This window comes from Melanerpes formicivorus, unplaced genomic scaffold (assembly GCF_026170545.1).
Source record: "Melanerpes formicivorus ecotype bairdi unplaced genomic scaffold, bMelFor1.0.p_v2 SCAF_21, whole genome shotgun sequence".
In the NCBI taxonomy this organism is placed as follows: Eukaryota; Metazoa; Chordata; class Aves; order Piciformes; family Picidae; genus Melanerpes; species Melanerpes formicivorus.
The window spans coordinates 2,867,064-3,358,145 of NW_027142373.1; the positions used below are offsets into that span (position 1 = coordinate 2,867,064).

Here is a 491,082-nt window from a genome sequence, read left to right on the forward strand (position 1 = left end):
AAGATCTGGCCTGGTACAAACAGCTTTTGCTAAAAATAGCTGAGCAGAGATGGGTTCATCCCAACACTCATTTCATTCTGTCACAGAGAACCCATAGCAAACCCCCTGTCTCTCTTGAACTGGGGAGTCCAGAACTGGGCACAGTATTCCAGGTGTGGTCTCCCCAGGGCAAAGTAGAGAGGCAGGAGAATGTCCCCAGACCTGCTGGACACACTTTTCTTTGTGCATCCCAGGATGCCGCCAGCCCTATTGGCCACAAGGGCACATTGCTGGCCTGTGGGAAATTTGCTGTCCACTAGGATTCCACAGAGCTCAGTCCTGCCAGGTATCATCACCCTGTGTATTGCAGGGTTCAGAAGTGTCCAGCACCTTCCCAGACTGAACCCCTTGTGTTTTTGTCACACGTGCCCAGCCTGTTGTGTGCTCTGTAACTTCTGGGGCCGGTTGCCTCTTCAGAACAGTGTTGGTTTGGCAGTTTATTTACTTTGGAAAGAAACAGGCAGTCATTTTAAAATACCTTAAGTACCTCTTGAGAAGTGCAGGATTATGTGTTAGATGTTGTCAAAGCAAGGGAAACAGAAGGCTCTTTAATTCTTTTCCTTTTTTCTTTTGTCAAAATATGATTTAGAAATAAATACAGGCAAACCTTGCATGCACAAAAGATGATGCTGCTTTAAGCTAGCAACTAAAACCTTGTGCCATGTCAGAACAACCCATCCTCTGGCATCCATAAATAAGGGTATGAAAGGAAGTGATTTTAAAAGCTACTTCAGAACTACCTCAATCTCCACACTGACCACTGACACCTACCTCTCCTTTCTGCCTTGAGTGCAGAATGTACTGCAAGCAGAAGACATTTCCTGTTATTTCCTTTTTCAGGGACAACCTGAGGAAATCCACATTTCTACAAATGAAAAGCCACTTTCTTCTCCATAATTTAATTGGCATTTTTTGAACCCTGACAAATCATTTCCACATTCTGCCAGCACACATTTCCTCAGCAATGCCCAGCACTTACAGAATGATAATTAACAGTAATTGCAAGGATGTTAAAGGGGGGAGCTGCTAATGATACCTGGAAGAACTCAGCTGTTTAAAAGGGTGATAGTCATAATGTGCTGCTACAGAAACTTAACACTGAGCAATAACATATTTGGGGGGTTGGCATTGTGATTTGTTGGTTTTTTTTAATGAGATGATGTGATTTTAAAATAAACATCACCAATCACCCTCATTGGCTCATCAGGGAACCCAGCTTTCCTCGGGCTGTCTTCACGACGACTCCTCAGAACCTGCTTGGCATCTTTTTCAGGCAAAATTGGTGAAGAGTCTGAAGACAGAAAAGCAGACATTTGATCAAAAATGCCCCCCCCCAAATCGAGTCTTTTATCTGTCAGTTGTCAAACAAAATGTCTCCAAACCTGAGTTTTGTCTAGAGACAAAGTGTTCTTTCATTCCAGCCCCTTCCCAGGGGATATTGCATTCCAGGAGAGATGGGTGGAATTTTAAACCATTTTTATACTCCTGCTTTCTATAATTCTACCAGTATGGAGCCAACCCTACATATGCCTGCTCCTCTCTAAAATGAGAAAAGATAACAGCACCATCTAACCCCAGATGTTAGCAGCTCTTCCAGCTCTTTGCTCTTTTCTATGGTGCTTTCCTTTTCAGGGTCCTTTTTTTTTCAAAGTAGTAAGTCAGGCTTTTGGTACAGAGGAGAGATTGCATTCAGCATTCAGCTTGAAGGACCTTGGTAAAATAATATTAAAATAGTAAGGTAGCAAAATTAAACATTGGGGGGGGGGAGGGTTTACAATGAATGACTACAGTGTGGTAAGGCAGAGAGTCAAAATACCCAATACAATAGCAGGATTGTTTAAAAAAAAAGTCCTGGAAAGCCTGCAATATAAACCTAGTTTAGCATTAAATATGAAATATGAAGACACTCAAATACAAGGCTGATGAACTAATACTTTTATAACATGCTGTGCAGCTGTACACACACATATAGGTTTGTTTCAGATAAGCTCCTACCTGATAAAGTGCTCATCAGGACCAAAAAGGAGACAAGCAGAAGTAACTTCTGCATTTTGATCCTGCTTTCTCCTGTTCTCTTCCAAAATGAGTAGCACTGACAGAGGCACTCCCCTATTTGAAGTCACAACTGTTTGTTTATGCTTTGACTACTTGCAGTGATACCGTGGTTCTGAAGACATCTGGCCTCAAGTGTTGAATTGGGCTATTATCTGCTTGCACATTCTAAGCATAACTCTGCTCCTGAGGGAAAGAGAATAGAAGACCTCTTTTCCACTTCAGAGTTACACACTGGGTAGTTTAAATTTGTGGAAACAAAACACATCACCTTTGTTTAGCAGAGCAAGGAATGGGTTTGGCAGCCTAAGTTAAACAGTTGGTTTTGAGAGGAAACAACTAGGATGAGAGAGAATGGACAGAAGATTGAAGAAGAGAGACTTAAACTGGAGAGACTTAAACTGGAGATTAGGAAGAAATTCTTTACAGTGAGGGTGGGGAGACAATGCAACAGGCTGTCCAGGGAGGTCTTGGATGCTCCCTCCCTGGAGGTGTTCAAGGTTAGGATGAATGGATGAGGCTTTGAGCAACCAGGGCTGGTGGGACATGTTCCTGTCCATGGCAAGGGGGCTGGAACTGGATGATCCTTAAGGTCCCTTCCAACCCAAACCATTTTGTGAAACTATGAATTTCCCCTTAGTGAATGTTAATGTCAAAGGCAGCTGCAATGGGGCCCCCTCCTCAAAAATTATCATTAAGGTTGGAAAAGGCTTCTAAGATCATCAAGTCCAAGCTTCTATCCAACACTCCACTAAGACCATGTCCCGAAGTGCCACATCTACTCACTTTTTGAACACCTCCAGGGATGATGACTCCACCATCTCCCTGGGCAGCTTGCTCCAATGCCCAACTACTCTTTCAGTAAAAAAAACTTCCTAATAGTCAACCTAAATGTAACTCCACTCCAGCACAGAATCACATGTTGATGTGGTTTAACCCAAACAAAGCCAAATTATCATTGCTGAAAAACACCACAGGGAGACTGTTAGCAAATTAATAGAACCATGCAAAGGAAAATTCACATAATCCTTCTCTGTTCAAGACAAGTTAGTAGAAAACAGGATTAAATATGTCCTTAGCAGTGGGGAGTAAGAATGGAGGTTAGCAAATTACTTGGCAAACAGCTAGTTTCCAACCTGAGGAATGTGACCATCTGGACCTCTCCTGAGCAGTGCCTTGCTGGACATACAGCACCAGCATCACCAGTTTGTAGGAAAAGAAACGTGTCCCTTTGACATTTCAAGGAGGAGTTGGAATTCACCAGGGGCTCATGTAGGAGGGGTGTGAGTGATGAGCATTTCCCCTTGGATGGGAAGGTACAGCACAACCCCACCTCTGCTGCACCACAGGGATTCAGCTGGGGCTTGCCAGCCTGGCACTGAGCAGGTCTCTTCTCTGTGCCTTTTTATCTCCTAAAGAAGTTGAGTTTATTCTGTTTGTGCCACTGTGTCTGCTGCTGAGTGAGAGTGAAATCTGGCAGAGAGCTGTGGGTCTCAAAAAATGTTAAGATGCAGGAGGGATCAGGAAACCAAAGAGCAGGTCAGAGTGGGGCTCCGTAAATGCTCCTGGGATGGACATCTTCAGTGTCCTTTGGTGAAAACCAGTGAGACATCTCCTTAGCCAGCCAGGCTAGACAAGCAGCACTGCTCCCAGTTAGTGAGGCACTTGTAAGTCTGACAGAACTATAGGGTAAGACAGAGGGTGCTGTATGTTTGAGGGCTGGACCTGAGTATCACTAGTGACGGAGACAAAGCAGCTCTGAGTCTCACCTCCAGTATGAGGTTTTCCTTGGAAACCCGAGTACTGTCAAAGTGTGGAGTACTTGCCTTTTACAGCAGGTGTTTTAAGACAGCAGCAGCCCAAAATCCAGGAAATCTGGTGTATATTGTTTGAATTTATTGTTCAAGGTACTGGTTCCAAAGTGCAAAGCCTGTAGTTCCTAATGGCAGTGACTGTTTGTTTTAGATCAGCTGTCGGGGAAACAGCACGGTATGTAAGGGCAGAACGACATTAGAGGGGGAAAGCACGTAGGGTGGGGTAGCACAGGAACACACACAAGATCTCAGCCCGAAGCCACCACCAGCATTTCCCAGACCCTTCCACCCAGCCCTTCGCCTCGCCTCTGCCGCCCGGAGGCTGCGGCCCCGCGCCCCAGCGAGCTCCCGCCCCGCTTCTGCTGCAAACGAAGCCGAGCCGCCTGTCGCGACAGGCAGGGGTCACCAGCACGGAATGCGTTGTGGCGACACAGGTCTGATCAACCCTCCCCGCCGTTTCCGGGCGGCGCCGGTCGCCTGGCAACCGCCCTCGGCCGCTGCCGCTTCCGCTTCCGCCGCATCCCCGGCGGCGGTCGCCGCTCGTCTGGTTCTGCCGTGCTGCCGCTTAGCCCAGCGGCTGCCCCTTGGGGAGCCGCCGCCAGGAGCTCCCTCTGCGCTGTGCAGCGGGGAACGGAGGCGGACGGCGGAGGCCCCCAGCGCAGAGCAGCGGAGGGGGCGCGGCGTGCGAGGGTCCGGGGGCTACGCCGTGGGGCCGTTCCCCTTCCTTCCCGCCCGTCCTCCCGTGCAGAGAAGCCCGAGTGGAAGCTGAGCAACCGGAGCCGCGAGTCGGAGCCCTCCCGTAGGGCGAGAGAAGGGCCCAGCCTTGCTCTGGACCTGGGCAGGCAGCGCTCTCCCCTGGGCAGCACGGAAAGCCTGCGCTCGGCTCGGAGGTCAGATGTGGGGGGGCAGGAGGTGCTTTGGCCCTAGCAAGGGATTATAAAATGCTCCGTGCAGCTGCGCGTCGGCTCCTTGAAGCAGGGAACCGTGCCCGGACCTGCTCTGCTGTCTGCCCGGGCAGTGTGAGGGGCTGGCCGGCGAGGCCGAGCTGCTGAGGGATGGAAGGGCTGGGGAGCAGGAGCGTCGCGGCCTCCTCGGGCCTGGCCGACTGCAGTCTGGTGTTCTGGACGCTGTGCTCCGTCTTCCTGCCGGTGCTGATCACCCTGTGGTGCAGCTTCCAGCGGTCCCGGCGGCAGCTGCTGATCCGAGACATCTTTCGCAAGAGCAAACATGACTGGCACTACACAGACCTCTTCGGGCAGCCCACCTACTGCTGCATCTGCGCCCAGCACATCCTGCAGGGCGCCTTCTGCAGCTGCTGCGGGCTGCGTGTCGGAGAGGGCTGCCTCAAGAAGGCCGACCGGCGATTCCTCTGCAAGGAAATCATGATGAGGAGCAGCGCCGGAGCCCACAGCTCGATGCCGCACCACTGGATCCGGGGCAACGTCCCGCTCTGCAGCTGCTGCATGGTCTGCAAACAGCAGTGTGGCACACAGCCCAAGCTCTGCGACTACAGGTAGCACCGAGGAGTTTGCTTTGTTTGAGTGTGATGCCATGTCTGTTGGGTTGTGTGTGGGGTTATTGGGGCACAGCACCCCAAAGAAGATCTTGCGGTAGTCAAATGTGAAACTGCTAGAAAACAACTTAAAGGAACCTAAACTTAAAATGCTTGTGGGTAATTTGAGTCAGATTAAGAGTATGGCATTGCATCTCATGCCCACTTCTCTTAATTGCATTACTCCAGCATGATGTGCTAGCTACTGTGTAATTAGATTTAAAAGGCTCTCTATGCCCAAGAGAGTTTTTGCTTTAGACCTTAAGAAGGGTTTAATGCACTTGTGATAGGTGCAGTGGATAGCCAGAGCAATCTGAGCTCATGATCCAGGGCACCAAAATGTCAAGGAATCATAGAATGTTTTGGTTGGAAAAGACTTCCAAGATCATCGAGTCCAACCACCAGCCTGAACCACTGTGAGCCAAAGTGCCATGGCCACAGGTTTCTTGAACACCTCCAGGCATGGTCATCCCACCACTCCCCTGTTCTAATCCCTGACCCTTCTTGCAATCTCCAACCTATATCTCCCCTGGGACAATTTCAGGCTATTTCCTCTGCTCAGTGTAACTAGAGCAAACAACTGTCCTGTAGCAGGTTTAAGGAAGCAAAAGAGGAAGTGGAAGCAGAAGGAATAGGAAAGGGACAAAGACAGGAAAGGGAAAGGAAAAGGGAAAGGAAAGGAAAGAAGAGAGGGAAGGGAAGTCACATGACAGCCATAGTATCATTGCTACTCTAGTTGTGTGCTGGATTAGTCAGAAGGCTCCAAAAATAGCTTTCACATCTGCTTAAACCAAGGCTTTGGATGGAGCAAAAAAGGATTAACATTCTGCAGAGACTGGCAGTGGATGTTGCAGCTCTTGTTCCAGTCCCTTTTCCAGGACAGCTTTCAGAATATGTCAAAAAGCTGAGCAATTTTGCATGATGAAATCCCATCAGCCTTGTACAATCCTGTGTAACCTTTCAGGTTTCAGACTTAAAGGGCTGTTGGCAATATTAAGAAATATGCTGTTCAGCATTATTAAATTGAACTGTGTTGTTTTCTCTGGGCTCTTTAAGGATCAAGAGTTCAATTTCTCATACAGGCTTCCAGTCTGTTATTATTGCAGACAAGCCAAAGGGATACTTATAGCACCTGTTTAGGGAATTGAAAGGAATAGAATTCATTTAAAGCATCTGTGTTTGGTTGTTTTTTTCTCCACAGGATTCAAATGCTTTTCTAGGCTTAGAAGCACATCACCAAGTTGCATCATTTTCTGTAGCCAACACAACTTGCAGGGCACACATGGTTTGCTCTGTAACATGCCTAGAATATAGGCAACATATAGAATATAGGTTCAGTAAGGCAAAATGCAAGGTCCTGCACCTAGGTCAGGGCAATCCTAGATATCAGTACAGCCTGGGGGATGATGGAACTGAAAGCAGCCCTATAGAAAAAGACTTGGTGGTGCTGGTGGATGAGAAGCCATCAGTGGGCACTTGCAGGCCAGAAGGCCATTGGCAGCCTGGGCTGCATCAAAAGCGGTGTGGCCAGAGACAGAGAGAGGGGATTGTGCCACTTTGCTCTGGTAGGACCTCACCTGGAGTACTGCATCCAGCTCTGGAGCCCTCAACGCAGGAAGGACATGGACCTGATGGAGTGCCTCTGCTATGGGGACAGGCTGCAGAGGGACTGTTTCCAAAGGCCTGCAGTGACAGGACAAGGGGCAATGGTTTGAAATGAAAGAACAGATTTAGATTGGATGTGAGGAATAAGTTCTGCACTATGAGGGTGGTGGAACACTGCAACAGGCTGCCCAGGGAGGTAGTTGAGGTCTCATCACTGGTTATAATGGAGGTCAGGCTCCAAAATGCTATGAGAAACCTAATCTAGTGGAGGATGTCCTTGCTGACTGCAGGGGGCTAGGACTGGATGGCATTTGGAGATCCCTTCCCAACCTAAACCATTCTATGATAGAATATTACAGTGGTGCTTGTAAACATCAGTGCTTTTCAGCAAGTTAGTCCACCTGAAATGAAGGAGCAAAGTCCAAGTGCCTGCTGTCTGAGGATCTTTTTTTTTTCATGGCTTTTGGTTTGTTTCTCCCCAGATGTGTGTGGTGTCAGTACACTGTACACGACGAGTGCATGATGGAGCATTTGAAGACTGAGGAGTGCACGTTTGGAGAATTCAGAGACTTAATTATTCCACCATATTATTTGTCTACAATCAACCAGCTACGTAAAGACAAAAGAGCCAGTTATGAAAAGGTAATGGGCTGCTGTTTCTTGGGTTTAGAACAGGAAAACCCCCAAACCCCATGTCCTCAGACTTGAACTCGGCACACTGTCAGGTTAACAACTGTCAGGTAAATGGTTCAATGTATCTGAAGGACTTGCAGTGTGATTTAGAAGGTGTTTGGTATTTGTGAATGTGGTAGCTGAAGCATGAGCAGACACTGGGGGGTTGTAATTCCAAAACAGCCCTGAGATTTCTGCCCTTTTCTTCCTTGAATGTGTTGTGATTTTCCTGCCACTGTGTTGATAACATTGTAGAATTTGTTGTTCTAAGCCCAGCAGAACAAAAATCCTCAGCCTTGGTGTGTCAGAAGTGTTTATTTCTGGTTTGACTACTTCAGACTAATTGCTCTCAGCAGCACTCAGAGGGGACAGGTTTTGGAGCAAAGCTGTGCAGGTTTTCAAAGGAGCAGTATTTGCATGCCTGACTGATGTTTCCCTTCTTGCAGGTAGTCCCTTACAGCAGGAAGCACTGGATGCCAGTGATCGTCCTGGCTAATACTCGCAGTGGGAACAACATGGGTGAAACTTTGCTAAGAGAGTTTAAAATCCTGTTGAACCCTGTTCAGGTATGTACAGTGAGAAGCCACCATCATAAAACAGAAGCTTGAACTCGACTCAACACCACCTTGCTTACTTGGTGGCAGTAGATATTTAAGGTCCTTTCAACCCAAGCCATTCTGTTTGTTAATGTAATACTATGAATGGAGAATCTTTGTTTTGCATTAGAGTGAACTTCTTGAAGCTTTTTATCTGTGAGGCAAACCCTGAGTTGTGTTCTGTGAACTTACAGAACTTTCTGTTTTCCTTTCTTCCAGGTTTTTGATCTAAGCAAGACTGCACCTGCTAAAGCACTCCAGCTTTGTCTCTTGCTGCCTTGCAACGCTGTCAGGGTTCTGGTCTGTGGTGGGGACGGCACAGTTGGCTGGGTCCTGGATGCAATTGATGAGATGAAGATAAAGGTATTGGGCTTTACATTAAAAGATGTCGTAGGGTGAAAGGAGTTTTAGAACTGCTGAAGTGCTGCACCACCTGCTTTTATTGTTTTCAACTTCCTGAGTAAGCCTGCAGACAAATATTTGTAGACTTCCTTATTTGTGGTGGGGGATGATGAATGCATCTTGCACTGAGTCCCTGTAGTTCAGGAAAGCTATGAAAGCTTTAGGTTTTAAATAACATTTGCAGTTGCTCTTTTCAGTAAAACGAGAATATTTAATGCATTATTCTTTCCTCTTGGTCTAAGCAGAGTTATTTTGTTGTAGACTGCATCAATAACAATGATTAATGTGCTCAGCCTGCTTCTCTCTCCTAGCACAACCTCATCATTTTGCTGGCTCTGCTGCTTGTATTGCCAGTGTAGGAATTAATATAGTGGTTTGCTTCTTATCCTGTGTTCTAAACAACCTTATCAGTCTGCAGCCTCACCTATTAGCAGCAAGCAGAGAATTTGTAGGTACTGATAAATTAGAAATACAATAAAGTGTAACCATAAGGGCTAATGAACACGATTATCTGGGTACTTGGCCTCGGGCACTTGATATATTGTCCCTCAGAGGCAAAATAGTTGATGAAATCTGTGTTCTTTGTTTCCAAGTATTCCAATGGAGCCATTGGAGTTACATTAATACTGCTGGGATTATCAGCAAACGTTCTGGTTATCAGCAGCAGGTTATTTGCTCCCTTCATTTATCTTGACTCTCAAATAGAGGTTACCTGGCTGATAACTCATGTAGAAAAAATAGTGACCACTTAGTGCAAGTACTTTTCAGAGCTGACTTTCAAAGCTGAAATAGCTGCTCCTGTTTCAGTGGGAAAGAGAGCAAAAACCTTTGCTGAGGTGGCCACTCAAATGTCTGTCACTCTGTGATCTGCAAAGGGGTCTAGCATCTGCAGCTGGTGACAGCTGGATCTGTGTGTGTGAGGTGGCATCTCTGAAGCTTAGAAACTGACTGTCCTTCTCTTGAGTATGTGAATTTGTCCCTGGTTGGATACACCCCTGTCCTTCTGGTGGTTAGACCTAAGCTCACTTCAGTCTGTAAGAGCATGTTGGTGATTGCTGTGCTCCACAGCCTTGTGGGTCACCTCTCTCTTGGTGCTGCTTCCCAGAGACATATGCAGTAGTAGTAACTTACTATGGCTGCAGCACAAGGAAATCAGATGAGAAGTTCAGGGTTCCACTTGGAGGTCCAAAGCACCATTCTTCTGGAGGCATGCCCTGCTCAGTCATACCTACACCTTGTTTCCATGTTGTGTTGGTATTCCCTTTCCTTCTCATTGTGTAACATTTCCTTTGTGTTATCCCTACACCAAGTACTTAAACGTGCTGTCTCTGTCCTAGCACTGCCAGCTCAATCCTCAGCACAAACTGCTTTTTTCCTTAGGAGAGAAAAGGAAGGCTGAAGAAGGAGCTGATACTCTGTTTTTGTATCCTAGGGGCAAGAATGTTATATTCCACAAGTTGCAATTTTACCTCTGGGAACAGGCAATGACCTGTCTAACACACTGGGCTGGGGTGCAGGTTATGCTGGAGAAGTCCCTGTGGAGCAAATCCTACGGAATGTCATGGAGGCAGATGGAATCAAATTGGACAGGTAAGGAACAGGGCAGAGATGAGTTCTGTAGAACCAAACACGGCTGATGGCTGTTTTCAGCACTGTACTGCTGGAGAGAACTACAAAGCAACTGAGGTCCAAAATTAGTCTTTATTTAGTTGTTCTACAAGGCTCAGTTCTTTTGTAATTTAACTGTCCAAGTGCCGGGTTCTGCACATTGGCCACAACAACCCCATGCAGTGCTGCAGGCTGGGGTCAGAGTGGCTGGAGAGCAGCCAGGCAGAGAGGGACCTGGGGGGTACTGGTCGATGGCAGGCTGAACATGAGCCTGCAGTGTGCCCAGGCAGCCAAGAGGGCCAATGGCATCCTGGCCTGCATCAAGAACAGTGTGGCCAGAAGGAGCAGGGAGGTCATTCTGCCCCTGTACACTGCACTGGTTAGGCCACACCTTGAGTACTGTGTCCAGTTCTGGGCCCCTCAGTTTAGGAAGGATGTTGACTTGCTGGAATGAGTCCAGAGAAGAGCAACAAAGTTGGTGAGGGGTTTGGAACACAAGCCCTATGAGGAAAGACTGAGGGAGCTGGGGTTGCCTGGAGAAGAGGAGACTCAGGGGTGACCTTATCACTCTCTACAACTACCTGAAGGGAGGTTGTAGACAGGCGGATGTTGGTCTCTTCTCCCAGGCACCCAGTACCAGAACAAGAGGACACAGTCTCAGGCTGCACCAGGGGAGGTTCAGGTTGGATGTTAGGAAGAAGTTCTACACAGATAGAGTGATTGCCCATTGGAATGGGCTGCCCAAGGAGGTGGTGGAGTTGCCGTCATTGGAGGTGTTCAGGAGGAGACTTGATGGGGTGCTTGGTGCCATGGGTTAGCTGTTTGGGTGGGTTGGATTGGTTGATGGGTTGGACGTGATGATCTTGAAGGTCTCTTCCAACCTGGTTTGGTTTATTCTAAATAAAGGTTTATTCTAAATTTGAGTCCTTTGACTTGGTCTCACTACAGAAAGGAGATTCCTAACTGAGAACAGTCTGTCATGAGTCTAAGTCACAGCTGTTGTTTTTCAGATGGAAGGTTCAAGTAACAAACAAAGGATACTACAACTTAAGGAAACCAAAGGTATGGTTTGCAAGTATAAATATGGACTCTCTGGTTACCTCCCCCCCCATTAAACACTCTGACTTTTAAGTCCTAATAATGATATTTAATAAGAGCCTAACTGGAAGTTCTGTCTTGCAGGTATTCACAATGAACAACTACTTTTCTATAGGACCTGATGCTCTCATGGCTTTAAATTTTCATGCTCACCGTGAGAAGACTCCCTCTCTGTTTTCCAGCAGAATTATCAACAAGGTATGTTTGGTAAAGTGCCATTTTCTCCTTGCTGGTTTGACTTAGAGCTGGTGTTTTGCTTTACATTGCTTTATTCCCCTGCATTGTCTTTTCCTAACTGTTTTCTGTTCTCCTTCTTCTGTCGGTTTTGGGTTTTATAGGCTGTGTATTTTTTTTATGGAACCAAAGACTGCTTAGTACAAGAATGTAAAGATCTTAACAAAAAGGTTGAGGTAAGTTTCTTAATTTGCTGCTTCTCTGGACAGTCAATGGGGTGTGAAAACTTAACTTGTGAAAGAAAAGGGGAAAAGCTTTGCAGTTTTCAGCTACATGATATTTGTGTAAGGATGGCTCTGGACTTGGAGTATCTTTTAAGTTCCTTCTGCTATCTGCAGCTTTCTTCTTGGAATTCAAGGCTTTGAGCTTATTGAAAATTTTCTACAAGTTATTCTGGCCTTGCCTCAGTTCAAGTACTGATGGTCAGATAAAATTTGCCTTAGCCTCAGGGACTTGCATAAGTGAGAGTTCCTTTCTCTGCTAACAGAGATTTGTTACATTTTAGGCTATCTTGTAAAATCTGAAGCCATTTTTCTAAAGTATGAAAAGCAAACAAGTTCCATTTGTACAGGGCCAGCTTTTGTTCATCTGGAAGCCTTTTAAATGCATCAAGAGCTGAACTGGCTGATGTTGAAGTACTGCTTTGAGCAACAGTAATTAACTTGTGTTTGTCTTTTAAAGCTAGAGTTGGATGGTGAGCGAATCGAGTTGCCCAATTTGGAAGGCATCATTGTCCTGAATATTGGCTACTGGGGAGGTGGCTGTAGGCTTTGGGAAGGAATGGGTGATGAACCTTACCCCTTGGCAAGGTACACAGTGCAGCTTTTTTATTCCCCTTTAACATTACTTGTAGTGGAAATAGCTCCCTCCAGCAAGCTGTCCTTATGTGGCCAGACCTGTCTGGAAGTCAGAAGGAGTCCTTGTGACCCTAGGCCATCTATGAGTTTTCATTTCCTTTGTGTTAGAGAATTGTACGGATTTATGGAAGAAAAATCCACCTCTGCACCTTGGAAAGTCATCTATCCACAGGAGCTAGCTGGGGTGTATCAGCTGGGCTGTTGCTCCATACTTGTGTTCTTGTGTGGTTTGTTGTCCAGCAGAAATGGAAAGTTAAACAGCTTTGTAGAGTAGCGTTTGTCCTCTCTGTAGGAATAGCCATCAAAGGGCTGTGGAACATCTGGGCAGGTATTTTACAGCTCATAAGCATCACTAAAAAGTCTCATTTTTTTTAATTGACAGGCATGATGATGGACTTCTGGAAGTTGTTGGTGTTCATGGTTCTTTTCACTGTGCCCAGATTCAGGTGAAACTAGCAAATCCTGTGCGCCTAGGGCAGGCACACACAGTGAGGGTAAGTGGGGCCTAGCAGCCCACCTCGGGTTTAATTCATGGTGTAGAATCTGAAACTCTCAACTGTCTGAGCTGAAGCTGCAGTTTGAAGCTGAGCTGGGTGTTTTTCTTCTCAGTAAAAAGTAATTCTGTCATAACTCACAGTACTCTGTTGCTGCGGTTGGTGGCTACAACAGTCCAACAGGCACAAACTGGAATCCAGGAGGTTCCACCTGAACAGAAGGAGAAAATTCTTTGGTGTGAGCATGCTGGAGGCCTGGAGCAGGCTGTCCAGAGAGGTTGTGGAGTCTCCTTCTCTGGAGAAATTCCAAACCCACCTGGCTATTGTGATCCTGGGCAGCCTGCCATGGGTGCACCTGCTTTGGTTGGACTGGATGATCTCCAGAGGTGCCTTCCAACTCCCCATCAACTTGGAATTCTGTGAAATAATTGTATGCTGAAAAGATGAAGCATCAGTGGTTTCAAAGTTGCCTTGATTGCTCCTGGGAGCTGCTGTGACCCTGTGCTCTTTGTTCAATGCAGCTGATCCTGAAGAGCTCCAAGATGCCAATGCAGGTGGATGGGGAGCCATGGGCCCAGGGGCCCTGCACTGTCACCATAACTCACAAGACTCATGCACTGATGCTGTACCACTCGGGGGAGCAGACCGACGACGACGCGTCCAGCACATCCGAGCCAGAGCCCGCCAGGGAGCAGACAGATGAGGATGAGTAGATCTGGTGGAGCTGAATGTCGTGCAGCGATGGACTTCAGCTCATTAAACCACTGAGAACACCTAATCTAGCTTCAGGTTTATGCTGTAAGGCTCATACTTGTGAGTGAACTAGAGCTGAGGAAAAAGCCATGCTGTTACCTGCATGAAAACTGTCACAGCTAAACTCCCACAACTGGTTTGCCTTTCAGGTCAGTGGTGATGCCCAGCCTGCCTGGCTGGAGGAGTTAGTTGCTCGAGTGGCAGGACAGAGATGCTGCAGCCTTTCCTTGCTGTGCAATCAGATCTTCTGCACATAATGTTTGTAAAGTTTGATGCCCTTGGGAAGGGGAACAGCTGGGAGTTTGGCCTGCTCCTACCTGCCCTCTCCCCCAGAACAGAAACCCAGACCAAGCAGGACGTGGGCTATTTTCTGACAGCAGACTTCTGGTTGCCATCTCTTCTTGGGAGCAAGACAAATCCTTACCTGTTCACCAGCTTGTGCTGTGTATATCTAATAGGCTTGACTGGGAGAGCAGAGGATCTGGGAGCTCTTGGGAAGGCAGCTAGGAAGAAAGATGCTTTTGGACCAGAAGTTTCTGGAAAAGTTCTGTTAGCCAATGACCTTTTTCAGAAGCTTTGTAAGCCATAAACAGAGTACTCCTGAGGTCCTGAGGACTCAAGATACAACTTTGTGACTTGCACTGAATGATCCTGTGACTGATGCTGCTTCAGGTCAATGAGAGACTACTAGTTTTTGTAAATGCAACTTTGTAGTTGTTGGGGAGGCTTCTTGGAGGAACACTTGAACAAAGAATCTGTCTTTTGTTTTTTAAGCTATTTAGAGGAGGGGTTTAAAGACATTATTGGTAGATGTGTTTGTTTTTTCAAGCCTTGTTGAAGGTCTTGCTTTGTAACTACCTGGAAATAGTCAATAGTGAGTCAGTCTGTTAACTGTTTCAGTTTTAAGTGTGGAGGTTCAGAGTTGTTTGCAGAGGTTAGCATGTCCTGGCCTTCGTGTGTGTAATTTGATTGTGAAACAAGAATGGAAGCATTTGGTTTCTGCTTGGCTTTTAGGAGCCAAAGATGGCTTGATGGACCTGAAACTCAATATTAGGTGAGAAAAAGATTGATGGTCTGTACTGGCAGTAAAGGCTGAGACCCCATACAGCAGGACACAGAAACTGTCAGTTTGGCATATCTGAAGCTTCTCAGGTTCAAAGCTTCTCAGGTGAAAACATCTTCACAGGTAACAAAGTAAAAACCTGCTTCCTTTTCCTACTCTATCCTAGGTACTTTAAGCCTGCAGCACGTAAGAGCAATGAATTGAGGCTTCAAACTTGTCCCTAATTCAGTCAAGTCCACCTGAGTCACTGAAGGGATCTTCCAAGCTGCAAAGTAATTCATGCTGAATATATCTTGCACAAGCCAAGACTGTAAGAGAAGTTGAAAGCCTCAGTCAGAGCTCTGAACGTTGCTGCTTTTCTCAGAACTCCCCCAGTCTTTTGTTTGTTTCTTTGTTTGATGCAAACTGAAATTGATACCACAGGGTGAACTTTTTGCAGCAATGCACATGGCATTTGCATTAATGCTGAATGGACTGTTGAGATTTTAGAGGAATTTGTTGCACCCATGGCAAAGGCAGTATTTTTTAAAACCTTCAATTGCAGTCCTCTCTGGAGAGCATTTTTACCTTGATGGGGTTTTATTGTAGAAAGTCTATGTGCTAGATCTTAAGTACTACTGATGAGCAGTGAATTGATACCTGCCTGACAATGTGATGAGTGTCATGAACTGTAGAGCAGAAGCCACTTGTAAATTCCATATTCATTAGCCTTATGCACTTCATCTGAGTTATTTTATTGTATGTAAATATGGAGGTCAAGTTAATAGTTGAATCTATGTTTTAAAAAAGGGTTTGAATCCCCCCTAAGTATGTTAGATACATTTGTCTACTCTTTTTAATTATGAGGTTAAATTTGTATTAGCTTCAAGAATTTTACTAATTAAGTTATTAATTATTTAAATAACTTGTAACTATCAGCAGCCTAAAAACAGTGAAGTTCTCTCCTTAGGTAACTGCTGTTTACAACCAAATGACAGGAGGAGCAATGTCTGTGCTATGAAAAGCAGAGAAATGACACCACTGGCTACTGGATTTAGTCATAAAACAGTTTAAAGAGTTACCTGCAATTGATCAGATTGTTTAAATTGGTTTATAGCATAATAAACTTTAATTATTGAAGAACTTCACTCTTTCAGCTCCTGACATCTAGGAAAAAAGAGATGTCAGGAGGTTGAAAGCCTCCTGGTGGGTGAGCTGGCTTGTCCTCTTGCACTTTGCCTGAGTGGGCACTGGTGGTGGTGGGCTGCTGCAAGGTCCTTGTGCTTGCTGCCAGGCCTAAAGGTGTGCAGTCCTCTGTGAAATGTCAATCCACCATTCCTCTGGGGCAAAGGAAGGAGAACTGGAAGTAAAAGGAGCATCTCTCTGAGAAAACCACTGGGGAATGGTTTTGTGTGTCGTGGACAGCTGGAGGTGAAGAAGTTTGTGCTTCACAGTGACTGTCAGTGACTGCAGTGTATGCCAGGTAGCAAATGTAGCCATTGTAAGCATGAGGAGGCCTCTTGGACAGTTGTATTTATAATGTGGAGAATACTCTGTGAGGTTCAAGTGCCCAGTTCCAAATCAGACATGGGGTCATCCTTTTATTGTAACTACATGCAGCTGCCATGCACAACAAAAAATAGCTCTTTTTAAACATACAGCATTAGCACTAGAGTCTGCTGGGATGCCTTGCTGTTTCCAACACGCTGTCCCTTGGTTTCAGGGTATCCTCCTTTCTACTGTGTTGCAAATGGGGTTAAACCCTGTTTTGTGTTGCTTTTATTGAACTGTGTTCAGTCCAGTCCAAAATTCCAGAGTATGTGAGCTCCCAGATTCTAATGGAAGCATAAATGAACATTTCTAATTTGTAATGGAGCTGTAGTTGCTTAATACTTTGTGTGTGATGTAAGTGTAAAAGTGTTCCGTGGGGTTTTAATGTTGCAGGTGCATAAAGCACCGGCACAGCCGCTCTGAAAAGCTGGAGGTACTGTAGTATATACATTACCCAGCAGAGGGCGCTCTGCAGCTGGGTCCTGATCCAGCACTGAGGAGCTCTCCCTTACCCTGTTCCTGGTCAGTACTGGAAAGACTAAGTCATGAGCAGTTTGTTCTGGCAGTGCTCATGCAGCACCCCCTTGCGTGAAATGTACAGGCTGGGTAATAACAGCAGAAGTGAAATCACCAAGTTTAGGTTTTATTGCTGCAGGCACTTCAGTGTGTCTGGGCTTGGTCAGGTTCCAGGACGTTGCTTTACTTTAGGGTTCTCAAGTCCTGTGGCATGCAGTGCAAAAACTGAGCATTCATGGAAAGCCTCTCTGGGGGTCTGGTTTTACTTTGGCCAGTTCTTTCTGGTTCTGTATTATGTTGCACTGAAGCTCACAGTTTTTAGTGTGTGTGTTACTGTATCTCACTGCTTGAAAAGTCTCAAAGCACTGTGGTTTAGCTGGGAACAGCAAAATGATAGCAATGTTTTAGTAGTTACACTTTTTTTACTTGGCCACAAATGCTTGGTGGTAAAGCACCACTGTAACCTGGGTAGTTAATCTCTGCTTAGCAGTAGAACCCTTGGGAATCACTGCATGTGTTCTGACTGAAGACCCTGGTTCGTTCTGCACTGCATGCTGACTACTAGCGTCTTTCTTCCTCTTGGAAAGGAAAAAGATTTGACCCTTTAGTTAGGAGTAAGCTAGGATATATACTAGGAGTACATTAGTACCTGATGGATCCTGCTGAATGTGAAGCACTGCTTTAAAAATGCTCTGACTGCTGCTGAGAAGTGAGAGCTGCTGCTGGAGCATGAGAATGAGACAGCAGGACACTTCATTTGGCAATTACATACACAGAGAGCATTTGCACATTCCCTGTTGAGCTTGCTTCAGGCCACAGGTCTGAAAGCAGAGCTTGATCCAAGTGTCTTGATCTTGCTAAGAGAGCAGAACACCCACTTCAGGTTTGGGGCATCTCAGGGAGAGACTTGTAGCTGGAGTCAAGCCACATGCCTTGACTAAACCTAGGGATGGGGACTTACATGAGCTGAGGATCCAGCTCTTACCTGCTCAAAAGTATGAATGTATTCAGCACTGTTTGCTCCTTGCTCACACTGCCCTCTTGGCTGTGCTCTGTACCCTCGTGCTGTCTGTAATCCATCTTTGGTGATGTTTCGTTTGCAAATCGTTTCTAGAATCCAGCATAAAAATAATTTTAAGAGTAATTGGGCATGTTGTGAGTTCATTGCATTCTGCCTTCAAAGTTTACACCCCTCAAAAGCCATTTTGTCTGACACCAGCTGTTGTAGTCTCAGAGTACCTCCAGCAGTCTTCTCTTTTTAGAGTTTTTATAGCTAAACAGAATGGATTTTTATTTTTGTAGCTTGGTAACTTCAATATGTGTAGTAGCTATTTCTGTCCAGTAAGTAGGGATCAGAATAGTGTGAAAATGTTACTTTTAAGAGCTGTAGCTTTAAAATAGTGGTAACTACATACAAGAACATACCAACATGTCAACAAAGGTCATCTTCAGCTTGGAAATGCTGTGATGGGATCTGTAATAATTGTGCTCGTGAACATGTTCTCAGGTTGCACTAAGTAAGGGGAGGAAAATAAGCTTAAAATACAAGTAATAAACACAAAAGTAGAGTTTATAATATCTTGGAGGGCTTTATATCCAAGAAAGGTGACACTTTGGGTTCCCCACAGGGCCGTAAGGAAGAGGAGGGATCAGTGTACTTGTGACAGTGCAGCTGTTTCCTTATGGTGCAGTTTGAGGTCTGTATTATTGAGTGTCCAAACATCAGCAGAAGCCATCTGTACCATTCCCACCTTTCAGAAAACAAAAACTCGGAGCAAACCTGACTGCTCACAGCTTTGAGGAGTCTTGACACTTATTTGCAAAGAAATGACCAGCCAGTAGAGTACTGAGCCTCCAACAGACATGGTTGAAGCCCATTTTTTCTTGGCGTGGGGCAGCTTGCAAGGCCCTAAGTAGACTGAGAAGGGATCTAATCAATGCCTATAAATATCTGAGGGCTGGGGGTCTGGAAGGAAGGCACAGCCTCTGTTCACTTGTGCCCTGTGACAGGACAAGGGGCATTGGATGTCAACTACAGCACAGGAACTTCCACCTCAGCGTGAGGAACAACTTTACTGTGGGTGTCCCAGAGCACTGGAGCAGGCTCCCCAGAGAGGTTGTGGAGTCTCCTTCGCTGGAGACTTTCAAGCCCTGTCTGGATGTGTTGCTGTGCGACCTACGCTAGATTCTATGGCCCTGCTCTGGCAGGAGCATTGGACTCGCAGATCTCTGGAGCCCATAACATCCGGGGAGAACGTTCGAGACCCTCCGCGCAGCGCGGGGGCGGCCCGAGGGGGGCGTGGCCAAGGCACGGTGGGGGCGTGACCAGGCAGCGCTATATGACGCATGCGCAGAGTCCATAGCAGCGCTCCGCTCCGGTCCCATAGCAACGAGTTGGTGTATGCACCGACTCGCCCAGAACGCGCCCGCCCGCTTGCAGCACGCGTTTCGGCCGTCTAAAATCCTTTTTATAGTAGAGTAGATACAGGATTTTTTATTTCTCAATCCTTTTTTAACTATAAATGGAGAGAAATTGTTAGTGTCTATATAAAATATGAGAGATTTCTGTCTCTTTAACTCCTCACACTAATAGCTACAAGTTTAAATCATTTTTAACCTCTATCCCCACCCCCGCTTCCTCCCCAACCCCGTCCTCCAAAGACTTTTCAGGCATTTCAAGCATTCAGAGCATTTAGAGACGAGGCAGCAGCGCTGGGCGCTGACAGGGCGACACGAGCCGCTGCACAATTGCAGTGTCCACAGCTAAACACACGGTGGCAGCGCTGAGCACTGACAGGGCGGCACAGGCCGCTGCGCAACTGCAGTGTCGACAAATAAACACAGGGTGGCAGCACTGAGCGGGCATCTCCTGCCCCTGTGCGCGGCAGCTCAGCTGGGCTCTGTTCAGAGTTTCTTTCCATCTAAATTAAGGAAAAGAAAACCAAGAAGACACACAAAGGGAAACCCACGGGTTTTAATTAATATATGCACAATTTACATTTCTATTTTAAATCCCGAGGTGGCTCTACATAGAATTGGGTTTTGTATTCTAGAAGCCTTTATATAGAATAGGGGAAATACAGCAGAGACATTTCAAAGCCGGGGGGGGGGGGGCATGGGTGGCAGTTCCGGGCATGAGTGGGAGCCCAAAAAACAGGATGAGACCCCCACCAAATCGTGCAGGACCCCAAAACCTGAGACCCTGCAATTCCATAGAACACCCCAGATATTGTGGGGACCCTACAGAGACCCCTACATGCCATGTCATGCCAAAAGGAGGACATGGACGTAGCTGCATTTCCTCTCACAAATAGCTTTGAATATCCTTAGAAAGCCAGATGCTCAAAGACCTCCTTTAGATGTCCCCAGACCCACTTTATCATGGTATCAGTCCCCTCCCCAAGTCCTCTCCTCTGTTCCCCCATCTTCTTTGCACAAAAGCAACAACAGGCCCTGGCCTCTTCACTCCTATATTATGCCACAACCAAACCTTTTAAAGGCCATTGGTGCACTGCTACCTATTCCTGTGGGCATCAGAGCACGGATACTCAGCAGGATTTTTCTTCACTGGGTAAGGCAATGGTTTCACAGAGCTTTGAGGATCACTGGCACTCACGTTAGTACAAGAGTGAATTTTAATGCAGTTTAAAATGTTTCTAGGACCTCTGGACTAAAGCCTGTTCAGCACCAACTTGAGCCAGGCTTTAGCCTATAGGTGTCAGGAGTCACAGCACAGGTTTGTGTGGGGAGGAAGGGTAGGGTCTCAGAAAGTTAAGGCTGCAGTTCCATTTCTGTCTTTTGATAATAAACGTAAAAATGTCAAATATTTGGTGAATGAAAAGTGAAAGTTATATGTGGGCCCGAATAAAATTCAAGCAGTCCCATTTTGTCCAGATAAGATTCCAAGAGTCACACGGCAAGATACTCGATGGCTAAAGCTCTGATTTCAGAGTGCCTCCTCTAGGAAATGTATTTTCCTCTTCAGGAAAAGCCCTAACCGCAGAAATCCAGCAGACCAACCGCTTCTCTTTCCTGGCGCATCTGCAGGCAATGTGGGAACATGCTGCTAACCGCAAAGTAACAGATGGCCGGAGGGCCGCGGGCGAGCAATGGCGAGCGGAGCCCAGGCCGTACCCCCCGGCAGCGCCCAGCGCCATTGTCCGCGCTCGGCCGCGAAATGCTGATTCCACGCTCAGCAGCCCCGGCAAAGAGCCTGGCTCTCTCAGACCTGCCGAAGAACAGCTCCCCCTGCTCTTCACTGAGACGATGGAAAGGGCAATGCATATAGGAATCTAATTACCGGCAGGCACCGCCTGGCTTTAGCATGGTAATTACCGGCCCTTGGGCTTTCGTGTTCAGGGACCCCTGAAAGCGGGAGTTAAAACCATTGCATTTCCATCAGTCATTTAGTGTTTGCTTTGATTATGTTGACACGATTTTTGTTTGCCCCTAAGCTGCGACAAGAAACTGTTATTAATCACTGTGAAATGTTTTAAAGGCCGGGGGGGCTGCGGGGGCTGTGTGCTGCAAGACGGCAGGCAGGCAGCGGCCGCCGTGACCACCCTCGCCGTGTCCCCGCCTGGATTAAGGAACTTCTCTCGCTCTGATGGGGTTCAGTGGCGCTGCCAGAGCGACCGGGGACGGTGATGAGGGACGGCGGGGGTCCCGGAAGCGCGCACACACCCTCCATCCGCTGGCCCTTAAAGCCCGGACAGCAAAGGGAGCAGCCTCTGTGCGGGGGGCGCAGGCTCCGGGACGGCCGCGCAGCAGGACCTGTCCTGGCTCCCGGCCCTCATAGTTTCAGTCAGGGTTGGAAGGGACCACAAGGATCATCTAGTTCCAACCCCCCTGCCATGGGCAGGGACACCCCACACTAGATCAAGCTGGACAGAGCCTCATCCAGCCTGCTCTTAAACACCCCCAGGGACGGGGCCTCGACCACCTCCCTGGACGACACATTCCAGGGTTTCACCGCTCTCATGGTGAAGAACCTCCTCCTCACATCTAGCCTCCTGCGCTTCCTCCTCCTGCTGCTGCTGGCCGGCGCGGAACAGCGACTGGGAGTCGCAGACTTCTGCAGCTGGAGGGGCAGATAGGCGGGAAAAGAGTGCTGGGCCGGTGGGTGCTGGGGGTCTTAGCCACTGCGCAGGGAGCAGCTGGTTACAGCTCTGCAGGGCATCTCCGTGCCTGGCCTCGCTGCCCTGAGTTTGACAGGAAAACAGGCAGCAAAACTTTCTCAGAAACACCATCCTCTTCCTCTGTGCTTTGCTGGTTTCTTTTCAGATGGTTTTGCTCCAGCGGCCCTGTGTGGATTTGCAGGCAGACAAAAGGCCTCGAGGCTCCTCTCTTTGCACCCTAGTGTAGCAGCAGGTGTGGGCAATCCTTATCCCCTCCCTATGGCTTCCAGCTGCAGGATGGTAACTGGGGAGTGGGAGCAGCTGCGCCTCTGGGCAGCCAGCATGGCAGGGACTGTCAGGTTCTGCCTGGGGTACTGAGAGATGGACCTCTAGCCTTGTCTTGGCAGCGGTTTGAGCTGGGAGCTGTGTTCCTGTGCAGTGGAGCAGGTCCACCTGTGCTGCACCAAGGGATCTCTGGAATGAATGTACCCAGCATGAGCCCTGAGAATGGTTCTGGAGCCCAGCTTCTCCAGTGCCTGGCACACCACGGTCTACATCGAACCTGCCAGCGACTTCCAGGGTGCCAGCATCTACGTGAAACATGCTGGGCAGCTGCATCTGGTGGTAAGCAAGGCGGAAGGAGCCCGACCCCACCGTGTGTCTTGCTTCAGCGCCACGAGAGGGCCTCTTCCTGCAGGCCAGCCCACAAAGGGACATGGGCCACCACACCACCAGCTTCCAGCACGAGCTGCTGAGCAGCCAGAGTGCTGCTGGCCTTGACTTCAAAAAGATGGCACTGGTGGAAGGTAAGGGCAGCGCCAGCCTCGGGGCTCCACTCTTGGGGCAGACCCAGGGTGGCATCTGGTAGCCACTGACCTTGCCAGCATGACCCTAGTGATGCAAGCTGGTTTGGGCTGAGGGGTCTGACATAGGAAGTGCTCAGTGGGTGCAGGATGGGTTTGGATTGCCACCTGTAGGCACAGGATTGCCTGTAGGCCTGATTGCCCAGTACTGAAGACAGCAGGTTTTGATAGAACAAACAGGGTGTAGCCAAGTGTGTGGATACAGAATTGCATTCATAGGGGAACAGAGCTTGATTGGTTACAGGAACCACCTGGTGGTAGACTCAAGAAGGCATCAGATGTGATGCGAGTTGTTTTCTTTCATCGCCAATCTAGTGAATGATTTGTGCTGCTACCCCACCACTTCGAATAACATTCCCTGTGGGCAGTACTGGAGTGTTCCCTGGCTGTGGAGCTGCAGTTTCTGAGGTCATTGCAGCTCCCAGCACACTCGCATAGATGCTTGTCTTTATTCTTGTCTTTCGTAAGCCAAAAGTAACACAGGAGGGTCTCCTCCCTCTTTCTGTCAAAAAGAAACAAATCTGGGAAGGTTGAAAAGGTGGTAGAGGGTAGGGATGTGTCTGGTGCTTTTTCTGCTCTAGTTTTTGTGTGCATCAGCAGTTGGTGAAAGGATTCTGTGCTATCAGGCTCCCATGTCACTTGGAGACTTTTACAGACCCTCTGTGTTTATTTCTTCCTTTTGGTCTATTTGCATAACAAGAATTCTGATTTGCACCTGCTCATAAAGCTCTTTAAGCAAGTAGCTGTGCCCCATTTCCTCTGGTAACTCAGCAGTCCCCTAGCAAAGGGCCATGGTGCAGTGCTGTGAGTCACTGACTTCTCTTTCCCAGCTATGTGCTGCCCTTGTGACAACGTGGAGCTTCTGATGGCCATTTGCAGCAGTGATTTTGCAAGTTGGCTAAAGGGAAGTCATTCTGCCTGAATTATGCATTGATTACTTGGGTTTATTTGCTGCTTTTCTCAATGACTGTGCCATGACTGCCAGGAGGCTAACTCTGTGAAAAAGCATTTGGGGGGGGGGGGGGGGAAATGAAATGAAGGCAAGGAGGGAGAAGCTCTTTCAAAGTCCTCATTTCCTGGTTCTCACAAGCATGCTGCTGGCTCTCACAGGCAGCAAAACCAGATGTGTAGGCACACACACATGTTGTACATACTTGGTGTGTTTCCTTCATTCATCTGGGTTTTTTTCAGTGAATCTGCTTTCTCTCTTCCCTCATAATCTGCACACTCCTTAGCGTAGATATTGTTTTAGATTAGATGGATAGTATTAGCAGGCAATGAAATTGTGTAGGAAGAGGTGGATTGTGGTGGTTTTAGGCTATGCCTTTAAAATTTAGTTACAGATTTTGAGCAGAGAAGTAGAAAAATATAAATAAATCACCACTGGGTGTGAAAAAGGAAACAAAAGATTATTCTAAATAAATTCATTGGGTAAATATCTAGAATAAGAGGAGCTGTACCATAACAATTCTTCCCTTTTCTGACCTCTGGCTGTTTTGCTTCGCTCAGGAGAGATAACTTGCTTATTGGCTGGCCTTGGCCAAGTCTAACTTCTCTGCTCCTTTCTCTTGTCCCTTTTGTACAGGGGGGTAAGGGAGGGAGAAGCTAGTAGCTTCCCCTGGTCCTTGGCCAGGAGGGTCCTTGTGCTGTTTATTAATCATCAATATCTGTAAATCTTGTAAATACTGTGTATTTTGTGCATATTCATTGCATTCCATTGTAGAGTGTAGATTTTGCTTGTAAATACAGCTTCATTTGCTTCTAACTGAGTTGGTCTGGCAAAGTTAATGTTGGGGGGAACTTCAACCCACCACAACTCCCCAACTCTTTCTCTACAGAGGCAGTGAGCTGGAGACTTCAGGCGATTTAAACCCACTGCTGTGACACACTGCTTAGCTTTTGTGCCTTGGGAGAAAACAGAGCAGTTAATAGTCTGTAAGCCAAGATATAATAAGAAATCCTGGTTTGGTAGGACACATTCAAAGCTTTTTGCCCATTTTCTTAATGCTGCAAGATAATTTTTCTTCTCTCCACCATGATTTGTTCATTTAATTCCCATGGCTTTGCACACAAAACGTTGTACCTCTTCGATAGCTAAAGCTGCAGAGCTGCCTCCCCACATGGCCACGATTATATTACTGTAAAGGTACCTACACAAAGGAAAGTTTGAACTATATTTACCCCTAGTCAACGTTTTAAAAAATTCACCAAACCACTGTTTTCCTGCTAGGCTTTGCCATACTCCAAGGCTGGTAAAATCAAAGCCAGTCTCACTGTGTTCACAAAACCAGAGCACAATGCCTGCATCCCTTGGAGTGCTCCTGAGCTGGTAATTTTTCTTCTTCCCAATTAGTTGATGCAGTCCAGCCTGCTGTTTCTACCTGATGAAGTTAAGGTTCCCATGTCAGGCTCTCCCCCTCTGCACTGCCTGAAAGACCCAAGACTGACAGATGTGGAGGCCCAAGCATCCAAAGGGACAGTGATACTCAGAGCAGCAAGCCAAGCTGAAGAAATGGCTCTTTGACTCTATTTGTGGCCTGACTTCCTTGCCCTGAGCTCACAACTTTTTTGATTAGAGAAAATAGCTGCTAATGAAAGTGTAAACAGCAGTGGGAGTCAATAGAGGCTTTATAACTCTTCAGATGCAGGTCTGCAGTCACTAGGCCATGCATAGCACAGAAGTGACTTGAAGCATCAGGAACAAGTGCATTATAGCTTGTCAATAGACTTGACTGCAGCTGATTAAAAGTGATCACACACAGAGGGAGATGGAGAGCAGAGACATCTGTTACACAGAATTCTGGATCCCCTTGGAAACTGAATTAGAGGAGGAAGATCTCAGAAGCTTCAGAAATTAGCTTTTTCTGCCTCCTGGGATATTGAGTTGTGGTACCTGAAGCAAAGAGGTTTGTGGCAGAAGCATGATTCTGTTCTCTTTGCATTGATAACCTCTTATTTGCATCTTTGTAGACTCTCCAGTTGTTTCCTGCCTCTCTTGAACTGAGGAGCCCAGAACTGGACCCAGTACTCCAGATATGGCCTCACTAGGGCAGCATATGAGGGCAGGAGAACTTCCCTTAACCTGCTGCTCATGTTTCTCTTAATGCACCCCAGGAAACTATTGGCCTTGGCCACTAGAGCACACTGCTGGCCCATGGTGAACCTGTACAACCTGAACTACTTACCTGCTGCTCCATAACCACTTCCTGTCTCCCTCACATGTAGTGGTGAAAGGATCTATCCAAGCTGTTTTCCATGACTCCAAGCACCACATGTTCCAGGTTGATGTCAGTGCCCATGAAGTCTACAAGTAGAAGAACAGAATTTTCCAGCAGGATGATGCCAGTGGTGAATGGTGAGGCCTGATCCAAACCCTGCTGCAGTGCAAGGTGAAGAAGGAAGGTGGAGATTTCCTTTTCACTGGCAATGAACACTTTGGTGAGGCTTGGCTAGGCTGTGCCCTTTGCTTCAAAGATTTCCTGGTCATTTATCACAGTATCACTTAGGTTGGAAAGGACCTCGAGGATCATCGAGTCCAACCTATCAACACAGACCCCATGCCTAGACCATGGCACCAAGTGCCACGTCCAATCTCCCCTTGAACGCCTCCAGGGTCGATGACTCAACCACCTCCCTGGGCAGCCCGTTCCAATGACCAATGACTCGATCGGTGAAGAACTTCCTCCTCACCTCGAGTCTAAACCTCCCCTGGCACAGCTTGAGACTGTGTCCCCTTGTTCTGGTGCTGGTTGCCTGGGAGAAGAGGCTGCCAGGGAGAGAGAAGCCAACCCATGTGAGTTTCAGCTCAACTGATGGCACTGACACTGTGGCTGGGAAGATTCAGCTTAGGTTTTGGATGCTGGGTCTGAAATGGAGTGAAAACCAAGGACTAAAGCTGAACAGTTTTACCAAAAACTGGGGTGTGAAAAACTTCCTGAAGATAATGTCTCTGAGCCCTGTGAATTCTGTCTTTTAAGCTACAGTTGGATTAGCTGTGTTAGTTTCTCCTCTTCTCATCTTTGCCTCACAAAACAACTGTGAATTTCGGGAAGGTTAGGTGGTTTTGTTTGTTTAGGGTTAGTTTTTTTTTGGTGGTTAGAAAGCAGCTTGTGCTTAGTATTACAAAATTCTCTCTAATATCTTTAGCTCTGTGTGCTGCTTCTCTAGATTTGTTTTTCCTCTCCCATCTCTACTTGATTGCCCTTCTGAACAGCTCCTTCTTCTGTTCTCTTTCTCCTGAGGTGTAACACAGACAAAGGGGGAAAGTCTTTCTACATTGTGGGGGGGGAAACCTAACCCTAAAAAAAACCCAAAGAAACAAACAAAAAAACCCCAAAACAAACAGAAACAAATAAACAACAACAAAAAAACCACTAACAACCCCCCTTTTTTTTTTCCTCCAACAAGAACTACTTGATTTTTTTGAAGAGGAATGTAGGTGGTGTAAAAAGTACAAACTCTATTCTTCCACTGCAAAGCATTAAGGAGTTAAATACAAACACAAAATACAACTCTCTCCCTTCCCTGAAGTTCTGTTGAACTAATTTAGAGCCAGGATGCTGCTGCTCAGAATGATATTTTCATTTAATTATCTGCTTCTTATCTGCCTCTGGGTCGAGGCAATCCCAGGCACAAATCCAGGCTGGGCAGTAACTGGCTGGAAAGCAGCCCTGAGGAGAGAGACTTGGAGGTGCTGGTGGACAAGCAGCTCAACATGAGCTCTCAGTGTGCACTTGCAGCCTGCAAAGCCAATCAGATCTTGGGCTGCATCAAGAGAAGTGTGGCTAGCAGGTTGAGGGAGGTGATCCTCCCCCTCTACTCAGCTCTGGTGAGACCCCACCTGGAGTACTGTGTCCAGTTCTGGAGCCCCTATTACAAGAGGGATGTGGAGGTGCTGGAGCGTGTCCAGAGAAGGGCCACAAGGATGATCAGAGGGCTGGACCACCTCTCCTATGAGGACAGACTGAAGGAGTTGGGGCTGTTCAGTCTGCAGAAGAGAAGGCTCCGAGGTGACCTAATTGTGGCCTTCCAGTATCTGAAGGGGGCCTACAGGAAGGCTGGGGAAGGACTTCTCAGGATCTCAGGTAGTGCTAGGACTAGGGGGAATGGAATGAAGCTGGAGGTGGGGAGATTCAGGCTAGATGTGAGGAGGAGGTTCTTCCCCATGAGAGTGGTGAAGCCCTGGAATGTGTTGTCCAGGGAGGTGGTCGAGGCCCCGTCCCTGGGGGTGTTTAAGACCAGGCTGGATGAGGCTCTGGCCAGCCTGATCTAGTGTGGGGTGTCCCTGCCCATGGCAGGGGGGTTGGAACTAGATGATCCTTGTGGTCCCTTCCAACCCTGACTGATACTATGATAATCAATTAGCTTTTATTATTTTAATGGCCCAGCTCCCATAAGTGCCTCTCTTTTACATCAATGGGATTGTTCCACCCTCAAATGCCTGCCACACAACGTGCCATGAAGGGTGTGAATAAAGCCGTTATTGGCTGTGTAACAGCATCTGACAGCAGCCTGGGAGACACAGGGCTGACAGATGTGAGCCTGGAAGAAATCTGAAGAAATCCTGGCAGACCAGGATTAATTGACTTCTGAAATAACTCCTTTTTTGATTTGTTGTGTTGTGTTTCTTTGTAAACACAGTTCCCCTTGGCTGAGCAAGGTTCACAAATTGCTGTCCTGAACTTTTTGATAGCTGCCAAGGAAAATCTAAGTGAGATGGACTTTGAACAGGAGTCATAGTGACATGGTTTTAACTGATCCTGTTTGAGAAGTAACAGCCACTCAGCTGGGAGGAACTGGGAAGTAGAGGAAGAAATAGGAGTTTATTCCCCCAAACTTTCATCAGCCTAACTCACCTGGAGAAACTTGAAGCAGAAAAGTCAATTTTTAACTTGTTTTGTAGATGCTTTGGTCCTGGCTAATTTTTAAAGTCTATTGAGCCACCAGCACAGCTCAGTTAGGCTGCTTACTGCTGGCCAGGTGGGGAGGCAGCAGCTTAGGAACCTTCTAGTTTTATTTCACTGAGTGATGCTAGGAATCATCATCCATTGCAGCTTCCAGACTTAAGCTGGACCTGCTGGCCGTCACCTAAGGCTTTGTTAAGCAATCCCACTGCACAAAGTGAGTCCTCAGGCCATCTGCCCCTAGCTGATGCCCTCACAGAATGGTCTGGGTTGGAAGGGACCTCTGAAGGTCATCCAGTCCAACACTTCTGCAGCCAGCAGGGATATCCTCGACTAGATCAGATTGCTCAGAGCCCTGTCAAGCCTTGCTTTGAATATCTCCAGGGATGGGGCCCCAAGCACCTCCCTGTGGAACCTGTGAGATGGTTGGAGCTTACCCTGCAGGATCATTTAGTGGATAGGGTGTTCCTCTCATCCCAGGCTCAGATGCAGTGTTCCTGGCAAAGGTTGTGTAGCTCAGGTGAAGGAGATGTTTAGGCCAGCCTTTGATAGCCCAGAGGATACCACAGGCTCTGCAGCTCTCCTCCTTTCCTCTCCACCCCAGTGCTTGTGTAACTCAGTGAGTTATGCAGGAAAAGACCACTTTGTACCCTCTAGCATCCTTGTTCTGCCTTCCAGCTTGCTTCAACTTCAGGCACAGAACAAAACACTGAGTTAGGGTTTGCATTGAGTATTTATTGAATTCAAACTACCATGATCCTTACACTTCTACAGCTGAAAAAGGAATCAACAAGAGTTAACTTCTAACCCAGTGACAGGCACAGCCATAAAGCAGATGGCATCAAATGAATGGCTGCTGCCCTGCCAAGGCTGTCCAGCTGGCACATCTATATGAAGGAACAGATACTGAAGTACGTGGCTGATAAATGAGTACAAGCAGCAGGTTCAGGACTACATAAATATTTCTTTTTTTTCCTCCTAACTGCAGTATTTTGTTGATGTGTTTCATTGAAGAAAGGATTAAAACAGATAATGATGTTTTCAGAGAGCAAGAGTTTCTCCTACTTGTACATTAGCATGCAAATCATTTCATGCAAAGCATTAAGCAAAACCACATCCCTGTGGCTTTCTAGCCAACGTGGATTTCAGAAGGACAGATCCTGCCTCACCAACCTGATCTCCTTGTATGATCAGGTGACCTGCCTGGTGGATGTGGAGAAGGCTGTGGATGTAGTCTACTTCATAGAATCATAGAATCATGGCTAACTAAGCCATGGCTTCAAGTGCCACATCAAATCCCCTCTTGAACACCTCCAGGGACGGTTAGTCATGAGGTATTGGATGACAGGTTGGACTTGATGATCTCTGAGGTCTTTTCCAGCCTTATTGATTCTATGATTCTATTAACACCAGAATTAGTTCTTTTTTTTCTAGACTGACTAAGCTGGGTTCTTTTATAGCATGAAAAAGAGAAGTATAATTAAAACACAGGCTTTCATCTACGTGTTGATTACAAGCAGTACAACTTTGATAGTTAATGGCTAAGTAAAATCACTCCAGTTTGTGTTCAAGAGGCTTTTGAACCATTATTTATCATGCTGTGACTGATATTTTTTTTCTATCACCCCAATAATTTGCTATATCCAAGATATCTAAAGCTAAACAAACTAACAGTTTGCAGCACTGCAGTTCTGCAATTCCCATCTCTTTTCGAATCAACAGAAACTCCTATCCTCTCTGGTCATTCATGGCACAAAAGGAGTCAAACAAACCAGAGAATCAGGACTACAACAGCAGGCTTGTGCCACTGCCTGTGGTAATCCACAGCACCTCCTGTGTTATAGACTGTTGGTCCTACACCAAGGCCACATTTAAAGAATCAAACCTGGTCCAATGTAGAGTAGGAGCTGCTCTGCTTTGCTTGAGTGTCACTCCAGACTGTGGCTAAAGCATCCCACAGACTTGGGGGTTCATACTGACACCTCTTCAAAGGCAAGAAGCAAACAACAGAAAAGATGGACTTTGCCCACTGCACAAACCATTGGAACACCATTTTTTCCATGAACAAGGGGACAGAGCAGTCCTTCAGCACCCTTCTGAGAGGATCTGCAGCCCTGTGGCACAGCCAGGCAGGGATGGAATGTTTCAAAGGAAACTGCTCTTGTCCCTCACTGATGAAAAACTGCAAGTGCAGGGAAAAAGAAAGACTGGCTCCAGGCAGGACACAGCCTCCCTCTGCTTAGTGTTCTGCTTAGTTTGCTGGTTTCAGTGCTGGACTGTGTTTTGGAGAGCTGAGACCCTTGAGATGGTACAACTCCTCCAGACACAGCCATGACCCTTTTGGGTCCACCATCACTTTCCTATCCTGTTCTGCCCCAAGAAAAGGAAGTGTCTCGTCAGACTGATGCTATCCTTGACAAAGTACCGGGAGTTTAACAAACCAAGCAAAAACTGAGGCACTGAGCCTGAATTCCTGCAAGTCTCCTTGAGAGGTAGTCACAGAGGTTTTTCTGAGCCTTCTAACAATTTCCTTCCAAATTGCCAGCAGTAGCTTTGTGGCTTATTTCACCACATGCCCTGAGGGGAAGTTTTACAAATCAAAGTCGAGGAAAACTCTCACTTGAACTTCCCTTCATGGGCTACTACGGGAAATGAGAGTTAAAAATAAGAACTATGTCTTATTGATAGCAAGTCCAGAGGCATCAACAAGGTGCAGCCCAAATAACTATGAGCCTCAAACACCTTGGCTGCCTACTGATGGCTTTGAAGTTGGAAGAAAGAAATGCAGAGGTCCAGATTCCTCTGTATGTGGCCAGGACTTCTGAAGACACAGCACAGGCCAAAGCAAAGCACACCAGGAGAATGTAAAACCCATTCCCAACCCTTCTCCTTTGTACTGATTCCCTGCATGCTTCAGAAGTCTCACCTGTCTACCCACAAGCTTCATGCAGAGGGGAAATAGCATTGTGCAGAGGGTTTAGAGACTCCTCAAGTCAGAGTCCCAACAGCACATAGGAAATCCAGTTTCTTCCACTTGAACAACTAAAGATACACCAGCAGAGAACATCCTGCCTCACAGAGAGGCTTTACATCAGGAGGCCCTGCTTTAAGTGACCAGCACCTTTATGCTCCCTGTGAAAGCTAAAAATCACAGAATCACAGTATCACCAAGGTTGGGAGAGATCTCAAAGATCGAGTCCAACCTGTCACCACAGACCTCATGACTGAACCATGGCACCAAGGGCCATGTCCAATCCCCTCTTGAACACCTCCAGGGATGGTGATTCCACCACCTCCCTGGGCAGCCCATTCCAAAACGCTCTCCTTGGACTCCTCAGCACAGTAAAAAACCCTCTGAAGAGCCTGCAGTGTGAAGCAGTGAAGCATGTTCTGGAGCAGAACAGGAGACAAACAGCTTCATCCAACAAGCTCTGCTGTCACAGGGTGCACAGCCCTGCTCTGCAGGATGCCTCCCTGAACCCTTGCTGGTGTATTCCCAGTTTTTGAGTTGATGTAATTTATTTCCTGGTGATTCTGACACCATTTCTTATCCATCAACTCTGTAAAAGCTGCTGCATTTCCATTCTGAGATTTGTCATGTTGCCTTTTATAACTTCAGGTCCTGTGACCTGAACTTAGTAACAGTTGACTCTGCACCATCTCATGGAGCCATACACCCAGAACTTGTGTACTGCAAACCCTGATGATGGACAACAGTCTGCCTATAGAGAAAAAGGCAACAATGAGTCGTACCTCAAAGACTGGAACCTGAACTTGTCAAGGACTTCTTCCTGTTTCTTTCTCAAAGGGGCTATTGGCTACCTGCAAAACACATTTAGACTGGAATATTAACTCTGGGGATCCTTTACAGCAAACCACAGAAGCCACGGTGGCTACTGAAGACATCTGACAATGGTTTGTACCATCACTTTGCTTTAGAAGGACAGTTAAGGTCTTTGCAAAACCTTTCATTGTAGCTTCTCCTCTCCATCATGGACATTTCTACTAAATCACTATCTAAAGGCATTAGCAATTCAGACCAAAGCATCAGCAGATTTCCCAAACTGCTTAAAAAGCTGCTCATTTTTTATCTGAAACATAGAATCTTTGAGACTTTTTAGACTAAGACTAATGAAGAGTTGCTGTAGGACTAATTATCTGCAAACCATACTCAGATCTGAGGCCTTAATTTTTCATTGCACTGAGAGAAAGCACAGTGCCACTGGAAAACAACCAGAAGGCAGGGTACAAGGCTTCAGAGAACTGGGCCTTGAACTTATAGATCACATTATGCTTCTCCCCAACAGCCAGGAAGAGCACAAAGCCTCCCTCACAGTGGAGCAGCACCCCAATCTTGGTAGCCTTCACATTGGGCAGGCACTTTTCTACATCATCATGCCAGGATGATATTTTGGAGTTAAACCACTCGATGCACCAGGAGCTGCTGTTCCTGCCCAGGCGGCTATCGGGGCCCTGCCGGTCCATGCTGCCGTAGCAGATCCCAATGCCACAGAAGTTGTTCTGCTGCATTTCCACCTCCCAGTAGTGGATGCCTCTCTTGAAGCACTGGAAGCCCAGCACTTGGGGACAATCCATGAAGCGCTGAGGGTGGTAGCCATAATTCATGGGGGTGTCTGAGACAGCCATCTTGGTGTACTTGTCAGACAGAATCACCTTGTTATGAGCGGTGTTGAAATCCAGGGTGATGTTAGCAGCATCTGCAACAACACAGAGCGAGGAAGGGACTGAAGGCCCCTGCCTAAGCACTTGTTCCTGGATGTGTTTATCTCCCTGCTCTGCTCTCCTCCACAGTATCACAGAATGCCACGTTGGAAGGGACCCCAGGGATGATTCGATTGAACCTTTCTAGGTGACAATGGAGTTGCAATGTGCTGGCCCAGCATCCTGGCAAGCTGAGTCTTTAAATTGACCAATGTAGGGGAATCCACTACTTCCCCTGGGAGATTATTCCAGTGTCCAGTTGTTCTCATAGGGGAACATTTTATTCTGGATTCCATTGGGAATCTCCCCAGGAGTAACTTGTCCCCATAACACCTGCTGGGTTGATCTGCAGCTCTGTTTTACACAGCAGGCAAATGGAGGACAGGTTTCCCTCCCTCCTGCACCCCCAGGGGATTCCTTCCCCAGCCAAACAGATGCTGGGAGAAGAAGAGGATGGCTGATGTGTCAGTGGAAGCTATGTACCATGCTACCATCTGGAATAGCATCTTAAGCAAGCCACTCTGAGCTCATGTAAAAGCCTACATTTCAGGGTACATCATGTTTCAAGGCTACCCTGATACAATCATTCTGTGGGAAAACCAAAGCCACTACTGAGAAAACTTTGTTTGGCTATGGAAAGATACTTGAGAATCAAAGTATCTGGTCAAAGAACCACTTGGAAACCTGCTCTCTTCTCCTCCAAAAATTTCCTTCTTTTATAACAACCTACCAGGCTAACTAAACCCCCTCAAAAGTAGTTTTGTCAGATAACCACAGAGGGCATGTAAGAGCAGGGCAGGAGGTGCAGGAAGTTAATCTTTAAGTAGTGTATCACTGAGTCTCTTACACTGCAAAAGCTCCTCTCTGGGTTTCTTCATGAAGCTCTCCATAAGCTCTTTATTTGAAACAGCAGCTGCAGCACTTGGAGCTCCTGTGGTTGGTGCTGTGTTGGAAGAAGAAAAGAGAGTTTGGTCAGTTGGGAAGAAAGCCTGCATGGGACACCATCCCAGACACGCTCAGCTTGGCTGGACATCTACTGTGCTGCCATTCAGCAGGACCTGGACAGGCTGCAGAGCTGGGCAGGGAGAGATCTCATGAAATACAACAAGGGCAAGTGCAGTGTCTTGCACCTGGGAAAGAACAACCCTGTGAGCCAGGATAGGCTAGGGACTGACCTGTTGGAGAGCAGCGCACAGGAATGGGACCCAGGGGTCCTGGTGGATGGAAGAATGACAATGAGCCAGCAATGTGCCCTTGTGGCCAAGAAGGCAAATGGCATCCTGAGGTGTATTAGAAGTGAAGTGGTTAGTAAATCGAGAAAGGTTCTCCTCCCCCTCTACTCTGCCCTGGTGAGGCCACATCTGGAATATTGTGTCCAGTTCTGGGCCTCTCAATTCAAGAAGGACCTCAGAGAACTGCTTGAAAGGGTCCAGCACAGAGGCACAAAGCTGCTGCAGGCAGTGGAACATCTCCCTGTGAGGACAGGCTGAAGGAACTGGGGCCTGGAGCTGGGAGCAGAGGAGCCTGAGGGGTGACCTCATTCCTGTTGATAAAGATGTGCAGGGGCAGTGTAGGGAGGATGGAGCCAGGCTCAGGGATGTCCAAGGACAGGACAAGGGCCACTGGGGGCAAACTGGAGCAGAGGAGGTGCCATGGTAACAGAAGGGAAAATTTCACTGTGAGGGTGACAGGGCCCTGGAGCAGGCTGCTCCACTCTTGCTGTGGAGTCTCCTTCTCTGGATTAATTCCAAATGTGTCTGGATGTGTTCCTGTGTGATCTGGTATAGGTGATCCTACTCTGGCAGGGGGGTTGAACTGGATGAGCTTTTCAAGGTCCTTTCCAAATCCCTAATGTTCTGCAATTCTGTGATCTAGAGGTGTGAGGTCCCTGCAGGCTTAGAGTGAACAGTAGCTCAGGTTGCTTGAGCTTATAACCCCCCTGTTGTCTCTGGACAACCTCCTTCAGCATTTGATGGCTCTCACAGTGACTAGTAAGAGCCTACTCAGAGCAAGGGTTGGACTTCTGCTAAATACACCAACACTAGTGACCATTACTTACCCTTTTAAGAGCAGTCAATGAAAATTAAGAGTAAATATGCTGGAAGCTTGGACTTACCAACTTTAGGAGCTTTTTTCTTCTCCTCTGGAGAGGAAAAAAGGAAAAAGAGAACTGTGAGTTCTACTGAGACTGAAGGGGCACCGATGGACTGTGGCAGCTGTGACATCATCATCATGGTTTTTCTGAAGCTGCAGCATCGGATGAAGCTGACAGTCCAGCATGCTGAAGCCACATGCAAGTACACTCATACAATCTACTATTTGCTTCCTATTTCACAGGGTCACAAGCCTGGAATAAGCTTCACCTCTAGTCCAGGATGTAGCCTGTTAGGGCAGGTGGTAATAATCCTGTCCCTACAAGGCACACAGATATTTCCCTTGCTTGTTACAACAACAAAACTTCTCATGCAGCAGCAGGAGCTGCAAGTCCGCTCAACTCCAGCACCCCCAGCAGACCCCACTGAGTGCTCCACACCCAGCCCTTGTGAATGGGATGGGCCACATGTCAAGAGCTCAGTGGAAGGGACAGAAGCAGTTTCTTAACACACAGATTTATTTCAAAGGAGAACATGGAAGATCTCCCAGACAGGCCAGAGGGCTGCATTAATGCTGGTATCTGGACAAAACGGCATGCAAAGTCCCAGCATAAGCTGCCATTGAGACTGTCTCCATCATCCCAGCTTCAGACCAGCCAAGATGTGGCCAGCAAAATGTTTAAGTTTGTCATTAGTCACTACTTACTGGTATTTGCCTCCACCTGTGAGGTGCCTTGAATTTGCTGAACGACTTTCTCTTGTTGGGGGAAAGAAAGAAAAGAAACAGAAGGTGAAGAGCTCATGAGCAGGACTCAATGCACACAAAGCCATCAAACAAGCCACCAGATGTTTACTTCAAATGAAAACTACCCTGCAAGAACCAGAGGGAGGGGAGGCTCTGCTTTGCTTTCCAGCCTGCATGGACACAACTATTGTACACCTCAGCAGGCATCCAGCACTGAGCAGCCCCAACCACCCTCCCCTTCTGTGCCAAGATGCTACTGGAGAGAATCCCCAACCCCACCACCACAGCTCCCAGGTGGCAGCTTGTATTCTTAGCTAATGGTAAAGCTGTGGTTAGGAGAGGACAATGGCTAGGAGGGGGTGATGGTCCGGGGGAGGTGATGGTCTTCAGTACTTACGTGCCTTTTTCCCAACAGTTTTGCTTGCAGCAGGTGCTGCAGTGGGTTTAGCTTTCACAGGGGGTGGGTTTGCTGCAATGAAGATATTTTATGTTATGGTTTGCATTGCCAGCAACAGTCATGATTTAGACAGGTTCCAAGCTCATTTTGCAGTTAGCTGGATAGAACTGAAGTGATCCTCAGTGCAGAAGCCAGCCCATGCCCCCGTGCAGAAGATAGTTCTGTTTAACCTGGTAAGTAGAGCTTTGTTCTACACCACTTACACCAGCAGCAGCTTCACAGCTGGGTAACCATAGTCCTAGCACTGTGAAGCCTCAAATCCACATCCTAACAACCAACCCTGCTGCATAAATAATTTACTGTGAGGAATAAAGGCTGAGCTGTGCCAGAAGCCTCTTATATTCTATAGAAGGATGCTACAGCATCACAGCAGCCTTTCCATCTATAGATTAAAGTGGGACATTTTTTCTCTTAGTTTAGCCCAGACTGCAGCATTTTGGTGTGGAAACAGAAGGCTGCAGAAGCTGGAAGACAGGGATTATAGGAACCAAGTCTCCTTGCTGTACCATTTCTTTTAATGATATTTGCACTGGAGGGGGAAGATCCCTCATTGGAACTCAAAGCCATGGCAGCAAATGCCACTTCTCCCACTGATGGGGTACTTTCCACTTTTTTTCTCTCCTTACACTGAGGCACTGATTGCTTCACAGTTTCCTTAAGGTTAATGGCAGCCTGGTAAGTGGAATGCATCAAGTTTTGGTCCATTTCAATTGCGGGAACATAAGCGTCTTTAGTCGATGTTCGTTGCAGTGCTGTTGCTCTCTGAAATTACAAATGGAAGATCTCATGAGGACCACCTTGTGTAGAAGACAGAAAAACCCAACCCGATTGCTTTAAAACTGGGTGGGGGTTGTGCATTCATCTCCAAGGAGCAAAGGCTACAGTCAGACACTATTGACCGTTTTAGGCTGTGCCTTCAAGAAAGGGACAGTTACCGGAACACTCTGGCTGAATGTTTTGGTATTGAAATGAAAACAAAGATAAGTCTAAACTAATTTCATTGGTAGATTGGTAGAATGCAACTTTAAATTTTTAGCTTTAGTTCAGTTTGAATGTCACTCAGTTCAGTCTGTCTTTTTCAGTCTCTCTGAGCAACAGCTGTGTTCTGTCTGTCGGGTGCTGACCTTCAACTAACAGATCAGAAACTAATTCTTGCATACACTTAGAGGTAACAGAATTCCCTCCTTAATAATTACCTTTTTCTCTCTCTCTAACCCTTTTTGGGAAAAAAGGGAGGAAGGGGGAGAAGGGGGATACAGTTGGGGGGGGAACCCCTCTTCTTGGAGGAGGGAAAGTTGTTCTGTATTGCGTTCTTCCCTGTATATTTCTGTATATATTGTAAATATTGTATATTGTGTATATATTAATCTGCATTTCATCCTGCTTGGAAATATAGCTCTTATCCATTTCTGCTTCTCCAACTGAGTTAGCCGTAGTTTCTTTGTGGGGGGCAGAGCTGGGCTTTCTCTCACCACCACATAAATTTATTGGTGTTTCCGCCCAGTCAATAAATTATGTGGTGGTGAGAGAAAGCCCAGCTCTCCCCCCCACCAACTACCCATGGCAGCATTTCATCTGCAACCCATAGGCATAAATTCTCAGCTGAAGCAGTAAGATCTACTAGGCAGCACCACAGCACAGAGGTGAAGCACCTCTGGAAGAGTTCTCTCAGTCACTGGTCCCTCTGCTTGTGGCAGAAGTAGTGGCTGAAGTGGGGGTAGGTAGCAGAGCCCAGCACTCCTTCACTGATAGCTGTGTACTGGTCAGTGCATGCCGTCCTAGCAGGCACACAGCTGCACCACTGGACTGAAGGTGTCTAGAGAGGAGGACTCTGACAGCAGGCTTTGTGATTCTGCAGCCTAGAGACATGAAGGTCTGGATTTGCCTTTAAAGGACATATTACCTTCAAAAACAGAACGTCGTCACCTTCAGTCAGGGCCATCTCAATCTGATCTGTCAGAGACTGAATTTCCTTCTTCTTATTTCCCAGGATACCACAAACATAATCAAACTTATTGTAAACTCTTTTTTCTTCATCTGCAATGACTTTCAAGGTGTTGTTTTCTTTTTCTTCAATTAAAGCTTTAATTTCTGAAAACTCACTTCTGATCAGATCTCTCTTTCTGGAAGCTGTCTCCTGGAGCAGACAAGGACAGACAGACAGCAGTTTCAAAAGGACAGTTTGTGGACAAAATACTGCTTACTACTACTACAAGAAAGCCCTCGAGGAACATGTAGGTTTCAACTACTTGAGCCAGGCACCATTAAATCCATGTATTTAGTTTGGAAAGAAAACTCATTTGTTCCCAAGGAATCCAGACAATCCTCACAGAAGTGCTACACTGGCAGCTCCTCAGTTTCTTGGTCTCTACCACTTGGTTCAGAAAGAATGGTACCTGATGCAGCCCCCAGCACAGATGGCATCCCTGACCATCACCTAAGGGCAAGGATTAGTGGTGATCACTTATGGGGAAGAGCCGCCCCACATTTCTGCACTGCTCACTGATCCTCCAGCTAGGGCTGCAGTGACATGTGCTTGCTGGTGTGACATGAAAGGATGTGTCTGAGCCCCATTAAGGGTTGGGGGTGCCAGCAGTGGGGGTACAGAGCGCTTCCACAGTGGCTGGCTGGCTTGCTTCCATCTCCCACAGAGCTGCCTGGCTCTGCCAAAAATCCTCTTTTTTTGTTCCTTCCCAGTCACATCTTCTCCTGCCGCTGCTGTCACAGGAGCACAGGCACCACCCCCACACGGTGGCCAGCAGACACCAAGCAACCTGCAGGCATTTTGCTGTCCCCCACTTACAGCAGCTTGGCTTTGGTTTGTCTTCACCTTGGTTATCAACTGAGCAGTCCTTTCACTCTGGTTATGCAGCTCCATCAGTTTCTTCTTCAGCACCAACTGCAACAGAAGAAACCCATAAGCACTTCAGAGCAGCATTTGCCATGGCTGCTCTGGGTCAGGCTGTGCTTGTTTACAACAGAAAGTTTTAGCCAACTGTTGTAAGCACCAAGCACTCTTGGTTTAAGATGGATTGCTCCTTACACTTGCCAGGATGTAAAAGTCCTCTCCTGCACATATGGCTTGTGGAGGCAAGACCCTCCCTGTAGCTCCAGCTCTCCCAACAGCAAGATGCCTGCCGTTGACTCACCCTCTCGCTAAGGACTGGCTGTTCTCAGCAGCACAGCAGCTCCCAGTGCTGACAGAGTTACCTTATCTCTCAGGCTGGACTTGGATACTCCCTTAATGCTGCTGTCCACCCCTCTCGTGTAATTGCACTTTTATTGCTCAGTAACCTGCTCCTTCAGATCAAGATGCTGCTAAACTAAATCAGGGAGGACTTCTGAGGGTCAGCATACAGATGGGAGCTTGCCCCCTTCAAGCGTGCTTTTCTCACCAAGGCCCCACCTTCAGCTGTGCTGTAAGACGTGGAGCCCATGTTTTCTTCCCTGCCAATCTGTGGAAAACCTTGTCCTGCCTTTCATCTATGTAATAAGAGATCTCTCTGGGCTACTTTTACAGTTCTTTGCTTCTTAAAGTGATACAGAGCCACGTCTGCCTACAGTCCCTCAGGCAGCCTGGGTACGGCCCCCAGCAAAGCCTGGGCAGCAAGCAGAGGAGGCTGAGAGCTGCTGGTGACCCCAGGAGGTCAGGGCCCTCTCAGTCAGCCCAGCCCAGGGCAGGAGCTGGCAGTCACCTCCCTGACGCCTTTCCGGGCCCCTGGGGCACCATCTTGGAGAGAGGAGGAACACGAAAAGAAGGGCTCAGGCCGTGCTGGTGCCGCGTTGGAGGACAGTAACGGTTTACCAAAGGCAGGAAAGGGATTAGGAGTCCAGGCCTTAGTCCTGCCTCCCCCAGAACTCCACAGCCCACTACCCCAGCATCCGAGGACCTGCCAGACCTTGGGCGAACAAAGAGATGCTTGGGGTACCCCTCGGAGAGTACTTCAGCCCTGGGCAGAGCTGAGAGCTCCCCACTGCTCACCTCAGCGTTGGCTTTGGCTACCTCCAAGGGGCTGGTGTGGCACAGCTTGTGCTCGAGCAGGCAGAGGGAGCAGATGCAGCTGCCATGCTGTGTGCAGAAGAACTCGAAGAGCTTGTCGTGCTTCTGGCACTTGCGCTGCTGCAGGTCGCGCAGCGGCGGGCACAGCTGGTGGGCACGGAAGGCAGGGCTGTCCTGGTGCGGCCGCAGGTGCTCGGCGCAAAAGGAGGCGGTGCAGGTCAGGCAGGTCTGCACGGCCGGAGCCTGCAGGCAGCTGTCGCAAAAGATGGGGGTCTCCTCCCCGCCCCGCTCTGCTGATGCTTCCTCCTCCTCTTCCTCCTCCTGTTTCCCGATCCCGGAGCGGCCCTGGAGCTGCTCCACCACCTTGCACAGAACCGTGTTCTTCTGCAGCTGCGGGCGGCTCTTGAAGGTGGTCCGGCACTGCGGGCAGCTGAAGGACCCCGACAGCCCTTCCCAGGTGAGCTCCAGGCAGCTGGTGCAGAAGTTGTGCCCGCAGGGGATGGTGACAGGGCTGCTGAAGAGGCAGAGGCAGATGGAGCAGGTCAGTTCCTCCTCCAGCCCCTCCAGGCTCATCTCCGACATCGACGCCATTGCCCCAGCTTCTGCTGCCCGGGACACCAGAAACGAAACTGCAGCTGAGGCTTTCCGGGAATCTACGCGGCTGGTCCCCGCCCCTCCAGGAGGGGCGGCGGATCCGGGACCGGCTCCTGGCAGCGACCCGGGACCGACCGGCCCGCCCGCGGAGCTGCCGATGCCCCCGACTCTGCCCCGAGGGACGGCGCCAGGACGGCCAGGACGGGGACGCTGCGGACGCCTCCACGTCCGCCTGCTCCCCCGGGGCTGCTGCCGACTGGATTTACCGTCGAACCATAGAATTGTTTCGGTTGGAAAAGTTCTCTAAGATCACCGAGTCCAACCATCAACCGAAGACCACCACGGCCATTAAACCACGTCCCGAAGAGGCACAGTGCCACATGGGATTTATTTTAGCCTTAAAACAGGTTTTCATGTGTAAGAACTGGAAAAATGCAGGTAAAAGCTTATTGCATATTTAATTGCCAAAGACAAGTCAGGTGCCTGCCTTGGTATTCAAGCCTCAAGGTTTTAGTCGTTCCTGGGATTGTGTAACTTGGGCAGCTCCTAGGTATCTGTTCTTCATCTTCATCTGGAGTGGGAAATATCAACCGAATTCTGTTTCATGTCCATGTCACCATGGCCAAAGGGCACCTCAGGTGGAGAGCCGCTGGTGTTCCTTTTAATGGTAATTTTTTTAAGTATTAGGGAATGGGGAGGCTACTGTGGTGGCATTAATCTTCTGAGACCACCAAAAACTTTGAGGAAAGCACTGAGGTTTGTCTGTTTCAGTGAGTGCTTTGAAAAAGACTCCTGGCCAGATCTCTTGGAAGATTCAATTAAATCTGAGTGGTGACTGTACACCTGCATTGTACAGATAATGCTGACTTCTACCTACATCAGTACCCAGCTCCAGGCTCAGACCCCTTCAGGATGATATATGGAGGGGTTGTATGTCACAGGCTCCAATCCACTGCTTGGTCTTGGTGCAGGAAGGACAACAGGAGACCTTCAGAGCTGCAGTGGCTGTGAGAGGAGTGAAAGCTCAAGGATCACATGTGTAATCTGCGCGAGGGTGGTCAGTTTCTAGATTAGTTTGGCTCCACTGTCATTCACAGCTTTCTTGAGATGTGCTCTCTGGAACTTCGTAACTGCTGTCTGAAGGGGTGCGAACAGCTGAGGGTACATGAGGGGCAGTGGGTGACAGACTACAAAAGGAATGTTCTTAAGAGAGTTGTGGGGTGTATGTTAGCAGAGGTGGGACCAAAGAGCAGCTGTTAAATGTTTACATCCTTTGAAATTCTGACTAAGCCCAACCACTCCTGCTGCCTGCACCCCAGCCTTTGACAAGAACAATTACAGAAGCATTTCCCTATATCAATAGATACTGAAGTTACTGCTCCACTGGCGTCCTTGCAATGACTTGAGGACTTCTTCACGTAGTTCTGAACTAAATCTAATCCTCCACCCAGATACCACTGACTCAAAGTGCCACTCAGGCTCAGAGCAGGAAGTGGGAAGCCCATCAGAGATGTTTCATGCTCTGTGCATGTAGCTGAGCAAATACCCAACATGAGATGGCTGTTCTGATACTCAACTTCTATGGATTTAAGACTCCCAAGTGGGTCTGATTTCCCCTTGAAATGATAAATAACCCCAAATTCCTAAAGAGCTGACAGTGGCTCTGTATTTTTGCAGGGTCTGTAGTCACAGCAGCAAACTTTCGAGCCTTTATAGAATCATGGCATGGTTTGGGTTGGAAGGGACCTCAAAGATCATCCAGTTTCAATCCCCCTACCATGGGCAGGGACACCTCCCATTACCCCAGCTTGCTCAATGCCTCATCCAGCCTGGCTTTGAACACCTCCAGGGAGGGGGCATCCACAGCCTCCCTAGGCAACCTGTTCCAGTGTCTCCCCACCCTCACTGGAAAGAATTTCTTCCTAACCTCCAGTCTAAATCTCCCCTCTTCCAGCTCAAAGCCATCACCCCTCATCCTATCACTGTAATCCCTTGTCAAATGTCCCTCCCCAGCTTTCTTGTAGGTCCCCTTTAAGACCCATTCAGCAGGTTGTGGCTGCCCCCCCTTTAGCTGCAGGTGCTCCCTGTCTGTGGGCCAGCAGCCTGGTGTGTGACCAAAGCTTACTGGCTCAGGCACAGCCTTACATATTGAGTCATGAGACTAGGATTTGGTAAAAGCTTCCAAGAGACCCCATGATGCTAAATTGCAGGGGAGTGTGGGAAGGATCCCCTGTGACTGACAGCTGGGGCAGTACCCATTAACTAAACCGTGCTGTACAATTTTAAAGCTGTTCTTTTGTAACTAATTTTACTATGTATTTCCCCCATGTCTTCTCTTTAAGAGTCAACTCCCCAGGACAGGAACAATCTTAAGCTGTAAGACTTGCCAAGGTGCAAGTTGTGCGTGGGTAGGAGGTGCCACCTCAATGCTCCTAACAAGCAGAGGTGCCAGTGAAGTGCATTGCCACCACCCTGTGACCCATTCTCCTGTCAGGGAGAGGAAAGCACAGAAACCTCAGCACTTAAAGAGCAAAAGGGTTTGGTTTAAAACAAACAAGCAAACAGGTTTCAGGACACAATTTTGCCAGGGATTCACATTAAATTCCAGGGGTCCAGGAAAAGATGACAGTTAACAATAGCACTATTTTACTGCCTCTTGAAATCACAGGAGCTTGACATCCACAAGCTCCTCCTGACATGTAACCAACAGCAAGGTCATAGCATTTGTGTCATTCTCTGCACCTGCAGAGGAAGAGATGTGGACATCAACAAGACTTCTATTTCATTTTCAGATGCTGCTTTTCACCACCCCTACAGCAGGCTCCTTCTGTATGGCAGTTACATGGCTCCAGCCAAACCCAGACACATCCATGGAGTGACTGACAGTACAAGGTTGCGTTTCACCTCCTTGACCAAACCATTCCACTTCCGCAGCTCACAGCAGCAAGGTGTAAAAAGTGGTGTTAAAAAACTCCAACTCCTATCAGAAAGCAATCCAGAAAAACATGTGTTAAGAAAGAAGTGTCTCTCTTTCTTCTGTCACAGCTTCCTTTTAAAAACATTTATTAAAAATATCCACCAGTTCATCTGCGGGCCCCAGAACCAGACAGCAGCAGTCCACCAACCACATCTGTACAGTTATTTACAGTTCTTCACACCTCAGACTGTTCCATTTGCAGTGCTGGATCCATTAACAGGAGGCTCAACAATCAGTCTTGGCTCTATCAGCGCATCCCAGCTCTCAGTTATCTGAAAACAAAACACAGGCAGTACTTAGCATGGAGCAGCTACACCAGCAAGGACCATTGCTATGTTCTGTTTTGCCTAGACTTGAAGAGCAGCACCACTGAACAAAGATCACACATCTTCCCTTCCTGAATCAAGAGGATCCATTGAGCTTTAGAGGATTCATTAATCATCTTGATGAACCTCAACCTGCCTGACCTCCTGGGTAAGGAGAGATGAAGGTAAAAGAAACAGTGCATGGAGCAGGTTTTCCAAGGAGACAGTTGAGGCCTCATCCCTGGAGATATTCAAGATTCTGAGCAACCCGATCTAGTGGAGGATGTCCCTGCTGACTGCAGGGGGCTGGGACTAGATGACCTTTGGAGGTCCCTTCCAACCCAAACAATTCTAGGATTCTAATGTAGAACCTTGGAATAACTGCCTCTCTATCTAGACTCATTTTATCAGCCTAAACAACAGCTTGATGACTGGTTTGGAATCTGGTTATCTTGAGTCTGGTGCCTGGGGAATGCAGGCAGGGAACTACCCTGGGATAAAAAAAAATTAATTAAAAAGGAATTTTAAAAGATTGAGCAGAATTTTTGGCTGCATTATGCAGGGTGAGAGCAGCAGCTCAAGGGAGGTCCTCTCCCTCCTCTACTTTGCCCTAGTGAGGCCACATCTGGAATATTTGGTCCAGTTGTGGGCTACCCAGTTCAAGAAAGATGATTGCTGGAAAGGCTGAGAGCCCTGGGGCTGTTGAGCCTGGAGAAGGACAGCCCCAAAGGGGATCTGAGCAATGCTCAGCAAGAGCTAAAAGGTGGTAGTCAAAAGGATGAGGATGACTCTTGACAGTGGTGCCCAGTGACAGGACAAGGGGCAACGGACAAAAACTGGAACTCAGGAAGTTCCATCTGAAGAGAAGGAAAGAATTCTTTTGTGTGAGGTTGCTGGAGGCCTGCAGCAGGCTGCCCAGAGAGGCTGTGGAGTCAGTTTCTCTGGAGAGCTTACAACTTCACCTGGCCATTGTGATCCTCGACAAGCTGCTGTGGGTGACCCTACCTGAGCAGGGCTGTTGGACTGGATGATTTCCAGTGCTCTCATCCAACCCCCACCACACTGGGAAGCTGTCAGTAACATGGCACCTTGTGATCATGCCCATTTTTGTTAGAAGGGAACAATTACTTTTCCTTCTATTTAGTTTAATCAGGCAAACTGTTCTGAAAGGAATCCCACTGAAGTGCAGTCACAGCGCAGGGCTTCTCTCTGCTATGCTTCAGAACAAGCCACCCAGGTACCTTTGTGTCCTGAGGAACAGCATATTCTATGAGTTCTGCTCCATCTGCAGACTGGTAAACCAGATCGAATTTCCCCGGCTCTTTAGCAGCTGAAAAACAAGCAAACAAACAAACAGCTCCATTAGCTACCAACAAAAGTGTTTATCAGGGTTAGAAAGCAAAGCCAAGCCAGCTGGTCTAGGGGGTTTTTGACATGTGTGTTTGGATTCACAACTGTAACACAGAATGTGAGGTAGAACTGGACGATACAGAGCAGAATTAAGGTAATTACCTAACAGAACTACATGCATGAGAAAGTTAATCAACAATATGCTGCCTGAAGTTGAGGAAAAGACTCACATACTGATTCCTGAATGCTGCCTGAAATGGTCACCCCAGTACAGACCTTCTTCAGAGACATGCCTGCTTTCAGGTGTCTGAAGTGCACTTTGTCCTTGCAGGGACTCAGTTGTACATCCACCAGACAGTGGCTTCGCTGGTGTCACAGAGAACAGCCAGAATGTCCTCTCTAATCCCATACAGTCATTGTAATTTCTTCAGGAAACAAAACCAGAGCAGAGGTGGATTTGATGAGGATTCCAACTGATGGGATCTCAGTTAGTAACAACTTACCAGCACCTGCAGTACAGCTACTGAGTGTTAGAACTTCTCTATTCAAATGGTCTTTTTTTTTTTTTTTTTTTTTGGGGGGGGGGGAGGGGGAGATGAGAAGGGGAAGGAACTCAAGGAAACTGGAACAGGTTGCCCAGGGAGGTGGCTGAGGCCGCATCCCTGGAGATATTCAAGGTCAGGCTCAACAAGGCTCTGAGCAGCCTGCTCTAGTGGAGGATGTCCCTGCTGGCTGCAGGGATGTTGGACTGGATGATCTGTGGAGGTCCCTTCCAACCCAGACCATCCTAGGAAATGCTCCTGAAGTGCAGAGTGTGGCTGGCACCAGCTGTTTCCCAAGTGATACACAGAACAGCCAGCACTTGGTGTCCCAGGGTACCTACACTGTCCTGCTGCTGAAAACAGGATCTCAAGCTCGATCTGTTTCTTCTCAGCATTCCAACCAGTTATTCTTCCCTCCTTAATAAAGCAACAAGAAAAGAACCAAGTGAGAGACATTTCAGCACTGGGTAACTACTCCACATCTACAACCACTGTGGTACCTGGTAACAGTTTGAGGACTGTATGTGTCTGACAGATGTTTTTTATCTCCATATATACAATCTCAAAGTATTAAAGCTCATCAGCCTGCAGTTACTAGCATCAATAAACCAAGTTATTCACTGTCACCATCTCTGCAGGTTAATCAGAACTTGGCCAGAAACTAAGTTATTTGAAGCAGCTACAACATTTTGCTTGCACCAGTTTCAGAATCTACTTTGACTTGAGCAGGAGACTCAAACATAGCTACTGGAAGGTTTGCATTTGTTGTCATCTCCAATGTGTTAATGATCACTAATAATGTTTGTTGGGTTTTTTTAAATCCACTTGCCAACATTTCTCTTAGTTTTAGGTTCTGGAGTTTTCATGTTTCCTGCAGAGTCAGCTGGCCAAGGAGAAAAACACTGCACAAGCTCAAAATATTTAAGCCTCACCTAATATTGTGAGGGAATCAGAGGAAATAAACCCAATACCTTGTAGTCTGAAACTTCAGGACTGTAATTTTCAGTTAGTTCCAAGCGCTGTGGGACGAAACACAAATAACAAATGACAACTTTTCCTGATCCTTGATGGTGTCACCTACACCCAGACACCCCTTCTGCAGCAAGAGCAAAGGGTAAGGACCACATCTCCCAACCCCTGCATCCTGATGCTGATCACAGTGCCAGGACTCACTGCTCCAAAGGATTTATGTTCAGGGCAGACTGTGAGAACACATCAGGGAGATGTATCCCAGTCTCCTCAACTGCAGTGATCTCATTTTCATGTCCTTTTTTATCTTACAATGAAATGTAATTATTTGCATGTTAAGAGTTGCAGTTGCACTCCTAGGATAACAGTCCCCCAACAAAGTAAAAGGAAGTTCTTCAGTGTAAGCTTTTCATTGTCAGGACTAAGCTATCTGGAGCATGTCCTGCAAAACCTGAGTGGCTCAACTACACCAATTCCAGCCCTTTAACATGATTTCACCAGTTCTTTACCTTAAAGGCAATTCTTTCTCCCACTTGCGGTGGAGCAGCTAGAAGAGGTAAAACACTGTAATCTCTCTTGGGGACCTCCACAGGATCCTGTGAAACAAAGGGCAAAGCCATTGCAGTAATCACTGCCGTAGCAATCACAAAAGACAATGTTTCTGCTGCAGGGATTGCAACAAGTTCTGAGGAGGGCAAGGTGCAGGTCTGAGTTTGTTTTGAGATACATTATACAATCACTGCAATATTGTTTCCTAAACTTCCCCAGGCTACTGGAGGGAGACAGAGTGAGTATCAGATTACTAAATTAACTTTTATGCTGCTAATGCGTTTCTGGATTTACAAAAGACTCTTTTTTTGTATGGTCAAAGCAACAAGAGAAGGGGGACTGTGAGTGGGTCACTCACCTGGGCAAGAGCAGAAGCATTTGTTGCAGCCTCATTTAAGTGCTTCTGTTTCTGGCCTTCACTGCTATAGTTGTAGAAGAAGCCAGGGCTTGCTCCTCTGCCCCGGCCTTGGCCCCATGTCATGCCACGGAACCCACGGCCCCTCTGTGCTCTCCAGAAGTTATCACCTCCTGCTCCACGCCCCCGGCCCCGGCCTTGGCTGACAAGTGGTCCTTGGCAGCTGGTGGCAGTGGTGGCTGGCAGCTGTTGAGTGCAGTTCCTCCCTAAGGAATTATTCAGCCCAGCATTTCCTGGGGGTTTTTTAATAACAAGAGTTTCTGAGTCTGAGCTATCAGAGTCTGAGGAGGAGGAGCTCTTTGCTTTGGGAGCCTTGGTGGCACTGGGTTTCACAGCTGTCACCGTGTTAGGTAGCGACTTCTTGTCTTGTGCCGTTGTCACCTTCTCATCCTCTGTACTGGTGTCAGAATCTGAACTAGCAGCCTGGGATTTTTTAGCATTGTCACTAACTGCAGTCCTTGTGGCATTTTCAGTGTTAGCTTTGTTAGAGACAACAGTTTTCACACCAGCATTGGCAGCAGCTTGGGACTTGTCTTTGGGAAGCGTTGCCACTACAGCTTTTTGGGAAGATTTATTTTGCTTTATGTTTGCTTCACTGCTGTCACTGTCAGATGATGTGCTGGAGGAATCTGAAGATCCTGCCCTCTTTTTGCTGGGCTGTGGTGTGGGTTTTTTGATGTTACTTTTACCATTTGCCTGTTCTAAAGCCACATTTGGTGCAGGAGCCTCTGTCTGCTTTCCATCCTTCTTTTTTGTTGCCAGCTGTTTCTCCCTCTCTGTTTTTTTCAGCTTTTTAGATTGGTCAATAGAGCTCTCTTCCTTACCTTCTGGGAGACTATTTTTCCCACTAGCTTCTTCCTTTCTTTTTCTTTTCTTGTACTTTTTTTGAGAGTCCCAATTATCTACAGAGGTCTCTTCCCTACAAGAGGAATACTCAGGATTATATTTATTCTTTTTCTTTTCCTTTTTATGCCTGTTGTCCTCATTTCTAGAGATTTCTTCCTCTTCATGCTTTGGTCTGTGCCTTTTTTTGGATTCTTTTGGTGTAGAAGAGAAGTCACCGTCAACCTCTTCATACTCATCTGTAATTACCTCTTCCAGTTTTACTCTGTCAGAACGGCAAACAAGATGCACTGTTCAGCATCATTAACAGGCTTCCCCCCGTGTTTGCAGCTCGGGTAAGCTGTCTTTTGGGACCCGAGGCTCCCAGCCTTGAGGACAGAGGTGTTGCCCAGGCCGTGCAGATGCTCGGGGCAGACGCCGGGAGCACCGGGGGTTGGAGGCATTGCTCTCCTTCCATCCCTGAGGTGATTCCTAACCCCTTGGCTCTCCATCCCCATTGAAACAGCCTGGGGTCTCTAAGGCCCTGCAGGCTTTAGGGAACGATGAACGGTACCCGCGTGTGCCCCGCTCAGTCCCTCAGGGAGCTGTTTGGCTTCGGGGAACAGCGGGAAGTGCCCGAGGACACCTCTCCAGTTCCCCGGGGTGGGCACCGCGAGGCCCCCATCCGTGTTCCACTGCGGGAGCCTCGTTTCAGGCCTCTCAGGGACCACTCCCTACCCCGGTGCCACGCAGTCCCAGGGCCCCGAGGCGCCCCTCTCCCGCCGCCGGCTGCGCCCGGCCCCCGGCCCCGCCGTACCGGAGCGAGTCGTTGTCCCGCACGAGGCGGGCGCTCTCAGTGGGGGGCAGCAATGCTCCCTCCAGGAACAGGCTGAGCCGGGCCCGCCGACTGAAGCCGAACCTGTGGCGAATGACACTGACGAGGTCGGTGACAAGGCGCACCTGGCTGGGCTCCAGCAGCAGCCAGCAGAGCGCACAGCCCGGGCTGCCCGGCGGCGGGTAATCAAAGAGCAGCCGCAGCCGCATCGGTGCCCCACCGGCCACCGCCATCTTGGAGCAGAAAGAGACCGACGTGAGGGGGCGGGAGGACAGAAGGGGGCGACGGCATCGCGCAGGGGACAAAATGGGCGGAAGACGAGCGAGCTGTGGCCACGCCCCCCGCGGGTGGGGCTGGCCCCGCACACAAGGGAGTGCGGTCCCGGACCCCGAAAGCTGCTGGTGGGATGAGGTCGTTGCGCGCTGTGACCGGGCTGGGGCTGCTGGCGCTAGCCGCAGGTACTGGGCTGAGGGGCGGTGTGCGGCGGAACGGAGTGTCCTGCCTTGTGGCCTTGCTCCGGGCACAGTATGGGGCCTGGGTGAGCGGCGGGAAGTTTCTGCCCCTTGCCGCCGCTGTTGTTGGGGGTGGGAGCTGGGTGAGCTTGGGGCGTGCGTGGCCCCGGATGGCCCCAGCCTGAGCTGCAGCCGTGTCTGTGCCAGGGACTCCCGTGACCTTGCGAGACATCCCCTCCCACTTTGCCTGATCGAGGTCTGGCCTCTCTGGAGCCCCGGGGAATCGTTTTTAGAGCAGGAACGTGGTAACTGAGGTCCCGGTTGATTCACCTGGGTGAAACGGCTGTGAGAGGCTCCCTATGAAGCAGGGCAGCGCTGCTGCACTGGGGGCTGCTCAGGAAGGTGTGGGGGTGCCCACGCTGTGGAGCCCGGCAAGGACTCGGTGCCGTGCCTTTGAGAGCCTTATTGCTGCCCCTCCAGGGGACTGCTGCCTTCTGTCCTGAGGAAGGAGACCAAGGGACGTAGTTTGAAAGATCTGTTTCCAGGAAAGTGTCTGTGTCCTACATGGACGAGAGTCTGGCTGCTTAAACTGACAAGACTTTACTGATTTTATTCACAGAATTACAGAAATCATCGGGTTGGAAAGGACCCTCGAAGGTCAGCTTGTCCAACCCTCCTGCAGTCAGCAGGGACATCACCAGCTAGAGCAGGTTGCTCAGGGCCCCACCAAGGGGCAGGATCACATCTCTGGGAAACTTGTTCTGATTGAGTTGTTAGGATTCTTGTGTTTGTTTAGAGGCGACTCCTCTGGCTATCCAGCACTGGATCTCTTTGGGGACTATAAAATGGTTTGATCTTCCCAGAGACTAAGATCAAAATGTTGCATCCCTGAGGGAGCCCTGGTGCCCCAGAAGCTGGTGTGATTTACACCATCATGCCTAGTGGAGCTGTGCTTTCAGTCCAGGCCTTCAAACTTTAATGTTTCCCTGATGACAGAAAATATTTCCTGGCTCTTGGGCTGCTGTTTTGGCAACAGCTATGATGTCAGGCCCTACTAAGTAAGCCTTTAATTGACCACTTAACTTCATTCATGGATGATAACTCAGCTGTATTTGTGGGTGTAAGTATGGGCAGGTTTCTCAGTGTTTTTTCTGTAATGGAAGCACTAATAATTGTCACACTTAAGCCTGAAATCTAATCTTTTGGGGCAAACTTGGCAGAAAGCCCAAAACAGAGCCTTCTTACATAGATGCTCATTTCTTTTCTCCAAGGTGTAGTTGTGAGGCAACCACAAGAGCCCAAAGAGCTGTGGGGATATGTGCAAGTTCGAAGCAAGGCCCACATGTTCTGGTGGCTCTACTATGCAAACAACCCAACCAAAGACTTCACAGAGCTACCCCTCATCCTGTGGCTTCAGGTAAGCTTTGGTGAAAGATCCCATCTGTGCCTGGTTCAGTCTCAGGCTCTCTGGCAGCTCTGCAGAGACAAGATTCAGACTGGCCCAATTCTCAATGATTCACCTTTTGAAGGAGGTGTCCATCTTAGGAAGAAATAATGAAAATATTATTCTGCAGTTGTGGGGTGTCCTCAGCTGCTCACCTCCCATCAAGTTAAGTTGCACAGAGAGAGCTTGCTCTTATCATACAGCAGTAGTGCTTTTAGAGCCATGTACTACAAGTACATTGCAGCATCACAGCTCCCTTTCTGAAGGGCTTACAGGCAAAACATTGCTCAGAGAGAGAGAGAAAGAGTAGATAAAATAATCTGTGGTAAACAAAGGTTTCTAAATGGTAAGGAGTAAGAAAGACTCTGATTGGTTAGCCTTTGGTCCCATTCAATCACATTTTGATCAAAGGCAGTGGTGTGTGCTCCACCTTCCCCTCCGGCAGTAGATTTCAGAAGTTACTGCTGACTATGCTTGCCTGATGACTTGGTCTTTTTGGGTTATTTCATCATTGAACTGCACAGGCTGGTAAACTTGTGACTTGAGAGCAAACTTCTGCATTTGGTATTAAGGGGAAAGGTTTTCCAGCTGTACTCACCCAGCATGCAGCTCATCAGATGCTTTCACAAGGGGGTGATTTGCTCTGCTTAAATTCTTGCTCTCAGAAACAGCCTCTGTACAGACAATGAGAGCTGGTGAGGAAGGGAGCCTGCCTTGCAAATTGGCATGGAGAGCAGAAACCAATTTAAATTTAGTGTCTCATTCTCATACTGACTTGCTGTGTTCCTCTCCTGTCTGCCATATCTGTACCATGCTACCTTTTAACTTGCTTGTAATTTTGTGTCTCCCCACAGGGAGGTCCAGGAGCTTCAGGCAGTGGATTTGGGAACTTTGAAGAGATTGGTCCATTAGATAAAGAAATGAAACCAAGAAACACAACCTGGGTATAGTAGAGTTCAGTTTCTAATTGCAAAGCTTTGTTGCCTCTGTAAACAAATGATTGCTGTGCAAAAATTGCCCAGAACAGCTTTCACTTAGTTCCACAGAACTATAAATAATTCATATGAAAACAGGAAGAGCCTTGTTAGAACAGAAGAATGGTCAATAGTTAATTTGAGTGGATGGAGTACACCCAGGGTTCCATGAATTTGAATTGCAGACACCTGGGAAACCCAGAGCAGGGAAATTCCAGAAGATGTTATTTAAGATCCTAGCTTTGTTGGACACAGCTGTAGAGGCTGGCAACCTGTAACCAACAGCTCCTAATGACAAGCCTAGGATGGCCTCCAAGGCAAAACAAATTACAGCTGCCTCTGAAGGTGGAAGTTTATTCAATCAACTTAACCTGTGCTCTGAGCTACCAATAGTCTGACTGCCCTGCAGCTCCCTAGATTGTGTGGGTCATCACTGGGATGTTTTGGGTGCCTTTCTAGCTGCAGAATTTATTGTACCTCCTAGTTGTGAGCCTTCCTCCTCTGAGCTATGCCAGCTGTGTGCTCATCCTCTGATTGTGTTTGGACACTTAGAGAGCACTTGCTGTAGCAATTTCACAAAAGCCCAGCCACTCAAAAAAAGAAACCTCTCCTTTTACATTCTGACAGATAAGCCTCACCTGTCCCCTTCTCCTTTGGACTTGCATCTAAATTTTTCTGCAAGCTCTTTCAGGGTCAGAGATTTGGTGTCTCAGTTAATCATAGTTTCCCTCAAAATGAAGGTTTCTGCTGGTGCCAGACTGAGGTTTCATACAGACATTTCTTTCTTTCTTGTACAGCTGCAGGCAGCCAGTATCTTGTTTGTGGATAATCCTGTGGGTGCTGGATTCAGTTATGTGGATGACTGCAGCTTGTTTGCCAAAAACCTGACCACAGTAGTGTCTGATATGATGGTTTTTCTTGGGGAGTTCTTCACAAGCAGAACAGAATTCCAGGTAAGCACATCGAATTTTTTTGTTAGAATCATGAGGTTTGGTTTTTTCTTTGCTTTTAAACAGATCTCAAGCAGAATGAGTGAGCAGACCTCCACGTAGCAGCATGTGTTTGGTGGGAGTCAGTGCAGGTGTCACCACTGCCTCTTGCTGCAGAAGCTGTCTTGAATTTGGTGCTAGTTAGATAAGCAGTGGGGGGTGGGGGATTCCTGTCTGCCTTGTGGTCTGAGAAGCAGACAGGATCATGGCTGTTCCTAGTGCCAAAACACTGAAGTGCCTACTTCAAAACTCTCCCCATTAAGGTTGTTACAGAAGGTTATCTACAGCTTAGAAGCAGAACACCTCGTGAGGGGTGAACAGGCAGTCCTTGGCTTCTGTGGGATATGAGAAATGCTTGGAGGTCTTCTGCCCTCATTGTTTGGCTTCTCTTTCTCTCCAGACCATCCCATTCTATATATTTTCTGAATCTTATGGAGGCAAAATGGCTGCTGGCATTGCTTTAGCTCTGCACGAGGTGAGTGCTTGGAGGATGAGTTCATTGTCGCTTTAAAGCATGATCTACAAGTTTGTATTTGCCTGCTACTTACATTTTTTCACAGAAAGAAAAGTGAGAGGCAGGAGTAGCTAACTAAAAGTTGATTATTTTTTGTTTGTTTGCTTTTGTTCTTCGTCTTACTTGTCAAGGCTGTGCAAAAAGGGACAATAAGGTGCAATTTCATGGGGACTGCTCTTGGAGACTCATGGATTTCTCCTTTGGGTATGTTTAAAGCTTTCAGATTGTGGGAGGTTTGTTGTTGGTTTGAGTTTTGTTTGGTTTGGGTTTTGTGGTAGTGTTCTGGGGTTTGGGTTTTTTGATCATTCCCTGTGTTTATGGAGTCAAAAATGCCAGCCCTGCCTTAACTGAATGAGTCTCTGGTGAGTTACTTCAGCACTGCAAGCTGTGATTTAAGAATCTACCTTTAGAATGTATCTAGAGTATGAAAAGTCAGCAGAGTCAGTGAGGAGCATATTGGCTTGGGAAGTTGGGTGGTGGGGAAATGTCCCTATGCATCTCTATAGCCTCTGAGGCGTTTTGGTCAGAGTACTGCACTTAAAATGTTGCTGCCAAGGGATTTAACAAGGTTGCAACTGAAGTTTTCTGTTTGCACAGGAAGTTCCTGTGCTGAGGAACTGATGTGCTCACAGACCTGCAAGAGAGAGTGTCTGGTGCAGGACAAAGAGCAAGCTAAAGGTCTCTTGGTCCTTCAGTGAGATTTGCAAGGGCAGGCTTCACAGATTCTCTGCAGCATGGGACAGTGCCAAGCAAATTCCTCTGTGTCTCTTACCAGCTGATCCTTGAGACCTTAAAAACAATCTTGTTATAAATCAGATTTGGGTTATTACCTCATTTTTAACCCTGTAAGTTTGCGGACAGAGCAGTTTAGCCAGTGCCCATTCATTTGTCAGCTCTCTGCCATATGCTGCAGAGTTGGGGTGAGAACATTTTGTTGCTTTGAGTGTCACTAATGTTTAGGAGGTTAATGCTGTTGCAGTGCTTTTGTTGGTTCTCAGGATTTGTAAAGCACCTGCTCTGTGGTGCATAACCTTTGGGCTAAAGTGAGCTGCCAGTACCTTTTAACTGATTGAATTAATCTCCATGACCTTATTGCAACCTTTCTACAATAAAGGAAAAGTAAAGGAAATCAAACGTCAAAAACTTAGATGTTTGCAATCTGTTCTGTTTCTTTAGACTCTGTGCTGTCTTGGGGGCCCTACCTTTATAGCACTGTAAGTACCTCCTTCATCTTGGTTCTCACCTGGTTACTTGCACTGCCAAGCAGTACAAATGGTTGTTGATTTGTAAGGTTAGCTCTTAAGCAGAGGGGGAAAAAACCTCAGCTGCATGGAGGCTGTTTGGCAGAAATGAATGTGGAATTGTAATGAAAGCTCTCCTATTTTTGTCTTCCAGTCTCTCCTTGATGACAATGGGCTGGCAGAGGTGACTGCTGTTGCCAAAGAAATAATGGCTGCCATAAATAAAAACCAATATGGGCTGGCCACTGAGCTCTGGGGCAAGGCTGAGAGTGTCATTGAAGAGGTGAGGTCTCTGACTACTGCCTGGGGAGATACCATTTCAGGTTACCTTTTCTATAAGCACTGGCTGGGCACAAATTTTCCAGCCCCTGGCCCAGCCATTTTTGGCAGTATTTGTTTTACCAGAAGCTGTTTGTTTGCTTGCACCACTGTGTGATTGTGAGAGGCAGTGACCCACGTGAGCTTTGAAGCATTGCATGAAGGTTTCAACCTGACCCAGCACCTAAATGCTTACATTTTAGCACACAGCTGGTCCCACTGATTGCTGTAGAGCCCACTTTCAGCTACAGTGAGCTATCTCCTTCAAAGCTTTGTTTGGAATACTGAAAACTGCATCCCGCAGGACACAGGTTTCAAGCTGAGCCTAGATCCTTGTTTACAGAACTACAAGAGGTGCATGGCATGGAAAAGAACCTCAGGTTATGTCCTGTTACTGTGGCTTGCTGCATCTTGTTACTTAGCAAATCCCAGCTTAAAGGATGGTTAAAAGTTTTTTTTGTTCTTGTTTTGCTAGTTGAAGGATTGCTCAACATTTCATGGTCTTGTGTATTTTTAGTACAAGTAAGGCTCTGGCTTCCTCAGATGGGAGGGACTCATCTGAGAGCTGCTTTGTATCTGACAGTGCCTTGCACTTGGTTTGTTTCACTTTGGAAGGAACTTGTGGTTCCCATTAAGCCTTTCTCTTCAAATCTGCTTCTCTTTTTCTCCCAGCTGTGGTATCACTGTCAGGGCACAGGCTCTTCATTTCTAGGGTGGTTCTTGGGACCTGATTTCTGACCTAGGCATCAGAACCTTTAAAAATTCAAAAATTGAATCAAGCAGGGCTTCAAGAATCTGGAATGGCAACACTGATCATACCTGTCCTCTGCCTTCAGGCTGTCTGCATCAGGGCTGCCACTACAATTCTTGGACATGTCCAGATGTCAGAAGGGGTGGCTGATGCCTATCACCATGTTCTTGAGGAAGCATTTCAGATTTTGAAAGGAGAATGTTGAGCAAGAGGCAGAGTCAGGCTAGACTAGATCTGGCAGAAGAGGCTTCTGAAGGCATCTCTGGCACTGCAGCTCTGTGATGAGTAATGAGGCTGCCTGCAGTCATTTGCAGGGCGTAAGGCTTCCTGTAGCTCCACATCCGTGTGAGAGGAGTAAATGGCATCTCTGGCACAGCCTGTGTGTGAACAAAGGCTTGGGGAACCCCTTCCCAACTTCTCAAAGCAAACAGAGAACCAAAGTGCTTGCTTAAGCATCCTCCTGACATGTAGGTCAAGCGGCAGGTCACAAAGCCCCTTAGGAGCTTTCAGGAGTCTGCTTCTCCCATCTGAGAAGTGTTTGTGGCAGTGGTACTGACATTATCTTGTCTTTTCAGAACACAGACAATGTCAACTTCTATAACATCATGACTAAGGATGTTCCAGAAATGAAAGCAAGTGAACAAGAAAATCTGCATCTCAGTAAGTTGTGTTTCAGTGCTTGAACTGCTGAGGCCATTCATGCACCTTCAACCCTGATAGTGGGAACAGCTTCAATTTAACACACCCTTTCAATGAGACCCTCAAAGCCCACTTTGTGGTATTCTCCTGAGCAGAACTTGTTTGCTCTTGCATAAATAGGGATAAATAGGAATGTGGAACAACCCTTCTATAGATTACACCTCCACCTATACATCCTGCACAGATTACTCCTAGGAAGTAGTCAGTATAATTGCAACACAGTTTTATGACCTTTAAGTTGCTTCCTCTTAATGTCTTTTGTTCTTTCATTTCTGCTTTCAAGCTAGGACACAAAAAGGCCCTATCCATATAAACAGTCTGACTTTCATCCTGTGATGTGTATCCATCCGTGTGAAAAACCAAACCTGTAAAATCTTTCAAGCTCCTGATCAGTTTGTTGGCTTCAGCAGGGAAGGTGAAGGACATAGTTAGGACCCAAAAGCAAGGCACTGCAGCTCAAGAAAGAAATGCTGGGGAGGGGGGAGGGGCAAATCCTGCCTGTACCAAGTAGCTAAAGCAAAGCTGGTTCCCCTGATAAAGTGTTGTCAGCCAGAACTGGAAATGGGTAGTTGGGTTCTTCCTGTGTCATGCCCTGACCTAAATAAGGGTTGGCTTCAGTGGTGTCAAGTAGAAGTCAACAAATCTCTGTGGTGTTGCATTTTCATTAGGCAAGAGATTGTTGGCTGTGACTGGAGCACTGAAAATTCTCTGTGCAGGGTCAATGGCTTAAATGTGCAGTGACCAAAGTGTCCTCTCTCCTCAGTGAGGCTTTTCCGGCGCCACGTCAAAACCATGGGCAAGGACAGCCTGAAGGATCTGATGAATGGCCCCATCAGGAAGAAGCTGCAAATCATCCCTGACTGTGTGCAGTGGGGAGGTACTCTCCTGGCTGCTGTGGATTTGATGTCTGTATTGTTGCTTGTGGCAGTATTGCAGACTGGAGGAAGAGACAAACCAAGGCAGTGATGTGAAATTGTCCTGATCCTTGGGCCTAAGAGGAGGAATTCTTCTCAGAAATGAGCATGTAATGGGGCAGGCCTGTGGGAGCAGATGTGGTTCTGATTCTGCTGCTTGCATCTATCTTTAGCCAAGCAGCTAAGAATACAGGGGGAGGGAGAAGATCTCATGTGTCTCAGCAGCTGGCTTCTATCTTCATGCAATCCTGCCAAAATCTGTCAGTTTTTCTCTGCCAGAAGCCTGATACCGTGTGGTGTGGAGAGGAGGGTGTAAAACAGGGAGGGGAGGTTTAGAGGCCTGATATCAGCCTGCTGTATGTGTAAAAGAGCAGGCAGAAGCTCCAGTGCGGTCTGTGAGCTCCAGCAGGAGCATGCCTGCTTTCTGGTTCTCTGGAGTTACTCAGACAAACCACTGCCTGATGCTTTGGGCTAGAACTACCTTTTTTTGTGCAGCCATGGGCTGCATTTTAAAACCCTTGGCCAGCTGCTTATCATAGAATCAATAAGGCTGGAAAAGACCTCAAGGATCATCAAGTCCAACCTGTTACCCAAGACCTCATGACTACTAAACCATGGCTTCAAGTGTCACATCCAATCCGCTCTTGAACATCTCCAGGGACGGTGATTCCACCACCTTCCTGGGCAGCCTATTCCAATGACTAACAACTCTCTGTGAAGACCTTTCTCCTCACCTTGAGCCTAAACTTCCCCTGTTGCAGTTTGAGACTGCATCCTCTTGTTCTTCTGTCCTCGCTTGGGGATGATATCCTTCCTTCATCAGTTAAAAGCTGCCTTCTTTCTGGTTCCAACCAGGTCAGTCCAGGCAAGTTTTTGAGAACATGGCTGAGGACTTCATGAAACCTGTCATTGATATTGTGGATCAGCTTTTGGCAGCCAAGGTCAATGTTACAGTCTACAATGGGCAGCTGGATCTGATTGTCGACACCATGGGTAAGAGACTTCTTGACTGGGCTGGGAGCAGGATGTGTGACAAGCAGAACATGAAGTTGCACTCATGTTGGTCCTCAAGTCTCCAGCTCTGTGCACGTCTCCTGACTGGCAGCACTTAAGTACTGCAGCCAGGAATGAGCAGCACTTGGCATGTTTTATTTACATGCCTCAGAGAGGCCATTCCCTTACTTGCATTGTACTGTTGGAAAGTGGATCTGTAGCACCAGTAATTGCTTGTTTCAGTGAAGCCCATAAGTAGGTGGGTAGCTAATAATTCTGTCACATACAGATCTGTGCATATTCATTTGTGAATGAGGCTAGATGAATAAATATCTGGAGATTACCTTCTCTGCTGTGTCTTGAAGATCCTGTTCTTTGGCCCAAAGATTGATGCAAGACACAGGTCAGCCTTTGAGTGGCCTGCAGCAGGGTGCCAGGAACAAGGGTGTTGGCAATTGCTTGGGGAGGGTGCAGCTGAGGAGTCATCACAGATGCTGCTCAGTAAGGTGTGGGCTCCTTCACATCTTGTCCACTCGAGGGCTTTGTCCCTTGTTGCTTGCAAGATGAAGTTTGGGAGGCAGGCCAAGTGTTGCTGCAAGGCTGCCATGCTCCCTTCCTTCACCTCTTTTTATTGATTTAATAATCTGCCATCACAGACTGCTCAAACATCTTCCACCTTGTGAAATGCTTTATCTTTTGTCTCTCTGCCCACTTAGATATTCAGATGCCCTTCATGAACAACGCAGCAGTCAATAAATCAGGGAAGCAGAGTATTTAGGCTGTCAAAACAGATTAGCAGTTGGTGGTGCTCCAGTTTAGCTCCAAATGTGATAAAATTGAGCTGCAGTTCACATGTAAGTTCTTCCAGTAGTTCAGAGGTAGCCTAAAGTGTTGTCCCCCTTGGTGTCGTGGAATTGATCTTTTTTTGCTATGTTGACTTCCACTTTGTGTAGCAGGCACCTGCAAAGAGAGAACCTTTTGAGGCTCCTCTTGATGAGTGACTGTGATAAAAACCAGAGCAGTGTCTCTTCTGATTTCCAGAAGGGGCATTTGCTGTGGATGGTTCTTCTTCATTCATGGTGTTTGAGGGGTAAAGCAAAACATGAGAATTGCTAGGGCTGCAGAGCCTCCCAGAGGCACACCTTCAGCTTCTCCATTTCCCATACACTTTCACTGTTTGCTTTTTTCCTTTGCCCTTCACTGGTTTGTTTCAGCTTGTCCTGAACACAGCCTTTATCATTCTCCTAAGGTCAGCAAAATGGTTTCTGGAATCTGAGCACATAGAGACTTTATTTACTCTGCTGTGTGGGTATCTGGTACAGTGGGCATTCAGCTGAACTGGGACTCCCAAGTTGCCATGTCAGTGTTGGCAATCAAGCATCTCTCTTCTCTAACAGGCCAGGAGGCATGGATCCGGAAGCTGAAGTGGCCTTGTTTGGCCCAGTTCAGCCAGCAGAGGTGGAAGCCACTCTATGTGTCTCCAGAATCCACTGAGACAGCTGCTTTCCACAAGGCCTATGAGAACTTGGCTTTCTTCTGGATTCTGAAGGCTGGGCACATGGTAATAATGCACTTCTTGGGGTGGGATGTATCACCAGGTACATCAGCATTTAGGATGAGGGGCATTGACCTCAAGTTGCAGCAGGGGAGGTTTAGTTATGATATCAGAAGAAACTTCTTCCCTGAAAGTGTTCTCAAACACTGGGACAGGCTTCTCAGAGTAGTGGTTAAATCCCCATCCTTGGAGGCCTTTAAAAGAGGCAGAGATGTGGTGCTGAGAAACCAGACTTGGTAGAGTTAGAGAATGGTTGGACTCAAAGGTCTCTTCAGTCAAAATGGTTCTGTGGTTTTCAGTAAATGAATGATGTCCAAGTACTTGCTGTCTGCTTCCTTACAGCAGTTGCTGACCATGTGCTCTCCTCTCTGTGCTAGGTACCCTCTGATCAAGGAGAGATGGCACTGAAGGTGCTCAGGATGGTGACTCAACAGCAGCACTAGGGAAGGGGAGGCCAGCTGCTCTGGCTTCTGCTGGCAGTGCTCCTGCAGAAGGACAGTCTAGAACAACAAGCTGCAAGAGTGACAGTGGTGCTTGGACACAGCCTCTGGGTTTGCTGATAATGTGCACAGGCCCTTTTGGAAAGGCTTTTTTTTTTTTTGTCATTTTTCCCCTTGAATGAGTTGATGCTTTTGATTATTTTTAAGATGTGATTTGCTGCCTTAACACTTTTCTTGAGTCTTCCAGAGGGAAGTCCACTAACAAACATCAAGCTCTGAGCCTCTGACTTGGAAGGATTTTGTGCTTTTGCACAAAGCTGCCCTTTCCTGAATGCTCTCTTGTCTGTTCATACCAAGACTAAAACTGATTTGAGTTCTGAGATTTGCTCTCCAAGTAAGGTTGTTCCTTCCCAAGAGCTAACTTGTTTCATGGGGCTGTGGAATGTGCCTTCCTTTGTCCTCAGGCCTCTGCTTGAGTCAGCTGGCAGGATTACAATCTGAAGACATGGAGGTGCCTGAAGAGATGACCTGCCCTGGATGAACTCCAGTCTGTCTCATCTAACTGAGGTGCCTGAACTAGGAAGCAAGATTCTTCAGCACAGGAGTGCTATGGAGAGAGAAAAACACCCTCTCAGAGGGAGATCTGACCGTGTAGTTCTTGTTTTCATTCTCTTTAATGACTGCTACCCAAACTGTTAATGCTCTCCTCTTGTGCAGAAGAGAATCCCAATGGACAGAAGTCTCTTAAACCCTTCTGAGCTTATCCTGGAGAGTGTGGAAAGGAGAGCTTGATCTGAGCAATAATAGCATCACCCTGAAATACAACAGGAATGTTACAGAGAGGCTAGAACCTCTATCTGGATCCATATTTTTCCAGAGCCATTTAAGTTCTGTAGAACCCCAGTAGTACTTGGAAATATCAGGGGTTTATGCCCAGTCCAGAGGAGATATGGTGAGACATTATTTAACTTCAGCTGAGGGGTACAGTGCTGGCTGTTTATTGGCGTCTGATAGAAGGCACAGCAGCCTGCTCCAGCTGTCAGAATCCTGAATAAATAGCAGCCCCTCAATTACTCCAGCAGCTGAAACTGTCATGAAGTGTCTGATTAGTGTGGCTTAGCAAAGGCTGAGGCATAATGCTGGGTAAACACTCAGTCACCCAGCAGCTGGAGAATTGTCACCTCATAATGGCTTTCCTTCTTTGGTCTCTGCCTGAGCTGTATCCTTCAGGACTTCAGCAACACAAATCCTGTTGTGTTTTTTTTAAACCACTTCTTTTCAATAAATGCAATAGCTCTAATTCATCTCTTTCTGGCATCACATTGATTTTGCTGCTTGAAAACCACGTTTTCTGTTTTGGCTTTTCAGTGTAAAGCCCCTGCAGATGCTGACACATTCAAGAGGGAAGGAACAGGTTTGTGCTGTTCCCCATGGCTGCATGGGGTGATGAGCAGCACATCCACTGAGGACTACAGCCCCTCTCCTCCTTCCCCCTTCCCAAGAGGAAGGGCAACCTGGAATGAGTAGGGAGGATCAACCCAGCAACTGTTTCTAGGCTCTTTATGGTCAAATGTTAGATGAAGTAAAGTAAGAGAAGAGTCCTAGGAGTGTGTAAAGCTGCATGTCTGCATTCTTGGAGTAGTTAAAAATAACTCACTAAGCAAATAGGTATTTCTGAGCATGAGCAGCTTGAGTTGGCTTGTGGCCCCAAATCCTGTTAGATGTTCAGTGCTCTGCATTATGCCTAATTGGTTGTAGGGCTTGATAGAGGGGAAGGATTGAGGAGGTGTTACCTCTAGAAGGAGCATCTTCTGGTGTTCTTGCCCTTTGTCAAACAGGATCTTCCTCCACATTGCTTACAGCTCATGCCCAGCGTGCCTGAGACATGTGTTTCTTGTCTTGCTTCATTTAGCTTCTGCAGGGTTTTCTGTTGGCAAAGAGATGACATAAGAGGACAAAAGATGGTTCAAGAAAGCTGCTGGTAATGATCTGTTTGGTTTGGTGGCTATGCCAAAGCTGAACATGTTAGAATATAAATCCTTGCCCATGGAGACAGGCTCTTAAATAGCATCCATTTAAATCCAAACTACAAAGCAGCAGCAGTCCTTTCATGTCAAGAAAGATTCCTTCATTTCACCAAAGGTTTTGTCACTGCTGTGCTACAGCTCTGAATCGTCACAGAGGTAGGTTACCTGTCCAGCAGCAGCTTTGGAAAGAGTCGAAGTCCTGCTGTGTGTCTGCTCAACAGTAACATATTTTGTCCATTGTGATTTCATGCAGTGAGCTATGGCTAGAGAAGGGCTGTCACTTGGCAAATCCATTGGAGGGACTCAGTCTAAATATTAATTAATAAGACTCTACAGCTGCTGGACCAGTTGAAAGGAAACACCCCAGTGCCTGGTGTCATCTGCAGCAGGGGGCTGTGACTGCACATGTAGCCCAAGAGCCACTCGCTACTTTTGCCTACCATGGAGGATAATTTTCATGGAAGCAAATCCAACCCCCTGCCTGTGGGTTGTTTTTTTTCACCTGCCCTTAACTTCGAGGTTGAGAACCAAGGCAGTAAAAGGCCATAGTACTGTGTTCATTTATTAGAGGTGGGTGTTGGGTGCTCCCACAAACTGGACTATGACAGATTTCTCCCCACTGGGTCTCTGTAGCAGAGAGCCACACAGGAACCAAGGAGGTTGCCAGGTGCCACTGCATGTTCTGATTTGATGTGTAAATCTAAGTCTACCCAGCTACTTAGAGCTCATCAGAGAAGTGCTGACACACAGTCCTTTCCCCAAGAGAAAGCAGCAGGGAGTGTACCAAAAAGAGCGGTTTGGTCCCCAGGGTGTTTGGAGGACTGGTATTTCCTGGGACAGGAAGGAATTTTGCTCTATCCCATGTTCTTCATTCACCTCTGCTTCCTGTATGCTTTCTCTCACCAACCACAGCACCCCCCACACCTTGCTGCCCTGCACAAGGGGGCCAGCACTGGCTTCTCTTGGCCGGTGGCAGCAGAGTGCAGGGCAGTGGCCACTGGGTGGAGTAAAGAGACCTTCAAATGCCATGGGAACATGCCAGCTTAGCACTGCAGCTGCTGGCCCTGCAGAGACCTGGACAGCACTTGGAACCCTGTGAACTTGGAGAGGAAATGGGTTTCTGGCAACTGATACAGAGGATCATTGAATTTAGCAATAAGGTGATGAGAACATGCTGTGGGCTTCATGAGCACAACCACTGCAAGGCTTTAGGGCTGTAAATGAGCTAAATTAGCCCTCTTGAACCAGAACAGAGCATTTCAGTATGGCCCAGAGGAGGCCATAAAGATGGTCAGTCTGGAGCACCTCTACATCAGGACAGGCTCAAAGAGTTGGGTTTCTTCAGCCCAGAGAACACAAGGTTCAGGGGAGACCTTAGAGTGGCCTTCCAGTACTTGAAGGGGGCCACAAAAGAGATGGGGAGGGACTTTGTACAAAGGCTGGGAGTGATTGGATAAGGGGTGAAGGCTTCAAACTGGAAAGAGCTGGATTTAAAAATTAAGAGGAAATTCTTCCCTTCTTGGTGGTGAGGCACTGAAACAGGTTGGCCAGAGAAGTTGTGGAGGCTCCAAGTCTGATGGGTTGAAAGCCAGGCTGGACAGGGCCTTGAGCAAGCTGGTCTGGTAGGAGGTGTCCCTGCCCACGGCAGGGGTGGATTGGAACTGAATGGCCTTTAAGGCCTCTTCCAACCCAATTGATACAACACATCTGTTATGTTCCTAACCAGAGCTACAGTGGTCAATGGAAACCAGGACTGGATTCAAAATGCAATGAGACTGTTAGAAGCCAATTATTCAGTGAGGGTTATGTGCTGTATGCTACGAAGAGAATTTTGCTGTGAGGCTGGGCCTCAAGGTTTTACTCCCGTGTGCTGGAACACAACCAGAATTGTAGATAAGGTCATCAGCCTCGGGGAGTGCGCTCCTTTGGATGGTGTTTCTGACACCTGATTACAATTTGCTGGCTAAGTAGAAGTGACATTGATGGAAAAGGAGCTGATTGCAAAGCAAGCCTGCAAATGCCAGCCATGGCCTGTGCTGCTCAGTGAAATCTTTAGTTCCTCTTAACAGGCAAACATGGTGGTACCATGAATGAAGTGAAGAAGTTGCCCAGTATCTCTGGTTAAACAATATTTTGGTGTATAGCAGTAAGCAAACCAGCCCATGGGGCCTACCACAGGCTCTGCCTACAGCTAGAGAAATGGAGATCAGCAAAGGCTGATGTCAGCTACATCCACTGGCAACAAAAACTGAGCTCCCCCTTGCTTCAGCCTTACAAACTGTCTCTTGCCCAGCACAAGGGCACACTTTCAGGTCAGGGCTCAACTATAGCAGACTGGGGGCACCTGCAGCTTTCAGATCCTGCACCTCTACTGGCAGCATCTCACATCCCAGTACTCCTGCAGTCAGTGCTGTCAAATAATCTCCCAGCTGTCAGATCATGCTCAGAATATTCAGCTGTCTACAGTGACAGCCTCTACAACCTCTTCAGATCTCCTATCAGCTTTCTTCCATTGCTTTCTTGCACTCAAGCTACCTGTAGCACTTGTCAGACCTCCCTATTAATTTCCCAGACTGTAGTGTCTGTACCTGAAGCATTTTTTCCTCTTTAACCCTTGTGAATCAATGCAAGAATGACACAGATTTTAATAATGATAGTTTGGGTCCAAATTTATGCTGCCCCTAACTAACCTATCTAGACTAAGTTCATTCTTCCTCTAGCAGAAGACAAGAGAGATTAATGGTATCCCATGAGACAGAGGCTGACCACTCTTGGGGTGTGGGAATCCTTCCTCTGGTCATGGCAAACAGGAATAAATATTCCATAACTCCCTCCCCCAATACTTGGTGTGACTTTACTTCCCTGTCTGGGACTGTACAGCTGTCCATAGAGGTGAGTCAAATGGTGCAAGGAGGCACTCTGAGGAGTCTCTGTAAACTAGGTGGGAGAATGACACAGAAGCTTTGAGGAGGTTGACTTCCACATCAGAGCAGTTAGACTAACAGCAGCTGATTACACATAGATCTGCTTGCCATAGCTCTGAGGGGGACCAGCTCATGGATGTTTGAATACTTCTAATAGGTGCCTCTGGGGGTGTGCTAATCTCAATCCCCTTGTAACCTAAAGATGAGTTCAAGGGTCCTGAAATAAAAGCTAAACATCTGCACATCTTAAGAATCCTGCTCTAACTAGACCACTTCAGAGAAGTTTGATGATCAAATATTTTGCTTGCGTTTTCTCTTTCAGATCTCCTCACATCTCTTCATAAATCCTTTGCTTCCCAAGGGTTGTTCTGATCTCTGTACTTTGATTTAGTTTGTTGTTGGTTTTTTTTTTCCTTTTGCAGTCCAGAAAGACCCTTTTATACATAAGCAAGGGAACAGGAGAACCCTTCTGCATTTGTTAGAAAACTAAAGGAAGGTCAAGGTGACAGAGGCTCTGGAACCAGCTCCTTACCTCCGTGTCAGAGGGTGAATGTGGGGCAAGCTGCATTACTAGTGCAGCGTGTGCTGTTGACTGACAGCTGACTTACAGCCCTGTAGGCTCTTCCCAGTCCTCCATTTGCACATAAAAGGGATCAAAGAAAACTTCCTGAGACCGCTTGTACTGGTTTCTAGAAAAAGAGGTGAATTTGACTAGCTTGATGTAATCATGGGAATTCAGGGCTGCCAAAGGCCAGATGGATACTGCAAGAAGCAAACGAATGGATGCTGTCTCAGTTCAAAGCCTTCTGCACGTTCACGGTCGTTTTAGATGCCAGCTTCATCAATCACCTGCAGAACGTTCCTCACTGATGGATGGTCACCTGTGCTCACCCGCCACTGTGGGAAGGAAGTGCTGAAGAGGCAATGAGCACCTCAGCCTGAGTCAGGCAGTGCTCCTTCCACCCCGAGATGCTGCCCTGTTATTTCTGGCCTGAGGCACAACGTAGGAACCAAAACCATTCCTGCTCGGGCAGCTCATAGAGGTGGGCTTTAAAAGCAGTCAAAAAATTGTGGAGTAAGAAAAGGGACAAAGAGATCAAATGAAAGCCCAGGCGTGGAGCAGAGCAGGTGTGGGAGGTTTTAAGGAGGGACATCCCCTCATTACTAGCCGTGCCTCATAAAAGCAGGGGTGAGCAGCGTGTGTGCTAAGCCCGATCCAGCCTGTGCTTCAGCCTGGGCACTTGCTGGAGCTTGGGAAGCTCTGCTTGTCCCACTTTGCCTTATCTGCCCCTAACTTTCCACTCTGCTTTTTCCCCCAAGCCTGGACCTCTTCAGACCAGGATCAATGGCTTTTCCCCAGGATCAATTGTAGGGTGCCTAGTATTTTATTTGTGGAGCAGCGGAGGGGAATGGGAAAGGATCGTGGGGGTGCCGGCTGTGCCCCGGATGCTGGTAGGGAGCTTGCTCTCCTCTTTCGTCCTGCCTCCCTTGCTCGTCCTGCCTCATTCCTTCCAGGGAAGCTCCTTATCGCTGCTGCACCCAGGCTGGCCCTGTCCCTTCCCGTTTAGCTGCGCTCCCCTCTGTCTCCCTTCACCGCTTCGCTTCTCTCTCCGCCCGGCTGCGCTGCGCCCCCTGGCGGCGGCCCCGCCCCTGTTGAGCACCCAGCGTCCCTCCCGCCTCGTCTCCCTCCTCATCCTTCAGCTCTGCCCCATTGTTCTCCCGTCCTCGGCTCCTTCTCTCCGCCCGGTGGTTGCCTCCTCCCTCTGCTCCCGTTCATCCCTCCTCCATCCTTTCTTCTTCCTCCTCGCCGTCCCTCCCGCCCTGCTGCCCGGCGCTGATGTCACGCACCGGCTGAGGGCGCGGGCGATCATGGCTGCTGCGGCCGCAACCGTGCCGCTGGCCTCCAGCTAATGCCCGCGATGGAGCCGGCGAGCCTGCTGCGGTTCCTGCGGAAGCTTAAGGAGGTTTTCGATGTGTGCGACGAGGATGCGGACGGCTTCATCCGGGTGGAGCACTTCGTGGCCCTGGGGCTGCAGTTTGGCCAGGGGGATGAGGTGAGTGGAGGCGACCCCCGGTCCTGCCCAGCCCGGCCCGCGGCGGCCGCGCAACTTTCACCTGCTGCTGTGAGGGGAGCGGGCCGTGGCTCTGCCTGGCCAGACCCCGCCGGGACCACCCGGACACCCTGTCTCCAAACGTCCCGTATCACGGCCCAGATTCTCCCCATTTCTCTTGGGGTCTTATGGCCCTCCCTATGGTGACCTTTTCTGCAGGGCCACCCAGTCGCCCTCTCCTTTCCCCGCTGAGTCCTCTCCAAAGACAGGCCAGCTCCCTCCTGCCCTTTGAGGGTCCCGGAGCTTCCCCCTTCCTTTAGGGCGGTCCAGACCCTTCAGTCTGACTCGGCTGCCCGTCCCCTGGGGTAGAGTGCTCTGACCCTCTCCGGTGCCCTCTTCCCCGGCCGTTCCGGGAGCGCTCGGGGGTCTCTGCGCGGTTTGGGGCCGTGCATTTATTCCGGTGACAGTGTGGGACCCCTCCGTCCCTGATGAGCCGCGTCTTCGCCGGGGTGCCGGGCTCTGTGGGGCGTTGGGAGCATAGTCTGGGCGGAGGGAGCCGCAGCTGAGGCTGTCCGCGGGCCATTGAAGCTCAGTGGCGGCTGAAAGTCGGGGGAGCACCGGCCCAGGTGCTCCCTAAAACCTTCAGGTGATGGCTGGAAGCGAGGGCTCCGTGCAGCCCTCCAGTGACACAGCGTAAATCTGGAGTTGTGCCGCTGGTCTCACTGGAGCGGCTGCGTCAGTGGGAGCAGTGTAAATCCAGTGTAAATCTATGACATCAGTGTAAACGGGAGCGGGATTCGGGCCAGGGACTGCGAGAGCCATAAGGAGCGTTTGATTTGAAACGGTTCCCTGAAGTGAGTCAGCCAAGGGCTGCACCTCCGGTGACAGTGACCAGCAAGGGGCTGGCGTCTCTGCGAGATCTCGAGAAGCTGCACTTAGCTGTTGGGTGCTTCACGATGTGCCCCAGCAATTCTGGGTGCTGGGGAGTCGAGTTGAGACTAGGAGAGGACTCAGAAAAATCAGTATCAGCCAACCTTTTCATAGAATCACAGAACTGTTTTGGTTCGAAGAGACCTTTAAGATCATCGTGTCCAGCCTTCAACCTAAGACCACCATGTCCTAAAGCGCCATGTCCACACGTTTCTTGAACAATTCCAGGGATGGTGATTCCACCACCTCCCTGAGGAGCCTGTTCCTAATGCCTGACTACTCGTTTAGGAAAGAAATTTTTTCCTAATCTCCAACCTAAACCTCCCTTGGCACAATTTCAGACCATTTTTAAAGTATAATAAACCAAATTAACATGAGGAGCCAATAAAATGGTGCTTTATAAAGGGGTGCCAAAGAGGCAGCAAAACCAGAGTGAATTCACGCTAATTGTTGGAGCAAATGACTTATTTTTGGCTTGCTGCTGGTAATTAAGCACACAAAATCAGGAGACAGAAGGCTTATTGCTTGCACATAGTCACAGGTCTGTTAAACATTTTCTTAATGAGTAGATGGAGGGTTTTGTGTTAACCAGCAAAATGAGGAGGAGAAATGAGTACTAATAGAGAGCTTTATTGATTTCTGGGTTTGTTTCTTGGCATGTTGAACAATTTTGTGCAAACTAATAGTAGCATTTAAAAATCCTTACTGCCAGGTACACTGCATCAGAATTGCTTTTTGCACAGCTGCATTTCTTTGGAGGTAGATCAGAGGCTTTCTCTTGCAGCACTAAGGAAGTCAGGCCAAATCCCAGCAGCAGCTTTGCAGCAGGGTGTCACTGAGAATCATAACAATCCTTCCTGCTCCTGGGAATCTCTAAGGCTGTGAGAGGGGAGCAGGTTCTGTGAGCAGTGAAGGAGGATTCAGGCGGGGATCTCATGAGCCTAGAGTGAATTGGAGTATGTCAGTTGGGAAATATTTAAATGCAATGGGAAGGAAAAGAAAATTGGAACTCCCAACAATGACAGCAATAGAAAAGTAACACTTGTTAGTATCTGGGTTTCAGGATGGGTTGGTTTGCTGGGCAGGCACAGGACTGAGAACTGCTGGTCCCCTAGGCACACTGCTGGCTCATGTTCAGCTGGCCCCAGATCCTTCTCACAGGGCTGCTTTCCAGTCACTCTGCCCCAAGCCTGTAGTGTTGCTTGGGGTTGTTGTGATCAAAGTGCAGGACCTCAGCCCATGGGTTTAACTTGTCCAAATCCTTCCTACCAAGCCAGCAAAGTCCAGAGGATATCTGCTTACACCTCATACATCATCATCACTTCTCTAGGAAGTGATTAGCACATTCATATCAGCTCATGGAATTCATGACATTGTGAATCTCTTGCACTCCTGTGAGTTATATACTGTGGGGGTCTCCTGGTGGTCATTGGGGGCATCCATCCTCTTCCTCCCTGATACGCTGATGAGACAGACTGACCTCTGAACCAGTTTGCTCTTCTTCACTTCTTTCTCAAGCCCACAGTTACAATTTCTTACTGCTTTCATAGTTAATGATCCTCAGTTTACACAACAGATACGTTCTCTGAGGCTTGCATATTCCTTAATGTTCCTAAGTTAGTATGGTATCAGAATTGTCCAGGTTAATCTTCCTCCATGGATGAGAAATTGAACACTTAGAGGGTGTAACAGGACCCAAGGATGAAATAAATCCTTCAGAGGTGCTTCTTTATCTCCACTGACAACACAAATTCCTTGCTGAGACTTTTGGTTCGGTGCCTAAACGGAGCAGGCTGGGCCTGGCTTCCCTGTTGAATGGTCTGTTTGTGGAGGAATCCGAAGCCATGCGTAGAGGGCTGTTTCCAGAGCGACCTGCCTGGGTGGCATGTGCTCACTAGCTGAAGAAACACTTCACATAATTCTGAAAAATGCCAAGAGTGGCTCTCCATCTGGTCCCCTTTCCCTTGGAAGATAGTTGCACCAGCAGCAGGGTGTCTGGGAGCGCTGTGAGCGAAACGTTCAGCAAGCCCCAGTTCTGTGAATGTGTATTTCAGGGTAGTGCCAGTTGATGTTTCATCCTGCCAGATTCTACCCAAGCTCTGCATTCAGTTTTCAGTCACAAGTGAAACATCTTGAACATGTTGACAACTTTTTGAGATCTGCAATCACCTCCAGGAGGTGTGCAAACCACACAGGTGCTCACCCAGTATTCTTTTGTTGTGGTAAGATCAACAGCTGCTCCTCAGTTTAAAGCAGTGTCCCAGCTGAGAGGGAGCTTGAGCAGCTAATGAAAAATCTGTAGACAAATATCAGTCATTTTTGCCAGTGGACAGCAATTCCTTTGAGGTCAGTGTTTTACTAGTGGTGTAGAACAGAAGTTGCTGAAAATAAGTTCACACAATTCCATTGGAAAAAAAGGAAACTTGCTGGCCAAAAGGAGCTATTGAAGTAGGGAAATGCTTGTTGCTAATATTAGTTGCTTCCATTCATCCTTGTTTTGAGCTGAAATGAAAGGCATCAAAAGTGCTGCCTGGGTAGTAGATTGTGGCTGCTGGCTCAGTTTAATGACAGTCTCGGTGCTGCATTTTGACTTGCTCTCAGGTGTCTCCTAGGGCCACCTGATGGAGTCATGCTCTAAATACAGCCCCAACCACTCTGTCACACCTGGTGTGCCCTGTGAGGAGCAGGAGTCATTTCACTGCATCACAACATGGAGGCTTCCTGAGTGGGGAAAAAAAAGGCTGAATGTCAAGCTCCTTGCCAGACCTACCCCCAGAAAATAACGGAATCACTGCAAATTCATATCAGTGTGCATGGTGACAGAGACTAGTTCATATCTTCTTGATACTGTGCAGCATGCTCTGGGCTCACCTGCAGCCATGGGGGAAAGAGGCTTTGGCACAGAGACACTGAAATAAAAGCTTTGTGGTGTTACTAAGTGATGCTGCCATCCTTGTGATGGGGCAGGGAAGAGTTCTTTATAACTGCTTTCTTCTCTGGTTTTCCTGGAAATAATTGCTGGCAGAACAAATAAAATATTAGCCTGGCTGTAGCGAGGATGCAAAGAGCACTCCTGTGTGATAGTGTTCTCTAGGTTACAGCAAGGCAGCCATGCAATTTAGATTCCTTATGACTATATTTGCTAATGACCCAGATCTTTCATTAGCATTTACAGGGCCTTGGAAAATTGCAGTTCTGAAATGGCACAGTGGAGTATTAAGTGTATGGATTAGTCAAGGTGCAGTCATGGTAGCCTTCCTAATTCAACACAAAGCAGCAGTGATTATGTTTCAAACAACCTTTTGGTATATCCTGAAGCTGACTATGTTTGTAAATATAAAGCAAGCTTAGAGCTTACTGTTTATCAAACATCTAATGTTTTCAAATGTTTTCTGAAGTGCTGTTAGGAAGAGAAGCTGCAGGTTTGCTGAGCACTCATGAGTTTAATTCCTTGTGTAATATGTTTGCATCTCAAAGGTAGGAGCTCGAAGGGTGTTCTCTGTGTGGTTAAGAAGTGGTTGGTGCCGTGTTATGCAATGCAAGTCAGTGATCTGAAACAGTTCTTGATGCTCAGAGGGAAGGCAAACAATTTTGATGGCAATTCTTGACTGCTTTATAACTGCCTCAGTGCTTGCAGTTTGTCCAGGTACAGTGCTACGGTGTTGGCTTATCATTAAATCATAGAATGGGTTGGGTTGGAAAGGGCCTTGAAGATCATCCAGTTCCAACCCCCTGCCATGGGCAGGGACACCTCCCACCAGCCCAGGTTGCTCAAAGCCTCGCCCAGCCTGGCCTTGAGCACCTTCAGGCAGGGGGCATCCCCTACCTCCCTGGACAACCTGTTCCAGTGTCTTACCACCCTCACTCGCAACAATTTCTTCCTCATCTCCAGCCTCAATCTCCCCTCTTCCACTCATGAATTACAAATGCAAAGTGAAGAAAAGCTTTGGCACATGGTTCAAGCACAGAAGGCAGCACTGCATCTTTTGTGTGCAGCTTGGAAGGTAGCATATGCAAGTGGGGAAGTTAAGCATTAGCTGCCTAGCAAGACCAGATATCTTCTATGTAAATTTCCACACACACTCCTTTTCCCCCTCTCCGTGGCTGATTCAAGTCATGCTGCTAAGTTGTAAAATCAGTATTCTTCATCTGTGACATGTTTACATGTTCTCCAGAAATTTGCTCTTGCAGATCCTGAGGAGGATTTCACGTTTCTAGCCGCGTACTGATTTTATTCCTCCCAACACGATTAAGCTTTGAAAAGTGACTTAGACAAAAGTGCTGCAAGGGAGGGTTTGTCTTGGATGGGGGACAGCCACTGCCATCTAGTATTTGTGGGGAGGATCCCCAGTGCAGCATTCCCTTTTTGGATTCTGAATTGAATCATTACCTGCAATTTAGCACAATTGACTCATGCTGGCCAGCAGTGCTTTTACAGCAACAAAGTGGAAAGAAATCAATTGCTTTATAAAGCTTAGATAAGTAAAAGTCATTGTTTTAACTCTCTGTGAAGCTGATGATACCATTTCCTATAATTTTTATCTGGTTATAATGCTAATGTGCACCAACACTTCAAAATCCCTGATCTGATCAGGATCAGCTCAAGATATGATCTAGCTTGAGAGCTGGAGAAGTTCTAACACTTCTTAAAATGTGCAGTGTTTTAGGAGACACATGTGGCCCTGACCTAGATGCTTGCAGAGCTGCTGGATAACAACCTAGGCTGCTGCTGAAGGTAGTTAAGTACGTGCAGGGAGTGATTTACCACAGGAATGTTAAGAGAGCATCAGGCACACTCCCAAGCACTGTGAGACCTGCTCCTACAACAGCACTATGAATGGAAACCAAGTACTGTGCAATCCACAGATTGCATCGAGTTGGAAAGGAACTCAAATCTCATCTTGTCCAACCCCTCTGCACTCGGCAGGGACATCTCTAACTAGATCTGGCTGTGTGGGGATCAATGATGCCTCAAGGGATGGGTGATGAACAGACTGTAATCAACACTGTCATTGCACGGCACCACAGCTCTGTCTGGGTGCTGGTTTCTGCTGGAGACTGTGTGGAGTAGTGCACAATATCCTGCCCTCACTCTGCTCGTGTCCCAGTTTATTCCTTCCTTCTTCAGGGCCAGCTTTGCTTTTGGACTCATCACTGTACTTTTTGGTGGTCAGTCAGCTCTGGCTGTGCTACAGCAAATCAGTAGCTGTCTGGAAAGGAAAGGAGCTTTGGAGAGGAGCAGGTCTGAGTGGTTATAAACAGGAATGATTTACACAACATCTCAGGTGGAAAGCTTGCTTGCTTGAGTTGGTGGAACAATGTGGCTATGAATTACCTTTGGGTTTACTGCTGTTGGCTGCTGTAGCAGCTCTTTAGCAAATGTTTTGTTCAGTGGCACTTATAACTTGGTGCTTGCCATTGCTTGCATTTTGTAGATGCTGCACTGTTCTGTGGCACTGATTCCCTGGATTTACAGGGCAGGGTGAAGAGAGTAGGAGTGTAGACTCTCCTCATATAGCAAGAAATAGCTAGTGTCTCTATTTTGGGTGAGAAGTGTGAAGAGAGACACTTCAGATACCTTTTTCACAGGAGGGAGGGTTGACATGGATTACAGCAACGAAGTATTTGGGCTGATTTCCTCCCCTCACCTTTTACTTTGTTCTGTGATGAGATATGAGAGTCAGGATGGCAGAAGGGACACTTGCATTCACTCTTGGCTGCACCAGAGCTGGTTCCTGAGCCCACAAGGACACCAAGCTGAGCATCCTCTGAGCGCCTTCTGCAGAGGCAGAGATGCAGAAACTTTTACTCTGTGTGTGTGTGTGAGAAGGTGGGGCTCCAGAAGGGCGTTCTTGGAGTCCTTTGAAGGTGCCTTGTGTGATGTGACCTCACTGAGCTGGTCTGGCACCTCACTGGTACCTTTCCTCCCCTTTTTGCACTGTGTAACTGCTTTAAGGCTCACAGTGCTTTGGGAGCTAATGTCGCTCACTGAGCTGCAGGTGTGCCACTCACAGAAGAGATTGCTCCCATTAACCAAATACCATTAAAATTGGAATTGCTCATGCTATTGATAGAAACTTACCCATTTTACAACCTGTCTGTTATCCCTGTTTAATTTTGTTGACCCTGCTGTCTGTAATGCTGATTGTGTGCCATCACCAGCACCAATTTGTAGTTGCTGTAAGAGAATTGGGCAGAAGGATGGCAAAGGGAAAGAGGGAAGGAAGAAGGCTGCTCTCTTCAGATGGATAGATGGTGAACAGAGAGACAGCAGTGACTGAATAAAAGGCAATGCAGGTGAAAGGCAGGAGGCTGTGAAGCAGGGTGTCAGTGTTTGTGCTGGTGGAATATGTGTGAGTCTGTATCTTAATAGCCATACGCAGGAGCTGGTTTCTAGGGGCAAATGGCCAACCTGGAATGGAAATTGATTTTAAGACCTAAAGTGTGTGCTCAGTGCATACTCTAATTAGATTGTGATGGCAATTTCAGCACTGGACTGAACTTTAACTAACCTTTCAAACACTCATTCTTCCTTCAGGAGCCTGTGATGTCAGGGATGAACTCAGGGAATGTCAGGGGCTATCAGATGGGGAGGGAAGGAGAAGCTATCAAAAGATTACATTTTGATGGCATTTTAAATGTAAACCCCCAGACTGTATTTGATGCTTCTCTAATTCTGCTGAAAGTCAGTGACTGCAAATGGCTCCAGTCATTTTGAAAAGGTGATTTTTATTTCCAGCCACAGCAGAGCCTTATCAAAATTTTACCTTGGCCTTAGGAAAAGACTCTAGAGGTGCTAGACCCAATAACACATTGCTCTCAACAGAGCAATTTTCCCCACTGTCGGAACTGGCTGTTGTGCTTTCTGTTATTAACGAGGGAACTATTGTTCCCTTTAGGTGAGGTTTCTGTGATATTTGCTGCTTGGCACTTCAGAGGCTCTTATTAAAGAGCTGATGGGATTCTCATGAAGATTTTGTGGAGTCTCTATTTAATGGCTCATTATATTCTGGGTAACAGAAGCAGTATCTGTGCCACTTCTGGGTACCAGTGATGGAAGGCAGACTCAGCACAGTGCTGGGCTGTGGGTCAGGCATTGCTTAAGGGAAATGCCACACTCTGCTTTAAAATAGTCATCTTTCATCAATGAATAGCACCAAAATGAAAAAGCTATTTTTTTTGGGGGGTGGGGGAATGGTGTGCATGCTGGATTAATAGATTTAGGTCACAGGCTGTAAATGAGTGTGACTCAGCTGTGTGAATAAATCAGCTGGCTTGATTGTGGGATGAATTTACACTTTCAAAGCTTTTAATAGGTAATGAATATTCAGGGTCTGCCACATGGTAGGAGATCTGAAATGAGGGCTTAAATTCTTCCAGCCTTGGCTCTCACTCAGCAAGAGCTGTTACAGATCTGATCCCTCTGCTTTCTCCTATTTGCTGCTCCTAATAGGAGTGTCACAATGGGACACGCTGGCTGCTGGCTCTTGAAGTCAGGTTCTATCATGCTGTATCAATGCTCAGAGCATGTTGTCCTCTTGGCCCTATCTGTAGACATCAGATGGAATTGTGCAGGTGTCAGAGAAGGGCATGTGAAATCTCTCAGTGGCTTGCAGAAGAACCTGGGAGCAATTACTCACCCAGCCCTGTGGGCAGAGGCAGCACCATTTCTCTTTTAAGGTAAAATACTGAAAATCAGTTCTCTTAAATGTCATTTTCAGCATGTCCTAAATTGCAGATGACTCCTGAGAAACCAAATAAACTCAGGATTTTGTCTCCTCTTGGCTATTGTCTTCCTGTATCTGATTTAGGGGCTTTGCAGGGTGAGAGGAACTTAGTTCTGTGTTTGCACAGCCTGGAGTGGGCTGCACACTCTCTTGGCACAAACAAGGCACATAATAAACAAAAGGTCACATTGTTCCTGGGGAAACTGGCTCCTGCAGCCACTGCTTTGCTTTCCTGCAGAAGAGATGATCTTTAATTCTGATCAGCTGCAAGGTGCTTCCCTAATCCCGAGACCTCTGCAGTAACAAGTATTTAGTGGAACACTTTTCAACTGAGCTCGTGCTGAAGGCGACAGCTCTCCTGGGTTTTTATGGCTGGATGCAAGCTTGGAGGCAGTAAAAACCTTTCTCAGTGAGATTTATGGCACTGATTGGCATGGCAGAGCCCATGCTCATGCAGGAAGCAGTCAAGAAACGCATCAGACTTCCCTCGGCTCACTGAGCCACTTGGCATCCTGTAATCATTCCTAATTTGTTACTTTTTGGAATACTATTGCCAAGAGTACTGGGGAAAGGAAATAAAGGTGCTGGTGCAAAGTTACCCCAGTCAAGAATAACCTACAACATGGCTCTGAAGTGGTTGAAGTTTGATATCCTTGCTTGCAATGGCCATTTCTTGCCAAAGCTCTCTGCGGAATTAGGTTGGAAAGCCGAGCTCAAGGTAGCTGCATCAGGGGAAAAAAAAGTATTTGGCAACATTGTGAAAATCTTTAATCAAAAAGGGTCTGTACAGCACCTCGGCAGAGGTCTCCTTGGTGCAGCCTTTCACTGCCTTGCATGTGCCAAGACTGGATTGTAGCTGGTGAAGTCCAAGAGGTGACAGAGCTGATCTGGAACATGTCTGGATGAGGTGTGGCAGGCCATGGCAACTGTGTGTGTGGATGGCCCCAGATGTGCAGCTGATGCTTTACACTTCCTAAAGTGAGACAAGGAGGAACACCTTTTTTAGGAAAGCTGAGCTGATGATCCCCCTGCAGCTATGAGTGCTACCTTCCAGAGTTCAGGACACTCACAGGCTTAAGACACAGCACCATTACTTGTGCCGAAAATCCATCGATGCTAAGAAAAAGGCAAAAAGAAAACCAACCTCCAAGTGCTTCTCCTCTGCATAAATATAGTCAGACACTGCTAGGTAGCTTGATGTGTGTGGCAGGATTTATACCCCTGATAAAGGCAGTGAGAGAGAGGAATAAACAGGCTGCAGTTGTGTTGGGTGCTCAGGTACATGTCCAGATTGCAGTGGTGTTGCTGGGGTCTAGGTGCATGCAGATGGTTTCTGTGTGTGATGGTTTCTGTTGAACAAGGAAGGAGTTGAATAAAAGATTCAAGCTGAATGCAGATTGCAGTGATTTGTTGAATTTCAGCCTTATTTTTGTTCCTCCTCAAGAAGTCCTGCATGATTGAGGGCATCCATCTTAGCAGGAGTCTCTAGAAATTAATCTGGAAGCACAGGGGATGTAAAAACTGACAGCTTTCAAAGGTTTTAGCTGTGTGATAGAATTCCAGAGCAAAAGTACATTGCATTATTAAATTCTACAAGCAAGGTGGAAATCTGTCATTTTCATTCCCTGCTATGGGCTTCTTCCAGAACAGACCTTAATTTATTGCTTGATTCTGTTTCATCATCTGTAAGGAGAGCTAAGCAGTGGAGGAAGCTGCTGAGATTATAAAAGCTTTAAGATGTTTAAGGCTGTCAGGAATGCTGAGATATTAAATCAGTTTAGCATAATATTCCTGATGAGCCAAGGGCTAACTCTAAGGGAATAAGGCTAGGAAATAGAAAATGGGGAACCAGAAACCTGTGTTGACAGATGGAGGATTTGAGCCTGCAAAATTCTGAGCTGGTCCTTAAGTGCATGTCTGCTGGGGTGTATGAATAGTCCTGGCTTTAGCAGGACTGTTGGTGGCCTCCTGCAGCAAAGTGTCCTGTTGGGAGTTTGGGACAGATGGGAAGCACACACTCCGTGGCTGTGCTGAGCTGGAGCTGAGCTGCTCAGCATCCCTGCAAGAGGAGATTTGGAGCAGCAGAGCAGAGCTGGGGAGGAAATTAGCTCACTGATCAAGATGTTCCAGAGGAAATCTTCAAGGCAGGTCTGAGTCAACACTTTGAGATAATGCTGTCAGACCGAATGATAACACAGAATATTCTGACAACATAGTTGGTCTGAAAACAAATGCTGCCTGTTCCTTGGCAGTGATTGCTGACTGAACTGGGGGCTCTAGTTGCTAACATCCCAGTGTTAGCCAGGGTGATTCAAGCCCTTAACTCCTCTTGTTAGGCATAAAATGTTCAAATAGTTAATTTAAATAAATTCAACTGAGAGATGGGAATAAATTTTTTTGTTTGTTTTAATTTGGGAAAGTAAACTGCTCTATAGCTTTACTAAGGACCTCTGAGAGGTGAGGAAACTCACATGCACCTGCCACTAAACACAGTATGCAAAAGACTTTTCATACAGGTACCCTCCACCTACTGTCTGCAATCAGATCTGACCTTGGCAAATAACCCAGGTGCAGAAAAGGTGCTTGAATACATCACATCTGAGGCGAGCTGCACGTAGACTTTCTGTTTTCTTGCAAGCTTAGCTCTTTGCTGCAAAGAGCCACCAGGTTCAGCAAAATAACTGAGACCAAGGGAAATCTCTGCAGGAAGGGCTGTGCTGGCTTACCCCAGTGCATGGATTGTTGTAGACTTTAAGGGCAGAGGTCTAAGAGCCCAAGCAGCTCAACTGTTCTCACACTTAGTGTAAGGCAGGTGCTAAACATCTGGCTGATCTTTTCCTCCATGTCTTGTTTCCTCTCCTGTGTGTTTTCTGTTTCTTTGCCAGTGTCTTCTTTTTCTTCTCTTGCTCCCTCTAGCCCTGCTTTGAGGTCCCTGGCAGGATATATGCTCTGTCTCTTGCAGGGACAGCAGTCTGGTGCCACACACCTTTCTGTTCTTAAATCTTTCCTAGCTGGTGTAGGCTTAGAACTCTTAGTGAAGTTCCTCTCTTCTGGGGGAATTCAAAACCTGGGGTTCAAATATCCAAACAGATTCGTTTACCCAGAACTGAAAAAAATCACTTCTACCAGCTAGACAACATCCTCCAGTTGGGTCCTTTCCTACATGCAGGTTTTCTGTGCATTGAGAACAAAAGGCCACATGCAATTCCATCAAGCTGAATTACAGTGGGAGGATTAACAAGAAAATAAGCAGGTTCCCATTCCCTCTGTGCAGGTCTGTCAACATGCTGTGACAGGTTGCTGCAGTGATGCATGAGTCAGCACCACAGTGTGCTATGTGCAGGTGTCAGCACCTCTACCTGGCAGGAAATTGGCCAAATTGCCTGTAACTGTCAGAGAATCACAGAATGGTAGGGGTTGGAAGGGACCTCTGGAGATGTGGCTGTTGCAGAGAAGGAAGATGAAGCTTTGGTTTTGTGCAGGACTCCCAGTTCTGCCTGCATTGGGCTCAGCCAAACCTGGACCAAAATGCCTGTGAGCTCTGGATGAAAATGGAAATGCAAATTGAGCACTTGTTTAAATGTTGTCAGTGTCTGTTCTTGTGGTAAGATTGCACTGGTCTGTTCAAACACAAGCCAAGATGTTTCATCTTAGGCTGACTGTCTTTGGTCTTCACTGCTGAAAATCCCAGAAGCTTCATATTCTGTTTTTTATTGGGATAAAAGAGATAAGAGGGATAACTTGTCTGTGCTCTGAACTTGGGAAGCAACATCAACAAAAGAAAACAGAGGCTTTGGTGACCTCATGGAAAACCACCTGGAAGAGTTTAGAATGTCTTTTTGCATGTCATTAGATGAACAAATTCTGTTTAGGATTTTTGTCCCCTTGGATTGCAGGATATTTTAAGGGTCTGACCCTGTTCTTCATGACTCTAGCTTTAGCAGGACTGAACTTGCATAAATTCTGTTTCATGCCACTTTGAGATTGGACTAGGGCCTGGAATGGTTCTGTTAGAGTAAGAGGAGCTGTCCCAGGGCATGCTAAAAACTCAGCAGCCCTATTCCCAAAGCACCTCTGTAACATTGTCATAGAAGAAACAAGGAGGTGATGAATAGATGCTGCAGTCCAGTGCTTTAGAAATACACCTTGAGAGCTCTAGATGCCTTTATTTCTGCTTCTGAGGGTAAATATTTCACATCACTTGCATGAGTTTAGTGTCACTGATCCCTTTGTGCTCGTGTCCAGCATTTTTCCTGCCCTCCCAGTCTTTACTGATGAGTTATTTGCCCAGGACTTGCTGCTGCCTTTGGCTTTTGGTTTTTTTTTCACTGTCAGAATGTGAACTTGCTGCCTGTTTGCTGTGTGGGGATTTCATTGGCATATTTCCTTTTCTTCTTTTGGCAGGTCTTGAGTTTATTCTATTTTTTTTTTTTAATGAGGTGAAAAGTGCTCAGCAGAATTTGCAGTTACTTTCATTTAATCAGTGCTTTATCTTGACACTCTCCAGTGTGTAAATTCTGTCCTTTTGGAGACCAGGAGTGGTTGATAAATGGTAGTTGTGTCACTGGGCTGCACTGGCTGCAGTTACTGCCTGCTCAGCAATTGCTGTGTAACAGGAGTTCATTCCTGGGGTGGGGAAGCGGAACCAGGGTTACAATTTACTGAGGGTATCTGATAAATTATTCTGCTCAAGTGTAATGCAGTGTGTGATGTTCTACTGCTGCCACCTGACCTTTCCAATATTCCATTCTCCATAGGTTTTCATGCCTCACTCTTCACTATTTGCTCCAAACAGGACAAGAGTTTGCAATACCCTGTGCCCCTGCTTCCCACTCTGCCTTCCAAAAGGGCAAATCCACATAAGAGACTCCATATAGAGGGCACATGGCTTAGAAGGGACAGCCCAAACGCTTCCTGTGGATGTTGGTCTCATATTTTGGATAAGTATTTGGGCAGTAATCTGCCATGCAGGGTGATGTGGCAATGCCAGCGACGAGCAGTGTGAGCAATCTGGCAGTGTAGGCCTAGAGCCTGACATGGTGGTAGGCCATGCTCAGCATAAGTGCAGAGCCAGCTAGCAGTGTAGCAAAACAGTGCTGTGCATGCAGTATGTAACTAAAACAGGACACTGGTAGCTATAAACACAGAAAGTTATCTTGGGACAACAGGACATGCACCTGCATCAACAAACCTCACGTGTCATTAGTAGTGTGACTAATAATCTGTAATAGTGCAATGTGTGGTCACTCATAGGGAGCCAATGAAGCTATGCCAACCAGGCTCTCTGAGTTTATAAAAGTTGTAGACGTTCCCTTGATACGCACTTCTGCCTTTCCTTTCCCTTCTTCTTCTTTGCTTTGCTTTACTGTGCTATGCTCACACTATAGGCCTACACTTCTGGAACAATAAAGGAACAATATGCGATCATATTGGTCAGCTGTATTGACTCCAATCTCCATCCCATAGGGTGGTACTCTGGAGAGCCGCTGTTGAGCACTGGGGGAGCTCAGAGCATGCAGGAAATTTCATGAGCCTGTGATATAGCCTGGAACTGGACCAGGGAAGGGTTAGGTTGGATACTAGGAGCAATTTCTTGACTGAAAGAGTGGTCAGGCACTGGAACAGCCTGCCCAGGAAGGTGGTGGAGTCACCATCTCTGGAAGTGTTCAATAAATGTGTGATTGTTCACACTTGGGGATGTGATTTAGTGGCCATGGTGGTGTTGGGTTGATGGTTGGACTGGATGATTTCTGGTTCTATGAAACAGCAGCACAGATCCAATTAGCTGCAAGAGCCGAGGTAGTGTTTGCTATATTCTATAAGCCAAAGCATGTTTACTGCATGCCATGGTGAGATGAAATTAAACCAAACTGCACAATGCCAACATTTCTGACTGCAGGATTTGTATCTTCTCTGTGTGTTGGAGCATGGTTACTTGTGAATGGAGACCTAGGAATCTGAGTGGACCATCCATAGGTCAGGAGTGATCCTGCACAGTCTACCCATGTCCTGGGTTGAGGTGTGTGTAAAAGCCAGCCACAGAGCAGCACACCTGGAGCTGCAGCACTGACTGTAGTCTGAGGCTAGAGGAAAACAACTGATGGGCTGAGGCACAAACAGTTTGAGCTGAGAGCACAGCTTTGTTGGGAGGAAGAAGAGCCTCCAAACCATTTCACTAAAGCAGTGCCCTTGCTAGCGTAGAACAAGTTAATTGTACCTCTGACGCAGCAGGAGCCTTGCAGATGAGATGACAGCTGATAATTATGGGAGAGCTACAGGCTGTCTATCCTCTACTACGCCAGCCTAGCTCTGAATGCTTTCACTAGGGGAAAAGTAACACAAGGAGTCTGAGAAAACCTTTGATTATAGTGAAGGAAGTAAAATTTGTTGTTGTTCTTGCTTGCTGCTATCTGAACCAGCCAGCTGTTAAATCTTGTCCCTGAAAGAATGGCTCACACTTCTGGAAGCCTTGCTGTTGCCTTTTGGATCTTACTCTAGTGGGTGTCTGGGGGAGGTCTGCACATCTAGTCCAGCACCTCTGTGTTTTCTGTTCCCTCAGGACAGTTTGTAAGGGCAGGGTTTGAGATGCAGTACATCTGTGCTGGCTTTCCTGGTATCTTGTGCCCAATCTCCTGTTCTGCCGTATCTGCACATCTCCCAGCAGCAAGCTGGAGTCAATGTCAGTGATAAAATACAAGGTAGTTGAAAGTGTTAGATGAAATCTGGGTGTTACTGGGTGGCTGCTTGCAAATTGTTCCCAGGTACTGTATAAGCTTAGTTAGGTGACAGTATAAAATGTGCTGTGTGTGCACACTCAATCCACACAGAGCAATTACTTTGCTTTTGTCACTTTTCCTAATACTTCACAGGAAGCCTTTTTCACTTCTGCAGCATCAACTGCTCAAGGAGTGGAATATGCTGTAGTTAAATGAGAATGGAAGTAGGAAGGAGGAAAGAACACTGTTCCTCCCAGCATGCCATAAATTTGTGACAGGACCCTGTGGCTCAACTCTGAGCCCTGGGATAACAATCCAGCAGAGGAGGAGAGCTTGCACACAAAGGTATGATCTTGCTTGGGCTTCCCAGAGTGGTTTGTGCAGGGGAAGCAGAGGGGAATATGTGAGGATGATTTTATTATTTTTAAATTTCTTTTTAAATCCAATTTTACAGCTTCTTTAAGTCACCTCTGGTTAAAGAGGCTGGGGACTAGGTTGCTGGTACTGAATTAGCAGCTCTGTGTATCTGACTTAGCATCAGGGTGATGTCCTACATCAGTTCACTAGCAGCTAGACTCTGTCTTGTGTCAGAGCTCTCTTTGGGCTGATTTGCTGCAATTTCTGGCCTGTCCTCAGACTGAAAAAATCCCTTCCTGCATGTCTTATATATGTATTTAGGCCATGTTCACTTTCCATAAATGGGCTGCCACCGAGACCGTTTAGGGAGAGCAGGGCTGGAACCAAGCGTGCCTTGGGAGCTGCTGCCCAATCTGTCAGCCTGGCCAAAGAAACATTTTCTTCCTCATCCCTCTCTCCCTTCCCCTGCACTGGTTATTTTTAGGCTCTCTACCTCTGCATGTCAGTTGTGAGAGCTGTGTTGCAGCAGAGGAGAGCACAGGCCAAAAAGGTTCAAAGCAGCCAGGCTTGATGTCTCTGATGGGTTTTATGTAACACTGCATAAGGCATTCGCTTGTTTTCCTGTGTCCATGCTACATCCAACCTCCCCACTGTAGTATTGTTCCAGTGCTTGAAGCAGAACATCTTATTTTTCAGTCAGGAGACTTTCACACAGGATCTATTTTAAGACTAGATCTAGGGACAGAGAGGAATTTGCTCGACCTCATTCTTGTTTTTGGAGTGCTGTACCTGCTGCAAGTACCTACTTTAATGTGTACAGACCTACGTGTGCAGGTGGCTCCGCATTCATTGCCGTAGTGTCTAAACACCGCAGCTGGTAGGGACTTACTGGCACCATCCTGGGGTTTGGGGAGTGGACATGCAACAAGGCAAATGACCTGTCCATGAGGAAAACACAGAGCCTGTGGCAGAGTTGGTAATTTAACACAGCTCTGCTGCAAGCTGAGTGATTCTTTCTAGAACTGAGCCTTGTTCTGTACAGAAGGTGCTGGGATGAGTGGCTGTATGCACCCTCCAGACCATTTCAGCACAGAATTAGCCTTACTAATTACTTGTTCTCCTTCCCTAATTGAGTATTTACTTAACATTTGACCTCCTTTAATGTACTCAAACAGTCTGAGTTGGCTTTCTCTAGGAGTTCAGTCTGTAGCTCTTTATTCAGGCAGAATTCCCTTTATACCAGTTCTGCTCAGTCTGGAGCAGGGCCAGCAGCTCCTGCTCAGGCTGAACCATTGCCCTTTAGACAAGGAGCAGCCTTTTTCCATTCTTGCCATTAGATGTTTTTTCATGCACTTTCAGAGTTTTGCTTCAGTGAGGAGAACAGCAGCAGCATGGCAAAAAAACAAGTCTGTGTCAAAAAGTAAGTGACAGAGGTTTGGTGTTCAGCTGAGCAGGGACTAGAGAAGAACAACACATAAGGAATGGTACAGAAAACTCTGGAATCTCTGGAGATGTTTCTCCAGTGTGGCAGATTCAAGAAGCTTGGAGCACCCTGCTCTATGCATACTTGCTTGACACCAAGGCAATGTGAGTACAGATGAGATCTGACTGCACCTTGTGTTGCTGTGCCTTTTAGGAAGAGAAATCCCTCTCCTCTTCCCACTTCAGTTTCCCATTCCTTTGCTCTTAAAGCTTCAGAGTCTCACCTTCCCTGCAGGGCCAGCTTCCTTGCATTATGGACTGGAGTGATGCTTCTTGTCTCTTCTGAAAGAAGCTGCTAGTGCTGCTGAGATTTTAGATGGAAGAAGGCAGCCCCTGGGGCACCAAGTGCCTGAGCTCTGTTTGCAAACTCCCACAGCTGAGCAGGCAGTGTGTGCAGCTTAAACTGCCATGAAAGGGCAATGGGAAGAGAGAGTGATTTGGGGAGAACAGCATCATATTATATTCTTCTCTGAGCAGATAATTTATTCAAGGAGTGACAGATTGTCTTGTCTGTCTAAGGCACTAGCCTGCACCTCACACCTAGCCGTGGCTGCCACAGATTCCCTTTGCTGTCAGTATGTGATGTATCCAAGCATAAAATGAACCATCAGACCACATCTTAGAGGTGCTGTGCTGGGTTTGAATGGCCAAGACCAGAAACCTTCAGAAGCTGTTGCCTGTACCTGATGCACAGATGGTCTTAAAGCTTTGCTCTGCAAGGCTGTAATTCAGCATGCTGCATTAGCACTGAATTTATACCTGAGCTGTATGACCAGTAAGATATTAATAGCCCACACAGCAAGTGGGTTTTTGGAGCAAGTGGAGGCTGTACTGCTTGAATCAGCTGAGTAATTGATCCTGGCATGCAGACACTGGAAAATGCTTGAAAACCAGATAAGAAAGCTTAGAGCTTACTCTGAAAGGTCAAATCTACATGAATATAAAATTTACTTAGCAAGTTAGTGCAAGAAGGAAAAGCCCTAGAAACAGAGCATCCCATGGTACATGCAAGGGATTCTCCAGTGCTGAGAGAAACAGCAGAAATCATGGAGAGAGAGAAGCTGGTTTTCAGGAGTTTGACACTGAAGAAGCAAGGCTGCTGTCTGCAGCTTCTTCCTGATATGTGGCAGAGATCCACTAAGCTGCTGAGCTCTATTAAATCCCTTGGTAAGTCTCACTGCTCCTGCTGAGTGCTGCTGGTGGTGAGAAGCTTGACCCCGGTGAAGAGGGTTTGCTGCTAATTGCCTGATCCTGCACACTGACCACAAGTTGTTGGAAAGCTTCCTTCTCATGTTGAGCTTTGGCCCTGTGCCACAGCTGTGTGTGCAGGTTACACATGTGTTACTCTGCATCCAGCCAGGCTCTCAGCCTCTTGCTGGGTCTCAGGACCCACCATTGTCCCTGTCTGCTGTAGTGGCCTCCAGCAGGGCAGTCAAGCTCAAGACTTGGTGGGGATCTCTTAACCCATAAGAGGTTTGGGCATCAAGGTCAGGGCTTGGTGAGGATCTCTTAGCCCATAAAGGTTTGGCCATCCTGCACTGGTGCTGACATCAAAGGCACTGGTGAGATCAACAGCCTAGTCCCCAAACCAAGGCATCCTCCCCAGCCAGCAACGCTAGAATGAGCCTTTGGTTTTGTGCAGCTTTAGGCTGAGGTTTGTTGATAGGAGGCTTTCAGGGTAAAACTCTGTAGCTTCCCTGGAGCTCTTGTCATTCATCTTCCTGAGTCCTTTGTTCCACCCATGTTCCCTGGATCTGGTAGTAACAAGGGCACAGACATTACCTTCTAATACTTCTTTTTGTGCCAATGTCACCTCCTGTTTCTTTGGCATGCAGACTGACCTCTGGCTGCTGCTGCTCCCATTCAGTGGTACATCAGTCAATGTGCACTGTGCTCTAAGGTTTTTCTTCTGATTCATTATTATTAATTGGTCATTTTTATCCCAGACAAAGCTTGTGCTGGGGCAGCAGCCTTTGGAAGGCTTTGCCATTGTGACAGTAATTCAGTTATTGCGGCTTTCCATAATTCTCACCAGTGCAGCAGTGTAAATAAACAGGGAGCACAGAGACACATGATGGGAGCCAGAATCAATTTAGCCACAAGAGTTTATCATCAAGATGCAAAACACCCTGGAGCAGGGGAATTGTTTCCTCTGGCAGCTCATGGCTCCCTGACTGCTGGCCAGATAGATGTTGCCCTTCTCTTTCACTGACTAAATATGCCCTTCTGCGGAGCCTTGCTGTGTCCCCTGATGTCAGTGCTACACACATGCTGCAGGAAAGAGCTCTGCTGATGCTGCTCCAAAGAGACCTGGAGTCTCCCTGTATGCAGGAGACCAAAGATAACTGGACAGAGTTTTACTGGGCTTGGGGGCCCATTTGGTTAGGTGGCTGTGTTTGGAGAGGCATTTGCAAGACTTTCCCAATGGTCCCTTTGAAGGGGAATTCCTGTTACAGTGAACTAAACTACTGTGTAACCTCTGAGCAAGCAGCAATGTGTCTCTCCTGCTGGTGGGAGACACAGCACAATTTGTCCAGGACGTTGGATTTGTCTCTGGTCCCTTCAAGAGTCGGTGTTGGCAGGATGCCCATCTCTGGAATATCCGCACACCTTGTCTGTGAGGTTGTTACTCCTGCTCTTACAAAAACAGTGCATGGATCCTGTCCAAACCAGCATGATGAAGAGATCCAGCAGCTGCTGACCCTTCAGCAGGTCTGTCTGCAGGGCGAGATGCTGCTGTGGGCTGGGACTGTGCTTTCACTGAGCACCAGCACTGCCTTTTGCCACCAGCTGCTTCTTCCTTTGGCATTTCCCCTTACATATTGACCAAGCTGCAGCCCTCAGGTTCAGCACCTCCCAGAGGCAGACTCTTCACAGGGAGATTTTAAGAAAATACCTGCAAAAAGGCTCCCAGTCCATGAAGCTGTTGGGCAGAAGCAGGCCTCGGGCCCCAGTCTGCAACCAGCAGTTGCAGACACTGTGCAGATGTGACAGTGCCTGGCTGCTTAACTCCATCCAGATAGTTACAACCCATGAAACTACCTACTTTACTCCATGATGAGGAAACCAGCCATACACTGCCCAGTGAGGATTCCTTTGGTGATCTGGTCCAGAAAAAGATGTTCTCGGAAGACTCCTTTTGTTCTTCCAGGCTCTCAGCTTCTCACCTCATGTTTCATCCATCTGCCTTTTCTACAGGGTTTTGCTGAGGCTTATCACTGAAGAGTGTAAACTATATCCTTATTACCATTGAAGTATCTTCTGAGCACTTGCAGATAACACACATCAGGAGCTGTGCCCCAGGAAATGCACCAGGAGTGCTCTGTCCATAGCATGTCCATGTACCCCATGTCTAGTCATCAGCAGTGTGCTGGCTTCAGACCCAGTACTGCAGTGAAATGCAGCTGGGTGAGGGCCTTGCAGTGTAAATCCATTGTGATCTCTGCATCTTGTCACCTCGTGATTGTAACTCCCACATGACATCTTTATGCTGGAGGAAAATAGATGCAAGTACACTTTTGTCAGGTTGAGAGGCAGCAGCAGCAGAATCTCTGAGCATCTGAGAGAAATTGCACTCTGAAAGTTATGGAAAACACACAGTAATCAATTTTTGCCTGTTTAGGGATTTCACAGGGGATCAATAAATTGTCAAGAGTGTTTAATCTGGCAGCTGTGAACTGAAAGGCCAAGAAGGGAGTGTAAACACCTCCTCTGATTTTAAAAGGGATTCAGCAATGTTTTACTGTCTGTGTTGTGCCTGGGATTGGGGTGAGATACAGTGAAAAGGATAAACCAATCCTTTCTCCTCCTGGGTAGGCCTTCCAAAGCAGAACTGTAGAGTCTCACTGGCAGTGGAGAGAGGTATTCTACCCTGGAGGGAAGAATGTGAGCTGCAGTGACCTTCTTCCCTTCCTTCATACATCCATGGAATGGTTCAGGTTGGAAGGGACCTTAAAGCTCACCCAGTTCCAGCCCCCCCACTACTCCAGGTTGCTCAAGGCCTCATCCAGCCCGGCCTTGAACACCTCCAGGCAGGGAACATCCACAGCCTCCCTGGGCAACCTGTTCCAGTGTATCCCTACCCTCACCATCAATAACTTCTTCCTAATTTCCAGTCTAGATCTCCCTTGTGGTGGTTTTAGGCTATGCCTTTAAAATGTAGTTACAGATTTTGAGCAGAAAAGTAGAAAAATATAAATAAATCACCACTGGGTGTGAAAAGGAAAAAAAAAGATTATTCTAAACAAATTCATTGGGTAAATATCTAGAATAAGAGGAGCTGTACCATAACAATTCTTCCCTTTTCTCTTCTGATCTCTGGCTGCTTTACTTTGCTCAGGAGAGATAATGTGCTTTTGGCTGGCCTTGGCTAAGTCTAACTTCTCTGCTTCTTTCTCATGTCCCTTTTGTACAGTGAGGTGTAAGGGGTTGGGCAGGGAGAGAGAATCTAGTAGCTTCCCCTGGTCCTTGGCCAGGGGGGTCCTTGTGCTGTTTATTAATCATCAATATCTGTAAATCTTCTAAATACTGTGTATTTTGTACATATTCACTGCATTCCATTGTAGAGTGTAGATTTTGCTTGTAAATACAGCTTCATTTGCTTCTGAGTTGGTCTGCCAAAGTTAATGTTGGGGGGTGGAACTTCAACCCACCACAGCCCTCCTGATGAGAAGCAAAGCAGTTTATTTTAGCCCCAAATTCCAGATTTCAGCCTTGGCTCATCAGGGACTCCAAGCACAGGTGTCCACACCAGGGTCAATGACACCACTCAGATACTTGACCTGTGTTCAAGAACCACAAGCAGCAGGACCAGTGCTATGGTCCCTCTGTCAGACACCATCTCCTGGTGGCATCATTTCTGCTCCTCTGCTCAGCTTTGTCATCACCCAGCTGCTTCTCTCTGCCTGTCATTTTTGTGTCTCTCCTGTCCTGCTCAGAGCCTTTTTGTGCCAGGGACCATCACATCTGAGGGCACAGAGTCTAACCCAAGATGACCTTAGTTCCGGAGATCCATCTCAGGAGCAGCTCTCCTGATTCACTCTCAGCTGTGCCTATTCTGATTTTACAAAGAAAGGATAAGTTTGGTTTACTTTCCAAGCAAGTAATTTTCCCTGTCTGGGGCTTTGTGTTGTCACAATGCCTACAGGGAAGGTATATTAGCTGGAAAAATCCAAATTACTGGGCTTTTTTTGGCTCACACTCTTTGGGTTGAATATAACGTGTGGGGAAAATGAATTCACATGCTGCACAAAGCATCAACAGATCCAAAAAAAAAAGTATATCAACATATCCCACTGAGAGATGATAAATATATACACGCTGCCAGAAAGTGCAAGCTAAATCCCTGCTAAAAGCCATGGAGGGGAAAGGCAGCAGTGGAAATGAGCAAGGCCACAACAGTAACTTCCTAAAAGGTTTCAGGAGGAAACAATTCCACACCCAGGAGCAACCCTGTGGATTGCTGTGCTGGGTGCACAGGCATGAGCATCCCAGGTACAGGCAGGCAGAAAAGCCTCTCTAATGATTATATCCTTGATTGACAGATGGGCTGGGAGCAGTGAGCTGCTTACCTGAGCCTGGGAGTGGTGATTCTTCAGCTGATGGAAGGCAGCGCAGAAGCACTCTGACCTTTCCTGGTGTAGAGCACAAGGCAGTGAGTACCAGCTGGTGCTCTGGCTCATGCTGTGCTGGTGCTGGTTGTTACTGGTTCTGGAGAGGGGCTTAGTCCCTTGTGTGCCAGAGGAAGGTTAGAGGGGGTGGTGTCTCTGTTCAGCTAAAAAGAGAGGGGCTGTGGCCAGGCAGTGTCCCCTGTGGGGCATTCCCAGGGATAGCAGATCCAGGGCATGCTGACAGGTGCAGAACACCTCGACTGGGGCACACAAATACCCTGATTCCACAGGTGGTGATGGCACAGCCCAGCTCACCTTTCTGCCCAGGACGTAGGGATTTTCCATTAGCCAAATCTGTTTCAAAATCTGCTGTTCCTTCTTAGTCCCTGGGCCCACTTCTCTTTCCAGTCCATCTGTTTTTGGGTAAGAAGGGAAAGTAAAATCCTGTGCCAGGAGAGAAAATTACCTGTGTGTCAGATATTATCTTTTCAATGAGCTGAGAGTGCTTGGTCCAGTCCCACACTGAGATACTCACAATGCCAGTTGCTAATTGTTGAGTGAGTACACCTCAAAAGCACAATCTTGTCATGGCTGTGCACCTTAATTTCCTTTCTCTTTGCATTAGGCTTTGGATCTTTCTTCCACTCAGCCTTCTAATCTTGTTGAAGTACTAATAGTGACCAAACTGTGGTGGTTAATAAAGGTGCAGAGTACAGGAATTCCTGTACCATGAAGCACCCTTTGCAGCTTCTGGGGCTGGAAAGAGCAGAGCCTGCATTTCCTCTGCACACAGCCTTTGTGTTTCATCTCTCCCTTTCCACACAAAAATGCTGGGTGATTAGCAGTCATGTCTTTCTTGCTGTAGATCAAAGATCACTGTGGATTTCTATGTCTGATTTCGTACAGTGAAAACGTCCTCCTTTGAACCTTGAATGCTGACACTTCTGTGATTCTGTGCAATTCTGCATGAGGAAATTGCTCCTGGCACGGGAATGGGGAGTATGAGGCAGCTCCTGGGCTCTTATATTGCCTGGAACTGGTGGTTTCCATGAGGCACAGGGCAGCTGGACAAGATTAACACTGCTGGCTGTATGAGTGCCACGGTCAGGGATCTGCCTGCTTGTGCAAGCTGCTGCAGCAAGGGTTTCCTCCTTCCCTCAGCCCCTGCAGCTTGCCCTTGGTGGGGTTCATAGAAGCATAGAATTGTTTGGGTTGGAAAAGCCCTCTAAGATCATCCAGTCCAACCATTAACCCAACACTACCATGGCCATTAATCCACATTCCCGAGTGCCATGGCCACAGGTTTCTGGAACACCGCTCTGCTCTCTCAGCATTAGCAGTCCTGCCTCCTGCTCTGCCACAGCTGGCCCAGCTTGATCATCTGAGCTTCCCTTGTCTTGACGTCAGAGGAGTCAGCTGCTGTTCAAAACTGTCACCCTCACTGCAGACTTGGTAATTATCCCACCCTAGAAAGTGATACTCAGTGCACATTTCCTCCTCTGTGCTCTTTGGGAAGGAGGTTATCTCCCAGCCCCACTTTTCTGGAAGATTAAGTATCTTTTTGGCTAAGTGGAAGATTGTTCCTTTAATCATAGCTCTCTGCCTGATGTTTATCGTCCTAATTAACCTGTGTATCCCAGTGCTCATTCCCCCCAGGACTTATGTCCAAGCATTAATTTGGCATGCCATTGCTTTCAGTCAGTTTCATGTCAGGACTGCTGCTTGGGCATTTACATTTGAGATCACATTTCAAGAGCTGTCTGTCTGAGCTCCTCTGTGAGCATGCCCAAACCTCACCACAATCCCTTTTAACAGCTGGGTTCAAAACTGATTTCAGACAACCAGGTTAAGAGAGCTGAAGATTCCCAAACTGTGCTCCCCTGGGCAGGTCTCTGGCTGGCTCTCACACCAGGATCTAAATTGGTTTTTAAAGATGCTGTGTGTGAATCACAGCACTCTGTGCTGGGTGCACATTGGGTTAGTTTTAGGCATTAAGGAGAGAAAATAGCAAGGAAAGCACACAGTCAGGAGAAGTGACTGTCAACTGTGATAGCTGCTTTGTATCTCTGAGGCTGGAAATCCAAGTTGCAAGGGTGGTGCTGACAAATTTGGGTGATGCCACAGCTCAGTCTGTTGTTGCACTTAACCATGGTTTTGCACTGTCAGTTGGAGATGAGCAGATGAAGTGCTACCCTATGGCTGGCAAAAAAGTCTCTTGTTCTGGTTTTGTGTAAGCCATACAGTCTGGAGACACTGCCTGGATCTCAGCACAAGCCTGAAGCAGACCTGTAGCAGCAGCATCATCTCTAGGCTCTGGTTTGGTGAATTTTCTGCATCATCTGTCTTGCTTTGGGCACTGCATTTTCACTGGTGTAGGGGACCTCTGAGTTGCATGCTGTGACCTACCTACCAGGCATGGCTCAGGCTTGCTCTGTTCTCCCCACCCTCTCCAGCCTCTTCCAGGCAGTGTTTGGTGTTTTGTTTGTTCTTTGCGTCTGGTAACACCTCAATTAAGATGTGACTGCAGATGTAGCAGCAAGGAAGGCACTGAGAAGGTGCAGGCCGATGAGCTGGCACTGTGTGCCCCACCTCTCTTCCCACTTTTACCTCAAAAAATGATAATTATTCCTGGAGTGGATCCCATTTGGCTGATGCCACACAACTGGAAGCTGTGAAAACCATTATTCTGTGTAAGTTGCCTTTATGCCCTGATAAGCATGATCATACACAGCACAAGCTGCAGAGAGGAAGAATATTTACCCTGCAAATGAATCCATGCTGCACCACTTGTGGATAAGCCAGATGTTACCAAAACATTTTCCTCCTCCTTGTTTCAAGGCAAAGCATGCAGCACCTACAAGACCAGTCCCCTGTGCCCCTTGATATCTGGCTATTTAATGCTATATTTGATTTACACTAATGAACAAGCTGGTGATGGGCTGGGCTTCACTTCAGCTTGTCACAGGTTTTGCTAGCAGCCTTGTTTTGCAGGAAGCCTTGCTTTCAGCTCTGGTAGAGGTGGAAGGGAAGGTGTTAACGCACCCCTGCTTATTTTAGCGAGAGAGTGAATGTCATGGTAGGGCCCGCAGTCTGCTGAAGCCAGATCAGCCATCGAAGACCGCGTGGCATTCCTGCCGGCAACCAGCCGTGCCTGGCGCGTGAGAGTGCCCCAAAGCCTCTAATGCGCAGCAGCAGCACTGCCTACCTGGGTACAACCAGCTGTGAGTAATTACTTAACTGCCTCTTTGGCATAACGGGTCTGGTTGGCATAACGGTTCTGGGTGAGTCTCCCCCGCGCTGTGGTCAAGAGCCATTTCGCTCCCAGGGTATTCTCTTCCTCCTGGTTTGCATAAAATGGTTAAATTGTTATAGTTGCCCAAATTCTGTACATTGCCATTGGAGATATATCCTAACCGTACAGCGAACCTTTTGGTACGTTTGGCACTTTTCACATTAATAAAGGTTGTTAGTATTTTGCTAAATGTTGCCATGCAGTTCATAATGAAGGAAATAGATCTCCTTTTCGACAGTGAACCACAGGGTTTAGGAAAACAGTTCAAGACATTAACCCTTTGTTTCCAGAGCAGCATACACACACGAAAAAAAAGAATCACTGTCAAGTGAACAGATGGTTCTGACATATTTTTAGCCTTGCTGTCTGTTCCCATGGTACTCCAGACTGTGTGGGATTCCCCATAGACTGTTGTAAGATTGGTGGGCCCAGCCAAATGTCTTGTTTTGCAACATAGCATCAGAGGGAAGGAGGGAAAGGGAGTCTGCTCAAATCAGCTCTGTTTAAGTAACTCAAAAGGAGAGGCTCTCACATGGGTCATAGGTGGTGGCGAAGTCTGTAGAGAGATGCTGGCTTCATGATTCTGGTGCTTGCTTACTGGCAGCTCTGACATTACATTAGGAGGGATGACACCCATGAGAAGTGCTGTTCTAGGGGTACTGTCTGTGTAAGCCTCCAAGGGTGTAGGTAGCAGAGGAAATTCTCACCAGGATTTTGGTGGTCTCTGACTTGAAGATAGGGTGAGATGTGTATTGTGAGAAAGGTCTAAAAACTTCTTATTTCCAGGCAATGTTCCTTTCTTAGCTGTGGTCAGACTCCCAGCTCTCCACATCCACTCTGTTTCAACATTTACTGGTCATTTTCTGTGGACAGAAAATGCTCTGTTCTGTAAGCAGAGGTTCGACAGTGAGGTATTTGGTGCAAGGAAGGGATTCCTTAGGTGCAACAACTTCTGGGCCTCAGATGTGGTAAGAAATCCTAACTGAGAGAATGGTAAATGCAAAATCTGGGTAGGTACTACCTACTGGGTAGGTTGTGTTTGTTGTTATCCCAATCAGGTTTGCATCATGTGTATTAAAGACTGTGAGGGATTTCTCAGCAGAGAACAGAAACCACAGCATCAGTTTTCCTGGCATAGTCCCATGGTCATGGGATCTAATCTCATTCCCAGTCTAGCCAGGTGAGCCATTCTGCTCTGGATGCCATTGTATGGATCCCACAGCTCCTGCCCTCACCACTCCTATGAGCTAAGAAGGGGCAGTTAATTGCCCTCTTCTCCTGTTTGTGACTTCTGGAAGGTGCTCCAAGGCTTTTCCCCTGGGAGTGGGCAGGTGCAGCTCAGCAGATGCAGAGTGCTGGCTGTCCTTGCATTTCTGCAGGGCAGCAGCTGATCTGTGTGTGGGGCAGACCTACAGGGCTCCTCCAGTCCTGCCTCAGCACTTCAGCTGCATCTACCATCTGTTGCCCACCTGAGCCGAGGTGATGCTTACCCAGGGCATTAATAACACATGAGCAGCACAAGCTTCCCATCTTGCTTCCAATGCACTCAGCCCCCTGCAATGCCTCTGAACCCTCCTCTTTCTCTCCATGCCTTTCTGAGTCACTGATACATTTCACACACTCAGCAGAACTCCCACAGCATGGGTATTTTCTCCGTCAGATCAGAGGGTCTGCATTATTTATGGTTATGGATGCAACAGATTGAGGAATTTTCTCAAAGGCAAGGCCAAGGGTATTCAACAAATTTGCTGATGTCATTTAGGACACAGTCCCAAAATGCACCTCCTAGCTGGTGAATTGGCTGTCCCCAGGTAAAGCACAAACTGAAGGAACCCACAGAAATCATACAGACGTGCCAGCTTTGGGGCTTGAATGAAGCCAACTGATAGAGCACCGAGGGACAGTGACTGATGCTTGACATTGAAATTCCAAGCACATTCCAAACCATTGTTTCCAGCAACGATGTGTGTGCCTGCATGCTTTGGTATCAGACAGCAGCTGATGGAAATTCCTGATGCTCTTTGCAGTGGTATGAATTATTTATGTTACACAGACTGCCCGGCTGGTTGTTAGGCTCTGATTCCTAAATGCTGCTCTTCCACTCCTCACGTGTCTGGCTAGGAACGTGGCCCTTGGTGCGCTTAGGAATCAGGTCCAGAGAGAGCATCAGGTCACCTGGTGTGATGTCCTGCAAGGGTGACAGAACAGCTTTTAACCACTTACTGTAGGCTAGGTGAATCTTCCAGGTATATCTCTTTGTCTTCTCAAAAGACCTCAGCGCCTTTTAGTAGTTCCATCCCCATCCTGGTTGATAGTTCTGGTGTGTAAACAACCAGGCTAATAAAAATTGTGCTTTGTTTTTAATTTGAGGTTGTTCAGTTTTAATTGACAAGTAATGGTTCTTCCTCTTTCCTCTTCTGTAGTAGAGAGTCCTTTAGAACCTGCAATTTCCTGCTTGCAGAAGTCTTTGTACCTTGTAATAAGTCACCACTTGGTCTCCCTTTTGTCAAATTAAACAGAGCAAAAAACCTTCTCTTTAAATTTGGCTGCATGAGGTGTTTCCATAGCACTTGCATGTTATGTCAGTTCCCTGCAGGCTGGCTGGGGTTTAAGCATCCCTTCTGAAAGCAGGTACCACGAGTGTGTAAAATAATGCCCAAAATTGCCAGGAAAACACAGAGAAGCCTCATTCCTCTCCAGTGCATCCTTAAATCCCAGCTCATTGAGAGACATTCCTTGTCTCAGCAGATGTGTTAATCCTTTTCCTTCTCTTCTGTATTCTGTACTGGTTTGTGACCTTGCCTGGTGGTGCTTAAAACAGAGTGGGCTTCACTTAGGAAGCCGTCCATACCAGAGTGAGGCTTTCTGCATGGCTGTTATTTATCAGTCTGTCATCTGCAGATTTCATCATCGTGGCTTTATGTTTACTTCCAGTCTCTGGATACAAACACCAAACACCTTCAGAGAAGGAACAATCCTACCAAATGCCAGTAGGGATGCTGGTACCCTGTCCTAATGAGTCTGCTGAGCACCCATTAGCCTCTGCATCTATGCTCTGGCAGGTTGGGTTTTGCAGTAGCCCTTTGGAGGGAACTAATTAATAGTTGGATTCATCATTTAGGAGGGTTATACAAGCAAGGGAACAGCAAAGCCTGTCTGTAGCATTGGCTGTTAGGAGGAGAAGTGAAAGAGCATTCAACAAGTCCAAGTGCCGAGTGCTGTACTTTGGCTACAGCAATCCCATGCAGAGCTAAAGGCTGGGGTCGAAGTGGCTGGAGAGCTCCCAAACAGAGAGGGACCTGGGGCTGCTGATCAACAGCCACCTGAATATGAGCCAGCAGTGTGCCCAGGTGGCCAAGAGGGCCAATGGCATCCTGGCCTGCATTAGGAATAGTGTGGCCAGCAGGAGCAGGGAAGTCATTGTGCCCCTGTACTCTGCTTTGGTTAGGCTGCACCTTGAGTCCTGTGTCCAGTTCTGGGCCCCTCAGTTTAAGAAGGACATCGAAACACTTGAAGGTGTCCAGAGAAGGGCAACAAGGCTGGGGAGAGGCCTTGAACACAAGCCCTATGAGGAGAGGCTGAGGGAGCTGAGATTGTTTAGCCTGGAGAAGAGGAGGCTCAGGGGTGACCTCATTGCCCTCTACAACTACCTGAGGGGTGGTTGTGGCCGGGAAGGGGTTGGTCTCTTCTCCCAGGCAACCAGCACCAGAACAAGGGGACATAGTCTCAAGCTGTGCCAGGGGAGGTTTAGACTCGAGGTGAGGAGAAAGTTCTTCACCAAGCAAGTCATTGGTCATTGGAACGGGTTGTCCAGGGAGGTGGTTGAGTCACCATCCCTGGAGGCGTTCAAGAGGAGATTGGACGTGGCACTTGGTGCCATGGTCTAGTCATGGGGTCTGTGGTGACAGGTTGGACTCGATGATCCTCGAGGTCCTTTCTAACCTGTTATACTGTGATACTGTGAAGAGGACCAGTGTCTTGAGAGCTGGGGCCAGCTGCAGGGTGAAGCAGAGGAGGATCAGGACCTGCAGAGTAAAGGGAGAGTAAGATGGAGGAGAGAAGGAGGCAAGTTTGGAGTGGCAGGGAATTACTGAGCCACAGTATCAAGAATCCCTCTTGCTTTGGGATTCAAGGACCTAGACTGGGAGCAAAACAAGAAGCCCTGTGCAGCAGTGAGGGTGTAAGCTTGGGCCCCAGACCCAGATAAGGCCAGTCTGTTAAAATCAGGGTGAGTGCATCTCTGCTGCTCCCTGTGCAAACCATGTGGGAACCTCTCTAATTCCCCCCTGCAGCATGTGCATATTCCATCTCCAGTAGCTGCTTTTTGATGTTTCTCCCAGGTGCTCCTGCTGCAGGAGACGCTGCCCAGCTGTGCCTGCCACAGCACAGCCTGACCTTTGCTGCAAGTACTTGTCCTGCCATCCTCCCAGCTCCCAGGTGTGCCCTGCTCCCACTCAGGGTGAGATGTGCTCACAGACTCCTGCAGAACGAAGGCAAACTGCTGAGATGAGTTGTTTATTTCAAAGACATCTCCTGGCTGTAATTTGGGTCCTGCTGTAAGATTTCAGTGGATTGAGCCATTGTAGGGCCCCTCAGAAATCAGTGACCTCTAAATCAAATACAGACACATTTTCTTTGTGCTGACAGACTCCCTTCTGTGCAGGTCAGTTTCTGAAGACAATTCAGTGAGGTCAGTAGAGGTCTGATTGGTTTTTTTCTTGCCTGGAAATGGAAGCAGGATTCATTTCCAGTCACAAAATATTTGCTGGGGAAAAAAAAAAAAAACCCGAAGCTGTTTTGGCAGCATCAGGCTGAGAGCTGGCCAGGAATCCTGTGAGGATGCCTTGGCCAGCAGGTGCCCTTTACTGAACTTACTTGCAAGAAAAGATCAGTTTCAATAAATCTCTTCTGAGGTTTCTCCATGACCTGTCCTTATCTCTCCTTTTCCTCCACTCCCTCGTCTATAAAAATCTGTTCCCTTCTTACAGTCATGCAGATGCCTGGAACGTAGAGTGTGTGCTTGTACCAAGAGGCACTGCAAGTCCTGGGACAAGAGGCATGCTCAGGGCTGCCAGGAAGGGAATTAGCTTGAGCATCATCCTAGTTGCTGAGTTGGGTGACTTTGACAAAACTCAAATCTTTTTCTCATATGCAAATGGCACCAGAATCAAGAATGTTATAATAGCTCATCAAGCTCACTGCCTCTGCCTGCTTCCCTGCTCTTGTGAGAGCTGGAACAAGATGACTAGATGGAGTTTGAAATAAAAAGCCCTCCTTCTAATCTTTAGGACACAATGAATTCAGCACAAACAGCAGATCTCCTGAAAACTTCAGACTGCAGGGTTGTGTGGCAGAGCACCATTCAAAATCCATGTGGAAGGAACTGAGCAGAGGCAGCACAGACGACTGTACTCAGGCACAACAATAGCCCAGTGTGCCACTGGATGTAAAACCCTTACAGGTGAACTTCTGAACAGCCTCTGGGCTGCCTGTGGGTTTCTTCATTGGCTTCACTGATGCCAGGATTTCACTTCTGCTCTCCAGATGCATTTGGACTCAGCTGTGTTATCAGTTCTGGCATCTAGCAGCTGGTTCTGCAGCAACCCAGGTCTCTTAAGTGCTTGGCCTTTTAACTTAATTCCTGCTCTCTCTTCTTTGCTGGGTAGGGTTTAGAATAGCAGATTTCCTTCTGAGACTCTGCTGTGTCCAGTCTGTACAGAGCTGGGTTGTAAATCATAGCCTCAGGGCTGAGACTCCAGCCCGTCCTGCTTCCTCACCCAAGCCAGCCTGCTCATCTGCAGTGCTCCTCAGAGGCTCAGCCCTTCACCTCTGTGGTGCAACCAGAACTTGTATTTTGAACCAGAGGTACTGCCTCACTTCATTGCCCACTGCTCTGTGCATCTCTTCCTGCTCATTAGTATCTATCTGCCTTGGCTAGATTTGATTTCAAAATTGTTTCTTCACATTAAACCTTGTCCCTTTATTTTCACTTCAGGCTCTCTAAGGTGTTCCCAGCCTCCCCCTACGTATAAAGCAGTAAGGACAAAGCCCGCTTTGCAGAGCAGTCAGTGCAGCTGGGAAACCCAGCAGAGAGGAGGCAAATGGTAGTGACCTGTTATTACAGTGCAGAATGTGTTTGCATTGAAGGACAATCACCCATTCATCCGAGCAAGTTAAACAATAGGGACAGAGGGTTTGGGTTAGTCTGACTGCTTCCCAAAGCAAAAATGACTTATGTCTTCTCTCACAGACTATTGGGTGTCTGCTGAAGGATTCTTTAGAGAGATCCTTGCAGCTGCCGATAGAGCCAGGTAGATTATTGAGCTTGCTCCTGATTTTGTCTGTCCTCCTCCTGCAGTAGTGTGCCCCCCAGCTCTTGTTTCTGCTGTCCCACATGCAGGAGGACTACTCTGTGCAGCAGTGCAGAGAGAAGTGTCAGTTCCCAGCCCAAAACAGCCTCTAGCTCATCGTAATGGTTATGATGTTAACCTCTAAGGCACATGGTGTGATGCCTGTGCTTCCTGTAGGTACTACACAAACCACAGCGTCACTTCTGCATTGAATTTTGGCAGTGGTTGGTTTTGTAGTCCAGTGTCCCTTGCAGTGGAATTGGCAGAGTCCAGCACTGCCTGGAGTTGTAGGGCTCAGGAATCTGACTGTGCCCAGGACTGGAGCAGGCTCATTGCCCAGTCCATTTAAGGGGCTGGAAGGCTGCAGCTTCCTCCTTTACTAGCAGCCTACAGTAACCGTAAGCCCAAGGGGTTGTTGACTGCAAAAAGAAAACCAGGCTTGGATGTCATGCAGCCTGGCAGCTAGGCTGACAAGCCCTTAACTTTTCCCCAGGCAATAAGTAAGTGTTACAGCTTGTGATTAATTGCTGGGAGGCAACCCTTTCTGAGGAGGAGGATAGCACATTACTCCTCTCCAAGCTGAAACAGGAGGACGGCTGATGCAGTAGAGCCAGCAGAGAAGATTAAGGGGCACCTGTGATGGCATAGTTTGTTTGGCCACAGCTCAAAATTGAGCTTAAGTTGAAGTAATGCCTTCAGCCCAGAAGTAACTAGGAAGAGCCTCTTGCCTCACCCCAGAAAGCTCTGGTAAAAAGCAAAACCAAGTGCACTCCAGACTGGAATCTCTGCCAATAAGCAGGGATTTATGTGCCACACCAGTGTGCATTAGTGCACAAACTCCGTGCAGGTGCCCAGCTAAACGTGGCCCCACGTTGATCACGGTCCTTGTAGCCCTTGACCCGTGCTGGCAGCTGTGTTGATTAGCACTGGCTGAAGATGTGAGCACTTGTAGCATGAATTCCATCAGGCTGCTCTGTAAATTCTGGTGTCAGTTATTTGCATTCTAAAATCTAATTGAAAACCTGCAAAATTGCATTCAGGAGGAACTGGAGACTGAAGCACTCTGCTCAGGTGATAATTTCATTTACTGTTCAGACATTGCTTCGACCTAAATGTGAATGTATTCTCTGTGCCTTCATCATACACACACTCAGGGATATAACATTTGATTTAATTTGATTTTAAGAAGGTAATTGCATCTGGCTGAGCAACTGTTGGACTAAAATCGTTGGGTCAGCTCTGAGAAATAAACGAAATGTGCCAGATTCCCTGGGAGCACCCAGTGACTCCACTGTCTTGTGGCACAATATTGAATCGTGTAGAGACTTCCCATCTGGCTGCAGGAATCTGTACAGTGAAACCCAAAACGCAATTTGTTGCCTCTTAGCAAGAGACCAAGAGGAAATAGGATTCTGTGAAGCAGCCCTGGGAGCATCTGAAATAGTATTTACTTGTATTACAATGATGGGAGCTTGCCATTTGTCAGGGAGAGTTACAGGCTGACCTTGTAACCTAGAAGACTCTTGTCTGATTAGATTTTGTTGCTGGGTCCATGAGAGGACAGATGCTCAGCTAGTGGCCACACCGAGGTCTTCACCAAAGCCTCTGGAACCAGGCTGACTTACACCAGGCTGACACATCTGCACATATTTCAGCTACAACAGTGGTCAGGAAGATTTGGAGCTGTAAAACCTTGCTGCTGCCAGCCTCAATGGCCTGTTTGATTACACTGCTTTAAATGCACCTAGATAGAGTTTGAAGAAAGGAATTTCTGCCCCTGCTTGATCTTTAACAGCTGTTCTGGTCGTGAAGGTGAGCAGGGATAACACTGACTCATCTGTCCCCTATCAAGCACAGCTCTACTTAATTGGCTTCAGCAAGGATTTCCAGCTGGCCTTGTAGCCATTAAATATAACTTCACTTCCTGGTGGAGTGGCTGTGGTGGCAACAGAAACCTCTGCTGCTAGAAATTAGTGGAGCTACAGTAATGGTTTGGGATAAGAGAGGTGGGAATTTGATGGTGAGTTGCATAATAGCTGCTGGCTGGCCTCTCTTGACCACATGGCAGGACTGAAGTTGTTGAAGTTTTCACAGAATTGTCAGGGCTGGAAGGTTGCTCAAGGATCACCCAGTTCCAACCCCCCTGCGATGGGCAGGGACACCTCACACTAGATCAGGTTGCTCAGAGCAACAGAGCTCCAGGGATGAAGCTTTCACCACCTCCCTGGGCAACCTGTGCCAGTGTCTCACCACCCTCATGGAGAACTTCTCCCTAATATCCAGTCTGAATCTACCCACTTATAGATTTCTGCAATATGACACTTTAAAGAAGATTTCTAACTTGCCCTGGGTTCTGTACTCACCATAGAGCTCCTTATTTACCCTGCCTGTGTCAGCTGATTGATTTTTTTTTCCTAAGCAAAAGAGAGGGGAAAGGATTCAATGTAAGGATCAAATCCTTCCTTTCTCATTCAGCATAGGATTTTTCATGGGAGTGAAAATGTTGTCATTTTCTCATCCCAATTTGCTAGTTCTAAATGAGGCCCTTGGCTGCTGGTGGTGTTCATTGGCACAGAGGGAATTTATAGACACTGAGAGGATGTGAAGGAAGAAGTGCCATGTGCACAAATGTTAGTGCATTATCTGCAGAGCTTTAAGAAGCTGTTAGGGTTTTGCTGGCTTGTAAAAAAAAATTAACCAGCAACAACAACAAAAAAATCCACCAGAAAATTGAGAAACTGGGTCATCTGGATTCATTTGCTGTGTTTCCTTCCAGCTGGGCTTTTGCTGCTGCTCAGACTGACATAGCTGAGCTCTCTTTGTAGTCCCCAGGACCGTGCAGCATCCTACGTGCCTGCTGTGCTTGCCTCCTACCCTCCTACACTCATCTTGTTTATACTCCTGAGTGTCTGGAGGGCCCAGATCAAGGCCAGGGTTGTGCTGCAGCTGACTGTGAGCTTGCTTACAAACAGCAAGAAGCCATCTCTGCCTCTGTGAGGGTACCACAGGCAAAGGTACAGGGACAGGAGGGGACTAGCATAATGCCATGCAGCATATTTATCACAGAGGGGAACACAGCCAGCTGGGGTGTCCCACCACTGTGCTCACCTCCCTGGACTGCCTCTCTCCATATTCTTCTTCAGCTACTTGTCTCTTGATTCCTTTATTTTAGACAGCACAACACACAACAGCCTCTGCGGTCTAGATTGATTATCTCTTGCCCAAACCCTCCTGAAATATCTGACAAACCTTCTTTGGGGCAAATACCAGTTTGGTGGCTGTGTTTAGATTTTGTGTGATCTCATTTCATGGTGAGTAGTGATCAGAAAGGCTGAACTGTGAAGGTCAGGTTATAAGCATTAAGAACATTTCTGGTTTGCATAGTAGACTAAACAGAACCCTTCTCTGTCTTACCACATGAATCTTTTTTGTGCTGTTTATATATTTCTATACACAAAACTTGTATCCTCTGTGGCAAGGAAGTTTTGCCTGATCCCAACTGCCCAATGAGTTTTCTCCCCTATAAGCTGAACTTTTCAAGGACTGAGGCTGCTGTGTGTTGTTCACATCTTTGCCTGTCCTTTCTCCTTCCCCAGTAACTTTACATAAGAGGGATGGAGATGACAAAGGTTTTGTGTTCCTGTGAGCTGCACACACAGCAAGGGCTCCTAAGAAAGGAGATTCTGTTAGCACCCTGCCCTGAGATGAGAGGCTGGGTCTCAGATTCACCTCTTACTGAGCTCTTGGGATTCACATGGGAGAGTATGAACATGTCCTAGCTGCAGAAATTCTGGTTAGGGCATGTGCCTTGCTCAGCACCAGATAATCCAACTACAAGACATGAATTCTCCTTGCAGAACAATTTGTTGGTTGATTGAAGTGAACACTACAGCTATTCCCCAACTTGGGGGTTTTGTGGAAGGTGTAGACCACCTGAGCAACAGCTGATACACCAAGCTCAACATGGATTCTATGATCTTGTCTTTTAGGTGGAAAAACTGGCCAAGTACTTGGACCCAAATGATTTGGGAAGAATCAATTTTAAGGACTTCTGTCATGGAGTTTTTGCTATCAAAGGTATGTGTATATTTCTTCAAAGTAATCCAATTCAGTTCCACTAATGTTCCTGTGGCTGCAGAAAATGTAATGATCAAAGGCATCCTCTCTTTTGACTGTGGTTATTTGCAGTGACAGGAGGGCAGCTGTGGGCACAGAGCCAGCATGTTTTCCCCTTTTGTGCACCTCACATGTCAGTGGTGAGCGGTGAACAGGGGCTCATGTTGGCTTACTGATGGTTTGCAGACAAATGTAATGTGTTCTACAGACACATGGAGAAGAAAGAGTAGCTTGGTGATTAGCAGGCAGTGCCAAAGTGTGGCACTTGCAGGTGCTGCTCGGATTCTGCTGTTGATTTATGGAAGGAAGTTAGAGAGCTCTTGACCTTTAGCTTCTCTCCTAGGATGTTTAAAACTATTATACCCATCCTGAGGTACCTGAAGGTGTAGTTAAGTACCTGAGGACATATACTGAAATGAAAAGGGTTAATTACAGGTTGCATGCAAACTCTAAAGACCAGGTGGATCAAAACACCTCCTCTGCAAAGGAAGAGAGTCCCTGGCAGATATTCTTCTGCTCTAGAGCTTAACCAAAGGCACAAAACAAACAGTGGAGAAGGATTTCAGCTGCTTTGCTGTCAGACAGTTTTCTAGCTTCCCTTAGCAAAACAGTCCAGCCTGTCCTTTTCTGGACACGTAGTATGTCCTTAGCAAAGTGCCAGAGTGCTGTCACAGCCCAGAGGATCCACTTCAGGGACAGAGTGAAAGTCACAGCGATGGAGTGTGGTTCCAGGAGACGCCTCTGGAGAGTCTGCTGCAATGAGCTCATTAGGAAGCCATAATGATGCAAGAAGGTAGCACCACAGCCATTTTAATTAAAGTTATGGCAGCTGAGGACAGAACAGTTCTGTGAAATTACAGTGAGAAGCAGATCTCAGTCCATGTTCTTGGAGACACCTTCCAAGGTGACACTGATGTGTTTGAGGAGAAGGCAATAGAAAGCCCAGAAGGAAATTTGGTATGTGAGCCTGTAGGCATTACAGTCTGTATTAGAGGTTTTCCTGGTCTGCAGCAAACTGGGTCCTGGGTTGAAGAATACACAAGCCCTGCAAATAATTTGGTTGTCCTCTGTAATTCACAGTCTAAGGCTGTGCACAAAATATGGTCAGGAAAGATGTGACCCAGAAGATCTCTTTTGCAGTACCTGTGCCCTTGATTCCAGAGGGCAGTGGCCTCAGTGAAGGAGTGGGCAGCTAAATTGCCTTTACTGTGAGGGACAGCATGGCTATGGGAGAGCCATAATCCCTTGGGAATTATCATCCTTGCTCTCCTGGTGGGACCTGATTCATGTATTGATATCCTAAAGTCTAGCCCAGCAAAGATGTGACTGAATGGAACTCTCTGGGATACTCCAGGTTTATGAAGAGCTTAACAACCTTACATGGAGCAGGATCCATATGATGTGCTTGCTGGGTATCAGTGTGTACATGTGAGCAGACACAGAGGAATCATCCTGCTCTGCAGCATCACCCAGAGGTCTCTCAGCACATCATTAGTGCTGTTAACACTCAGCCAGCGTCAGTGCCGAGCCAGCTGTGTCTGTCTCTGATAAGGGATTGTTGTGCCTGTTTGCACAGTTTCTCCTCAGCAGAGCTGCTTCTCTTGCTTACCTCACAGGGTGAAGGTTGGTTTGGTCTGTACCAGCTATATCTTTCTTGAAAATGAAACTGGTGGTATCAAAGTTCAGACAGGCTATGGTTGCCTTTCAGAGTGGAAAGCCTCCACCCTGGTGTTGCCTCTTGCTTTTTGGTGCAGCCGCATCCCAGGGGTAGCAGCAAGATTGTCATCAAGCAAAACCAATTTATCTTGGCAGCAGCAGCTTATAAACACAGTGCTTTGACATCTCAGCCTATTGCAGATGCTTGGGGCAATCAGATTAAGAGTGCAAAATGAGATCCTCCTATAAATCCAGTGTTTTTTTTCAGGAGTATGAAGCTGTGTTATTCTTAGCACTGGAAGCCAAATGGTTAAACTCAAGCTTTACTTTCCTGATACTTTGCCATGTTTCTTAAATTCCTTTGAAGTCTCATCAATATCTCATAGATTCTTGCCTTTATCATGTGCTGAAGATATCTTTTGCTGCACAGAAGTGATGTAGTGTCAAGGTGGTTTTGGTAGTTCAGTGCCTTGAGTTTGTTTAAAGCATGAGGCTTGAAGCATCTGGAACAACAGATTCAGATCTTAGTGGAGAAGAACTGACCTCTGACAATGCTGACTGGAGCATTTCAGATGCAGGTATGGATCTTGGGGAAAAAACAATGTTGGAACCTGAAAAAATCCCAAACATTGAGGTGTTGTCAGTGTCTGCTCTGTAACTAGTGGTAGCAGCTCATGCTGAAGGGAGAAACCTCAAGCTCTGGATCTGCAATCTGCAGCTTGGCCTGTTTCCCCCATAAAACCAGGGCATTGTTCACTCTGCATGATACGAATGGAAAGTGTTTTGTTCCTTTACAAGTGGACATCAAGCCTTGTCCCCTCCATAGTGCTTCTGAGCTGGACAGACCTCATGACATGTGAGTCATGCACCTCCACAGCAGCTGCTGGCGCTATCAGACAGAAAAGACCATTAATCTTCTCTGGCTGCTGAATAGCAGGAAGGGTGGGGAGGGATGTGCTGAGGAGTCTCACTAACAGCAGGGGTCTTTGGAAGTGATGGGGAGGACTTTATCAAGCCGAGCTATCTATGCCAGAGAGAAGTGTGTTGAAGAGCTCATTCCTGCTGGGTGTCTGGGATGGAATGCTGGGCAGGCAGGGTGCTTTCTATTTATGGAAACCTTTGCTTCTTTTTGCTGGTCCTTTGTGGATTAAAGGACTTTGCCTCAGCATCTGTGCCAAGCCCCCTGCTGCCTAGGCTGCTTTCCCCATGCAATTAGGCTCTGCCAGAGCCAGTGACAGGCTTGCCATCAAATTTAAAGCTTTGCAGCAATTTCATTGGGATGGGGCAGTAGGAAGGTTTTACTCCTGCTGAAGCTGTCCTCTCTGTCTGCTCACTGCATGGCTTTATTTCTAATAACAGTGTCTGTCTGGAGAGCAACTGCCATGAAATTACACATGCACCCTCTTACCTAGCAGCTCTGCCAAACCAGGGTAGGCTAAGAAGTGGCACTGCCTAGAGACTTTGAGAGCAGCCAGAACTTCTCTCAAAGGCTGAATTCCCTCTGATTTCAGCAGGGTCAGGTGGGGATCCATTCCTGTATGCTCAGTGGAGTCAGTGACTGGTTTTGCTGCACTGAATTTATTGCACTGATCTGGTAAATATTTTCTGCAACATACAACACATGGAGGCTGAGTGGAGCTGCTCTTCCTAATGTGCTGTGCAGGCTGGGAAGTTCTAAGCATACCAGGCTCTTGCTACGTTTAGCAGGCTCTAATTAATTCTGACCTATTCCTCTATTTTAAGGTTTCTGTTGTCTTTGCAATAGACTCTCTGCTTTGATATTCCACTTAAAAACCCCAGACCCTGACAAATAAAGGCTGAGCTCCCCCTGCTGACCTCCGTGTTGCAGCTCACAGGGATGAGAGGATACAGCACGAATGCAAATTAATGTGTAATTAAAGGATAAAGGCAAATGTGTTCTGACTTCAGAATTTTTTTCAACCGTGGAAACAGCCCTGATCACTGGGTACTAATTAAAGGGCAGTGGCTTTCCTGATGGGCTCGAGAAGAGAGCCAATGCCAATGCATGAGGTTCAGCAAGTCAGAGAGCAAGGTCCTGCATCTGGGTCAGACCAGTCCTAGGCACAAATTCAGGCTGGATGGAAAGCGGGTTGAGAGCAGCTCTGAAGAAAGAGACTTGGGGGTGTTGGTTGCTGAGAAGCTCCCCAGGAGCCACCAGTGCCCTCATGCAGCCCAGAAGGCAGCTGTGTGCTGAACTGCAGCCAGAGGAGTGTGGGCAGCAGGGCAAGAGAGAGGATTCTGCCCCTTGACTCTGCTCTGCTGAAACCCCACCTCCAGCTCTGGTGTTCCCAGCAGATGGACTCAGAGCTGTTGGAGGGAGTCCAGAGGAGGCCACAAAGATGATCCAAGGGCTGGAGCAGCTCTGCTGTGAAGACAGGCTAAGGGGAGCTGCAGGTGTTCAGCCTGGGGAAGAGAAGACTCCAGGGGGACATCAGAGCTGCCTTCCAGTACCTGAAGGGATGCTACAGAAAGGCTGCAGAAGGACTTTTCCTGAGGGTGTCTAGAGATAGGACAAGGGGGAATGGTTTGAAGCTGAGGGAGAGCAGGGTTAGACTGAAGCTGAGGAAGTTCTTCAGTAGGAGGGTAGTGAGACTCTGGCACAGGCTGCCCAGGGAGGCTGTGTCTGCCTCCTCCTCCCTGGGGGTGTTCAAGGCCATTCTGGCTGAGACCTTGAGCAGCTGAGTCTAGCTGAAGTGTCCGTACCCATGATGGGGAGGTAGGAGCAGATGATCTCCAAGGTCTCTTCCAACCTGAGTCATATCAGCACAGAACATTTCTGCAGTGATGGATCTTTGCGCTTTAGCAGAGTCACTGTAGGCTTTTCTTCAGATGAAACCACAGATCCTGTTTCTCTCCTGGAGCACGAGAGTCTCTTCCTCAGCTTGCAGAAGTTTTAAGGACATTTAAATTATGCTCTGTTAGGATATTTGAAGATGGAGAATTGCAGGAGCTCCTTCATATTCATTAACAGTGTGGAAGAGGTACAGTGATGAATTTTACACTTCCCCACCTGCAGCAATAGCAACCTCTGAATCTTTAAAATAGTAACACAGACCATTAGGTGCCTTCAAAAATCCCTCTCAGTGCTTCCCTGGATCTTTAGGCATCTAATTACTGCAGCTGCCTGGAAAGCTTCTGGAAGCAGTCTTTATGTGAGCAGATAAAAGTTAAAGTGTAGAGCTGTTTCTCCATGAATTCCTGGCAGTTTTGATGAAAATTCCTATAACACAGATTTGCCCAAAGCTTTAAAGAAATGTTCAAAAAGGGGAAATTGGCTGTTCTGGTAGCTTAGACTGTGACAGGTTATCTGGGCTGGGAAAGAAAATGAAAGTAATAAAGTATGAAATTTAGGGGGGGTTTCAAAACAACCCAAGCAGGCTATTTCTGGCCTCATGTTCCACCGGAGACTTCTTTTTCTTTGCTTTTATAGTTTCATTCAGATGCTCCAAACAAACACATCTCTCACACAGCCAGTGCTGAGATTTGACCATCTCTTCCAGCTAGCTTTAAAATCTAATTTGTGGTCCCATAGCTCTAAACAGTATTGCACCAGCTTTGCCCTGAAGATCCAGTATGGAATAGGAGATGGATGTGTGCAGTCACTTGCCAGACACATGTTTGTAATATCTACCAGTATCAAAGACCTGGAGAGCTGCAGTGAAGCACTGCAGAAAACCTCAGAGTCTTGATGAACTCATTTAGGTTCTTAGCTGTAGACCTCAAATCTCACAGCACTCCCTAAGTGGAGATGATTTGATGAATCTGTTCTGTTAAGAATAACTTATTGACCGCAGTAGTGCTTGGGACGGCTCCAAGGCTGTCATGTGAGTGTGAAGAGCTGAGCTCTCCTGTTGCAAATCACACTATAGCTGTTTGATGAACTGAAGCTGGTTACACTTAAAAGTACTTCAGAGTTTTCAGAGACTTAACTAAATTTTACTAAATACAGCCCGAAACCATAAATGAGTCTAATCCACCATCAAAGATCCAAGAGCAGATAAAATGAAAGCTCTTAGGAACAATGCCAGGAACCAGCACCATTCAATTAGGTAACCAGATTTGATTTCCTATAATGCTAAAATTGCTTAATTGCCTGTGGAAATTGCCTGATGCACTATGGGTTAAATCCCCCGCTCGAAGCATTGCAGGGAATCACTTTGCTCCCAGTCCTGTCTGCCTGTGGCCAGAATGTCTGTCTGCAAAGCGACTTTGTTGGGGGGTGAAAAACCAGATTTCAACCTGAAACTGAAGATTTCAACCTGAAAATTCCCTCAAAAAAGTCTTGGCTGCATCCTGAGTGAACTGAAAGGCGATAAAGGGTCATGTCTTGCCCTTCAGTGATCTGTAAACTGCTTTCATCATCTTTGCTCAGGACTACAAATGATCCTGTTCTGCCTGTGGCCAGCCAGCACTGTGTTTTGGGAGTTCACCAGTCCTGGGCAGGTGTTTCAAAGAAAGGAAAAATCTTAACTGGTTATTTTGACCAGAAAAAAAAAAAAAGAAAGGATAAATGACCTCCTGGGTTTGCTGCTGCTTGGAGCTTTGTTCTGCAGGAGATATCTTCTGACCATGGCAGGGTACTTGAGATTTTCTTTCACTTTGCCCTGCAAAGTGCAAATAACTCCAAGCTCTTATGCTACTCCCTAACCCACTTCTGGTCAAATGAACTGTGATTGTGGATGTATTTTTAATATTAGGATGAATAGTTTTTAACTCAGCTGATTAGGACAGACTAGAGTAGGGAGTGAGTCAGGGCTCTGTTAAACAGGACCTGACACACATCTGTGTGTCAAACAGGCTCCTGAGTGGCACAGAGGAGCTGCCTCTGTGCTGCCTCATCAGGTGTCTTTAGCCAGAGAAGACAGTTCGGCAGCTTCTGGCCACTCTGGTTTTGTGATCTGACAGTTAATTTCTCTCTCCAGACAGAAGATTGTTCCTGTGTCACCCTGCACAGGGATTTGTACAATGCACAGCCCTGTGGCCCTGTTCCTCCTTAGACAGTATCCTTGCATGGAGCACCAGCAGGAAACACACAGGGGCTTGAAACTGTCCCTGGGGAGCTCTTTTCCTCTATCTACTGCTTCACTATGACTGCAGTGCCATGAGGTCTCCTCTCCAAGTGCTGCCCAAAAACCTAGAGGAGGAAATTTTCCCAACCAGAACAAGGGAGAGACAACATCAAGCACACCAATATCCTGTGATACAAGCAGAAATGTCTCTAATCAGCCATGAAAGAGGCTTTCAGTTTTACCATTTCCAGGAAAATGAAGTTAGAGCAATAATGAAGACATTGTAGTGCAGGAGATCCTTAAAACAGCCAGGAAGTATTCCTTCGCTTCTTTGCAGAGCTTGTTCATGGACAGATTCTAGCCTTGGGTGCACGCTGTTGTGCAGCTGGAAATATCCATCGTGGCAGTTCTGCAAGCCCAGGCAAGCACATTTCTGCTCAGGAGCAGTAGTGGTGGCAGAGAGCACTTTGTGTGCTCCCTGTGCAGATTGCTGTCCAGGACCTTGATATTTCCATACAGAAATCTGCCAGAGTAAACCTTGGGTTTGCCATTGTTTTCTGTCTGGTCTCTGACAGGCTCATTTAGCTCACTGGCATTTCCCAGGCTCCAGGCCAAAATACACTCTGGTAACAAGAAGACATTAGCACAGTGTTTGAGACACACCAGCCCCTTGTGTAAACCTCTTGGAGTACTTGGGAAATTCAAATTATTGTCTAGATAAGGGGAGCAAAAGGTGAGATATATTAGCACTGCTGCAGAAAAACACTGAAAAAGGAAGCTGATGTAGTTCTCCACAGTGTGCCAAAGCCAAGATCCCTGTGATAAGGGTTGGCCCAGGGAAAAGTTCAGCACCACAGAGCTCAGAGATCTTTATTTGTGCCTCCACAGGGAAAAAGAGCAGCAGATAATTTGTTCTTTAAACACAGTTCCTATCAGGAACAAAACCAGTGGCACAGCACTAAGATTCTTGAAGCTAGTGAGCATTCTTCTGTTAGTTTGATGGATCTTGGAACAGGTTCAGATGTCTTTAGATAGTGAGGGTAGCAATGATGTGTTTCAGTCATCTCAAAGGGAAAATGGCCTCTTAGCATTTCCTTCTCTTCTTCCCTGTTTTATGGAGTGTAATAACATGCAAATCTTCCCTGCAGGATGCAGATCCAAGCTGTCATGGCAGCTTGCAATCCAAGTAGACCTCTCCTGCAGGGGATACTGGATGCTGCACACCTAAACATCTTCCCACCAGGAAGTCACCTTTGCAGAAGGTGATAGACCTGGGGTGTAGGTTCATCTGAGACTGTCAGTGCCAGGGAGTTTGGCCTGTGACTGCAATGAAAGCAAGGCTTGGCTTTGTTTGCCATTTTAAATAGGGAAACAAGTTGGATTAAATATCTGGTGGTGTTCTGGAAATGGGTCAAGTGCTTGGCCAGCCTCTCTGGTTCTGGATCAGGACAGAAAAGCCTATGCCAGGTAGCTCACATGAAGAGGTGGTGAGGGCTGCCCCAGGTGGGTTAGGTACAAAGAAGGAAATGCTTTCTGCCCACTGTTTTCACTCAACGAATTATGGACTTGGATTTAAACAGCCCAGGGCTATCATGAAGGCATCTGCCTTGATGGAAAAGGAAAGTGAAAGAATATGATCAGCAATAATTTTAGGTGAAAACTGAACCGCAAAGAAGGGACACAGAAGACACAAGATTTGAGACCCTGGAGGTCTGGGAGCTATTTATGACTCTGGCTCAAACGAGTCTGGCTGGCATTTCACAGAATCACAGAATGCTTTGAGTTGGAAGGGACCTTTAAAGGTCATCCAGTCCAAGTCCCCTCCAGTGAGCAGGGACATCTGCAACTAGATCAGGTTGCTCAGAGTCCTGTCCAGGCTGACCTGGAATGTTTCCAGGCATGGGGCATCTACCACCGTTCTATCACCTTTTGCAAGGATGTGAGGCAGAAAGGTTTCTGACTCCCCTTATTTTGGGCAGTGAAATCCTTCTTTGAAGACCAACAACCTTTGTGACTTCCCCACCAAAGGAACAGGTTGGGATGGAGGGGATAACTTCTCATGTAATAGTCTTAAATGAAGACTGATTGCTTGGAGGTGTTTAGCTGGAAGTACTGTTGTTAGTAAAACTGAGTTAGGTAAAAAAGGCTTGAAATGATGGCAGAAGAGATTGTTACAGCAGTGTAAGCACATCTTCATTACACCAATCTGCATCCATTAGTGTGTAGCACTTGGCATTTGTTTTCTTTTATGCTGGAGATAACTCACCCTAATGAATGGAGGCTCCATACCATCAGAGACCTTTCAGCAGAGTAAGCAGTTCAGAGGTGTAAGGACTCTGGCAGAGGGTGCTGGCACCAGGCTGCTTGATGAGTAATAAGATTTGGTTATTAATGTCAAAAAGGCACAAACTGTAAATTGAATTCTGCTCTGTAAGAGAGCTAGAAAATAACCTCAGCCAAGCACAAGCTGACACAAAGATAAAAGCAAGAGAAAGAAAAGGATCATGGCTGGGTGGGAAATGTGAATCTGCAGGGCAAATTGTGTAGGAAGATGCCTTCCCTAGGCAGCCAAGTTTAGCATCTTGCCCTTCTTGGAGTGTCCCATGCTGAATCTCTGCTGTGCAGAACTCTGAGGGCAGAACTTTGTCACAGCTCTTTAAACATATCCCAGAGCTTTTGAGGTTCTGTGCATATGGATGAGGTACAAAGCTGTATTTCTTCCTTCGCTATCCATGCAATCTCATGAGATCCACTCTCAGCCTGACCATTTGCTCGTTTCTTCTTCCCAGGCTGTGAAGAGTTACTAAAAGATGTCCTGTCTCCTGAAAACTCTGAGCCTCTGCACTATGAGCCACAGTATGTTGATTACTACTACCAGGTAAGAGAAGCACTACCTCTGTCTCATGTTAATAGGCTGAGGAAGCCCCTGGAGTGCTGTGTAGTGGAGGCATTGTCAGTGCTGTTGGTTTGCTTGGTCTGTTGACTCTTCCTTCCTGAATTTGTGACTATTGGCGGGCCTTCCATACTGGTGTCAGATACACTGAACACAGGGTAGCTGTCAGCTGGGATGAAAGTATTTAGGATTTGCACAGCATTGCTCTCACAAGCCTCAGTATTTGCTTAGCTGTGAAGGGAGACATCACATAGAAGCTCACTGGCACCACACAAAGTGGAAGATGCTGATTTGTACCTAACTTCACATCTGCTGTCACTCAAAGATCTGCTGTGGAAGGTGCTGGAAGACAAACTGTGAGAGTGCTGCAGACTGCACCACTCCTGCCACTTATCTATTCCTGTATGTTCAGAAAGAGTTGATCTGGCAGTGCTGTGGTGGAAACCTTGCTGATCACTCCTGGGTAGGACTTCTGCTGTCCACCAGCCACTCTTGTGGCACTGGGCAGCATCATTCCATAGAGCCCAGTAGCATTTTGCCCACTTTTACTGGGCCAGTGCAGTATTTGTGCAGCCTCTGAGCAGAACCAGATTCTCCCCCACCTGCCCACAGGGCAGATGAGCTGTCCGGGTGGGGAGAGGATGTTCTAAATCCCATGCTCATCCCACAGCTCCTCTGCACAGCTGCCCTCTAGAGGAGATCTTCCAACTGCAGTCTCTGCTCTTGAGGTGCAGTGCGGAAACCATTCGCTAGGTGTCAGTTCAAGACTGGGAAAAGGCTGTGAGCAGGCTCTGCACTGGCTGTAAGCATCTTCTGCCTGTCAGAGAGTTGGGAGTTTTCAGTCTGAGGAAACAGAGGAGAACTGAGGCCCAAGTGGATTTGAGGCTATCACATTAATGAGATTTGTCCCCTGTTCCCAAGGAAACACACACTGAAAACATACAACCCCTCCTGGCATCTCCCAGACCTTACTGATTGTGAATTCCTGGTGATGCAGTCAAGTTTATAGGCAGCTCCCAATGGCACAAATGGTAGTTGCCTGCCTAATCTGATTTTCATCCCAGTACAGCCTTTGCATGTCCATCTAATTATCAGGTGCAGTCAAATTGTCAGGCAGCAGAAGGATACATCTGCTGTGGTGGCACAAATAAGTATTTCAAAAGGGAATGAATCTTCTTTATTCCACTCCAGGGGTTGTGCTCAGACAAGGGCAGGTGCCTAGCTGATTTGTTATTTTGCTGTCTCTGTACTCACAATGTGATTTGAGAGGAAGAGGGAAAGGAAGAGAAGGTTTCCCTTGTCACCTGTTATTTCCCCCAGCTTTCACTTTTGCTTCTCCTCCCAAGTGCCCATTCCCTGTGTTGTAGCTTTCTGAAGGTCAAAAGCAGGGACTTGGTGCCATGGTTTAGTAGTCATTAGGTCTTGGGTAACAGGTTGGACTTGATGATCCTTGAGGTCTCTTCCAACCTTATTGATTCTATGATTCTGTGAAGGGGGTGTCAGGAAGTGGCAGGAGCCACAAGGAGGTGCTGAGCAGATTCAGATGTTTAGAAAGGTTGAGTCAAACCAGCAAGAAAAGTGCCAAACCTCCAGCCTTTAACTGCAACCAAGTGGATGCAATTAATTGAAACTGATCCATAGACTCCCCTGACACCAGCAGCTTGGGGCACTTCATTTGGCATTTTCTAAATGGTCTGCTTTTACTTTCTGTTTTTCCTTCACCACAAAGAAGAACAGAAGCTGTCAAGCCTTTAATGTCTAAAACTTTGTCCAAGAAAGATAAAAAAAAAAATATAAAATCCCATTGTATATGCACTTGGAAGTGTGAAGACCATTCCCTGGAAGGTTTCTAAAGGTCCATCATAAGAGGCTGTGTCAGTGATATTTCAGGCGAGGGGAGAGCCCTTCCTTGGAGCTCTAATCTGATCAGGTGTGACACAGAAAGGAGCAAAGAGCAACAGTGGGTTCCTACAGGGCTCTCAGATCAGCAGGAAATCTGTTGACTTCCACTAGCATTGATTCCAGCTGCAAAGAGCATCTTCTCTCTTTGGAGCAGAAGAAGCTGGATGGTGGGATTGCAGTTAGGGGTTAGGAGCTGCAGAGCCCCTAGCTGCAGGACCTGCAGTAAACCTGCCCCCTGTGAAGGCAGAGCCTGCTGAAGAGCTGCACTGTGCTCCATCCGAGGCACCGCTTGTCAAGTGCTGTTTAGCAGTATAATTTCTGTCTCTTACAGCCTTTAGAGAGATAATAGAAATGCTCTGGATCTGCCAGGAGCCAATTTATCCACCCTGAATTCCCTCCACAGTGTTTGCTGCTACAGCCTCAACTCTTGTTTTGGCTCCAGTTTGAAGAGAGACAAAAGTCTCTCTAGCCCAGTGTGCAGGATTTGTTTTACGGCAAGCATCTGGTAGCACTTCAGAGCCCTTGGATAGCTTTTTGGAGATGGTAGCTGACAGTAAGTCCACAGCTGAAGTGTGTGTATGAAAACCCAGACCCAGATTCAGCCAGCTCACACAAAGCAATGTGCCTATGCCCAGCATTTCCCAATGACTGGCTCCAGGCCCTGCTGGGCTCCTGGCCAGCTGGGAACAGTAGCCACAGGACTCAGAGGAATGAGGCTGGCTACATCTGCAGCTCCCTGGCCAGGATTTGCATTGCAGTGACCTGGGTCAAGGTGATTTTTCTGTCTGAGCATCTGAGCTTATGTGAAAAGGAATCAGCAACAGGAGGTGGATTTTTCAGCTCTTCACCTGCTATGTTTTGGCTGTTGAGATTTGAAGGGAGCCTGAATCTGGACCACCCAGAGAGGTAGCAGAGCTGAGAGCCTCTCACTAGCAGATAGCAGAGCACCTATTCGAGTAGCTGCTTGTGAAAGGTCAGACTGTATTTTCACATGTTAATAATTCCTTTCCCATCTGAAATCAATGCCCAAATGCCACAGAGGCAAACCCAGCAGAGGAGACTGTGTTAAGACACAATCATAGCAGAGGCCTTGTTTGAATCAAGGTTGTTTCTTTCTTATTCATTATTGCTGTATTGATTTGCTCTTTAACAAGGTACAGGATTGCTTCATGTCAAAGAATGAGCTTCCTTTCCAGTCCTGTGTGTGTTTGCCTGCCTGCCAAGTGATTAATTACACTGTATGAACAGCAAAAAAAATTGTTGAAACATGACAAATAAATGGTGTTTGCTTCTGGGATGGAGCTGGGACTGCTGGCTGATCTGCTGCTCTGAAAATACTTTCAGTAGCAATTAGCAGTCCCCCACTGGCTCCTGAAAAAGCTGATTTTCCCCACTAGCTGCTGGAGGATATCTGCTGACACCTGTGTCAGAACAGAGAGGGCCTTTCTGCTGTGATCCTAATGGGGATTCATTTGGCTGTGGAAGCAGGTAGCAGTCCAAGGCACAGCTGGCCTGGGAAAGGGTGAAAGGGCTCTTGCAAAGGTCTCTTGTGGCAGCCTGGAACTGCAGTTAGCATCTCTAGTTGTGCTGTCCTTGCTGTGTATCTGAAAGCAAAGCCCAGGAAAGCATTGAATGTTTTATTGAACGTAAGAATTTTCCCCCTTCCCATGTTAAATGAAGTTCCCTTTCTTTGCCCCACTCAGGACATCCCTTTCACCAGGCACAGCGGCAGCTGCAGCAAGGCTAATTTGCTAGTGACCAGACCCCTCTGGGTCACTTCAGTAGAGAGGAGTAAGCAAAGACCTCAAATCTTATAGGAGCCAAAGAAATATCTGCCCCATCACTTTCAGTTCTGCCCAGTTTGGGGTAGTGGCCACCCCAAAGACAATGACAGTCAGGGATCAGCACTAACCTGACCCCACACAGCACCACACATCCTTCAGAGCTTGGCTGACGGTGTGTTTTTATCTTTGGTGCAGACTGGACAGTGCTGAGCCCCTAGAAAATGTAACCCTTCTTAGTTTGCTCTAGGTCTGTGCACCCCTGCTGTTCTGAGCTCACTCTTCCTGCTGGAAGCAGATTTTGATTGAAGGCTGTCAGGTCTAGTAGGGAAACTTTGGAGAGTTTGTTACTAGATATTTTAAATCATTTTTCATCTCATAGATGCTGTGTTTTGAAGCAATGACCCCACCTTGACCATCAAGTCGGCAGTGCTCATGGGTATAATGATTGATTCTGTGATTTGTTAGAGGGTTTTCTTGACACTCTTTGTGCTGACACTAAGCCTAGGTGTTGCCCAACTGTAAGTGAAAGCCATAGCTTTCCTCCTGCCTTCTGTCATAGTGTTAGCAGAGATGCCTCTGCCTGAGCAGAGACAACGCAGCTAAGAAGTTCCTGAGCTGGAAATAAGAGAAAAAAGCAGCCTGTGTGTTAAGGAGAAGCAATATTAAACACAGCAGATTGAAACATTTTTTTTTCCCCCTCTGTTTCTTATCAGCCTCCAGTTTTCTCCACCACCCACACTCAGCCGTTCTTGGCTCCCATTGTGTTTTCAGCCCTGCAGATGCTTGGTGTCTGCATGGCCTGGGAAGAGTTCCCTGCCCATGCTTGAGACTCCTGGGGTGTTAGTGCTGTGGAGTGCTCAGCACCCTGCATGCCTTCAGACTGCTTCCTTTCCCCAGCTGCTGGTGTCCTGCTGTCACTGTGGGAGCCATGCTGTGACTACGAGCAGCTCATCCTAGTGTCTGTCCTCAAGGAGCTGGGAGAGAAGCTGCATCTTCATTCCTGCAGTAGGCAAAAGCTGGAACATGCTTGTTCTCCCCCCCATCAGTTGTGGAATATTATGGCTTGAGCCTCTCTCTTGGATGTGCCAAGGGAAGCAGAGTCTTCCCTGGTCTCCATGGTCTAATGTAGAAGTCTGTTTTCTATTTGCTGCTCCTAAATCAGCCACATTCTCCTTCCACTCATGCATGAGGGCCATGAGTAAGCTCAATACCTCCAAGGGTGGCCTTCTGGGAAGCCCAGCATGAGGACTGATGCGAGCCCTTGCTGAAATCAGTGGGGAAGACTTCTTAGACCCCGACAGGAGTTAACCTGGGTTGGTTTGTGTGGTAGTTGTTGACTGAATCCCCCACTGGATGGGGCAGGGGGGAGAAGAAAAGCTTGATGAGCACAGCCATGCAGTTAGAGAGATAAAAAATCCACATTCCTAGGCAGGCTTACACACAGGCACTACAAATCTGCACCAGTGAGGAGTTCATTGTCTCCTCAAAGGGCAACACTCTCAGCAATTCATTTTTCCTATTCCAAGCATCAGAAAGCAACATTAACTACAACTGCTGAGAACCCCCCAGTGCACAATTACCAAGAGCAATGAGCAGGCACAGCGTGCCCCAGTCAGGACTAATTTACATGGAAATTGCCTGCTTTCACCTGGCACTGCTCTGAAGTCTGGGTTTTATGTTTGTGCATACATGCAAAAGTGAGTGTCCTTGGGACAAAACTCCTGCACAGAGAGAATCTTCCTCTCTGCCTGCTCCAGCTGATTACAAACTGCTGCCCTGAAGATGTGCTGCACAGAGAATGAGCAGTGCTGCACTCAGGGCCAGGTATGCATCTTCCAACAAAACAAATGCTGACTGCTCCCAAAACAGCCATCAAAGACGCTGAGAATTATCTCCTTTTGCAAAACCAGCTTCAATTTTTGATTGGGGGGGACATCACACACAGGCATTTTTAAAGGGAAATTACTTTTCCCCTGACTTGTTCTTGCTGAGTTGAATGAAATAACACAGGAGAAGTGAAACACTCTGGCCCAGTTAAAAAAAAATACTTCTTCCCTTTCTCAAAATGGAGAAAAGTCTGAGGTTTTGACCTTCTCATCCTGAGCTGGGCCAAGAAAATGCTTTGTGAAAGAGATCCCAGGCTGGGCAAAATGTTTTCCCTCTCAGTTCTTGACCACAACACCCCAAATGCAATCCCACTGCCTGGGAGGCAGCAGGAGACTGCTCAGGGTGACCTGTAGCTATGGCGTTTGAGATCCAACAGCCCCCAGGATGAGGGTCCCAGTGCAGCAAGGTTCAGGCAGTGCTGTCTTTTGGGGCTTAGGTACCTGAGCTGGATTGGTGTCTGTCAGTGGTTTGGCACAGATGCTGCCAGTTAGCTGGGGTCAAAGTTAAGCACCTGCACTTGCAGGTGAATTCCTGGCCTCCTGAGGAGGAAGGTTAAACCAGTGAGGAACCAAACATTGTTCCCTACCCACAGGGACTTGTCTGAGACAAAGTTGACCACTTCTTAGGGCTCTCCTTGGCTGGGTGGCTGCAAACAGGGGGAAGTGCAAGTGCCCTGTTCATCCATCCTTCCTGTGACTTGGTGACAGAGATGAAGATCAACCACAGCGTCCTTCCAGGCAACTATAGGAAAGTCATCTTCTGAACATATATTATCTGGGACTCTTCTTTGAGTATTTATTTCAATTCTGTGGCCCAGGCAGGGTTTTGATAGCATTCAAAAGCTTGTCATTAGAAAACCTGATACAGAACCTCTGTTTAATAGACATTTTGTGTCTCACCCCTTTTTTACTTCTGAGGCATTATCTTCAAGCTTTTAATCTGCTGATTTTCTGAGTGAGCACAGTTTTGGGGGTGGTTTATCTGGAATTGTCAGTTGCCATGGCAAAATATTCATCCCATCCTTGCCTCTGCCATGGATAAACCAATTTAGGCAGTGGCTCAGTCTTTGGGTAGAGGCTGTGAAATGACTCAGAGGTAAAGGTAAAAGTTGGTCTCTTTCTACCAGGGGTGTCACATCCCTATTGATTAACCTTTCAGGTAAGTAGGAATCTGTAGTTTGACTTTTGTTTGCTCTACTGAAAATCTGCCCACTTGAATTTGTGCTGTGTCTTGAGCACAGCATTCTTAACACCACGAGCAAAAGAAATATTATGACAGCATTCAGTGTGTGCTGCACTGCCAGGGGGAAAAAAAACTACAACATGAAGCTGCCTCACTCTTTGGGTTTGCTTTTGTGTTTCCTATTCTGCTTCATATCTTTTCTCCTTGCTGCTTGGGGAAATTTGTGCTGCATTTATGGAAGGTTTGGGGATGTAGAGTGTACTTCTTGGAATATGTCTCTGTATGTCTCTGTGTGTGTGTGTGTAAAGGCTGTGAAATTGAAATATAGGAAGGGTTGGGGGGGGATAGTAGAAAGCATAGCTTCAGGTAGGTTTATTTTTATTTACTTTTTTCCTTCAGAAGAAGGTTCTGTGTATGCCTGTAAAAGCTGGCTGATGAAGCCAAGATTCCTGGTTATCATGGAACTGTAGAGAGAAAGTCAACCACAAAGAGATGTTCTAGCTAAACAAACCCAGCAAAATCCCTCACTGCACAAGCAAGCAAAAAGGGTCTGACTGCTGCTGTTCTGCCTTCCAGCCTCTGGCCCAACAGTGCAGTGCATTTATTATTACTTTTGCAGGCAGCTTCTCTCACTTTTCAGAACAAAATAGCTGCACAGGCTGCTAAAAATTTTCCCACCTACATAAAACCCTTCCTCCACAGGTGAAATCTTACAGGCATCATTCCTCTCATGCAGTTGCCACTATATGCCCACAGTATTTGGAGTTCAGAGACCTCCAGAACTGTACCCAAAGTGGTCCAGGAAGTTCAGGAAATTGCCCAACACCTTTTCTAGTTAGGAAAGCACCTTTCCCACTTCCCTTTCTTGTGTTTCACACCCAGCTCTTGCAATGTCCAAACTCCCCACAAAACCACATGGACTTTGGCCTGCCCACCTGAGTGTCTGCCCTCAGGAGGTATTCCTGGTGCTGTTGAGACCTGTCCCTATGGTGGGACACCACCACAGCGAGGTGCTGCGTGGCAGGGACAGGGCATGTCCTCTCTCACAGGCAGTGGGACTGTTTTAAAATTAAACCATCATGCTCAGCTGGGCTCAGGGAGCTAAAAATCAGATCTTGATTATCTTGGCTATTTTTAGAAGCTGGAGAGGAGTCAAATGTGGGTTTTCTTTTCTTTTCTCTCTTTTTTTTTTTTTTAAGATGCTGCAGTGGGGAATGGATTTGGGTGGAGGCAGGGAGCCAGGCACCACCACACATCAGGGCTGCGATAAGCAATTTGTAACAGAACAGGAAGAAAAAGTAGGGCAGCCTACCAGAGAGCATCTAGGAATTACCCCTGAGGGATTTGTGCCTCCAGCAGCTGAAATAACAGCATGAAATAGCGATTAAAAATGAAGAAGAGATATGGGCTATTTGACCTTCTCTCAACCAGGGACACACAGGCCCTGCCTACAATAAGGATGCAGAGAAATGCAGCTTCTGTTGAGCCCCTGCATGCCAAGGAGGGGCTGCTGAAGTTCATCCTAAGCTTGGTGGAACAGATTGTTCCTTTCCATTCAACACAGTCCTTGCAGAGCCTGGGCTGGTTTCAGAGCTGTGGACACACGGGTAGGGCAGTGCCACCAGGGACAGGGACTGCCATTGGCCAGGCAGTGCTTAGCAGCAGTGTGAAACATCCTTGCTCTGAAAGCTGTGGTCTGAACAGATGAGAAATAGGAAAGAAAGTGTCAGTTGTCAGGTTTTCTGAGTTTACAGACATCCAGGCATGATTAAACAGGACCCTGGGAGCTTTGCTCTTTGGTCTCACCCTTTTACCCAGGCTCTGGACACTGATACCAGTTGGGAAGCAGGCCAAGAGAGAGAGCAGCCTGCTGAGGTGGATGGGTACGCTGCATCCCAGGCTTGTTTTGGTACTTGGTGTTGTGATAAGCTACTGGGAAGGTTAAGTTGGAATAATGCAACCACAGCAATGTGGGGACGGAGCTGATGCAAATGCTCATGAGCATCTGGGGCTGAGAGCTGGACCTGGCTGTCTGGGCTCAAACCACCATGGCTAGGAAGTGTTGGGAAGGGAGATGTGTAAGGTAGACACAGAAGGGTGAAAAAGGTCTATTGAAAAAGGTGATTCCTTGGGGCTTTTGCCAGCCTGTGTAAACAGAACCTTGATAAAGAATTTGGCTTTGCAGGAGACTTTGATTTGTTCTTGGGAGAAGCACAGAATCATTTTCCTTGGAAGAGAGAGTCCAACCGTTGCCACTGAGTTTGTCAATATTTACTGTACCAAATGTTCATAGTTAGTCTGACTTAGATGCTTGCAGAAGTCTTTGTACACAATGCCTTTTTTCTTAGGAGAGAACAGATACTCAGAGAGGAAGGATTCTCCTGAATGAGCTCCCATTAGGACATAGGAGCTGCATTAGGACATCCTCCCTTATCTGCTTGTGGCTCACCCCTGTTAGCACACCTCCCTGGGGCTGGCTTGTCTCTCAGCAAGGTGAGAGGTTGTCCTTAGGGGTAGGGTGGGTGGGTTGTGAGTTGGGTTGTCTCTCTCAGCAAGGTGACAGGTTGTACTTAAGGTCAGGATTGGTGGGTCCTGAGTCCATTCAGGCAGGCACATCCTTTTCCTCAGCTCCTGCTTTCCAGCAGACCAAGGCTGCTTTCACACTCCTGCCGCATCCACAAGCATCAGTGGGTAATAAGAACCACATGGACCACAGGGGTTCTGCTTCCTGATCTAATTCACCATCTGTAACTGCTTCTTCCATGGTGTGGGGTCCCAAAGCTTCCCCCCTGCCGACAACTCACTGCCTCACAGGCTCTCTTTTCTCATGGCATCTAAACACTTCTACATTGAAGATGATTAATTAGAAGGGAGAAGTGAGTGTCAAGGGCAGGGATCAGTGTTTAAGAGTAGTTCAGCATCTTGATTTGACCAGGTTATGGAAATAGAATGTGAAAGGTAACTGGGGGTAGTTTACCCTCTGCTGACATGGTATTGGGAAACTCATCACATTTAGCACAGGGAGGGGCCCTTCCATGACCTGTGCTTTACAGGCCATGGGGCACTGCAGGCTCCTAGCTGGGCTCACCGTGCTCCTAGCTGGGCTGTCTCAGTTTGCACAAATGTTCCCAGTCTGTGCTTCCAGTCTTGGTGCAGCTACCGAGCAGGAATCTTACTCATGGGCTTCATTTCCTTCTGTGCAGCACCAGGGCCATGGACAATACTCCTGATTACTTCTTATCACTGTTTAATTAGGATGAAAGACAGGGGATGAGCAATTGGAGACTTTACACTTGAGGCAGAAATTGATGCAGGGAACAATCTGTCTGTTGGCTCCAGCAGGCTTCTTTTTAAAAGCAAGAAAAGCATTCTTGTCACTTTGGGGCTGACCTAAGTCAAGGACCATGTGCAAAACTAATCTTCTTGGCCTGTGATTGCAGAGACCTAACAATGGAGCAGAAATTGATCCTTTGTTAAATCCTGTGCAGTACCTCAGGGAGCGAGGTAGAGAGCCCAGGCTCTCTATGAGCCTGGAGCTGGCAATGCCTTAGTGGGACCCCATTGAAAGGCCTGGGCTGGATCTTTCCATTCACAGGGACTGCTCTTACTGTAGCAAGGAATTTCTGTCTTTTGCCAGTGCAGAATTGCCTGGGAATTGAAACCAATCTTATTCTAAAGGCAGCTGTGGGCTGTGCTGTGCTTCCCTGTTCCTTGTCTAAATGTGCACATTGCCCATCAGCAGTACAAAACCAACCTGATGGTGCCTCAGAGAGGTCCTGATAGCACTGCCACTGTCTTAGCTTTGCCCACACTGGTGAGCTTTACTGGGCCGCTCCATGTCCCTCCCAAAGCTGGGAGCTTTCCCTGAGGCACTCTGAGGAGCTGCAGTGAGAGCTGCAGAAGGTGTCAGTGCCTCCTACCACAGATCTGCACCTGCTGTTCCCTGCTCCATGGCTAGGGCCCAGCACCATCCAGTCTAGCATCATCACACCCAGCTTCTGCTAGGCTGCCAACAGCCCATATGCAAGGGCTGGCCTCTGCTGCCTGAGAGGAGATGTCTCTCAGATCTTCCTCACAGTTAGGCTGAACCGTAGGTTATGTTTTTCCTGGTATGTCTGTGCTTCTCCAGCAAGCTTTTCTGTCACTATATTTATCCTCTAATCCATGAAGGAGCTGTAACAGAAACAAAGGGCTGTTTTCTGTGACTCTCTGAGGCTGCTGCATCACTTTTTTTGCTCCATAGTTCCTGTATGGAGCTCTTGGTTCAGGTGAGCTACAGCTGAATTGCCTTATCTTCCAAGTTCTGTAGCTGGAAAGGGACATATGTCTGTGAGCAGGATGGTAAGATGGATACAAATGCTTGGCTAATGAATATTTGTCACACAAGAAAAATGAATTCTAACTTCCCTGTTAATGAAAGAGGTACCTGGAGAGACTCTAATGCTAAATGCAGGACTGGGAGAGAAAACAGCTGAATTAATTTCCCTGTGATTTTTAGGCAGGGCAGTTTAACCGTGCCCTCCATCATACCATGTTGTCCTCTCCATCAGTAAAAGAAGAATAAAACTATCAGTTCTGGCTCTTTGGATGGCAAGCTGGTTGGCAGAGCACATTCCTCTGACTCTATGTGCTGGCTGCGCTCAGCAGAACAGCTTCCTCCTCTCTCTTACCTGTTAGCCAGCTCCCTGGGACAGTGAATTAACACATTGTGCCCCACAGCCTGAGAACAGCAACAAATGACTCCCAAAGGGCCTGACAGTTAAATAACTGCCTCTGCTGCCTGACTTTTGAGAAACAAAGTGAAACTTAAATGGGAGTTCTGCAAAGTTTGATAGCCCTTCCGCTCTGCTGGCATCATTCATGGTGGGCGTTCAAGCTTCCAGCCTAATGGGGATTTGTGAGAGGGCATCAGCTCAGAAAAAAGTGTCAACAGCACCACAGGTCAGCCCAGGACATATTATTATGCACCTTAGAAAACACAGCCAGACTTCACATCTCAGCCCAGCATGCAGCAATCATTAGTCACCCTGCATAATCTTCTTGACCTATTTTTTTCCCCATCTTTCACAGTGGTGACATTTGAAAATACTGTCTAGAGCTGCTGGGGCTCACACAAAGTTGTTAATTGGGGCTGTCTAGCTGAGAGTTAACATGGAGGCAAAGTTCAAGTCAGTGTGCTCAGCATGCAGGCTGCAGTCCTGAGCATTCTCAGGGAGGTGATGGCCAGGAGGCCTGGGTGGCCTTGTGGCTGCAGTTTGCACAGGAACTTGATTCCTGGTGCCTCCAAAGGGGCTGGTGATCTGAGCACTTTGCTTTCCCTGGATTAAGGGTTTGCCATGCTCTGGCTCAGCAGAAGGGGTTGAATGTGAGAAGCACTGATGGCCTGCACACACAGCCTTTTTTGGTGTCTCAAGGGCCAGAGGTCCAGTGCTATTACCCTCCAGCCAGCTATCAAAATGTGCAAGCTTGTTCTGGAGCTGATGCTCACGCAGTGTGCTGCCTACACTGCCATACACAGGTGGCAAGAACTTGCTGCTCTCTCCCACTGGCAGGCTGTGTGTTTGTCAGGAGCAGTGCAGGTAGGACCTTATGTGCTTCTTGCTCCTTGTGAAGCTGTCTCCTTATCTGTTTTAGATCTGCTGTGACAGGACTGGGCTGGGTCAGTCTGCTCTCTGTATTTCCAGCTTCACTAAGTCCCTGGGTACTGAGTGCTACCCTCTGTGCTCTTCTGCTGTTCATTTCTGTAGGGATTTAGAGCAGAAGTGCTTTGTGCTGCCATCATCATCCTGTAAGGAGCAAAGAAGAAATGCAATGTATTCCCTAGATGCCAGGATAATGGTATCTCAACAGCATGCTAATTAATCATCTCGTAATCAGGTAATTATTTCCCATGTAGCTGTCTAATTACCATTTAGCAGCCCAGACTTCAGCTTGCACATAACTACTACTTTCAAGCAATGGATTCAAGGAGAGGAACTCAGTGGGCCACTACTCCCACTGTAACTCCTCTGTCCTCCTTGAATTACTCCTGGGATCACTTTGGTCTGTCAGCTCTTTCACTCTACTGAACCACCAGCAGCCCTAATCATTGCCATATTAGCCACAAGAAAAGAGTCCAACCAACTCCATTGCTCAGTGTAATGGACTTAGCTGCTCTGCTACAGCTGTTAATGGGCTCAGAAGTACATCCATATGTTGGCTCCCCGTGAGCTCCTACTAACCTGGCAGATTAAAGGCTAATAAGCTTGAGCCATACTTTTGGGATCAATGTACAAGATGCTCTTAGAAGGTGAGGTTGTGTATTCGAGCATGCTGGATGTCTCCGTGGCAGAGAAGAGACTTTACTTGTGTGGGAAGACCACAAAGATAAAAATTACAACCTACACTCAAGGCTTCCCTAACATTTGAATCTTGAGAGTTTTTTCACCTCTACCTCCAGCTGATTCTCTTCTGGTTTAGATTTGTCAATATTTGTGATGTCTCCTGAGTGTGTGTTTGCATGCATGAGTCCCACTTCCATCCATCAAAAAATTTAGACTTTGTTCAAAAATTGCAACCACATCTGGTTGGGAGGCAGGAACCTCCACGCTGTTGAACTCATATGTGTCATAAAAATAGGCTTTTGTATGGGCACAGTTAAAGCACTACAGCCCTCCATTCATCTGACTTCACAAGTGTGAAAATGAATTACTACATCAAGACCATTCCCATATGAGAAAGCAAGCAGTGAAGACTGGGGTAAGGCACTTTCCCACTGGTGGAGCTGTGAGTTTTATTCAAGTGCTTGTGTTTGGGGTGCTTGTCAGCTGTGTCCCACTGTATCTGTGTCCAGGTTATAACATTCAGCCTTAAGACACCCAAGTCCAGCTCAAACAGCAGACACGTACCCAGCACCATGCTGTCCAGGGGCACGCTGCTGAGTTCATGCCTCCCGTGGTTTTAATGCTTTATGACCCTAAATAAAGAGGTGACTGCAAGTCTTGGTGTCAGATTCACCCCAGACAAATTGCAGCAATTTTCTCATGCTTCTTAGTGCTCAGTTGTACCCAGCTGCCTCAGTGTGTATTTGCTGCACTGTCAGTTTTGTGTCCAGATCATCAGACCTTTGCCCAGCCTGGCCTCGGGATGGCCTTGCAAGCAGTCTGAAGAACTGGAGTGCTTGAGTTTTCTTGGCTTGTTTTCTTTCCATTATCTATCTTGGTGGTGATAAAGACTTGACCTCAGAAGTGCTCTGACAGGCTTTGCTCTGTGGAGGACACAGGAGGAGGAATGATGTGCAAGCTCTGCTCTCAATAGCTGACCTCGTGAAGCTTCTCTCCAGAGAAGCCAAGAGGAGGGAAATGGAGACCATATAAATAGCAGAGACTCTCCAAGAATATGTGCTGAAATAAAAGCAGCTAAAAATAGTCTCTAAAGCTAAATGGGAGTCAGCTGGAGAATAACTAGCAAAAGTTTCTTCAAGAAAGTCCTGAAAGGAGGCAGCCATGCTTACAGAAGCAATCATGCAAGCTGGAAACAAATTAAGTCTTCCTGGGGAAAAACTGCCACTTCCAGCACCTGCTGTTGGGGAGACTTCACATCCCTCCTCCCTGACTCTGCCTTCCCCAGTTTTGCTGGGGTTCCCTCTCCCAGGATGGGATTTTTTCCAGATTCTGACCATGTTTCAAGAAGGGGAGTTGCAGCCTGTGGAACCAGGCTTTGAGAGAACAGCCAGGTCGTGTAGCTCTTCTCTTCCACTGTGGTCAGGCAATTTCCTGGTCCCAGAGGTGGTAAAACAAAATTTGTTTAAAAAGAGTGGTTTTCCTTCACACCCCTTCTCCCAGTGCAGATCCCCTCCTGTCTTCCCTCTGCCATTCATTCCTCCCTTCTTGCCAGCTAGAATCTGCTGCTGTGGGTTACCAGAGCTGCTTCCCATGCGACATCTTTAATCCCAGATTGAAAAGTCTTTGTGAGCTGAGGCCTCGGTGTCATGTACTGAATATCTTAGATGCAGAAAGGGATCAAGGTGGCTTCTTAGCTAGCAGTGGTTAACACAGTCTATTGTGGGTTATTTCATTGCCATTTTTATGTGTCTTTGTATCTCCTCCTAGGAAGAAATGAGATAGCTTCTCAATAGCTGTAGTTTGGCTGTGGCACCAGGAGAAACTTCAGCTATAGTGCAGCTATAGTGCATTTTGACAGGCATTGAGGAAGCAGATTGAAGCCTTTCTGCTATACAATGCTGGGCTACAAAAGCAGCATTAGGGCCAGCAGCCCCTGCTAGGCACCACTAGCTGATCCCAGATGCAGCCTGTGGGACAGCACTGATTCTCCACAGCTGCCTTGGCTCTCCAGACAAGCCTTGGCTCTCCAGAGCTGCCTTGGTTCTGTGATTCTGTGGCTCTCCAGAGCTGCCTTGGCTCTGTCATTCTGTGGCTCTCCAGAGCAGCACACACTACACTCAGCCACCCCAGGAAGTATCAGGAGATGCCATCCCACAACTCCTCTGCTGTGCCAGGAGTGGTTACTGACCCATTGCATGGCTCGGGAAGGAAGCCTGAGCCTTCACACTGCAGCCAGCAGGGCCTTAGCTCTGCAGTCCAGCTTGGTGTGATCTCTCCCTGGCTGTCTTCCCAGTGGACAGAATGCCAATTCAAAGAGCAGAGCTGTTTCCTATTAAAGTTGAAATATCTGTAAAATCCTGATTTTAACAATATTTTGGCTCGGGAGGAAGGAAATTGTCTCAATCTCATTCTGATGTCTTTCAGAGCAGAGTTTCAATTTCATTTTGACCAGATTTTGAACAGATCTGTTTAATCACATAAACATTTAAGAAACATTTTAAGAAACTGACTCCAATTAGAAACAAATCAATAAACAAACCTCCCACAACTCTTCTAGCCAGAACTTTCACCTTTTCCTGTCATTCTTTTTCAAGAGGATCAGGATTTCTCTTTCAGAATTCCTATTTTCAGTCTGAGGCTGGTGAAAGACAGGGCAGTGATCCAGTAAAGCAATCTAAGAATGTAACAGGAACTATATTTCATCAGAAATTGTTTCTCTCCCATTCAGAAGAAGAATGGCTGCTGCCTGCTGCTGTTCTGCTGGCTGCTAACAATGCACTTCGTTTTTCCTGACGTGTTTAGAAGAATGCGACAAGAGCCCCAAGACATCTCCTAACAAAGGAACCTATCACTTGGCCTTGGCACAGCCAGCTGAGGCTTTTCTGGGTTATGCATGTCAAAACTAAGTGGTGGGTGGAACTTCCATTACCCATCAGAAAGGAAGCAGAGGGAAGCCGTCTGATAAAATCATAGTGTTTCATTAGGCACGATTTCCCCTCTAAGGCTAAAAGGTTGCTGCCTACCGAATTTGTTCCCGACTTCAGGCATGCTTTTTTAAAAAAAGCTTGGAAGTGTGAGCAGATAAGGAGTTAATTTACCTTCTTAGATTCAGACCTCCTGAAAGATTAATAGCAGTTGTGAATGTGAGAGATGTATTTGTAATCATGCTCGGCTTACTGTGCTGGGATCTTTGTGGAGAGCGAAGGGTTTCCCTTCCTTTTCACATTGCACATTCCTGGCACCTCTGTGAAGGAAATGAAGAACCACTGAATTAAGGAGCTCTACAGACTTAATATATCCCAAAATTTCATGGAGAGGATCCTACACCAGACACAACCATGCAGTGATTTGACCTAGAAGCTGAGCCTTGGCTGCTTGAGAGTGAAGTGCCTTCAGCATCTGTGTGTAAAGAATATGAGCCCTCTCAGCTGTCTCCCTCCCTGGGGTGTCCATAACGAGTGTTACTAATAGATGATCATCTTTTTTACAGAACTATTCATGCTTAATCTCTTCTGGGTGGAATGATGAATCTGGTTGAGGGCTGCGCACTTCAGGCCTCAAGGCAAATGCAGTGCCAGGAGCAGGCAGAAGAGTTTCTTCTTTTTCTTCCAGAAGATGTCTCTGGGAGTACAAAGAAGGGTGAAAACCCATCTGCAAAACCAGAGTCATCTTCCCATTGTAGTACCCTGAGCCTACTACTTCCTTTGCTTCCCACTCTCTTTAACCCACTGGTATTTGAAATCAGGACCTGAGGCCCTACTGGGAAGATCTATTGAACTGGTTTACTTTGGCCACACTACATGTGGTCTCATGTGAGGAGCTCCTTTTAAGTTAGTTACACACTGAGAGTGGTGACTGTAGGAGGAAAGGAGAGGATTAAAGTATGTCCTCCCTTAAGCCTCCAGCCTTTTAAATGTTTGACCCTTCCCTGCTAGCTTAGTCTAACTCAAGACAAGGAGCTATAGAAAATAACATAATGAAACAGTGCCAGCTCAGATATCCTGATCATTTGTAACTGCTTTGATCTGGCTGCCATAATGTCAGTATTTTTATTGTAATCAGCTTGCCTGCAGAAGCAAAGATTGCTGTTGCATGGGCAAGGTGGAATGGATTTGGGATTGGTTGTTACATAGGAGCAATGCAAAATGGGATTCTTAAATGTCTGCTCATCTCTTTTGGCTCTGCACAGGCTTCCATGAGCTCTGTGAACCTTTCCCATCTCAACACCTCTAAGATATGGAATAGTCATTAACACAATTATCATGACATAGAAGAGACACCAAATTCAAATAGAAGCCGAAATGGCACCTGTGGTACAGGTCTGAGAGGTAACAGAGGGTGGTAATTTTTCAGATAGGTACTTTGGCTCCTGCTGCACTTCAGACTTATGTTTACCTTTCATCTGGGCATTTCTTGCTCTCTGCAGCTTCATACATCTTGTATTTGGGGAGTTTTGGGATAGGCCTTGTGCGTTTGTACCAGCATCTGGCATAGTGAGGCCGGACTGGTACAGTTCTGTTGCCATACTGCAGAGGTTGAGTCACTTGTGTTACTGCAGCAGCTGATTTTATGAATTCTCTGTGTTTCCAGATACCAAGAATTTTGCAACTGCAGGTCATACCGTTTTGGCATAGGAGGTTCATAGAGTTGTTCAGGAACAACTGATTCCACTGCAGACTTTAGCATCAGACCTGAAGGCAAGCTTCAGTGGTTTCTGATCTCCTCTGAGCAGCTGAAAGCAGGGAGGTGAAGCAGAAAGCTTAATTGTTTCAGAAGAGTAAAGCAGAGAGCTTGTTACAACTCCAGATAGAACCTGCTTTGTTAATCAGCCAAGCTTCTAACCCATGCAGGCCCTGCCTGGGAGTTTAGCTTTACCTGAATCGAAGCAGATGATGCAGTTTGCGCTGTGTGTCGCCCATGACCGTACTGGAAGCTCCCATGAAAGGAGCATTTGATTAGGAATGCCTTAGCCAGGGCGCGATCTGGAGGCTTTGGAGCCTGCCCCGGGTGTCTTGGCAACGATATACAGTGGAGAGCCCTCAGCAGCACAGTGTCCCAGGTCTGGCTTCACATCCCATTCCTGCAAAGGCAAGAGAGAAAACTTCTCTGCTACCCGGACAGGCTTAGAGACCCTGCAGTCCCCTGCGGAGGCTTCCAGAGCCATTCTCGGTAAGTAGAACTTGAAATTAAGGGATGGCAAATTTTCGTCGCAGAGAAACCAGCTTTTGTTAACCTGCTGTAGATCAGGGATGTAAATCAGGCTAAAAGGCACCGTTAAAGCACACAGCAGCCTGCTTTCAATTAGTGTGAGGCTGCTCTAAAGTAGCCATTAACTGCACGGTGGCAGTGAAGGGGGTGAGCCTGAGCAAACCCCGTGATGGGGAGAGCAGAGCCTGCCCCTGCCCCCTCAGCCCTTCCCCTTCATTGTGTGCGGTGCTACCTACAGCAGACCTGGGACAACCTCACCGGGCTCCCCCATGGCTTCCGTGGGCTCCGCAGGTCGTCTCCTGCTCTGCTGATGCTAGAGAGCAGCCTGGCAGCGCCTGCCCCAGGCAGGCTGATAAGGCAGTGTCGTTCTGAGGAGGTGGACTCAGCCGGGCTGAGCTGTCCTTCCGAGATGTCTGATTTCTTATGCAGCTCCAGACCCTGCAGTGAGCTCTTGTTGCCCCTCAGCTTTTTTTGCTTTCTGAAGTGTTTGTGTTTAGTCTGAATGAACTAAACAAAAGTGACTGTGGAAATGCAAGCCCCACAGAGGTACCAAACCAGGGGAGAGGGCAAGGTTGAGGTTGTATGACTGGTTTAGGATAGGGGTATCTGAATTCACCTCTAGCCTCTGTCACAGCCTCTCAGTGTAACCTTGGAGCAGCAGCTCATGTCCCCATGTGCTGTAGTGGGCCCACACAGCCCTCCCTGCCTGGCATGTGTCGTGCCCGTGTGGGCTGGGTGGGCATGACTGGCTGATTCGTCCTCATGGCAACCTCTTCCCATGGTGCTGATGCAAACAGCCATCACTGCAGATGTGTCTGCTCTCCTGGTTTGAGCTTTCCTGGGTAGAGAGGTGGCACATTCTGTGAAGAAGCCTGGGATGTGTTTGCACAGAGCTGAGGGACCTGCAGGCACAGTAGAGGTCTGGGCTGGCTGCAATCACAGAATCGCAGGTTGGAAGAGAGTCTCAGAAGACATCTTGTCCAACCCTTCTGCAGTCAGCAGGGACATCTCCAACTAGAGCAGGTTGCTCAGGGCCCCATTAAGTTTGACCTTTAATGTCTCCAGGGATGGGGCTCAACTGGTGCTCAGAGCAGAGACCAGGGCAGTGGTGTGGCTCCCTCATCTGCAGTTCCTTCCCAGCTCAGTTGCCTGAAGCTGTCCTGAGGAATGCAGCTTGCAGCAATGTGCAGAGCTCCTATGCAGGGCCAGGAATCAAACAGCTGCCTGTCAGCTGAGTCTGTCTGCTTGTCATTCTGTGAGGGGCAGGGAGTGCCCTGTGCCACCCATCCTGACACAGCAGCACTTCTCAGCAGCTCCTTTTGTGGGGATGAAGGAGATTAGTCACAGAGTACAGTGAGCAAAGAATGGAGGTCTGCTCCTTCAGGAATAGGCAGCACTGCAGTGGGAGGAAGAAGCCAGGGCTGGATTTATTGATGCTCTTTGATGGGGCAGTTGTATAAATGCTTTGTGTGGGGAGGAATGGGAGTTTAAAGAAACTCAGTTCAAAGGCTTCACACATCTGATGGGCAGGCCAGATCCTTGCAGTTTTGGTTCCTTGTTTGAAGGAATGTGCAGTTCAGGAAAGGGCTGTCGGACTTGAACAGCAGCCAGAGGAGCCTGCTGTACCTCATCAGCTCTGCTGCTGTCCAGAGCTGCTCCCAGCAGGGTGTCTGTGGGAAGCCAGCTGTGGCTGGCTGTTACCTCTCAGTCTGACAAGTGACAAGGATTTGGTTGGCCTGGCTCTGCTCCACTTCCAGTGTCATTTGGGAGATATCAGACCAGAATCTCTCCACTTAAACCAGCAAATCTCACTGAAGTCAGCACTGGGATGGTAAGCTAAGAGTCTGGCCTGGCACGTTTAAGAAGGACTGGAACAGCCATGGCAAGGCAGAGGGTGGTTCAGGTGGGGAGTTCCTTGTTTGCAGTGTGTTACTGTTAGGGCTTTCCAGGGCCTCCTGCCTTGGAGAGACACTGTCTGTGCACTCCAGGGCACTATCCATGTGGATATTCCTGATGCCTCCCTTACAGCCTCTTGTGATGACCTCAAGAGTATAGTGTTGCCTGGTTTTGAGTTGCTGGACCTGCTCCCACAGAGAACTGCCATGTGTCACCCAAGTAACCTATGCACACGAACCAGGCTCTTTTTGGCTCAGAGGATCCAGCTGCCTCTGAACTGTGCTTCTGCTGTGACTAATGGAGAATTATTCTGGGAAAGATGCAGAACACATCACACCTTTATCATGCCTTGTCCCAATTCACTGTAACACTTGTTTGCTGCAAGGCTGCTTAGAAATTCTTAACCTGTCCTGCCCCATAGAGAAAAAATGTGATACTTCAGTAACAGAAACCAAGCTGGATGTTACTTGTTTGTTCCAGATCTCCACTAAAAAAATCATTCTTCAAAATGTGCAATGTGTGCTCCGTGAGGATACTGTCCAGGAGAACAGAGCAAGTCCCCTTTCATCTCTGCCTCCCTCATGCCTCATGGAGAATGCTTGTCTGTGTTCAAAACCTCAGGCTTGGTCAGATCTAGCTTGGGCTGGGCTGCTGAGCACTTAGGTCTCTCTCTCTCCCACCTTTATCTTCCCCCTCTTTCTGTTCCTTCCTCTATTCTCCAGTAACAGTGACACCTAATTTAGGTCATGGGTTGTTTCAAACTCAGAACCTTTCAGGAGGTTTTCCAGTAGCTGGGGGTTGTGTTACTGGAAGCTGCTCATTCTGCTTGCCCAGCTTTCCTGCTCTGTGCCTCTCTTCGCTGCTCCCAACGCTGAAGTGTTTCTTGCTCACGTGGCTACAGCAGTAAAAGTCATGTTAGCTCTGGAACAAGCTGCTGCTGGCTCCTTGGGGAGCTCCCAGAGAAACATTTAACTCTGAGAGAAATCTGCCTTTTTGCATTCCCTACTGTTTTATTAATAGGGAGGTTTTTGTCAGGAGAAGATTGTCACATGGAGCCTTCTGCAGCTTTGGCTGCTGTCCCGACCTGGAGCCCAGGCACTGCCTCTTGCTTGGGAGCCACATCTGGGTAACAGCACCCATGCTGCTGCTTTTGGGGTGACACCAGCCGGTGGCACTGATCTGGTCAGTGGTACCTGCTGAGACCTTTAGACCATATGAAACAGACCTACCCCAAGGCCTGGTTTGCCCCAGATTTTACAGTACCCAGACTCAAAAGGTCTCATTTAGCTCCTGTGAGGTCTTATTGTTCACTACAAACAAGTTCAATTAAGCCATAAGGAGTGATTCCAAAGGAGGTGCTGGTCAGCATAAGACAGAATGGCAGAAGTGGATTTTCTGCAGCTGTAACCAAAATCGAGGAAATGCCCAAAGCATCCAATTCAGTCTGTGGCCAGCAGACTGTGCCAGGATGGGCTGGGATTTGATGCAGACCTTGCAGTGGGTGTTTGTAGGTGATTCCTACCTACATCCTCCAAATGAAATACAAATTGTCTCCTGATCTTTAGTCCTAGCTTTGAAACACACAGTTTAATACACAATCCCAAATTATGCTACCTCTGCAAATCATTCTGTGATTCTTAATGGCTGGATAAATATCCAGACCTTTTGAACAACCAGATGAAAGAAGGGCTGATAATTCAGAATGATTAAAAAGATTTCAGCTGCTCTTCAGGGTTAATTGAGAGCAAAGACTGTTACCCCCACTCACTGCACAGATTTCAATTAGGCTGATGGCAGAGCTGGTCACAGTGGCTGGATCTGGCCTGTAACAAATTGTTGAGGGAAATCTTTCTCATTTCAATCACTGAACCTTATTAAATCAATTTCATACAATGTTTTAGTCATTGCCTTTCATTCATGCCCAACAAAAACTGCTTCTTCAGAGCAATCAGTAACAGACAGAATTTGCATGCTGGAATAACAAGACTGGCTTTGCCTGCTCATGTGCTGTGTAGAGACTGTCCAGAGATGTTCATCTAGGTGTCTGCTGTATAAAAGAGTGGCAGGAGGTGCTTCCAGCTTCTTCACCAAGCAGGGAACCAGGGTATTCAGGTGAGATGATGATATCTAAGTTCTTAGCCTTAGTAAATATTTCACAGATTCATAGAATAGATTGGGGTAGAAGGGACCTTAAAGACCATCTGGTTCAAACCACCCTGCCATGGGCAGGGACACCTTCCATTAGCCCAGGTTGCTCAAGGCCCCATCCACCCTGGCCTTGAACATCTCCACAGAGGAGGCATCCTTGACCTCCCTGGGCAACCCGTTCCAGGGTCTCACCACTCTCACTGGAAAGAATTTCTTCCTAATCTCCAGACTGAATCTCACTTTCTCAAGCTTCAATCCATTCCCTCTCACCCTTTCACTACAAGCCCCTGTAAAAATTCCCTTCCCATCTGAGCACCACTCCTGTCTCAGGACACCTTGCAAGGCAGGTTGTTCAGCAAGCCAGACTAGCAGATAACATCTCTCTTGTGGTGCATTTTTTGCTCAGATTTATATCTGAATTTGTTGTGCCACTGTCCTGCTTCTTACCTCAAGAGCTTTACCTTTCTTTTTTTCCAGCTCTCATTCCCATTCCACCGGGAGGAGGGAGCAGGTAGCTGAGTGGTGCTTTGTTGCCAGCTGGGGTTAAATCATGACAGCCACCTCTGGGTTGTTTTTTTTTAGAGGTTCACTTCTCATTCTTTAATCACCTCAAGCACTTAAACCCAGTGGGATTTTGGAGGAATGCAAGAGTTCTGAGCTCAGCCTCTTCTGCTGTCTGGGGCTGAAATGGGTCGGCCTGGGAGCTCACTGAGATGTCCTTGCCAAGCAGGATGTCCTGTCAGGTTTACATGGAAACAACAACCATCCCAATGGGTTTTCTTCTTTTATTGTTTCATCTCCCTGCTGCCAGCAGCACATCGGAAATCAGAGATCCAGGCTGACCTCCTAAAGAAAAAGGCTTGCTGCCAGGGAAGTAGATCTCAGACCTTTATAGAAGGAGGTGTCACATTACCAGCTGATTAAAGATGTCTGACAGAGCCTAAAGCATAAAGCACTGAGCCTGAAAGTTGTAACCCAATAACTGTCTGAAAAGGAGCCTGCATAGCCATGTGAGGAGCTCCCAGGTGCCAGCAGTGTCTGCAGCCTCAGAGGAGAGTCCCCTGGGTCTTGTGCATTCCTCTGGGTTTCAGGTGGAGAAACTCAGTGATTGCTGTTCCAGTTATATTGCACTTTCCAGAGGGACTGAGTGGAGAATGGATCACACAGCTCAGAGCATCTCAGCTTATTAAAGAGGGAGATGGTTCTGCCTGAGACACCTTTGGCTGCAGCTGCACAGGCATCACAGCACGCCTAGCAAACTGGATGGTGAACCGACAGGCTGTGGAGCCAGGAGGGGGCCAGTGCTGCAGCACCCTTGGAGGCTGTGTCTCTTCTCACCTGTAGCCTCTGACTCCTGGGTATCTGTGCCAGTGGGCATGGGCTGCTGGAGAGGCTGTGCCTTGAGTATCTTAGGGCTCTGCTGGGGCATTAAATGTCTGTGTTCAGGCAGCTGAAGCCAGTCTTCAGTCATGCTGGACATCAGATAGGAGTGACTGGTGATGCTGATCCATCCTTGGGCTGTCAGTGCTGCCTCTGGCTGCCTGAGGCTGATCTGCTGGGAAGGAATTGGAGCAGACATCTCTGATCAGGAATAACTGACAGCATGGGCCCTGTATGGACAATGCAATTATTTTCTTCATTTTCCTTTTGTCTAGTGATAAGATGTGTGATTGCCATAGAGGAGACCATCTGCTGTTATACTGTGATTTGAGAAAGCTTCTGAACTTGTTTCTCTTGAGTTTTGGCCACCCCAGTTTAAAACAGAAGCAATTAATACATGGGAGAAGTGAAAGGTGTTAAAAAAACAAACATGGAAGTCTGGTCTGAGCATCCTCAGAGCCAGCTCTGCCGAGAGGGTGAGAGAGAGGGAAAGAAGATTTATCTCTGGGGAGATGAACACTTTACCCCTGAGACTTGCATGAGGTCTTACCCCAGACTTGCAGTGTCCATGCTGTGTCTGCAGGACAGGTACAAATGCAAACCTTCTGGTGGAGCTGCCATATATCTGAAGTGTTCACTCTATATCTGTTGCTGTTCACTACTGCATGAAAATGCCAACATTTAGAAATAGCATTTTTTGTGAGCCTGAAAGATGTTGATTATTCCTGGCAAGGAGGTGCTAGCAGCATTCAAAGAGCTGCAGGAGCAAAGCCAACTGGTAGGACACACTTTCCATTGCCCTTGGTGGACAGAGGGTACCAGAAGTTTCCAACCCTGTCTCCTAGCCTTAGGGAGACTTTCAGCCTACCTGGAGGAGCCACTGCTCACGTGGTCAGCACAGTCTCCAGGCATGGCAGCACCAGTACCTACCAGGGAAACCAGTTCAAGCCAATGGAGATGTTCATGTAGCATAGTTGGGACGCAATGTGAGAGAAGATAACTGAATGAGGATTTGCAGGACTCATGCAAAATGTGTTTGCCACTGATGTCAGGAGCTTTTGGAGCAGGCTGTGGTGAAGTGCTGGTGCTCACTGGCTCATTATGGGCTGCCTTTGTCTGGTGGCCAGCTTGCTATAGCATCCTTGGACATCAAAAAACCATTGTTTTTCCCAGGAGCAGGAGGAGAAAAATTGGTTTCAGCTGAGGAGCTCTGTAATGTACTTATTCAGGCCGCGGAGAGACTTCCAGTGGTGAAGTTAGCTATGATTTAATGATAAAATGCTAATATCACTTGGGAAGGACAGACAATTGGTCCCATCAGCCACCCTCACACATAAGTGCTGCGCTGTGTACTCGGGAGCCAGCGCGCTACTGCCGCTCCAGATCGCTGCCCACGGCTTAGTCATTTGTCTGAGCGCCAGTGAACAAAAAAACAGATGCAGAATGAAACATCCTCTCTGCCACGGCAGAAAATTAATCATGTGAAGTCCTCAGATCTCCCAGTAGCTGCCCATTGCTCAGGGAGGAGGGAGAGATTGAAGCCAAATATGTGAGGAAAATATTTCCCAGCTGAGGATAATTTTAGTCCTGTGTAGCATCCATCCTAGCGAGGTTCTTCATCAGAGCCCCGGGGGTGGCATTGCAAGAACAAAGAAATGAGCATCCGAGTCCTAACTTTGTCATTGTTTTCTTGTCTGAGCTTTGAGAAGTCACATGGAAGTAGTTTCGGAGATGGAGACCACCTAGGCTCTATCCCTGCTGTTCAGCAAAGCCTCTCAGTGTCTCTTTGAGCTTTCATCACTCAAATATGGAGCAGAAGCAATTAGAGGGTGGGAAGGAGGCGTCAAAACACCTTTAAAAGCCACAGCCTCTTTCTGCCTCATACTAGGTGAGCAGTTGATAATACTCAGGTTTTGAGTACCACTTGGGAAGGGGGATAGCAAGCGGAGACTTGCTGGGAAATCTATAATGAAAAAGGCCTTTAGGTTTTTCAAGCTGATCATGGGACATCACTACTGTGGGACATAAAGCTAAATGAAGCTGCGCATCTGGTGCTTAAACAATTCCCTCCAAACAAGCTCTACCTGGGCATGGAGTTGCAGGGGCTGAGCACTGCAGCCCCCGCAGCATGACACAGAGCCAAGGGGAAGCTCATTGTGCAACCCATCCTTTGCAGAGAAGAGACAGGGCACAGACTGCAGCTCTGGCTTTGAGGAGCCTGTTGCTCTGCTGAAGCTGCCAGCACTCGTGTTGTCCCAGGCAGCAAATGCATTTGAGGGTGAGCATCTCTTATCACAGTTCCCATGCTGGTGACTGGTTTGTCCTGTTGATTGACAGCTGTGATAATGAGGTTATTGTGAGGAGGCAATCAGTGCACAGAAATGTTTTTATGTCTTGTGGTCTGGGATCTTGGGCTTTTTGTGCCCAGAGAGGCTCTGTCTCTAGCTGGCTGGGCCAGAGCAAAGGCCAGAACATGAAATGACTGTACAAGAAAAACCACTCTTGTTTTCTCATCTCTGCATTAGGTGTTCAGTTTGCTATAGCCCTTGCAGAGCTGTTTGCTGTAGTATCAAGACAGGATTTCCTAAGCCTTTTAATGTACCTTTGGAGTGAAAATACCTGGGGAGAAAAGCAAGTCCTTTAGCCCCTGTGGGCAAATTATTGTTCACAGATGCTCCATTTCTAAGTAGATTCCCTTTGCTTCTCACTCTGTCCACGTTCACTGAACTCTGTTGACTTAGCCCCTGGGTTTCATGCAGCTGGCTTATCACACTACAGTCCCCCAGGAGCCTCGAGTTTGGCTCTTGGCTGATCCCAGAACGAAACACTGAGAAAGGGATCTGACGACTAGGCAAGAGTGTTGTGGAGGAAGAGGGCAACATTCTGGTCACAGGGCTTGGCAAACCCAAAAGTTTTCTACCTGTATCTTTCCCCTTTTATTCTCTATTTTTCTGTGGAAGATTGTTTTACAAAGCACCACTGTCATGATGCAAACCCCTTGTTTTCTTTCTCTCTTCCCACTGATCCTCCCGTTATGCACCTGTGAGTTGCAAAAAAAAACCTAAACCCACACCAGCAGTGGCCAGCAGTTCAGGGGCAACATCCACCAACACGAAATGCCATGAAATGTATTGAGCTGGCATTCTCTGGTGGTCTGTGTTCCTGCTGTGGGGCAGAGCTGATGGAAGCACCTGGCTCGCTGGATTTCAGTGTGAGTATGAATGTGTGGTGAACAGGAACCACAAATCCCGGAGGTAGAGGAATGTGCTGGGGGTGGTCCAGGCTGGAATTGGTATAATTTTGAAGGCTAGAACTCACTTCATGTCTCAGCTGTGAGACTGCCCATGTGTGACTTTGTAATGGCACTGTTTTTCACAAGGATTGGACTTCCCTCTGTGGTATCCAGCCCTGCCTTGGAAATGCTGTGCAGACATTATTTATAGGAAGCTGTGGGGCTCTTCCCTCCATATGTTAATATTTTGGTAGTTGCTAGTTTTCAGCCATATCCAAGAAGGAAAAATTCTTTTCTGGATAGAACTAATGGTTCAGCTCATCCCTGACTTTCTGCATGACCCAAGATCCTAAACCCCAGATTAATCCTGGACCAGACATACACAAACTTGCAGCAGCTGCAACTTAGACTGAGCTGATTTTATTAACATTAGTTACTGAAATATGCTTAACCTGATAAGGCAGCTCCTCTGCTCACCAGTGCTGCAGTGTCTCTCAGGCAGAAGGAACTGAAAACATCTGGTTCCTCTTTTGGTGAAGAGCCAGGAGTCTGCCAAGGAGTGAAAAATAAGCTGAGCACTGCAGCGTCACTGAAGTGCAGAGTCATGGGAAATGGACCAATGCATCTCTCTCTTGTATCCATGGTGGCCCAGGGACTGCCAGGGGCTGGGAACTCAGGGTCTGTCACACTGTGCTGCCACCATGCAGCCACAGGTGACTATGGAAGATGGTAACTTAGCTGGTGTGGCACTTCAGTGTCTCTGGCACTGCAAGAGGTCCCAGATCACTGAAAGGCAGCAGAGTCACTGAGCCCCAGATCTGCATCAACTGGGTCTTGTGACAACAGCCAAACGAAGCAAGCAGTTCAGCTCCTGCTCTTTAGAACCTTCTTCTCTCTCTGGCAAACTCACTGAGCCTTGATGGAGACACCATAGCTGTCAGTGCCAGAGGACCGAGTCAAGGCCACCTTATTCCTGATGAGTGTGTTTCCCCCAAGGACAGCCAGCTGATGGCAGTGATAGCATTTGGCTAGATGACCAGCTCTGGTCAAGCAGCTCCATCTACTAGATATGTACTACATGGAGATGGCACTGGGTGATAAAACAAAGAAGATTAATGGCCTCAGATGTAATTCTCTAAATAAATAAAACTTTGATGTGCAGTGTAATTTAAACAATCTATCTCATATGCAGTTTGGGAGCCTGAGGTATATCGGAAGTCTCAATGAACAAACATTTGCTGTGGCACAGTTTGATGTCTTTCAGGGATAACAAATGAAAGAGACTTGCTTTTAGCTTCCATGTCTCTCTTCACCCCAAGTTTTGGTGTCTTACCCCGAGTTTTGGTGTCTTCCTGAACTGTAGATCTGTTCATCTGCTGAAAACTAGGGCTGGAGACAGGAGAGTACTTCTGTGGCCTTCTGAGAAAGAGATCATGAAGTGCAGCAGGAAAGAATGCCTGTGCTGCACTAACAAATCAACATTTTTATCAGAGAAATTTGCTTTTGAGACAGAAAATTGTCTGGTTTAGAACAGAAGAAGGAGGATCAAACATCCTACAAGTTCCAGCCCATCATATGTTCCATGGACATGTTATCAGCCTAAACACTGCCCTGGATTTGCCAACCTCCATCAGCACAGATGTGCTTTGGGCACAGTGTGCTCATTGTCCCAAGACAGTGCGAAGGGAGTTCTTGAGTGATGTCTTGTTATATAGATGTTGCTGCTAGAAGCAAATTCTCTCAGCGAGTAAGTGCAGATTGTTTTTGTTATTGATTGCCAGGGTCTCTGCTTCATTGAGACCACATGGCTCACTTTGTTTTGGTAGCTGCCTTTCATTAAAACTGACAAAGAGGTACCAGCCTTTGAAAAGATGAGTCCGGAGAGTCCCCTGGGCAGCGTTTCCATGCTGTAAACTGATACTGGCACGTCTGATCCACAGATGCTTTTAACACACTAATAAAACAAAAGCCTTCCTTCTCAGGGTGGTCTTCCACACTACAAAGCTTTCTGGTTTTGTCCCTACTTAACAGGCCAGACCCCAGGAAGCAGAGAGAACCTGCAATTTCTCCTACCTTCAGCTGTGCTCCCAGGACTTGCTCCTGTGTTGTAAACTGCAGAGAACAATTCCTGTGTCTATAGTTTTTCAAGGTGTGTTTTGCTGCTACACTGAGGGCTCAGGATGTGTTTTATATTCATAGGGGGTGTCTGTATTGGTTTTTAGTATTCCTGAGACTGGCACTCAAAACTTTCATCCTCATTTCAGTAACCAGTCCTACTCCTCTCCTGTTCTTGCAGCACCTGACTTCACGAGGAGCCAGTCAGAGCTCTGCTTTAACATACCAACCAGAAGATTTTTGTTTTGGTGTTGTATCTGAAGATAGCTAAAAAAATTTAGATCTGAGGCATTTCCTATTAGGAGCCATCATGAGTAGAAATGTTTGACCTCAATATGTCTGTGCAACAGCTCCTGATCTGTGAAATGGGAATGCCATCTTCTCTCATTTTGCAGGGGCTTTATGAAGATAAATTAATCTTTGCAGAGCACTCAGATGTCAGAGTGATGAACACCACAGAAATGCTCGGGGAGAAATAAATAGTTCTGTCTACAGAGCAGGCTGTTAGTAGTAGCCGTAAATAAGACATGAAGCTACACTTTGATCGGGAAGACTAAAGCAGACATTGAATGGCTGCTGATACACTGAGTAGCATCCAGCCTGTGCCCTGAACAAATCCAGACCAGTGGGAAATGCTGGGTGATTAAAGGGATATGTTCACACAAGCAAAGAACAGCACCAAAGTGAAGTTGTGCCCATGAGGTTAGTACAGGCTTTTAACTGCTTCAGGATGCTCTGTTCTGCAACCTTGCTGTTAGCCGTGGGTGAAATATCAGCCACCAGTGAGTGTGAACTGTTCTTGTCATGGCCAGCTGATTCTTTTCCTTTCCTCTGCCAACAAGTTATGTTACACAATGTTTGGGCTAAGACCTTAAAACCGTGTTGGATGAGTTAAAACCAGGTTGGATGAGGCCTTGAGCAGCCAAGTCTAGTTGAGAGGTGTCCCTGCCCATGGCAGGGGGGCTGGAGTAGATGAGCTTTGAGGTCCCTTCCAACCTCAGCCATTCTATGATTCTATGTCATGAAAACATGTTTAGAGCTGAAATTCACAAAAGATGTGTTCTTCACTCCTGCTCAGGTAAAGCAGCAGTCAGTAAAGCCCTCCTGCCCCTGCAGCCACAAGGAGCAGTCAGTTTGCTGCAGCAGAGACTGATGAGTGAATGTGTTTGCATCTCTCTGGTGCAGCATGGAGCTGCTTGGCTCCACCTTAGTTTAAGCTCTGAGGTGCCTGAGAGATGTGCACTCTTTCCCCTGTCCATGCCCTCATCCTGCACAGCCCACCTCTAAAGGCCAGGCTACATATTTTGCACTTGAATTTGCTTATGTAATCTGTTGTGTCATTTTAAAATTTTTATTACTGGTCATTTTGAGAAGGGCTACATAGATTTGGGGCCCAGCATATTTTTGTAATGTTTTTGACAAAGGTGCTTTAATCATGGACTCACAGCTACTGTTATAAGACACCTTCAGAGCTTGATATGAGAAACCTAATGATAAAGTTGCAGTGCTGAGCGAAAAAAACCCTGCTTTCCAGAGAGGGATGCATGCAGTGCTTGACTTATTGTCCCTCAGGCTTTTGGAGAGGAGCTCAGAAAATCCCTCCAAATGCAGTCTCGTTAAGTACCCAAAATGTAACCTACGGATGGCAGAGAGGTTGCAAGGAGCTCATCTCTAGAGAGAGCAATGGTTAAGTCCCCTGAAATGTCTTCATGCTATAATTGCATGCCAGAGAGTTAGGTCCAACTTCATTATAGGCCCAAGAAATTGATGCTAATGGGGCCTCAGCCAGCCCCATCCTGCCTTCATTGCTCTCCTCTGAACTGAGACCTTCTGTTGGGAGCCCTTTCCTTGACCCATGCTGTTTGATCTGCCAGGCTGCCTGCCATATTCCTGAGGATAGCAGGCAAGCAAGCACTCTGCTCTTATTAAGGCTAGTGGGGATCACAGGGAGAACAGACCCCCATGGTCTGCTCCACAGTGTAGAGTCTGAAGAGCTGCTTCCATAATTGCTAAAATAAGCCTCTCTGCAGACACCTGGGGTCTTGTTTCTGGAGAGTAGGAGCAGGGGTTGAGCTGAGCCTGCTCCACCCAGAGCAATGCTCCTGTCCTGCTGAAGTTTGGATCTGACCTCCTCACCTCATCCAGGGATGCAGGGAAGGAGAGAGCAAGGAAGAAGCTGCAGAAAGCTCTTAAGAGGCTGTAAATGCAGTCTGCTTCATGCCCCTCTGCAGTCCTCAGCTCAGCAGCCCCACATTTTCCCTGAGTTCATCCTATCTCAGGCTCCTCTTGACTTCCCCCTCAAAAACATCATGGGAGGAAATTGCAGTTGGGAGAGAGTTCATTCTGCATTCTTTGTCCACTTCGCCCTACCTCAGAGTCTGTCTTTGCCTACTCTAATTGTAAGATCTCTGGGGCAGGGATGCTTCACTCTCGGTGTTTCTGCAGAAACTGTCTTAATTAGGGATCATTCTTGGCTTGTTCTGTCATAATAAAAGGGAGTCATAATAACACTGCAGTAACTCAAGCTAGTCTCCTTGCATTTGCTTCAAAGGAGGCACTCCAAAATAAGATGAGAGTGGATGAGATGAAGATCAGACCAGCTGTAATTACTAGTCTGCAATATCTCATTTTGAAGCAGAGAAGTTAGGTGCAGTAGTAACTTGGCTGGTTATTACTGATGGGGAAAAACTCACACAAAAGGTATTTTGACTTAAGTATCTGCACAAAACAGCCACCAATAATCATCAGAGAGAGCATGATTAAAGGCTCTTGAAGCATGATTGGAGTTGCCAGTTTCCATGAGACAATTAAGATGCGGGTTTGGTATATACATTCTGGTGATCTCATTATTTTCATTATTAATTAGTCTCTGTTCTTCACATTTCAGCTCCAGTTTCTTATCATTAGGGTGACTAGCCTGTGAGTGATGCCTTAGTGAGAGTCAGAGGAAGGATTCTGCCTCTGGAACAGCAGAGGAGGTGCCACCCTTTGTTCAGAACTGCTCCAGAAGGAACTGCAGTGCTTTGTATGAGGCCAGCAGGTTGCCCTGCCATAAACCCTTTCAACAGTATACCCTGCCCAGCCTTTTCTGGCCAGAAGCCCCTGCCTCCAGCAGGCACTCTGGCTGTTCCTGGAAGCCAGCAGCGATTGTGATTGTGATTTAGGCACTCAGCTTTGCATTTAGCAATCTTCTTCTTAGTATCCAAATATTAATATTTTGAACAAATGCCCTCTGTGGGATCAGGCAGTGCCAAGCACCTTCTGCCTGTGTAGCCATCTCTTTTCTTTCCTGTGGGAATGGGGATAAAAGTCTACTCTCCATTAATGGAAAGGTAACTGTCACTATCCTAACCTCAGCCCCTGGACAGGACTCACAAGCAGACACATTCTGCAAACAACACGGTGTGCAGGTAGGCATATCACAGATGAGATTTAGGGAAAAACAAGATGAATTAATATGGGAACTGAGTGTGAAGGAGAGCCCTGCCATTTCCAGGGGTCACATCTGCCTTTGTATGGCACCCAGTTCTTCTTTGTTCAGCAGAGGGAACTTTTCGTTTTCTTTGGTTGGTTGTGTAAAGGGTCAGGTTCAGGGGATTGCTTTACGCTCTGCATGTAAGAATGAGGCTAAGGAGTTTCTTTTGCTTTTGGAACAACAATACTTCACACTCAGAAGTCACTGTGATGAAAATAGGGCAGGTTCAGGTGACTAGGAGATGGGTTTGAGTGAAGCCTGAGACAGTGGCTTTGTCATTGCTCACTTTGGTCTGTTTCTTATCATTTCCTTATCTCTGCCCCAAGTACCTCCCGGGCCTCTCTGCTCTCTGGAAAACTCCCTATCTTTGGTCTTGGTGAAGTCTAAAACATTTGAGGATAAAGTGCTTAACTGATCGTTCAGTCAGCATCTCTGTAACTCTGTATTGTACAAGCGCTTCACTAAAGCACTCCAGAAGAGCTTTGCATAACATTCCTGGAATATCCAGAGTTAACTTCAAAAGCAGGTTTGGGAATGCAGCCTGATCCAATAGCAGGGTAAGGACTGGGGATTCTTTCCAAGTTTTTCAGTGTCATTCTGGTTGGGAGGAAAGCACTCAAAGGGAGGTGTTTCCTTCTGTGTGTGATGCTCAGTGAGAACTGACACTCAGTGAGGGCAGGGCTTGGCTCCTGGACAGGAGCTTTGCAGACAATGTTTGTTCAAATACCACCCTCTGCCTTTGGGTCCTCTACTGCAAAGCTGCAGTAACAGATTCCATTTAATTTTTTATTAGCACAGTAAACACAATTCTTAGGGGGCGTTGTGAAAAAGGAAGTTACACAACTTCTAAGAAGTGAAGTGAATTTAAAATAACAGTGTGAGTGTGGTCAACCTTTTGGTTTTGCTTTGCTTTATCTTGTAACTGAAGGGATTCAAATCAAGGACGAACCAGACGTCGCTGCCTAATGAGGCCTGCTTTGCTTTGTAGCACCCTGAGGGTGTTTTAGATTGGCATCACCAGCATGGGGAGGCCCTGCATGTGTTTTATAATTGCCCAATTGTAGGAATGAAAGCACACGGGACAGGAGAGGTCATCCTCAGCAAACCCTGGTGTCCCCAGAGACTATCCCCATCCAGGGACCCAACATCTCACTGTCCTCAGGGATTCTGTCCTCCAGGGAATCCCCTTCACTTGGTGAGTCATTGGAAACCTGAAATCACTCTGTAAAATTTCCCCCACTGGTGTGGAAGATGTGGTCCTCACAGACCCAGCACCTGCAGCAAGCAGCTGATTGTCCCACAGCCTGGTGAGTGCACCTGCCTGGGGAGTGGGGGGAGCCATGATTCACCTGCCCTCATCCAGATCTGCTCAGTACCTCCTCCATCCCACCACACCATTTCTGAACAGGACTTTTGCTGCCCTGGGTTTGAGCAGATATAGATGGAGATGTTTAGAATCACTCTAGGTGATTCACATTTCCTCTGGTTTTCCTCTGACAGCAGCTCTTTGGGAGCACATAGATGTGGTGCTGAGGGACATGGTTTAGTGGTGGACTTCACAGTTTTGGGTTAATGGTTGGACTTGATGACCATAACGGTCTTTTTCAACGTAAAAGATCCTATGATTTAATTCCCCAGGAAGCTCTGCTATCAGTCGTTACAGCTAGTTTTAGATAAAACTGAAGGATTAGGACTAAAACCACCAGCAGGGTCAGGAAGATCTCACTCACCCCACCCAGCTGGAGGAGAGCGTTTCTCACAGGAGGACCCAACCACAACCAACCCTGCGGGACAGGGGCGACATTTGTGTCCCTGTCCACCCACCATGCAGCTCTGATGTCACGGAACCCCGGGAGCTACACCCTAAACCCCCTCCTCCCCCTCGTTGCGTAGCAACCGCGGGCCGGGCCGCGCGCGCCTCCGCCAACTGTTGCCCGCCAAACGGGGACGCGCCTCCACCGCCTTCCTCCCGCCTCCTCTGCGGGCGGGACCGGGGCGTGGGGACGGCGGTGTCGTCCCGGAGCCGGGCCAGGTACGGGAAGCCCAGGCGGGAGCTGCGTGTGAGGTGAGAGGGAAGTTTCGGGGTGGTGTTGGGGGTTTGCACGCTGCTGCCCCCGGGGCAGGCTCTCTCCTGAGGGGCAGAGCCGGAGCTCGCCCTGGGGACTGCGGCATGGGGGAAAAGGGATCTATGGGGCAGCTCCGCGAAGGCGGTAACGCTCTTGGCTGTGGAATTCCACCGGAGTCGTGGGTTTGGGTTGAGGAAGAGGGGGAAGAGCATCTCTGTGCCCTTTCTGTTGCGGTACCAGCGCGTTGATGGTTGCACGGAGCGGCTGGGAAGGCAGGAAATAAGGCAGGTAGAGTGAAACCCGGCGCGGCTCGTGTTTCGTGGTGTTCTTTTTTTTCCCTTTCTTGTTTGCCTAAGGAGGTTGTTTTCACCCCACAGTGATTTAGGCGGAAAGGTTGGAGTCACTGTGGAGGTGAGAAGGTCCTGGAGAGGTTTGTCCCTGGGGAAAATGGAAAGCTGCAGGGTGAATGGGGGTGTCAGGGAGGAAGGGGGAGGGGGGTCCTCTGCATTGCTGAGCCTCCTGGCACTCGGGTCTGGCACCGGGTGATGCCCAAATCCCTCGGCTTTAAATCTTCCGAAGGGAAGGAGGAGAAAAGAGTGTTTTTCAGGGTGAGCCCCAGCATGGGACTCGTCCTGTAATTGTTTTTCTGGTGAAGGGTTTGGGTTGCAGTCACCGTTGACGGTTTTTAGTACCCAGCGGTGGTTCTGAGTGCGTTTGCTGTCTCTGGGATGCTGGTGACAAAGGCAGGAGAAAATGACTCGCGGTTGGTACGTGGCTGTCACGACAGCCACATCTGTGACTCTAGATCTTGGAAGGCTTTTCCATCCTCAGTGCTTCTTGCGTAGCCCTCGTGTGGGACCCGTGTGGCTCTGCTTGGTGTCTGAAGTGGCCCTGCCTGATGAACCGAGTGGAGTCAGGCCCCTGCTTTATGTGCCTAAGAGAGCAGCTCGCAGGAGAGAGCTTCCTCTGAAGCTTTCCGCACTGGGAAACAGGAGATGGTAACAGTTCTTAGTCTGGAGTTGTTTGTGGTGTCTGGAATGGAGATGGACAATTGTGCTTTTCTAGTAAGCAGAAATCACCTATGGCAGAGAACCCAGGACAGGCAAATGCTGTGCTGTGCCCTGCTAGTGCTGGGGTTTGGGTGGCAGTTGAGTGTTGCTGCTTTGGTAGTAGCACTAATCTTCGTTTGTTCTGTCAGATTTATGAGGTGAGTGGCTTTGGGGGCACAGATAACAGTTTGGTTTAATGTCCTTTGGCTGATTTAACTACTTATATTAAGGAGGAGGGGCAGATGGTGGACTTCATGGTACCCCTGTTCAAGCCCTTTTGCAGTACAATTTGTCATTTTTTGCATCCCTTTTGATGTTCTGCCATACCTGCTCCACTTCAAAATAGTCTTACTCTAGACAGATGCCATATATTGAATGTGGGGTTGCTCCCCAGTAATGGGACTGGATCTCCCTTCCTTGGTTCTCAGTAAGATGTAAAGTGTGAACTTCAGTGATGAGAGTGATTTTTATGCCTGTGGCCCTTCTGATTTTTGGAGAGGGGAGAGTAACATGGTGTCACCACCAGGCATGTGCATTAATGTGGCATATTAATCATACAAGTGGCTACAGAAGGATATAGCAGAAATTCTGCTGGCTGTTTGGAGAGGAGCTTGAGCTGTTCCCAATGCTAGATGTGGTTGTCTTCTAGCATTTTTAAAACCTCTTTTAATGGGCTTAATTTAACTGTTAACTTGAAGAATCCCTGCAAACAGCAGCAAATCTCCCAGAAGCCACCTGACATGCAGATGTTTCTCAGCTGTGGTCGCCTTGTCAGGGCTTTTACCCCCACGGTGGCTGAGGGATCTCGGCCATGTGCAAAGGCTGCAAAACAAAACCGTTCTCATGCCAAAACAGCATTGGGAAGGGAATAGCTCTGTCTCAGTTATTGATTAACCAGCCCTGCCACATGAGTTGAGCACACCTCGATCTTAACTCTTTCAGTCTTTGGAATGCAGTGTCCTAGTGGAGTATTTTTAATGTTTATGAAACTAATCATGGGTTGCTGCAGAATGAACCACTATCTAAGCATTAATTTTCTGAGATGCTCACCCTGTTTGGGTAACTGACTCCTTAAATTCTGAACTGCAGTGTAATAATTCAGCTCCTTTTGTTCTTTCCGTAGTCATTTAGGTGATCATTGCCCCCAACATCAGACAGGCTCTGTGAGTGCTTCTTGACAACACAGCACAGCTAATGCTGCTAGGTAGCAGCAGGGCTCTCTGGATATGGCTTTGCTTTGAATCTTGTTTTCAGTGTGCAAACCAATGTTGTTGTAAATTATTTCCACTTGGTCCCTATCTGTTTTGTCTGTGCAGGTTCAAGGGTAAGAAACATCTCCTGCCCGTGCAGAGTTGTGCACTCTAAAATAAGCCCTGTTTTGTGTTTCACCATCTAAGTGAAAAAACACAGTTTGTTTGACTGTGCCAGAGTTTACGAGCCCTGGGTTCTTAGTTTGTGTTTGTCACGTGTTGAGTGCTGTGATGTGCTTGGCAGCTACCATTAAGTGTGTTCACTTTGTAAGAAAACAAAAGAGCAGGTATGTCAGAGCCTTTCTTCCAAAATTCCATAGAATGCCTTTTATAAAACATAAAATGTTTATAAAACCAACAGTGCTTGCAAACCTTACTGGGTAAAAGCTGCAGTTCCAGTTATTCCTGCAGCAGAGATGACTTAACCTGTGCTTTGCCCAGCTACCAGCTGACAAATAGCCAAGGTCCTGGAGCTCCTTCCTCCTCCTAATGAGGAGCTCTTCAGAGCTATTTCAGTATTTCTTAAACATGAAGTAAATTAGTTTTTAGGCTTGTCTGCATTCAGACCAGCCAGTGAGCTCTGGGAACTGTTTCCTTATTCACCAGAGCAAAGCCACATCCTTAAATGCTTTCCCTCTGGATGCCAACGTAAACTACTCATCAAGCAGAGCTGGGTTTCTCGCTGTGCTGGGGAAACTCGAGATGTTTCTCTATCACTTGGGGTCTGAAAGTGTTCCCATTCTCCAGCCATGGCTCCCCTTTGGACACTGCAGTGTAACCTAAGCCAGGTGGGTGAGAAAACAGAAATATGATTTGTGAGGCAAAGCTCTTGTTTGCTTTGGGGTTTTTTTTAATGTCTTTATTTCCTCATCTTTGCTGGAAGCCAGGCACTATAGAAAAGAAATACAAATATTATCATTTCCAAATTCTTTGGGGAAAGCAAGTTTGGCCAGGGCTCCTGCAAATAATGAGCTTAGACACTGGCAGAACTGTTCCTGCTTGGGTCAACTTCTTCCTGTTCTTCACAGCTCATACCTAATGGTACTTGTGGAGGTACCAGGAGTCCCCTCTTCCTCAGCTTGCTGTGAGCTGGAGCAGCATCACTCAGTCTTCTCAAGGAGCTCTTCACCCATGTGCCTGCAGCACCCACAGGCAAGGATGATGCAAGTTTTTTGCTATTTACTGACTACTGGACTGGGTGACCTTGAGGCTTCTCAAGGAAAACAAGTTAGCATGTGAGCTCAGCTGTCTCCTGTGTTGCAAAAAGCATCTCGTAACTTCAGCTTGGTTAATGAAGGAACTGAACTGAGAAGCAAGTGCTGTGCTTTAGGCCTAAAATAAAGGCATTGCTTTGCAAGCAGCCTCCAGCTCTCTTTGAGGTGGTGTAGACATTCAGCTGTAGCATGGCTTCAGAAGAATGTCATCTGATCTCACCTCTGAACCTTGGTCTTAAGGCTGGTCTGTGCTGGGGTGTCTTTGGAGTGTCTGTCACCATGAGCGCTGCAGCTCTGGGTTTCCTGTGTGTGAGGAACATTGTGACATCTGGCCTGTGGCTGGCTGTGTGGTGCCCAGGGCACAGCAATCTTCATAATTCTGTCACCAGCTGTGCATGCCAACATAAACACCATGAGGTAGCAGAGCCACCTTCACTGGCCCCATTACCCACAGGAGCAGGTTCAGTGGGCAGGCCTCAGCCTCAGTCCTAGGGAACTATCCCTGCTAAAAGTTTGACATTTTCCTCCCTCCCTGTTACTGCTGTTCTGACTTTTAAAATAGAGACTGTCTCATCTCAAGGCAAAGGCTTCTCAAGAGGGTTAATTATCTCACATTTATTATCTGCTGTGCTGATCTTTTTAGGCAAATATGAATAATGATTTTTTTTTCAGTCGTATGCCAGCTTCTTTAAACCAAGGGCTGCAGCACCCCATATCCATGCTGCAAAAATGATGCCAAGTTGACCACAGCTCATTCCAACAGACAGACCTGAGTGCCCTGGCTGGAGGAGGGGGTAGCAGGCAGGTACCTGCTGGGGGCTGTCCCAGCAGTTTGCTGTATGGGAAGGGCTCTGGTAGCAGTCTGCAGAGGTCTGGCAGCTTGCAGTCAAAAGCATTTCACAGTCTAAATGTTGCCAAAGATTTTTAGATAATTAGGTCTCATTCTCACTCTCAATGGAGTGGACAGCCTAGGATTTCCTGAGTGGCCCTTGTGCCATTCTTATGGGATATCTGCACAGTGCCACTTTGCACCTCTCTTTCTAGCTATGTAAAAGAGAATGGGAGCTGCCTTGCAGCTCAAAGTGCCCTGATCAGTGTTAGAACAAGGTGCCAAACAGTCTGGTGGGGTTTATTCTGAACTCTGTGCTGGTTTCATACATGCTGAAGGTGAAGGGAAAGTACTTTTGTTCCCAAGACTGCAGTCTTGGATGTTTTTCCTTCTGCAGAATGTTGCTCCTTGTTTTGAGGCCCTGGCACAGTGATCTTCATCATTCTGTCGCCAACCGATGAGTGTCTGATAGTCCTGTAGTGGGAAGCAGCTCACAGAGTGAGGGACGCAACTTCAAAGCAATGGGAAAGAGCCTTTTTTCTCCGAGTTGGTTTTGGTTGGGTTTTTTTTTTAACTCTCTTCAGAAGATCAAATTAGCAGTCTGCTAAAGTCTTTTAATGTTAAAACTTTCAGAGCATAAGCAATGACCTGTGAAAAGGAGTGCTTGGATCTAGACCCTGTGCATGACGAGGTCTGGCGTGTCTATTAGGGCCAATTAAAGTGACAGGTACCAGAGTGTAAACACTCCTGACTCCTGCCGTTCCCTGCCTGGCTCCAGCCTGCACCTCACTTTGAACTTCCTATCCAGAGCACAAAGCAGCCTTTCAGAACCTCTCTGCTCTCAGCTCGTGTGGTTCGGTGTGAATAGCCCAGAAGCTGAAGCTTGGTCTTTTGATCACAATGTGTTGTCCTTGAGCTGCAGGACGGTTTGAGATACAGTGCCGGGAAGGAGCCGGCGGCCAGCAGCGCGCTCAGCACAGGCGCAGCTTGCCCTCTGCCTGAGGATCTTCTGCAGCTTTCCAGGATGCTGTCCAGCACTCCATCCCGGGTTTGGATCGGAGGAATAAACTTGCCCTTAGAAGTCTCTCCAGTACCCACAGCAGCAGTGTGTGAAAATTTGCCTTTAACTGAGCTTTAAATAGTAGATTTGAGTAAGTTTGAGTAACTCTGCAGTCAGAGGAAGTTACTGCATTGAACAAACAAACTTGTGGCCCTAAAATAGCTTCTTATATGACCAGCTTAGTGTACTCTGCACACAGATCTTGCACTCGGTGACTTTAAACTCATCTGCAGGGGGAACTTGTTCATCCATGCTGCAGCAGGAGATGGAGCAGTGTCTATGCCTTCCTCCTTCCCCCATCAGCCTACCTGCTGCTGTGCAGCCCCTGCTCTTGCCTTGTGCTCGGCTGCAGTGGCGTGGGCGAGAGCTCAGCCTCCTCCGGGAAGCAGAAGCGTGGTCTCACTTGGTGCTTCTGCATTTTCCTCTTACGTAGTTTCTCCTGTTCCTGGTCAGATCAAAGGGTAGATCAGCAGCTCTCCACCTCTGCCTGACAACTGAAAGGAAAGGAACTATGTTGGGGGAGAATCTGCTGTACAAGAAGTTCGTAGCCCAGTGGGTGTAAATGGAGCAGTGTTTCTGAACACATGGGTGAGAAATACTTCACACTCTTCGTTGTTACCCAGCAGTTAGCAGAGCACTTGCCTTCAGCTGCAGTGGCTGCTGAAAGAGAGCCTGGATGTTCTCTCTGATAGATGTGCAACAGTAAGTGACATTTCATCTGAGACCACCAAGCCTGGTACACCTCTGTGTGGTACCTCTTCCCTTTTAGTTGTGGTGAGGTGACTTTTCCCGCACTTTGCTGGGAAGAAACAGGATGGGGAGGGTGCAGGGACGCAGACTTGTGTCTGTCCCACAGCCAGCAGTCAGCTTGTGGAGTGGGGGCAGGTCTGGGGCACAGTTCTGGTGAGGGCAGTGCCTGTGGATGATGTGCTTGTGGCATTTCTTGTTTCTGGTCGTGTGTGACGGTTCCAGCATTTGGTAATCTAATTGCCCCAGTGGTGGCAGACGAGGATCCTCTTTTCTTCCCTGTCTCCTCTGGAGTACTGAGAGGCTGTCTAAATGTCAGGGGTGCTGGTGATTTGGCTGTGATGGTAGCGAATTTTAACTAGGCTTGCTCCTCAGCATGAATGTATTGATGCAGGCATGTCATGGAGCCTGTCTGTCAGCCAAGTTGCTCGCTTTCAGCTGCTTTATGTGCATATTTTAGGGACTGCTTCCAACCTGGGAAAGCCTAGGAAGGTCACTGCAGGGCAAGGCAGAGTTCTATTCCCATACCCACCTAATGCTGACGCTGCTTTCCTGCCCCACAAGAATCAGGAGGAATCCATGGGAATCTCTGTCTCCTGGCTGCTGTTTGAGGTGGCTGTGCAAAGGCAAGGCCGTGTTACTCATCTGGCTTCAATGCAGCCACACAATTGCCTCTTTCGAGGAAGGGAATTCATTAGTTTCTGTGGAGTGGCCTTGGATCTTCGGGCAGCAGGTGCTTCTATACAGCAAACTGTTGCTGAATATTCAGCAGCCGCTGCAGGAGCGTCTGGCCGACTGCCTGGGAAGCACTTGGAGCTATCTTGAGCATCCGATTAGATAAAGTGCAAAGTACTTAGTGCTTTAAAGCTACCCGCAGCTATGTTGTGTCGCTGGCATTTTAGCGTTCATTATTGTTTTTTTTTCATGTGAATCTTCCCGGATGATAAGCAGCAACTTCATCTCTTTTGACTCACCCAACAGAGAAGGGAGCTGCCTAGCAGAATGACAAATAGTGATTCATATTCAGGTCGTCAGGACCTCATTCTCTTACTTGCTTTCAGCTAATGGCATGTACACTGAAAACAAATGACTCAGGAGAGAAGTGTCCTGGCATTAGCATACTGTTTAAACTGGAGTTAGCTCTTTTAAGGCCACCTGAGTAACACTTGTCCTTGCCAGCCTCTAATTTAGTACATGAAGTGTTGTAGGTATCTGAACTGTGAAGGAATTATTTGAGTGGAGCTGTGCAGTCAGGCTTTTTGTCTCACTGCCCCTTTCCTCCTCCCTCCCTTGCCCCTTTCCTCCTCCCTCCCTTGCCCCTTTCCTCCTCCCTCCCTTGCCCCTTTCCTCCTCCCTCCCTTGCCCCTTTCCTCCTCCCTCCCTTGCCCCTTTCCTCCTCCCTCCCTTGCCCCTTTCCTCCTCCCTCCCTTGCCCCTTTCCTCCTCCCTCCCTTGCCCCTTTCCTCCTCCCTCCCTTGCCCCTTTCCTCCTCCCTCCCTTGCCCCTTTCCTCCTCCCTCCCTTGCCCCTTTCCTCCTCCCTCCCTTGCCCCTTTCCTCCTCCCTCCCTTGCCCCTTTCCTCCTCCCTCCCTTGCCCCTTTCCTCCTCCCTCCCTTGCCCCTTTCCTCCTCCCTCCCTTGCCCCTTTCCTCCTCCCTCCCTTGCCCCTTTCCTCCTCCCTCCCTTGCCCCTTTCCTCCTCCCTCCCTTGCCCCTTTCCTCCTCCCTCCCTTGCCCCTTTCCTCCTCCCTCCCTTGCCCCTTTCCTCCTCCCTCCCTTGCCCCTTTCCTCCTCCCTCCCTTGCCCCTTTCCTCCTCCCTCCCTTGCCCCTTTCCTCCTCCCTCCCTTGCCCCTTTCCTCCTCCCTCCCTTGCCCCTTTCCTCCTCCCTCCCTTGCCCCTTTCCTCCTCCCTCCCTTGCCCCTTTCCTCCTCCCTCCCTTGCCCCTTTCCTCCTCCCTCCCTTGCCCCTTTCCTCCTCCCTCCCTTGCCCCTTTCCTCCTCCCTCCCTTGCCCCTTTCCTCCTCCCTCCCTTGCCCCTTTCCTCCTCCCTCCCTTGCCCCTTTCCTCCTCCCTCCCTTGCCCCTTTCCTCCTCCCTCCCTTGCCCCTTTCCTCCTCCCTCCCTTGCCCCTTTCCTCCTCCCTCCCTTGCCCCTTTCCTCCTCCCTCCCTTGCCCCTTTCCTCCTCCCTCCCTTGCCCCTTTCCTCCTCCCTCCCTTGCCCCTTTCCTCCTCCCTCCCTTGCCCCTTTCCTCCTCCCTCCCTTGCCCCTTTCCTCCTCCCTCCCTTGCCCCTCCCTTCTTCTTTAGGAGTTTCATTTCCTTAGGTGTGGTCTGTAAGCAGCCTGTGCTGGGTGGCATCGTTGAAGGTATGGTCCTGTGAGAAACTGTGATCACTGAGCAATTAGAGCTTCAAATATCTTAGGGCTTTAGTCAGTGAGGTGTTGATGTCTGTATATTGTTTACTAGCAACGTGCCCCGTTTCCAACCTCTTGTAGTAGCCTTTTAAACCTGTACTATTGTTTTAAAGGTGCTTTGTCTATTTTTTTTTTTCCTTACTGGTTATTTGTGTATACCACAGAAGAAAACGTTTTGCTTAATGCATAATTATGAGAGTTGAACTGAAGGCTGGTTTTGCCAGGGGAGTTGAAACCACCTGGATGGTTATCCAAGCCCTGTGCTTTACAGGATTTCTGTGCTGCATATCAGAGATGTTCTGGTGCCTGGAAACCTGCAGTGATTCCCCACCCCGAAGCTTAATAGCCAGGCATGTAGTTTCTACCCACAGCAAAGAGTCATGCAGGCTTCAGCACAACGGGTGGCACTACTCTAGTTTCTGTGCACCTTGCTGAAACAGTGATGTTTAGTCCTGATTGTGGGGGAGAGCTTGAGCACTTAAAAGCATAAATAAGCAGCTAATGCAGCTGCTGGAGCTGAGCCTCCATGGTAGGACTGTTTGTTGTGCTGCTTGCTCTGAAAGGGCAAGGGGTGAGATTTGGCTCACAGGTACTTGGAAGAGCAGCTGAGATGTGTCCTAAACATCCTTTGTTTTTTTTGTTTGCACAGGTCTTTGGGGTAGGCGGCAGATTTGTGGACAGAGGTGGGCTGGCAGTGCAGGATATGGTGTGCTGTGTGACATCTACTTGCCCCATGGTGAAGAACTAGCAGAGAACAGCTGATGGGGAGCTCCTCAGAGGAGCTTGACAGGCTCATGTTCTTCATTTATCTGTTCCTCATCAGTCCCTGAGCTTGAGGATGGGGGCAGCAGAAGGGAGGACCAGCTTTGAGGAGAGGTTCCAAGTCTTGCAGTGATGAATTTCGGAAGCTGTAAAGCAGGTGTTAGGTTTATGCCTCCAAAAGCTCTTTTCTTTTTCCTTTTTTTCTTTTTTCCCATGGGGCTCAGAAGTGCCAGTCTGGGACCAGAGCAACTACACTTGAAAAAAGAATAGCTGGTACTGACCAGCATGGGTGCAGCTCCATCTGTGCCGTAGTTAGAGATCAAGACTAAACACAAATAGATATGTGAAGGTTAGGTTGCCAGAAAGTGACAGGAAAGCAAAGTGAGCCCTTAGCCTCTGTAGATGACACTGCACATTTAATTGCTAATGGAGTTATTTAAAGAGCCTCTAGGCTGCTATTATTAGAAAAAGCAAATGTGTGGTGTTACCTACAGGGAACAAAAAGAGAGTCTTTTGTGATCTTCTTGACCTTTACTTTCGTGTGTTAATTTGTTTAATACCAGTGAGATTTTCCTGCTGCAAAAACTTGCTTAGACAGAGACTTTGCCAAGACCTCTGAATTGGGAGGTAGGGGCTGTGCAAGAGCTTCCTCTTGCCCCCCACCTTGATTTGTGAACTCCACCTTTCTGGGATGCTCTGTGCTCCATGGCTCTTTCCCTTCTGGATCAGACTTTTGCCAGCTGGTGCAATTCCATAACAGTATTAAACTTGTTAAGAGAACCAGGAGTTTTGTGCCTGTGGGGCTTAGCATGCAAGAGGAACCTTTGGGGAAATGTTAGGTAAACATTCCTGGATGCTTTGAAACATCTTAATTGCCCTTAACAATCTTTACTTTTTCAGCACCTGATAACAAAGTCTAATTGCTTGTGAGGATGCAAGGTGCAGGGCAAAATACGAGCTGAAGAACCTACAGCAGGGCCAGGGCAATCTCCACAGCTGGTGTCTGGACCTGCAAGACCACCAGCTCCCCGTGGATGTGGGGTCATGGCCATGCTGAAGGTGCTGTGAGGCTATAAAACTGTCTGGGTCAGGCAGTGTAGCTTTTGTAAATACTGCATGGCGCAGACCAAGAAGAAATCCTTTCGGACACCTCTTGGAGCAGTACCTAGGAAAAGCTTCAGGCTTAATAATGCTGACACAGAAAAGAGGGAGAAGGCTCATACAGATGTGCTTCTTGTTGTAGAGTGCTGAAGTGTCTGAGTGATAACACTTGTGTGTCTTGAGGACCTGTTGAAAGCTCAGCAAGGAGAGCATCCAGATAGCTGCTCAGAGTGTGTACCTGGAGATTCAAATGCTGCAAGCGACTGCTTGAGTGTTCCTGGCTTAACTAGGTTTGAGCAAGTGGGGTTGGCTTGAATCCTCTGTATGTCAGGAGTTGCCACAGTCATAGATTGGTGTTTGGTGGGGCGGGGAGTGGAGGGTGGGACCTACATTTCCAGTAGCAGGCTTTTTGCAGATCTTAAAAGGCTGCAGCATTTGGCTGAGGTGCAAAAAGGCACTGAGAAAAATGGGTGGCCCCAGCATAGAACATCACCAGTTCTGCAAAAGCCTCTGTGGCTCTAGCCTAGAAGTGCCCAGAGGCTACAGAGGTTGACTTGAAGCAGTGCCACGGTGCCAGTGAACTGCTCATCAGAAGAGCAGCTGGTACCTGTGATGGTGCCAGACTGCCAGTGCCTTGGGATTCCTGGGTGGGCTGGCAGTCAGGCCTAAGTGTGAGGTGTATCTGTGAATGAAATGCTTTGTTACTTGTGCCAGTGAGCTAAGCCTTAACTGCCTGAACTTGCTGGCAGCAGTTCAGTGGTGAGACTGCCTGTGAAGCTTGCAGGTGAGCTTTGAAGTGGAGCTGAGAGTCAGAGCACTTGCAGGACTTGTTCTGGAGTCATTGGCTGTTTGTGCTATGCTGGATGGGAACTGTCAAAGCACTATTGTGTTGCTGAGTATCAAAGGACAGAGGAAAATCTTTGGCTTCAATTTTTCAGTTAGGAATTTGTATTTGTCCCTCAGGGATAAAGAAATAGCTTGTCTTGGCCATTGGGAGTGTTCATGGGGCAAGAAGGGGAGGGAGGGGATGAGCATCAAGAGCAAAGCATTGCCGTAATGAGAATGAAGGCTGATTTGAGTTAATACTTAATCAAGACATGTGGTTCTAGGAAGCAGGAACAGATGGCTTTGGCTTCTTTATTCCTGCTCTCTTACATCTTTGATTGTCACCAAGACTTACCATAAATGTTTTAACACCTGCCAACTCTTTTTTCACCTTCTGTATTTTTGCCCATCCTCAAAGAAAGAGTAAACTGTTAGACTCCTCTGGCTTGCTTTTGTTTTATCGGTGCTATTAATGATAGGACTAACTCAGTGACTTCCTGGATTATCTTCTTTCAAAGGGTGTCTCTTTTTTATAATTAAACTTGGAAGGCATTTATTGCTTCCAGCATAGTTTAATAGTAAATTAGGGCAAAACTTACTGCAGTTTATAGCTGGGTGTTGTGTTGCTGTCTCCTATAGAACAGAATTTGAGCCCTTTTGGAAGGTGCAGACTGTGTAAAGCAGGTCAGACTTGTTGTCTGTGGCTTTTATTCAGTATCACTCTTGCTTACCAGGGCATCCAGAGAGTGGATTATTGCTTCTCCTGTGCCCTCGAAGGATGATCTGAATTGACTCCCAATTTTTCTCTCACCAGGGTGGAGAAATCCAGGACTGTGCCTACCTGGACAGCGAGAGCACCTACAGCGAGTCAGAGCTGTTTGCTGATGAGGACACAATGACCCTGGCACATCAGGAGGTTCACCATGAGTCTGACATGGACAGTGCCATCGAGAGTGCCCAGAGCTCCGAGGCCTCTGATGTGTGTCGCAGCGAGGAGAAGGATGGCATGCTTGGTGGCCTCTTCCTGCCTGGTGACAAGTGAGTGGTGGCTTTGCCCCACGGCAGGCCTGTTTTGAGACACGTGCAAAAGAGCTGGGGAGCAAGGAGCCTTGATGTGGCTAATCCCTACTGGGGGAGGCTGAGGATTCCTGAGGGATTTAGAATCTTAATATCCATTTGCAATGTAAGGGAGATGGATGTTCAGGTCCTCTAAGTGGCTTAAACAGTCTCAGCCCTGGCTCCTTCTGGCATGTTCTGTGAGCATTCCTGGGACTTGGGTGTTGTGTGTTTGGTCCATCCAGAATGGATCACTTGGTTAGCATTTCCCAAAACAGAGGAGCTCTGTGTTCCCATAGCCTTTCTGTGCTGGAGTTGAAACAAACACCTCCTGCAAAGCAGTGCAACGTGGGGAATGCTGCTTTAGGCTGCTGTACATCTAGTTCTCTGGAGGTGTGGGCTCTGCAGATCTGCTTTGCAACTCTGTGTACCAAGTTAATTCTGTCTGTTTCTAATCTTTCATAACCCTGATTGTGTAGCAGTGAATTGTATTTAACACAGGCTGTCCTGGCATGTGTGTGTGTAACATAGTTTGCTGTTAACACAGGAGTGTCTGTAATCCTCACTTGACTCTTCCCATGGGGGTACCAGGGGTGCTGGTAAAAGCTGATTGGGTAGGAGAAAGGACCCAACTTGATTTAATCCTGCTTTGAGCTGAGTTAATGCAGTACTACAGGACTGAGCTCTGGCAGGCTTGCCTTGTAAGCCTCTGCTCTGTCTTCCCTGATTTTGGCTTGTCTTGCTATGTGCCTCTGGAGCTTCTTCCATGGCTGAAGCAGCTCTTCTCTTGAGCCTCTTCAGATGCTCTTTGTGCAGCCTCCTTGGTACACTCCAGAATTTCTCAGCTAGCTGAGATCTACCCCTCTCCCATTTGCCCAAGCAATCCCAGAGACTCTTATCAAGAGAATTCTAGATTTTATCAGCTCTTTATCCAACTTATCTCTTTGCCTTGCTGCTCCCAGTTCTTCAAAGCACCTGTCCTTGAGGTGAGTTTTAGTCCCACTGCATTTGAAGTGAGTCTTTTTCCTTCAGCTCTGCCATTCAGGCTTCTGTGGAGGGGATGGGGAGGACTTTGTGCTGCTGTATCTTCCTCCTAGGGTGAGTAGGAGCTACTAAGAACTGCTGTGCTACTACTGTTAGAACTTGGCTTATCCTCTGAGGCCTTCTCAGCTTTCATACCTCTGGGAAAACACTTGAGAAGCTTCATGGGTTTGTGTTAAGACACAGTGGAGATTTTTACCCTGGCCAAACCATGCTGCCTGTTTGTTGAAGGAGCAGGTTGGTTGTGTATCAGGCTTCTCAGCCCTCTGAAGCCCTGCTCTGAAGACCAGAAAATAGCTTTTAAATAAATCAACCCAGAGCTGAAAGCTTCCTTCTGGAAATGTTAAAATGGGGAAAAGCAGCTGCTTTCAGCAACTCCCTTGATAAAGGCTGTGTGATTCTTCAAGAGTTTCCAGCTTGTGGCTGTTACAACCAACCCTGAGCATAGCCTGTTTCAACCCAAGCACTGTGAAGTTTGGCAAAACCTGGGAATAATTGTAAATTATAAGTTCTTAGTGGCAGCAGCAGGCAGGTCTGGCAGTGGTGACTGCTTGCAGAGCTGCCAGTACAGAAACTCAGGCAGGCAATGCATGAGGGATAAGGGGCTGCTATGCTCCAGGCTGTTGGCAAGTGGTGATTCCATGGGTGTTGTGCTGGAGAGTGGATTTTATGGACAAGTATCATCCCCAGCTGAGGACTGGGCATTCACCTCCAGCCCTGATGAAAGCATTAGGAGGAGCTTCTTCCTAAACTGGCCTGGTGTAACAACATTGAGGTGCAAACAGCAGTTGCAGACACTCAGACCAGAGGCCCCCAGAACCTTACCAGTACACAGAGTGTCTGTGGCACAGCAGCTCTTTGTGAAGAGATGTTAGTATGATGTCTTGTCTCACTAATCCACCTCCTAGCCAAGGAGCCTCATTAGATAAGTTTGATCTGTTTCTAGTATTCCTATCTTGATGATCTTCATCCTTTAATAGTGTGCCAGGCTGGCTTGCCCTAATTTCTGTTAATGTGAATTAGATAAATGAATTGCAGGTTATAAATGGATCTCATCAAAACAGGAGAAACAAAAGAGCACATAACTGAAACATTGGCAGGCTTCCTCTTCTACTAATTGCTTTTGGAGGGAATGATATGCAAATAATGCTTGCACCATCCACCAAAGGAACACTGTTGGATCTCTTGTTCACAGCTCACCAGTGCAGTACTACATGAAGAGAAATCTCCCCATCTTCAAAAGTGCTGGCAGTGGTTAAGAGGGTCAAGGTAGAATCAGAAGGAACCTAGGAGGCAGTGTTGCTGAGGTGCTGGAGAGCAGAATCGTCTGGGAGCTAGTGCCATGGCTCAGCTGGTGGGGATGAAGATTGGAGCACTGTGCACTGAAACAAAGAGAGAGAAAAACTTAGCTCAGTCTGTGCCCAGTGTCAGCAGAAGGGGCCAGTGCCTTGTCCACATCACAGAGGCACTGGATTTTGCTTTGCAGTAGGAACAGCTCCAGAGCTTCACAAGCAAAGTGTGTTTCAGGCCCTAGATGTTAGCCTCTTCTGTAAGAAGTTTGTTCATAAGAATTTGACTGTGAGTTCACTGGTTTGTGTGTTTGGATGCCTGCCTGAGGTGGGAGCTCAGCAAACCTGATTGTAAAACATACCAGCCTTAGATGGCACCCTGCTGGGGACTCTGGGCAGGAGAACCACCAAGCACCCTCTGCAGCACACTTGCTCCATTGTGTTAGAGGTGATGTGCTCAGAATTGCCCTGCCAGCTGCTTTCCTATGGTCCCCAGCTCTGCAGATCTGTTAGAATAGAATAGAATAAACCAGGTTGGAAGAGACCTTCAAGATCATAGTGTCCAATCCATAATCCAACACCACCTAATCAACTAAACCATGCAACCAAGCACCCTATCAGGTCTCCTCCTAAACACCTCCAGTGATGGTGACTCTACTGCCTACCCAGGAAGTACATGCCAATGGGTTCTGTGAAGAATTTCTTCCAAACATCCAGTCTGAACCTTCCCTGGTGCAGCTTGAGACTGTGTCCTCTTGTTCTATGGCCCCTCTGTGACCACAGGTTCTTGCCATCCCCTACCTGTCTGGCACTCTCTTAGGTACTTCTCTGTCAGTAAACCAGCCCTTTCTTGTGTTACATAGCTCCTCTGAATCACACCTTTTGTCCTGATGGAAGCAAGGGCAGGAAGTCAACCTCTCTTAGGTCACCTCAGTAGTTTTAGTGACTCTCAGGCATGCAGTGAGCTGAAGTTTGTTCTGACCACACAAAAGAGAGTGGCTGAAACTCATGGAGTATGGTAGGAGGTTTATGTGGGAAGCTGATTGTGGAATGGAGCATCTCCATCTTGTTCATGTTCCTCTCACTATCCCATGCACAGTTCCTACACTCAAAGCAGAAGTTCCAAAGCAGTGGTTTTCATCACCACATGGCAGTGATGACTGAGGGTTGTTGAGGTGTGCTCTTACAAGTGAAATGGTTTGTTGTGTCCAAACCTGTCTCACAGGCGGCTTGTTCTTAGATTCTCCTGCTCTTGTCTTCCAGAGCACTGTGGCAAATGCACATCATGTGTGTTTAGCACTTGAGTTTGTAGCACAGGGTAAGTGGGTTGTGAGCTCAGCTGAGGGGTCAGGTGGTGAAAGTGGAAGATGCCATACAAGGTGAGATGCTATAAAAGTTGGCCCTCGAGATGTTCTGACCTCTTGTTTCAGGTCAAGTCCTCGCAACCCTTCTGCAGCATCTGACCTCTCAACTTATTCCACCGCCTCTCTGATCAGTAATGAAGAACAGTTTGAAGACTATGGGGAAGGAGATGATGTGGATTTTACTCCCAGTAGCCCATGCCCTGATGATGAGACCAGAACCAACGCCTACTCTGACCTTGGCTCATCTGTATCTTCCAGGTTGCTCCTTATTCATTAAGAAACACTTTTTCCCATTTTGGTCTTCTCTGACCCTCCAGAGTTTACACTGCTTACACAGAGTCACCTTCTGCCCTTCAAGTGACAGACCACACTTTGTGTGAGCTAGAGCAAATATGTTGTTTGTGATAACCTCTGCTCAGTCCTTTTGGAACAACTGGGCTGCTTTGCTTGTAAGGATTTCTCTGTAGGGGCTAGTACTGGAAATTACCTGCTGCAAGCTGGAAATCAGCTCAGTGCTGAGTACCAGCCTTGATGCAGTGGAGAGAAGACCTGCAAGAGAGCTGCTTCTTTTTAGTGTTCTCTTACCACAAAGCCTTACCACTAACCTGCCAGGTGGAGTGCTCTGTACAGAGCTCCTGGAGAGCACAACCAAATAGCTGCTGTCTGTTAGGAGCTGGGAATGCCACAACACTCCACTAGTTTCCTGCATGTCACCTCAGTCTCTGTAGCTCTGATGTCCTCTGACCAAGTCAGTTGCTGATTTGAATATCCTTTCCCAAGCAAGGGAATGGGTGAGCAGGGTTGGGAAGAGCTGAGCATGAAGGTGCTCTAGGATTTGTCTGCCTGGATCAACAGCACACAAAGGTCTTGCGCTTCACTGCTAACACAGGGCCAGCTCACTGCACCCCTCTGTTCTGCATGCAGCCCCCACGTGCTCCCCTCTGTTTCAAGCACTTGTTATCCAACCTTGCCACCTCTGGCATGCATGCAGAGCCAGCACCCCTCTCCACTGCCCTTTCATGATGGTGGCTTGTGTCCTTCATCCTCTGTTTCTTCAGGTTTATGCAGCCCTTTCCATTCCCATTCATGGGGCTCTGTGCACTTTATGCCATGATTGCTCTCTTTTATTTGAGTTTATTTTCTCTTTATCATGCCAAGAGCTACCGTTATCTCCTCTTTAGACCTATATCTGCTCCTCCCTTCCTCCTCATTCTAGGGATCCCTCCATCCTACCATCTGAGGAGGTTTGTGTAACTTCTTCTTACCAGACCACTTTGTTTTTCACCTTCCTGTCTTTCTCTTGGAGAAAAAACTCCTCAGGTTGCATGCCAGGGTGTATGGGAACACGTGCAGGATCAGAGTGGGACATTGTTGAGGTGCAACAGACTAATGTAGCAGCTTTGGCTATGGGCATCACATTGATTCTGTATACCTTTTGCTGTTCTTCCAGTCACCCAAACTGATTCTTTCCTCTTACACCCAGAGCACATCCTCTGTAAAGCCTCAGCTCACACAGGCAGATTTGTCCTGACTCGTTCTCCATCATCAGCTTCAAGTTAGATGAGCTGTGGTTAGATATGGTTCCCCAAGTCCCTTGCCTGTGATTCTGGCACACAGCCAAGAGGCAGAGCTGTTGTGAGTTGGTTCTATGGGCAGTAACATCTCTCCTTTCCTGCAAACAGTGCTGGCCAAACCCCCCGAAAAATGAGGCATGTTTATAACAGCGAGTTACTGGATGTTTACTGCTCACAGTGCTGCAAAAAGATAAATCTGCTCAACGATTTGGAAGCCAGGCTGAAAAACTTGAAAGCAAACAGGTAAGCAGCCTATTGTGGTGCTTTTAGCAATGCCCCCCTGGAATGGCAGCAGCTAGCAGCAGGGGGAAACGAAGGAAGACCTCTTTCCTTCCCTATAGCCTGTCCTGGCTTACATGTGTTGTGCTTACTGAATAGTAAAAAATTCAGACCTGGACACCTAGCCTCAATCAAAATGCTCTTTTTCATTAGGTACTAAGTGTTTTTCTGATTTAAGGCTCAGGCAGCATTAGTAAACTCAAATATTTCAACTGATGAATTCTTTGATTGCAGGGAGAGAGTGTTATTTCCAGGACTTTTTCCCAGGAACTGGGGTCTGCTGTGCTGCTTGCTGCACATCTACAGTTAGCTGCTGTTCTCTCCTGATGGGAGGGAAGTGATCTGGCAGTTCCTTAGCTAATGCATGTAACTTATACACACCTCCTGAAGCTATTGGTCAGCAGAGTTACTTCTTTCCTGGTGGATTTTTTCTGTCCTCAGGGGAACTGGAGAAAATGATGAACACCATGGCAAGAGTTACGTTTGGGGTTCTTTTCAGTTTCAGCTTTTTCCTTACATTTCTATCTCTGCCACTCCATCCACTTCCAAAGTGTGCTGAGCACTTGGAAAGGATCCAGTGCTTCAAACAATCTTCTAGGGGTTTGGAAGGAAATTGTTTGGTGGGCTGCTAGCTCCCCCTAGAAACTGAAGGTAAATCCTGCCTGGCTGCTTAGTCCTTGGCACAGAGCGCACTGTGCTTGGTCTTGTCTTGATGACACAGCAGGACTTGATCCTAACAATGTCCTGTCCTAGCAAGGAGTCTGCTAACTCCCAGCCTGTGACCAGCCAGGGCTTTGGTGCCTTTATGATGGAGGCTGAAAGAAAGCAATGCCCAGACAGAGCTGTGTGTCCGTGTGCACAGAGAGATGTGACATCCTCTCAGTGAGAGCTGCAGCTGCATGTTTTGGGTTGGTTCTAGTGCTGGTCTTTCATTTAGATAGCATTAGTCTGGCTGCAAAAGGGAGCTGTGGAAAGGGAAAGCATCGCAGTTCTGCAGTTCCTGTGCTGAACTGGGAACTGTGTGGGGAAGGACAAGCTAACTGTCTATAAATCATCTAGAAGCTGGGGATCCATCACTAACTCAGTGTCCCTTTGTGCTCTTCCTAATGTTAGTTTCACTCTGATTCACACTGACAAGTCTCTGCTAAATTTAACAGTATTGGAAAATTGACTTATTAATAATCACAGTACTTTGTGGTTCCACTCACCTTCATGTTGTTGGGAACTGCAGCTTTTGACTCAGTCACATTTTTACTTCACTAAAAATGTCAATAGTATGTTTTGCTGTGCATTTCAGCTGGAGTTTAACTTGAGATTGAATCCAACACTGCTCAAATAAGTCTTTAATTCTTGTATCATTCCTTCTATATCCATGTAGCCCTAACAGGAAAATATCAAGCACGGCTTTTGGGAGGTAAGAGTCTTCGAGTTTTTTGTGAATACACCTGGAATCAGCTGTAAAAATTCCCTAAGTGAGGATGGGGGGAGAGGGAAAGACTGAGGATGGGGGGAGAGGGAAAGACTAAGTTTTGGAAAGCAAAAAGGTGCCAAGCCAAGTTTTCAGGGGAATGGGCCTGTATTTGAGTAGGAATATTACAGAGTATAGAAGCCACTGCTTGGAGCAGGCCCCTGGACTGGAGAGCTCTGCTGAGAACATAGAGAGTTGCTTCCTTGCCTGCCAACTTCCTTCCTTTATACTGTAATCCATCAGTCCAGCTAGTGCTGTTTTCACCCTCAGAATGTGGGTCTTCTTGTCCTTGTTGCTAAAATGCAAAGGAAAACAGGATCATCACTTTAAAAGGGATGTAGAGAATTGAGATCTTCCTTTGAATGAACCAGCCCTGGGCTGGTGGAAGATCCTATCAAAAGCAACAAAGAGCTCACACCCTAGAACTAATATCATTGATTGTGCTCAGTATGACTTCATTTAGCTGCCAGGCTCTTGTGAGGCTTGTGTTTAAGCAGTTTTACAACTGCTTGTCACTGAAAGGACTGCATGGATTTTAGCTCTGGATATTCAAAGTACAGAACCAGGCTGAAAGACACTACCCTCTTTCTCCTCCATCCTCATCAAGCAAATTAATTATCCTTCTGATCTTTCAGACAACTCTTCCACAACAGTAACTTCAGCAGCAGTAATGGCAGCACAGAAGACCTGTTCAGAGACAGTATAGACTCCTGTGATAATGATATAACTGAAAAGGTGAGAAGCTGTGTGCTGCAGTTAATGTACCCAATAAAATCCTGCAGCATGCATCACTTGGCAAAGCTCTCTTGCTCACAGTTAGAATTTCAGAGCTTAATTTTCCTGCTGGCTTTGCAGGGAAGTGTGTCCCCTTTGAAAAGGGTAAATTCCAACAGGAAACAGTGAAAAACTGTATGAAGAGAGATTCTAACTTGATTCTTTTCCACCTCCCCTTCCAGGTAACATACTTAGAAAAAAAGGTGACAGAACTGGAGAATGACAGCGTGACAAATGGTGACCTAAAGAGCAAGCTGAAACAAGAGAACACTCAGCTGGTTCACAGGTAACCAAGCATGCAGACAGTTCTCTTTATTGTGTCAGAGCAAAGCCAGGACAAAGCTTCAGAGAGGGAACATCTTTGCCTGAAAAATATGGCCAAGCTTTTTGCTTAATGCTGCTAAGATAAGGCCTAGTCTGAGAAGTCCAAGTGGAGCAGGGCTGAATTTTCAGCAGGCAGGGACCTTCCAGGCAAGTTCCTTAGCACAGAGATGTAACTGACTTGTACAGAGCCAGCTCTAAGGTTACAAGTTGCCACTGTTTGTTTTCTTGGACGCAGCAAGAGCAGAAGGCTGGGTCATTGTCCCCACTTCTTGAGACTGAGAATATAAGAATAATAGATGAACTGATATTACTTAATTCTATACTTATTGGGAAGATTAAATGCCGAGAGAGATACTGGGAGAAGTTAAATGCCGAGAGAGATGGTGAAATAAAATGGAATAAAGGAATAGGGATGGAAGGGAAAAGCAATGAAGTTGCACACTTCTTCTGGAGTGTTTATGAAGCTGTTACTGAAATGAGATCTGGTTTCCTTAGAGTTCATGAGCTAGAAGAACTATTGAAAGACCAAGAAACATCAGCAGAACAGACCCTGGAAGAAGAGATAAAGAGACACAGGGAAGCATACAGCAAGTATGAAAAAGAGAAAGGCACCGAAATCGAACTGCTAAATACAAGGTAACAAACATCTTGGTGCCACCCTGAACAGAATAGTTGCTCTTTTCCATTTTTATCTAGCATGTCAGGGTAGGCTGTTCTCAACCAGGCAGTGCACAGATGGTTCCAGGTTAGTAGCTCTACAGAGTAGCTGTGCAGTTGCATGTCTAATACCCAAAAGCTTGGAGGATGCTTTACATTAATGCTTTCATCCACATGGTACACGTAGATGGCTTAGCTGGATATCTGGCATGGATTCAAGGAGGGGATGGTGACCGGCTGTACCAAACACTTCTGTCTGCTTGTTTTTTCCTACTTATTTCTTTTTAGATACCTGTTGTTAGATGCATAAGAGTCTGAGGGTCTGTGTAGGATTTTTGGCCCTAGAAACAAGCAGAGGAGCAGCCAACAGCTTATGATTAAAAATGCTAAGATTAGAAAGATTTTCTTGTTCAGTCTTTTATCAAATGCAAGTGAAATGGCTTTTTGGGGCATGCTATTTTGCATGACTGCATGCTTGAAAAGGCATTTGCTGTAAGATTTTTGTTATTGACACAGGGTTCAGCAACTGGAAGAAGAAAATGGGGAGCTGAAATGCACTGTCACACGACTGAAGTCACAGACAGAGAGATTAGATGAGGTAACAACTCCTGAGAAATTTCACAGCAGCTGCGCTGGTGTAAGAGCAAACTTGTCTAGTGATTGATCCAGCTCCTATAGTTTGGCTTCCCTAAGCAAGACCATTGATGGAACTGGAACATTGGTCACCTTTGGTGGCAGGAATGCCCCAAGACAGGCACCAGCTTATGGCCAGCTGCATCTGTAGATTTGGGTTGTAAAACTGGAGGTGACCCCTGCACTTGCAGGCTGGCTCTGAAGCTCTCCCTTTGTTCCAGGAGAGGCAACGCATGTCAGACAGGTTGGAAGACACCAGCCTGAGGCTGAAGGACGAGATGGATCTGTACAAGAGAATGATGGACAAGCTGAGGCAGAACAGACTGGAATTCAACAAGGAGAGGGAAGCCACACAGGAGGTGGGTGTGAAGAGGGATGTGAGACCAAGCAGTTGCATCTCATCTGCATAGGAGCCCATCTGAAAAAGGGTGGGCAGGATGAACACTGAAAATACACCATCCACTGAACGTGTGACTGGGTTGTGTTTCTATGGGAGGAGTACCCACAGGGTGATGAATGCTGCAGTGGCACTCCCTGACCCACAGGGTTTACAGCTTTTTGAGAACCTGCAGCCCTAACATTCCCTTACAATGTTTGCAAGGGGAATTATGCCTCTCAGACATGAAGCTTAGAGATCAGAGCCACTTCCAGCTCTGCAGTGACCTGTGCTTCCATGGAGGAGCCAGGGGCTGTACTGTAGGACTGTCCAACCTCAGCCAGGCTCACCGGGTGCTGCTGGCAGAGGACAGAGGTGCAGCACAGCCGCTGCCAGGGAGGGCTGGTGGTGCAGGGCTGAAGAGACATGGCCTGCTTGCATGCCCACAGCTCATTGAAGACTTGCGGAAGGAGCTGGAGCACCTGCAGCTCTACAAGCTGGAGTGTGAGCGTCCAGGGCGTGGGAGGAGCTCTTCATCCAGCCTGAGCGAGTTCAACGCCAAGACCAGAGAGGTGGAGATGGAGCATGAAATAAAACGTCTGAAACAGGTGAGCAGGGACGGGCCTCTTGGTCCCCATGAAATGTACAGGCTCTGGAGAATGCCTCTAGCTGCGACCCCTAGCACCACTGCCTTGAGACTTGTGCTTCTCACAAGCACAAGACCCCCGTGTTGCATCTGGCTGGGATTTCTTGGCACAGGCAGCATTAATTGTGCACGTGGGAAATGCCTGGCTCAGGCAGGGAGGGCTTGTCACTGGTGGCTAAGAGTTGCTGTTAGCTTGCAGCCTTACCCTATGTCATCCAAGCTACCTGTGATTTTAAGAAGCCATTTATAATGTAATGAACCCTTGTAGGAAGAAGTTAAAAGCAATGTCTTTTTGTCCTTAAATAGGAGAATCAGAAACTTCGTGACCAAAATGATGATCTTAATGGACAGATTTTAAGTCTTAGTCTCTATGAAGCTAAAAATCTCTTTGCAACGCAAACAAAAGCCCAGTCACTGGCTGCTGAAATTGATTCTGCATCAAGAGATGAGGTAATGTGCTTTTAAAATCAAGTACTACATCCAAAAATAAGCATTTTCCCATGTAATTAACTGCTAAGGTTGAATTATCTGAAGCTGACAAATGAAGAACAGAAAAATCTGCTTTGCTGGGAGTTCAGGAGTGTTAGAAGATTGCTTTAAATCTAACAGTAGTTTTGGATGCTCCTTTTAATATAACTCTTCCTTATGTCTTTCTCAACAAGGTTGGAATTGTTAGAATCTCAGTGAACTGTTCTACAGTGGATTAATTTTAACTTCCATCTTCTAGGGTCTCATGGTGATATGACATTAATTTCATCTAGAAATTACCAGAACTAGTTACTGAAATTTTGCCTTTCTGTTCCAGATTTAGTCCTTAGTTACTTCAGTAATGAGCTCTCTCTTGGATCTAAATTTGAGCTGTGTATTCCCTATAGCAGAGCTGGGTTCTTGGAGAAAGTAGGTAGTGTGCAAGTAATAACCTGGTAATGCTTTGGGAGATATTACAGGAGACCCCATTATGGGGCTGACTCAAGCTGGTTTAGCTTCCTTTAAGCTCCAGGCCACATCCCAAGATCAGGCCAATGGATATGTGCAAGAACTCCCAGGGAAAAAGGCAGGTTAGTGATGAAGGAGATTAAAAGGAATTGTTTGCCTTTATGCTTTATTTCTTCTGGACAGAGCTTTCATTTCTTCTTCAAGAGGAGTCCTGAGACACATGTTTTTATCCAGTCTGTGCTTGAATGACCCTGTTGGCTCCTGGGCAGTCCCTTGAAGTGCATACTTGAGTTTCTTGCTGAATCAGAGCACTGTGAATAAAGGCTTTTAATTGTTGAGCTCTAATTAGGTAAAAGCAAATTGGGCTTTTGCTATTGTCAAGAAAAGTCTTTATTTCTCCTTCTGAATCTCATGACTCTGGCTCATGTAAACACTCCCTCTCTAATAGGAGGAAAGTGTCTCCCTTACAACTGTGGCCCAGGTTTATTAATCCTCACAGACCTGCAGAAACTTTGGCCTTGTGCCATTTTTCCTGTAAAATCAAAATGAAGGCAAGAAACTGCAGATTCAGGTGGGACTTACAAAGGCTAATGAAAATGAACATGGTCGAGGAGCAGCCCATAGTGGTCCAGTAGGAACCAGCAAAATCCTTGTTCCGCGCAGCAGCTTTTCATGCCAAGTAATTTAGATTTCACATTCAGTATTGGGAAGCTGTTGCCCTGAGATGGAGCATCTCATCCATGGTTTGGATGCTGAGTGGATTGATGTGGTAGATAGGGAATGTTTCAAATAACCTACAAAAGGTCTTAGGTGATGACTGTTCACTACCTCCCTTAACAGTAAACATCTCTAACACAGAGATTGCTTCTGAAGCAGATACAGGCAGGAGCTGGAGGTAGAATACCCATGAAAAAGGGGACCTGGTGATCCTGAGCAGATGCTACTCTCTCACCTGTTTGAATTTCCTGCTGCTGTATAAACCAGTGAGAATCATTCAAGAATAACTTCCAAATGTTGTGTTTCAGCTCATGGAAGCCCTTAAAGAACAGGAAGAGATCAATTACAGATTGCGACAGTACATGGACAAGATCATTTTGGCAATCCTAGACCACAACCCTTCTATCTTGGAAATAAAGAACTGAGGAGAATGCGAGAAGGAAAAGCAGCAACTGCCTGACATTTCTGCACATGCCACTGGATCTAAACACCACTCTGATACTGTAACTGAAGCTATAACTATACACATACACACTAGGTGTGAGTGTGGGCATGGCTGTGTTTCTATGACGTTTGGTACACTGTTGGTTGTCCTTGGATTGGCTTGGGTAGACGACTTTGTTTTCCTCCATGCACTTTCAATACCTGTGATAAGATGAATTGTGTATATTAATGTAATAACAATAGAACTGGATCATGCTCTTTTAGATACTGGACAAAATGACTCTACCTCTAGTTGTAAAGGTGAAAAAAAGACAATGGAAACATGTGGATGTGGCCCTAACTTCAGGAGCAGGAATTGTTCTTTTGTTCTTCCAGGAATTTGGGTGCCACAAACCAATTAACATCCCCAGGTTCAGTTCCTGACTGGTGCTGACTGTGCAATTTCCTGTTTGATTTAGCTTTAGTGCTTAAACCACATGTAGGGTTAAAAAAAAAAAGAGGAAAGAAAAAAGCCAAACTTTGGAGAAAAGGAAAGACACAAATTAAAAGGGAAGAAGAGGAAGATGTTGCAGAATTGTTGCTATTTGTGGAGAATCACCATCCACTTGTTTGCTACTGTCAGTACAAAGTGCTTGTTATGTGAGATCACTTTGGAGCCTGCTCTGGGATGCTCTGAGCCAGCCTGCTCTGTAGTGTGTATGTGTGTGTGTGCATGTCCAGTTTTTATGCCAGGGTCCTGGTAGCATTGAGGCTAAGAAACTTTTCAAATCTGTTCCCCTATTTTCAGGGGTTTATTGTGGCCATTAAGATGAGTTCTGGGATCCTGCCCCTTCCCCTCACCCTTAGTTTTAAGGATTTCACTGAAGGACCACATTACAATTGTTATTAAAAATAAATTAATTAAAAAAATCACAAAAACTAAAACCCAACCAAAAAACCAAACTAGAAGAATTGCATGAAGTAGTTCACTTCAGAGGGAGGAGGACCAGCCCTTGAAAGCATGGGTTGAGTTGCCTTTCCTCCCCAGACACACTGCACTCTTTTGAGAGTGACATTTTGTGGGCAAGCTGTGGAGAGGACCAGCTGGGTCCTGACACTGAAGAGAAGTCTGCTGTGGAGAGACTCTACCTGTCAGGCAATACAAAGAGCTTGGTCTTGCAGAAGTTGCCACTACACCCATGCATATCTAAGGTTCTGCCCAGGGAACACATTCTGACTGAGGTGGGCACTTATGCAGGTGCTTAGCTTTCACCATGTGCTGTGGCTGCTCACAGGAGTCAGTGGGACAGAACATGAGCTTTAAAGTTGAGTCTGTGCTGAAATGCTGCCTTAAATAAGGATGGACTTCAACATGTGCCTGTGCTCTCCTGAGCTGCATCTGTGTGCTGTAGGGCTAGGGTCTTTTTAACTAATAATGTAGCTTAGGGAAGGAGCTTGTGGAGTTCTTTGGATAGTGGAATGCTTTAAAAAAAAAATTCCATGCTTTTTTTTTGTAAAAGTAAATATTTCACACTTTTAATTCACACCAATTGGCACAGAAAAAGAGGCCCAGGTAGCTGGCTTTCCCCAGTGCAGAGATGGTTCCTCTATTGAACACACTCCCCAGAAGGATGTTGCAGTAGCAATGACTGTGCTTTTCTGTGTATTTCTTGCTGTTGGCAGTGTCTTGCCCCTAGTATTCTCTTGATGTATCTTGGTGTGTATATGTGGTGCATTTTTCTTGCATTTGAATACATAAACCATGTATTCAACTATGGATGTAAATATATATATATATTTTTCTGCAGTCTCTGTACTCTTGCCTTCAGTGATGTGTTACTGGAGTGATGGGAAGGGGGAAAGTACTGAAGCGTTCTTGAAGGCAAGAAAATAAAACTGGTTTCTATGTATCTGCATTAGGCAGGTGGAAAGTGACTAGAAAGGGACTAGAGAAGTAACAATGGGACATGACAGCCAGCGCACAGAGTCTGGAGGACTGGAGTGCTGTGGGAGGGATGGCATAGCTGTGTTCAGACAGTGATGTCTCAGAGCTGGTTTCCTGAGGCTCTAGGGTAACTTGGAGAAAGGGATTGCAAGATTCCCCCCCTTGCCACCTGGGGATGGTGTTAAATGTCCTGTGCTAAGTTGCAGCAGCTTCTGATTGTGGAGAAGCAGGTGGAACACCCTGGACACCCCACACGTGCACCTTTCCCACCTGCTGCTGTTTCTGTATGTGCCACTCGGAAGGTAAGAGAGGAGCAGTTAAGCCATCTTGGTGCTACCTACAGCTCCCTGCCCACAGGACTCTTCACCTGCACTTAGTGATGGCATTACCCCTGTGGGGTGCTGTCTGTGGGTTGTGAAAGGAATTTGTGCTGCTTATAGACCCCAGGAAAGTGTCTCAGGGTGGCAAGTGGATGCTACTAACTGCTGTGACTAGCGGGGCTGTCTGAGGCAGGAGCCCTGCTGCTGGAGCTGCCTGATTTTGGTAAGTAACTCTTCTCTCCTGAAGTGTATTTAAATATGAATGACACTGTTGCAGGTCAGTCTGATGACTGAATGTTTCCCCCTAAATATTTTTAAGTAAAAACAGCTTTTTAGCTTCAAAGTTTTAATAGCCTAAAGCCTATTCAGTCCTCCATCAGGCTAACCCCACACACAAGCTACTGCAGAAAAAAATACCTCTTTATAAACATCACCTGAAATGTTCTCTCTCAGGAGTTTTCCTGATATTGGCTGCTTCCCTCCAGACATCAGTCACTGCTGCTGCCTAGTTATGGTTTTGGAGTGTGGTGCTGATTCAACACTACAGTGACACCCAGAGAGGCACCTTTTGAGTTACTTCTATTAAAGTCAGAGCTGTTTGGGAATTGGTCAGGTTTTGAAGTGCAGCAGTGACAAGCTGTGACCATCCCAGCTATTTTTAAGGAATTTTTCACCTGCCTTTTTTGTGGTCCTGAAGACAAGTTATATCCCATCTATGTGACAAAATGAAGCTGATTCTCATGACATGTTAGCACATGGGGTGAGTAAGCCTGAAGTCAATCCAGGTAAGGGATCATTGGCACATCCCTGTGAGTTTTCCCTTGCTCCTGTGTAGCTGGTCCCATTGCATGCTCTCCTTGCACACTGTTTACAAGGCACAGCCCTCCTAGCTTAGCATACCAAGAGAACCTTGCAGGTAAGGACAGCAGCTTGGTAAGAGAAACATCTGCAGCCAGGGTCTCTGTACCATGGCTTGCCACAGTGTGGAGCCAGCTGACAGAGCTACCTTGTGCTCCTTAGACTTTGGGGTTTCAGCTTTCTGGCTTAAGTCTCAAAGTCTTGTACAACTGAGAGCAGTACCAGGTGTTCAAAAGTGATTAGAGAGAGGTTACTTTTTACTAACACTTTACATCTAATGAAAACATACCATAACAAACACAGACTTGTGTGGTACAGTCTGGACACCTGCCCATAGAATTGGTGTTTCTGTTTGAGGTAGGTGCTAGCTGACAGCCCAGGTGTCACAGCTGTACCACTTTCATGTCGCTGTTCTCAGCAGTGACATTCACCCTGCCAAACCCCTGCTACACCACAGTGCCCTGGCAAGGGGCACCCAGGTGATTGCTCTGTCAGGAACACATTGACTGCACAGAGAGTGAGGGGTGCAGGAGGGCTGCAGCTGCTCATCCACCCAGAGCAGTGATCTTGCACCACCCAGAATTTGCCCTGTTTTGTGGAGCACCTTATCCATAGCTAAATTATTCTGAGTTTGGAGAAAGGAGGTCAGAAAGGGAACACTCCAGCACGCTACAGGGCAGTAAATGTTGCACTGACAGTATGTTTAAATACTGAGCTATCAGAGAATTAACTGTACAGGGGGGTGTGGGAGCCATTTGTTTTGCTTTGTTGCACAGACTGTACTAAACATTTTCCTGCATGGTTCCATATTTTAGTACTTGTGCCTTTCTCTGTTGCGAGGATACGTTTTATTGTCACGTTTAATCTCCTCTTTTGGGCACTTTTTCTATCCCACTTTCTTGGTTGGATCTTCCTGGTTCTCGTGTAATGTACATGTGTATATATAAAATAGATCAGATTTGTATTCATGTGCCTCCAAGATGTAAAAAAGAAATCCTCATTTTGTACAGGTTTTTTTAGAAGCACTAGGGCATGGTCTGAATTATGTAGCAAAATTAGCAGTTCTTTGTCTCCTTTTAGAAGTGTTGTGTCAGAGGGCTGCTCTCTTTTGTATGGTGACGTCACACACACGCTCCCCGGGTTTATTGCTCTAGTGTCCTTACAAGACCAATTCTATCCACTTGTTGGTTTCACTTATTTCAAAATAATAAAACACTCAACTAAATGTTACAGTCCTGACTTGGTGATTGTAGTTTTTGTTCACACTGAAGCCAGTTTGCTTCTTTTGATACTTGAAATGGACACCAGACCAAAATCTAATTTTAAAACGTTGCCCATTTCAAGTTCACTTCAGTTCTGGGATTATTTTTGTGGTGTTGGCAAGTGATTGACTTTGCCCATTGAAATGGAAATAGCATTACCAGCTCATGGACTCTTAGGGTAAAATGCTTTAGATCACTTCTCTTCACTCCCTGGCTTCTGTGGCAGCTTTTCCTAAGGACAGGTTCTGGATCTGCGTGACTGGAGACCTTCCCCTTGCAGATGTGAGAAATTGAGCATCTCACTTTTGCTGTTTTGGCAAATGCTGAATAAGTTTCTTACCTTGGGGTCTGCAGCACAGCATCTCCTGGAGTATTTGGGAAGCTGAATAGATGTGTCATGAGACTGGGCCATCTGTAACTTGGTCCTACAAGTGTCCCTTCCCTCCCACCAACCTCTTCCTGATCTGGTGCTTTCATTCCTTAAGTGTTGACCCCCTCATCTGGTGAGATGCTTGAACTGTTCCCTCTCTCACGCCTCGTGATTTATCAATACCCACTCATCGGGCCCCTGAACAGAGAGGGATTGCAAATTGTGCTAAATCACATGAAAGAAATCATCAATATCCCCTAAAACTCCCAAAATACAAAATGTGATCCATGCAATAATATGTTCCATTCTCAGCAAAGAGCATTTTTTAAACTGAATTTGGCACCCACCTGACATTGTAAAGCTGCCTTAGAAGCAAGGGGGTGGTTTTATTTCTTACTGCAAAGGCTGCTTGGTATGAAGATGAGCAAAGTCCACTTGCTCTATTGTTACTTAAAAAAACCCAAACAACACACAAACAAACAACTGAGAAAAGCAGCCAGCCAAAGTGGCATATCAGTATTTTTACTCTCATTTTGTGATTTACACCACCATTGAAGTGCTGTCAGTGCTACTGCAATGTGCCATTACACTGTTTTCTCTGTATTTTCTTGAAACACTTTCTGGGGACAATAAAGCTGTCCTTGCTGTTGTGGATCCTTTCAGGTAGCTGTAATGTACAATCAGATATGTAAATAAATTATTTGCTCTCCCTGCATGACTAAAAACTTGTCTGTAGTGGGTGACTGATTGAATGTCCCTCCTCACCTGCATCCCTGCTCACAGCGTGGTACCCACCTCTCCTTCTGTACTTGATGGGTTCTGCTCTCACCTGCCCAAGTGCCAGCTTCATCAGCTTGGGCTGAGGTACAGGAATGCCACCAGGGAGTGACGGTCCCGGCACAGGCGCTGTCTGACAGCCACAGCTGTGCTCAATTCCCAAGAATTGGGTGGATACCCAATGCCGAAGCCTCACAGGTCCAGCCCGTTAATCTCCCCACCCACAGCTAATGGAGCTCCAGCTGGGAGCTGTTTGCAGGATTTGGAGCCAGCTTGTTAATGTGATTGAAACAGAATTCGTTAGTGCGGCTGACGAGCCGGGGCTCCGGATCCTGTCCCTGGAAGCAGTGAGCTGCTGTGGGGAGAGCCCTGCCTGCAGCCACCTCCTTAGGGTGGTCTGGCACGGGTGCGTGGTCTGGCCTCGTATGGCCAGCATTGACCACCCCAGGACGCTGGAGAGAGGGGGTTTACAGCTCAATTAAAAACAGCTGCTTCCTTCTGCACACCTGAGAAGCCCGAGGGGAAGCTCTGCCCTGGGTGGCCCAGCGGTGCCCTGCACGTTGCTAAGCCCTAAGGAGCGGCCACAGCTCCCGGCTGTGCTCCCAGCAAAGGTTGATTGTGAGGGGCCAGGACAGTGCTGAGAGCCTTTGGGCAGCACTGGCATCTGGGACTCATCACCCAGGAAGCAGTGGAGACAGAAGGAGCCCCTGGGCCTGGTGCAGGCTCGGGCAGAACTCGCCAAGTCACCATTGGGCCAGGCTGTATGTGAGGCGGGAAGGCAGAGGACACAGCGGTGCCTGCGGCTCCGTGTGTGTCCCCCCCCCCGCCCCCGACCAGCATTCTGAGGTAAATTTTTGTTATCTTCTTCTCTTTGAGCTGCCAGACCTGCTGGTCTGTTCTCTGGCCGTCATTTTAGAGTAAAGTAACAGGCTGGTAAGCGAGTAGCTGCTCAGGTGCCAGGCTGCTTTTTGCAAGAGCCTGTGGTGTGGAGCGAGGGGAGGGCGCCATGGGCACAGGCACCGGGGGGCGGCCGGGGCCAGCGCTGGTGTCTGTGGGCACTGACACCGAAAAATGGGGTCTGTTATTCTGTGGAAATGCTGCTGAAGAGAGGCAGCCACAGTCAGCTGTGGAGACGTGGGGTGTTTCGTGCCAGGAAAGATGGTGCCTTTCTGTGGTGTGCTGGGGAGACTCCTGGGGGAGGCAGCCAAGCAAGCAGCCCTGTGCAGCTGGCTGCCCCTGGCCTCCCTGCCCAAGCAGCAGGTCAGAGGGAAGCCATTCGGGTTAGCATGGAAATGCCACCAAAGCCCTCACTGGCATGGCCACGTAGCTCATGGCCGTGCTTCTACAGTGGGATTTAGTGGCTTTAAACTCCTGAAAAGCTACTGCTCCCAGCCCATTTCACCAGGTTATCACTTGCACCCTTGATGTGGGGAGAAAACCTGCACCTGTCTGATTGATGGTGAACGATGTAAAGCTAATGAACCAGGCCTCTATGTGTGTGGCAAATTCTCTGCTCCCAGCTGGGCTGGAAGCAAGAGAGGAAGGGGAAGGAAATGTTCTTAAAAAACTTCACTGAGCAGTTCACATTGCAGGGCCAATGCTTTCTTTTAAAAAGCATTATAGTGATCTTCAAGTGACCACAGTGTGCAAACTGCTTTGATTTGGCTGTCAGTGTTTTCTGATCCTGGTACAGGTGTTTTACATTATCATCCCATGGGGTTGCTGAGTAGCTTTTCTCCCCAGAGTGGAGATATTTGGGGAATTGGAGCAAAACCAGTGTATGAGTAAACCATAGAGCAACTTACCTGTGTGTTACTGTCTCAGTCTTCTCCATGCCCAAATTCCTCATGGCAATGAGCTGTTGGATATTCATAACATCAGGCTCAAGGAAAATTCCCCACTGTGTATGCTAAACCACTTCACCCAAGATCCCAGGAGCAGTTTTGTTCCCAAATCTCAGCAGTTCAAGCCAGCACGCTGTACTACTGACCTACTTCTAGAGTAGTTACTCACTGGTATGCAAGACACACTGGGAAAGTAAAATAACTATTTCTCTGAGGATAGGAATGCATCACTATGTACCTCACCGAGTTTGTAGTAGTTTCTAACAAATGATGTTGTTCCTATTAGACTGGGGAAAGCCATGACCCCTGGGTCATTTTGCAACCAGGAATTAAAGCTTAGAACTCCCTAGGAGGTGATTGTTATTGGGGGGGATAGGACAAGAAAGGAAAGAGGGTTTGAAGTTAGACAAAGGTTAAATGAGGCAGTAGCAGAGCAAGAAATAGATTTCAGGAGCAGTGACTACTGAATACTTGGATGGTGGCAAGAAAAGTGGTTGCAAAGAGGAAATGCATCTGATGTGAGCACTGCATGAGTTGGCAGCAGGTTCTGATCTCCTTGTGTTGGCTTAGCATATTCAGTTCAGCATAGCAGTCTCAAAGCTGGGACTTCGATGCTTTCCTCTGCTCCCTTTGCTGTTCTTGATGGCCCACGTGACAGCATTTTTGCCAGCTCTGTGATGGCAGACAGGAGTCTGGGATGTATCACTCCACTCTAAATGTCTTTTGACCCACGTAATGATGAAGGGACTCTCCCAGCTTGCATAACTTGGGGTAAGTTATGTCCTTGGAGCCAGCTGCTTTTTGGACACACAAAAGGGGTTAGAGCATGTGACTAGTAAATTAAAGATTGTCCCAAATGTAATCTTAACTATGTGGGTTAATGGTGACTTTAAAACTGCTTTGCAGTGATCATGTGTAAGCATGTCTTCTGGCATGTTCATTAAAACCACTGTTCCCCCACATTGAGATCTGTGTCCTTAGAGTGATGAACAGACAGGGTCATTAATATTTTGATGCAATAATGTTGTAACGTAAGGTTTACAAGTACGGCACAGGCTGTTGGTGAAAAGAAAGAAGAGTTGAGCTGTGGCACCAAGGGCTGTAGCTACTGAAGGTCTGTGCTCTCTGTGTCCCTGCTGTACTGTAGCACATCAGGTTGTGGTTTATGTCATGCAGTCTTATGTTTACTGTGTGGCTTTTCTTTTTGTGCACAGGCTATTACTTAAAACTTGAAGGGTCATAGGGTAGGGCTGTCTGAGCCGTTCTGCCATCCTCTGCTCTGCCTGAGCACTTCTCCTGTGTGACAGAGAGATAACCCTGGACCAAGCCTGTCTTTCAGCCTCCTTGTTCAAACCATGGCCTGAGGACCCAAGCCCTGGCTGGGCAAAGCAGAAGAGTATGTTTGAGGGGGGTGCCTTGAAGAGCAGCAGCACTTATTTATTGAATTACTGCCTAACTGTGGGTTAAAGGTGCAGCCCCAAAGCCTCCCATCAGGGGTAGTGGCTGGTTGCAGCAAATCTTTCTCCTAGCAGAGAATGACCAGCCTCTTCACATCCAGGATGCCAGAGCTAAGGGAGGGAGGAGGAGCACTGCCATGGCATGGCTGGGGTGCTGCTTCCCAATGAATCAGGGCATCAAGAGTAAAGCTTTTAGCATCAGAGAGTGGCTTGGAAGTGTTAATACCTAAAAATGGGACTTACCCTTTGGAAAGCAACTGTTCCTCTTTGGAATGAGCTGGTCATCCGTCCCCCACGTGTTTCATTGATTTGTGGAAGGAGCACATTGCAGATGCAGTGTGTGCTCTTGTAATGAAGGTTGTGTAACTGGGATCTGGTTAAACAGGCCCTGTGCCTGGACAGAAGGTATAAAGTACAGGGAGGGATTATGTTCTGTCAGGCAGGCAGTTCTAACTGGGCTTGGATTGTTTTAATTTCTTTTTGGGTTGGGTTTTTCAGAAGGTGTGTGTAAGCCCCAAACCACCTTACTTTCTACTGCCCAGCAATAGTTGAAAACTGGAAACCAGAAATTTCAGTGTGGAGCCAAATAATGGTTCCAAACCACATCCTTCACATTCTTCCCTCCTGCCCAACAGCTAGTGGTGATAAAAATGAGAGCTGATTCATTTCTTGGGTCTTAACCAAGTATTAGCCATAAGACTAAATATTTGGTAGCTGGAAACCCAAAGGAGGAAATATTAATAATGTAGTATTGTGTTTATGATTTATGCCAGTATGATTTTACCATGTAAACAGACAATAATGGGATTGAAGTAAAGAGGAAATAGTTCCTGACACAAACCCGCCTGATACTATCCCAAGGGAAGGGGTGGAAACGCTCTTGCTTGGCACAGGAAGAGAAATGGGAGCAGCGTGCCAGGGCCAGGAGCTGCGTTGAACCAGGTCGCGGTGCTGCGAGCAGGACTTGTTCCCACCGTTCCTGCTCCGGGAGCGACCCTCCCTCCCCGCAAACAGGGAGACGGGGCGGGACCATTCCCTTTAGCAGATTCCGGGCCCTGGAGAGCGGCAGGGCTTAAGGTGTGAGCTCAGCATTGGCATTTCTCATGCGAACTTTCCTGTTTGTCTCCTGCGGCAACTCCGTGTTTCGGTAGCGATGCACGGCGTTACCGTCGTGAGAAAGGTCAGCAGCTGTCGGCCAGGAGAGTCAAACCCGCTGCTCACCCACCATCTGAGGGGCTGTTTGGGCAGCGCTGATGCTGCCGAGCCCCGACGAGGGCCTCGGCGCGGGGGACGCTGCCCTGGTGGCTTCAGTAGAAAAAGGTGTCCGAGGGACCTCGCTCGACCGGGGAAGGGCCCAGCCGCCCGTCCTCGGCCCCGGATGGCGCACGCACCACCAACCCGCGCTCCAGGTTCCGCGGGGCCAGTCCCGCCTGTTCCTGGTGCCCCGCCCTGCACGTTCCTGGAGCAGCCCCCGCGAAGCGGGCGGGGCTGCGGGGAACAGCTCGGCGCGGCGGGGCTCGGCCGGTGCCGCCGGCGGCAGGTCCCCGGGCCGGCGGGCGGTTTGCTGGCTTCCACTGGCGGCGCGGGGGTGCAGCTAGCCCGTCAGGCGCGGTGGCCAAGTGGTAAGGCGTCGGTCTCGTAAACCGAAGATCGCGGGTTCGAACCCCGTCCGTGCCTGCCGAGGCAGCGCAATGCGTTGGCAGCCCCGCCGCGGGGAGGCCGCGGGCGCCGCGTGGTTTGCGGCCGCTTTTTGCTCTCGGCCGAGGGTGTCGCCAGTCCGCTCCGAGGCGCAGAGAGGCGGGGAAGTTGCGGGGAGTGGGAAAGTATGGCCCTTGGGTGGCCACAGTCCCTGTGGATTTGCACCGTGAAACGCATGGGGTAGGTGGCTGTCGCCACGTGTGTTTGCTGGAGGCGCTGTGGTGAAACTACGGGTGGCATCCAGCTCAGACGGTGAGCTGCAGGCTGGTTTTGGGAAGCGAGGATCTAGGACCTGCTCGGGACCCTCTAGCTCTGATATTGGATGTCTTCTCCCGGGATTACACCGGCGTAAAGCAGCACAGGAAGCACTTTCTTGACCGAGGGATTGCTCAGTTTTGTCTCGGAGCAGTTGTCCTGAACACAGTGAATCACAATTAAAATAAAGCTGATGCTGGCACTGCATCGCTGTGGAGAAAAGCTCTAGGTGAGCTTGGAAGTGATGAATTCCTCTTGCTGTTACTTCATAGGTGCTGGGGTTGATGTAATTCCCTCATAGAGACCTTCAGTGGAAAAGGGGAGCTGAATGCTGGAATAAACAAATAGAGTTACAAAAAGTATGGTGCACTTGTACCCTTTACACCAGAACTGACTTCGGTTGCTGGGTTAATACATGAAGCTGTGTGAAGCTTTACACATGTGCTGCCTCTGTAGAACATCACTTTGATTATTGCTGCTAGCTTAAAATATGTGAACAGAGTCAATTCACTGCAAAATCGCAACAGCCAGATAGCTGGGAAGAGCAAAGGAGCCTCTTCCAGGCACATAGCTGCTTCCTTTGATGCTTAGAAAAGCTGGGGTTTGCTGTTTAATGTGACACACTTAGCCAGCAACTGACTGAATCGAAGGCTGTTTGTCTTTCTCGAAGTACTGCAAGTGTGTGTGTGTAAGGTGTTTGGGGAGGCTTGCACTAAACAGTTGTAGAGTATGTTGTTAATAAACCATAAAACCCCCGTGGTATATTTTGATATAAAAACAAGAAATGCAGTTTAGAACTCGTTTGGGGAAATGTAGACTCAATTCTACTTGGAAAATGCAGTGCTGTCAAAATCCTGTCAGCCTTGTAGGAGGCTTTTGTGGATGAAAGTTCCAGCTTTGAAACAAACCCTGGTTTGACCTTTTGTATTTTTTTTTTTTTAAGTAATTGTACAGTACCTCACATCAAAGTGTTTCTAATGATTCAAAAACTGCCTTGCAGCTTTTGCAGAGAACTTCTGAATTCTGTGGGTTTGTTTCTGGTTGAAACCAATTGCAAAAGCAAGGTCCTCCCTGAAACAGGCTTGCCATCCCATAAACCCCAGCAGCTGTGTCTTGCCCAAACGTGTGCAATGAGCCTAGGACTAAGAACCAGGTGTTGCAGCAGAGCTCTGGCTTTTCTGTTGCTCAACTTCAGTCTCTTCAGAAGTGGAATATTCTCTTCTAACTTCCAGCTGTCCTGCAAGGAAGGCCCTCCACAGGCTCCTTGCCCAGCTCTCACAGAGGGCTCCCCGGGGAAGCTCCAAGATCACATGTTCCTTTTACAGCAGGGCACAACGCTGGGCTCAGCCTCCTGGAGACACAAAGGTGCCAGCCCTGGCTCAGGCAGGATTTGGGGCTGCAGGTTACTTTGGATAACTAAAGAGTCTTGCAGCAGGAGCTCAGGATGTGGACATCTGGACCCACACGTGTCTCTGTCACTCAGCTGTGAGCTGTGCTTGTCCTGCCTTGCTTGGGACAGGAGCACTGCTTGGTTGGTCAGCAAAGCTGGAGATCAACAGCTAGACCCAACTGATATAAATCAGCAGCTCAAACTAACGATACTATGTAAGCTGACCCTGTGTGTGAGCAAAGTTCAGCCTAAAGCCAAAATCCACACAAGTGGTCCTGCTCACACAGAGCTGGTCGTGATGCTCTCTCCCAACTCACTGGTGTGGGCACCACTTGGACTTTTGGTTCTCCTCACTCCCCTCTCTTTAGGGTCTCACTTTTGCCTTCATTTTCTGTGGGAGCTCTGGCACAGTGGACTTGTATTGAGGCAGATCTCGTGTTTTCTCCCCTCCTAAATTCCTGGCCCCTCTTCTTACTGAGGCAATAAATTTGTTTTTGGCTTCAAAAGCTAAAATCCTAAAGTGCCAATGAACTATAACCAAATGACTTGATTGTGACTATGCTGGAGATGGTTTGGGGTTTGTTTTTTCTTGGTGGGTGAGGGGAAGTTGTTTATTTTGGACACCAAGTCCTGACCAAAACCATTAAATGTTTTAGGTGCCCCACTTGAGTTGCTTTAAGAGCTTTGATTCTATTCCAGCAAATACTGAGCAGCCTCCCTCTGAATATATCCCCCCTATTAACCAAGGAGTTATTAAATGAGGATTAAAACAAGGCCCCTTTTAATTACCTAATAAAACCACATTACAATTAATGTACTTAAATGATGTGTTACTGCTGAAACTCTTGGCCATACTTAGATACAGAATTTTCTGACCTTTCTGGTTTGACAACCCAGTTACTCAGAATCCAGACATCTCCATGACCTCTTTAAAATGAGTGTAAAAATGAATCACTTATACCAGCGGTGCTTCTGAATTGTGTGGGTTATGTATTTTTGAGAGGCTGACAGAAAAATCTTGCTTTTGAAAGGTAAGATGTGAGTGAGGACTAAAAGCATAATGTTCTTTGTTTGGAATAGAGCAACATTTTCAGCGCTTTGCAACTCTCTTGAGTGTGTATCGTGTCCATCCTAGGGTCAGACCTCAGCAACTGCAAAGCAGTGTGTCAGATGCACAGGAGGAGATGGGTGCTGGGGTGGGACATGGGTGAGATCATCCCACAGCCTTGCTCACAGCCTGCTGTGTGGAGCTGAGTGGGGAGAAATTGTCCTGAAGCTTTGCTCAGACTCTCTTGGCCCATTCAAAATGTCCCTGATTGTCTTCCTACCACTCTTGCTTTTTGGGTATCCCTCCATGGGATGGCTGACACCTCCTTATTTTAAAAGAAGGAGGGGGAAAATATATAACCAACCCAAGCCCTGAAACCTTGAACTTGGAAAGAAAATCCTCGTGCCGAGTTGCGCAAATAGAGAGCGGTGTGCCAGGGGTGAGCGGCTGCTGAGCCAGCTGGGCTATGTGCTGGTGAGAGCCCTTGCTTTTGGCATCGGGGCTGGTGTCCTAGCACCCAGTTCCTGCCCTTGTACATGGCAAGGGCCAGAGCCAAGCTGGAGGATGCTTAGTGCCTGCAATACTCTGCTGTGATTGCATTTTCTGCAGATGAGACAACTCCATGTACAAAGTGTTTTATAAAGCCAGCACTGCTGCGAGACCACCAACAAACCACTGGGCAGGAGACGAAGATCTTAGATGAGGTAGGAGAACAGTATCTGCTGTGTTGTCTGAATCTCAAATCCATTGCTGAGTAAATTAACCCCTGAGTAAATAAACCCCAAACTGTGGAAATCTTCACATGGCTACAGCAATGTGATTCCCATTTCCATTATGCCTGGAATTTAATGGACTGCCGAAGTCTGACCAAAAGGCATTTCTTGTGTCAAAATGAAAAATTGCAGATCAAAAGGGTGACTTTGCAGACAAACATATCGATCTAAAGCCTGGGTGACACAGACTTCCTGGAAGAGAGCCCAGAAGCATGTCTGTGTTTAAAGTCAAATGGCTGTAGCCTTTTACCACTGATGAATAAAAAAATGTTTTTGTCTGGATGCTTAAAGCTGGAGCAGAAACAGAAATCACTCGATTAGTTCTGCTGGAGGAGCAGGTACATGTCTGCGAGCAGTAATCTGCTGGATGCTGCAGTGCTCAGTAATTTTAACAGGACAGTGAGATATGAAAAAGGACATTTTCCCCCTTGAAAATGCTGGTTATGGCAGCTGTAGGAAGAGTAGTGAGTGCCCTCATTCTGTGCTGGAGGGACTGAGCACTGGTGTCCCCTCATCTAGAAACACGAGGAGCGGAGCAGTCCTGAAGCATCTCAGTAGCATTTTTGCCTTGGTACAGCAGTAGCAACTGTTACGGAGGTGCAGCCCTGAGAATGCTGCTGTCATCTCTTACACGCTGCTGAAAAGGTCCCGGTGTGCCTCCCTGACCAGGATGAAGGAAGCATGCCACTGCTCCTCCTCTGACAGCAAGGTGGAACATCATGAGTAGTGGCAGCAGGATTTTGTGACAGCTCTGTGGGCACCCAGGAGAGAAAGTGGTGATGCTCCCTGTGGCTGTGGTTTGCCATCTTGTTGGTGGCAGCAGTGATTCAAACTGTAGTGCTCAGTTGGTGCAATCATTTAAGTTAAAGGATTGAAGCTGGATGCGAGTTCAAGGCAAAGACAGTATTTAATGATAGCTGTCAATGCAGTATTTATTCAAAAGCCAATGCAGTATTTAATGTTAACTGTCTTCAAAGGAGCTATGCTGAACTTCGGCAGGAAGTTCAGGCCAGGAATGGACACATCAGCTAGGGCTGCAAATATGTCAGAAGGTCCTTAGGAGCCCCAGCCTGAAACTTTTTTTGTGTTGTGGCTGGACACAGTGGCTTTCATTTGAGTGCAGCTGGTCATAAGAGCTTGATGTCATTGTGCTGTTTGCCCTGTCACAGCCTCACTGGGACTGAAAGGCCTCTGCATCTAGGGTGATGGAATCCTTGTCACTAATTTCACAGGGATTGTACACAAGTTCACGTATTTCATCATAGGAAAAAAAGAAGCAAAAGGCATGTGGAGCTTTACTGGTGTAGCTGAGTTTAAAGCTCACACTCCCAGGAGGAATGATCCTGTGGCAGCACCTTTAATTTTAAGAAAGCATCTTGTGTAGTCCTGTGAACAATGTCCCCTCACAACAGTCTCTCCAGTGCCTTGGTGCCTCTGTCAGCCTTGTGCAGTGGGAGATGAGCTCCCAGTCAGAGCCTGAGCCTGCTCCCCTGAGCCTCTGCCTGAGATGAATTCCTGACTCCTGTCCTTTCATCACTCTGAGACCAACTGAAGGAGCTCTTGCAAGCTACCAAATATAGAATGGGCAGAGCCTGCTTCACAACTGGAACTTGCAAAGGCTGGAGTGGATTTCATGGACTGAAACCCTGCAGGGAGGGGGCATTACGGTAAATAATGTTAGAGCATTTGTTTAATCCTTGGGGATTGTGGGACATAGGATTAATGTGGGCTAAGGGGATTTCCCCACTGACAGCTGCTCCTGTGTGTACAAGCACACAAACGTGGGTTTTTTTAGATGTAACTTCTTCAGCCCCAAAGAATTTAAACTGCATATGGCACTGAGTATAACATGACCGTTGTTTCCACATCTGGTTACACCTATCTGTCTCCCCCAGTAATTGTCTTTAATAGACACAATTGGGGATGAGGTAGTTGTGCTAAGAGGAGACATAGCTCTGTGTTTGAACAGGAAATCATTATTTCTGGGCTTAATCATAGCTTGTTAGTCCTGTGATTTTTTTCTCCTCTCCCCCATATACACACCAGCACATGTGTTAAGTATGCAGGTCCTGTTTAAGGTGGGGCATCCATCTGGTGCTGACAATTTGCCAGAGCTTCTTTGGATGGGCAGTGCCTTGCTCAATAAGCAGAGGAGCAGACTGGGTCTCAGGGGTAAATGGAGGCTGGAGCTCACTAGTATTACAGGGTGCTCAGAGATGACCAGGTCGCAGTGAAGATCTCAGGTGAGCTGCAGCTTCTCTAAATCCTTAATATGGACTTGGCTGCTCAGTGTTCCTGCAGAGGTACATGGAGTCAGGCCAGCTCCCTGCACTATGTTGCATTTGCATATTTCAGAACTTTGAATCATAAACTTGCTATTCTTTTTTTGTTCTGATAAAAGAAAAATTATCTGACTCCAAGACTCCAGCATGGAGCAATTTTCTAGTGAAGATCAGTGAATTTCATCCTGTGCCAGTAGTGCAGTTCCAGTTGCTTCTCTTACCACATTGTGTTCCAGTTTAGCTTCTTCAGGTTTGTCTGTCAACAAGGTCTGATACTGAAATCCCAAGCTGTTGGCTGGGAGCCACACTTGCTTACCTGTTGCCTAGTACCACAGGCTGGAAAGTTAGCAAAACAAGGGATCTGCTCTCAGAGAGATAAAACATGAGCATGGGCAGGATGGGGAAAGAAAAGCTCAGATTAACAGATGCATTCAACTAGACCAAACTGCATCCACGGGATCTAAGTGTGTCCCAACTCAGCAACATGAAGTCCAGGCTCCCACTCACAGACGATCCCTCCTGGCTTCAGAGGTATCACACCAGCCTTCTGCTTTGTGAAGACCTATAAAGAAGCTGCTACATCTGGTTCCTGGCTCCTGTAAAAGTGTTTTCTTTTTTTTCCAAAGAGGGCTATTTTTCAGAAGTGATAGAATCTATTGTTCCATAGTTATTGTTCTGGGCTATTGTTGGGCTAATGTTATTAATGTATTAGCCCTTTGGCTGCCAAACTGCTCCAAATGAGCTGCTTGTGTTTATTTTTAGAATTGTGAAAGTGGTGATGCTTCACAACTTGATATGCTCGTGATTACATCTGAACTGAATGCAGAGCTAATCCTCTGTCCAGCTCCCATCCAGACAGGGGCTATAGTCGTGCATTCCCAGCACATGGGTTCAGCACACCATGGAGAGCAGTCAGAAGGTATTTGTTGGAGGGGCGGAAGTCCAAAGACCTGACCTTCTCAGGTACAGAAGTGCCTCCTGCCAAAGGAAGACTTGCCTGAAAATGTGCCTTACCCAGTTACCACCACAGGGCTGGCAGTGCCATCAGTGGAAGTAGGAGAGAGCTGCCAGCAGCTCAGCATGTCTCATGGGATCAGGCTCCCTGCAGCTGAGCTCCTGCTGGGGAAAAAATGTTGAAGTCTTGCCCTGCTCTCGTGGCATCAGTACCAGTGGGGGCAAGAGGCAACATGTATGAGGCTGCTGAAAATAGCAAACAGTTGGTCAGGACACCAGCTAAGCTGTGTGCCATCAGCTTCAGTAGGAAGAAACTGCTCCATTCCCTGGCTCGTGCTCTTTCCTCCAGACGTAGCAGGTACATTGTTTTCTATGAATTTGTTGTGCTCAGCCCTGGTCTATGGTGTTATGAGCAGATCCTTGATGCAGCCAAAGAGCAAGAACAGTATTGGGGGGGGTGGGGTGTGTGTGTGTGTGTGTGAAGAGAGACTGATAATAAGAGGTTGGTAGGTGTAACTTGCTCTCTCTGTAAGTCTCAATTTATAAAGCTGTTGAGGTCTTTTCTTGTTACATCTAAGTGATTTCTACACCACCCATCACCAGAGAGGTTAGTGTCTCTTACACAGGTTTTGAGAGCCTTCATTTTTCCCAGGACTCACCAGGCATCATCACTGCAGAATGACTTCATGGTTGTCACCATTCCAGATGGTCAAGAAATTTTTCATTTTTAGACCTTCCACCAGTATATCTTCTTTCCATCTCATACAACTTCTCTCTTTCCAACCTGTTAGCCCATGGTTCATGATGCACTTTGCATTCAACTGTTGGTTCTAAACAACATGTTCTTTGGCTCTAAATGTTCATCAGGCTTCCAGCCAAGGAACAGGCTCTTCTGTGTAGAGGATGGCTTCATAGTGTTGATAGAGAGCAGTTTCATGATGGATCAGTTCACATTCTCTCTGTCATGTTCTATCTATGCAAGCCAGGGAGAGTCACTTACCACATCCATAATGATGCTGGTACCATAAAGCTCTGAGTATGTGAAGGTTTCTAGTTCAACCTGCACATCCAGGGCTGTCTTATGTGGCTTCAGTATAGACACAGGAGAACATCCAGCTCTTGTGTCCTGCTGGACCAAACTATTTAAAAGATGAGTCCTCTGGATGCTGGCTTTGGTCTTTGTTAGCCTTAGCTCTTGAAGCCCAGTTTGGAGCTGCTTGCTTAGCTGGGGTTTTCCCACTAGATACAGAAGACATGATGGAGATATTCATGGGTAAATGCATCCCATTGCATAAATTCACTCTAGGCTGTGCCTCTTGTGGGCCTGCTGCTCAGCTGTGTTCTTGCTGTGATCTTCAGGGAACGTTACCTTGATTGCTGACATCTTGCAGGAAGAAATTGTTTTTTATGTCAAACCCAAACTGATCCTGCTGCAACTTGAGGCCATTTCTTCTTGTTCTGTCACTTGTATGTTGGGAGAACAGACTGGCCCTGACATGTTGGGTTGGTACCTACCCAAAGCATATAAAAGTTTAATTCCCAAAAGTCCAGAAAGCTGAAAATCATAAGGCAGGTGAGGATGTGCTAAGCAGTGATGCGAGTCTGAAAAGCAGGAAGAAAGAAAATCCTCTTTTTCTATGGCATTTCAGCTGTCCCTGCTGAGCTGACTTCATATGACTGAGGGCCTCCTGGCATTTCCTTAGGACAGATTTTAACCGAATGTGTGTGAATGAAGGAGTCTTGACAAACCCTTCTGGCTCGTGTACAACAGCTGGCTGTGCTGTGTGCCCCGTGTTCATTGCTCCCATGGCTGTGCTTGGTGGGCACAGATGTGCTCGCCTATCACGTGGATATGCTTGCCAAGCCTTACTGTACCGGAACGGGACACGCAGGAGGAGAAAGCAGGTCCTCTAACAGCCCCGACAGAGATTGAGCACCTACACGGCCCCTGTGGGGGACGCAGAAGGCTGGACTCACAAAGACATGGACTGGGGAGACGCAGCGGGAGATGCTGGCGGTATTTGCGGGGCGAGGGCAGGGGGCCTTGCCACAGGGGGATCTCTGTGCCCATCCCCGCGGCTCACCCTGCAGCGGGGCTCTTGCAGAATTTGCCCTGGCGCTGGGCAGGACCGGTTCCGGCAGTCTCTCTTTCAGAGCGCCGCTCGCGTCCCGGTACCGGTCACCGCCCCGCGCTACCCGTGAGCGGCCGCCAGGGGTCGCCGTCCGCCGGCGGCGGTGCACGGCGCGGGGCTGCCCCGGCCGAGGCGCCGGCGGGAGGAGCGCGGCCAAGGGCGGGAGGCGGCGGCAGCGTCGCGGCACCGGGCGGCACCGGCAGGGCACTGGGAGCCGCGATGCCTATTTTCTGCCGCCTCGTGCTGATCCGGATGGGCCAGCGGAGGGCCGAGGGGGGGTGGGGAGGGCAGCCCGGGAGAGACTCCAAATCTGCCGAGCTGGGCTGCAGCGGGAGCTGCCCGGCGCAGGGGTGGGGACTGGCCGCTTCCTTAAACGGCGCGGGAGCGGCGGGGAGCGGGCCTGTACCGTCCCGGTGTGCCGGGCAGTGCCGACCCTCCCGGGACGCGGTCGCAACACGTGGAGCAAACTTTCGAGGGATGTGCGTCTGCTGCCGGACAGAAACTCCGCCGCAGCGGGACTGTGTGCACGGAGCAGCTCGCCGCTGGCTGGTTTGATGGCTTTCGGGTGGTGGGGTTCGACTTTTTTTTTTTTTTTTTTTAATTATGAATTGCTGCTTTGGGGTGCTTGGTTTTGTTGTTTGTTTTGGGGTTGTTTTTTCTCTTTCTCCTACTCTGTTGCTTTTGGGTCGGGACTTTTCAGCTCGCTGAGGCAAAGGCAGTTTGAGCAGCCGGGAGGAACGCTGCAGTGTCCCTTGTGGCAACGAATTTTTAATTATTTTTTATTATTATTTTGCCTTTTGCAAGGGCAAAGAGGAAGGGTAGAAAACATCCCAGCGTGATCGATACCAGTTTAAATACCCGTCTGGGAGCAGCCGGGCTGTGGGAGGCAGAAGGGACCGGACTGCGCTCGCCGCCGCTTCTCCCCTGTCGGTTGTAGTTCAGCCTGAGCCCTTCCCGGGCGTAATCCTGGGGACCTGCGGCTCTGGGTGGGGAGCCGGCCGCAGGATCCCATCCAGCCCCTTCCCACTGCTCCTTCCTCAGGTAACGGAGGACTTTAGGCTTTTTTTGTCCGTTGGAACCGTACGAGGTGTTTTTGCTGCCCTTCACACCTCCCAGCGCACGAAGTTCCCGCAGGAGCAAGATCAGGATCGGGCTCGGCGGTGCCGAGTCACGATGTGCGTCGGGGCCCGGCCCGGGGGCTGCGGGCCCGGCGCGAAGTGCGGAGCTGGCTTCGGGGCGTTCGCGAGTCTGGGACCCGGCAGCGGTCGCCTCGCAAGTTCGAGGAGGGGGCGGCGGGGATCGCTGCTTTCCACGGCGGCTGGGGGCGGTGGCTGATGCCGAGGGATGACTTCGCTCCGGTGGAGTCCCCGGTAGCCCCGGGGCCGGGGCTCCGCGATGGGCACCGGGCAGTGAGGGGAGTTCAATTAAAAACAGTGATAGGAAATCGCCGCCTGCGCCTGATGGGCGAGCTGAGGGCTGGGTCTTTGCGGGCGAGATGAGAGGTTTGTGTCTTCAACTGGCCTACAAAGTCCCAGTTCTCGGCTCCCAGGACCTGCCGGGCTCGCAGCGGGCGAAGACGGAGCGCGGCGGGGCAGCTGCCCGGGGCGGCTCCCGGCGGGACACCGGCGTGAGTTACTCGGGCGGCTCTTGCCGGTTGGTGACCCTAGCTCTCCGCGGGCGGGCTGTAGGGTGAGGACGGGACTGGGTCTCCGCGAACCGTAATTGCATTTTGGTTTCTTCCACCTCGGGAAGGGCTTTAAGCGTTGCGCGTGTTGCCGGTGCCGGCGGCCGGCTCCGCCGCTTCCCGGCGGGCCGCGACGTGCCCGGCTGCGGCTGGCAGGGTGCAGTGCCCGGGCCCTGCCCTAGTAGGGAGCTAGTGCTCGGCTTTGCTCCGGCAGGGCTGTGGGCATCCTCTGCCGTTTTCACTTTCAGCGAGCCCATCTGCTTTCCGTTTTGTGTCCCATTTTTAGGATTGATTTAATAAATGTAGCCCCGTAGGTACGGCAACTCCTCTTACTCGCCAAGTGCGCTCGCCCCCCACCCTCTCAGCGTCCTCCCTGTTTGTCTCTGGGGTGGGCTCGGCACTGGAGGCACTGCTTTCTGCTCCTTCTTTGGGCACTGTACATCCAGCTCCCTGTGTGTATATGACTCTGCTTATATAGCACTATATTTATAACTCTCATACCTTTCTGTGTTCTGTTACATTCTAAGTTCTTAGATTAGAATTGAGGCTACTCATAATTTTTTTTATTATTTTATTTTATGTAGAGCTGCTTTTACTTCACTCATGAAGTCAGTGATACTTACCTAGAACAGGAAAAAGGCCAAGTGAGAGCAGTTTTCTCATGGCTAAGGTGTATGAAAGGGAAAACTGAAATCTTCCTCTGTGTTTTTTTGAGTCACTTAGAATTTAGTTCTCTCTTGATGCAGCACTGCAGGGCTCCATACTCTGCATGTGTACAGGGAAATTTACAACTCTACACAAGGTTTATCCTCTGATCCGGTGACATTTTTTTGCAAACAAGCCCTGTTTTCAGTTGCTGGATTCTGTAGAACTTCCTCATAAAAATAACAATATTTACTTAGTGTTTCACAGTTAGGAAGAGCTCACAAATGGAACTGTAGAGCTCTGCATACTTTTCTTCAGCCCTCTGTACCCAAACACAGCCCAAGATGTGTATGAATGTGCCCTCTGCCACGCACTGGGCATGCAGACCTCCAACTATCAGAATGGTTTCCTGTGCAGTGCCTTGAGTGATTCTAACTTTGGGGACAGTCAACTCTACTTTGGGCCTCTTTGTAAACCTCTTCATCAGGTTTATTGATGATCTTCCTGACCTATTTTGCATACTGGCTGGAGGCTTGCATTGAACCCAAAATTTAAAGGAACTTTTTTTTTTTTTTCACATTTCTTTCTCCCATATGCCCATTTTTTTCCCAGAGAACTCGTATCTAGAGGCCACAAAAAGGAAAAGTATGTGAAAGTGAGGAGTAAAGGCAAAAACTTAGCCTTTTTGGAGGGAGTATTGCTAGAGACAGTTCTGTTGGGCTGTTTGCAGCTTTCTCCGCTCTGCAGATCCACAGCTCTTAAGGAAATTAATCTGCAGTGAAATCACAGAAATCTGATTCTAATCATCCACCCTGGAATGAGCCAGCGCTACAAGGAGATGAGCATGGTGTAAAAATACTTCCAGCACACAGAGCCATGTCATTACCATTAAAACCTGATGGTGTGAAAGGGGGGAATGGGGAGTAGATTTCTGTGCCTCCTTAGCAAGCTCCTTCCAACTCCTTGGACAACTTCTTAGGTGTCACTGGCAAGCAGCGATCTTTGCTGAGGGTGTCGGTGTTGCTGTGGAGGCTCTTGGAGTAACTATAGTTTTCCCTTTCATAAGAGATGGTCTTAATTGTGGTTTGCTTTGTAAAGCTGGGTGAACTGCTGGGTTTAGCTTTTGTCAGGTTTACCCTAATCTGGAATTTATTTTTTTATCCAGCAGTAATTGGTTTCTTCCTGCCTTTAAGTAACTGGCAAGTTTTGTGTGTCCCTCCATAGACCTATTTGGGAGCACTGTGAAGCATAATTTGAGTTACTATCTTTCGATTGTGCATCATTCAGGATTCAGTCGAAGCCTGGTTTCTGTAGGGAGTGAGTGTTCAGCATTTTATGGTCGTTGGGACTTGTTAAACGTGTTCATTTGAGCTTCCAGCTCCCTAGGCATTTACAGAACTATTTTTTTTTCCCCTTAATGGCACTTGCCAAGGTGAAAGGACACAATTTTTTCAGCTGCATTCATTCATCTGTTTGAGCTAGCGTGGATGTAGTTTACAGCAGCTAGAGCTCTGTTGATAGATTTGCTGGTACTAGGAATGTATTTTTTCCTCCATTCATCTGGACCGTTGGTGATTACTTAGAGCCGAGCCGCACACGCCGCACTGACAGGCGCTTCCCAACGCCTGGGAGTGCCCCAGAGGCCACGCGGTGCCACGCAGCGTTCCTCAGCATCTGTTTTACACTGCTGACTTGAAACATTCTCTCTGAATTAAACTTCAGGCTGGAAGGGAACATTCCCTCATGCCCCAAATGACTTTTTTGTGGGTCGAATTACAAAGTAAAAATATTTGATTTTATTTTTAAATAATATTGCTCTGAAGGCTGGGCTGGAGGGGTGGGGGGGGTGGGAGGGAGCGGCTGTAGTTTAGCATTTCCCAAATGCTAAAGAAGATGGTTAAGCTTCTGCTGCAAGTTCTGGACAGGCTCTTAAATTACAGTGTGAGCTCTGAAGTTTTCATAATGTTCTTCTCTCTCTCTGGGATGCAGACTCAGTTCTTCCCCCCCCCCCCCCCGGTTAATAATGGGGCCTTGTTTTATTTTCACTTCTAAACTTTATGCTCCTCTCACTAATCTTTCTGTGTGTACAAATATGCTTTCTTCCTCAGTCAGACTTGGCAATGCTCAGGCCACACTAAACTAGTTCTGGGCAGTACAGCAAGGCTCTCCATTTATCAGGGCCTTTCCGGGGAAGTTTATTACACTGTAGCAGTGACATTTTCAGCCTTCTGAAAGAGTTGGTAAATATTTGGCACGTTCTGCTCCTTCAATAACAACAAAAAAATAGGCTATATTTTATCTGTGATAAGGCCTGAAAGAAAACTATCTAGACATTAAGGGCTCGAGCTGTTGGGCAGGAGGGTGGGGTTCATGCAGGATATTACTGTAGTTTAGGAACTGCTGCTCTTCTGTGTTTGCAAACACAGACCTTCAAGCCAGGTTGTATTCTAGGTTGCAGGAGGGCAGAGAGCATAGCAAGTCTGTGGTGTCTGGGTTACAAATAGATGTAATCAGGGGCAGGTTAGAGTTAGACTGTGCCTGTTGTTCAGGACAGACCTTCCACGGAAGCCTGGACACACTTGTCTCAGAGCTTGCACCCTTAGTGAGGGCTAAGTTTTGTAGAGTGAAGCATCCAGCATGCACCCAGCTTGCAGGCACTTTCCCCTCTGCTCTTGGCCCCATCTGCAGATGGCAAACCCTGAGCAGGGGTGTGCTCTGTGCCAGCTACTGCTGCAGGCCAGTTCTTAAGCATGCAGAGGCAAACTAGATGTGGAAGAGAATGTGCTTTTCCCTTCCATTGCTGGTTTGATTGAGAAAACCCTTCCAGCTCCTGATTTCATCACTTCCCTTCTGCAGGACCCAGAGGGGAGCAGGAGAGCCTAGGAGGGGCTCCAGGGTAGCTTGAGCTGACCTGAACCCCTCCAAGGCTTCAGCCCCTTCCTTGAAGTCCAATTGACTTTCCTGTAACAGAAGAAAGACTGGTGGCATCTGGGTGGCATTCACAAGGCACAATGCTTTGTTTGGTGTAGGGGGGTTTCTGCTTAGGTTCAACTGCTTTGTGGGAGTGAGTGAGCAGGGGCAGGGGTGTGTGGTGTTATTAACAGGAGGATTAAAACTGCTGGGATCCCAAAGAGGGGAGTGTCTGATACTGGAGTGGGGAAACCCATCCTTACAGAATGGGTCTTTCAGATCCCACCGCCTGCCTCCATGTCTTTGTGAACTTTAGTGGGAGCCAGCACAATGTAGAAAAGAAACCATATGGCTGCAGATGGAAGGACATGAAGCAGGGGTGATTCTTCCTCTTCCCCACCTAGATGATGGACCACAGATTCATGGCATATTTCTCTGGCACTGGATAATCAAAATATTTCCAAGACTTCTTGGATTTTATTTGGAACTCCTGAGCTGATAGGCCACTGAGGCTTCAGCTGTTGGTTTTTTTCCCCTTCTGTGGCAGCAGGCAACAGGCCTTTGTTCTTCCTATCCTTTGCCAGAAAGTCCTTCCTGGTGTCCTGCATGTCCACGTGGGTGGATGATGTGCCCACATTCCATGGCATCATGCAGGATTTCAGCATTTTCCCAACAGAGATTTGTTAGTGACACCATTTATAGATCCAGGACTGGAGCCTTGACCTCTAGATCATGCCCGCGCGTGTGGTCATTCATTATTATTTGAATGACAGTGTCCCATCTGAGCAGCTTGGGAGCCTTGCTCAGACAGTTACAGTACAGTACTCAGGCACTTGCATTGCAGCTGACAGAGCAGGGGGGAATGTGAGCTGCTTTGGGGGTCGTTTTGAGGAGCAAATGTTGCCCTGAACAGTCCAGTCTGGTGAAGGGCCCAGTCCTGTACAGCTGCAGGTAGGGCAAGGACTTGTCCTGTCCTTTTCCTGTTGAAATCTTGATGAAATGGAATAGTGACATACCAATTCTTGCAGCTGGATTGAATCTATACATGCATTTTACTTTTTTTTTGGTGGTTCTAAGTATGGAATTTCCTCAGACTATTAAATTTGGAAGCAGATTTTGTTCAGCAAGATCTTTTTGCCTGATAACTTTTAAAAATATAGCAAGGAACACAATTTAAAACACTTACATTTAATTCAATCAGCAGCCTGTAGGAACTGATCTACCAGAGGCCTGAAGGCCTGCTAAAATTAGTCATGGTTTTCTGGTTTTGCAGAAAGCCTCTTTAGGAGCAGCTCTGTTGGCTGGCAGAGATGTTGTCAATAGGGTTAAACTCAAATATGCAAGTGCAGGAGTTGTAGGAATATCAATTCCAGGAGCTGTTTAACTCCCAGCTTCGTTACGGAGCAAAGATCAGGTTGGGTTAGGCAGAAGTGCCGTGTGCTGGAACATCTGGAAGAAGATCACATTTCCCCAACACGGAATTTTCTTTGGGAGCAGCAGCAATTGCTGATCCTGGAGCGGGTGGCGCCAGCAGCGACCTGCAAACGCTGGAAAACGAATTAAGAATTTATGGAGCAAAATAGTGAGGCTTTCTCAGGAATTGGGAGTTTGATTGTGAGCTCTTGTCTAAAACACCAGCTCCTGACAGCTGGCACTTTCCAGGCTGTGCTGCTTGGTAGGACACTGTGCTGAGGCTAGAGCTCGACTCCTTGGCACTTGGCTTTTTGTGTGTGTGTGTGTGTGTGTAGTCTTTTGATTAACTCCAGTGAAACAAGTTGTGGCAAACTGATCTGGCGCTTTGGAGCCAGAATATGCATGAAAAATCTTGTGTGAAAAGAGAGCTTGTTTCATAAAGCAGAATTTGAATGTAGCTCCGTTCAAATATGCTTGATTTAAAATTCTTAAGTGAAGTGCCATTTGGATGCCTTATGAAAGATAAAAGTTTCCTCAGTTGTGGCATTCTGGGTGTCTTTTACACCTGAAGGATACTACAAAGGTAGACTGGAAGTCTCAGCTGCATTTAAAAGTTTCTCCTTTTTTTTAATTACAAAGCCTGCTTTGACTACAAAGATATTTTGTATAATTGTGAGTTCATCTGTTCATTTCGAAGGAAATCTTTTTGGAGGAGGAAAACATTCCCATGCAAATCTAACAGTTCTACAGAGCAAGAAACTAAAAGGCCTTTAATCAGACGTGAGCTTGTCCCTTTTTAATTAACCCTGGGCCAGAAATCCAAGCAAAGAATGTAGTTTGTGATGAAACTGAATCAGATACTCACAGTATGCACCTTTTTCAGTGTTGTGGATTATTCAGCAGCACAGTTCAAGGTGCTTGATGTAGAGCTTTCAATGTATTGTCTGTTTCACATGAACTTTTGTATGCACCCAAACCCCAGCTTGTGTTTGCCTTTTTAAAAGTATTAATTTAAAAAACAAAGAACAAACCATAATTGCTCGGAACAATGAAATTCAGCTGAGTAACTTCAGCTGAATTTCCTAAATCTGAGTTAGTAAAGAGCTTCCAGCACTTCCTGCAGAACTGATGGTAACAAGGAGCAGAGCTTCACTGAGTCCTCTCGTGGTGTTTGTTAGTCCAAGCGCTACGCTGAGATTAGAATTGCCTCATGCCAAGTCCCAGCCTAAATTTAGCTCCAGGATTCACATACTGCACTCGCTTCCCTGGAAGAGTTTGGTTTGCACAGAGCACATTTGAACTAGGTTGGCCTTTCCTTGGGGTGTCACAGCCTGAGTGAGTACATTCACACTCATCAATGACACTAATGCTGTGTGTGCAGTTCTGCATGCATTCAGCCTTTATCACTACCTGCAGCCTCCTTCAAGGCCTGCACTGAATCTCTCTGTGGCTATTAAATGAGACAACGAAACAACATTTTTAATGCCTGTTCTTTGCAGATGTCTTTGCAAAGTTAGTAATAAGCTTCTCGCTTTGGATTTCCATTGCAGTGAACTCTTTACCCCTACCCCAGCCCAGCCCCATGTGAGTTAACTACTCTTGTACAGTGTATTGTTTCACATGCCCCAAATGAAAATGTAATACATCCAGAGTAAGGAAAGGGCTTAGGAGCCAGTGTAAGGTGTTATGTAATAGCAGTTACATAAAGTTTTGGATCTCTTTATACTTTTTAAGATACTACTGCCTTCAGAAAGAACACAAACTGCAGTCTAACTTCAAAACATCTGATAGGAGTTTAATCTTAAAATACAAGTTGGGTATGTGGATTGTCTGCACCACAGAATGAATTTGCAGCACTCCCAAGGAAGAGCAGATGTGCTCACTGCTAAATAAAACATCTCCTGCAGCCACTGGAGATTGCCTGCCCTTCACCAGCTCAGGATTTGTCCCTGCTCTAATTTTGATGGCTGGTAATGGTTTGGGATGAACAGCCACAAGCACTGCTGTCATTTTAGAGCAGTGTATGGCTATAAATGGTTGGGAATTTGTCACTTTCAAGCCTTTACTAACTTTGAAGTGCATTTTCCATGTGGAAGTACTTCCTAACTGGCTATTGGCGTTACATTAGCACTGCATCATGCTTTGCAGGGAGCAAGCACAGGCTTAAGTGCTTGAAAACACATCTGATGAGCCTGTTTAGGGCAGTAGCTGTGCTCAGCCAGCTGTCGCTCTGGGGACTGAGAGTTTTTCTCTTCTCTGCTGTGTCCCCATATCAATACTCGGCACTTTTGATGGCAATAAACAGCATGTGATGGGGTTAGTTAGAGGAACAGCCAAAACATTTATCAGTTGTATCTTTTCTTCCCAAGGCTTCCCTCAGGCACGTGCCTCCTCTCTTGTGATCAAGTCCTGCATGCTCTTGGTTGTTGAAAATTGATTTGCACAGGCTTTGCTCTAATTGAAGTCTCTTGGCTTGTCTGTGAAGGGATTTGACTGGGTGAGCTTGGGCATGGGTGTTCCCTGACTCTGCCATGCCCCGGCTGGCAGCAGGCACGGGTCATGCTCCTGCCTTGTGAAGCAGCTCTTGTCCATCCACCTCCCCAAGTAGGGATTTCCTTAGTCATGAAAGAGGCACTTGTGTCTTTAAAAAAAAATGGAGCTTTCAGCTCCCAGTCTCCTCTGCTTGTTCCTCCCTGGGGATCAGACACCATTTGACCTTCCTGAAATTATTGTGGACTGGGAACTTTGCTGGAAAGGTGGAAGAGCACAGTGAACAAAATGCCCAGGATGGTGTGCGCCGTGGCTAATGAAATGTGAGCTTACGTGAGCACCCATAGCTGATGCACATTTTATGCTTGACTTCTTCCATCCGAGGAGTCCACTGCTAGCAGGGGCAGTGACTTTAATTATATGCTTCATAATTATTTATTTTTTCCAGGGCTTTGTACACTGCTCAGACAGAAGGGAACTAATCCCCAAAGCGTGCGAGTGAGCTGAATGTCAGCTCTTACCTGCAGCCTTTTTCAGGCAAAGTAAAACTAAAGCCCAAAGCTTTTTCAGAGCTTGTGAATGATAATAATGAGCTGGTGGTATAATGCTAATATATTCTGATAACAAGCATGTTGTTGTAATACACCAGATCAGCACTGGTGTGAAGTAGTACAGAAGTTGTGAGTTTATTAAAAAAGAGAAGGCAGAAACCAGACGTTGGTGAACTCTGTGGAGTGTGCAACCACAGGAATAGTCTATCTTTCTACTTACTAAGCCTCAAAGAACTGGAAAATGGGGAGCACCAGAATCCCTGATAGATCCACTTAAAGCTTTGGGTCAGTGACATGCATAAGTGCATGCTTAACTTGTAAGAATATGATTAATCACATCCTTGGTCCATGGAGCAATTAAACATGTTCCTATGTACGTTGTGTAGCACAGCACCAGCCTGCAGGCGTTCTCTAAATACTGCTATGCCTGAGAAAGTGGTGAATCAGAAAGTGATTTTTGGCTGGAGTTTGGAAATGAGCTTAAAAGAGTGAGTTAGGCACCCAAGATTGTTGTGTTTGACTAGCTGTGGAAAAGCAGGTCTGGGGAGCAGAGCCATGCAAGGAGCAAGGTGTGTCCATTTACTTTTATGGTAATGCTCTAAATTTGTTTAAAGTGACAGGATTTAAAATTCTCTTTTGCTTGGCAATTTCCTCCCACTCTCCTACAACTCTTTGCTTCCCTTGATGCCAGCCAGCCCAGGTTCTGTTCCAGTAAAGCCCAAGTTGGGCAGGCTCTGGCTGGCAGCTCCACTCCTAACTCACTGGTCAAAGTTTAGGTAGGTTCAGAACTGGAGGCAGCACTGGCAGGCTGATGCCAGCAGCCCAGCTGCTTTTCCTGGTGGTAGTCAGTCCAGGCACAGCTCTGTGGTCTCACACTTTAGGTCCTAGCAGACATCCCTCTGCTGCTGCTTGCTCTCCATAAACCTACTAACATGCTTGGCTTTCTCCAGCATTGATGGGCCTGTGCTGGGGTCCATACCCTTGGGTTACAGCTGCACTAGTGAACCCTGCAGCTGGGTGTTGAGCGTGGTCCTGGGCAGAACTTTGGCCTGGGTTTTGTCCAACCAGGCCTGGATAGACTCAGAAAGTTAGCACAAGTAAGGGACTGTTACCAGCATGCTGTTTGGATGTGGCCCTCCTTTCATTGGTGGCTAAGAGACTTTCAGAGGGCAGCTGTAGCCACGCTGGGCTGGTTGGCTGGGCCCTGGTTAATTTCCTAGCAGTTGTGCCACCTCTCCCGCCAGAGCTCCTCCCCTGCTTTTCTCCCTTCCTGTCCCAGTTTAATGATGCCAACCAGTTTAATATGTTAGTCACAGCAGGCAGCACTGCCATCCTCTTCCTCACCAATGTGAGCCAGGCAATGGTCCCATGCCATTCAAGATGGGTGTAATGTGGCAGCTTCTAGAAGATGTTTTGATGACTAATTGTTTTATTTTATGTACTTAAAGTCATTTAACTGCTTTAATTTCCTTGTGCTTCAAGGCCTCCACATATAAATGCTAGTGAGGTCACCACAATGAGGCAAGTCAGTGCAGCATCAAACATTACCCTCCCAATTGCTGTCTCCTACAGATCTGAGTGGTGGTAGGCTGGTTTTCAAAGTGGCCTCCATGGAAAGTCTGTGTAATGTGTTTGATTATCCAACCCTGCCATTTTGAAAAGGACCCAGTCAAGATTAACAGGGCCTGAATGTACCAACTCCTAAAAATAACTCTGGCTTTCCAGCTCCTCTGCTGATGTTGGGGGTGGCAGAGAGGAGTGATGCTCACAGCTGAGGATTGCAAAGAAGTAGGAATGTGGCCAAACCGACCCCTTGCCAGTCCTGGAGCTCAGGTTCTTTCACCTTTTGGTCCCAGTACAGTGTATCCTGTGCCTTGGGTCTTGAGGATAGAATCACAGATAGGGTTGTGTTGAAGGGACCTTTAAAGCTCCTCTAGCCCAAACCCCTGCAGTGAGCAGGGACTTCTTCAACTAGAGCAAGTTGCTCAGAACCCCGTCCAGTCTGACCTGGAATGTCTCCAGGGATGGGGCTTTTCCCTCCATTCTGGGCAACTGTACCAGTGTCTCACCACTCTCATTGTAAAAACTGCCTTCCTTCTCTCTAGTCTGAATCTCCCTCTCTCAGTTGAAACCCATCACCCCTTGTCCTGCCATAACAGGCCCTGCTAAAAAGTCTGTCCCCAGCTTTCTGATTGATCCCTTTAGGTACTGAAAGGCCCCTGGAAGGTTTCCCTGGAGCCTTCTCCAGGATGAACAACCCCAACTGAGCCTATCCTTACAGCTGAGACCTTTGTTGTCAGTTCCTTGGTAAAGTGAAAGATTTCCTGAGTTTTCCTGATGTGTATTTTTATTTTTATGTGGATGAGGGAGACTGGGGAACTCACATCAGCACTTGTGGAACATGCTTTGGCCTGCACAAAGGACAGCCTGTTGAGAAGCTGTCCATAGCCTGTAGGGCTGAGGGCATTTCCCCAGTGCTGGCTGCAGGGGGGGGCTAGACTAGGATGGATCCCAGTCATGCATTTGCTCCCCTGTGCTGCACAAGTACTGATTTCTTGGGGACCCTGCATGTCACTTTCGAGGTGATGATCAGCCCTATCACAGTATTGCTAAGGTTGGAAGAGGCCTCGAGGATCATCGAGTCCAACCTGTCACCACAGACCTCATGACTAGACCCTGGCACCAAGTGCCACATCCAATCTTCTCTTGAACACCTCAAGGGATGGCGACTCCACCACCTCCCCAGGCAGCACATTCCAATGACCAATGACTCTCGGTGAAGAACTTTCTCCTCACCTCAAGCCTAAACTTCCCCTGGCGCAGCTTGAAACTGTGTCCTCTTGTTCTGGTGCTGGTTGCCTGGGAGAAGAGACCAACCCCTTCCTGGCTACAACCACCTTTCAGGTAGCTGTAGAGGGCAATGAGGTCACCCCTGAGCCTCCTCTTCTCCAGGCTAAACTACCCCAGCTCCCTCAGCCTCTCCTCCTAGGGCTAGTGCTCAAGGCCTCTCCCCAGCCTTGTTGCCCTTCTCTGGACACATTCAAGTGTCTCAATGTCCTTCTTAAACTGAGGGGTATTGGGAGACAAACCTGAGACAAGCCAAGTTTCAGAAAGCAATCCCCACAAGTAAGTGGTTCCTGGAAGCCTGCTTTGCCAGCATTTCACTAAAGCAGCTCATTCATTTCAGGGCCTGGTTGGTATCAGTCATCTTGCTGCTGTATCTCAGAGCAGGCTCAGGAGCTGTGTTAGAATGGCCAGAGCCTCTCCTGTGAGTGGGTGTTACTGGTGGCAATACCAGTCCCATCCAGCTGAGGATCTGCCCCTTTGTTTTGTGGGGGGGACGATTTGTTTTCCATTTTTGTTTCTGAAAGGAAACTGTCAAGACACAATTCACACTTAAAAAATTCAGGGAAACAGCTTTTTGTCGTTTGTAACAATCCCCTTGGATGACTAAAGCTGGAACAATTCTAGCAACTACAGTCACTTTCTACCTTGGGTTGGCTGCCTTTTCTCAGTCAAATCAAAGCAAAAAGCCTTCAGTCCCGAATCAGCCTGCTGACATCAGTGTCACACAGAGATTGGTGCTCTGCTGATTCAAATCTGGTTGTGCATTAGCTAGAAGTGGCGCTGGGGTGACAGGTGAGAGCAGCTTGGGCAGTATCCCCTTCTTGTGGTACATACAGTCTGTGCAATCTGAGAAGGAGCATGGAAACCCTCCACCAAGGGTTCCCTGCAGCAGCACGAAGCTGTGCTTGTTGGCATCTGTACTTGTAAATTAAAATGGGGGGTGAGACAGCCCACCCAGGCTGCAGTCTGCCATGACTGATACTGCTTTTCTGTGCCCTGGGCATGCTCTGTCTATCTGTGATGGGGTTCTGGCTGCTGGGGAAGTGGTGGTCTCTTTGGGGCAGGGGTTCATCCTAATGCTGCAGGGACCTACCTGGGACTCCCTCCAAGAACTTCTGCAAATAATAACAGCATGCATCTCACTTTTAGTCCTAAAAACTACTTGATGCTCCCTACAAAGGAATTGATTCCTTAAATGAATGAAGCAGCCCTGAGTGCTGCTTTCAGTGTGGGACTGCTGCTGCTCTGACTCATGCTTGAGCTTCTTGCAGGTTCTGGCTTTTATGCTTAATTTAGGACACCAACGTCATCAGCATTGAGAGGGCTGCTGCCGTTATTATTATTATTATTATTATTATTATTATGTAATTTTTTTCAAATATGCAAATTCTCTTTGGAGCAGAATCATGGCTCATGTTTGATTACCAAATCAGGGCATAGCCTCTGCTTTTATTGGTGTTGTCATTCTTGATGAAATGGTTTTGTACAGCAGCAACAGGGCCTCAGGGGGGTTTGGATGCCAGGTTCCCTGCCATTGCAGTGTCCTCTCCTGTTAGCAGGGGTGAGGAGATTGATCTTGTGTGGTACCTGGCTGTGATCTTTGTGACTGCCCCAAGCCCTGGAGTTTCCATTGCATGCAGGGCAGCCAAGCCAGCATGCTGTGTCCCTGGAGATGGCATGTTTGAATGGCAGCAACTCCAAACAAGCTGCTGCTCAGGGCAGCTGAGTGAGGCAGCTCGGCCTCTCTTTTGGAGCTGAATGTTAACACCTCAGGGTGAGGCCAGCAAGTGCTTGGGCCTGGGTACGAAGAGTGGGAGCTGTGATCTGGAACATCACTGTGCCTCCACTCTCATCTCACTTCTGGGTTTTCAGAGATGCTCAACCCATCCTGTTGTTCCTAGCCTGTAACTTGAGCAGGGAGAGAGCCCAGAAGAAGAAAAGCCCTGAGAGTGCTCAGGAGTTCCCTGCTCTGCCACAATGCTGTGGAAGCCAAGCGTAACAAACAGTCCCTCTCAAGGGCAACAGTTTGCAGGGACACATCCAAGCCCCACCATGGGGATGGGGCCATCCCAGCACCATACAGACAGGGTTCATGGGGAAACAGCAGCAGAATTGTAGGAGTCTGCCTGTGGTTTCTGTTGAGTCCACCTCCATCAAAATTCAAACTAGTGATCAATTAAACAGGAAAATGTTACTCCTTGCCCTGTGGACAGGCTGGGCTGGGTTTTCCAGGAGGGCTTGTGAATGGAGGTTGAAAATTCCCAGCCATTTCAGTATGGAACTTACAGATCTTTTTCAGATATTACTTAAGCTGAACGTTGTTGAGAAATCAGTAGTCATTTCCTAATTACAATCCCAGCTTTACTAATAAATTAAAAGTAACTGCCTGTGCAGTGGGCAGATGGGTGTGACCTGCTCCCACAGGGAGCTGTAGCCAGGCCCTGGGGATTGCAGGTTCAGAGAATGGTAGAATCATTTTGGTTGGAAAAGACCTTCAAGATCATTGAGCCCAACCCTTACGATGCACAGGGCCAAGACATGCGTGAGCTGCTCAGCACCAGAGTCCCTGCACTCCTGGACTCAGCTGACTGCCAGCACTATGTGTGTTTGCAGGACAGGGCATTACTGCAGCTGCCCTAGGGGTCTGGGGTGCTTGGAGGCTGCCTGCAGCTAGCTGTGCCAGGCTTTGGTGGCATTTCTGCCCACGACAGACGAACTGCCTGGTGTTAGGTTCACAGGCAGTGCGACATTTGGTTAGCACGGAGCCCTGCAGGCATGACAGAGCAGCTCCACCCCTTCGCTGGCCACATCACGACTGGGCAGCAGGGCTGGGGTGAGGACTGGGCAAGCCAGCAGAGCCCTGCTTGCCCACATGAGACAGCACAGCCATGCTGGGGAGAAAGGAGCCTGGCAGACCTCCCAGGGACAGACTGAGCGGCAGCAAGAAAAATGAGGGACTTTCAGGGGCAGCTGTGTTTTACTAACCCAGTCATAATGCCCCTAAAAATCCTTATTGTTCTTGCAATGGTCAACTGTGGCCTGCAGCCTGGGAGCAGAGCACTAGTGCCTGGGGCAGGGCGAGCATGGCAGGCTGCCTGCAGGTCAGGGCAGTGTTTCAGACTGGGGAAGGTATTTCTGGTGGAGTGGAGCTGGAGAAATGTGAGCTGTGGTATGGAGCTCATACTTGGTATGAAGCTCAGGGCACAGAACTGGAACATAGAGTGGGGCAGATGGACAAACCGAGCTCTTTTCCCTCCCTGTTGCGTCTGTCTTGTGTTTCCTCCTATTGGAGGGAGACACACTGGATCCAACCCCAGAGAAAAACCCTTACCCAAACCAGGCCTTCCTCCAGCCTCCCAGTTCCCTGGTTTACTCCTGCTTCAGCCAGCTGCTCTAAGTTTCTGCTCATCCACAGCCCCTGTCTCTGAGCTTTATTTCTGCTCTCATTTTTCAGCTCAGCCCAGGGATGCAGCAGTTGCATGCAAAGCAGTAATTTGTTAAACAGAACCAGAATCCTTAGTTCTTTGCTACCTTTATGCATTCTAATGCTTCCTTTGCCTTTCTGAGAGCTTCCGAATGTTGAGCTAAAGTTTTTATTTTTACTGAATTCTGCAGCAATGTTCAAAGCTTTAATCCTTTACTAACTCTGCCTAGGTGTGTGGATAGTCAGAGCAGCCTGGCCCCATGGCTGCAGCAAACCCTTTTGCTCTGTCTGGTTGGGTTACTCCTCACCTTTCTGGAAAGGCTTTAGTTGTGTTTATCAATTAATTGATATGTTTACCAATTAATTCTGCTTTGCTTGCCAGCACCAAAGAATTACAAACACATGTTTCTTTTCCACAGCAACCTCGCTGCCTTGCTTTACACATCCCTCACTGTTTTCATTGGGCTCTATGGCCCTGGAGCAAGATTTACTCATTTGTCATTTGTTACTCTCAGGAACATTTCCACTGCTTTTCTTAAACCCAAATTCTCTGCAAAGGAGAAGAGAGTGGAGCCCCTGAGCCAGTCCCAGGTCTGGCTTAGCTCTGTGAGGCGCCCTGGCAGACTGAGGCTGCTCCAGTTAAGGTATGGTATGAGGCGGGAGCTCCACCAGCTGCTGTGGAGGGAGCCTGTTCACACGGAGTCACCCTGCCGCTGCCAGCCACGTGTGGCTGGGTCAGCCAGCCCTAAAAGGCAATCCTTGTCCCTGGGACTGTGGCACCACATAAAAGAGACAATGGGCACAAGGAAAGCACCTAAGGATGGGTACTGTTCAACCAGTCGGGAGCAAAGGAAACTTAGCTACTCAAGGCCCCACAGGACTGTTTGGGAGTGCCCTTCCCTGCAGGCTGATCCCAGGAGTGTGCCACTTTGGAACTGCTTATTTCAGGACATCCTGCTTTGAAACCTTCGCTTTCTGACACTGGCCCATCATAGGGAGCCCCAGATCATCTGCTCCTCTCCGTGATGATTTCTTCATCTAGCAGCTCATGTTTTCGTATGACACTGAACCAAGATGGGAGGGCTTAAATGGTTCCTTGCCAGATGTGTGGATGGAATTAATCTGTTCTGATTCTGGTATCTACCAAGCCTACTGGACCAAATCACCTCAACTGCCAACAGGTTGCAGAGCAACAGCCTACTCCAGTGGAATATTCTTTGTGCTGAAAACAGGACAATCAGGAAGAAGGGTCTGTAACTTTCTTGGATGTGTTTCTATGTTACAGGTTTTATCTTTAGTATCAGCACCTTACTCAGGAATATTTATGTGTTGAAATAAATGCACTTTTACTCTGAAATGCTGGAATATGCCTCCCCAGCTTCTTCCTATCAGCTCTGCCACTGTGAGGAGAAACCCATTCATGGATTTTTAAGTTGGAAGGACAATCCTGAACCTCTGTAGAGGATGCACATGGAGCAACCCCTGCAATTCATCCTGGAGCCAGGGCCCTGATGAATGGATCTTTTTCTTACATGCCTTGGGAACTCTGCCTGTGTAAATGCCTGAGGAGCTGTTCCAGTCCTTTGCACCCTTGTGTCCTGTACCTTATGGCAAGCTGCAAGTTCTCTGTACACATCTTGTAGGGCCTATGTGGATGACCCCCTTCCTGTGTGTGACTGCGTGTGGGGACAGGGGCAGCACACGGCACTTCAGGGCTATTTTTATCCTCTGTTCCTGAAAGAGCTCTCCCAGTCATGCAGGTCACACACAGCCCCTCCAGCTGCCATACTGCCTGTCACAGCAGAGGGTAGGTGCAGCAGAGGGCTGTAGGGACACTTGGGCTGTGGCCAAGGGATTATGCAGGATCCCTTGTGCATACTCTGCAGGTGGGATCCAGCCCTGCCAGTCCCTCTTTGGCATTCCGGGAGAGTCTCAGCAGACCTATGAGTCCATTTCACAGTGTCTGGACTGAGCCACTGAGATTTCAAGAACAAGTTTGGATGGGTTTGTTGGTTCTTGTTGGGCTTTTTTTATATTGAAAACTCAGTGTCATTAGCACCTCCAATTTGGCTTGGAAAAATGCAGAAATACCTAAAATAAAGGTGTTCTGCAAGGTATACATAGGCATGGCTTTTCTCAGCCTCAGTCTCAGATGATGCATTCAGCTTCTGCTGCACTGCCTCAGAATGAGGCACTGCCCCAGACTTCCTTGAAGCTGCCATCCCTAGTCATACTCAGTAGGATGACCCTACTGAGGTAAAACACCTTGGGACTGGCATTCCCACAGTTCTGTTTCTGAAAAATGGGTAACAGTGGGCAGACTAAGCTTGAGCCACCATTCCTGCTACATGGCACAGCCTTGGAAGGTACATCTGCATTGGTACTGGTGTTACAACAGCCCACAAAGGACGGACCCAAAACAGCACAGAGCAAAGGGTGCAGGGTGAGAGGCCAGCAGAAGCATCTTCATAGATGAAGAAGGGAAGCAGAGAAAGTCAGAACTGCAGCAATCCAGTGTGTAAGTCATGTCCCAGTAAGCCCACGGAGATGGGCATGAGCCATGTATCTATTAGTCTGTAATTAAGGGAAGGCAATGACACAGCCCCAGAGTTCTCAGGCTGTTCACCTGCCTCCTGAGAGAACCTGAGAAGCAGAAGGATTCACTGTGCTCCTGCCCCTCCAGGTGAGCACTTTGCTCCTTAAACTTGGGTGACTTTTGGTCATCATTTTTAAAGGGAAAATTAAAGAAAGACTTGCTGGCTTCAGCAGCCTGCAGTTTACCAATACACTCCAAGCTCATCCACTTCAGATGATTCATTCACTTCTCCCACAACAGACTGACATGCCCTAATTAGTGCCAGCATATGCAAGAGGCACTTTTAATCATTACATAATAAAGTGGAACAGAAAAGGACTAATAATAGAGCAGGGCCCAATGGCATCTCCAGTGCTCCCTTACACAGGCCAGGCTTTGGCCAGCAGTCTTTGATCACAGCATCCCTTGCACATCCACACCACACTCCTGCTGCTAATACATTCTGATATTTATGGCTGGCAGCACAGATCTGCTGTGTGTAGCACGAAGGTTGTTTTTTATCTCCATGACATATGAGAAGCAAATCTATGGATTCCACCACATGGACTTCCAAGTAGTTACAGCTTATGCTTAACTGGGGAAAGGAAGGCAAAGGAAATCATGTGCATTGAAGTCAAATACCATTTTTAGGAGTGGGAACTGCTTGTGTATTCCAACAAGGATTAAAATAGCCAGGACCAAGGCACGCTAATGATTAGTGGTCTCCTTCTCTGAGCTGCTGAGGACACGTCCTACAGAATCTGGTTCTCCTTAGAGACACTCACTTGCCCAAGCACATTTCAAAAGCCCAAGCAGGATCTAGCAGGTTAGGCTTTACGTTCCTTTATGGTCAACTTCCTCATGTATCTCAAATTATTAGCTCCTATTTCTAACCCAACCTGAACCAGAGAGCAGCAGTGTCAGCCCACCCATGACCCACCAGGCAGAAGCCTGGAGGTGTTGGAGAGCTGCAGTTGGAAGGAGGCCAACCAAGGAGCTGCCCTCTTCCAGCATCCTGCTGACACCACCCACTTGCCCTGTTAAGGATCTCTGTTGTGCAAAGCATCACTATAAGAAAAACCTGAAAAAGACACAAGTGAGGAACTTCTGAGCATAGCTCAGGTGTTTGCCAGTTGCAGAGGATGAAAAAACTGTGAGATATAAAAATATAGGTCATGCTGTGAAATCATCATTTGTCAACAGCTGAATTATATCCAATTCTGCTGGCAGAGCCAGAATTGATCCACCCCCCACCCCAATATTTCTGAATAGAATAGAATTAACCAGGTTGGAAGAGACCTTTGAGATCATTGAGTCCAAATCTATCATCCAACGCTATGTAATCAACTAAACCATGGCACCAAGCACCTCATCCAGTCACTTCCTACACACCTCCAGTGATGGTGACTCCACCACCTCCCTGGGCAGCACATTCCAATGGCCAATCTCTCTTTCTGTGAAGAATCTTTTCCTAGCATCCAGCCTAAACCTCCCCTGCTGCAGCTTGAGACTGTGTCCTCTTGTTCTGGTGCTGGTTGCCTGGGAGAAGAGACCAATCCCCACCTGGCTACAATCTCCTTTCAGGTAGTTGTAGACAGCAATAAGAGCTACCCTGAGCCTCCTCTTCTCCAGGCTAAGCAACCCCAGGTCCCTCAGCCTCTCCTCACAGGACTGTGCTCCAAACCCTTCCTCAGCTTTGTTGCCCTTCTCTGGACATGTTCCAGCAGCTCAGCATCTTTCCTAAACTGAAGGGCCCAGAACTGGACACAGTATTCAAGGTGTGGTCTAACCAGTGCTAAGTACAAGGGCAGAATGCCCTCCCTGCTCCTGCTGGCCACACTGTTCCTGATACAAGCCAGGATACCATTGGCCTTCTTGGCCACCTGGGCACACTGCTGGCTCATGTTCAGCCTACTATCAACCAGTACCCCCAGGTCCCTTTCTGCCTGGCCACAGCAGTTAACAGCTGGCAGAAAACTGGCAGCCAAGACTGTGCTGGGCTGAGAAGTCAGGAGTGAGCCTCAGTGCAGAAGACAGCAGTGTCTCTTGGAGCAACTGCAGCTCATGCTGGAATGTGTTGAACAAACACTTGTTACCAATCTGTGCACAGGTGGAGAATCGGTTGATGAAAAGGTACTAGGAAAATGCTGTTTAAATAAGACACAGATTTGAGGTCTCAGAACACTAAATCCCAGCAGCAGCCCAGCAAATGTAAGCTGGCATTTCTCCCATGTTGAAACAGAGTCTGGTAATCAGGGGTGAACTGGCCCAGCCACTCCTAACATACAAAAGGCAAGCCAGAAAACCAGCAGAGAGAAAGTTTTATATTTGTGTCACAACTCCCAGATTCTGCTGGAGAATTTTCCATTCTTCCAGATGTTTTCTGAGGAAGCGAGAAAGACCTATTCTGAAGTGTTTCTAAGCTACCAGCTCACCCTGTACCAGCTGGGGGAAGGCAAGGTAGCAAATGAGAGTGCCCCATCAGGAGTCACTGCTTGAGGCAGGAGCTCAGTGCCTTGTGCAGCAGCATGGTAGTGCCCGTGTGCTCAGCACTGCTCTGGTTCTCTCCCCTGCAGGCATGTTGTATTTATCAGGGGTAGGAGCAGGAATGTGTCTGTGAGAGAATGAGCATGGGGCTGCAGGCTTCAGCACCATGTAAATAGCATTTTGGCAGGAAACCTGCAGAAGATTAAATTAGAGGCCTAACCATTGAATATTAAAACATTTCAAGTTTGAGTCCTTTTGAATAAGCCGCTAAAAAGCAGGGCAGCAGTCTGACAGAATCAGTGGGTCCAGGGCACTGAAAGACTCCACTGAAGGTCACTTGTTTATTGATGGAGATTTAAAAAGACCTTTCTTACTCTTTTTATTAGTAGCTGTCTATGTCAACATGCTATTTCCTCAATGCATTTTGAGTCCAGATTAGATGAAGTTTTAGATGTTGGCAGACTTGCTACAGTAGAAGGGAAATGCCAGTGGAATAACTTTAAACATGATCCAACCCCTGATGATTCATTGGATGTGTTAAAATTTCCTTTGAGACCATGTAAGTAATGCAGGGACTGAAGTGCAGAGTGCCTGTGACTCAGCTCTCTGCAAGGCACCAGGAGGATGTCAGAATTACTCACTGGGACAGGAGGAATCTCATTTATCTATTTATAGGCAGGGCTGAGATGAGCTTGTACCATTAAAGAGCTGAGTTTGCCAGTTCCCATACAGGGAGGAGGAGGGAAGGACCTCACTTTAGCTGTTGAAATAAAAGATTCACTATCAGCCTCCCTTTTTCTCTCCCATTTCCAAAGCTGATGACTAGCCAATTACATTTCCTCGTGCTCACACAAGCAGCATGGAGCTCCCAGCCTGTGTCAAGAGCACAGCAGAGCTGGGAGCCCCTGGCCCTGGTCAGGGGCACTGTCTGTCACTCCCAGGCCTCCTGAGGGGCATGTGGGATCACCCAGATGAGTGCCAGCATCAGGGGAACTCCTGCCACTGTGGGGGCATTGCTGAGGCATGAATCCATCAATAAATTTCACCCATAAAGTGCTTGTTAGTGGCCAGTGCCCGCTGCTGCAGGTTTCCCTTTGCAGGTGTGTGGCACTATCCCCTGGCCAGGCCCTTGGGCTGACAGGACATCAGAAGAGGGAAGGGCTGGGGGCCAAGCACATCGCCTGCTTCCAGGGGAGAGCCAAGGCGGCTTCATGAGGCAGTAAGAAAGATCAGTACTGGGGAGGGGCAGCATGGGGCTTAGTCATTTATTGCACTGCTCCATGTCTGGGAACACATCTGAGGTGTGGGTCTAGGCTGTTGCTTTCAGCTCCCTGCCTGTAACCATCACGATGGCTGACTCCCTGCCCAGAAGTTATCTAGGAACATGAGGCTCTGGATTACCGCTCCAGTCTCGCCCTATTAGAGTCAATTACCTCATATCTCACTTTTTGGCAGGCAATTCAGCACTTGTTTTAAATTTCCAGCCTTTAATATCATTTGTTCTTGTGCCAGCATCGTAATTTAGTTTAAACAATTCTCTTTTTTCACAGATCTTTACCTATCAGATGTATTTACTGAAAACAATCCTATCTGCTCTACTCTTTGTTTGGAGAAACTAAACAAACGGAGCTCTTCTAGTCTCCTCTTGTTCTAAACCCTCTGATCAGCCCCAGTGCCCTTCTCTCTACCTGCTAATCTTTCCTGAACATGAGTGAACCTGTACCTTCTAGGACTGTGTTTGCTCTTCTATCTCAGATCAGTGGCTCACAGTTATCCCTCAGAGCAACTAATTCTCTATCTGGTTTTTTTTCTCCCCACCACCCTGCTTTTGTCATCCTCAAGTGAGCAATGTGATATTCTAGTTATTCATTTCTAACTGCATGTCTTTTTGCTTTGTCTGTTCGATCTCAGACAAATTCCCTCATTCAGTTCCTGCTGATTGATGTTCTGATCCTCCCCTGTATTAACAAAGCCCCTGTCCTCAGCACATTTCTCCACCACATTCCTCCTGCTGTGCCAGAGTCATTAACCAGCTAAGTAAGAGAGGCTCAAGGCTGACCCTTGGGGAGTTCCACTTATTAACTGCCTCTGTCCAGCATTTCTCCTTCCCACAGAGCTCCTTGTCACTGGCTTTAGCAGTTCTGCATTTGCCATCCACACTAATCCCCATCTTCTCAGCTTCAACCACTAATTTCCCACATGGTGCAAGATCAGATTCTTGACTCAGGTCTGGATCAAGTCAATCACCTGCATTTCATTTGTCTAGGAAAAAAAAATCAGTCATCAAAGGGAAATATGAGGTTAAGCTGAGCTCCTTCAGTGTGCCAGTTCTTTCCAAATCCTGGGATGGAAATCTGCCAGTGCACCTTGATCTGAGCACACTGAATTCTTCAAGCTTTCCCTTCAGTCTTACATGTGGTAACTTCCATTCCCTTATGGATGTTCCTATGAGAATCCTGTCCTTGCATCGCTCTTCACTATGGTCACCTCTGCTGAAAATGCAGCAAAGTGCTTTTAATTCGTTTTTAGACCACATGTAGACTGGTCTTAACCCCAGTCTAACTCCATAATGACCACATCTATTTTTCTCTTTGGTATTTATCTAGCTGAAACCTTCTGCCATCTGTTTGATGTCCTTTTTGAAGGCTAATTCACCGCTTTACTTTTGACATTTCTACATTTCCTGGCCTCAGGAAATCAGAATTGGATGAATGAGGCTGCCCCACCACTCTGCTCTGGTGCCACCCTTGTGGTAAAGATGACAGAACAGCTCCTGAAGAGGAGCCAGAGTGGGTGGACTGAGCACATCACTGGCACCATGGCTGTTCAGGACCTGCTGCATTAGCTGTTCTGTCATCCCTGTGGTAGGGTGATGGGCTCCAGCAAAGAGCAAAGCAGGTGGTCACTCTCTGTAGTGACATCAGATTTCAGACATCAGATTTCAGTCCCTGGCTGCCTGTGAACAGAAGTCCACTGTGCTGCCCAGACCGCTTGCCCACTCCTGCCCCGCTCCTAGGTAACTCGCCTCATGTGTTTGGGGCTGATCCTTCACTGGGGTGTTCTTCCCTTCAGGGTTGGTTCTTCTGCATGTCCAGCCAGTTTTGGAATCTGGTTTCCATCACATTCAACTCCTCAGCTGTTCAGTGTAGTTGATTCCATTAATTAGTTCCCTTAATTTCTCACCATTTGCCCTTTTCAAGATGAGTATAGCTGGTGTGTGACTACAGACAGTGCTGGAGATTCAGCTCTAATGAGGTATATTTAAAAGCTGCTGTTTCTTAACCAGAGCCTTCAGAGGCTCCAGATGACTCAGAGCTTGGTGCTTTAGAGACAGTAAAAGAATGGCACTTGTCTTTCTGTGTGAGGCTCTGTAGCACCATGACACTTCTCAGTATTAGTAAGGATTTTCATTTTATGAACAACTGAGATATAAAGAATCTGAAGATCACATTTCAGAAGATACTGCCCTGTATGAGGAACTAGTTAAGCACCTAAGCTGAAGTACAAAGCTTCCTAATCCCCCTGGGATCCCTGCAGCAGTCTAACCATGCTCACTTGAAAACTAGGGTGTCAGTGCCAAGCTATTTCCTTCAAATCCTGTCTGGTTTTTGAAGAAAGCAAATCACATCCAGACTGCAGGTCACCCTGCACCAGAGACACAGCCAAGGCAGGCAGCAAGGGCCTGGCTGAGACTGGCTGTATAGGGCCAGCCTTAGAGAAGAGGAGCCCTGCTTTCAACACAAGGTATGCTCATCTCCTCAGCCCCTCAAAAGGCCTGGTCTTTCTGTCATTTAGCCTGTCTGTCCTGACTCTGGCATTTGAACCCCACCAGTCTTCCCTGCTCCTGTGAGAAGTGCTTTGGGATCCTGTCCATGATACGTGTCCTTGCTTCACCTGCTTTTCCAGCTGCAGCACAGCAGCAGCAAAGCCCTCACTTCCCAAAACACTGAGGCTGACAGATGGAAGCTATCTTCTGCTATCAAACTTGCACATCAAACCCTGTAGAAAGAGATGAAATGGCAGACAAAAGGAAATCTCTCCTCTCCTCTCCCTTAATATACCTAGAGAAATATACCCCTCTCATGCCCACAGCTCTGCTGGACACCTACTGACCTTGGCAGTGTCACAGGACTTGTGTTTTTGTAAGAGAGTAACCTCCTTGTGAGCAGGCTCTTTGCTCTGGGAAGCACAAAGCAGACTTGTCTCCCAAGTGTCCAAGCCTGCTTCTCACGTCTGTTTATTCCTTCACTAGCATTTATTTTTGGCCTTGAAAGAAAAACACAGCTCCACATTAGAGGGATGGTGTCCAGTTAAAACCCACAGCCTGCACCACCCCTTTGCTCCCCCGTTGCAGGGGAAGGCATGGAGGAGACCCATTAAAAAAGTGACAGAAAAATCTGCGGCCTGCAGGGGACAAAACTGCTTTTGCTTTCCAGTGAAAAGTCAGCAGAGCATCCTCAGAAGCACACAGCAACTGGTCAGACAGGCCAGAGCCTGGATGCCTGAGGCTTTTCTGCAGTCAGAATAACAAGTCCAGGGGCCACATTTCCATCTGTCCTGGAAAGCCTTTCCAGCTGGAACTGCTGAGGGGAGTGAGACACCAATGCTGGGTCTAACTGGCAATCCCAGACTTTCCAGCACCACCTACCAGTGATGCCAAATCAAAGGGACACCCTTCAGTCCCTCCTCCACACTGACTCCACAGCCTGTCTGGCTGCTGGAGAACCAGCAGCTCAGGACAAAGCTGCTCTGCTGTGGGAAAGAGCTTCTGAGGAGCTGCAGGTGGTAGCTGCTCCTGAGAGCAGTGGCAGCTGCAGGCAAGCTCCCTCCCTGCTCAAGGCTGCTGCTCAGCCAAACAAAAGCACTTGGGCCACCAAAGGGTTGTGCTCACCTGTTGAATTTTGCAGAGGAAAAGTATTCACAGAGCCAGTGTCAGTTCTGTACTTGTCATCTCCCAGCTGAGACTTGTGACTGTGTGGGGCCTGATGCAGCTGCAGAAGGGCTGTCTGAGGGCTCACAGAGGAGAGCAGGACAACACCAGGAGCTCTTCAGACTAGCTCTGAAAGAGGAAATAACTCCCTTTGGCAATAACCATGTGTTGGGGTACCTGTCAGCATTCAGAACCCCTTCCTAGGTAGCTGTGCTCCCTTCCTACAGCATGGTCACTGAGTTGGGCACCTGAGGACCAAGTCATTAAAGCACTCTGCTCTCAGCACCTGTGTGACAGTAACTGCAGTCCTGATCACTGCCATCAGTGGGACTGACCCACCTCCCTCCTACATCAATGCCTTACCATTTGGTCCATTGAATGCTATGAAATTAGACTTGTCAGGCCCTGGTTGTCCAAGAGGACATGGTTAGGCCACAAGAAATGGGGACAGCAATGCTTGGCCATGATAGGAACTGAAATCTCAGGAAGTCTGTGTCTGCCCTGCACACTTAGCAAGTTAGCAGGATATTAATCACAGAATCAATAAGGTTGGAACAGACCTCAGAGATCATTAAGTCCAACCTATCACCCAACACCTCATGACTAACTAAACCATGGCACCAAGTGCCTCATCCAGTCTCTTCTTGAACACCTCCAGGGATGGTGACTCCACCACCTCCCTGGGCAGCCCATTCCAATGGCTAATGACTCTCTCTGTGAAGAACTTTCTCCTCACCTCCAGCCTAAACTTCCCCTGGCACAGCTTGAGACTGTGTCCTCTTGTTCTGGTGCTGGTTGCCTGGGAGAAGAGACCAACCCCCACCTGGCTACAACCTCCCTTCAGGTAGTTGTAGAGAGCAACAAGGTCTCCCCTGAGCCTCCTCTTCTCCAATAATATTCTCACATAATTGATGAAAATTCATAGTTCTTAGAGTGCACTACAGCAGGAAGCTGCTTGCTTATCAGCTGGGTTTTTAAACTATGCTCCTTGCACAATAAGGCTGCACAATGACAGTGCTGGGACTGACATTATTCACACTCGAAGGGGCACCAGGTGGTGGATTGAAAGGAACCAACATCTGATGTAAAGTGTTAACCATATGTATACACACATGTGACTTCTGCTGTCACCACTGTGATCAACTGCTCACCAACATTTCTAGAAGACAATGATGAGGTGAAGACTTCTGATGTAACATTTGAGCAGATGGGCAAAAGGGGATGTAGCAAAAGCAGCAGACAGGCTCTCAGCCCATGAAGCTGACCAGTGGCTAAACTTCATGATGTAAAATTCCATAGGTACAGACTGCAGAATGTTCCTCACTTATTCCTGATGCAGCACTCATCATAGAGTGAGTGCTTTTGGGCCCTTGGCTGACTTTGGGAAGGGGCACTTTGAGAAGGATGAAACTGCATTTTCATTGCTGAGAATCTTCCCTCAGTAATCAGATGTGCCCCATGGGAGGTTGGTAACATATTGGTATTGTCTGCAGAGAGTAGCTGGGGTCTAGGGTCTAACATTGCTAAGTGGCACACACAAAATGCTTACCCCTGAACATCAGACAGCCACAGGTAGCTCTGCTCAAATCAGTTCATGAACCTAGACAGAAAAAAAAAAGAAGTAGCATTATATTCCTTCCTTTGCACACAAGCCATCATTACAATTCTTAGGAAAACAGATGGATCAGTACCTGACAAGTTAAGAATTCAGTTGTGGCTGCTCAGGAGCCCACAGCCTCCTTTACAATACCAATAATGATTATTTATAGGCCACTCTGTGAGGAAAGCAGCCCAGAAAACCTGACTGATTCTACTGGAACACAGCCATCCCATGGGAGGAGTCTAGTGCAAGGTGCAGGCAGCCAAGATCTCACACCATTTTCCTGTCTTGAATTACAAACTTCATTGTGAGTCCTGTCTGTGTTTTGTACAGAATGTCTCAGTTCCTCTCTAGCAAACACCAATTTCATTCCTGCTCAGTTTCACTGAAGTTATCCTGGATTTATCCTGCAGATCAGAGGCAGACCCATGTTACTGTTTTATATAGCATAGAATGATAGAATGGTTTGGGTTGGAAGGGACCTCCAAAGGTCATCTAGTCAAATACTGCAGGTGAGGCCTCACCAGAGCAGAGCAAAGTGACAGCATCACATCTCCATCAGCTTTTGAAATGCCTCAGCTGCTTGCCCACCAAGATGTGCAGTGTGGCAAAGAATGAGTTGAGAGGACGAGCAGGGTGACAGAGCAGCAGCAGTCTGGATATGTCCATAGCACCTGGGGAAGTTGCAGGCAGCACTAACACAAGGTATGAGGAGTTCTCTGCTCTGGAGAAGAGCTAACAAAATACACGGACGGTGGGAGGTAATGAAGAGCTCAGAAAAGAGAAGCAGCCTTACAACATCACACAGCAGGCAATGGGTAGGCAGGAGCACATCCCTCGTCCCTCAGCCCTCTCCAGCCTCCCACTGCCTTTTGGTCCTTGCTGGTTCTGCACAGGGATGTGATCCATCTTTAACCAGAAGCTCAGTCCAGAAAAAGAAAGATTTTTTTTTCCTTTCTTCTCCAGAGAGCTGGCTTTCTGCTACTTGTGCAAACAAATACTTTCCTGTGATTAATACCTGTCTCCTGTGCCACAGACGTCATTCCCTGCATGGATCAAACCCCAATCAAGCAAAGCTCTCTCAGAACAGAACGTTTTCCATTTTTTCTGCTAACATTCCTCCTCACAATTGCCCTTGTTTAGCCCTATGATAATTTTATGGTGCAGTCCCAACATAACTCACAGTACTTCCCATTATTGTGTGCCACAAGTGTTTACAGAGCCATTTTTGTGGCAGATACCAGCCTTTAGACATTCCACATTTCCTGTTTCACTGGAGCCAATCCCACACAGCTCAGCACTGAAATGCAGGTCCCTAATTAATTTATACACAACAAAGTGCTTCACTCATTGCAATGACAACGTAATGGAGAACAGCCCATTAAGAAAAACTGCCCATCCAGCATGGACAAATTATTTTCTTTTCATGTTTCCATCAATATTAAGATCCATTCATCATCTTTAAAAAAACAACTACCCCAATCCCAAACTGCTTCTCTACTCTTCCACTGGTGCTCTATGGGATTCCTCAACCAGTCTTGTTTTCTCTCACAGCAAGGAAACCTCTCTGGTATGCTGAGAAGAGCTGGGTTGTGCTGGGAGGAACTGGCTTTTCACCACCACAAGGGACTTCACGACTAGCCCAACCCCACTAATATTCTCTCTCTGCAATCAGAATGTAATAGCCCAGTTCTAACAAGAAGAAATCAAGATTAAATTCAACATATTCCAGAGTAGTGAGAATTCCTAGCAACAGCTGAAAGGGAAGTGGAATTCATAAATGCCTATTTCATCTTTATCAAATCACCATTCAGTGCAGTTACCCTCATTAATACCAACAGCCCTTAAATCACATTGTGAAAAGCCATTAGCAAGAAACGCTTCAGAAAGTTCAACAGACTGCAACAGATGATGTATCAGAAGCTAAAACAATTAAATGCCATAAGCAGGGTGGGCACTTTTAGGAGCTGTGGAGCTTGCCAGAGGGTCATTAGGATATATTCAGGCTGGACAGGCTTCTAGAGTAACTCAGCTTTCTCCTTTCCTTCAATCACCATCATTAGCTAGGGGTAATGCCAGCCAATAGCGGTACTTGAGTTTTGTTCCATCTCAGTTCCAAACGTATTTGCCCCTAAAAATGCTGATGGTCACTTCAAAAGACTCACCTGTGGCGTTTGCCACATGCTGAGGGACCAGACTGCTGCTCTAAGTTTGGAGAGAGGGAACCTGTGAGAGCAGGTCAGTGCTTGCAGAGGAACTCGGACTTGACTTGAACGACTCCTACCCAGCAGCGTCCTTTGTGAAGCTCTTCAGCTACCCGACCCAGGCTGGGGTCTCGGGGGGGTCGTTACAGAAGGACCGACTGCGTCGTCTTCTCACTTGCTTGCAACTTGCAGCAGAGAACAAAGATGGCAGGAACAGGGCAGCTCAGCAGCGCTCCGCGCTCTCCCCCGGCCACGTCTGTACCGCAGCCTCCTGCCGCACCGTGCAAGGAGGGCTGTGAGACTTCGGCTTTGCCGAGTCAAGGATTGTGGGGAGAGGTGAAGGGAAAGGGTAGGAGAAGCGATGGCAGCTGGGGCATGAGCGGAACAGCAGCTCTGGGGCCTCAGCCCGCTGCCAGGGCTGCACACAGCGTGCCTGGGGGCTCCAGTGGAGTTTTGTTTGCTCGCTGCCAGATCAGCCGTGCAGGTTCTCCTTCCAGATTTGATCATTCCTCACATCTGTAATAAGATGCCCGAGGCAGGGCTCAGATGGTTTCTGAGGCAGATACTCACAAGTGCAGCCCAGCTCTCTCTTCACACCTTTAAGCTGCTGGCTGAACTTAGCCCAGACTACAGGCAGAGCTGCGATGCAGCCCAGCCACACTCCCTCTTCATCTGTTCCCCCAGCGTGTTCCACTTAGGAGGGCACAACAGTGGCAGAACAAGTCAGAGCCAGAAGGCATCTTCTGTACCTGCACACGAGCTGGTTAGGTTATTTTCTGCCCCAGCTGAGACTGTAGCTCCATGACTGCTTTCAACTGAGCACAACTAGAACATGCCAAAGCACGGAGATCTGCAGCCACAGTGCCTGGTGCTTAGCTGGTGAAGTGCAGCACAAGGCGGGGAGAAAAGCAAGTTTGAAATGAAGTGAACACTCCCAGCCCACCACATCCCTGCTGCCGTTCAGGCTGGGGCAGAGGGAAAGGCTCAGATGTCTGGGGTGTGATGACAGATTGTGTGGCACCAGCCACCAGAACAGGAATGTCAGTGCTGGTGCTGCAACTGGTCCAGCCAGATGAAAGCAGCCCAGACTGATGCTGTTGAGACAATACTTGGCATCTCCCAGGCACAATCACTCTTGGCTGCAACATCCCCCTCCTGGTTCGTGTTCTGTTTTTGCTGTTGGTGACCTCCAGTATTGGAGGAAGGGGGCTGGCCATGGAGAGGAAAAAGAGAAGGCAGTGGCTGGTGCTGTGAGCAGGAGAGGGGCCTGTAGGAACGGGAAAGAGAGGGAACAGCTGTGGGGCTGGGAGGGAAGTGGAGACAGGGGAATGAAACAGATACACTTCCCCTTTGGGAGGATGGGCTGAGCCAGGCTGAACAAAAACGGGCTAAAATGAAAGGGAGGAAACCAGAGAAGAGAAGAAAGATGGAACAAGGGAGATCACAGAGAACAACAGGAAGCAGAGCTAAGAGAACAGAGATGAAGGCTGGGGCTTGTTGGGGGAAAGCAAACAGAAAAACTTCAGAAATATTGTGCAAAAGAGAGAGAATAAAAAGAAAAGTGCCCTATGAAAGTGCCAGCTATCCAGCTGCTGTAAGCCAGATTCTAGCAGGCTTACATCAACACCATACCACTGCTCAGCACCAGGGGAGGAGGTTTGGGGCTGGTTTTTAGCTGTATGAGAGGGCTTTCAGCACCACACAACACAGAGCACAGCAAAACAAGTCCCAGCTTGGTAAAGCCCATGAGAGAAGATGCCACATTACAACCCTGAGAACAGCCAGCCCTTCACCTTGACCTGCCTCCACCTCGAGCCCAGGGTGATAAGAGCAGCACATGTAGGGAGGGGGACATGGCAGCTTCTGCCCCACAGCTGCCATTTGCTGTGTTCTCCCTGCTGAGCAGTGAGGCCCCTGGTTTCCACTTCTAAGCTTGAGTAGGGGTAAGAGGCATCCACTTTGCTGGTTCAGGTGAGATCTTTAGCTTATTGGCATGACTTGTTTGATTTGGATCTTAGTGTTCAGTGTTATTAGAGAAAGCAGTAAGAGAGCATTACAAAGAGAGCTCCAATGCCCACCATGGAGCATGCAAAGCAAACCTTTCTCTGGAAGGGGGGTGAGAACAGAGCTGCCGTTACCTGTTTCAGTCACCCTCTTTTACATGGACATGGAGAGTGTCACAGTGCTGCTTGGAGGGGTGAATGGCCCAATGGCCACCGTGTGTCTGGGAAGTCTCAGATCTGTATCTGAGGCTGGCTCCTTCCCCCAGTGCCAGGATGGCTGCCGAGATCAGAAGTGGGGGCAGATACTTTGCTTTGATGCAAACTGATAATTCAGAAGTGCAATCTCACCAGAGGCAACAAGGGACCATCCTCAGCTGTATCTCACTCCAATCAACACAAACTATCATTAGAGACAAGTCTGTGCTCTATGCATCTAAGGTGTTCTTCCTCTCCAGGTTTGTGGATTGTGTCCTGTCTGCCACCAACCCCATGAATCACAGCAGCTGCAGAGGATGCTGAGCAAACACCAGCAATGGACACTCCACCACACCAGCAGCAACAGCTGGGACTCCTGTCAGCCTCCTGGGCTGCAAATATTGACCAGATTGTCACAGACATTGAACTTAACTAGTCATCTTCAAATCCTAATTCACTTCAGCATCACACCTGCATATGCTGCTATGCATTTCAAGCTAGAAGCATTTCAAGCTCTTTCTTAGGGGCTTCTGCTGCAGAGGACCCTCCTCCATCTCTGCAGTCCTTTGCAAACCTCGAGGCCCATTTCATGTAAGACTTTTCCTCATCTTGCAACTAGTCACACCCTAAGTAATTGCCTGTATCAGCAGCCCATCCATGAGCTGCACAGCCTTAAAGCATCTGAGTTCATCACACAGCTCCACACAGAAACCAGGTAACAGTTAAAACACAGGTTTGGCTCTCTTTGGACAGCCACATGTAGCCTGACCCTGCTGACCAGACCACCAGCACCAGTGAGTTGTTGCATGCAGCACCATGGAAGAGCCTCTTCCCTCCGCCCCCCCCCAATCTTTACCAGCTACTGGTTCAAGACTTTGAAAAGCTCTAATCAGCTCCTGCACAGCCCTGCTAAGCTCCTTGCAGACTAAATTCTTACATTTACCATGCTTTTGACCATCTCATCAGGGGCAAGTACCCCCAGGCACAGAGAGACCTCAGTAATGTGCCTGCAGCTTTCCCCCAGGCATGCTGCCATCCCTTCCTCTGCAGCAGTCGCACTCCCAGAGCTGGGGACACCTACAGCACCTCCTGGGCTGCTGGTAGCTGCAGCTCACCCCACTGATTCCCAATAGCTGCAGGGGGAGTGAGCCTAGAAATGGGGATGCAGGAAGGGAAGGGACCTGCAGAGTTGTGTTCATCCTGCCCTTTGCTCTGCTCATGGGCACCCAGAGCTGTCTGCTGTGGTGGAGCAGGGCTGTGCCAGGCACATGCACTGCCCAGCACTAGGGTCTCTGCTGGTCCCTCCCTGGGCAGGAGGCAGAAAGCAGAGGCCAGAGAGCAGCAGCCAGCTGTCAGATGTCTGTCTTAGCCTCTGGCCAGCAGGAAGGTCTCCATCGAAATCAACAAGAGCTCTCTGGACTTCGAACCATGGCAGGTGGATATTTTTAGAAGCCAATCAATCAGTGGTGACTGTTCAAGTTCAGACAAGTCAAACACAGCCTGCAAAGTTAGACAGAAGCACTGTGTGCTGTGGAGAGGTTGGTGAGCCTCAGACTCAACAAGCTGTGCCAAAGCCAGGAGCTACCAGAGCTGAGTTCTTTTCTGTAAGAAGCAGATGTGTGGAATGTAGAACACAACACTTTTGGAATTGAAGCAATAAATTACAGTTTGGGCTTCCACAGAAACCTTCCCTCAAGCTACTAAAACTGTTTTCCAAACCTGAACACAGCCCTAGGTTGAGGGGTTCTCATCTCGCCCTTTGGTTTTGGTGTTGTGGGTTTTTTTTGCAGGTGAGGAAATTAAGGCACAGAAGCATTTAGTCCTACCAAGGTACTGCAGGGTCTCTGAAGATTCCAACTTGTCTCCAGGGATGTGCTGTACTGCAGCAGTGCTGGAAGAAGAAAACAAACACCTGAACCCTGGAATTCCTCTCCAGTCTGATGAGCTAAACCAGCATGGATAACCCCATCTATGGCCACAGAGCTCTGAATGGCAGCAGCAGAAGAGAGGCTTTTTGGTGGTTCTGCTAACAGGTAGCAGCATCTGAAGCCTTTGTAGATACTTCATCAAAGAACATCAGCTGTGGCTTGCTGACACTGAGCACAGATAAGAGGTGATTCTTGCAGGAACCTCCAGATGCTATTCTAGTGAGCAGGGCTGACCTAAACTAACTAGAATGAACTCTCACTCCATGAACACTCCATGAACAGTGCTGCCACATCCTTGGTGTTTTCCCTTGTTGCTGACCACTGGGAAGAGAACCTGTGGCTCCCGCCCTGTCTGCTTCTCTGCTGCTTCTTGTCCTTCCCTCCACTGGCTCCACGGCTCCTCCAGAGAGACTCTGTAGAGCTGCACAAAATGCAGTGCACCATCTGATTATCAAACTGGGCTCAGCTTAGATGCTCAGTGCCAGCTGGGGGGGCCTGCTGGGTTTTTGCTGATGCATCAGAAATGTATTTTTAGGAGGGTTTCTCTATAATTATTACATTATAGCTACAGCTGGGTGGCTCAGGGTATAGTAAACAGTCACTATACTTGCTAGAGGTCATGAACACAGAAAAGCATTCCTCTGGGTGAGCTCTGCTGTTAAATAATAACTCGTCACTTCCCACTGCAGGGGGAGTGAATGCCCTCACAGGGACGTGCTGACATTGGTGGAGTCAGTGATCCAGCTCCTAGAATTGACACCACTTCTTAAAGCTGCTCCTCTGAACAGGAACAATGGATGTGCTGAGGGGCAGCTGTTGCCCGCTGCAGCTCCCCTCCTCTTGCACCTTCATCCTCTCCTTGTTTTCTCCTTTACCTCTGAGGTATCTTCCTCAGCAGAGCTTAAGGCCTCGGGGTGATGGGCAGGTGAGTGAGGAAAGCTGTCAACACAACCACCCAGCAGGATCCAGAAGTGTGTGGTGAGAGGGGGTGATCAGGCACAGCAGGTCTGGTGAGCACCCTTGTGGTGTCTCTACTGTGGAGGGAGCACTCACTGCTGCCTTCTCCTTGGGGGATATTAATGGTGTCTGTGTTCTCCATCTGTCATCTCCAGTGCACTTCAAGGAGCTTCAGAGCTTTGAGAAATCCTGTCTCACTGAAATTGTCTGAACTAGCCCCAGGCACACAGGATGACCACACCTAAAGCTTGGTCTCCTTTGGAAACTCAGGCTGTCCAAGGACCACCTCGCTGCATGAGGTGCAGTCGTGGCTTTCATGGCACAGAAGAGCTGTGAGGATACAGCTGTGGCTCAGATCAGTTAACAAAATTGGTAATTTCATGAGCTCAGGGGTCCTTTCCCAAGGCCAGAGCAGAAGCCAAGAAATGTGACGGAACTGCAAAAGCTGGGGCAGGGGACAGATGTGCCACTCCATGACACTCTGTAATCATCCTGCCAACCACAGCTTTCCTTTCTTTATCTAATGTTCTTCCTCTGCTGCATCTACAGAAAGCAGTGGCCTCAGCTCAGCTATGCAGGAAAAGCCTCACTCTTTTGGTTACTCCTTGTAAGTATCACCCCTTGTCCCAGTCACCTTCTGAGCTCTACTTTGGATTTATACTTCCCAAAGATGGATGATGAGAGCTGCCTGTGGGTTTCCAGACAAAGGTTCAGCTGTTCTTTGTACAGTGGCAGGAGCAGCTCCTCATCTGTGCTGAAAATTGCTTCTCCAACAAGCCCTCTGATCTCATTTGGCTTTTGTGTTCAGTTTTAAAAGGGGTATAAAGCAGCCTCTCCAATACTTCATTTTATTTTACTGTTTGATATCTGGAAAGAAGAGGGTAGTTAAAAGTGCCTTTTTAATTAAGTTCCTTTAAATCCTTGAAAACAATGAAGAAAGAAAGATAGCAAACAGAGCCCAGCAGAAGAATCTCCATGCGTGTGAGCTGAGGTATTTTTCCCCTTACACATATATATATAAATCTCTCTTCCAAAAAACTTGCAACATTTCTCTGTTGCTCAGTCTGTCTCCTGGGAAACTTGACACCTCACAAGAGGAGCCTTGTGCCTCTGCTCTTTAGTGGGACATGAGTCTTGGGAACTCTGTTGCAACTCTCTCTAAATAAAGAGTATCCCTCATTTCTTGAAGGAGAGAAGAGCTTGTGGTACTGCATCCTCCTCTCTGCTTCTCTCCATCTTCACACAGCTATGAAAACAAAAGGCTCTGAGCAGCAACAGCTTCATTAACCTGGTGGGAGGGTTGAGCCGTGCTCCCTTCAGGCACAGCCTCTTTCTGTAGCCCTGTGAAAAGCTCCAAAGAACCTCCATGAGCAAGGAGACAGTAAAGAGGCTTAAGTTTGCTGTAATAGAGTTCAGGTCTGTAATGTCAAATGTTTAGAGCTCCATAAATTCAAAATAAGGTTGGACAACACTGACTTTGCTGAGATAACCTGACAGAGGCCCTCTACCATTCAACAGGATGAGATCTCACCACTCATGCTGGATGTAGGAGAAAGCCTGTCCAAAGCTCAGCCCTGCAACAAATCAAATCCATGGTGCAATGGTTCTGACCGGAACTAAGACATCTGAGCACAGAACTGCACGCTGACTGCACCCCCTGAACCAGAGTAGTGGGAGATGGAGAGCAGGGCAACTGGAAGCACTGACCCAGCTGACCCAGCTCCCAGCCTATCAGCTGCAATGGCTGGGGACAAGTGGCACAGAGTATCAACCTCTGAAAGCTGTTGGCACTCACTGAAAAATCACAACATGAAGACTGGACCATGGCTGCCCTTGTCATTTGAACGGGGAATCTGGGGGACACCGGTGTGCAGGCTGCTCCCAGTGACCTGCACAGCCCCAGGCACTGCATTTCTCCGTGACAGGCTTTGTGATGCAGCAGCACCTCAGCGCTGCCTCTGTGAGACTCTGAGACCTGTGAGACCTCTGTGGTGGGGAACTGGTGCTGTGCCAGCACAGAGCACTCAACACGTGTCCAGCCTCAGAGCTGTGGGGTGCTGGGTACTGAGGGCCACTTCACTGTCCACTGAACAGCTCTCAGACCTTGCCTGCTGCTTGCCCCTTTGCAGTATCTGCTTTGCTTGCCCTATAACTTGCCTAATTTTTTTTTTTTAATTGCTGTTATATCCTTTTATTTTTTTTCATATAAGGAGACAATGCTCTCTGTGTCTCCTTCCTCAGACACCACTGCTCCCAGGGACCTCTCAAACACCAAGACCAGAAACCAAGGCCAGGAATTGTAGGTTGCAGTTCATCTAAAACTGGGGACTTGTCCATGCTAATAGTTTTAATTTCCCAACTGTCTGCTTGGGTTACACACATAAAACTTTTCAATAATACCCCTTCTCTCTCTCCCCACATAGAAAACCACTGTGCTCCCCTGTCCTTCTTACAGCATGTGACCTTTTAGCTGCTCTCTCTTGCTTATCAAGTCAAGGAATTCATTCAGCTTCTCAGCTGCTCCAACCGCTGACTCTCTTGCTTATCAAGTCAAGGAATTCATTCAGCTTCTCAGCTGCTCCAACCACTGACTCTCCATTCACATCCCTCTAAGGCCCCACCAGCTCCTTGATGGGTTTAGAAAGATTTATACTTGCCTGGCCCTCCATATCCTTCCTCCTCAGGCTTTGATTTACCACCCTGGCTTCCTTATCACTCTCTAGCACTTCCTACATGCTTGTCTTTATAGCTTCTCATTTTCCCTCTTTGAAATCACCACTGAGCTGTGTTTCCTTAAGGGCAGTGGGAAAAACTCAAGCCAGCAAAGAGGCCTTTGCAAGGAACTGTGCAGCCTTGAGCTCCAGTGGCATTTTGCTTCTGCCTCTGGCCCTCAGCACAGGAAGGACTTTCAGCCCCTAACGAACTTCCGTAGGCAGCTATCAGCCCCTTGCCTGCCTCTACATTTCCTGTGCGTTCATTAAAGGAAAGCTTCGTGCCCTCCACAGGGCAGGAGGAAATACGACCTTTTTCACCCACTTTTTTGGTGCCTCCCTCCCCAAAGGGTGACTCCAACCCAGCACCACTTTCTCTGGCAGAGACAGTGCCACAACTGCCAAGTTTTGCTCTTCATTTTCCCTCCTCCTGGGGTTTCTGATCAATTTGCTACACAGTTTTTGTTACCCTGTTAAACAAATGGGAGCAATGGAAAAAGGAAGGTCATGATAGAGAGGACTGCTAGAGGTGACCACCACTCTAAGGATCCCCACTGGGGGCTCCTGGAGTTCCAGATGCATCTACCTGGAGGACCACAACGGATCAGAGCAATCAACACACCCCTCTGTGCTCAGTTGCTCATTGGCCAGACCTGAGGTTCCTGTTCCTGATCTTTTAACTCAGCCTTTGAAGTTACTTTCATATTTCTCCTCTTACTCCTAAAGATCCCCTCTGCAGGGATTAAAGCTGGCAGTAAACCATCTCACAAGTGTTTATGATCACAATTACACCTGTTCCTACAGCAATTTCACAGTCAATCGAGTCACATCATTCTTTTCATATTGGCCTTTCCTCTTCTGGTATCCAGATTTCCCAACCACATGGACCAACAGACAGCCCTGCAGTTATGATCTTAGAGTATTCTTTAAAGTGTTCTAAATCCTCCCCAAACACAGGCATACAGGCAGATAATGAAATGACTTTAGATAGCCAAATTGCAAATAAAGGGAGGGCATGTTTTCTGCAAACATTGCCTCTCTGAAGGACTGGGATGTGTATAGCCCAGAAGTCAGGCCAGCTGCTAGAAATGTTGCAGAATCCCAGATGAGACCATTTTTCCCTAAATTAAGGCATTCCTACTGTAGGTCACACCACTGTGATCCCTTAACGAGAGATTTCAGTTACCAGTGAGAGTTAATCCTGATTTGGGTACGAGCAGTACTCTAGCATGCAAGTGGCTGGGCAGAAAAACGGGAAACTTTTAAGCTTACTTTGGCCTTTATTCAGCCTGAATTTCCCAACAGAAAAACAAAAGATCAGCACTTAGGGGTGAAATTCCCCCCTGACACAATGAGGCTGACTGTTAAATGGGAGTTAAGGCACGCACAGCCAGGCCATTGGGAAGCAGCCTCTACAATGTCTAGCTAGAAGCAGGAGTAGGAAATAGAGTCATATTCCTTCAGAGGAGCCTGCTGAGAGCCTCCTGATCCCATCAAAATCACCTGGAAATCCCAGGTGCTGTAAGAAGAGGAAAGTCTCCATTTGGAAAGCATTCCAGGACAAAGTTCCACTGTGCTATCAACTTTCAGTCCCTCTACTCCTCTAACCTACTTCAGCTGTTAGCACCAAGCAGCAATAAAACAATATCCATGGTCACTCAGAAATCATCTTGGAATGCCTTCATGCACAGGGAAAGAGTCCCACAGCCTGCACATCAGATTTCACACGGGAACATCTCTTTCAGCTTTCAGTGTAGAAGATTTTTTTCCAAACACAAAAATCAAGTCCCCTAGCAAAGGCTAATCTGATCTCATCTTTGTGTTCACAAGGTTCTCTCCCTGCCTCTGAATGCTCATGAAATAAATAAGGCTGATAAAGGATTTGCAGTCCAGCTGCATGGAAGAGCTGACACAGCCATGGCACTAAAACTCTTTGCCACAGAGACTGGGACACCTCCCCTGGTTCTAAGGGATCCCCCAAGTGATCACCTCCATGGGTGCAGCAGCTCCCAGTAAGGCGCTCAGCACTCACAGCTCTGTACTAAAAGTGCCATTGCACAACACAGTAAAAGAAGATGCAACACTGAAAAAAAATGTACTGCAATGGCAAGCAGAGCTGCCAGAAAAACACAATGGCAGGCCTTGGTCCTGCACAGCCCCTCTGCTGCCTCACACACTTGGAACAGCTCTTCTGAACTCCATGGCACTCTCCACAACAGGCAATAGCCTTCTGTGGGACCAGGGGTCTCCTTTCCTTGCTCTGCTGGTGGAAAATTATATCTGCTCCCTCCTCTATAGCCTCTTTCAAGTAACACTGAATTACCTACAAGTTACTAAAATTGGACTAACAAATAAATGACTTTGTCACTGAGCTGATAAAATGTGACTGTTTACATAGGATTTAATCCTAGAAGTAAGACTCAAGATGACTTCAAACAGAGTCTTTGCCCAGTGTGTCATATAAAATTCTGTTTGGTTTCAGCAGAGCCGAGAATGACTTTAACAGCCTTGTTAATCACAGATTAAGAACGGAAAGGATCCTGTTTGGCACCAGGTGTGCCATTAATAACACCCAGGGATGCAGGGGAGCTGTAGAATGACCTAGCTCAAGCGCCAAGGAGAAGCTCTGTGTTGGAGCTGTGCCATGCCCGAAGCGCACAGCCCGGGCATGGCAGGACAGAGCAGCCCTTGTGCTTCCACAGCCTGCAGGGACAGGAGCTCTGTGAGCTCTGCTCAGCTTGTTTCAGTCTGAATTCCTGTAAGCCCATATTGGGTGCATTTGAAAAGCCAGCAAACATCCCTGGGAATCCAAAACTGTTCTGTTTTCTAGCCCTAATGAAGTCCCTTGCCTTTTTGCTGGTGTGTGTCCTGGAGGAAACACGGCACAAGGTTGGTGTTGCTCAGACAGGGGCACCAGGCACATCTCTTTAGACACCCATAGAAGACCTTGTCCATCTCTGGGCTGAGCTCAGTGCTTCAGAGGCACAGGCAGAGGCTGAGCATGGTGGGACTTCCCATTCTGGCATAGCTGGAGGTTCCTGCCGCTCTCCTGCTGCCAAGCCCACAGACATCTCCCCCTTGCTCCCCAAGGCCAAGCTCTGTGCCAGCCACTTGGGCACTTCCCACAACAGCCACTGTCCACCAGCATCTGACATGGACATTCCCCTACCTTCTGCCCTATCTCTCTCCAGGAACTCCCCTGGAGGTGCTCCATGGTGCTGGTACAACCACCTGAAACCCTCCATCTCTCCTCCCCAAGAGCATTTTTCTGCTGGGATGGGAAATCAGCTGCTCTTGGTTTATGTGGTGTCTGGTCCACGAGAGACCTGCAGGCACTATCACCAAACCAGATGTGCTGGAGTAGGAAGAAGGTCCAGGCCTGCAGGACTCCGAGCCATTAAGTGAAGCCCCAGAAGGTCCTTTCCACTCATCCAAGGCAGAGTGCCAGCACCACAAGCTCTCCCAGACCCACCAAACTTCACAGAGGTAGAAGAAAAAACCTGTTCCACTTTAAACTTACAATCTTACTTACATAAACTAACAATAATTTTAAGCACAACCATGAAGGCTTTGCCCGAGCAACCCTTCTCACCTTCACCTCCCATGCAGCCCCAAAGGTCCCCCAAAACAGATCAGAGGGAATTTGCACATCAGAGCAGTCTGGTTACAGCATCTGGTCTGTGGGTGAGCACTAGGCCTTCCCACCAGCAATCCATTAGAGAAGCTCCACAAGCCTATCTTCCAGACTTTGGTTCCTGCTCTGCACTATATGGGCTGCCACCTGCTACATACCAGGTATCTAGGTGGCATCAGCAGCCACAGTTTATTTCCAGCATGCACACAACACCAAAGCCAGCACAGGTAATCCTGACCACTATAAGGGGTGAATTACCTCCCAGCTGTCTGTTGTAGGACAGACAGAAAACAGCAAGGATGGACAACTTCTTTTTTTCCCTATGATCTTTCTGGAAGATCTTTGCCATGCATCTGATAAAATAGAAAGCAGAAAAACATATCTGGAATCCTCCTTTCTCCTGTGCAGAAGATAAGTTGTGATTCAGCATGAAAGCCCTTCTGAGTTTTTCCCAGTTCCCATTACCAGAGTGCCCAAACATCCCATTGTGAAGCAGAGTCTCCCCCAGCGAGGTGCAGAGCCAAGGCTCAAGCAGCATCGGGGGGTTACAAAAGAGCAGAGCAGCCCTGGCGCCTCCTGCTCTGCAAACGCTGTGCAGCCGACCTTTGAAAAGCCATTCCAGAATCCCTCTCATCACAACAGAGGCTCCTAAAATCACTTCTCATATTTTATAGCATGGGTCAGATCTCTGCCCTGACATCTTTGCTGTGGAATTCAAGTTTACGATCCATACGCCATAGCCTTTACTTGCTGGAATTTAATGCATGCTTGAGACCCAGGCAAGTGCAGAGAGCATGCACAGCATTCTCCTCCTGCTCATGCTGCATGTGTTTTACATTGTGCAGCCTTTACTCTGTGTTCCATGCTATTAATGCCTTCTGCTTCTAGAGCACCTCCCAGGTGGAGAGCTCAAAATACTTGAGAAATGGGATTGAAGCTGAAGAATACCTCCAAGACTGGCAGAATCTCCTGCTCTGTAACTGCTTTGACAATTCTAAGTTGTCTTGTAACTGCTGAGTGGTGCCCTTCTGCTCTTGCATGAAGCTTTCTGCAAAGGGCTGCCAAACTGGTGCAGGACCAGACTAGTTTATCCCTGCAGTTCCTCTAGCAGGCACTGGGTAAGTGACTCTCAGGTTTCTGCCCTTTTCATAGCATAGGGCCAGGCCTGCACGTACTGAACTCCTTGGGAAGCTCTGGAAAGTGGCAGAGATGAAAAATCCACTGCTGTGCAGCCAGCTCTGATCCAGCCCTTCTTCCCCTGTGAATCCTGAGGGCTTTCCCAGCCTGCTCCTGTCAGCACCAGATAAAAGGGAAATTCTCCTGAAGGTGCTGTGAGAGTCTGGGAGCCAGCGCTGAGTGTACTGCTGCTGCTATTTTCTCTGTACAGAGCTGCCATGTGTTCAGGTTTCCCTGGATGCTTCTTTTTCTCCCATACAAGTGAAGCCTGGCAGAAGCAGAGGCTTTTATACACTGTCTAGGATCCCTTAGTTATCCAGCAGCCAGGCTGGGAGTAGTGACTGCTGGAGTTCCGGCAAGCCTTGGTTTGTCACATACATAGAGACCAACTCTACCACAGATCCAAGACTGCTCTGTCCCTCTGCACTGATCCCAGTGCCTGAGGTTCTTATGCATGTGCTGCACACACCCCCTGGGTGCTGCAAATGCTGTGTTCACCATGCCAATAAGCAGACTTCTGCTAGGCTCAGGCCCTCAGCCTGACTTTTCACAAGCCTGCCTGCACCTCAGTGCTCAGTGGGATGCTGTCAGAAATCAGCAAAGCTCTGTGAACACCTAGGGCAGATATCACTTGAGCTGAATCAAAAAGGTCACCCAAGAGCAGCATGGTAACACAAGCAGCTCCATCACAGAGGCATCTGTCAGAGCTTGTTGCTGTATGTTGTTCCCAAACACACCCCTCTGGGTTGTGACTGAGCCATCACACTTCTAACTGTGCCCCCAGTACTCAGATGTGTGTTCAGCTCTAGGTAAATTTGACTTCTTGTCATGTTATGCAACTGAGCTTTTACTCAGTGTTATCTCTTGATTGACTCCTCCACTATTCCCCTCCTAAGGTATTTATCTTAGGCCAGTGACAGCCAGCAAATACTTAGTAGGACTCTTGTCTTTGGCAGCATGTTCTGGCAGTAAGTGTTTTCAGGCAGTTTGAGAAGTGGGTGTCACTTACATTAGCTCACTTTCAAATCCTGACTCACCCTGCACACACACAACCCCTCCTGCAGATCCTAGGCTGTGGATTTTAATGGAGTTTCCAGAGGAGGTGTGAGAGCTGCTGGCTGTGCTGATTTAGCTCCTATTGATTTATCTTGTCTCCTTGCATGGCAGCAGCTTGTAACTGCTTCCTCTGCTGCAGTCACTGTCTGCTCCCTGCATGACAAGTCTCTAGCATTGATGGAATGTGTTGGTGAAAAGTGCCTTGATGCCTGTTTGCAATGTCATGGAGACAGAGCCATCACCCAGTGACAGTCCCACTTTGGAGAGCTGCCTTGTTCAGCCTCTGCCCGCTCACTCAGAGAGGAGAGCTGTGCCCCATGACATGAAGGTTCCATAGTAAAGGACACAAACCAATCTCCACAGCAGATGAAATGAACCTGTTTTTAGGACTGGAGGTAAAACTAATCTCCTGACCCATCACAGCCAGTTACATCCCTGTAGCAGTGGCTAATGTGGTTACAACTGTGAATTTCTTTCCCTGAAGTGAAAATCAGTTGTTACAGGCTCCTTCTGGTCAGCAGCAGAATACACCCAGCGTGCTGTCATAGGCCTTAGTCTTTCAGGGATTCAACTTTAAAGATTAAAATCTGATTTTACCTTCTGTTAGAAGTGGCTAACAACTAGTAGCTCTTGCTTTGTCTCCAGCTGAGTTTCTGTTTCTACAACTGGAACAGAAACGTTCTTTAAAGCAGCTACAAGTTTGAGAGAGGTGAAAGGAGAGCAGACACTCCAGTTCACCCTGGGCTACCACCTTCCTCCAGGGCTTCAGCTGAGACCTTCTGAGTAACACTCCCAGTTAGCTGGTGGCAAGTCTGTATGTATTCACTCCCTGAAGACATCTGTGTCAGCTGAAGGCAGCTCTGCAACTGTGCAAAAAGGAAGAAATGGTACTCTGGAAAATGTGTGCCACATTGTGTCCAGCAGCAAAGGTGTCCGTGAAGAAGCTGAGGACTTCACATTGAGACCCTGTGCCCCAACCACTGGTTTGAGTGACAGAGCTTGACTAGCTCTAGTATGTGGCCAGAAGCTGGAAGGCAGAAGAACAGGATCTCCCTCTTCCAGCAGCAGCAAACCATAATGTGGCTCAAACCACATCAAGAGCTCACACTTGAGTTCCTGTTCTCAGGAGTCATCTAGGCACCAACATCCAAACCTGCTGAGGGGTGGAGAGGAGAGCAGGTGTCTAACCTGCTTACACTGCTGGGGCAAAGAAGCAGAAACCCATGGTACAGCAACACACTGCAGGACAGCTGACAGTGTGAGCAAAGCCATCTCCATCTAGCCTTTCACAGGCACCTTTTGTTAGGTCTTCAACCTGTCCTGAGCTCTCTGTCTCACACAGGAAAGGTCTGTTCCAACTGCTTTTAGTTCTCATTCATGACTTGGGCACTAATCACCTATTTTTTGCACAAAGAGCCTGAAATATTCCCTAGGGAAGGGGACCTTTAGCTGAAGCCTACAAAGAGGATGCCTCTTTGGCTATAATTATGTATTACATTGGTATTGGGTTTTAATGAACAACCCCAGCAATCTTTATAATTACACATTTGAAAAGGAAAAAAAATGGTTTCGGTGCCCTTTGCAGTCTGCTTCCCCTGCCTCCTTCACTGGGAATCCCAGCTTGTGCCTCTGGAACAGATCTGCTGGGGCTGGCATTGGCCAGACTCAAATCCACAAACTTCTGGTTGTGCCAGTTGGTGAATTACAGACCCAGTGTCTGCAAATGACTGGTTTGCAAAGTGAGTGCAGCCATCCTTTCAAAGGCTGAGAAATAAATATATCATAAATCAGCAGATGTGGATTTTATTTATAAAGATCTAATTAAATTGAGTTCTGTAATTTCACTCTGCAGGACACACACTGTATGCTTCTCCTTTCCCTCTGGGCCAGAAACATAAGCGATTTACCTCACAACGCTCTTCCTCCCTCATGTGCCTGGGTTCTGTGCTGCTCAAGTGACATCTTAGCCTTTTGCAGTGCCCTACAGAATTGTTATTGTATGTTACAGTCTGGGTTGGAGATCACCCAACAAAGAGATCTGCTTCCTTTTACAGAATAGCAGAAAAAGTTGCATTTTCCTGCTGTAAGGCCACGCAGAAATCCAGGCATGGAAAATAAACTTGGCACTGCCAACCCTGAGCACTTAGGAGCCCTGTCCTGGGCCACAAAATCACAACTTTGCCTTACAAATAGATCTGCAGATTTCAAGGACACATAATTTTAGGTTTCCTCTATTTGCCCCTCTTCCTTTTAAAATGTTTGGGTTGTTTTCAAGGGATTCTATACAATCACTGAAGTTGTCAGTTTACCTTCAGCTTTAAAGAACGCTGAGACTCTCAGATAATTACAGGATAGGAGGAACCAGAGCTTTGAAAAACAACTCTCTCACAATTTGTGGTGAAATGGCAAAAGCTGGTGCTGCTGCAGGCTGAAATCCACTACCTGGCACAGGGCTGACACATCCTCATCCCTATTAACCCTCACCCCACAGATGTTCAGAGGAAGAGGCTGGAGCTAAGACTGCCCTGAACATATGCAGCTTCTCTCTGCTTCCCCTCGAAGATCTCACCTTTGCAGCTTACTCTTTGACAAGCTTTCTGCTACCAAGCCAAACAGCACCCCCAGGCTGAAAGGAGTATTTCAAGATAACATCAAATATTTGCTTCAACCTAAGATGTAATTGCCTCTAGCAGAGTTGTGGATTTGTTTTTCCTTCCCCAGGAAACACTGGGAAAAGGCTCTATTGACCAAGCCAAAGCAGGCACTGCTTCCCCTCAGTTTTTCCACTCAAGTTTCACTCTGAAAGCTGCTGTTCTCACTGCTCTTTTGGTGCTTCTAGTGCCTGATGGCAAGTGTCACCATGCAGATCCATGTGCTGGCCCAGCTCTCATGGACAAAGACATCCATGGACTTCCTTAGAAGAAAAGCAACAGCCTGATGTCAGTGGGTGCTTGGCTAAGCCATTCTGCGTGGTGGGGACTCACTAAGGGATGGGAGCTGCATGAGGAGATTCTGGGCTGTTGTGGGTTTGTGTGCAAGATTCACACGGAGTTAACACAACTCTACAGGAGACACTTTAATCACTGGGTTTGTTAAAAGTAGAAAGAGTCAACATACCCTCGGCAGCGGCACTGCGATGGTTCCCGCAGGGACAGCAGCTCCCGAAGGGCTGGGCTGAATTCCCATCCTCCATCTGCACCCAGATCTCTAATGCTGACAGGACAGGTCTGTGTACAGAATGCTCAGGCTTCCCTGGGGAGAAAAAAAAAGGCACTTCATTGTAGTCATTGTGGCCAGAGAAACAAGCATACAGTGATGGCTCATCTGTCTTCTTCAGCCCAAGCCCAGGCAGGACTCAAAGGCAGCGCTGACAGCCCAGCTGCCAAGCTCCTCGCCTTGGCTCTGCCCAAGGCGTGTGCAGCCAGGTTCCATGGGCATTAAGGACATTGAATCCCATGCAGGGCAGGGCACAGGGCTCAATGCTCCAGGAAAGGCTTTCTCAGTTTTCTGAGACCCTGTTCATTCATTTGAACACAAGATCTCTTTTCCTTTCTGTCTTTCATGATCAAGCAGAGATAGGAAATGCACCCTGGAGCATCTCACCCTCTGGTCACTGCCAGGGTTGGATTCAGTGATCTCAAAGGTCTCTTCCAACCTCAATGGTTCTATGATTCTATGATTCAAAGGATGAGTCAGAGGAGAGCCAAACATACAGTCCTTCAATGCTGGATCATGGAAAGGCTTTCTGGATTGAAAAGGGAAGACAGCATTGTATGTTTACTCCAATTCAGACAAAAAGGCCAACTCTGAATCCATTTCAGACCTCTTGATCTCTCACTGTGATACTGTGATACTTTGCTGCTGTTGCTGGTTTTCCTGCTCTGCACAGGGATGCAGCCAAGGTTGCAGCTTCACATGGCCTGGCATCTCCATCACAGCGCCCACATCCCATGTCTAAAACTTATGCCCCTGACCAGGTGTCTGACGCAGCAGTGTGTCAAGTCACAGCCGCACACAGTTCATGGCTCTCTGCAGCTCAGTTCTGCTTGGACACAGCAGTGGTGTGCAAGGCAGGGGAGTCTCCTGCAGGGCATCCCACAGGCAGCTGAAGGTTGGGCATTTGGAGCCAGTTAGACAAATGATACACATAAGGAGCCCCTCCTCACACAAGCAGCCCTGCAGCACATGCAGGAGCTCCTGGCTCCAGGCACAGGTCCATTTGCAGATGGCTTCTTCCGAAGCACAGGAATTAAAGGGCATCTCTCACTGCTGCCAGCAGATGGGCTGCTGCAGCAGATATGCTCTCAGTGTTGACATATAAGGGTAGCATTGCTTCAGCAGTGACAGGGAGGTGTTGATGGGACAAAGCCCACCCTCCCAGTAACTGCAGCCCTGTAATCATAGCAGACTAGGAGCCAGCCCAACAGTTCCACAGTCCCAGCATTAACACTAAGCAAGTGCCTGAAGACCCCAGTGGGGCTGCAGAGACCTCCCTGTGTAAAAGCAAATCTCATGTGCAAGCTGACCAGCAAAAAGCAGATGGGGAAAGAAAAGTAGGATCTGGTTTAGATGCCCAGTTCCTACTGGCAGACCATCTGAGGTTTGAAGGATGTACATTTCCGGCAAACTTGGGGCCTCAGGGCTGCTGTGGAGTGGCTTACACTGACCTCCCTGAGATCACACAGCAGAGTATAGCAAAGCAGGGGAAGCCAGGCCTGTTCCCTCAGCCTCTTCATCAAATGACACTGGGGTGAGCTGGATGGGTTCACCTTGGAGAGCTGGGGACAGTGGGCTAAAGTGTTTCAGCAGCTAACAGCACAGCTCCCATGTCCACAGCCATCACAGCAGACCCTGCAGGACACAGTGCCCTGTTCCTGTAAGCTAACAAAGGCCTTTTGTTCCAGGAGGAAAATACTAATAAAAAAAAGTAGCATGGTTCTCTGTGAGTTTCAGTTGTTGCTGAAATACTCCCTTCCCTCTGCAGCAGGGCACACTGGGAGCCAGGCCGCCACGTCAGAGGGCTGTGTCGCAAGGCGGTGCTGTGTGCCACACCGATGTCATCAATCACACAGAGCAAACAACCAGCTCCAACAGCCACCTGGTTCCAGCCAGGCCAAATGTCACCCCTGTGCCAGCAGCAACCCCTTGAGCCTCCCCACTCATATGGGGCAGGGGCTTCAAAGCAGATCACAGGATCTTGTGAGAGCTGGTCCTTATGAATGCGAACCTAACACCACAGTCCCAGTAAGAAGTTTAGTCCTGAAAACACAAAGCAAGCTCAGCGCAACTTGTAGGCCAGGGCAGCTCAGCCAAGCTGCAAGGCTCCAGAAGCTGTCCTAATATTTACCTGTGCTCATGTCAAGTCAAGTCCTGACATTCATTTGGTCTTGGTGGCTAAAGCCTGGAGAAGGAGGCAGCTCCCCTGGCTTAGTCGAGCTGTCGCACCACAGCACGCAAAGTGTGTGAGGGAAGAGTTTGGGGCCAGTGTGGAGTGAAGAACTGTTCAGGAAGGTCTTGCTGAAGCAGGCCCTCAACTAGAAAATTTTGGAAGCAACACTGTCAAATCTGCTAGGCTTTAGCCCCCAGCTTATGAGGGCAAAGCCACAATTAAAACAGACTGTGAGAAGAGGGAAAACAGCAACACAAACTTCCACAAACCCCCTGAGAGGAGAAATTCTTCATTGAGTGTCTGGGCAGAGACTGAACACAGATGGAATGGCAGAGCCTTCTGCAAGGTTTCCCACTGGTTGCCCAGCAGCAGGAGGGCAGCTCTCCACAGGAGGCTATCCTGTGGTGGATGGGGCTGGAGATGGATGCAGGGCAGGCTGGGGACAACCTCCAGGTCTGCCCTGGGGACAGGCAGGGAGGTGCCTTCCAGATCAGGGCTTGTTTCTACAAACTCCTCCTGTGCTGCATGGGCCATGCCCAGGTCCCAGCCAAGGGTGGGAGTCTCAGGCTAGGGCCCAGATCTGACGGTGTGGGTAGGACATAAAGCTCAGAAGGTATTCCCAGCTCTCCCTTTCCCTCCCAACATGTGAGAGGTTTGACTTGTATCCTCATAACCTCTGCTCTGAACAAAGCAGCAAAATCATTAAGTAAGACAAAAGCAAATAAAAAACTGTGGATGGTGAAAGAGCCTCTGTGTGTGGGTGTGTGTGTGGGGGAAGGAGGTGTGGGGGGCGGGGGTGTAAAACACAGCACTGACCCAGCAGGGCAGGGAGCAGCAACTGCAGCTGAAACTGGAGCTTGGGACACCATGGATTGGCCTGACCTGTGACAACATCTGGACTCCTGTGCCACAACAGCTCCTTCTCTGCAAGCACCAGACAGCAAAACATGCAGTAAGATGCCCAGCAGAACCCAGTGTGAGGTTGGCAGGGGCAGATCCTCTCTGGGGAGAGCCAAATGCTATGGTAGGAGGAGAGCTACTCTCCACAAAGAGCTCTCCTGCTAATTGAGCAAGCGAAGGCTTTTCTGGAAGAAAACCAAAATATATCTGCAGACAGGCTAAAACAAAGAAGGAAAATTTAAAGGGCTGAACAAAGGCACCAGAAAGTCAGTGACAGAAGTTCCAATCTCTGCAAGCAGCTTGCAGAGCACTCTGCCTCCATCCTCCAGAGGTCCTTCACCTGCTGTGGGGGAAAGAGGAGGCGCAGCAAGAGGCTGCAGAAATAAAAAAGATGTTTCAAACAGCAAGAAATTATCAAAGCCAGAATTTGCACCTAGGACTTAAAGGCAGAGAAGTGCTGAAGCTATGAACTCTCCTTGGGGAGGAGCCAAACACTAGGGAAAGACAAAGCTGCTGGGGTCTGAGCCAGGAAGAGAAGCTTGAGGGGGACCTGGTTACAGGAGGTAGCTATGAAGGCACCATGAGTGTGGCAGGAAGCTTGAGCCCCCACCTGCTCTTGCCTTTAGGAGCAGGAAAGATCACGAAGCTTCCTCACAGACCTTTCTCAAAGGGAAATGCACAGACTGTTCTTCCTATGGTTCAACCATCCCCACCAGCTTTAAGTCCACAGGGTTAAAGCAGGGATGTAAAACCCTGAAGCCCTGAGAAGATGATCTTGTGTCACCATGAGGTGACATCTGGTGATGGCAGCATAGAGGATGGGTGCTTGGCAGGGAAGATCCCAGAGCTCTGTTATGCATTGCCACCCAAACTTGCAGAAGGTAGGACTTGGTCACCAAGACTATGGCAGAGCAAAGCACACTTCTCCAGAAAAGAGCTGTCTGCAACTTCTCCAACACAAACCATGAGCCTTTGACAGATTTTTAAGTGGATTTATACTGAGATTCTCAGCTTCAATAAAATGAGGAGGTGCCTAAAGCCATTTGCACTGCCTACGCATAAGGAAGACGCTGAGTGTAGAGCTCTGCTTATATCCCTGCTCTGTCTTTAAATCACAGCAGGGGAGGGACTCCTTGGACCTTCACAAGCCCTCAGAAGCACCATTAATGGAGCTGCCTTCCCTCACCACCAAGCAGCTGGAGGGAGATGGGTGCCTGGCCTCAAGGAGCAGAACAGAGCAAGCAGCCCCAGTATTGCACAGCTCTGGAAGCCATTCCTTAATGCAGGAACCCAGCTAGATGCTGATCTAACTGCTAAATTAGATGTTAATTATTGCCTTGATGGTCTGGTCCTCCTGAGAACTGCTGCCTGCTGCACTGCTGTGCTGAGGCTGAAGACACTCCAGCCCAGGGAGTGGTTTGGTGTGGTTAACACAGCCCATCTCTTTTCACACACCCTGAGCCAGGTTTGTGTAGTAAAATCCAGAACCATTCCTTTGCAATGACACATTGCAGGGATCCAGCTGAAAACTGCCTCATCTCAACAGGGTTATTCTGGATTGACAGCAAGGAAACTAAAAGGAAGGTTAGAATTTGATGAGGGGTAAGAGTTGAAAGCTCAGTAGTTATTTTTTAATTGCTCCTCAGACTACAACTGAATTACAACAAAGATATTCATTGTTCTAGAATAAGCCAGGACAATTATGGGATAGGTATTCCAGAGGAGCATCTTCTGCTTATTTCATAACTCTGGAATAACAAGTGGAGCAGTGAGGGTTTAGCAAGATGGCCATTTCATGCTTTACTTTCTGGGCATCAGAGAAACTACCCTCCCTTCACCTCATGTTTTTCAAACCCACCCCTGAGATGAGATTCTGTTCATATACACAGTGTGGAATTCTGCAGGGTTCACCTGCACCACTTCCTTTCAGCATCCTTTCCTAGCTGAAGTCCTGGTTGATTTAAAATGGAAAGGAAAAAAAAAATCAAGTGGAAAAGAAACCCAAGCATCTGTAGGAGCAGGGCAAGGTTTTCCATTCATGCTTTTCCCATGAGTCAGGCAGGGTCCATCCTGCCAGCTTGCACTGACTTGTGGGGCAGAGCTGTGGGTGCATACAGCCCAGTGGCAAGGAAGGCACCCAAAGAAAGCAGAGGGAAAACTGCATCCCAGGAGCTGCCATCCCTCACATATCCCAGCCAGGTTTGCCCAGGATATCAACACCTTGCCCACTTTGCTCCACACACTGAAAGCAGCACATGCATGAAAAAGGAGCCCCGTGGCGTGGAACTCGGGGCGCTGTGGAGGAGCTCTGAGGTCTCTAATTAGAACACACAACCAACAGTGACCTGGGCATCCTGCAGAGCTTCTTCTGAGCCTGAGAAGGCTGTGCACTCAAAGCACAGCAGCTGTCCCTGCAAAGGGCCACACCTGGACACATTTATTCTGCAATAAAATGTGACCTGGTGGTCTCTGCCTTATCCTTTTGGATAGCTGAGTCACCCTGGCTTCACAAGCTGATTAGGCCAATGCAGAACAAGGCTCTCTTCATTCTGCCCTGAATGAAGCAGAAATAAAGACCATGGAGTGAGACCATCTCTAAAATTAAACCCAGAAAAGCACACAGAGAATCACATGTGTTAATAACCAGTGGACAGCATTTCAATGCTCAGAAGACTAATTGGTGGCCCTCCCGATGAGGACAACTTCAGTGACTATCTGTCAGCAAGATCTCCACCCCCAAAACACCACTCTCTAACCTGAAAGCCAGGCAGTGGCTTGGGCTGTGATTTATGGGATGGTGCATCAGCCCAAACCTCCTGAATGATCTTAATTAAACTCTGAGGGTGAAAAATTAATCACTGTAGTTACTTTATTATGCATGACCAATCAAAAAAATGCTGCAAATTTACATAATGTCCAACTGAAAATTATTTAGTAGCCGCACTGAGACTCAGATTATTAATAATTATTTAACTTTTATCACCAGGGAGGTTCAGGCAATGTTTCAGCACCAAGTTTGCATAGGAAGAAAGGGAGCGAGCTGCTTTGGGGTATTTCTACCTTTTCCCACAGGTGACCAGGCTCCAGACCTGCTCTGCTACACTGTGACAATGCCAAATGTCCTCCTCTCCACGGGAACAGCTCTTTATCAGTACTCCATCCCCCCAAATATTTTTACCAGTAATATATAACATGCACTGTATGCCACTAATTAGTCTCCAAGCCAGTCCTGTGTGGGAATGACTGTTCTTGGTGCTGAGCAGGCTTAGATGCAGGTTTCCTCAAGCAGACAAGAGAACATGATGGGACAGGAGCTGCTCTGCAGGTGCTCCCCAAACCACCATGTGCACAGGACTCAGCTTCACCATTGCCATCCACTCACTTGGAGATGTCTCTGACACCTGCCTTGTCCCTGCAGGGGACAGGAGCCCTGTGCAGGGCTGGTGAGGAGGCTTCAATCCCTTGAATCCCATCAAGGCACCTGAGTGACAAACTGAGCCTCAAAGCAGCAGGTTGGTGCCAACCAAGCCCTACCCTGCTGCTGGGGTGAAATAACCCAGCCCATCTCCACTCTGTGTGTTGTCTTAACATCTCCATCAGGGGAATTTATCTGGGGCAGCCTCATGGACCTCTGTAACCTTCTCAATCCATTGCAGCATTTGATTACTGAAGAAATGCATTGGCTCTCCCTGGGAAGAGATGAACCAACTCCGCCCCTGAGCTCTTACCTGAAAGGAGTCAGGGAGAGACATAGCCATGGAAAATCTCCTCAGAAACCTCTCCCAGCCTTTTCCCCATGACCCAAACCCAGCATGTTCCCAGGACACACCCTGGCCACCCCTGCCAAGCACACACGAGGTGGGGACCATAAATCACCGTGCAGGACGTGCTGCAGCACTTGCTGAGAACAAAGAGGAGCATATTGACAGAGCTGTCCACAGTATCAATGCATCAACCCACAAGAGATCCCCCCAAGGTAAAGACAACAACCTGCTTCATCAAATTAGCACCTTAATGAGCCAAGATTGCAAATAAGAGGCAACGGTGTGGGCTAAAGCCTTGGTATGAAACCAGATAAAACACAACATGGGCTGGTGTGAGCTCTGCAAAACAGCAGGCTGCTGATACTGATATTCCTTAAGAACATCAATAAAAAAAATGATAAAATTGAGAAAGCATCCAGAAACTAGCCTCACAAAGAACTCAAGGAGTGCCTGGTAAACCATTACCTGCTGCACTGCATTTGAAAGCTGACACAGAAAAGGATTACTCCATGAGAGTCCTCACCTCCAATTTCATCATCTGCATGAACTTGTCCCATGATCATATCAGCCTGGATGTTCCTTTCTAGCCCTACTGAGAGAGCCTTCAGCCATGTGCTGCATGGTCTAACACTGCTGGTGACACCACACCAAGAAGCCATTGTGGTGGACTCCAACCAAAAGGCATTCCCAGTCATCCAGAACTTCAAGAGATGATTTAAAGAAAAAAAAGCCGTGTGGAGAGGGTGGTTACTGCAAGATGGTCACCACTAGAGCAAAGGCTAACAGAAGGACAGTGGGCACCCAAACAGAGACCACACACAAGCATGCAGATGTTCAGGTAGGTGGCTGCAGTGAGTGCTAGAGCTTGGCACTCGATATGGAGGCTGGAGGGAGCAGCTCCTGTTTCAGGTGTGAGCAGGTCAGTGATTTGATGAGCATGGTGGTCAAACTAAAAGAAGAGATGGAAAGGCTAAGAGCTAGAAGAGATGGCGAGCAGAAAATTGACGATTCCCATAATGTAATCTCTTCTAAACCAGAACAGGGGGTAACACTTAGGGGAACAGGGAGTTTGATACCTTCCCAGAAGCAAGATTCTCAACCTCCCTGTAGTAACCCACATGAGCAGGGCCAATGGGAACAGGTCTCTGCCCGACGGAAGAAATGCAAACAAAGAAAGTCTGCTCCTGTGAGCAGCACGCTGCCTCCAGTGCAGTTACAGAACAGGTATGAGGCTCTGCAGGAGGAACAGGTCATTGGTAAGGCCAAGGACTCAAGAAGGTCAGAAGCTGCACCAATGACAGGTTGCCTCAGGCCAGCCATCAAAACTTACCCAGAAAAGAAACCTCACAGGGTCATCGTCATAGGAGACTCCCTACTGAGGGGAACATAGGGCCCAATATGCAGACCAGACCCATTTCATAGAGCGGTCAGCTGCCTCCCTGGTGCCCAAGTAAAAGACATTGTAGATAGAATTCCCAACCTCGTGAGTCCTTCGGACTACTACCCACTGCTGGTCTTTCAGGTGGGCAGTGGCGATGTAACAATGAAAGGCTCACAATCTATTAAAAAATACTTCAGAACCTTAGGGCAAATGCTAAAGGGATCAGGGGCTCAAGTCGTGTTCTCTGCCATCCCTCTAACGTCAGCAATGGATGAGGAAACACTGAGGAAGGGCCGACAGATCAATTCATGGCTCAGGGGCTGGTGCCATCGACAGGGCTTTGGGTTCCACAATCACGGACTGGTTTTCAAGGCACCTGAGCTGAAAACAACTCATGGGACACACTTGTCCCAGAGGGGGATAAGAATCCTGGGGCAGGAATTGGCAGGGCTCATTGATAGGGCTTTAAACTAGATTTGAAGGGGGAAGGGGTTAATAGTCTCCTGCTGGCTGGTGACAAACAGAGGGGCAGCTCACCAGCAGCAGAGAGAAGGAGAGCTGGTAAGGGCTCTCAACTTGCTACCCTGAGGCAAGCCACGAATGATCCACCAGGACGTTCTGTGGAAACTGAGGGGATTTGGCACAAGAGGAGGACAGGGCCAGCCCAGCTGAAGTGCTTCTATGCGAATGCACGCAGCTTGGGCAACAAACAGGATGAGTTAAGGGCCACTGTGCTGCTGGGATGCCATGACATAGTGGCTGTTACTGAAACTTGGTGGGATGAATCCCATGACTGGAATGTAGGCATAGATGGGTATAAACTCTTTAGGAAGGATAGGCAGGGAAGGAGAGGAGGAGGTGTTGCCCTCTATGTCAATAGCCAGTTGGAATCAGTGGAGCTCCAACTGGGGAGGGATGATGAGCTAGTTGAGAGCCTATGGGTTAAAATTAAAGGCAGGACAGGGGTAGGAGATATTACTGTGGGGGTCTCCTACAGGCCACCTGACCAGCAGATCCAAGCAGATGAGGCCCTCCATAGGCAAATAGAAGTGGCTTCCAGGTCACAAGCCCTGGTCCTCATGGGTGATTTCAACCACCCGGACATCTGCTGGAGGGACAACACAGCAAGGCACCAGCAATCCAGGATGTTCCTGGACTGCATAGAAGACAACTTCCTCCTCCAAATGGTAGAGGAACCAACAAGAAATGGTGCTATGCTGGACCTTGTTCTCACCAACAGGGAAGGGCTGGTAAGCAATGTGAGGCTCATAGACGGCCTTGGCTGCAGTGACCATGAAGCAGTTGAATTTAATATCCTCAGGGCAATTAGGAGGAAGTATTCCAAGCTCACGACCCTAGACTTTAGGCGTGCAGATTTTGATCGCTTCAGGGATCTGCTAGCCAAAGTGTCGTGGGACAAAGCCCTGGAGGGAAGAGGGACCCAGGACAGCTGGTCAGTATTCAAGGACCACCTCCTCTGTGTCCAGGAGCTCTGTATACCAACAAAGAAAAAAGCAGGTAAGAATGCTAGGAGGCCTGCCTGGATGGGCAAGGAGCTACTGGACACACTATGACTTAAAAGGAAACTCTACAGGAAGTGGAGAGAAGGACAGCTAGAACAGGGGGAATATAAGGAAGCTGCCCGAGCAGCAAGAGTCCTGGTTAGGAAAGCCAAAGCAGAGTTTGAATTGAATCTAGCCAGGGAGATTAAAGGGAACACTAAGAACTTTTACAGGTATAGTAATGGGAAGAAGAAGACTAGGGAAGGTGTGGGCCCCCTCAGAAAGGAAAATGGTGACATGGTCACAAGTGATGAGGAAAAGGCTGAGGTACTTAATAACTTCTTTACCTCAGTCTTCACTGCAAGGGCCTCTAGCCACACTCCTGATGTTATGGAAGTCAAAGCCAGGGACAGGGAGGAAGAACTGCCCATTGTAAGTGCAGATCAGGTTTGTGATCACCTGAAGAACCTGAAAGTGTTCAAGTCCATGGGACCCAACGGGATACACCCACAGGTACTGAGAGAACTGGCAGATGAGGTTGCTAAACCCCTCTCTATTATATTTCAAAAGTCCTGGCAATCTGGTGAAGTCCCCACAGACTGGAAAAGGGGAAACATTGCCCCCATCTTCAAAAAGGGTAAGAAGGAGGAACCAGGGAACTACAGGCCAGTCAGTCTCACCTCTGTGCCTGGAAAGATCATGGAGCAGATCCTCCTGGAGTCACTACTCGCTCAAAAGAATAGTGAAGAGGTGATTCGGAACAGTCAGCATGGCTTTGCCAAGGGCAGATCCTGCCTGACCAACCTGGTGGCCTTCTATGAGCAGGTGACAAAATTAATAGATGAGGGGCGAGCAACTGATGTCATTTACCTGGACCTGAGCAAAGCCTTCGACACTGTCCCGCACCACATCCTGGTCTCCAAACTGGTGACACATGGGTGTGATGGGTGGACCACTAGATGGATAAGGAACTGGCTTGATGGCCGCACCCAAAGGGTGGCTGTCCATGGCTCCATGTCCCAGTGGAGGCCAGGGACAAGCGGAGTCCCTCAGGGATCAGTCCTGGGACCTGTCTTGTTCAACATCTTTGTGGGTGACATGGACAGTGGCATTGAGTGCACCCTCAGCAAGTTTGCTGATGACACCAAGCTGTGTGGTGCAGCAGACATGCTGGAGGGAAGTAAGGCCATCCAGAGGGACCTTGACAGGCTGGAGAGGTGGGCACAAGCCAACCTCATGAAGTTCAATAAGAGCAAGTGCAGGGTCCTGCATCTGGGTCGAGGCAATCCCAGGCACAAATACAGGCTGGGCAGTGACTGGCTGGAAAGTAGCCCTGAGGAGAGAGACTTGGGGGTGCTGGTGGACAAAAAGCTCAACATGAGCTCTCAGTGTGTGCTTGCAGCCTGCAAAGCCAATCAGATCCTGGGCTGCATCAGGAGAAGTGTGGCTAGCAGGTCGAGGGAGGTGATCCTCCCCCTCTACTCAGCCCTGGTGAGACCCCACCTGGAGTACTCTGTCCAGTTCTGGAGCCCCTATTACAAGAGGGATGTGGAGGTGCTGGAACGTGTCCAGAGAAGGGCCACAAGGATGATCAGAGGGCTGGAGCACCTCTCCTATGAGGGCAGACTGAAGGAGTTGGGGCTGTACAGTCTGCAGAAGAGAAGGCTCCGAGGAGACCTAATTGTGGCCTTCCAGTATCTGAAGGGGGCCTACAGGAAGGCTGGGGAAGGACTTCTCAGGATCTCAGGTAGTGATAGGACTAGGGGGAATGGAATGAAGCTGGAGGTGGGGAGATTCAGGCTAGATGTGAGGAGGAGGTTCTTCACCATGAGAGTGGTGAAACCCTGGAATGTGTTGTCCAGGGAGGTGGTCGAGGCCCCGTCCCTGGGGGTGTTTAAGAGCAGGCTGGATGAGGCTCTGTCCAGCCTGATCCAGTGTGGGGTGTCCCTGCCCATGGCAGGGGGGTTGGAACTAGATGATCCTTGTGGTCCCTTCCAACCCTGAATGAAACTATGAAACTATAAAGAATGTGAAGGGTTTTACCATCACCTGCATCTACTGATGCTGTTGAGTGTTGATGATGATAATGATAATGCCCATGGTGGGGAGGTTGGAGTAGATGATTTCTAAGGTCCTTTCCAACCTAAGCCATTCTATGTGCCTATGGTGAAGTGCTCCTGGACCAAGGCTCAAAGAGGAAAATAAAGATCTGGAGGCTAAGACTTTGCTGGACCCACAGCAGAGACAAGATGCTGCTGGTCAGTCCAGGATATATTTATATATCAGCCTTCAGAGAAGAGCAATGCTCAGTTGTCCTCTTATGTTTGTGTGCCTGGGCAGAGGTTTCCAGTTACACAAATTTATTGCAGGGTGACACTACCAGATCTGGTTTCCTGAGTAAGAGAATGAAGTCCAGGAGTTTCTGGCAAGGAGCAGAAATGTCAGTATGAGAAGCTGATCGCTTACTATACCATAACTTAATACATCCTGTGCGTGTTTGAGAGGATGTTTTTGATGAACTAGCAACCCAAATTAGTAAGGAATTTGTAGCATGTGCCTGCTCTTCTCATACGTCAGCCATAAGGATTCACCTTGAGTGGGGAAGATCATTCCCTGAGCATGACTCCATTTGCTCCCGCATTGCAACTTATGACTCCAAGGTGCTTGGAGGGATGGGTGGAGAGGTGGCAATGTCCATAATTATTCAGGGAAAGCAGATGCTATCAGACAAAACTGCACCATCAGTGTCCAGATCACACAGCTCTCCTCTAAACAGGACAGCAGAAAGTTGCCAGCACTGTCTGCCTCTTGACCAGGTCAGCAAGATTCTACTCTCCAGCTTCAGAGAGCTTTAGAATGCTGGCTGATCCCAGACACTTAACTGAGTCCTTCTGTAAATCCCTGCAAGAGCAAGGTTGGTGAATTTTTGCTTCCAGCAAAAGGGCTCTGCAGGGACAAGTTAAACACTGCAGTGGTGGATCACAGAGGGATGAAACAAGAATGGCTGACAGGAGCGTTGGCAGTTTGTAACTCAAACTGCAACAGAAGGGGACAGCTTTGTCACCTTACTGTAGTGAGACCCTGTTTGTAAGACTGATGAACACAACAGCTAGAGAAGTGAAACTGTTTACTTATGGTAAACTGCTGATGCTCACAGCTTTTGCTCCATGTGCCTCTCATGTTGCTTTCCCATCCTGCCAAATATAGTCTTCTGTGACAGCCGAGGTCTGGAAAGCAGGAGGCTCCTCCCAAAGGGCACCATGCAGCACAGTTTGGCCTTTGAATATCACTGACACTCGGGATATAGAAAGAAATTCTCTTTCTGGAGATTAGGCAGGAATCTGCCCAAACCCAGCAACAGGGAGATTAGCTGCTGGAAAGACTCTTGCCAAAGCTGTGTGGAGGGCAGGTTTGTGCAGGGTACTTGTCCAGGTGCATACCTGTGCCTTTGCAAAGCAGACCTGGTGGGTCTGTGCACAACCAACCTGCCCAGAACCTCACAGCTGAAGTCATCTGGGTAGAGGGTAAGGAAGGCTGTGGGGAGGGAACAAAAGGATGCATCCATTTCTTCTCTAAACGGGGTGATTTGTCAGTTTAGGGAATGCTGAGTGAAGCACTAGCCCAGTGTGAGTGCTGGCCTGCTGACCCAACCCAGGGACTCAGTGTCACAGAATGGCCTAGGTTCAAGGGACATCAGAGATCATCTCTTCCAGTCTCCCCACCATGGGCAGGGACACCTCTCAACTAGACTCAGATACTCAAGGCCTTATCCAACCTGACACTGAACACCTCCAGGGAGGAGGCATCCATAGCCTCCCTGGGCAGCCTATTCCAGAGTCTCATCACCCTCTTACTGAAGAACTTCTTCCTCAGATCCACTCTTACCCTGCTCTGCCTCAGCTTCAAACCATTCCTCCTTGTCCTGTCTCTAGACACCCTTATGAAAAGTCCCTCTACAACCTTCCTGCAGGATCCCTTCAGGTATTGGAAGGCAGCTCAAGGTTTCCCCAGACTCCTCTTCTCCAGGCTGCACAACCCCAGCTCCCTCAGCCTGTCCTCACAGCAGAGGTGCTCCGGCCTTGGCATCACCTTTGTGGCCCTCCTCTGGACTCACTCCAATAGCTCTGTGCCCATCTTATGATGGGGACACCAGAACTAGACACAGTTCACTTCTGATCTTTTGTAGCCATGGCAAAGTCCATAAACATCCTTTCTGCTTTTCTTCCCTGTGTTACATGGATTCAAATCCAGAGCTACTATAGAAAAGGAAGCAAAATCATTTCCAAGAGCCAGAGAGAGAGAGAGCTCTGATTTGAAGACAGAAAAAGCAGTGATGGATGTGACAGAAAACACAGCCAGCAATTTAACAGTACAGAAAAGGTACCTCAGGGACTGCCAGGCCCTATGAGGCTGTCCATGGACTGAATATGCTTTGAGAAAAGCAGCTGAACAAGCAGACACCACGGTGACAATAACATGCATGCTCCTCACATACAGTACTAAAGGAAATGTTGATCCACAGAAGCCCATGGAGGTTTTGCCATTGATTTTTCTGGGGCCATAGTTTCACCCTGGTTCTTCATTTCTCCTGTTGACAACACTGTAAGCAGTCTCACTGAGTTATAAAGTGGAAACATGCCCAAGGCACTGCTAGTGATGAGCTATGTTGCTGTAGGTGGTAGCTGAACTGTAAATAAAGCTGTAACTCTTTGGACTTTGCCCACAACAATGTTTTGGGTTGGTTTTGTTTTTTTTTCTGAGAAGAAATTCAGGCTTGATATAGAGAAGGAGAACACACTGACTTTTAAAACCTCCTAGGGCAGACTGACATGGAAGACCAAGCTGATGCCAGGAACACAAGCAACTGACCTCTCCATCTTAGAAAAAGTTATTTGTGCTGTGCAAAGCTCCAGTGTATAAAATGTATGTGAGCAAATCTGAAAAATAAACCAAACCAAACCAACACCCCCCCCCCCCAAGTCAAACCTCTGTCATCAGCTGTAAAGAGAACATGCCAGAAAGCAGCTCTCTGAACCTAGGGCTTTTTGCTCCTTTCCATATAGATCTTGCTGGAGCTGAGTTGACTTGAGCTTGGTGCTGGCTCCTAAGCCCACACCTCCCAAACTGCTGGGGTCTCCAGGAACCTGCACAATGTCCAATGCCTTGACAGAGAATGCACCAATTAGCCAACTTTTGAAAGGATAGCTGAGAATAATCAGACTGATAATTACAAACTTGGATCTGCCTTCTTGCTCTTACTCACAATCTGGGCTTTACTGGGGGAAGAAAATGCAGCATATGAGGTTTGACATAGTGATTCCTGAAACAAGTCTTTCTTGTCTGGGCCATACTGCAAATCCATGCATTTCTAGCCCAGGTTGCTCAGAAGAGCAGCATTGTTCCATCAGACAAGTTTGCCAGATGTCATCCTGACCACAAATACTCCTTCAGCTATATGAGCAAAGCCCTCAGTAGAATGCCAGCAGTACACAAACCTACACCTGAAAGACATACAGGTGTTTAGATCTCCTAATCTGAGCTCCAGATCTCACTCAGAGCCATCTTTGGTTCTTCATGCATCTTTTGATCTAATCCTTGTCCTGACTTGCAGTGGTGATATTGCCAATGCCAAGAAGCAAAGTCAGGAATGTAAGAACAAAGAACGCAGAACAGTGAGAGGCCAGCCAGGCCATAAAGGCCAAGTGCAGGAAAAACCTGCCTGCAAACTTTGGTCTTTTTGCTATCTGTTTCTTCTGCTTCTGCCTTGTCAAATAAAAGTTTTTCCACCACCACCCTGTAAACAGCCTGGCACAGACATTTTCATCTGGTCAGTGCAAGCCCACTTGGTTGTTTTTTTTTCAGTCAAAAAAAATCATACCAATGAGACAAAAAATCAACTGTTTTCAACTCTCAGATTAACAGAAAACTAAGTTCTTGTCAGAAAATTACTTTACCAGATGGATGTTGATTTAAGTTAGTGAGTACCAGTGTGGCTAGGATCTCAAAGCCAAGTTTGAAATGATCAGCTACGGCCATAGGAGCTCTGACTTCCCTGACCACCCAGCTTCTGTGGATCAGTCACAGACTAGACACGACACATGGAGTGTGAGCCCTTCATTGTCCCTCACGTCTGCTCCTCGAGGCAGCAAACCATGGAAACACCAACACTGACTGTCCAAAGAAGATAAAACAAGAAAGGATGTGCACTGGCAGTGCTGAAGCACTCGAGACATGATAGAAGCAGCTGCCAGTAAAGCAAAGAGACAAAGTCACATCTATCACTATTTACTGGGCCCCCTGTAGCATCCTATCTAAAATGCCTGCTCCCCCCGGCAGCCCTAAGGATCAGGCCCACTATATATTAAATCAGCAGCTTTCAAAGTCTCTGGAGGGTTTTATGATGCTGCCTAATTAATTCAGAAGCAAATAGATGCTTTCTCAGGAGGTGAAAAGCAGGAATTATTTAAAAGCTGCCTTTAGGCAAACTAACAGGGAATAAGAAAAATGTAACTACTGGTTATGTCAGATTTCATTTTCCAGACCAAAATTCATGGTGTCAGCTCCTTTTCTTTGTTATGATTCTTTAAAGACACAAGAACCCTGGGAGGGGGGAAGGTGCTGCTTTGCAGAGCAATGCAGCTCCAGATACCCAAGGTCTACATTTTGCTTTTCCCCACCTAATAAATATCTTCCAAATGAGAGTGTTAGGGGGGGAGGGCAAGGCAGTCAAGGAAAGAGAAGACAAAGGTGCTTTCCCCTCATTTCGAGGCTGCCTCTTCATGGGACAGGAAAGCCTTTCACACCCTGAATTGTGCAATGCAGGTGATATTAGGGGTCAATTTAAGCGGTGAATGACTGTAGCCCCTTAGCTTAACTCCAGCATAAAAGAATAATAAAGGAATCCTTATCCAGAGGTCTTGTCTGTAAAGGTAGTTGAGGTGACAGCAGAGCTGCAGATAAAGTCCCATAGTAGCTCAGCGACCTGGCTAGAATTAGCCAAGGTCCTCTGCTTTTAGCTGCCCACAAAAGCTGCCTCCAGATTTGGAGCTGCAGTTTGGCATGGATCTGCTGAATCCCCTAAAACCACCCCTGCCCACACCAGTTCTCGCTGAGGCCTGGGAAGGCAGCAAGTGCTTTTAGACTTTATGGCTGGAACACCAGAAGACCAAAAAGGCACTGAACACCCATGTCTTAGTGGAAGCCAATAAAATCAGCTTCCATCATGTTCCTTGAAACCGCCCGGCTAAGATGGAGAGGGACAGGAGAGCTCTCATCTCAATACCTCACCTATTGGTGATTTAGAAAAGCTTACTTAGTGTTAGCTCTGTGTAAGAGGTTTGTGCTGCTTAATCCCAGCTAAGCCTCCTAAGACACTGCTTTTTAATTCAAGGTTTTACAAGGGAGAGTGTTAAATGCTGTCCTGCCCAAAGAGGCAAACAGAGCAGGGCTGGAGAGCAAAGAACTCTGTTGAAAGCACAGCAAGGCCAGGATGCTGCAGAACTCAGCTCTGTGGCAGTCCCAGAGCCCAGGATGGAAGAAGGCAGGGTTGGTAGGCATGGCACAGCCTGGCTGGATCCTGCCAGAGTGAGGGCAGATGGGAAGGGAGGTGGATGCTGGGGTGGCAGGTCCAAGGAGGTGAAAGCACAGGGTGTTCCCTGAAGCCTGTTAACTCCAAGGGCTGCAAGGACAAACACACCACTTCAGGCAGGGGAACAGCCCAATGGCCACCCAACAACTACAGCATATGCCCCAAAGGCTTTTATTCATTGCAATAGTTTTCCTGATTTGCTGCAGTGCTGCTGCACAGGCTCTTCCAAAGCAATCCACTCTGCTTTGCCTGAAGGATGTGAGAATCATTCCTATGCAACAGGACTAGCAGAGGCCTCTGCATTATTCAGTCCCACCACACTGTCAGCCTTGCTGGTTCTCTCCATGAGCAGCAAGAATTTCACCCACAGCAATATAAACCCAGCTTCTAAAAACCACCAGGCTGAAATAACAGCATCTCTGCAGCAGCTCCTGGCTCCCAGCACCACTCCCCAGCCATGGACTGGGCTTAGAGGGGAGCACTGCTGCTGAGCTGGTTTTGCCTTTGGGGCAGGGGGGTGTTACCTGGGAACTCTGAAGATCGTTAAATATTCAAATTTGGGCTTAGCCAGTCAGATTCAGGAAGCACTTACAAAACCCCAGGGTTTGAGAGGGCTGGCTCAGCCTCCTGTTTTTCTGGGATACCCTCCAGGTACCTGAAGACTGTAAAGCAGAGAAAAGGGGAGAGTCAATAACTCACACTTTTGCAGGACACAGTTCAGATAAGCCTGAGCAAACCAAGCCAGCCATGAACTCTGCTGGGGCTTAGCTGCTTCAGTCCTTAAATATTTTTGGCTGATGGCTCCTTTGAATTCTAAAGGAAAATTAAGAAGCTTGCTGTTTCAAGAAGGTTTGCAAATCTCCTTCCTTTAATTCTCCTCATGTACTCTGGGTGTGTTCTAATTACAACTAGGAAAGACCTGAAGATCTTGTTTCCAGGCTCTTCAGTGTGGGGCAGCTTTGAATTAAAGTCCTAAGAATGTGAAAACAGAAGAGCTAGGCTTGAAGAATTTCCTTACTCACCAGCTTTACCCAGGCTTGACTCAGATCTTGGTGACTCTACCAATTTCTGCATCTGTTCGTAACTAGAGTCCAAATTGTACTTGATGTGAAAGTGCTGGAGATATTTACAGCACTTCTTTATAGAGCTGTCTACATTTGATGCTGCCTGAGCCTTAGGTGGCCTTGAAGGAAATAAAGGGCTGAGCTAACACCTGTGGAATCAACAGGACTCATTTTTACTATGGTGGGGTTTAGATTTCAAGTCTAGGCAAGTAAGAGAGAGCATTGTGATCTAAGCCAGAGAAAAAAAGGACTAAACCCCTCTGTACAATTCACTGACAACTTCAGAATATCTAAGAGATGCAAAACTCCTTTTCAAACATCACAGAGGTGGAGTGCTGTGTAGAGCATGGAGCTGTGCAAAGAAACTTTTCTTGTGTCCTCCCAGGAAGTCTGGGGTGGGATGGGGAAGACAGAGGGACAGTGAACATCACTGGGTCAGGCAGATTCCAGCTCTCCTCACTTTCACAAAGACAGAGAAAAAAAAAAAGAAGAAGAAAAAAGAAAAAAATCCTTGCCTGTTGAAAGGAGGCCCTCATTTAGTCAGCTGTGGAAGCCTTGGAGTAGCCTAAAGAAGATTCAGATGGGGACATCTACTTATGACTATTTTATAGCCTTCAGAATGTTCACAGCAAACGAATGCAAGCAAGGACTCATTTCTGTTACATTCAAGAAAGTGTTTGTGTTGGCAGAAAACAAATCTCCTCAAAGCCTATTAATGCAGCATTACAAAAGACAGAGCAGTGAGTTACTCAAACTGCAGCTCAAACCTGTTTACTTTGATGAAAGAAATGGTTACGGGCAACAAAGGGTGCAGCAGCATCTGGCAGGCCAACAGCAACATCTGAGCTCAATCCTGCCAATCCTTCCTCTTCTGACCAAACACCTAAATACCACCAAGGACAGAACAGGCCCAGCAGCTCTGTTATTTCTAGCTGTAGTGAGGAATAAACCCAGTCAGGCCATTTGTCAAGGGGCAGACGTGCAAAGCATGACAGCATTACCAAGGCCTAAGGAAAGGACCTTTCCATGAGAGGCTTTGGTTGCTTTAGCCACATCTTGGCAGTCCCGCTCACTAAGGTGGGGTTTTGATGGGCTCTGCCGGGAGTGCTGGCCAGCAGGAACACTTCAAGACAGTTGAGTTCTATAAGTTCTATTATCTCACTCTCAGTCTCCCTTGGGTGCCTTCCGGATCAGCCATACCAGGCCAGAGACACTGGGCTGCCTCCAGGCAGGGCAGCTTGCTTCGGCAGAGCCCCTTGCTCTGTGTGGTGTGGATGTGACCCTGCTGCTCTCAGCAGGCAGCCCCAGCGTCTCTGTCCCACAGTCCTGACACCAGGACACCACTCCCACGCTGGCATGTGCAGGTCTCAGACATCCAGGCACGTTGTGTGGAACCAGCCTGGGTAGGAATTGCTGGTGCTGAGCCAGAGCTAATAAGGCTGGTGAGACCTGAGCTGACTCCTGCAGGCAGGAGTGCAGGCAGCCAGAGCAGCTCCTGCGCCAGCTCTGCCCTCGCCTAGAGCCAGGAGAGCTGGGAGACTCGGCCCAGAGGAGCTGGCATCAAGCAGGTCATTGGCACCCGCCAGACCTGGGCTATCTAGACCTGACTGGGTACTCCAGGCTGCTCTTCCCTCATGTCTTCCCTTGTCTGAACTGCCCCAGCCTCTAGCAGGTAATGGTGAGCTGACCATGTCTAAAACTCATTTATAACAAAATGAAAACACCCTGATGAGTTCCAGCCAGCCTGCAGCCTGCCAGTGTTTAGCCATATAGCCAGCAAATCAAGACCATCCAGACTATCTCCTGATCACCATCTAGACAATCTCCTGGTTACCCTGGGCCACAGAATTCCTTACAGCCAGCTGGTGGGATTAGCTGAGATAGCCATTAGCCAACAAAGCACGAGGCCAGCATGGGTCTCCATCACACAAGTGGTGCTTTGAGCAATGCCATCAGGCAGGACAGGGCTTTTTGCCCAGCAGCCAGCATCACTGCCATGCAAGATGCAGAGGTACAGAGAGTTCAGAGCACTGACAGTCTGCCAGGAACTGGCAGGGCGGCGTCAGCCCTGAGAGCTGGTGCTGAGCTCTTGCAGCCAGCTCCCAATGGCAGGGGGCTAGATCACAAAGTCCTGCCTCCACTGCAAGGACATCAAGTGGAGTTTTGCTTAAGTAAGGGCTGAGTCAGTCATGAGTCAGGATTCATGGAGTTGGCCCAAAACATACACACATTTAAAAATAATTGCCTTGAGTGGTTGGATAAGTTTTCAGCAGCACTAGGGAGATGTGAATAATTTGGGGCCAGTAGGAAGATCAAAGACCACTGAAAACATCCATATTACCCAGCCTTGTGGGCACTCTCTAGTCCAACCACAGGAGCTCTTTGCTTCCCAGGGTGAGAACCTCAACCCATGGGTGTCAAAGAGTGAAATCATAGCTACTCTTTGATGTATTTATATGGGTGGAGATTCCAGGTCATGCAATGAAATGGAATTACTCACACCCTTTTGTTCCCAAGGATTAAAGCCTTTATCTTCATATTCTCAGGGATGTTTGGGGAAAGACCCTAAGATCTCTACCAGTTATACTCTGCCATTCTTTTAAATACATATGATATGTGGTTAGCCTTGGGGACAGAATACAGCAGCTTAAGAGCAAACAAATGAATGGAGAATGAAGAATGGCGTGTGACTGAACAGCTGGGCATGGGCTATCACCATGGACCTCAGCTTTTTTCCTCCTCACTCCCACAGAGCACTCATCACTTGTAATCATATGGGAAAACTACACCAGCAAAGTAAAGTATCATTAATATTCCTGTGTTGATTCTTTCCTGCCTGTGATATCTTGCCCTAACTCGAACAGCCCCAGGCACATCTATTACACTCATCCAATGGTTTGAAGGTAATGAGGAGATGTTTGCCTGCCTGGTACCAGGTTCATATCTTAAGTGATGAGCATGACCCCAACATATGAAAGAACTTTAGGATCATGAATAATAACTCAAGTTAACAGGTATCAGCTATTCTGTGCTACCTACCTTTGTGCTTGCCCTCCCACCTTGGCAAATCCAAAGTAAGCCAAAGAAATTTCACCTTTCCACAAAAAAAGGGGAGAACTGCTGCCTCTGCTGGGGGAAGAGCATGAATAAGGCAATTGTGGTGAAGAACATGGCAAGCAGGAGCTTGTTAGGCTGTGGTAACTCACATGTACATCAGAGCCCTTAGCATTGACCCAGAACCAGTGCAGGTCATGAGCTGAGAACACAAATCATACTGGGGAGGGAAAGCTACAGGAGCTCAGCACCTCTGTGCTGGGTCACACAGACAAACACTGGTGCTAGGCAGTGAAATGGTGCTCAGCCATTCGGCAGTATGGGAGCGATTTGCTGTGGTGGCATCTCCTTGGGATCTGCCTTGGCTGGCTAGAAGGGGTGTGAAGCAGAGCAACTATTAGAACTAATTATCATGATTTGCCTTCAGCAGGTGCTGAGAACCATCCCACAGAGTGCTGGGTGCTGTGCAGGGCACAACAAGGAGCAGCCCATGCCACAGAGAATGTGCAACTAAAGTGAGCAGTGTGTGTCAGCTCCCAGCTGTAAAACATGTCTTATGGTATCTGTGTGCTTCTCAGTCATTTGGTCGAGTAGGAGGTGTCCCTGCCCACAGCAGGGGTGGAACTAGATCATCTTTAAGGTCCTTTCCAACCAAATGATTCTATGATTTAGCAAATCAGACTCTAACCACAGCTTCTGTAGGACTTTACTACATAGCAATAAACGAGTGCATAGCTCTCTTTTCATTCCTGAAGTGAAGCCATTAGGTCAGCACTCTGTACCCACTGCAGAGCATCAGGTCTGCTGCCCACAGTTTCAAGTCAAAGTATCTCGAGCACACCTCAAAGCAGAGCAGCAAATCCCATTTAAAGACTTAAAATAAAAAACCTGTTTCATTCCTCTATGATGAGAGATTGGAGTTTGGGGGATTGGTTTGATTGCTTGTTTGGAGACTTGGTAAGGCCCGGAGATCCCAACAAGAGCCTCTTCCTCATCCTACCATTACTGGGGTAACCAGCATGACCCAGTTGTGGCTGTGAGAGAGCCAAGGACTTACAACAGACTTAAGCTCATGCTTAAGAGGGAGCACAAGAACAACCAGAGTGAGGGATTTCCTAGTGTTGGGCTAAACTCTGCATCTGATGCCTATTTCGGCTGATTGCATCTTCATCAATAAAAGGATTGTTTCAAGAATAAGCATCAGCTGTGTATTGCACAGAAGGAAAAGGTGAAGAGAAAGGAGGAAAGTTGGTTGCTAAGGGAAAATCGAGGTCTGAAGAAAGACTTTCTGCCTCTTCCAGCAATCACAAAACCTCTGCAGCTCCCAGAAGGGAGAGCTCAAGTGAGCTGTCTGTCATAGCTGTGAGTAGTGTTCATAAAGGTCAGCCTGGCCACAGGAAAACACAGGCATAGTGAAATGCCAGGCATTTCCTTGGCTTCAAGAGTCATTTACTGCTTTAAAAACTACAAATGAAATGCAGCATGAAGCTGGAGCACCCCAGGACTTGAGCTTTCTCCAGCAGCATGGAGCACGTGGGAGGCTGCCTTGTGCCAGCAGTGCCTGTGGCTCATGGAGGTAAGGCTGGGCGTGGGTCTGCAGCCTTGGCAATGTTGGAGAAGACTCAGAGACTTGAGAGAGATTCATCTGTGGCGGAGAACAGAGGACAGGACAAAACCCACATCCCTCACCCAGGGAGGAATTCCCAAGAAGGAATGAGGCTGGCCATGGCGTTGCACAGCCATGCAACCTCCCATGGAGGATGCATCCTTCTATGGATATTTGCCAGGTGGGATAAGTCACCCCCTGCTCAGGAACAGACCAGACTGGGTTTGCCACAAGAGTGAGCAATGTTGCCGGCTGGGTACTGTGGAGAGAGCTCAGCTCGCAGGCTGGGGACCCCTCATCAGCCCTCAGCCTCTCATCACACCTCTAGAAGGTCACCATACAGCACTTCAGTAGACAACACCATTTCTACCAAAGAAAGGTCACACAGATACAGGCACAGGAATGAGCCATGGAAACCAAGTGTCGAGGGTTGAGGGGAAGGCCCAGCCTTCTCCCCCCCCTGTAAAGTGAAGGGAAAGAAAAATGAAAGAAAGGAAAAAAAAAAAGCACAGCCGGATTAGCAGAGGAAATGTGCTGCATTTACAAGCGGTTTAGGAAATGCAGGTTTATATACAGAATTTACAATATTTACTATATATATACAGAAATATACAACAAAGTAACACAGGAATGAGATTCCCTCCTCTGCTGAGGAGGGTTCCCCCCCCGTACCTCCCTTTTCTCCCCTTTTTCCCCAGAGAGGGTTAGAAAGAGAGAAAAAGAGCAATTGTTAATTAAAGCAGAATATGGTTAGAGCAAATGTGTTAGTAGGGGCCTTATCTGTTCAAGGTCAGTCTGGCCGAAAGCCCAGAAGCTGTGAGCTGCAGAAGGAGGGGGAAAGAAGTGTGAGACAAGACTGAGACTAGTCTCTGCTGAACTCAGAGTTCAAAGTTGCTTTCTACCAATCCACCAATGAAATCAGTTTAGACCTGTCCTTTGTTTATAAAACATTCGGCCATGGTGTCCCTTTTCTTAAAGGCACAACCTCAAATGGTCACACCAAGGAAGCAGTGAAAGACGATGGGCACCTCCAGATTTCCCAGCTCCATATGTCTGTGTGTGGATAAACACATCCACACATAAACATGTACACATCTGCAGGGAATCTTCCCTTCTGCCCCTTAAGGCATTTCATTGTTTTGTTAATTCCCAGGATGTAATCTGGTTTGCATTAAGTGGGATGTTAAGCATCTAATAGTCAAGTGCTGATAAGCCATGAGAAACTTTATGACAAGATAGGCATCTTGTAGGGAGATAAAACACCTCAGATGTCAAGGAGTGATTTCCAGGTGAGATCAGAGATACTAGAAACAGGGCACGCCAGGGATGAGCTGCTGATGTGCTACAGGTGGAAAGAGGCAGATTGAGGAGTTTTGGATCAAACTCTTCTCTTACCTACTGCTCTGTGTTCACAGCTGTGCTGGGCACTGACAGCACATACCTGGGTGATGTCATCACTTGGGAAAGGCCCCAAATGTCATGGTTTTCATGTAAAACCTGTCATTTGTGGCTACCACAGATCTAAAAATACTGTTGAGTAGCCAGAAGTACCAGAGCAAGACTGTAAACATGTTTTTCTGCCCCCTTTTATATCTTCAAACAAGATGGAATTCACAGCTCGGCCCCAGCCAGTCCCTTGCCAGCCAGCCCTGCTGTGTGTCGTTCCTGCCCTTGGAATTGAAGATCAGACACAGTTTTGCACTTCAAACTGAACTGATTGTCAGCCCAAATAACTTCTTGATCTTATGATCACCACTGTTATCTTCTGCTTCCTCCTGCCTGCATGCACCACCAACTCCTACCATGGGCAACAAGGTGTCTGAGCAGACCCCACAAGCAATGTCAGCCATAGAGGCCCCAGAGAAGCATGATTTGCAGTGTGCCCTACCATCCATCCACTACCACCATCCAATATGAGGGTGTCAGAGGCTACTCTGGGTGTTGGACTGTTGCTTTTCCTATCAAAATTCTTAGACTGTCAGTAGGCTGTTGAGCAACTTTGTCTGGAGCACCAGAACATAGGAGAAAGGAAAGTGAGTCCCCTTAGCCCCAGGGCTTGAGTAAGAGCTTCTCTACCAGATACAGCATTGCATCGCTTGGGTCCTACTTATCTCCATGACCTCCTGATACTTGCTGCTCTCTCATGATTTTTGAACAGCAGATGCAGAGATTAGATTTTGTGATACTAACACACTTTGAGCTTTTCAACATCAAGTATCACTTGTTTTGCTTGGTATTTCCTCTACAACCAACCACACAGAGGCTGGTCCTCTCAAGCAGCTCTGTGGTTAGGAGTTTCCAACCAGGGACTGGAAGTGACTGTGAGCCTGTCCCTAACCTGGTCCATGAGGGGTGAAGCTCAACAGGTAAAGGAAAGGCTTTAGAAAGGCTGGGAACTTTGTGCAGTTACTGGAAGCTGGTGAAGAAGAAGAGGTGTTGCTCTGTGTGCCTCCAGCACCTGGCTGGGGCAGAGGCCACCTGCTCAGCAGGGATGAATAACCAGCTTGTACCCTGCAATGTTCACACAGGGGGCTACACAAGGTGACCTTTGAGGGTCCCTTTCCAATGCAGTCTGTAATTCTGTGGAATGCTCATCTTTTACAACTAAGAAAATTAAAAGAATGGGGCAGAGGAAATGTGTTCCAGCTAGTCCCCAGAGTTCTGAGAAAACTAGTGAGGCCATCCAGAGAGGAGGAAAAGATGATTTTGCATCCCAGCTCTCTCCACCTGTCCTTGTAGGAAAGATGCTTCAGCTCTTTAATCATCTTTGTGGCCTCCTCCTTTGGACCCTCTCCAGCAGGTCCATGTCCTTCTTCTGTTGGGGGCCCCAGAGCTGGACACAGCACTCATGTGCCTGACATGTCGTGGCTGCAACCTGTTGAAAAGCAGAAGGCAGTGAATTCACTCCTGGTTCTTAAGGAGCTGGTTTCCCCTTTACTTTCTTTCCCACAGAAGGTGGGAGAAGAAGCCAAGAAGGAAACACTGTGAAATTCCTACATATTTTCAGGACAAAAAGCAGTTGTCATTTCAGAAGGGACTTTAAGACACATTGATTTCACAAGCTGCCAGGCAGCTCTGCACACTGCCACTGCAAGCAAAGCAACCACACGACCCAGGATTAGATTATACATAAAAATAAGCTCTAATTCCCAGCTGAATCAGAGCTGCCTTCAGCCCAGGACTCCAACAGCCCTGACTGCCACTGGGGGCTGGTGACTCAGCAGCCACTCAGCACCAGGAGGTCGATGGAAGTGCCTGCAGCACTTAGCACCAGAGCTGAATCAGGCCCTAATTGCATTTTAGCCTGGAAAGTGAAACGTGCTGCTGCCAGCCCCGCTCGGAGCTCCCAGGCACTTTGTGTATCTGCTCTAAACCAGCTTCGACTGTCTTTTGACAAAGGCAGCATTTCCCCACTGGCTGCTTGACCCAAAATGGGTTGGATTTCAACACTTGGAGCTATTTGAGCTCAGATCTTCTATGTGTTGCCTGCAATTACTGCAGGGATCTGAGAGACTTTTGACATTAAATATTTTGGCTTCAAATCAGCAGTTAGGAACACATAACCTTTTTTTTTCTCTCTCTCTCTCTCTCTCTTTTTTCTCTCTCTCTCTTTTTTTTTTTCCCTCTCTCTCTTTTTTTTTTTTTTTTTTCCCCTCTTCTCTCTTATCTTTTTTTTTCCCCTTTTGCCTCAAGGTGGAATGTACATTCTTTGGGTCAGAAAAGTCTACGTAGAGCTATTAGAAGTCTGAGTACACTGTGATTATCTCATTGAACATGCAATCAGGCATGGCCACAGAAGGTTTAGCACAACACAATTGCTGATTTGAAGCAGACTCATCTGCTCACTCATCATCTGGCCACTCCATGGACCACCCCCTGGCCTCTAATCCCCATTCTCCCCATTCCCACACAAGCCCTCTGCTACGCTAGGTGATTTTTTTACTGACAAATAAAATACCTTAGCAATACCTATATCTGCCAAGCAGTAGCTACTGCAAAGTGCTGTTGCTGCATTAACTAACAGCTTAGGAAGGTTTAGTAAATTCAGATGATGAAGCAATTTCTCAATGGCCTTCCTTTCAGGGTAAGCCCTCTCCCAGCTGCCTTCCTGGTGAGCTGGAGGTGTACATCTGCCTCTCAGATATCTGCCAGTTTTCTCTTGAATGAAATTCTTAGTGGTACAAGAAGCTCATTAAAAACGTGATGGGCAGGGAGGCAAAATATTCAATTGCTTTGTAAATAACTGTACTCTGCCTTAATGCTCCTGATGTCTCTAGCTGCCTGACTGCAGCCCAGCTCTGTATCTCTTCCCCATGTACAACCCAGAGGAACCCCACAAGCAATGGCATAATGCTGAACTAGCCCAAGCCAGTTCTGGAAACCTCACAGTTCAAGGTCAAAGCCCTATCACAACTGTGGGCTCCTGAAAGCCACGTCTGATACCTGAAGCCATCCTGAAGAAGCATCTCTTGAGCTGCTGACCATCTTTGGGTCTGAATGGAGATCACTAAGGCCCTGGCATCAGGTTTTGCACTTGCAGGGAGGAGTAGCAGCAGCTGGGAGGTGGAGGTGCCACCCCTTACAGCCTTTAAAAGAGGCAGGCCCAGGCTGTGTGTGCTGGGCATTCCCTCGCACTGATACCAACCCTGACACTCAACCTGCATGTGGAAAAATCACAGCACACCCACACACAGAGTCACAGGCTCCAGCCCCAGCTGACTCATTTCAGCCCCTTATTTCTGCAGAGAAGATATGCAGAATCTGATGGAGCTTATCACCTGTGTATGGGAAGAGAGCAGCTTCTTGACTTCAAAGGCCATCAAAGTGATTGCCATCTTTAACCACTGTCTGCTTACTGCTAGACCTGCTCACTGGGAAGCTGAGGTTCAGAGCATCTCAATGCAGTGACCACAGGGATGTGGTTACTGCTTACCACACCTGTAAGCCTGCAGAGTCAGCACAGCCCTGGGGAGAAGACTCATTCCTGCTTTCTGCTTGCACATCAGCAACACCTTAGAAGCTCTGCCTCAAGATGCAACTCTTGTACCTACATGGTGTAGTACACTGACTGTGGGTAGTGAGAGCCCTGGGAGGGCTGCAAGCCCTTTACCTCCCAAACCTACCCATATGATGTTCTCAGGGAACACATGGATCGGTTTGGGAAGTAAAGGAGTAGTGTCAGGACATGCCATGGTCTAGGCAATGAAGATGGCCTCCTGAGAAGAAGAGTCACCTAACTAATCCCAGAGGTCCATTCCAATACCACAAGTGAAAAAGAAAGCAGGCAGATGAGATGACAAGTTCCCCACCCTGGTGAGAACAGAGATGGGAGGTACCACCCTTGAAGGCAGACAGGATGCCAGAGAGGAGGCAGAAGTGGACAAAAAAAAAGAGAACCTTCTAGGGTGTCTTAGAGGCAGGAGCAGGGACAAGACAGTCATCTGCCAAAGGCTCTGTTTCACCCAGCACCACCTCAGGAGGACTCAGATGGAAAGAATTTCACTTGCGGGCTGGAGGGCAAGTCAGATACAGTATCTAAGCACCGCACCCCACCCTTCCCTAGGCTTGTCCTAGGTTTTGATATGCTGTGTGCAAATCTGGAATGCATCAGTAAATAAAAGCCAAATTCTCAGCTGCAGTGTCAGCCTTAAAGCCAAGGAGCAGCCCTCACTACAAATCCCACTCTTCTTTGACTCACCACCTGAGTCACATCTCCAGCCTGGCTGGGTTTTCTCTATTGAACACACATACACACCAATGCAATCAATACTGATCAACTGCAATAAGCCAGCAAGGAGATACTGCAAGGAACTTGAGAAAATCACCTGTAAGCTACAGCAACAAGAGGCTCAAGAGCTGGGAGGCCTCCCTGTGCTATACCCTTAGGTGATAGTGACCCACAGGCTGTCATTTAGTGAGGTCACAAGGTGCCAAGAATCCACTCTCACGTTTGCTATCCAGTGATTCTGTATTTTGCAGCATTTCATGTATTTTGTTCCACCAAGTGACAGCACAAACCAGACCCATGAGGATCCAGATGTCTGTTACCAAAAAATCTCCTCACATTCAGCCCTTAAAAAATAAAGTCCATTTATTCCAGATTTGTTCCAATGTCTCTCACCAATGGGAACACAATTTGAACCACCTACACCACACACCATTCCCATGGCTGGAGATGCCTTATTTCTTCTTGCCTTCAGAGGAGTGGCTGAGGGCTGCAGCCATAACACAGCCCTTGGACAGGGCAGGTTGGGCTACACTCACCAGCACTCCTGCCCACTGCTCCTCCTTGGAGTCAGGCAGGCTCTGTCCCAAGCAGGCAGCTCCTCTGCCTCCCTGCAGCACCTGTCTTGTTTGTGTGTTTCCAATGAAGATAAAAGATGCTCCAGAATCCCACCCCTGACCACAAAAGACAACCAGACCCACAGAAGGCACCCAGCCCTTGCACAGCAAATTCATATTCACCAGTCTTATCCTGTGAGGGGGCTTCATCCAAACCACAGCCAAGTGCACCATTTCCATGGTCTGGTTTAAAGCCCTTTATTTTCCTGGACAACCTCATTCCAGACCCATTTTGGCTTGTCACAAAGCCAGTGGCTAACATCCAGTGATTTCAGTATCTATGTTTCAGCAAAGCTTATCACAAGCAGGGTTAACTGGAAGACTGCAGGCATCACCCATAAGCCTCTGGCTGTGGCATTCTGCTGCAAGCAGTCACAGAATAATTTTGGTTGGAGAAGAGCTTTAAGATCATCCACCAGGCAGACACAGGCTAGGTGACCTGTCAGGCCTGCTTTCAGACATAGTTTCTATTACTAGACAGTTCCACCATTTTACTGTATCTTACTTGCTCCTGACAAGGTTTATCTTTAAGGTTTGCCACTAGAGAAGAGGCTCTTGTGGCTGATGGTACAGAAGACAAAGACCACAGGCCAGCTGCTGCTGTGGTGACACCAGTTTTCAGCACTGGCAGTGCACATGTGGGAACATGCTTTGCAAACTAGGCTGTCAAGCTCCAATGCCCAGAAATCTACCTGTTGCAAAATACAGCCTAAATATCACATGGTTGTAACATCTGCACTGCCCACTCCTGACCATGGTGGATAAACCCAAGCCATCTCCTTGTGCAGAAGAGCAATCTGGGCTGTATGAGGCTGGTGGGAGGAGTTTAGCACCTCTCTCCCTATTCCAAGAGATTAGAATTCAGTCATAGAAGTTGTACTCTGGCATTTTGCATTGACACTGTCTTGGCTCAAACACAAATTGATACCCCTCCATTCAAGCACTGAAGTGGCTGGACTGTGATGCCAGGGTCACCACTTTCCTAGAGGTTATTTGCCTGCTCATCTGTCCTACCAGGCACCAGACCACACAGTTTCATTTAAAGCACACCAGAGGGAAGTGTGAATTTCCCCATCAGCTTCCAGAGTCCTATCAAAGCACAACCCACTGCCCAGTTGATTTTCATTTGTTTGGGTTCATTTTTATTTTGCTATATGTGGTTTTACCTAAATCAAGCTAGAGCTCAGCAAGCCAGCTCTGCTCAGTCCAGCACACAGGCATGAGCTTCAGTCCCAGGGGTTAAAAACTTGGTTGGTACCAGAACTGTGCATCATTTCATTCGTTATTCATGGCCCCAACAGTACTGGAGCTATCTTTGGAGCTTGCCTGCTCGTCAATACTGCTTTTGACCTGTGGAGTTGCCAGCCCTTGTTGGCAACAGCAGCAATCCCCCTCCACTCTGGAAGTGCACCACTAATTGTGGAATTTGGATCCTAGTGGACTTCCTCATGGTTTCTCCTCTCACCGTGGAGAAAGCAGAGCCCATAAAAGAACTCAGTGGGGCTATTTCCTACTTCCAAAATAGAGAAAACACAAACTCAGCAATTTAGTCCACTTTGGACCTACTCAAGACTGAAGGTCAAGCTCTAACTTCAGCTCCTCTACTGCTTGTCCAGAACACATGCTGAAAACCTAATGGAATTACTTCAGACATTCCCCAGCATGGCTGAAATCAGACACTGGCCCACACTGTCTGGGGCTGGAGATATTCTGAGCCGGACTCTTCACCCTCAGCCTTGGGAACATTTTCATAATGGAACATGATGTTTGCAAAAAAACTAGTCCAAAGGTGGCTTCTGCCTCCGTAAATATGTCAAGAACGAATTGGCAAGGCGACATCTCCGTCCCTGGAATGTGCAGGAAATAGCTGTGACTATACTTATACATAAAACAAATAGCTTAATTCCCACTACCAAAAGGGTCTCTGCTGTGTTGTGTTCACAGCGGTGCTGAGAGAAGGCCCTAACACACCCTGTAAAGGGCTTTGAAAGCTCAGCCCAAGCATTTCATTAGGAGCTCATTAAAAGATGCCTGTTCCCCTCAGCCTGGCTGTGGGCAGGCAGCAGAAGAGGAGGTAATTGGAACCACTTCCCCACTCTTGTATAAATGTGTAATGTAGCAGTCAACGTAAACCTTCGTTTCGCCTGCCAATGTTGCCATACAAATCAGCACACCAGACTTGGCAGCAGCTCAGCTGCATTTGGCACCAGCTCTGAGCCAGTTCGTTTCACAGTTGTTAAGAAAAACAAATCTGTATCGTGAACGTGCTTCACAGCACTCACGTTTCTGGTTTGCTGTTGTGGAAAAAAAAAAAAAAAAGGCAAACCAACAAGAAAAAAAGGGCAGATTCTGCCCTGATTTACTTGGGTGCAAAGCCAGAGCAACTCCACTGGTTTGATATTTTCCAGGTTCATGCTGCTCTGTCCTTGATCACACCGTGGCTCTTGGTCTGACATAAGGGATGATTCAATTAGGTGAGATCAGGGTTTTTTTCTACCATGTCATTAGCATCAAAATCTTATTCCCACAAATTAACAGCATTCCTAACAGGGTTATTGATTTTGCTAAATTCTGTGTCAGAACTTTTCACAATCTCATTTAAAAAGTTCATTAACTGCCGGCAATGCTCCACTCTCGATTAAGGCAAGGAAGAAAGAACATAATTTGGTTTTAACTTTGAAATAATTTTATAATTTGCATCCACTCAGGACAAGAGTTTTGGGTTTGTTTTGGTTTGGGGTTTTTTTTGTCTTGCAGTTTGTATTTTTTCTTCTCAGAAAATATCACCAGCTCTCTGTGAAAAGCTATCACTGTCTTAAATGGGGTTATTTTTTGTAAGGAGATAGATACTGCAGATTCTCTTGTTATAGTTTGCAATGTCAGATAAAAGAAAGTTAGTTAAGTATCTGACAGTACAAAGTAATTTTGTTTGTAAGGGGTTTTAGGAGGAATCAAAGCTGGATCAAAGCTACGTTCAGTCCTACAGTGTGTGTACAGCCAGCAATTTGTCATCCTGCCATGAACAGGGGCTAACTTCAATAGCCAATAAAGTAGGTTTAATTTCATTTAGAGTCTAATTAATTTCAGTAGTGAGGACTGTATGCTACTTGAATCACATATACTTAATTTAATGTTAATTAAAAGCCTAATACTACACTTTGTCCACCAGCCAGCCATTGACAGCACTACACAGTGGCAGGGAACTCTGTACAGAGTATAGTTAGATCCTCGAGGTAACACCCAACATGTACTTCCTTAAATCATGTATTTCCTACTAACTGCACTGACATCTAGGACATGAATTTTCTATACTTTAGCTGCTTACAAATAATACTGTGCCTGTAAACAGTGCCCACTTCAGGTGGCAGTAGAGAGCATCCTTCTTTGCATGACTGGAGGCTGAAGGTTTGTCAATCCAACATGCCTCAATACTCTGCAGAGCCTATGTAACTCCTCCAGCTTCATATGGCAGTACACAGACATACCCCTCCTTGAAAAAGAAAAGTGAAACACAGCAAAGGAACAGAAACTTTGAGGAAGAAGATGAGAGTCTGGGAAAGTAGGGAGGATGCTGGCACAGCCAGATAACCTGAACAACAGCAAACTTTGTAGTTCAGCCACCGGAAATTCTCATCACTGAGGCTTCCAGCTCCCCAGTAAGAGCATGTGCTGGGGAGGGAATGGGAGCTCAGCTAAAATGCAGGGGGCTTAAGAAAGAGGTATTTTAAGCATGTGGTCTGTAACAAAAAGTTCCATGCCTGGAAATGGCACATCACCAGTACAATAACAAGAAAGCCACGTCAGGTGAATATCAGACAGCACGGTGGTTCTGTGAGACCTGTCAACAGCCCTTGCCGCACAACATCCCTCAATACTTAATAATTTGGACATTTATCATCTCCATGTGAAATGAAGGTGTGTCAGAAGCAAAAAATAGTAGTTGCCTAAAATAGGGTTTTCTGCACAGCAGTTACAGGAAAAGAAGGAATGTGGCAGGCCAGTGCCCACTGCATGGCTAATGTGGGACTGCTGGGTGGGAAGGGGCCAGAGACCTCTTCTCAGTTACCACACACCCAGTACCTTATGAAGGCTCCCTCCCCTTTTGCTAAAGATGGCTCCAGAACTTCTCTGCTCTGTACTTGGAGCCTGTCCTCTAACTTCCAGCTTAAATTCATCCATAGCCAGTTAGAAATAATTGTCCTCTGGCCAGAATTGAGGTTCAAACTGATTCAAACCCATTGAAATTAATGAGGGTTCTTTTCCCCATTGACTTCAACGAGCCTTGAATTAAGGCCCTGTGTGTGGACAAAAAGGTTTAGGGCAGTTTTTGTAAAAGGAGAGTTTTATCCTGTTGATCTTGGCCTCTCTCCTCAGCCTGCTGTGAACTGTCTGCCTTACTTTAATGCTGGATTCTCATCCCTCTCTAGTGCAGAACTCCGATTGAAATCCAGGACAGGCTTGCCAAGTTATTATTAATTACTGTGGTTCTCCAGGCTCAGTCCTGCAAACTGATCTGCCTGAGCTCAGGTCTCTCTTCAAGGATCTGCTTTCAGGACCTGGGCTGTAGGGCTACAAAGCCCAGCACCAAAGGGACCGATCCGATCTCATTCCGCTCTGCCTGTCACTCCAGCGCCACTTGTGACCCGAAGGAGCACACAAGCCCAGCATGGCTGTTTTCATTGGAAAGCAGGAAGCCAGCAGGGAAACAGTCCTGTCCAGGCAGCCTTGCACTGAAACTGAGCTCTCTAGGCCAAAACAACCAAGCCTTTTCACTTGTCAGGGTTTGAGCACAATTCAGCCATGCAGGAGGAGGGCACAGCTGAGCTCTGCTGGGAGAAGGAAGGGAAGAAGGCTGTGTTCGGTGCCAGGACTGCTAGCTGAGGAAGGGAACAACTGCAGTGGAATTTGACTTCTGTGCCTGGAGCACAGAATTCTTTTTATCCTGTGGAATGGAAAGATGTTGCACAGGATGCATGTGAGGTCAGGGGTGTATTAATATGTGGGCAATTTATTGTATCCCAGTACTGGGAAATCCTTTAATTATGGAATGGGATTAGCTTGTCCTGCCTTCACTACTGAACCTAGGACGTGGTGGTGCCAGGACCACATTAAAATCAATTTTTTGATATATTTGGGTGGTTCATTTTAGCTGAATGGTGAAAAATAGAAGGGGAAAAAAAAAAGGAAAAAGCTGCCTTGCAGTGGAAACAGAAAGATCTCAACTACTTATTTAGAGAAGTCATGAGCTCTTCAGTTAGACCACAGGCATTTATAAGGCAGGTCAGGATGTACTTTACCACCCAAACCTGAAATGTAGAAGTAGCCATGTTAGGTATTTGCACAGAGCTATGTAGGATGAGTTTAGATCTCGCTCATCTAGCTGGTCAGATGTCTGTAAAAATAAATAAGAACCTAAAAAAGAATGACATCAGCCAGAAGTGCTTATTCTGCTCCAGATTTGGCAGGTAAAAATCAGCAAGAAACCAAGTGCATTATGCTGCCTGGGCTCTGTGCCTGTTTCCCATCATGTAGGGAACCAGGCCAAATCCTTGACACAATAGCAATTTTTGCCTCATGCCAACTATTCCCAGCCTGGCAGTGTGAATGCAGAGCTGTCTCCTGAGGTCATGGAACTGTAACGGCATCCAAACTTCAACGACCATCCCTGCTGTAGGAGGTGAAATGGCTGTTACATGTGAGACCCTTCCCACCAAGCCTCTGGATTCAAGCATAAGCTGTCAGAAAACAAGTTACAGTGACAACAGAGCAGGACAGCTCTGCCAAGCCGTATCTAACACACAGACCAGTGGCCTGCAGAGAGCCTGGCAAATAACTGGGTCAGAAGCTCTGCTAAGCACCCCAAGATCAGGTATCTGTAAGCTATGACATAGCAACTGTCAGTCATGTTAAGTGACCAATGACTTCTATTTAGATGTGCTCCACTCAACTCTGTGATAACAAAAGCCCTGTCCTCTGTCCTTCCATGGGGACAGGGACATCTGACAATGGCACAGTAAAGAGTTTAGCTGCCTGATTGCTATTCACTGCAAGCACAGAGAGCTGTTCCTCACCTTTATGGCTGATCATCCTGTCTTCTCCATTGAGCAATGGGTGCCATGACACTCATTTAATATACACCTACTGTGATGGGCAAGCTGAAAAGCAACATTATGTACCTGTCTGCCAGCAACCAGCATGTGCTGGACATGTTCTGTCTGTAAAGGACACTCCTGTCTCCATGCTAGAGACAGTCACAGCAATAGAGATGAACCCCCTTGGCTGAGAAGATGCCAAGCCCTTTCTAAATAACTCAGGAAAGTCAAAGTGTCCTTAAAGTTTGCTGTGGCCTGAGGTATGGTGTCTCCAGAGGTGTAGGGATATGCTGGAGCACTCAGAGAGGCAAAATGCAACAGCACTGAGCACTAGTGCCCACAGTGCCCACAGGCACACACTGGGAGCAGTAACTATGGACGTTGTCACCACAAAGCATGGGAAGTCCCTGGCTGTGCACTTTTGGTGCTCATTCTCCTGCATGCTGTAAGGACCATTTTAAGCAGCACAACCTCTGCAATGATGATTCAGACAACCTGCTCTGTCTTTTAAACACCTCCAGGGATGGGGATTCAGCCACCTCCCTGGGAAGCCTGTTCCAGCCTTTGAGAGCCCTATCAGAGAAGAAATTTCCTCTAATCTCTAATCTAAACCTCCTCTGGTATAACTTGAGGCCATTTCCTCTTGTCCTATTACTTGTTACTAGGGAAGAAGAGACCAAAACCCATCTCACTACAACCTTCTTTCAGGTGGTTGTAGATGATGGCCACAGCAGATGTGCACAAGGCCAGCCCATGCCAAGAGACCATAATCTGCTTGCATGGCAGAAGGGAGCAGCCAGGTTGCTTGAGTCTCACACTTCCAGGACACAATACCCACAAGATGCTCCTTCTGGTTAGGAAGCTCCTGGCATCTACTCTTTCTGCTCACCTGAGTTAGATGGGAAAGGATTCCCAGCACCAAATAAGCCTTAGGCAGACATCCAGATTTCCAAGCCCTTTGCCGAAGGGGAAACTGTGCTTCTGCTTTTCTAAGTGCTCTCAGATCTTGCACTTGCAAGGCTTCTGGAGGCTTTTTCCTCCCACTGCACATTAGCAATTCACTGAGTGGTTTCTACAGGTCTGAAAGAGAGCAGACAGGCAAACTTCTACATTAGGGAGAGACAGCATGGAAACACTACAGACCAGAGAAGGAGTCAATATCCCTCTGCACTCTCCCAGTGATGGCACAGCCAGAGGGAGCAGAGATGGGCACAGGTAAAATGCTTGCATCTCCCAAGGGAGAAGATCTGTGCATTTTCCAAAGCACCTCAGGCATCTTATGTGACCTCAGGTAAGTCATTTCACTTTCCCAGATTCTCTCCCTGTAAAGCAGTGATAAAGCTTCACAGGAGGATCAATTCATTACCTCTGAAAACATTCAAATACAGCAGCAAAGATCCTCTCTAAATATGCAAACCCACAACTGAACCAGCATTGGCAGGGAGGAGAAGTCATGGGTGGGGCTGAGAACATCCAGAATTTGAAGTCTCCCCCACCAACCTCCTCCTGCTGTAGGTTCCTGGAAAAAGGCTGTTCTGATACACACAGGGCTCTGGAAATGTGAATTTGGATCAACACCCCAATATTATTACTTCTAAATTTACTAATCCTGGGTACAAACCCATCTGTATTCGGAAAACCTGCAAGCTCCCAAGCTCTCACACACAAGCAGAAGACATTCCAAACACCTTGCTGTATTTAAAAGGCTGCTTTGAAAATCTGGCTCTTAGAATCACCTTTAGTTGCTAAAAAAACTTCTCTGGTGATTAACCATAGCTTGCACAAAAATAGTTACAAACCAGCTTTATGACTGAGTAGAAATGGGTGTTGGGAAAGAAGCATGCTGCATTTTTTTTCCACTGAAGCTGAAATGTTAAAAAAAATTACCCCAACAATATCAACTCTGTAAGCAGATTCTTCATGGTAAATAAATATGCAGAGATGCAGAGAATGCTAAGCGATCATTTTTAGAACATTTATTTTTGGCAGGATAAACACTTTCAGACCCTAAGCAACTTCTCTGTGTGTACAGAATCTCTCACTGTGAAAAGAAAACAAATAGCTGAGTTCCATTTGTTGTAAGCAGGACTTCCCCCCCCCCCCCCCCCCCCCGATTGTTTAGAATGAAGCAGGCTCACATTTGGAGTGCCTTGGACATTCATTGTTTAGGTATTAGTCCCCAGTGGTAAACATCCTACAATATGTGTATAATACAGCAACTATTTTTGTACTTCAAAGTCTTCCCTCATAATTTGGGAAGGTGCAGGATACAAACAATCTCTTCTTTCCCCTCCTAGGGCACGGTGGCTTCGTGGCTTGTCTTGACCTAGCATAGATCCTTTGTTGTCCCACACCAGACTCTAACTACTGACATAGAAATTGAACACAAACACCCAGATGGCAAATGGCACTTGAGAACTGTAACTCTCTTGAGAAGCAGCAGCAGAATCATAGAATCATAAAATGGTGGGGTTGGAAGGGACCTCCTGAGATCATCAAGTCCAACCCCCCCTGCCAAAGCAGGGTCGCCTAGGGAGGTCACATAGGAATGCACCCAGTCGGGTCCTGACAGCCTCTAGAGAAGGAGATTCCACAACCTCCCTGGGCAGCCTGCTCCAGGGCTGACACCCTCCCATTAAAGAAGTTTTATTCATATTGAGGTGGAACTTTCCATGGTCCAGTTTGCATCCATTGTCCCTTGCCCTTTCACAGGACACCACTGACAAGAGAGCCCCACTCCTCTGGGCACAGGGTGTTTTTTTTAACACAGGAACTCACTGTTGACTCTTCAGGATTGAGCATCCTGCAGATGAGGAAATCTGGGACAACAAGGAGCAGTGCTTGGCAGGTACAGAAGATCACAGCTCCATAGCCAGCACCCAACTGCAGTCCCAGCTACTACCACTCCCCTCTCAGGGAAAGCAACTTTTATCACATTAGGTCAAGGAACACAAATCTCAGGAGCAGTGTTGAAAAATGTATCTTCTGATTTGGAGCAGCCCAGTGGAAATCTGGCTGCTCAACACTCCTGCAAACACCCAGCCCAACTGTCCCACGCAGCATGTCCAGGGAACCAGCAGCCAACATCAGTCAAGGATCTGGGAAATGTAGGCTTGCCAAGGTCATGTAAGCCTGTGGCAGGAGAAGTAACAGGATCATCTGGCTCTTCCCCTCTCTCTCAGCCACAAAACTTTCTACCTCCCCTAACAATTACATATGTGGGTTTCCTTAACAGTTTCTTTTTACGTTCATGTTTAAACAGCACAGGGAAAGGAAGAGGAGACCTGATGTGGAAGATTAGTTTTGGAAACGTTGATCAGTGTGGGTTTGCCAACTCCTATTCCTCCAGTCAGCTCACTGCAGACACACTCAGCTCTCACTGAGGTGCTATTTTTAGGCTCTATGTCAGATTTCACAACAGAGACTGACAAGGCTTTTCCCTGAGAATTAGGGGGGAAAGGAAAATCTGCTTCCCTTCTTGTGCTGCTGGGAGCTCCACTACTGCTACTCCAGGCAAATCTCCAAAGGACCCAACCCCACAGGAGTGGATTGTTCAGCAAGCACCTGGAGGTTCCCAGTACTAGGAAGACTTGCAGATCTTTTACATCTGAGACACATGGAACCTGAAAACACTCTGGGGAGATACTCTGAAGCAAAACCAAGCACAGAAGCAGAGCAAGGCTTCAGAAAATGCAGCTTTCTAACAAAATTGTTCAGCTGCTGCCTAAGGTTCCAGACAGCTTCTCTGGGGCAGAGGCAGCTGTGAAGCCACAGTGCCAGGAGTTTCTGCTGTTGCTGCTGCCCCCAACTCAGCTCAGGCACCTCCCAGACCTTGACCACCACTTCTTCACATTGCTCAGTGATGTGGCCCTTAAATGAGGAGACCAGAAATGCAGAGTTGGCACCTTCTGTAAGAGTGGAATCCCAGCAAACCCTCTGGCAGCAACAGCCATCTCCATTGCATCACTTGTTGAGCACTTGTCATGCTGTTGGACATGCACATTAAGAAATTAGTCTCTGCATGGCTATTTCCTGAAGCTAACAGGTGTCTAAAGACAGCTTCCAGCTCTGCTTGCCATCCAAATCTAAAGAACTTGAAGCAGGTTAAACTCTTGGGGGTTTTGGGGTAATTTTTTTTGGGGGGGTGTTTTTTGGGGTGTTTTTTTTGGTGTGTGGTTTGTTTATTTGTTTGTTTTCCTCTTTGTAGAGAGAGACTTTGTACTTAAGATTTTTGCTGTGGCTCTCTCAATCAGGCCATGACAGCAAGGGGCTGCAGTGAGGACCTCTCATCTGCACAGAATGTATTCAATATCTACATGGACATGTGAGCCTGCTTGATGATAACAGAGATTGCTTTGAATATTCCAGGACCATTTATCCATAAGAGGCTTTGGAGAAGTAATCCAGCAAGAATGGATTTTGTAGATCAATGTGTCTGGATATTTGCTTGCAGAGAGAAAACGTAGTGTGACTGTGCTAGCTGAGGCTGGTGAGTCCACACAGGTGTAACCGAGCACAGAATCCACCTCCCAAGGGTTCTCTGGTGCTTCCTGTAGCTGACAAGATTAATTTAGTGATCTGGAAATCTCTCACCAAGCCCAAGTCCCCAGAAGACTGCATAGCAATAGGAAGATTAAAAGCAGATGGCTCAGCAACCATGGTTTTGTAGTTAAACTTTTAACAGACATAAAATTCCTGGGCTTCAGATCATCATCATCTTCATTCTTTCCTTCAATGCAGTGTGTGTTAGTATCTTCGGAGCACTTCCACAGGACGTGGAGCCAAGCATATCATGCTAGCAATATGACCTCGAAAAAAATAATAGTACCTTTCTGACAAGCTTAAAAAGAGGTTAAGGAAATGTTGACTCTAGCTCAAGCAAGGCTCTGTGCAATTAGACCATCTCCATGGCATTGTTAACTTCCACAAAAGGATGCTGGAATGTAAAATATGAAGAGAGAACATTTCCGGGAGCAGCTTTAACAGGCTCACAAGTTAGACAAAAAAACCTCCTCATTAATGTGAGGCCTTTCGGAAGGGTGAAGGGTGGCCCCTGGGAGCTGATGGCACCACTCTGCTCCCGAGTTCCCATTCCCACCAGAACCACTGGAACCCTCTGCTGAGGTTAGCGGGAGCAGGGGAGCAGGGTCAGCTTATTGGCACCCCCAGGCCTGTGGAGATCTGCAACGGAGAGGAGCAAGGCGAGAGCAGCAAGCAGCAGGAACAGTGCTGGAAATTACCTCACAAACTTCTGATTTCTCTGCCTGGCCTGGGCTCCATCCTCTCCCACTGTCCTGATACAGCATTTTTTGACCTGTCCCAGGCCAGGTCTATCACCATTGTGCCAAGGTCCCTACTTCAGGCTCCTCTCCACGTAAGTAAGAGCTAGATCCCAGCCAGTCCAGCTTCAAGTCTCTGGTGATAATCCTGAGCAGTCGCATGAGTGGGACAGAAAACGAGGCAGGTCCAAGCCAAGAATATGCCTGGCTTAATCCTTAGCAACTTGCTCCAGTCCCCAGCTAATATCAGAAATGAAAGGAGAACAAATGTCTCACATCTGTCCAGTGGAAATCTCCCCTCTCTGCAGAAGTGACAATTAAAACAACCCCCAGACATTGCACTTGAGGCCCAACAAACTTGAGGCCCATCAAATACATTGAAAATCTCTACAGGGCATTTCTTCCCCTCCAGTAGCTCAGCAAGCATCTTTACAACACAAGCCAAGGATCACAACTGACTTTACAGCCACCCCACACAGAAGCTGAATGCTGATGCAGAGCCACCAAAGACACGATGGCCCTTTCTTCATGATGTCTGCACTGAACAGCCTCAGGATCTGGTTTTAGAGGTCACTTCAGTTGGCTCTCACAAAGGCACTTGGGGGGACCAAGCAGCAACTATTTCTCTCACAAATGAGAAAAGAAAAGAAAAAAGAAAAAAAAACAGCTCAGCTTGAGCAGCCTTTCTTGCCCAGAGCACCCTGTGATCCCAAGGCAGGCTTTCACACTGCCAGCCTCTGGATCCACAGCTGGCAGGGCACTGCAGAGACAGGTTTCCATCCCATAGGTCACACCCACACCAGCATCCCCTCCACTTCAGAGCAAAGCATGAAAACATCTGCAGTGCCTGGCACTGAAGCATTCAGCCAGAGAGCACAGATGGCCTGATTCCTCCCATCCCTGCAGAAACTTGCAGAAGGGTTTCAAAGCCACCCCAGGAGCCTGGGTGCTGCCCACCCTGTTGTGTTGTTCTGCACGCTGTGCTGAGTCTTCTCCAAATGTCACTCTCAAGGCAGCATTTGTTGCAAGGACAAAAATCTGCACCTGCAAAAGCTAAGGAGGCCTGCCTTGAAAAACCAAACTCCAGAATACTTTTGGACACATAAGCAGAGTGGCCAAACCTCAACTTAAATCTTCCATATGAAGTGTAAGGAATCAAATAACCATCCAGAAAAGATGTCTGCAAAATAACTTGGCTCATAATATTCTCATTTGGGTTAAATTAAAATAATTGTAAATCTTCAGCATGCAGCACAAGAGCTCCATTCCCTGTAGCACTCTCCACATCCCATCAAGCTTTGTACTCACTTCAGGCCCCCAAAAATGCTTTGAAAACCAGACTTGAGTTGCCTTTCTTTAGGCAGCCAACTGCAAAACTGCAAGAAAGAGCAAGTTCCATGAGTGAGCTTCTTCCACTGCAGTTAACCAGAGCTAAAAGAGGCAGGGGAACAGGAGGGGCAGAAGAAACATTCCTTGGAACAAAGTAGAAAAGCATCACTGCACACTGATCTCTGGGACCTGTGCTAAGCCTCAGCTGTGCAGGAGTTAGAAATCAAGCCAAGCTGTCTATCTCTCATGCAAACATAGTTTATCTAATGAGTCATTTGTAATGGCTTCCAAGTTGTGACTCTGTGGCCATCCTGGGGGTTTAAGGACAGGTTTCCCACCTCCATCCTCACACATAAAGGAATTGAACTCTGCTGACTACAGCTCAGCTCTGTGGGGAGCAAAGAACTTTGGACAATGTTTACCAGGCCTTTTGCTAAATCCAGAGGATCAAGAAAAAGCAAAGGAGGTGAAAAATCAGCTCCAGGCACAACCCTGCTCAATTACTACTCATCACTACATATCAGATTTTGGTAACATGATCAGAAAGCTCAATCCACACACTGGAAGGACAATTTACAGCACGACACATGTACAGATGCCTGTGAAAACCACACTGATTCCTGCTGCTCCCTTCCCCATTCAGGATCATTTCCCACCACCATCCTCTCTTGACAACTTGATCACTAAAGGTACCCACAGAACTGGTGTGGGCAAAGCATGGAAGAATAAGGGTATTTGCAGACCCTGCCTTCACTCCCCAGCTCAAGGAAATACAGCCATGTACTGAGACTTCTTGGCCCCTTCCCATACACAGCAGAGTCACATATGACCCTGTGGGATGAATCCACACATGGCATTGTCCATGTGTCCTGGACCACCAACAGACCACCTGAGCTCTGATCTTCATGCAGTACAAGGAAGCTGTCATGGAACACTTTGCCCTGCATAATAAGGAAATTTGATCATGCACAGCAGAGTCTGCTGTTCATGTGTGCTTGTGCTGCATGGGGAGCTGCAGCTAGCTCTGAAGTATTGTGGTAGTGTGAAGCTTAAAACTGTCACAAGCATGCTGACATTCCCTGCTTCATTCCTGAGCATCAGTCCAAGTTCTGCTGGAACCCCTCAGCTCTTTTCCACAGCACCAAATTTTGTAGGAGCTCAGCCCCAAGCAACACAAGTAGAGTCATCACTCATGCTGGGTCTCACTGAAACTCTCATTGACTGTGTGAGGCTTAGAGTTAATCAATCCATTTACAGCTGTAAACAGAGTGTAAAATTCCTACCCCATAGCTGTACTGGCACCAACTGCCAACCTTAGAGAGGGTTTAGGGATCTTTGTTAAAAGTGGCATAGAAGGGTAAAGGTTACTGATTAACTGGCACAGCTTTGCTCATTAGTTCTTATAGAGGAAGAGTTCAGAGTAAGTTAAACCCAAAGACATGAATTTATTTCCAGAGCGCTCTCTGAAATTACTCCTTGGTATTGGTGCCAATAAATCTGACATTCCAACCATGCCTCTCTAATAGATACAGGCATAAATTCTTATTTCTAGCTGGCCAGATTCATGACCAAGAAAAATGGAAGAATAAAGCAAAAGCTGCAGCTAGCATTTATCTGTCTTTGTGCTTCAGCCTTCTTTCTTCATTACTCCTGCAGCTCTCCTCTTTAGAGGCAGCCCAGCTCTCCCCATGCCGCTTTACTGGAATACCTCTCCCCCAGCATCCGATTGCTGCCTTCAGCCGGGACCACAGCTGCAGACAAAACCTATTGTACACTTCCTGCCCAAACACAGCAATGACAACAATACCTCCTAGTGCTGAAACAAGAGCCATCCACAGATTTCAAAGTGCTCTGCAGACATTCATAATTGAAGACATTCCACATCCTCCTAGAAGCGATGCTGGACCCACACTTTGCAGATGGAGAATGGAGGCGTTAAAGGATTAAGAGACTGAGGAGCACAGAAGATTAAGGCAGCACTGAAGAGGGTGCTGCTCACAAGCCCAGCCAGCAACTGCACTTAGTAATGGTTTCCGCAGGCACTGTAACCATCACCACAGGCTTCTGAAGTTTGCTTTATCAATTGTTCCTTTATTTCCCACATACACTCATGGGCAAATCCCACCCCTATTACCCTCATCATCTTCTCTGAACCCTGTTGTTTCATACCAGTAGCAATTACACAGTCCCTATTACACTGTCACTGGTGACACTGGAGACCAAGGGCATCTGCTATTTCCATATCATTTGGGCAGGAGCTGCTTTGCTGAAACAATGATGGTTTAGCTCTTTTCTGTACCTTAGATATCATTGACAACTGATTCCATACACCCTGCTTTTGCTGACTTTCCTGTCTAGGCTGTTTCCATTCCAACACTGCATATGCTGTGTCTTTAATGAGCTGAGCTGTCCTTTGCAGGAGGGATCTGGGGGACCAGCCTTGTTTAAGCAGGGACTGTTCTAGCCCAGAGTTTTCATTCAGCACAGGTTCTGTTCCCGGAATAACCCCCAGGTTAAAAGTTTTAACTGATGCACACACAGTTGTTCAATGAGGTGCTGTCTCTCCTGATGGATTTCTCCCTGCAGACTGTGGGACTGGGGAGTTTAAAAGCAAAGATTTTGCTCTTCCCATTCGACTGCTGTGCAACAGACCTTCTCCCTCTGTAATTAATCCCAGAGAGATGAAACACACCAGCCTGATGGATTCACCTGTTGTGGTGCAAAGTGCAAAAAGGCTGATGGAACAGACAACTCCAGAGGTGGTTTGGCTTTTCTGATGTACCTCCTTAATGAGCATCTTGATGAACATCACAGAGCACAGGACAGGCCAGAGAGACAACAGCAAAAAGCTTCTACCACACTAGGCAGAGGAGAAGGAGCACTGCAGCATGCTGAATTATAAATGAGCAAAGCCCATATAAGCTGGCTGTCTCACCAAATACACCAGAACCAAATACAAGGCTCACTCAGTCAAAATACAAACTGAAAACACAGAATCCAGTTTGCTTCTGAGCTGACCAGAAACAAAGCTCTGCCCTTTCCCACCAGCTCACCACAGGAATAACCTCCCCACAGCGATTGTTCTAGCTCAAAACTCTGGCTGAACAAGGGAAGCGATGTAGTTCTTAATGAGGTGATGAAGATGCAGCCCCCCCGCCCAGGAATGTCCAACCTCTAACTTGCAGGCCAAGACAAGGGCACAACCCAGCACACAGAGACAAAAGGCAATATAATGGAAATGAAACAATGCTATTTTGTAGTCCAAAATTATGAGATACAAAGCTGAGATTTTACTGATGGACTTTAGGTAAGGGATCTGCCATCTTTATAAACAACAGCAATTTAAATATCCCAGCAGAGAATGTGTGTCAAGAAAACCCATTCAGAGTCTGGCTGTATTTGAGCTCTACTAGCTGAAGCTGTACAACACAGCACATCTTCAGAGAGCAAAACTTATCCCAAGCAAGTATTTAGAGAGTGCTATTAAATGACAAGGATTTGGTTTAACTGGGGAGTAAATGGAGATGGAGGTTGCTAAAGGAGTCTCTAGCAACCAAGAAGATCACTGGGGCAGAACACATTGTTTTCCTCTGGTTTGTGCCTCTGTATCTCAAGCATTCCAGGCACTGTAGTGAGTGTAATAATAATTCTGTGTAATGAAGAGGGGGGTGGGATAAGGAGTTTGGGGTGGGAGTGTGAAGCAGGGACTTGTGCAGCAGTATTTCACCACGGAAGTAGAGAGGAGCTGACAGAGTTTCTGCCTGGAGAAGAATGAGGAAAAGTGGATGACTGGGATAAACTAATGGAAATACTCCAGAAGCAAAGGCAGCAGCTGAGATGTGTAGGACAGCTTTAGCTATACCCAGTGAGTTGGTGCAGCACCAAGAAAGCTTAGTGGTACTGTAAGCAAGAGTCAAAGCTCCAGGAGATGGTGAAAAAGGTTTGGACAAATCCAGATTCCTCATAAACTTCCATGCAGTACTCACTTGAGTGGACACCATCCTTTCCAACAGAGCCAACCCAGAGACAAGCTCAAGAGATTGTTCTGGTAAGGTGAACACATCCTTACAAGTACTGAATGCTTCCTTCAATATCTCTGTCAGCAAAGCTTTGCTCCTCCATGTCTCCAAAAGAAGATGCAAACATCATCTGAATAGATATATAGACCAGGATAACTCACACAAGCTGGAAATGTGACCTACCTCTTGAATGCAAGGCAACAGGCATGACTTTTGCTGCACTCACTAAACTTTCCCTACTCAGAGCTCTCTAGGCTCTGGACTATCAACCACAGAAAAGTGAGTGGAAATCCCCAGCTAGGAATAAAACATATGTTTAATAAAAGATTCTTCAGAGGGGAGGGGAGAAATGAAAGAGGAGGAGTAAAGGAAAAGGTTGTGAGATCATAGGAGTCCAGCCATAGAAGTGATGACTAAGTGTAATCTTTGTTTCATCAAGATGAAGAAAAACATAGTTTTGAAACTGTTGAGTTTGGTGTTCCCAGCCAATAGATACTCTTTTATTGGCCTGTGAGTGACCCTTTCAGCTTGGGCTCTCCTCCAGCCTGTGGGGCCATCGCAATGATTGGAGAGCAGAAAACCCCTGCTACTGGCCAGCTGCGCTCCAAATTACCTTACTCAGCCATGCCTATAAATGTAATTGCTCGTTTCCATGGAATTACGGCAGAGTGACCTGCTCACCTCTCGCATAATTAATCTATCTGCAATCTCTGTCTCTGAAGATAAAAATCTTTCTTTTGCACATCTGAAAGCATTGTGAGGACAGAGTCAATTCTTCATTAGCCAGGGAAATGGAGGCAGCAGATAACCCAGGTACAGCAAACGTGTGCCAAGCATAGTTAAAGGATGTGCCAAAATGTCCAATAGGAATATGGAAATAGGGAAGAGTTTAATGATGTTGCTGACTAGACAAAATCCATCAACAATAACTGGCAGGTCTACACCAAGCAGCACAGCACCTGAGTTGAGCCCAGCTCAGCATCTCCAGTAGTTCAAGGACAGGACAGTCTGTCTAGGGATAACTACAGCTTCAGCTGGGAGTGTACAAACAGTGTGGACAAACACTGTAAAAAAACCCAAGTCCCAGTTGAGGTGAGAGCAGAAATGCCCCCTGTTCACCCAGAGGAAGGGTACTCTCAACTCAGCCTCTTCTTCCCAAATTGAGTTAGCATTCACTCCTCCTCGTGCCTCTTTTCTGCCTCCCAGTTCTTCCACCACATGCTGAAGAAACTGGTACTCCTCATGCCAATGCTAAGTGTTCCATCCCAAAGCAGCCCACAGCAGAACAGGCCCTACTGTTCTGCTGTGCTCCTAGCAAAAGGGAAAGTCAAGTTCAAGCACAGACAGAGAAGGATGGTTTGGTGGCTGCAACGACAGAAGAGTGCCCCGGTGCAACCTGCAGTTTGGGTCACACCATGGGGGGGGAAGGAGAAGACTAAAAAGGCTGAGGTGGCTAGAAGACATTTGGCAAGAGCCGGCGTGATCTAGGCAGAAATTTTGAATCTAAGACACAGAAAACCCATGGGTCCATTTCAAGATGGGTAAGGTAAGCCATGAAAAGAGATAGAGACAGAGGAGAGGTGGGAACTCACCTCCTTTGTTTTGAAAAGAAAAGCCAGAGAAGAGGAAAGTCACCTAAATCTAACAACCAGCAGAGTAAGTGAAACATCTGGGAGGCTACTTGCTTGGTAACAAGCTCATGGAAGTAGATCTCTGTATGAGGACAGAAATGTGCCCCTCCCACAAAGATGTAAGTGAACTCCCTTCATCCAAAGGCTGCCATAGGATGGACATTTTCATGGCACCCTCTCCCTGCCCCACCAGACCCTCCACCATTTCCTGTCAGGCCCTTGACACGGTAGAGCAGTTCCACTCCTGACAATAACTGAGGCTCAGGACTATTGTAACCAAAAACTAAAATATGTTCTCATTAAAAACCATGGATGATAGCAATTAATTCCACATTTTTGTGAATAAATATTGTGTGGTTTGTGCCAGAGCAATTTGGCTTCTCCGCAGAAGCTGAGTGACACATAAATCTGTTCTCCCTATTGCTCAACAGCCTTCTCACTCTGCTGACCACATTTTGCAGTGCAAGAGGTTTTCTCTTTCTAGCTTTCAGTCAGCATCTTAAATGGTGCTTCCTACCCATCCTCATGTCACCCTGTGGGTCACAAAACTCAGTCAAAGCTACTGAAGTCAAGGTAGTTTTCACCAGACACTGACACCAGTTACTTCACTTCCAAGAGCTGTCTCACTGTTTGCCAGGAGTGATGTCACTCAATTCAGCTGGAGTCAATGCCCAGGATCTCCCCTTCCTTCAGTCAAACCCAGCAGAAGACATGTGCTGTGAGCATCCCTGCCACCATGGCGGTGCTGAAGCACCCATCCTTCAGAAGAAAATGTTTCACCAGGACAACAACTGGACATCTCCCAAGGGAAGCAGTGGATTCCTCTACACTGGACACTTAGAAGACTCAGCTTGCCAGGGTGCTGGGCCAGCTCATTCAACTCCACTATCACCTGGAAAAATTGGGCCAAATGATCGTTGAGGTCCCTTCCAACCTGGCACTCTGTGACTCTGTGATCCTGCTCTCCCTGTCACACAGCTATGAAAGAGCTCTGCCCTGGCACTGTGGTCCTGTTAGTGAGGAGCAGCACCTGGGCAGAGGCTGGTCAGGCCATTCAGATAAAAGCTAAACCAGCCCTGTCCTTCCCAGCTGTATTTGCTTTGTCTTACTTCACCGATTTCAGCATACTGAATTGCAGAAGTGAAAAACCAAAGTAAAGCTGTATGGATTGAACCAGAAGATCTTGAAGGTCTCTTCCAACCAAATATATTCTGTGGATTCTGGCTGCTTTGAAGCTTCACAGATGTTTGCTGGCCTTATGTGGGAGAAGCATCACTATTTTATTGACCAAGCTCTTCTTTTGTTGTTGTTTTAATATGGAAAATCTCAGCGGCACTTTGCTCTCTTTGTCTTCTTCTTCTTCTTTAGTCATATGATAATGTACACTTAAGAGCAGTGAATCATCCCCCCAAAAAGTCATAAAGAGAAAAATAGCTCCTAGGGCTCGTATGCCTCAGCGGTCAATGAATCACTGTCGACAGGTATAACGGGAATAATCATCCAGGGCTGAGAAACTTCCCCCAAAGCCCAGCTCAGAAGGCTAGTTTCAAAACTTCAGAGTCCTGCAGTTGGATCCAAGGTTGTCAGTGCCAGGTTAGGAAACAGCCCAGGAGAATTGCAGATTTGTGCTGTTGCAAGGAAATAGCCTAAGTGTCTGTTATGTGTTGACAAATTGTTTATACTTAACCAAGCAATAATAATGAACAGTTTAAATAGACATTGATTTTTATGTTTTTAATTCACTTTTAGTGGGAAAATCTCCTGGCAACAGAAATATGGATGTCAAACTTTGGATGCCAGCCACTGCTTTAGAACTCTGCTATTTTAAGCACTAATATGTATTATTCAGTATAACAACATATATTCTTAGGGGCTAATCCTGGAAGATCTTACTACAGTGAGATCCAGTCTTCCAGTCAAGGTTTCTGGGATTACACATAGGAACCTGAATTGGTAACAGACAGTGTCCAGACATAAAAAGGTTTCAGTCTCCATGCAGTTTGCCTGCTGCCTTCTAGAAATAGCCAAAATACAAATGTGAGGCAATTGCTCCAGAATTTAGGTGTAAAATCCTTCCCTAAGCCCACTCAAAGGAAAATAGCAACTACAAGATGCCATGTCAAGAGCAGCTACAGAAGAAGGATCTGATACCCCAGTGCAGCAACATTACTGGTTTGAAGGGCAAATATTACATCGAGTAGGCAGGATCTGCCTTAGCAGCCTGCATGGGCTGCTGACTCCATTTTTCCTCTGGCTTTGTGTCCTGGTGCAGCTCAGCCCCAGGGCCAGCTCTGGCAGCCCCCAAGGTTGTGCACATCAGTGTGGAGCCAGGTCCCACAATCACCCCTGAGAGCAGAGACAGCAGCTATTTTGTTCTCAGACCTGCTGAAGCCTGTAAGAATGGATGCAGATGCGTGTCCACTGCTGTCAGCCTACAATAGGAATGCTCTCAAAGTGCAGAATTCCTCACACAAGGAAAACTATCCACATGGACTGCGGACGAATCGGATCTGCCATGTGCAGTATGAGCCCTGCCATCTGCCAATGACAAACAGAAGACCCTAAGCACCAGTTATGCTCTTCCTCTCAAACACCCCAGTGGTACAAGAAAATGGGACTCATCACCATCCTGCTCCAGCCACAGCAGTGCAGAGCTGAACACAGCACCAGCATTTCAGTCAGTGAAGCTGTAACCAGTCATACCTGGGAGGAGAAGGTGCTTACAGGAACACCTTCAGTGCACTTTCTAAGAGCAATTCATCCGCTCAGTCTGAGATGTCAGTTTTAGGGTAAGTTGAATCACCCTTTGGAGATTCCCATTTCTCCTTGTCACCTGCAAAGGAAGCAGGCCTCTGGCCACAATCAACTCAAACATCAATGTCTGAGCTCTGCACGCCTTGAGTTAGAGGAGAAATATCTCACCCTCAGCTAGGGAAGTAGTTGAAGAGAGATGAGTGGCTGCTGTTGCATTTCTGGGAAATGTGAGATATTATATGACCTGTTAATTTATTCCAGAGTTTCCCTTTATGCTTCAACAATACTACTCAATATTCAATTCAAGTCATAACTCAGCTTATCCTGCATTACTGTGCCAGCTTAAAAAATAAACAAAGCTGTGTCTACTGAACAGCACAATTAGAGGGACTTATCCTGCTCTTACCCCAAAATGTGTACCAGGACACACAAATACTACTTCGGTTCAACCCAGACAAGATGGAAAAGTCCTTCACACCTTTCTGCAGTTGTGAGAACTGATTGAGATGAGAACATCGCTCTTTAAGGGAGTGATGGGGACAGCTGCAAAGTAACACTACTTTAACTTCAGAAACATCTAGAGGCCTCAGATAAGATCAGAGAAACAATGGTTAGGGGCTGGACAGTGACTTAGGTCTTGTTTCTACCACTGAGTTAACTCAGAAAAGTCTTGAGTTTGGAAGATGCTTTTAATAGGGGCTTGCCATCCTACCCAGGAACAATTCCCTGTACAGCTCACTGGAGAAGAGTTACCTCCACTGCAGAGTTAACTCTGCTGCAAATAATCACCCTAGTAAGAGATAATCCCTGTCCTGAAGAATTTACAACCAAAACCCCCCCACAAGGTGTGGCAGGAGGCACACAGACAAAAAGAGGTACAGCCGCTCTTACAAAAGCCTATTGGTTGCACAGCTGGGAACAGTATTTAATACCCAGCCGGCGAAGAAAATAAAACAACCAAGCCCAAAACCCCAACAATTTGCCAAAGATGCTCCATATCTCAGGCAATGTGACGAAACCTAAAGCCTCTCCAGCTGAGAAAAATTTTCTTTCTCTCAGTGTTGTCAGCTTTTCAGCAAACCTGACTAAAGTGTCTGAAAGGAAGATCCAAGGCTGACAAGGTTTACTCCTAACTCCCTCAGTTTCTCTGCAGGCCTCTTCCACTGTCTCCAGTTTCAGACACCAGTGGACCAGACCAGACCTCTCCTACATTCATCTGTGCCACTAACCAAGCAGTAACCCTGCACTCAGACACTGCCTGAGCATGGGTGTCAGTGAGTTAGATGGCCAAACCTCCAGCTCTATGGAAGTCTGAAGATGTAAGCAAGGACCAGCCACTGCAGGTACTAACAACAAATGGAACCCTCCCAGCCATGCAGTGGTAAGCTCTGGCAGAGAAGGGATGTGCTGTGCCAAGCCAAGCTGCTGTGGGTAAGCTCACCAGTAAGCCTCTCTCCTTGGCACCTGCACCACCTCAAAGGACAGCCCTCCCGTACAGGATCTGGGCATGCTCAGCTGCTTCCATCACAACTCACAGAGGTAGATTGCAGTAGAATTCTTGGCCCCCAAACAGTTCTCCAGACACACCCAGTCTATGAATCTGCTGCATGGACCCTTTCCATGTGCTCAGCTTCCTGATTTAAAAGCCATCAGCCAACTTAAACATCTCCACTCCTTCAAAATTCTATTCTAATTTAATTCTGTTGAAAGTTGCTTTGTGGGTTGTGTGCTTTGAAGAAGAAACCATTATAAGAGACTTCAAAACATTTCCATTTGTCCTCTGTTGTTTCTCTGCACTTATGCACTGTTCCCACCAGCTGCTGGAGCACCGCCTGCCATCCCTCCTGCCTCCACATTCTGGAAGCACCTCTGCCTCCTCCTGCATTCCACAGTCAATAGCCTCCTCAGCAGTCAAAAGCTTTCTCCTACCTGGTGGTGCCTTTATCAAAGACAAATCATTTCTGCTGGTTCCATTTTAAAGGGAATTGCTTGGCCCTCTCTTTCAAAACACAGGGCATATTTACAGAGCCTCTCTGCCTTTTTTCCCCTTTGCTTGGAAATCTGTACAATTATGATCTTGGGATGAGGGTGCATTTGTGAGCAGATCATGCAATAAGACAGGCCACTTTACCCTAAGTGTCTGTATGGAACTTGGAGTGGTTTCTTAAATCTATCATAACAGAAGCTCAGAACCAAACTATGAGGCCAGCTCCAAACACTCAAGCACTTTCCCAATCTAAACCAAACTCTGTTTGTGCTAAACAGGATGCAGTTGGAAAGCAAGAGGGTAATGAAGAAATGTCTTAAAAGATTTCTTTTTCTACATACTCTTCCCTGTTTTGGACTATATAGTTCAGGTTTCACTCAGACGGAGACACTTCCCATTGCACGTGGTCCTTTGCCCCTTCTGTCCCATGAAAAACGATATTTAACCAGTGAGTCCTTTGTTTCCTGCTCTAAATGTCCTAAGCATCTACAGCTCCTGTAGTTATATCCTAGCAATCCATAGATTCCTATCAAATAATATCAAAGCTCTTCTGTATCACCTTCTGGAACAGGATATCCAAGCTGTGCACTGAATATGACATTAATTTGCAGATCAAAGCTGCCATTGGCATGACATTAAAAATTGACCTGGTCAAAATGATACAGCATTGGTTCAGCACAACCTTTGCCTCCAGCCCTATGAAAATCATCTGCTGAGTACCTTCAGGTCATAGAGAGGGCTCTGAAACAGTTCAGTGACTCCTGCCAACCTACCAGTATCACTGCCTAGTTATGGGGACTGGGTCACATGCTACAGTTGTGTCCAATACCCAGTACGGCCTAAGGGAAAAACAAAGAAATATAAAAGGAAGAACAAACAAGCAAATAAAATTAAACAACACATCCCACACTTGTGGAAGGGCCCTTGCTCAAGTTTCAGAAGAGGAATCAGAGCATGTGGTAAATGACACACAAACACAGCAGATGAGTGGGGGCGTCTGGCAACAGTGTCTGGTGTGACAACACAGCCCTAACAGCAAACCCTGTTAGCAGCCTCCCCTTATACCCTCCTAAAGGCCAGAAGACCCTCAGGTGCAAGAGACCCTCTGCACAGGGAGGCCAAAATCCCACCCAGCCTGGGCTCTTATTTCCTGAGGGCTGCTAAAATCGTGTACTGATCCTGCAAAGCCTTCTGCACCCCCTGCCAATGCACACACGGAAATCTGCTTCTTGATAGCAACTACTGCAGACACCTAAGCAGGAGGAGCAGCCTGGTTTAGCTCAGGTCTCTCTGCAGAGTCATGTTACGCACCCAGCCACAACAGACCAAAATACATCACACCACAACAGGTATGGGAAATATCTCCTTCAGCCACCCAACAAGCTCCTTATTGTCCTAGCCCAGTACAGTACTGCAGGGCTCTCACCATCCAGCCCATGAGCACAACTACACAGACTTGGCACTCTGAAAACTGGGAAGGAAAGAGAGAGAAAAAAATAGATCCTCTTGTTTCTCCAGACTTCATATGTGTGCTCTGTTTGGTTGCGAGAAATACCTTGTTTCCTTCAGAAGAATGAGCCAAATACCAAGCACCTGCCAAGGAGGACAGCAGGAAGGAGAGGGAGCACCATGAGTGTCCCACCCCACTTTCCACAGCTGCTAGATTGGAAGCTTTAACAAATCTGCTTCACAACACCTATTGCTCTAAAATGAAAGAAAGGAAGAAAAGTAGGGAGGACATCATTAAATCCCAGGGGCAGAGACAGCAGGATGAAAGGAGTCCAAGAATTCACTGTGAAATCCCAGACCTATGCACAAGGTCGCTGGAATTCCTCAGCTTGCCATTGACTGCTGTGTGACTACAGAGCAGGGAAATCCTGCTGCCTCAGTTTCCAAAGCTGCCAAGGTAGGAACAGAAGCATTTCCCCTGCTTCAGCAGGGCTTGTTGAGGCTTGGAGGTTTGCAGTGTACTGTGAGATCAAAGGATGAGAAGGATCTGACATCTCAGCACAGGTCTGTGTGCATGGGCTGCAGGCGTGGCAGGGTGCTTGGCTTGCAGAGGAGAGCAGAAGAGCTTGCACAAGCACTCATGCTGCAATTACCTGGCCTTGGACTGGGCCTTGGCAAGGTAGGCATGCAAAGGCTGGTATCTCCCACAAAGCACTTATCTCAGAGGTACTAAAGCTTCAAGATTTGCCCTAGTGGTACCTTAGAAGAGAAGACACTGAGCATGTTCTTCTCTTTGGGAACACATCATTTTTCTAAATGTTATGAGCTGTCTCTCAACCCCTTGCAAGCTTCTCCCTCCCTTTTTTTGTGACCCTCTGTTTCTTGGGAAATGCAACATAAATCCTGGAACACTGCCACAGGTTGTGATACCCTAAAAGGTCTACTATTTCTCTTTGGCTGGGTACTATAAGCCAAGGTCTTGCTTACAGCAGACGTGAACACTGAAGAAAATAAATGTATTACAGGAAAGCAGAGGGATGAGTTCCCAACTACAGATGGGAGGGAGTGTTTCTGTAAACACACACAGGCAAAAAGCCATCAGGCAGCTCTCCTGTTCCAGCTACCACAAAAGGTCACTTCAGTTGGACTGCTAGACTGGGGACCTCTGGTAGCAGATGGACTCCGTTGTTCTCCTTCTTCTACTTTCAGAAACATGAGCTGCTGCCAGTACACCCAAAACTGGTGGGCTCTTGTCCTGCCTGAGGCTTCTTGAGCTGGGTTTGGTTCTTTAGAAAAGAGCATGTCGTCAGAAAACAGGACTGAACTGTGGAAATCTGGGGAGGGAACCCAAAATGGTGCAAATGACTAAACCTCTGACAAGAGTATTGCAAGAATACAAAGCCTTACATGAAAATAAAAAAAAAAAAAAACAACAAAAGGCAAACAAGAAATGTCTTGCTTGGCAAGCCTTGGAAAGCAGTCAAATGAAAACCCACATCAGAGCCGGCATCACCTGAGATCCTCATTACAGAAACAATGCTCCTGAGCTGACAACAGCAGTCCTGGCCTCCAACAGCAAGGACAGCCAAGATTCTACACAAAGGTTTCTCAGCTGATGCAGACAGCAAATAAGCTTTGTGGGAATAATGCCAAAGGCAAGAGGAAGGACAACGAAACCAGATCTGAAAGAACTAGGAAAGAAGTTTACATAGATACTGTTGACAGGGTTTGGCAGCAGGACTGAAAAGCAGCACCCTCCAGCCAATGCACACAAGAGGCCATTAGGTAGCTCTACACCCCAGAACCTGAGCTGGTCACCTCCTGACTGGAATGATGCTGGAAGGCTTTACCATTGAGGGGCTCAAAATGGAACAAGCTACACAGCATTAATCTGCTGCCTCGGTCAAGTAGAAACAATAAAAAGTAAAAAATACAAAGCTGTGACTACAAACTAAATAAAAACTCATTGAGGCATAAAATAATGCAGAAGCTCTTCACACTAATTAACAGCTGGGTATGCATGCTGTGGGAGCTAGGCCCTCACCTGAAGCCTTGCAAGCTGTAGTACTCCAAGGGTGCTGTGTGTACCTAGAATATGAGAAATTAATTTCCTTCTGATTCTATGAGGTCCTTTTTGATAAAAGAGGCTGGATGCTGTTCTCAGAGGTATGTTCCAGGCTCAGACATGTTCCAGCCATGTTCCAGCTGTGTGTCAATGACTGCAATGCAGAAAACTCTGGCTGAAATGCCACAGACTGTCATGTGCAGGTGTTCAGGCAAGGGAATCACAGAGGTCCCCATGGGCCTTGAAATCAGTGACCTGTGCAGAGAGCAATTAAACACTTTCACAACTGCAGATGACTTTGGTTTCCTGTGCTGAAAGCCCCAGCGTGCAGATGGTCAAATTCTGAAGTTGTGCTCAGCAACTCTGAGCATGAAACCAGACCAGAACCTGATGCATACATACATGTGTATATACAGACGTGTACACACAGCCCTCTTGTGTGACACCACGGAGAGCAAGAGAAAAGACATCAGAGAGATGATAAAGAAAGAGAAGCTCTCATGGAGCACTTGCAGCTCTCTGCTGATGCTTAAGTCAGAGCTTCAGCTTTGCAGCCAAATAACAGCTCAAGAGAAAATACTATTCAAGTAAACTGAGTGCCAGGACTCAAGGAGCTCTCTGCATCCCTTCTACCTGGCTGTTACTGGCAAAGAATTTCACCAACTGAACTGGTTGAGCCAGCAGTTGAAACCAGAACACGTCCTTACTCCCAATGCCCACAGGAATTAAGCTTTGCTTGATAGCCTGAGAATTTTTTTTCTCCCTGCTTTGGGAAAACATCCCTATTCACAAAAGCACTCAGAAACATGCTTACAATGACACTGTTTGCATGCCACCCTGAGTAACAAAGGTCTTGAGCATACACTTAAGAGCTTTCTTATGCTAGGTATTTGCAAGTGTACTGGGAAGCCAAGGAGAAAAGGAATATGCTTGTCCTCCTGCCAGGTCTTTTAAGGAAGACACAGAAAAACATAAACCCAGACATCATTAAGTAGTAATATCATGCTGGGAACATGGAAACTGACAGACCTACAGGCTGAAATGAGGAGCAAAAGGATACTGGATAATCTGAGAGTACAAAAGAAATTCGTTACAATTAGGGTGGTGAGTCACCGCAACAGGTTGCCTGGGTGGTTGTGGATGCCCCTTCCCTAAAGATGTTCATGGCCAAGTTGGATGAGGCCTTGAGCAACCTGGGCTCGTGGAAGGTGTCCCTGCCAATGCCAGGGGTGTTGGAATTGAATAATCTTCAAGGTCCCTTCCAACCCAAACCATTCTATAAATTTATGAAAGCACTGTGCAGCTGTATGGCTTTTCTCACTTTACTACCCAGTGAGAAACTGGTGTCCTCATCTCCCAGATGGGGAAACTGAGGCAGAGAACTTGCAAAATGCTGGATCAGATGTGGGAAGGTGCCCTGTGAGGGTGACTCACTGATCTCTGCACTAACGCCCCAGCAAGAGGAATTGTTCCCAAGCAATGGACAGGGGTCACTGAAGCTGATAAGGAGCCAGGGCCAGGGCTGTCCCTGTTTGCTGTGAGCACTCACATGGCAAAGCCTTGCAGATAGCTGCTGTAGTGCAGTGGGTGACTGTTGCTGATAAAACGTTTAGAGCAGAGCATAGCAAGCCCACACATCTCACAGTCTCATCTGGAATGAATCAGTATTGGTTCAGACTTTATTTAAACATATTGTTTAAATACAGTTTATCCCTCTTATGCTGGGTTGAGAAGTTCAATCTTTCAAGTCTAGTTGTTCTGACACTGATATTTTCTTCTATTTAGGAACAACTTGAAAACACAGAACAAAGAGCTCACAACCTTAATCCTGTTATCAATAAGCTGGGATGCTTTTCACGGCCCATTAGTGACAGGTCTGTGGGATAGTGCACACCATGCCACAGCAGTGCCTGGGCACAGCTACAGCAGGGTCCATATGAGCTCACTGAGTCACATGCAGAGTGTGCCCAGCTCCAGTATCTGAAGAGGAAGCTCCCAAACCGCCCGAGCCAGAAGAATTAAAAGCAGAAGGATAGCTCAGCTCTATCTTCTCATTTATATTGAATTTCACAGCTCAGCTTTCATATAAGCCTGTCCTCTGAAAAATGCTATTTGCTGTTTCTCCTCAATATCATCTCCCATTGTTCCCTACACTGATTTCTTCTCAGTGAATACCTAGTATGGTCAAATGAACCATGAGTGGCAAAATTCCTAAATTTGAGCTTAAATCCCATTTTCAACAGCAATCTAGGGCCAGATTGTAAGGCTGTGTTGGCATCTGAAGATGTGGAGCAGTTCCTATTTTTATCCTAAATATCTCTATATCCCCCAAAACCCCACTGTTCCAAACCCAAGGCTGCATTTACAGTGCCTGAGAGAGGAGGACCCAGAGATCTCTGAAACACACGGGTTAGAGGTGGTTTTGTCCAGTACACAAAGCTCCCTTGAGTGCCAGCGTGAAAATACTCATGCTAAGTGCATTATAAACCCTGCCAGCAGAGGATCTTATGCCTTACCCAGAGAAGTCGTTATCAATTAGGAATAAGCAGATCATGCAAGATCATGTAAGTTTGCCCTTACTCAGCACAGCAACCACACAATGAGCAGCAGTAAGAATGACAGAGCCATGCCTCAAGTTAATCACGTGCTGAAGTGTTTCCCTGACCAAATCTGGCTGGCAGGCTGAGGACCAGCAGGCACCTTTGGCCACCTCCCAGCAGGCAGAAGAGCTCCTGGCTCTGAAGAGTAAGTGCCTCTATTGATTTCCACAACAGGGCTCTTCTTGGGTAAGCACTGGCAAAATCCAGCTCAAGAGTACCACCTAGCCTTCCTGCAACACTTTACAAACGCTAACCAGTGAGCTCCACACCACCAAATTAGGTAGCTACCAACTCTTGCACCTGTCCCATGAAAGACAGGTTTAAAAGACTGCCTGATGACTGGAGAATGTCTGGCTCTACAACATTAAAGAGCGCAGGAAATACAGCCCTTTCTCCTGTGTCCCACATAGCCTTTGCTGACAGAGGACTCCCCTCTCCACCCTCCTCCCATGCTCTCTGCCGGAGCTTTCCTGTGCCCTCTCTCAGAACAGCCATGCTGGAGCTGAGCCAATGAGACTGACTGGCTCAGCAAGGGATGATCAAGCCTTTGCTTGATGGCCGAGGTAGGAACATCAGTCCTGTGGCAGTGCCTTGGAAAGGAGACAACTTGCTACAGTTCTCCTTCCCCATAAGGGTGGACTGGAGGAGGCTGGAGTGTTACAGGAAGAAACACAGCACAATGGAACAGTACTTGATAACTCTCAAACCCTTTGATCTGACTGATACCCTGACTCTGCACAGGCTCACTGTGCCCACCAGTGACTGCAGTCACTTCTGAGCTGCAGCAGAATGACACGCAACAGCAAACAGCAGTAGCTTCCTATAACTTAGCTTAGGAAATCAAGGGCATGAGCCCAGACCAGGAAATACAGGGCAGGTCTAACACTGGTGGGTATTGACACCTGAAGCACAGTGTTCCCATACAGCCTGGGAAGTGGGGAGTAGGATATAAAAGCACCTAGGAGGTGTGCTGCAACCTCGGCATCATGCTGGCCTGAAGGAGTTAAGCTGAGCCTGGGAAAGCTGTCCTTGTACCAGTGCGGTCACAACGCAGCCAGGCAGGTCCTGGGCATGAGTTAGGAGGCCTGAGCCACACTGGGTTGTGCCCTCTCTGGACTTACTGCCTGCAGCTTCTGATCACTAAGGGAACACTGTGCACAGTGTAAACGGGGCCAGAGTTATCCAAGCTGGAGTCAGGCCAGACCTTTGGCATCAGATCCCCCTTACTTGGGAAAAAAAAGAAACATGGAGATGATCTGAGTGAGCAAGAAGAGACACGTTGCAAAGGCAGCACAGGAGACTTGGGGTTTGTTCTTAGCTCTACCCAGCCCTGGTGATGATAATCCTTTGTTTGTCTTCTTTCTCTAGTTAGATTGCAAGTTCTTCAAGACAGAGACAGTTTCCTGGTATTTGTTTATACAGAGTTTAAATATCAGTCCCAGGGATTACTGAAATCTTTAATGACCACACGGACATGCACATCAAATAGGTGTTCAAAGAGAGGGTCTGAGCTAATTACAAGCTGTAAGATACATGCTACAATATTTCCCCATGTTAATTTCTGTCCTGGTATATCCAGCCAAGAATCAAATCCCTGTATTCTTGGCTGTAACCTACTTTCTAAAGACTGGTAAATGAGTCTTAATGTGACTGGGAACTCTGTGTCTTACCTTCAGCAAGCTCACCCCCGACAGAGAAATGAGAGAAATCACTTCTCTTTTCATCCTATTAAAAACAAAACAATAACAAAACAAAACCCACAGACAAACAAAAAACCTGCCACAACTAAAGCAGAGAGAAATTCAGCACTTCAGAGGAATTAAGACATACAGAATCCTCATGTGACTGTGAGCTTTGAAATAAAAGTAGGCAGTCCAAGGCAGGGCTGCTGACTTCAAGTGTGTTCCTGAGGCACAGACAGGAGGAGAGACAAGAGGAGAAAAGGAAGAAAGGTGCCAGGAGTGGGAGGGACTGGCTGAGCTGTTAAACCCAGGGCTGCACCTTGAATTTGCTTTTTATTTCTGAACAGCAGCAGCAGCATTGAGAGGAAGAACCAAGGGATGGGGATGAGAGGAAATGAGTATCAAACCATCCCTCAGCCCAGGCATAGCCAGGTCCCAGAGGAGCCTTACTGCCAGGTTTATTCCTCAGGGACTGTCTGCCTTTCTCCAATGGCTGAGCACAGCTTCTCCAACTTCACTCTTCTGCTACAGACCACTTCAGCACAGTCCTAGAGGTAAATGTATTAATAACTGAATTCCATAGCTACAAGTCTTTTATAACCAACAAAACCCTGGCTCAGATGAGTTTCCATCCTGTATGTTCTCCAGAAGCAGCATCAGGAACACTGCAAGACCTGCTTTTAAAACCTCCTATCAGCCCCTTTCTGACCTCTATTCAGTGACAATCCCCTGGTTATGGGTGAGAAGTCCTTCAGCACACCTACCCCACCACTGCTCATGCAAAGGCCCAAAGAGTCACCGAAAGGGCTTTTCACTCTTTCTGCAGGCTTTGGCTCAGGCCACAGAGAAGCAGCTCTTTGCCCTAATGACCTGTGACATCTATTTCAGCTGCTTCTTGCACATCCATGGTGCTGTCCATCCTCTCACACAGCACAGTCCTGCAGCTGCACCAGCTCCTGGGGAGCAGAATGAAACCCAAGTAGTGCTGTTGTGAGTTCAGCACAGATGAGATACAGCAGACTGCAGCCCCAGGGGCTGCTCAGAAATATGGCTCTGGTTTGCTTCACGTGTCCATCCCTTCCAGCTGAGATCCTTAACATTCTTGAGGAAGCACTGATTAGGCCCTAATACTCCTTCAGTCCTGTAGAATGAAGCTCATTTTGGTTCTGAAGTCAGTCCTGCTCAAGTAAAGTGTTTGTTTGCATTTTAGATCTTACTGGAGGTTAAGATGAATCAAGGTGCTTGGGGCTGTCAAGTTGAAAGCTTAGTATCTTCAAATTGCTGCCCAGATTACTTCGAAATATTTATGTAATGCACCTTTCTTTTCTGGCAAATTACCATTAATGGGAAAGGAGCTTGGAATTACCTAGGAGAAGCACCAAAGTCCCTTTAATGGAAACAATTCTTCATTCTAACCTCTTTTTATGCATTACTTTTCCTGTAGTGCCTTCAAAATGCCTGCAATTCCAGCAGAATGTTTTATGCTAATCTAAACTCTGATTCCATCTTACTCATTTTTCTCAAAGCTGCTGCCTTGAGGAACCAAGCAAAGCAAGAGATAAATACTGATCTCACTCTTTAGCTAATGTAGACTGGTCTGAAAAAGGCCGAAAGCACCTCAGCTAGAAAGCATGCTATCATGGGTTCCATCCAAGACCTACTGCGGCCAAATGGAAACATTCCAAAAGCTGCTTCTCAAAAGGGTTAATAAGTCAACAGTGGATATTTTCATAAGAAGTTAACTCAATTCTGAGCAATTATCCTAGTCAGAAAGGTCAGCAGGCTTTCTCCCAGCTATCTAGAAGACTCACTAATACATTTTTTCAAAGTTCAGGTTTTAAAAAAGCATCCATTTGGAGAAAATTGTGAGTTTTCAGGGAAATAATGACCGGCAAAATATTTCCATGCTGAAATACCTCATCCCCTCCTCCAGGGGTAAAGTCTCCTACTGAAACTCATTTAAGAGAACTGCAGGAAACTAGAGAATCTGAACTAAAATAAAGAGGAAGGGTGGTTTGGGCCTGTGCCAGCAGACAGGACATTCATCAGATCTAGGTTCATTTCCCAGTATTGCTGCAGATTCCCATGTGAGCCTGGGCAAGCTGGAACCCCCTGCCTGGCACCCACCTCTAACAGACTCATCATCACTTACCCCTGGTATCAGATCTCTTTAAACTTCCACTTTTCTGGAGCAAATAAAGACTGAGGTTTAGCACAAAAAGGCTTCATTTTAGAGGGAGAAGTTGGCCACCACCATAATTCAAACAGCAGCTGCCTGACACAGTCATGGTCCTGGTGCGAGTGGTGCAGCAAAGCAAGGGACAGCAGAGCTCTGGCTGTTGATCGCACCACCATGGAGCATCCCAGAGCAGCTCCACTGATTTGTCCCCTAGGCAGTTTAGCAAGGCCCACTAACTCAACACTGTGGTCACAGGGTAATTTTAGCAGCAGCAGTGACACAGCTTCAGCTTTGCTGAGCCAAGCAGCCCCAGTCAGACTGGCACCACCAGCAAAGCACAGCAGATGCTCCCCAAGGGACTGGAGCTAAGGTAAAAAAATATCATCTTCTACAGGAGATGCAGACAGCACATGGGGATGCTGCTTGAACATCCACATGTGCAGCACTGAATTGAGTTCAGCTGGTATGTCCAAGTCCGTGAAGTTCTTCATTTGCCCTAATTTAGGGCTTCCTGTGCTTATAAAACTGGTCCAAATAGAAAGGTTGATGAAGCTGCAGAAGAGTGGAAGTGAAGAGGGCAAGTCTCTATTTGCTGCCATATGTTGCACTTTTTACTGCTCTCAATATTCTGTCAGAGCATTAGGTTGGGACTTTTTTGGTTCAGTCCAAAACAAGAGGAAAAAGCTGCCTGTAATTGACCTGCTGCTGCCAAACTGGAGATAATTCAGAGAAGATGGAGACCTAGGATAAATTCTCCTCACTGAAGGGTTGCATGAGAGAAACATGGGAAGTTCAGCTGTACACAAACAAGTTCCAGGGTCAAAACAACACCTGGATGTGAAAATTAGTATTACTGCCCTCTAGAAGAGCAGAATAAATGTGAAGACAGAAGAAAGAGAGTGAAGTTTTTTGGGAAACACTAAGCACTGCACCCATGAGAGGCACACTGCAAGCAGTCAGGCAAACAGCCAGCTCAGTACATGCTCTGTTTTCTTCCTTAAGCTGATTGCAATGAATAGTAGGATGCTAAAATGATATTTTCATATGAGAACAAAACTAAATAAAACCCATAAAAAACTGCACCCCTCCCAGGAACTGCTGCCTGTTTATAAAGCCCCAAGGCTCTCGGAGCAATGGAATACTCGTGTCCCATCAGGAGTGAGCAGCTAAGCAGGAGAAAGATCTAAAAGCTGTGTAGGACTCTGCAATTGAGCTGCAGCTCTTCCAGGGTTGAGTGCAGGTATTTACCTTCCCTGTTACTGGTTTCAAATCAGTCTCATATGCCCTGTATTTACCCATTTGTGCCTGTGCTCTGGCCTCTCTCAGACTGCAGGATATACAGAGTTTGTTCTTTTTTAAAATAGATGTCTAGACAGCTCTCTGTGCAGCAAAGTGATCACGCAGGAAATTCAAAGGAAAATTGATGTGGGCTGCTATAACACAGAGGTATTCAGGATGAGGATGGCAACTCTGCTCCCTGACAAGGCTTGCACCATGAGGTGGCTGGCTCATCTGCAAACCCTAACCATCTGCCACCACTACACCCCACCAGATTTGTCCCCAGGATGAAGAAAGTTAAAGGAATTGTTCAATTCTCATCTGAGCTCCATTCTATTAATCCATGAATCTATGAGCTCCACTGGAATCAAGGAGATGCAAACCATCTCTACATCAGTGGGTGCATCACTGAAGATCAATATCACCCACATGGGCCTCAAGTATCAAATGGAAGTAAGAGTAATTCCCGTCAACTGGCAGTGAGTGAGAGGAAAAGAGACACTAAATTGAGCTTCTGCTCTTTCCCTCTTTTGGTCAGAGTGTGTACTAACAAAATAGATCTTTGAATCACCTCATGATTCATCGTGGCATAATATGAAGCATTAAGTTACCTCTCAGGTTGCACAGGCAGGTGACACATGATGGGAGCAAAAAAGAATCTGGCTAGGTTTTAAAAAAAAGCAGGTATGAAGTCAAGTCACTTATTTCCACAGAAACTAGGCCTCCACCTCCACTAATTAAAAAAAAAGAGGAATTTACAGAATCACCAAGGTTGGAAGAGACCTCAAAGATCATCAAGTCCAACCTGTAAAAGCATTTAGAAGCATTTTAGATCTTTTTGCAGCTACACTAACAAAACAAGAGCAGCCCTGATAACACATTCTGATTTTTCCTTTCCTGCCTCAGGATGTATCACAGTCAGGGTAGGGAAAATCCTACGGCTACTTCATCAGAAACTGCCAGGGTTGTCCAGTGTACAAAAGGGAGAGCTTCTGCAGTTTTCCTTTGCTCCTTTTTAAGTGTACATATCATGTGAAACTGTTGATGAAATCTCTTCAGAATAGAAAATATCTGCAGACTTCGATAACATTGGAAATGAAAAATTAAACTACAGTCAAAAGTAAACATTAAACATCCAGTTTTGAACAGCAAAGTTATATTTCTGTGGGGTTTTTTAAGACCATTTGTCAGAGAAAATCTTTCCCCAAGAAAAAGTCTCATTTCTGGCATGTTACACTTTCAAAATTCTAAAACCCACTTAGGAAATGAGGGGAAGGAATGAAGGAGAAAGAGGTTTGGACATGAAACACCTCCCTCCCCTTTAAAAAGATGACCTCTGAGGGTCCCTTCCAACCTAATGCATTTTGTGATTCTGTACAAACTCTTTATCAACTGATGTTAGCTCTCAAGCCAATTTATTTTATAGTGGTGGTCTTTAAGACAAACTTCAAACATAGCCTTAGCTAACTAGGGAGCACCTGCAATTAATAAATGCATACATCTCCCAATAAAGTCGTATTGTTTGAACAGGAACACCAAATTAATATGACCATTTTAAGGCAAAAATGATTCCTGAATGGCTGCTGGCACCCAAATGCCAATGTTTTAAGAGACTCTAGGAATAACTCTTCCAGCAGCAATTGCTTCACCTTCTATAAAAAGTCATGCAAGGCACTCAGTAAGGACATTCATATCAGAGCAGCTCAAACTCCCAAAGCAAACATCAGATGAGGATTCCTCACAGACCTTTTAATGGTCCCATAACATTTTTTCCCCTTGCCTTTTTTGGTTTGCAAATAATATACAGCATTTTTTTAATGCCAATAAAGTTTACTGGTATTTTCATGGCTAGGGGTCGGTCATGGTGGAAATCAGAGCCCAAGATTAAAGGGGATGCTGTTTTTATAGTTCTTCTGGCAGAAATTGCTTCTCCTCCATCTGAGGAAGTGAGCAGTGGCTGGCAGGTTCTCCTGCAGCAGGTAAAGCCTGGCTACAAGGGACAGAATCAGAGCGCCTGCAGGGAGGGATAGGTTTGCAGAGTTTTATTAACCACAGTGAGCCACACAGGGTGAAATCCATCCTTTTAACAAGAAAGGAGCCAAAAAAATTAGATACATATCATGTGTGCCTGCTTTAGAGCACTTAAAGGGGAGATGAGTGGCAAGCCAGCTTCAATCTCATCTGACTTGAGTCAAATCCCATTAACAGAATAGCAAAATCAGAGCAACAGGCAGAAAATCCTCCTTTCCTTGCAGTAACTCTGAGAGGGGAAGGCAGGGCAGGTCCTACTGCTAGTCACATGGGTGCTCCACACAAGGGTGCCAATTCTTTACTCATGCAAAAAGTAAAGTAAAAAAGATTTCTGTTGGAAATGATCGTGCTTGGAAGGCAGCAATGCGATCACACCTGTGCTCCCCTGCAGCTTTGGAATTTGCCTTTCCTTTGTCACATATTTACCAAACTTTCTCAAGTCTTCTCCAGCTGTGGCTGTTCTCAGTTCTCAGCCAGTGCAACCCTGCCTAGGGCACCATTTTAGCAGCAACACAAAAAAGACAAAGCCTACCCAGTTATCTCAGAAGAAGCATTAAACGATCTAGTGTTTAACAAATTTGAATATAAATATCTGAAACACAAAAGACATGGTACCAATGGTGCATAAAGCAAGGGGAATCATGATCGAGGCCTAAGGCAAGTGGCTGCGAGCAGTATGGGAGCCACCAGCCTGCCACCACTGCGTGGCATGACAGCCCAGGCAAGGGCTCCTCAGTGCCTTACTAAGCCAAGCCCTTTCTCCTCTGGTGCCTCAGTTTCCCTGGCAGGAGCTATTGCTTGCCATGTCCCAGCTATGCAGGGAGTCTTCGTCAACATTGGGAGGCAGAGAGGAGCTGGGGTAGGAAATAGGTGGAATTCCTGAGCCCATTGAAAGACTGGCGGCAGCAATCCCACAGACTGTCTGGAAGCAGGCATGTTGCTTTGTTTACCTTGGGATTTATTTTTTAAAGCACCGTGGCAGCCCTGAGACTCTTTCTCTCTCAGACTAATCTGTTTTCCCCTCAACACCTTGCAGCAAGTAGTTTGCCAGCTTTCCCTCCAGACCAGGGTCAGAACCTCCTGCGGGGACACAGCCAGCCATGAGCACTAGATGAGCCACACGGGAGCAGCAGGTATCAGCTCGCCGTGTCCAAAAGCTCCCCACATCCCAGGCTGGGTACTCATCAAATTCCAAAACTTAGCCCATGTGCCTCCAAGAAGCCCCATCTCCTCCAGGAGTGAGGCAGCAAGGCTTGGAGAGACCAGAGCGGCCGAGGTGAAATTCTGCTATTCTTGCTGGCACTTTGGTTTGGTACAGGTTTGAAATGGGAAGCTCCATTCTGCACAGCTCTCTACAAAACAAACTCTGAGGCAGAGCAATGAAAATCTATCATGCAGTCTCATGTGCATCTCACCAGTATTTCTGAAGTCACACACCATGCTTCTGAAAGTCACAAATTGGGAGTTCTTTCAACATCTCAGCTGTGTTTTCAAGCCCCTTCAAAAACCACACAGACAAGAAACCTGCTGACATTTTTTTACATGAAAGCTGAATCTGAAGCAACACCTTAACTCGAGGTTCTGGGACTTTCCAAGTAGTACTAATTAACTGCAGTAATCCTGATAAGATCCCAAGTACTGATCCTTTAACTTCTCTAGGATAAACAACAACAAAATTAATCCTTGCTAGAATTGTAACTAGATGTGGCGCTTCACCCAGAAGATCATTCAGAAATGGGCATCCTTAACTTCTCCAAGGTTTTGGTTAAGCCCAGTTTATTTTCCACATAGGCTGTAAGCCTGCTTGGGCTGAATCTTGCTAACAGAACACCTGGCACATGGGGCTAGTGAACCTGTTGAGAACTTCTGAATATTAATATAAAAGGAGAGATAGTTTGGATCTCAAAACAGGGGTGGAAGCTCCCTGATGAGGACTATCACAGAGTTACCAGGCACATTCAAATTGTTCTATTAGAGAAACTTTCTTTTACCAGAGCTTTTGGATTTATCAGGTTCTTTCCCAGCAAACAGGTGAACCAAATCTCAGCCATTTGGGATTTTACAGACAACAAGCTAGAAAAAGGTGCTTGAAGCAAAATAATTTTCTAGGTCTTTATGGCTCTTCTTATACAGCTGCCCCCATTTCAGGGGAAAAAAAAAAAAAAAAACAAGGTGAAAAGATAGGCTCTGATTTGTAACAGGGGCCTTGAACTGTTGGCACATCACACTTAAAACCAGTAAGGGGTAACTGAGCTTTGCTGGCATAGCGCAGTAGGAATGAGTGAGTAGATTTGAGATGCAGGACATTGGCAAAGGCCTGGGAGAAGGCACAGAGTCTGGCATGGCCACGGGTGAGCAGGCACTGGAGGTTGAGGCCATGTTCAGAACACCAGAGCCAGCTGTCCTGCTTCTGCCAAGGCACACATTGGTCCTTCTGGACACACCCCATAGAAACAACAGGACAATTCCAGCTTCTCTGCCCTTTCTGGCTGATCCTTCACAGCTACTAAAATGTGGTACCAGGAATGGTCTGTGGAGCACACAGTTAACACTTTAACTGGAATAATCCTAATGAATCCCAGCCAGGGGTCCAAGCAGAAAGCAGGGTTTGCTAATTAGGTCATTCTTATTTGAGTGATGTTTTGGGTTCTCTTAAAACAGCTGCCTAATGAAGCAATTTATAATTAGTATACTCTTGTCACTTAGAAATTTAGGTTTTGTTGCTGTATGAAATAATGATTTTCTATCTAATGTTTTTCTGTAACAGACACACAGTCTCAAATCAGTAGAGCTCATGGACAAGCTCCCTGCTCAAATTCAGTTATGCACCAGTAGAAAAGGTAGAAAAAAAGCTGGCAGCCCACACCATCAACATCCTCTTTGCTACCGCAGCCCAAGAGCAATCAGAGCAGAGAGTAACAGAAATCAGAACCATCTAGGGGACAGAAAAGCCTGTGAATGAAATGAGGAGCATGCCAGGTCCTCCTCCTAACTTTCTCAAGTCCTTAAACAAGAGAAGCACAGCCCACACACTGCTGCTACCGATGACATCCAGGGAGAGTCCCTTCTCTGGCTCCCATCAAAGCCTGGATTTCAGCTGGGAGAATTCAGAGCATTTCCATCCCTCTCCAATATACATCTGTGTTTGTTATTTTTTTGCCTGCAAGACTGACAACTGTTCACATATTTTCTGAAAGAGAGCACAGTTTGTTTATCTGTCAGCCCTAGGTGCCAGTGCTTAAAACGTCTGGGGTGACAAGAAAATAAATGGACTTACTGTGCCATATTTAGATTCCCTTCCCATCCCTCACCAGTCCCTCAGTGTGTTTGGCTCCTTTTTGCTCTTACAGAGGACTTGTGGCACACACAGCACTGTGCTATCACCTGTTTTCACTCTAATGCTCAGAGGGGATTTTTTAAAAATATGGCATAGTTTTTCAAGGATTTGACCATTTCTCATCCCAAAGGAAAAAGATCTCAGTGGTTTCACGAGGACTGGCCCTTCATGGAGGACTGAAGCAGCTTTTACAGGCTGGCCAGATTCCGCCACTTCAACCACTTCCTCACAGAGACGCGACGGAAGAATTTCATCAGATTTAAAGCCTGCAGTGAGTTTTCTTCCTGGCAAAGGAACCAGCCTGGGGGGAGGTAAAGGTCCTCAAGATGTATTTCTGGAGCAGCTTAGACTTTTTTCTGAGCACTCCATTTTTGGACTTGAGGCCTAGAATCTGACAAGAGTGATTTTTTTCCTCAAATGAATTTTTACACATAAAATACAAAGAATCCTAAAAATTACAATTCCAAGCCAGAAATTATTTTGCTATAGAACTGGTTCTAGATGCAGGTTTGCACTGCTGCTGCCCCCATGCATCAGGGATCTTCTGCTTTGGTGTTTGACAGGGACTGACCTGAGCCAAGGAGAGCAGGACCTCCCTGAGCCAAGGAAAATTAAATGTCTCAATTTCCTCATCCTTAAGGAAGCGTTCCAAAGGTCTGTCAGTCACACCCCTCTAGATTAAATGAAATTTGGCATTTAGATGTTCACTCTTCCTTTATACTAATATGGACAATAACTTCAGTGTTGAGCTACAGGCTAACATCAGTCTGAACACCATAAAGGAAAAAGGCTCTGAATCACTTTTTGAAAGTATTTACAAGAGCCAGAGCCCAGGGTGAAAGGGAATTCAGCAAGCAAAGTTAATAAAAACATTCCCAAACTGTCAGCTTAATTCGCTTCAGCACAATATTTAATGTGGTTGAACAGCATGGGATAGTTTGGGAAGCTTAGCATCAACTGCAGCAGGCATGCCATGCCTCAGTCAGAGATGAAATCTCCTTCTGGTACACAACAAACTTACTGCGAAACATTTTGTTTGCTGGGAAACAATATCTGGCCACAGGGCAAATCTGCTGGCAAGTTTTGGCCAGTGGAGGGGACTGAGGGCAGCTTTCCTCCTTTGTGGTCTCATGTAAGGACCAACCGAGTCCTTTCTCTTGATGTTCCAGTGTATTATGCCAAGTGGAGCACTGAGGACAGTCTAAGCAAGCTCCCCACCTTGAAAGGGCTTCCATCCGGCAGGAGGACATTAGGAGAACTTTTAGATGGAAGACAATCAAACCTGGGGTTCCCAGATGGGATCAGAGCCTCTCATCCATTTAGTCACAGTACAAAGTGCCAGCATCTCCTCCACCTTGGGCAGCTTTGCAAATCTTGCTTCCCCTGCCCCAAATGCAACATTCCCAAAAGTGAAACATCTAATGTGGGCTGGGGTGGTGGATGGAAAATCTTGTTGGACACAAAAGGAATTCAGGGTGGTTTTTTCCCTTTCTCTTTCTGGTTGTCCAGCCAAAGTTATGCCTGTGTACAGGGCATTAGGGAAACAGGCAAACCATTTAAAGAACTTGAGCATTCAGCCCAATAAACTGGCACTATTGTCTCCTTCATGGCAAATAGTGTCAAGAGAACTTTAAATGGTGCAACCCCTGTTTGTGTAAAGGGAAGAATTCAATGCCAACCAAGAGACCAGCCCAAAATTGCCCCATCTAGACAGATTCCTAAGGGGACCTAGGAGGGCTGGCTTTAAAGATCACTGCAAGACCAAAACTGCCCCATTTCCTGAAGGCATCCAGAAATGCTAAGCTCCAGCAACTTGTCATCCCTACAGTCATTCCAAAAATATGTAAAGAGGACCATTGTATTAAAACCAATATTTAAATGGTCAAAAAATGCTGCAGTCAGCATCTTCTGCTAGGGGGAAGGAAGCCATCATTGAACAGAAACATTAAATCTCTCCCTAAAATAAATCCACAGCTACATTTATGCTTTTGCACCATCTGAGGGGCCTGGCCCCATAGTTGTTTCAAAGGAGGTCAGAGAACACAACTGAGAAGCTTTGTACCAGTTTCCTAATAAGATTGCCTCGTCTCACATTTCTGCTGATTTCTTTCATATTTTCCAAGTTGTTACAGCAGCTCATAACGAGAAAATAAAGATTAGACACAAGCCTTTGCCCTTGAGACCATCCCTGACCTCTGGATTGCCATTTACATTTATTACAAAAGAGCCTGAAATGTTTTTGAGTCGTGGAGAAGCAGCATCGCATGGCTACAGAAGGTTTTGCACCAATAATGCTCTGCTCGCCAAGTTTCCTCAGACAGAACTTTGCAAGGATATTGAAACTCCCTCAGTCTCAGGCAATAAACACAACTATGCCAAAGTTGGGAGGAGGGGCAGGAGGGGGATGGCTCCTTGCACACACTGTTTTCTTATCCATCTGGAATTAAGGAAAGCATGCCTGGAAAGGAAGAGCCAACAGCGCTGGTTAAGTCAGCCCAATTCTTCGGCTATGACATAGTGACTGTATGCATGTGCGGGAGAATGCAAGGAACTCATCTGGCTCTGTTCAGCCATTATTTGAAAGAGAATAAATTAAAAGATTCACCATGGCAGTAGCAAAAGACTTCTTTAAGGAATCCACTTGCCAGCCTGAGCTGGGCTGAACTCCCTTCCACAAGAAGCAGCCCAGAGTTCAGAATCGGATTTGAGAGAAGTTGGGAGCCTTCACATCTGGTAAGATTTGACCCCAGCTCAGCACTTCCCTGCAGGCTTGTGCCATTGAAATAATGGGAATTACACTGGAGACATAAGTGTGGTTAGCTGGGAGTCAGAGCAGAGAGAGAGCAAGAGTGAGCTGCTTCAACTGGTGGGCTTCTGGAAAGGAGGATTCTGCCTTGCTTCCCTTCTTTCTGGCTCTAGTTCTTTATTCAGTGTGCTACAGCTCGTCCTTGCAGAACAGCTACAGCTCCCCTTTCATCTGCCACTCACAAACTGCCCATTGCTACCACATGCTGCACTACAGCCTAGAGGAGAAAGAGGAACTGTTCCTCATGAGTGTTCATATATTCATTTCAAGTCAATTTAAATGTGAGCCTGATTATGACCTTGTTAGCACCCTCTCTCCTGTTTACTTTCCATTAACATTGAGCCTGTCAAACTTTATTAGCACAAATGACCATAGAAATTGGGAGCTGTTTGAATTCTCTCAGTCTGAAACATATTTAGTGGGTGAAATTTAATCTGGCCAGTAGGCCAGGGGAGCTCTCTGCCGTGCCCCAGCCTTCTGCTGACTTGCAAATTTTAGCAGCATTCACAAGCAAAATGTGATGACAAGAAAGAGTCTCTCTGAGATAGGGAAAGCAGAAGTGACACACACAGGGCTCCCCTAGGTATGCACAGTCTGGATTGTCACACAAAGAACATGTAAAAGGAAAGGAAATGGTATTTTTTTTCCCTCCAAGCTAGGGGAGGAAAAAACAAACAAACACCCAAATTAGGGGATAAAAGACCTCAAACCCAAAGATATCCTACAAAAAGATTAAAAAGGGGGGGGGGGAAAGGTCAAATAAATTATAAGATTCATGGAGCTCTGCAAACCACACAAGTGTTTTGTATGGAGCCCATGCTGTCACCTCTGTCTCAGGAGAAGATGACTTCTTTACTGAACTCACCCTTCCCTGTAGTCTCAGCTAGATTTCTTGTCCCCAGAAGAATATCATAACATATGGTTGACTTCTCCACATAATACCTCACTCACAGCCTCACACAGAAACTTCCCCAATATATGTCATTTTGACACGGGTTTAAACATGATAAACAGTGTAATCCAATCTCCAGCTGTTTGAACAATTCTGGTCATAAAGTACCTCACTGCACTGTCATCATCCTTGCTTCTGCATTGAGCCTTTGTTCTCTTTTATTCCCCACATTGCTCCCCTTCCACTCTGAGACGTTTCGCAAGGAAACGGCATAAATGCAACGTTAATAACCAACGTCCCCTTGGGCCTTTTATTTCTGTGCAAATAGGAGCTTCCAATTTTAATTTTTATTGAAATCAGAGATAGACACCAAAAAAATAAAAAGTGGCTTTTTCTTTGGAACTCTGGTAAGGCCAGTCTGAAATACTGTGATTTCTCCACAAATGCTTGGATAAAGCATTTCAAGAGCAGAAGAAACCGTATGGAAAGAAAATCCTGAAAAGTGAATCCCTTCCAATTTTTTCAGTTTGAAAGACCCAGGTCAGTGTTAGTTCACTTTCATTAAAAACAATTAAAAGATCCAGAAGGTTGTAAATCAAATGCTGTCTATTTATTAAGTTGTGACAGGAAAAAAAAATACTTTGCCCTCACTTGACTGCAGTGATTTCTTTTTCAGCCTAGAAAGCAGATAAAAACTTCCTGATTTCTGTGCAGTTCCAGTAAAACAAGCTCACCCTCTAGCATTGCAGCAGATGTTGCTCACAAGAGGTTAATACCCACTGGCATGCTTTTTGCTGTCCTCCACCTCTGGAGGTTCCCTGCACGGGTCAGTTATGAAATCCTATCTGCCTCTGCTCTAACGAAACAGCCCTGGCAGGAAACTCTTCTGCTCTGAGTGCTCTTGTGATCTCTGAAAATTCTGCAGAATACATGCTTGCCTGCTGCTTTCCTGTGATGGCACAGGATACAGCAAAGCACTCAAAGATGAGAGGAAACAAAACAGCAAAGATGAGACTTATAACTCAGATCTGACTGCAGTTGTGAGGGGGTGGGGGTCCTTACAAACCCTTTTCCCTGGAGTTTGGGGTTTCTTCAGTGCTCTGGTATGGCTGCATAATGAATTTAAATCCTTCCCTGCCAGCCCAGGTGTGGAAGAATATGTTTTAATATCATAAGAAATACAGAGAAAAGAGCATGTCACTTCATTAGTGTGATTTTAGAAAGGGAAGATCTAAGATAAAGATGAAGGGAAATTTAGGGTAGGCTAAGGAAAGAGTTCCCGAGGGAAACCATAGAAGCCCCATCAAATGAGATGCTTAAAATTAAACTCAATAAAGCACAAGAAAGTACATGGTGCAAAACAACCCTGCAGAAGGATCAGCCATGGAAAGTATCTTTTGTCAGTCCTGGTTTCTGCTGTCTCCGCTTGCTCCTGCCTAAGTGTCCTAGGAGTGTCTGCTCCCACACAGCATCGCTGTCACTCCTCCAGCAGCCAGGGGCAGCTCTACTTATTTTAATTGGTTTAATGTCATGTTAAATCCCTGCCTATAACTGCAGAGGAACACCTCGTTATAGGTTTATTTGTGCTGAGCAATAACTTACTCTAGGCTGCCTACTAACTTCACACTTTGCTCTGAGTAAGGACAATCACTGTCCACTGCTTAGCTGTGAAGAAGGAACCAGGGCCTCCCATTAGTTCTTGCTCTTTGTATTACCCTCTGGCCATGAGGCATCACCTCAGGGACAGCCAGCAGGTCCCTGGGCCAAGGCTTTCAGAGTTCATTCTACTGTACGTCAGTCTTCGATGGCAGGCAGCAGCCAAGGAACACCAGACAGGTGCCTGTGCAGATAACTTGGTCTTGTCACCACGCAAATTTGGAATGAAACTGGGGCAGCTCTAGTTTGCAGACACAATGGGGTTATTCCTAGTGTGAGAAGAAGAATTACCCAAATCAGATTAAAAACCATGTTGGCTCATGCCAGGAAAGCCCTCAATATAACTAAATACTGTTGAAAGGGAAAAAGATAAAAATCGCATGTCAAAGCTGGGGAGAGGAGGATTTGATTAAAGATGGCCTCACTGATGCAGCAGCAATTAAGGTTGCTCTTCAAATGTGCAGTTCATTCCTGCCACAAGGGAGGCAGTGGTTCCAACTCCTTGCTGGCCTCACATCTGCTCAGAGAGCTGCTGCCTAAGCTCAGCCCATAGTGGAGCAGAATCTGGCCCTAAAGGCCTGTGGCAATTGCACTGGATCAGATAAGACACCTCAAGAATGCAGCACTGAGAGCACTTTGGTAATGCTTTAATTTCCATCCTTGGCTTGCTCAGACCCAGCTTTCATGAAGAGACTACACAGGGGTTAGAGGAGAAGTTTTTACATGAATGAGTGTAAAGGGCCGTCACAACCTGGTGACCTGAGCCAACCCTGGGGAGTGAGGAGGTCGTGCTAAGACTCAAAAATTCCCTTGGAGTATACTAAAGCAAACCAACACCTAACAGCTGATGAATTAGGTTCCTTAGAGCCAAAGGAAACTCTAGGTAATGGACCTGAGCAGGGGGAAATGGGAAGAAAAAGGAAAGCAGGAGAGAGGGAGAGAGAAAGAGTTAAGAAGTCAGAGAAAGAGACAGATACCATCACTCCTGGGATCTAGAATTAAAGCCCTTCAGTGGCAGGTGTTTCAGCATCTTCTGTGGTAGATGCAAAATCTGAACCATGGAAGTTGTGGTCCTTTTATACCCTTTCGTGGGCCACAAAGTGAGGTGGTACATGAGTGAGGTGTGCCCTGCCACACACATTGTCCTGAGACAACAAAGTCACTAGCTTCTTAAAGTAGCTGTCAAGAACAAGCAACCAAAGAGAGAGGAATATCTTGGCCACAGGGCAGCAAAGACTCCATCCTTGTGCTAACCAAGACAGCCAGGTTGTCTGTGCAGATTGCCCCTCACACACAGCAATACATCAAGCCCCCCACTAACCCCAGGAAGCCAATGCGACCCCAAAGCTCTCCCAGTTGCTGCATAGAGTCAGATTGCAATTGCCATCTTCTCATCTGCTTCTGAAACGCAGCAATGAGCCTGTTGCAAATACCCAGCCCTTGTGTTTCTATAGCGGAAGGTCCTGGGTGGAGCTGGTCTCTTACTTCCTTCTTTACGTACTGTAAGAGCTCTACAGATCTGGACTGCTGAAACTGCAACACATGAGCTCAGGGCGAAAGGCCACAGGCAGCTGTTGTATCTTATTTGTGCCTTATTTCCAATCAGGCTCTTGCCTGAAACCTCAAAACCACAACAACCACCACTTAGAAATATGCAATTGTGACCAACAGGCTGTGCTGCTCTTTAAGACCAATAAAACCTGAAGTTGGATGGATGCCACCCACAGAACTGATTTCTTCAGCATTTTCCACACAAAAGCCTACCTACTGACTTCAGCAGGAAGGGTACACATGTATGGCTGCAAAAACTGAATCCAAGCTCCTGGAATCAGAAATCAAATCTTGCATGTAGCATCAGAAATAGAGTTTGGTGGTTGTGCAGATAAAAGCCTGGCAGCCAGCCTGCATCTACACAGCCTAGCCTGGGTGAGTGGACAAGGCAGCTGCCCTCACCCCCCTGAGCCACAGGAAAGGGAACGGTGCCATCAGGGGTGGGATTTCTGCTCTCTCAGAGTAACTCGATTTTGGTTACACTACAGCTCTTGGTCTTTGAGGAGAAGTGATCACAAAGCCTGGGGACCACCCGGTCCCCAGGGAGCTCTCCATCAACTTGGAGAAATGAAGGGAACAGCAAGTCTTTGCCTGTTTGCTAGCTCCTAAACGAGCATCGCACCCTGCAGCAGCCCCAGCAGGGCTGGCAGAAGGGCTGAGGATCTAACAGTGCCATCTGCTGATGGCAGCTCCACCAGCCCCACCAGCTCTGCATGTGGCACTTACAGGGCATGCTCCACAAGCTTGTACTGCAACCAACAATTTGATTTCTTCCTCAGTTAAGTGGTCTTAAGGTATTTCACTGGGTAAGGACTTCAAAGTCTACCAGCAATCTTGTGTTGCTGACAAGATGCTTCAGAGTGAACAGAACTGGACTGACTTGTCTCAGGGGTGCTGATTCCCATTACAAATCAGGGAATGAAGCCTCACCAGCTGAACATCAGTCTCATCATTGAAAGAAGCGATTTGTAGCCAGCAACACCTACTACCTGAGAAAGACCCAAGGACACACAAGGAAAGAAACAGGTACAGATTGGCTACTTACTGAAGCTGCTTTCTGTAAAGAAAACAATGAACACAAGCTCTAAAACTCCTGGCTATGAAGGAAACAAAGAGGCTTGAGGAAAACAGCACAGTGATCTGGAACAGACAAAGGGAATTTGGTGTTTACAAAAGGCAAGGACAGGAACAGCAACTACATGAGCTGGGAGATGTTCTAGGATGGCACAGAATGTATAACTGATGGCGATTAATCTCTGCAAGAGAAGGAGCTCTTCTTTGGTGCCATCTGTTTCTAATGACTGCCCTGCTCAGCTCTAGGCCTAAATTGCACAATTCAAACTCGACTCCAAACCACCCAAAGTGCTAAAGGTTTTAGAAAGCACAGGAATGGAAGCATTGGGCATAAACTTACACAAAAGAACTCAATTAGCTCATGCATGAGTGCCAAAATGATCACAGGAACACCCCATTGGGTCACCATGAGTGCCAAATTACTTCACCCAATTAGTGTATGCAGGAATGCTTCAGCAGTTCATGCATGGGCACCCAATAAATTAATGCATGAGTAGCCAATTAGTACACACAGGAGTGCCTAAGCAGTCTGTTCATGAGCATCCAGTTAATTTATTCAGAGGTGGACAATTAAAACATGCATGAGCACAGGACCAGTTAATGCATGGCTGCCCAGCTGGTGCATGCATGAGCACCCAATTAATTTGTACCCAAGTGCCTGATCAGTCTGTGCTTGAATGCCCTGCGAGGCCATGCTTGAGCACCCAAAGGCTTCATGCATGAGCATCCAAATAACTCCTGCTTGAGGGATGCATTTTATGCATCAGCACCTAATCAGTACAAGCCTGAATGCCCAAGGAATTTCTGCTTGAGGCCCTAGATCTTCTGCACAGAAGCTCCAGTCCCTTTGTGCATGAGTAGCCCATTAACTTACCTGAGCGCCACACTGCGTGTGTGTGCAGGGTTTTGGTACCTGGGGTTGCAGTGGTGCCTCTGCCAGGTGCTGGCCACTACCAGTGCCTAGCCAGCCCTAAAACTGGTGGAAACACCCAGAACACCCCAAAGCATCAGCCCATCAGAAATGCCCTCAGCACCCCAGCTCAGGCATATCTGAGGAATAGTGGCAGCTGCAAGCAGTGGAGGCACACAGAGGGAGAGACAGCGCATGTGGGGCTGGAGATGTGCTCTTGGAAGGAGGCACTCCATGCACAAGGAGTGCAGCCTGAGGGACTGGCTTTGGGGAGAGTAATAGGTATTTTTAATTTCTTTACTTCTGCATAGCTTTTGCAGAGTGTCAGACATCATATCTGGAACCAGGACTAGAAGCTGTCTAGAAGCTCTGATACAGGCCAGCTGCTTGTGGTTCTGCAGCATGCCCACAAGAACTCAAATCCAGCGAGTAATGACTGGTAGTCTCTAGAGAAAAGTCTCACTCTAACAAAATGTATTGGCTTAAGAAGGATAAAGGATGAAGCTCTAAAACCTGTGTTACACAGGAGTTCAGATAAGATGATATAATGACACATAAAGATCATAAAATCTATGATCTTATCAGTGCAACTTACTTAGGTCTCTTAATCACTGCAAAGTCCAACTTGCACCACTTTCCTTGTCCAGGCAGGAGAAAACAAGGTGCTGCGTATTAAACCTCATTTGTGCCAACAAAAATGTACTACAGGAGTGAAGGTATTTATTAACTCTCAGCAGTGATGCCAATGGGCTTGGCTCAGCTGCAGTTTCCTGGCTTTGGACACAGAGTCACAAATCTCTAAGACTGTTGAATCTTGCCCCAGAGTAAGGAAACTTGTGAAGCCTGAGCTGGAGCTGGCTGCCACAAGGGACAGAAAGCAAATCCTAGGTGTCCTTGAAACATTGTGATATTTTTTATTTTCAGAATTCAAACAGAACAATTTAAACGTTTGCAAGAGCAGGGGAAAGGCTGGCTTCAGTACCATTTGGATCCTCTCTTTGCATTTCCATGCAGGTAGATGCAAAGGAAAGGGCCAGCCAGAGCACTCCGCTGGAGAGGCTGCCACAACCTGCAAGGGGAGACTGCTCCTGAAAGCACACAACAGTGTGCTGGAGATCCAGGCCCCTTCAGGAGCATGGCAAGTGCAGGACTGGCAAGAGGAGCTCTGTGTCATAGAATCACAGAATCAATAAAGTTGGAAAAGACCTCAGAGATCAAGTCCAACCTATCACCCAACACCTCATGACTGTGCACTTCAAGTGCCACGTTCAATCCCCTCTTGAACACCGCCAGGGACGGTGACTCCACCACCTCCCTGGGCAGCTCATTCCAATGGCCAACAACTCTGTGAAGAACTTTCTCCTCACCTCCAGCCTAAACCTCCCCTGGCACAGCTTGAGACTGTGTCCTCTCCTTCTGATGCTGGTTGCCTGGGAGAAGAGACCAACCCTCACCTGTCTACAACCTCCCTTCAGGTAGTTGTAGAGAGCCATAAAGTCTCCCCTGAGCCTCCTCTTCTCCAGGCTAAACAATCCCAGCTCACTCAGCCTCTCTTCATAGGGCTTGTGCTCAAGACCTCTCCCCAGCCTCGTTGCCCTTCTCTGAACACATTCAAGAGTCTCAATGTCCTTCTTAAACTGAGGGGCCCAGAACTGAGTACAGGGGCACAATGACTTCCCTGCTCCTGCTGGCCATACTATTCCTGATGCAGACCAGGATGCCATTGGCCTTCTTGGCCACCTGGGCACACTGCTGACTCATGTTCAGCCAGCTGTCAATCAGTACCCCCAGGTCCCTTTCTGCCTGGCTGCTCTCCAGCCACTCCAACCCCAGCCTGTAGCACTGTATGGGGTTGTTGTGACCAAAAAGCAACGCTCAGCACTTGGACTTGTTGAATGCCATCATGTTGGACTCTGCCCATCTGTCCAGCCTGTCAAGGTCCCACTGGAGAGCCCTTCTACTCTCTAGCAGATCAACACCTGCTCCCAACTTGGTGTCATCTGCAAACTTACTAATGGTGGACTCAATACCCTCATCCAGATCATCAATAAAGATATTGAAGAGGATGGGGCCCAGCACTGATCCCTGGGGGACACCACTAGTGACTGGCCTCCAGCTGGCTGTGGCACCATTCACCACCATTCTCTGGGCTCAGCCCTCCAGCCAGCTCCTAACCCAGCACAGTGCTGTCCAAGCCAGGGGCTGTCAGTTTGGCCAGGAGTTTGCCATGGGGGACAGTATCAAAGGCCTTGCTGAAGACCAGGTAGACTGCATCCACAGCCTTCCCCACATCCACCAGGCAGGTCACCTGATCATAGAAGGAGATCAGGTTGGTGAGGCATGACCTGCCCTTCCTAAATCCATGTTGGCTAGGCCTGCTCCCTTGGCCATCCTTCAGGTGCACTGTAATTGCCCCCATGATGATCTGCTCCATAATTTTGCCTGTCACTGAGGTCAGGCTGACAGGCCTGTAGTTTGCAGGTTCATCCATCTGACCCTTCTTGTGGATGGGGATTACATTGGCCAGTTTCCAGTCATCTGGGACCTCTCCAGTGAGCCAGGACTGGTGGTAAATGATGGAAAGTGGTTTGGCCAGCCCATATGCCAGCGCTCTCAGCACCCTAGGACTGATCCCATCTGGTCCCATGGACTTGTGATTATCCAAGTGGCTACATGAAGACTACTTCTACATGAATACATGAAGACTACTTCTTCATGAATTTCAGGGGAACTACACTGATCCCTGACCCCAATTACCAGTTCAGGAGTCGAGTTACCCTGAAGTCCTCCTTCCCTACTGTTGAAAATGGAGGCTAAGAAGGTATTTAGTACCTCAGCCTTTTCTTCATCTTTAGTTACAATGCTCCCCTCCAGGTCCAGTGTCCACCTGGCCGACAACCAAGCTCACAAATGCAAAATATTTATTATCTACTAAAACGAATTAAGCCCTGATGTAGCTGGCAAAAGCGACAAAATTAGTTCTTTTAGCATTTGATTGGTGATTCAGAATGTCATCGTGGAAGGATGTCAGGAAGGCCTCTTTACTGGCTAGAAACCAGCAAATGTGATCATAAACAGTATCACTGTTGCGCCAGGTGCTGAAATCCCAGCTGTGAGTGCTGAAATGTAACCTATCAGGGTCTGTATTTAAGGAGACCATCACAAATCTGTGGTTAAATCCCCAAGGGGAGATAAGGCACCTGGACACCTGTGAATGCCTGGATTTAGAGGCTTTCAGCAGAATCTTTTCTGCCCAGAGCATTTAACAAACATGAGTTGCAGAAGAACTACATAACAGCCACCCCCCAGCTGTCTCCTTTTGTCTTCCCTGCCTACATGGGAGGTTTTCAGGGGAACCTGGCCAATAGTACTGTGAGCTAGTAACAGCATATTTTAGACAAAGAACAACAAGGGGGCAAAAAAGAATCAAAACAAAAATATTCACATAATTAGGCTAGGATGTGATGTCATCAGAAGCATCACTAAATATTTTGGCCTAGCTAATGAACTACAGGCTGGTTTTACAGGCATGGAGAACCTTCACATAACCAAGTGGTTCACAAATCACAGGTCCTAGAAACAGAGATTCAACCTACTGCATACAGATAGCAATATCCAGGCCACGCACATGGGAAGCTCTTCTTAGTTGCTGCAGGTTTAAGTATTTGCCTGACCCCACTTGCCCCTGCATTTACTCAGTAATTTGTGGTGCAATGCACTCCAGGAGCACTGACCCCCAACACTGCTGCAAGGTGGGAAATACTTTCACACTGATTTTACAGATAACCAAAATGAGGTATCAAGAGATGAACTGACTTGCCAAAAGTCACAGAAGGTACCTGTAAAACAGCAGGGACTGAACAGAGTTCATTCACACCAGATCAATGCCATGAGTTTGCACATCACTTCAGAGTTACTTTGTGAAAGACATCTTGGCTGTAGCCATTAAATCCTCTCCTTATCGCAACAACTGATTTGTTAGTAGAGAGGGAATGCATGTGTGCAAGATGTGCCCATCAACCATGGGGTTCAATCACAAACTCCAGGAGTTCACTGCCAGAGTTAAAACTAAAAGCAACATTCAGCTCTGCAGTGCATGTTTTGTGTTCTAGAAAAAGTTAGCTCTGCTCTTGTTTAAAGCAAGCAATCCTGGTTTTATCGTTCATACTCAAGGTGCTTCCAAGGCTGTGTTTGGCCCCAAGACAGCTGTGGACCAGGCAGCAGCATAACACATCCTCTGGCAAGTGGAATCTCAGCACATTTGGGAGATATACACTTGGCTGAAATATTCAGCGAGAGTGCCTGGACTCTTCTCCATGTCTGTTAGAAAGCAGGTAACAAGTGGAGTCACTGGACAGTAGAGAAGTTTGCATGGGGCTGGGATATGTCAAGCTTTACAGTGAGCCAGAAGCTTTAAAATTTGCACTTTCACTGTACTTAGACTCCTCTAGAAGCATTAACCAAGGCAGAAAGACAGCAGGGAAACGACGCAGCAGCTGCTTCCATGCTGCAAGGCTGGGTGGGCAGAGGTGCACACATTACTCTGTGTCACAGCATCTCACAGAGCTGTCGGCAGTTGGACACTCTTAGACCCACAGCTGGACTCACTGCTGTGTTCCACTTCCTTTTTGCTATGCTTTTTCTCTTCTCAAGAAAGGCTCCACAGAAGCATGAAAAAAAATGCAAATAACAGCTCAGAAAAGAAACAGAAGAGTGAAACTTTGGTGATTCCCAGCTCTACCATCACGCTCTGTTTCAGACCATTCCTGACTAAGGATCCCAATAAGAACATACAGCTGTCTGCACCACTGGCAGTGTTTTTAAACCTCATTGAAATCCATGAAAATTCCAAGCTAGGTGAAGCAAACTGGATGCATTTCCTACCATATCTCAGCTAACCAAAGGCCCAGCGCTGTTTGTTGCTTTTCAAGGCACACAGTGGGCACTGCAGCAAATGCCTCCAACAGGAATTGTGAAGAGCCCTTTACTTCTCACATCCATAAACACCTGTTCAGGGCAGATCTTTGGAGGCAAGCCACTTGTCAGAGGAAGAGAATCACACACTCATACTTTACACAACCTGCTCTTGTCAGAGCAAACTTTCTTCTGCAAAGAAATATTCCTCGTTCTGGGAAAGGAAACACTTATCAGATCAGTGCTGTTTGCAAAGAAAACAAAAAATGGTGAATGTTTATAACTTAAAGGGTTTTTAATGAGTTTAACTGCTGTGTTTTAGTCTTGGAGGAAGAGTAAAAGTTCTTAGGAAAACAAGCAGTATAACAGAGATTATGAGATCTGTTAATTCCTGTTGAACCACTTTGCACTGGTATGGATTCTTTCACCATCTTCACCAGTCCTGTTTTATGGCATGTGGGATAATTGCAGTCTGGCACAGAGGAAAGATGTTTCCTGCCAAAGTGAGCTGCTGCACCTGGGTCAGCTCCCTGTGGGACTCAGCAGAGCTCAGGCCTGGATCACCAGCCGCATGCCACCAGCCTGCTCACTGTGTTTAAACTTTACAGTGGGATTTTTGCAAGACAATCCCTGAGGCCAGCAAAGCACCTTCCCATTTTCCTGCTTATGTGGCAAAACCACAAGGGCTGTTGTGCAGGTAACAGTGCAGATGACTCCAAGTTGGAAAGCAGTTAAAGGCAGCAAGTTGGAACAAGAATCTGGGAGTGTAACAATTTCATTAATCATCTTCATTATCTTGGTGTACATCAGAGTCTTATTAGCAAAACGTAGGAGCTAAGCAAAGGGGTCTGAATACTCAAAAAGTGCAATTAACAGAGGACAACACACACCCACAGGAAGATCAAACACACACTAATCTTTTAAAAAGGAAAGGAGAATACAGAATCTTGGGGAATAGGTCCTCATCACCAGTGTGTACCACACTGCCAGCTCTTTCTGCATCCACTGTGCACAAACAGGTTCCACTGCTCTCTTCCCAAACAAGACTGGAGCTGAAGAGCTTTGAGAGGCACATATAGGAACAGGCAGAGATTGACCATAGGCAGGGTGACAATAAACAAAGGGTAAAAGGCAGCGAGAGCAGCTGGGTCAGCCTGTAGTGGGCTTTGTCAAACCTGTGACCCCAGCATTGCCAATATCTTTCAAAATACTTCCTGGACTCCACCACAGATGTCAGTACAGACTGAAGGGAGAGCCCAGCCCCTGCTGCTGAGCATGAATGACAGCTTGAGGCAGATTTAAGAAACCTCCAGCAGGATTTTCTGGAAGAGAGGTTCCCAGAGAAGCATTAGAAAATACACCTCTCTCATGGTATGTAAAATGTTGCAAATTTGGACTAGGTAGAAAGCCAGCTGCTTGGGGGTTTTTCTTTGGTTTGTATTTTTCCCAGGTGTAGTTTGAAACACTCTTCTTGCTTGCATTTCAGTAAGACAGAGAAAGCCACAGTACCAACCTGGATTTAGCACAGCGAAACCAGGGCTTGCCTGGACTTCCATGGAAAAACTAAGACCTGAAGGAACCCGGCGCCATGGGCAGTCCCACAGTATTAGGATGGCAGACACTGAACTCTGGGCAGGCCATTGTGTTGTGGACACACCAGGCAACAACTCTGGCTGAGCCACGCTGGTACTCGCTGCATTCTGACACTGCTGAGCACCGTACAAACTGCCCTTGAATGCCAGGCAAGGGCTGGTGCAAGCATTTCTGAAAGCTTAGAGCAAAAGGACCTTTATTCCCTTCCACAGAACAGCACAACTGCAGAACAGAGAGCTGCTTCCTCGTGACATACAGAAGTAAAGATGGAAGTCAGATATTCCCAGCAGCACAGGCTCAGACACAAGTTCCCACAGTGGGACTCCAAGTGCAGGACAACATTTGTCTATTGGGAAATAATGGGCAGGGTGTCGACCAAATGAGGATAGGCACTCCCCAGAACACATCCCTTAACCACAACTACCCAAACCTGCACTGTCTATAAGATGCTTGATAGAACCTCTGATTAAGAGGAAGTCAGACCACAAAGAGAAAATAAAATAGCACAGGACATCTAAATCAGCTTATAAAGACAAGTAACAAGACAGACAGCTCCCATTCTGCCTCCTCCTCCAAGTACCCAGCAAGTGAGTGAAGTGCTTAAGCATTTCAGCTCTAACCTCTTATTTAAAACCATACCTGTTTACACCACCTCGGGGGTATATAAAATGGCCTAAATATGAGTATAAATAATTATGTGTAATCAAGGATTCAGGCTCCCTTTGCCTGAGGTGGAAAAAGCCCATAATCATTCCAAATCCAAATTCATTTTGGAAATGAATTTTCATGACTGATCAGCTTATCTGCTTGATCAACATACCTACAGTCTAGCCCCATAGCATTAGTGCCAAGAACAGACAGTACTGATGACGAGGGATGATACAATCTGCATGTTCATTGAATTTATCAGAGTTTGATGGATACCCTGTGCCCTGGGCAGGTAATTAAATGTGATTGATTTGGCTTGGAATGGGCCAAGCTAAAATCCATTTCAAAAACCTATTCTTTCCTCAAAGCAATAGATGAGAACAATGTCCAAGTCCTCAACACAGAATCTTTTCATTCACTGCAGAATTCCAAGGTTGTTCTGCTTTGTTGGAGAGCCTCAGAGATCTGTGCCTGTGGAACAGCAGGTCACAACTGCAGACGTGAGTCCTGAAGATGCAGTTGCAGAGCATCTTGCAGTGATGGCAGAACACCAACTCTGGCCTGTGACAGATGCTGCCAAGACAAGGCTACCTGAGATACTCATGACTCAGCTCCTGGAGTCTCTTTGCCTTACATGTTGGAATAAAACTGTGATAGTTTCAGAATAAGACAGGCAAGCAGTATAGACCTCCTCTGCTACACCAGCTCACTCAATCACCCATCTCAACTCTATGCCAGAAAGCTTCAGGATTGCATTTAAAATCCTTCAGTGCCTTTTGGGTAACACTATGTGACTGACACCCTACAGCCATCATCTGTCAGAGCCCTGCACAAGGGATTCCTCCACCAGTAACTCACTGGACCCAGCAGCCCATAAAAGCACTCAAGTGTCTTGGACAAGTAGAAAGACTGAGCAAGGGAGCAGGCAGGCAGAAATCCATGCCATGCTTCTAAGTACAGTCAGAGCTTACCACCAGGTAGCCAAAAAAGGCAGACATCTCCAACACAAACTAATTTTGCATAAGCTTGTTGAAGCCTCAACAGCTGAAACCTAGAAACTCTTAACCACAGAATGCAAGCCAAAAGTGTCTGTCTAGTTCTCATGTAGACACTGTTAATGATTAATTAGGATTTAGAATCTGGCCTTTCTTACTGCTTCCCAGTTCAGTTACCTGCTCATTAAAAAGGACTGGTTCACGGCTGTAAGCTTCTCCTTGACAAATCCCATTTTGAGTTCTACCATTTTCTTGACACTGCTAAAAATGAGGAAGAGTTGGAAAGAGAATATAAAGAAGAACTACTGATTTGCTGTCTCTTGCTCAGCCCTTACTTTCTGCAGCCTCACCAAAGCAAAAAAGGCAAAAGCCCAAACACGTGACAGCATTTCAAGAACAACCTATTTAGTGACAGTAGGTTTGGATCTCTCACATTTTTGGCACTTGGCATTTGTGACTACACACATGAAAACCAGCACACAGAAACAGGGGTTATTTTTACCATGGCACTCCAAAATAAGGTAAAGGTTGAGTGCTGCCTGGAAATTCACACTGGATCAATCCATCTGTTTGCAGTCTTCAGACTGTGAACAGCAGCACTGCTGGCAAAGAGGAAAAATGCTATTTAAAGGAAAGAAATGGCCCAAGTGTGGTGTTTGCTGCACCATGCCTGGGTCTTCATCCTATACTAGAAGACTGCAGAGGAAAATTAATATCTACTAAGTATTTAAATCTAAAAATGGAAACACAACATCTACTGGCCTAATTCATCTATCTGTCTGCACCCTGGAAATATTCTGCTGTGAACTTTGACACTGGTAACTGTCCCAACAAACTGAGCACTAAGGTACACAATCTGTAATGGGTGTTCAACTCTGGCTTGTTACGGCAAACACTGAGACATGGCAAACCTTCCTTCTGGCTCTTCATTCCCATCCCCTGACTTCAGATCCTGTAACATCCTTGCTGTGTAAAATCATCCATTATTCAGTAGCAAGGATTAGCTGCTAGTGCCAAAATCTGTGTGCCCTGACATCAGACCTGAGTGCAGAGCAATTGAACTGGGCAACTAAAACCTGGTGCTTTAGTTTATAATGGCAATAATTTAAACAATCATTCTGGGTTTGAAAATCCCAAGGAGACAGAAGGAACAGGCCAGTACATCCACCTAACTCCACACTGCTGCCAAGATCCCATCTTTAATGACACATCCAGGCAGCTTCTCCCTTTAAATGGATACCTTTAAATAAGAAAAGCTCTCCCTCAGACAATCCCAGCTTTGCACAGAATCCCCTGGTAGCTCTTCTAGCTGAGCAGGCTGCTGCACACCCACTTGGCACAGCCACAGGAAAGTGCACTTTATCCTGCATCCATCAGCATCAGTGACAAGCAGACTCCACATAAGGGCATGAAACAGCACATATCAGGGACAAGGTACTCATATGAAATGTGGGAGATTTAAACAAGAATTTCCATCTTTGCACTTCTGCCCTGGGAGAATGGACTTGAGATACTGCACAGGAAGAGGAAAGATTTTCCCAGAACTGCCAAAGCAGCTTCTACAGAACGACAACAAATGTTCCCCTTTCTGTACAGTTCCAACACACTTATACTGCAGTGAGAAGGGATGAGCCTTCCACAGCCCATCTGAGCTCTCACTCACATCAGCAATCCCCACAAAGAAATCACAGAATGTCAGAGGTTGGAAGGGACCTCAAAAGACCACAGATTCCAACCCCCCTGCCAGCGCAGGTCACACAGGAACACATCCAGGTGGGTTTGGAATATCTCCAGAGAAGGAGACTCCATAACTTCTCTGGGCAGCCTGCTCCAGGGCTCTGTCACCCTGACAGTGCAGAAGTTTTCCCTTCTGTTCCTATGGCACCTCCTCTGCTCCAGCTTGACCCCAGTGCTCCTTGACCTGTCCTGAGCAGTGCCTGGCTCCATTCTCCCAACACTGCCCTTCACATCTTATCACCAGCAATGAGGGCACCCCTCAGGTTCCTCTGCTCCATACTAAAGAGCCCCACCTCCCTTAGTCTGTCCTCACAGGGAGATGTTCCACTCCCTTCAGCATCTTTGTGGCTCTACTCTGGACTCTTTTGAGCAGTTCCCTGAGGTCATTCTTGAACTGAGCTTGAAATGCAAGCTCCTCTGGTCCTGAAGGAAGGAGCTCAAAGAGAACAGCAGTACCTCAAGCTGAAGGGGAAGGCCCCTTTGGAGGGCACAGTCCACAAGTTCTTATGCCCACAACTCCCCCCCGCACCCTGACTAATCAGTTCACACTATGTATGGGCAGACCATTTCTGGAGTAACAGATGCTACTAACCTATCCTTCAACATCACACCTAGAAATTATCACACTTGGATACTGAAGTCCCCAGTATGGAGCCTTGCCTGTTGGAGCAGGGATGGCCAGGGAGCAAGCTTCAGAGCTGCTCTGCCATTCAAAACAAAGCAAAACAGTTAAAAAGAAAAAAAAATACAGAAATCAAGGCAGAAATCAGTGCTCAGAAACACACACTGCAGGGAGAGGGCAAAGCTGCAACAACTTAGCAAGAGCTGAAATCCAGGCAGAGGAAAAGAACCGAAACAACTTGATTAGCAAATCAGAAACACAGAAGGAGCAACAGAACAGCATGCGGAGGAGCCCTCTTGAAAAATAAATGCATACGTTATCAAGTACAGCAAACTGAAAAAGTGAGGCTAAAATATAAGTGCTCCATGACACATTTCTTTGAACAGAAACATTTTAAAAGAATCTTCTTCACCCTGAGTCCACATGGTTTGTTTCGCAGTTGCTCTCCGCGACTTTTCTCGCAAACAAAGATGCAAGTAGGAACATTGTAAACAAGAACGTTTCAATCGTATGTTGGCATATACCCAAAGGATTCACATGCAAAAGCATTTTCACTGAAATCCTAAGAGTTACATTTATTCAGTCCAAGCAGAGAAACCCAATAACATGCATAAAATGAAACAGCTGAATTTAAACTGCAGTATTGCCAACTCCAGCCATTCACATGTCATCAGCCAAAGGCTCAGCTTCCCACTTCTCTCACAGAAACTGACAGCAATGAATTAAAAAAACCACACATTAAACAGTGAGACATAAATGTGGTAGAGGTCAGAAACCTGCGTCTTCTCCTAATAATTAAGTCAGTGGGACTAATCAAAGGTATCACCTCTCCCAACAAAACCTTCTCTCACCCCAGCTAGGCAGGTTGAGGAGAATGAATTCACCTGAAGGATATGCTATAAAGAGCATTGCTTACACAAAGCAGGCAAGCAAATTTGGCCACAGCTGGAGCCCAGGTACTGGAAAATAAATTAAGATCTCAGATGAGATATGCCTTGAGACTGAGTCACTTTCCCAGTAGTCTTCAGAATAAGTGGCAATGAGGAACTGAAGGCACGTGAGCATTAAAAACCATCCATGGCACCCAGGCAGTAGAAGTGGAGAGGTTTTTGCAGCCATGGATCACGTATAATGAATACAGAGAAAAGGGTTTTGGAAGCAATTTGCAGGTTTATGTGGGAATTTAAATGAAAACATCGATTTGCTTTACAAGGAAGGTATCACTGAATTATGCACTAGTCTCAGGATATCACAGTACAGTAATTAAACAAAGATTTCTAGACCTGCAACGATTCCACCTTGGAAAGGTTTAAATTAACTGGGAGTAGGTGTATTTCCCAGCCTATTCTAAAGCAAAGACCTAATATAAAGGTATGGAAAACACAGACCCTTCTATGGGATAAAGTCTGAGTAACAGAGACATGGAAACCAGAAAAGCTCAGTTTAAGCCTTCTGCCAGACCTGGCTCCTTTTGGAGTGCTTCCATCACTTATGCCCAGCCCACAGCACAGTTCTCAGGAGTCACTCTCACCTCTTTGGGGTACACAAACCAATGGGTGTTGAGTGCAGGCTGAACCCACAGCCCCCCTATGCACCTTGCCATGGAATCCCTTGGAAAGGAGCAGTTTGTTTTAATTTCCTCAGATGATTTGGTTCCACATTTAACAGAAGTAGTGGAGACTTTAAAATATGAAGTGAGTCACATACTACAGGTTTTATTTGCCTCTACATTTTTATATATAAATAGCAAAAAAAAAAAAAAAAAGGCAATTTTTAGTATTTATTTCCCAACACAGATAAGGAAGTTACCATGGCTACCAGTCTCTAGTACTGTGGTTTAAAAGGACAAAAAAAGGAAGCCAGACTGAAGCTTGAAATAGTCAGGTTGCTCTGTCCAATACTCACACCATGCATGTTGTGATAGGAACAGAGGACTAAAATCAGTCAGGCTGGAAAAATACAACACTGACAACAAAAATAAGGAAAAGGAATCAAAATGTATGTCAGCCATGCAAGCAATTTCAGATTCAATGTCTTTGCAAGTAGGCAAAACATCTCAGTAGGACCTATGCAGCTCTGGATTTAAAGAAAATACAGTGAAGCCCATGAAACAAATTCAAAACCAAGCACTTTGTAAGGAGATTAATTCAGCTTCACAGGCAGTGTGCATAGGGTAGCCCAGTCCAAGGGCTGAGTGCCCATTTGAAGGCTCAGGTACAAATGCTAAACACTGGCCCAGGTCCTGAGGGTAACACAGATCGGCTGTGAGTGATCCACAAAATATTCCCTAATATCTGTGCCCTACTTCCCCATCAAGTAACAAAACAGATTAAGCCCTCTTCCCAGTGCTGCAGACATGCTAGAAGTTCTGGCTCTGATGTGCTCAGATGCCCTGGCAGTAAAGCCAAGAAGGGAGCGCCCAGCGGCATTGCTTGCCGAGGCTGTGCCAGCAGGATGCTGCATGGCAACGCCCTGCATCATGGGCAGAGAATGACATCTGTGCCATGGGAACTACCCCCCCAGGACAGAACACAGCTACTGTGCCACTGAAAAAAATCATCTAAACACTTTCATGCCCACACAAGCACCACATCACAGATGGTTTAGACAGGAAGAGGCACACATCCCTCTGCCTTCTCCAAAAGCCCAAGGAGCTCAACTCCAACCTTTCCACTTCATCACCGCAGTCCCTCCAGCTTTACCCATACATGTCTCCACTTTGCTGGGAGGTCCTGCCAGCTCCACCCGCTGCAAAGCATCACACCACGGGGCACCCAAAACATTCCAGTCTCCAAAACCTTTGATGGTAGCTGCAGCTGTTGATGTTTGAGGGCAAATCAGCTGCTGTATTCATACCTGCATGTTTGTAACAGGTTGGTCACCCATAGAGTAGAGGCAATGCTACTTTGGTGTACCTCCACTTACAAGTGAAACCAGCATAACTTGTTTCTGCCAGAGTTTTTTCATCCTTTTGTTTTTATTAAAGAGTTCAATTGTCTTAAAAAAAAAAAAAAAAAGGAAATCTGATGCTTCATACACTTGATTTTCTGACATACTGAAGGCCTTCAGACAGATGTTTCAATTATTTTATTGACAGAGTATAGAGGACTCTTTGTATACCAAATTTTCCACCAAGAATAAGCAAAGATACACTCTTACATTTCAAAAGCTGAGCAAACGAGGTGTTAAATAAAGGCATGAGAAGAATGAGTGTGATTCATGTTATATGGATACACACATTGTTCACAAAAATGTAGCCTCATTTAAACAGCCTAATATATTTGGAAGAGGGAAAAATTACCCAGCTGCACAGGATGATGCCCCTTCCAATTTATTGTCAGATGAGTGAGCTGAGTGTGGTGATAACTTATTGAGAAAAGGAGATCATGTGTGGTTATACAATTGGGACTTTAATATTTAAATCATAAATATCATTGTGGGCCTCAGTTTTTTTTCCAAAAGTATCTTTGTTCCCCTACTCAGCTCCTTTGATGCTATCATTATACTCCCTTTCTACTAACAGCAAAGCAATTTGAAGGCATTTGCCTGTCCAGCGACAGGCCCCATTGTGTTCACATGTGAATGCAGTACAGCACTGGGGGGAAGGCTTGGTGCTTTCACAGGGTATGCCTCCTAATTTGTTTCATTTCGAGTTCTCATTACTTTAAGTCATATGAGCAAAGAACAACAAGATGCCCCCTTGGCACTGCCAGCAGCATCAGCAAATTTTAACAATAGTTTGTTTGTGTGCTTTTCAACCTCATGATGGCCTCTGCGTGTTTGACTCGAGAGACTGATAGTTGTTGGGAATTCTGTAGTGCCAGAAGCACAATCTTTGTGGACGAGTTAGAAGTATGAATTGTTTCCAATAGCATCACAAAAATCCCTCTCTGAAAGCCAGGGGGGGTGTGTGTGTGTTATACTTATATTTGAAACAGCTCTAATTATACAACCAAAAATTATCTTTGTCTCTCACTAACTTCACAGAATGCAAATCGCAGAACATTAGAGGTTGGAAGGGCCCTTGAAAGATCAAGTCCAACTCCCCCATGCCACCCTGCCACAGCCCAGGGAATAGCAGGGGCATCACACCCTCTGCAGGGAAGCACTTCTTCCTCCAGCTGCCAAAGCAGCACTTTGTGCAGAGCTGTGCCAGTTCAAAGTGTGTTGGTTGAATGAAATACCACAAGAGCAACAGACTTACGGATTCTCTCCTGTTCCCATGTTCTGTATACAAATGAGTGCTCCCTTCCCTGCAAAAGGCAGGGCTCAGACAGATATCTGCTGCATCAATTGTTGTAACAACCATCCCTGACAGCCAGCCTCCAGAATTGAGGCTCTGATTACCACAGCTAGGCCCAGCTCATGGGTCACTTGGGAATTGTTATTAGACCATATATATTTTTCTTAGAAGGCTGAAAAACAGGAGAGGATGAGTAAGTTTTGGCTCACTACAAGCTTTTTTTTTCCTTTCTTCTTCTCTTCCCCCCTCCCCTCCCCCCCTTTCCTCAGGGTGGAGATGCTCAGGTTTCTAAGGGATGATATGTAAATGGCTGAATGTGGATGGACAAAGCAGGGAGGGACAAAAAAAAAAAACAGCAAACAAGAAAAGCAAGTCATGTGTACTGCAAGACAACCCAGGACTGACTTTAGCAAAACAAGACACACATGAGAAGCACCTGAACTAACCCCAGTTCAGTCAGGAAAGGTGCAGAGGAGATGTGCCAATACTCCACCTGCAAGTTTTGAGAATACAAATCTGTTAGCTGGCAACTTCATTCTCCCAGTTCCCTGTCTTGCTCTGAAGAGCACTGCCAGGAAGGGCACTCACAGGAACAAGATCCTAGGTTGCCAGGACTGAAAGACTGCGAGCACTGCTACCTCTCTGCTAATGAGGTGCATGGCAAGCATACACTCTGATCCTCTGTACTGTGTCAGTGAGTCCCAGGGTTTTGGTTCCACCACAGATCAACCACCTGAGCCTAGGAAAAGTCTGAAGTAAGAAACAGTAGATCAAGCCCTTCACCTATTGAGTCCTCATAAAACAGGGGAAAATAATTTCTGCTGCAACCCTGTAAGGCACTTCTCTACTTAGAAAGGTCTTTTGAGACTTTCCTCAGCTGAAAAAACTGCAGAGTTAATTATCATCTTGTAAGCATCACAGGAGGCTGGAGAGGACAAACATATGCACTGGTTTTATTCCTTGCTATACCAGCATCTTTGTGTGTAACCTTAGCAACTCATCGGCCCCTCCTGGGCCTCATTTCCCAGTTCACTCTTTAAGAAGTCTGTGGTTTTGACACAGACAGGTAAGATCAAGTGAGCCAGCTCATTGCCATTATAAAGCTCCTCAACTCTGTTTTATATCAGCAAGGAATTTGGCTCGGTATTTCTGCTGGAATAGTTCACTGATGTTGAAAACAAAATAATAGAAAAATTGAAAGTAAAGCTAAGAGAGTAAGAAGAACCTTAATTAAAACCTTAGATGCTGAAATGGCAAAACAGTTAAACCCTGTGGCCAAAGAAATGCCTAGGAAAAGCCTCTAGAACAATGAGAAAATGGCCTGATGGGGGAAAAAAAAGACCAGCAAAAGTGCCTGAGGTAAGCAGTGCCTTTTAGCAGTCCCTTGGCTGTCTGTGTTTCCAGCCTGAGCAGAACAAAGGGAAATAAGATCATATTATTCACCAGATTTACCATAAGAGACAGAGCTGCACAGGAGATAAATCATCATTGTCATTATCACACAGATGAAGAAAAAGCACTTGACAGCCTGCAGCAGTTTTAATCTGGTATACCTCAAAGCACTCTGCCATGCCAAGGAGAAACACAAATGTCATCCAAGCTTCCCATCAAGATGCAGCACATGCAGCTCCACAGAGGCTGAAGCAATTGGGTAAGGTGATATCATGCCAGCCTGGCACTGCCCTGTGGCTCCCCAAGGAAGCACCACACACCTCTGCACTACTGTACTGGGAGAGATGGCTCCTGCCGGAGATGCAACCCTCTTCAACAGGGACAATTTGAAGTATTATCTCTGTCTCCTATCAGGGTTCTTAAGGTGGGCACCTGCCAGGTGAGGAGTCAACTTTCCTGCAGTTGAATGGACAGTTCTAGCCCTTTCCCATGTATTAATGTAGCACTTCATGTGCTCACTCAACAATGCTATGTTTGTATCTACCACCCCACTGACACTGAAGGGCCGCTAAACCAAATTCTTTTGCTTAGGATGACTCTCTCCTAATTATTGTTGAATCTCTTATTGAGATTCTTTTTCACACAAAGAGCCACCAGCCCAATGAGAAGTGACACTGTGACTATGAACAGCCTCTTCCAAGTCACTTAAATCCAGTTCCACAAGGAGGAATTCTCAAGAGCATCCTCCTGGGTTAAGGTTGATTTATGTGTAAATTCATTTAAAAGAAACTGACTCTCTCTACATAAATAAAAGTTATAAAATAGGAAATCCAAAAGGCTTTTTATTCTGTTAATGCAATAATGCTTTTTCTTTCATTTTTTTTTTACCTATATTTTAAGGCAATTTCATGACAAGTAAATCCAGGCAATAAATATTTCTGTTAAGTCTGATCTGTGAATTATCAAACCTAATGACACTCTGACACAGAGCCTTCTTCCTGCCATGCCAAATTTATCACATGCAACTAGAGCACCTCTAAGCAGGAAGACTCCACCACGCCTGATTTATGTGGCTTGAAAGGAAGTGGACACATTTTAAAGCTGCAAAGCCGCAACTCCATTTCATCTTCTGCTGGGCGTTGTTTGATCAAATCAGAGCTTGCAAACCAAGCTCTCTGCTGAGGTCTGCATTGGAGAGGGGAGAGGGTTGTTTTTGTGGGAGTGATGTAGCTGGGGAAGAATGCCAAGGTTAGCACACCCTTGTGTGGAACACATTGCCGGCGTTGCTTGGCATTGCTGCCGGCAGGTCAGGCTTCTGCTCCAGTCAGCAGGCTTGGATCTTTTGGAGGAAGCTTGGAAAGATGATGGAAAAAAACCTGTACATCCCTGCTCACTGGATGGACAGCAGTAGCTGGATGGTGCTGCTCACCTGAGTACATCATCTAATGCTATTTTTAATCATGGCTTTCCCTTCCAGGGAAATAAAAGCTTGACTCAAAGTTTCCTCAGCACCTTCCAAAAAGTTGTCAAGGATGGGAGAGGAGAAGTAGAGAAATAAAGAGAGTATCATTGATCACACAAAAGCAAGGGCAGGTGGAGACTGGTTCAAAGGGCTGATCAGAAGTAAAAATCAAATCGTATTGATACACTGCCGTGAGCAGACCACACTTTGGTACCCTAGCACATCTCACATCACACTCAAGTGCATCTAAACAGCAACACACACACAGTGGAACATCAGCTCTCCCAAAGAGGGTTAAATGTCCCAGGACTGTGCAGTGTCTCTGAGAAAATGATAGCATGTCCCTGCCTTGCAGGAGATAGAGAAGCACACAATAGATAAAAGGAAACAAAACCAGGAGTAAGACTTCAGAAAGGAACCTGATCTAGCAAACCACAGGGTTGTTTTGATGCTTCGTACTACAGGGAAGAAGTGCTTAACACCAGAGAAACCCAGGATTCAGATCTTCCTGCTCCATAAATTCGACTCTTGACTGGAAACAACGTTTCTTGCACATCCACGGTGCTGGGAGCAGGCAGCTGAGTTCCCCTGCTCTCCACGGGAGGGCAGAGCCACTCACTCGTGCTAGACAGGGGACAAGCACAGCTGTACTTTTAATATCAAGAAGTGTAACTTCGGTATTAAATAGCCTTGCCCAGCTTCAAACAGCTTTGGTTAGAAGAAGCAAAACTCCTACCTTTTTAAATAGATATCAGACAGCTCGAGGAACAAACACACGACTCAGCTCTTCAGAGATCTGCAAGAGCAAGAAATTGAAGTTTATTAACGGCAGCTGCAGTCTCATAGCCAGGGTTAGGAAATTCCAAGAACCGATGATTGAGGTGGCAATGAGATGGCAGGAAGAATATTTACCCAGGACAGGAAGAAAAGACTATTTACACAATGGTATTAGGCTTCTTTTTGAGCATAATCATAAGGGCTTTAGTAAAAAGAAAGGACAAGCTCAGAACTTCCCCAGTTAAGTGACACACAGTGACTGGGATTGCAGGCAATGCCACTGAACTTTGCTGCGTTAGAAATGAAGTTACTGAGATTTGTTTGCAAAGAGATTGAACCATCAGTCCTTGCAAACACAAACCTTCAAAAGGCTGATCTAATCTGGCTGAAGTATTCCTGGCTTAATTTTTCATCATATTGTAAAGAAATTTATAGAAACCATAGGTCTTTTCCAATCTTAATGATTCTCTGATAAATCACAGGCTAAATGCAGTTCTCAGTAACCACAGGGATTTCAGCTCATGTTATTCCTGTCACTGATTGAACAGAGAAAGCATAAACTCCTCCTCATACTTCAAAAAACTCCTCTTATGTATTTGGACTTAGATTTCATGCTTTTTTTGTCCATATGGAATAAAAACATTAACCTGTTAACTATCAGGGCCAGCTCAGAGAAGAAAAATCAATTGAAAGACAGCACACAGAGCAGTGCACAAATGCAAAGCATGACTCTATCCTCACCAAAAAGCAAAGTGTGTCTTTTTCACAGGGCAGCTAAATTTGTTTGCATTATTTCCCTAGGGCAGATCCAAGTGCTGCATTTGCACACATCATCCAGCAGCCCCTATAAGAGTGAAATCAGCCAGCACAGCAGCATGGAGGCCACAGCCATCTCTGCAAACATGCAGCTGCCTGCACTGCTGATCCATGCAAGCATGCAGATAGCAGGAAGGCTCATATTCAGCCACATTACTTCAAAATTCTTCAAGTACCAGAACTGAAACAAATACCCCACTATGGACCATTTCTAGAAAGCCAAACGTGCATTTGGCAGCTCCAGTTCTTCTCTTCAGGTCTTTCCACCTGCCAGGCTGTAAGGTTCCTTGTGTGCTTTATCTGAAGAGATTCCATTGTTCCTACTCCAAAGTCAATGGAAGCTACCCAGAAATTAGCACCTCCTGGAGTCAGGCTGTTAAATGAGGCAAGGTAACACATCGCAAGCTTTGCTAGAGAGGAAGAACTACAATATGGCACAGCAAAGAAGCTCCAGATTTCCTGTGGCATAAAACCTGCACAACTGAGGGAAGACACAGGGGGAACGTTACATGGCAGAGGCAGGGCTTCTGAGAGCTGCCTGTGGAAAAACATTCGCACATACTTTGTACACATCATTGCTGTGATTAATATATTGTGCATGCATGAAATACACAAAACCTGGGCTTGAACTTGCTAACTCCAGCATGTAAAAACAGACTCACACAGCAGATCCTCAGCTGGAGTAAATCACCACAACTCAAAGGAACTGTATTAATTTATAGCACCAAAAGATGTGGTCTGGAGGCATTCAAAAACCACACGAGGAAAACAAACTCACCAAAACAACAACAAAAAGCTAACACATTGCAGGGAATGTGCTTTCCTATCCTAAAAAGCAACTTTGGTTTTCTTTCCCCAAAGATGTGCTTATTCATCCCATTCCTCTGGGAGCTGCTCACAAAGCTTCCTTACATTGCTGTCCATTTAGCATCAGGTTTCACTCCCACCAGCCATTCAGTTTAGGGGCTCCCTTGCTGATTAAGAGACTTACAGTAATTCAGTAAGAATCCAGATGCTCAACACTGCCTCTCTAGGTAGCTATTTGAGGCCTAGTGATTTGAAACCTTTTATTTAAACTCCCATCATCTTCCAAAACACAACGTTTGAGATCTAACTTACTGTGCTTTCAAATTACTGAAAGCAGCAGGTGGGCTATAAGGAAGCAATTTGTTATGAACATGATGCTGCCTCCAGACTGGTAGCTGCTTAATCCCCACAGTGGTTAATAGCCAGCGTGCTGGAGAAGAGCGCACAACCATTCATGAATTCCAAATCTGAGACTGGCAACAGAAATCTGGCAGGTGAGAAGAGAAATGTGATATATGGAGCCAACTACTCTGACAACACCCCAACACCTCTAGTAGAGCCCAATGGAAAGGTTTTAGGCTACTCATAACCTGGAGCTGCTCAGCAGCCTGATCTTCAGATTGGCAACACCTTGACTTGCTGGGGTTAGTGTAGCTTCTCATCTCCAGCAGCTCAATGTCTTTCTTGACAAAACCAGCAATTGGTGTTGGTTTATACAGCAAATCCAGCAGAAAATCAGCACAAACAGCTGACATTAGGAGGTCTGCTTTGCCTTGGAGGGTTTCAGTAGAAGTCTGAGCAACCAGCCTAAGCTCTTTTGAAAAGGCACCACTGAAGACCAGCACTGCAGAGAGGACAGCAGAGGCTCTGTTAATGAATCCTGGTTTCGGGACTGAACCACTACTTTCTAATGTGGAACCCAAATGTGCAGAAGAAGAAACAACCCCACAAAGAGAACAAGGGGAAGCTTGAAAGCGATGTCCCTTCTAAATGAACTGGAAAGAAAAGGCACTTACAGCTCTGACAGCAAATCACAAGGTAATTGTTTCTTCCCACAGACATTATTGTAACACAGACAAAAATTGGTGACCATTAAACAAAGTTTACTCAGTGGCATTTTTACTGTTCTGCTGAAGGGTCAGTTAAGAAAACACTGAATAAATTACAAAAGAATAGAAGGAAGATGGCTCTGTATAAGCAGTGTTCGATATAACAATTTTAAAAGGCTGTAACACAAGTTTATTGAATTTGGCAGGGCTTATAAATCCCAACTCCCATTACTACACTGCAACTTCCAAAGGAGTGCTCTTCAATTTGTTATTGCACATTTCAACTTTAAGTGGTCTCAGTGCAAAATGATTACACACCACAGGTCAAACACCTGGTTAAATGCTGTTCTCTGTCCTGCAGCCTGTCCTGGGTATGAAAGTAGGGCTGAGACATTCATCTTTACAAGTCCAGCTGACCAACTATTGATCTTATTTCAGATCTCCTTGGTAGTGCTGTTTTGTTTGAGTTTGTTTGTGGGGTTGATTTGTTTATTTGGGGTTTTGTTTGTTTGTTTTTGCTTTGGATTGGTTTTTTGGGGTGGTTTTTAAGAATTCTGACCCTCTTGAATCGCTTTCTAGAATGATTTGGCGTTTGAAAAGCTCAGGAGGAGTCCCAGAGCATATCAGTCAGGATGCTCAAAAGCACGCCAAGCTGGTTTCAGGCACCAAAGGGTGTTTAGGGAAGCTTGGATTCTGTTGCAGAAACTGAAGTACTTGCCTACAGACTGTTTCAGGCATGCAATTATCTCATTTTATGGAGTAATGCTCCCCAGTAATTAACCTGGACTCTCAAGACCTTCTTCCTCCTCCTCCAAAGACCAGGAGACCTCCAGAGCCCTGATTTGTAGCAGAACAGATGAGATACAAAATGCATTTAGCCATGAGGCAGACCTGTAGAACTGAGTCTGGAGAATTCCAAAGGGAAGGAGCTCTTTTCACCTTTCCCTGCATAGCAAGCATGCTAATATGAAGCTGCTCTGAACAGAAATCTGTCTCCCTGCGAGGAGAGACTAAGGGAGGTGGGCTTGTTTAGCCTGGAGAAGAGGAGGCTCGGGGGAGACTTTATCGCTCTCTACGACTACCTGAAGGGAGGTTGTAGACAGGTGAGGGTTGGTCTCTTCTCCCAGGCAACCAGCATCAGAAGGAGAGGACACAGTCTCAAGCTGTGCCAGGGGAGGTTTAGGCTCGAGGTGAGGAGAAAGTTCTTCACAGAAAGAGTTGTTGGCCACTGGAATGTCCTGCCCAGGGACATGGTGGAGTCACCATCCCTGGAGGTATTCAAGAGGGGATTGGATGTGGCACTTGAAGCCATGGCTTAGTCAGTCAGGAGGTGTTAGGTGACAGGTTGGACTCAATCTCTGAAGTCTTTTCCAACATTATTGATTCTATATTGACTTACAGGTAAGTCCAATTAAGAACAGAGTGGAGCACTTAATATTGATTTTTAAAGCAATAATAATATTTTTATATAGAAGAGGCTTAACCAGTAGGAGCAGCTACAAACATGGCTGCTCCAAGCCTGAAATGCCAAATTGATCAGAAGTAAATTATTCCAAAATTTGCCAAAAGAACCTGAAGCTTTCTACTTTGCTTTCATTTTGTGGAGGATATAAAGCTGTGCACAGACTTCAGATGAAAATATATAAATATTTTGTACCAACAAATTCACTTCATCCTGCTGTAATTTTCTATTAATTTCTGCTTTGAATTTGCAGCTGAAAAGCTAAAAGAAAAACGCAGGTTGCAATAGATATGAATAAGATCTTCCCATAGAAAACCACCTTGGAAAGTACCTAACCAGGGAAGGGCTTGAGCCAAAGACCAAGAGTATCTGATGAAAACACTCTGCACACCTTTAACAGTTTCTAAATCAAGTCAATGAAAGCTTTAATTGCTCCCAATTACACACACATATATATAGCACTTTATATATCTAGAGGACAGGCAAACTGCCTTTTCACTGAACAAAGACTGGGAAATAGGGGCTTTTACAGGGACTAGCCTCTAAAAAATGCTTCCCAGGGTTATGTAATCTAGACCCTTTCTGAACAAAATGCAGCACCACTTAAAAAGAGTGAAGAGATTATCCATAAAACAGAGACACAAGAGTTAAATTAGAAGTGTGAAGCTCATCCCTTGTGTTTGTGTGCAAGCACACTAAGTCAGCAGACAAGCCCCACGTTTCATCAGATTAGTGGTGCTGTGATGGCTCTTGGGCTGTGCTGACTTCTGAACACCAGCCTTCATTTATGAGCTTTCTTTCAATACAAGCAATAATATTTGGACAGCTCCAATAGAGCAGGATTTACTGCCCTGCCTCTCCAGCCCCCCTCTCTAGAAGGAATGCTTTTGAAATACTAATGATTTTTTAAGCCTCCTTTTCTTGGTGAAGCACAGAGAGAGTAACAGCTTTGCCCAAAGCCAAGTGAAGCAAGAGCAAAGTGACATTCCTCGAGGTCATGCTGAAAGCCCAAGACAGACTAAGAACTGCATTCAGATCATGACTCTCAGCTCTGAGCCAAGAGCTGCTGAAGTTGGTGCAAGTCTCCCTGCTCACTTTAATGGGCCACAGACCAGGCCCCTTTGGCCTTAACCTATAGGTTAATCCTTGGCACAAGCCTGAAGATAAGTAAATGCACAGCAACTGCACTTCTGCCAAAGCAGCACATCACAACAGCTGCCAGATTTGCCCCACACAGACTGGGAATGTGCAGTGCACTAAAAGGCACAATTTTCAGTATTATCACATTGCTGAAACCTTCACTTCATCTGAAAGTGCAATCTGCTGCTCTGAGAAACAACCTCCCTGTGCACATTTCATGGCACATCCCTTTGTTATTACGGGGTCGTGCACTGACCAGGCTCCATAAGGTTTCTTCTTGTTTAGGTTTGCTAGAAAACACTGATCAAAGGACACTAAGTTCTTGCCATTTTCTCACCTAAAAGTAGTGATAGTATTTTTAATGAAGGTAGACTGACAAGGAATGCAAGTTGGTGCATGCAAAGAGATGAAATTACAGTATAAAGAGGGAGATTTTTGCTCTAACCTTTCATGTTGTTTATTGCTTATAAAAGCATCAAACTCCTACAGACCTGAGGGTCCAGCTGTATCTTAATGTAAGGCAATCACTTTAGCCCAGGCTGCATGCAAACAAAAGCAGGTTTTGAAATATACTTTAAATAACACATCATTAGGCTAAATGCAAACAGAACACGAGCCCTGACGAGCTCTACACATGAAAAAAGGATTCCTGGAAGTTGCACTTCATGGGACATATCACACACTGCTGCTCTCTTTGGATGCTTTGCCACAGCCAAGATTAATAGCCCATTTTAAAGCCTGAAAATGTTTAAGAACTGAAATGCTAGTGCTGATAGCTGGGCTCCCTCATGTTCTACTGAGATCAGTGAATTTGAAAGCATTTGGCATCTTCCATGATGGGTGAGCCCTTCTCAAGCTACCAAATCTTGATAAGGCCAAAACAGAGGAACTTTGAACACAGTTTTGGAAGAACATAGAAGAAAATGTGAGCTGTCATGAAAGAGAGGTAAATCTTCTCCCTGCCAGTCACAGCATCTCTCTCTCATCAGCTTCCCCTTCCCCCACAGCCTCAAAGGGGAAAAGAAAGAAAAAAAAAAATCTTAATGGACAAGACTCCCCCACCTGAGAGTGTATTTCTGACCAGCTATGTACAACCTCCTGGGAAATTCAACAAACATCATAAACAAAACCAGGTGGGAAACTGGTTTCATTTATTTTCATTTTACAGAGAAGTTTAGCCTGAAATTGAGTTGTTTACAGAACTACAGGACCTTGAGAGGCCGGGAGAGAAACCTCTGTCAATCTGAAATCCACAGTCCACACCTCACTAAAAGCAAAGCTATATTTATGTATGTGCCCAGAATTAGCAATAAATAAGAAACTCTGTTAAGATGCAGAGGCAAAAATCCCAGTTTACACAGCTGCACCAATCCAAAGCATTTTATAAAACTCTGCAGGACCTGACAAAGGTTGAATTGCAGCCTCCTATGAAAGGGAGTTTCACAGCAGTTCACAACAGGATGTGAGGGTCATCAACACAGTTAGAACTGCAAAATCATTTAAAAATAGGTAGAAGTAGGAAGCTGGAGTTCAGCCTGAGCAGAAAGATGACTTGCACCACAAATTCTTTAAAGCTGACAAGTCATTTGAAATGAATGTTTCATCTCCTTGAGAAGATGGAGAAGACCCATTTGCACTACATGAAGAAGGGCTCAGATGGAAAACAGCAATGTCAACTACCTGGCCATCCTGAGTACTCCTCAGAAATCTCTTTCCAAAGCATCTCCTGAAACTAAGGGTAGAAAATACTGAATGAAAATTTTCTTCTCAGAGGTTAGGTATAAATCTACCTGTGGCCCAACTTGCAGCTGAGAACAGTAACTCAGCTGCTCATGGCTGAGATTCCCAGCTATAGGGTAATAACACAGGTCAGGCTGTGGCATGAACTCTTTCAACTGACTTACCCTCTGCTTCAAGATCAGCAGCTCTACACCCCACATGCACCAGCAGCTGAGGCAAGAGCATGCCCAAGCACAAGCAAAACTTCAGACAGGTGAGGCTTCACAGCCTCCCCAAGATTCTTGTTTACGAATGAGTGAATCTTTAGACCCATTGTCATGCTCTGTAGTTAACTGCTGGGCACAGACATCAGTGGTTTTCCACTCTTCTTGGCATGACAGCAAGGGCATGTCAGAGAGGAAGAGGCAACACTTCTTTAATCAAAGCAAGGAACAAGTTTTTCATTATCTGAAAACACAGATTAAGATTTAACTCTGACAAAACTGCTGCCAGACCAGTATGATTGAAAAAGATTCACACCCATGCAGGAGTAAGTTAGAAAATGTCATTTAAAAGAAAAAGTAGTTTGCCAGCAAAAGCTGATACATGTACAGCTCCTCTGCCATTTTTCATGCAGATTCAGAAATGCAATTTCATGAGAAAAGAAAAAACTGCAACCTTATAAGAGCTGAAAATTCAAAAGACCAGGTCCCCTTTTCTAGAAAACAGGCCCTTTTCATCATTTAGCTGAGGAAAGAAGCCTAAACATACATTAAATTTGAATTTACTTTAATACCCTGTTAGACTGCTGGGGTTTTTAATTCAGAACTTAATTTAATTCAGAATTTAATTCAGAATCAAATCGCACTGCAAGTTGCAGAGTCCCGAATGCTCCATTTTATAGCATACAGAAGTGCAACCCTCAATACCATATAGTTTTTCACTGAACTCTCACAAAGTGCAGACCCTACCTGCACATATTCACCAGTGTCCTTTGTGATATTTCCTTGTAAGAGAGGAGAAAATGCACAGACTGGGCAGAAAATGGACAGATTTGCACAGTCAAAAAGTGAGCCCTGTGTGAAAGATTGCAGCTGTCAATGGATTTAGGTGATGCTGGGCTCTGTGTTGTCCTGCATCAGGCAGCACAGGGGTCACAGAATTGTTTTGGTTGAGAAAGACCTCTAAGATCATTGAGTCAACCATTGACCTAACACCACCATGGCAAGTGAACCATGTCCTGAAGGGCCACGTCTACAAATGATGGAAGTGGCAATATTTGTCTGAACTGCCACCCTCTCCCACTGCACTGCTCTGTACAACTCTGTCTCCACTCTTGGCAATGAACACATCTCCATGTTTCAGTCACAGGAAAGGTTCTCCCAACTGACTGTATGAGTGTATCAATTGTAAATGTTTTCAGATCACATCACAGAGATAAAAATAGAGAAGAAAAATATTAGAATAAGAGGCAAGAATGAAGCATAGAGGACTGATCAGTACATAACCTTCCCCAGCACTGCTAAGTTCTGGCTAGTTGCTTCAGTGTCAACTTGCTGGTCATGCAGCCACCTAGCACAGAGGAATTGACTCCTACAACCTGCAATAACAAGTGACCTTGGCCAGCCTCCACAGCCCAGGCTCTGCCAGAAGCTTCCTCAATTGCACAGCACCTCCAGCCATGCTACCCACAGATGCCTGGGACTTCTCTCTTCCCTAGAGCTGCAGACAGATGTAAGACACAGGAAGCTGACAGAAAACAGCAATATTAAAGAGCTAACCAATTTGCACCACTACTTGAGAGGAACATATGGGGCTGGAAGCATCAGGCAAACTCTTGCATTTTCTAGGTTTTGAAAGATGAGAATGTACAAGATGAGGCCAAGAGCAATAGATTGAGGGCTAGGTTGGAAGAAAGGCAGATGGACCCAACATGCAAAATATTTTTGGTGTGAGTGTTCTGAAATGAGACATAAAATAAACCTGAGGAAGATAATCTGCCTTCCCTGTGTCCCGGCTCCCTGTCTCCAGCTCCCTACTAGCAGGGTATGGCCAACATGCTCAAAGTCGTGATACATTTCTATGCAGTCCCAAAGAACAGAACATGAAATGCCCTGGAAACAATTTTTCTTCCTACAGGAAACACACTCCATTTCTGAAATAAATATTTCAGGTCTCAGAAATGAGGATTTTCTGTTTAACAAGCAGACGAAACACGTGGCAGAAGGCACTACTTTTAAACCCAAAAAAACACAATTGCAATAAAATGTAACTGTATTTCCCTGAGAGTTTTGTTTTGACCAACATTAGTGCATTTCAGCTGATCTTGGGAACAAAAAGCTGTCATTTTTAGGTAACATGAGGATAACATAGTCCACTATTTTTCTGTGAGTTTTTTCTCCCTCGGCCCTTCCAGTACCCTGAATCCCTTTGCCTGTTGTGTCCATGTCCTACCCTCTGTTTCATATCTAAACTAAACCCTAGGCACAATGACAGTACAATGAAGCCTTGATCAAGCACTCTGAGCCCTACTGTAAATACATCAGATAGGATGAGATCTTCCCATTTGCCCTCTATAAGCTCTGGATCAAGTCCAGGACAAAGAGAAGTTTATTAACACACACATACACACATTCCTACTGGCCTTTGAGCTCTTTGGCAAAAATTGTTTTAAACAGGCCCCTGTAGAGACTGAATAAGCCGTGCTCAAATATTTACATCCAGCAACAGAGTTAATTACACTTTAAGACATTAGTAAGATTCACTTCACTGCAGCCTCAGCAACACACTGCAGCAAAGCAGCAACATAAACCATTTTCTGCCATCTGAGGCGGGCAGCTTTCCATCTGGGTTTCAGCTAAGGCAGGAATGTTTCTGTCTACAATAGAACCTCACTAATCAGCACTTCACTAATCCACACATTTTATTAACTTCGCCAAAAAACTCGCAGCCTCTCCCTGCCCCTCAGCAAAGATTTAACAGCAGAGACCTCAAGCAAAGGCTTTCATTACCAAAACACATATATTAGGCAGACGTTGTGTGCATTTGAGTCAGATATTACAAAGCAGTCTTGATAAATAATTTGAGCAAAACTAGAGTTGTCAAAGGCAGAGCCAAATCTTACATGTATCTGGACATGAAAACCCAAGGGAACTTGGAAGTTGAATCTACAGAAGAACATTTTATCAAGCCTCACTTCATCCTTGCTATCTCTCAGGATTTGCCTCTTTGTGAACAAAGCATGACACAAAGGAAATTTCCTTCCTTCCAAGTTAACACTATGCCCACTTTACTTACTGGCTCGCAAATTCAATAACTTTCAAAGAAGTCTCCCTCCAGCCACTTCTGACACTTCATTCTTCCTTTCATAAAGTACTCTGCATCCTTTACATGTAAGCCAACAGAAACAGCAAAGCCAACAACCACATTTAACTCTAGCTGGGAACACAAGCTCTGTCCATCCCCTGTCTTAGTTCTGTGCTTAGCAACTGTTTGCACCTCTCTGCGCTAGCCATCAGCACTTAAAGGCTGTGGCTATGGCAGCTTCATTTTTCAAACCTATCAGATATTATCCACATGCCATCCTTAAAAATAAAACTAAATGGCAGCACATCATTCATTATCCTTCCACTTCCAAGGTCATTTTTAAACAAGTGAGAAGATAATCAAATATACTGACTTGTTAAGGGTTTATTTCCTCATCAATTACGCTATTGATATAGAATATGAATAATACAAAGTATAAATTATTTATATGCATCCATAGAGGGACAAAAGGGAAATTTATACACATTTATATTGATCCAGTTCTACATTTTTCTATGAAATATTTAACAATACAAAGAATGATGTGTCAATTCTACAAATGTGATCTCATTGCATCTATTGGGGTTTGACTTTTTAGTTGCAATTGCTGTTAAGACTCAAGCAATTAATTTTAGAGGCACAAGTAAGTGTACATAAGCTGCCTTCATCTATGACAGACAAAAAATAAGCCCAAACAGCACAGACCTTAAGAAGTTCTTATCTAGTATTATTACGTTTGGACATAGAAGAAGAAACTAAATGGGTTTACTTTCTATATTTTAAGCAGTGTTTTGATAGAGATTTCTTGCCTGGGTTTAGTTAAGGCCCTTATGAGCAGTGCTTTATCAGTGCTCCTCCACAAGCAATGACCAGCACACAAGAGAGAACGAAGTGAATGGCTCCAGCCAACAATTTCTAAGACTGTCTTTTCAGGTCATCAGCTTTAACTGGAAAGCCACAGATACTGAAAGCTGTACCTTCAGCTAACTGGCTTGTGAATGCCGTTTTCCAGTGCACAGGCATTCAAAACCCCAGATTTACACCTGCATGGAGTCTCAGCAAAGTGGCCAAGCACTGAATATACACAAAGACAAAGGCAGAATGAAGGAATACACAAAAAGCCCTTATTCTCACCCATAAATTAAACTGATGGATTAGAGCCAGATTTGGCCAAATTAGAATTGAACAGCCCTACAAAAATTGATTATTCAAGAGATTTTGTCCCCCCAAGCAACATTCCAACTGCCCTGGCAGTCACCTGACTGGACTGTGAACACCTGAACCCACAGGGATTCTGCCAAGACCACTGAGCCTACAATCAGATTCCCTTCTCACCAAATCCTCCTCTCCTTCAGCATCCCTGGTGTACAAAATACAGTGCAAGCCGTCACAAGTTCTCTTTGGAGTGCAGATCACAGTTCTAGGCTAAAAGAGGACATAGACCCCCATATACTGTCCTTTATTGCCAAGGAAAAACAGAAAGGAAGCCTCAGCAAATGGGTGGAGCACAGAGAGGAGGTGAGGAAGCTGTGGTCACACACAGTCAATCCCAAAGATATAAACACCCCTGCTTCACGTAACAGCCCAGGAGAGCACAGAATCTGGGTACAGCTCATTTAGAGAGCACAACTTTCAGTTAGCATCTGGTGGTCAGAGCAGATGCAGGTAGATGCAGCCAGGGAATGAGCCATAAGTTTGACCATCCCCATTTGGCCCTGGATTCTTCAAAATCTTATTTCCTCAGTCTAGCAACATTCAGAGAGATACATTAAGAGCTGCTCCCAAGTTCTCAGCCCTGGCAGCATTCCTAGTTGAAGATGCATTGTGCTGGGTTTACAGTGAGTAGTGCCACAAGCCTGAGGAATGAGCATAATAGTTTGTCTGTTAATGATCTCACTCAGTTTATTATACAGATATTGACATTTTAAATGAAATCATACTCCTAAAGAAGCATACAAGAAGCCCTGACAAATCATAACTTTAAGTGAAGCCAATAAAAGTAACCCTTGTCCCAAGCACTACCACCATTTATTCTCCAAGTCAAGATTTCTCTTCAATCCTTGTGATTAGCTCAACAAGCCAAACCTGGAAAATACCACATTGCATATAAATTGCTGAATGCTGCTTCTGTCCTTCAGAGTTAAAGCAACACTACGATGTTCAGACTTTCTAATCCAATACTCCTCTTAGCCTATACTTGAAAGGCACTGGCAAGACAGGCTCCGTACATCACTAGCGGCAAGATCCATACACCCACTTGGATGTCACTCTTGGCTTCCAACTAACATTTACTGGAGGATATTTTGATTTATTCAGATATATGGTCTGCAAAACACCCACCTCACCAGAACTGACATGATACTGCAGCAGGCTTTGACTTTGCACATTTTTATCACTTACTCTCCAAACCTAAACTGCTCCTTGCCTCTTCATTGCATTGTATTTAATAATAACACACATTTTGACCTTCTGTGACATATACTGATCATGAGCAACAAACTAGTTTACACACAACTCTTCTGCATAAGATGGAGATTTGGCAGGACTCCAGTGAAGGGAGCCCTGAGAAATTAAAAATACACCCCACACGTACAAAGGTACGTGATGAGGAACTGAACAGAGAACAACCCAGTTAAATTCAGGCGGAGGCTGAAACCATATTCTGGGTGCTGCCAAACATGCTCTAAGCACAGAGACACCCACCTGTAAACACACACAGAACTTAGATAAACAGAGCTACACCTACAGCTGCACTCTATAAACAGAGGCAGACCACACCTCAATCTTCCATCCTGCACAGAGATCCAACTCCTACACCACTGGGAATTACAGGATATGTTCAAACTTGAAGTCAGTCACAGGCGTGCTTTGACCTCTGAATTTCTGGGCTTAAGACAGATCTGAACTTGAAGAAAGTGGCTTCAGAGATATCTCCTCCATCTCCAAATCAGACCTTATATTGAAAAGAACCAATTTATCAATAGCAGCCAGCCAAAGAATTACAGCAGTCAATGTAAACAGAAGTTAACAACTTTTGGAACAGAATTATTTGATGCTTTATTTTAGAAAGGAATTTAGCAATACCAGAAATCAGAAGGAACCTAGCAGAGTCAATCTGAGACATTATAAACTTCATTAGGTCTTTGTCTCCATCTACTGTACAGAGGAATAATACCTGGAACTCCCTGAAGGATCCAGAGATTACAAAATCCTGTTCTCATTATAAACCCCAAGATCTATTCTGTATAGATCATTATATCATAGAATGGTTTGGGTTAGAAGGAACCTCCAAAGGTCATCTAGTCCAACCCTTCTGCAGTCAGTAGGGACAGCCCCCACTAGATCTCCTTGCTCAGAGCCTTGTCAAGCCTCAACTTAAGCATCTCCAGAGATGGGGCCTTAACTATCTCCCTGGACAACCTGTTCCAGTGTTCCACCACCCTCATGCTAAAGAACTTATTCCTAATATCCAGTCTAAACCTGCTCTTATTTCAAACCATTGCCCCTTGTCCTATCACTGCAGGCCTTTGCAAACAGTCCCTCTGCACCCTTCCCATAGGCCCCTTTGGGTACTGGAAGGCCACTATTAGGTCTCCCTGGAGTCTTCTCTTATCCAGGCTGAACAACCCCAACTCCCTCAGCCTGTCCTCATAACAGAGGTGCTCCAGCCCTCTGATCATTTTGGTGGCTCTCCTCTGGACCTGCTCCATGAGGTCCATGTCCTTCCTGTGTTGAAAACTCCAGAGCTGAACACAGTACTCCAGTTGAGGCCTTACCAGAGCAAAGTGGCAGAATCCCCTCTCTCCAGCTGCTGGGGTGTATTTGATGCAGCCCACAGTGCCATTTGCCTTCTGAGCTGCAAGTGCATACTGCCTGCTCGTGCCTAGCTTCTCATCCCCCAGAACTCCCAAGTCCTTTTCTACACAGCTGTTTTCTATCATCTCATCCCCCAGCCTGCACTTGGTGTTGTTAAACTTCATGAGCTTCTCCTGTGCCCAATACCTCAACCTTTATCTACAAGAGCTGCTGTTAAAACCCTAACACTGAGAGACAAACACCACTGCTTCTTTCGTTTAGAAAAGATCATTAGCCATAATTACTGCAAAGTGGCCACTGTTATGGTTTATGGAACTCTTTTGCTTTATCACAAGGTTTTGAAATGTTGAAACTCTTGATAATAACTTATGTAAGTGTAAGAGGTGATTTGGAAACATCCTGACCAGGAATGAAAATTAAAATTCTTCATAATACTTCAAGTTTTTTTAATGACCAACAACTATTTTTCAACCACCATCACCACCTGACTGCTAGCCCACCCCCCCTCCCAGGACTGCACTGAAAACCTGCAGAGGCCTGCGAGCACTCTCAGGTGCAAAGGCAAAAGGAATTAAACAAAACACTCTTAATTAAAACTGTCAATCTGTCAAAACATGGAAAGGATGAGAGCAGCCTGATCTCTGGTTGCACTGTACTTTGCACTTCCTAATGTGACAACACAAAATGCAGGTTATGAATTATTTCTAAAGATGGCTCTTTCTTACTATTTTCGCACTCATCCAAACAGTTCACTTCTTTTCCACCTGTCACTGAGTTTCTGTACAATCAGAAGCTAAAATCAAGCTTTTCATTGCTATGGACTGGGAAGAATGGTGCCAGACTCCACTCAAACAGAAACTGGGAAGCCCCAGAAGTCCATTAAAATCTTGATTGAAATGGTCAGGCTGAAGGCAGAGAAGAGCCAACCTGCACAGCAAGGGGGCAGGGAGGCAACCCAACCAATTTGGTGGCTTGCTTTATTCACACCACCTGAAGTTTCCAATCCTCAGAATGCATTCAGGAAACAGATTCAAAAGTAGCAGAAAATTGAACTTTGCGATGCAGGTAATGGTGAGCAAGCTCTTGCAGAAATGGGCCCTGGATGTAGCCAACTGTGTACTTGTAAAGGTGCACAGGGAAGCATTTTGTTTTCACAAAAAATTATCTTGATGCACCTTGCAGACCTGTGAGAGCTTCAGCTATTTTCAAAACCATTTGTAATAAGCTCCCTTCTTATTGAACAGGCAAAAAAAGGATACGGATCCTCTGTGGACAAAATTCTATGGATTTTTCTTACTCCAACTCAAGAGAATGCAAAGTGGATAAAGGCTCTTAACAGAGCAAAGGGACCTAAGGATATCAAAGACTTAAAAGAAACATTTTCCCTGCAGCTCCTCACAAAGCCCAGGAAGGCTGGTGTATAGATTTCATCTGAAATTAACAGGGAGTTCACATCCCAAGTAAAAGGCTATACTTTCTAACAGACTCAGGAACATTCTGCAGCAATCAGCCATGATGATGAAGGTGGCAGCACCGGAGGAGGAAAGGAGGCCTAAGGAAACAGTAAAGGCATGTCTTGACCATAAAAGTCATCCCTCCTTAACCTTCTCATTGACTAGTCAAGGTGTACTTTATAGCAGAAATTAATTGTAAGCCCAGTTCCAAGGCAAGGTGGGTAGAGATGATCTTTCAAGGTCCCTTCCAACCCCTAACATTCCATGTAACTCTGTGATATGACTGCACGTTCTCTTACCAACCCACACAAGAGACCCACAGGCAGCATCTGGCAGAGCTATGCCCACATTCAGTGGGTCCCTGTGAGTTGTATTTGTCCTCCCAGCCAAGGAATAGTCACCTCTGTCCTACAGAAGAGTAGGATTTAAGGACATTTAATCCAAAGATGTTGTGAAATACAGGCTATATTTGGGAAAGTCTCTATGTCCAGCTTTTCAAGTTGCTTGTGGCAATGAGTTCCACCAAATATGCACATAAATTAAAAGCACTTTTGAAAGTTTTATTTGATTGCACTGAAAGAACTGGCAAAAACTGATTTTTCTTTGAAGTTCAAGGCACTGTAGCTCTGGACCTAGGGGAGCTTTGGTAGCCATAGCAACATTGTAATTTCCATTATAAATTTTAATAGATATTTAATTGGGCAAATCACAGACTGGCATTCAAGCCATTTTTTTCAAGCAGACCCCTGCTTTTCAATGCACAAAGCTATTTGTGCTTACTAGCAGTGGCCTCTGAAGCTCTTTACAACATAGCTACCTTCCAAATGTAATTTTCAGATCAGCCTTGACAAAGAAACTTTGCTAAGTGGTTTCTGATTCTGCTGTTACTGTCCTTGGCTGCTACTACTCTTTTTTTTTTAAGCCGTGAAGTCTTTGCAAATGTTCATTTTTTCAGAAGACAGAGCAGGCAACATTCCTTGGCGACTAACTCATAAGCTGAGAGTAGCTGAAATAATGAGTAGCTGAAATACTTTGTCTTCCAAATGCTGCCAAATATCCAAGTTATTTTAAAAGTATGTAGCTGTATGGATAGAAGATTAATGAAGAAAAGTGGTGCTGAGCTATGGCAGAATGTTCTCTCAGAATAAAATCCACCTGCAAGAGGCTTTCTGAAAGCTACAGAAGATAAGACTGCTAAGGTACAAAAACATGCTGTTTATTACAGTGAATTTGATCAAGCACTTTGGTAACAGACTAAGTTTCCATGCCTAAGAATAAATTCCATCCCTCTGCTGCATGATGCAGCCTGTAAAAAGGTTAAAAACAAGCAAGTCTTTCACAAATTCAGAACTTTCTCAAGATAATTATGCCAACTCTTAAACATGACAGACTCTCCACTGAAAATAACATCTCTGTCAGATCTTAAGTGTGTGATGATTCAAAAATCTAGTAAAAATTATCAGCAGTGAAAACACTAAGTCCGAAGGAACCTGGGATATGTCAGGCAGCACTGTCATGAGTCACAGAATTATCATACAATCAAGAAGGTTGGAAAATACCTCAAAAATCATGAAGTCCAACCTGTCACCCAAGACCTCATGACTATTAGACCATGGCACCAAGTAGCACGTCCAATCCCCTCTTCAACACCTCTAGGGATGGTGGCTCCACCATCTCCCTGAGCAGCACATTCCAATGGCTAACAACTCTCTCTGTGAAGAACTTTCTCCTCACCTCCAGCCTAAACTTCCCCTGGCGCAGCTTGAGACTGTGTCCTCTCATTCTGGTGCTGGTTGCCTGGGAGAAGAGACCAACCCCATCCCGGCTACAACCACCCTTCAGGTAGTTGTAGAGAGCCATAAAGTCTCCCGTGAGCCTCCTCTTCTCCAGGCTAAACAATCCCAGCTCCTTCAGCCTTTCCTCATAGGGCTTGTGCTCAAGGCCTCTCACCAGCCTCCTTGCCCTTCTCTGGACACATTCAAGAGTCTCAATGTCCTTAAATTGAGGGGCCCAGAACTGGATTTTGTCCTAAAGCTTTAGTTTGCTAGCAGAGTACTAGTTTGTGCTACCCTGCTGCTGGCTGGAACCATGGAGATGAGACGTCTGCTACACACCTATGTTATGGCCTCTCACTCAGGGTGGCCCCTATGGACCACTTGAAGGACAACTTAAATCACATGTAGCCTTGCTCATCAGATACCATTTAACAGTGGTGAAGAATCCATATTTTGCCAGATAACAGCAGGGAGACACCTCCCGAAAACTTAGAGCATCACCACAGCGTCAGTTTTGTGATAGTAAACAACAGCAATGGTTTGAAACTGGAGCAGGGTGAGTTTAGGTTGGACATCAGGAGGAATTTCTTCACAATGAGAGTGGTGAAACACTGGAACAGGTTGCCCAGGGATGTGGTTAAGGCCCCATCCCTGGAGACATTCAAGATCAGACTTGATATGGCCCTGGCAAGACTGATGTACTTGGAGGTGTCCCTGCTGACTGCAGGGGGCTTGGACAAGATGACTTTTGAGGGTGCCTTCCAACCCAATGCAATCTGTGAATCTGTAAACAGGAAACTAAATGGATAGGAAACAATATTTAGGGGGGGGAAAATTACAAAATAAGAATCTCTAAACAGCAGCATGAAAAAAAAAAATCAACAGAAGAATTAATGAAAGCAGAAATTAGTCTGATTCAATCATCCCTGCATCTGATGCTACAGCACAGTGCTATACTTGTCATTCCTACTGAACAACAAGATAGTTAAAACTACTGAGCTGTTAAAAATATTAGCCCTAAATGTCACTCTAGAAGTAATGACAGAACCAAGATTAAATGGATGCTAAATCCTCAGTCACATTTGAGGGTTTTTTCCCTCAAGCAAAGACTATCTCACCACAAGCACCTATTCCTAGATTGCAGTCCCCACAAAGATGCTATGAGATGACTTCAGTGGCAATTTGGAATAGCCAAGAATGAAGAAACTTCTTTGTTATTATTAGAACATGAAGGATATTTGATAAGACATGGAGAAAACAGCTGTTGCCTACATCATTAAAATAGCACTGAACAGCCAAACCTGCAAGGATTAATCATGAGAAGAAGTGCTAAAAACAGATATTCCTCTCACATCAGTACAATGTCTCAGGTAACAGGGCAAGTACAGCAGAAAAAGATACAAGACACTAAAGCAGAGAAAGGAAAGCTCTCAGCTCTCAGTTAGGTGAGGCTTCAGTTAAGTACAAAGTTCTCAAGTTGACCTTAAAGCATGCTCCAGGTGTAAAAATGAGCACAGTAACTGCACACCTTGTGTTCTTCCATAGTTACCCCATTTTCCTGCCAAGACAATCCAAGGGTTGTTACACAAGGTGGATGATGCCATAACAGAGAACCTCTATCTTCTTTCCTTTAGGTAGCACCCATTACTGAGTGTTAGTACTACAGGGAGAAACAAAGCCTAAACTTAACCCCAGGCAGAAGTAACTACTAGGTACAAAAGGTTAAAAAAAAAAAAAAATTAAGATAAAAGAAAAGAATCCTTCCAAAATGGAAAATTCAAGGAGAAGTTGAAACACAAACCATAGAAATAAGTCCTGATGCCAGAAAAATCTATTGCTAAGCCTTGAGGACTGGGTTGTGGTGGAAGCTAACAGCACAGCCTTAGCAATATCCAGTTCCAAGATAAGATGAACAGGAATAACTAAGCCAAACTTGAAAGTCTATGTAGCAAAAAGAAGTTGTTTCCCAAGTACCTGGAGTCTCAATTATGGAGCAGTTAAGTCCATTAGCAGGACACTGAACTTTGCCCTTTTGTTTAAGGCAGTCCGGATCACAAAAGGTGGGTGTTACCAATTTCCCCAGTGCATAGTACTGAGGAGCCACATTGCTACATGCTGGTAAAATGTTCACATCTGCCCCCTCTTCAGATGAAATCTAATTAAAAGTAAATGTAATTAAATATCAGTAGCATAACCTGTAACACCAAACAGGTGGTTAAGAAGTCAATACATCCTTTCATCAGCTATACACGGTGGAGGAGTGGAAGGTGCCTTGTGCAGCCTGAAAAAGGGCTTCCCCTGGCTGTCAGTGTTGGGTGCTGGTTTTAGACAGACTCTCTCCTCTGCACAACAGAAACCCCACTACAGCTAATGGGACAGAGGATGAAAGTCTCTTTTCTTTCATCTGAGAATTTACCTCTGTACATAATTAGAAGCATGATCATTAAAGTCAGCAGTCAAAATTGCAGGCAGGAGCCAGACACACAAAGTACTCCTATAGGGCCTCAGTGCACTTTCTAGACCACATTAAAAGCCTGTCCTTAAACCAAATCCCAGCTCTGTCTGAAGAACACTTTGCCTGCCTCTCTCCAAAAGACCAAATTAAATCTAATCCACCTACTAACACAAGTGCAGGTAATAGAGCTAAATGTAGTTCTTATCTAGTAGACAGGCAGTCTCTGCCTGGGAAACATTTACCTAAGTGGCTTTATCTACAATGCCTCACCAACCCCACTGAACAGACCAGACTTCTGGAAACCACAAGCAGCAGGGTTAATCAAACAAATCAAGACTCAAGTGCAGAAAAGCTACAGCTAAACAGAACAGAAGGCAAAAGGTGTTTCAGAGCAGTAAAGAAAGCCCATTATATGAAGAACTAAACCCTGTAGAAACAATAAACACTGAACAGAAGAAGACAGGTATTGCACAGGGATATACAGGGACAGAACTTCTGCTTGGGTCATGATGAGCTGCCACAGTTTACACCAGCAGAGGATCTATTCCAAATGCACAAAGGAAGCTGTTTCCCTCACTAACCCAGTTACTAGGGTTGTGTGCTTTGCAGCTTTTTTCAGTAGGTTACAGTCTCTTCTGCTAAGCTAGGAAACCATGCTATGAGCAGCTGCTGCTCCCAGGACTAACAACTTCACCACAGTTTTTATCCTTTAATACTCAAGCCTCGAATGTCCACGTTTGCAGCACAGCACCACAGAGGGTAAGGATAAGTCCTTCCCCATGCCTACAAGCACCGCTTACCCACTAGCTCTACAAAATGACCTTTGTTACAATGGGATTTACACTGCTGTCCTTGGAAGCAGCAGATGGTCAGGATGAGCTGCTGCCATCAGCATTTTTCCTTGAATCTGTGAAATTATTCATATAGTCCCCTCAAGAATGGAGTAATTTTCTCAGATTAAGAGCCAAAGGACACCAGTTAAAATGAGGAACAAAACAAGCAGTCAAGCAGTAGCGTCTTTGAAGGACACTAAAACGGCTGGATCTTGTAGTTATACAAGAGCAATAAGCCATCCTCTCAACCTGATGAATGAATTAAATGCTACACCTTATCAACAGGAAATATGAAAACATTTCCTGCAGTGATTTCCTCTTGCAAATCATTCCCTGTAGATTTCAAAGGAAACAACAGATGCACCCAAACCTTTTTGTTTCTTTGCTGGCTTTTTCAAAGAAAATGCAAAACTCTGTTGGTTTGGGTTGGTTTTTTTGGTGGGTGTGTTTTGGTGGGGTTTTTTTAACATCTCATTTAGACAAACTTTCTTGCTCAGAGAATTTTCAGTGTTTTGTGGACAATTTGTTGTCATTATCTCTGACTGGAAAATGGGGATATGAGAAAAAAAGCAAGAGCAGCTTTGAGTTGTACCCAGACTTCCTTCTGAGTCACTGTATCATGCCACACTACTGAGCCTTCCCCACAGCAGAACTCCAGCAAGCACATTAACCTGAGCAGAGCCTTCTGTCCTTTGAGTGGGATCTTGTACTGTAGACAAAGACGGGGGAAAGTCTTGTTAGAGATGTAAATGCATTTAACTGAGAAATCTTGGACTCTGATGGCAAGTTTTCTAACTGATTTATGTACTGACAATGTGTTTCTTGTAGGTGTAGAATATTTACAATCTGAGCCCTGTAATGGGACTCTTTTCCATCCAATAATTCGAGCAGGCTGAAGGGCTGACAGTCTTGGCTTGAATTATTGGCTCATGTGCTACTTTGTGTTTTGTTTAATTGCAAGAGATTCCTGCCTAGAATGACACACTTGTGTCAACACATAACAGGCTCAGAATCTGAAACACTCTGTAGTGCAAAAATGTTGGAATCTACGAGCTTGGTTTCAGATCCTTCTAGGAGACCCTTTCTGAGAAGACTGCATCTGGTTTTCTAATCCCCCTGCAGTTCGTGAATATTCAGATCAGACTTTACATTAAGCCCCTTCCCTAACAAGCAGGGCCAAGACAAATGAAGTTATATTTGCCAGCCTGTCCCGAGAGAGCTCAGCACATCTCTGCTGCAAAATTCTTGTGCTGTTTTTGCCAGAGCTGGTGGGGGTGTCAGCTTTAACCTACAGGGAAACTGAAAACAGATCTTTTAAGTTTACAATCATTTAACATACAAACAGTTCAGGAAGGAGACAATTTCTCCTCAAATAACAAGACAGCCCAGGAAAGGATGATTGCAATTAGAGGTACAGGCTGAAAGAAAACAACCTTGATTTATAGAGCACATAGAAAATGGCTGGAAAACTTTGGGGCTGATGGAATTTTGGGACTATACAGGAAAAAAATCAAGCCAATCAATGTTACAAAGGCATTTTGGTTCTCCTTTTAAAGCAGCTCCAAAGAATGCAGGTTGGCTTCCACAGGCTTCTGCGAGGTTCATCTTTATTAAATACAGTGGGATGTCTCCCACAAGCATAGTTTAAAAATCTATCAGCCCCCAAGCCAAGTGATGTTCTTTGTTCATCCATGAGAGGCACTTTTCAGTTCAGGAAGGGTAACTTCAGAGTGAAAATTTTAAAAATGGGAAAGTAATCAGGGCTATAGCTCAGCCTTGCTGGGGAACAAGGCTCCGCTCCGCAGAAGAGATGCGAATTCGATCCGAATTACTCTCATCGTCAGCCTTCCCGCCCAAGGACCCGGCTCTTGCCATGGGAGCTCGGTGCCTGGTGCCAGCCAGCGGGGCCGGCGATTCCCTACTTCCCTGCTGCCCTCTGCAGCTGCTGCCCAGCACTGCCGGCTCTGGCTTGGGAGACTCAAGAGAAATTCTGCTCTTGGAGCAGAACTTTTACCACTAACTCTTTGGTTCTCTGCTCTCTGCGACGCATGGCAGCCCACAAAGCTTGCCCAGTGCCTTGGAGTGGAGAGCAAGGGCTTTCTTGCCATGTAGGGGAAGAAGAGCCTGTTAGCCTGTGCTTTCTGCTGCTGTCTGGTGGAAACACTGATCCTGAGATCACCCCATCATATAGGAATGAAAGAGTAAGCCTTCTTTCTTGCAACCCTAACACCAAGCTTCCTCTCCCAAAACAAACAAACGAAACCCCCAGATTTCCAGGTCTAACTCTCCTCTGCTCTCCAGGAAAAGAGCAGGCAAATATCACTGTGCCCTTCACTTCCATCAACTCATGCATACATTATTTGGTCTCACACACTGGATGAGATACTCAATCCCACGCTTCACAATGAAAAGTGCTGACTGCAGTAGAGTATGACGGGGGTTGAAGTTCAGATTGGAACATGAGAGGCTTCCTGTTTCAGATCCCAGTTTCCGGGCTTGGGGTGCTGGGCTTACCTCTTGGGAGGTGCTGCTGCATGCTTGGGTGTGGGGAACCATTTGTATCACAGTATTACTAAGGTTGGAAGAGACCTCGAGGATCATCGAGTCCAACCTGTCACCACAGACCTCATGACTAGACCATGGCACCAAGTGCCACATCCAATCCCCTCTTGAACGCCTCCAGGGACGGTGACTCCACCACCTCCCTGGGCAGCACATTCCAATGACCAATGACTCTCTCGGTGAAGAACTTTCTCCTCACCTCCAGCCTAAACTTCCCCTGGCGCAGCTTGAGACTGTGTCCCCTTGTTCTGGTGCTGGTTGCCTGGGAGAAGAGACCAACCCCTTCCTGGCTACAACCACCTTTCAGGTAGTTGTAGAGAGCAATGAGGTCACCCCTGAGCCTCCTCTTCTCCAGGCTAAACAATCCCAGCTCCCTCAGCCTCTCCTCACAGGACTTGTGCTCAAGGCCTCTCTCACCTTGTTGCCCTAACACTGGGTCACTGCTTCTGCTGTTCTTTCTGCAAGGAGGCTCAGACCATGGTGCATTGGATAATTTCCAGTAAAACTCAACCCAGAGTTTTGGGGTTTTTTTGGTGTTACTTTTCCCTCTTCTCTTTGTGGAGAACAAGGGGCTTGTGAGAGCAGGCTGTGTTAACCCAGGACAGCCATTCAGTGCCAAAACACAGAACCAATAGAAAGTTCTTGAGACAAGTGATTAACAAAACACAAGCGTATCTGAAGATTATTGTTCCTCAAATGGCCAACGTGAGGATTGAACGTGCATTTGAGAATATCTCCTTCACCTCAGAGCAAAAGCCAGAAGGATATGGTTCTACTTCCAACTATTCTCCTAGAGACTTTACAGAGCTGCTTTGGGTTCCCATCCCATTTGCCACAACTTAACAGCAAATCACCTGTATCACAAATATGAATCCACTACTGTCTGCAAGACACAGAGATTATACACTGCAGGGCATTATATAAGCACAAATATTTTCCTCATCATTGCAGGTCTGAGGTTGCGTGAGGATGTCATAAAGACAATGGTGAGCCTGGAGGGTAATATGCTCTTATACAAGAAGGTCTGATGTGGAGAAATCTTGGTTGGGAGGCTGTCCTGAACACCCAGTGTTCCAATCAGATGTGCACAAGTGTACCTGCAATATGTGTATAATTTATTTCTAATTCCTTTATATGGGAAACAAACAAAAATAAACCCCAACCAACTCATTCTGTATTAGTCATGGCTAAGTCTGTTAAATGCCAGCATTGGATATGGAACCACAAATTGCAAAATGGAAATACAACAGAGAGGCTGGAAGAGGCAAAGTTTTTAAAGCTATTGGAATAAATTTGACAACATCAAACAAAAAAGGAAAATAAATCCAAGTTACATCAACACACAGGGATTTGCATGTCAAGCTGAAGTTTGGAAATTAAGTACTTCCTTGCAAGCAATAAATTACCAACAACAGAAAACTTCAGAACATAACAAAAAGTCCAGAAATGCATTGGCTCATCACAGCCAGCACCTGCACTCTCCAAAGGCCAAGTGCAGCCAACATACAGGCAGCTCAGAAGCAGCCTAAGCCAAACTTAGAAGGTGAAGGAGCATTTCTGGCCTTAGGCAGAACTCTGCCAGCAAGACAAAGGCTCAATCAGTAAAGAACATAATCCAACTCAGAAGCCAAACTTAGTTCTGACCAGGGTCAATGTCATTCATCAGCATCATCAAACTGGCCAATCTCAGTCACTCTAACTGGTGGTGTAAAAGTAATGGAAGCTGCATGGTGAAAGCCTGGGTTGTAAAATGAATCCTCTTGCCATGAGTATGAGGCCAGAAGATTATTCTCCTGAAAGCTTCCACACTGGAAATCATCAGCATCTAAAGACAATCAAAGAAAATATTTAAACCATGGGAGTTACTTGGAAACTATTTGAACAGTCTCCTCCTACTCCTAGTCACACACTAACTAAAACTCAAATAAAGCACAAATACATTGGTACTCACCGTAAGGGTTACACTCAGAGTCCTCCAACTCTTTATCCCAGTCCTCAGCCTCATATACAGCAGTCTGCAGCACTGGAAAAGTTTCAGACTCAGATGCAGTGGAGACTTCACCACCCAACTCTTCCATGTCAGGAAGTAGATCATCATAGTCAACAGGAGAGCCACTGACATCATTTTCATCTTGAGAGGTATCAGAGAATTCACCTTTTTCACGCTCATTATCAAGAATATATGGAATATTCTTCAGCAAATATTCTAAAAACAACAGAAATAGCCAATGGTAGCACTGATTAATTACTCTTGCACTAAGCACCCACAAATATCTACATGAAAATAGTAGTGCAGTCATTTCCCATGCATCACCCAAGAGTTTTTAAGTACATTTCCTCAAGCAGAGTCTAAGTTTCATCACTCATCATCCACTTTTTCTTGCCCTGATATTTTAGGCTCACCTTTTGCAGGCCTCCAGGTCACAGCTTCTCTCTTACTAAGAAACTGTTCCTCCTCAGAGCTTGCAAGCTCAACGGTAGCAGCAATCACCTACAAGACAGTTTGAAGGAATCCAGTAGCACCTTTCACTGCAAGGAGATTCATGCAGCTTCTGCTGCATTTCTGTTTCTGAGCCCTTGACTTTGACCTGCTTGTTCCTTTGATACATAATCGAGTTTCAACCAGCCAGCCTCTCCCTTCAGAAAGCAAACCTGCTGAGGGATGGCTCATCCTGGTGCTGCCATCAGTTGGCAGCAGCCAACACAGCACAGTCCGTGCCCTCAGTCACAGCCACGATCCAGCTACCACCTTGAACTTGGAAACGAGTCCCCAGGTTGACCCAAAATCGTCCCATGTGGGAACAGCAGCAGGTTGTGGAAGCTTCAGAAGCAGTGAACACACAAGGAGCGCAACGAGTGCGAGCTCCACAGGCTAGGAGTGAGCACCTCGTGGCAGCCACATGCCAAGGAGGCAGGAGAGGGCCAGACCCTGCAGCAGCCCCGAGGAGCTGCAGAAGATAGCGGAGGCGCAGCTGGAGCGCAGGAGGGAACAACTCCTCAGCTGGTCCGAGAGCGCCCAGAGGCAGCAGGAAGGGAACGCGTGTTACCCTAGCACAACGCTGCATCCGCTTGCGGACAGCCCCGGCCTAGGGCGCTGGGTGCAGGGAGCGCCGCGCTCGCCCTCCCGAGGCCGACCTGCTGGAGGGAGGCGGCTGAGAGGGGTCGCGGCCATGGTAGAGCGCTGACGCCTCCTGGCTGGGAGAACGCAGCCCACCCACCCCCGGTTTCCCGGCCCACCGGAGCCCGCCACACCTGCCGTAGTGGCGATGCCGGCAGCCGCGCCATGCTGGCCGGCGCTGAGGGAGGGACTGGGCGAGGCCCCACTGTGAGAAAGTGTCTGTCCGTGCGTCCTTTGCCGCCCGGCCCGAGCCAGTAGTCCGTTTAGCGCCGGGCCGGGCAGGTGCCGGCAGCAGCGCCCGTGGCAGTAGCCACCGTCACGTAGGCGGTGTCCGAGTCAGAGCGGCTGCTGCGGAACCCGGGGCACGCAATGGCCGTGGGGCGCTGACAGAAGCTCGGTGCGAGAACGGGAGAAAGAGGCGGGAAATGAGGCGGCGCGCGGCAGCTGAGCTGCTCGCGCTGCAGCCTCGCTGCGTGCAGCGTTGAAACCCCCTCGGCACGGGGACCGCCTCAGCCTCTGCTTTTCGAGCACCTTTCCTTGCTGCTGGGAACTGTGTCCAGGGGGAGAGAACAGCCTGACTGGATGGCAGAACTAAGCCGTTAGAGAAAAAAGGTGTAAAAGCTGTAAGAAAACACCTTTGCAATCCAAAGTTGTAAATAAAGTATCAACGCGCCTTCAAACTGTGCTTTTTAATCTTGGAAAAAAAACAACCCAAAACCCCAAAAATAACACAACTCTATCTCGTTAAAGGCTCCTGGTAGGAGCATACTTGGAGGCAGCATCAAGAGCTTGGAAGCACCTGCACTGATGTGGCAGGTACTCCACGAACAGCCAAAGTTCTGTGAGGATGCAGCACAGCTGCACAAAAAAAAAAAAGGCTCACACTCAGAAATTGTTAGCAGGTGTGCTGGATTTGACCAAATTAAATTAAAAAAAAAAAAAAAAGGAACAAAAAGAAAAAATCCCCCAAACTCAAAGCTTTTTACTGTGCAACTGACAAAGGAAGACAGGTAAGTCTGGAGAGGGGATAAAGTAATAACAGGATAGGAGGATTGATTAATAAAGAGAAAGAACAATGGCAAAGCACGAGACAGCTAGGAATGAGTGGGAAGACAGAAAATGGCCTGGCTGAAGGTGTACCTCAAATGTCAAGAGCAATCACTCTTGCTTCAAACCTTGATTCCACAGGAGCTGCACTTCCTACTTGTGTGGAAAACCTTGAAGAACTATTTTTCTGTATTGTCACATCACCACCCATTCATGGGGAAATCAGATAAAGGAACTCATGTTCCTGTTCCTATGCACACTCTGCTGCTCCAAGGAGAGAGACCATTTTTGTTGATGTAAAGGGTTTGACATGGGAAAAGGAGGGCCTGCAAGCAGCCAAGGATAACACTATCTCAAAAAATTGTTACCCATTTTCCAGGCACTGGGGGTAGAAAGTGGAAGAGTGTATCAGAACTTTGTACTGTCATATCAGGGCTATTTGTAAGAAATCTCAGCTCTTCTCCAGTCCCTCTCAGAATTACAGCTTCCAATTCAGACACCAACACAAAGCAGGTCAGAGGTTGGTTCAAGGCTAGGAAACAAACACCAGAATTCTACAGCTTGTTTCTCCAGTATTCTACCTTTCATCATTCAGCTTAGTAAAACACCAAGACCTGCCAGAGGTGGTTTTGCACTTGTTAGCTTTCCACGGTGTCCAGCCTTATGCATTATGACTCCATCTGAAAGTTCAGGCAGGAGGAAGGAGTTTGCTCTCAGAAGTCTAGTGAAGAACAACCTCAGAGATACCTTTTCTTTCTCCTCTTGAACTTGCCCCTGGCAGAAGCAACACTAGAAGCAACTGCAGGGGGGCAGATTATTTTTTCCCGCATAGGCAAGAATGCAAGAAAGAAGTCACCACTTTAGTAACATCCAGGAACACATTTTTTTGTACAAAGACATTTTTTGAAAGAGCATTGTCATGTTATAATTATAGTTTTTCATAAATGTCCAGTTTGCAATAAAGTGTGTTTGGAAACAAAGTCTTCCACCAGGTCTCCCTGCAACATCTTCATAGCTCGCCAGTGAATGTTTCCACAGTTTTCTGGTTTGCCTTGGGGATGACTTAGCTCTTCTTTGATATAATCCACCCAGAAATCTTTAAAAGACCAACAGAAGCCATGGTTAGATTTGAGTGGATGTTACTTAAACACACCAAACCTAGCCTAGAAGCTTGCTTTTTGTCAGTGTCCCCATTATTAATGCACTGAGGTTTACTTTGTGGCACTAGAGCCTGTATCTCTTGAGGACCGAAAGCATGGGCTCTATTCCCGGCTGGAACAGTGATGTCTTCAGAATAATACAGCAATCATGGAACTGTTTACTTTCTTCAAAGGAATACTGCAGAAATCTTGATTGTAAAAGCATAGCTCCATACTGTTTGCAAATCCAAATGAAAGGTGATCTGCATCTCTTACTGCCATCAGTTTCAATGCCTTAGTTGTTACTAGTTCTGCTGAAGCCATCTCACTGTGACCAGCCACCCTGGACTGCAACTGAAAGGTTGCTGCAGAGTGTCATTCACTTAATAGCACAGAAGAAATAAGTTCCACTGTACATGACAGCACAATCACAAGGGCAGAAAGAGGCAGCACTGAATGAAGTAAATCAAAACCCATTACCAGAATCTGTCGAACCGAACTCTCTCAAGGCACGTTCATAGTATTCTCGCAGATGAAGCATCTTGCAGGATTTCTAACAAAGGAAGGTATTAAAAGGCCATTTACTTTGTATAGAAGTGAATCTGCAGCATGATTAGATTCTTACAAAGAAAAAGAGTCATGGTAATTACATGAGCACACACACAGAGCCAAATATTAGTTACCATGGAACTTGCATTACATGCTATGAATCAACTTCAGAAGACAAATGCGAACTGATCGCAAACCAGTAACACTACTCACAAGTCCTCAGTTTCCTATTTCAGTCCAAAGTTAGAAGTGTATCTCACAAACACAAGGCATTAATTGGACGTTCAACTTACTTGTTCCTTTTCTATCTGGATCATCTTCCTGAAGAAGTCAACTGAAAATGGACGATTTTCACACAGGCTGAGGTAAAAACAGAAGGAACTTTAGACTTCAAGCCCTTTAACACATGGAACAATCAGGTTTGAAGGTTTTATTTGTCACCTGGTAAAGACTTTTTTAACTTTTTTATAACCATGATTTCTGTAAGTCCAGTCAAGATACTTTTCTTTCATAGTCACAGATTCAGCAGGAGTTGTGGCATGTAAGGATTTCTGCAGGTTTAAAAAGGAACAAACAGAAAAACAAACCAGCCACATTAAGCTACAATTACAAGGCAACAAGGGAGAAGAAAGCAAATAGCACTTTCTTCCTAATTAGGCATCTGACATAAGGCAGATCTCGTAAGTGAGACAAAGTACTGCACAAAAGCATCCCAAATGGTGCCTCAAAAGGCACCATTAGGTAACACAGCCAATATTTTTCACATTAAAATATTAGCTGTAACCTAAAATAGTCTCCTGCAATATTACACACACCTGGCAACTGGCATTTCCCCAACAACCTTAATGTAGAAGGCTTCACAATGCTCTGCAAACAACTGAATTAAAGCTTTTACCTGAAAGACATCTTTTATATTGTCAACTGGGGGGGGAACAAAGCAAACCAACATGCCAGGCAAGGAGCAAATGTTTTGCCCTAAGCTACTTAGGGAATTTACAGTGAGATTAAAGTCCCAGTTTTCTTTAATGAGGTTGATGTTTTCACACAGATTGGGAAATTCTCTTTTTCCACATTCAGATAAACATCTGAAAACAACAGAAATTCTAGACCACAAAGTAGTTCATTTTTGGTTGTGCTTACAAACACCTGGATGTCTTGGAAGCACAGGGACATGTATGAGCTATGCCCAACTGATTTTTGGTAACATATGGAGCTTTACTTCAAATTCTTTAACACATCCATGAGAAATGTGCAATGTAAAGCTCTGTTACATGCTCTGTCCAGACACACTGTTCCTATTTACTTATGTACTGCCATCAAAAGAAGATTTCTGTTGGCTAAGTACCTGGTAGAGAGCTTCTGTGTCTTCTTTGCTGTTTGTGCCTTCACTCCATTCCACCCAGAGGGTCCACAATGGCAAAGTCCCCTACATGGTAAGCAGATAAATGGTTGAAATACAGAAATAGACAGCAACACATCCACCATACTATGTATTACAGCTACTGTAAAAAATGTCCTTTAGACATAGCTCTTATAAGACAACTTTGGACTGTACACAAAAATCACTTCCTGTTTCCCTTCCTACTTACAGGACAAATAACTACTTTAATGGACAACTGCAAGACGTGTTGTCAGGGATGAGACACAAGCTTCTCTGCATCAGCAAACACTGCAGTGCAAAGGTAACTTCAGAGAATAGCAAAAGGGAAAGAAGCAATCATCTCCTTGGATGCTCATTTATGGTGCTCAGGGTTTCAATTGGAACAGTTAAAGAACATACAGATAATTCAGGGCTTGAAATGCCACACATACAAACAGGATTGCCAGGACAGTGAAGAAAATGAAACACCTCTAACATATCCATGTAAGACACAAAAAACACCATCTGACGGCTAGAAGAGTAGCAATCACACTTTAAAACTGAATTTTAAGTGAATTTACAATTCCCTAATGCTCCTGAATGTAATAGGCAGGTGAAATGCCAAGTTTTTGTTTCCAAGCTCAAAATGGTTAGGGACTTTCAATGACTTCTATAGGAGAGGAAACAGAGAATAAATCTCAAGAGATTTCCTGCCCAAGACTAGTGCCCATAAAAGCAAAATAGACCTTGGATTTCATGTGTTTAATGGCTTCTTCAAAACACTGGGTCACATCATCACTCTTCAGCTGGGTCAGCACCTGCAGCCTCATCTGCCATGCCTCCACCGACAGGCTGAAGCGCTTGGTTACAGCTTCTGCCACCTCCACAGCCTTCTTGGAGAGGTTGAACTCCAGCAACAGTTGAAGCTAAAACCCAACAGACAGAGCTCATCACCACAAGGAGTTTATAATACCTTGTTTAAAAGCAAGAATTTGAACACAACACTGCCCCTCTTTCTACATACTTAAAATAGTAAAGACTGGCACACACGTGATGCATATCTATTTTTGTGTCAGTTCTTACCCACTGCTTATAGAGAGCTTCTGGCAGCAAACTGGACTCATGGGCTTTGTCAAACACACTCAGTGTCCTCTCCAGCCTCTGGAACCAACAGAGAAGAAACAGAAAATAAGTATTATTCCTGCATATTGCAGATCCCAGCATTACATGAAGCTCAGTGTGTTACTTGTATCATCATGTCTCTGAAATTCAGTACCTGATGCTTTAGGTACCTTCCAAGATGAAGGTGAAATTTGAATTACACATCTTCCTTAAGCAGCAAAAGAACAACAGCAATGTTCTTTTACTGTATTTAAAGGGAAGCAAACTGCACAGGATGATGAGTTAATTCACTGAGCCACATACAAGCAGAGCTGCAAAAGTCCAGATGCCCATGTGCCAGCACCAAACTTCACTCAGACTTACTTGCAAGAGTCATTTTGCTTCATTCTGGTTTTGAACAAGAACAGGTTGGCAGGACTGGCCATGAACATTAACAAGCTGGCTCTCTTAACTTCCATCCCAAGAGGCCAAGTTACTCGTGTTGAGGCAGGCCACATGTGAACCTAACAGTAAAAGTGAATCCCTTGGAGACTAAGCCATTTTAATGATGGCCTTGGGTCAGTATTCTGATAAACTGTCAAAGTACACTTGCTCCTTCTCTGATAGATTACAGAAGTCAGTAAACCCAAGGATGATTTGTTACTGTGATTGTCAAGGAAGCTTTTACCTTTTGCTTTAGTTCTGCACTGTTGGTTTTCCTGTTGTATCTTTCTAAGCAGAAACTGATGTAGCATTTCCACATGGCCTCTGTAGAATAAAATAGATGGTATCACACTTAGTAGAATCACAAGAGTAAGCACAATTATTTCACATTAAGGAACAAAGAACCCAAGCACCAAATGTTCATGCCAACTTTCTTGTAAATGCTGACATTTAAGAACTGCTCCCCATTACAAGCTGCAGCCAGGACCCCTTTCTAAAGAGGGCATCAAGCTTGTAGTTCAGTTGAGGCTTCAGCACACACTGTCACAACCTTTGCCTGTTGTTTTCAATAGGCCTGCAGGAGTGAGAACACACATAGGCAGTCGAGAAGGGGCCCTTGAGGATAGGGATTAAGAGCACCATGACGGAGTCCATTCCATGGATAGTCCCTTAGTCCCTTTACAGTCTCTTTTAAGAGTAAGGAGAATGCCAGATATTGAAGATCCACTCCGCTAGCAACTCATAAACATGGCTTACTCACAGCTAACCAGCAATATACTTGGGATCCTAAAAAAAAGAAACCAAAGCCTGTAGGAATGCTCCCAATTTATAACTCCCAATTCTCTCTTCATCTTTGGGCTTCTATTTCCCTGACAGGTTAAATAACACTGATGAAGCAAACAATCAACAAAAAGCACTTTCAGTTAAGCAGCTCCTTCAAGAGCATAAATGTGTTGGAAAATAATCCATAAAATAAATCCCCAAAAGGCAGCTGCTTGTCTTCCCTTAGGTATGGTGCAGCCTGCCAGCTCCTACTTGACCACTTTCACAGTATGCTAAAGTACCAGGACAAATGATGTTGAACTGCAAGCAGAACTCACCTGTTGGCACTGCTCCCACAGCTTCTTCAAAGACAGCACAGCAGCGTTCCTCTCTCTGGGTTATTTCAGACACTCTCTTCTGCTTGGTGCTGTGTTCTGTGCACTGCAGAGACCCCAGCTCCAGCTCTCGACGGGCCATGTACTCCCATGTAAGAGGATCATCAGCAAACTTGGTCTGCAAACTAAACACCCCACACCTGTAATACCCCTCAACCTTTTACAGGTATGTTTAGAAGTGTTCTATTACTATAGAAATGCAGTTAATGGCTAAGTTACCAAATACATTCTTTCTTAGAAAAAAAATAAAAGCAAGAGAAAAACCATAACACAAAGCCATGAGCTCACTTTTCAAGAATTTCTTTTTGCAAATCTTGGGTAAAATCAAAGAGCTTTGCAATGGAAAGCACAGCCAGATGGAACTCGGCACCTACATTTTAAAAGGGAGAAAAAAGACAGTTGAGTACGACATCCACTGCACACTTTTCATTTCCCTCTCTTTGCAAGCTTTTGTGAAGACCCAGATAACATTTAAGTGTCTAGAGAGAACACCTTTGCTTTCTATAGATCTCAGTGTTCCACTGAAGAAATAATGCATTCGAAAATGTATCTTAATGTGTACCTTGGAGCTATTGGAGAGTTAAAGGTGACAATTCTCTTATTAACTAAGTAGCAGCAATGTGACATCACCTTTAATTTTCTGAGCAGCATCCCTGTAGATGATGCGAGCCATTTCCCCATTGAGAATCTCTTCAGAAAAACTGAATTCCCCCTGCAACATCAAGCACAACATCACTGAAAAAAAATGCTTTCCTTTCTCAGCTACCATTTGTACAAAGATGGAAAAAACGTGAGACACTGAGTTTTTCTTCACCTAAATCTTTGTTCAATTTGCACAAATTAACTATACAGGAATAACAAGTTTAGCTGTTCCTTTGCAGAAGTCACTGTTAACTTTCAAACTGAGAGGCTTTAAAAACTTAAAGGAAAAAATCAATGTATCAAGTATTTGAGTGGAGAAAAACTTGAAAAATTTAGGCACAGGACATGAACCACATGTTTCTCTTAAGCTCTTCTCAAGGAAATCATTAATATAGACGCCCTGAAACTAGGCAGCCAAATGCATGATACACAAGCAGACAGAATCTCTTTATTAAGCTCAGCTGACCTACCAAGTCCATCTTTGCTCGTTCAAATTCTCTCTTTTCCTTCCTCTGTTTTTCAGCATTCATCAGCTCCATTCTGAAGTACTGCAAGAGAATGAAATTATTGTGTAGGTGGGGATAAGTCATAGAACATCTCGGAACACAAACGTGGTAAAATAAGCTCCAGCTGAGGAGCTACAAATCGGGACTTTGCCAACACTGCACAACATCTGAGAAATAAAATTTTCCTAGTTTTCTCAGACCAATTTGAGAAACTTGATGGACTGAACTGCTCTAATGGATCAAGTAACTGATCTTTGATCACAAACTCACTTCTTGATAAAGTTTTGGGCACTCCGGGTGGAAGCGCAGAGCGCGGAGGAACAAGTGCCGAGCACTTTCTGATGACAGCCGTGTCTCCATTTCCCATTTTGCTGCCATAATCCACAGGGCTGCAACAGATGATACAAACAAATTCATTTTAAAGCAAAGTGGCTGGTCATAAGAACCCATTTTAAAGCTGCCCTCCAGATTAGTTTTGTTTGATGAGCTCAGCAATGGAGTAAGAGATGTATTATCTCTCATGTAAAACCAAGTTAAAGGACAGAGCTAAGAAGATCCAGGAAGTTTAATCTGGTGTAGCTACAGATAAAATGCTGTACAGTGAGGTCTTCAGAAGCCAAAAAGCAGGTGCAAGTACTCAACATCTCCTACCTCTGAAACATTTACTTAGTCCCCAGTCTGCCTGGGAAACTGCCATTCAGACCATGGGTTGTCCCCCTTCACAACACCCTGACTGCTCAGCACAACCCCTGTCAGAGCCTTTCCCTCTGAAATACCAGCAAGGCAAAGGAAAGACTGCAGGAACTTTTACCCCAACAGACTGAATTGTGACCTGCAAGAACTCAAACCAACCCTATACAATCTATGCTTGGTCATTTCCTCAGCATTCCCCATTGGTTTATTTACCTGGTTTGTTGGGATGAATAGCCAACATGGAAGAGAACACCTTACTGAGCTGATGCTTTGTATTCTGTAAAGAAAATGGGTTGGTTTACCTGCTCTGGTAGCAAAGTGAACCACCAGTACCACACTTCCATGACAGAAGATTACAGCAAAAATTCAGATTTTGCACACTCACCCACTGCTTGCAAAATGCAACATGTGACAGCCAAAGCTGGACATCGTCCTGTTGGAAATGAAAGGGAAATCAACCTTAGAGTACGGCAAGCAAATACTTGCACATTAACAAGCAAACAGTATGTCCTTGGCACAATCACCTGGCATGCAAAGAGAAGGAATTTTGAACCTCAAATCCCCCTTTTTTAACTCCAGATCTTCAAACTCCTGCAAAACACCCAAGGAAACCCATACCTCCCATCTCAAGGTACACCCTTGCAGCCTTTTCAGCCAAATCTGTTACTCTGAATGCCACAGCAAGCTCACTGCAATGCCTTCCTGAGGCATCTTGTTTTTACTATTAGATGACAGTCTTTTCCAGAAGCAGATGAAAACTTTGTTTACATTCCATTTCTAGTCCCTGCACACAGACAAACTAAACTCACATTGCAGTATGACTCTATACAATTAAGGACTAATAACTCAAATGGACAAAACACTGGTTTTGTCCAAAACAAAAAACCTTGATCTGACATGAATGATCTGCTGCTAGTCTACTGCTAACTGCAAGACCCGACAACCACTTCACTTTTCCACTGTATTGTTCTGTAATACAACAAATACCTAGTGGCAATGATAGCCAAATAATTTTACGCACATTTTTTCAACCTCTCAGTACAAAAGACCCAAACTTACTTTCCATTTTCCTGTAGCACGCTTGAAGAGGCTGTGGACTCTCTGCAGCATAGAGAACTCAATTTCATCCTTCTTAAATGAATATCCAATGCGCTGGAAGGAAAAAGGAAATTTTATTGCAACAAAAACAATTTGGCATGAAATATTTTGCACTCTAAATAACTAACAAAACTTACTGCTCTTCTTTTCCTGATCAGTTCCAGCAGATTGATTTCATACTAGAATGAGGATTAAAAAAAAAAAAAATTATTTACAAGCAAACGAAGAGATGGACAACAGTAAACAAACAAAAAAAAAGACATTAAGTTTTCTACCACTAATCAGGTAGACAATAAAAATCAAATGCAGGAAGACATAAGCAATGACTTTTCAGCCAAGTCACTACTCTTCTAAGGCTGACTGAAAGTACAGTTCAATATTTGTATGGCACATTGTATTACAGATTTGAGCTGTCAGCACCCCACACATTCCTAGGTGCACAATGCACAACCCAAACTTCTAATGCCATGAAAAAGTTCATTTCACTGAACTAAAATTTACACAGCACATCAGGGAACAAGAGGATAGAAGACTCTCTTAAAGCAAATTCAGGCAGGTGTTCCTGGTCTCTGCTTCCTCCTCTAGTGTGGATAACGAAGAGCCTGTGCCAATAAACCCCTCCACGATGCGCACTGGGGAACGGGGAGGAGACCACAACCAGATGCCTGTTTCCTAACTGGGTCACTTCTGAATGGATCTACGACGCGAGTTAGCTGGCTCTGCTCACCACTACAACCTACCTGAATATAGTTAATGAAATCCTCCTTCCGAAGAGCTCTCCGCTGTATTTTGTACTCCAGAGCCGACGCCTTCCGCAGGATGGCCCTGCGGAAACAGGCAATTAGCGAGGGGTTCAAGCTCAGCCGCGCCGCCAGCTCGCTGGCCCGGCCCCAGCCCCTCACCTGATCTCCTTACGCGTGAACAGCCCGACCCGCTCCAGCTGCTCGAGCTCCGGGACGCGGTCCTCCACCCGCTGCTCGACGCGCTCCGCCATGGCTGCTGTGCCGCCCGGGAGGCTCACGCGCGCACCTCGCCCGCGGCCACTTCCGGTCGCGCCGGCACCAAGTTCCGGGGCATGTGCACGGTGCCGCTCTGCCGTCCCCTGCTGGCGCCGCCGGTGCCTTCTGCTATTGAGTTCTCCTTACGCTGAAGCAGCACGACAGGAAATCCTTCTCGAAGTGGTGGTGAAGAGAATTATTTGTGAACGTTAATTATTTTGGAGTTGGCTTTCTTGAGAGCACAGAATCATGGAATTGAAAGGGACCTTAAAGATCATCTCGTTCAACCCCCCTACCATGGGTGGATACATCTATTAGAGGCGGTTGCTCCAGGCCCCCTTCAAGCTGTCTTTGAACACTTTCAGGGTTAGAGCCTCCAACAAGATGCAGCAGTTCAAACCAATTCTTGTGTAAGCCCACAGACGTTAGCAAAATAGTACTTAAGAAGGACTAGACGGCATGGAAAGCAGCTTACAGAATCACCAAGCACGAATGAGATGGGAATTACTGCACTTGAGTGTTTAACTTGATCTAGTTTGCTATTGCTGCATGATTTTGTACTAGAAAATCATTCTGTGTTTAGAGCTTCTCTGTCCTGGTGCACTTGCATCACAACACATAAATGAGAATACCAAATGCAGAGTAGGAGTTCAAAGCCTAAAGGTTGCTGTCAGCCATTAACCTGGAAACCTCTGGGAAATTCTATTTCTATCTTCCTGCTCTCCTCACTTAAACACTAAGCTCTTGTTTGGCTGAAAACCAGCAGTAACTGCATGAGAGACACCAAAATAAACAAGACTTCTGAAACTTTATGGTGGATCATTCTACCAATCTGAAAATACTGGTTTGTGATCAACACTTCTGCCTCCTGCAGTCAGTGAGGAACTTTGAGACTCATAACTCCATGACTTCAATGAGATGATGGAGAAGTGTGTGTACCCTAAGGGACAACAGCAATCTCCACCTTGAGTTGTGCCTCCAGGAGAGTTCAGCAACATGCACATTATCTACCAACAGCAGACGGGTATCTGCTGATACACCAGCAATATCTACGTATAATATTGGCACACATGAGAGTTATTCTCATACTGTCCACACTCCCATAACGAGTATCCCACAATGTGTCTTTAGGCATTAAATCCCTTGTTAGCACTTGTCAAAGCACCACAATGTCACCCCATCGAGGCATATAGGCACAGCACAAACCACTCTGCAGGACCCAGCCCTGTGGGACTCAAAGGAAGAAAGAATGGTGTGCACCAAAACAATAGACTCCCCAAGTTTCCAGGTTAGGGGCCCAGTGTTTCCCACTCAAAACCAGAGTGAGAAGCAGTAAGATTTAAAATACTGAACTTCGTTAGTGACCTCCGAGGATTGTTTATGAATAGATCACAACCAGACTGAAAACATTTTCTCTTCCCTCAGATACCCCTCCTTTCCTGTAGATGGAAAAAGTACCAAAATGCCTTTCCTCTCCTCCCCCCCAAGCAAAACAGTCCTTAGAACAATTAACATAACGGACTGTCAGAAGTGCTCAAACCAAAGTGACAAACGCAGTGAGTGGCAGGCAAGCCCAGCCCGACCCACCAGAACACTGCCTGCTGGATTTGTCATGCAAATCAAAATGGAACCTGACATGCTCTTTGTTCATTTTCCTTTCAAAAAATCTACTTTAAATGCCTCCCATGTGCCTTGTTTTGGAAGCTGACATTCCAAATGCATCAGCACAAATTAAGGGAGGGATCCATTACCAATAAAGACGTTGTGAAACAGAGAGTTTCAACAAATCTTATTGGCAAGACTGGAGGGACAACTGCTGCAGCTTGCACCTGTAGGGTCATGCAATTTGCTGCTGCCACTGCCTTTATGAATTCTCTTTAGAACAAAATCCATCAGGAGGTCCTCACAGAAGTTCTGTCAAGCTGTCTCAGCTTGGTGTTTATAGATTATAGCCTGCAAGCAATGGATAGATTGTGAATTAGGAATAAAACCAGCAGATTTGCTTTAACCTTGTCTGTATTGACATGTGTGATGGTTAATATGCACAAGGCAAATATTTCAATTATTTAGATGTATCTAAATTGATTTAGATGGAGCTTATTTCTTTCTTCCATTTTACTACCCGAGTGCATAAACAATTACCAGATGTACAGTGTTTTACACTGAACTTATACTGTGTGGATCTGCCTTTTAAACAATGAGAATGATGTCCTGACCTCATGAACATTGGGAAACTTCCAGTGACTTCAGCTGAGCCAGTGATTCATCCTTAGGGACATGTTTTTAACAAAGCTCTCATAGCATTTACTGAGCATGTGGGGCTTCGGTTTGAAAATATATGAAAGAACACATCTGTTAATAAACCAGCTTGGAATTTACTCTCACAACTAGGCTAACCCAAACTTGGGACTTCCCTATTCACTTCCTTAGTTTTGTAATTAAAACAATTGACACCACAATTTGGGTTTGCCTCTGCCAAAAGAAGCACTCATAAATAAATATGCACAAGCAGTGGTTTTAGCACTGCAGCTCCACTCTGCGTCTCCAAGACCATCACTTGGACTGCTTCATACCTGCATTGATGCTGGTGCATGTCTCCATCCTACACAAAGGTTGTTTTTTCCATTCTGACAGAAAAGTGCTTCCCTTTGTCAGTGCATGCCTTTACTCCTGCAGCTTGATGGCCCTGACCCTGATCTGAATGCTTCCTAGAATTCAATTCACTCACTTCTTCAACTATCATAGGTAAAAAGAACTCAACATTTTCACTCAGTGCCTTAACACAACTGATAACTCTCAATTTACTCAAGCATACAGCTTGCTAAAAAGGCAAGACCTTTACTTTCTTCTCTGCATCTGCTCTGAACTTGAATCTTTATGAATCCCATTTTTCCTCCTACTCATTTTGAGGTATTCTGTTGTTTCTCAGTTGCCCCAAGACCTGAATACCTACACACAGGGAAATTCCAGTGAAGGAGAATAATGCCTTTGGAATGGTTTTCTTGCCAATTCCCATCTGGTACTTGCTCCAAGATCCATCTGTTTATTGAGGATCTCCAGGGGCTTGTACAGTCGTTGCTATAAGGATGCCTTTTAATTTGATTTTGTCATCTGGTTGGTTCATAAGGAGCTGACAGTCTAAGTGCAGCAGAGCAGTTTGAACTAGTCACTCATCATCTTCTATTTGCCAATTCACAATCCAGTGGAATGCCAGTCACATTTCAGCAATTTAAATCAGTCATCTCCTACATACTCCCAAAGTGTCAACACTATGAAGAGTGTTGCTTAATTACCTTTAATGTAATATTATTTCTTGCACATACATTTGCAGTTAGGATTGTTGCCAGAGCTCTGGAGAGCAAAGTCATGCTAATCTGAGTTTACCTCACTAACCTCTCTAGGTCTGAAACAGAGGTGAGACTGTGGCATGGCCCTGAGTGACTTTGTTGTATCATAGGGAGGTAAAGACAGAAACTTTGCAGAGCAAAGCCTCAGATTTTTGAAAGGCAAAGAATTCTCAGTAGTAGCAGCAGTTAAGTTTGCATGACAAGATCATAAATTATGCCATATAAACCTTTATTTCTCCTTCCAAAAAGTGGGACTGTCACAATTTACCCCCTGCTGTTTCCCACCTCCTTCTGTAAAAGCACTTTGACCACAGTCATGACAACAATCAGTGAAACAACTTGTGGAGCATGGATCATTCAGATTATAGTCTGCAGAAGCACAGATCCCCAGCAGCATTCCAAACCCAAGATAAACTCTTGTAGAAGCGTTCAGAAGCAACCTCTATCTTATAAAACCACAGATAAGGTGTTCATTTTCATATGAAACACTGAGATAAGGTCTCCTGTGGGTGAATTTTGTATACTTGTCCTAACTGGAAGACACTGGGAATGCAGTTTCTACCCTGATCTTATCATTTCAATAATTGTTGATGATAAAAGTCAAAATTCTCATTGCTTGGTTAAGCCACAAAAGAAAAAATTGACCTATGTTAAAACTTATCCCTTACTTAAGGCTAACAGAAATTTGTTAACTTATTAATTTGAGGTTTCATTTGACTATCTACTGACATATTCTTTGATCCTTCTGTATTTTTTTCATGCTTGATTGAAGCTTTCATTCTTGCACTGTCAACAGACCTTTTGGTGAGAAACTTCTATTTACATCTGTAACTGACTTCATTCTCACATTGTCCCAGCAGATTCTCTTTGATCTCTGCCTTTCTGAGTTTAATCATTACATTTACATCAACAGTTTTTCAGTTGCTGTATCTTTCCCAGTTTCTGGGGCTCAGTTAAGACAACACAATTCCTAAAAATTCACTTAGGATTATTTCTTTATAGTGTTGGGGGGAGCGCTTCTTGTGCTGGATCTCTGAAATGACAAGAACTTCTATACAGCTCACCTCAAGCACCTTCAAGTCTTTCAAACAATTACAAACTTGCTTAAGATACTCAAAATGAAGGGTGCAGACCAACAACCAAGCCAGGTCTGAGTGCTGTGTGAGCTCAGCTGAGCAACGACTGTCCTGCACAGACTCCCCAAGTCCTTTTCCCACCTAGGGAGTCTTTAGTGATACATGGAATTTAATCACAGTAACAAAAGTGAGTAACACCACCTTCTTTCAGCAGACACTTCCTGTTGATTTTGATCAAATCCTACATGACTAAAGAGCTTGTTTTAATTTTTGTCTTTAAAACTAAGTGGATGTTATCCTGAACTTACCATTTTTACATTAGAAACCCTAATATTTTTACCTTATTGTATGAGATGTGCTAGTACATTTCTGGGCTTAGACTTAAATCATCTTAAGAGCTGTCCTGCCATTCTACAGCAAATGAGTATTCTGGCCCATTTTAGAGTTAAGGTTTAAGGTTGGGATTGGGTTAGGGTTAGGTTTAGGCTTAAGCTTTAGGGTTACAGTAACTGTAAGCAACCTGCTGGCTGAGAGCTGTGCATTCTGGGTGCACTAAGATTCCCTGAGGGCCGAGTTCCTTGAGTACTGGAATACAGTTGAGCAGCTCTGTACAAAAGCAGGCCCCAGCCAAAGAGATGAATGAGAATCACAAGTGGCTGCTCTGTCAATCTCCTGCACATACCACATTCATAGCTCCACATCAGCATATGTGGGTGGCTGGGTAAGATCTCAGCACTTCCTTTTTCTGTGCTTTAGTGCAGTTGTTCCCTCACAGTAAAGTTCATTTTCTCTTTTCTTAGTTCCCTGCTAATAAAAGAGGGTAGCATTAGACATGAACATGCAGAGATACAAACTGAAACTGAGAGTTGCCACCCCAACAATATGATCCAGCCATCCTTATAAGGCACACCCAGCACTCTGGTCACCCACTCCTTACCCCCAAAGCTGTGGCTACTCCCTTCCTCCAGCTGCAATATTCTGTAGCCTCCCTTTACAAGAGACTGGGAAAACACAAAGTGGGAGCTGACTTCTGTTTTTCCAAGTATGTAGGGAAGTGTAGCTTATCTAATCATTTCCATGGCTTGTTACTGCAGAGCAACACCAAATCAGGCTGCAAATTAAGAATTTGAACTGAAAGAAGAATTAATAACTATTACAGATTAAATTAATTCAGCATCTAGTGAAGTTCATTTGTGTAAGTGAAAGGAAGAAGGAGATGCCACTGAAATGGATCTGTATTTGGAATACAGCAAAACAGCTGCAGGACTTACACCTCCCCATCTATGCAAGGAAAGGTTTTGTTTGGGTTCTACAGCAGTTGTGCCTTTTCACTTTCCTCATAGAAATCCTGGGTTTGGTGGGCTGGGCAGAGAGTGGGAAGGAGAACCTAGATGGATGGAAATAGGAAGAAGTAAAGTTTGGATGCAACCACAGAAGTGGAGTGTGTAAGGTCTCTTCCATACTGGATGCCCTTGAATCCCACTGAATGTGCTGAAGGTCAGAATAAAGAGGTGCAGCTACACAGAACACTTCCTGTGGGATTACTATGCTTAGCAGCACTCCACAGAGCAAACTCCAGTTCCTTACTAGTGCGATATCAGTACAACTCAATAAGCACTGGCATTGGCTTCGGCCTGAATCTGCAAAGAATTCTTAGAAAATATTGATCCAAAGTTTACATTCAGCTAGTGAACACCAGGCTTTTGTTCTGAAGTTTTATTTAAAATTAAGTTCTCAGAAGGTAAGCTCAATCTGTGGTAGTATTTACTTAGTTACATGGACAGACCTGTGTTCAAAGATGTGAGAGAGAAGTGTAATTACACTGACAGAACTTCAGTGTAGGCTGAGCTCCAAGAATATAGGCATTTATTTCCCCTTTAAAAATGGATTTACTTTGCAAACATTCCTGTGCTGAGTAGTTTTCAGGACTGGAAGCTGGAGAATTAAGGAGCTACAGGGGTACTACAGGTAACCATTAAAAGCATCTATGAACTGAAGAAAAAAATCACCATGTGCTATAAAGCCTGAGTGCTCTTTTTCACACATACCTCAGGAGGTAAAAACTGGTGCAGTTTAGCCTTTCAGGGTGACAGGAATGCTGGTTATGTACAGGCTGCAAAAAGCCCTGGGAAAAAGATTTAGGAGCAGTACATGTTTTCAATCTGCAGGAAACAAACCTGATCTTTTGGATTTCGAATGCATGTCCCACCAACAGCGTGTGGAAACAAGAATGGATTGGCCATCCTGGGACAGAAAATCTGCTATGTCACAAAGGCTCCTCTGCCAGCTACTTCTGCTTTACTACCAGGAGTTTGTTCCAACAGCAGTTTTGCTTCACAAATGGTTGTTTCTCCCATTTGTCATACAAAACATATTAAACTGCCCTTTCCACTTTCTGTTATGATATTGTCTATATTTATAGTAAAAAAAAATAAAATACACTGCTTGTCATCATCATGGACATGTTTAATGTTACAAGTTGATACCCATTTCAGTAAGGTCCAGTTCACTGCTTGTCTCTTTTAGACAACTTTATTCAAAACACATTTTCCCTGGCTTTGCAGATACCCTGCCATCTGCTAAATGCGGTCAGCTTCTCCCTCTTACTTGCTGTATATATAGACAAGAAATGCTTAAATTGCTTGGGCTTTTAATAAATGCATCTGTGAAATCCATAGGGGTCTGTATTACCAGGCAGCTCAAGGACACAACAGCCTCATGCCACAGCTTATTTCTTCTGAAAAACAGTACATACTGCTTTCCATCTTTCTAAAAAGCAATACTTATTTTCTGGCTTCTAAGTGTACTAAACAGGTAAAAGTTCAGGGGTGGTTTATGTCCTGCACTCTTCCTATTAGTTTTGATATAACTAAATTGTGATGTGGATTTGGTTGATCATTTTGCACTGCAATTCACTAAGCACTTAAACTCCTGTTAGCTCAGTTGTATAGGAAAGGATCTTGAAAGGCTAGTTTGGTAACAAGCTTTTGACTGGTTAATAAAGATTTTATTAGAAGAAAGTTCTTCCCTGAAAGGGTTCTCCAAGACTGGAATGGGCTCCCCGGGTAGGTGACTGAATCCCCATCCCTGGCAATGTTTCAAAGCTGCAGAGATGTGGTGCTGAGACACATGGTTTAGCACCAGACTTGGCAGAGTTAGAGAAGGGTTGGACTTGATGATGTTAAAGGTCTTTTCCAACCTTTATGATTCTGTAATTTTAAATCCCTAATACAACAGTTCAGAGTTGTTGAGGCTCTTGCAGTTGAACACATCTCAATAGTACTCTGCACTGCAAGGACATAGGAACACCCCAGGGAAGAAGATCTAAACAACTCAGAAAATTAAGTCACTCTACCAACTAAGAACAAGCTCAAGCTGTCAAAGCTCTATTGTTTGATGCTCAGTCTGCTGCTTCCAGGAGGCTCATACACCTGCATTCTGTGTTGCTCTGTCCTGTCCCCCACTTGAGGCTGGAGTCTTATCCTTAGTTACTCTGATCTGACTCCAATGCCCAGAGATTAATTGTCTAATTATCTTTCTTACTCCTGCTTAGAAAGTTGCCCTCTGGCTCCTCCTCCTGGTTTTGAAATTGAGAAGGATGAGCCACCAGAAGCAGCAGAGGATTTTAAACGGGAAGAAACAGAAATGGAGTTTAAACAATAAGCAACTTCCAAGGACAAAATTAGAGCTACAAAGCATTTGCGAGCCTTTCTCAAACATGCTGCAGTATTTGTTACTTCTTGTCACTTGGCACAGTGTATCATTTACCTCAGGATCAGCCTCTGACCACCTAAAGATGCTCTTCATTTGGTGCACTGTTAGCGGGTGTAGGAGTTCAGAAGACCGGCAAATGCTCAGCACTCACAACAAAGTCCCCTGGTATAAAAAGTGAAGAAGCTAGGTGAAAGGTCCTCAGAATGTGCAGTGCTTCAACCCCTGCAGCCTCCTAGATGCCTCCTCCCTGGCAGTGCTTAAGGCCTGGCTGGATGAAGCCTTGAAGCATCCTGAAGGCCTGATCCTGAACTTGTGCTTGGCCATATGCGGGCAGCTGTCAGGACTCTGAAGGCAGCCACAGCAGCGCAATCTCTATTTCCTCAAGAACTCTGTGGGTCCTTAATAAGCAGGGAAAGGAAAAGAAAATCGGTGAGCAATATTTTGCCTCAGACTTCAGTCTCCCGGCACCTATGGGTAGTTCCCTATGCCGTACTCTAAGGAAACATCATGGGTAATTAAATTTTAAACTGAAGGATACCGGCAGGACTAATTTTTACCACAAAACCGATACCGATTTACACCCAAGCTTGCACTTTGACTAATTTGACTCTTTCAGTGATGTTCCTGTGGGGCGCTGAATGGCCCCTCAAGCCGTGCAGGGGACGACTTCCCTAAAGCGAGTGGGCCAACAGCTACCTGTGCGGAGGCGGAGAAGGGGCAGGAAAAGCCTAGAGCTACGAGCAGACAGCAGCGCATCAGAGATACGAAGGCAGCAGCCACGGAAGCCTCAGCGGCGAGGGGCGGGCAGAGGCGGCCCGCTCTACCCAGCATGCCTCGCGCCGCAGAGCGAGAGGCCCTTTCCCGCGAATTCAGTTCAAAGGCGGGGGAGGGGAGAAGCGCCAAGCGGCGGAGCGGCACCGACCAACCAAACGCTTCCAGAACCATCCGTGCGTCACGCGGAGGCGGGCCCCGCGCTGGCCAATGAGGCGGTGCGGCGCCATCTTCGGAGCCAATGGGAGAGTAGAGGAGGCGGGCGCGTCGTGGTCGTCGGGTTCGGCTGGTCGCAGCGCCGAGGAGAGCGGAGCGGAGGAGACTTAGAGGAGTTGGAGCTCGGCGCTTCCCCTCCCCCCGCCTCACCCCACCCGCCCCAGCCGCCCCCTCCCTCCCCGCTCGGTCTCCGTCCTGCCGGGGCCCTCTTGGGGGCCAGGCCCATGGCTCCTCAGAAACACGGTGGAGGTGCGGGGCCCAGCTCGGGCTCCGCTGGCGGCGCCGCCGGAGGAGGAGTAGGAGGAGGTGGCGGCGGAGGCGGCGGTGGCGGGGGGTTCGGGAGCTCCGCGGCGGCGGCGGCTCCCGGCGGCAAATCCGGTGGTGCCGCAGGCGGCGGCGGCAGCGGCGGAGGAAGCGGTTATTCGGGCGGTTCCTCGGCCTCCTCGGCGACGGCGGCGGCGGCGGCGCTGCCCCCCGCGAAGAAGCCGAAGATGGAGCAGATCCAGGCCGACCACGAGCTCTTTCTTCAGGCCTTCGAGAGTGAGTACCGGGCCGGCGGAGGATGAGGGTGCCCGGGCTGGCGGGACCGGCCGGGGCCGCCGCAGAAAGGGCGGGAGGAGGAGGAGGGGAGGGCTGTGGAGAGTAGGGGCTTCCGGGGGTAAACATGGTCGGGGGAGGGAGGGAGCTGGGACCGGAGAGGAGGGCGAAGGGGAGCAGAGCTGGAGGAGGAAGGGGGCATCGCCGGGGAGGCGGGGGCCCGGCGGGCGGAAGCGCGAGGTTCGGGGCCGGTGTGCGGGCAGGGTGGCGAGAGGCTCCCGGGGCCGGGGCCCGGAGGGCGGGGGTGTGTGTCTGCGCCCAGCCGATGAACTTGGTTTCTCACTAATAGTTCCCATCAGTCTTTCGGGGTGGTTGGTTCCTTTCGTTGCTCCACCAGCCATGGGAGCCACTGGGAGTTGGGAACGGGGAGCCTGTTCCTTCTTTGGCGACTGCCTTTCTAGCCACTTTCAGGGGCAGGATGCGATAAAGGTTCCGCTGTACTTGGTTTTTCTTTGTCTGGCAATAATTGTCCCTTAGTTGAGATTTCATATTGGAAAATGACCTTTGCGACCCTCATGTCACCCTGTGTCAGCTCCAGAATGGAGGAGAATCCTCTTGGATGCACCAGAAAGTTGTTTGTGGCTATCGGGTTCAAAGGCAGAATGTAGAAATAAACTTAGTGCACTAAAAGATTTATATGGAATCGCCAGGATTTGAAGGGCATTTTTAATGCTCTGCTAAATGCACGATCCATCCTGGGGTTGGTACTGTCACCGCTCACACTTGCCAGAGGTGATGAGAATCTTTGAGAGAGTGTGGGAGTTCTTGGTGGTGTCTCAAATCCTTATTAACATGGAGTTCTTCGAACCTTAGCCTTGCTAACAAACTTTATGTTCAGCAAATACTGTGCTGCAAATAGGTCAAGTGGCAAACGAATTTTAAGAGGCTTGCGCAGTGTCCGAGATGAGAGGAAGGAAATTATCTTGCTCATGCCTCAGTCTGTCAGACCAGGGAGGAACAGAGCTATGCAGGTGGTGATGAGGAGTTACAGCCTAAATGTGTCATAGTTGTTAAGTTTGTTCTGTGAATTTATGGGAAAACTGCAATAAGAAAATACTAGATTTTAAAAAATCCCAAGCCGTGTAGCATTGAACCTTGTTCTTCATGGATGTTTTTGTCCCTTCTCAAGGTCATGTGCTAGAAAAAGATAAAGATTTATTTTAAGCTTTTGCTGAGTAACATGGACTTGTGAAACATCTGTCTGTCTGCAGGTTGAAAAGTGTGCTTCAGGATTTTTCTACTTGGGAAAGCTCAAGCAGCAGGGCATTGTCTTTTTAAATTGCATTACGTCCTCCTGAATGTAATTTAATGTTTTCATGCATGTCCAAATTGTGATTATGTCATGGGGTTTGGAGACTGAAAAGTATGGGATATTGCTTCAGAAGTTGTGACGGCTCTATCACTTCCCAGCAAAGTGCTTATTTCTTAATTTCTTTCCTTTCTGTCTTTTATCTCAATTTGGGAATACAGGTTTTTATGATAATTTATGTTAAGCAGGATTTTACTGAGTTTTGTCAGGCTTCTAAAAGGAAATATTGGACTTGTTTTAAGATTCCCATCTCTAATAATAATACCTCTCTCTAATACTAGGTTCTTTGGGGTCTTACATTCATAAGTGTAGAAGTAAGGCTGAATCCTATCTTTTAAAAAGGATAAAGGCTATAGAATGTTGTCATTTTCCCCTTCTAATTGCAGAGTTCCATAAATTACAGGAAGGTTTCTAGCTATTTGAAATCCCTGATTTGCAGACATATGAAAATAAAAGCCCAATATTTCTTTAAAAATAAAGAGTTGTTTGTTCTCTTTCTGTGGGAAATGGAGGCAGTGTTAGCAGCCCTAGCATGGCTATCAATGCATTCTCCATTCTCTATCATTTTCTCTCCACTCGATTTTGCTTTAGCAAGTAATTTCCAAGTCTCTTGCTGACGTTACCTAGTGAAGCTGGCTTATGTTTCAGTTAGAAAGGGTGGATTTCAGCTTAGATTGGAATCCTTCTTAGATACAGCCTGGTTCAGACAAAAAGGCTTTTTGTCCTGGTTTAACTGAATTGGTTAAGACCAAACTGCAGGTTCTCTTTTTCCATAGGCAAGTCCTGATCTTTCGAACTGTGGTTATTACACCTATTTGACATGATGCTACCCTTTCCTGTCAGTGGTGTGTATGGCTGTGTTATCCTCATTCCCTTTGTGCTTTCAAACAGTAGCCGCTTTCCCAGAATCGACATTTTTTTTGTGATCCTATACATGTAAAAGGTTTTGGAAACCTATTTCTTTGCTTAGAATGATCAGTGATGTGTCATAGTCAACTGACAGTCTCTGTTCTTGTTTTGGTACCTTGTGCAAGTGACCTTGGTACTTTCCAGAAGGATAAAACAATCTGATGATACCAAATTGCCTGACTGTAAATTCATTGTGCTGCTTTGGTGTCCTATCATTAACTTTGTGAAGAAAACTTTCCTATTTGACAATAGGTTGGCGTATGTTGAAGAGGGTTTTTTTTCCTGTACTTTTATGATCTAAAACCCATGAGAAACAGCTTTTGTGGGAAGCAAGAGCAGTCATAGTCGAGTCGTGACTACTGATTCATGTGGTTTAAACAAGAAGTTGTTTTGTGTCGTACAGTAGATGGAGAAACCTTTGACTTGGAGCTGTTTGGACATTGTGGTGCTTCACTTATATGATGACTTTTGTGATCTTTGTTTTAAAAAAGGGAAAAAACAAAAGCTAGCTTAGCTATTTTGGTATCATTTTAAGGCAGTCTTTCTGGAGGTATGAGATCTGTTGGATAACATGTCTCTCTCTTTCTTAGAACCAACACAGATCTACAGATTTCTACGTACACGAAATCTAATAGCAGTGAGTAATTTGCTCTTTATCACTCCTTTACTTTGGACTTGTAGGAAATTTCAATTAAAGCATAACATTTATCTTCCTTTTTTTCTTTTCTACAGCCAATATTTTTGCACAGAACTCTCACTTACATGTCCCACAGAAACTCCCGAACAAATATCAAAAGGTAAAATTGTTTCTTGAAAAGCACTCCTAAATTGTTAACCAAGTAGCAGAGGTCTGAAAAATAGCAGAGGGTGAAGCTCCTTTTCTCATGAGGTGTGTCAAAGATAACCTTTTATTTTCGAAGACCTTCAAACAATGCATAAAGCACTTTACAGTTGATTTCTGAGGTGTAAGGACTTTTTCTGCGGCGTTAAGGATATGTGTGACTGTACACTTGTGACTTCTGTTGGTTCTGGGAGTACTGAAATGTGGTTAACTGTCTGCAGAATCCCAGCTAATTCATCTGTGTTTGCTTTCTGTTATGAGGAGAACTTCTTAAAAACCAAGCTAAACTGTGTAACCTCCGAGCTCTTGTAATCAGTGGGGCTTGATCATAATTGTGTGAAACATTTGGTTTGTAAAAGTGTAACCTGAAAAAACAACCCCAAAACCAAACCCCAAACCTAACACAGAATTATTTGGTTTGTTAATTAGTCTTGGAAAGATTCAGTAATTATTTTCTGGAATTGTTTTACAAGCTGAAAGCTGAAGGTGGTTTATGGTATTTTACCCAAGAAGTCCAGCAAGCCCTTCATAAAGGTGTCTTTGAACTGCAGACAGCTGAGCACTGGGCTTCAGTTTTACCATTGCAAAACAGCCCTTCCTATCATGTGAGGTGCTACAGCTGTGTGTCAATAGACTTATATAAATACTGCAGAGTGAAACGTGCACTGTACATTATTTATTAGCAGAACCACAAAGTCCTCTCAGTTACCTTCCCCCCTACTGAAAATAATTTGTTGCGCTTTGGGATTTTTTGTAGCCTGGACACTTACTTTAAAATGATTTAGCACCAAAGTTCTTAGCGCCTGGAAACAGTTGCTGCAGAACTGAAGTACTTAGTCCTGACTGCTTAAGGGATAGCAATAGAATCTGATGATGCAGGCCAATTCTGATTTAAACTGTTTGTACCTAAAAGGTAATATTTGAATGATCTGAGCAGTAGAATTTGCACATTTTTATTTAAAGAAGCTGTGTCTGGCACTCTCAGATCTTTTGGATATTGTTTAGTCATCTTGACTTTAGCTGTAATGCTACAATATAACTTTTTGTTGAAACTGTTAAAACTTCAGGTGCTTAGAGAATGATCAGATTTATTTGTTTTAAACTTCAAGTTGCTGTTTGCTTTTTCTTTCCAAAGTCCCTGAAGTGAATTGTTTGCTTATTTTAAAATAGAGTAGAGACAAATGTAAAGCAATAATGTTCAGAATGGGTTGAGTTTTGATTTATTTTTTCTTTAACTAGAATGGTGCAACAGGAAGTTCTTGCTTATAACTTCTGCTAACTGCTATGTGAGTGAATGTGTATGTTTTTTTCTTGAATCTGTTTCTTTGGGTATTGGCTGTAGTTGCTGGGAAAAAAGAAATAGTTCAAGTTCAGCTGCACAAGTAATGGTTAATTTATCTTTGAAACATACTGATTTTCACTAGTTCTCTTAATAAGGTGCTTAGAACTGTGATTTTGGTTTACTGCTGTAATCACAGGTTAGTGGCTGTTTCACTCTGTTGGTTTTCTGACAATACTGTCATATTGAAATAATTGTGCTGATTAGGTCTGGGAAGATTAAGTAAAACATTTCTTTATGAACACACAATAATGCAGCAGAGCTAGAGTAGTTGGGGGGGGGGGGGGCAGAAAATAACTACAAAGAAGTGTGGTGTTCTCCTTTGGGTCTCTAGCTCCCACTTCTCCATGTTCTCTCAGGGCCTTCTCTTCCAGCCTAGTCAAAACCACAGAAGTTGTTGTTTGAAGGTCTACTTAGATGCAGTGGCAAAACAATCTCCTGTGAACTTCTCAAGGAGATTAGCAGGAGAGTTGTTTGCTAATCTGTGCTGTAAACACTTTCAAATGTGCACCAAACCTTTATTGCCATCATTAATTGCCATCCCATTCACTAGACATAGTTAAGGGAAGTGATCCTGATGGAAAAGGGCTTTTAAAAGAGGAAGGATGTGCCAATTAGAGTAGCAGATCTTCTTAAAGCTTTTATATATGAAAAAAATTATGTACCTAGCTCCAGTATAGTAAAAATATTATCAGAATTCTCTTTACAAAGAAGTGTCTTTTGCAACTGCCTCTTTGTTAGCCTGCTGATGTGGCCCATGACTATACTTACTTGCTTGCTTATTTATTCTTCTAGAACTTCCTAGTTCTGCCATTTCAAATTTGCTGATCACTGTTTTAATTGCCAGTATCCCATGTTGTGGTATTGGAGTTGTGGAGGCTCAATGCTGGAACTGTTCAAAGCCAAATTAAATGGGACTTTGGTCTACTAGGAGGTGTCCCTGCCCATGGTAGGGGTTTGGAAATAGATGATCTTTAAGACCCCTTCTAACCCAAACCATTCAGTGATTCCATGTGAACTATAAGGAGGTTATTGTCAAACCTTATAGACCTTCTGTGTCACAACAGTAATTGCAGTTCTGTGAGTTTTGTCTTTAGCTGTACAGTAGTATGAGAAAAATGCCAGACAAATTTATCACTTGGAGGTAGGGCAGTGAAACTGTGTTCCTACCAAGAAATAATCCATTGTTCTTGGTCTGTATCTGATTAGAAGAGACTTTCAAGCTCATCCAGTCCAACCTTCAACCCGGCACTGGGGTCACTGTTAAACCACATCCCTAAGTGCCAGGTCCCCAATGCTGCTTGAACACCCTCAAGGGTGGTGACTCCACCACTGTCCTGGGGATACCATTCCAATATTTGAGAACCCTTTCAGTGAAGAAATTTCCTAATACCCAGCCTAAACCTCCCCTGATACAGCTTATAACTGTTTCCTCTGGTCCTATTGCTTGACACTAAGGAGCTGGCCCCCTCTAACCCTTCTTCAAGTGGTTGTAGAGAGCAATGATGTCTCCCCTCAGCTGCTGCTTCTCCAGACTGAACAACCCCAGCTCCCTCAGCCCCTCGTAGCCCAGGTGCCCCAGGCCCTTCATGAGCCTCATTTTGCCCTTCTCTGGACATGCTCCAGCACCTCAATGTCCTTTCCGTAGTGAGTGACCCAGAACTGAACACAGCACTCAAGGTGTGCCCTCACCAATACTTAGAGCAGAGAGCAATATTGATGGGGAATAAGTTCATGGACATGTATCAGCCTGGACTAAAAGTTAATGAAGGTGCTGCTCATTATTGAAGAGGTGAATAGGCTTTGGTGAGGTGATACTTGATGGAGACTGAACTGGCCTTCCCTCCTGTGGGTCTGTCTTCAGGTGCTATGATGGTGTCTGCCCAGATGACAGTGTTGGAAAGAAGTTGCTCACTCTCAATAACAGTAACTTCCCATGCAACATTAGGATAAAAGAATAATTTTTGTAGTTATTGGCAGGGCAATGGCATGCTCTGATATGACTTTAATACCTGGTTAATTATTACTGGGCTTGACTGGAGTAGAAGTGGGTGGAGAAAGGAATGTGCAGGATGCGCAGGCTGTAGCACAGGTAAATGCTGGTGTGGGGATGGTGGTTACAAAACCTTCATTTTGTCTCTTCTGTAGGGGAATGTGGTAACACAAAACCAGTAATTCCATTTAAAGGGATTGCTGTATTTTTGTTGTGGTCTTGCAAGTTGATGTCAAAAGGTATCCGCCTGGATGTGCTTTGTTTGCTGTATTTAGTTTTTCTGAAAGATTTGCAAGAGGACTCTCCTTGTCAGGACTAATTTGAGTCTGACATTAGGAAGGGTGGTGTGGCTTTTCTTTCTGCAAAAGTAATGCTTGCAGATATTAAATGCAAACATTGGTATGTTTTATGAAGGAGCTTCCCCCCATTCCTGAAGCATGTTTGTCTCTAAGCTGGTTTCTGGCTGGGTTTATGGATCAAAACGTAATTTTACTCTAGAGTTATTTTAATCTATTCTTTAGTCTGAAGGAAGCCTTCTAAAACTAAGTGTACTTCTTGCTGTTCTGCACAACAGTGGAAGATTTTGATGAGCTTGGGCAAAGTGCATGCAGTGACTTTTTCACCTTAGAATCTGAAACTTTCAACAGTTTCCCTGGTTTTAACATCTCTAGTTTTAAAGCTGACTGTTGCAGTGTTCATCTTAATAACCCCAAATTTCAATGTAGGTGAGTCATTTCTTGAATTTGTTTGCTTGAGCCTTTGGCTGAGTAGAGCTTTGAATCAGTGATTACTTACTACACAAATTATTCTGATTTTTCTCTGTTACCTGACAGCAGCCACATACTTGTGTAGGGTTTCTTGTCCAGTGTTGCTTTTCAGACACAGTGTGGCTCATAACTAAGTCATCCAGATGCATTACGTGCTGCATGTGGGCAGTGTGTGACATCAGTGTTTCTTCAGTCAGGATATTTCTGTAGATGCTGCTTCCCACTTCCCCAGAGCATGTCGTTGTTCCCTCCAGTAATTGGCAACAGCATATGTTGTTCTTACTTCATTTTTCTGAGGTGGAAATGTGAAGAAGGGATGGCCTGGCAGCTCTTGCATTGTCACTCAGTTCAGTGCAATTTTGTTGGCATCTAGGTCCAAGCATTCAATTTTCCTTTAAAAAAAAATGGAAAGACTGTTCTGTTAACCACTGAGTAACTTCTGTTCATCAGTGAACCCTATATAGGAATGAACATTAAACTGCATGTATGGTAGAACAGGCTGAACATATGAGCATGAACAGACTCATGTCAGAATTATGGACAGAAATGGTTTGAAGTGATTATTCCCTGTGACATTGTTGTCACTGGTCGTCATCCCCTCGGTTCCTCTGGGTGTGCTGCAAAAGCAGGTTCAGGATTTGTTGTTCTTTGTATTGTGTCTGTAATGTAACTTGGTGGAGAAGGAAGGGATTTCTTACACCTGGGTTTGAAACTGTTTTGTCAGATAAGCTTTGAAGGGTTTTTCATTATGATAATCAAGGTTCCAATAGTACTGACAGAAGAGCTGACATGAAGTTCCTTGTTAAGTGGAAATGTCACTAAAGGGGGAAGATTTTCTCTGCCCAAAGCTGACATATTCACTGCAAGGTTTCAGCATGGTGCTGTGAAATGACACCTTATGAACAGTAGGATTTCTTCTGAAAGGTCTGGGTTTAATTACTTGTATTACTTTGACACTGCTTGAGAAGTTCTTTCCCTACAACACAGCTGTGCTGTGAGGTCTAAAAAGGTGCTTTCTGAACAGAAGGCTAAAATTGTGCACTTTAGGAGTGAAAACCAAGTCAAAGTTCAGACTGATGAGATTTTTCTGGGAATAGTGGCTGTGTGGAACTCTTCCTTCTGCTTTTTCTTCACAGGAAAACATTCAAAGTAGATGAAATGTTGTCAAAAGTAGAGAAAATGAAGGGAGAACAGGAGTCTCACAGGTACTGTCCTGCATGTATTGTGTGTGTGTGCAAGTAAGCACGTGTGTGCTAAAGCAAATGCCTTCCTGGTTGATAAAACAAAAATGATGGAGAATAGTTCTTAGAAGCAAGGTACTTTTGTTCTTTGTTTTGTCAGTTAACTAATCTGTGTGTGCTGGAATAAAAAAAAAAAAAAAAAGGCAGATTTTCAGAAAAGAAATTACTCTCTTTGGGGCTTAAATGATTCTGTGCTGCTTTGTTAGCTGAGTCTTCTCTGGGTTTTGGTGCATTGGTGTTTTTGGTTGTGTGGTTTTTTGCTTTGTTTTGTAGAAAGACTAATTTGCCCAAATTCTATTTAATGTACTGATTGATAGATCATGAAGTGCAAACATTTTGGAAAATTTTAACCAAACCCAGACATCCTAAGGACTAACCAAAGCTGCTGGAACGTGTGAAAACCTGTTGAGGGAGGGTTTTGTTTGTGGCCTTTGCTTTCTTTGTAACCAGCTGTTCTTTTCCCATAGTGCTTGCAAATAAGACTGCTGCAAAGCAACTGTCAGGTGCAATTTAGCCTGAAAGAAATTTAAGAAATTGTGTGTTCCAAGAGGTTTTATGAATTTATTGACTCTCTCTTAATTTTGCTCTCTGTATTGTGAATACTTGCTAGGTAAATATTCTCTTTTTAAGGATAAAGTTGAAGGAAAATGTAATATTGATTTGTGGGGATTTTTTGCTTTCAAAACTATAAAAAATTGTACTTTCAGTCTAGAATTGGTCTGGAAAAAATAACATGGATGAGTGATGCAAGTTGGTACAGGTGCAATCTTTTGAATGCTGAAGCTGTTGGGCACTTTGAGTAATTATCTGAGTGCTCTGGGGAATGTTTGTTTAAAAATAGGCATTGAGTGTCAGGTGGTATCTTCCTGAGAAGTCAGTGAAGGTGCTCCAAATTGTACCTGGTGTGCTAGTGTAACAGACAAGATTTTCTTCAATACTCTGCACTTTAGAAGTGCTGGGTTTGAGACCCATGTTAATCCAGGTTGGTTTAAGCTGAAATGTGTTCCAGATTTAACAACTGGAAACAAAATGTGTCTGCAGTAGCAGAAAAGTAGGCTGTGAGCTGCAGTGCTTGGTGTGAAACAAAACAAAAGCAATTAATCTTCTGATTGGATGTGTTACTGATGGTAAGGGCTTGATGCAACTGATAATCTTTATTTCTAAGGCTGTAGTGTCCCAATGGTAAAGATTCTGCTTGCAAAACTCAGAATGCTTACTAAAAATGAAAATTTCCACCCAAGCTCATCACTGGTGCTGATGAATGTATCAGAAATGTGTTTGCCTGTGCTGTGAAGGGAACATCTCAGGTCTTCAGGCAGTACCTTTCTACTGTACTGTTTGAATCCCTACATTCTGGGCTTTGGGTTTCTTATTTTTTATTTTTTTAATGTATCAAGTCATAGAATATATGGAGAGACTCAATCTGTAGAGAGAAAACCGGACTATAGCTCGCATCAATTGCAACTGCAGTACCCAGGCAGTTTCCAAGCTGGAAAGATGGGCAATTTGTTCTACTTCTGCCTCTTGTGTAAACCTATGGCTGCCATAAGAAGAAAATATTTTTGTTCTAACATCTCCTTTTCTTTTTTTTTTTTTCCTTTTCTGTTTAGCTTGTCTGCTCATTTGCAACTTACATTTACTGGGTTCTTCCATAAAAATGGTATGTTGGCTAATTCATTCATTAGACTTAATTTGTGCAACTGTTTCTGTTACAGTGTGGTCTTGCACAGACATGGGCTGCAGCAGATTTTGCAGGTGTTAATAAATTAGATGATTTTGTGTGGTTTTGGATGTTTAGGTTATGTGACCCTACTGTTACCTATAAAAAAACTTTCTCTCCAAGAGAACATTGCATATAGTGAGAACCTGATGGCCATTTGTACCATAGAAAATGATATAACTAATAAAAGGTGTGTATGCTACAGCCACTATTGAACATAGGAAGTATTTAACTTGAAGCAAGCACAATTGATAAGCTTATTTGTCTGGATAGCAAGTTTTATCTTGTGAGTCCTTTCTGAGACGAGGGTACATTTCCAAATAATGTCTTGAACTTATATTTAAAGTCCTCTTACTACACAGTGACATTTATTCTGTGAGACAGTTCTTAATTAGCATCACTGGTCATAGTGCTGGTGGTAGCTGTCCTGGAGAGCCTAGGCTCTGGGAAGCGGAGATGGGAAGCCAGAGGCTTATTTTCTAAGACTGACTTTCTCACGTTCTTTCAGGAGTCCTTTAACAGTTGCTCTGCACTTGCTGAACTGTGCAGAATCTTTAAAGTGTTGTTGTGGTGTTTGTTTTTTTAATAATGCTTTGTTTTCCTATTTGATACCATCTGCATTTGAAGTTTTGATGAAAACCAAATTCTAAGTTTGCAAGTTGTGTAAAGGAAAAAAATCACAGGAAATTTATCTGCATTGAGGATATTCTGACTGTTCTTAAATCTACCCCTATCCCTTTTTTTTTCCTCCTACTGCCCAAGGTAGCAAGCTTACTCTTAAATTTTGGAGCTCAGCTGTGCTTTTTAATATGCTGGTGTCCTCCAGTGAGAACTTGGAGTAAGACTGGGGAGAATTCCAACTTAGAATTTGACTCAAGGTCTTTGTGCCTGGTGGTAGTTGTAGCTAAAAACTAGTTAGGGGTAGATTTACACCATGGGACTTTTCTTCACTTTTTTTCAGAGCTCTCAAATATTTTTTCCCTGTCTAGATAAGCCATCCCAAAACTCAGAGAATGAACAAAATTCTGTAACCCTGGAAGTACTGCTTGTGAAAGTTTGCCACAAGAAACGAAAGGTAAAAGTGATTTGACAAACTGTTAATATGTATTACAGCAAAATGTTTCTGCCTGAGCTTGAAATATCTAATTAACAAGGTAAAGGTGAAATGGTGATTCTGCTGAGATTGAGTCAGTCTTTAATTTAAAGAACTCCTGTCTTTAAGTTGGTTTCTGTTGCCTGGGTAAGAGAACAAGAAGCAAATAGATGTCTGGATTTCTGTTCTGCTTTGTGAGACACAATTGGAAGTTATGAAAAGCCATTCAGCTTTTTTCATGGATTTTAGCTGGCTTTTAAGATTCACTCATGAATTTCAGCCACTTCTATTTTCACTTCAATTTGGGATTTTTGGGTATCACATCATTAAACTATACATTTTGTTGTGACACTCAGAGGCTTAAGTAAAACAGGCAATCACAAAATCTTAGTCTGTGCCTTTCAGAGCTTAGAAATAAAAAGGAACAAGCTGTAGTTGTTTTGAATTTTTGAATTCCCCAGTCGTCTGCCAAGTCTTGTATCTGTTCTTGCCTTTTCTGTACCCATGGGTTTTTTACATTGATCATCTCAATTATTTCAGATTTTAGCTACTATGAATCATAAACAATTTCTCTCTTTGTTTGTGGTTTTTTCTTTCTTTTTTTTTTCTTTCCCCTCCCCCTCTTTTTAAGGCATCTTGGAATTTGCTTGCTGTTTGAGCCATGTTTGTTTCACACCAGTTGGCAAATTATCTTCACAGCTATGGGAATATGGGAGGCTCAGTAATGTATGCTGTAATTTTTAACCAAAAAGGGAAAGATTTCCAGTCAGAGCTCTCTGTATTTTCCTTAAGGATGTTAAACTGTTTTGACATGTTTTTAAGAGTTAATATTGTTTCTAGCCAATTTTGTTACTTGTTACAGTATGGATAAATATGGTAAAAGCAGGAGGTGCTGATGGTTATTTGAAATGTTTTGCTGCAAGTTTCATACTTAGGCCATCTTGCCTTGTTTTTCCAATACTACACAGTGCTCAGTGATCTATTTGAGAGATACTGAATATAATAAATCCTAGGTAAGTGGTTCTTTATCTCCCAGATAGCACAAAGTGCACTTTGTAATATTGGAAGGAGAAGATAGGAAGCCCTTGAAATATATATATAACCAAAACATTTAATTTCTTTAGGTAAACAGAATTAAATTAGTATTAATGACTGTTCTACAATCTGAGTGCCTCATGCTAGTGTTAATTTAACCTCTCAGGGAAAGATGGCTGCTGCCAGCAATGGTTATAAAACACCAGTTTTATTTATGCTTACAATATCTGGCTTTACATTTCAAACTTGGGGGTTGTATTTCCAGGTTTTGGGGAGTTTTAATTACCTTCTGTTCCAAGGCTAGTTTTCCAAAGGATGGCAGGACAAGCACAATTCCTAGAATCACACACATTGGAACACTGAATGTCTTTGCTTGCTATTCTGCAAACCTAAACCTTAGCTTTCTTGTCTTCCTGCAGGATGTCAGTTGTCCTATAAGACAGGTTCCTACAGGTAAAAAGCAGGTGCCTTTAAACCCAGACCTCAGCCAGATAAAACCAGGCAACTTCCCATCGCTTGCAGTTTCCAGCAACGAGTTTGAACCAAGCAACAGCCATATGGTGAAGTCTTACTCACTGTTGTTCAGAGTGACTCGCCCAGGAAGGAGAGAGTTTAATGGGCTGATCAACGGGGAAACTAATGAAAACATTGGTAACTTCAGTCTCTAAATATGGGCTCTTCATCTGCTTTGCAAAGTGTATCTGGCAGTTGTCTTGCTGTACAGCACAGGTCATACTCCAGAAAGGGCCAATGATAGATGAGTGACTGGATTGCTTTCCTTTCCTCTCAGTCTCTTTCAAGATGAGGCTAAAACACAGTTGGTAGAAACTTGTATATTTTGAATAATATTAACACCAATTTTTACTAACGTGAAGGTGTAAGGCAATGCTGTTGGAGGGTTAAGAGCCTGTGAGAGCCTTGTGGTCACTGTGACTGCTGTTAAACCTCTGGCAATACTGGTCTCCACTGACTCAGCTCTGGGTCTGTCATCACCTCTCATCAAAACTAAATGAGTAGCCAATGCAGAAAATACCTTAGTAACACATTTTTAAAAAGCTATTTCCTTAATCTTCTAAAAATGTGATATGTTACATCCCAAATGTAGAATGAAAACTCATTTCTCTCACTATTTTATAGCTTAAACTTAAGGGGAGAGATCTTAAAGCTGTCTTGCAAAACCTCAAAGAGGGCTGCAGAGGGACTTTTTGTAAGGGCAAGGGAGAATAGTTTGAAGCTGAGGGAGAGTAGGGTTAGATTGGATCTCAGGTAGGAGCTCTTCAGTATGAGGGTGGTGGGACTCTCGAATAGGTTGCCCAGAGCAGTTGTGGATGCCTCCTCCCTGGAGGTGTTCAAGGCCAGGTTGGAGGAGGCCTTGAGCAGCTGAGTCTAGCTGAGAGGTGTCCCTGCCCATGGCAGGGAGGTTGGAGTAGGTGATCTCTAAGGTCCCTTCCAACCTAAGCCATTCTAGGATTCTGTGATTAAGAGGGGGAAGGTCAAATCCCAGATTCTTTATGCTAACAGAGTAATATGGCTAAACTGTAAATATGCAAGAGCAGATCTAAAATGTGCTTAGTGAAATGAGTGAATATCTAAAGAACATTAAGCTCAGTGCTCTTTCCACTATGACACAATTGACATAATTAATAGCCAGTTGTATTTAAGAGTTGCACAGAAGTTGTTTGCTTTTTTGAATTTGTGTTTCTGTAACTGAATACCATCTTGCCTATGTCCAGATGTCAATGAGGAGCTTCCAGCTAGAAGAAAAAGAAACTCTTCAAATCGTGAAGATGGGGAAAAGACCTTTGTGGCACAAATGACTGTGTTTGATAAAAACAGGTAACAATATACTAAATCAATACAGGTTCTGTTAATGGTCTTAAGGCCAGGCTGGATGAGCCTCTGAGCAACCTGATCTAGTGTGAGGTGTCCCTGCCCGTGGCAGGGGTGTTGGAACTGAATGATCTTTGAGGTCCCCTCCAACCCTAACAATTCTTTATCTACCTTGTTACCCTTGAAGTTCTTAACTGTTCTAAATAGAGTAAATGGTAAAGGAGTTAGTGGTTTGCAAGATTCATTGCAATATTAACTCTGTATTGACAGCAGCTTTCCTACATCACTTCAAATCACTTGGACAGAGGCTTTTGTGACACCAGGCAGCTATTTTGTTACAGATGGTGGTTACCTAAGGTTCTTGCCAAATAAATTTGCCTGTACTTTCATGGAAGCTTTTTAACTGTGAAATATATTCTTCATTTTACTAGGAATGAATAAAACTGAGCTGCTTTACTCAGCACATGCTTTGTCCTGACAGGCGCTTGCAGCTTCTGGATGGGGAATATGAAGTGGCCATGCAGGAAATGGAAGAGTGTCCCATCAGCAAGAAGAGAGCAACATGGGAAACAATACTTGATGGGAAGGTAGGGATTGTTGTAGTGGCTGCAAGACCTGCCTTCACTTAAAAGGATTTTGATTTAGGTGGAAAAAACAATTCAAAGTGTGGTCAGTGGCTGTTCCTCTGAAAATGGATTAAATTGAACAGGAAATAGTGCTTCTCTTGCAGGATGTATGGGGGTGAGTTTTAATTTATCTCAGTTTAGGAAAGCTTTGGATGCAGAAGAACATTGATAAAAGCAGATGTTAATTCTTAGGGCTATGGCAGCTGTCTCTTTCAGTGACTTCTGAATTTCTGTCTTATGAAATCAGGCAAATTAAATGTTTGTTATCATAATTAATTCACATTGGACAAATCCAAAAAAGAGGACCCCAGAGCTTTCGCAGGTGTGATCTTACACATGTACCTTAAGAGAATGCGAGTGAAATTAGTGATGAAAGGAAGAAGGTGTTTTGGTGTAGGACAAAGTGTGGTGCAGAGAGAAACTGTTGAGTTGAGGTGAATCAACACTCAGTAAATGCTGCTAGGAGTAGGTGTGAGTAGAAAGAGAAGGCCATTGGGAGCAGGCTAGTGGGTGAGTGCTCTTTTCTTTCTAGCCAGGACCCATGCTGTTCACTGTTCAGTGTTTCACAAAGATCAATGTGTGCCACAGTTATGTACATGAAGTGGTTGCTCAGTAATGTGCAGGAAACTGCACAGTCATCTTTGTCAGCTTTTCTTTTTTAGCATCTCTAAATGTGTAAGCTTATGTTGAAGACACAAGGACTGAAGGTGATTAAACAACTTCATCTATCCCCATTCTGTGACTATTTTTTCATGTACACAGGAAGACACTAACTCTGGTTTATGTTTTTTTTATTTCCCCCCCTTAGAGATTGCCTCCTTTTGAAACATTTTCTCAGGGACCTACACTTCAGTTTACTCTTCGTTGGACAGGAGACACAAATGATAAATCCACAGCTCCTATAGCTAAGCCTCTTGCTACACGGAATTCTGAAAGCCTCCCTCAAGAAAACAAATCCAATTCTGTTAAACCTTCTCAGACTATAGGTAAGAAAACCTGGCCTTTGCTGCTGAAAAATCATTCTATTTCCACCATGAAATCAAGCTTAGTGTAACTTTTACACTTTAAAATAGAATTTTGTGATCAATTGCTTGACTGTGGATTTCTTCGAAGAGTGGTAGCTCTCTTTTTCACTAGAGCTTTGGTGCAGAGTATCAAAAGTCTGTAGGAAAGAGGAATTTCACCCTACATGTGCAGAAGCCACTGTCTAGAACGATTCCTACCATCCTCAGCCAACTTACAGATGCCTTTGTCTTTGGATAGAGTTCAAGATTATTTAAATAAGGCCCATTCCTGTCCTTTGAACTGAATGTTTTACCTGAGCATTTCTTCAGTCAGGATGAATGGCTGAAAACTCAGGTAACTATCGAGTCATTTCCAATAGAAGAAAGGCAGCAGAAGCAGGGAAGTAATTGAACTTTTGCCGCAGAAGTTGTTCTCCTTCCTCTTCACTTCCTCATACCAGCTGTCTGCATTTTAAGGGTTTGTTGCAGAGCTGTAATTTCTTGGGCAGGTTTAATGCTCAGACTTGCAGCAGAAATGACGGCGTGTTGACTAACTCCAGAAGGTGTGTGCTGGTTTACTGCCTAACAAAGAGGCAACAGGGACATGGCAAGGCTGCATTGCTGAGCTACTGGTGGAGCCCATTTTCTTGCATCAGAGAAGCTAGTTAAGTATTCCAGAAAATTGGTGAAACGACAGCAAGAGCAAAGGTGTGCAGTAGACACAGATGCAGGAGGGCATCATAGTGCGATACATGGCGTTGTGGGGTGATTCTGGTGATTATGCTGCCTTTGCTCCCTGAGCACCAAGGGCAGAGAGTGAAAATAGTAGGAAACCCCTATCAGTTAGAGGTTCTCATTGTAGAAGATCCAGTGCCTCTTTCCCAAGCATGTATGAGTTGGTGTTGTCATTTTCCTTTGGCACCAGACCAGGGGAATAAAGACATCAAAGGCTTTCTAAATGTGACAGCCTAAGCTTTGCTGTAACCACAAAGTGCTCAAAGTAACTGAGCCATGGAATTCTAAATTCACTGATGTGGTGCAGGCTAAGGGGTCAGGGCTCCTCTTTTTTTTTTGTACAGAAAGAGGGTGAAATTTTCTTTGTTTTCCAAAATACTATAAAATATGTCAGTAGAGCTGAGACTTATTTTGCTTTCTTTACCATTCAGAAGCAAGCAGGTGTCCTTTTTTTGCCCCTTCACCAAAGCAGTGTGTGTCTGTACATGTGTTTTTCAGCTGTGAAAGAATCCTTGCCAGCAGACCTTCAGACAAGGAAGGAGAGAGATGTCTTAAATGAACCTCGCCAGAAGCTGAGAATATTTTACCAGGTATTGAAAATAAGCAGCAGACATGAAGAGCGAGCCTTTAAATATGGCGTGGAATGAAAATGTTCCCTTCTCTTCTGAGATGGTGGGGGAATTTCCATTTGCCTTTTCAGTGAATGCCTTAAGGGGGCTCAGATTCCCATGTTAAGATGCCTTCCACATATTTCTTCTTACAGGGGGTGTGTTAGACATCCTCAGAGACAAAGAACATCTCCTGTTAGATATCTGGAGGGGACAGGTGGTCTCCCTATGAGGAAACAATGAAATACCACTGCTTCAGTACTCTGACCTGATCTGTGCTCCCTGGAACTTGCTATGAGATGGCACCCAGCTTGGCTCTGGGAGTTGGGAGGTGGAATGAACCTCGTTTGATGCTAATGCTGCTTCTTGCTTTTTTCTCCCCAGTTCCTCTACAACAACAACACCAGGCAGCAGACTGAAGCCCGAGATGACCTGCACTGCCCGTGGTGCACGCTCAACTGTCGCAAACTCTATAGTCTGCTCAAGCATCTGAAACTTTGCCACAGCAGATTCATATTTAATTATGTTGTAAGTAATCTCTTTGTAGCTTAGCAGCCTGAAACCCTCTCCAGTCTGTCACAGATAGTCCCGATGCAGTGGTTCTGTTCAGCCTGGAGAAGAGAAGGCTCTGGTGATACCTATTATGGCCTTCCAGTACCTGAAGGGGGCTACAAGAAGGCTGCAGAGGGACTGTTTGCAAATGCCTGGAGTGATAGGATTGAGAACCAATGGTTTGAAATCAGAGAGGAGCAGATTTAGATTGGATGTCAGGAACAAGATCTGCACCATGAGTGTGGTGGAACATTGGAACAGGTTGCCCAGGGAGAGGTAGTTGAGGCCCTGTTTCTGGAGATGTTCAAGGTGTGGCTTGACAAGGCTCTGAGCAATGAGATCTAGTGGAGTATGCCCCTGTTGACTGCAGGGGGCTTGGCACTGTATGCTCTTTGGAGATCCCTTCCAACCCAAACCATTCAGTGATTCTGTTGCTAGCCTGTTGAGTTGTTGGACTGTATCTACAGATGAAACACAGCTTCATTTGAATGTTATGTGAGTATTTGCATGTTACATGGAAGAAAAAGTTACTTGTTTTTTAAAATACCTATTTTTTAAATGCTGATCACCAGAGGATGAAGTCTGACATTTCTGCTGCTTGGGCATTTACATAGTTGTTTTATGTGATGTAGAAAATTGTACATTTGGTTGGAGTTCTCTTGAAGCTTTAGGAAATTCAGAAAATGCTCTCATTTGTAGGGTGTTAGCAGTCTTGCTGATATTTTCCTTAATCTTGTAATTAGTTCTGAGTGGCTTTCTGTAAATGGTAAAAGGGTACAGATCAAGGAGCTTTTAGTGTCAATTCTTTCTAGAGGTTAAAAGTGATTTGGGTCCTGTCAAAGCAATCTAGAGATGTTCCAGGTGATTGGTAAGGTGATGGTTAAGGTATTCAGGATTGAGAAGGTTTAAACCTCCTGATGGATTGCCATTCCCGTTTGCTAAGTGTGTCTGCAATGGTGTGTTTCAGTATCATCCAAAAGGTGCTAGGATAGATGTGTCCATCAATGAGTGCTATGATGGCTCCTACGCAGGAAACCCCCAGGACATCCATCGGCAGCCTGGCTTTGCCTTCAGCCGCAATGGACCCGTCAAGAGAACGCCCATCACACACATCCTGGTGTGCAGGTAGGCAGCTGTGAAATGGGCTGTGTTTATGAAGTTCATAGATTCATAGAATGGTTTGGGTTGGAAGGGATCTTAAAGATCATCTAGTTCCAACCCTCCTGCTATGGGCAGGGACACCTCCCACCAGCCCAGGTTGCTTAAGGCCTCATCCAGCCTGGCCTTGAACACCTCCAGGGAGGAGGCATTCACAACCTCCCTGGGCAACCTGTTCCAGTGTCTTGCCACCCTCACTGTAAAGAGTCTCTTCATAATCCCCAGTCTAAATCTCAAGCCTCAATCCATTCCCTCTCATCCTATCACAACTATCCCTTACAAAAAGTCCCTTCCTGGCTTTCTCAGGGTTTGGGAATCCTTGGGGTGTGCAAAGCTGTAGGTGCACATAGCAGTATCACACGTCACTGTGATTGAAGTTCAGTGCTTTGTGACTACACAAAGTGTTACTGAGGGATGGTGACTCCACCTGAGGTCATTCTACACCTTTTCATATGAGGTACCTACTCAGTGTCTAACTCTTTTGAACTGCTTTGTCCTAAAACTTGCCTTCCCCAAAAGCTGGAGTGCTTGCTGGACTTTTAACAGGGTTTATTTCTTGCTGGTGGTTTCCCTCCAGAAAATCCTGCAAGATAGAGCTTAAAAGAACAATTTGTATTCACCAATTGCAAATACTAACGGATGCATCTTCAAGAAGATGGCTGACAGCAATTCCTTTTGCTCCTTTTGCTCCTTTTGCCAGGCCCAAGCGCACGAAAGCAAGCATGTCTGAGTTCCTGGAGTCTGAGGACGGGGAGGTGGAGCAGCAGCGGACGTACAGCAGTGGCCACAATCGGCTCTACTTCCACAGTGACACTTGTCTGCCCCTCCGCCCTCAGGAGATGGAGGTGGACAGTGAGGATGAGAAGGACCCTGAGTGGCTGCGGGAGAAAACCATCACTGTAATTATCCCTTTCGTGCAAGGTTCTTGCCAGGGCATTGTGGTTTGCAGGTGGTCTGCAGCTGTCGTAGGGAGCCACCAGAGCTGGTACTGTGGAAACGACACCTTTGCAGCATGGAAAGTTTTGTGATGCTGAGCCACTAGGGATAAAAATTCATGGGATCAAAGTTTGGATGCTCAGGCATCTCTTCAGCTGCAAAGTTTAGCTCAGTCCATGTATGTCCTAGCAAATTTTCATTGTGTGGGTGTTCTTATTCCAAGAGGAGATACTGGTGTCACTGGGGGGTGAGAGATTTATCACAGGGCTCTGTGTGGCACAGCTCTTTCCTGACCTTTCTAAGTGCCGTACCTGGATATTTGGCAGTAATTCTGTGATGCCTTGATGACATGAGTTGAACTTTAGGTGTGTTTGCTACTTTGTCAGCAGACATACAGTTCTGATGGGTGTCTTTGTTTCTTCTCCTGCCCTTTCTCCCAATCCTTTCTCTCCAGCAAATTGAAGAATTTTCAGATGTTAACGAAGGAGAGAAGGAAGTGATGAAATTATGGAACCTTCACGTTATGAAGCACGGGTATGGTACCATGCTTAGCTTTGATACAGAGAAGTTCTGCTATGGATTTGGTTGACCATTTTGTATTGCAATTGACTAAGTACTTAAAATTCATAGAACCATAGAAAGGCTTAGGGTGGAGGGGACCTTAGAGATCATCTTCTCCAACCTCCCTGCCATGGTCAGGGACACCTCAACTAGATTCAGCTGCTCAAGGACTCCACAACCTCCCTGGGCAGCCTATTTGAGAGTCTCACCACCCTCATGCTGAAGAACTTCTTCTAAAATCCACTCTAAACTTACTGTCCCTCAGCTTCAAACCATTCCCCCTTGTCCTGTCTCTAGACACCCTCCTGAAAAGCCCCTCTCCAGCCTTCCTGTAGGATCCCTTCAGGTAGTGAAAGGCAGCTCCAAGCTCAGTTGTTTAGGAAAGGATCATGAAAGGATAATTTGGTAACAAATTTTTGACTGGTCAATAAAGGCTTTACAGGAGACACCGCTTCCTTGAAAGGGTTCTCAAAGTCTGGAAGAGGCTCCCCAGTGGGGTGGTTGAATCCTTATCCATGGAGTTGTTTTGAAGCTACCGAGATGTGCTACTGAAGGACATAGTTTAGTGCCAGCCTTGGTAGAGAATGGTTGGGCTTCATGACCTTAAAGGTCTTTTCCAACCAAAACAATTACATGATTCTAAGCTCTTAAAATAGGTTCTTGCTGGTGGTGGCCCTTTGACTTTGAAAAGAAAAAGCCCTGAAGGTGTTGAGACTCTGTAACAAATGTTGTATGCAGCTACACTGAGGCACCAGCCTGTAGGGTGTCTTTTCTGGTTCAGAGTGTTGCAGGTGCCTAACGATGGCTTTCTGCTCCGCCAGGTTTATTGCTGACAATCAGATGAATCATGCCTGTATGCTCTTTGTTGAGAATTACGGACAGAAAATAATCAAGAAGAACTTGTGTCGAAACTTTATGCTCCACCTGGTTAGCATGCATGACTTTAACCTCATCAGCATCATGTCAATAGACAAAGCTGTTGCCAGGCTCCGAGAGATGCAGCAGAAGTTAGAGAAAGGAGAATCAACCTCCCCAGCAGATGAGGAATCACCTGAGGAGCAGAGCGGGACAGCAAATGGATACAGTGAAAACAGCGTGAGGGAGAGGATGGCAGAAGCAGAGAGCATCTCAGGGGTCACAAAACAGAGCAAGAAGCAAAAGCTCTGAAGACAAAAGTCAGTTTGCCATGCGATGGACAAGTGTTGAAGTGACGTTCTAGGGTGCATGAGCTCTATGAGGAATTACACAACACAAACACAGAGGTTCCAAACAGGCACTGCTGGATGGAAATAAATGATTTCAACAAGGATGTCGTTTTAACAGGGTTTTAATTGAGTTAATTATGCAAATCTTAGGTGTTTATCGGTTCTGGTGACGTAATGACAATATTCTAAGAGTTTGAGCATGAAGAGCAATATGAAAATCTCTTTTGTAATTTTAGTAATTAGTGTCTTAAGAACTTTTATGGAATTGACATAATTTAAATACCTGTCAAACCATTTTTATCTTCAGATTTTTGCATCTGTATCTGGCTGGTTCTCCTCCCAGGAAGTTGTGAGACATTGGGGAAAAGGAATTGGGATACAGTTTGGGGTTTGTGGTTGGTTTGTTGTTTTGTTGGTTTTTTGTTTGGTTTTTTCTTTCTCCTTTAGAAACTCTCCAGTTAAGCTTTTTTTTAAGACAATGAGGGTCTCACTATTTAAAGTCTAACCTTGATCCTTGTATCTGAAATCATTTATCAGCTGATTGATGACAAAATGAATTTTGGGTTGGTTTTGGGGTTGTTTTTTTGGTTTTGTTTTCCACACTAAAGTTATCACAAGTTGGCAAACTTTAGCACTTCCTTTGTCTCGTGCCTGTTTGGAAGGATCATGGCTTTTCCTGTTGCAGACACAGTGAAGTACCACCTTGGCTTTTAGAAGTTCCCAGCAGTTTGGTTTTTGGTGGATAATTCTGATGTATTGATCACCCAGTGTGTACCGTTTGAAACTTGAACATTCGCTCCTTTCTCTTTCGATCACACTCTTAGACAGCTCCGCAGACTGTGCCGTGCCAGCCCTCGCCCCGGGGGCCCTGGTGGAGGCGCGCCAGGCTGAAGCCCGGAGCCCATGGCCAGCATGTGGGCATGACGCCGAGAAACTTCTCCTGAAGTTCCTGCCTGCTGTTTTGCCTGAGTCCAGACTGCAAGCCCAGGCCATAGGTTTAAGCTTTGGCTTTCGAGATGCCACTCTTGAGGGAAAAATGCACTGTAAAATTGGACCAGAAAATGTGTTGCACTTCTTCTGCAAGTATTCTGCGATGTATTGTATTCAATACAGATACTAAGATGCTGACTAAACTCTATTTGAGCAGTTTTGCACTGCTGTTAACACATTTTATGCATACGTTTACAGATTTTTTTCCAATGGAAAGTGGTTTCACTACTGGTACAGTATCAGCACCGAAGGGTTTATTCCAGCAAGCACTGTGGTTGAGTGACATCACCTCAAGTTTTTTATTATCCTTTAAAATATTGCATTTTTCATATTCTTTATTTATAAAGGAACAATGCTGCTGTAAATACAGGTATTTTTAAGTTTTTTATTTCATTCCATCACCATGAGATGCAGTTCCCTGGTTGTTTAAGGGGGTTTATAAGCTTTCTGATGGTGTCTTCAGAAATTTATAAAATGTAAATACTGATTATTTTTTTTTTTGTACTATTATTATTTTCTTTTTTCTTTCTTTTTTTTTTTTTTTAATGGTCCTTGAGATGTGTTTAACTGTGAGACTATTTAACTAATGGTGTGGATGTGATTTGTCATCCAGTATTAAGTTCTTAGTCACTGATTTTTGTGTACAAAATAGGAAAGAGGGAAACTGCAGCTTTCATTACAGACTTCCTTGAATCTGCCAGCTCTCTGATATTTTTTTTTTTTTTAGCAACCTCCAGTTCTGCCTCTGGATAGTACATCAAAGCATTTGTCTCTGGCTTTAATTTGCTAAAGCTGTGCACGTATGTAAAAAAAAAAAAAATAGATTATTTTAGGGGAGACGTAGTTCTAGAATTATTGCTTACGTCATTTCTTAAGCAGTTACGCTCTTAATGCTTAAAAGAAGGCTAGCATTGTTTGCACAAAAAGTTGGTGACCCCTCCCCCCCCAAAATAGTAATGAAATTACTTCTGTCCAGTAAACTTTGTATGTCATGTCCAATTTATAATAAAAGCTGAAAAAATCCCTTTGTTTTCTATTTATAAAGATGCCTTTTCTATATGTACCAGTGGTAGGTTTGGCAGATCCCCTGTAAGCTGGCTGAAAGGAATTGGAATGGTACAGTAGATGTGAAAACAAACCCAGCCCCCAGCTGACAAATGAATCTGAGCTCAGTTGTTGACATGAACTGTTGTTTTTACATTAAATGTTTATTGGAAATCAGCTTTTGTACATAAAGTTCAGTAATATAAAGTCTGCCACCATCGTTGTCGGCTCATTTTGTGTGCATGCAGAAAGGCCACCAGCAGCACCTTGTATCACCTCCCTCTTCTGCATGTCTTTGGTGTTCTTCCTTCACCAGATGCTTATAAAAGTAGCTGAGATTCTCTCCAGTCTTTTTGTTGTATTTAAAGTGTCTTCATAAATTTAATCATGTTTTCAGGTGGATTATAACAACTTTCCTGCTCCTCTCTTGGGAGCAGAAACTACCAGAGTGTCCTGGTTACCACAGCCTGCTCTCAGAAGCTTTGTTCTACATCCACAGATGGGAGGTCTGGCATCAGTTCTTCATATGGGATATTTAGGAAAGAAAGCTCCCTGGGGTAGCACCCTTACTGCTTCTGTAAGTGGTTTTCCCCTTGAAAGAGACCAAGGAAATGGGAGAGGCTGCAAGTAAAGCAGAGCTAAGGGAGTGAAGTAAAGCTGCCCTGAGAAATTGAGTCCCCAGACATTATCTGAAGGGGTTTAAATATCTCTGCTGCTTGCTCAGGAACAGTGGCCAGAAACTTTTGTGTGAGAGTTGCATCATTTAATATAATGGTAAGGGGTGGGAACGGTAACATGGAGACAAATGAACTGATGGAACAGATGCTGTCACTAACTGCTTAAGGAAAATCTATTTCTGCTGGAGAGGGCAATGTCTGAACTACAGTTGGAAATAAAGGTGAGTGTACAAGTGAGAAATACGGAAAACAACATTTGGACTAATGAGGGACACAAGATGGAAAAAAAAAATCCAAAGTAACAGCTTCTCCCTTTGTGTTTTGTTATTTTTAAGATGTCTGCAGCGCTCAAGAGCAGCTTTTCTGGTTGGAAGGCAGTGATGCTCAGCTTGATGGCCCAGGAAAGAATTCACCAGACCATGCTCAGTTGAGGGATAAATTTTATTTAAAAAAAAAACCACCAAAGTTCACTTGACACAAGTATTAGCTGAGGTAAGTGACTGTGCTAGCTTAGGAAAACAACTTTCAGGACTGGATTTCAGAAGCAGTTACACTCTGCTGCTTGCAAAGCTCCAAGAGTTACAGGTAAAACACTGCAAGTGTCAAGATTCTTGTTAGCTGAACTCTGCTGTGGAAGAACAGAATTTCAACCTTTTTCATTCAAGCCTCTGCTAATTGGTTGCATATTTTGTTACTTTATTACTCGGGGGTCTTGCCCTGAGACTTCAGCCCTCCCAGGTTTAAAAGGTACAGCTCCAGAGATGGGGCTGAACAGTACCTAATTTGCAGTTTGGACAGCAAGGCTTACATGAAGCTACAAACCCCAATGCTGGCAGACTGCCCTCCTTCAATGGGCAGCTGAAGACTGAAGTCAGAGAAATTATTTTTTTTGCTCCCCTCAGCTCTCAAGGGGAGCAGCCAGGGCCTGCTGTAGTCCTTCAGTCATCTTCAGCTGCTCGGTATCAACAGCCTGAACAAAGGGACAGGCCACTGCCATCTCTGAAGTACCTGGATTCAAGGTTTCTCCCACCCAAGTCAATACCTTGCAGAACAAGCCTTGACTGGGCCCTCCAGAAGCAGGTAATAAGGTACCTAACTTGTTGGTACCTCAAATGTAGATAGTCACAATTTTAGTTCCATGTTGTAAAAATACTAAGTTTCAACTAGTACCTGACACCTGAAGTAAGTTAAAATAACCACCACTACTGAGTGGAGCACGATTGAAGTTGGCAGCCTGCCTCTCCAGCAGGACTGCTACTGCTGGATCATCTACTGAACCTTCTTTGCTACAGGAAAAGAACCCTAATGAAAGCACTGAAAATACCTCTGGCTAACTAAGGAACACTGAAGTACAGGGTAAATATTCTCTTCTAGAAGTTAAACAGTTAAGCTTGAACTGCTGGGAAATACTGCAGGCTTTTTGCTGCTACCCTGGACAATCTCACCTGCAGGTGTCACTTCAAGCCCTACAGTAAATCCCAGCCTAACTTGGCCATGTGCAAGCTCTTTGCATCCATCTCAACCTACTCATGACTTTTTTCCTTGTAAACAGCATCAACACCAGCAGCTGTTCCCCTGTTCTGAAGTTGTGCCCCTGCTACAGATGCTGGGGCAAACATGCAGGATGGCTGAGCTCTCTGTGCTGACCATGTGAGTAGGGGATACATCTGATGCCAACTAAGCTTTTCATGCTGGCAGAGAGGGCAAAGGTAGCATGCTGACACTGAAGGAAAAATGACAGAATGATTGTCTAGGCTTTACAAAAATATTGTACTCTAACATGCTAAAATATATTTAATTTTAAGGCAGCTTGAGATAAGGCAGCTCTCAGTGAGTACTGCTTTAAACTGTTTAAATCCAGTAGCACTGCAATCTTTTGACCAGGAACAAGCTCACTCTGATAAGCTCATTATAACTCTTAGTTGCTCCTGAGGGGAGATCCTGGTAATGCTATGTGACTTCTGAATTCAAACTCAATTAATGCACAACACTTCCTCATCCCAGCCTACTACATGGAGAGAGCAAAGTCACCACCATCTGCTCCACTTTGACTGCCACAGGTTAAATCTGTGCCAGCAGGGCCTGCCTCAAGCCCATACCCAGAGCCCATCTCTATCATCTCCCCATATGGATCTCCCACAGCAGTAACTTGGTCAGCTGGGTCTGTCCTCGATGCTTGGTCTATATATGTCCACCTGAATGTGGAGTGCTTCCAGGCAGCTTACCTGGGACTGCCAGGAATCCTGCAGGACAGAGCAGCACTTCCCTTGCCCCTGCGGCTGGGACAACAGAAAGAAGGTTGTTTCTGAGTCTTAGAAGGGCTGTGAGGAATCACATCTGCAAATCTGTGTGCCATGCCTGAGCACTAATCGCTAAGGCTTGCTCTGACACAGGCCCCAGAGTCAATGCTACCTGGGGGAGACTTGCAGAGCAGGGGCAGGTACCCACCCTGCTTAGGTCCTGGTCTAGTTTGAGGCAAGCATCTGCATGAAGCTGATGCAAGCATCACTGTGCAGCTGCTCTAGAAATTCCAAGTGACAAAGAGAACAGGTCATGAAAGACCTAGAAATAAGGCACTTAAACGAGACATTGACAGCCTGGCTCCATATCTTGCAGACATTAATGGCTCAGAGGTCCTTGCTCTGGAGGAAGGAACAGTACCGTGTGTGGAAGGAGCAGCTGCTCCATGCAGAGCTCCTTCACACAAGTAAGGCAGCGTGGTGCACAAGGAAGCAGAGCAGGACATTGCTGCTCTTTTTGAGTGGCATAAATAAAACTTTGGTCCATTACCACCCCACTAAAGGTTTGCAGGCTTGTTTCACACAACAGCAGCATTAAGCAAAGGTAACTCTACACAATGTGCGTACCCTGAGACTAGAGTACAATGAAATACTGACAAAAATCACATCTGGAGGAGAAAAGGGCAAGGTTTTAGGGACTACCTGTTTCTAGCTTTTTCCAGAGTAACAAATCCAATGCTTCACAATTGTTTAAATGAATCCAGTAGGAAGGACAACACAGTGAAGTTCAAGTAGTTTAAAGACAGGGGGTTGTTAACAGATTGTTGGTGTCAAACAGCTGGAAGCCCAGGTTTGAACATTACACTTTAGAGCAAGCACAAAAATCCCTTCACTCTGCTAAAACACCAAAACCTTCCAGCCTGGGTATGAAAATGAACATCCAAAGTACAAAGAGACACAAAACTGATCAAGTACCCAGTCAAAGACCACTTCTCTGTTATTGGAGCTAATGGTTACTCGAAGTTTGAAGTTTCCTCCCTCGTTGCTGGGAGGTCCAAGCGCCACAACTTCCATGTCGAATGTCACAGTCGAGCCGGATGTCACAGCAGGCAGCTGGTTTGTCATCTCTTTTCCATTCACAAACACTGCCCCTGAAACAGGCATGGTACCAAGGCCTTACTGCTCACTTTCTGTCCATACCAACATGCAATGCTCCATCTGCCTGTTGTTTTTGCAGGCAAACAGAAAAGGATAGCAGCTCTGCCACATCCCCTTTGGTCATAGCAGTAACTGCACGCAGGTAAAGGAGATCCATGATCTCAAAGATTTTAAACTGCACCAGCAGTGAGGACACAAAAAGTAGTTGAAATTACTCACCCAGGGATACAAAGAAATAGGGACTATGGGTTTGGGGAAAGACAAAGGATCAGGTTGTTGAGTGCTGAGGCTCAGACTCACCGTTGGTGCTAATGCAAACAGCTTTATCCCGCTGCAAGGAGTCAAAGCCGTTCTGCTGCTCCACACACACCCCCAGGCTGTCCCGCCGGTCCGGCTGCCCCACTGTCTCAATTCTACCAAGCAGAGAGTTCAGTCAAACCCTGAGGCTTGAAATCAAACTATACAGTGAAATCCAGACAGTAAGAGCCTCTGACACCAGACCTCTGCACTGTGCTCCAGGCCCTTCATCAACTTCCTGCTAGGTATTTGGAAGATCCCTGTGGAATGGCCAGCAGGCCTTCCATCTCTCCCAGCAGCTCCTCTGAGCAAGGCTCCATTCATCTCTATAAAACCTGAACCTGCTTCCTGCAAGCTTTCATTGCTATTGGAGAAAAGTATCCACAGCTTAAGAGTCTCCTGAAATTGTTTCTAGTTATCTGAAATGTCTAATGTGTGCAAGACTGCAAACCTCTCTAGCAGATTACTGGTCGCCATCACTTGTGTGGCAAGACAGTGGCAGTTTCAGCAAGTATTTAATAAGCTTGTTAAAAAACATCCCAAACAGACAAAACCCAGATCAAGGGGTTGTTGAACCTTGCTATCTTCTGCTGTGAAAGATTAGTGGTAGGTTTTTAATACATCAGCTCAGTGCAAAAGTGTACTAAAACCAATGCCTAGAAGAGCATTTACACATCTGGCTGCTGCTCAGCTGCATTTAGGATTTTGGTCCTGGGAAAGAAGCTCTGAGGAAAAAGCAAACAAGTTTTATAAATGGGCTGGGATGCAGTTCCTTCTGGGCCCCAGCAGCTGAGCCAGGCTGCACAGCTGGCACACTGCAGTGGAGTCCTCTCTCTTGCACTGCCCTCTCAGAGGTGCTAAATCAAGCTCTGGAGGAAGCCTGAGTGACTCAGGAAACTCCCATGGGCTTTCCTAGAAAGTCAAGCGGTGGTTGTTTTCTTTACAGCAGCATTGGTATGTGGCTATTGCCAAACATAAAAAGCTTCCAAGAACTGGAAACTGAACCAAGCAAGAGGCTGGCACACAATGAGTTAACTCTCTTGAGACAAACGGGAAAGATAAAATTGGAATCACGTTTTACTTCTGCAGTCCATTAGAGTTTTCAGGCCCCTGGGAACATCACTAAGATAGCAAAAGCCTTATGCTGGAAAGCAAACCAACAATCAAGAAATATTTAAATATCCAAGAAGCTTTTCATCTGGGAGTAACCCAGGATGCTTTCCCAAAACAACTTGAAACTCCTTTTGGTACTCCAGGCTTGAAACTCTGAGTTATTGGTGGAGCTTTATAAACAGCTTTTTATCTGTGGACTGTGTGCACAAGGTAGCATTAATTCAGTCCATCCCTAGCTAAAGGAGCCTTTTTGGAGTATTGGGTAGAGGAGTCACAAGAATGACCAAAAAAGCATCATTATAAAGTCATGAAAAAGCAGGAATTCTCTCATGTCAGTCTGGGGTAGGTCACCATTCCTTTCTTTATTTTTTCAGCAGTGACTAACCAGCCCAAGCAGAGCACAGAGCATCACTGCATAATCTCCTCCGCTTCCCTTTAGTAGGCTGATTTCTCCCACCCCATTTAGCCACCAGCTTCTGGGATCCCTCGGACATCAAATATTTAGAAGCCCACAGAACACATGGTAAAAAGGTAGCTTCAGTGGAACACTGCTCAAAGCCCATCCCAACCCTTCCAGTGCTGCAGAGCAAAACCTTGCCTCTGCCACTCCAGCACATTGAACCAGTTCAACTACACCAATTTGTCTCAGAGCATAGAGAAGTAGATATGGGGTGACTGCATGTGCTTCCTTTGTATTTGCTTCACTGGGGTTGTGGTGGGGTCCTGACAAAGTCAGCATGATCTTCACAGACCAAATCCCCAGCTGGGCAAACACCCTGTGGCTCCCTGCTGCTAGCTGAAGCCTCAGAGACAGCTGCAGAGCAGGTCACTGTGGTTCCTCTGCCCTTTCCTAAGGGCAGCTCCCTGAAGGCTGCAAAGGAACAGGATGAGTCTTGACTTAGCACAATATTTTCCTACAAGTTGTCCAACTGCCTCACCTCAGAGGATAACTGCAGCAGCCTGGCTTCAAAGAGCAGATACAAAAATACTGCATTTATCACAGCTTTGCTTTTTACCATGAGGTTAGTGCCTCTGTCCTGAATGCAGGAGAAGAACACAAAGCTGCTTCCCCAGCATATATGACCTGAACCCTGCATGTTTGGGTTGCTCTGCAGGCTATTCACACCTTCTGAAAACACTTCTGTTTCACCAAATGGAGAAAGCCAAACACCGAGTACTACAACTCCCTGCTCAGGGAAACCTCACACACTTGCAAACACAAAGCTACTCTCAGACCTTGGAAGAGGAACACAACTGATGTTAGACGCTGTCTTCAACCTTAAGGTTCATGGCACTGTACTTCTGGACTTGGGCTTGTTAGTGCTCTGCCATTCTGAAACAATATCCTGGAGAGGAGACCACATTACCAAAATGTAAAGCAAAAGATTTTCATGTGCAACCAATAAAAAGTTAAAAGGCATTGGTCTGACAGAGAACCAAGGGAAACCTCAAACTTCTGCCTTTAATTTCACAGGCATTTCTGAGCCAAGAGATGTTAAATCCAGCAACAGAGTCAATGAAAGCTTTAGATCTTTCTATCCAATCTCAGACAACTGAATACATCCTCATACTACAGCTATCTAAAGCTAAGACGGTTTGAAATGAAACACCATGGCAAAAGTTAAATATCAGGAAGAGCCTCCTTGAGAGGGGGCTGCCTACTGTACAGCAAGTAGCTTTGTTTAACCAGGGAAAGACAGAATAAAGCTTCTGAAGTCTGTAGTAACAACTAACACATCCACAAGGACATTCCTCATACCCTGCTAAACAGAAGACAAGACTACAGGCAGCAAAGCTGCCAAGGTTTTCAATGATGTTGTGTCAAATGGAAAGCTGGAATTCCACAAGATCCCTGCTCCACTCTAGAGTTTCTAATGCCGGTTTCCAGCAGCAGATCCGCACTACTATCTCAGATGTTAAAGACATTGGTACCAGACTGCCATGCCTACCCATGCCACCAGCACATGTATAGTTTCCTGTCCCAAGTCAAAGCATGTGGATAGTCTGAGCCAAGGTGCAAAGGAGGCAGTTCTGAGCCTCCACTGACTTCTATCCAGCTGTTACAGCTGCTACAAAACTCAAGGAAATTCAACATTGCACAGACTTGCTCAGCATGGGCTGTGTTTTACCACCCCCAAGAGTTCTCTCAGGTCTCTGTTTTAGATGCAGGACCTACAGAAGCATCAGGCAAGAGCCAGGAAGCAGAAGTCAAGAGAAGGAAGTTCAGAGTTCACACAGATGTGCTTCTTTGCCTGTGGCTGAGCAAATGTAAAACTCCAACACCAATCAGGACAGATTACACACAAATCACATATAAGGGACTAGAGAAGGTAGCTTGGCTCCCAAGAGATGCAGCAGCCCCCAAGCTCCCCAGAAAGCACTTGCCTGAAGGTTAATGTTTGCCCACAGACATAAGTGGGAGCCTTGGAGTAGAGCACACCACAGGACTGCGAATCGTTCCGAAGTGCAATGTTCCTTCGACTGCTCAGGCTGTAACCCTCCAGGCCAGTTGTCCATTCTTCAAAGAAAAAAACCACAACAAAACACAAAGCCAAAAAAGTGTGAAAAGTGTGAACCTGAACTTGCCTATCTCCTGCCTCTGCAAAGCCAAGTCAGTTTCAACATCCACCCAGTTTACCTCACATGAAGCTTAAGCTATGTTAAGAAGGGGATAGTTTTGCCACCTTCTGATGGAGTTACTTCTGTTTTGAGTACTTTCCAATTACAAAAGTTATCTCCCAGCTCACAGAGCTCACCAGAAGTTCACTCTGCTGTGATCCCTGTGAAGTCACATTGGAGGCAGAGGAAATCCTTCATTACCTGCTGTCCTTAAAAATGTGCAAGTCAAGAGAAACTATTTTTTTCTCTCTCCAAGATAAGAGCTTCTTATGAGACTGTAAGTCATCAAAAATGTTTAAATACGGGTGAGGGACAAGGAAATAAATGCTTCACTTCTGGCTCATTGCTGCTTCACAAGGCTAAGGAGGGATCTACCTGCTGGAAAGGCTCAGTACCCATCACACTGGGAAGCAAAGAATAAATTGCAGGATGAAAGGACAGGTCATCAGCCATTCCACACACATCACAGCCAAGGACATCCCATCAGCACACAAAAGGCAGCCCCATAAATCACCCAGGTCCTTCAGGAGTGCTGCACTGATGATAGGGACTCAAGATGAAAATGAACAGCAACAGGACAGTACCATGGGGAACCAGCGTGGTGTGGCCAGTCTGAGGAATGCTCCAGGGGCTCCATTCCTGCCGCCCATCCCCTCGGGCACAGACTCTGAACTGGTAATCCACATTGGGATCGATGTGCAGCACTATGAACTCTGTCTCTGAGCCCACATACACATCTTCAAAGTGACTGGCAGTGCCCTTGCGATACTGCAGTCTGTAATCCTGGGGGATGAAGTCATCATCCACCTAGAGAGACATTCAGGGCATCAGTGAAGGACCTCTCTCCACTTCCTTTTGCCTCCAAAGAGGCGAAGGCTGAGGGCTGTTACCAGCTGGTGTTAGAGAGCAGAAAGCATGTCTTAAAAGAAAATAAACTCAGTGTCTGCACCAACCAACACAAACACAAATATAGGAATGATTCCCTTACACTTTAAAAAGTACCTAGAGAAGGAACATTGAACAGCAGGTTTTCCACTCTAGCAGATATAATAAAATCCTTCAGCCAAAAGCTGAAGATGAACTTGCAGAAGACACTCAGCACCAGTTTTTAACAGCAAGGGAAAACCACTGTTACCTTTCAGAAACTACTTCAGGGAATGGTTTCCAATTCTTTGATGTCTCTGAATCAATCAAAACATACTTCCCCCCAAAAAAGCTCCACTATCTTCCAAGCATGATGAAATTCAGAGGTCTCTTATACACAGTGCTGAAAGTCAGACCCCATGTGACAACAGTGCCCATGAATTTCTATTCTGAGCCCACATCCTTCACAAGGTAAGGGTGGCTGAGCAGTGGCTTCCTGTTGCTAGAACACCAGCAGATTGTTTCATGCTGTCAAGGAGCACAGAGTTGTCCAACAACAACTAAACCACATTAGAGCACAGCAATGGTTTACTCAAAACTAGGGTTTGTGTACTAAAGAGAAAGGCTGCTTGACTATGTCAATATCTTTCTATTCACTGCAGCTCCCCAAGAACACAAACGTTTAGGTGTAGAAGAACAGGTTCAGCCTCATCTTGGTCTGCTAAAGCATCTTCAAAGGGAATAAAAGTATCACCCCAGCACTGAAGTCCACTCTCACTGGGAGTGCCTGACCACACAAACCAACCACTCACTTCTGCAGCACAAATGTCTGTGTGCTTCTGCCAGAAACACACATCAGGACTTCTTGGTCCAGTCTGCACAACAGCATCACAGATAGATTCCTCTCCCCTATTGATTTGTTTAGTGGGAAGTAAATGAAGGAGGCATTTCCTGCTTGTCCAGTACCTGGCACATGCTGAGGCATGGGAAGCTGGGGCAGCAGGGTTTTCAGCTGCCCCTACTGACTTTCCCACACAGAGGGAATAAGATTGTGAGGCAGAGCTGCATTAGTGTTGGCCCTTTCCACCTGCAGATGGGAGCAAGTAGAATCTAGCTGCAGGAGTCTGACACACAGGTGTCACTGCCAGGGACACACAAACCCCTGTGCCATCCACACCATCACCAGATTACCTTGCCTTTAAACGAGACCATTACCTTAGTTCTGAAGTTTCTAACTACACACTGAGGTGAACTGGTCCTTTGAAGCAGAGAATCCAGGATGAAAGTGGCTTTTTCAGTTTCTTTAAGCCTGAATAGTTTTCACCCAGGATATTCTACCTACCTTACACCATCGGACTAAAATGCCTCCAGGCTTCTCAACAAACTCCTCTAGCTGCACAGGGGGGCGAGATGCCACAGTTCCGTGTCTGAATATTTGATTTTTCAGTATAGTAAGAAGGCAGTCATCCAACTGGGCAGATAAACAAGGCACATCAACCAAGGAGGGCACTTCTGGCAAGCTGAGAAAGGAAAGTTTGCTGTAATGAAAGGGGCCAGCACCTACAAACTCCTCTTTCGTCCATACATTTGAATCTGTGCAGATTTGCAAAGAGAGAACAGCTGCAGAAATTGGCATGTGCATTTCAAACTTCAAAGAGTCAGAAAACGTTGTGTGTCAGCCCTAACCAGACTGTTTCTCAGTAAATACTCTGAAATACAGGCTGTGCCACAAGAAGTGGTTCCATCCCTCCCAAATAAACAGCTCATATTTCTGCAGAGCATATGGAGGTTGAAAACTTCTCCATTCTGTGCCTGCCAGCCCCAGGAAACAAACAAGACAGAAACACCTCCAATGAATATTTTAAAGCAGTGGAGCAGAAGGCTTTTGTTCCCAAGGAGAAGAGATCCCCTGCACAAGAGCACAAGTGCTGCTGCCTCGGGTGGCCTCAGTGTGTCAGTGTCTTACCTATCTAGCTGAATATGTAAAGCTTTTTTTGTAAAGCTGCAAAGTTTCTCATTCTGTGATCCCACATCTCCGTGGACTGCACTCTCTCCTGGAATCAAATGGTAAAAATATTCCTATGAGAAAATGTCCAAGGAAGGCATTCTTTGCTTCAAAGAATAACCAGTTCTGACAGGAACAACCAATTAAACACCAAGCATTCTCAGCACCTTTGCTAGACTCTCAGCTAGAGAACACAATTACAGTTAACAGCCTAGCTGGCAACTTCTTAAGTTCCCAAAGCCACCTGTAGACACACCCATAACAGATGTAATAATTTGCCTCGGGTCTCAGACAGTAACAGAACTGGGGGCAGATGCCAGAAACCAGGATTGTTAATCCCTTCCTCCACCTGCTTTAAAGAAGATAAAAGCAAAGCACCTTCACTGAGCAGAAGACAAACGCAAAGCAGGAGCTTAAAAGCAAAAAAATCATTGCAATCATCATTCTGTTTGCCACAATCTGAATGGTAATGACTGCCATGATGAAGGAAACAATCCATGCATCAGAGCATGGAGATCAATGGAAATCTTTCCATAAGCTTTCCATATAAAGCAGCATCCCACACTTCAGCTAACAGAGACGTGTGCCCCATTCTCCAGGCTGATGACTTGATGGTAATTTACCACACAAGCAAGGTCAGTCCTCTCCCAGCTGGAGGATTACGAACGTTGCAAATCTCTAAAGACAAGCAGACATCATAATTGGCAGCCAGAGATGCAAGAACCACAGGGGCTGAACTCCTTTCTGACTCAGAGGCAGTATCTGCTCACTCTGATGACATGGCTGAGTGATGCTGAGAGGCAGTGGTGAAGCAATGATGAAGCAACGGTGACCCCCGGGGTGGGATGTGCACAGCCAGCCAGGTTCTCAGGAGAGCTGGCAGAAACTTGCACAAAACACAGGCAAATCTTTGCCACCAGCTGTGATTCAGTAAGTCAAAACATAAAACCAAAACAAAGTGAGTGCCAGCTGTCCCAGAGCTTGTGAGGCTAGGGAAAAAACCCCACCCAACAAATTGATCTTACAATCCTGCCACTACTCCTGTGAGCAGCAGGCACAGGGCTGCCAAGCCAGCACAGTGCTCACAGCCCATGGAACCTCGTGGACTTCCTACCCAGGGGAGCCTGCTCTGTGCAGTCAGCTCCCAAAACTGAGATCATGCTGAAAGTTAAAGCTGAGACATGAGAACAATGCAAGGAAACTGCCAACATACTTATGGCTCAGACATGCTCCCAGTAGGTTCTGCAGCGGGGGAAAACAGTCAAGAGTGACATTCCTTTCTGGCTAGGTATTCAGCATCAACAGGGGGCAAACTGGCCCTTGCAGGAATATTCTGTGTGTCCATTTCTGTCTGCCTCATCCTGAGACTTTTGGAGGAATTTTTCCCACACAGTGGCTGTTTTATTCCTCCTGCTCCCCATCAGCACTGAACATCACCACATTTAACAGAAAGATCATCTGTTTGCCTTAGCTATTCTAAATTACTTTCTTCAACCATAGAGACTCTGTCATTGTGATAGCCAAGCTCTGTTTTGTTACAGAGCAGCCAGATGGAATTCTCTTCCTAGCACAGAGTGGTGCAGGACACCTCTGCAGTGAGGCCTTTCCAAACAAGGTGCTTCCTGCCAATACCCTGACAGATAAGCACCCTGCAACTGGAGTGAAATATAAAATTTTAGGAGGCAGTATTGATCAGCTCTTCACTACATCTACCCCAATTTAACCTTTTTTAACACTTTGTTTGAAAGAAGCCCAAAACAAGCCACATACACTGGTGATAACAGTCAGAGAGGACACACTGGAAGATGAGGCCAAGCCTTAGTATCAGGTCTTCCCTTACCTTCCCGGAGCAGCTCATTGGCTGTACTGACTCCGTGCTCTATCAGCTTCTGGCATTCATCCAAGGGTTTGATGCTCTCTTGTTCTATAGCATCCACTTCCTGCAGCAGTGACATTAGTCGCTCATCCAACAGCTTCTTCAGAGTCCCTTTTAAATCATTAAAATGTTGCTCAAGTACATCTCTGGTCAATGTTGCACTTTCTCTGATCTAAATTCAGGCAACAGGAAAGAAGGATTCATGACAAAGGCAAAGGCCATACACATCTGTTTCTAAACCACCTCACCTGCATCTGCTGCTGAAAAGCTTTAAAAAAAGGACCTCTGGCAGGTAACAAACTGCTGTACTCACTTTCAAATCACTTACAGTAAAGAAGAGGCAAAGAAACTTGGCTGCACAAAGGGAAAAACATATTAACCTGAGAAAACAAAGCAGGTGATGTATAACTCAGCCAAGGGATTTTTATTGTCAGAAAAGTCTGTCTGCTCTAGGTCTTCCCCCTGCCACCTCTCAGCACTGCTGGAACCCTGTTCAGAAACCGCTCTGCCACCATATACAGATAATTCTCATTGGAAAGAAAGAGATGTCAGACTTTTAGAAGTCCAGGAGCACTTTTCCAGCACATTCCCACTTCACTGAATTTTTTTAAATCCTCATAAAGCTCCTCCTCATTTTTTTTTTCAAACAGACACCACCGATTCATCTGTGCTTGGGGGCTACAGGAGAGGGTGAACAGCAAGTCTGGTTTGATTCTGGAAGAACTAGACCACAGAACATTCTGCAAGTGCTTATTAAAATGCTTTCAAACTTGCTGAATCTGACTTTTAGGGAAGAAAACTCATTTGAACACCCTTGAGCTAAAGCTGCAGAAGTCTGAAGTAAACATCTCCTACGAACAACTTTTCTAAGGTCCAAAGAGAAGGAAACACAGCGACATGCACACAGCCCTACACGTAATTTCTAGATCTTTAGCAGTATAGACAGCCAGCACAGGAAGCTCTATGGTTAGGTAAAACAAATTTCCTCTTTGAGTAGTATTTGTGAAGCTCTGCAGCTGCCACACAGTTTGGTTTCCCTTCTCTTGTTATTTCAGTGCTTGAGGAAAAAAAAGGAAGTACTGAGCTTCGTGAAGGGGTGGGGTGGAAGAAGACTGAGCAGCGGCTTCTGCAAGCCCACTACCTCCACTATGTGCAGATACAAATCCAGTGAGGCAGCCCTAGAATTACAGCTCCTGACAGCTACACTGAAGAGGAAACACAAGCCCCTGATCACACAAAGCTGCATGAAATTTGCTGAAAATCACCTTTCATCGCTCCCAAACAAAAGGCTGCAAGAAAAGCGACCTAAAGTGCTTTTCCTATCATATCAGCCCACCATCAGCTTCTGCTACCTGAGCTCCCACCTAAGGCATTCAGTACTTCTGGACGGAAGGAATTCTTTGATGCACATTGAATGGCTCACTCCTTGGGGACAGAATAGCGTGCAGGCCTGAAGATGGACAGGCAGAAACAAGCCACAGGCAAAGCCCTTCCCCCAGAGCAGGGAAGGAAAGCAAGGTAAGCTAAAGAAGTGCTGGCAGCCACCACAGCCAGGCAGGCTGGCTCCCTGGCAGGGTGTTTTATCAGGCATCATTCTGAGGTGCGAGGTTTGGATTAAAGACTGTCACAAACAATTCATGTTCTTAAGTAGCTTGTGGTTCAAGGTAACTAACCTAATGCATAGTGATTGCCCACATTCACTCAGTAGCACTGATCTAGCAGATCTCTATGCTAATGGAAGCTGCTTCAGAGAAGCTATCAGGTCACCACAGAAACATTTTCTGATTTTTTGGGAAGTTTTAACTTTTTTTTTTTAATTACCCCTTAGAGAGCTGAATCAAAGATGGGTCCTAGCCTACAAAAACTGACATGCTTAGAGGATGTCTCAGGAGAGAAGCCAGCCCTTCATCAGCTCTTCACCGCCTCCCTGCCCACACTGCCTATCTTCCCACCCATCTTCAGCACAGTGGGTGAGTTACCAGTCCCAGACAAAGTTCTCCTCTGGCTCCAGCACACAGCTGCAGAAAAACCAGCTAACCTGGAATGTTGGCAACTTCAACGTGACCCACAGACTACGTGACCCATGGAGTTTGGTGCATGGGGACAACACTTAGGACAGCAGCCAAACTGGAGCCTAACTAACCTAGGCAGGTGTCTTCTAGATGTGAGAGGAAGGTGACAGGTATCACACTGCCATATAATTAAGACTTAGCATCCCAACTGCTATAGAAAATGTAGTTTTTTTCAGGAATCTTTATCCTTGCCTAGGACACCATCCCAGAAGATCAGGCTCAGATGATCAACAGCCTTCAGCTCACACTCCCTCCTGCCTTTACTACATGCCCCTATTCCCAAGTCCTCCTCCACCTCCAGCGTCCACAGATGCAATACGAGGGCTGAAGCTCACAGCGAATCACCAGGCTCACCACAGCCATCACCCACTCCAGGAGGTCCGGCGGGCCCCCCTCATCCTCCTCCTTCCCTACTTAGCGCACCCCGCGGAAGGGTGATACAGGAGAACATGGTCTGGGCACTGCTCCGGGAAGGCCGCCAGCCCACCGGGGCTGGGCTGCCCCGCCATTCGCGCTGCCGGGGGAAAAAGTAGGCTCCGTACGGATCCCGCCCCAGGCCACCGCAGAACTGGAGGTGCGGACACATCTCCGGGCCGCTCGTCCCGCCCCGGGCTCGGCGACGAGAACCTCTGGAGAGCTCCACCGCCTCCACCCCTTAGCCTGGCAGCCCCGTCCCGCTTCCCACCTGCTCCCGTGCCTGGTGCAGCCCCCGCAGCCGCTGTTCTAGCTCCCGCCGGTAGCTTCGCGCTGCCTCGATGCTCTCCTGAGCTTCCTGCAAGAGGAGCCGCACCTCGGCCTCCGCCTCGGTCTCCATGGGCAGCCACGGCGGCGAGGCACCCGGCGGGGCGGGGCAGCGGGGACGGCGGGCGGGCTTCGCCCCCGGAAGGGCCGCACATCCGGGCGCCGTGCCCCGCGGGGCGGAGCGGGAAGCGCGACGGGGAGTCGGCCCCGCGGCGGCAGGATGGGTGGGGGGCGGACCCGGGGCAAGGTGGAGTGGGGGCAGCGGAGCGAGGTGGGAGCAGTGGTCATTAGAGAGTCGCCTCTCGCCTTTTGTGCCCCAGCCGCAGGGCGGCGCCAAAACCCGACCGACAGCGGAGCAATAGGGGTGTGGCCTCTCCGGCACGTGACCAAGGCAGCGAGAGAGGGGTGGGGCAACTGGCCGTGAGCCGTGTCACGTGAGGGCAGAGAGCGCGCGGCCGTTGGCAGCGAGGGCTGGTCACGTGGGGCTCCGTGACGCCGCCCCCTTCCGCGCGGAGGTCCGAATTGCGTCCCGCGCGCGCTTTTCTGCTCTGCCGCTCGTACCCTGTCAGGCGGCGGCCATCGGGCGGGCCGCGGCGGGGCCGCTCCATGGCATAGCGCGTGTCTACCCCCGCGGCTGAGGGCTCCGCTCCCCGCCAGTGCCCGGGGCATGGTGGGCAGGGTCGCCGTGGCCGCGGCGGCCGCCTCGCTCTCCGAAAAGGACGGCGACGTTCAGGTGGGGACGCGGCGGCGGGCCGCCGGGGGCGAGGGCGAGGGCTGTGGGAGCGGAGAGGGGGGCTGGGGGTTGGCGGAGGACGAGCCTTTGTCGTTCGCGCCTGACAAGGCGCGCTTCTAGTAGCGGGAGGATGCGTGAAACGGTGCCCGCGCCGTTCTGACGGCCGCTGCCCGAGAGCGCTGTCATCAAATGCCTCCTTGGGGCACCTCAGCGGAGTCCCCGGTAGCCTTGGGAAGGAGTGTTGTGAGTTTCAGGTGGTGGGGTTTCAGAAGAGATCAGATTTCAATAAACTAGGAGAGCCTAAAGGTTTTTGAGCTGTCTTCTTTGGAGTCATACAAATAAATTATCTTTTTATGGTTTACATTATGAGATAGGAATTATGTTAATTTTTTTCAAGTATTTTAAAAGGCAGAGCTTCTTCGTAAGAGATGTTAGATATTTCCTCTATAGAAAGATCACACATGGTTAAGTGGTGTTGGAATTCGTTTTAAATGTTCTACAGAAGGTCTGGTGAACACCTCAAGGTAATTCCTAGATAGGTCATGCAAGTTGAAGTACACTTCCTGAGCTCTGCTATTACAAAATCCCAGCAGAGCTGTTCTGTAGCACCCACAGTCACTTTCGAGTTTGATGGCTTCAGATCTATGAGGGATTGCTGTTGTTTTTTAATGGCAAATTTTTTATTTCAAGCTTAGTTTTTGGAAACGTAGAGATAAAACTCATGTGCACACAGTCCTAGCACACTGCCATGAGGGGGTGCTGTTCTCTGAAAAAGCACTAGTATCACTAATACATACTGCAGATACTGCGCTGCTTTATTTTAGCATACTGAGCCAACTTGAGCTTGTAAAAACATAAGGTTAATGTTGACTTTTCTTTGATAGCCATGCAAGAAACAGCGAGAGGAAGATGCTTCTGTAAAAACAATTACAAGATATTTCTCACCACTAGCAAAACCAATGGATAAAATGTTGTCACCACCAAAACCCAACAACATACTGGACTACTTCAAAAAGACATCCCTGTCTGAGAAAGTGACATTCCTAGATGTAGCTGGAGAAAACAAGACACCCTTGGATGCTGATGACAGAGAGTGTACATCACCTTTTAAACCACCTGTGAAGCGCAAGAGGAAAGGGAAGAAAGTGAATTTAAATAAGAAGCTAAGAAAGATGAAAGAATCTGAATGTGAAATAGAAATCAGTAGTGATAGCAGCAGAGAAACAACAGGACTGAAACAAGAGAGTAATGATTTTACTGCTGTTTGTACTTTAGCTGACCAAAAAGGTGTAAGTGAGTTAGCAGAAGATTATGTGCAAAGAGAGACAGCCATCTGCAAAAAAAGGGCAAAGAAAGTTCGTTCTGGAGTAAATGGAGCAAAAAATAGGATAAGAAAATCGAGGAAAATGAAACAAAACAGAAATATGGATTTGTCTGAAAGCTTTTCATCTGAAAACCAGCGGAAGGAGAAGTGTGGAAAGGAAAGTGAATATGGGGAAATGATCATCTTTCCTCCCACAGCTGAGTGTGACACTGTCATTAATGAGTCCAGTGCTGAAGTTCATACCAGCGATAAGACATCAGAGATAAATAGTAGTATCATAACAGTATCGTTTGAGGACTTCTTGAAGAGTCAGGGAGGAAACAGTGTAGAGCATGTTGAAGAAGATGCAAAGCCCACAACAAACACATGTGCTACAGCATATGTAACAGACAAAAATTATATTAGTGACCCAGAAAAGTCAGAGGAGTCTCAACAGCTACCTCTTAGAACAGTAACTGTCCTTGCACAAGTTCATTCCATTCCCCCCAGATTAGCTCCATTACATAAGGAGCAAAAAGGCTCTAGGAAAATGGCTTCCATTTTTTGGAAGCAGAAGGGGTGTGTTGGGGTAAGGGAACATAGCCCACCCCTCCTGGACACTGAGCAACTGGAACTGGTTACTCAGAAAAGAAAATCTAATGTAGTTATTGAGGAAGAAGAGTTGGAGCTGGCTGTGCTAGAGACTGCAGGATCAGATTCATTGAAGCCAAAATGTTCTCTGGAAGAAAGGCATCAGTTCATGAGGGCATTTAGACAACCAACATCGGATGTAATAAAAAATGGAGTCAAAAGAGCACCTGGAAAACAAAAGCAAGTCGTTGGAAAGCTTTCAAAAGAAAAAGAGGGATGTGAAGGTGACATTGCTTCAAATAAAGGATTAGTAAGTGGTGCATCACAAGGTTATGTGGACAAATGTACACTTTCAAGTCCTGAAAACAGCAAAATTAAACCCAAAAGACCTAAAAAGTTTCAGAAAAAAGGAAACAGAAGAAGTAGGGTTTCAGGAACTAAGAAAATTAATGTCTCAAATAATCGTAATGATAACAAAAATCTGGATTCAGGAGCTAATGTCCTTCCTAAGGAAAACACCTTGGACCTAAGAATTTCATCAAGTCCAAAAGTGGGTGAGAGAAGGAGGAGTTTAAGGCAGAAGAAAATAAGAACATCTACAAACACTACACCTAAAAAGCCCAGGATTAGAAATCCTTACTCTGAAGCTGAGTTGAGTGACTGTCCTCTACAGGCTTCTACACCAAAAGCCAACAAGCAGTCCTTGAGGAAAAGCAACATGTATAAAGCTGAGGTGATTACTGTGCCCTTTGATGGAAGCAGCCCCATCAGGTAAACGTTTTGAAGTCTATTCCATTTTTCTGCACTTTGTTTGCCTGGGAGTTTGTAGAGAGTGAGACATAATGGTGAACTGCTTGGAATGCAGAGTGAAGCTGTACAGGTACCGATGTAGTGGATGTCAGCACAGAGGAACCAAAGTTGACCTTTTAGGCTGGATGTTAGGAAGAACTTAATTGTAGAAAGAGAGATTGGCCATTGGAATGGGCTGCCCAGGGAGGTGGTGGAGTCACCATCACCGGAGGTGTTTAAGAAGAGACTGGATGGGGCACTTGGTGCCATGGTTTACTTGATTAGACAGTGTTGGGTGATAGGTTGGACTCAATCTCAAAGGTCTTTTCCAACCTGGTTAATTCTATTCTAAATGGACTTGCATTTAAAAAAAATAAAACAGAACCACCCCACCCACCACCAGCTGGGGAGTTGCTTCTGTTTGCAGCACTGAATATTTAAGTACTTTAGAAAATGAGATTGAGAGAAATGTTACCCTCTATTAATTAGTAATACTTTCTCATTCCCTAATTAGGATGAGGTTTACTCGTATCAGTGCAACCACAAAATGCAACAAAGGTGAAGCATTGCAAAGTGAAGAGTTCAACTCCAGAAGTACAAAGGTAAGTTACTTAACACTTTGTGTTTTGGTGTTTTGTCATTTGCTACATGCGTGTGATGGTGTTAACACTCAGTGTTGTGTCATAGTCAAATACAGGATGATGGTTCTCAGAGGCCCTACAGAAAGAATCCCAGAATGTGATCAAAAGATGATCCAGTCCAACCCCCCTGCCAGAGCAGGATCACCTAGAGCAGGTCACACAGGAACACATCCAGGCTGGTTTGGAATCTCTCCAGAGAGGGAGACTCCATGACCTCTCTCGGCAGCCAGCTCCAGGGCTCTGTCACCCTCACAGTGAGAAAGTTTTTCCTTCTGTTCCCGTGGAACCTCCTCTATTCCAGCTAGCACCCAGTGCTCCTTGTGCTGTCCTTGGACATCCCTGAGCAGAGCCTGGCTCTGTCCTCCTGACACTTCCCTGCCACAGGAATGAAGGCACCTCTCAAGGCTCTTTGCTCCAAGCTAAAATCAGCTGCTTAGAGAAATGTGAACAATTACATGCCAAATAGAAAATGTATTGCTCGTTATTGTTAGGTATTCTGCTTCTTTTGTACTTGAACAGATAAGCTCCACTTCTACAAATGTATCCAAGGCCAAGCAGCTGGTTGAGAAAGCAAAGGCTCTAAGGCACAACAGGTCAAGGGCTAGCGAAGACTCACCCGCTCCTGTGCGGCGCTCCTCTCGACAGCAAGCTCTTGCTGAAAAGAAAAAATCACAAGAAAATGAAGTAAGTCTCTCCTTAAATCATTAAAAAAATACTATTTTGGTGGGTTTGTGATTTGTTTAAACACCAAGACTCTTCCTTATCTTGCAAATGCTTCTTGTAAGGGATGAAATAAGGTAGATATTAATGCAGTGGTACAGTAAATGTCAAATAGTGACCTAACTGCCAGGCACAGACTGGAAGGCTCATCCAAAAGCAGATTTGTAACATGCCACAGGTGGTTCCACTTTAGAAGTGACTATGTCTCTTTTCTAGTGGACAGCAAGGGGTCTGTTTCAAATATCTAGGTTTTAGATACTGAAATAGGGAGTGATTCTGGCCTTGGTTGATATATTTGAGATCTTATTCTATATTGTTTTTCTGTGTCAATAGTAAAGTATTGGATAATCTTCCAATTCTGTTTGCCAACTTCAGAGCTCTCTGACAGTTCCTTAGTTTTCTCAGAACCAATCACTGAATTGTATTGTTGGAAAAGGAGAAAAGGTGGTTTTTCCTTTCTCATTTTATTTGCTCTTTTCCCAGGACTCAGTAATAATTTTAGATTCAAGCCAGAATAATGATGCTCTGACAGTGCAGGATGGGAAGCGGAAGAATCTTAGGAGCTTAAATGATGTTCTGGGGAAAACATCTAGAAACATGAAGGTTGTGAAGAGGTCAAAAGGTAATTGGTTTTTACTGAACGTGTTATAACTTCACTTTACAAAGCTGCCATTGCAGTACATTCATCTTCTGATGTATGAGACTCATATGTATACCTTTTATTTTATGACATGAGGCAATAGTTCTTTGATTTTCCTTCATTCAGGGAAAACTGAAGAACTGCCAATAATATACAACATTTTGTTGTCCCATAATTTAAGGGGTTTTTAATGTTACAGAAAATAACACCTACACTGATGAAATAACCAGAAGTGAAACTGGAATGAATTTTGTTCAAACACTTAGTGTTCCTTTAGGAAAGGAGACTCACTAATGTTATTAAATGGAACATATAGTGACAGAGAAGCAGGGCTGGAATCCTCTATCACAGCTAATCATAATTTGTCTTTTCTTTCTAAAGGAAAACTGGGATGCTCACCTGCCTTCCTAGGTAGAAACGCTCAAACCTCTGCAAGTGAACCCATTGTGATCTTTGATGAAAGCAGGTCAGTTTTCAAGACTGCAGTTGCTGAAGAATTCAAATATACATCAAGGTTCCTTCAACATTCTTTTTACACATTTATAATACATTTAACATGAGCCTTTATATCCCATTCCAAAAAGCGCATTTCCATTTTACACTGATCAATGTGTTATTCTGCTTGGAAAATTTTGGGGGTTTTTTTGAGAGTTGTTTCCTCAAGCACTGTTGAGCTGTTTTAGATGGTTGAAAATGCGGTTGATGAGGAATGAAAAAGAAATCCTACATTCCACATAAACATAGAAAACCAGAGAAGATTGTTTTTTAAATGAGAATCCCTAACACAAAATGTAAATTTACTGAACACCAGTTAATTTTAGCAGCTTTCCCAGACTATTTAACTGGTGTGTAGAAGTGAATGTGATAACATTCTGATGTAAACCTCACCTAGCTGGGAGTTCTCATGACTTTCTTCCCTTTCTGTTTTCATTAAAGCCAAGATGCATCTGAAAACTCTCAAGATGATGATCAGTTCAGAGCAAAACGTGAATTCTTGATGAGTGGATTGCCAGAGTCCTTGAAGAGACAGATTGCAAAGAAAGCAGCAATGATGGAAGTTTACACTCTTGCAAGTTCCTCTTTCAGGACTGTTGTCCATGTACAGCAGAAGGACGACTGTAAGCTTTTGTTCAGCCATTGTGTAAATGTGTAGCATAATTCCTAGTAAATCTGTCCAGAAAAGAAACTTGAACAGCAGAACTTGTTCTTGTGACTGGAATAACTGGAAGGTCCCTCTTGGTTTGTGCTGCAGTAAGACAACAAAACAAGCTTCTAGTAAGATGGTTTTGAATACACAGTTTACAAATGAATTTGCTGTTGAAGTAGTGTGTTCAGTTATGGGTGGGGATGCAAAATTCTAATATTTAGTAAAAAAAAAAAATTAGTCCTTTGAGTTCCAATGTGGAAGATAAAGATCGTATTGGACTGATTGTGGCAGAAACCATTTTCTTCTGCCAGAGGCTCAAAAGGCAAACGCATAGCCAATTCCTTTCTACAATGTGCAGGAGTATGCACTTAGAGGGTTCTTAAAGGGCATGACAGAAAAGCAGAAGGTAAAACAACACTGAACAGTTTACCTTTGCAAACCAACCAAAAGAACCAAAGTCTAAGCACCTGCCCTACAGAAACCTGGGGAGCGCACAGGCGGTTGTTCTTTAGAGCAAGCAGAGCCCTGGAGGAACTTAGTGGAGAAATGCTGTATGCAAAAATGTGCAAATTTGTTCTGCTTGTGAAAGGTGAAATTAATAAAGAAGAAAAAGTTGATGCAGTAAGTTAAATAAGCCTGGCTTTGACATACTAAAGCTGTGTTTAAAAGAACATTTACTCTTCTTATTGTAGGATACTTTTGTCTGTTTGCTAACAAAGTTTCCTCTTGTGTTGAAGGTTATCCAATGTGGAAACTGAAATCACCATCGTGTCCTCTACTAACTAAGCTAAGGAAACTGAACACTGAAGTCACTAATGTCACAAAAATCACTCTCTCACTTGGTGAATTTTCCACTGTGAATTCAAAAACACCTGGAAACCATTCTGCACCTATGGTCAGTACCTTAAAGTGGGGGGATTGTGTTGTAAGAAAGAATGAAAAGAGAATTGAGATTTTGTTCCTCATTAGGACTTCTGTTCTATTAAAAAAAACCAAAACAAACAAAACCCCACACCAAAATCTTTCAGTTTGAATCTGTCAGTCTTGGATTATTATTTTTTTTCCCTTTTGTACAATTTATCCATTCTGAATTGTAACATTAAACAATTCTAAAGGCCTTTTTTTTTCCCCTTTTCTGGGTTTCCCAAGGCAGTGACTAATATGAGTTATACAAAACTCAGTGTCATTTTGTGTAATACAAGTAGTAGTTTTTTGTGTGTGTCTGTGTGTTGCAGCTTTCTGGCCACCGACCAGTCTTTCCCGATACATTCAGGAAAGATTTACTGGATGAGATCATGTCTTCTAATTCTCAATTTCCTGTGAGAAAATACTTCTACAAGTTTCTGAAAAGGCAAACAGAACGGCTGGGTTTTGAAACCAGTACACAAGGTTAGTAATCTGTGTAGGGGAAAAATAAACACACCCTTGCACTCCCTCTGGTGTGAAAAGGCAGCTTAGAATTTTAGTTTCGGTGAAGCACAGGATCCGTGAATGGCTTAGGTTGGAAGGGACCTCAGAGATCTGTTCAAACCTCCCCACTATGGGCAAGGGACACCTTACAACTAGACTCGGCTGCTTAAGGCCTTATCCAGCCTGGCCCTGAATACCCCCAGGGAGGAGGCAGCCACAACCTCCCTGGACAGCCTGTTCCAGAGTCTTACCAGCCTCGTACTGAAGAACTTTTTCCTAAGGTCCAGTCTAACCCTACTCATCTTAAAACCATTCCCCTTGTCCTATTGCTAGACACCCTTATGAAGAGTCCCTCTCCAGCCTTCCTGCAGGATCCCGTCAGTTATTGGAAGGAATTGTGAAGAATACAATAAATTGTTCCTCATATTTCAAAGCATTTGGACTAAATTATTTAAATATGGCCTAAACAAGCATATGGTTGTAGGTTGTAATGGACATAGTTTGAAATTATAAAAGGATGTGATTTTTTTTTTTCTTTAGAAAGCAAACAGGGCACTGCAAATCCTGAGGTAAATCAGAAACATTCTGACAACTGGAAGGAAACTAAGAGGAAAAGGAAAGAAACAGAAGACCACAAATCAAAAAGAAGGAAACAAACTGAAGGTACAGACACTGAAATAAAATCTAGAACTTCCAGGAACATTTCTGCTGTATCTGGAGGAAAAGAAGCAGAGACAGGACAAGCAACACATGTGGAAAAAAACAAGACCCAGACACCAGCTGTTACAACAGAAGACATTGAGTATTTATCAGAGCCAAATGCACTTTCAGGTAACTGATTCCCACAGTGCAAAGAGAAGGAAACTATCTGTGATGCATATCAGCTTCTTCTGTGATGTAAAGGTCGTATCTTGTCTTAATATGCTAGACTTGATCAGCTCTTTTGCATGAAGGTCTATTTAAAAATTGATAATATTTTGTTTCTAGGTGTTGAAAAGGAAGACATGCTCTGGACAGAAAAATACCAGCCTCAAGAGTCCAGTGAACTTGTAGGGAACAAGAAAGAAATTGAAAGGCTGCACAGGTCAGAAGTGGGAGCATGGAACCATTCTTAACATAACTCAAACCATCATATTACTTGGTCATGCTCAAAGCAGTGAGGTCAATTTCACAGTATGCTTGAGTAACACTTACAAACACTTACAGGGTCTGTGTTTGTGACCTTTGTTTTGGTTTATTTCCAAAAAGCTGCAGAAACAAGTTGTTAGTTGGTGTGAGTGACCTTTGGACATGGTTCGCTTTACAGGAAACCCAAATAGCTTGTATAATGTGGTACAAAACACAAAGTGCTACTCTAGGCTGGTGGATAGCTTGGAATGCTGAATTAATTAGTGCCCCTAAAACTGATTTTTACTCAATTTGTGTCAGGTTATTTAAGCTTGCAAACTATGACTGAGACACAGGAACTGGTTCTGAGCTGGATGCACTGCCTCTGCTTTTGACAGTAGTTTGGCACTGGAATTGTGCTTTGGCACTGTATTGTGCTTCCAGTTAAATTTTCTGTGTGGGTTTAAGTTATTGTGGCTCTTAGGCAGAATTTAAAGATCTGTTTACAAACAAACTATAAATGACAAAGCATTTTCCACACATAATTAGCTTGCTGAATGATTTACTTATATGCCAATCAACTAATAGAATGGGGAATGAATAAGGAATCCTTTCTTACAAAAGAATCAAACCCAGAGCAATTAGTATTTGGTTTTTTTTTTTTAAACTGAAGGGACTTGATGAGTTTCTGAGAGGAATAACAAGTGGCTAGTGTTGCCTAGTTTTTATGTTCTGTTACACCTGAATATGGTTCATTTTATTCAGTAGTAATTTTTTGTTTGTTGTGTTCCTTCCTTTCATAGTTGGTTAAAAGAATGGAAAAAAAGAGCTGACTGGGAAGAAAAAAGGAATCAGAAAGGGGAAAAGGAGGACAAAGATCATCAAGGTGCTGATAGAATTGATAAATCTAGCTTCTCTGTTAAAGCTGGCATAAAAGTGACATTAATTGATAATTGTTTTAACAATCTTTCCTTTTTTTTTTTAAATAATGCTACAGATTCTCTGGACAGCCTTGACTTTAAAGACAGTAAATCTGATCTTGAGGAAGAGACTGGTCTTTGCAATACTGTTCTGATAACTGGTCCACCAGGAGTGGGGAAAACTGCTGCAGTGTATGCTTGTGCCCAGGAGTTGGGGTTTAAGGTTTGTGAAGCCCTTTCCTCAGCACTTTCACATGTAACTAGTGAAATGAAAGCATTTGTAATAGGTGTCTAAGTTTTTGTAATACCATTGCAGATATTTGAAGTCAATGCCTCTTGCCAGCGCAGTGGAAGACAAATACTGTCCCAGCTGAAAGAAGCTACCCAGTCTCATCAAGTGGACAAAAAAGGCATTAATGCGCACAAACCTTGCTTTTTCAACAGCTGCAGCACTGCCAAGTCACCCAGTGAGTTCCACACCCTGGTGTATCTGATGGGGTTGTTTGGTATTTTTTGGTTTGGTGGAAATTTTATATAAAACATATCTTACAGAAAAAATGTATTCTCCAAAGAAAATTGTCTCACCAAGAAAACCTCCACTGTCACCAAAAGGAGCAGGAATAAAACGCAGCTTGCCCCCCAAAACACTTGCAAACTACTTCAAAATGTCTTCCAAAAGGAAAGATGATGATGGAGCAGTAACATCTCAAGAGAAGAACAAAGGTGGGGATCACTCTTTGGTTATTAGTTACTTCTGCAGTGGGAAAAGCCACACTCTACTGCCACATATACAGAAAAAAGGTAGAGCACGCTTAGTACAGTCCAGCTGCTGGCGAGAGGTACTGAATGCATCTCAGGTACACTTAGCTACATAGGAAATAGTTATTACTCTGTTACTATATGATGTAGACAATCTGAAGTCTTGTAGGCTTTTCTTAGCTGTTCTGGTTTAGCTTTTAGTTTGTTTTGATTTTATTTTTTTTCCAGGGCATTTAGGTAAGAGAAGTTTAAATTCTCTACAAAAACATTGTGTAGTGCCTGTTTCAGCTTGGTGTGGAAGGGGCTTTGTGGTCTGCAGATAACAGTGACTGCCATATTAAATGGTTTTAGTCTTCCTTCCTGCTCAATTCTTTGTCCCTCTGCAGGAAATACTCAGAATTCACATGAAGAAAAGAAAGATGCTCAAATTAAGTCAATAAAGAAAGAAGTAGAAGGAGGAGAACCCAACAGAAAAAGTGCAACATCTCTCATTCTGTTTGAAGAGGTAAAATTCACGTGACATACACTGATGGACTGATGTGTCCTTGTGTTATGTTTAAGTAATTTCATTTTATTTTCCCTTCCTCCTTGACACTTCAAGTGTGAGGATTATCAACTTCTAAGAGTTAATTCAGTGTTCAATGATCTCATCCTCGTGAGTACTTTTTTAATCCTGGATCGTTATTTTACAAAGTTATTGTAGAAGACGAAGGAAATGCTAATCTGTTAGCAGCTGTTCAGTCAGAACTGTGTGCAGGATTCTGCTGATTTAATTCCTTTATGTCAAAACTGTTGGTTTATAATTTTACACTACTTAAGGTGCATGGAGACACTTTAAAAGTCACAATTAACACCCTAGTATCTAAGCCCATGTTAAATTTGTATTTTCTATAGCCTCTTGCACAAAAGTGTCTTTGAATCCAAAACTGAGGATCTGAAATTGAGGCAAATAATGTTAAGTAAATAAAGGAGTTACGTACTCCTGGTAAACTATGTAAGTAATAGAATGTTGCCAAATGTGGCTTGATCCTACAGCTCACTAGTAAAAATCCATTAAAAGCCAAACATCTAAAACCACATGGACATGATCTTGGACTACCTGCTGTAGGTGACCCCCATAGGTGCTGTCATTGCCCCTGTGTGTTCTAGAAGCCTCTCTTGATGACTGAGCAAGATTTGACATTAACCAGTCCTATTCCACTCACAGCCTGTAGCTGTGGTTAAAGCTGTTGATACTCTGCTCTTGCTTTGTTCTCTGCAGGTAGATATCATATTTGATGAAGATGCAGGGTTTCTAAGCGCAATAAAGACGTTCATGACAACTGCAAAGAGACCTGTGATTCTCACAACTAACGGTGAGTGGAGTTTGTGGCACCAGTTGGGCTTTACAGGCTGAAGACCCTCTTCCAGTGTGATGGTTTAAATTGTGATGATTACTCCTGAATGAAGTATTTAAAGGAGAGTATAAAGCTAGTGTTTCAGGGTTTGAATCAAGATACTGGCTGCTCTGATGGCTGAAGATGATGATTAATTTTGAATGTAATGTCATGACAGTTCACTGATTATTTCCTTACCTAGATCCAACATTCAGCTTAATGTTTGATGGCTGTTTTGAAGAGATCAACTTTAAAACCCCTTCCTTGGTAAGTCTGTCTTGGAAATCCAGATAAGTCCTAAGCAAGCAGTTGTCAGCTAATTCAAGTCTGACATTCAGGTATTGGTGTAGGGTTATATTGTCTGATGTAGCAGAACTGTTTTATCAGAAAGCTGTTGGGGGGGAGTTATGCAAGGATGTATATGATGTGTTTTAGCTTTCCAGACAGAATGTTTATTACAAGCCTGGAAGATTAATGTTCTTAACCATTTAATATTTGAGAGAATTATAAGAACATCACTTCATCACTTGATGTAGTAGTTAGTGAGGTGTGGATTCCTCTCCTCTCCCAGGTACCAAGCAACAGGATGAGGGGAAATGGCTTCAAGTTGTGCCAAGGCAGATTTAGGTTGGACACTGGGAACACTTTTTTCCCTGAAAGGATTGTCAAGCCCTGGAGCAAAGCTGAACTCTCCTATGTGGACTGTTTAAATTCTGGTTTTTTGCAGAAGTTCTGATGTAACTAATTTAATAAACTGATCTTCTGTATTAAAAGGAAAAATGTATTACAAGCATTAATAGAATCACTTGCTTCTGTGTGCCATTGAGCCCAAGTGGAAGGAGCTGTTTCAGTGGTCTGTGTCTAACTTTGTTTAGATGAATGCTGCCAGCTATCTTCAAGTGCTGTGTCTGGCTGAGAATCTGCGAACAGATGTGAAAGACTTGGCTGCTCTCTTAGCTACAAATAACTGTGATATCAGACAAAGTGTTCTCTACTTACAATTTTGGGTTAGAAGTGGAGGTGGATACTTGCAAGACAAATGCTTGGCACATCATGGTAGGTTAATTTTATTTAAGAAATAATAATAAAAGTCTGTTTTAACATAGATTTAATTAATTCAAATCATTCTTATACATGCAGAAAGAGATGGTAACTTTCTGTGAGACTCCTAAATACTTGGGTAGGGATTTTGGGGTTGTTTAGGGTTTTTTGCTAATTGCATATATACATAAAAAAATGAAAGTTTGATTCTGTTGTACCTGTTTATTACCCATCGTTGTGGTACTTAAATCATCTTCCTTTCCTCTTCTGAGTATCAAAACTGGGCAGAGCAGAGACCAGCACTAGCTTCACTTCAACTCAGTCTGGAGCTCTTTATCCATTTGGCTGAGTTGCAGTTAGTTCACCTGCAAGAGTTTAAAAAAGAGAAAAATTGGACAAGCAGGAAGTGAAGGGACTTGATCCCAAAGGATAGAGGAAGAGTGTCCTCAACGGGTGTGGGGGAAGATGATGAGCAAGCAACAGAGACCAGTGGATTGTAAAAAGAAGAGTTGCTCACAAAGGGAAAGTGGGCAGATAAGTAAATAAATTATAGAGGGATGATAAATGGGGAGGGAATGACAAACTTCAGCTGCCATATTCATCCAGACCTGCAGCAAGAGGTGGTGGTTACAGTATCCTTTAGAAAAGAGTTGAGGCAAAGAAGGGGAAAAATGAATTTGATGCAGTTATTTCTCTTTGAGTAAAACATGTTCTGCTTGTGCAGGAGGAGAGGAGACAGATAAAGCAGAGCACATAACTCCTTCTGAAAAGACTGCTGATGCCAAGAATGATCTCTCTCAAGCTGCTGCACGTCTTCAGGAGTTTCCAAAATGTGATACAGGCTGTGTAGAGACATTGCTTGGCCTTAAGAATATCCTGTTGCCTTCAGAAGATTTGTTTACATTTCTTAAGGTATTGTTGTAGTGGACTAGCTAAGGCTAGGAATGGTTGCCAGCTAACTGATGTAATTGTTACTTTGAGTAGCATCTTCTTAGAAGCAAATTTGAAAAGGTCTATTGTAGAAATTTAATGGTCTGTTATTAAACAAAACCTGACTGGGGGCAGACTCCTCATGGACACAAAGCCAGGAGTGTGAGATCTTCTGTAATAACATTTTTTTTTTATTTTATTAAAAAAAGTATTAATACATTTTTCATAATTGTTTTACAGTACAAAATAAATACTGGGGAGAAATGGAACAAAGTGATGCAGCTTCTTACAGAATTCCAGCTGAGGAAAGTGGATTTCATATACAGCAATCTTGAACTGCTTCTTCCCTTACCAGTGCAAGTCCTTTCAAACCAGTCTGAAGCCTCCAGCTCTATACCTGAAAAGACTGCTGTAGTTTCTGCCAAATCCAGATCTACTAACAGTTGTTGCTCTGGAAAAAGTAGCCTTGGGAAAAGGTCTAAAAAGACTAAGAACCAGAAAAGACTTTGTATATTGGATGATAGTGACTTGTTTGATGCTGGACTGAACTATTCAGCTGAGTTCTTGACTTTGCCATCAGATACTTCTGCATCATGTGCTGAAGTGAATACAGAGAAATCAGAATTCTTGATGAATAAAGAAGAAAAAGATGTCAAGACTGAAACTTCAGCAAATGAGCGAAGGTCTCCTCTTGATTTCCAGTGTCTGAGTTCACTGACTGAATTTGTGGAGAACATGTCTTTCTTGGACTGCTGCGTAAACACCAACACCAAGGAACCACTGGAGTTTTCCAAAGATGAAGGATTTAGTTGGACAAATGGCAAAATCAGAAATGGTCTTTGTGATGAATTCAGTATAGAAAATACTGATTGGTGGAGTTTCCAGAGCTGCAGTGAAATACAGGCAGCTATAGAAGCATTCAGTTTTAACAAATGTTCTGTTAGTATTTCACAATGCTTGGAATCCTCTTTGAGTAGCAGTAAAACACCCAAAAGTGATCAGCTGGAGGGACCTGCTTTGCGCGTTTCACACACAAGAAATTGTGTATCCTTCAGTCAGTCAGCTGATCTGAGGTAAGACTTTGCTAATATTTCTGGAATATGATGCAGTTATTCATCAAGAGAAGCATTTCAGAGGATGTAGGAGTGTTTCAGATACTATGGGTGCACACTCATACTAATGTAAACCTCATCAGTGTGCCTGCAAAATGCCGGAAGATGTTGTACACTGCTTGTAAGTGCTTGGCAGTCTCTGCAAAAAGTGACTTTTCTTGTTTGAGTCTAATGCTGGTCAGGAATGTTAGCCTCTATCTAGTCTAGTTACTTTAAAAATAAACAAGTAAACACTACCACTCCCCCAGAAAACAAACAAACCAAAAAAAAAGGAATGGGTTTTCCAAGACAAACAGACAGCCTGAAATGGATTCTGAAAGCCCTAGACATGTGCATAGAATAGCTTAGGTTGAAAGGGACCTTGAAGATCATCTACCCCATGCTGAGCCTTGTGTTAAATGCAGAACTGGTATATGATGGAGACCTAACAAAACTCAGAGTGAAGTTTTGTAGTACCTTATAGTAATGAGGACTAACCTTTAATTTGTTGTAAAAGCTGAAAGTATACATAGCTGCTAGCAAGTGTGGGTAGGAAAAAATTGTTTTTAACATAAACAAATCGTCATACCTGAAGGGGGGTGTAATAGTGACTAAAGCCTGCTTGAGTGTCTGAGGAGGAAAATTACTCAGACTGGTAATTTGCTCAGTACCCAGAGGAGCAGTGTCAAAATGGATACCACCTTTGAACCTGCAACCAAATGTGGCCAATATATGATGAGTGGTAGGTTGGATCTGATGTTCAGATTCTGGCAAATGCCAATCACATCATGCTTTTTATCTTTGAAGACCACAAATGCTTCTGGTTATGTTGACTGACAGTCCATGCATCACTAGCTGGTGGAAGACCTGCCTCAGAGTAGACTTTCTAGTTAAAAGCATTGGCCAAAGAAACTGCTGTCCTTTATGCTTTGTCTGAGCACAGCTTTGTGGTGCTGTGTAAGCAGCAGACCATCAGAAGCTGCAGGCATTAGTCCATTGGGATGCAGTTTTGGACATCAGTATGTTTAATAGAGTTTTAAAACATTGAATTTTACCTTAAAGGGACAAAACAGGGGCTACGGATTCTTGAACACAAAACAATAAAGTTCCATTCTCCATTGTAGCATTCACAAAAAAGCACAGAAGAGGCTGGCAGTCATCAGAACTGTGTTTTCCAGAAGTCCTGTCAACCTGGGTAATAAGCAAGCCAGCATCCTGGAATACCTGCCTGCTCTTCGCAGTATCTGTAGGTCTGAGAGGCTTAAAGAGCAAGGGAAGACTAAAAGAAGGTGAGGTTTGGTTTTCCTAACTTGCTATGTTTCCATATAAAAGGTCCTTAAGAACTGTGGTAAAACATGTTGGCTATTCAATAATAGACAAAGTTCTCCAAATAATGAAAATGTGGCCTTGTATTTGAAATAACTTTGTCCTCTTCCATTTTTACTCTTTTTATAGATTCTTGCATTATCTTGAAGGGATTCATCTGGAAATACCCAGACCAATGCTAAATGGTCTGTCTTTGGACTTCCCTTGACAGTGCTAACACCAGCAGTACCTTGTGCCTAATGGTGGGATTCTCACCAGAGTTTGATTTTTCTTATGTTTTTTAACCACATTACTTTATTGTACATTCAGAGCCATTTGTATATTAAATTTTTATAAGTATTTAAAATAATGTATATAATCTATTGTCATGATACTGCTCTCCACAGCTGAAATGTGGGTTTATTTGGTGCTTGTCCAAGAAGTGCATTTATAATATTAAATGCACAAACTAATCACCAGTGACTACTCCTTGCTATCTCCCTCTGTAACATGTGTCTCACAGAGCCAGGAGTCCTTTTGTGACTACCACCTGGCACACCTTCCACGGTAAAGGTGCTCTTTTCTGAGGGCACTTTTTTCTGTTAACATTCTTTCTGAATTTGCAGTAAGGTGTTAAATAACTTGGGGTGGAAGGGGGCAGAAAGAGAATGTCACAAGTCTTGTAAAGTGTGAAGGACTAAAAGCAATTCCTCACACTAAAGTAAGAAAGTCCTTGCAAAGCACTGTGCCTCCATGTCCATACATTTGTATACATTCATTCCATTTCACTATTCACAGCTGCCAGATCTGCGAGTGAATCCCCTGAAAAGGTAGAGAAGTGATTACTGTAGCTCAAGAGGGTCTCAGAGATTAGGCAGGATTTTGTGAGTAACAATTTTTCCCCTGTTACTTTGGGTTTGCTAATATTTAACTACTTCTAGTCTTGTATAGTGTGTTCTATTTTTATACTTCATTTTATATTTGAGCAGACTCAGCCTGGTTATTTGTGATTCAGTCTTTCTATACAATAAATTTGCTACACTTCAGAATATGTCAGTTATATGAAAAGTAAGATTTGTAAAACTTAATCTTTGCAGTCCCTGAATGGGGTTTGTAACTGGAACTATTTCAACCATGTCTTCTTCCACCTTAATATTGTTTCTCTTCCTCCAACTGAGGCAGCTTTGTGCCCTGCAGCGGTACTCCACTTACCTCAATGTCTCTGTAATCATAAGGAAAGCCATTTTCTAGTACATATTTTTCATGTCTTAAAGATGTTCAGGAATGAGAAATATTTATGAAAACAGTAAATTATTTTAAGCTTCGTCACTGTAGATAACAATCTTTAGCTTAATCTTTCCCTAGCCCGGAATTGTCAAATAAGAATGAAAAGAAGTGGCTGTTAAAATCTCAGTGACTGGGTGGTTGTAGCAATGGTTTAAGCCTCTCCTGTACATTTTTGTAAAAATAAATAAAACATTTTCAAATTAAAGCTGTTCTCTGCTTTCCAAAGGCAAGCTCCTGGGGCCTGGGTTAACACAGCCTCCTCTTACAAGCTCCCCTCTCTCCCCGCAGAGAACCCCTCTGGATTGAGATACGGTTGAGACAAAGAGTTCTATTAGAAGCGATTACAGAAATTAACCTAATTGGCAGAAAGGTACAGCAAAACGCAGATGCAGCAGCAGCACCCCTTCAGCAGAAAAGCCCAACACCCCAAACCTAGAAACTGGAAGCCGGAGCTGGAACAGGAACCCTCTCATGTTCCAATCTGAACTTCAAGCCCCGTGATACTTTGCTGCAGCCAGTACTTTGATTTTGAAGCTGGCAGGACAGCAGCATGAGGTTGAGTATGAACAGCAGATTCAGCTCAGCCCATGATCTGACCAGACTACAGTGGGGCCCTGCATCAGTTGGAAACAGGCCCCATAAAGTGTTATTAATGTAGGAAATTATTGGGTAATTTAGATGACAAAGTAGAAATGGGAGACAAGCCACCTTTGAAATCAACTCTCTGGTTCTAATAACTGCCTGAAGAACTTTTTGTATAGACTCTCAAGGCTGTGTTGTCCAAAAGGAGTCTAAAAGGGAAGGGAGAATTCGAGTATTTCACTTGGTGAGACGCTTATTTGTGTGCTATTACAACATAAAACCAAGTCAGGCTAGTTTGAAAAAGAATCTACTTGTGATGATTCATTTGAACTCTGCTAAACTAGCAACTCTGCACATGTTTGCATCAAGTATGAACATCTTTTGTATGCTAGAAGAACAAAAAGCTTCCATGAGGGACAGACTGGTCTTGAGAGAGATGAGGCTGGTTTTGATTAACTCCACTTAAAAGGAAATGCTTCACAAGACCCCTCTAGGACTGCGGAAGTCACCTACTTTTGACTCAGAATGTCTTCCTGCAGTAGTTTGGGCCCTACTTAGTGCTTTATCCTGCCCATCTTGTGTGTCTTGTTGCTTACAGTATGTGGAAGTGCAATGTAAGAAAAACCAAGCTTCTCTTAGGAGCAGAAAACACCTTTTCTTTCAAATAGATAAAACCAGCCTCAGGCATCTTGGGAATGACTGAAGAAACACTGAGAAGACAACGCTCACACTGTGACCTACCCCAGCGGAAGAATTCAGGGAAACCAAAAGTAAAAAAAGTTTCACAATGACTCTACACTTGCTCTTGTTTAAGCAGTAGCTGTTTCTAGGTGTACAATTTAAAAATAAAAAAAACAACAAATGTTCTCACTGGAATCTCAGTTGAGTTTCAAGCTTTTTGTTCCTTGTCCTGTCATTCCAACCTTGCTTTCTGGAATGTCAGTGAAGGTGACATTATTCTGCAATCCCATTGAGTAATACAGAAAAAGGCAGTTAAAGCCTTAGGCGTGCATGTGCAAGCCTATGCTGTATTAACACTACTGCAGAGGAGGAGGAGAGAAGAAACCTTTTATGAGCAAGATTATCTCAGCCTGTAAAAGCCCTGAACCAGAGCAAGCTGTATCTTGACAGCTGAGGGCTGGGAAGGACACGTGTGTCCCTTGCAAAAGCCCTGAAGCTCACCATCTGTGTGTAACATAGAAAAATCCTGAGGCTACAGACCAGTGCTGGGTGGCTTTAGTGATTTGTTTGTATTGAATATAAATAACCACTTTGCAAATGTTGTACAGAATCTCTTTTTTTTTTGTTTTACAGGATCTGTAAGAACAGCACAAATATTAAGTTAGCAAAAGAGCTTCAATTTATGGCTTGCAAGAAAATTATCTCTGGGGAGAATGAAAGCCATGCTTACATTCTAGTATTCCGTTCTTAAACGGTGAGTGCTGGAGAGCCTTTGTATAGGTGGTTGAACAACTCAGATATTCTGCTGCTGTTTATTTTATGGCTTCATTATATTTAAAAGTAAACAAAAGGTACAAGGCCATGTAGTACCTAAAAAAGATGGAAAAAATGTGTCAGTACTTTCAGCTGGTAAGATCTCTCTAGTGTAGTGTTTTTATCTACAAAATCAGTAACTCCAGAGTGTTTTTACAGGGTTAAATATAAATTTAACTAAAGAATTGCATGTTACCACGCACTAGAGTAATGCAAGTTAACTAAGCAAATTAACTTTAACCTAAAACTAGTAAAATGAGAAATATTTTAATACTTCCTAATCTATTTCTGATTTAATTAATGTTCTTGAAAATCTTTCCCTCATATTTTTTTTTTCCCTTAAACTGAATTTTAAGTCACTGGCTTTTTAAGATTGGCTGATCTTGAAAGAGGGACATTTTCGGTAGGAGTAGCAAAGCCTGAAATGCTCCCTTTTCCCTGTATTCCCTTATGCTGACAGGTTTTTTTTTTCCCTTGTCCTACATCTCCGACACTGCTGGGCACTTGCCAGCAGGGTGACCAAGCTCTGCTGAGGACAGTTTAACTCGGGCACCGGTGCTTTGGTGGGTGGCTGGTGAGCATACGCGTTCTGTTCTGTAGCAGGCTTTTAAAATTACTTACTTTGAGGCAAACGTGTAGGTGCGAGGACGAACCCCCCTCCTGCAAACGGGCCCCCTCGTAATGCCTGCTCAGGGCAGAACCCCCCGCCTGGCCGGGGGAGGCCCCTCCTAGCTCGGTTCAGTGCTGTGAGAAGACCGACGTGGGGTGATGCCGCTGTATGCAGTAAGTTGCCGCTGCCCGCCTGTTGCTGGCCCACCTTACTCACCTCAGTATCGCGGCCTCGGACAAGCATGTTCCCACCGGGCTGGCCCCGCCCGCAGCTTGGCTCGGGGCCGAAGCCGCCCCTGCGGGGGAGCCGCCCCTGGAGGCGGCCTGAGGGGCGGCCCAGCCCGGGACGCCGAGGGGGAACGGGGCGGCCCAGGCCGGGGCGCGGACGGGCGACGAGGCGCCCCGTGGTGCCGGGGCTGCGCTCCAGTTCCTCATTTCTTTCCCGGAGCCGAGTCTCCCGCAGAGCTCCGTGCCGAGCGGCGATGATGGACCGCGACCGCAACAAGACACTGCTGCTGGAGCTGCAGAGAGCTGCCGGTACCGGGAACGGCCGCTGCGCTGACTGCGGGGAGCCAGGTAAGGGGGCTCCGCCCGGCAGCGGCCCCAGCGGTCTATCCCCGGCCATTCCCCCGCGTACGCGTCCCTGCTTGCTCCGCTCCTCAGCGCGGGCCCCGCCGTCCCCTTCCAGGTACCAGAGGCGGGAGGCGGCAGCAGGTGGTTTCTCGGGCGGGCAGCGCCCCGCGGTCCCCTCCCGGCGGCGGCCGTTCAGGTGGGCCCTGGCGGGCTCCAGGCTGCCAGGATCGGGCTCTCCTCAGCCAGACAGGGCCAGGAGCCGTGGCGGGAGCTCCACGGGGCGAGGAGGGGACAGCGTGGGACAGGAAGTGGCCTCAGCACACAGCAGCTTCCCCAGAGTTATTGGTAGACAGCGCAGGACGCCGGAGGGGAGCGGGTGGGGTGGTTTGCCGGCTTTTGGGGAACATCTCTGTGCTGGGGCAGCGGGAGAAAGTCACCAGAGCGCCCGCATGAATGCTGCCATCCTGTGCCCCTGTGACGTGGGAGGCACCCGCAGCGGAGCGAGCAGACAATCAGTAGCCTACAGCAGCTGGAAGAAGGCAACAAGTAGCTTCTGTTGGATGTGATAAGGGAGAAGCCTTGGGATGACATGGTCAAAGAAATGGTCCAAGGAACTGGTCTTGCCAGAGCACGCAGAACGTCTCTGAGCATCGAGCTGTCAAGGCTGCCTCAGGGGATGCAGCAGCAGCTTTCATGGGCAGTGGGCATGAGTCCTCGCTGTAGGTGGCTGTATCCTGATGTTCTCTCAGCAGTGTTCACTGCCCTCAACAGCCTTCCATTGTTAATCCAGCAGCAGCAGCTTTTCATGCAGAACTAATAATTGGCTGAGCTTTGACACCATTCAGCTGCCTGCACAGTCACATTAATTTTTAAACAAATAGTGAAAGAGCCTACACATGCAGGGGCCACATTTGTCACTGAGAAATGCAGGTTCTGATCCTCTGAACACAGTGAGGTGACAGCCAGAAACAATGGGCTGCCATTTGATGTATTACGTGCAGATCCTGGGCTGTGCATCAGATGTGCCTTGTCACCCTTGCCAATAGCTGTGCTTTTTCCCTTGTGTTAGTTCATTCTTTGTGTTTGTGTCTAGATCCAGAGTGGGCTTCTTACAAACTTGGAATATTCATTTGTTTGAATTGCTCTGGAATCCATCGCAATCTTCCTCAGATCAGCAGGGTCAAATCCCTCCGGCTTGACTTCTGGGAGAACGACCTTATAGAGGTACAGAGTTAAAAACAGTAGTTCACATGCTTTTCTCCACATTTCATCACAAGCTCCTCTGCCTCATAATTCCAGTGTCATCCACCATGGACAGGAACAAAGCCACACAGAGCCAAATTAACTCCATGTGTAACTTTAGTGGGGGTTTTGTGACCTGCTCAGTCAAATAACACTGATAGGTGACCATGTTTCTAACAGTCTGCAGTGTCTTTTAGAGCACACAGTAACGCCCCTCTGATTTAGAAGCCCACATGTAGTATGTTCTATTTGGAAATACACATACCCTCCTGAAATACTGGTTCAGCCTCTCATCTTTCCATTGAATTGTGGTAATAATGTAATCACAGTTAATGTCTAGGATTTATGAAGGTAGAGTGGAATGGTAAACAATTATTTTTTCTCATTTTCATTTTTTTTTTTTAATCAACAATCTCATGTTCCTTCCTGTCTGGTTCAGAACTGTAAATACCAAAAAAGGCTCAGCCACCTTAAAAAGTGCAAACTGCAGTGCCAGAGGGAATTTAGAAGTGTGGGTGGAAGATGAGCAGAAAGGGCAGCACACCCTCTGGTACAAGTTTCATTGTATGCTGGTGACATGGCATTGATGCAGTAGTTGCACACCTAACTGTAACTTCTTCTGTGTTTCAGTTCATGAAGAAGCATGGGAATCTCTGTGCCAAGGATAAATACGAGGCCAAAGTCCCTCCCTACTATTACATCCCCCAGTCCTGTGACTGCTTGTAAGTTAATGGCATGTTCACTGCTGCAAACCTTCACAGCTCTTGAATTACTGCTTCCCTCTACAGGTCTCTGGCTGCTTGGTGAAAATAGAGTAGAGTCAGATCAGCTTTATCCATGTTTTCCTCTTTCAGGGTTTTAAAAGAGCAATGGATTAGAGCTAAATATGAGCGTGAGGAATTTGTTGCCACCCGAGTCTGCCAAGATCCTTGTTCCGCAGGTAAAAGTTAGGATTGTCAGGGAGGAGGTGTTAGCCTTAAGGCCAACAACACACTGTTCTGTTTGCAGCTGTCAGGAGCTTTAAGGTGGGCCTGTCACATGTGAACTGTTGGATGCACAGGCCTTGTGTTGAGTCTGACTTTGAGAAGAAGCTGGCACTTAGACAAGTGCAAAGGTGTCTTCAGATCTTACAGTCCTCTCCTTCTCCACTGATTTTTTTCATCTGAAGTGGAAATTGTCAGCTGGAGAAGGGACTTGGAACCATTTAGATAGAGCCCTGCAGTTGTGCTGCCCTTCCCTGACAGGTTTCTCGGTCTGCTCTGCAGGCAGCCGTGAAGGATTCCTCTGGAAGCGCGGGAGGGAGGGCAGGCAGTTCCGGAAGAGACGATTTCTCCTTTCAGCAAGGGAAGGCTTGATGAAGTACTACACCAAAGAGGTGAGCTCCTCAGCCACAGCTGGCCATAGGTAGCTGGTCAACATCCATCCTCAGGCTCTGCTCTTCACTGGCAAAACCCAGCATAAGTAGCATTGCCCCTAGCTCTGCAGCCAGGCCAGCTTGTGTTTGAAGGGGCTCAGCTGTCTCCCCAGTAACGTATGTGCTCTATTTGATTTAGCCCTTTCCCTCATCCCTTATCTTACCCCTGCAGATTCCTTTTGCATAGTGAAAAAGGAAATGGATACTAGTAGTGGAACAGTAAGATGAAGAAGAGATCTGTTAGCAGCTGTTACCTTTTATATTACCGATGCAGCATCATCCTCAACATGTCTTCCTTCTGTGAGAGAACATAGCTAACTGTTCTCCAACCCAGAGGCTGGAGATAGAACCCACCCCTTGCAGCTCAGATGTGTCCCTCTCAAATAGCAACCCAGCATCTGTCAAGGAGAGGGAGTCACTCTTTGTAGGTGATTTTATGTGCAAGTAATTAAGGCTTTACATTTGAGGTATATCCAATATTCAGATATTTTAGGTCTCTGCTTTTTCTTCAGTAGGGATCCAGTTCTCTTACAGCTAATCTATCCTCTGTGACCTTTCCCAAGAGCACTTTAATACAGTGATACTTTTAATTTCACAGTCCAGAGGCCCAAAAGCCATTATCAGCATTGAGACTCTGAATGCAATGTTCCAGACAGAGAAAATCCATCACGCTCATGGGCTGCAGATCACATACAACACAGATGGTCAAACAAGGAACCTTTTCGTCTATCACGAAAGTGGAAAGGTGAATACCACAGAGATTTGGGAATAAGCAAGATGCTTACATGTTTGATATGTATTTTGGAAGAGCTGTCCTGTTTTCTGGGTTTATTTGAAGTCACTATGACTATTAGAATACTGAAAGTTACAGAATTTGGCACTAAAAATTAGTGACATCCTCCTGCTCCTTGGGGCATATATTCAACTTCATACCCTGGATAATCTTAAAGCTTCAGTGGGGCAGGTTTGTAAATCTTTGTGAGGTCACTGATGGTTTTACATAGTTCTGTGGTTATATTCTTTGAAGCCTTCTTGACACACATCTTAGTCTACATTATTTACAAGCAAAAAGTGATAAGAAGAATGTTGAGAGATGTTAGAGTCATAGAGTCATTGTTAGATTTCTGTTTCTTCCCTTGCCACAGTCCTCATGCCTTTCTGAGTGCAAAGGGTTTAAAACCGTCCATAACTGAGAAAGCCTCATGCACAGATTTGGGTGACTGTCCATGTGGAGAACATCTGGCACCTCCCTGAGGCTCCATGTTTTCCAGGTGTCTGGGACAAGTCATTTACTCTCTCTACCCCTCGGGGAGAAAGTACATCTTTGCAAAGAGGTCACAAGGAAGGAGAAAGACATTTTGGAGAGGCAGCACTCACTCCTTCTTGGTATTCTTGTCTTTATGTGGTTTTTGCTGTTTTCCCAGGAGATTGTTGACTGGTTCAATGCCATTCGGGCAGCACGTTACCACTATCTCAGAACAACCTTCCCAACTGTCCCTGAGCCTGAGGTGAGAATTGAGTAGGATTCGAAGCAATCTGTGCAAACAAAGCATGAGAAAACCTTTCTTCACTGCTGTTGACAGAGTCAGGTGCCACAGCACTTGGGTCTTGGGAATGGTCAGAAGATGTAGAAGGAAAGGCCACACTGGTTAATATGCAAGATCACAGTCAACATTTAAGGCTTATAAGTCTGCATGTGGTCCCTATAAAGGGTAATCTTTTGAAAACTTGATGTTCCTTCTTATTTCAGACTTCCCTTTCTGAGCAGACAAAAAAGCCCAGACCCTAAAAGCCAAATCTGATGGTGATTCACTTTGGCAGAAACAGAACAGAAAAGCAAGTTTGATAGAGACACATTTCATTTGTGTGTTTGTTCTTGTTCTCCTAGCTCATACCCAGGATCACAAGGAAGTATGTCAAAGAAGGATATATGGAGAAAACAGGACCAAAAGTAAGTGCATACAAACTTATCCAAAAGGATATACAAACACGATTATTCCAGGTGGAGAATATTTAATACTTCCATGGTGTTTACTGGTAAGCAATTAGATGGTTGACTCTATGCTTTTTGGGTAGATACAAGAAGTTATATCCAGGCTTGTCATGGTTTTGGGACCATGTTTTATTTTGTGTGGCAAATAAGACTTGGAAGAAATATCTTCCTTGAAGAATATGTAAGGTGGATTAGCTGGCAGTGGACATGCAAAGTACTGTTACACAACACCAAGTGGGTTGCTGTATCTGCTAACTACAGATCCAGAACTGCAGCTCTAGCTAGAATAGAACATCACATGCTGGCACCTCTACTTCCCTGTTTCTCTTAAATTCAGTAGCACATAAGTCATATCTGCTTAAAAGCAGCAAAATAAGATTGAGCAAATTCTCCACAGTGAAGCCTATGGTTTGATTTCAGTTTTTATGGGAATGTATTTGGGCTAGTGCTCCTTGGAACAGAAGAGGGAGATTTCAGGCACAGCTGAAGGAGGAAAAGATCTGAAGCCTTGTTTGAACATTGCCATTTCTTGCCTTGCTTTCCTCTGGGTGAGCCATGAGCGAAAGTCCCACTAAAAGTTCAGCGGTGAAATGCCGATACTGAACTTGCTGGGGTTTGGCTCAGCCCAATGCTGCATGAAAGATGGTAGGTTTCTTTTCCTGAGGCCTAAACTGTGCTCACCCTGAAGTGAGCCCTGGAAGAAGACCCTTCAATTCTTCACAGAGCAATTAATAGGTCAGGGGGTGGTTGGATGAGTACAGCTGATGGATTTAGCACTCTTAAAACAGTACCAGGGACACCCCTGAGGCCAAAGTGTTGCCACCGATTGAACACTCTCCTCATTATCACCACTAGCCCAGGGATCATTCTGTGCAGTGCTTTCATTTTATGTTTGCTGCAACTTTCTTAATCCTGATCATTTGATCACTGCTAGAACCAAGCTTCCCTGCCTTTCCCAAAGGATTGTCATTGAATGGACCCAGGGAGAAGGAAGCTGAGGGCTGCACATAGCAGGGACTCACCTGTAACAGGGATGAATGATACTGAACTCAAGCTCTGAGTCATTTAAGTAGTCCCAAGGATGTGCCTTGAACAGGCCAGACTCCCCTTTGGGGCTTGGTCTTTAAAGAACTTCTACCATCTCCTTGCAGCAGAAGGAGGCCTTTAAGGTGCGCTGGTTCTGTCTGGATGCTCAAGAAAGGAAACTGATGTACTTTAAAAATCCCCTGGTAAGAGGAATGTTCTTTACTATTCCATAAGCCCCTTTGTGAAAGTGGGTGGGGAGGAGGGGTCTGTTATCATCCAGCTCTTCCAGTGGCTGCATAGGACTGAAGCAGGCTCAGTCTCCAAAGCTCATCTCCCTTGTCAGTGGGGCCCTTTGAAGCTGAGCTCTTTGGGAGCTCCAGCCCTTACAGTGGCCGTGAGGAAGATCTAAGTCTTTTTCAACTAACGTTTGTGCTCACTCTGCCAGCCCTGTTGCCATCGTGCCTGTAACCTCAGGATGAGCAATACACACAGGCTTGACAGCCCCAATATCCTGCTCTACCCATGAGAATATCCTTCCTTGCTCCTTCTGAACACCCATCAGACAGTTCTGTAAGGGTGGGTCCCTACCCCCTTCTAATGAGAATGCTCCAAGTATAAAAATATATCTCTGGTGTGTTTCCTGCTGTGTCTCCAGTCGATGTCCCCTTCACCCATCTCCTGTTCCATGTGAAAGGACAGAACCATGTCTACTGGAGCTGTGCTGTCCACTGGATCATGGCTTCCTTCTGCTTTCCTTCTAGGATGCATTTGCACAGGGCCAGGTGTTTATTGGAAAGAGGGATGAGGGATATGAAGTCCAAGCTGGCTTGCCCCAGGCAGTGCGTGTGAAGAAGAGGAAACCTGCCCTCACTGTGGTGACCCCAGGGAGAGAATTTGTGTTCATCTGTGAGAATGACAGAGAGCAGAGGGAGTGGATTGATGCCTTCAGTGGAGTCATGGCCCAGCCTTTGACTGGTTAAGACTAGCCCTTGAGTTCTGGTGAAGTGCACTTCTGGGGCTCTGCTCAGCATTGCTCCTGGCCACTTTCTGCTAACAAGGAATGGTGCTCGAGGCCCTGCAGTGACTCTGCTACAAAGGGCTTCTTCCTTCAACAGCCACAGGCACAGGAAGGGTGGCAATAGAGAAATGAGTATGAGGGAGCGCAGATATTCAGAGTCATCTGTGCCCCTGCAGAACCTTGCCTGAAGGGCCTTCTCTCTTCCTACCCTTCTCTGCTTCTGCTTCTGAGAAGCAGAGAAGTCTGAAAGGGCTGAATCATCCAGTGGTGTCTTACGGAAAAAAAAGAGTGGAGAAAGTCTGACCCCAGAAGGGCTGGCATGCTCCTCCTTTTCTTGCCCTGGACTCATGACAGAAGGACTCCTGTACATCCTGAAGGACACACCTGACCACCCGGCCCATGGCATTTATCCTGGCAGTGAATGGGGTCATCTGTCCCATGAATACACAGAGACAGTGAATGAGAGACAAAGATGGATTCTCCTGTCAGGAAAATGCAGGGTGTGCTATTGGACAGAGCTAGGCTACCAGTTCATGCTAGAGTCACTGGATGTCCTTCTCAGGGAGGAGCAGAGCTGGACAGCTACATTCCAGCTGGTTGCAGATTCTGTCCAGGTATGGACTTGGTTTTTTTCAGCAGAGTGGGTTTAATGTCTTTTTCAGTGTTACATTTCTGTAAGAAATAAAAGTCAAGTTTGAATTGTGGAGGATGCTGTAATGGAATTGCTCTCATGACAAACACTCCTAGCTCCTTGCTTTTAACAGTCTCTGCTGTTTGACTTTTTTATGAGTGACAAATCCAACGTGTGAGGACCAATTTTTCCCAAAGCAATGTCGCAGTGCCCCAGCAAACACATTTTGAGTATGGGATGGACATTGTTGAAATGTCTCAGATCCTAAAGAATAGATGAAACTTAGTGAGTGTAAATAGTCTGAGCAGTGAAAGGTAGAAAGTAGTTTTAAAAGTGTTGTCTTCAGTGACCTGCTTGAAGGTACTCAATGAATAAGGACCAGTGCTGGAAGTGGAGGGCAAGGGCCTCTTGATCAGGTATTGGTTACATCCATTCTGTGCAGGAGCTGATGAAGATCTGCAGTAGCTGCTACAGGACATTCTTTTCTTGCCTCAGAGCCAAGAAAATAGATCTGATTCTACCAAGCAGCCACTCATTCTGAGATTTAATTCTTCTTTTCAGATAGTCTTAGTCTGCAAATCAAGAGGAAGTCCTGCAGACTAAGTTTCTGGTAGGGCTTCCACCTTTTGCTGACTATTGGCAGGCAGTCTGATACCCGGAATAGTTCGCTTCTGCAGAAATGAGGAAGTGCCAATTACTTGAAGGGATTAGTGAGATTAACTCCTTTTTTTTTTTTTTTTTGCTCTCCCCCCCAAATGGTGTAGATGAATTGTTTGTGTTGGATCATCAGCCAGCTCATCACCACCTAGCTCTGAGCAAGCTGCAGTTTTTCTTGCATCCCTGTGTTCCTGATTCATTCTAGCTCACCTGCTGCTTCAGCAAATCTTTTTAACAGCCTCATCCTGCAGCCCTTGAAATCAAAAGCAAAACACCTTGTGACTTGTACGAGGAACAGTGTCAGTCCTGTCTGGTTTGGCATTCGTTAACTGTTACTTTGAGATGAGACGAGCGACTCAAGATGACCGCGGAAGGGTCCAGTCCCTCCAGGAGCTTAAACTCGGCACGGATGGGGTTCTGCGAGCTGCTGCCTTGCTTTCCCGGATGGGGCAGTGGACCTGTCGTGTCAGCAACTCTTGTATCAGGTCTTACAAAACCGGGAAATTCCCTCAGAGAATAAAATCCTGCAGATGACAGCAACATTTTGGCGAGTCAAGAGAAGTCAAGGCCAGGTCACGGAGAGCTCTGGATACGGTCTGTTTCTACAGCCAACTCCAACCCTCGGACCAAGTCGCCAGCCGGAGAAGAGCGGGGCCGGTGCTGGGCAGTTTGTGGCTGCTGTGGGAGCTGCGGGCTCAGGCTTGGCGGTGGGGCAGAGTCCCGGGCACTGCTCCATTCCGGTGCAGCGGAGCAGAGTCCCCAGTTCCCGCAGCGCCCCTCCGGGCGCGCCCCGGCTGCCGGCGGGAGGAGGCGCCCCGAGGAAAACGAAACTCGTCTCCGCCCCGTGCCGGGACATGGCCGCCGCTGAGGGCCTGGAGGGGCTTCTGGGCGACGTGGATCTGAGCTGCTCTTGCTGCCTGCAGCATTTCACCGACCCCGTGCGCCTCTCGGGCTGCGGCCACAGCTTCTGCCGGGCCTGCATCACCCAGTACGGCAAGAGCAAGCAGCGCGTCAGCTGCCCGCTCTGCCGGGAGGGCTTCGACCTGAAGGACCTGCAGCCCAACCGGGAGCTGGCCATTTTGGTCAACTTAATCCCGCGGTGGGTCAAGGAGCAAGAGTTGGAAACACAGGATGAACCGAAACCTTCCGGAGCCTGCAACGACTGGAGCTCGGCGGAGCGGCGACCTGGACAGAAGGTACGGCCAGAGGCAGCCCGGGGCACCTCCCCGTGAACCCCCCTCAGGCTCCGGGGCTCCTCCCATTGAACCATCTCGGTACAGCCCGGGGCTCCTCCTCGCAGTACCTTCCAGGTGCAGTCTGGTGCTCCGACTGGCAGTAACCCCCGAAGGGGAGTAATGAGCATGGCTAGGGCTGAGAAAATTTTATCTTTCCTTTCTTTCTTCCTCCCCGGATGCTTCACATTTCCCATGCAAAGCACAACAGTGCCGTGTGTCGTGAGCAGATTTGGCTATGGCAGCGTTTGGGGTTCGTTGGCGGTGTCTGATACACTGAGGACTGAGCAGCTAAGTTAGAAAAGCTAATCATGGACTGTTCTTTGTCCTGGGTTTATTTACCTCCTGAAAGGACACATAACGTTATCGTACAGTGCTACAGCTCCACCCAGCTGACTGGCACAAAATAGAACTGCTTCATTGTCTAGATCTCTGCTTAAAATAACTCCCAACCTTGGTGGAGATGAGAAATATCTATTGACCTTCATCATTTTAGCACATATGTGTCTAAAAAGTCTTCTTCAGTTTCTGCAGCTGAGCAAAATGCTGAAACTCACAATTATACTTGAGCATGCAGTTGATGGCTGTTGCATGTTGACTTCATTGTGACTATTCCCACTCAGAATTGTGTTTTCTAGACAACTCCTCAACCAGTCCAGTGCTTAACTCATGTTGATGAAGTAGAAATTTTTATTATCTTGCTGCTTTAACTTGGTGATGCTCTTTTGGAAGGTTATATAGATAAATGGTCCTATGTGTTACTTTAAAGGAGGAAAAGATATGCGACATCTCCAAGCAACTTGAAATTACTACAGAGACCATCCAGCTCTTGAGGAAAGATCTCAGTAAAGCAAAGGTACACACTATACATTTATCACCTGCAGTTAGCTTCTGTTTCCACCGTCACCTGGAGATGTGACTGGCTCAGTGTAGCCTTCCAGCCCAGAACAGGAAGCTAACTTTTTTTCTGTTGCTGTCAGAGCTCTGTTTTTAATGATGAGAATGAGCTATAGCACCAGCTGAATGAACTCCTGTCTTGATGGCACAAAGGCCACTGAAGTTGTGCATTGCTGTGTTTTTCTGCCTGCCCCAGGCATAGCCTGAATGCTTCTGATACTCTTACATGCAAAGTGAGGGAATATTGATATTTTTAAAGTTGTCCAGCAAAGACTGCTGGTCATAACGTAGTCAAGATCTTGACATACCCCAAACCTCATTGCAGGTACTGCAGGATAATATCAGATACATTTGATTCCTTTGAATGTGGGCAGCTGTTTCAGGTCTGCAGGGGTCACTCAGAGCACCTTAGATGGGACAGTGGATTCTTGTATTCCACAACACACAATGAACTTCACATCTTCTGCCTTTCAGGAACATGCATCTCAGATCAAAAGCCAGGTTACTAAAGATTTCTGTTGCATGAAAGAATATGTTGAAAGACAGGAGAGAAACACACTGATGTTCATTGAACAAGAGCAAAAAGCAGCTGAAGAGAACACTGAAGAGACTATTCACCAGCTCTGTGTTGACATGAACAATCTCCTAGACATCAAAGCGGACATGGTAAGAGATGAAGTGGTAGGATAGCAGTAGAAACTCTCAGACTGAATGTCTTGGGTAGCTGAACATGCATAGAGGACTTTTATTTTCTCACTGCACTGTTCTCACTGGTACCAGTCCACAGACAATGCTGTTACCAGGGAAAGTGTGGAGTGAGAAATTCAGAGGGGGGGGAATTTTTAGAAAAGGCATCAGGGCTGCAGCTTGGAACCAGGCTTGTTCCAAGGATGTCAGTGAGCTGGAGTGGAGACTGCATTGCTTAAATCCAGTCCTGAGTCAAGTCTAAGGATAAGATGAGATTCTTTGTTATCTTTTTCAGATATGTATATTCTCATATGTATGCAAGTTACAGAACTCACAGACTTACTAGGTATTTTCTAACAACTTTTGTGGAGAAAATATGTTAGTGGCTCTCCAAAGAGGCAGCTAAAGCTCTTCAAATTCCACAGAGCCTATCTGCATGTTGAAAACAATCATTCCAATGATGCCAGTTAGCCAGCAGGAATTTGGAGTGAGGCTTACAGGGCGTGAGGGTGCCAAGAGGCAGAAGTGGACTTCCAGGGCCAAGGCCCAGGGGCCTACATTGGGATTTACCTTGTGTAGCTGTGTGTTTATATCTGTCAGAGTCCTGTTAAAGGCACTGGAGAGAAATGAGGACTTCCAGAGCCTGAGTCTCTAGCCTGCTTGAGAGACTCACCTGCAGAGGAGATGAATTAAGCCTTCGAAAGGCTTCTCTCCACAGACTGTAGAAGCAGACAAGGAGATAAAGCTTAGATGTAGATTTCTGTGGTTTTTAAATTTAAGCAAATAAGGCTTGTCTTTCCAGGGGATTTTATGCTTGATCTCATTCTTACACATTTAAAAACTTTCGGTTTAAACCCAGAAAGCTATGTGGATTTCAGGAAATTGTAATATATGTAAGAAAAACTAATTCTATTCTTAGTTTTCTTGGGAAAACTAAGAATAAACTATAAGATTTCAGGTTAGTTCTCTCAGATAACTTCCTGTAAAAGAAGCTCTCAATACACAGAGTCAGATTTTAGAGAGATGACTGCTGGTTTTCCACTCTGGCTTTCCAGTATCATCTGATATGCCAGCTGAAATAACTGCTATTGTTTACATCTTTCCCTTGATCCTTTTATGTCATTATTAGAGTAACTTACCTGACAGACACAGGTACAAAGGCTCACCTTCAACAGTGAATAAAATTACACTTGATGAGAAGCTTCATGTGGTCAAAAGTGCTGTAGAAGATCTTAAGAGAAAGCTCGAGATCTTACTTTTGGAGAAATACACTTGGCAGTCCCTACCAGGTGAGTTTTCCTTGTTCTGAAATCTCTTTTTCAGAGGAGCTGGATCTAGCAGGGTCCTGCATGTAACTGCCCTCAGTTCAGCTACTGGTATTGGGGTTTGGATGGCTGCAATTTGACTAAAGAGATTTGTATGAAAGAACCATTCTTAGAATCATAGAATCAAGGTTGGAAAAGACCTCAAAGATCATCAAGTCCAACCTGTCACCCAAGACCTCATGCCTACTAGACTATGGCACCAAGTGCCATGTCCAATCCCCTCTTGAACACCTCCAGGGACGGCGACTCCACCACCTCCCTGAGCAGAACAGTCCAACAGCTAACAACTCTCTCTGTGAAGAACTTTCTCCTCACCTCCAGCCTAAACTTCCCCTGATGCAGCTTGAGACTGTGTCCTCTCATTCTGGTGCTGGTTGCCTGGGAGAAGAGACCAACTCCCTCCTGGCTACAACCACCCTTCAGGTAGTTGTAGAGAGCAATAAGGTCTCCCCTGAGCCTCCTCTTCTCCAGGCTAAACAATCCCAGCTCCCTCAGCCTCTCCTCGTAGGGCTTGTGCTCGAGGCCTCTCACCAGCCTTGTTGCCCTTTTCTGAACACATTCAAGAATCTCAATGTCCTTCTTAAATTGAGGGGCCCAGAGTTGGACACAGCACTCAAGGTGTGGCCTAACCAGTGCTGAGTGCAGGGGCACAATGACTTCCCTGCTCCTGCTAGCCACACTATTCTTCGTGCAGGCCAGGATGCCATTCGTGCAACAGGCGGGGCTGTAACTGGGGAAAACAAAAGCTTCAGAGAAATCAGGTGTGATTATTACAAAACCCCTTGCAGTCTGGGAGACAATGTGAATAATTTATACTTCTTTCATGGGAGCCCAAAAGAAAGGAACTGACTGACATGCAGGTCAGTAATGGAGAATGAAATACAATTCATTTAAGTATTATTGGTTTTCCTAAATATAGAGTAATAGAACCTCAAAGCCTTTGCTAAGGGCAGACATAAAAATCCCTCTCACCAAAAGCTGCATCTAAGCAACAGAATCAAAGAATGGTTTGTGTTGGAAGGGACCTCCAAAGGTCATCCAGTCCAACTCCCTTACAGTGAGCAGGGACATCGTCCACTAGATCAGGTTGCCTAGAGCCTTGTTGAGCCTGACTCTGAATATCTCCAGGGATGAGGCAACCTATTCCAGTGTTCCACCACCCTCATGATAAAGAATTTGTTCAAAAAAGCTTTAGATCAGGTATAGACTTTGCTATGGAGTCCTCCTCCTCACAGCAACTCTGTTTTGTGCTTTAACCTCCAGCTAAGTTTATTTAATGTATGTTTTCCTTTAGAAGCATAAATAATTCTTACTTACCTTTTGAAGGCTTAAATACTTAATTTCTTGTTTAGTGCCACCTCCAGTCTCAAATCAGGAGACAAGTGTCTGCTCATCATCTCCAGAGCCTGCAGCTCAATATCCAGAACCAGTAATTTCAAGCCAATTCTCTCAGTGTAAGTAGCCAGCCAGCTTGATTCTTCAGTAACAGTTTCCAAGGGACTGTGAAACTGTGGATTTGATGAAGGGAACTGTACCTACAATCATCAGCAGGAGATCTGGCTGCTTACTGATCCCACTGTGATGGGTCTTAGGAGGGACCTCTGGGGAATATCTAGCCCAGCCCCTCTGTTAAAGCAGTGTCACCCACAGCAGGTTGCCCGGGACCACAATGTCCAGGTGGGTTTAGAATCTCTCTAGGGGAGACTCCACAACCTGTGTTGGCAGCCTGCTCCAGTGAAGACTTCTTTCACAGGAAAGAAGTTTTTCCTCATGTTCAAATGGATTCTTCTGTGTTCTAGTTTGTGCCCATTGTCCCTTGTCCTATCACTGGGCATCACTGAAAAGAGTCTGGTCCCATCCTCGTGCCCCAGATCTCTCAGCCTTTCCTCCTCACAGAGATGCCCCAGGCCCCTCAGCATCATTGTAGCCTCTGCTGGACTCTCTCCAGCAGTTCCCTGTTGCTCTTGAACTGGGGGACCCAGAACTGGACAAAATACTCAGCTGTGGCCTCACTAGGAAAGTGTAAGTACTGGTGTGCTCTGCCTTTGTGGTGCCTGCAGGTGAGAACAGTTTCCTCTCTCTCTTCTAGGGGCAGATGATGTGACTTTTGATCTCACAAGGATACATGAGCGCTTAGCAATCACAGCCCAGAACAGGAAAGTGATGGTCTCCAGCAACCCAACTGATTATAAACCATCGCCCAACAGATTCTGCATCAGCCAAGTGATGTGTTCACAGAGCTTCTCTGCTGGGTGCCACTACTGGGAAGTAATTACCAAGAACAGTGATGGATGGGCTGTTGGCGTTGCTCATGAAATGATTGGTAAAAGAGATAAATTAGGAAGAACAGAGCATTCCTGGTGTGTAGAGTGGCTAGGTGCCAAAAAGCAGCTGTCAGCATGGCATAGGGACCAAGAAACTTTATTACACAAGGATAAACCCATGAAGGTTGGAGTTCTGCTGGAGCTACAGAAGAAGGCTGTGTCATTTTACTCCATCACTGATAAAGAAGTGCTTTTGCATGCTTTTGAAGTTGATACCTCAAATCCTCTTTACCCTGCTTTCTGGCTGTATAATCTAGAAAGAAATGGCTCTTTAACTCTAAGTAGCACAAACAGGAGATAATGTTCAGGAAAGGGACAATTTTGCTCATGATTGCTTCAGTGTTTAATTCAGGAATTTACCAAGGAGTGTAGAGCTCCTCAGATGCTCTTGGAAATCAGCAACTGCTACTTTGTCTGCTCCTCTTTCCTTGCCACTGTGCTCTGATCTAGCCATACTTCATTAAAGCAATTCCAGCGTATGCTAATGGTGGTAACCATCCCCGTGGGAGCAAGGTGGATTTCTTAAGCAGCTTTACATAGTGCCAGGGTATCCCTTGGAAGGAATGCATGCACCAAGGGAACTCTGAGGTTGGGAATAAGCCTTTCCCTTGAATTTCACTTTCTTACAGCGATGGTAGAATTAATAGAGGAAGTGAATAGGCAAGGAACATTAGGGAGTTGGGGAGATTAGACCTGTGGAACCACACTCTTACCTGAGACAGAAACAGGAACAGTCAACACAGAGACTTGAGAATCAAAGGGACTCAGTATCCTCCCCCAACCAGGATGTAGGTAGGATTCTGATAATAAGCAGTGGATGGAAGCAAGGCCCCACTGGGGAAGGCAAGAGAGGGAGCATACTGCTGAAGCCTTCCTACTTGAACTATAGGAGGCTTCGTGCTCATAGGCTCTTGTCCTGCTGTGGCATGTCGACTACCCTGACATCTGCTGGAAAAACAGCATTTTAAGCTGCAAGAAATCGAGGAAACTCCTGCAGTGCCTCCGTAACTTCCTGAGCCAGCTAATAGCCAGCCATGCCCGCGGGGATGACCTGATAGTCACAAATGCAAGTGATGTAGAGGCTGCTTGCAGCCTTAGCCCGAAGACAGGCAAGGCCGCCGAGCCCTCAGGCTAGCACCTCAAATCACCGGCGGGCGGCGCGGAGTTCGGAATGCTCCGCGCAGCCGTACGCCGGCGCGTGGGCTACTGCTGTCTGTTCTGTCCCTCGCGAGCCGCCGTAGCTGGCCCCGCTCGGCGGCGGGGAGGAGGCGGTGCGGGGGGGCCCGCGGCGTGAGGGGATCCCAGGCCGCAGCGGCTCCGCTTCCCCCGCCGAGCCCCATGTGAAGCGCTCCGCGCCGGGGCCAGGAGCGGGGCCATGAAGAAGGACGTGAGGATCCTGCTGGTGGGAGAACGTGAGTGCGGGAGGGGCTGGGCCGGCCGCGGGGCAAGGCGGGCGCCGAGGCTGCGGGGTAGGGCGGGGGCCGCTGAGGTGAGGGAGAGCCGCTGTCGCCATGCCGCCGGCTGTCAGATTGCCCCAGCGCTCTGGTGTCCCTCAGCCCCTCCCGGGCTCCTTCTCCTTGGGGCGGGGATCCTGGCCCAGGCCCCCGGGGGAGGAGGGAAGTCCCGGCCCTGCGGGACTGGCGGAGGTCGGGCTGGGCATCTCCGTGACCGCTTCGTGCCGGAGTGGAGCGGCGGGAGGGACGGGCCGGCGGGCCCGGGAGCCTGTGCCGGCGCTCGGCTGTCAGCTCCCGGCTTCTTCCTTGCCTTCGCTGGTTGTCGGGCTCGCAGCCTGGAAGTCAGTTGGAGGAGTTGGTTTGCGTCCCGGACGGCCCTGGAGATGAGACCGCGATGAAATCCGTGCCATGTATTTGGCCTGTTTAAACTTGTTTGTTTGTCTGTGGAAACCAAGAGTACATCTTTCTGTTTACTGAGTTCGGAAATATGTGGCCAGATGTGCTGCAGGCAGTTATCCACCGGCTGTTGAGGGCTTGTGGCGAGGACAGGGCCAGGGGACCTTCTGCCATTAACTTACTGTGTGACCTTGAATAAATAGCATGTACTGGGACATGCATGCCAAAGATACGGGGAGGGAGGTGTGTCTGTGCTGCCGCTTATGTTCTTAAAATGATGTCTTTAAGTTCACGTTTAGGTGCCCAAATAAGTGGCAAGGCTTTCAAAGGTACAGCTTCTTACCGATGCAAATGGCAACAAGGAAGTGCTGGTTACCTAGGTGTAAGGTGTGCTTAAGTTCCTCCCAGAAAAAGAATGCAGAGTAATTGCTAAGTGTTATTAGTAAAATTACCTAATTATACTAAGAATGTAGCGCTACCAACAAAGCTTTCATGAGAATTGAATGCCTGGTATATGTTTATAGTACAGTTATTTCATACTGTGGGTATGCTTTGTCTGTGCTGCCTAGGAAGATCCTCCTCTTTAGAGAGGAATCTTCAGGGAGGTGGTACTGTGCAGAACTAGCTTGTTCAGCTCATGTGTTAACAACTCATTAAACTTGTATTTGGCCAGTTCTGCAAGACTCAGTTTATTTAGAAATGTATTTATGGATCTGAGTACACAAGTGAACTCCTCTTCAGAATATATGCCTAACTGAGCTTCATTTCTGTGGCAATGGGGGTTTCTGAGCTGGCTCTGGACAGAGGTCTAAGTGCAGGCGTAACAGGTGCTTTGCTTTGTCAGTTAGATTCACACTGTGTTCAGCTGAACACTCAAAGATACAAGTCTCTTAAGTATGGCAACATGCAGAACGTGGCACGGAGCAGAGGCTGAGCATCTTTATGTTGCATTTTTGTTGGAACTGTAAGGAACAGAAGGGAGAAATTTGGTTTACACATGGGCAGAACTTGTCAGTTACACTGTTAGTGCTGTTTTCTACTCATCTTTTGTATGCAGGAGTCTGAAATCACAAGTCAGTCTAGACCACGTAATACATGCTAGATGATAACAGCAGGCCATCAAGTTTGGACTCCAAAATATCAAATGAAGACCTTTTGTTGTAACCCTGTTTCAAAACATAGCCTTTGCAATCCCCAGTGGTCCTCATTTTAGCTTCGAGGTTGTTTTAATCCTAGTACCCATGGTGCAAATATCAAGTTTTAATAGCCAATGATTCACTGAATATGTTCAGCATGTTACTTTATGCAGCATGACTTAGGAAGAAGTTCTATACAGAAAGAGTGATTGCGCTATGGAATGGGCTGCCCGGGGAGGTGGTGGAGTCGCCGTCATTGAAGGTGTTCAGGAGGAGACTTGACAGGGTGCTTGGTGCCATGGGTTAGCTGTTTGGGTGGGTTGGATTGGTTGATGGGTTGGACACGATGATCTTGAAGGTCTCTTCCAACCTGGTTTGGTTTATTCTAATAAAGGTTTATTCTAATAAAAGGCTTTTCTAGGAGGAACAAGATGAGTTAATTATCACAAAGTGCTGTGCTCTTCATCCTGCTCAGCTCCTATTGTTCAGGCTGTTATTTCTGAGACTATCAACAGAGTTGGAAAGCCAAATGGGTGACCTAGATTCAGGCAAAATAAACAACATGTCTGCACCTCACCTGTGGTTTTTCATTGAAAACCCCAACTCTAGGACACTTGGAAGTGTATCAGAAGCTTATAAATACTGAGCAGCTTTGCTAACCATCAGTCCATAATCATCAATTTTCAGTACTATTAAATTAATGAAATGTGTTTCTATATCTGCAAAGCCAACTTGTTTTGTCACCACTTCAAATTGAAGCTGACTTAGATGCAAAATATACTGCACTGTTTCTGGGAATTATCTAATAACTTTAGTTGCCTGTCAAGGAAGCACTTATCTCGGGAAACAGGAGAGCTTATAAAGTTCTTCTGGTTCTGTTGGGGTGAAACTGAAGATGTAGTTTATGCAGGAGGACACCTGGCAGTGTAAGTTACAGCTTTAGTTGCTGTGAGTATCTTTGATGAGAACGCAACCAGGCTCCTAAGAAACCTGTATCTTGCTAATACCACTGGGGAAGAATTAATATCTGTTCTCCCTAAGGAAAACAAAAGTCTTCCTCCTCAGGATAGTTTCTTTGGTTGTTGGGGTTTTTTGTTTGTTTGTTTTTGGGTTTTTGGTTGTGTTTTTTTTAATTACTACTCTTTAACTTACTGTGGTGAAGAGAAGCTTTTATTTCTGGATGTCAGAAGGCCCCTAGTTACTGTACCAAAAATAGTCTTGGATAAGCTGAGTGTTTGACTAGCTCATCAGTTTGGTAATACCATTTTCACTTGTACAGTTTGATCTCCTTTTCTTCATCCAATGGTCAGAATTATGTAGTTAAGTAGACAAGGGTAAATGCAGTGATACCAGCAGAACAGATTCTGTCAGTTGGTGACGTTTTCTGTCATGTTCAGCGGGAGCAGTGGCACAGGCACTGACTGATGGTGAGCAGTGTCTGAGTTGATAACACTCACATGCTAGCAAAGGTGCTGTGCATCCAGGACAAAAGGGGCCTTTGCTTGAATCGACTGTAACTTGAATTCCAAGATGAATCGACTTGTTGGAAATACATGATCCCAGATAATAGCTGAATCTTAATATTTTGGGGTTTAAGAAATTGCTCAAAAGCAAATAAAGCACTAACAGCCTTGAAAGGCTTTCAGAGAACATTGACAGATGAAGAGTTTTAGGGAGGGAAAACCTGAGAGAAGTTATCAAACTTCATTTTCGATGATCACGTTAAAGATTGTCCAGAAAATCCAAGTGTGATTATCAGAAGTCTGAACATTGCTGGTAAACAGAGTCATTTATTTGGTTGAATCAAGTTGAATATTGAAGAAAAGATTATATTCTTCCTGGATTAAGAAAACTGACTTTGGAAGGGTTGGTGGTTTGAGATGTTTCTACTTGTCACCTCATTGGTATCAAGGAGATCATGCTCTCATTTTTTCAAAGCAATCAAAATGTCTTTTGGAGACTTTGTCCACTGGTGACAGAGCCATGTATTCTTGCCAGCTCTGCATGAAGGTTTAAACCTGCCAATAATTCTGAGTAAGAGAGAGCAGGATTTGATTCCCTTCTGGATGAAATGCAGAAGTGTGAAATGGGTCCTAAGGCTATACAATAAAAGAATGATGAGAGTATTGCTGCCATCGGTATTTAAGATATTTAAACAACAGATATGAAGCCTTTAACATGGGCAGGTGGAACATGTTTTTAAAGTACTTCCCATTTTAAGATGGGATGCAGATGTTGAGTGTAACAAACTCAAATTATCTAATTTCTGTTTTTAATGCTTTTGCAGCCAGAGTTGGGAAGACCTCACTAATTATGTCTCTTGTGAGTGAAGAATTTCCAGAAGAGGTAGAGCATCCTTATTTGCTTTCTAAGTTTGATTTCTGTCCTGTCGTATAACTTGCTCTTTGAAAGACAAAATTAACAGGCTCTGATTTAAAATAATGTTTCCTGTTTAGAAAATAATAAAGTCTAAGACTGAAGTGAGGACTTCTGGGTGAGTGATGTAGGTTTATAGGTTAGTTTATAACTCTGCATGAAGATTAGGAATTTAAATTGTATCTAGGTTCCTTTCTTGTTTTTCATGTGGGTACAAAACCTAATTTCTTTATACCTGAGGAATGTTTGGGGTTTTAAGCAGTTGAAATTGGTCATTACTGACAGCATATTTCAGCATGAGAGACTTACAAATGAGAAGGTGCTGAAAGAGGCAAGGCCCTCAATTATTGTGTTGCATTTAAAGAGAAAATAGGTTGCAAAAATGAATGAGGAATTAAAAGTCACATTCTATACTTTACACTTAGACATTTTTTTGTGACTAGACATTGCCTTTCATTCTATTTTTGAAAGGTGTTTTACTCTTTTGGAAGTAAAACCCACTCTTACTGCTTTCTTCCTAAACAGCAGTAAAGCTACATTTTATTCCTTTTATTCCTTTAAAAAAGCAGCACATAGTTCTCTTTATATCATAAACAGAACTGCAGCTGCTGCAAACAGTTAAACTTGTTACGTTTAAACATGAATGTTTATTTCTTCTGATCATAGGTCTTAAAATAGACATCATGTGCCCCTCTTTGAGGCTACACATGCTGTGTTTAATGCAAATCAGAAGGTTACCACAGTTTGTGAGTCAAGATTAGATTGTTAACATAGTTGAATGTAGTTCCCAACCTTGCAGATAGAAAGCAGTTTCTCTTAAACTGCTCATGGATCCATTTCTTTGACAGGTAGGTTGTTGATATAATTAATGAATTGTAGGCCTCTATTCACTTCTCAGCTTCTTCCTGCACTATTTCTCTAAAGAGAAAAAGCATCATCTATATGTAACACAAAACCTGCCTGAAATTACAGAAATAAGTCTGAAAAACTGCTGACAGAGACAGGTACAAGTCCTGCAGGTCAGGCATGCAGAGCAGAGCTGTATGGGTGTGCGGAAGGAACATCTCTGACTCTGAAATTGTGTTTAATATACTGGATATCGTCAGTAATTATTCCTGGTGAAGACATGAGTAGAGCTTGAGGCTTTCCAAAGAGCCACTCTTCTGGTGATTGGCTCTTTTCCTTTTTCTAATAGAAGAAAACAAAAGTATCATGAATGTTTAATGTGAGCAGGTAAAAGACAATAAATAAAGAGCTGTGCAGGAAGCTTTCATTAAGATTAGTTTAAGCTGATTCTTCCTCAATATGGATTTGTGTTCTCTGGAAATAAAATGGCCAGCAGGAATGCTAACTTTGCACTTGCAGAACACACTTTTTATTAGCATCATGTTTTACTGCTGTTTCTTTCCAACCTGAGGTCCCACCACGAGCTGAAGAAATCACCATTCCAGCTGATGTCACCCCCGAACGAGTGCCAACACACATAGTGGATTATTCAGGTAAGGACTGTACCGCACTGGTGCTCTTGAACTGATATGGAGTGAAATTATCTTGCTCAAGAGCCTCTTCAGCATTTGTACTGGTGTGGGACCGAAGCTCCAGATAGGAAGAGACTCAATTAAAGCAGAAACCCATGGAGTAAAACTACATCAGATGATGCTGACTAATTCAAAGCCCAATACTAACTGCTGTTGGTACTTCCATGAAAGACACCGGTGGCAATATTCCAGCCAAGTCAGTGTTCTTTGGGTGACAGATCTGCAGTTCAAAGCTGTGTGCTTTCATGGAATGCAAAAGTACTCTTCTTTCAATGAAGAATTTGCAAAGATGCAGGGCACTTTACTTTCTGTTCTGTGTCTTTCTACGTTTTTAAGTCTGGACACTTTATTCTTTTGTGACAGTTTTCATATTTTGTAATTTCTTTTTTGATCTGTTCCAATCTTGACCTTACTGAATGGATAGATAAGCTCAGTATCAAACTGTCATAAATATACATAGCTGTTGCACAGCCAGAAAAATCCTTCTCCCATTATTATAATAAAGATTTAAGCCATGTTAGCAAATAACCTTACTGTCTTCACTCTCCCTCTCTCTTTCACAGATGAAATATCTTTGGGGTATTTACCTATTTAGAAGAAAGAAATAATGCACTTGTCTTTATTTGTGTAGGGTTTGTTTGTTTATTTGGTTTTGGACTTGATCTTAAATTTATGTGGAGTGAGATTTTCTTTCTGTTGGATGAAATAGTTCATCAATTGAGCCTACAGAAGCTTGGTAAGAAGAAGAGAAAAAAAAGACACTGCAGTGAAATTAACACATGCTATATTCTGTTGTAGAAGTTTACATTATAGAACAGTGTTGCTAGTTATTATCCCAGGAAGGGGCTGTTGATAAATATAGGGGATGCAAACAACAATTCATTCCAGAAAGAGCCTGTCTACAAATGTAATTATTTCTCTTTAAAATAGCTGTGTCAGTGTATAACAGACTGTTTGGGTCTTGGGAGTTAAGGGATCAGTTTCATTCATTGTTACAGCAGAAACACTCTTTAGTGCATCACATAAAAAGACATGTAAACACCAAGAGCTTTCACAAGGCTGGCTTCTGAGCATTGTGAATCAGTGCAGTTTCTGAAGCTTTTCAGTTTTGTTCACAAAAATGCTTCTCGGTATTAATGGCTGGTTTGTTCTGTTGAATGCAGAAGCAGAGCAAAGTGATGAGCAGCTTTACCATGAAATATCACAGGTAAGTGTGCTTTAATGTTTACTAGAACATACTTTCTGCTTTTGAAGAAATTTTTGCTTTTAAGTTCACTGGGTTGTAGTTTGAACTGAAGACAAAAATCCATCTCCTTCTTTTTCTTGCCTGGTGTTTCATTTTGTTCTATTTTGTGCCATGTGCTACTGTAAACCTTCTTCTATTTAACAAAAGCAAGTACTGCCACTTTGTTGGTGACAGCTTTGTAAAGAAATCATCCTACCTTGGAAAGCTCCATTCGTCTTCTCTCTGTCATCTTGTGCTGTAGCATTTTTGAATGGCGCAGGCTTCTTGGTAATTTTGTCATTCCTTCTGTTTCCTATTTTCAGTTCTTTCTGAGCACCTTTGCACATATTCTCTGCAGTTAGTCATGGTGTTGTGTTCCATTTCTGGCATTGAGTTTGGTGCTTGAGTGGAGGCTGCAAGTTAGGATTCTTCAGTTGAGCTTTTTTGGTAGCATAGGTGTCTCTGCAGGCACGAGCTGTGAATGTCACACTGCAAGACAAGCTTTTTGGCACTTCTCAACATCTAAATTATTTGGTTTAAGCTGTTGTTCAGGCTACAAATAGCTTAAAGAAGCCAGGGGCAGAGCTTTGCCTAATGGTGGGATGTTCTTACTCTGTTATTATGTGGTTCTTAACTGTGTTTTTTGCTCTAGGGCCCCTGAACTGGAATTTCATGTCTTTTGTTTCTTTTCCTTTTAGGCAAATGTGATTTGTATAGTATATGCTGTTAACAACAAGAATTCTATTGATAAGGTATGGTAACATGTTTTACCTAGTTATTGCTTGAGAAATTACTTGTGCACTGTGTTGGCAAGGTAGAAACTGCAATGGATAATTAAAATGCAGAAAATGGTGTTTGAGATCAACTTAAGAGAATGCACAGATGTATTATTGCTGAGTTTTCAGTCTTTCCAGTCATCTGACAAAGCTCCTCATTAATCAGCTCCAGTTTGTATTTGTTCCCTCTTTTGTGGGTAAATATTGCACAGAACCACAGAATGCTAGGGGTTGGAAGGGACCTCAAAAGATCATCCAGTCCAACCCCCCTGCTAGGAGAGGATCACCTAGAGCAGGTCACACAGGAACACATCCTGACTGGTTTGGAATCTCTCCAGAGAAGGAGACTCCACAACCTCTCTGGGCAGCCTGTTTCAGGGCTCTGCCACCTTCACAGTGAAATAGTTTTCCCTTCTGTTCCTGTGGCACCTCCTCTGCTCCAGCTTGCACCCACTGCCCGTTGTCCTGTCCTTGGACATCCCTGAGCAGAGGCTGGCTCCATCTTCCCGACATTGCCCTGCACCTCTTTATGAACATGAATGAGGTCACCCCTCAGGCTCCTGTACTCCCCGCTCCGGAGCCCAAGATCCCTCATTCTGTCCTCGCATCTTTGTGAACCTTGGGAGAGAAGCAGTAGCATTTGTAGTCAAAGTTGTGCACAGTTCAGTCCTTTTCAATCTGATGGTGTCTCTTTCATGTTTGTTTTTCACCTTGCTGTAGGTAACAAGTCGCTGGATTCCTCTCATCAATGAAAGGACAGACAAAGATAGCAGGTGCATAAGTACAACTGGGATATGTGAATTAGACTACACATCAATGGGTGGCAGCAGACAGTGCTGAGGATGTTCATTAAGAGAATCAAATTCTAAACTTAAAGTTTATATAAGAAGTCCAAGCAACAAGAGATTTAAAGTATGTAGGTCTGGTAGATGTGCTAGCAGTGCCATTTGTTTGGAATTTCATGGGCAGCTTCTACCAGGTCTGTTGACACTTGTTATGGTACAGCTGGTTTTAGTTAACCTGGTCTGTGTAGGTTTTCTACTGATACTGGTTTTGCATAATCATAATATGATCAGTTCCTTGTGTGTTTAGCTGTCTGCTTTTTGTAGTGTCATCAAGCAGTACATTTCTGTCTCAGGGTATCACAAGAAGTGACTGAAAACTGCTGTTGTTTAGCTTGTTGGCTGCCAGAGATAGTTACATCATGACAATAAGATAATGGCTTCTGGTGGGAGGTAGGGTTCTAAATTAAAATTAGATCTTTTTATCCTTCTTACTTTAAAGCTCTTGACCTTTTTTTGTTTTCAGATTGCCTCTTATATTAGTTGGAAACAAGTCTGATCTAGTGGAATACAGCAGTATGGAAACTATCCTTCCCATAATGAACCAATACACAGAGATAGAAACGTGTGTAGAGGTATGCAAGACTTCCTGAAGTTAGAATGAGTAATAAAAACACCTCCTTGCCAAGCATGTGTGGCAGCTTTTTAATAGGAAAGTTGGTGTTTGGGGATTTTTTTTGGTGTTCAAAATAAAATATTCAAATGTAAATCACCATCATGGTGAGTTGCTGTGTTGTTGTTTTTTTTTTCTTTAAAGATTATATAGCACTTGAATTTGACAGTAACATTTAGTTGCTATATAATTTTTCTAGTATTTAGAGCTTCCTGATACCCTTGCCTTTAAAATGTTTTAAATTTAATAGTAAGCCAGACAGGTGTCTGTCAGGTATTAAAATTGAATTAATATGGGTGATAGGCCTCTCTTGAAAGTAGATACAACTTTATGGCTTCTCTGTTCTTGGTACAACATCAAATTGCAGTGAAACCTTCTTTATTAATTACCAAAGAGATGTAGGGCTAGGTGTTTTCCAAACAGCTCTGTACCCACCAGAGGGTGCTGGATCTTTACAGGTTTGATGCTTGTTTAACTTTCGGGAAGAAACCACCAAACAGTCAAGGAACTACCTAATCAACATAAGGATTTCTCTTGCAGTGTTCAGCCAAAAACTTGAAGAATATATCTGAGCTATTTTATTATGCACAGAAAGCTGTTCTACATCCTACAGGTCCTCTTTATTGCCCAGAGGAGAAAGAGGTATTTATACATAGATTCTAAGAACAAATAATGCAGGAGGAGGAAGTTAATCACTTTCCTGTGCTTTCCTTTTGCATTTCTCTGTGTGTTCTGTTCCCACCACTCCCTCTCCACATGTCAAGCATCACATTCCAGAGCCATGGTGATTGTTTGGTGTTGCATTCATCTGATCTTTCCCCAAGACAGTTTTTGTTGCCCATGTGAACTGCTAAGTAAAATGAGAAGCTTTGATGATGGCTTTACACCAAATGTAATGTGAACAAGCTCATGCGTTCATTTCAGTTCTCTCTATCCACATTTCACAGTAATTCCATTTATTTTGGGGAGAATGCTCCAGACTTGACCTGACTTAAGGGAAAGCTTTTCTGAGCATCTTAAGAGACTTTGGCAAAAGGGATGAGAGTCATGTGAAGTGGCTGGTGTTTAGGTATCACAGGTAGTTAGATGAGTGTATTACAAAGGAGTGTTTTTTTAAAACACTAATATCATGGGCAAATAAAATCTCTAAATGTAACTTCCACATAGTGTTCAGCAGTAGCAAAGTTGCTTCAGTCATGAATACTTGAGAGAGCCAGAGAATAACTCTGTTTTGATTTCTTCCATCAGAATCATCTTTAATTTTATCTCAGTATTACTAACTCATATTGTACTGAAATCTTTTTGGTTTTCCAAAACCAATCTCTATGCAATCTGTGTGACCTCTGTGAAGAGAAGAGTCCATCATCACTGTAGTTGTTGGGAGAGAATTGCCAGTGTCTCTTTTCCTTCACTCGGAAGGTATCCTAGCAATTATTTTGTCCTAGAGATAGTCAATATGATCAATGCTTTGCCTGGTAGATGAATGAGCCCTGTGAAGATTTTCAGTGTTTGATGTTTGAAGCCTTCTGAAGCCATAGTTGAAGTGGCGAATAGCGACAGTGTGCTTGTTTAGAAGGAGGTGGCTGTAGTTGTAGAGCTGCTTAGTTTTGTAAGGCCTTTTTTTTCCCCCTGCACCAGAAAATATTTAGGGGGAAAAAAAAAAATCATTCAGCAGTGCTTTAGAGCTTTCTGTAGCTAGAAGCCTGACTTTGGAGAACTGTTTTGTTGGGGTTTTATAGTGACTAAGTAATGCCACTTTCAGTCTGTGAAGAACTTGGGCTCTTCTAATAATTATAGAAAGACATTTAAAGTGGAATCATTGCTTTAAAGTTATGGATGTAAATTTGCTAGGTCAGGATTTAGTTTCCTCCTGCTTTTTAGTTTTGTGTATGTCTATAAAAAATATCTCTGTTTTAAAAATGTAAAATGAAGCTTAGCATTTGTTTTCATGTGTTTGAGCTGCCTGATGTCATTCAATATAACCTTTTTCATGTTCAAGCCTAGAAAGATACTGAACTTCATTTTGTTCCTCAGATGAAACCTGCCTGTATTAAAGCACTCACTCGCATCTTCAGGATTTCTGATCAGGATAATGATGGCACTCTCAATGATGCAGAGCTCAACTTCTTTCAGGTAACTCTTCTGCTTATCTGTTTACTAGAACTGTGTAATTCTAGAGAAACAAGTGACTGTTTCTGAGGGAATAGCAGTAAGCTGAATGCTAAGGCAACAAGGGCTAAATGTTAAAAGTCTCAAATGCAGCATGAAAGAGTGGAGCTGTAATAGTGGAAATGGTTTCAAATTTATTTCTAATCGTTGTTCAAGAGCAAAATAAATTATGAAAATGTACAAGACCCAAGGCTTGTATTTAAAAATAAAATAACATTTGTAGACCTTAATTTCCACCAAGAAATTGTATTGTGCTTTGCTAGCTTACCAGAACATTTAAGGCTCTGATCCACACAGGACATGCTGTTTGTCCATCTTAGCAGCCACTGGTCCTAACATGCTCTTCTTGGATTTTACTAGAGAATTTGTTTTAATACACCACTGGCACCTCAAGCCTTGGAAGATGTAAAGAATGTAGTCAGGAAAAATGTGAGTGATGGAGTTGCAGATAATGGATTAACATTAAAAGGTAAGCCCTATTTAACTCTTAAAAGATGTGTCTCTACAGTTGACAGTCATTCTTACATGAAAGAGCTTGTCTTTGGGAAGGTGATCTCTTTTAATTCTTTTAGACTACAATAGCTGGGTGCTCTGTGGTATCAAAGGGTGATGAAAGTGGGGAATAAGGAGGTGAATAAAATAAGGTCTTTCTTACTTCTTGTTACAGAGATTAGAATCCAAAAAAGTCTGCTGCTTCCCAAGATCTTGTCTCCTAGATAATATGTATCTTGTCTCTATGCTCACTGTCTGCAGCCCTTGCCAGCAAGGTGTGGTGTCTGTCACATTTTAACAGCAAGTTGTACAGATTTGTTCAGAGCAGATGGCAGAAGTAAAAGGAGGGAAAAAACCAAAACATTTTCTTTCTGAGCATCAATTATATTTGCTCTGCTTGTGCAGCTTACATGTGTAATTGGACTGGTGAGAAATTGTAGAGTGGGAATGGTGAGGTGTAGCCTTACTAACCAGTGAAACCTCAGTATTCATTAAAGCCTGCAAAGTGCTAAACAAAAAACTTACCCAGTTATTTTGGTATGGGAAAACCAAAGGCAGTTTTCCATGAGACCACTCTGCAGGCTTCTTCTGAAGGCTTGTTGGTTTAAATCATTGAAAATATTGCTGTCTCTTTTCATACAGCTAAGTTCTTCTAAAATGTTAGTGCTGAAAGCAGGAAACAACAACAGTAAAGCAAGTGAGTGGCTCTTTGAAGGGGGCTTCTGCAAATAAGATGATTTCTGAACCTTCAGTGCGTGTAGATAATGCTGTGGTGTCAGCCAGGAGGTTTAAAATCTGAATGTGGATTGCAAGCCTTGTTGTTTTCAGTCTGATTCCAATACTATTAAAAATACTTGTGCCAGATAAAGCACTTCCAAGGCCTTGAGATTTCATCATTTGATTTTTAGGTTTTCTTTTTCTACACACACTTTTCATCCAGCGGGGAAGGCACGAAACAACCTGGACTGTTCTGCGTCGCTTTGGCTATGATGATGACTTAGAGCTTACACCAGAATACTTATTTCCCCCGTAAGTGTCACTTACTTCAGCTGTCTTTAACTTGCGTGCATTTATTTTATGCTGCCTTCTGCTTTGCCAGGAGGAAAAGGTTGTTGTAATATGTTTATTTAACACATTGTTACATCATATGTCTCCTTTAGTTTATGACTAAGCAGCCAAAATCTTCATGTGACTGAAAATTAGGAAGAATTGTCTCTTGCACCAAACCATGCACTGCTGTCTCTGCAAGAGAGGTGGCAGAAGAGACTCCCAGTACAAACCTAGGACATGAATATGAGCAGTTGATTATTCTATGTGGCAACAAATTCAAAAAACAGTCTCTAATTTGCCAGTTATTTCATAGCACTTGAGATCCTTTGCAAATCTCCCAATTAGAAAGTGAAGAGATGACCAAGTCTGCAGCTTCTTTTCAAAATGTAGCTACATCATTTTCTGCTAATAAAAATCAAAACACAGAAACCAAACAACCAAGCAAAAACCTGATTAGATTCCATGATGGCACAGTAAATATATCCTAATAATAAATACCTGCTTTGATCTCTTTAAAGATAAATTATTAAAGCTAAATGCAAAGATCAGATACCAAAGATTGTAATTCCAAAAGTCTGCATTTTGAGTTTTAGTATTCATAAACATGCTGAACATGTCTTGTATTTGTTTTTGTTTTCAACAAACAGGTTAAAAATTCCCCCAGACTGCACCACAGAATTAAATCACCATGCATACTTGTTTCTTCAAAGTATTTTTGATAAACACGATTTGGTAAGCTTTGCATTTTAGTCTGTCTGTGCCCTTAGACTTAAGAGCCTTACTTTGCTATGAATTTTCTTTGCAAGTGTGATTTCTGTCATTCTGTTATTCAGAATCTCTCTGGCTTAAGTTATGCTGTCAGAACCAGACTGCTGTTTATGTTTGTCTAGAAGGAGAGCTGGAAGTTGGAGTTGTGATAGCAAACGTTTTTTTTCACTAGCTGATATATTTACTCTTACTTAAAAACAAGGACAGAACAGTGATTAGAAAGAAAGCAGCTGAGTTACTTAGAGCCAGTTTCTTGAATCTTATAATTGTAGAATCATAGAATGGTTTGGGTTGGAATGGAACTCCAGAGGTGATCTAGTCAAACCTCCTGCAGTGAGCAGGGACATCTGCAACTAAATCAGGTTGCTCAGAGCCTTGTTGAGCCTGACTTTGAATATCTTCAGGGATGATGCCTCAGCTACCTCCCTGGGCAGCCTGTTCTAGTGTTCCACCACCCTCCTGGTGCAGTACTTGTGCCTAACATCCAGTCTAAATCTTCTCTAATTGCAAACTGTTGCCCCTCATCCTATCATTCCAGGCCTTTGCAAACAGTCCCTCTGTAGGCCCTCCTTCTGGTAGGCCCTTTCAGGTACTGGCAGGCTGCTGTTAGGTCTCCTCAGAGCCTTCTCCAGGCTGAACAACTCCAGCTCCCTCAGCCTATCCTCATAGCAGAAGTGTTTCTCCTCTGGACCTGCTCCATCAGGTCCATGTCCTTCTTGTGTTGAGGGCCCCAGAGCTGGACGCTCACCAGAGCAGAGGGACAGAATCACCTCTCTTGACCTGCTAGACACACTGATTTTGATGCAGCCCAGGCTGTCATTTTTACTCTGAACTGCAAGTGCCCATAGTTGGTTCATGTCCGGTTTCTCATCCACCAGCACCCCCAAGTCCTTTTCTGCCAGGCTGCTTTCTATCATCTCATCCCCCAGCATGTATTGATAATGAGGATTGTTCCAGCCCAGGTATACTGCAAGAAGGCATTAGTTTAAAACAGGCATGAGTGAAGTGATGCATTCCTGGTATCCTCTCCTTGTTTTCAGGACAGAGACTGTGCTTTGTCTCCAGATGAATTGAAAGATTTGTTCAAAGTCTTCCCTTACATGCCCTGGGGACCAGATGTTAACAACACTGTTTGTACAAATGAGAGGGGCTGGATTACCTACCAAGGGTTTCTCTCTCAGTGGACGTAAGTGTAATGGGTTCCATTTATTAGCTGAGAGCTCTGAATATGATGATGTCTTAGTAAATTCTTAAACTTCCAGTCTTTCTACTAGATTTTAAATAGTTGAACATTGACCCAAGTAGTCACCTTTTTATAGACATCCTCAAACAGCTGTTATAACCTGTTTGGCATTTGGCCAGTATTTAGTGCTAACAATGAAGTGTCTCTTCAGATTGTGGAAATCTTCCTGAAACTTGTCAAAATATTTGTGGTTGTACTCTTTAGAGGTGTTATGAACAGTGATAATCTATAATCAGATATTTTCCCTGTTGAAAATACAGAAAATTAGGAAAACATTGTTTGCTGTGGAAAAAAAATGTGTAGGTTGCTACAGGCAACCTACTGCTGCTTCCATGGTGTTCTGCTGGCTATAAAGACTAGAAAAGTTGCCACCATCTTCCTTCAGAGTGTTTTGTCCTTCAGTACTACACAGGGCCAGGAATCCTTCTGTCATGTCAGTCTCATGCCTGGTTCAGTACTGTAAAAATGCTAACAATTAAGAAACTTTTTTGTCCCCTCTGCCAGACTAACCACATACTTAGATGTACAGCGCTGCCTGGAGTACCTGGGTTATTTAGGCTACTCAATACTTGCAGAACAAGAATCTCAAGCATCAGCAATTACAGGTAATTAAAAAAAAAAATCATTTGGTACCACTTGAGTAGATTTCTAAATTTAAATTCCTAATTCCAGAGAGTAAATGGTTTCAACAAATGGTCTTTCTTGTTTCACTTACTCTTAATTTCTGCTTATGGCAGGCCTTTGATTTGGTTTGTTGGATTGGTTTGTGTGCATTTTAGTGTAAGTGGAAAACTATTTCATACTTTCACCTACATGCATCTGCATCTTGTGAAAAACATTTGTTTTTGTTTTCCAAAGTAACAAGAGACAAAAAGATAGACCTCCAAAAAAAACAGACACAGAGGAATGTTTTCCGATGCAATGTTGTTGGAATGAAAGGCTGTGGGAAAAGTGGAGTTCTTCAGGCTCTCCTTGGAAGAAACCTAATGGTAAGAAACCTTTTCCTTGTGTTCACCTCTAAGTTGAGGTTAAAAATCAAAACAAAATTATCTTAGAGCTTGGCAGATTATTACTGAGTTTGCAGAGTTCTATGAGGGGATAGAGAATTACTGGGGAGGGGGCATTTAGTTATTTACCAAATAGGCAAATATCTACTGAGTGCAGTAAGTACATCATGGATCAGAGCATTGCATTTACTTCTAGAGTAAACCACAGATTATTGTGTATTTCATTCATTAATATATTGAGCTGCTCAAATGTAACATAAATGAGGAAACTGCTGTGGTCTAACATGGAATTCTGCATTTTCAGAGGCAGAGGCAAATCCGTGCAGAACACAAATCTTACTATGCCATTAATACAGTCTATGTGTATGGACAAGAAAAATACTTGCTGGTAAGATTGCCTCATTATTGATTGCATGTGACTGGTTACTCTTAAAATTCAGTGAATTATCCAGAGCCTTATGCAAACAAATTCCTGGTTTAATTGTCTCCTCTTCATAAGTGTGGATTCCCCTTTGATCCTTTCCTAGCTCAAATATCTTCTGGTTTTACGTATTGCTAATCATTTAAACTGAAGCTGTTCAGGACTTGTTATTTTTGAAGGCTTGACCTAAATTGTACAGAACCCAGACCATTGCATTTATGCTGCAAGGCACCAAGTTATAACATATTAAAAGTTATCAGTAATGAAGAATCTGTCACATAGGGTGGGCTGAAGTTAATCTGCAGTGGGTGAAATACTCTTCTTTAAAGCTCATTCCACTGTGATTTTCCTTCTTGATAATATGGCATCTTTCTTTGTTTTCCAAGACCTCAGTTCCATGGTTTTTCTCTGTAGGATGCACACCAGTTTCTATGGGAGTCTAAAGACTTTGTGTTCATCTCATTTTTTGTGATGAGGTTGTGATTGCCTGCAGATTTTAACAGATCATATAGGTTGGCTGTGTGGTAAATTCCTACCGTTTATTTCATTAGTTCTGCCTACTGTCACTCCCATTAGTTCTACTGGTATGTAAAAATGAGCCAAAATATAGGGGGGGGAAAAGAAAGTTACGCATTTCCTTTTAACTGCATAGTGGCAAAGCTTTCCTCCCTCTCTGACCATCTTTTTGGTTTTTTTCCAGCTACATGATGTCAGCGACTCTGAATTTCTAACTGATACCGAGACCATATGTGATGCTGTCTGCCTGGTATATGATGTCAGTAACCCTAAGTCCTTTGAGTACTGTGCCAGGATTTTTAAGGTTTGTGTAGTTTATGTAATCAAACCTTTACATTTATAGATCTTTTCACTGGCTAAGCATTCAGTGTCACTTACTGGTCCTATACTCAGCCTTTAAAAGATATTCTTTATGAGCATTGCTTATATGTGCCTGATAACTTAAGAATGTAGGTGTGTTACTCATACATCTATTTGTCTAAAATATTCAGCTTCTACAAATGTCTCATATTAGTACAATGGCTTTATCTTTACGCTGCTGCAAGCAGTTTGGCTTGGACTGTTCCAGGCTGGGTTCAGCCTGGAGAACAGAAGACTCTGGAGAGACCTTTTAACTGCATCTCAATATCTGAAGGAAACCTACAGGAAGGCTGGGGAAGGACTGTTTAGGAGGGCTTGTAAAGATAGGATACGAGGGGCAATGGTTTGAAACTGGAGCAGTATAGATTTAGGTTGGACATTAGGAGGAAGCTCTGCACAATGAGAGTGGTGAAATACTGGAACAGGTTGCCCAGGGATGTGGTAGAGGCCCTGGCCCTGGAGACATTTAAGATAAGACTTGATGTAGCCCTGGGCAGCCTGATCTAGTTGCAGGTGTCCCTTCTCACTGCAGGGGGCTTGACAAGATGACTTTTGAGGGTTTCTTCCAACCTGGTGCAACCTGTGCATGCTTCCTATGCTGTTGCTTTCACTTTTTTTCTCCTTTCCATTTGCAGCAGCACTTCATGGACAGCAGAATACCATGCTTAGTGGTAGCTGCAAAGTCTGACTTACATGAGGTCAGACAGGAATATAGTATTTCTCCTGCTGAATTCTGCAAAAAACACAAAATGCCTCCACCTCAAGCCTTTACTTGCAATACAGTGGATGTGCCGAGCAAGGATATCTTTGTTAAGCTGACAACCATGGCGATGTATCCGTAAGTACCAGAGCTGCTCTCGCTGCCCTCTTGCATGGGTCACGCACAACACCACTGCATGGCATCGTTAGCCACCAGGATGGAGCTGCCTCACAGAGCTTGAGCAACAGAGAGACCAAAGTGACTTGAGGAGAAGCTTCAGATGATTTCAAAGGGACAAAGTTGGTGTATATGCAGCATGCACTCAGTGTAAGCTGTTGGGGCTCAGGTGTTTTTTGAAGGCTGCTCTCCTTTATCCAGCTCCTGCTGCAAATTGCAATGGACATGTAGGGTTCTGTGCCGTCCTTACTGTGGGTGCACAGCTCAATATGGCAGTGTTCAAATAATCTTGGTATTTTTGGGATGCTTGTGAATAAGCTGTACTGCAATCCTTCTTAACAGCTCAGCTTGACAATTAATTACAAGTAAACTGACAAGTTAATTACAAGTTCACTCTTTAGTGAACAGCAGTTCACCCAACGCACAGCTCAAAGCTTTGGTTTTATCTGCTGGGTGTTCATCACTCTGCTGCAGTTCATTAATAGATCTTAGATTTTTAAAATAGAATTCCTATAAACATCTTTTGGGCTTCATATAGAAGATAACTAAGCTCACGTTCTTCACTACACATCTCACTGTTGCTAAGCTCACTTTGCATCTCCTTTTTTGGTGGGTGGAGCTTTTAATATGGTGTTGAACCACATAAATATTACAGCAGATGGAGTCTAGTATGACAGCTGACATTTGCCTTAAATTATATAGAACTAATGTCACTTTCACCCAAAATAAGAGGATTTTAAAAATTATTATTTGATTTATTTTTTTTTTAATACTGAATTTATTGAATTAGATTTGTACAGCTTTTGTTTTGGTTTTGTTCCCTTGTATTTATTTTGTAGCACTGGAATACTGGGAAACCACTAAAGTGTAGCACTGACCCAATGTCTTGTCATCAATATTCCTGCTTCTCCTTTAGTTTTCAAGCATGTGCCTTTGGTAGGGTGGGAGAGGTAGAGGTTCCTGTCACATTGTCCTGTGTGCATTCCCAGTGATAGAAAATGTGGCTTACTTTCCTTTGAAAAAGGGGTGTTACCTATTGCTGTGCAGACATCCTCTGAAGCCTTTAGATGCTTTCCATCCAAACCGAATCAAATTCTGCCAACGTTTTCCTTCACACTTTGTGCTTTGCTATTCAGATCTCTGTGTGGTGGGAACGCCCAAGCGCCCAACACGTGGAACGTCCAAGCTCAAAACTCTGCACAGCTGTAGTTATACCCTTGCTTCCCCAGTGTATTTTTTTCTCCACTCCTTACTCATTCAAATGTACCCTTTTTATTCCTAAATCTCTCTTGGTTGTGGCACAGTCCTAATGTGCACCTGATTTTTATGAGCAAGATTTCAACTCCTGTCCTTCTGTGTGTTTTCGCAGCCATGCCCGGTTACGCTGTATGTGCGCCTGCAACAGGTGTACATTTTGCATCTGTCAGAACTTCCTCAACTCAGACTTGCTGCAATCTGTAAAGAACAAACTCTTCACTGCAGTTCTTAACAGGTCCTTAACTTTATTTACTAGGTACCAGGTGTGCTTTGAAAAAATGAAGGTTTTCTGAAAAAGCAATTGGTAACCATATGCACTCAGGTTTTTCACTCCATAGCCACTAAATAGGCAGATGCTTGGTTTAATAATTGTCATGAAATTGTCAAACTTTGTTTAACTTGAAGGTGCCTTTGGTCTTTTGAGCATAGTCCAGTGATTTCTTTGAAACGTGACCAATTTGGGAGTTGATTCAGGCAATCAGTGGTTACACAAATGCTGTGGAGAAATTAGGACTGCGTTTTTAGGGAGCTGGTAATGGCCATGAAGTAGTGTCTGTAAATCTGTGTAATGTGGCTCACTTAAGACATTGTAGGTCTGTTTAGTATTGATCAGAGCCTCTTAGACTGCAGTTGCACAAATACTTCCTTTAAAAGCACACCCTGACTCTAGCAGCATTGTATAACATATTACCTATTTGTATTTGCTAGTTGTTTGCTATGTGGGAATTTATAGAATTTCAGTCAGTGTGTGTGCTGTGCTTAGTTTGCTCAGAGTGGCTATTTTGTGTAAAATAAAATCTAGAGCTTTTAACACCCAGTTCCCCTCTGGCTGAAGCACAACGTGTCAGGATAGTTAAATGCAGACGCTTTGGAAAAAGCAGTTGGTGAAGAGGGAGAACTAGTTTTCAGCATTGACAACGGTGCTGTACCTTGTCTTGTGTGTGCTGCAGGCAGCTTCTGACACACATGATTTACTAACACCTCAGCACTTTTCATCTCACCTCACCAAATGGGAGTTCAAACCAAACAATTTCATAGTGCAGTGGCTCCATCCTTTATAACCTTCTTGAAGGCAACTATGATAAATGTGATTCTTGGAGGCAACTATGATAAATGTGTTTATTTGAAGGCCATGGTTAGAATATCCTGACAGGCTGCTGGTCCAAGTATGTTATTACTTCTTACTGCTTTCAGATGTCACTGCTCCACATAAAAGTGGCTGTCTCCTTTAAATGCAGGTTACACACACACATAAGAGACCTGCTGATACACCCACCTACAGTCCTGAGCCTCTCTGTGAATCACCACCTTATCCAGGATAAAAGTGTTAACCAGAGAGAGAGAGTTCAGAGAAGGGTGAAAATCATTTGCTTAGGAGAAGACTGAGTATCAGTGAGCCTGCTTGTGCTGCATCTCTCTACAGCAGTAATCCCTTAGTCAAAACTCCCTTGAAACAGCAATCTCTTGGTATATTGTTGCTCTAAAATTTCATTTAGCAGTCACTACTAGAAAATCCCAACCCTGTTGTTGAGGCTGAAATCACTTCTATAACACATCCTCATTTTTTGGAATGGTTTTGGGTTGCTACATTATCCGTTGTGGTTTGTTCCTCTTGAAGCTTGTGGTGGGTTTTTTTGGAGTCCTGCATGAGATGTTGCACTTGGTTCCTCTGAAGTACTGTCAAGGACTCAAGATACTAAAATCTTTTTATAGGAAATCTTGGGATGTTGCCATTCCACAGCTTGTCACTAGATAGTGTGGCATAAGCATAGCAATCAACTACATCCTGAAAAAGTTTGTCCGGTGAGGGGATTCCTCAGACTTTTCCACTCGGCCTACAGGATAGAAAAATTATTTGTTGGAATCTCTTTGCCTACAGCCATTCAATTAGTCAACAGGGTTTGGTGGCAAGTTTCCAGCATGCTGACCTGACCTCACCAGCTCTCTTCCTAGTCAGCTCTTGATGGGTGTTTCCTGATTGAACACCTTGGCACAGGTTATTCCCCTTCCAGTACATGAACTGCAGTGCAACTTCATGAAGATATCTGTGAGCAAGAGGGAAGATCTCCTAATTGTAGGCTGAGGAAGGGAGAGATGGTTTTCTTGTTTAAACAACAGTTCCTAAGATGTGTTCTTAATCTAATGATTTGTCATTAGATTAGAGAAAGGGTTGGAATCAAGAAAGGTTTTCTGATGGAGTTTATATAACTTCTCTTATTTTGCCTTTACAAGTGTTTACCATTTAGTCAGGTGGTTGGGCAAAAGTACTCATTCTCCTGGTCCCTTTCTATGCTGAGCCTTTAGACAGTGTAAGTAGACTGAAATGTCTGGCATTATTAATTGCTAAGTAATGCTTAATCAGTGGTACCCAGGCAAAACATCCTTACATGTTTGAATATTCCAACCTTAGTCATTAAAGGAAGAATATTGCCTCTGTGCAGCTGAGCACCAGTCCATGCCCCACTCCAGTTTCTGTATGACAAACTTCAGAGGCTGTCCCAAGCATCTGCAGGTAACCACAAAGGCATGTTCAGAGATGTGGAAGTTCAACTTGGAGATGTTTGTTGTGCAGGAAGAAGGGGATTGTTGGTTTGAACTACCCAGGATCACCCTTTGTTGGTTCTTTGTGGCAGGCAGCACTGCACATGCACGTGTGAGACTTGTTCCTCTCCTCTACTATTCTTATATTTTTAATTTGTTCTTTCCTTTAGGTGTTCATTTGTATTTGTCTGGCTGGCACTTAATCTCTTTTTATTACATTGTTTTACCTCATTTTGGCAGCAAGGTTTCTGCTTATGTCATTCTAACTTTTTTTTTTTTCCCAACAATGAGCTTGGAATTTTTATTTATTTATTTTTTAACTCAAGAGCATCAGTTTTCAGTGTTTTTCTGCTTTCTTGGGTTTCAGTTATTCACTTGTTGCCTTTTGCTTGTACAGTAGTGGCATTTTCCTGTGAGCTAAGTTCATTTCCAAACAGACTAATTCTAGTGCATGCGAATTGTGGTGTTCAGGGGGAGGGAGTCTTCTTAGAGAATGTTTTTCTTCCACCTGAAGATTTTTATACTGTGTAACAGAAGTTAAATTCTACTTGCACAAGTTTCAGTTCTTTGTAAGAACTGAAGTTCTTTTCCTGTGGAATTTTCTTGTAATAATGGGAAAGCTTTAAGATTATAACCTAGGATTTTTGTCACTATGAGTACAAAGCTTGTTTTTCAAAAGCATTAAATCTGGCTGCAGAAATCTATCCCCATGCTTAGGTGTCCCCCAGAGCAGTCCAGTATAACACTATTCTACTTGGCTGGTTTCCTCCTTCTCTAAACTGCTTAGTGCCCCCACACTGAGCAGGAATTTGAAGCAGCACCCCCTGATTTCTTTGCAAATAGAATGTCTTGTATTAGCACTTTACATTCTTTACCTGTTCTGTAGATAAGATGCACTTGGAGCTTTTCACATTTGAAATGATTAATGCATGGGGGGAAAATTCAAACTGCTGGAGTTGGTTTGCATCTGAAGAAAATATTTGCCTGGGGGGCAGCTGCAGCAGCTTGCGCATGCTACATGATGGTTTGGAATCCAGCTGCTTACATTTCGCTGTTGGAACCTGTTGGTTGTCAGAGCAGGCTGCTGCTGTTTGCTGGCTGCTTGAACCTGCTTATTTTGGTGTGAGTAGCCATGAGGCTGTCTGTTGGCCTCTCCACTGTGCTTTTAAAAGACTTTTGTAGTTAATTTGGGAATGTTTTCCAGCTTTTATGGTTAAACCTTCTCAGACTTGAGATTCTTCTGCTGCTGACAAGGGCAAAGCGTCAGCACTGGCTTCTAACTCAGCAGTTCTTGTGTGTAACCATGGCAGGCATGCTCAGCTAACCTCTTGAGGACTGCATGTTGCAAACTTCTTGTGAGTTGTTAAAGCCTCTTAAAAGAAAGCCTGCCCAGATTTCAAAGATCCTAGTCAACAAATAGCAAATTACTTGACTCACTAGGAAGAGTAGGTTGAATAAAATCTGTCCTTTTGTCCAAAACATGTAAATTGGATTGGTTTAATGTCATTTTTTGCCAAAGGTAACGTCTCTAGACTTTATCTACGTGGAACTGTGTGACTAAATACACCAATCAGTTTGGGACTTTTGAAAGCTAGTTGTTACTATTACTACTAAGAGTTGCAAATACAGCTTTATTTATGGCCTCCTAACTACTCCTGTGTGGATGTTCTACCCTTGGACAGAATTTTTGTAATTCAGAGTTACGCTCTTACTAGCAAGGTAGGAACAGTTTCTACCACTGGTTAAATTTAGTTTCATAAACACAACTACACTGAAATAAAATCTGAACATTATTTATTGAAGAGGTAGAGGTTTTCAGGATGCATGGAGAAGTTTTTCTGCATTATGGCCACCACCTTCATGTCAGAAAACCTGCGCTGGAGTCAAAACATTGATCCTCTTTACTTATTTCAGACAAGCATGGGGGTTTTCCCCCTTTAATAGCAGCTCAACAGTATTAGGAGTGAAAGTTGTGAAAGTGGAGATTATGACAGCATTAGGAACATTTCAGGGGGGAAAAAAGGGGTTGGTTTTGGTTTTGTTTTTTTCAAAGGTGTAAAGCAATTGGACACCCACAGTGTTCTGAATATCAGGAAGGATTTTCAGACTTTGTATTTTTGGGGTGAATCCAATAATTTCTTACTGAATTCAGTAGATTTCCTTGAGGTTATAAGAAATCCCTGCCTTGATTTAGTTCAGTTATTTAAATGAGTCTGTTACTGTTAGACTTAGAAAAAAGATCAGAGTCAATTTACTCTCCCTTTAGACATAAAAGGGGGGTTTTGTCATGACTGAGAATGTATTAACTGCTTTTAAAAGGATGAAGCATGCAAGTTTCTTGCAAACTATTAAATATAGACCTGTACAAAAGTCAAAATGAGGCAAATTATAGATAGGAATCAAAAAATCTAGATGTGCTAGTGCTTTAGGAGGCAGTGCAAAAGTATTCATTTGCATTTTAAACAGTAATTTGCACATTTAAAGGGATGCCTTTTAAAGTTGGGCATTTGAATTAACCAAACTAAACTTGAGAGTTGTTAGTTACCCAACAGAATTTGTCACAATCGGTTGAAATCATGTTACACACAAGTGAGTTCTTTTCCATACACAGATAAGGTTTAGAATTTACGGAGCTCAAGACAAGGGGGGTTAGTGAAAATCCACCACATGTTAGGGATAAAATGCAACCTGGAATTGAATTATCAACAGTAATGAGATCTTGCCAGTTATTGGGCTGATGTGTTGGAGTCATTCCAGCGTGAGTAGCAGAGGGACTCTGGCTTGTGCCTGTGGTGCAGGTGTATTGCAGTATCCTCTGGACACGTAAAAGTTGAGGCTTTGGGGATGGAGTGGGAAGCGATCCAGTTTCTGAAGCAGTTTTCTTTATCCTTGATGGCATTTAGCCACAAAAATTCATATATTGTACTTAGCTTTTCAAAAGAACAAACTCCGTTTGTGTCTGGTTTTCCCCAAGCACTAAGTTTTTAACAACTGCACAAGAACCAGGGGCTAGATGGCTAAAAATGATAGGGCTTTGTTGTTTGAGCATATTTGAGACCCTTGCTGTCATTGAGTCATGCTATGAACTGCAAACTGTGCATGTGTGTAAAAAGGTTAAGACCCTACATAGATGAGTTGGGGGCCATGCTGTTAGCAGATGAGGAGAGCAGTATTATGCAGCAGGTGCACGCCGTCAACTTTGTAGAAGATTCCATCTTCATGGAGTCATCTCTTGGTCCACGTGTACTTGAAGACAGGTAACAGCCAAACTAAGGTGCCCTTGCCATTGCCTTTGCCCTTTCTTTCCCCTCAGCAAACCACTTGACATCTAGTTTGCAGAGTTGTCAAAACCAGCTGTAGAAGAACTAATGCTTGCAGGAATTAATGAATTTGGTCTGCTCTTTAACCCAGCAAGATGTTCTTAAATAAAGTTAGGTTTTTTTGAAGACCAGCTGTTTGTTTGTGCAGCAAAGAGCCTGTCCTTCAGCATGTGGTTTGACAGTACACTGATCTCTATAGCTTATATTGCTCCTGCAAATACCTATTAAAGAATAACTTCAACTGGTATTGTGTATTTTGATAGTAACAATTCCTGCTTTATTAAACAGCTTCTGTGCTAGAGCTCTGCAGGTGCTCTCTTGTGCATCCTGCATGCTCAGGACCTCTGTATGCTCCTTCTACTTTCTTCTCACCGAGTAACCCGTGATGACTAATACAGGCTAAAATTCCTAGGCTAGTGGAGTTTGTTCTACCTTAAACAAAAGCAAGCAAACAAACCAAACTTTGCTGTCATTTAGGAACTTCTTGTGCTTTGAATTCTGGCATTTCTGGTAACTTGTGTTAAACAGTAGCTCCTGCTTTCTGGTAAGCTGTCATACTCAAGACTACTTTGGAGGATGGCCAGCCTGTTTAACTGAGCATGCCCACAGACTTCTGCAGTATCTGGGAGAGTTGGGTCATTGGCTGTCTCTACTGTCATGCAAGATGTGGCTTTTTCTGTCATACACTCACCTCATACTCTCATTCCATTGTGTCTTTTTCTGTTGAAGACATTGTCACTGCTTGTTCACTAGCACTTTCTCCTAGCTTTCAGCTTGGTATTGGATGACTGTTTCTATTGCTGTTCTTGTGACTGTACTGGGAAGAAAGGGATTTACAAATGGTCCTTTTGATTCTAGCTTTTGGAAAAATATTACTTGCTACTTGTCAGTAAACTATTGGGGAGGGAAGAAGTCTAAGTAGATATTTAACAGAACTGGGAAGTTTTTTTCCAGAAAGCAAAGTCGGCATTTAAACCCAAGGGTTTTGCTGGACAGAGTTGTTCTCACTGTGGGTTAATTAATTATTTGTAGCTCGTTTTGTTTCCCTTCTCTGAATGCTTGCCGGTACTCTCAAAGACAACACAGCGCCTTCCCCACATTCATGGTTAACGATCTGCTCCTACATTTCTCTTCAGCTGTGTGAGCTCTTGACTTTAGAGAGGTCTAGTCATGTGCTCAGGGCTGCAGACCAAGTCCTAAGCTTTTAAGTAAGTTGTAAGCTGCTGCTTGCCTGTGACAAGTGTAGTGATGAATTTCCAAAAGCAGAGTAGTTTAGCACAAGTTGTCTGATGTTCTTCTCATGGCATTAACCTGGTTTTGTACATGTGCTAAATTTTAGGCACGTGACACAAGCGGACCTCAAGAGCTCCACGTTCTGGCTCCGAGCAAGTTTTGGTGCTACTGTCTTTGCAGTGCTGGGTTTTGCTATGTACAAAGTGCTACTAAAGCAGCGATGATCTGAGAAGAAGCACATCTGGCCCTACCAAATAAAAACTCCCCACTTTTATGTACATTCTGAATGCTTTAAATTCTGCTAGAAAATATTTATATATGCAGAGTTACTTTATTAATATTTGTAATTCATGCATAAGATTATTTTAAATTATAGCTCTAAGGTATTATTGCATAATGTGTGGAAAAAAAATTAAAAGTAAAAGAAAATTGCATCTTAACAGCCAGCTGAAATGGCTTAACTTGTGAGGCCAAAAGGGAATCTGTTGTAAATAACCTGTACATATTAAAGCAGTAAGACATTGCTTCCCAAAAAGCTATTCAGAATACTGTCCTTAGGTGTCTCACCATGGTGACATACTGGTGTATAGCTGACATTAATTTTTCAGTAGGGTAGGTTCAACTCAAGGAACAAAATTCCTCAAGGATTGCTTATTTATTTCACATGCATCTGAAGTGACTTCATCTTTTTGTACTATTTAATCTATACCAGGCAGAATTGTTATTTTTAACTGATGAACAAATTTCCCCACTAATTACGTGTTTCAAGAAGTCACTGTTGCAGTCCTGGCCTATGATTTTTGTACCTTACATGACCAGGGATGTATTCAGCAGTCTGACTTTTGTTTTAAAAGAAGAAATGGAAGCTTAAAAACCCACCCTGCCAGATCAACTTCATATGCCATGTGTAAGTTGTCTTTTTTCATCTTCCATTATGTTGTGTTTTATAAGCCTTTTCATCAGACGAACAAATTTGTATATGATAAATGTTTATAATTCAACCAAGTGTTGCTGTTTAATTTCCCACCACTGTCAATTGTACCTGTTGAGAGCTGTGTATAAGATAAAACTGAAATAGTACACAGTGCCTATTCTACTGTAGTATATTAGCTGCATGGGTCACAGTGCATTCTGTAACTGGCTAGAATTACCTAGAGACACAGCTTTTTTAATGATCAAGTAAAACAGTAATTCCTCATGACAAACCTATTTTTCCATTGCTGGCCTTTTCAAGTATTTCAATAAAATAACTGTGTACTGTGTTTGTGTTTTTCTTGTTCTCTTTTTTTTTTTTCTCCTTCCTCAGGCCTTGAAAGGTGGTCCTTCTAAAACCTGGCCCTTTATCATAGGGAGCAGTTAGTGCCTTCAGTTATTGGAACTTAAAGGCTGTGTATTTTCTATGAGTTTTCTGGGGACTGTGCTGCCTTCAGGAGAGGTTTATTTTAGTTTCCTATCAGAAACCAAAAGTAAGTTCAATGATATTTTAAAGGAGAAACAAATGCAGAGTCAGCCATGAGCTTTGTGTTCACTGCCAAGGACAAAACGGAGTGGGAAAGAAAAGTGAATGGTTCAGAGGTGGTTTAGGAATGCTGGTGTCTATCTGACGCTGACCTTGCAGCAATCATGCCAGAGCAGCTAACAAGAAGGCATCGCCCCGCGGGGCTCCTGCGGCCCCGGGATTGCCCGGGGAGCCGGCGAGCGGCCGCCAGGGGGCGCGCTGCCGCCGCGGCCTCAGGGCAGCGGCTCCACCCGGCGCTAGTGGCGGAGGGGCGTGAGGTGGCAGCTGGGCACTGGCTGTGCTGTAGTAAACGGCTCCTAAAGCCCAGCCAGCGGCGGGGAAGTGCTGTTGTGGGATGCTGGACGGTCCCAAATGGTCGCGGCCTGATTGCCCCTCAGGAAAACGCCTATCCCGGCGGGCGGGAGCGGGGGGAGAAATGCACCCCCACCCCACCCCCCCCCTTCACGGCGAGGCCTTGCCCTCACTCGCGGCGAGGCCTCCTGAGGCCGCCGGCGTGCAGGTGAATAAAAGAATAGATCCTTACCTACTTTTATACAAGTAGGCCTTCTCCCTTGGATTGGGAAGAGGGATTGTCTTGGACTGAAAGCTGGGAAAAGAACACAGCTCCTGGTATCTCACTGCTGCTGCTCCGTCTAAAAACTCCCACAGCTGTGCCACCTGGGGGCACCTGCTCCGTGTCACTGGCCAAGAGGATCCTGTGACCATTTTGGTTACTGAGAGGGGAAAGCATGGTACTCAGAGAGCACATAAAGAAAGGCCCCCAGCTGAGCCCTTGCTGTTGGGCTCTGGCTGCTGCAGCCCAGTCAAGTCTCTACTCACTTGTACTCTTGTAATGGTGATTTGTTCTCTTACCTCTGATCCTGCCAGCTTCCTGTCAGCTTCTTTCACTGTATTTTCCAAAGCCAGACTCCATCTCCTTTTCCTGTTCAGTCTGATGTGCAATCACCCAGCCATGGTGTAAAGTCACAGAGAGGACAAAGATCTTGATTCACCCTCAGGAGACACATCCTTCACCCCACAGCTTTGACCTGTCTGAGAACTTGTCAGTCAGGATTAATTATCAGCATGTCTTGATTTTATGTTGGAAATTAACCTTGAGTTACTAACTGGTTTCTATTTCAAACAGTTCTTTCAATTTGGATGAACCTGCCACTGTGTGTCATGATCCCATCAGGTGACAGTTAAAAAGGAGCAGACACGCATCTTAAATACTGAAGAGCTGACCTGATAGCAGAGTTCCCTCTTGAGACAACCACCCTAGAAAAGGAGTAATGGAGGATTTAATTATTTCCCCAGCTATAGCCAAAAAGAATCAGCTGCAACTACTAACACCTACTGTGGCAGGTGGAAGGACTAGAGTCTACTTTTTCTGTGCTGACTTGAAAAAGCTCTAACATGGGGAACAGGAGGATGATGTTTAAAGACAGGTTAATAATCAGAGAAGAGACTGGACCTTATTTTTTCCCACTGTTCCTTCACTTCAGGAGGGTAAGTATCCATGAACCAGGGAGAAGCTAAAAGGCAGCACACATGGTTTAATTCATATTGATCCTAAAAGGTGAACTTGTCCCATGCAGAGTATCATGGATACTGAAACAGCCCTATGCCACTGTTACCTTTTGGACCCAGTTGATCCCCCAGTCTCTGTGGTGTTTTTTTTAATCTGAAGGGGTTAATGTGACTGGTGTGATCCAGTCCCAATTTGTATGTGCTATCTAACTGCTTGCTAGGGTTGTGTTTGGGTGCAGTGGCTTTGGTCACTCATCCAAAGTACTGTGTTTTGTCTCAGCAGTTGTCTCCCAAGGCTGGCTGAGCTCTGGTATAGTAATCAGGCTGGGTAGGTTGCTCCAGTTAGTTCCAGTTGTGAGTTGGGCAGTTTTGTAAAAGCACTTTGGGGCTACTTTGGTTGGGAACAGGACCCTTGATCGAACTGTTTCAATTTGCTACAGGAGGCTTAGCTAACAGATGTGAGCTGGGTCCCTGCTCAGAGGGCTTGCATATTCATGAGCTGACCTTTTTAAGCCACTTGCAGTGCAGGAAGGACAGATATCTCCAGTTTGGTGGCAGTGTTAGCAAAAGGTTGCCTATGTGACTGAATGTGAAAGTGGATTGGGGGTTATTATCTCAGGTCCTTTCTGTCTAAGTTTCTCCTGAAGCCCTTCTGTGCTCCATCTGCATATGGTCCACAGTGGCCCACAGGTCCCTTGTTTCTTGAGCAATTACTGTTTTCCATGCTAAAGTCACCAGGGTAGGCAGTGGGGAGGAATGACAGTCTAAATTAAGAGGCTCACACAGGCTGGGAAGATGATAATTTGTCTGCAAAAACCCTCCTCATTAGAATACTGTTAATTTCCTTTCTGTGACAATTATAGCACAGCACTAGCTCATATGTACAATGTGCAGACATACTTCCCTGAAAAAAAATAATTCCCAAATCCTGTCATTACCACTAGTGAGAAGAGTTCCTTAGAGGAGAAAAAGGAACTTGTAATTTTGCAGCAGGTTTCCAGTTCAGTGGGAGTTTGGTGTTAAGGGTTTGGGGGTTCTCCCTGTGGTTTCTTGTGCTTGTGTTAGACTTCACAGTTAGCTTTTTCCCACTGGCATCTGGAACCAGAGGCAATACAGAGCTCTCAACATGGCAATCCCCAGCTGTGTGGAACCTGTTACCCCCAAAATTCAGCTCATTTATTGTCTCTTTACTTTAAAAACTTGCCTCTCTCCTCTCTACAGACATCTTCAAATGTTTGCTGTTTCTTTCTGTTGGCATAGCATATTTTTGCTTACCCATCTGTTTGGAAGTTTTTATGAGGTTTAGTTTTTTAATCAAAACAAGATTGTTGTTGGAATAGCTGTTTAGTGCCTGGAATATTTTGGCAGGGGTGGTGCTGTACGAGCAAAGTGGGTGAGTGCTTCTCAAAAGCACTGCATATGGTAGCCTGGTTTCAGGCTTTGGAAGAGCAAGCTGGACATGCTCTAGAGAAGTGAGATGCAGATGTGCTGAAGAAATCCCCTTTAACCTTAGAGAAGGTCTGCTCTGTTTAATTGATGACAGATTTGGTCATGAGGAGGAGAGAAACTGCCTTGTTCATCAGTGGCAGTGGAGACCCCTGAAGGGTTTTTCCTCTGTTGTCATTTTCCTACCTGAATCCTTGGTATAAAAGTTTTGCTCTTCAGGTGCAAAGGCCCTGGCTTTACTTCCTGCACTTGCTTTAGAAGTTTAGGCAAAATCTCCAAAGCATGGGAAGGGACATTTATTTAACAAATCTCTTTTGGCTTGTACTGTGACCTACCAGGCTCAGAATCTCCAACAGAGAGAAATGTTTTACCTTAGCACTTCCTGAAGGTAAGATTCCTTCCTAGTGTTTGTTGAGGAGGGGCCAGCTGTACAGCACTACAGGATAAGGTTTTGTTTGCTCCCCATATAGCATTTGCAGGACTGAGTTCTGATGTTCTTTCCAAGGAATCAGATGAGATGAGAGAGATCTTTCCCTTCACCTAACCTTGCTCACCTGTGTGGAGTGATACTTCAGCCTTTAGCCTTGGCCTTAAGTGAGTGCCAGTCATGCAGGATGCTGAGATGTGGAGACCTGATGGCTGTAGCTCATGTGGGCATATGAAAAGAGATAGGCACCATTCCCCTTTTCCTGCAGAACTAAGAAACTAGGACCCAGTAGCTCAGAGCATGAGTCTGTGTGGTTTTCCATCACTGTGGGACAAATTGGAAAGAGAGGCTTGCAGTTTGGCTCTGTCCCTGTGGCCGAGGTGTGTCTCTGCTCTGCTGCTGGAGCTCTGCAGTGCCAGACCCTCTGCCCTGGCTCTGGTTGCCAATGCCGCAGAGAGTGGAGGTGCTGGCAGCATGTGGCTTTGCCTGGCTCCGCTGCCCTCCACTTGCCAGCCTGCTGTTTCTGCACTGCATTGGGAGAAGCTAAAACTGCTGGATTTTTGCCTTCAGTAAAGGCATTCCTCAAGTTCCTAATCCAGACTGCAGATGGTTAAGATACCCATCTTGACATATAGGAGCAAATAATTGCGGTTAAAAATGTGACCCCCTCGCTGCGAGACTCTCCGGGCAGGGAAGTTGGCTTCAGAAAGCCCCAGTTGCCCGGCACCTCTGCCACCTTCCCGCACTCGCTCAGGAGCCCCGGAAGGGCAGGATTGCGATGGCCAGCACCTAAGAGCGGCAGCGGA

At 45.9% G+C, this 491,082-nt stretch overlaps 14 protein-coding genes, 2 long non-coding RNA genes, 1 other non-coding gene and 1 pseudogene across 28 annotated transcripts in view; 10 read left to right on the top strand and 8 right to left on the bottom strand.

Moving 5' to 3' along the window:
* The window catches only part of CUNH17orf67 (chromosome unknown C17orf67 homolog), a 4,149-nt gene extending 1,872 nt beyond the window's left edge, over positions 1-2,277 (bottom strand). Inside the window, exons 1-2 of the mRNA XM_068151695.1 lie at positions 2,035-2,277; positions 1,230-1,330 (exon numbers count right to left, since the gene is read on the bottom strand). Coding sequence (XP_068007796.1) covers positions 1,230-1,330; positions 2,035-2,089 — 156 coding nt within the window. The 5' untranslated portion in view covers positions 2,090-2,277. The remainder of the gene's footprint in view (positions 1-1,229; positions 1,331-2,034) is intronic.
* A 2,170-nt stretch (positions 2,278-4,447) lies between these two features.
* DGKE (diacylglycerol kinase epsilon) lies at positions 4,448-18,487 on the top strand. The gene is made up of 11 exons (XM_068151025.1): positions 4,448-5,418; positions 7,545-7,704; positions 8,181-8,300; positions 8,550-8,693; positions 10,165-10,322; positions 11,351-11,402; positions 11,523-11,636; positions 11,777-11,848; positions 12,354-12,481; positions 12,912-13,023; positions 13,545-18,487. The coding sequence occupies exons 1-11, from the start codon at positions 4,961-4,963 to the stop codon at positions 13,734-13,736; spliced, it is 1,710 nt and encodes a 569-aa protein (XP_068007126.1). The 5' UTR covers positions 4,448-4,960; the 3' UTR covers positions 13,737-18,487.
* Positions 18,488-21,864: 3,377 nt separating this feature from the next.
* On the top strand, positions 21,865-26,678 carry LOC137447823 (meteorin-like protein; annotated as a pseudogene).
* A 2,804-nt stretch (positions 26,679-29,482) lies between these two features.
* TRIM25 (tripartite motif containing 25) lies at positions 29,483-41,423 on the bottom strand. 2 transcript variants are annotated; one of them, XM_068151026.1, is made up of 10 exons: positions 40,768-41,423; positions 39,589-39,684; positions 38,689-38,922; positions 37,412-37,547; positions 36,726-36,797; positions 36,290-36,340; positions 35,607-35,633; positions 34,666-34,770; positions 34,338-34,433; positions 29,483-33,486 (listed from the first exon to the last, which is right to left on the bottom strand). In XM_068151026.1, the coding sequence occupies exons 1-10, from the start codon at positions 41,374-41,376 to the stop codon at positions 32,954-32,956; spliced, it is 1,959 nt and encodes a 652-aa protein (XP_068007127.1). In that variant the 5' UTR covers positions 41,377-41,423; the 3' UTR covers positions 29,483-32,953. The 2 variants fall into 2 exon arrangements, with proteins under 2 accessions (XP_068007127.1, XP_068007129.1); XM_068151028.1 differs by lacking the exon at positions 34,666-34,770.
* Positions 41,424-43,901: 2,478 nt separating this feature from the next.
* COIL (coilin) lies at positions 43,902-50,401 on the bottom strand. Its single transcript, XM_068151029.1, has 7 exons — positions 50,126-50,401; positions 48,430-49,594; positions 48,032-48,118; positions 47,525-47,572; positions 46,895-46,970; positions 45,903-45,991; positions 43,902-44,628 (listed from the first exon to the last, which is right to left on the bottom strand). Exons 1-7 carry the CDS (start codon positions 50,374-50,376, stop codon positions 44,539-44,541), a joined length of 1,806 nt encoding a protein of 601 aa, XP_068007130.1. The 5' UTR covers positions 50,377-50,401; the 3' UTR covers positions 43,902-44,538.
* A 73-nt stretch (positions 50,402-50,474) lies between these two features.
* SCPEP1 (serine carboxypeptidase 1) lies at positions 50,475-62,731 on the top strand. The gene is made up of 13 exons (XM_068151030.1): positions 50,475-50,601; positions 51,867-52,012; positions 52,894-52,983; positions 53,811-53,966; positions 54,403-54,477; positions 54,648-54,720; positions 55,693-55,730; positions 55,912-56,040; positions 57,402-57,486; positions 58,289-58,402; positions 59,295-59,432; positions 60,830-60,993; positions 61,365-62,731. Exons 1-13 carry the CDS (start codon positions 50,550-50,552, stop codon positions 61,428-61,430), a joined length of 1,326 nt encoding a protein of 441 aa, XP_068007131.1. The 5' UTR covers positions 50,475-50,549; the 3' UTR covers positions 61,431-62,731.
* Positions 62,732-68,088: 5,357 nt separating this feature from the next.
* On the top strand, positions 68,089-179,467 carry RAB11FIP4 (RAB11 family interacting protein 4). 4 transcript variants are annotated; one of them, XM_068151031.1, is made up of 15 exons: positions 68,089-68,432; positions 104,882-104,969; positions 114,484-114,572; positions 161,245-161,468; positions 165,247-165,438; positions 166,863-166,997; positions 168,412-168,447; positions 169,137-169,236; positions 169,458-169,561; positions 170,095-170,235; positions 170,773-170,854; positions 171,111-171,248; positions 171,715-171,873; positions 172,218-172,361; positions 173,873-179,467. In XM_068151031.1, the coding sequence occupies exons 1-15, from the start codon at positions 68,289-68,291 to the stop codon at positions 173,987-173,989; spliced, it is 1,893 nt and encodes a 630-aa protein (XP_068007132.1). In that variant the 5' UTR covers positions 68,089-68,288; the 3' UTR covers positions 173,990-179,467. The 4 variants fall into 4 exon arrangements, with proteins under 4 accessions (XP_068007132.1, XP_068007133.1, XP_068007135.1 ...); XM_068151032.1 differs by lacking the exon at positions 165,247-165,438 and having other exon boundaries at positions 68,091-68,432; XM_068151034.1 differs by lacking the exons at positions 68,089-68,432; positions 104,882-104,969; positions 114,484-114,572 and adding an exon at positions 149,131-149,184.
* On the bottom strand, positions 179,328-183,151 carry LOC137447502 (uncharacterized). Its single transcript, XR_010988877.1, has 3 exons — positions 183,064-183,151; positions 181,325-181,377; positions 179,328-179,409 (listed from the first exon to the last, which is right to left on the bottom strand). It is a non-coding gene; the product is annotated as an uncharacterized lncRNA (long non-coding RNA).
* Positions 183,152-184,425: 1,274 nt separating this feature from the next.
* On the top strand, positions 184,426-184,497 carry TRNAT-CGU (transfer RNA threonine (anticodon CGU)). Its single transcript has one exon. It is a non-coding gene; the product is annotated as a tRNA-Thr (tRNA).
* Positions 184,498-198,590: 14,093 nt separating this feature from the next.
* Positions 198,591-362,945, bottom strand: COPRS (coordinator of PRMT5 and differentiation stimulator). 2 transcript variants are annotated; one of them, XM_068151037.1, is made up of 8 exons: positions 362,793-362,945; positions 361,944-362,031; positions 361,492-361,746; positions 336,306-336,365; positions 239,890-240,024; positions 220,858-220,908; positions 219,270-219,437; positions 198,591-200,138 (listed from the first exon to the last, which is right to left on the bottom strand). In XM_068151037.1, the coding sequence occupies exons 1-4, from the start codon at positions 362,823-362,825 to the stop codon at positions 336,358-336,360; spliced, it is 384 nt and encodes a 127-aa protein (XP_068007138.1). In that variant the 5' UTR covers positions 362,826-362,945; the 3' UTR covers positions 198,591-200,138; positions 219,270-219,437; positions 220,858-220,908; positions 239,890-240,024; positions 336,306-336,357. The 2 variants fall into 2 exon arrangements, with proteins under 2 accessions (XP_068007138.1, XP_068007136.1); XM_068151035.1 differs by lacking the exons at positions 198,591-200,138; positions 219,270-219,437; positions 220,858-220,908; positions 239,890-240,024; positions 336,306-336,365 and adding an exon at positions 360,421-361,365.
* A 1,617-nt stretch (positions 362,946-364,562) lies between these two features.
* Positions 364,563-373,424, bottom strand: UTP6 (UTP6 small subunit processome component). Its single transcript, XM_068151038.1, has 19 exons — positions 373,297-373,424; positions 373,135-373,219; positions 372,532-372,573; positions 372,356-372,448; positions 371,682-371,729; positions 371,510-371,573; positions 370,874-370,992; positions 370,568-370,645; positions 370,086-370,167; positions 369,744-369,825; positions 369,399-369,580; positions 368,543-368,622; positions 367,837-367,914; positions 367,500-367,679; positions 366,739-366,819; positions 365,835-365,944; positions 365,687-365,753; positions 365,325-365,397; positions 364,563-364,801 (listed from the first exon to the last, which is right to left on the bottom strand). Exons 1-19 carry the CDS (start codon positions 373,386-373,388, stop codon positions 364,644-364,646), a joined length of 1,794 nt encoding a protein of 597 aa, XP_068007139.1. The 5' UTR covers positions 373,389-373,424; the 3' UTR covers positions 364,563-364,643.
* A 9,176-nt stretch (positions 373,425-382,600) lies between these two features.
* Positions 382,601-406,996, top strand: SUZ12 (SUZ12 polycomb repressive complex 2 subunit). Its single transcript, XM_068151039.1, has 16 exons — positions 382,601-383,056; positions 385,922-385,968; positions 386,064-386,128; positions 391,408-391,476; positions 393,123-393,172; positions 394,222-394,307; positions 395,780-396,011; positions 397,094-397,196; positions 397,672-397,777; positions 398,625-398,802; positions 400,054-400,145; positions 400,548-400,691; positions 401,683-401,840; positions 402,574-402,772; positions 403,264-403,343; positions 404,192-406,996. Exons 1-16 carry the CDS (start codon positions 382,741-382,743, stop codon positions 404,535-404,537), a joined length of 2,271 nt encoding a protein of 756 aa, XP_068007140.1. The 5' UTR covers positions 382,601-382,740; the 3' UTR covers positions 404,538-406,996.
* Positions 406,997-407,708: 712 nt separating this feature from the next.
* CRLF3 (cytokine receptor like factor 3) lies at positions 407,709-422,563 on the bottom strand. Its single transcript, XM_068151040.1, has 8 exons — positions 422,216-422,563; positions 419,423-419,630; positions 417,544-417,631; positions 416,920-417,097; positions 415,298-415,520; positions 414,480-414,612; positions 410,985-411,097; positions 407,709-410,677 (listed from the first exon to the last, which is right to left on the bottom strand). Exons 1-8 carry the CDS (start codon positions 422,342-422,344, stop codon positions 410,424-410,426), a joined length of 1,326 nt encoding a protein of 441 aa, XP_068007141.1. The 5' UTR covers positions 422,345-422,563; the 3' UTR covers positions 407,709-410,423.
* A 239-nt stretch (positions 422,564-422,802) lies between these two features.
* ATAD5 (ATPase family AAA domain containing 5) lies at positions 422,803-441,510 on the top strand. 2 transcript variants are annotated; one of them, XM_068151042.1, is made up of 24 exons: positions 422,803-423,004; positions 423,889-425,669; positions 426,202-426,289; positions 426,848-427,012; positions 427,532-427,670; positions 428,070-428,154; positions 428,625-428,806; positions 429,573-429,730; positions 430,071-430,224; positions 430,786-431,076; positions 431,233-431,329; positions 432,156-432,238; positions 432,350-432,495; positions 432,589-432,739; positions 432,825-432,995; positions 433,418-433,536; positions 434,293-434,386; positions 434,610-434,674; positions 435,283-435,463; positions 436,173-436,360; positions 436,619-437,451; positions 438,594-438,758; positions 438,925-439,037; positions 440,350-441,510. In XM_068151042.1, the coding sequence occupies exons 1-23, from the start codon at positions 422,939-422,941 to the stop codon at positions 439,001-439,003; spliced, it is 5,481 nt and encodes a 1,826-aa protein (XP_068007143.1). In that variant the 5' UTR covers positions 422,803-422,938; the 3' UTR covers positions 439,004-439,037; positions 440,350-441,510. The 2 variants fall into 2 exon arrangements, with proteins under 2 accessions (XP_068007143.1, XP_068007142.1); XM_068151041.1 differs by lacking the exon at positions 440,350-441,510 and having other exon boundaries at positions 438,925-440,305.
* On the bottom strand, positions 424,987-443,285 carry LOC137447509 (uncharacterized). The gene is made up of 7 exons (XR_010988878.1): positions 442,964-443,285; positions 442,055-442,194; positions 435,667-435,813; positions 428,577-428,934; positions 428,088-428,177; positions 426,945-426,983; positions 424,987-425,125 (listed from the first exon to the last, which is right to left on the bottom strand). It is a non-coding gene; the product is annotated as an uncharacterized lncRNA (long non-coding RNA).
* ADAP2 (ArfGAP with dual PH domains 2) lies at positions 443,032-450,716 on the top strand. The gene is made up of 10 exons (XM_068151045.1): positions 443,032-443,322; positions 444,413-444,543; positions 445,192-445,283; positions 445,416-445,501; positions 445,827-445,936; positions 446,574-446,720; positions 447,400-447,483; positions 447,864-447,926; positions 449,120-449,197; positions 449,756-450,716. Exons 1-10 carry the CDS (start codon positions 443,229-443,231, stop codon positions 449,972-449,974), a joined length of 1,104 nt encoding a protein of 367 aa, XP_068007146.1. The 5' UTR covers positions 443,032-443,228; the 3' UTR covers positions 449,975-450,716.
* Positions 450,539-458,599, top strand: RNF135 (ring finger protein 135). The gene is made up of 7 exons (XM_068151043.1): positions 450,539-450,626; positions 451,408-452,496; positions 453,302-453,388; positions 453,904-454,095; positions 455,246-455,405; positions 456,794-456,895; positions 457,531-458,599. Exons 2-7 carry the CDS (start codon positions 451,831-451,833, stop codon positions 458,064-458,066), a joined length of 1,743 nt encoding a protein of 580 aa, XP_068007144.1. The 5' UTR covers positions 450,539-450,626; positions 451,408-451,830; the 3' UTR covers positions 458,067-458,599.
* Positions 458,600-459,019: 420 nt separating this feature from the next.
* On the top strand, positions 459,020-486,637 carry RHOT1 (ras homolog family member T1). 6 transcript variants are annotated; one of them, XM_068151048.1, is made up of 21 exons: positions 459,020-459,177; positions 463,039-463,097; positions 464,545-464,626; positions 465,829-465,872; positions 466,589-466,642; positions 467,387-467,439; positions 467,975-468,083; positions 468,662-468,763; positions 470,156-470,254; positions 470,651-470,759; positions 471,691-471,811; positions 472,480-472,564; positions 473,641-473,786; positions 474,348-474,448; positions 474,702-474,832; positions 475,155-475,238; positions 475,972-476,091; positions 476,783-476,985; positions 478,394-478,516; positions 483,936-484,079; positions 485,482-486,637. In XM_068151048.1, the coding sequence occupies exons 1-21, from the start codon at positions 459,141-459,143 to the stop codon at positions 485,597-485,599; spliced, it is 2,124 nt and encodes a 707-aa protein (XP_068007149.1). In that variant the 5' UTR covers positions 459,020-459,140; the 3' UTR covers positions 485,600-486,637. The 6 variants fall into 6 exon arrangements, with proteins under 6 accessions (XP_068007149.1, XP_068007150.1, XP_068007147.1 ...); XM_068151049.1 differs by lacking the exon at positions 483,936-484,079; XM_068151046.1 differs by lacking the exon at positions 485,482-486,637 and having other exon boundaries at positions 480,993-484,022.
* The last annotated feature ends 4,445 nt before the right edge of the window (positions 486,638-491,082 follow it).

What these genes read in the sequence shown, in the direction of transcription:
- DGKE (XM_068151025.1), top strand. Translation starts at nt 4,961, where the DNA reads ATGGAAGGGCTGGGGAGCAGGAGCGTCGCGGCCTCCTCGGGCCTGGCC. An exon ending in TCCTGTTGAACCCTGTTCAG is followed by an intron (nt 8,301 to 8,549) that starts GTATGTACAGTG and finishes CCTTTCTTCCAG; the next exon opens with GTTTTTGATCTAAGCAAGAC. An exon ending in CCAGCAGAATTATCAACAAG is followed by an intron (nt 11,637 to 11,776) that starts GTATGTTTGGTA and finishes TGGGTTTTATAG; the next exon opens with GCTGTGTATTTTTTTTATGG.
- TRIM25 (XM_068151026.1), bottom strand. Translation starts at nt 41,376, where the DNA reads ATGGCGTCGATGTCGGAGATGAGCCTGGAGGGGCTGGAGGAGGAACTG. An exon ending in ACGACGTTCTGTTTTTGAAG is followed by an intron (nt 37,548 to 38,688) that starts GTAATATGTCCT and finishes TTGTAATTTCAG; the next exon opens with AGAGCAACAGCACTGCAACG. An exon ending in TGTGCGCTGCTCTCCAACAG is followed by an intron (nt 34,434 to 34,665) that starts GTCAGTCCCTAG and finishes CTTCCAACACAG; the next exon opens with CACCAACCACAGGAGCTCCA.
- COIL (XM_068151029.1), bottom strand. Translation starts at nt 50,376, where the DNA reads ATGGCGGTGGCCGGTGGGGCACCGATGCGGCTGCGGCTGCTCTTTGAT. An exon ending in CTGAAGTTTCAGACTACAAG is followed by an intron (nt 46,971 to 47,524) that starts GTATTGGGTTTA and finishes TGCTTTATTAAG; the next exon opens with GAGGGAAGAATAACTGGTTG. An exon ending in CTGTTCCTCAGGACACAAAG is followed by an intron (nt 44,629 to 45,902) that starts GTACCTGGGTGG and finishes TTTTGTTTTCAG; the next exon opens with ATAACTGAGAGCTGGGATGC.
- SCPEP1 (XM_068151030.1), top strand. Translation starts at nt 50,550, where the DNA reads ATGAGGTCGTTGCGCGCTGTGACCGGGCTGGGGCTGCTGGCGCTAGCC. An exon ending in CCCTCATCCTGTGGCTTCAG is followed by an intron (nt 52,013 to 52,893) that starts GTAAGCTTTGGT and finishes GTCTCCCCACAG; the next exon opens with GGAGGTCCAGGAGCTTCAGG. An exon ending in TTCTGAAGGCTGGGCACATG is followed by an intron (nt 60,994 to 61,364) that starts GTAATAATGCAC and finishes TCTCTGTGCTAG; the next exon opens with GTACCCTCTGATCAAGGAGA.
- RAB11FIP4 (XM_068151031.1), top strand. Translation starts at nt 68,289, where the DNA reads ATGCCCGCGATGGAGCCGGCGAGCCTGCTGCGGTTCCTGCGGAAGCTT. An exon ending in TGGAGTTTTTGCTATCAAAG is followed by an intron (nt 104,970 to 114,483) that starts GTATGTGTATAT and finishes TCTTCTTCCCAG; the next exon opens with GCTGTGAAGAGTTACTAAAA. An exon ending in ATAATGATATAACTGAAAAG is followed by an intron (nt 169,237 to 169,457) that starts GTGAGAAGCTGT and finishes CTCCCCTTCCAG; the next exon opens with GTAACATACTTAGAAAAAAA.
- COPRS (XM_068151035.1), bottom strand. Translation starts at nt 362,825, where the DNA reads ATGGCGCGGCTGCCGGCATCGCCACTACGGCAG. An exon ending in CGGCATCGCCACTACGGCAG is followed by an intron (nt 362,032 to 362,792) that starts GTGTGGCGGGCT and finishes ACTGTCTTGTAG; the next exon opens with GTGATTGCTGCTACCGTTGA. An exon ending in CTCTGAGTGTAACCCTTACG is followed by an intron (nt 361,366 to 361,491) that starts GTGAGTACCAAT and finishes GATTGTCTTTAG; the next exon opens with ATGCTGATGATTTCCAGTGT.
- UTP6 (XM_068151038.1), bottom strand. Translation starts at nt 373,388, where the DNA reads ATGGCGGAGCGCGTCGAGCAGCGGGTGGAGGACCGCGTCCCGGAGCTC. An exon ending in TTCACGCGTAAGGAGATCAG is followed by an intron (nt 373,220 to 373,296) that starts GTGAGGGGCTGG and finishes CTGTTTCCGCAG; the next exon opens with GGCCATCCTGCGGAAGGCGT. An exon ending in GCCCAAAACTTTATCAAGAA is followed by an intron (nt 370,646 to 370,873) that starts GTGAGTTTGTGA and finishes ATTCTCTTGCAG; the next exon opens with TACTTCAGAATGGAGCTGAT.
- SUZ12 (XM_068151039.1), top strand. Translation starts at nt 382,741, where the DNA reads ATGGCTCCTCAGAAACACGGTGGAGGTGCGGGGCCCAGCTCGGGCTCC. An exon ending in GTACACGAAATCTAATAGCA is followed by an intron (nt 385,969 to 386,063) that starts GTGAGTAATTTG and finishes TCTTTTCTACAG; the next exon opens with CCAATATTTTTGCACAGAAC. An exon ending in GATTCATATTTAATTATGTT is followed by an intron (nt 400,692 to 401,682) that starts GTAAGTAATCTC and finishes GGTGTGTTTCAG; the next exon opens with TATCATCCAAAAGGTGCTAG.
- CRLF3 (XM_068151040.1), bottom strand. Translation starts at nt 422,344, where the DNA reads ATGGAGACCGAGGCGGAGGCCGAGGTGCGGCTCCTCTTGCAGGAAGCT. An exon ending in TTTTAGTCCGATGGTGTAAG is followed by an intron (nt 415,521 to 416,919) that starts GTAGGTAGAATA and finishes ATGTCTCTCTAG; the next exon opens with GTGGATGATGACTTCATCCC. An exon ending in CACCACGCTGGTTCCCCATG is followed by an intron (nt 414,613 to 415,297) that starts GTACTGTCCTGT and finishes TTTTCTTTGAAG; the next exon opens with AATGGACAACTGGCCTGGAG.
- ATAD5 (XM_068151042.1), top strand. Translation starts at nt 422,939, where the DNA reads ATGGTGGGCAGGGTCGCCGTGGCCGCGGCGGCCGCCTCGCTCTCCGAA. An exon ending in TTTTGAAACCAGTACACAAG is followed by an intron (nt 430,225 to 430,785) that starts GTTAGTAATCTG and finishes TTTTTTCTTTAG; the next exon opens with AAAGCAAACAGGGCACTGCA. An exon ending in GAAATTGAAAGGCTGCACAG is followed by an intron (nt 431,330 to 432,155) that starts GTCAGAAGTGGG and finishes TTCCTTTCATAG; the next exon opens with TTGGTTAAAAGAATGGAAAA.
- ADAP2 (XM_068151045.1), top strand. Translation starts at nt 443,229, where the DNA reads ATGATGGACCGCGACCGCAACAAGACACTGCTGCTGGAGCTGCAGAGA. An exon ending in GGGAGAACGACCTTATAGAG is followed by an intron (nt 444,544 to 445,191) that starts GTACAGAGTTAA and finishes TCTGTGTTTCAG; the next exon opens with TTCATGAAGAAGCATGGGAA. An exon ending in CAACTGTCCCTGAGCCTGAG is followed by an intron (nt 447,484 to 447,863) that starts GTGAGAATTGAG and finishes TTGTTCTCCTAG; the next exon opens with CTCATACCCAGGATCACAAG.
- RNF135 (XM_068151043.1), top strand. Translation starts at nt 451,831, where the DNA reads ATGACAGCAACATTTTGGCGAGTCAAGAGAAGTCAAGGCCAGGTCACG. An exon ending in AGCGGCGACCTGGACAGAAG is followed by an intron (nt 452,497 to 453,301) that starts GTACGGCCAGAG and finishes GTTACTTTAAAG; the next exon opens with GAGGAAAAGATATGCGACAT. An exon ending in CACTTGGCAGTCCCTACCAG is followed by an intron (nt 455,406 to 456,793) that starts GTGAGTTTTCCT and finishes TTTCTTGTTTAG; the next exon opens with TGCCACCTCCAGTCTCAAAT.
- RHOT1 (XM_068151046.1), top strand. Translation starts at nt 459,141, where the DNA reads ATGAAGAAGGACGTGAGGATCCTGCTGGTGGGAGAAC. An exon ending in GATCCTGCTGGTGGGAGAAC is followed by an intron (nt 459,178 to 463,038) that starts GTGAGTGCGGGA and finishes ATGCTTTTGCAG; the next exon opens with CCAGAGTTGGGAAGACCTCA. An exon ending in CAGAGCTCAACTTCTTTCAG is followed by an intron (nt 470,255 to 470,650) that starts GTAACTCTTCTG and finishes GGATTTTACTAG; the next exon opens with AGAATTTGTTTTAATACACC.